Raw genomic sequence first — 519296 nt, 5'->3', positions numbered from 1 at the left:
GGCTACTGCCCAGTCATTGGATTGTACAGGGCACAGAGGAAGGGTGGACAGAGCACATGGAAAACAAGCTAGTGGACTGGTGGCTTGTGGGATATGGCCAGAACTGGCATCCTTGCCAGTAGCCTCAAGATGGCAGCAAAGATCCAAATGGGACATGGAACTGCTGAACTACTTTCTGACAAGATTATCTTGGGCTGAGTTCAGGACAGTAGTCCAACGGTGCCAGCAGGCTTGCAGAAATGGTGGTGGTGTCCAGAGCCCAAGTCTCTCCCTCATTCCACCTGACCACCACCCCCTAAGGCTCTTTGAGGGATTTTGGGTTTTAGGGAATAGGTTTGGCGGGTGGGGGGAAGCACAGGTAGAGGCTGTAGTGGGCCAGTACCAGGGATGAAGAGGTTGTGGTGTAGACAGGATGCCCTAGAACTAGGACCAGAGAGGAGACTCCACAATCTGCTTCCAACTGGCAGTAGTGAGCTCCAGGGTTGGTGCCACCCACCACCACCCCCAGCAACACCCTTGTCCTGTACCACTGTCTCTGCACATGCTCCTAGGGCTCTTCAAGTCCACAAAGTTTTTTCTCCCCTGTGTGCGGGGAGAGAATAGGGTTAGTGCTGCTCTCACGTGCACACAGCCTCTCCTGCTGCCCCTTGCAGGGATGCCAGTTAGGATTTTGATGAGGTGGTAACTTTAATCATGATTCCATGGGCTATTTAGGCACTTAAACTCTAGTTTTCTGGCAGATAATCTAGCCATTAGAGCTCCTGTTAGCTATCTAATTCCTATACAAAAGACACAGACCCACACAGATGTCATAAATGGATGTTCTGACATCTTGGGCCAAATTACTCATGGGGAAACTATTAAGCTTAGAATTTTAATATATTCCTACTTTGTTATTCTCTGCAGAGAGCCAGCTGCCCTCTGGGAGAGGTGTGGGGTGGGTTACAGCAGTAGCAGATACATCTAGGTTCTATGTAAGAAATTAAGAAGGGCCTTATGGGCTCAGACCAAAGGTACATGTAGCCAAGTTGCTTATCTTCTGACCATAGCAAATACCAGGCACTTCAGAGGAAATGAACAGCACAGTAATCCTTGAAGGCTACATCCTGTCACCAATTGCCAGTTTCTGGCAAACAGAGGTAAGAGACATCCAGCATGTGCTGGATCTGTGCCCACACTGAGTAATAGTCATTGAGGGACCTATTCTCCATAAACTTACCTAGTTCTTTGAATTGTTAGAGCTTTTGCCAGAGGATCTTGGGAAGGCCAAGAGTTCTACATTTTGACAGTGAAGACATACAGGAGATCTTGGGAAGAGGGGGCAGCTGGCTGCTAATTGTTGCTAAACACACTACTCCCCCCACCCACCGTCAATGCTCCAACCCTGGCTCATGTCATTAGTGCCTATGATCTCAGCCCCAAAGAACCTGTTAGATGTAAACCAGTTCAGGTGAAGAAGCGTGTAGTGCATCAGGAGAGAGACTGAACCTAAATTCTCTATCCTGCTCTCAAGCAAGCTGTCCCTTTTTTAACCTGTTGCAGAAAACCTTCATGGTGAGATTCTTGAGTACAGTATTCCTTTAAACTGACTTGTCATGTTTCCTTTTTCTTTTGTGTGGGGGTGCTGGGAAGAGGAGCAAATGCTAGCATGCAACTGAAGGAACTGCCCCATGCTCCACAGCTACTATCAACCATTGAAAAGATAGGAATGCCCAGAAAACTCTTAATATACTCCTATGTTTCTTGTGAATAAACTTGCCTGGAATATTTTGATTTTTATGAAGTTGGCTCTTCTCAAAATGTAATCCTCCACAAAAAAACTTACTTTGGAAAAACAATCTTGAAGAGATACTGGAAAACGGAACCATGGAAGGTAGTTTGGTTTAAGAAATCCTGTTGAGACTTATCAGATAGGAGAATGTTCTCTGAAATGTTTCTCAGTTTTGCACAAATTTCAATGCTAAGGAAAATGTGGAAACCATTTGACCATTACAAAAAATAAATCACTTTTCAAACTTACTGACTCTTCCATTCTTTCCTAGTGGTAGTTAAATCTAGAAATACCCAGCAATTGCCTGGATTTAATGTACTGGGTTTCCAGAGACTAGAACTAGTTAAGTTTTTGAGGTAATAGGCCTATCTGAAAAATTTTGATGTGTTCTTTAATTAAAGCTAATGTTAAAAGTTTACACAATACACTAGTTAAGTGTCTGTGCAGCTGGCAATAGTGCTTAGATTATCCAGAAATGCAAACTTTTTAGTCACAGGATTCTGACTGAGCTTCTTGTTGGTACTCCTGCTCTTCCTACCTGCTATTGTCAATATATGTTCCAGGTAGAACTTCCTTGACCCCCTGATGGTGTGTCTGATGCCCTGAGTTGCCACAACAGCTGAATGTAGCATTGAGTGGAATTGGCCAACACTGACTCGTTATTGGGTCCTGTGCACCCAGGGCTCTGATGGTCAGTGCATGGGTTTGAACCTTTTGGCTAACTTGCTTGTAAGGTGTAGGCTGGGGGGTGTATGTCTCCAGCTTTCAAGATAAGGTGTTGCAGAAAGCCAAGGTTCTGTTCAAAAAGTCTAGTAGCATTACCCTTTGAGAAGTCTCCCTCCCCTGTCCACACCCTCAAGAAGTTCAAATTTGTTCAGGCTTTCTGAGAATACAGCATGACAAATGTCGACTCATCACTTGTGTGCTGGTGGAAGAATGGCATTTATATTTTAAATAGAAAAGTTTAGGTTGTAGGTTAGCAAAACAGCGTTGTTGCTTTGACATATTAGACAGCTTGACTTTAGCAGTTCTCAGTGACTAATAAGCTTGTCACAGGAGTGGGCAGTTCTTTGGGAAAGCCAATTTTGTATTTGAAATCTAAATGCAGAACGTTTTTGCAGGGTTTGTGGCACTATTTCATGTGAGAAACTTAACTTTCATCTGTCATGTTGAAGAAATCAACAATTAATGACCGGAAACAATGTATGCTGGTAGTGCATTCTTAGTACTTACATTATGTTCATGCCCCAAAATATGATTTCACTCCTGCATAACTTGACGGAAAGCTGCTTTGGCTAAAATGCAACATCAAAAAACAGCTGTCAAAACAACTTATTTCAGTCACTGCAAATGTGAGCTAAAAATCTGATTTTTATCAGTTACGAGGAAAATAGCAACTATAGTTGCAAGCTTAAATGTCAAGTCAAACTTGACAAGACAAACTAAAACTATGATGTAAACTGTAGGGTTAGAACAGACAGCAAAGGTGATCCGGTCTTAACCTCTGCCAAGCTTCAGGAGTTGTTGGGGCTGAACCATTCAAGACAGTGGGTATCCAGCCTCCTTTTGAAAACCTGCAGTGAAGGAGCTGCCACATCTTCCTTAGGCATCTGTTCCATCATTCTCCTGTTCTTGCAGCTAAGAAGTTTTTTTTTTCCTTGAGATCTAAATCTGTTGTATACTTTGAACACCCTGTTGTCCTTCCTTCTGTGGCAAAAGAGAACAACTTTATTCTCCATTCTTTTTTTCCCTTCCATAGCAGCCTTTCAAGTATATGAAGACTGCTATCTTGTCTCCTTTTTCCCCCACAATAAATCCATGCCCATTTCCTTCTGCCTTTGCTCACATGGCTTGCATTTCATCCCCTTTATCACCTTTGTTGCATTCCTTTGGATTCTTTGCTGTTTTGTGACACTTTCCATACAGTGGTGACTAAGACTGGACACACTACTGCAGCTGAGGCATAACCACTGCTGACTGGAGTGGTACTATCACCTCCTGTGACTTGTATGCTATGTCACTGTTAATGCAATTCAATTGTATTGTGTTTTTGCAATAGTTTGCATTGTTGATTTATGTTGCAATTTTGTGATCTACTAAAACTCCCAGATCCTTTTCAGCAATGCTGCTGCCGAACAATTCCACTCTGTATGTTAATTTATTTTATTTCCCTAAGTGTACCACCTTAAATTTGTCTTTGAATTTCATTTTGTTGTCTATATCCCAGTTCTCCAATTTATCACAATTCATTTGAATTTTAGCTCCTTTCTCCAAAATGTTGGCAACTCCTTCTCCCCAGCTGTCTCATCTGCAAATTTGATCAGTATGCTGTCTTCCTATATCTAAGTCATTAACAAAGATGTAAAACAACCCAGACCTAGAACAGATATCCATGGAACCCTACTTGAGGCATCCCGCTAATATGACATCTTTCCATTAATAATTAGTCTTGGCAGCAGTTTAACCAGTTATGTATCCACTTAATGGCAGTTCTGCCAAGCCCACCTTTCTTTAGCTTATTTATCAGAATGTCTTCTGGGCCACAGACTGTGTCCAAAGCCTTGGTGAAGCTCAGATATGCTAGATCCACGGCATTCCTTTTGCCTCCAAACCAAGTACTCTGTCAAAGAAGGAAATTAGGCTGGCTTAGCATTTGTTCCTGGGAGAATACATGCTGGCTGCTAGTGATTACAGCTTCATCTTCCAGGCACAAGTTGAATGGTTTATACATTGGAGCTTCCCAGGTCTGGAAGTCAGGTTGACTGGTCTTTAGTTCCCTGGCTCTTCCTTTTCCAAGTATATCTCCCAACTCATGTACTATTAATCATTAATACAACATGAATTGGTAGGTACCGATACAGATACACTCCCTTTCAGGGGTGTCCTTATTTTTGAAAGGTCCTATATGGTAACTGTAAAGTTAGCCGCTTCTCCAGTCTTACAGCCCTCGGCCTCCTGCCCCCCAACCACGTCCCCACCCGCAGCCCTCGCTCCTGCCCCCCGAACCCTTCATCCCTATCCCAGAGCTTGCGCCCCTCTTGAACCCCGCCCCGCCTACTGGAATGCGGGGAGCGGGACCGGGCGTCGGGCTTCCGTGGATAGCAGCACGTGAAGGGCGGGGGAAGGGACAGGCGCTGTAGACTCGCGCCCCCGCTGAGGGAGGAGCTTGGCCCCCCGCGCGCTGAGGGAACCGCTTTCCTGTGGGCCCGCCCACCCCGGAACTGCCGAGGCGGGATCGAGTTTCCCGCCGGACCTTTACCGCCTTTCCCCGCTCTCAGAGGGTGGGAAAGGGGCTGCTACGCACGTGTTTCCGGTGCCGAGATCACTTCCCGTCGCTGCCCTGCTGCGTGCCCAGAGCCGGCTGGCATTCGGGGGTCAACTTCAGCCCCGGCGCTGGGTGAGCGCGCGACGCGATGCCCCTCCTAGGCCTGGGTTCCTGCCGCCCGTCAGACCCTCCGCCCGCCACTAGGTCCCCTCCGAGGCCCCCGCTCTCCTCCCCCCGAGCCCCGCTCACTTCGCCCACAGTCCCAAGGCGAGGGGGCGGGAGCTGCGCAGAAAGGTCCCCGGGAGCCTGCTCTGGCTTCAGGTGCAGCGGATCCGGCTGCACTGGAGCCCGGGGCGGGGCTGAGCTGTGCTACCCTCTGGCTTTTCAGCCCCTTTGCCCTGGAGGCTGAGCTGTTGTAGCGGGGACAGGTCTGTGGCCCCGAGCTGCGTGGACCCCGTGGTTCGTGGTGTTCAGGCAGGAGGAAAATTCACATCCCTGGGCAGTAAGGTTGTGCTGAGCTAATCCCCAGTGTAGGCAGCGCGGGCAAGGGCAGGACGTCTTCTGTCCATGCATCGCTGACCCTTGCAGATTAGTAGCATATGCAACGGTGCAGGCCCTGCAGACCTGCCCTGCGTTTCGAATAAGACCATTAGAAAGTAAGTAGTTACATTCATTTGATCGCCATTGGAAGACAGGATACTAGGCTAGATGAACGCAGTATGTCTGTTCCTAAGATTTGAGTTGTGTTGCTGGTGGGAGCTGGAGGAAGAGACGGTAAAGGGCAGAATCAGCAATTTAAATAGATCAGAGGCTATGCTGATATAAGCTTGAGCATAGGCATTACTTGTAACTCTGGGATGAATAAACCACCCCTTTGAGTGACATGTTATCCCAACATAAGTGCTGGTGTAGACTGTGTCAGCAGGATTTCTCCCACCAATGTAACTACTGCTGCCCATGAAGGTGTTTTTATTATGCCAACAGGAGTGTGGTTTATTATGCTGTGAGCATAGAGTCATCAGTAGATGTTCTATATTAGTGCAGCACCAGAAATAGAGACATGACCTAACTGATAGGAGATACTGAATATTTGTGTTCTGCTTTTTCACAGCTTCTTATGTTCTAAAATATACAATTTAATCACAGAAAGAAGACAACAGAAATGTTTCGTAGGCCAATAATACAGGTAACAAGTTGCTGTTTTTGTTTTGTTAAGATGTTTGGCTCATGTTCAGTCTGTACAGTCTAGTACAATAGCCATTTGTGTATTAACATAACATGTTCTTACGTTACCATTAAAAATAATTGCATGCAAAACTCTCCATCTTAATATGCCGTTAAATATTCAGTTCTGTAAAGACATAAATGTGCCTAACTCTCTGCTTATGAGTATTCCATATCCTTCAGTTTCTTAATTTGAAGTGCTTTAAGTTAACATGCTAAAGATATTTTTTTCTTTAAGGTTATAAAGTGTGTGTGTATGTGTGTGTGTATACACACACATTGACACAAAGTAAGAGAAACACTGCTTACAATATGCATTCTCTCTCTGTCACTCATAGATAGTGTGTGTGTGTGAGTGAGAGATGCATATTGTAAGCAGTGTTTCTTTTACTTTGTGTCAGTCCTTTAGCCAGTTTTCCCACCCTCGGCTAGATGACTCTTGCTGCAGGTGTGTGTCACTCATTATTTAATATGTTGATGAATTGTTGTTTTACAAGTGCACATATGTCTTCCTGCAGGGGGCTCCAAAACAAAATAGTTCCTGTCAGCACTACTAAATGAGTGAAACTGTTTTCATTGCTGCAGTAATCAAAATTGCCCAATTGATGGGTCTACAGAGGAAGTTCAAATCATAACATTCCTCGGGGTTCCTCAGTAGCTGACAGCAGGCTCTAACTGTTATCTCTTAGCAAGAGTTGACACAAATTTTTACAGCACTATGACCTGAGGTTGTGCTTGATTCCATTATACCTATTATTGCAATTTACTTAGTGTGATATGTTTAACACTTTAATGCTGAAAGCAATGTATCATGATATACAAAATGGCTCCAGAATTTTTCTCTCATCCCAGAACTTGGAACTGCCGTGAGGGTCAGTAGCCTTCTTTCTGCTTCAGTCCCACTAGTTGCTTGAACCAGAACCCAGATGGTAGAAAGGCTCTCCATCAAAATGTTGGCTAAAATTTCTGTCATAGAAATTAATTTTGACTTCATGGTTCTCATTCTCTTCACCACCATCCTTAACTCTGAAGTAGATCCCATTTCTAGTTTAAATGACTAATTCATATCCCTCAAACCATACTCTCTAAAAAGAACTTGTCTAACTTTCCTGTGGTGGTAGAAAGGTTGACAGAGGATTATTATAATACCATATGTAAGTATGTATCATACTTATAACATGGTGATAAATTCAGCTGTAACATACAGGAAAAGCTCTTCCTACATAAACCACCCCCATGCCATGCAAATGTACATTCTACAAAGCTGAATCCATTGCAGGGGAGTGAGGAGGGTCACTTTGTGTCTTCAGAGCTTCATGTTATTTCTTTTACCAATTGGATATACTGTGCTTCATCTCTTTCATAAATACTTTCCCCTATACATTCTGCAGTGAACTGTGAGCTTTCGGCTTGTGGGAATTTAAGCATGTATTCCAAGACATAGTTTTCTGGAATTAATTTAACAATTAAGTCAGTAATTTAACAAATAAGTCAAATAAAAACCGTTTCTATAAATCTGACTGGGATATACAGTACATTCATTTTAGATGTCTTATATGTGAAAAACAAATGGACTTATGTGGCCAAATCAATATGCCAATGTGTTTCTATGTTCCATTTTGCATTATCCTCTGTTTTACATCTCTGTCACAAGCAGAATTGTCAGCTTGTCCTCTTTGCTCCTTCTGCCACCTTACTCTCTCCACTCCTTCTTGCCTCTGGTCCCCAGCCCACACCAAATCTCCTGGAAATTTACCTGCAATCTTTGCGTATTGATCTTGTACAGATATGTTCCCTATCTTTCTGCAGCTTTGGCGACAGCTTGCTTTCTCTTCTGATGTAGCACTTCCAAGCAATGAGTCTCTTGTTCCTTTTTCTCCCCTTATATTTAGCTACAGCAAATCTCAAATGTCATGACATTTTATTGTTCCTAAGCTTTCAAAGGTTGATTTGGGATCACTGCACCACTTATGGCAATAAAATCATATGTAGGGCTACAGACATTCAGCTCTTGTCTGTACCCAAAGTTCAGCAGAAAACTAACAAAAAATATCAAAGCCAAATTTTTGTAAATATATTTTCTATTACACATGGTATAGAAATGGAGTTAGTCGGGCAGGACATTTCCCAGGGTTACTAGTGAACCGGGGTGTCCAATATGCTTGACGTTCACCACATGTGGCAAACCAGACACTGCAGTGAGGCGCAATGCTGCTTCTTAGAGCCGCATACGTGGCCCGCCCTCTGCCTGCCCTACACACGTGCCCTCCCACTTGGTTGGATGAGCACATGGCATGGCAGCTCTTCCTGTGGCTCCAGCTCAGAGCTGCAGAGTGCAGCTCCAGTGGCAGTTGTGGGTCTGGTTAGTTGCTGTCAGTTTGGGGCGGTGGGCATTTATTTTGAGTTGGGGGTGGGGAGGCTGTGGCCATCCTTTAATTTCTATTGGATGCCGCTGTTAGTAAGCGCATGGCATCAGGACACTATCTTTTCCTGTCAGGTTGTTAAGGTCCAAATTCAGCAATGCACTAAACACGTGCTTGACTTTTCAGTACCTGTGTAATCCTGTTAGCTTCTTTTTGTTGGATTGTACCCTAATAGAGAAGATGCTCTGAAAATCAACTTTTAGTCTTTATTTGTTAACAGAATCTCTTCAAATGATCAAAATCTTGATGTTCAGGATGAACTGGCCTAGAGCTTTAAACATTTGTCTGTTCTGCTAGGTACTTCGTCAGTTTATAAGACATGAATCTGATTCAACCACCTCCTTGATACTTGAAAGATGTAAGTAACTTGTTCGTTTGAGTGTGTTAGTACTAGTGAAATGTGCCTGTTGGGTCTGTCCAGGGATATACTATGTCCTCTACTTATGGAAGTGTAGTTACTCGGAAGCCATGGTGATAAGCATATTATAAAAGTCTGCATAGATACTGCTTCCTCAGAGTGACCAACAAATTTTTCTCAGCGAAGAGTGAGAGCAAATTCCATCTCCAGCCCCATTCTTCCTCTCTGCTAAAATTAACAGTCAAAGTCTGTCTTGTCTCGGAGGGGTAGCTGTGTTTGTTGGTAGCTTCACAAACAAGAAGCTGTCCTGTAGCACCGTAAAGGCTAACAATTTTATTTTCAGGTTAAAACTCCCAAATCCTGCATTCTCATATCCTGGAACATCCATCGTTTGGCAGGACCATGGTTCTTGCAGGACCAGAGAGTCCCAGGGCTGGGAGGAAGCGGGGCCAGACAGACCAGTTGCAAGAACCAAGGGCAGGGCAGCCACAGGTGATCTGGTGCAGAGGCGCAGCTAGGGAGCCCAGGCCAGGAACAGGAGCAGGGAGTAGTGGCCTGGGCTGGTAATCTAGCATGGGCTGTGCAGGAAGCCATGGCCTGGGCTGTGCACAAAGCCCCAGGCTGGGGAGCAGCAGCTTACTGTGGCTTATCTCCAGGACCAGGTGGAAAGCCACAGCTGGGGCTATGAGCCAAGCCGTGGCTCCTGGAAGCTGCATCTGACGCTGGGCAACAAACTGTGATCTGGAGAGGCTGGGGAGGGGTGGTTGGGTCTGAGAGCAGTTGGCTGGGGAATCTGCGGTGGGGGACAGGAAGTGGGGCGGGAATCCTTGATGACAGTGAAGAGGGGAGCCAGGCTGAGCAGGGGCTCAGCCTGGGGGCAAAATTGACCACCCCTAGTCTGGCAAAATCCCTTGTCTGGGACTGCTCAGGTCCCAAGGGTGCCGAACAATGGAGGTTGAACCTGTATTAGTTAATGAGCTTTCGTGGGTAAGACCCACTTATCAGATTTCTTACCCATGAAAGCTCATTACATAATAAATATAATGGTTAATCTTTAAGGTGCTACAGGACTGCTTGTATTTTTAGCCAAAGTGTGGTGTCTTTAATGTATGTTATATTTCTATTACTGTTGTAGAAGAACAAGAAAAAACTCAGTTTTTCAGGAATCATTATCAGCTTTTACTTTTTACTCATCCAATGTCTTATTTTCATTCTGACTTTGTAGTCCTATTGTACTTGATCTCTTAAGGGAAACTTAATGCTTTATCTTTTATTTCTGAAATGATGTCCTCAAAATATTTCTCCTTGGGTGCATCTACACTAGCCAGCTACTTCGAAGCAGATGGCCACAACGTCGAAATCAGCGTTAGGTGGTGAGATGTCAAAATTGCTATTCCTGTCCGAAGATGGGAATAGTGCCCTACTTTGATGTTCAGCATCGAAGCAGGGCACATGTAGACGATCTGCGTCGCGCTACATCGAAATAGCGGGGTCCTCCATGGCGGCCATCAGTTGAGGGGTTGAGAGACGCTCTGTCCAGCCCCTGCAGGGCTCTATGGTCACCGTGTGCAGCAGCCCTTAGCCTAGGTCTTCTGGCTGCTGCTGCAGCTGGGGGTCCATGCTGTGTGCACGGGGTCTGCAACCAGTTGTTGGCTCTGTGGACCTCGTGCTATGCAGGCCGAGTGTTTCTGGGAGGGGCCCTTTAAGGGAGCAGTTGCTCTTGTCCCAGAAGGGCTAGTTCAGGCTGTGACCCTGTCCACAGTCTTTGCTGGCCCCTTCTTTCAACGGGAGCGCTTGTGTGTGTGGACACTCTGCATTTCCTTCCGGGGCGGCTCCTTCTGACGTTCCCCATCACTACTTGGACATTGAACATCGACGGCACCATCCCTGGAGGACGAATAGACAATACGTGTCAAAGTAGCCTATTTCAATGTTCTTACTTCGAAATACGCTACTTCCGTGTAGTGTGCTAGTGTAGATGTGGCCCTTATGTGACCTGATCAGTGAAAATAGAGGGCGGACACTTGCTATTAAATAATAGTTTATTATTTTACAGTGCCCAAACATGTGCTGGGCACTTTATGGAACAATTATTAATGCCTATTAAATTTACATAATGAATTCTGTGGGGGGCATCAGCGGTCAAAGGACTGGGTCAAAGAAGGACCAGGGTTAACAGTCATAAGATGTGCAATGTTAGATAATGTGGATATCTTGCAATACAAAAAGTCTTCAATGCTGTCTTCCAGACTGTCAAAGTTAGATATGAATGTGTTTTACCACTGGAAAGGTAAAATTCTAAGGGCTAATTCATTGCAGTGACCAGACATGAAAGACTGGACAAAAATCTTCTGTTTGTTGTTCTTATTACTATGCTGTTCTGATTACTGTCCTCCTTTTTAAATCATACACAATTTTAATTGTAATAAATGGACTAGAAACCATCATACCCCTTGAAATCTCTTTCCAATTGTATAAAGCATTTGTTACTAACTCTGAGTCAGTCAGACATTGCTTGTTTAATATCCTGTTGGAATTAAAGTGGAGGAAAAAAGGTAGTATTCATTAAAACAACTTTCAGGTATTTTGGCTTTAAGGCTTGATGTAATGAGGGGGAAAGAATATTGCTGCTTATTTATGGTAAAAATACAGAAGTGAGAATTTCATTTTTTTTAAAAAAAGAGTTTTTAAAAAAGGTTTCGGACAAGGGGTAGAAGAAAATGAAGGGTGCGAGGAGATACTTCACCTATGTAATGGGAGCGCCTTGAGAGATGGCGGCCAGCAGTTGCATGGGCATCAGAATCAGAGAATCTGTATTCCTTGAGTTTTGTGACAAAGTGCTATCCTGACTTGTAACTTACAAGGTTAGAAAAGTTGAAATTGATCCATCCAGACGTTCTGGGGATTGGTCTGCTCAGTCATCCCAAAGTAGACATCATCTTCAAGAATATGCTTGTTTGCTCCTGGCGCAACTTGACCTGATGTTTTCTGTCCCAAACGTTCCAGCCTTGAATCGTATCCAGTTACTTGGTCGAGTAGGACAGGACCCTGTTATGAGGCAAGTGGAAGGAAAAAATCCTGTTACAATCTTTTCTCTTGCAACCAATGAGATGTGGCGATCAGGGGAAAGTGAGGTGTTCCAGGCAGGTGAGTCTGTGTAGTTATCGGAGTGGAATAACGTGCTCTTAAACACTCTTGCAATGCTGTTTTAACATTTAATATCAGTCAACATTATTTGGTGATGTAAATCCTTGGCGCTCCATTGAAGCCAATGGCATTATGCTGATTTATTCTAGCTGAGGAGCTTGCTCGTTGTGTGTCCAGGAAGCACTTCAGTATAACAAAGGCATCTGTTGAATAGTGATGTGTAGCAGAGTTTTCTAAGTACGGAAAAAGCCTCCAGCTATTGCTTGTTCATTATTTTCCTTAGACTTTGTGGGTGGTGGAGTAGGTCTCATTCTCTCTTTACCTCGTACTGGAGAGGAGACAATGACTACATCTTTGTTTAGGTGCCGCATTCAATTTGTAATTCTATATTTTTTTCCCTAGCCTGTTTAGAATGTGCAGGCTGCAGGGAGAAATAATTGCATGTCATGTGAGCTGTGGTTTCTAAGCAAAGGTACATAGTATAAGCTCTCTCGTTATACTTTTATCATGTTTCATGGAGTTTCTGGCTCTGAAAGGAAGAACAGTGAAAGTTCAAATACCAGTACATTTACATTTTTCTGCTCAGTCACCTAACTTCTTAGTTGAGGAGCACTTAAATGTTGAAACATATCCTCCACAGTTTGTTGTATTAGAGGACAGGTCATCCTTCAGCACATTTGTAACTCATTTTTCTTCCTTTCACATAACATAGGTGATATCACCCAAAAGACAACGTGGCACAGGATCTCTGTTTTTAGGCCAGGCCTAAGAGATGTGGCATATCAGTATGTGAAGAAGGGGTAAGTGGGGGTAAAAAAAAGTGCTCGGAAATTAAATTAACTGATGGTTAAGGCATTAATTGGGAAATAGGTGTAGTGGGGGTGGTTTGATGTAGATGTTAAAATGGAAGCATGTTGTGCTTCAAGCATTTAGTACTCAAATACAGACAAATGAGGCAAGATCTCTGAACTCTAAACAGACAATTTAAAGAATAAAAATAACGATCTAATCCTCCTGCCTGTGAACTGACTTCTTATGTTCATATTAGTGCTCGAATCTATGTGGAAGGCAAGATAGACTACGGTGAATATACAGATAAAAACAATGTCAGGCGGCAGGCCACAACAATCATAGCAGGTAAGGATCTGTATAAGTCAAGCCAACTTGTTTTGCCATCTTCAGAAGGAAAGAGGAACAGATAGATAAACCCTGGTTTCTCCACCCTCCACTCCTCATTCCCAAACTTCATCATTTGCAATTTTGGGAGAATGTATCTATGGTTGTATTTTTTAGTTCTTCGCCCCTATGCTAGGTGGTGTCATCTACCTGGATTTCTAATAAGAATTAGGGAGGAAAGAGATAGCAAGCATTTGTGGATTGTTGAAAAATTTGTTTATGCAAAGCAGCAAATTCTAGTAAATGGGTGTTGTGCATTTTTCTGTATGCTGACATAATTTAGAGATTGTTGGATATGTACGTTGATATACAAGATAGTCCTTGTTGAAAAGTTGCCTTGACTTCAACAGGGAATGTTTTTCTATGCAAGGCTTTGATTTCCAACTTTCTTCTACATGTTAAGAAGGTCTATTCCCTGTGAAAAGAGTGTCACGTGAATATAGTTAGATGGGGAATTTGGAAAGCAGGATTGAGGTGGTCAAAAACAGCAGAAAAGAGCGAGGGAACACACTGATTCCTTGGGCTAGGAATGATCATGGAAAAAAAGATGGAAAGGTTAGAGACTCATCATTGTTTCTTCTGTAAACAGCAATGATTTTTTGTTTTTAGTTCTGAGTCTCACTAGAGAGATCAGTATCCTGAAAATTTAGGGGGCTTGTTTTTAGCAGTGGGGCCAAAAAGGATGAGATATAAAGGAAACATTCTTGTTTCAAAACTGTATCTAGAAAGCTGGACTACAGGTGAACAAAACATGCACTCTTATTTTTACCTGTGGTTCTTCTTGAAGTTCAGTCTTCCTGCAGTCATAAGCCCACTTGCTCAGATGGCACAGCATACACTGCACTTGTGACATCGGCACACTTTCAGAGAGCCTGTCTGTAGGGAAGTGGCAAGTCTCTCTTTTCAATGGCTTTCTAATTTTTTCTTTGTAATAGCTCTTCAGAGTATATTACTGAGAACTTAGGACACTACTGGAAATTAAATGTGTACTTCCCTTAGTTCCAAAGGCAGACTTCCTGCTCCATACTGATTATGGGCAGATGATATCAGCTGATTGCATTTTGGGATGTCCAGCATACATAGGAAATTAGCATAATAGATTTATGAGATGGTATATTTGGTCAGTAACCCTTTTAGAAGCTTGTGTACACATGCTTTAAAATATGTATGTTCACCTTGAATGGTTTTCTTGCCTGGGAAAAAATAGAGAAGCATCTGTATCCATCAGTGTTATATTTTATGGGATATTTGTTCTGGATACTTAAAGTACAAGCCCCCTGCGTTGTATTTTTTTCACCTCTGTAGGAAGTGTCGTGCATGTGTGCAGCAAGACAGAATACTATGTGATCCTGAAAATGAACTTATCTGTGTGTTTCCTTTCAGATAACATCATTTTTCTGAGCGACCATGTTAAAGAGAAGGCGTAAAAAGTTTAGTGCTTGGAACCCAGCCCATGTTATTCCTTTCATTTTGCAGTATTTCCTAATTCTGAAATCATGCATATTGCTGTATTTTCTGTAAACAAATTAAAACACCCTTTTATACGAATAGAGGAACAAGTGTATATTTTTGTTCTTCGTCAGGCTTTGGCCTCTGAATGTTTCTTTTCCTACTTCTCTGTTCTATCTTAAGGGGCAGCATTGGAATCAATTTATTTGTGATTAGATGTTGCCTGTCTTTGTTTTTTGAGCATTTTTAGCCTGTATTTATCAGTCTGCCATAATCCTTGTTTACAGTTATAATTCCAATACCTGGAAAATGTACTTAGTCCTGTGCCCTACCTATTTTTTATCCACCAGGAGGAGCTGTAAGTGCACCACTGAATGAGTTTGTTCCACTGCTTTTCCCTAGGATAATGGTGTTGCACTGCAGAGATTTCCAATCTTTGGAAGGCAAGTCCAGAAGTCTCACTTCCAGCTAGAGTGGGGTAGGATAAAGTGTTCTCTTATGTTGTAATTTGGGATTAGCTATTAGAGAAGCCATGACTTTCATTATTGCCACGTTTGAGAAAAGTAATTCAAGTTAAGAAGATGCTAGTTTTATTATAAATTGTGGCTATAGAGAGTGAAATTCCTGTATATGATCCGAAAGGCATGAGGACACAGATGGTGCAAATTCTTGCCCCTGAGATGGAGGAAGAACTCATGTTTCACTTCTTTGGGCTCAATGTAATGTTTTTGGTGGACTTTCCCCTATGAAAATAGCTAGTGAGAGTATTGCCTTTCCTTATGTTTCTCCAGAACTATCCTGGAAATCAGATCAATGTGTAGGAAATAGTCAGTTCATGGACAGGAAAGCTGCTACTTACATTTGTTGTTTCTGGCCTCTGGATTACTGCTGTTTCTGCTGCCAAAAGTTCACTGGAAATGTTTAGCTAGTTACATGGGTTGGTGTTTACTTGGAGACCATGTCATCTTTTAAAATTTAAAATGAAATGGAAATTAAAAGTTGAAATGTGTTATCTGTTAACTGGTCCCTCACAGACCACAGTCTCTGCCCTCTCTACAGTTCTTGCCTTCATAATGAAGTGTGTGTTGCTGAGAGGAGAAAAAATATTTTGTTGTCATATGTAGACGGACACTGTGAACCACACCAGTACCAAAGAGGTTCTTTCATTAGCAGTAGTACATTGTACCAACTCCAGGTTCCTGAGTGTCCTGGCTACTGAATTTTTATCCCATGTTCACATAAATGTGAAATGCTCCATTATTTATGCGCGGTCTTGTGCTGATCTCCTACCTCCAGATCATGCCAACAGAAGCACAGGCACATTGGCAGGTGACACTGACTTTGTGCTGATCCGATAAACTTCAGAAAAACAAGTGGGGTGGAAGTGGGGATGTACGTTTTGCCAGCTGAATGATACAAACACATTGTAACTCAGCCTCTGATCTCTGGCTGGGACTAAACTCTCTAGCTGTTGTAAAGCAACAGCAGTAATACCAGATGACAGTCATCTATACCAGACTCTCAGTGTTTAGAAGGAACACCAGATATAAATAGAATACTTTAGAATTGAAAATGAAATGTGCCTGTCACAGAAACCTGATTAAAGTGACATTTTGGCTAATCCCACAGGTGGGCCTGAGATTGGTTTCGTTCTCAAGTTTGGATAACTCCATAAAAATGATAGCAGAATGGAAAATCTCTTTAAAACTGATGACTTAAAGCATCAGTGACAGTTATGAATGCTAGAATTGAAAAGTTCATAATTGCACATTCCTTTATTTGGGATTGAAGGCAAGAATGTGGAAGTTGTGTTTGAGTGATCAGGTGGTAGTGCATTCTAAAGCAGAGTGATCTAGAAGATGGCACGTGATGTCAGTTATTTAGAAGTTTAACTTATTTCTGATCCAGTTCCAGATTTGCTTGAAAATGTTTTCCTGTTATCAGCGAAGTGCTGAATGTGGCAGGTTCTAGTTATTTACTGACTGCCTGTTTCTCCAGAACCAGTATAATGCTGAGATCAACTGGAATGATACAAATGATGGTGCCTACTGTAAAACAGAGACTTGAGGATAGGGATTTCTCAGCAGAAGGCCCTCAGGTGTTGAACTTGTGCTGGAGATAAACCCCAGTATTGTCTATTTCAGGAAGAATGTAAGACTCCCTCATCTCTTGAGGAAACCATCCTTTGGTAATGGTCACTGGCAGTGGCCCACATACTGATGTCTACCTCCTGGACCAGGAGAGAACTAGCACAAATTGTCCTATGAAAATGCTCTATCAAAATATAACAATGTGTTCATGCTACAAATGATTTTCAGGTTTTCTGGGCTTTGTTTTTGGGTGAACTTTTTAAATTTTGCTACTGAACACCCTTTAAAGGTGACGTCTGGTGTAGTAGCTCCAGAGATCTATAAGATTTACTGTTTGAAATGCACACAAGACCATGCACTGGGATGTATGAAATTGGATATTATTATAGCAATAGTGCACATCCACAACACAAAATTTCAGCAAAATTGTGCATCCCCACTCCAGCTGTCTTGGACGTGAAGTCTCTGGCCGAACAAAGTTATCCATAGCAGGAGGTTTTGATGAGATAAAAGAGAGTGGGACAGTGTGTGTAATCAGCACATATGTAATCAGTTACCATCATATTGTTTGGTCTGTGAGAAGAGAAGACCCAAATGTACATCCAAGATAAGGGTTCAGCACAGTCAACAGCTTGTTTATAGGTAGGCAATGTGTGTGCGCACTTCAGTGTTGCCTTTCAGCTTTCACTTACCCTAATTAACATCTTAGTTACCCTGAATTAGGCAATCCTGATGGACACTGATTTGGATCTCCTTTCTGAAGTTTTTGAACTTGAAGAGGAATTACTGTATTTGTAACCAGTTAGAATGGGAGTTGTGCTTCAGTAATGAAGAACTTTGCAATGGTGGTGAACTCCATAATGAGCTTGAGATAAAGTTGTTGAACTATGAACTAATTCAAGTATCAGAGGGGTCGCCATGTTAGTCTGGATCTGCAAAAGGAACAAGGCGTCCTGTGGCGTCTTACAAGTAAACTAATTCACTTATGCTCTGTCTCAGAATACAGGCTGAACCCTCTCAACCTTGGTACCTGACCGGTGTCAGACTAGAAAATTTGCCGGACAGAGGGAAGTCAGTATTTTCTAGAACATTATCAACACTTCCACTGCTTACTGAGCTCTTAGAAGACATTTAGGGATAAATTACAGCTAAATCAGATCCTGACCAGAACACTGAGAGCCGGGACTGGTGGCTGTAAAAAACTTTATGGGACCACAGGGGAAACTAGGCCACACCCATGATGAGTGGTCATCTGGCTAACTAAAATCATGCAGGATTATGGATGTTGCTGGATGAGAGAGTTCCAGATTAGGGAGGTTCAACCTGCACTTGTTCTTGGCTGTAATGTTTTGATTAAGGAAGAGCTATGGGCAGTGTGCCTTATGTAGCATTTTGAAGTTCACACGATGAAGAATGCTTTTAACCTTTACAAATGTGTGACTTGTATTTGAGAACATAACTTACCCAACTTCACATATGGGATAACATGAGGAGTGCTCAAAAAATAGCTGGTAATGAAGTGAGTCTGATTTCTTTGGCAGAAATGTCTTCTCTCAATTCTGGTTCATGATTCATTGCTTCTGATGATAATTAGTGTTGCATACTGATTAAAGAGAGACTGGATGGCTTGGGACTGGTAAACTGATGCTGAATCTAACCCAGGCTAGCGTTGTCTGAAAGACACTGCCTCATGATTCCCTAGTTCCTTATTTGAGATTAGTTGGTGTTTCACTCCCTTTCCTTCTAGCTGTTGTGAAGCCAACCATCACAGTTGGCACTCTACTTGGGGTGTAAGTCTTGGCAGAGAGCTCATGAGTTGCATAGGCATGAAAATGGTGTTAGCCCTTACAGAAGTCTGTGCAGGTAAAAGATAAGACATTAGCTGAAGGAAGCTTATTGCTGTTGGCACAACTGTTATGTGGTTTACTAGACTTTGTTCAGTACTGTAAATTCTACATTTTGTGTTTGTATTCTTCTACTTAGTCTTTGAACACATTGAGAGAAAATCTGTTCTCATTTACACTTCTGCCACTGTGCAGAAGATGTTGGGGTTACACAGATGTAAAATAAAGTAGAATTTGTTCAGTATGTTGTCCCCCTTTTTTAATAAAGTACCCCCCATAAAAATGGTGAGTACCCAAGTACCCATAATTTTCAAACATCCAAAATCCCCAGTCCCCCCTCTCTTCCAGAGCCAGGCACCCCCAGCTCCCCACTTGAAACCAATTCCTCCCCTTCTCCCCAGAGCCAGGCACCCTCATCACAAACTGAATGCGGCAACTTACCAGAGCTGCCACCACCTCAGGAGCAGCGGGAGCTGTCCTGGCTGGAGCTGCAACCTGCGTGAGCTGCGCTGGCCAGAGCCATGGCCCATGCAAGCCGCACTGGCAGGAGCCTTACCAGCCGGGGTCTATGCAAGCTTCACCCAAAAAATGTTAGCACTGCCAGTGGTGCGGGCTGGATGAAAAGGCTCCATGGGCTGAATTCCTCCTTTCTGGTACTTGCTAACATTCTTAGCAACCCCTTCCTATTACAGTTTCTTCCCCAAGAATTGTTGTGCAGCCCAAACTTCAGTCTTACACATGTGATCGCTCCCATATAGTCCTAATGACTTTATACAGTGTCTTGTATTGCATGTACAATAATTGTATTTCTTTGTTACCCCATAGAGTTCCTTTACAATTAATATAGATCAAAATAGCAGAAACTGAACACAAACTGTAATAAAGCAGCAGGCACAATACATGTGGAAAGATGGGGCACCAGAGATTCACTGTAGAAATGCTACAGGGACACCTGAGAAAGAGTATAATCTTACTAATAAGAGTGATACACCTCAGTCAATGCAGTGGAAGCCTTTCCATAACACCAGTTTGCTTCAACTCCAGCTGAGCTGGGACACTGCAGATAAGAGGGTATTTTACGCTCTAAACCCATTCAATTAGAAGCCTTTTCTGTTGAGATTGCTAGTTGTGAGTGAATTTTGATTACTTAATTCAGCTCTGACAGGCTGATGAACAGTCCTGTGATGGTAACAGCGGAGATAAAAGGCATTATAGCCAATACCCTGAGCCATCCAATCTCTTGCTCTCTTGTTTTGCCACTGTTTGTTTGTTTTTTTTCTATGAATTGTTGTCCCTCACTTTTTTACACTGGTTCCCTTTTGAATACTCCTGCAGCTGTGACTTGTCTCTCCCTCATCCTAATTTAAAATTAAAAGATTCAATTGTAAAAGAGCCATAATTGACAAGAGGATGGTTTAATTTCCTAAAGGAAACAAGATTTGGGTAGGAAGCCATGACACCTTGCTGTGTAACGAATGGCTAGGGTGGGAAGGGAACACACTTGTTTACCCCAAGTATCCAGTTTCCAGACAGTGTTGTAACAGGGGAATGAGCCTTGTTGTACAGTGTGTTCATCAGTTAAAGCTCCCTTCCCAAAATAGGTGTTAACGGGAAAATTCAGTGTCACAATCAAACTTGCATAACCCTGGATCCTTGGCACGTTCATGAAACATGTAACCACATTAGAACATCTGCTTTCTCGTTTTAATGTGGTTTTATTTCTGTAACTTACTGAGTAAATACAACTGTCCTTTACCTTTCTCAGGCAAAACGTTTAGAGCCCTAGTCCCAAGAGTTTCTCTCTCCGCAAGTCATTTTAGAGCAGGTATGTCAAACTCAAAGCCTAGTAAGGGCCACAAAAACTGATAGCTTTTAGGGCCACCAAAGAAAATGTATGTCTATTGGAAAGTCATAACTACTTATTATTAGATTATGTTTTAGGTGTATTTTATATTTTTTCAGGTTTTGTTTGAATATAATACAATTATTTTAACTGAGAATTTACTATAATATGAATTTTACTGTTTTATAATTTTATTAATAGTTCATAAAAATTGTGTCAAATTGTTGGCTCAACTTGCTATGAACATGGGTCCCAGTCAATTTGGAGCCCCCATAAAATAGGTAGCCCTGTGCCCAACTGACACTGTCTGTCCAGCACTCCTGCCTCCATCTCCCTGGCAGGAGTAAAAAAAGGGGGCTGGGGAGGCACATGCTCTGGCCCAGGGCCTTGCGACCTGCTAATCCACCTCTCATGGGGGGTGGGTGGCAATAGGGAGGGAAGGTGAAGAATGGGGGAGGAAGGGCGGTAGTGGGGGATGGGGTGGGGAAGGGCAGAGGTGTTCCCCGCCTTATTGAAGAGGCTGTTGCTGAAGCCGTCCCAGAGGCAGCCAGCCATGCCCCAGGCCCAGCAGTGGTGAAGGCTTGTGCATGAAGAGGTGGGTGCTGCTGTGGTGCTTGATGGGAGTTACTCGTGCCTCCATTCTGTATGAGCTGGGGTATATGACTAAATGATGTCTCCCATGATGCGCCAGTGTCTCCCCTCAGATTGAATCAAAATGGTGATTGCAGCATCAGAGATAAAGGTCTGCCCAGGGGTTTGGCCCAGAAAGTAGAATGGGGACATAAGCAACTCAAATTATGACTTTGGTGATATGTAGGGGCAGTTCATCAAGATGCTGATTAATGCTGCTCTGAACCAGAATATTTCAACAAACTGGAATGAAACATTTGGATTTAGGATTTTTTTCTAAACTTGCATTAAATTCTTTTTTTGATATTTCAGCTGTTCTTCCCAGCTCAGGATGAAAACAAATTTTCAACATATTAGAATTTCCCAGTGAACAGAAATTCCAGTTTCCTATCAGCTCTAATCATCTCTATTGCTGGTAACTTGTTTAGAGGGGAGAATATAAACAAGGGTGTCTTTTGCAATTTGTGAATACAAGGTTGGAGTATTAAAGCAGTGTGGTGTTGCTAAAACATGACATTTTCCTGCATTTTTACAATTTACATTTGCATTTACATCTCAGACCTTTTCCCTAAGAATCTTGTGTACTCAGTAATATGAAACTAGGAGTAGCAGACTTCAGTCTACATAGACTATGGATCGTGCCCTTTGTAGTTCCATTTGGCATCCTCATTTGCAGCATTGGCTGTGACTGTGAAGACCCACATGAGAGTGACAGTCCTTGCTGCATCTGTTGCGTATGTAATGGGTGTCTGGCAGGTCCTTGCTGTGCTTTCTGTGGGCTCGCTTCTCCTTTGCTAGCTGTCTGATCCTCAACTCACCCTTCTGAAGGCCTTTGTATAGTTCCTGCCTCCATCTGCTGTGATCATCTGCCAGCTCCTCCCAGCTGTCTGGTTTGATGTCTACTTCCCTGAGGTCTCTCTTGCAAACATCTTTGTAGCGCAGCTGGGGGCATGCGGGAGGTCTTTTGCCAGAGGCTAGCTCGCCATACAGGATCTTTTGGGATCCTTCCATCATTCATCCTGTGGATGTGGCCAAGCCAGCGGAGCTGCCACTGCCTGAGGAGGGTGTGCATAGTTGGGAATCCAGCTTGCTCAAGGACGGTAGTGTTGGACACTGTCCTTCCATGATATTCCAAGGATGCGCCTGAGGCAGTGCAAGTGGAAGACGTTCAGCCTCTTTTCCTGGCGGGTGTACAGGGTCCAAGTCTCGCTGCCATAAAGGAGGGTGCTGAGGATGCAGGCTCTATAGACTTGCATTTTGGTGTGAGTGTACAGCTTGTTGTTATTCCACACTCTCTCACTGAGTCTGGACAGAGTTGTGGCTGCTTAACTGATCCTCCTATTTAGCTCAGTCTCCAAGGACAGGGTGTCAGTGATGGTGGACCCGAGGTAAACGAACTCATGGACTACCTCTAATGTATAGTTGTCAGTGCTGATTGATGGAGAAACAGCAATGTCCTGAGCAAGTACATTTGTCTTCTTTAGGCTGATGGAGAGCCCAAAGTCCTTGCATGCTTTGGAGAACTGATCCAGCAGCTTCTGAAGCTGGTTTTCTGCGTGTGACACAACAGCAGCGTCATCTGTGAACAGCATCTCTCTGATGAGGACTTCCCGCACCTTAGATTTAGCTTTCAGCCTTGCAAGATTAAACAGTTTCCCATCAGATCTTGTGTGCAAAAAGATGCCCTCTGTTGAAGATCCAAAGGCATGTTTAAGGAGGAGTGCGAAGAAGATCCTGAACAATGTCGGATCAAGGACGCATGCTTGTTTGACACCGCTCCTGATGCTGAAAGCATCCGATAATGTGCCATCGTCTTGCACGGTTCCTCTCATGTCTTTGTGGAAAGACTGGATCATCTTGAGTAACTGTGGTGGACAACCTATCTTGTGGAGCAGTTTGAACAGTCCATCCCTGCTGACCAAGTCGAAGGCCTTGGTTAGGTCGATGAAGGCAATATAGAGTGGCTTCCTCTGCTCCCTGCATTTCTCCTGCAGCTGCCTCAGAGAGAAGACCATGTCAACAGTATATCTCTCTGCGCAGAATCCGCACTGTGATTCAGGATACACCCTCTCAGCAATCTTCTGGAGTCTGTCGAGGATGACGCGGGCGAACAGTTTACCAGTGATGCTTAGGAGGGAGATTCCACGGTAATTGTTGCAGTTGCTTCTGTCTCCTTCATTCTTATACAAGGTTATGATGTTAGCGTTGCGCATGTCCTGCGGAACCTCTCCCTCTCTCCAGCACGGGCACAGTAGCTCATGTAGGGGTTCCAGGAGAGTGTCTGTGGCACACTTGATTACCTCTGGTGGTATACCATCCTGGCCCGGGGCCTTTCCTACTGCAATGTTGTCAATGGCTTTCTTCAGTTCATCCACAGTTGGTTCCTGATCCAGTTCGTCCATTGCTGGTAGGAGTTCGATGGCATCGAGGGCTGAGTCGACCACAATGTTCTTGCGTGAGTACAGCTTGGAGCAGTGCTCGACCCAGCGCTCCATCTATTTGGCTTTGTCAGTGATGACATCACCAGATTTGGATATCAGAGGTGCCATCTTGTTCTGGGTGGGTCCTAATGCCTTCTTGATGCTCTCGTACATTCCCCTGAGGTTACCACAGTCAGCACTGGTCTGGATGCTGCTGCATAGCTCGAGCCAGTAGTTGTTGACACAGCGCCTGGCCATCTGCTGTACTGTTTTTCTGGCTGCTCTGAGCGCTTGCAGGGTATTGTGGCTCGGCGAATGCTTGTACTCCATGAGCGCAGCGCGCTTCTTTTGGATGGCTGGAATCATCTCATTGTAGTTAGCTTCGAACCAGTCACTTGTGTTTCTAACTCTTCTTCCAAACGCTGATAAGGCCGTGTTGTACATTGTATCCCTCAGATGCTGCCATCTGGATGTCACATTGGCACCCCCAGGGTTGCTGTGCAGATTCTCCTCGAGGGTCGCTCTGAACTTTTCAGCTCTCTCTGAGTTAGCTGTCTTTCTGGCATCAATGCGGGGCCTTCCAGTTGGTTTGGAGCGGTGCAGCTTCTTGGGAATCACCTTGAGTTTGGAGCAAACTAACGAGAGACCTGTATCGCAGTCAGCACTATGATAGCTGTGTGTCAGAAGGATGTTTTTGAGGTTATCACGTCTAGCGATGACCACGTCTAGTTGATGCCAGTGTTTTGAGCGTGGGTGTCTCCATGATACTCTGTGCTGTGGCTTGGTTTGGAAAAATGTGTTTGTGATGCACAGATTGTGGTACGTGCAAAGTTCGAGAAGACGCTGACCATTTTCATTCATTTTTCCCACACCGAAGTGGCCTAAGCAGGAAGGCCGCGAGTCACGATCGGCTCCAACTCTCTCATTGAAGTCACCCAGAACGTACAGTTGTTCGTGAGCAGGTATTTGCGCTATGGCAGCACTAAGCATGTCATAAAACTTGTCTTTTACTTCCGGTGCGGCGTACAGAGTTGGGGCGTAAGCGCTGATCAGGTGGACAGGACCGGCGCAATTTTGAAGTATGACCTGAAGAAATCTTTCTGATCCACCCATGACTAATTCCACCATTTGTAGAAGGGTGTTTCTGATGGCGAAGCCAACACCATGCTCCCTGGCTTCTTCTCTGGCTTTACCCTGCCAGGAAAAGGTGTAGTCCTTTTTCCTTTAGAGATCCCGAATCTGCAAGACGTGTCTCTTGCAGAGCAGCAATGTCAACTGGGAGCCTCTTCAGTTCCTCATCGATGACGGCAGTCTTTCGGGTGTCGCTGATGTCCTGAAGATCTTCAGTCAGACCTGTCAGCATGGTCCGCACATTCCAGCAAGCAAGCTTAAAACTTTGATGGTTTCCTTTTCTTGTTGATTTTCTTATTGGTTTGCCTGGTGCTCAGCTTTCAGGTCACTTGTCAGGTTTGGGAACCTTAAGCCCCATGCACCCAGTGAGGCAGGTGAACTGTGGCGGGACAGTACCCTATTGGCTGGGGGCTGCCCAGCTTGAGGCGGGCGGTGACTGTCCAGTGAGATGCGACGATCTCTCCCCACTGTTGGAAGCAACCCCTGGCGCTCATTCTCTACGCCAGTCGAGCAAGAGCTTATAACCAGTATCTGTTACCTCCCGTGTTGGTTCAACGCTGTTAGCGATGCTGGAGTACCTCTCCAGGTGCGAGCTTGGGCGATTATTGGGACCCTGGGCTGCCCAGACACCAGTGTTCCCCTCTCGGCTTTACTGATATAGTCCAAAGGAGAGGATAACCTCTACGTCTGGTACCAGCTCAGCTGCAGGAGTTGCCGGGTCAATGCCAGAAGTTGGCACAGAACCGCCTTAGGACTCCCCTCTGGATTTTCTGTCAGGTTTTACTCCCTTAGCCTTGCTCCTTTCCAGGATAACCCACAAGGCAGTGGGGCATGGAGAACGTGGGTACGGTCCCACTACCTCTTGCACCTCCCTGGCGCCACATGTCCCCAAAGCTCCCCCAATGATCTCCTCACCTCTCCAGGATCTTCCTCCCCACCCCTCTGCCTCTCATCAGCTACCATCACCCCCAGATCCTCCCTCCCTGTCCCCTTTTCTCCCATCCACTCCCATGTCTCCCGACTGCACCACACTGCCCCCTATCAGTTCCCCCTTCCCCCAGCCTCTCCTCACCTGGCCACACGCCGCTGCAGCCCCACGTCCTCCAGGAAGGTGCCGATCTTGCAGCCCAGCTGCACCCTGGGTCCCACCCAAAGCTACCAACTCTTCATCTGGCTACGGCTGTCCCTGGAGCCCCACAGATCTGGTGTGGCGCGTGCGTGCAGGGAGCGCAGGACTAGGCCTGGAAGCCATGCAATCTGAGCCAGCACGGCGCAAGCAGCCTCCGTGGGTGCTGCCATCCTGACAGCCATACCAGATGCCCCCAAACCACTTGCCCACCACTGACATCCCTCGATCTCGCCCCCCCGCTCCTCATGCTGCAGTGGGTCCCTTAGCTCCCTCTAAACTCCCCTCTCAAAACTCCCTCCTGTTAGCAACCACCCTGTTCACATGCACCCGGTCGCATGCTCCCTGGTCGCTTGCCAGCAGGGCTTTAGAGCTTTGGCCTACATGAGAGAGCCCCTCCCTCTGACGACCGCGGAGCCAGTCGGCACGCAGCCTGAGCACATGGCCTTTCAAACAAACACACACACAGCTCAGCACTCAGCATATAGTTATATGAAACTATAATCTTAGGAACTGTGATTCTAATGTTTAATTTTTAATTAAAGCCAAAGAAAATAATGCCTAATGAATAAGAAAACAAGCATCCAAGGTTTTCATTAATTTCAGCTATGACAGGTATGAACATATGATTAACCAAATGCTAGGAATCTCATAAGATGAGACATTTTTTGAAAATCATACACTGTATTTGAAGAATACACTGTATTTGAAGAAGTCTATAAGGTGCCACAGGACCTCTCGTATTTGAAGAAATGGCCTTTTGTGTACAGTATGGGAAACACAACTTGTTTGCACGCTGTATCAAGAAACCTTTGATTAGCCTAAGCACTGAGAACAATTGGATGTTTTTCCTTCCTGTTTGTTTTGTGTCATTGAATTTACTGCCTTTGAAAAATAAGATAGTGATGCAAATTTAGGTGTAGCATAAGGACTCACCGTAAACTTTTTACACTGATTTGCTAGTTTGTCTCAAGAATGGAATACACAGCAGGAACTATGTTTTGCACCTTGAGGTGGCTAGATACTCATTTTGTCCTTGTAACCCTAGTTTCTGAACACGTTTCAACTTGGAAATGTAACAAGCCCTGTAATTCCACATCTTATTCCCTCAAGTGAAGAGTTCAGATGAGGCAGTTATTTCTTTCTTCATGTGGTGAGCAAGTACAAATGAGGATGAGCCTAAAATAATAATTTTCCTGTGAGGTAAGCAAAACTTAGACCTGAATTTAAAAAAATAATAAGCTAGTGAATCATCAATCCACTGCTCGACGTATCATTACAGTTTTTGTTCAGCTAATTGGACTTAACCTTTCTATGACTGAAATGTGCTTTGATCCATGGATCCCAGTGTGCTAGGTACACAGTGGTTTTATCTAAAAGACAGAGAAGAGACGGGATATAGAAAGATAGTTTTTTCTATTGTCAGAAGATTCATAATTTCTGTATGTTGTTTTCAACTTTTTTTTGCAGACCCCTAAACGTTTCAAATAGACGTGTGGACCCTACTGGAAATCTTAGTCTGTGGACACCCAGGTTGAAGGCCACAGTCCTATGGAATGTTTTATAGACCCCCTTAAATAGTTGGTGGACCACATCAGGTTGAAAACTGCTGGGCTAAATGTACAGTAATGAGCAATCAGTTGCATGTCTGTTGTTAAATGGTAGAAATTATTTAATTGAAAACATTTGGTTATCATCATCAGACACAAGCAGTCCTGTAGCATCTTAAAAGATTAACAAAATCCAGAGGGATAGCTCAGTGGTTGGAATATTAACCTTGTAAAGTCAGTGTTGTGAGTTCAATCCGTAAGGGGGCCTTTTAAGGTTCTCGGGCAGGTTAGATACTGAAAAAAAAAAAAAAATCTGTGAAGGATGATGATAGGTCCTGCTGTAAGTGCAGGGGACTGGACTTGAGGTCCCTTCCAGTTCTATACAATAGAAGTATGTATAAATTTATTAGATAATAAACTTTAATGGATAAAATCTGAAGAAGTGGGTCTTACCCACAAAAGATCTTTACCTAATACATTTGTTAGTCTTTAAGGTGCTGCAAGACTTTTTTTGGCAAAGGCTCTTAAGTAAGTTGTCATAGGAGAAGAGAGAGAGAGTTTTCTCATGGATTGATAATTGGTTAAAAGACTAGAAATAAAGGGTAGGAATAAATGGCCAGTGTTTCCAGAGTGAAGAGAGAGAACTACAGGTTGAACCTCTCTAGTCTGGCACCCTGGGGATCTGACTGGTGCTGAATGAGAGAATTTGCTAGACCACAGGAGGTCAATATTGTCTAGTAGCATCACCAACATTTCCAGTGCTTACTGGGCTCTTAGAAGACATTTAGGCTATGTCTACAATACATGATAACGTCAAATTTAAGGCAGTTGTCTTGATTTTACAGTGTGACTATCTTTACTGTAAATGCCATTAGCTCAGTTTTAGGGAGCACTGTGATAGATCTAACATTGTCAGAACCAGCTGGATGTAGTGTCAAGTTCAAATGAAAGCTAGTGTGGAATGGCCATGTTTTTGAATTGAATTCCTTAGCCTCCAGAAGTGTCCCATCTGTATCCCACAATGGCTGCTTCCATCTTCTCTGCTGTCCAGGTGTGCAGGAATTAGCTAACAGAAAGGATGCAAATTTGAATTCAGCACCAGGGAAGCCTGTGGCTGGGGGTTCATACTTGTATGAGAGGCTGAGAAACTTCTTTCTTTGCTATTAGTGCTGTGAGTGCATCTACCCATTAAAAAAAGACCCAACACAGAGTTTATGGTTCTGTGTCTACCTCTGCAGGCTGAGCATCTGGTTTTTTTTTTGCTCTGGTCCTTGTCCTACCTTGCCACGTAGCAGCTAGGCTGTTGCGGGCAAAGGGGGGGTTGTGCTTGTGTGAGAGGCTGAGAAACTTCTTTTCTGGGACAACAAGAAGTCTTGTGGCACCATACAGACTAACTGATATTTTGGAGCATAGGCTTTTGTGGGTAAAGACACGTTTCATCAGATGTACGATGATCTCATGCATCTGATGAAGCGGGTCTTTGCCCATGAAAGTTTATGCTCCAAAATATCTGTTAGTCTATAAGGTGCTCCAAGACTTCTTGTTGTTCTCGAAGCTACAGACTAACACGGCTACTTCTCTGAATCTTTTCTGGGGTTTACATTTGTACAGGGGATCAACCTTCTTCCCCCCCACAAGCGCCATGCAGCTGGGGTCTTACCAGTGCCCAACCAGATCATGTGGCTAGCCCCCAACCCAATAAAAAGACATGCCCTGCTGTTCAGTGTGGACCATGCTGCCAGGCAGCACTATGTCCTGGCTTGCACACAGCGAGGGCATCAAGGGTGGGAAAGATTTTCAGGGGCTTGCTTCCACCTTTGGGGAAGTCTCACCCGGCAGCTAAGACTTTTGGGAATTTGCTGATGCTGGGGGGCCCATCTCAATTGGCCCTTGAGCCCCAGACCCCCCAGCAAAGAGATTTTTGGGGGTCTTACTGATGCTGGGGGGAAGCAGCTAAAATTTTGGGGGGCTTGCTGATGCAGGGTGGACCAAGTCAAATGGCTCTGAAGCCTCAGATCCCACACCCCTCTATGGTGGTGAGGGGGGAGTAGTCTCCACAGAGTCAGTTGGGGCTGGCCCTCTTGCCTGAGCAACACTGCTTGTTGAAATTTGGCAAGCCCCATCCCCCATGTTGGGCCCCTCTGTGTAATGAAGTGAGAAGCCAAAAATCCTGCCTCACAAAATCTTTTTTCCAAACCTTTACTATCCTACTCTTTCGTCAAGCTTTGCATTGTTCCTGTATTTTTTTCCCCCAGGGATCATGTTTCTGTAAGCAAAGGAGGGGGGACAGTGGCTGGAGGACCAGTTGAGAGGACTCAGACACCTGCAGCTTTTTGTAAAATCTTTGATAATTCAGTTATAGAAACAAGAGATTTTAGTTAGTTTGGTGATCTATGCTGATGCCTTACTTTTCCTTCTGGAAAGATGGATGTATGCTTTCCACAGGAGGGGGATGAGGGCAAAGCAATGTGGGAAGATGACATCACATACCCACAACCACTTGCGGGGCATTTTTCCCCCATGCTGCACCAGCAAAAATACCCAGAATGCTACAGGGATGAGGCAACTTTGTGATAGGTTCCCACAATGAACTACTGCAAGAGTCAATGTTTGGCAATTGAGTGTGGTAGCAATAAGTTGACTTTGTGGGGAGGTGACTATACTCAAATTGGAATTTATAAAACCCAGCATTACAAAATAGATTTTAATAAATTCAAATTAATCTTGTAGCGTAGATGTAGGCTTAGAGGTAAATTATAGCTAAATAACAGCACAGAATGGAGAACCAGGATCTGTGGCCATAAACAAACTTTATGGAACCCCAGGAAACTTGGCCACATCTATGATAAGTGGTTGTTCAGCTATCTGAAATCATGCTGGATGGTGCCAGACTAGGGAGGTTCAACCTATAGTGGTGTTCCGCAGGATTAATACTGGGATTAGTGCTGTTTAACATGTTTATAAATGATCTGGAGAAAGGAGTAAACAGGTAGATTTTGACATTTGCAGGGTCCTTTGGAAAAGGGAGTAACGTGGCATGGGGGGGGTGAGTACAAGAGAGAAAAGCAGGGCTGGCAAACAAGCAAAGTGTGAGCAGCTTGGGAGGAAGCTGCCCTGGGTCAGTTGGGGCCAGCTGGTCCTACTTCAGACTTCCTTTTAAAAGAACCCTTTGCTCAGTTGGGGGTGGGGGGGAGGGTGATGGAGGAGAGTATAGGAGGAGAGAAGCAAGGGGAGTTTTTTAGAAACACCAGAGGAGGGGAGGAGTACTCAGCAGCATGGGGCTAAGGCCCCTGTCCATGTGGCCCTGAGATTCCGTGTGAGGCCAGAACGGACTGATCACACAGGGGAGCTGATCCAGGAGGGGGAAAGTGCTGCTGCTGCTGCTGCTGCTACCTGGAGGAGGTATGGTGGGAAATTGTCTGGGGAAGTGGCCCAGGGAGAACAGCTGTGGTATCCATGGTGGGGGAGCTTTTCCCCACTAGTAGCAGCTACATGGGGGCCCTAGGTTGGAACCCGGAACGAGTGGGTAGGACCGAGGTTCCCCACAGACCACCATCCCCATCCCCCTTCCCCTCCCCCCGTCTCAAGAAGAGTAACGGTGTCCTGGCTGTGGGGCTAGTGGACTGAACAGAGGTCAAGAGCCCAGGAACAAGGTTAGCCTTACTTCACATGGTGTCAGTGGTGGGAGCCCATGTGCTGCTGTGAGACCCTGTAGCAGACCCACCTAGAGCAGCTCAAAAGAAAAAAGAGATGGAAAATGTAGTGAAAGCCCTCGTACAAGCCACTGCAGCACAGCAGAAGGCCACCTGGGCATATGCAGCTACCCGGCAGGAGGCCCTGTGGCTAAAGCAAGACACTAACCAGCTGCCCGTGAGCCAGGCAGCCCAGGATCCAGCCAACCTCGGAGAGGTTGTGACCCAGCTGATAGCTCTGACCGCCTGGGTGCATGGCCTAGATGGGACTTGACCCATCCGGACTAGCAACTACCTCTAGAAAATGACAGGAAAAGATGATGTAGAAGCATACCTCTTGGCTTTTGAGAGGATGGCCATACAGGAAGGCTGGCCCCAACACCAGTGGGCCAGCATCCTGGCCCCATTCCTCTGTGGAGAGGTCTGGAAAGCCTACTTCGACCTACCCGTGGAGGTGGCTACAGATTACGTCCAGCTGAAGGCAGAGATCCTGGCCTAGACCAGAGTGACAACGGCCGTCAGAACCCAGAGGTTCTATGAATGGCAGTACCAGGAGGGCAAAACACCAAGGGCCCAGCTGTTTTGACATGATCCACCTGGCTCGAAGATGGCTACAGCCTGAGACCCATGGCCCAGAGAATGTCCTGGAGACCATTGTGTTGCACCGGTGCACGAGGGGGCTACCACCAGACCTGCGGGGATACGTATGAAATAGTGGCTCTCATGGACAGTTAACAAGAAGTCTCTTATGGCCCCTTTTGGAGGAAGCCTGGTGGGGCAAGCAGCCCAGTCCTGCTCCCTGGATCTGGCCAGTAGAGGCCCTAGGCAGGGTTGGGGGTAGGAGAAAGGAGAAAGATGGGCAACTGGATGTCCCCAAGGGATTTCGGGGGCCAGAGAAAGCGGATCAGCAGGTAAGATCCAGCAGCCCCAGGGGGTAGGTGGATGGTCCCTGTGGGGTATAAGTGCTATGCATGTAGGTAATTGGGGCACATAGCAGCCCTCTGCCCAAGTGTGGACGAACCCATGCAGTGTAACCTTGGGGAACTGGGGGATTTCTGCAACCTGATAGATGCAGTGGACATAGCGACGGCCCCCCACCGGTATACCCAGCCAGTGAAAATGAATGGTGTGGAGACTACAGCCCTGGTGGACTTGGGGAGTACCCTCACATTAGCCTCAGGGCAGTTGGTGGGACAAGACCAGCTTACCCGAGCCAAACGCACAAAAATATCCTGTGTGCATGGGGATATATGTTATTACCCAGTCATCCCTGTGCAGATAGAGCCCCAAGGCCGTATTGCAAGAGTGACAGCAGGGGTGGTACCAAGGCTCCCCCACCCAGTAGTGATTGGTTGGGACTTCCCTAGCTTTGGCAATCTGCTGCCCATGGAGGAAGGGAGACTAGAGGGGCCACCCCCGACCTTTCATGATTTCTCCCAGGACCTCTTTGCTGCACCTGGGAAACCCTGGAAGTTGAGGCATGAAAGGAGGGCAGCCAAACTGAGCATCCGAATCCTGTCCCAGAATGCGGGACCAGCCCTGATGGGGGAAGAGGTTGAACCCACAGGGAGGAGAGTGACCTGGGGCATAGAAGGGCCCAAGATTGGGCCCAATACTATAGGGCCCCCTGGGTCAGAAGAAGGAGGAGCTCACTCTGAGCTTGAGAATATAGGGTCCTCCCTCCCAAACTTTGCACAGGAACAGGCCGAAGACCCGGTATACCGAAATATACGCTAGGAGGTAATGGAGGTGAATGGGGTACCCATGGAGGGAAGAACTAAAGGTCAGAGACTATACTATATAATCAGTGGGGGCCTACTATACTGTGTAGGGAAAGTACAGGACCAGCTGGTAGAGCAACTCCTGGTGCCCCAAAGACGTCGAAGGGCGGTGATGGATTTAGCCCATAGCCATCTGTTTGGGGGTCACCTCGGGGTTGAGAAGACCTTAAACTGGATCTTGCGGTGGTTCTTTTGGCCTGGAGTATATGTAGAAGTCCAGCGGTACTGTGCCTCCTGCCCTGAGTGCCAGCTGCATGGGCTGCAGCTGCATCTGAGAGCCCTGTTGGTGCCCCTATGCATTACTGAGGTCCCCTTTGAGCAGATGACTATGGATCTAGTTGGCACGTTAGAGAGGTCAGCCCGAGAACACTGGTGCATATTGGTAGTCCTGGACTATGCCACCTGATATCCAGAGGTGGTACCCCTGCATAATGCCCACGCAAAGACTATCACAAGGGAGCTAATACAGATCTTTGCCAGAGTAGGAATTTCCCAGGAGATATTAACAGACGAAGGTACACCCTTTGTCTCCAAACTGATGAAAGATTTGTGTGCATTGCTCCACATCTGGGCCCTAAGGATGTTGGTATACCATCCACAGACAGATGGCCTCGTCGATTTGTTCAGTCGCACCTTCAGAAGCATGATCCACAAGGTAGTGAGCCAGGATGGGAGAGACTGGAATGCCCTACCCCCATACCTAATGTTTGCCATCCATGCGGTTCCTCAGGCCTCCACAGGGCTTTCTCCGTTTGAGCTATTGTATGGGTGGAACCCCCAAGGCATCCTGGACCTCACCAGAGACCTGGGAGAAGCAGCCAAACCCTGAGTACAATATCACTGAGCACGTCCTCCAAATGAAGGACGGGATCACCAAGGTTATGTCAATTGTCTGGGAGTACCTGTAACAGGCCCAAGAAACTCAGCAAGCGTACTAAAACTGACAGATGACTGTCCAGAAGTTCAGGGTGGGGGACTGGGTGATGGTATTGGTCTCAACATCTGAGAGCAACCTCCTAGCCCAGTGGCAGGGCCCCTACAAGGTAGTTGAGGCCATAGGGGAAGTAAACTACAAGATACAACAACCAGATTGTTGGAAGACTGAGCAGATCTACCATATTGACTTAACAAAACCTTGGCGGGACTGGGAAGGGCAGCTAGCCGCCCTGAGCATGTTGGTGCCGGAGGAAGACCAGGAGAGACAGGTGGGAATCTTCCCAGAGCTAAACACCTACCAACGGGGGAGAGGGATCCTTGACATTTTGCAATGACGCTCAATGTGTTTTCAGCAAACCCTGGATGAACCACAGAGGTGGAACACCACATTGTCACCAACCCAGGGGTAAGGGTGCATGTGAGGCCTTACAGACTCCCAGAGGTGAAACAGGAGGAGGTCCAAAGGAAGGTGCAGAGGATGCTGGAACTCAGTGTTATTGAGGAGTCTCATAGCCAGTGGTCCAGCCCGATCATCTTGGTGCCTAAGCCAGATGGCAGCCTCTGGTTTTGTAATGATTTCTGAAAGCTAAATGAAGTGTCGAAATTTGACGCATACCACATGCCACGTATTAATGAACTAATAGATGGATTGGGAAAGACCTACTTCCTGTCTACCCTCGACCTGACCAAGGGATACTGGCAGATTCCCTTGGCCAGGGAAGCCAGGCAAGAGACAGCCTATTCCACCCCAGAAGGCTTATACCAGTACACTCTTCCCATTTGGGTTACATGGAGCCCCTGCAACGTTCCAGTGGCTAATGGATAAGTTATTATGACCACACCATGCCTATGCTGCAGCTTATCTCAGTGACATTGTTATCCTAAGCCAAGACTGGGACACCCACCTGACGAAGGTAGAGGCAGTGTTAAACACCCTGAGGGAATTTGGCCTCATGGCAAATCCAACAAAATGTGTGATAGGGCTAACAGATGCAAGATATTTGGGGTACATTGTGGGAAGGGGCATGGTGAAACCCCAACAAAACAAGGTAGCAGCAATACAAAACTGGCCTTGACTGCTCCGGAAGAAACAGGTCCGGGTGTTCCTGGGACTCGTGGGGTACTATCGGAGGTTAATCCCGCACTTTGCAGCTAGAGTATGCCCCCTGACAGACCTCATGAGGGCTTGTGGCCCTGACGTGGTGAACTGGACCCCAGTGGTGAAGGAGGCATTTCTGGATTTAAAGATGGCCCTATGTAGCAACCCAGTCCTTATTGCCCCGGATTTTGAGAAGGTATGCTTACTAGAAACTGCCTCCGACGTGAGCTATGGGGCTGTGCTGTTCCAAATGATTGGGGAGGAAGAACACCCTGTCCTATACCTGAGCCGCCAACTCCTTCCAAGAGAGCTCCCATCATCAAGAAAGAGAGTCCTGCAGTGAAATGGGTGGTGGAAAGCTTAAGAAACTACCTCTTCGGACGGAAGTTTACTCTCGTCACGGATCATGCTCCCCTACAGTGGATGCATGGAAACAAGGACTGGAATGCAAGAATAACCCAGTGGTTCCTGTCCTTGCAGCCATTCCACTTTAGAGTGCACCATAGTGCCAGGGCCCAATGTGGGAATGCCGATGGCCTGTCCCGAGTACATTGCATGCCGTCCCAGATAGCCCAACCCTGTGGTGTTGAACTGGGAAGGAGGATATGTGACAGGGTAAGGCCAGGGGTTGGGGGTGGTGAGTACAAGAGGGAAGAGCAGGGCTGGCAAACATGCAGAGTGTGAGCAGCTGGGAAGGAAGCTGCCTGGGTCAATTGGGGCCAGTTGGTCCCACCTAAGACTGCCTTTTAAAAGAACCCTTTGCCCAGTGGGAGAGGAGGGTGATGGAGGAGAGTACAGGAGGTGAGAGGAGAGAAGCAAGGGGAGTTTTTAGAAACACCAGAGGAGGGGAGGAGTACTCAGCAGCAAGGGGCTAAGGCCCCTGTCTAGGTGGCCCTAAGATTTGGTGTGGGGCTGGAATGGACTGATCACACAGGGGGAGCTGATCCAGGAAGGGGAACGTGCTGCTGCTGCTGTCACTACCTGGAGGAAGTACGGGGGATGGGGGTGGGGTTGTCTGGGGAAGTGGCTCAGGGAGAGGAGCTGTGGTATCTGTGGCGAGGGGAGCCCTTCCCCACCAGTAGCAGCCACACAGGGTCCCTGGGCTGGAACCTGGAACGAGTGAGTGGGGCCTGGGTTCCCCCCAGACCACCACCCCCTCATCTCAAGAAGGGCAAAGGCATCCTGGCTGTGGGGCTAGTGGACTGAACGGAGGCCTAGAGCCCAGGAATGAGGTTAGCCGAACTACAAGGGCCCTATGTAGACAAGCTGCACACAACTGAAACGTGCCACTTTCAAAGTGTTGTGGCTGGCAGCATGCTAATGAGGTGCTGAATATTCATTTCAGTGCCTCATTAGTATTCTCAGATTTGGCCATTAGCATGGCCATTTTGGCCAAGTGTAGATGTGGCCTTGATATTTACCAGTTCTGTTCACTACCTCCAGGGCATCTGGTATTGGCCACTGTCAGAAGACAGGATATTGAGCTAGGTGAACCTTTAGTCTGATCCAGTAGGGCTGTTCCTGTGTACTGCTACTTGTGCTTTACCAGTGCTGTAAATCAAACTATCTATCTCCACTCTGACCTCTGCTTCACGTCTTTTGTCTTTCACATGCTATCCCCAAAATGTCAGTTTTACTCATCACTGCTTTGTGTAGTTGCTTATGCCACAGAACTCCCTCCTCTCGTACAGGACGTATGTTTTCTATTCCAAGGATTTATAGTTCACCCTCTAGTACTCTTATGCAACAGTATTTACTTTTAAATTCTCAGTGTCAGCTACGCTCTGAGGTAAATCACTAAGTTAACAGCCAAGACAGTATGCCTAAATAGTCAGTCAGTCATTCCTTAATATAAAGGCTGCTCTCATTCTTAAACTTCATTTGTTTGTTTTCCTCCTTCCCCTCCCAGTGCTATTTGCTGGGTGGAGTATGAATGAGGGAAATCCTGGAACATAATTGCCTATAAGGATCTCTAACAGGAAGAAAGGTAATTTATTAGTTTATCACTGCACATACTCTTTAATTCATGCCTTCAGCCATTTTGCAATTAGGTGACTGAAAATTTAGGTTCAAGACATCAGTTATCAAATACCACCCTTTGGTGTGTCCATAAGAGAAGGAAAGAGAAAGGCAGGGATCCCTGGCTGCGTCCACACTAGCCTCTTAGTTTCAGAAGGGTCATAGTAATAAGTGAGTTGGGAAGATGCTAATGAGGCACTACCATGAATATGCAGTGCCTTATTAGCATAAGGGCAGCCACACACGCTTCAAAAGTGCTGCTTTCAAATCGCACACCACCCGTGTAGACGGGGCCTTTTGAAAGGACCCCCTGGACTTTGAAAGCCCCTTCCTCCTATTTGGTTTTAGGAAGAAGGGGCTTTAGTAGAAATAACAGCTGCTGCTGTAAGACAGGAGTTCAAGTTACTATCTGGGGGGAAAGAGGGTAACAGAAGTGCTGCTGCACGACAGTGTATTTGCACATTTTATATATATATAGGGCAGTAGTAGTAGTAGTAGTAGGCATCCTTTAGTCGACGTAGACTATGGATCGCGCCCTTCATAGTTCCATTTGGGATCATTATTTGCAGTGTCGACTGTGACTGTGAAGGCCCACACGAGTCCTTGCTGCATCTGTTGCATGTGTAATGGGTGTCTGGCAGGTCCTTACTGTGCTTTCTGTGGGCTTGCTTCTCCTCTGCTAGCTGTCTGATCCTCATCTCACCCTTCTGAAGGCCCTTGTGTAGTTCCTGCCTCCATCTGCTGCGATTGTCTGCCAGCTCCTCCCAGCTGTCCACCTCCCTGAGGTCCCTCTTACAAACATCTTTGTAGCGCAGCTGGGGGCGTCTGGGAGGTCTTTTGCCAGAGGCTAGCTCGCCATACAGGATATCTTTTGGGATCCTTCCATCATTCATCCTGTGGATGTGGCCAAGCAGCAGAGCCGCCGCTGCCTGAGGAGGGTGTGCATGGTTGGGACAGCACCCAGAAATATCAGCATCAGACCACATGGGCCTTGGCTACACCAGCACCCCCGGCTTTTGAAAGGGGGATGCTAATGAGCAACTTTGGCAGATGCTAATAAGGTGCTACCATGCATATGCAGCACCTCGTTAGCATAATGGCAGCCACACGCGTTTCAAAACGCACGCCACCCGTGTCGACAGGGGCCTTTTGAAAGCCTCTTCCCAAAACCAAATGGGAAGAAGGGGCTTTCAAAGTCCCAGGGTCCTTTCGAAAGGCCTCTATCTACACCAGTGGCGTGCGTTTCGAAAGCGGCACTTTCAAAAAGCACATGGCTGCCATTATGCTTCTGAGGCACTGCATATGTATGTCAGTGCCTCATTAGCATCTGCCAAAGTGGTGTAGCCATGGCCATGGTGTTTGGTACTTTGCACAGGCAGACAACAACTAACCAGTTTGCAACAGAAGATGATTGACATGAAAGGTGTCTGGGGAGGGATACAATAAAATGTGTGTAGATTATATATACACACATTTGTTTGTTTGTAAATCAAAATGCATAGTGCCCTCAATCTAGTAAACAATGTGCTAATTTCTCACAGGCCTCTCAAAGAAGAAAGTCTCAGACAGTTTCTGAGAGAGGCTGAAAAATGGTCAGTTGCCCAAATCAAGTAGCACTTCTGGGGGCAATTCAAAGCCAAAAGATTAAAAGTTCTGTGCACACTATTTTAAAATTCTGCATATTTTAATTGTCAAAATAACAACATCACTTTTACTTATTTTGTATCTGACAAAGCAGGTCTTTGCCCACAAAAGTTTATGCTCCAAAATATCTGTTAGTTGAAGATACAGACTAATATGGCTACCTCTCTGTTAATTATTTTGGTAATTTATTTCAAAATGCCTGTCTGCAAGTGATGTCTGTAACAGTGTAAACAAAAAGGTTCCAGGCATGATTCTGATAACTAGGTCCCTTACTAGAGGAGTGTGCTGATTGTATTGAACATTAACTGTAAGAGCTGTACACCTCCTCAGGATTCACTCAAAGCACTGTTATGCATCACTTAGTACATGCCATAGGTTCTATGGATGCAAGCACAGTTAGCAAATCTACCCTATTTCAGGAGACTAGCTTGGTTACAACAATCTTGTGGCCTACTCTGCTGAAGGACAGTCATTGTCCATTCACTAAGGGCTTGTCTACACTACCACCTTCCTTCGAAGGAAGGATGGTAATTAGGGTGTTGGGAGTTTACTAATGAAATGCTACCATGCCTCAAATTCCAATTTATTGGTTCAACAGAAAATTTTAGCAAAGTAAAGCAGCTCTTCCACCCAGCGTGGGTGACAGTTCACAAAGGCTTTCCTCTCACCTTTTTCAGCTTTCCTGGGTCCCTGATTTGACTGCAGAGAGCCAGCCTGGTCCCTGTAGTATTCACTCTCCAGGACATTTACCTGAAAATCTCTTGATGACTGATCTCTTTCCCTTAGTGCTAGGGCAATCGTATCACTCTGTCCCAAATAGGGGACAGGGAGATACTGGGGGGGTGGCTCCTTTTGGCTGCACCAAGCCCTGGGGAGCTGGCATCCCCCTCCAGGCCAGGGAGAAGTGGTGGCTGCGGGTGCTCCTGACTCCACCCCCAGCTCCTGAAGGCCTAATACCAGACATTTAGCCCCTTTAAAAATAAGTTGGGGTGCCTTTTTGGCATCCCAAATACAGGACTGCCCTGCACAATACAGGATGAATGGTCACCCTACGTAGTCCAGCGTCTACTACAAAGCCCTCCTTATACTTCTCTAGCCCTGCTGCTCCCTTGCTGGCCTTTGGAGGGACCAAGTGCTCTTCAGTCTGTTACTTGACCACTGGCCCCACTGCCTCAGCTGGGACACAGCTGATCAGTCACAGGTGGGACTGGCCCCTCTCCTTTTAAAGGGCAGGTCACTTTGAAATGTAATTGCACATCACAGAATCACAGAACACTAGGGCTGGAAGGGACCTCGAGAGGCCATCGAGTCCAGCCCCCTGCCCCAATGGCAGGACCAAGTACTGTCTAAACCATCCCTGATAGACATCTATCTAACCTGTTCTTAAAACATCCTTGGGACGGTTAAAACCTTGCAGTGCACTGTGACCTAGTATATATGCTGGGCTGCCGGGGGGTCCCAGCATGTGCTTAGCTTTAAATTGCACCCTGGCAGTTTAGCCTCAAGGGTGGGCCTAGCAGAGCCACAGCGTGGCGGCAACTGGCTGCGATGACAAGCGCCTGCGGGGAGCACACAGAGCACAGCCTTATCAAAGTGTTGTACGCCGAGGGCACAGGGCGCCCGGGAACTCCAGCCCGCCCACTCCCCAGCTGCCGTGCGGCGTTTCGCCCAGACAGCTCCTCATTTGTGCTTCTCAGCCGCGGGCGGGGCTTCCCCGGACTGTAGTCTTGTCGCTATTGCATTGGCTAACGCAGCTGTCCGTCCCACCGCCCTGCTGGCCCAGCGGCGCGGCTGGCACTGCGGGGGCTGAAGGCTCTGCCGGGGCTATTGGCCAAAGGGAAGCCAATCAACCGGGGAGGAGGCGGGGCCTATACCCTTCTGGGGAGGGAAGCAGGACTGGGAACCCCCGCCCACATTCCACAGCTGGAGAGGTGTGGGAAACAGGGCCGTCCGGAGTCAGGTTCCTTAGTGCTGATTGGGCAGAGGCTTTGAGAGCAGCCCCTTTCCCCTCAGTGATTGGCAGCTTGCATGGAGGGGGAGGTAGCTTCCGAAGGGGGTGGGGAGGGAAGGCCCCAGTGGTGTCAGTCTGAGTCTGGAGCAGCAGCTGTGGGGAGGGTCTCTAGGTGGTAGAGACAACTCACGATCTATTAAACCCAAACATACACCCACCAGTCTCATGCAGATCAGCGGTGTGCAAATGCTGCGGATCCTGCAGCCCTGAGCGCTGGGGAGAGGAGAGGAGAGGAGAGGAAGGGCTTGGTCTGGAAATTTGTCTGAAGTTAAAATCACATGCCTAGGGTTCGAGGGAATATTCAGTACAAAGCGAGTGAACAGAAGGAGAGTTTGGGTCCTATGGAATAAGGTTGCATTGTGTGAGCAGAGTTCCCATAGCGAATTGTGCCCAAATACACGAACCCTATCTCCCTTGCCTGTATTGTGGTTCTAACTGATCATGGAGGTGTTGGAAAATGGGGAGCAGAACCTGTTGCACTGGGATCGAAAGCTGAGTGAGCTGTCAGAACTGGTGGACTCCGATTCCCTGCTGAACAACACGGTGAGGAACAGCAGCGCTGGGTTCTTTGTCTGTCTTCTGTAGGGACGCTAACGTTTGTTTTGTCAGAAATGTCAAAAAATGGGAGAGTATGCAATAATTCTAATGTGGGGGCAGCCCCTGTCTTTGGGGGTGGAGAAGCAGAAATTGGGCTAGTATACATCCTCCTGGAAAAGTTAGGCTGGTCTGTTATCAGGAGTTCTTGTGACTACTCTGTGTAGGAGGTGTTCAGAACTCTTCCTTGTGAAATTATGAGCGTGCATGAAAAGTATGAGTAATACCATTTTAGTTCCCTGTCAGGCTAGCTTTTCTTTGTCATTCCAGCTGTGTGGCTGAAGAAACCCAGGGTAGAGCTGGGCCCCATTTGACTTACGGATTTGGGGGAAACCCTAAAACTGTTTAATGACAGGGAGTGGGAGGGGGAAGTCTAGAATTTGGAATTTTAATCGGGGTGGTAACTAGAAAAATGCATTTTCATTTTTTCATACCTTTGCAAATCAGAATGATTGTGAGCTTACAGGGAGAATCCTTACAATGCATTAAGGTGCTGTTGGATCCTAAGCTATTTTAAAAATACGACTTACATTTCATATTTAATTTAAACTGCGGAGGCAGACGTGGGTGTTTAACGTTGTGGTCTGGATTTCCTCTACACGCTTTACACAAGTGAAGAGGTTTGTAAAGATTTATCTTCAGGCACCAGTAAGAAAATAACAGACTTCAAGACTTTACCATAATAGGCTTGTTCTTCAATTGGATGAAATCCAAGACTTTGAAATCCTGAGGAAATGGTTCCTGCATTTTTGCAGCCCACCTCCATCGTTAGAAGTTATGCGTGAAAAGGAGTTGGAGCCCTACCTCCTGAAAGATTTTTGATGGATTGGGACTATAGGGAGAGAAAGAAGCCTTTGTCATCATCTGAAAAAATGCACTGTTAGTTGTTATTAAAGGCACAGCTGCCGTCAGATGTGTGATTTACTTCGCTACAATATGAGAAAAGTCACTTCACCCTCAAAATAAGGCGGAGTGGTTTTTCCAGGGCATCATGGGAAGGGGTGGGAGATGTTCCTCCAGTCAAATAATGCAGAATTGCTAAGAGTCTTGCAGTCACAGAGACAACTATTTTCTAGTGAAGATCTGATTTTATTTTTTATAGTGTATGACAAACTTTTGTTGGGGGAAGTGGTGCAGACCTAGACTAACTTCTACAAAATATTGAAGAAAAATAGGTTTGTGTGTTCAGTGTATTCAAGTGATCGGATTCTGCCATGGTCCACATTACTTTATCTAGTTGCTGTGAAGTGGAGAACTTGGAATTCGTCAGCTCTTTAGCTGACTTTTAGATGATTGAGATGCAGTTAAGGCTTTCGGTCTCAGAACTTCATTTGGATACCAGGTTGGGGAGGCATGTTCTGTATACAGCAGTTCATAGCCTCTGGCTACAGAAATCCTCACTGTAAACATGGCATGTGAAATGCTTTCCTGACATTCCTATAGTAACAGAGAAGGAGCCGTGTTAGTCTATATACTATCAAAACAAAAAAGCAGTCAAGTAGCACTTTAAAGACTAACAAAATAGTTTATTAGGTGAGCTTTCGTGGGACAGACCCACTTCTTCAGACCATAGCCAGACCAGAACAGACTCAATATTTAAGGCACAGAGAACCAAAACAGTAATCAAAGTTGACAAATTAGAAAAAAAGGATCAAGGTGAGCAAATCAGAGAGCGGAGGTGGGGGGAAGTCAAGAATCGGCTTGGCTTAATACTTGGCTTAATCTAATTCTTGACTCCCCCCCCACCCCTCTGCTCTCTGATTTGCTCACCTTGAAATTTTTTTTCTGATTTGTCAACTTTGATTACTGTTTTGGTTCTCTATACCTTAAATATTGAGTCTGTTCTGGTATGGCTATAGTCTGAAGAAGTGGTTCTGTCCCACGAAAGCTCACCTAATAAATTATTTTGTTAGTCTTTACAGTACTACTTGATTGCTTTTTTGTTTTGACATTCCTATGTTAAGGCTAAGCAAGCCCTCTAGTAAATTCTTCCTGGTTGGCTTCCTTAGGTGGGAAAATGATGTGTCAATTTGCTTTTTCAGTCTGGAAAAGAGGTGATTGAGGGGCGATATGATAGAGGTATATAAAATCATGAATGGTGTGGAGAAAGTGAATATAGAAAAATTATTTACCTTTTCCCATAATACAAGAACTAGGGGACACCAAATGAAATTGATGGGTAGTAGGTTCAAAACTAATAAAAGGAAATTTTTCTTCACACAGCGCACAGTCAACCTGTGGAACTCCTTGCCCGAGGAGTCTGTGAAGGCCAGGACTCTATTAGGGTTTAAAAAAGAGCTCGATAAATTTTTGCAGGTTAGGTCCATAAATGGCTATTAGCCAGGGGTAAAGTATGGTGCCCTAGCCTTCAGTACAGGGGCAGGAGATGGATGGCAGGAGATAAATCACTTGATCATTGTCTTCTGTTCTCCTTCTCTGGGGCACCTGGCATTGGCCACTGTCGGCAGACGGGATACTGGGCTGGATGGACCTTTGGTCTGACCCAGTATGGCCATTCTTATGTTCTTATGTTATGTTCTGTTAAAACCATAAATATCTTCTTTTGGATTTTAATATACTAAACTATCTATGTAATTACGTAGACAAAGATAGTGGTGGCATGAATGTGCTAGTTAACTCACCTTTTTTTCCTACTGTGGACGTGCCATTTGGTTAGTTTAAAATTACTCAAATTTCAGCTTACTTGCTTCTGGTAGCAGCTGTTGGTGAAGCTATGGGCATGAGTTATATTGTATCATCTCTGGACTGGACTACTGAGTCCCACTCTTCGCCATTGCCTACCATAACATCCCCATTATTGCAACTTGTCTTTTGGCTTGGGCTTTGGAGGCGGTCAACGCAGCTTAACTTGCGAAAGTGGATGTATCATAAGGATCTCTTGTCTTTCTCATTCCAGCTCTGATGTCCTGCAAAGGCAGAATGAGAGAGTCCATCAGTCCTGACAAAGAGAAATAAAGATAATTATAGGAACTTTTTTTCCTATTCCATAGAAATGCAAAGCCCTATCATTTGGTTACCATATTAATCACCTTTTTAGGCTGGAACTCACTGGTACAGCACAAATACCTTTAAACAAAGCTGCTAAATGCTTGAGGGAGTGGCTATGAATGGCAAACAAAACTCTGAAATATTTCCCAACTTCTCTCTCACCCCAAGCCTTGCCCCCACTTCCTCCATCCTCCCTCCCTCCATCGCTTGCTCTTCCCCATCCTCACTCACGTTTACTAGGCTGGGGCAAAGGGTTAGGGTGTGAGAGGGGGATGCTCTCTAGGTGGGGCCAAAAATGAGGGGTTTAGAGTAGATGAAAGGGGTCCAGGCTCTGGCAGGGGCTTGGAGTGCCAGCTTTGGCTGTGGGGCTGGGCAGGAGGGCATGAGGGGTGCAGGAGCGGGTTCCAGGCTGGGGCAGGTGCTGGTATGGGTTCTGGGTGGTGCTTACTGCAGCTCTGATGAAGTAGCCGCCAGGTCTACTTGATGCATGGGCAGCCCAGGAAGCTGTGCGCATATTTGCAGGCAACACCCACTGCAGTTCCCATTGGATTCCATTCCCAGCCAATGAGACCTACGGAGCTGGCATTCAGGGCTGGTAGGAAGGGGGGCAGCACATGGAGCCTCCCAGTCTCTGGCCACCAGACAGCCTAGAGGCCTCAAGGACCTGGCGTCTGCTTTCGGGAGCAACACAGAGCCAAGCAGGAAAGAAGCCTGCCTTAGCCCTGGGTCTGCACCGTGCCCCCAACCGGATGTTTATTAGCCTAGTTGGCACTGCTGACCAGAGGTGCTGGGGTGCCTTTTCGACCAGGTGTTCACGTATTCAGGGAATACAGGATGCCTGGACCCCTGGGCTGAGGTGTGCTGGCAGAGCTCTATGAGGAAGCTCATTCAGCATTTACCCACACTAGTCCAGCCAAGACTAAGCCAAGCATGTTAGTGGTGTCAAACGTGTTAGTGGTGCCACTAAGCATACTGGTGAGTACGAGGCTTGCTGATATGCTTACCTTTTACCTGGCCCTTGCCAGTTAACTCTGGGTTGGTAACCATAGTGGGATCCCTGATGACTGAGTGGGGGCAGGGACCAGCCGCAGGGCAGGCAGTGGGACCTAGGTTAAAACCGTTAACCAATTAAGTGCTATCGTTTCACTGATTAACCATTTTAGCACCTCTGAGACATATCGGTGCCTCACTTTCGTGAGCGCTAGGTATACCCTGGTAAATAAAGGGAGAACGTCTTGAACCTCTATAATACAACATCCGTAATTCGGCATGATTTTGGTTGGCCACACCCACGATAAGTGGTCATCCAGCTAAGTTTTCCATGGTCCCATAAAGTTTGTTTCCAGCCACCAGTCCTGGCTGTCAGTGTTCTGTGCTATTTAGCTGTAATTTACCCCTAAATGCCTTCCAAGAGCCCAGTAAGCCGTGAATGTGTTGATAATACTGCTAGCTGGCATTGACCTCCTGTGGTCTGGCAAATTCTCTCATCCAGGAACAGTCAGGTCTCGAGGGTGCTGGATTAGAGAGGTTCAACCTGTAAAAGGTTTTCATCTGTGACCCGTGACATATTGTAGCACCACTTGTGAACCATCGTACTTCTGCATCGCAGCAAAGATGTTGTGGTGTTTTATGTGCAGAAACATGAATAACTGTAAAAGGCCTAACTTCTTGTGTGCTGGGCAGGATGGCCTTAGGGTCCTAGGAGGCATGCCTATGGCACTTTTCAACACTTAATGCAACTAGAAGGTAGTGTGTCTATTACACCCTGTAACTGTGTTTCTTTAACTATCCTGGTTAATTGCTTTGTCACTGAAATGTCTTACGCCTTGCATAATTTATATTGTCAGAAAGTTTCAGCAGGGGAGCAGTCTTCTGTTACGCTTCTTTAATCACCTAGCAGGAGCTTTAGCTATGGGGGGTTATGCACTGTTCTGTTGAAGGGCTCTTTAAAAATAAAACAAAATTAAAAGGAATATTTTGAGTGAAATGAGGACTCCTCAGAGACTGTTTTGTAGCTCCGTTTGGGATTCTTCCTTCCAGCTACTGTTTGGATCTTCAGTGCCATTCTAATTAATATAGTCAGCCAGAAGTATTCCCCTAATTAAAATCCAGAGGTTGGGTCGGAAAGTGTGACCACTCAATATACACTTCTTGCAAAAATTCAGCTACTGGCTACTTGAAAGGTCAGAAATAAATGAAATTCTGGCTGCTCATTAGCAGAAACAGTGTTTTCTGCCTCTGCTGAATAGTGACAGAGAGATAGCCATGTTAGTCTGTGTTCTGTCAAAACAAACAAGCAGTCATGTAGCACTTTAAAGACTAACAAAATAATTTATTAGGTGAGGAGCTTTTGTGGGACAGACCCACTTCTTCAGATCATAGCTTTACCAGAACAGACTCAATATATAAAGCACAGAGGTCCAAAAATTGTTATCAAGGCTGACAAATCAGAAAAATTATAAGTCTTGTGGCACCTTATAGACTAACAGATATTTTGGAGCATAAGCTTTCGTGGGCAAAGACCAAATCAGAAAAATTGCCAACCTTGATAACAAATCAGAAGAGCAGAGGGGCGGTGTATAACCAGAGGGTGCTTTTGCTTGTTGTATAGCAACTAATCCTATGTAGGCATTGACGCTGGAAGAGGCCTTTGAAGGGACCCAGACGGAGGTGTGAAATGGTATGTTTCTGTTTTGGGAAGAATTTTGAGAGAAGTCACCAGTAGAAGGAGAAGTAAAAGCAACCAACACTATGCATGAGGAAGGGGGTGTTTTTCAAGAAGAGAGGATGATATGATTATTTTGATTACTGGCACTTGTTTTTCATTGGGGAAAGAAAAACAACTATTTTGACCCCCACCTGCACTATTATTTGCATATGTATTTCTGACGGGGAATATGTTGTGCCTGCTGTAATGAAATACAAACTCCACAACCACCTTTCACGGAGGTTCTCAACTGAATAAAAATGTAGCTTTTGCCTGTTTCAGTCTTAAGACCCTGTATCATTCACTGGTAAAGCTGCTTCTGCTGCATACACAAATTTTCTTGGTTGGTGCGTCTGCAAATAGCAACAGTGCATAGTGAGGAGTCTGTAGTACCTCTGTAGACCTGCTGCTGCTAAGTATATGGGCCTTCAGCTGTTTGCCTGCTTAGGGAAAAGAACTCCATAGAATTGTATTTAGTTGATCATTTCTCTCGCAAATAATTTGCTGACTCTCATGTTCCCTAGTGAGTGGCCAGTACAGTACCGTGTTCCAGTCTTATTGGCAGCCAGTGGCATGTACATTGAATCTTCCTCTGGTCTTTGCTTATTCTTGTCTGAGCACATAGCTGTGACTTATATAAGAAAAAGCTGGTTGTACAATCCCATTGGTGCCATCTCAGAAAATGGACATGCACCGTTATAAAGGCTGCTTATGCATCCAATCTTCAGCAGACACCTCTGTGCTAGTGCAACTGGCGTCCCACCTTGTGACTAGGCATCCTGTCCTCTGAGATGTGCATTTGTGCATGCAGTTAGGAATGATGTGAACAGGTTTTGAGACAGCTCTTGAATAGGCATAATCTTCTGTTCATGTGAGATAAACAAAAGTGGAAAAAGAAGTGTGATAGATATATTTATGGGCAGGGAATAGGGTCTACTTTCCTTCTGAAGTCAAACACCTAGTGTGTGCATGTCTAATATATAAAAAGGATGAAAATTCTCTCTGAAACACTGCCTGACAGACAGCTGTCTTTATATATTCAAAAATGGCTTAGCCTCTCCCCTCCCACGACCCCCCCGCCCAGCAGTAATCCAAGGTTCAAATTATTAATCAGATCTGGACCTGTGTAGACATTGTGTAATAGCAAAATACAGTTAAACAGGTAACTGTTTTAAAGGGTGGTTTCACAGTAGTTAAATTGTCAGTGCCTGCCTGTGTTTTTTCTTACCACAGCTGATAATCTCAGCAGTGCCTAAAGCATGGTAAGAAATGCTGCTCTCTGTTCCACTATTGGGGGTGGTGACATTCTCTGAAACATTCACTACATGCAGCAGGCCTTTTAGGTGACTGTTCCAAAGAATGCAGTAACACATTGGAACTCAAATCTGAATGAGCTGACCTGCAGCTGATGCCAGCCCCACATGGTGACGTGCCTCACTGACAATGCATGGACCAGGTATGAATGGATAAATCTGTTGACACAACGTTCTGTGAAATGCCAGCTGCCATTTCTCTGAGACATTCAAAAGGCAAATGGTTCTTACAAAGAACTTTCAAATGCCAAAGGCTTATCTGGTTCTGATGAGGCAAGCCTGGTCACGTTTCGTTGTATTTAATCCATTTGTCATTCGATTCTGCTGTTGTACAGAATCTGGATTTAATATCAACACTCAAGTAGAACATCAGAGTTTTAGAGGTGATGCCTGGGGAGCACAAGTGGAGGTGTGTTTCTCCATAGGAAGCAGGTATGTTGAACAACACTGAAACAGTTGACTTGAATATTTTAGGCATGCATTTTCAGAACTGACCAGAGAATTTGAGTATTTGAATTCTTGAGTAATTAAGTTGAGACACTTTAAAGGGGCCTGAGGTCTCAAAGTGCCAAATATTTGCCCTCAGAAAATGGAGTTTTTTTAAAATCCTGCAAGTTGGATATCCAAAAATTTAAATGCTCCATGTATCTAGCCATTTCTGATGATGTAGGCATCCGTATGGCATTTGCACGAGCTGTGTAAATCCAGGAGGGCACCACAGTTGATGCCAGAGATGCTTTAACTTTCCAAACATCTGTAGTGTGGGCCTGTGGAATATATGCAGTCAGTTTGCTTGTGCAAAGGAGTGTATTGGCCAGTCTGAGTCATAGTAGGTCGATTGTCTTTTGTTTGTTGCACCAAGAAAACCAAAGCCATTGAACTAAAGTTCAATTATGTCAGAGTTCAGAATTATGACTGCCCTTTCAGAAGAGTTGGGAAAACTTTGAGCTGTTCTTATCACTTAAGATAAATTGTCCGTAAAGATTCTCATCAAGACTTTTCAGTGACTCATTTTCTCCATCTCTCACATGCTTTGGTTGTTGTCATCTGGTTGGTTGACTTCTGCAGAAAGAACACATGTGAATGGACTTTCTTGGATTGCCCTTTGTTTTTCAACTTGTGGCACTTGGGGGCTATGTGACCATTTGTTAATTATATCTGACATGCTTAATTTTACAAACGCACTGCAAAATTCAATGTTTCCACATTTGCTTGTCTTAAATGCCTGTGGAATCTTGAACTAATTAATTTCCTGTTTGTTTTGTTAAGAACACAGGTACATTTGGTTTTAACTCTGCCTGCTTAAGAAGTTCTCATCTGTCACTGGGTTTGGAAGACAAAGGAAGCAGTCCTGTAGCACCTTAAAAACTAACAATTCTATTACCCAGTTCTGCTCCAGAATCTGAAGAAGTGAGTCTTTCCCATGAAAGATCATTACATAATGAATAAAATTGTTAGCCTTTAAGGTGCTATAGGACTGCTTGCTTTGTTTTGCGAAGATATTGACTAACATGGCTACCTCTCTGGGTTTGGAAGGTAATTCTGCAGCTTGACTTACAGGCTAATGTGACATTGCTACTCAGATCTTCTAAAGAATGGGCCAAGAAAGAGAAGGGAAGATATACGTATATTTAAAGGGCGGATAAGTTAAATAAACAGTTTGGAGACAGTCTGCATAAATTATGATGCTGAATAACTCTGAAACAAAAAAAAAATCCCACAAAACTATTTACGCTCTATACTTCCTATCTAAAGCCATTAAACAATAAAATAAAATAAAAAGAGGAATACTTGTTTACAAGTGATTTGCTAAATAATTGAGCTAATCTCTAATCCAAAAGCTGACTGAGAAAAGCACATGGTGATTTGAAACTTTACCCGAACCATTGTATTTCCTGCCACTTGAGAAAAATAAGCGTGGTGGATTTGCTGCAGCTAGGCTTCTTTTGGACTGACGTGTGACTATACATTTAAATCTGTGATGATGGTTGAAGTAGAGAAGAGGAGAAATCTGTTTTGGGAATGACATTGGAGCATGGTAGTTGATAGCAAGTGGGCACATGCAACAGAGAAAACACTATGTTTGTATGTTATGGAAGCTTTTAGTTTGCAATATCCCAGCTAAATGTTTCTCAAAATTAGAAGGATCCTGTTGATCATATGTGAAGGTCTATTGCTAATCAGTAGTTACAGAGAGATAGCTGTGTTAGTCTGTATCTTCACAAAACAAAAAAGCAGTCCTGTAGCACGTTAAAGACTAACAAAATAAATTGTTAGGTGATGAGCTTTCATGGGGCAAACCCAATTCTTTAGATCTGGAAGTGTGTAGAGTGTGATAGATGGTCTGGACAAATGAATGTATCATTTGTATTGCTACTAAAGTGGGTTGTCTGATAGCTGGGAACAGAGAGCTTTTCATTTGGCTAAACTATGGGAAGATGGTACAGCCTTAGAGTTCCTCACAACTATCTGCTCTACACTTTTAAATAGACCTTTTCAGTCCTACCCTAGGAAAGGTGGCAACTCTGCCAGCCTTCTACTATTCTTTCAAATACATTTGGAATAAAAGTTTTCAATCTTCCATAGCAGTAATAAAATATTAGCAGGATGATTACAGCCCCAACCCACATTTGGGATAGTTTAACTTTGTTTAGGTGTTTTCCGGCTACTTCTTCCTCACAGATATGATGCTCTGGCAGCAGTTATTTTATGTCTTTCCCATCTTCCTCTCCAAACGCAGTCTCCAAGCTCTCGATTACCTAGTCTAAGATTTCTTTGCCTCCAGACGAGTGCAAAAAACACACCTTATCCCCACACGTTGTTGTTCTCAAGATATTAAAATAAGGTACGTGGCCAAACGTCACCCATCCTCACGCTCTTGCCACCCCTTGTCTTTTAGTGTCTCTTGTTTGGCTGCTACAGCCTGAGGGCAGCATAGCTCACTGGGTGAGGACTCTTGTGTTCAAGCCCATTGATCAAGACTTGAAAGCGGAGTAACTAATTTTGGAATAGATTAATTTTTATTCCAGAATCGTGTATCAAAACAGTGCTGAACCAGCATAGCTAATAGAATATTTGGCTACAGCTGTACTAAGAAATTTCCATGTGTCAGTAAGTGCTTACACTACCCATCAGCTACCCTAGATGAGGCAATCTCAGTTTAATTACAGCAAGAGAAAGAAAAGTGAAGTGCTTGCGTTACATGAAAGCAGTCCTCCTCTTTGACTAGCAGTCTGTTAGCGTCAAACATATGATAGATACCAACTCCCATTGCTGCTTCCCAGAGATCTCTTTTTAAGGTGTGCCACCTCTCCCAAATCCAGGGCCACAACCTCTGCTTTTCAAATGGGACTTCTATTACCTAAACACACAAAGGAAGGGGTCAGCAGCTCCTGGCATGGGGGTCAAGAATGGAACATGAGCCCATTTTCATTGGCATGTGAAGCAGGAGCTCAGCCCTGCCCCTCCTCCCCCATGCAGCTGGGAGCTTGCTCAACCTTTCCAAGGGGGATTGCTGAAATTTGGCCTTTTGACCTCTATGTATGGTCTGAGTGTGGGTGATACGTTTTAAAGTCACTAATAGTCCTACTCACAACAGCTTCGTTAATAAATAAATGAAGATGCAGAGGTTTACTGTTTAGGTGGTGGTTGGCAGCATTCGCTGGTCTTTTGTTAATCCACAGTTGGCATGGCTTTGAGCAAGCTCCTGGCTGCATGCGGGAGGAGGGGTGGGTCTTAGTTCCCACCTCGCATGCCGATGAAAATCAGCTCGCATGCCACTCTTGGCACTCGCGATAGGGTTGCTGACCCCTGGTCTAGACAGAGGTAACCATGACACTGAGTAGCAGGAACTGAGAAAATTAGCCTTAAGACATTCAGTGATGGGGGTTTTTGACTCTTTTGATCTCATTTAGCCTTCATAAGCTCATCTCATAAGCTGGCTTAGCCTTCCAATTTTTAATATATTTGAATTTAGGTCCTGTACTCTGGCTGTGATACTCAGTTGGAGAAGGCTTCCTTTATAGCACCTCACTACTTCGTGGGAGGCAGGGTTGCATGCAGTTAAGAGACTGAGTAACCAAATTGTTGTCCTTTGCAACTTCTCTAAAGTAAATGCTACTGCATGGAAGTTGCAAGTCAGGAGTGAGAAAATAAAGTGGAAGAGTAAAAACAACATTTCTCTTTGGGCACGTGGAATAACTAGTGGGAAAAATTCTGTTGGTTGGGATCAAATTATCAAACACTCTTGGGGTGAGGCATCTTCTGTTTAAGCTTTAAATGAGAGATTGAGGCAAATACAAGGGATGTATAATAATGATAGTTTTGGCCTTTTGAAACTATTTTTGGCAGCAAGACATCTTTTTCAGTTGATTCAGCATTTGTGACCCAAGTAACATACAGTGACAGGCTGGAGAAACAATACAGATTGTAAATACAAAAAATATAAGAAATTAATGTAAAATGTATTTTTGCTCTCTTCTCCCCACCTTTTGTATCTTCTTACATCCTACATCTTGTAGGCTAGAGATAGTATTTCATTTGTCTCTGTACAGTGACTAACAGCTGGAAGCCCTGATTCAAACAGGAGCCTCTGGGCTATATTAAATGTCAGGGGAATGGAGGTTAAAATTCCCCTAAAATAAGGGGGCAAGTTAGGGGGTTGGAAAGGCATTGAGAGGAAAGAAACAGCATCAGTAAAGGATGGGTTACTAGTTAGGCTATGTTAACACTAACCCAGAAGATTGACCTGCTCAGGGTCAATCTACCATGGTGAAATTTTGTGAGTCTGGTAGAGATGTGTGAAATCGACCTCTCAGGGGTTGCAGTCGACCCCTGTACTACTTCGTCTCGTGAGGAGTAAGGGAGGTCAGTGGGAAAAATCCTCCTGTCGATGTCCTTCAGTAAGGATGGCCAGTTATGTGGAGTGCAGCTACATCAATTCTAGTTATGCTAGGATGGGTTTGCAGTTGCCTTTGGTCCAAGTGAGTTACTGTGAGGATGCCGATGACTCTTTAATGCCCATCCTGCATCTCTGACGTCAGTAACTTGTTTCGCATCTGCTAGTTTGAAATTTTCTGCATGTGATCCTACTATTCCATTGTTGTACTGGTGCAAAGCAGAGAAATGTGCCACTTCTCCCCTTCTGTGTCTGCCAAGAAAGGCTGTTTCCATGCAGTTGTGCCAGGACATGCTTCGTCATTTTGCTCAAACTGCTGGAATTCTGTGGTAAGAAAATGGAGTCCAAATGTGTGGGTTTTTTTGTTTTGTTTGTTTTTTGTTTCTTTGATGATCCGTTCTCTGAATTCACGCTGTCCATGGCAGCAAACCATTAGGCTAGTGCCTTTTATTTGCTGTGCTAGGTTTTCCCAAATCAGAGAGATGAAGCCCGTCTGTGCTAGTGAGATCTCTTCCTCTCCATGAAATGAGATAAAGAGAAGTGTACCAACATGTGTTTGTCTTGCGTGGCTTGGGGCTGCTGTTGTCCCCAAGCTTTGCCAGCTTGACTCATATCTGCTTTGCAATACCCTAGAAATACTTCACTCTTACGACATTGGCATTCTCTGGTAAAGTATCCGCACACGTTACCTCAGATGGCAAAGTGCCCATTACAGATGGAAGGACCCAGCTCTTTCTCTTGCATCAAAGGTGGTGCAAATACTGGTACAGACTTAGTGAGAGCAGAAGTGGGGCCTTCACAAGATGCTTAAAACATTTAGCTGATGATGTTGTGAGATGCTTTGGAAATTGGCAAAACAATAAAAGTGTCCTTGTTGGTTGCAGCAGCGAAGGGTGTGAGAGGCATGGCTGAGAAAGTATTTAGAGACAAGGTGGGTGAGGTCAAATTGCAAAGCATAGTTGTTGGGGCTTCACACCCTCAACAGACTTCTGTGGTGCAGATAGACAAGCTTACACAAAGCTTGTCTTCAGCTCTGGGAAACATTCGGATGTCTTAACAATGCCACCTTGGCAAGAAGCATTGCACTTAGGTTGGTGTAGTTAGGTGATGGTCGATGTAGCATCATTGTAAATGCTGCATTCAGTGTTCTAGCTGTCAGCCCCAGGTGGCTGAGAGCTGGAGCCCCACTGTCCTGGGCAGCTGGTGCTAGCCCTCCTTGTGAGAAAGCACACCACCAACAGAAGGAAGTGGTATGAGCATACAAAAATGATTTATATTACTGCAGGAGCTGTATGTTGGTATAGTTTGTTGACTTACTTGTGTAGTGTAGATATACCTCAGTCTCAAAGCTATACACAAGGTAGAAAACATTTAAAGGGACCATTTAAGGAGAAGTGGCCCAGTAACACCAATCTAATCATAGTGGCAAAATAACCTGGGAGGGGAGGTTATTGGTTAGTTATAGATTATTGTGATATGCCATAAATCCAGTGTCTCTCTTTAGACCATGGTTTCTAGTGTCTGTGAAGTCATACATTTGTGCTCCTAGGCTCAATTTTTGAAAATGTTGTTGTGTAGGTTTCCTTTAAGAAAGTGGGCTGAGAGATCAGAGCTAGAGTGATCATTTTGTGAAATGTTTTCATCTGCGGGTGATACGGTTTTTAGCTTTTTTGAAAAATAGTTTTTCTGTGTGCATTTGTTTGAGAGCATAACAGTTGTCTTCCCTCACCCCCCCACCTGCCTCCTGACACAATTATTGTTGTGGGCTTTTGTTGCCCTGGATGAGGTACATCTCATATTGTGATAGGCATATGTAGGAGCCATGGATCTTGAAAGATGCATTGCAGGGCGTGTTGATTAGCAGTGGAGGTATGTCCACAAGTTTAGTACCTGGTACTGCATTGAGTTGATGTGTCCTAGCATGTGTGGATCTCATTTCCAACAGTGATCTCAGAGAGGCTGGGGAATTTTTTGAAGGCCAGAAGAAGGGGTCAGGAAATATTTCCTTAAGATTGTGGTCCCCGTCAAGTATGGGTTATGACTGTTAAATGATAGCCTATTTGGTTGTTAGTTTGGGGTTATATGAGACAACTCATTGTATGTAGTTAATGGGGGGGGCTTGTTGTCCATAGTAAAGCAGGTTCTTGTGGGGTGTTTGGGCAGCCTCTTTCAGAACAAGATCTATTTCTTTGGTGGAGCATCCTTGTTTGGTGATGGTTTTGATTATGTTAAGTTGTGTATCCTGGACTTTCTCCTCTTCCAGGATCCTTGGGTATCCATTCTAAGCCACAAGCACTGCTTCTGAACTAGTCCATGCAGGATGCTAGAAGCTTGGCATGTATTAGCTAATGTATGTCAGGACCATCTTCATTTGGTAGCCTTTTGAATTCTCTATCATTGGTCTCTTGTTCTTTGTAGAAGCCACATGGTCAGACACTAAATTCCTTGACACTTAGATTGGTTGTAACCTTGCTGAGTACGGTAGGACTGAAGATGAAATCCAAATAGAATCCTGCTTAGTCTTCCTACTCAGGCATTTGGAACTGCAATGGAAGGTCTTGAAGGAGAGGAGAAACAGTACATGATTCAGCTAGTCTTGTGTGTTTTGGCCTCGTTTGGGCAGATATGATCTGGATAGAGCTTTCTTGGTACTCCTTTTCATCTAAGGAGTTTTCAGTGAAAAACTGAATTTAACTGAATTTAGTTCTGAAAAACACTCAGAACTGAAACTAAGCACATATAAGAAAACGGTGTCTAATTTAAGAGTTATTCTACTTCTCGTTACTTGAGAACAGAAATAATCATTCTGTGTGACATTGGATAATTGCTCTACAGAGGGTAGTGATATTACAAGTAGGATTCTGACTTCCTATAAGAAACTGGCATTAGAAAGGAGATACAGGTTGAACTTCTCTAAATTCAGCACTAATCTGGCAATATCTGTAATCCAGGATGATTTTTAGTTGGCTGGATGACCATTTATCATGGGCATGGCCAGGTTTCCCATAGTCCCATAAAGTTTGTTTACAGCCACCAGTCCTGGCTGTCAGTGTCCTATGCTGTTATTTAGCTGTGATTTACCCCTAAATGTTTTCCAAGAGCCCAGTAAGCTTTGGAAGTATTGTGGAAGTATTGGTAATGTGCTAGACAATATTGACCTCCCATGCTCTGGCAAATTCTCTCATTTGGCACGAGTTAGGTCCCGAGGGTCCCCGATGAGAGAAGTTCAAACTGTATTTTTAAAATACCTGGCTTTCATGGAGATGTTGTTCTTCCTAATGCAGGATGAAGGCCGAGGAAATTGAAAAATGTACAATACAGGAGTCAATGAGAAGTTAGTTGAAGACAGTTGCTGTCTGGGTGCAGAGCATGTGTGCCTCATCTTGGTCATTCTGGCTGAATAGACTAGTCACAAGCATCGAGTCACAAGCATCGACTGCATGTCTCTCCTTCAGTTTTGTATTGCGAGTTTCCTTCTCCTGCCCCATCCCCCTTCCTCCTAACAATCCTCTCACACAGCTGTGTTGAGTGATTCCTGTTTTTACATTTTTGGTGTGCATATTGTAAGCTTGTTTTTTTCAGAGAATAGAAAATAACTTCTATTTAAGCCCCAACCATGCAGTTTTTTTAAATCTCCTCTGTTTTCTTTGTGGAAGATTGAGGTGGGTAAAAAGAAGTTCATTAATGATATATTTTTTTAGTGCCTGTATCCCATTTGCCCTTCCCCCTCAACATGACTCATGGAAACAAACTTTTCTCTGGAACTCTTGAGAACAAAGCTTGCATTTCCTCTGGCCCTTCTGATTCCAGCAGCAGTCTCTCCCTTAAGGGAGAAGAACACCAGAAACAGATATGAAGGGTTCATGAGCACAGTTTAACAAATGACAAAGACGCTTCAGCTGAGTGAGAGGGAGCAAGTTGGAGCCTGCAGAAGGCCTGCAGATGTGAGATTTCATTATGTATTAATCCCTGCCCCTGGGATGCTCAGCAAATTCACTGTGCTGATAGCTAGAAAACTTTTGCTCCTTCATAACTCCATAAACTTTCAGGAAAAGCCACTGTAGGAATATAACTTTGACCTTTTGTTAGGTAATGAATGAGTAATTTGTTGTCTTCCCCTGTCTTGCCACTTTGGAATTTTGTCCTTATTCCATCCTTTTGTTCCGTTAGTGGCAGCTTAATGCTCAAGCAAATAGGATGATATCCCATCAGAATTCAGAGAAGAAACACAGTGCATATACCTTCACCATAATGCTGTTGTATTTGTAGAGCTCATAGGGCATCTGCTTTTACCCCAAATTATTTCCATGTTGCTATACAGTCAGTTTCCTGTTTGTATGGATCTTTCACACAGTCCCCGGGGGAGAGAGACATTAGATTTTGTTTTTTCTAAACAGGAAACATGACTGTAAAATCTGAAAAATGGCCGGGGCTAGTATAGGACCTGAAGCGTCTTTTTAACTCCTCTCTAGAAATTAACTAGATTTCGAATCAGTCGTGTTCCTTTAACTCATTTTGTTTATGGATCTAAAAGACCGGTAAGGAGGAAAGAAATCCAGTACACTAATTACCTTCACAGACATTCTGAGGGCAAAGAGTTTATGAATAAGGCAAGACGTAATAAGAGATTAATTATGGAAAACTTGTAGTGCTTAAGGCAACAGAAGGAAAAATAATTGAAATACTTATTCCATGAGAGAGACTTGGAAAGCAATCGTGTTCAAAAAAAAAAAAAAAGCTGGGGTGCTTGAGGATGGCAAATTAAACATGAAATTTCTGTGGCAAAAAGCACAGTTTTGGAGAAGCACACACAAAGGTTAGTGGGCTGGGGCTTGTTAATCCCACTTGGTGCTGAGTGCACTTTGTGTTTTGATTCTTGGTGCCTGAACACCTGAGAGAGACTGACTTGAGACAACTGAAAAGGAGAAACAAAAATGAAGTGGTTGGAAGGACTGGTTTATGAGGAAGGTTTAAAACATTCAGCCTGTATTGTTTTGGCAGGTGTTTTGAAGGAGGAAGCGGGGTAGAGGCAACACAATCATAACTGCTTTTGTTGGAGGGGGGGACCACTACAGTGATGAGCTAGAAGTCTTTTTCTCAGTTTCATGTTATAGTTAATTATAATGTGATTTTCAGTATTGATACAAGAATAGACAGTGAGGCTTTTGTGAAACTGGTTTCTGCTGCAGTTTTTATAATATTGCAAAGAGAATGATTCATATTTACAATAAAAACATAAATCTTCATATTAGACTTTTAACTAGTGCTATTTTAGTATCTTGACAGTTGAGAGCACTGTCCCACACGTAGAAAATATTTTTATCGCTCATGACAAGGCTTTGGACTCTGGAGGACCAGATTTTGACGGCCTTCAGAAAAATAGGCTCTTCATTCTCATAGCCCTAACCCAAGTCGAGAATGGATACCTATGTGGGACTGGGGGGGGAAAGGGTGAAGAAGTTCATATAAATTAGAAGTTCTGAGGTGCAGAAAATAAAGAGAAGTGAAAGACCGTGGGGGAAAAATCCATGGCTGGCCAGACTAAGGACAATCTGGAGTTGAAGTGTATTAGGAACAAAATAAATCCTAGAAATGGTATAGGCCCATTTTTAAGTGGAGATAATAAAATTCATAATGATGCAGAAAAAGCAGAAGTGTGCAATGAATATATTCTGTATTTGGGAAGGAGCAGGATGATATATTTGTATAATCTTTCACACAAATATGTACTTTCCTGTCCCCTAGTAACCAAGGAGGATGTCAAATATCTAGGCATAGCTGCATGACTATCAGCAGGCCCCAGTAACTTGCCCCCCAAGGATCCCACTGAACTAGCTGAGGAGAATCTCGCTTGCTAATGTTAGATTTTCATAAATATCAGAATATTGGGGAAATTCCAAAAGACTGAAGAAGTGCAAATGTTCTGCCAATACGTACAAAGGACAGGCAGCACAACCCCGATATCTATACAAGCCAGTTAGTTTGACATCAGTCCAGGGTAAAAAGATGGAAGAGTAGATACGATATTACAATTAATTGTATTTCTGTTTTTAATTCTTTATTAATCTCTGTGTGCTTTTGTGAAAATACCTCTTGTTGGAGAACTTGACTTTGTTCTCTGCGATTGCAGATTAGGCTGATAAACGCATTACAGCTATGCACCTTTAGGTATGTGTAGGGCATTTGATTTAGTAGTACCTAACACTGTAATCAGAAAATCAGCAGTGTAAAACTATTAAAGAACTGGATTGAGAATCACCTAAATGACATCTCATAGGCATTATTAATGGGTACGCAAGGAATGGGTGTGTCTCTCTTGGGCTTCTGCAGGGATTGGTACTAAGCCTGGTGCTCTTCAACATTTTTTATCAATGTTTTGGAGGTAAATGTGAAATTACTACAGGTAAAATTTGTAAATTACACAAAGATTGGCAGATTACTTTATCCTGAATGACCAGACAGAGCAATCTGGATTGTTTGGTAACCTGGGCCCGTTCAGTTTTATTAAAATGTTTAGTCTGAATGTGTTATATGGGAAGTTGAGGTAGTGGTTCCTTCTCACTATAAACATGCTGAATCTGATCTTCCATTAATAGGCATGCTAGAGCAATGGAGTGATGGTAATGAGGGGCCTTGTACAGTAAGGTGGGACTTAAACAACTCCTTAAAGCTACATCCGTTCAGCAAAGTAATTAAACATCTACTTAAGGCATGTTGATTTCAAAGTGTAATCAGTTACTTAAGTGCTTTGCTGAACTGGAGTCTGGGATTGTTTATGTTCATGGCATGCATGCGTGGTGGAAGATTGCAATATAACACACCACTAGTTCTTTAGAATTTAGAACTGAATCTGTAAGAACTCAAAAACTGAGAAGAAGAAAGCAGGCTGCTCCTTTAAAGGCAGCAAGGAATAACTCTCTCCAATTTACTTTAAACTGTCTCCTTCCAGACTGAGTTGGATTAGAAGCTTTGCTTCCAACCCTCCCCCCAGCCTGCTGTAAACAGGATCAGGAACCCTCTTCCCCTCTCTCCCCCGGTCTTAAATCAATAACTTGAAATTCCAACAGACCTCAACATGCAGGATATTGCCTGTTTCAATCTGGTGCTGTTCTTGCTGCTGCCTCTGAGCACACACACAACCTTGTTATATGGCAATAAAAGGTTGAAAGAGATCCAAAGGGAAGAAATGGAGATGGGTAAGCCTCCGAGCATAAGGGGACTGACACTGCAATCTGAAGACAGTGTATATATATGAGTTCAGCATCAAGTTTTGTACATTTTTCACTCTACTGTTGATAGTAACAGAGAGGAAGCCATGCTAGTCTATACACTATCAAAACAAAAAGCAGTCAAGTAGCACTTTAAAGACTAGCAAAATAGTTTATTAGGTGAGCTTTCGTGGGACAGACCCACTTCTTCAGACCATAGCCAGACCAGAACAGACTCAATATTTAAGGCACAGAGAACCAAAAACAGTAAGCAAGGAGGACAAATCAGAAAAAGATAATCAAGGTGAGCAAATCAGAGAGTGGAGGGGTTGGGGGGGAAGGTCAAGAATTAGACTGAGCCAAGTATGCAGACGAGCCCCTATAGCGACTCAAAGTTCCCATCACAATTTAAACTATGTGTTAATGTGCCAAATTTGAATATAAAAGCCAGCTCGGCTGTTTCCCTTTCCAGAATGATGTGATAATTCTTCTTCAGTAACACACATACCTTTAGTAACAAAGAGGAAGCCGTGCCTTTAGGTCATTGACAGAATGCCCCATTCCATTAAAATGTTGACTAACTGGTTTGTGGATCTGGAGTGTTTTGATGTCTGTTTTGTGCCCACTGACCCTTTGTCTAAGGGAGTTAGAAGTCTGTCCAATATACAAAGCATCTGGGCATTGTTGGCACATGATGGCATATATGATGTTAGTAGAGGAGCGTGAGAAAGTGCCCGTGATTCTATGAGTAACCTGGTTAGGTCCAGTAACAAAGAGGAAGCCGTGCTAGTCTATACACTATCAAAACAAAAAGCAGTCAAGTAGCACTTTAAAGACTAGCAAAATGGTTTATTAGGTGCGCTTTCGTGGGACAGACCCACTTCTTCTTCAGAAGTCTGTTACAAAACAGACTTCTAACTACAGTGCAAATGCGATTGTACCAAAGAGGTACAGAGGCTCTAGAAGAATTCCACAGAGACTTTAACAATCTACACCCCACCATCAACTTATGCCTCGATTACAACATGCAAGAGAGACATTTCCTGGACGCTACAGTACTAATCAAGGATGGCCTGATCAGTACCACACTGTACCGAAAACCTACTGATCGCTATTGCTATTCTTATCTCCACCCTTCTAGTTTCCGTGCTGCACACGTGACTAGATCCATTGTTTACAGTCAAGCTCTTAGGTACAATCGCATTTGCTCTGATCTGACTAACAGAGACCAAAAACTACAAGAACTTTACCAAATATTCATAAACCTGAATTACCCACCAGGAGAAGTAAAAAAACAAATCGACAGGGCCAGACGAATACCCAGAGACCAGCTACTCCAAGATGGGCCCAAAAAGCCAAGAACAGAACACCACTGGTCATCACCTACAGCCCCCAACTCAGACCACTGCAACGAATTATTAAAGACCTACAACCTATCCTTAATCAGGATGCCACACTCCAGAAGGCCCTGGGTGACATGCCTGTTCTCGCCTACAGACAACCTCCCAACCTCGTGAGGATCCTCACTAACAGCCACAGTCTATACCCCAGGAATACCAGTCCTGGAACCTTTCCCTGCAACGAAGCCTGCTGCCAGCTTTGTCCACATATCTTCTCTGGAAATACCATCACTGGACCTAACCAGGTTACTCACAGAATCACGGGCACTTTCTCATGCTCCTCTACTAACATGATATATGCCATCATGTGCCAACAATGCCCAGATGCTTTGTATATTGGACAGACTTCTAACTCCCTTAGACAAAGGGTCAATGGGCACAAAACAGACATCAAAACACTCCAGATCCACAAACCAGTTAGTCAACATTTTAATGGAATGGGGCATTCTGTCAATGACCTAAAGGTATGTGTGTTCCTGAAGAAGAATTATCGCACCGTTCTGAAAGGGGAAACAGCCGAGCTGCCTTTTATATTCAAATGCGGCACATTAACACATGGTTTAAATCGTGATGGGAACTTTCTGAGTCACAATTGGGGCTCGTCTGCATACTTGGCTCAGTCTAATTCTTGACCTTCCCCCCCCACCCCTCCACTCTGATTTGCTCACCTTGATTATCTTTTTCTGATTTGTCCTCCTTGCTTACTGTTTTTGGTTCTCTGTGCCTTAAATATTGAGTCTGTTCTGGTCTGGCTATGGTCTGAAGAAGTGGGTCTTTCCCACGAAAGCTCACCTAATAAACTATTTTGCTAGTCTTTAAAGTGCTACTTGACTGCTTTTTGTTTTTCTACTGTTGATGTTTGGTAGAAATGCTAAGGCAGCATACTCAGCCTCTGGGTGACAGTATTATATACCTCTTTGCTCTCCAGCAGCTGATTAGAGCAGCATCAGCAGTCTGCAGAGGGATCAACAGCTAGATAATGCTCAGCTAGTGGAACATTTGCTGTGCCGTATGCTAGATGGGGAGAAGAGGGCACGTAACGCTCTAGAATGAGGGATGACAAAAGCAGAAAGTGACTCTGGGTGTGTCATGTGGGTAAAGGAGGAGGGACGAGATATTCAGTGGGAGCAGTGGCCTGCTTTAATTTCAGAGCAAGGGAGATTTGTGTCCTTTTTGTTACCAATCCCGTCAACTTCCTCAGAAACTGAACCATCCTCTCCACCCCAGTTTACGATTGTGTAAGAATCTGCTCTTCCTTTCTCTCCCCAAGTGACACTAAGCTTGTGGGAGTGTGGCTTGCACCATTAACACCTGCAGAAAGTGCTCAGAATTCCATCGTCCATTGCCCTCGCTTTTCCCTTTGGTTGTATACATGCTGTACCTTCACTTTTGTGTCAGTCACATTGCTCAGACATGTGAGTAAGCCCCCCTGCTTCCCTGAGCAACATAAGTTACCTTGACTCAAGCAGTAGTGTGGACAGCACTATGTGGGTGGGAGAGCTTGTCCTGCCAGCCTAGCCACCACTGCTCACTGGGGCTGGAGTAATTAAGCCTGCTCCTGCAGATGAAGAATATCAGCTCTAGCAGTGCTACAGTGGTGCAGCTGCATCAGTTCCTTTTTGTAACCTAGAATTACCCACTGTGTAGTTGATATGGGGCACAACCTGTAGGGTGAAGTGCGAGTGCGGTTCGAGAGAAAGGGACGTTGCGCGCTGGAGATGAGGAGAGCACTGACATTGTGAAAGGATGGGTAATTTGTTATTGACATGCGTTCATATCCATGAGCCATTAAGACAAGTGACAGTCTCTCCTTTTACCCCCTCACACTCCTCCCCACCACATCTCCAAAAGAAAAAAACTTTGGAATTTAACCTTTCTTGGAAAGTATGGCTGTAGGGATGGGTGTTGAATCTATTTGAGCTCTTCTGAACTGTATAAACTGTTTTAAACTACTTATATTTCAAGTGGAGAGGGTACATAAGAATGGCCATTAGTGGGTCAGACCAAAGGTCCATCTAGTCCACTATCCTGTCTGCCGACAGTGGCCAGTGCCAGTTGCTCCAGAGGGGGTGGACCGAAGACAATGATCAAGTGACTTGTCTCCTGCCATCCATCTCCAGTCTTGGACATTCAAAGGCTAGGGACACCATTCCTATCCCCTGGCTAATAGCCTTTTATGGGCCTAACCTCCATGAATTTATCTACCTCTTCTTTGAACTTTCTTATAGTCCTAGCCTTCACAGCCTCCTCTGGCAAGGAGTTCCACAGGTTAACTATGCACTGAGTGAAAAAGAACTTTTTTCTAATTGTTTTAAACCTGCTACCCATTAATTTCATTTGGTGTCCTCTAGTTCTCATATTATGGGAACAAGTAAATAACTTTTCTTTATTCACCCTCTCCACACCATTCATGATTTTATATACCTCTATCATATCCCCCCTCAGGCTCCTCTTTTCTAAACTGAAAAGTCCCAGTCTCCTTAACCTCTCCTTGTATGGGACCTGTTCCAAACCCCTAATCATTTTAGTTGCCCTTTTCTGAACTTTTTCTAATGACAAAATATCTCTTTTTCAGGTGAAGAGACCACATCTGTATGTAGTACACTCATCCCTCATTTAACGAGTACTTGACTTATGAGGAGACTGTGAAGGCTGGGACTATAACAGAATTTAAGAAAGAGCTAGATAAATTCATGGAGGTTAGATCCATTAAAAGGCTATTAGCCAAGGGTAGGAACGATGTCCCTGGCCTCTGACTGTCAGAGGCTGGAGATGGATGGCAGGAGACAAATCGCTTGATCATTGTCTTCAGTCCACCCCCTCTGGGGCACGTAGCACTGGCCACTGTCAGCAGACAGGCTACTGGGCTGGATGGACCTTTGATCTGACCCAGTATGGCCATTCTTATGAGTACCCACTCAAACGAGGAAGACACTTACCTATCAATGTTCACTAGATAAGTGAACATCCCCGCTAACACGAGCCAGCTGCTGGTGGGGGCTGCAAGATCAGCAGCCCCGCGGCTGGCTCTGCTCCATCCGCTGGGTACCCGGGGTGGCGGGAGGGCAGAGAGACCGACAACCCTGTGGCTGGCTGCGCTCCAGCCATGGGGTTGCCAGCAGGGTTGGGAGGGCGAGTTTGGCAGCCTCATGGAGAGACTGGAAGCCCTGCAGCTGGCTCCGCTCCAGCTGTGGAGTCCCTGGCTGGGGCATGGGGAGACCTGCAGCCCCGTGGCTGCAGCTGAGACAGCTGCAGGGTCCCTGGCCAGGGCATGGGGAAGTCTGCAGAACCCCCCCACCCCAGTCTCAACATTCCCACAGCTCCCCGCACAACCCCCCCAACACACTCCCAACACCCACTCCATCCTGTTCGGTTCCAAACCCCCTGGCCCCCCCACACTCTCCCCAGGTTCCCCTGGTGCAGGCAGGAAGAACAAGCGACCACCTCCTCCACCTGAGCAGCCTACAGGTTTTAACCCACCCTCCCTGCTGCTCGTGTCCCCAAACTGTCCCCAGCCTTTAACACCCTCCCAACCACAGCTTCGCTTACTTTTCAAATGCAGTGCCATCTGCTGCCCCTCCAAGGACTTAGAACCAAGCAGAGTCTTTTACAAGTATTTAAATAGGAATTTAGTGTCCCTCTTACAAATTTTCCCCTTTGAGCAAAAAGTTAGGAACCAATTGTGCTCGTCTAGCGAGGGATGATTGTACTCAAGATGTGGGCATACCATAGTTTTATATTGGGGCAGTAAAATATTCTTAGTCTTATTTTCTGTCCCTTTTTAAATAATTCCTGACATCCTATTTGCTTTTTTGACTGCCACTGCGCACTGTGTGGATGTTTTCAGAGAACTATCTACAATAACCCCAAGATCTCTTTCCTGCTTAGTTGTAGCTAAATTAGCCCCCATCATATTGAATGTATACTTGAGGTTATTTTTTTCCAATGTGCATTACTTTACATTTATCCACATTAAATTCATTTGCCATTTTGGTGGCCAATCACTGTTTGGTGAGATCTTTTTGAAGTTCTTCACAGTCTGCATTCATCTTGACTATTTTGAACAGTTTAGTATTGTCCACAAACTTTACCACCTCACTACTTAGCCCTTTTCTCTAGATCATTTATGAACAAGTTGAATAGGATTGGTCCTAGGACTGACCCTGGGGGAACACCAGTCATTACTCTTCTCCATTCAGAAAATTCACTGTTTATTCCTACCCTTTGCTTCCTGTCTTTTAACGAGTTCTCAATCCCTGAAGGGGTCTTCCCTTTTATCCCATGACAACCTAACTTGCACGAGAACCTTTGGTGAGGGACTTTGTGAAAGGCTTTCTGGAAATCTAAGTATACTATATCTACTGGATCCTCCTCATCTGCATGTTTGTTAACCACTTCAAAGAATTCTAATAGATTAGTGAGACGTGATTTCCTTTTACAGAAACCATATTGACTTTTGCCCAACAAATTATATTCTTCTACGTGTCTGACAATTTTATTCTTTACTATTGTTTCAACTAATTTGCCTGGTACTGTTGTTAGACTTAGTGTTCTGTAATTGATGGGATTGCCTCTAGAGCCCTTTTTAAATATTGGCATTATGTTAGCTGTCTTCTAGTTCTTGGGTACAGAAGCTGATTTAAAGGATAGGTTACAAATCACAGTTAATAATTCCACAATTTCACATTTGAGTTCTTTTAGAACCCTTGGGTGAATGCCATCCGGTCCCGGTGATTTGCTACTGTTAAGTTTTTCTATTTGTTCCAAACCCTTCTCTAATGATACTTCAATCCAGGACAGTTCCTCAGATTCATCACCCACAAAGGACAGTGCAGGTTTGGGAATCATCCTAACATCCTCAGCCATGAAGACTGAAGTAAAGAAATCATTCATTTTCTCTGCAATGGCTTTATCGTCCTTGATTGCTCCTTTTGTATCTCGATCATCTGGGGCGCCACTGTTTTTTTTTATTTAAGCAGGCTTCCTGCTTCTAATGTACTTAAAAAAACATTTTGTTATTACTTTTTGAGTTTTGGCGAGCTGTTCCTCAAAATCTTTTTTGGGTTTTCTTATTACATTTTTACACTTAATTTGGCAGTGTTTATGTTCCTTCCTACTTACCTCACTAGGATTGGACTTCCATTTTTTAAAAGATGCCTTTTTATGTCTCACTGCTTCTTTTATATGGTTATTAAGCCATGGTGGCTGTTTTTTAGGTCTCTTACGATGTTTTTTAGTTTGGGGTACACATTTAAGTTGGGCCTCTATTATGGTGTCCTTGAAAAGTTTCTATGCAGCTTGCAGGGATTTTACTCTAGTCACTGTACCTTTCAATTTCTGTTTAATTAACCTCCTCATTTTTGTGTAATTCCCCTTTTTTAAATTAAAAGCCAGAGTGTTGGACTGCTGAGCTGTTCTTTCTACTACAGAAATGTTAAATGTTGTTATATTATGGTCACTATTCCCAAGCAGTCCTGTAATAGTTACTTCCTGGACCAGATCCTGTGCTCCACTCGGTATAGATAGTCCATCGTGTCTGACAATGATGTCTTGAGCTTGCACAAGCTCATTGGTTGTGGACTCTCATGTGGCTGAGGAGTCCAAGCTTTGAACAGCATGGGCATTCACAGTGGGGCAAGGGAATTGTCCTGGCTCTGTTGGCACGACTGCTGCTGTTGCTTTCTTCCTCTCACGAGCATCAATGAGGCATACACATCGCTGCCCTTCAAAGTTGTCATACGTGTGTCGTAGGGGAGCAAACCAGCCTGTGCAGTCTTTTGCATGCTGCTCTAGCTGATGTGGTTTTAAACCATCATGAGTAATGTTGGCCTTCACGCAGTCTTTATGCTTCTTGTGAGGCCTACCTTGTTTCCTTTTGCCCTGGGAGAGTTTACCATCGAGGAGTTGTTTAGGGATTCTTGACTCCTCCATTCATATGATGTGCCCTGTCCAATGAAGCTGGGCTTTCAGAATCATGGCTTTGATGCTCGTGGTTCTTGTCCAGGACTTACAGGTTCGTAACTCTGTCCTGCCATCTAATGCGCAGTATTGACCTCAGGCTGCATGTGTGGAAGTGCTCCAGCAGTTTTATATGTTTTCTGTTTTCTTTATATATTTTATGTCCACTCAGTACTATATCGAGAATTGCCTCTCCCCTGGTGGGTTCCTGTACCAGCTTCTCCGAGAAGCAGTCATATAAGGTATTGAGAAACTTTATCTCTGCCTCTCGTCCTGAGGTGACATGCACACAGTCAGTATGGGGATAACTGGAATTCCCAATTATTATTGATTTTTTTTTTTTAATTTTGTTAGCTTCTCTAGTCTCCCTTAGCATTTCAATACCACTGTCACTGTCCTGGTCTGGTGGTCCATAATATATCTCTACTGCTATATTCGTATTAGAGCACGGAATTACTATCCATAGTGATTCTGTGGAACATTTTGATTCATTTAAGGTTTTTACTTCATTTGAGTCTACATTCTTTTACATACAGTGCCACTCTGCCACCCGTATAACCTGTTCTGTCCTTCTGATTACATTTTATATCCCAACATGATTGTGTCCTGTTGATTGTATGCAGCTGCATCAAATGAGTTCATAGATGATTAATTCCACTCCATTTTCTGCTGTAAGTGCCCTCATCATTTCTTGTTTATAGTAGATAGACTAATTCTGCCACCTACTAAGTGTGTCCCCCAAGGAATCTGTCTTTCTGACCCCCTGCAACTGTCACCTCACCACCTCTGCTCTGAGATCCCCCAACACCCTTCTTAGCTGTTTTAACAAATGAGCATGAGTGCACAGTTAGGACATCTGCTGAATATGCAAATCTCATAACAGAAAAAAAAAGAGGATTTGGCTTTGTCAGTTTTTGGTGGTCAGCACACTTCCACTAGCTGTACAAACACAGGAAACTTTCTTTGCAGTGTGTGCATTTTAAATTTTTCTCCATTGTTAGTTTTTATTTGGAAATTTGTTGTGGGCCGAAAGATGGCTTCCTTTTAAGTGGTGTGCTTAATGTATGCTAGAAAGTGAGAGAGGTTACTTGAAAGATGTTATGAAAACTTTTTTTTTTTTAAATGGCAGTTCAAAAAATGCATTCATCTGCTCTGAAGCAAACTTCTGTTCTGCTGTATGAGTTCAGGGTATATTCACCATACTCATGTGGGGGAGACCTGCATTCAGGAACTTGTCTGAGTATCCTTCTCCCAGCACCCTTGAATCTGAATGTAGCTTACTGCAGAAGCAATTGAGAGAGGCCTTAATTGAGTTGGTTGGGATTCAAGCTGTTTTAGTTGCTGTTCCCTGTAGCTGACTTGCAATTGATATGCAGTAGGTTTATATTCTTGGGAAGCATCCTCATCTTTAATCTCATTTTTGTCTATTGTACTGAGATAGCTGAGCCCATCACAGTCTTTAGCATACTTATCCTCACAAACTAAGTACTATTGTCTCCAATGTGCAGCTGAAAAACTGAGGCGCAAAGAGAATAAGTGACTTGTCCAAGATCTCAGGGGAAGTTCTTGGTGGAGCAGGGGCTTGGACCCAGGTTTCCCATGTCCTAGATTTGTGCTCTAGTGTCCAGATCATGCTTCTCACTAGGTAACAGGTGCCTTCACAGTGGCAACTAGAATCTGGGTGTAAAAGTAGATGGAAAAAGATTAAAAAAACAAACAAACCCAAAACCAAAACCCACGAACCCCTAAGATTTTTCTAAAGGAATTAGTCACTTCAGGTATCCAAACTGAAAACCTTAAAGGGTCTTCGTTTTTAGAAGGTAAGTAGTACTTTGGATTCAGAAAATCAGGCCTGTTAAAGATGTTCCAGATTGTACATGCAAAAATTAAGGCCCTCCAAAACTGCTAGTTAATTAGAAAGACAAGCCAGATATAAGTGGTTAAATAAGAACCTAAAAGCTGAACTTCTGACAGCCCATCCTGAATCTTAGCCATATAGACTAATCTGCCCAGTTTAGTCTAACAGTAGTAGTGGGATGTGTGTCAAAGTCCATGGGGAGGCGAGGAAACAGATGCCAGAGAAGATGAGGCAAATGTGAATGTGAAGAATCCTAGATAGAAATGGCTCTCAGAGGTAGATGGAGAAATATGTGGGGAAAGGCTTCCACGCTTCTGATTTGCAAAATATGTAGGAGGATAAAAGGCTTTCTGCAAATGGTGCCCAAAACATTAAGTTGTTCCCAGAGTTCAGAGACCAGTAGACTCTGTATATATCTTCATTGCATGGAATATCGACCTGATCAGGGTTGGCTCCCAGGGTTTGGTATTATACACCTAGTAGGGAAGTGGAAAATTGGACTATCTGGGGTCAACCGTCAACCCCTGTACTCCTCAATGGCACAAGAAGTAAGGGAGGTCGACTGGAGGTTCTCCCATTGACTTCCCTCTGTGAGGAGGGCCAGGATTGTAAATAAGTTGATTCTAGCTATGCAATTGCCATAGCTACAATTGCATATCTGCTGTTGGCTTTAATACCTAATGTAGACCTGGCCTCTGAAATGACTGTGAGCTTGAAGTCTGCTGTATAGTTGTAACTACGTTGGTCCCAGTATATTAGACCCACACAACTCTTTTTCAGGCCTCGGAAAAGTACTCCCCGTGACACAGCTGAATTCAAGGTGGAACAGATTTGTGTAGTATAAGTAGTTAGCACATATTCTAGTCCATGGATGGGGAATCTATGGTCTACGGGTGCTGGATCTGGCTCACGAGGCTTGGGGCTCACCCTCCGTCCCCTCCATCAGGATTTATTTGGGTCGGTGTGCACTGTTGCACATATTTCTTCCTGTTGAGGCTTACTGGCTCAGTGTAGTGATGTAATTTGGGTTCCAATAAAGCTAGATGAATTGACACATCAATAAAAATAAAGCTAGAATTTGAATTAGTTAGTGGTAATAGTGTTAAGGACCAAATTATTTCACCTGGGCCAGAACATGTTGCTGCTTAGGTCAACTGAGGATACTGTAACTTAGAATAATTTCTTGATTTTTCTTTTCCTTTTTTTTTGGTTGGGGGAGGGAGGGAGCATGTGATTGCATCATTCATCCAAGTATTTTCTTGGAAACTGCTGGCAAAATCCTGTTTCTAGTTAGTGATGCAGTTCTTTAGGGAGACTGGGCCAAGTCAAACAGAAGTGTTGCTTTTTGATTTGTTTTTTGATTTGGGGCAAGTGAGGGGACTCCCTAGACAGTGACCCTGAAAGCAATATATGCACATGCATTTAGATGTAAATATCCATTTGATCTTCTCAGAATCTTTACTTTGCTTTCAAAAACAAGCAGTATTGCTATTTAGTGGGTGGAGGTCATTTAAAAAGAGATCTTTTCTGTGTAACTCTGCCAAAAATGGAAAGCAGAAACAAAATATAGATCTCTATCACATTATGTGTAATGCAGCTGGGGGCCCTTGTCTGTTTCCTCCTTGCCCCTTTCTTCACTGCTTTTTAAGTTCAACATCTGGAAGCTGTGATCAGGTGTGTTCAGAAGTGACCTCCAGGGACTTTCTTACGTTTAAGTTGCCAGTGCAGGGACTCTGGTAAGACTCCTTGCCAGCAGCGGTTGTGCTGGAACATAGTAATGTTTCGTCATGATTTCTTGCTGAATCCAGCTCCCTTTTTATGTGTGTGAACAGTTCCAGAGAAATCCGGGGAACCTCTGGTTAAGATACACAATGCATGCTTAGCGTGTGGAACTCTTTGCCAGAAGATGTTTTGAAGGCCAAGACTATAAGAGGCTTCAAAAATGATTTGCATAAATTCATGGAGGATAGCAAGCAGTCATGCAGCACCTTAAAGACTGGGGAATTTCTTAGATCATGAGCTTTTGTGGGTAAGACCCCCTTCACAGGCTGTTAGCCAGGATGGGCAGGATGGTGTCCCTAATCTCTGTTTGTCAAGGGCTGGGAAGTGGCAGGGGACGAGCACTTGGTGACTGGCTGTTCTGATCATTCCCTGTGGGGCACCTGTCATGGCTGATGCTGAAAGACCAGATGTTGGGTTCGATGGACCTTTAGTCTGACCCAGTATGGCCATTGCCTTCTTATGTGACGATGAGCAGGATTTGGCCTCATAAAGCAATGTATTGATATTTTATCGCCCTGAAGAGGAAGCCCTCAGCAGCAGCCATAGAAGACCATCTGTAACCAGAGAGTGTATCTGTTTTGATGCAGAAGACTTAACAGGGGTGACATGAGTTAATTAGCCAGGATAATAAATGCATCAAGAAGAGGAGAATAGGATGGTGTAGAAAATTAATTTTTTTTCGTTGGCTTTGAAAGTCTCTCTAATTTCTCCACGGGTTTCTTTTGTTTCTGATTACTAATGGCATATGCAGCTGGCTAGGTGGTGGTGGGGGACAGCCCTTGGCACTGCTCAGATTGTGGTGCTGTTCCCCGCCTCCATCCCCGGAGTGGTGCAGAGCGACCCAACACTGCAGTCATGGTGTTTCAAAGGGACCTGGGGCAACTGCCCCCTTTGCTGCCTCCCTTCTCCTCCCCTCCCTCAGCAGGTCTGGGAATATGCTTTTTTGTGTTCATAATCTTGTATTAGTGCATCTCATTCAGGGTGCTGCCAGGCCTTCTGAGGTTCTTTGCATGCCATGATCATGGGCCATTCCAAAGTCACTGGTAAATTGTTTCTGAGGCAAGACCCTGTTTGGGTTGGTTTAAATCTAGATATCATCTGATTCACCCTTGTTTGTAAAGTATATCTCTGCCAACACCTGAAATGCTTAAATAATGCAACACCTTATATCTGCATGAGAGGTTTTTTAGATGGGACAAAATGGGGGTGTGTTATATTTAATTGAAAGGGGAAAATTAGCAAGTATCATTAATTATACATACAAATTCAAGTATGATTAATTGGGCCATTCAGGAGTAGGGAGAGGATGCAGATTAGATGTTTGGAATCAGCAGAATGGGGTGCCAAAACCAGGGAGTGAGGCCACAATTCTCCGTCCAGTATATTTAATGAAATAACATCTGTGTAGTAAAAGTTTAAACTGGGCTTTCCACACTAAGATGTATTTGTAAATGACATTCCCTGCTTTTTCTTTCCTTTTGCAATCTTCATGCTCTTTTATAGATGTCATTTTGGAAAGCCTGACCTACCTGGTGGAGGCAGCCTGAGCAATTTTGTGCATTCCTTTGTTGGGTTAGTGATTTGCTGATAAAGTTTAACCCAAACTGGCTCCACCAGTTATTCTGGTTAAGAAGCTAACAGGGAGGGATGAGGGGGATTAGGAGGTAAGGAGGAAGACAGGAGTGCCCTTGCTGCTTGCACAGAAATGACAGGTACAGCAGACAAGCAAAGACTATTTGATGTGTTCTCAAAGGGTTCAGGAACGGAACGCGCATCACTCACTAGAAATCATGCTCTGTCAGTTTTTGTAGTTGTAGTTAAAAGTGGCACAATAGGCTATTTTTTAAAGTTCTTTTGTGTGAGAGGCTAGGGCCTTGCAGCCAGGGCAAAACATCTTTGGAGCTTGATGTTCTACGGTTGAAAAACAAAAGTAAAGATGATGAAGAACTGTTCAAAATGGTATTTTATGTTGCTTTAGGAAACTGCAAGAGTAGAACAAAAGAGATGTTCCCTGTGGGTGGTAGTGTAGCACAGGAGGGACTCAACAGCAGAAACTGAATTTTGAGGTTATCAGCATCTGAGGGTGGTTCCCCTCCCCCGCTTGCTATGTCTCTTATGATCCCTACTATTGCTCATGCCCCCTTTGGCCTGTGTGATGTCACAATGACATCTGATACAGTCTAATTTATTTAATTGTTAGTGTCATTTGATGCCAAAAGAGTGGTCAGTTTTGGTGTTTGTGTTGTCTTCCCCCTTGGAGACATGAGAATAAATTTCCATATGCAGAAGATTGTTTATTTCCTGGTACTTCAGCTTAGCTATTTCTTCCAGTGGAGGATAACAGAACTAGGCATGTCCCTAAGTTAAAATAATAATATGGACTTTTGCGTAAGAATGAGCGAAGATGAGAGGTGTTGGCGGAGGGGCCTGTGTCAAAAAGTAGACATACTAGGCTCATGCATTTTCAACAAGTGGGAGGGTCATGGCCCTGAAGCCTGGGGCGTGTGTGTGTGTGTGTGTGTGTGTGTGTGTGTGTGTGTGTGTGTGTGTGTGGGAGACATTCTGGCCTGATGATCTGAAAAATGGCTGAGACAGTGAGCTTACCTGCTTTGTTAGGACAGAGGTGTGGAAAAGGTGTAGTAAGTTTATTAGGGAGGCAAAGGTCAATTGTATTGAATGCTGTGGCTGGGGAGATACTGACACACACATCACTATAGTTAAGGGACAGCTGGTGAGGCCAGAGTACATGTTGCCAAGGGAGTATGTCCTGATAATGGCTCTATCTGAATACTCTGCAAACCGGCCAATGGTTAAAGCCCACCTTGAGCGGGAAGGATTTGAGGGTGAGGTCCTGGTGGCTGACTGGGATTTAATTCCATCTGATATCCTGGTGGGTAATAGTAACAGAGAAAGAGCCGTATTAGTCGATATACTATCAAAACAAAAAAGCAATCCAGTAGCACTTTAAACACTAACAAAATAATTTATTAGGTGGTAAGCTTTCGTGGGACAGACCCACTTCTTCAGACCATAGCCAGACCAGAACAGACTCAATATTTAAGGCACGGAGAACCAAAAATAGTTATCAAAGTTGACAAATCAGAAAAATTGTAATCAAGGTGGGCAAATCAGAAAGAAGAGGGGCAGTAAGAGGAGGGGAAGTCAAGAGTCAGATGAAACAAAGTATGTAAAAGAGTCCATATAATGACCCAGGTAATTGGCATCTTGGTTCAAATCGCTTGTTAATGTGTCGAATTTGAATATAAATCCTAGTGAGTAAAGACATGGTGGATGCGCATAGCTGGGTTATTGTGGTAACCAGGTCACCAAGAGAGCAGAAACCAACCAGCTTTGATTCCTAGGTTATAAGGCCAGAGAGAACCATTGTGATAGCACGACCATACCTCCCTGTCCCAAACAGGGATGAGGAGATATGCAGAGGAAGGGTGGCTTCTTCTGTGTCCATCAAGCCCCTGGGAGCTGGGAAGGAGGCAGCAGCTGCCAGCCATCCCCGGGAGCCCCAGGGAAGCTGTAGCCACCAGCTTTCTCTGGGAGCCCTGGGGAAGCAGCAGCTGCTTGCTCTCCCCTGTAACCCCAGGAAGCCACAGCCGCCGGTCCTGCCCCAGAGCCCTGGGGTTGCCGCACCTGCCAGTGCTCCCTCCACTTCACCGAGGCTAAGGGAAGTGACTCCCACCAGCAGAAAAGGTCAGCAGGGGAGGCCCGAAATAGATGACAATTCGTCCCTTTTAAAAAATAAGTCAGAATGCCTTTTTGGCATCTCCAGTATGGGACTGTCCCACCCAGTATGGGATGGATGGTCATCCTACATTATGATCATGTCATTTGACCTCATTTATAGCAGAGGCTATGGAACATCCCTGAATTAAGATGCGTGAACTAGATCATGCATATGCACAATCATTCTCCTGTGCAAAGCACCAGAGTCACATCACAGTGAACGGTAAACACAACAGACAAGTTATTGGCCAGCAATCTTCCTTCACATTTGAGGTCTTCATACAGCCTTAAAAAGCCCGTCATATACTATCCTGCCCAGTCAATCACATTGTCAAAACACATTTGTTATGAGTACTTCCGGCAGCCAGTCGCTAACAGCTGCCAGCACTCCTGCCTGGAAAACTTGCTGCAGCAATCTTCCTGCACTCACCCTCTCACATCACTTCTAGTGGAATTCTGCACCAAAAAATTAAAAATTATGCACAGAATATTTTAAAATTCCTCAAATTTAATTTTTCAAAATTATCAACTATAGAATCCTGCCAATTTAAATTATTTTGGCAACATACACTCATCCCTCATTAAATGAGTACTTTATTTACGAGTACTCGCTTAAACAAGGGACACATACACCTCCCTTAGTTCACTTGATGAGTGAACTCCCCCCACTAATACAAGCATAACCCCCTCCCTGCAACTCCAACCCCCACCATAGTCTGACCCCCCCACCGGTCCCACAGCCCCAACCTGCTCCAGCCTGACTCCCCCCCCCACTGGCCCCATGGCCCCAAACCACAGCAGCCAGGCCCCCCAGCCTGAACCCCTCTCCGGCCCCCCAGCCTGACCCCCCGCCAGCTCCGTGGCCCCATACCATGGGAGCCAGACCAGACCAGACCAGACCAGACCCCCTTGGTGGCCCCACGGCCCCATACCACAGCAGCCTGACCGGCCACATAGCCAGCCCCCCCGCTAGCCCCGCAGCCCCATAATGCGGCAGGCAGACCGGCTCTGCGGCCCTGTACCACAGCAGCCTGAATGCCCCGCAGCCTGACACGACCCCCCCAGCCGTCCCTGCATCCCCAAACCACAGCAGTCAGACCCCCTTGCCAGCCCCACAGCTAGAGCCCCCTGCCACCTGTACGCCCTGTGGTCCCAAACCCCCTGCCCATTCTCCCCTCAAAGGACCCAACTTGCCACCAGATTTTAACCCTCCTTCCCACTCACGGCCCCAAACTGCCCCTAGCCTTTAACCCTCCCCAACCCAAGTTTCGCTTACCTTTCAAAAGCAGCACCAGATGCTGCCACTACTTCCCCGAGTTAGGAGCCCTAGGAACCAATCAGAGATTTTTATGTGTATTTTAATGGGAATTTAGTGTCCCTCTTACACGTTTTTGCCTACGAGCAAAAAGTTGGGAACAAATTGTGCTCGTATAGTGAGGGATGAGTGTATTTCAAGATACCTGTCAGCACTGTTCCTGTAACAGTACAGACCCAAATAAAAATCCCCCAGGAATAGTGAGTTCAAGAAATCCCCTATGGCAGCCCAGTTCCTGTTTCTCTGCCCCTTTCCCCATACAAGAGTCCAGCTGGGGGCAGGGGAGGAGTTAGACATTCACAGCCCTTCCCTCCCAGAGTTCAGTCATGGCTCCCATCAGTCCAGACACTCAGAACGTCTGTCCCTTCAGAGCCCGAGGGAAAAACAGCCTGATGCTGAGTTGTGGGGTTGCTTGGAGTTTTTACTGTGTGCTGCTGCCCAGCAAACTCATATTATTCTTCTCTGATAGTCTTCATGGTATCAGGATCTGCTGTAAGTTCAGGCCAGCGCTTTCAAATTACTCATGACAAGACAGTAGAGGACTGAGACTCATGCCATTTGTAATTGGTGATGGCTTAATATTTGAGATTTGCAGACCCGGGAGCAGTCCAACTTCTTCAAGGTCTCAGAGGAGGTGTTCTGATCTGTTGGGGAGTCGATCCTTCAAGCAGGCTGAAGTAGTAGCCCATCAGAACTTAGTCAGTAGCCAACATAAAGGCCAAACTGTGAAACAAAAAATGACTAGCAAGTGCCTTCAGTCTGTTACAGTATCAGCTGAAAGTCTGTGAAACACAAGTGGAATGCCAAGAAAATGATTGAACAAAAGCTGAAAGCTGTTGACCTTTTCATGAAAAGCATGGATCCGATATAGCGTACAAAACTGTCCGCTGTGTTAGACAGTAGATCGGGGTGGGCAATAATTTTTGACGCTGAACCTCTCCAATAAATTGGTTAAATAGTCAAGGGCTGCACTCTTCTATGGTACTAATCGAGGGGGTGCGGAGTCTAGGGTGGACATTGGGTGTAGAAGGGAGCTTGGGGTAGGAGATTGTGATACAGGAGAGAGTGTGCGATATGGGATTACTCATTTTAGACTTGTCTGTGCTTACAAGTTTAAAGCATTACCTGGGCAGTGTGGTCACAACACCAGCGCCGGGGGAGCTCTGTAGGTAAATCACCTCCATGAAGGGAATAGCTAACAGTGCTAGGAGCTTGTTTACACGGGGGAGCTTTTCAGTGCTGCAACTTGCTGCACAGGGGAGGGGGTGTTTTCACATTCATAAGCAACAAAGTTACCACAAGTAACTTGCACGCATGGACAAGCCCTTGTGTGCACAGCACTTTCTGTGGAAATGCTACGCTTTTTGTTGTGGCACTATACAGGGATCTGGAGGTTTCCTCCATATATTTATAGGGAAATTTATAGATATCAAAGTCTGGAACGGGGGAGGTGAGGGTTTACAGCTCAAGTGGAAACTTCAGCTGTAAACGTAGCGTGAGAGCAGGAATTGGTTTTTAAGACAGATTTAAAAAGAAAACCAAACCAAACCCCAAGGCTGCAGACCAGCTGTGAGGAAGTGATGGAACCACATTAGGTACACTGTTGGTTTCTTAGAATAAGTCTTGATTTGACTATGAAGGCCAGATACACAGTGCAGAGGCCATCCAGGAGGGGAAATGCAAGCAAGAATGGAAACAAAGGGTATGGTGGCACTAGAGAATTTTACCCCATAGGTCCTAGCCATGCAGCAGCTATGCTAATTATAGCACCACTGAGGATATTCTTAGCAAAATGTCTAGGAAAGACCACAGAGCAAAGATTGCTGGGTGTTGTCTGCAGGGCTGTGCAAGCCGAGGGACTGGAATCTTGAGTCAATTAAGGATTGGATAATAGTGTGGCTAGAGGATTGGTTTTAGGATGAGAAACTACATGGTTTGGGAGCTGAAGTGTAGTGTAATAGCTCCAGCCCTACTATTTGGTTTCTGTAAGTTGTCTTTTTGTTCCGTTCAGCCTGCATTTATTATTAATTACGAAACTCAGTCTACTTCAGTTAGAATACGACGTGCGACATTGCCCTGAGTGCATTATCCACCAAGCTGTATGCTCCACCCATTGCAGTTAGGCAGCATTTAGCTTCTTGAGTTCTAAAGGAAACATTACCAAAGTATTTTTTGTAAGTTGGCTGAGTCGCATTGTTTGTTATAACCTATTGGAATTTTAAAATTGAAACTGGTTTCTTTCATCCGTTTCCTTCAGTCTTGCTCACAGTGGTTTATTGACTCAGAGGGGTAGCTGTGTTAGTCTCTATTTTCACAAATAACTAGCAGTCCTGTAGCACCTTAGAGACTAACAAATTATTATTAGGTCATTGAGTTATTTGTGTGTTACAAGCTTTTAATCGCTCTTTAGAAAAATAGCGATGAAACCTTCAGTGTATTTAAAAAAATTCTTGGAGTTTTCTAAAAGATTGTAATGTAAAACTGATAGCTAGAGAAGCTTTTTGGGTCCTCCTCTCCTACAGGGCTCCCTTCACAGCCCCCAACCTAGAGGTTGGACTTGGACCCAGAGCTAATGATAGTTTCAGTTGTCCAGGAGTGCTTTGTTATAATAGCCAGTCTTCATAGCTTTCCCCAATACCCACCATGAACCTTACAATTAAAAAAATAAATAGACAGGCTGAGACCAGGAAGCTAAAATGTGCAATTGTAGGAAGATGTGCGCACTCGGTTCCAGACGTTCCTTTTTGCTGGAGGATACAGAGTGGCGTTTTGAACACCACCTGGAGTGGTGCCATGGAATGCGTTCTGTCTGGGCGTCTCAGCAAGCAGAAAACCAGGGAGGGGAAGTGGGAGACAGGCAGGCATTCCAGTGCTTTGGGTCCAAGGCTTGCCTTGCTTTTCTTTCGCCGTGAGGAAGAGAAGTTACTTTCCAGATTTCTGAGTCTTGCGTCTCTTGTTACTGTCCCAATTCTTCATCTCATGCAAACCTTGAGTAAGAAAACACCCCGCTTCTCTCAGTTCCCAATAACTTTTCTGATGTGTGTGTAGTTTTTTTTTCTTTAATGGCACAGCAATGTCTCCCTTTTCTGTCACTTTGTTTACCTTGGAAAGGCTGAATTAATGAAAAGAGAGTTTCACAAATTGTTTATTAAAGGAAATTAACCACGTCTCACCTTAAATAGGAGCTTGTCGGGCCCCAGACTTCAGCTTAGCTCACTTTTGCTGTACGGTCTGCTTGCACAGTCTGTTCTTTGTGTTTTTGTGGGAAGGATATTTTTAAAAACAAATTCTTCAGTGTTTCATTTGGGATGGGGGAGAGTAAAGCTGAGCAGAAGCCAACAGCAGCCCAACTCTTGAGACCCTATTAAAAACAAAAATGTGCAAACACAATGTTAAACTAAAAACTGTCAGCAAAATGGATTTTGGTTTCAGTCCTGCCAGGGGGCTGTTATTAATTTAGGCATTTTTAGTGCATGTATCACCACAGGGTGAGTCTTAAATGGTGAAAGTGTAATGGATGGGGCGGGTACAGTACTGGGTTAGGCCTGTGGCTTTATTGCAGTGAATCTTGGGAAGTACCATAGACAAGTGTTTTTTCAAAGGTCTCAGAATAACTGGGAAAATAGATGTTGAAGAGTGTAGTTTTTTGAAAGCCAGTCGTCGTGCATATCTGATGGGTTTCTTTTCACCAGGCTTCAGGCTTTTTACCTGCAGAATTCAGCTCCTTTTAGGGGTGTCATTGGGATAACAAAAGATGCATTTGCTATATACAGTAAACACTTTTGTATCCTGCAGCCCCAGGACCTGGAGGTTGCCGGATGTGTAAATATTCTGGATAATAGAGAGGTATACCTAGTAATGCATAACACTAAGGAAAAACAAGATTAGGTATTAAGAAGCAAACAAAAATGTATGCAGAGTACTTTCTTTACCAACAACAGTTGTATTGTACACAATTAACTTACTTGCTGCATTTGTTTGTATTTACTTTCACTATACTGCATTTATGGAAAATTTAACTAACATTTACTTACGGTTAAAATGCCGGTTATATTAGCATTCCAGATGATAGAATGCCAGATGTGAAAGAGTTTAGTGTGCATGTGTACATATGCTATGGTAAAAAATGGAAGTGGGCCATACCCGTGAAAGCTCATTACCTAATACATTTATTTGTTAGACTGTGAGGTGCCACAGGATTGCTTGTTGTTTGTGAAGCTACAGACTAATGAGGCTACCCCTCTGAGTTTATGTTCAGGAGGTTACTCATCTGTACCTGGAGGTTCTTTGAGATGCGTTCTTACTATCTGTATTCCTCTGAGGGATTTATACATGTGTATCAGGCATCCAGAGCCAAAAAACGTAAAGGTAGCAGTGTTCATTGGTCTGTACATACACCCTGAATTCACCTCACAGTTTCTTCCGAGTTGATAAAGAGCGCGGAAGACCGAGGTTCCTTCTCCGTTGCAAATCAAAAGATCTGTGGCAGTGGGGAAGAAGGGCAGGCAGTAGAGTACAGCTAGGGACCACACATCTTGAAGAACTTCCAGTTCTAAGTGATTAACCTCCTTTTTTTTTTCCTAAGTGGTAGTCCCTCTTGTACTCCACTGAGGGTGTGCCTAGAAACAGTACCTAAGTCAGTAGGAGGTATGGATTTGTGGGTAGGAGATATGAGCAGAGGACAGCTGCACTGAAGGAGGCATCTGCCACTGAATAATGTACCAAGAAATAATGAGTAGCAAAGGTGAACCAAATGCCACATGTCCGCTCTAGAGATATGGAGGGAGGGTCCCTGGTTGGAGCCTGAGCTCTGCCTGAGTGGACCTGCACCATTCATAGAGGCTGGAGGGCAGATAATTGATAACATGGAGTAATGAGTCCTGATATCCACCCAAAGATTCATTGTATGGAGATTGCCCACCCTTTATTTCTTTCAGCTATTGCAATTAATAAGCAGTCTGGGGGATCTCTTGATTTGTTTCTTCCTCTGTAGGGACAAGGGTAAGGCCTGCCATACATCTAGGGATGGTCTCTGCATTCCTCTTCTCAAAACATGTGGGTTTTGGGGAAAAATAGATAAGTGGCTGGGCAGACTAAACATGAAATTAGGAAACAATTTTTGGTAGGGATTTGGGAGGAAGGGGAGAATGGCCTAGCATGCCCTTCTTACAGCTCAGAGCTGCAGAATGTTGATATGTATTCTGGATTCCTGAGACATCTGCATTAGCTGAGTTATGTGTCCTGACATATGCACTCCCCGAAGGGAGGCATTGGTGATAAGCCCTCTCTGGAAAGGGGGACAGAAAGGGAACTCCTATATAGACTTGAGGAGGTTTCTTCCATCATTGGAGAGGTGTGAGCCTGTGGTCTATGGCATGATGAGTTCATGACAAAATTTCCTGTATGCAGCCGACGTGAAGTAGGTGCACAAGGCCATGTGATCGAGGAGGGAGAAGCACATTTTGGCCATGACTAGCAGATGGTCAGTAAAACAGATTATAAGCTCTTGCTGCCTTGGAGTTGGTGTGCATTTCCTTTTAACAACCTCTGTTTAACAAGTAAATTAATTTCAAAACGTATAAACAGACATGTGAATCTGCATAGCTATTATTTCAGATGTGGCATTCTTCACGGCAGAGACAGAGGCCTGAAATGCAAAGGCTTCAATGGTTGTCCATTTGCTTATTTATTCCTCCCATTGTAGCCATTATGGTATATGATGTCACTGTGGTGACTAATAATGGGACACTTTGTCTACAATGGCAGCATTGAGGGGACAGTATAAAGCTTCCTTTGGGCTCTGTTCCCACAGCTACAGTTCCCTGCAGCATCCCCAGTGAGTGCTTTCTGCAAGTATCAAAGGTAGATTCCTGCACATGCTTAAATGCCATCTATCCAGTATTCATCTCCTTGCCTTGATTTTTTTTTTCCCAAAACTGCACTCACAAACCTGCTTAAAAATAATGGTCTGAAGCACAAACATTTTAAAACCATATCAGCTGCCCTCATTTTTCCTCTTTCTATTTTAAAAAGTGAATCTAATTTGAATTGCAGTTGTAGGAAGGGGACTTTGAACTCCTGTTCCAAGTTCTAGTCTGACCTTTTGGGGTTGGCTTATGAACCCCTTCCAATGGTGGTAAATATTGAAACATAGACATAACTTTAGCTGCTGCATCATGAACCAGATATTGGAACAGTTTATGAAGAAAGTCACCAGTAATATTTTCTTCCTCTGTTATACTCCCACCCTTGTGACTAGGAAAAGGCTGTAGAGGGTAGTTATGCTGACTAGCTGGATGGGCAGTTTAAATCCTGTTGCCATATGTTAGTAGACATTTCAAAGCCGTATTGTTAGTCCCCATAAAGCTTAGATTGGAGGAGGCTTGTGTAATAGGATTCTTTAGTACAGTACTTTTGATTTGGGATCCCTCCATAAAATAGATCACTGTTATGAAACATAATCTGTTGATTTTACATAGTGTAACTGGGTAATTTTTGTCACACAACTTCGTACTCTTAAATGTGGTGGTTGGTGTAAAGCAGGGCTGGGGAAGTTTTTTTGGGTCAAGGGCCACCGACCCACAGAAAAATCAGTCAGAGGCCACACAAGCAAGAAGAAGAAGGGGGAAAAAAAACCCAAACCACTCTCACTGATGTGGTTCATGACTGAAAAACAAACAGAGATGGGATGGGGGACAGGTCTAGGACATTTTGTGGGTCTCTCTAGGCTCTGGGGTGGGGCCAAAAACAAGGGGTTCAGTGTGGGAGGGGGTTGCCAGGAAGTGGGCTTGGGGTGTGGGCAGGAGGGAGCGTGCAAGAGTAGGCTGGGAATGGGGAGGGGTCAAGGCAGGAGTTGGGTGCAGGAGCAGGCTGGGGGTCTGGGCAGGAGGGGCATGCAAGAAAGTGCAGGGGGATATGGGGTCTGGGTGGGAGGAAGGGTGCAGGAGGGTTTGGGGGTGTGGGCTCTGGAAGGGAGAGGTCAGGGTGAGGAGGAGGGGTCTGGGAGGGAGGGGGCAGGAACAGGGTTGGGGTGAGGAGGAGGATGGAAGAAGGGGATGAGAGTGGGTATCTGTGTGGGAGGGGGTGCAGGAGCAGTCAAAGGGAAAGATCCTGGGTGATAGGAGTGCAGCTTACCTGTGCAGCACCCCAGTAACACATGTGGCTCTGCCTCCACTCCTCACTCCCAGGTACTGCCCTCTTCTGCTCTGATTGGCTAGAATTCCGGCCAATCAGAGCAGTGGGATAAAGCCTCCAAGCAGCAATACTGCTCCCGCTCTCCTTTCCCTGGCTGGGGCAACAGCACTGTGTAGAGTCACTTCCTGCTCTTCTGACAGAGCCCAGGGGCTGGATCTGGTCCCAGCTTGCCTGACTCCAGCCCACAAGGCTTGGGGCTCCACACCCCAAATCCCGCTACAGGCTGGATGCTGGGGATTGAAGCCCTGAGCCTTGCCAGACCATAGGCCGTGGATTCCCCACCCCAGTGTAGAGTCACTCTGTTAATGTCCCCACAAAAAGAAACAGTGTTGATCTGTGCTTTCCACCTCTTTACTTGACTCTCAGGCACTGTAGTTCCAGATCTGGGTAGGACTGGGTCATGGAAATCGAAGACATTCTGGGTTTTACACAAGGAAATACAACTTCACACAAAGCATAATCAACCTGTAGCACTCACTGCCAGGGGATGTTGCAAAAGCCAACAGATCCCCCACTTCCTAGCTCTCCACAACACACACACCTTCCCCACTGCCCCCTCACAGCCCAGCATTCCCACAAAAAGCCCCTAAGACCCACTTACCCTGCCCTGTCCCCATAGGTCACACTCACTGGCTCTGGTTGGAGGTGAATTTTTCTGCTGGACAGAGTCAGCAGTGCATCTGGTGTGGTCTGGTCATGGGACAGGGAATTGCTTCTGGCTCGTGGAAGCTATTCAGTCAGCTAGCCAGACCATGACCCCATACTGGTCTGGCTCCTTCAGGACCCTCTGGCCTAGAGGTAGGGTGATCAGGGCATTTGTCCCTTTGCTCTTTCCAGTTGATGAGTTGGCAAGAGCAAATGAACACCTACCCCATGGACAGAAAAAGTTGGGTATGCCCCCCATCACTGGCAGAGCACAGAGGAACTTGCTGGGGAGGGGAGGGGAGGCAAAGTGAGGTGCTAGGCAACAGAGCTCAGGGGGTTGAGGGTCCGCTCCAGGCCGGTGTGGCACAGAGCTTAGGGATGGAGTGTCAGACCCAGCCCCCATCGAGGAAGAGCTCGCAGGGCGGTGGATCAGTAGCCCCAACCAGACAGTATGAACAACCAGACAGTATGGCTCCAGCTGCCAGTAGCACAGGTCATGAAACTGGGGGTGAGGAGGGTCAGGTCTGGGTGAAGTGATTCTGGCAAGCCTGCGGGTAGGGCTGCTCACGTGAGCCCCTGGCTGGGAAGTTAGGTCATCCTACCTGGCGGAACCAAATCAACTGCCAAGCTCCCCACACTACATCCTACGCTGGCTGAGATTGACCCAGCTTCTCTCTGTACCAGGTCACTTGGCTGTAGTGTTGGAGGCAGGCAGGACCCTCGCAGGTGGTGAGTATCAGAGATTGCCCAGAGCTGGAGCTGCACTGGAGTCTGGCCAGGAGGAGTGGAGAGGTTCATTGGGCAGGTAGGGGGCGCTCAACTTGCCTGTGAGCCAATAGGAGTGAGTGATAGGTGGGGGGAAGGGTCTGGAAGCAGAGAGGAGCCAGGGACTGGTTGGGCATTGGATGCAGCACAAGCAGAACAGGTGGGGCTGGGGCCCCTTCAGAGTTTGGCCCGGTGCCATGGGGCTGTGGTCACCATTCTAAACCCAGTCCAGTGCTGGAGTCCTGTCAGCCAGATTCCCAAAGTGCTTTACAAACTAAAGACAGGACTCGACTGCAGCGGTGCCTTCTCTTTGTGAACTGATCTGATGGGGAAAAACGGCATCGGTGAGATTCTTCAAAAGTGACCAACCGCTGGTGAAATGTAATTGGGGTAAGACACCTACCTCCTTTCAGCCCCTTTGAACAATCCCAGACTAAAGCTATAATTTTCTAGTAATTTATACTGCTGCATCCTTTGAACTTTCTCTGGCCACGTCAACACTACAGGAGAAGGTTGAATTAAAATACGCAACTACAGTGACATTAATTACACAGCTGGATTTGACATACCTTAATTCGAGTTTCCATGTCATCTCCATTGTGGAAGGCCAGTGGGTGCAAATGCTCCCATCGGCATCCCTTACTCTTCATGAGGAACAGGAGAACCAGTGCTGACAGAGGGGCACCCAGTGATTTTGATTTAGCACATCACTCCTAGGCACACTAAATCGAAGTCTGAAAGGTCGACTGTGGCAGCATCAAACTTCCCTGTAGTGAAGACGTAGCCTGGGTGTTCTGAATTTCAGTGGTTTATGGTCGCTGCTACTAATCTCTATTTTCAGGCAGTTCACTCCTGTCAGTAAGTAGCAGTTTCAGGATCACTCCTCTACTTGGATTCTTAGTTCCTGGATGATCGTTTTTCTCTTGTGACTGAAAGAACCTTCTTGATAATATACTAGTCTGAATGTCTTATGTAACAGTTTTCTGGGTAAAGTCCCTGGTGAATTGCAAGTATTTCAGGAGTCCCATAATGTTTTGTTTCTTTTCCAGCCCAGATGGTCTGTAACAGATGCCCACAGGCTGTAGAAAAGTTAGTGATACTCTGTATGTGTGTGGGATATAGATCTTTTATATTATACATAGTAACAACAAAGTGATTGGAGAGAGAGAGAGGGAGAGAGAGAGACAGCATGAACAGTGGCACTACAACAGTGGTGGGCAACCTGCAGCCCATGGACCCCCTTATCTCAGGGGTCTGCAGTCTGGGAGTCCAGAGCCACATGTGGCTCTTTCAGAACTTCTTTGTGGCTCCCAGTGAATCACAGAATCACAGGGCTGGAAGGGACCTCAGGAGGTCATCTAGTCCAGCCCCCTGCTTCAAGCAGGATCAACCCCCACTAAGTCATCCCAGCCAGGACCTTGTCCAGCTGGGACTTAAAAACTTCAAGAGATGGAGAATCCACCACCTCTCTAGGCAACGCATTCCAATGCTTCACCACCCACCTGGTGAAGTAGTTTTTCCTAATATCCAACCTATACCTCTCCCTCTTCAACTTCTGACCATTACTCCTTGTTCTGCCATCTGACACCACTGAGAACAGTTTCTCACCCTCCTTTTTAGAGCTCCCCTTCAGGAAGTGGAAGGCTGCTATTAAATCACCTCTAAGTCTTCTGTTCTGCAAACTAAACAAGCCCAAACCCCTGAGCCTCTCCTCATAGGTCTTGTGCTCCAGCCCCTTAATAATTTTTGTTGCCCTTCGCTGAACCTGCTCCAGCAAATCCATGTCCTTTTTATACCGGTGGTCCCAAAACTGGACACACTATTCCAGATGTGGCCTCACCAGTGCCGAATAAAGAGGAATAACTACTTCTCTAGATCTGCTCGAAATGCTCCTCCTAGTCCTGGAACCTTTCCCTGCAACAAAGCCCGCTGCCAGCTTTGTCCACATATCTTCTCTGGAAATACCATCAGTGGACCTAACCAGGTTACTCACAGAATCACGGGCACTTTCTCATGCTCCTCTACTAACATCATATATGCCATCATGTGCCAACAATGCCCAGATGCTTTGTATATTGGACAGACTTCTAACTCCCTTAGACAAAGGGTCAATGGGCACAAAACAGACATCAAAACACTCCAGATCCACAAACCAGTTAGTCAACATTTTAATGGAATGGGGCATTCTGTCAATGACCTAAAGGTATGTGTGTTACTGCAAAGGAATTATCGCACCGTTTTGGAAAGGGAAATGGCCGAGCTGACTTTTATATTCAAATGCGGCACATTAACACATGGTTTAAATCGTGATGGGAACTTTCTGAGTCACTATAGGGGCTTGTCTGCATACTTGGCTCAATCTAATTCTTGACCTTCCCCCCCACCCCTCCACTCTCTGATTTGCTCACCTTGATTATCTTTTTCTGATTTGTCCTCCTTGCTTACTGTTTTTGGTTCTCTGTTCCTTAAATATTGAGTCTGTTCTGGTCTGGCTATGGTCTGAAGAAGTGGGTCTGTCCCACGAAAGCTCACCTAATAAACCATTTTGCTAGTCTTTAAAGTGCTACTTGACTGCTTTTTGTTGTGATAATGCACCCTAGTATGCCATTAGCCTTCTTGGCTACAAGGGCACACCGTTTACTCATATCCAGCCTTTCATCCACCATAACCCCTAGGTCCCTTTCCATCGTACTGTTGCTGAGCCAGTCAGTCCCCAGCCCGTAACAATGCTTGGGATTCTTCTGCCCCAGGTGCAAGACTCTACACTTCTCCTTATTGAACCGCATCAGATTTCCTTTGGCCCAGTCCTCCTATTTATCTAGGTGCCTCTGGATTCTCTCTCTATCCTCCAACGAATCTGCCTCTCCCCCTAGTTTTGTGTCATCTGCAAACTTGCTGAGGGTGCAATCCAGTCCCTCATCCAGGTCATTAATAAAGATGGTGAATAACACCGGCACCAGAACCGAGCCTTGCAGCACTCCACTTGAAACAGGCCGCCAATCAGATATTGAGCCATTGACCACTACCCATTGGGTCCGACCATCAAGCCAGCTTCCTATCCATCTTATAGTCCAAGGATCCAATCCATATTTCCTTAACTTATTGACAAGAATGTTGTGGGAGACCATATCAAAAGCCTTGCTGAAGTCAAGGTATATCTCATCCACTGACTTTCCCATGTCCACAATGCCATAATTGCAAAGTAAGGGGGGGAAAAGAACAAACTCCAGATTATTTTCGATAACTGGTGAATGTTTAAAAGCCCAAAAATGAACAACTAATATATAAATAGCAAACAATATGTGATCGCAAAACATTGGATAACTCCTGCTTTAATATATATAGTGCATTGTGGGATATGATACTGTATCTGTGATCATGTTGCTAATAAAGTCTTGATTTTTGGGGGAAAAAAAAAGGAAGCTTGTAGTATTCCTGCGGTAAAGGGCAACACCCATTTTAAGAAAGAAAACTGAAATTAAACATGAAATAAAATTGGCATAATTTAAAGTGGGGCTGGAATGGCTTCAAAAAAGGAAAATCAAAAATGAAAACAGAGAATTTCAGACTGAATGGATCCAATCCTTCACATTTATATCGAGTTCAGCTGGGTTGCCTTTATTTTATGTCTCATTTGCAATGAGAAATTAGCCAACAACAAAAAATGCAACCTCAAGGGACTATGTAAAAAGTTTGTGAATGTCCTGCAGTAAACATGTATCACGTTTTACAAATCCTTGTATGTGCGCTGTCCTTAAAATAGGGGTTACAAAAAATAGGGTTTAACATTATTTATTGAGGACCGTCTTGTAGTCACATGCATTGCGACTCTTGAATTACAGAGTTTTTTACTGAATTAAAAAAAATGGCTCTTCTTGCTACCTTAGTTGCTGATCTCCTGCCCTATCTGCTCCCTTCCCCCATGTGCCTCTAGGTCTACAGACCAGTTTTCAAAAAACTCTGTGTTTTGGCTCCAGGTAAAGGCTAAGGCACCCTGCCAGAATAGTACAGGGAAACCTTGCAGATGGCCAACCACAGTAGAGGGTGGGCCCCATGAACAGTCTTTTATTTCAGTGGGCTGTAACAGCCCGAGGCCCATTGGAGTTCCACCTGTGATACTTCTCTGTTCCCCTCCCCGTGCACCTCTCATGCACTTGAGCACCAGAGCTCTGCACGTACCTGCTTTTCCTGTCCTCCCAGGCTTATGAATTTTAGAGCACTTTAACTGCTCATGCAGACTCTGCTGCTGGAAACTAAAAGGTATAAAGAATAAAGAATAAAATTGCAAGCCACGTAGAAGAGCACAAATTGTTGGGCAAAAGTCAGCATGGTTTCTGCAGAGGGAAGTCGTGTCGAACTAATCTATTAGAATTCTTTGAAGGGGTTAATAAACATGCGGACAAGGGGTACCCAGTGGACATAATATACCTAGATTTCCAGAAAGCCTTTGACACGGTCCCACACAGGCTTTTATGTAAATTAGGTGGTCATGGGATAGGAGGAAAGAGCCTTTCATGGATCGGGAATTGGTTAAAAGACAGAAAACAAAGGGTTGGAATAAATGGTAGATTTTCACAATGGAGGGGGGTAACTAGTGGTGTTCCCCAGGGGTCAGTCCTGGGACCGATCCTGTTCAACTTGTTCATCAATGATCTAGAAAATGAGGTAAGCAGTGAGGTGGCAAAGTTTGCAGATGACACCAAGTTGTTCAGGACAGTCAAAACCAAAAGGGATTGTGAAGAACTACAAAAAGATCTCAGCAAACTGAGTGACTGGGCAGCGAAATGGCAAATGAAATTTAATGCGGGTAAGTGTAAGGTAATGCACATTGGAAAAAATAACCCAAATTACATGTACAACATGAAGGGGTCAAATTTAGCTACGACAGATCAGGAAAGGGATCTTGGAGTTATAGTGGATAGGTCTCTGAAGACATCCACGCAGTGTGCAGCGGCAGTTAGTAAAGCAAATAGGATGTTAGGAATTATTAAAAAAGGGATTGATAATAAGACAAAAGATATCATACTTCCCCTATATAAAACTATGGTACGCCCACATCTTGAGTACTGCATGCAGATGTGGTCTCCTCACCTCAAAAAAGATATATTGGCATTAGAAAAGATTCAGAAAAGGGCGACTAAGATGATTAGGGGTTTGGAACGGGTCCCATATGGGGAGAGCTAGAGAGACTGGGAGTTTTCAGTCTGGAAAAGAGGTGATTGAGGGGTGATATGATAGAGGTATATAAAATCATGAATGGTGTGGAGAAAGTGAATATAGAAAAATTATTTACCTTTTCCCATAATACAAGAACCAGGGGACACCAAATGAAATTGATGGGTAGTAGGTTCAAAACTAATAAAAGGAAATTTTTCTTCACACAGCGCACAGTCAACCTGTGGAACTCCTTGCCAGAGGAGGCTGTGAAGGCCAGGACTCTATTAGGGTTTAAAAAAAGAGCTCGATAAATTTTTGCAGGTTAGGTCCATAAATGGCTATTAGCCAGGGGTAAAGTATGGTGCCCTAGCCTTCAGTACAAGGGCAGGAGATGGATGGCAGGAGATAAATCACTTGATCATTGTCTTCTGTTCTCCTTCTCTGGGGCACCTGGCATTGGCCAGTGTCAGCAGACGGGATACTGGGCTGGATGGACCTTTGGTCTGATCCAGTATGGCCATTCTTATATTCTTATGTATCTAGTGTGCCTTAATGTTCTCTTGTTTGAAAGAGAACATCAGTGCTAACTCATTGCTCCAGTCTCATTCAGTCCTGAACCTTTGAATTCCAAAAAATACTCCCTTTTGCCACCCACTCTTCCACCTGTCTGGACAGTTTTGTTGTATTTTTCTATCACATGTGAATCTGATGTCCCGGATGAATGATTTGTTGAAGATAATGGTGCTGCTACTGCTGCACTAGTTTGATGCATTCAGGGATTCTTACATTTATCTATTGCGGCCAGATTACAATGTGTACTTTCTTCAGTTGGGAAAGACTTTATGGGAAAGTATCTGGGCTTTATGAGAGCTGTTCCATGTTTGTCCTTTTTTCCCCCATGAGTTCGAGTTACCTGTTCGGTCCCTTTTTTGTGTTTTGGTGCCCAAGAGCTCTGCTTTTTCAGAACTCCTGGCCCTGGTGCTAGGGAACAAGAAGCCAAGGCATGATAGTACAGAGCCCCAGCAAACAGGTGCATAGCCTGGTCCTTACGCAATAAAAAGGCACACTACTCTGATGCATTATTCCTGGAGGATACACTTGCTGAGCCCATCCTGCTGACTAGCTGTCAGGTTCGTTTGCCAACTGCTCTCCTCAGTACCTTATGGGAAGTGAACGGGTGGCTTTGTATAAACAAAGAGCAACCTTTGGCCTCAACCCTTGACTCTTGAACTGTGTTCCCTTGTGTGGGATTTCTGCTAAGGACGTCAAAAAAGCTGGTGAATTGGAAAGAGAAGCCGAATCAGCTGGTTTCCTATCTCTGAGGTGTACCTGGCTCTCTGGAACATATTGCTAGTCACATGGGCAGTCTTGATTCAGTTTTGTGTGGAGATGGCTTGAGGAGCCTGACACAGTGCAGTTGCTGGGCTATGAAAGGTAATATAATGAATATTGTTTGTTGCAGAAGGGAGTTGGAGGAGGCATCCATTTTCGTTCTTGTCAGCTGCCGCTTTTTTCATATTCCTCTTATTTTCCTCCAACATCAGATCTCATTATGGGACTCTGCCAATGTTTCTCTGTTCATACCTCACTCTCAGAATTCTTCCTTAGCCAAAGCCTGATCAAGAGTTTAAAATCCAGCTGTTTTCAATATTAAAATAATTGAAACCACATGAGAGTAGTCACAGAGAGGTAGCTGCATTAGCCTGTATCTTGTAGCACTTTAAAGCAGCCTTGTGTCACTTTAAAGACTAACAAAATAATTCATTAGCTTTCTTGGAGCAGACCCACTTCTTCAGATCTGGAAATAGATGAGTAGTCATCCATGCATGCTTCTCTCCAGCCTGCATGATGTTGCAGTTGTTCAGGTGTGGAGGAGGGGAAGCTGTGGCTTCCGGGGAAGAGAATGGAGAGAGCTTTTCCCTCCCTTCCCAGCCTCACAAAGAAAACTCTTAGTTGCATGTATGCGAGTGGGCTTGTTTGGGCAGTCATAGTGGGGCAAATTAGAATATGTTCTTCGGAATTTTCCACATAGCCCCTCGCTGTGACACGTAGTGACTTCTACTGGGTTAAAGGGACTGGGAATCTAAATCAGTGGGCCTCTGTGGGTTTTTTTTTTTAAAGATTTCCTGCACTCCCTTTTGTAGCTAGAAAAAGTGGGTAGGAAGGTGTGGGTTAAGATAGATGGGTTAGAATGAAAAGCACGTGAAGCTTTAACCATGTAGTTGCTACAGACTGGCTCCATAATAAGTGGTATTAATTACAAGATAAAACACACTGACAGCTAACCTATCAAACACACACTTATTTGGGGATGGAAGAGATGCTTGTGTAATCTTTGCATGTGGCTCATGATTCCCTCCCACCCCCAGTGGTGTTTTTCTCCATTGCTGTTGCTTGCATGGCCTTGCCTTCTAGTCTCTTCTCCCATGGTGCCAATTCTGCTCCTGCATGTTTTCTCAAGATACCTTGGAGCTGCGCATTCAGATTTGAGCTTCTCCAAATGATCCTTAAGTCCTGCAGGAAGATAAGTAAGGTAAGCCTCTCTTTCACCTGCTCTGGAAGGAGGTTAGACTATATGGACTCTGGAAGGAAGAAACAGGACTCTTCAAACACATGCTAGTCTCCCCAGACCACTTCTAATGGTGTAGCTGATAAGAAGAGAAGGGAGACGTGGGTACCAAGGTGAAGGCTTAAGGTAGTCTTGGGGCTCCACTCCTTCTGGTCCCTGCCAATCACCTTCTGGCTTCTGGCCTAGCACTTCTCTGAGAGTCATGCAGCTGATGAAAGGGGACTAGTCTGCACTGAAAGAAATTCTCAAAGATGCTGGACAACCTCCTTGGTAGGTAGCCACAGTGCAGGAGTGAATTTCCCCTTGTAATTTTTTTTTTTGCAGTGCTGCATAGAAGTAAACAGCAGATGAAATTCAAATAGAAGAGCAAAAGTTGCATCACTCACTAAATTTTCTAAGGAGCTGTGCTAGTGGAACACTACTCTTCATAGGGAAGATCTACTTTGCAGCTTCATGGTCAGAAGTGTGTTCTCACCTGTGGTTGATCTGTCCTGTGATCCAGAGGTTCCCATTTGTTCCTTTGCTCTCTGGGAATGAATGGGGCCTGTGCCTTCCCTTGTTAACCTGTGCTTTGCTCTGTAAAGTAGATGAAACAAATAGTAATATTTCCTGGGATTGTAAGTTTGCATTAGTTCCAGGAAATTGGAATGTAGGCTGTAAAAATTGGAGGGGGTGTCTTAAAACGAAACTTAGACTAACAATATTTAGTTATATGCAGTGTAATTGTATCCTCAGGTGCCGACTTGATTTAAAAAAAATTAATGGGTTCCTACCAGAAAACTTCAGACGAGCTGTTGCATAGCAGGCAGGAGGTGCTGAGGTGGGTGGAGGAACAAGGGTGGGGTGCAGCTGGGGAGGGGGAGGGTCTAGGCAGGAATAAGCAGGGTGGAGCTGAGGTGGGAAGAGGTGGGGTGGAGTGGGGGTGTGATCTGGAGCAGGGTGGAGGTTGACTCATGAAGAAAAGAGGAAACTGGTGCCTGTGGTTGTAGCTGTCTGTCCGAGGATATTAGAGACTAGATGGTGAGGTGGTATCTTATATTGACAAGCTCTTTCAGAACCCCATCCTCACTGCTGTGGATGTAACTTCCCTATGCACGCACATCTCTCGCAATGATGGCATAGCTGCCTGCCTCAAACATTTACAAGACAATAGACAACCCTCCGATATCTACCCCAAATACATTGCCAAACTCATCCATTTTACATTTCATGACAAATACCTGCCCAAACCATCAGACCAGCCAGAGCTACTGGGATGGCTCCCCAATATGCCAATCTCTTTGTGAGACACAATAAAGAAGAATTTCTGGACAAATGTGCCATGAGACCAGTGGTACACTTGGATGATATTTTCATCCTCTTGATAGACAGCTTAAACTCTTGTAAAATTCCGCCACAACTTCAGCTACCACGACCTGTCCATTAAGCTCTCCCTGGAATATTTCCATACTTACATCAATTCCTAGACACCACCATCTTGAACAATGGAACCCTACACACAACCATGTACAAGAAACTGATAAGCACCACATCTACCTTCATAGACCCAGTAGCCATCAAAAAATCTGTTATCTATAGCGAGGCACTCAGGTACCACAGAATATTCTGTGAGGAAAAAGTACACATTAATACCCTTAAAAGTGCCTTCACCAAACAAGGACACTCTACTAGAGAAGTAAATCACATGATGGACTAAGTCATGTGGATACCTTGAGAGAATCTGCTGTAATGCGGAAATAAAACTCCCTCTGACAACACCACCCTAATTGTTACCCTACCTCCCTACGCTGGAGCCCCTTGCTGTTTGTCATCAAACTGCTACAACCTATACTGAGAGAGATCTCTGAATCTCCATTGGGCCTCAGACAACCCTCTCAACCTCTCCAAGCTCAAAACCAGAGGCAAGCTCCCTGCAGACCAAGACATACCCACTCAAAATGGTACTGGATCCTGCTAGAACAACAAATGCAAAATGTGTAGACATATTACCACAGCTACAATATTCCTTACAACACACTTCAAGATTCATGGATCCTACACATGCCTATCACAATATGTGTTTATATACTTAACTAAATGCCCCAATAACTGTGAGTGACGTCACTATGCACTTAAATGAACACTCTCACCGGAAAATAAGACCAAAAACACCCTATCATTGTCGAGTGAACGCTTCACAAAGCCATCACTCTGTCTGACCTCAATCCTCATTTTTAAAGGAAGCCTGCGCAACATTGTCAAAAGCTGAGCCTGAGAGCTTACATTCGTGACTCTGCTAGATACTAAAAAATGTGGATTGAACAGAGACTCTGCATTTATGGTTTATTAAACAATCTGTTCAGCACTAATTCCCCTTTTGTCCTATGACTTCAGAGGTGTTAGTGGGACATTGTACCTTGAAAGGTCACTTAGAAAATGTGCTGACTACTTACGCTAAGCAATCTATTCCATCTTCTATTTAGTGGTGATGCTCACTTGTACCTTTCCCAGACTGAAGAGTTCTGTGTGGCTTTAAAACTTCAGACATGTATTTGGTCTTACTGCCCAGTCCTTTCCTGGGGCTTCTGTAATCATAATGATATTTCTTTTAGTTATGTACATGTGGTAAAACTTCACAAAGTGCTTGCTCCTAGACAAAAGTAGCACCTCTTTCAATTAATGGTATCTTTCAGAGGTGAATTAAGAGTTAGGGTACATTTTACACTGGCAATTGAACAACAAAACTTTTGTCATTCACGGGTACTTACCCTTCTCCTCTTCGTCTCCCTTCACCCCCACCCCCAGAACAGAAGTTTTGCTATGGCAAGTGCCACTGTGAATGTTGCATTGTTTGCCTGTCATGTCTTTTAGGAGAGAACTTCTTTCATGAAGTGGCATACAACATGCTGTACATCCTTCTCCGTACCGGTTGCATTCTAGGATTCTTGAAGTACTTAGCATCAGACGTGTAGCCGAGTTGGTCTGTATCTTCAAGAAAAACAAGAAGTCAGTCCTGAGGCACCTTATAGACTAACAGATATTTTGGAGCATAAGCTTTCGTGGGCAAAGACCTGCTTCATCAGATGCATGAGTGGGGGGCGAGGGTTCCAGGGGAGGGTTTAAAGAGGGAGTCTCAGTCAAGGGGAGGGCCAGAGTTGAATAGACCTTGTTAAACCCTTCCCTGGAAGTGCCTGCCCACTCACGCATCTGGTAAAGCAGGTCTTTGCCCACGAATGCTTATGCTCCAAAATAGCTGTCTATAAGGTGCCACAGCACTGACTTCTTGTTGTTCTTGAAGTACTTAGCCCAACATGCTCAGCACTGTTTCTGGGAGCCAAAGGTTGTTACTTCCATATGTAGGGCATGTGTGGCAGGATGGAATTGAAAGGACCAGCTGAACTGCAGTGGCTATGATATCATGTTCACAGTGTGGGGAGAGAGTTGTTATGTTCCTAGTTCAGGAGTCCTGACATAGAGGCGTTGTTCCAGCTATTGCAATGGAGTAGTACAACCACCCCAGTGTAACTAAGATTCTTGGAGTAGTTGTAGATTGGATGCAAGACTTTGAACAAAGCTGCCAGCTCAGAACACTTCTCCAGTGGTTTGGGGTTGGTGATGCTGGTGAGGTTGCTAGTGAAGGACCAGTTTCCAGGGCAGCGGATATCACAGTATGGGGGAGCCTGTGCCTCCCTAAACAGCTTGAGATGGCCCTGTCCAGACTCCATCCCCCAGACCTCCTCCTGCAGTTCACGGTACTCTGCCCTGGTTCAGGCTGGTTGGGTCAAAGGCTGGCCAGCTAGCTGCAGGGACCTGAGGCAGCTGGTGCTGGGGCCATGCTGCTTGCCTGGTGCTGGTTTGTGCAGCCTACTCACTGCTCTGAGGGTGGGAGGGTGTTGTGGTGTGCTGCCTAGTGGTGCCAGGGGGCTATGTGACACAGTGGGGGCGCTCTGGGCTCCTGTAGGAAAGGGATAGAGAAGAGGGGGAAGGACAGGGCCTCAAGCACAGATGGCAGGGCGCGGAAGTAGCTTGTTCACCAAAACAGGGTGAAGATGACAGAAGTCTGTTAGTGATGATGGATAGGTGGGTGGAACAATCTGTTTGGGAACACAAGCAGTGTAAATCTTTTTGTTGCAAGCCAGGGAGACCATAAGCAAGTCACTTATTAAAAAAGTTAAAAGGGTTCTTGATGGTGTTTTTTCTGAGGGGGAAGGGGATGTCTATCTGCCTGGTTAGATTGCTTCAGTGATTGTGTGGTTTGAAAACCAGCCCTACTCTGAGTGAATGATATGTAAATTCTAATGCTCATCTCAGCCGCTGAGACACAAAGTCCTGTCAATGTTCTTTCTCCCTGCCCCCTAGATAATGGCTATCTCTTTGATAGGGAGGACAGCAGTTTAGGCTGGGCGGTGTGTAAAGCTCGTGGCTGATGAGATCATCGTCCTGAGGCCATTTGATCCTTGAGCTCTGATGAAGGCAGTGGGTTAATGTCCGAAATGAGGTGTCATGCCTGCGGATTGCTTCACCTGTTTTTCCTGTCTTTTGGCTATGGATATGCTACCACTTACCCCAACATACATTATGCCACTCAGGGGTGTTAAGTTGCCCCCTCAGTGATGTAAGTTGCATGGACAATGCAATGTTGGTGGGAGAGCTTCTCCTGCTATTATAGCTACTGCCGTTCAGAGTGGCTAGAGTAATTGTCAGCTAGAGAGCGCTTTCCTGTCAGCAACTGCAAGCTCTGTAGTGTAGCCATCATTTTAGACTACTCCTCTCCTCTTCCCTCAGCAAGCCCCACCACCCAATCAAGTGGCTGTTGATTTATTTGGAGACAGTGTTTATTTTATTCGCCAACTGTTTTGATCATCCTGTTGCTCAGGCAACATTTCACAGACATCTGGCTCAACTGTTTCAAAAATGTGTGTCTAAAGATTATTAAGTCCATATTTAGTTACCTATGTAAGTGACTCCTCTTTTGAAAAGCCATGAGGACTTAAGGATTTAGGTGCCTAATTTTAGGTGACCGTTTTTGAAAATCTTAGCCTTGGTATTTTTACTTTTAAATGAGTACAGAAGATATATAATTGCAAAGCAAATGCTAGTAAGTCACAGTGAAATAAAAAACGTTAAATATCCCCTTTAACAGTCTGGATCTAAAAACAAATCTTAATTCTTTTATATTACCTGGGCAACTGAGTTATAGGACTCTACAATACCATGGAGGATTTCTAGTTATAAATTATAGGAGTAAGTTAAAGCCACCAGAAACCTCAAGATGGAACTATAGCTTCCATAAATAAGATTTACTGTTTCAGTAATGAAGCAACAATGAAAAGATTTTATTCTTAAATAGGGAAGCAAATAAGCCTTCTTTTTTTTAAAAAAAAGGAATTTTAAAATGTCATATCACTCATCAAAACAGCAAACAACAGCACAGAAGTTCTACAGATGGAGCAAATATCAAACAGTGCTTCCTACCTACAATATTCAACACTTGTCATCTGAGGATCTGGTATAATACTGCAGTATGTTCTGCAAAGGAATGGTGTGAGGCTTGCTCACTGTTTGCAAAGCACTTCTCTGGGCCTTTCATTCAGCCCTATGCGGTGTTACATGCAAAGGCTGAAATTAACTTTTTTGGGATTGTAGTTTTGTGGAGCTGAGAAAAAGGAAGCAGTACCAGTCCTAGCTGTGATGCAATTATGTACTAAGTATGCCTGTCCTGCGAATCATTACTGTAGCATTGAAATCCATATGCCTACAGGAGGATATAAGATTGAGTGGCATTAACTGATGCCAACTGTGCAGCTACAAAACATTTTGTTCATCCTGCTTTGGGCAGCAAACAAGCCATTAAAAGCAGACCAAAGAGATGTGAGTAAGAGATGTTAACTTTTAAAAAGCCCATTGAATTGTTTGTTGAGGTTTTAGTTAGAAGTTGTTATCTGAACGTGCTGGGCACAGATAGAGAATCCTCAAGTGTCTTCAAATGCAAGTCCTTCCCTTCACATTTAACAACTTACAGATTTCCTCTAACAAGTTATCGCATAACAAATGTTTTTTGCTGGCTTCATGCTCACACAGCGTGGCTGGGAAGAGGATAGCTGCTTTTACCCTTTCCTCATCAGCAGTCATTTTTTTAAAAAACTTATCTAAGTGAGCAGTGCTTGGCTAGTGTGCCTGCTATCAGTAGAGAGACTACTATCTGGGTCAGATGGAGGCTGAACTCTCCTCTGTGTCTGGAATGAGTGCTGTCAGCTGGAGGAGATGTTAGGAATTTTGCATGGCTGTTGCCTCTTCTGAGGCCAATAAAGGCTCAGTCTCCAGAGCTTTCAGTCGAGCACACGTCATGAGCAGTGAAATCACTCAATTAAAAGTTATGACCACTGTGCAACTAGACAGGGGAGTGGTGTACTGGAGAGGGGCCCAGACAATATTAATCTGGCTTCTCAGCCTGAGAGGGTAAGAGCAGCTTTATGAAAAGAATTAGCTATATCCCATTTAACCTGGTGAATAGGCAGAGTGGAAAAACAATAGATGCTAGGGCAGGAGAACAAATGTGTGCCCAGTGCCATAATCCTGCCACAGAGTTCCAACATAGTAGAGCCAAAACCAAACTGAGAACCGCGTAGGCTCCAGATATTGCTTTTCCTGGAGGACTTCCAGCCCAGTGGATTCACAGCTGTGAAGTTGAGGCCTGGGTGACTCATCCATGATCCTTGCTCTTATAGGAAGTGGGTGGGGGAAGCAGAATGTATGCACAACCTGGTAGAGCAAGGTTAGGCTCAAGTCCTGCCCTGGTGGGGCAGGGGTTTCTTCATGTGTAGGGTTCTAGGTGGCTGGGAGCCAGCAGTGTTATCCCATATAAAAAGGGTTGTCCCTTTGAATACTAGGGTGGGAAGAGGGCACATTCTGGTTCATGTATTCTCCAAATGCAAGTCTCAGTGAGTTGAATGCACACAGCATCATTTAGCTTCCCTAAAGGGGTTGAGGAGAGGTCACGACCCTTTCTGTCCCTCCGCAGCAAGCCACTGAGTTGTCCTCAGGTCAGAGGCCCAGGAGACTTTCTGCCTGAGTTAGATGCAGGCTCCAAGTGAACTCTCATTGGAGCGGCGTGCCTCTTCATTGCACTCTCTCTAAACCAGGCATGTCAAACTCCAAGCCTACTGAGGGCCGCACAAACGAAATCCGATAGCTTTCACGGCCACCAAAGAAAATGCACTTCTATCGGAAAGTCATAACTCTTTATTATTGTACATTATGTTTTAGGTGTATTTTATAATATTTTTTCAGGTTTTGTTTGAATATGATGCAGTCATTTTTAATTGAACATTTAATATGTAATACGAATTTTATTGTTTTATAATTTTAATAGTAGCTCATAACATTTGAGAAAAGACATGCCTCGCAGTGAGGGAAGAAGGAGATGATAAAAGCAAACCAGAGAGAAAAGCCAAAACATCTTGAAGAGGGAAAGGACAGGTAGTTTTGCAGTGAGCATGCAAAGCCAGATGTCTGGACACCTGCATTCATTCTGTGGCTAGCTCTGTACTCTCTGCTGTCTGTTTCATCATCTCTGAAAATGAGGATCACCTCCCACACAGAAAAGTCATGAGCTACCACCGTGAATGAATGGGCTTTGAGATTTGTGGCTGGAAGGAAGAATAGTAACAGTTAGTTTAGAGAAGCCCCATCTGGGGGGAATGGAGCTGTACAGATTCAGAGAAAGACGATTAGGGCCGAGAGAAAATGATCACCACCAGCCCGCTGTTAGAATGCCTCTGATGTTATGTCGCTAAGGGCGTACTTAAATTGGGATATTTCCATTGTACAGGGTTTGCTTAGTCAACCATTGAGACCAGGTTTGAATGTTGCTTTGGCTCATTTTATGTATTTCCCTCTCATGTTTATACAGGGTGCGTACAACCTGTGAAACCCCTCCCCTACCCCAAGAGCAACCTCTCTCCCCATGTGGAGGTTAGAGATTCCCCTTTTGCCACCCCCTGTCAGTGAGTCATAGAAGACATCACAGTTGAACATTTTGTTTCTGCATTGAGGAAGCAGGGAAAGAGGAAATGGGGGCTGGGTAGGACTGGATGGCCCCCAGTAGGGAAAGATGTGATGGGTAGAGAGACCAGGTCAGGCTCTCACAGCTTCTGTGGCTATTGTCCAAAGTTTGGAAAGGAAATTTTCTTTCAATTCCACTGAAGGAGAAACACATATGGAGCCAGGAATGGTGTTTGTCCTGCCCCCTGCTTCTTGTGCGTGCCAGAGAAGGGTGTGTGACCAAATGGACTGCACTTTAGATGTTTTATTAACATCTAGCCATGGTCCACCAAAAAAATCAGTTGAACCACATGTGGCCCCATGGCTGTGAGTTTGACATGGCTGCTCTAAACTGAGTGCCAGGTTGGGGGTGGAAAGGGGGAAGGGAATGTTTTCTTAGAGCTGGTGAAAGCCTGTAATCAGGGCCCCCCTCCTCTTTTTTGGGGGTGGGATGGGGAGGAGAAAGAACCAATATGCTTATTTAAGAATCCCTAAAATACTTCATCAGAGGTGGGCTGGAAACTAGAACCATATGTCTGGTCAATAGCTGTGCTTTTGTGTTTGTCGGAAGTATGTGTATAGGTGTTTGCAGGACAAAGCTATATTGTGCCATTTTACCAATCATGAACTTCACCATTTCTAGCTGTGTAACTGGAGTAAATTGGGAAGATATGCACACAGAGCCACCATGTGAACCCATTATCTCGGACTTTCTTGACATTGGTTTACCAGCTACTGATGCAACCAGAATGTTCATTGGTTTGTGGATTTTTCTTCTCGCATGCAATTTTACTGTTAAATGTTACAATTAGTAAGTACAGGTGTGAAGTGTGCATTAACAGGCACTGTAAGGTAATCCAGATTGTTATGCATTCATCCACACAGGTTCAAGTGCCAACTCCACATTATTCTTTATCCATCCCTGCTAAAAAGGATATTCCAGGTCAGTCTGAACTTCTGAAGGCTGGCTGATAACAAATTTCATAATAGAGTAAAATACAATGGCAAGTGATTATCTTGTTTTTGTACAATTTTTTTTGTTTGAATTCAGTGCTGTAGAAGGTATGTGACTGACAGTCTGGAAAATGTAGATCCTCTCTTCATCCCCAGAGCAGATCTAGGACCACAGTCCTTCAAACCAGACCGAAGGACTTTTTCCAAGGACCTGACCTTTTGCTCTGTTGCCCGTAGTGGTAAGAGAGAAGTTTTCCCCACTGGTTTAAAAACTCATGCAGCTGATGCAGCTCAACTGCCAATGGGCACTTTGTTTCTGACAATGTCGATACCTGCTGGCTCCTTGGCACAGGTGTTCACATTGGAGTTGGTATCAGCTTTTGTGATATATGCGACTGTCTGCTTGTAACACCCAGTCTCAGTTTAAGAAGGTCCCTGAATGGCCATAGGAGGGTAAGATGTCATTGTGTTATTTTCTCAAGATACGATTTCAGCAGTGTGATTTAGGACCCAACCTCAGAGCTTGTTTGGAAGGGGTATGGTTCCTTCCATTGCACCCCCTTGTCATGGACCAGAATCATGCTGTTTCTAGTGTTTCAGTGGACTTTATTCCCAAATGTAGGGTGTGTACAACATGTGTCCCTGCACCCATGTGGGCATTTCATTGTGTGGTGGATTTTTGCGTCTGGGGAGGGCAGGCAGTGGTCCTACTGCCACTGTTCCTCAGGGAAGCAACAGAACTCCATCTAGGAGATGTGCTGAAGCAGAGCTTCTCCTGGATGTCCTGACTCGGCCCCTTCCCTGAAATCATCCTCCCTATTTCCTGGTTTGCTCTGGACCCCTGGGGAGCAAAGGGTTATGGGTGGTTTATGACACTTGTCCACAGGCTTGTGCCACTTGTCTGACAGCTGGAGTGAATCCAGTTCATTGCTGTTGTAAATGGCTTCCGGAAGAGTGGTTCTGCTGGAAAGGGCAAACACCGTGGAAAGGGCAGTATTAATTGGTGTAACTGTACAGGTTAGCTATGCAAGAGAGTTAATTTATATAACACATTTTACTAGGCTAGGTAAAGCAGAGTCAGGACATATATACATGAGAGAGAGACACACACACACACACACACACACACACACACACACACGTGTGTATTTTATATACACCTATGTATACATTTAAAAAATCCAATGGAAGGGGCAAAATTGATTGGTCACAGTTGTTACATGTGTAGATGTCACCTCTGAATTCCTGTCTTCCCAGCATTGGATTCTTTCAAATGTATTTTCAGAACATAGTGGGGCTTCCTACAACTGTGTTGTTCAGGCCTGACTTTGGGATATGGTGAAGGCCGGAGTGGCTCTTGTGAAGTTAATAGAAACAATGTTCCTGTTTAGTGCAGAGAGATTCCTTTAATCAGACGTGGAAGGCTCTGTGCGTGGGTGATCTGGAACAAAGGAGCTTTGTCTGACAAACAAAATAGGCAGACGCAATGGACAACTGAGACCTTGGGCTCCAGTTGGTCCACAGTCACAACATGTTTCAAAGGCTGTGATGAAATGGGAATCTTCTGGGATGTTGTTAGGATTCCTGTGTGGGCCTCAGTTTCCTCCAATCTTTGCAAGGCTGCAAAGTGAAGGGGAAAAGACAGTCTGCCCTTAGGGCATAACAAGAGACTTGGGGAGTGTCTGCCACTTAGCTCTCTGGGCCATTCAAGAATTTGAAACTGACTCAAATCGACAGCAAGAAAAAGAGATGCCCCAGTGACTGAACAGTCTGTCCTTAACATCAGGAAATCCCAGCAGGCAAGACACTGCGCTGCAGAACAAAGGGGAAATTATGTCTGGTGATTGGGAGAAACAGGGAACTTGAGAGCTGTCAAAAAATGGATGAGAGGGAGACCATCACAGCTTGGCTGGTTTGTCAGGGCACTGGTTGAGCAAGATGGGCTATGGCTTCCCTTCTGCCTCTCTGTGCCAACTAAGGACTTTCAGATTCTTCTCCGAGTGATTGCTCATGTCCATTCTGATAGGTGTGCGCATGCTGCTTGCATGATTGTCAGAGACTGTTTCCCCCAGCAGTACCCGTCAGGCCAGCTGTAGAGCCCACTGGAGGGGTGCCAGTATGCTGGGCATATATGCCAGAGCCAGCCCTCCCCTGCACTCAGTTCTTTCAAGTCAGAATCTCAATAGAAGGGAGGAGTATGGAATTCGGAATAGACAGGAGCAACACCTCTCAAAGAACAACTGTTATGAGAGTAAGTAACCATTTTTTCTACAAGTGATTGCTCAAGTCCATTAAGATAGGTGACTTACTAGCAGTAATCCCTGCAGAAGCTCTGGAATTCCAGAGGTAGTCATCTGCAGGATTGCTGTACCAAAGGCTGCATTGTCTCTGGCCTGGTGCATGATGGCGCAAAGGTACGAATCGATGTCCATGTCACTACCCTCCAGATGTCCTGCACTGGAACCTGTGCAGAGAATGCTGCCTAATGTGTTCACACCCTGGTGGAATGTGCTGTCCACCCTGGAGGTGGCACGTTCATCCGCTCATAGCACATCTGTCTCCACAATGTGACTCTTGAGGGTATGTGTTGGGAAGATCCAGGTCATCCCCTGACTTTTTCCGCAACGGCAGTAAAAAGTTGTGGAGACTTACGGAAAGGCTTTGTGTATTCAATAGAAAAGGGTAGTGTACGCCTGCTGTCCAGGGAGTGAAGCACACGCCCTCTGTTACTAGCACACAGGGATTCATGAAGAAAATGGTTTGAAAAAAGCCCTGGTTGATATGAAACTGGGACACCTCCTTGGGTAGAAAGGCTGGGTAGGGACGCAACTGCACTTCATCTTTATAGAAAACTGTATGGCGGGTGGGGGGCGGGGGAGGGCTTCTGACATACGGGTCTTTAATTCCAAGACCTTTCTAGCTGAGGTAGTAGGTACCAGAAATGCCATTCTCCATGACAAATAGGACAATGGATAAATGGTTGTAGGTTCCAATGGGGTGTGAGTGTGGAAGAAAGTTGGCAATCATTATAGAGCTAATTTGCAGAGTTCCAAAACAAGATAACTTTTGGTACCTTTTTTTAAAAGAACTCCACACTGATGAGAGAGGTCAGACGGGCTGTGTCTAGACTAGCCACCAGCGTCAAAGGGGGCATGGTAATTAGGGTATTGGGAAATTACTGATGAAGTGTTGCTGTGCATGTGCAGCACTTCTTCAGGCTAATCTCCCCCGTGGCATCTTCGAAGTGCGAAACTGCAAAGTGCCGCCTTGCATGTTGCGTGGGTCAGCCACAGGTACTTTGAAGTGCTCGCGCTACTTCAAAGTCCCTCTTCTCAAAATTTTGAGGAGTAAAGGGACTTCAAAGTAGCACGGGCACTTCAACGTACCCGTGGCTATGTGCAAGCCGGCACTTTGAAGTTCAAAGTTGCCACGGGTGAGATTTAGCCTAATGACGTACTGCATATGCACCGCAGCACTTCATTAGTAATCACCCAACACCCTAATTACCATGCCCCCTTCAAAGTTAGGTACTAGTCTAGACACAGCTTGGAAGTCCTAAATATGGAATCGTGCTCTTTATCAACAGGCAGATATGTATATGTAGGGCTTTGACTGTGTAAAATACCGCCAACCCACCCTGGACGGGCCTCAATCCAGGTGTACAGGTCTCTATAGGGTTCTGTCTTTGAGTTTTCCACTGAGACTATCTCTAGGGTACTAGTTGTGGTGGTGGTGTTTTTTTCTGACTCACTTGCCACTTGTAACTGGACTTGAGTGGCCAGATAGCTAATGTGAAAAATTGGGATGTGAGGTGAGGGATAGTATAGGTATGTCTATAAGACAAAGCCCTACATATCAGGAGTGGCCCTATAAAATGGGTCATCTCATAACTTTAAACTGGACAGACCCTGTAAATCCATTTCACATAAGCATTCTAAGAAGAGGCTTTCAGAAGCCCAAAGGGCAACTAAGTAGAAGTCCATGGAAGTTGGCCACCTAGTGGCACTTCGTACCTTTTGAAAGTCTCCCCCCTAATTGTTGCTGAAATGCCTTTTCGATTCTTTAGAAAATCTACAGCACTGAATGAAGATTTTAGTTTCCTTTAAAAATAATTCACATTGATGTTTTAACAAATGTTCCATGTGGCGATGATTTAATTTGGACCAAGATTAATAGAAGTTTGAGTAAGAACACTTTCTGTGCTAGCTCAGTCTGAATGTGGAGAGACCCAGCTCTCTCCATTGTTTGTCTTTAGAGTTTGCATTCTGTGATCTGAACCATGGCAACTTCTTGATCGAGGCTCCACAGCTGCTGATCAGCATTCTGGGTTGTATTATAAAATCGTACAGAACAAGATTAGCATAATTGTGATGAAATTACAGAACTATTCTTTTTTTTAAACGTAGATGCCAGATATTTTGTGGGCAACGTTTCTGCTCTTGCTGCTAATGCTTTTCTGAAGATCCTGCTGATTGCTTTGACTCCAGCTGTCAAAGCAAGTTAAGACTAAATTAAAAGAAGCACCATAAATTTCCCCTCTCAACTTCAGGGTACACTTTTCTGTCAAGTTTTTTGAAATGAAATGGTGTTCCTTGTTTGTTTCTTTCTTCAAGTGGTCCAGGGAAATTCCCCTCAGAAAGGTGGAGGTGGAAACTATCAAATTTGAAGCAAATTATTTCCGAGAGCATCTACAAAGCTACTGTGATACTACAATACAGTAGACCCCTGACTTACACGGAGGCTGCATTCTTGTGCAACCCTGCATAAGTCAAATTTCATGTTAAGTGGGGGAGCCAGGAAACTGACCAGCACAAGTCAGTTTCCCCACTTCCCTGAGTGGCAGACAGCCCAGAGCCAGGCGCCAGCTCCCCACCACCCTGCGTCCCATTAAACTGAGATATGTGCAACTTGATTGCACTTATCTTGGGGTTCTACGGTAACATACAAACCTCAGGAGTTACTTTAGACCATCCACCAGGTCCTGATGCAAATTCCAATAAAATTAGACCATCCCTGGCAAGTGTTTGTTGAATCTGTTCTTAATGTTCTTCAGGGTGGAGATTTTTCTTCTTCTTAGTGGATATGCAGTGTGCTGCAGGTGGCACATGTTGAACTCAACCTTGACCCTTTTGGCTTAATTCTAATCCAGCTAATTACATTCTGCCTACCTAAATTCTTCTTCTTGCACATTCGAATGTGATATCCCTTTCTGCTTTTAGTCCTAAAAAGTTACCCTATTACATGGTGGCTACATTTCAGAGGTGGATTAAATGATCCTGACATGTTAGTTGAAGGCAGCAAATCACCACTGTAGCATTCTTTGGGATGGAAAGTGTGCTCGTCCTTTTTTTTTTTTTATAATAATGAATAATAGTGTCCAATTGTAGAGTCATACATAAGAGATGGTCATTGGGTGTTTGCTTTATATCTTTGTGACTCAAATACTTGTATGTGCTTATTCTGGCTCTCGAGAGAAAAAAATTGTTCCCAGCATGCTCTAAAAAATGAAAACAAATCTGTCTGACACGCTTCATAGGGGAACAATGTGTACAGTAGGAGGTCCATCTTTAAGAAGAGTACTACTTATCACAGGATGGGCCATGCTTATGTCTTGCATGTGGTCAAGCAGCACTTTGTGTCCTTGATTGCAGTTTGACAATAGTTGAATAGCTTGTCCCATCAATAAGGACATTTTGATTTTGACAGAGATAGGCTGGGCCAATAAAGGCCTGTTCTTGTGACCTGTGTGTCCAACAGCGGAAAATTCTGATAGTATACATACTGACTATTGCAAATATTTACAGCCAAAACAAAAAGCAGTCAAGTAGCACTTTAAAGACTAGCAAAATAATGTGTTAGGTGAGCTTTCGTGGGACAGACCCACTTCTTCAGACCATAGCCAGACCAGAACAGACTCAATATTTAAGGCACAGAGAACCAAAAACAGTGATCAAGGAGGACAAATCAGAAAAAAATGATAATTTTTTTCTGGTCTGGCTATGGTCTGAAGAAGTGGGTCTGTCCCACGAAAGCTCACCTAATAAATTATTTTGCTAGTCTTTAAAGTGCTACTTAACTGCTTTTTGCTTTGATAGTATATAGACTAGCACGGCTCTCTCTCTGTTAATATTTAGAGCCAGTGTGGGAAGTGATGCATTAGATGAGTCCTTGACTCCAGAAATTCGTGTAAACAGTAGCTTGATGTGATCATGACACTCTGTTTGGGTCAGCCAGTACCAGCCCTGGAGTTTGTTTAGTAGCATTATCGTTCAGGGCACTTAAAGATAAGGGTATGCATGTATTTGTCCCTTTTTAACAGCCTTGTTACTAGCCAGATTGATATTTTAACCTAATGCCTAATTCTTCCCCTTTTCACAGCCTTTAATCTAATAAAACCTTTTATTGTTCCCAGTGGCCAGGAGAGATGACAGGAGTCTGTTAATGCTGACATAAAGCCCCGTCCTGCAAGTTGTACTCCACATTTCCAATGACTTAATGGCACTGAAGACCAGTGAGCACTTTGCAGTACAAGGCTTTTAGTTTGCAAGCTGTCCTGGAGTTATAAAATGAGGTTGTATGTGAGCATAGTAGCACCATTTCCATTACCTGACTACACATGGCTGACTAGCTAAACTATTAATTTAGGCTATAGGGAGCCAAATCGTGAATCTCTGTTTCCTTGTGCAGGAGTGAGAATAAAAGCCAACGTGAGCACTGTCTGCAAAAACAGAGCAGTCAACCAGGGACTTAATTTCCAGTTGCAAGATATTAAAGCCTAATTAATAAAAGATTCTTGTATACATTAGCTGTTAACGCAAGATACCTGATGGCTTGGAAGAAATTACATTTCCATTTTTGTTCTGCTTACTTTGGAGTATGAAAAGAGAATCCCTTGGGGGGTATATGACTAATGGAAACTGTGTCATGCTCTGTCTGTATATGCCATGCCACTGTCTGGAATTGTTTCCTGAAGTGCAGTTACTAAATCTGAACACACACACTCTCTCTCTCTCAGCCTCCTGCCACTCAAAGGAAATATAATAAGAGCCTCACAGTGCATCTTGACTGAAACTATCCCAGAAGAGGTTTGGCTGAGGCACAAATATACCAAAAAAAGTCCCTCATGAACGTCCTTGTCTCATGAACCTTAGATGTAACCCTGGCAGTGTACCAGGAAAGATCTCATTAATATTGGCTGTCAGAACCACTACTGCTGCAGATCTGACAACTTGAACTTTAACATTCGCCTCAGGTCAAAAATGAGCAACATGCAGTTATTCACCTGAATGTAATTCTTTAAACCAAACGTACGAACTCTTTGTACCCTAGCAAACCAAATTTAGGACAGGGATGGGCAATATTTTTGTTAGGGGACCACTCCAAGAATTTTGGCAAGTTGTTTCTGTTCCTATTAATGGAAGAAATGTGGTGTCTGGGATGGCATTTGTCTCCCAGTCCACCTATTAACTACCCTTGATTTACACCCTATGGAATGGGTTCAGGCTGTTGACAGAGGTAGACAGGGGACAGAGCAACTGCTCTGGGGCCCAGTGATTCATGGAGTGGCCAGAGCCCTGGGCCCTTAAAATGGCTGCTGGAATCCTGGGCAGCACGTGCCAGGTGGTGCGAAAGGGCTGGCAGGTGGGGTGTGGTGTAGTCTGTGCAGTGGTGAGAGCTAGCTGCTCCCAGCCCTGCCCTTTCTCAGAGCCACCTCCCTACACCATGCCCAGGGGCCCGACAATTTTGTTGGCCCCTCAGAATAGGTTACATATTCAAAGGGTGTATTTTGACTATAAAACTGAATATTTCCCTATAAAATATGCTTTTTGATTAAGGGAACACGCTCCAAGGAGCATCCTGAGAGCAAAGGTTTAGGTTCAGGCCAAGGGAACAGGTCTTATTTTCTGCTTTCAGCACAGATTGCCCATGAGCTCATCTCTGTTTGTCTCAGAGCTCTATAGCGAGTCACCTATAGCCAGTTATCACAGCAGGTAGGCATTTTAAGGGGCTGCTTCTTCACCGGTTCACACCAGTGTGGCTCTGCCATCTTCCACCAACTAAGACTTTGGTCCCGTGTATATGATCTGCTCAAGTCAAGAGCAAGCCTTAAATAAGGAAAACAATACCTGTCTGAATCAATTTGCTTCAGAGGAGCACTAAATCTAAATGTCACTCCTAAATTAATGAATATATATGAAACTTTTTTAAAATCTTCAAAGCAGGGTAATGCTTAAAGCATGCAATAGGGAGGCAGGACTGCTGGGTTCTGTTCCTAACTGGCACATGGTGCAGATACTGTAATTATTTTGGTCAGTGCATCTCTGTTGTTGGCCAGAGGCACCTTTTAGATAAGAGTTTCTTCTCCCTCTGTCTCTGCAGCCCTTCATGGAGTTCCTGGATGAGTTCTCTCAGGATGTGCTGGGCCAGCTCTTGAATGACCCCTTCTTGTCCGAGAAAAATGAGATGATGGAAGTGGAACTGTCCCCAGCTTCTCCAGCTCCCCTCATCCAGGCAGAGCACAGCTACTCCCTGTGTGGCGACTCTCGCCCCCAGTCCCCGCTGACCCACGTTTCGGCTGATGACAACTTCAATGAAGGTAACGGTGGAGTTGATGAGTTGATGCGGTGGCCTTTGTGACAATGTTGTGGTCATGCCCATGAGTTCGGAATGGTGCGATATCTGAGCAGCACAAGTCTAGGATGGTAATATTTTACTAAAAGTAAAAGGAGAACATGCATGAGAGTAAATTACAATGGCTAAAAATAAATTGGAAGAAGCGTATGGCTTTTTTTAATTTGGTTATAAATCTGCAGACAGAATAAAGTGAGATTGTCACTACGCAGAGACGCTGCACTCAGCTGAATCTACTGATCGTGAACTACCTGAATTCATCATATTAAAACATGGACTTATCAAAGAGGAATCAAATATGAGGAAAGAAAGCTCCCATGGTAGTCTGTTCATATGAGCGTAGAAGACAGGCTATTGTTAACCACACTAGGCAAAAATCTTCTGCTTAATGCAAGACTGGAAATCCAATGCTGAGTGCCTGGAGCTCTACAGGGCTCAACAGCATTGAAGAAATAACCAACCATCCATTTTGGTGCCTAATGTGTGTGTTTAAAAATGTAACTTCAGATGCAATTCACATTCAACAGACTGCTGCCATTCACTGGAAATGGGGTGGTGTTGGGGTAGTGAGACAAGAAGTGTTCAGTGTCGTTTGCCTGCCGATGGGGTAGATGTCAGAATAGAAAAGAATCTCTCCAGCAAATGAAGGGGAGGAGAAAGAAAATAAACCAAAATGTTAGTTAGCTGCGGCTGGCAGGAAAAAGATGAGGTAGTGCAAAAAAAAAATGCAGAATGGGTTAATGCTGGAATGAGGTTGATGTGAGTAAGAAGGGCTTCTATAAATATATCAGAGGGGGAGAAATACACTAGACGGGAAGTAGGCTCACTGATAAACAAGGAAGCAGATGTAATCAACAGACCAGCTTCTTAGCTGGTGGACATAGGACATAGCCTTGAGAGCTGAGAATCTGGCCCCATGATTTGAAAATAGTTGAGATCCTGATGTCCTTTCAGAAATTAGCCTCCTAACAGGGGCAAGGGAAAAAACATGGACAACTGAAACAGCATTGGAGAGACCCTGTGATGGTGATTAGACAGGAGCAAAAAGGTACAACTATTATGTTTGCTTGGCCATCAGGGGAGAACTGTGGATCAAGAGACAGTGACTGTTAGCAGCTTTTCATAGGTTATGTCTCCACTAAGAAATAAAGTTAAATATATTGAAGTTGACTTTTTGCCACTAGATTTTATTAAGTTGAAGGTGTGTCCACACATGTCCAGAAAGTCTACATAGTGTTTCTCCATTGCCTTTGCTAGGTTCAACTATGTCAGCAGTGCATTGTGGGTACTTATCTCACAGTGCCTGCAGCCCTGTCATGTTCTGGGTTTTTGTGCCAGTGTGTTATGGGAAAAAATGTGCCACAAGTGCTTGTGGGTGTCTGATGTCATCATCCCAGAGTGCATTGCCCCCACCTACCCACCACTTTTCTCCAGCACACCCTGGGAAATCTTCCCATAAATGTCCACATTTCTTTTGCTGGTTCACAGTTTATTCAGCACAGATTCATCTCTCACCCCTCCCCAGAAATGCATCTCCTGATGGCTCCATGCTGGGGCTTTTTTGCGAACATGAAAATTAGAATCCTGATAACTCATGGCTAGATGCGATTGCTCCTGAGGTCTGCTATCCATGGTGTCCAGAAAGAAAATGAATTCAAATCCCCTGGCTGCCTGTTACCTACTTCCTGCACACCTGGAGAGCAGTGGAGGTAAAGCAGCCAGAACGAACACATTTGGGGCATTGGCACCTCTGGAGGCCAGTAAAATCGATTTAAAGTAGTGCTATTTCCACACTAGCATTACTTTGACCTTTTAAATTTGAACTTGGTGTTACGCGCCTTGATAAGGAAGGGCAAAAAAGTCAACCATAGCAGCTCTTAAAATTGACCAAATGATATTTGCAGTGAAATTGTAAAATCAAGCTAAGAGCCTTAAAATGGACTTTCTGCTGTAGTAACAGAGAGAAAGCCATGCTAGTCTATATACTATCAAAACAAAAAAGCAGTAAAGTAGCACTTTAAAGACTAACAAAATAATTTATTAGGTGAGCTTTCATGGGACAGACCCACTTCTTCAGACCATAGCCATACCAGAACAGACTCAATATTTAAGACATAGAGAATCAAAAATAGTAATCAAAGTTGACAAATCAGAAAAAAATAATCAAGGTGAGCAAATCAGAGAGTAGAGGAAAGGCGGGGGAGTGGGGGTAAGTCAAGAATTAGATTAAGCCAAGTATGCAAAAAAGCCCCTATAATGACCCAGAAAATTCACATCCCGGTTCAAACCACGTGTTAATGTGTCAAATTTGAATATAAGAGAGAGTTCAGCAGCCTCTCTTTCCAAAGTAGTGTGAAAATTCCTCTTCAATAAGACACAAACTCTTAAGTCATTAACAGAATGGCCCACTCCATTAAAATGTTGGCTAACCGGTTTGTAGGCAAAGTCATAGTGATGATGTTGGCATAGCCGCTACACAGAGCATGGAGAAGAGGGAGGCGTTGGGGTTAGAAAGGTAGAAGCAAAATCAGTCCCGGTCTGCCTGTTCTGGTGGACTAAGCATGTATATGTGAAGATGCCTTCCAGTAAGGTAGAGCTCTGACAGCCAGGGGCTAGGACTGTGTATAATTGGTGACTAATAAAAATAAAAGCCAAGACAGACTTTTGTGCCTAATAACTGGTTTACATTTCAAGGCTATTTTTGCAATGAATAGCAGTGTAATCATAAGGTGCATTTGAAAAACAAACAGATGCTTAGGTGTATCACATTAGTTTTGTGGTACTGAACCCTAAAATTACCTGAACATCCTTCCTGAAGTCACTGAGTCCCTGGCTTTCATTAAGGACAGCTGAATGAAACCAGTGAAGAGTTTCTCGGTGAAACACTGAAAGGTTCCAAAAATGTTACTTCATGCTTGTTATGTTGGAACATTTCTCTTATCGTCAGAGATTATGCAAAAGAAATTTCCTTAGAAAGCATTTTTAAAGAAGATCTGCTGAAGGAAGAGGTCTGGCCTTTGTTAGCTACCCTTATGGACAAGTCCAATGAAATTTAATGGTGGGGAAATGCACAGAGTTCAGTTGGATGCAAAATTTTTGCTAAAAATGTATAGAGTTTAGTAGACAGTGATATTCCTTCTATATAATTCAATAGAATCGTTTAAAATAGAAAATTAGAAAGCTTTTCATCCTCTGTTAAATTATATAGAACCTTTCTAAAAGCGCTGTTAAGATCATAACTGTGGAGTGGGTTCACTAGAATGGCTCCATAGTAGCTGTTAAGGCACAAGCAGACAGGAGAATATTTGGGGGAAAACATAATGGCTATGTCTACATGAGAGGGTTTTCCAGCAGAACTGGGCTTCTGTCAGAAAAACTCGTGGAGCACGTGCAAAAGGTGCTTTGTTAACAGTCTGCCAACAAAACTCAGCACATCCGCCAGCAGCGTTATAGGTCTGCATTCGGGTAAAATGCCTTTCTCAACAGTTTGCTGTCATCAGAACAGCCATGTGGACACTCTGGGGCCTTTTTGTTGACAGATGGGGATTCCAGTTCACCGGGCAGTCCTGTTTGTCAAGCTTCCAGTCAGCAGCTCTGTCAAGAGGGGGGTGGGCACTCTGGCTGCTCTCTGTCAACAGAGCGGATTGCTGTTTCAGTCTGCTTTTATGTGTGTATGCAGTCTGTTGACAGGAAATTTTGCTGGGAATCCCTTCCCTCCCTTCCCATCCCATCCCATCCCATCCACTGCTGTGATGCTTCCCATGTAGAGGTAGCCACTATATTTAACAGTCAGCATGGCTGCAAGATGTACCACTCAGGGTGTTAATACATTAAATGTTGAAGGGGAATCCAGAGAACTGTAGAAATAACTGGAGGATATGGAGTTAAGAACTGGACATGTCACTTATTTTCAATGAATTATGGTGAGGGGTGGAGGTCAAGTGCTGAGAACTCCTGGCCAATTTTAACTTTGGTCCTCGGTGGAGAGATTGGACAAATGCTAAGAAAACATCTGCATACACCTGTCAGACGACAAGACTGGGATAATCAAATTCCAGAACAGATGTAATGAAACAATTCTGCAATTTCTGGGAGAGGCCGTAGGTACTTGGAATGTGGAGGAAAAAAATGAAGAGAAGAGGCCAGATAAGAGGCTGAGTATAAAGAGTGTGTAAAGAAATCACATTCTCCAAAATGTTAGTTCACTGAGCAGATGGCTTAACTCCTACAGCTGTGTGTCTGTACTCTGTGGGGATGCATTGTGGTCCCGTTAACAGGAGAGAAAACCCTGCAGGAGGGGAACAGAAGCGGGCTAGCTAAAAGGTTTCTTCATATACATGCAGAGGGAATCAGTAATGAAGAGAAGAGAGCTCAGGAAAAAGTGTGGGCCGTCTAATCTGAATTTGATTCAATTTAAGGATCTGGCGCTGTGGGAGAACGTCCTTATTATGTAAGGCTTAGTGTGGGGCAGCATGACACTCTCTTCAGGGAATCTAGAACTATAAGCTGCAGGGTGGCCCATCTGCCTCAGCAAGTGACAGCTTTGCTGCCACTAAACTGTCAGTTCCCTGATGCACCAGCCTGCCTGTCTTGCCGGTAAACTTCTCTAGCCTCTGCCACTCAAAACCTGGCTGTGCAAGTAACAATCAGTGAACCCCCGTTCCAGAGTTCCCCACAGACATCTTCCTGCAGTGTCCTCTTCCTCTCATTGGTTGCTCAAAGTCAAGGTTGCTGCTTCCAGAGACGGAGAGAACATACTAGCTTGCTAGTGTGGCAGAGGACTCCAGCTTTAGTTCAATGTGACAGCATTGAAATGATTTTATAATAAAAGAAGAATAAATCTGTTAATACAGAACACAGATTTAAGTGATATCAGTCAAGAATAAAAGATAGAAAAAGATTTTCAAAAAAAAAAAAAGATGGTTTCTAGTTCCTAAAACTTGACTTGAGCAAAGCCATGCTTTTCCCTAAAACAGTTTCTCACAGAAAGTTTTCAGCAGCTCCTGTCTTGCAGGCCAAGAGACTCAACAATTCCCAGTAGGGCTGAAAAATCTGGTTCAGCTGGTTAACCAGTAAAATGCTGGGTTTAAAAAGTTAACTGATTTAAATGGGTTGGATGACCAGTGGCTGGGGAGGCTGCTCTATTGTCAGTTACTTGATGGCTTTTTTGCTTGTTTCCCTTTGTGTAAATGTTCTTTCATTGGCTGGGGCTTAAAATTGACTCAGAGAGGTAAATCCATGTGTCTTTGTCCAAGACAGGCTTGTTTGTCCAGTAAGCTCCCAAAATGTATTTTAGGAACACATTTATGTGTGCTACAAATAAAACTCTTTGAGCATCATACATGTGTAACACAAAGGCTACGTCTACACGTGCCCCAAACTTCGAAATGGCCATGCAAACGGCCATTTCGAAGTTTACTAATGAAGCGCTGAAATGCATATTCAGCGCTTCATTAGCATGCGGGCAGCAGCCGCGCTTCGAAATTGACGCTCCTTGCCGCTGCGCGGCGCGTCCAGACGGGGCTCCTTTTTGAAAGGACGCCTCCTACTTCGAAGTCCCTTTATTCCAATGAGCTCATGGGAATAAGGGGACTTCTAACTAGGCGGCATCCTTTCGAAAAGGAGCCCCGTCTGGACGCGCCACGCGGCGGCAAGGAGCATCAATTTCGAAGCGCGGCTGCCACCCGCATGCTAATGAAGCGCTGAATATGCATTTCAGCGCTTCATTAGTAAACTTCGAAATGGCCATTTGCATGGCCATTTCGAAGTTTGGGGCACGTGTAGACACGGCCAAACTGACCTGGGTTGTCAGCACAAGGGATGGAACCTGCAACCATAAGGGTTAAAGCCCTGCGTTCTACCACATGAGGTAAAGGCCAGCTGGCTTTCAGGCATGGCTGTGGAACAGAGGCTTTGCTCACCCTAGCATGTGGTCTCAGTGCCTCTGGGGTTACACATATATCACACAATAATATTCATGGCCTGCATGCCACCAGTTTTTGTGTGATATCTTTCTCAATACTGTTTTATGGTACAATAATATTGTATACAATCAGTGAATTCAAAGGCTTATTCATTCGGGTTCAGACACCCTTTCAGGTGTCTGGGCCATGATGTCACACACCGATGCTTTGCTTTTCTGTTGTTTGGTGGGTGAAGGCAATAACTAAGCATGCTTTACTTTTGTTTTACATTCAATACACAATTCTAGCAATAAGTATTAGTCCAACCCTTCAAGGTGTCAAGTGCCTCCCACCTCTGCTGCATTCAGCCTGTGCTGATGGGAGGAGAGGAACAGGAATATTGTTTTGTAAGTCCCTTAACCAATAACATTAAGCTCTTCTGTGCTGCACGCTCTTTACGACAGTCCGGCCATGTCTACGCTAGCCCCCTTCTTTGAAGGGAACATGGAAAAATACAGACCCAGGAATATCAGTGAGGTGCTACCATGCATATGCAGCACCTCATTAGCATAATAACAGCCGCACGAATTTCAAAGCGGCTAACTTTGAAGTGCTGACAGGCAGTCTAGACGCGGGCACTTAGACATACGTATCCAACTTCAAAATTCCCTTACTCCCAAAATGAACTGGGAATCATTAGACTGCCGATCAGCACTTCAAATTTAGCATCTTTGAAATTTGTGCGGCTGCCATTATGCGAATGGAGCGCTGCGTATGCATGGCAGCATTTCATTGATATTCCCCAGTCCATGTCATTTCCATGCCCCATTCAAAGAAGAGGGGTAGTGTAGACACGGCCACTGTGGTGTACACATGCCGCACGCTCCCAAGCACAGGTATGGGATGCAGTGTGGATGCTGAGGCACTGCTTAGGTGAATGAAGACATGCCCACACCCTTAGGATATGTATCTAGTGGTGCTCTTTACATACTCATAGTGCCTGTCCCACCTCTGTTGCCATTTCTAGCTGCTGGATCCTTTCCCTTCATCAGGAGATGGTTCTGACGGGGGGCAGGATCAATGGGAAAAAGACTCCAGCTCTTCCCTACCATAGGAAGTTTTCCCTGCTGCCTCCCAGGTAATAGGAACCTCTTCGCTACTATTGTGTGCAGCCTCACTCTACAGCCTAGATGCAGCCTGCTCGTCACTGTACTGCACAGCTATGTGTACCTTACATGGCACTGCCAGCAGTGTTCAGTGTAAATGTAGCCTAAGTGAAAGCATCATATGTATTTCCCCAGGGAGGAAATAACTGCTGGCTACAGTCATTGCACCATAAGTAACCATTCCGTAGTACATAGCTTGCCACCTATTACTTTGTCAAGGCTGCTTGTTAAAAATCAATGTTCTGGTATATCTTTGGCTGTGAACTAACTTTGTGAGCTTTTATTTAGTTGTTTTTAGCTTGCTATATTTTAATTATGTAATTCTAGCAGATCTGCTCCTTAGCATTCGTTACCACTTCTGCATTATTTTTACTTGATTTGGGAGTGGGCAAGTGACTGTTGAATCCCTCGCTTAAGGCCCCCAGCCTTATGGTGAATCATGGCTCTCGTGAATCATTAAATATAATGTAGCTGCTCCAAGGGAGGACACCTGCATAAAAGGCACAGTGGGGGTGGTGGAGGTGGAGAGGTTAAGCAGTGATGTAGAGGGTTTTTTTTCCCCCACACATCTAATTTCCTAAAGGATAAAGTTACCTTTTTTAAAATATCCTTGGAAATTGAAGCTCGTTTCCCTAGTAACGGTGATTCTAATTTAATTTCACTGGAAATCGTGTCACTGTTCTAGCAGCAAGTGACAAACTCTGAATAGAGATGGAGTGAAGAGGAGGAAGCCCTCTCTCTTAACCCACTTGAGGAGAAGGTTGTAGAGTTCAGATGAATTTTTGCAGTAGGGAAACTTTCCATTAGGCTATTGAATGGCCCTTGGTGACTGGCCTCGTCGATTTGAGGCACAGTCCCCAGCAAATGTAGTACACAGCAAGGGACTTGAGTGCAGAGGTTTCTGCTTCGCTTGGTGTATTGTTTCAAGATTGCTGTGTTTACATCAGATCTGCAAATGAGGAAGGAGCCAAACTGAGCTCAGACCTACTGCTTTAGAGCCTAATATATATATAGGAATCCAAAAGCTCTTCTATGAATAGATTACGCAACTATGTTAGAAATGTGTCTCATAGATAGTAGTAGTGATATTCCTAGCTGTTCTATAATAGGTTTTACCCACAGCTTTCAAAGGAGAGGAGTATACTTATTTTCATTGTACAGATAGGGAAACTGAGTCACACAGTGACTTGCTCAAGGTCATTTAGCGGGCCAGTGCCAGAACCCAGTTTTTCTAAGTCCCACTGCAGTATTCTAACCACTAGAACTGGCCACATTGTGCAGAAGTTAAGAGAAGTAGTGCATTTGGTGTTCTGTGAAAGAAGTTTCAGAATTTTAACATTTAAAAGATATTGAGGAATCTATTCCTGTTTTTATCTGGAACCCAAGATCCGAAGGTGTTCCTGGTCCACAACATTTGAATCAAACATGGCTTTTAATTTTTACCTTAAATTATAGTAGCTGAATATTGGTGGGTGTTATTATTGTACTTGCAGTAACATTTATTACATGGAGCCAATTTATTTCTGATATGAGTCCATCGAAATGGTAATTACCAGGGATTACTTTGGCCAACTCTCAGTAGTATTTCCATGACTTATAGAATTAAGACCTACAGCTACAATTTATATGGCTAGCTCTTCAAGAAGTTCTAAGTACTAAATAATCTCCAAACTTAGACTCTGCTGCTGCAAGCATTTACGGACATACTTAACTTTACAGTACTTGTGAAAGAAGTCCCATTGACTTTGCATGAGTAAAGTTAAGTGCAGTTTGAACTCTTTGTAGGATCAGGACCTTAATTAACATTACATTTTCTTATTTTGTAATTCTTTAAAAGTTCTTGTATGCAGTATATTTTGTTAATTTCCTTAAAAAGCTTTTCTGTATATTTCTAGGTTATCTACAAAACTGCATGTTCTATGAAAGCTTGAGTCCAGAAATTGCACTCATATTACTAGAAATGTGTGGAAGAGCTGTTTTGCATTGTATGTGCAAGGGATGCCTGGTATTTGTTGGAATTTTCAGAATCTATTATGGCATTAAATTCTGCATAAAATTTGTAAACTACACTGGGCATCTGGGTGAATTTGTTAAATTTTTTATGTATAGCTCTGTGAACTATTTACTTATCTTCTGACCATATTCTGTTGCTTTTCTAAATTGGTGAATAAGAAGCAAAGGATAAAAATTGACTGTGTTTCACTTAGACAGAGCACATATGTGCCTGGGGAGATAGACAATAGCATGAAAATAACTATGTTCAAGGAGTTGATGAGCTTATGCCAAAGTGTTGATTTCATGCACTGAAGTTTATTTCAACCTTAATCATGAGCCTTGGTTTGGGGAACAGTTGCAGAGACTTTTTATGAATGTAGGATTATGAATATATTCTAAGGAGGAGACATTCCTGTGTTTGGGACATGAGAATAGAGGCTCTCACAGCATATTAAAATCTTGGGAGGTGGGTCCCCTTTTGAACGTTTTAAACCTCAAGGAAAGGCTTGATTTCCTAATGCTGGGGGGAAATATTGCTTTTCACCTCTTCCTGAAAATGAGTAGGAGATTGAAACAAACTTGAGAGGCACTGTAGACCAGTGCCTAGGGTGGCAGACCAGGAGCTAGGAACAGCCCTGGGTTCTATTCCTAGCTGTTAATGCCATGTGATATGACTTTGAACAAATACCTTTGCAGCTCCTTCCCCTCCTGCCCTTTGTCTGTCTTGTTTTACTTCTATTGCAAACCCTTTTGGTGCAGATGCTATCACTTACTGCATTTTCTTCATCTGGTATCTATCTAGTACAGTGGGGCCCTGATTTTACATTAGCCTCCACAGGTCCCATTACATACAAGCAGTCACACTGTAGAGAAGCATATACCAGGAACCTGCAACCTGAGACTTCTGTGTCTTGTTGGAGTTTTATGCCTCCTGAGGAAAATAAAATACTTTGTTAGCAGACTCTACCTTGAGAGCCACATATGAGTGTGAAGCAAGAAAGACATGCAGCCCTGTGGTTAGCTATCTGTTCATTTGATAAACTGTGACCAAGTTCCTTCCCCTGATCCCTGAAGGGCTGTGCATATGAGATGATCCTTGATACACACCTGCCTTCCTCCCTACGCATCTGTAGCCAGGAATGCTTTGCCATTGCTCCTGGACTTGAAGCAATTTGCCTTGACTGAAAGCTAGACTCCATATATTTGACAAACACTGTCTTGCAGTCCTGTTTTTGCCAGGTGGTGCTATTCTCTAAAGGGCTGTTTTAAACAAAGGACAGACTAACAAAGATACTACCCTGGCATTGCCTGTGCTTCAGAGATCACTGTATATAGCTCCCCCACCCACGTCCTCCAGCTTAAGCAGCTCTAAAACAACAAACCAAGGTGCAGATCCTGGACTTTTTTCTGTGCAAAGGACCCCTGTCCTGTGCAGAGTCTCCATGACTTCAGTGGGGCAGAGGGGGTTCTGCAAATGTAGTGGCCCCAGTGCATGGCTGCACTTGTAAAATCAGAGCCCAGGTTAAACTCCACAGGTCTAATACAAACAGGGTCTTGTTGCCTGTCAGCTCTTTTCCTTAAATACTGAATTAATGAAATAGAGGCTGCAGAAAGTGGGCATATTCTTGGCTGGTCCATTCACATTAACTCAGAGCAAAATTATGTTTGTGAAAAGGAGTTGACCACAGCTCATGTTGAAGGGGTTCTGTCAAGGCTGGTTGCCACCAAATTTGACCTGTTTGCAAAGCACATGTAATTCCCACTCCACCCACTGTCCAAAACAAATGATTCACCTACTCAGTGCTCAGAGATGGAGAGGAATCCTGTCACTGTGGTGCAGTGCTTTACTGTTGTCGGGTGAATGACTGGAAGAATGTGTTTCTCCTTGGCTATACTGAAATTTACTGTGTATATGTGTGTTCACGGATTTTAAGGCCAGAAGGGATCATTATGATAATCTAAAACGTCTGCATAACGTAGATTAAAGGCCCTCCCCCAGTAATCTGTATGTGAAGCCAAGAGCTTCTGTTTGAGCTGTAGCCTCTCTTTTAGAGTGTTATGCAGTCTTGATTTAAAGACTTCAACTGTGGGAGATGCTGCCATATCCTTAAATAAGTTTCCCAGTGATTAAAAGATCTACACTTTATTTGTAGACTGAATTTGTCTAGCTTCATCTTCAGATCATTGGATGTCTTGGTGCCCTTTCTTGCTACATTGAATGTCCGCTTTCAGAAATCTTTTCTACCGATACCATGATCAAATTGCTTCTTAACCATCTCTTGGATTAGCTAAATAGACTGTTTCTTAGTCTCTCTATTAATGAATATTTTCCAGACCTTGAATCGTTCATATAGTCCCTTTTCTAAGCCCTCTCAAATATTGCAACATCCTTTTTGCTATGTGGACCTCTGCCCCAGACACACAATCCCAGTAATGCTTTCATTAATACTCCCTTCAGAGGTAATATCGCCACCCTACCTACTCTTGTTTGAAACTCCTGCTTGTACATCTAAGGATAATGCTTGCTGTCTTAGTGATCACCTCGTACTGGGATATTATGTTCAATTGGTTACCTACTACAAGAGATAAGTCCTTTTACCACATGTTAAAACAGATTGACGAATTGTTATGTGGACAAACCTTAACAAACCAGAATGCTGTGAAAAGAGAAATGCAGGAAGTAAACCAAGTTTTAGTTTTATTGAAAGGTTTATTAACACCCCAAGATATATATGATTTTTTTAAAAACAGCTCAATATTTTGAGAGGCACTTTATAGGCTCAAGCAGTGCTCTTGGCCATAACTTTCATGATTCTGCTAAACAAACCTGTACTATGCTGAAAAAAGACCCAGTTAGTCAAGTGGCAGTCCAAACTCCTGCTGTCCATGATAAATTTTGATTTTTCTGGATGGTTGTTCATTGTGCATTGGAGTATCTGTAGAAACAAAAGAGAGCTCTATTATGGGCTGTCTGATACATGCCTGGAGGTCAGATATTGCCTCCATTGTAAGAGCTGGCTTCTATGTAACATCAACAAAAATGCCATAAATATATATAGATTTCTTTAAAAAACAAACACACCAACCCCTAGCCCAGCCTCAGAAACAAAGAAAGGGAAACTTCAGGATGTTTGATCATTTCCTTTCCTCGAGGTACTGCTCCCCAGCTAGGCCAGCAATGGAGCTGGGCTGGGGAGCTCAGGCAGCAGGGGGAGCTGCACTGCAGACCCTACCACCTATGTGGCATGGGGGGCCAGGACCAGGTCGCAGCCCATGACTCTGCCCTGCGGGCCCCCAGCCTGTGGCAGATGGCAGGTCTATGGCTTTGGGGTCTGTTCCAGCTTCCAACTTGGCTGGTGTGGGGTGGAACCTCGAATGGAAGGAACGGAGACTCAAGCATAAAGGGTGTGGTGTGGCTGTAGAGAGGGTGGGGGCTCTTGGCCGCACCCAACTTCTGGAAGGGCTCTGTTGTCTTTGTAGTGTTGGTGACACTTGTGTAAATTCTTGGGTTGTGGAACAACTCAAGCAGAGACTGTAACCCTCCTGGAATTTGTAATAAGGTAATGGTTGTGTGAATAAAATAAACATAATTCCCAAGTCAGAGAAGAAATGGACCCTGCTTAAATGGGAATGGAGGCTCAATGAATCTGGATTTGACATTAACAATGAGAAGTACAGTGGAGCCCCGACATACATGATTTTGACTTACACGTTACTTCCCTTAATGTGTGTCGAAATCATGAGGGGCAGGGAGCTGGGAGCCAGGCTGCCACCTGGTTCCTGGCTCCGCCCAACGTGTGCAAAATTTGAGTTTTGTGTAGTTGCCCGGGAATTTAACCTATGCATAACTTAGGGGTCTACTGCATAGCAGTTGGGCTTAGCGTTTTCTGGTTTGTAGAAATTCTACTGCTGTGAGGTGATTTCCTTATCCTTAAATGGGAACTACCAGCAGAACAGATAATCCCTCCAAAGAGAAAACAGTTCTGTAATGTCAGAATAATCAATTCTTTTTTACAAGGTCCAAATTTCTTGGCAAAGGTTTAGTCTAAGTCCAGAAAAAACAGTAATGATAAGTAAATAAAATATGTTGGGCTCTGTCCCAAACCATCTGGCAGTCTGCCTATTTACTACCCCTACTGTGGTGTGATCCTGAAAGGTCTGTCACTTCCACCCCTTCTCTGTTTAACTTTGCCAGTCTGAAAAGTACCCTAGAGTTTGATTCCCAGACAGTGCCTCCTTTGTCAGGGTTGCTTCAGTGGCTTAGGTTTCATTATCTTTGGTGCTAGCAGTGGGAGGGTGAGGGGCAGAGAAACCATCTGGAATTCTGTAAAAGGACCTATTTGTAGATGAATGCAGCCTCTCACCTGATGGGGGTGGTGGGTTTGGCACCTAACATTACAGACTTAATAAATGGGACTTGTTTATGCCTCCGAGTGTGCTGAGTGGGGGTGGCAGAAGTAATGCTGGGAGACCAGGGCCTCTGAGGTTCGGCAGGGGGGAAGTGGCAGGGAAGGGGACCAGGCAGCACAAGGAAACAGTTATTCATACAGAGAGGAGTGGGTCACCTTCCAGAGGCAGGAAAAGAGAGTGTAAATCAGACCACTGAGTTAGGATATTATACTCTGTTATGAGTCAGGCCTCCAGCAGCATGTGGGGGCTTTTAAACAGCCATGAGGTCTCTATAGAGTAAAAGACAGTGGTTGTTTCACAGCCGAGTGAGTTCTCTGTATTTGCTTTCAGTGTAGATGAGGGTAGGTGTTTTCCTCTAAAGCTTCTAGTCTGCTGTGGTGTGAGCTCCACCTCCTGTGATAAGCTGGTTCTTAGGCCACAGATTCACTTGTCAGATGTCATCAGCGTCCATTATTATTTTTCAGGGACAATACGTTTGCATGTAGAGTATTGTGAAACTGAGGGGACTGTAGTATTCAGGCAGGTACCAAGCAGCCTACAGATGTCCAGCCTCCTAGCACCATCTTACTGTTCCACTTGTAGGAGACTTCTGTCTGAATAGCAGTGCTACAAACTACCATCTGAGAGATGCTGGGGTGGTGATTTTAGGAAGCAGGCAAATGTCTGTGAGAGGTTAGGGTAAAAACTTAAAGGGCTTTACTAATGATTTTAAATCCACTGGTAAAATCCAGTCTCGGGAAGAAAAATAATAAGTCTATGAGGCATAATGTGCACTTAGGTTCATTGCTGCTTAGTATCAATCTATGGTGGGCTGGAAGGATCCCATGAGGGCTCTTGGTTGGAATCCCTGGTCAAGCTGAGGCATACTGGAACTCTGGTGTGTCAGGGAACACTGCTAGCTTGCAGGAGTTCTAGCAGCCAATAGAGCAGGGGCGAGCGGTTTTGCTTGTTATCTAACACTGTCCCCTAGAGCCAGGGTTTGGAAGACTTGGGAAGAGATTTTTATAGCAAAAATGACAGTGACATATTTTTAGATACACTCTGCTCTGGAGCCATGGAGAACAGAGGAGGGACTACTTGTAGCTTTCTGGGATATGATGAAATAAAGGGGAGGTAAGATGGGTACATTTCTGAGTTCCATCCTTTCAGAGGGTTAGTTGAATGGAATGGCATCTTTCCCCTTGTGTATGTCTGAGATGATTGTCAGGAAAAGTTCTGTGCAGCAATCTCCTGGTTAAATACACCACTTCCCGCATCCCTTATTGCTAAACTATCCATGCCCTGATGAGCATTTGATAGGTTAAACTGGCTTTTTAAGGTCTAGAATTCAACTCCAGATAACTTCTGCAGAACAGAGTGGCTGCTACTGAGGCCTCAGGGTTACCACCAAAATCAGACTCCAGTTCAGCAAAATGGTTATTTTTTAATGTTTTTCTCTGTCGTGGCAGCCAAGCCCTTGTGAAAACAGGGACTGGCACTGTTCATAGTTGCCAAGTACAGCCCAGAGGGCAGGGTCTTCTGCTTGCATGGTATAGTGTGTCTCAGGAGAACACCCAGGGCTGCTTTTTCAGTTCATTGAGTGTGAATTAACATAGTGCCTTTTCTCCCAAAGGATACCAAAGTGGCTTGCAAACTACAGCACCACTAAAACATGGCCCCCTCTTGGGAGGAGAGAAGTAACAAACTAACACACAGAACATTTTGCAACAGCTGAGGGGAGGGATCATTTTGTGAGTTCCTAAGAAAAGGCTTGTTTTGGTGAAAAGTGCCAGGGGATAGTTAATGTCCAAGAAAAGCAGAGAATGTTATGTTTGAAGGTCTCATCTGAATGATCCATACACAGTTAACTGAAGGGAACTTCATTTCAGCACGGTGGAAATTTTAGTTAGGGGGAAGGTGAAATGTCAGGGGAAGGGTCGAGAAAATACAGTGTCCTTTATCCTCAATTAAAATTTGGGCAGCAGTGCCTTTGTCTCTAAATGTTTGTGTGTTTATATTTTAAACTGCCCAAAAAACTTCAGGCATTAGGCATTTTAAAAAGAAAAAAATTTATAGCCCTCACTATACAGGTACTCTTCCTGGCAGAGCTGGGGCAGCTGTTTGAGGCCTCTGCTTAAAGGATATATGTCTTCATTTTTAACCCCCTCAGTATGTGTATTGAAATTACATCTGCTCTTGCCAGCAATGTAAGTTAAGTTACACCACAAAGTAATGACTTGTCTCAGAGTCAGATGTTGTCTTCCTTTTTCCTACTACTCAACTGTCTGCAGGATTGGGTGCAGTCTTGAGATCAGTGGGCTCCATGTACATGGTGGCTACACGTTTATAGCTGAACTCCAGTAATTTTGTTCTACCTAAATATATCCCTTTCACTCCAGAGTTCAGACATATAAGCTCTTTGTCGCAGTTGTATTTCTTGTTTCTAGCTCAGAGAGGCTGTGTTTCAGTGCTGGATGGGGTGATATTGCGTTGCCTCCATAGTAACTTGTGCATGCTGTGCTGTAAATTAATCCATTACAAACTGAGCTTATATGGACCATGAGTATATACACATGTGAAATCCAGAGACTGAAATCCAGAACATCTTTGGTGGCATTCTCTGAAATGCTTCCAGTTCCACGCGCAGGGCCAGATAGACAGGCAGAACTTCAGAGTCTCAATGCGTGGATGAGACGATGGTGTAGGGAAGAGGGGTTTAGATTTATTAGGAACTGGGGACACTTTTGGGGTAGGGGGAGCCTATACAGGAATGATGGGCTCCACCTAAATCAAGGTGGATCCAGACTGCTGGCATTAAACATTAAAAAGGTCGTAGAGCAGTTTTTAAACTAAGAGGTGGGGGAAAGCCGATTGGTGCGGGGGAGCACCTGGATCGGACGGAGACTTCTCTTACACGAGGCTCCATAGATAGGGATTCCCTAGAAGTTAGTCAGATAGGGAACGTGGGAAATAATATATGGGCAAGATCAGATGTGAAACAATCGCATATAAAAAAATCCAACGCGTCTGTGAAAGGCGGACATATAAATAGTGGTAGTTTTCTAACATGCTTTTACACTAATGCTAGGAGTCTGTCTAATAAGATGGGTGAACTGGAGTACCTCATATCAAAGGAGGAAGTTGACATAATAGGCATCTCAGAAACATGGTGGAATGACGACAATCAGTGGGACACTATCATACCGGGATATAAATTATATCGGAAAGACAGAACAGGTCGTGCGGGTGGCGGAGTGGTACTATATGTGAAGGATAATATAGAATCAAATGAAGTAAAAATCCTAAAGGAATCAAAATGTTCCATAGAATCATTATGGATAACAATTCATTCCTCTAATATGAATATGGCATTAGGAATATATTACCGACCACCTAACCAGGACAGTGATAGTGATGCTGAAATGATAAGGGAGATTAGAGAGGCTATCAAAATAAAAAACACAGTAATAATAGGAGATTTCAATTATCCCCATATTGATTGGGTGCATGTCACCTCAGGACGGGATTCAGAGATTAAATTTCTTGATGCCTTAAATGACTGCTTCTTGGAGCAGCTAGTACAGGAACCCACAAGGGGAGAGTCGATTCTCGATCTAGTCTTGACTGGAACACAGGATCTGGTCCAAGAGGTAACTGTTACTGGACCGCTTGGAAATAGTGACCACAATATAATAACTTTTAATATTCCTGTGTTGGGAAGAACACCGCAGCGGTCAAACACTCTGGCATTTAATTTCAAAAAGGGGAATTACACTAAAATGAGGAAGCTAGTTAAACAGAAACTAAAAGGTAGAGTAATTAAACTAAAATCCCTGGAAGCTGCATGGAAACTGTTTAAAGACACCATACTAGAGGCCCAACTTAAATGTATACCCCAAATAAAAAAACACAGTAAGAGACCTAACAAAGAACCACCATGGCTAAACAGCCATGTTAAAAAGGCAGTGAGAGAGAAAAGGGCAGCTTTTAAAAAGTGGAAGTCAAATCCTAGTGAGGAAAATAGAAAGGAACATAAACACTCCCAAATTAAGTGTCATAATGTAGTAAGAAAAGCCAAAAAAGAGTTTGAGGAACAGCTAGCCAAAAATTCAAAAAACGATAGTAAAATGTTTTTTAAATACATTAGAAGCAGGAAGCCCGCTAAAAAAGCAGTGGGGCCCTTGGATGATAAAGATATAAAAGGAGCGATCAAGGAAGACAGTGCCATTGCGGAGCGATTAAATGATTTCTTTGCTTCAGTCTTCACGGCTGAGGATGTTACAGAGGTTCCTAAATCTGAGCCAGCCTTTTTAGGTGACAAATCTGAGGAACTCACTCAGATTGAAGTGACATTAGAGGAGGTTTTGGAATTAATTGATAAGCTGAATAGTAACAAGTCTCCAGGACCAGACGGCATTCACCCAAGGGTTCTGAAAGAACTCAAATGTGAAATTGCGGAGTTATTAAGAGTGGTTTGTAACCTATCCTTTAAATCCACTTTGGTACCAAATGACTGGAAGACGGCCAATATAACACCAATATTTAAAAAAGGCTCTAGAGGAGATCCTGGCAATTATAGACCGATAAGTTTAACATCAGTACCAGGCAAATTAGTAGAAACACTAGTAAAGAGTAAAATTGCAAGGCACATAGAAGAGCACGAATTGTTGGGCAAAAGTCAGCATGGTTTCTGCAGAGGGAAGTCGTGTCTAACTAATCTATTAGAATTCTTTGAAGGGGTTAATAAACATGCGGACAAGGGGCACCCAGTGGACATAATATACCTAGATTTCCAGAAAGCCTTTGACACGGTCCCACACCAAAGGCTTTTATGTAAATTAGGTGGTCATGGGATAGGAGGAAAGGTCCTTTCATGGATCGGGAATTGGTTAAAAGACAGAAAACAAAGGGTGGGAATAAATGGTAAATTTTCACAATGGAGGAGGGTAACTAGTAGTGTTCCCCAGGGGTCAGTCCTGGGACCGATCCTGTTCAACTTGTTCATCAATGATCTAGAAAATGAGGTAAGCAGTGAGGTGGCAAAGTTTGCAGATGACACCAAGTTGTTCAGGACAGTCAAAAGCAAAAGGGATTGTGAAGAACTACAAAAAGATCTCAGCAAACTGAGTGATTGGGCAGCAAAATGGCAAATGAAATTTAATGTGGGTAAGTGTAAGGTAATGCATGTTGGAAAAAATAACCCAAATTACACGTACTACATGATGGGGTCAAATTTAGCTACGACAGATCAGGAAAGGGATCTTGGAGTTATAGTGGATACTTCTCTGAAGACATCCACGCAGTGTGCAGCGGCAGTTAGTAAGGCAAATAGGATGTTAGGAATTATTAAAAAAGGGATCGATAATAAGACAAAAGATATCATACTTCCTCTATATAAAACTATGGTACGCCCACATCTTGAGTACTGCGTGCAGATGTGGTCTCCTCACCTCAAAAAAGATATATTGGCATTAGAAAAGGTTCAGAAAAGGGCGACTAAGATGATTAGGGGCTTGGAAAGGGTCCCATATGGGGAGAGGCTAGAGAGACTGGGACTTTTCAGTTTGGAAAAAAGGCGATTGAGGGGCGATATGATAGAGGTATATAAAATCATGAATGGTGTGGAGAAAGTGAATATAGAAAAATTATTTACCTTTTCCCATAATACAAGAACTAGGGGACACCAGATGAAATTGATGGGTAGTAGGTTCAAAACTAATAAAAGGAAATTTTTCTTCACACAGCGCACAGTCAACCTGTGGAACTCCTTGCCCGAGGAGGCTGTGAAGGCCAGGACTCTATTAGGGTTTAAAAAAGAGCTTGATAAATTTTTGCAGGTTAGGTCCATAAATGGCTATTAGCCAGGGATAAAGTATGGTGCCCTAGCCTTCATAACAAGGGCAGGAGATGGATGGCAGGAGATAAATCACTTGATCATTGTCTTCTGTTCTCCTTCTCTGGGGCACCTGGCATTGGCCACCGTCGGCAGATGGGATGCTGGGCTGGATGGACCTTTGGTCTGACCCAGTATGGCCATTCTTATGTTCTTATGTTCTTATGTGAAGGCTTTTTGCATTTTTCTGTTGCATCCGTACATAAAAACAGCCATGCTTGGTCAGACCAAAGGTCCATCTAGCCCAGTATCCTGTCTCTTGACAGTGGCTAGTGCCAGATGTCCCAAAGGGCGTGTACAGAACAGGTCGTCATCATCAAGCTATCCATTCCCTGTCAGCTATTTCCAGCCTCTGAGAAACAGAGGCTAGGGACATCATTCCTATTCATCCTGGCTAACAGCCATTGACGAACCTAACCTCCATGAATTTATCTAGTTCTTTTCTGAACCCTGTTAAAGTCCTGGTCTTCACAACATCCTCTGGCAAGGAGTTCCACGGGTCTAACCTGTGCTTTGTGAAGAAAAACTTCCTTTTGTTTTATACCCGATACCCATTAATTTCATTTGGTGACCCCTGGTTATGGGAACAAATAAATAACTTTTCCTTTTTCCACAGGTGTCAGGATTTTATAGATTGCTATCCTATTCCCCCACTTAGTCTCCCCTTTTCTAAGCTGAAAAGTCCCAGTCTTTTTTAATCTCTCTTCATAGGGCACCTCTTCCAGACCCCTAATCGTTGCTCAGTGGGAGAGAAACAACAGAAAGAGCAAAACCATTGCCTGTCATGCTACCCAGCTCCATTTTTATTTAGTTGGTTTTAGCTAGCCTTGCTCTCACAAGTCATATCAAGCATCCCACCACTGGAATGCAGCAATCACTCTGAACCGGGACTATGGGATGGGGATGTGGGTTGTGGGGGGCGGTCAGGGAAAGAGGGGGATGAATAGGTTACACAACTGAACAAGAATGGAAATTTCTTTGAGCAGGATGCAGCGATCAGCATTCATAGTTGTGTGCAGTGGTCGTGGCATGATATTTTCGACTTTGTAGACTTGTGTTCCAAGTGGGGATCTCTGATGTTTCACCCTTGCGTATGTGATTCTAGAGCAGGCTTACTCATTCTTTTTAAAGCAGGTGCATGGCTGTCTCACCAAGCACTTGCAGATTCACCACTCCCTCCCAGTCCCACCCAGTCCTGGCTGCCAGTGCAAAGAATCTAGCTCGGCCCTCTAAACACCATTGAGCTTTATTATAGCTATGCCAACGCATGATGTATATTTAATTGCTGCCAGTCAAAGTACACATCTCATGCTGTGATTCCCAGCTGCTCTGGCCAGGTAACTGAGATAATCACAGTGACACCAATACTCCTATGAAATCATTAAAGCCATTACCGCCTTTTATGCTAACTGAATAAAACACCGGGGAGAGACATTTCATTTGGAAGAGGAAAAAAGCCTCTTGGTTCCTAATAAGTGTCATTCAGTCTCTGCAGTTGTGTCACGACTTTGCAAGCATCACGGTGAACAAAAGTTGGCCTAGACACTGGCACTGTGCGAAGCAGCAAAATTGACATTAGCCTACATAGAAGGCTGCTCTCAGATTGCTTTATCTGAAGGCTTGTTGAGTCTGGTTCCACCACATGTTAGAAATCTTCAGCAATGTGAGGTGCTGATTACCTTCCCACTCCTCTCACCACCTCCTCCTGATGCTAAGGTTAGGTTACTCTTATGAAATGGCCCACTTGTCCGCGTGGAACAATAAGCTGAAAATAGGAAGAGAGTTTTGTAATATCAATGAGCTAAATGCCTTTTTCTTCTGACTTATTTTTTTCTAGGGGCAGGTGGAGATAGTTTCATTTTTTATTTGTTTTCGTGCTCTGTCTCTGATGTGCATGTCTGGTGTTCATTTTCTTTTCCCGGCCAGTTGACCTGGGAAATGAGGAATGGTGTCTGGGTGCGGAGTTAACTTCATCAACAATAAAAACTGAACCTACGCTATGTGAGGCACCAGGCCTTGCCCCCTCTGTCAGTCTCACCATCGCACCTGTGCCACTGGAAGGCGAGGAACCCCATCTGCCGTCTGATGCCATGGTAATTGCAGATTTTCTGTACTCCTGTCCGTCCGTATAGAAGCAGGTTCCCGTAAAGCTTTGCTCTGCAGCTTAGCTTTTCTGGTGCCACGGTTTGAGAATTCCAGATGTGCAGTACATTATGATTGGGTGTCATCTCTTGTTTGCCAGTCACCAACAACACTGCAAGTGCTCATTTTTAAAATGTTGTCTCTCTGTTGAAGTATCATTGACGGGTGGCTGCAGCATTTGCTTTTCTCCATTTCAGCCTTTTCTGGACCAAGTCAAAGCTTGGGTTTCTCGCATCTCTAGAATGTGAGAACTCTGTCTCTGAATCAGTCCCACTTAGGATTGCTAACCAGTTAATCCTGTGGAATCTGTGACAAGCTGTTTGTCATCTGTTGTCTGCAATGATTTTGCCTCAAGTCTGTTCAACCTCACCCTAACCCAAATGAGAACACTTATTTGGAGTGACCAGGACTTGTAATGAACACCTCCATACCAGGCTGTGTAAGATCAGCTGTGCTGCATACCCGAGTTTTCAACGTAGTCAGCTTTTACGACATGTTGGGCTGCTGCCATCTCCAGACTGGAAGGGCTAGTAAGGAGCAATCCTGATATGTTTGTGACCACAGGTTTGACATCCAAAGAACGTTCACCACGGCTTAGTTTGAAAGTGCTTCTGTCAATGAGTATAAATTACAAGAGCTCTTGATTTAGATAGAGCTCCCCTTTAAATGTCTATTCTTTCAGTTCCTCCCTCCTCACCCCTGTGATGGTGGAGGGTGGCTGTGTCTAATCCATCAGGGCAATGTCATTCCAGCTGCACCGTGGGCAGGCCATGTTCACAGCCAGACTCTCAGTTGCGTATCAGAAGAATTCATGTGCAAATTTATTCACCACCCAGGAAACTGAAAGATTTAAGACTCACTTAACCATCTTCTAGTTTGTGTGTGATTTCATAGTCCCCAACATGTGCCACTACTATAGTTGGGATGCCACAGTATCACAAGTAGGATCAGACTCACATTACTCTTAAAACTCCCAATTTTTTTTTTTTCTTTGGGGCCAGAAAGTCACACACTGACATCCAGGCTGTGTTACCTACTGCAACAAACATGACTGATTTGCTCAGGTCAAGAATTGCAGGATCACACAGCAGGTCTGATTCAAACCAGGTGCTCAGCTGGGTGGCTCCGTTTCGCTCAGTATCCCCTTTCAGTTCTGGCCTATGGCTTTGCCTGTTCCTTCTCCACTTCATAAAATTAACTTAGGCCCAATGTCCTGATTCATCCTGACAAACACCCAAATGCCCCTTCTAGATGGTAACTCTCCTGTCATCCTCTCAGTAGTGCCAAGTGCTCTAACTTCTCCCAACTACCAAACCCCAGTCCCACCAAAAAGAATATTTATCTTTTTTTTGCAGAAGCCTGCTTGCAGCCTTTGTACCTTGGTCTAGCAAATATTAGTGCCAGCTTTTGTTTCCAAGAGCAGTAATTTGAGTGCAGTGCACCCTACCTGTTAGTCTGAAATGTCATCCTGAGAAGTAAGCTCTTCGTGACTAATTACACCAGTAAGAGAAACCTCAGTAACTGTTTTTCAGGATAATGCTCTCATTGTCCGGGATTAATAAACTACAGAGATGGAATAAAAAAAATCTTGGAGTAGGAGGGGCAAAGAGTTCTGGTTACTTAGGGAGAAGCTTCCCCTGTTTCCCTATACTCAATTCTTTTTCTTTAAATTCCTTCTGCAGATGAAACCATTGAGCCAGAAGGTTCTTCCCGAGATTAAATTGGAGCCGCATGAAGTAGATCAGTTCCTGAACCTGTCTTCTAAGGAAGGTTTGTTAATTACCAGCCCAAGATGCTGGACTGATCACCGGGATGCAGAATGATCATAATGTGTTCTGTTGAACTGGTTGGCTCTCTGGCTGTCTTTGCTCATCTCCAGCCCCAGGCTGCTGCCTCCTAGGGATTTGATTCAGGCTGCTAAACAAACCAGCTTCTCTGACCCATATTTTCCATAAAGAAAATGATCCCATCCAACTATCCCATGTTGTTGATTGCACAGTTACTGGGCAGAACTGGAATCCTTGAGACTTAGGATGATTTAGCCTGGAAAAGAGGCAAACTTGAGAGGCGACTTGTTTGAGGTGTTTGGGATTATGAAGAGCATAGCAAAAACAGACTCTTCCTCCTTTTTTTTCTTAAGAACCAAAGACCACTGGCTGATGTATCCCACTGTCCTCTCTTCTGACAGTGTGGCTGGCAATATGTGGAACAAGTTTATACTGCTGTTACGTGTGCTGTGCCTACTCTATGGCTGAGTAAAAAGCTTCAGTGATGAGAGTTACCTACTCGATACCTTCCAGTAACACTAAGCTACTAAAGCCACTAAATAATCTGCTGCTAGACTGTCACTTCTCCAGGGCAGTGATAGGCTTTTTCCTCCCTGTTCACAGTTGTCCGTTGTGGGTGCCACTGGGAATAAAGAACAAATAATTGTTCATACACAGTGAAGTTACAACTGGATTGGTAATGGAAAGAGGTGGTATACCTTTTGTGGACTGAGCATCCAACCAGTGCTTAAACTCTGCTGTTTCCATTACTACAGTTTCATAAGTTAAGGGGATATCGCATATGGAAGAGGTGTTCTTTGTACCACAGAGCATTTGGGGGAAAGTAGATCTCTCCAGACCTGGTACCACATGTGCAGAGTCTTTTAACCCTGCACCGTAAAAGGGGTAAGCATGTCCTTGGGAAAGGTCCCTTTGTTGCCTTGCTGGTACATGTCAAACCCTTGACTAAGTGCTGGACAGCTGGAAGAATGGGGCAGCTCCACACATGCGAGTCCCTCCTTGACAGTGCTGCTTACTCCTTCCCGGTCCTTCAGAACAATTGTTCTCAGCACTAACTTGCATCTAGTTTTAAAGCTTCTTCTATCTGGTTCTTCTGGAGCTTCCAATTTTTCCCTCATTAGGATAAACATCTACTGTTTTGTTTCCCACATGCAATCAGCAATGGATTCCCTGCACCTGCCGCCAACCCCTCCCAGCAGCCATGGCAGTGACTCCGAGGGAGGGCAGAGCCCAACCAGATCCCTTCCACCTTCAAGCCCTGTCCAGCTACAAGCCACCACCAAAGTGACATCACGCATGGCTTCAGCCCTGTCCAATTCACCTCTCCTGACAGCACCACATGTAAGCTGTGATGACTCTTTTTTTCCCAGTTTTTTGTTACTGTTACCAGGTATTTTAACTTTTTTTTTCTGTACTACTGGTCTGTCATTACCACTTTGGGGTCCAACCCAGCCTCTGGCTGATACTTCAAATTCAGTAGTTAGGCTTTGGCTTCTCTGCTGAAGACTGCTTTACTTGGTGGAGACTGCAGTAAAAAGATGATGACATGTCTTATGTAACAAGCTTTTCTTTTGCACCTTGTTGTAGCTATTAGTCTACTCTGATAGATCGACACATGATCATCTGCATCCTAGTGGATGTCTTGTTGCTTTGTCTTTAGGCAGTAGGTGATCAACTCTAGCCTGGAATTTGCCTAAGTAATCATCATTGGTCAGTTCTCAGACTGTGGGATGGGACCCTAAAGAATGTCACAACCCCATTTTAATGGGTCACTGTAACCGGTATGGGATTTGGTGGGGCCTGTAGCTGAAGTCCAAACTCGAGGGCTTCAGCCTTGAGCAACAGGGCTCAAATTAAAGGCCCTCTGCCTGGAGCTTAAAGCCCAAGAGGTTTGAATTTTGCTCCCCTTGCCAGGGTGGTACAGTTTGGGCTTTGATCCCTGCATCCAGGGTGGTGGTACTCAAGTGGACTCAGGCTTTCATTCCCCTTCAGAAGGGAGTCATGGGGTGGGGAGGGATAGCTCAGTGGTTTGAGCATTGGCCTGCTAAACCCAGGGTTGTGAGTTCAATCTGTGAGGGGGCCATTTAGGGACATGGGGCAAATACATTATTTTAAAAAAAAAAACCTGTCAGGTGATAGGTCCTGCTGTGAGGGTAGGGGATGGGACTTGATGACCTCTGAAGGTCCCTTCCAGCTCTACGAGACAGGTATATTTCCATTAACAAAAATGAAGTTTGAGAGCCCCTGGAGCTAACGCTTCTCCCATTCAAGCAAATGGAGTTCTTACCATCAACTTGAAGCAGCGTTAGGCCAATAACGAGTGCCTTTGACAAGTCCACCTCAAAGGCTTACTCTTGTTCCTAAGGTTATTTCCATTTGTTCTCTGTCCGTAACAGGTAGGAATGGATCAGAGATAGTGTTGAGGGAATAGGCCAAGGGAGCAGTCTCTGAAGCAGGGGTTGTATGTGAAACAGCCCCTCCTCTCTGCTTTCTTTAGGGTTGTTTCACATGCAATTAAGCAAGGGTCTGCACATCTCCTATTACCAGCACCTTACAGCATAGCTGTGCTAGGAGCCACTGATCTGGATGGGTTTCCTGTTTTCTTTGCCTCTCCCCAACCCTTCATCCCTGTGGTATCTGCAGAAGCTTCAGGGGACTGGTCCACTGATGCTGACAGAGGAGGAGAAGAGGACGTTGATAGCAGAAGGGTACCCTATTCCCACAAAACTGCCCCTGACAAAGGCAGAGGAAAAAGCACTAAAGAAGATCCGCAGGAAAATCAAGAACAAGGTAATTTTAAGATAGCAGCTTTGCTGGATGGTTCTCTCCCGTGTCTCATACAACAATGCCACAACCATAATCCAGAGTGCTGTAGGATACTATTGTATTCATTAATAAAGTTACGTTGCCTTCTACGCCCGAAACACTAGGGGTTTGGAGTGGGTGCCATAGGAAGAAGAAGTGAAAAGAGTGGGATGTTTCAGCTTAGAAAAGAGGAGACTCAGGGAGGATATGGCAGAGATCTATAAAATCATGACAGGTATGGAAAAAGTGAATAAGGAGAAGTTATTTATTTGTTCCCATAACATAAGAGCTGTGGGTCACCACATGAAATTAATGGGTAGCAGATTTAAAAGTAACAAAAAGCAGCTTCTCTTCATGTAGCGCACAGTAGGCCGGTGGAACTCCTTGCCAGAGGATGTTGTGAAGACCAGGACTTTTAACGGGTCAAAAACAAAAAACTAGATAAATTCTTGGAGTTTAGGTCCATCAGTGGCTATTAGCTAGGATGAGTAAGAACGGTGTCCCTAGCCTCTGTTTGTCAGAGGCTGGAAATAGATGTCAGGAGAGGGATCCCTTGATGATAACATGTTCTATTCACTCCCTGTGGGGCATCTGGCATTGACCACTGTCAGAAGACAGGTGGCTGGGCTGGATGGGCCTTTGATCTGACTCAGTATGGACCTTCTTATGTAACATACCACATAAATTCCCCATTTAGCCAGTACCTATCTCTTTATCCAGGTACTTATATGGCTCATCACGTTAGCATCTGAGTGGCAATTAAAGCTAACACAATTATAAAGATACTTAGTGCTAGTGGTATCTGAAATTATGCCAGCTGAATCAATTTAAAGAAAGTCACCCCTTTTTTCCCTGTCTAAATAAGGCTTCTGTGTCCCTTTTTATTGATGAAGTAGGTGTTCAGCCACCATTTTCATGTTTGTAAATCCACTGTTCATCATGGAGCCATTTTTCAATGAGTACAATTCCTGAGCATTATATTGGCTATTTTATGTCAGGACCCCACAATCTCCCAATTGCCTGGCATTTCCTGCAGCAAGGAAAATGGCTGTCAAGAAGGGTAGACTTTCCAACCTGACCACCTAAATTGTCCTTGCACGGATCTTTCACCTCCTCAGGTACATTGAAGGTGCAGGTGCACAGGGGTGAGTGTTAGCAATGTAGTTTTCCAGAAACAAAAGTGGAGGTTGGTGTGTTTGTAAATACGTGTCTCATCACTGAATTTTTCCTTTAAGAGAAGTCATGAGTTTTGGTTTGGTGTATAAAGAGAATTAGAGCAGGGGAGTGCACTTGTTAAGACTGCGTGTGCATGAGGATGGGGAATTGGCAAGGAAACTCTAGTGATGGTTACCCAAGGGGAAAAATAAAGAGCAGCAAACAGACTTGGATTTAATAATGCCAATGTGCTAGATCAGTTTATTGAGTTACCTTTGGCTTTCTTTTGTTATAAAGATGTTTTGTGTGGTGTTTTTCCATCCCTCATAGATCTCTGCCCAGGAAAGTAGGAGAAAGAAGAAAGAATACATGGATAGCTTGGAAAAAAAGTAAGCCAGTCTTCCTTCCTCCCATTTCATATGAGCCAATGACACCATGGCTGAGATGGGACGGTTCGTTGATAACTGTGTTTCCTGCAGAATGTGTTTTCTAGTTGCCACCTAGTGGTGGCTAAAGGCAAAACTTTTTTCCAGGGGCAAGAACAGCTGGGTTTTTTTTCAGATAAAGTATAGTAGGCAGGTATTGCTGTGTCAATCCATGGTTCTTTGTAGTATGCCTTCTGATGCTAACATAACACTGAAGCTGACTAGAAATTGATTCCTACTGTCTGGCATTGATTTGTCACACAAAACTGAGTGGTCAGCTGGTCTGCCTTACTTGAAAAGTCCTGCTTTTGTTGATGATATCCTTGTGCCTCATGAGTATCTCAAAGCCAGGATTTTGGCCTAGTTTCAATGTAATCCACAGTCTTTCCCTTAACCGTCAGCCGGCTGTGCTCCCCCTACTGTTGTACAGCTCCCTGGATGCTTTCATGAAGAATTTTCTTTTGCACTTCCCCCGTTGCACAAACTAACAGTGAACGTGCTAATATGAAATGGGCCCAGGCCAAGTCCTGGTACCACGCTAACAGATAGAGTGAGTTGGATTGTAAAAAAGCCAAGACAAATTAATATACATCCATATATTTCAGCGTTTGGTATGCAGCATGTCTACTTAGTATGATTTTTGTGGCTCACTTGGCAGGCAGCGTCCAGGCCGAACTGGGCTCTGAATGGATAAATTTCTTTGTATGGTGAGGACAGGGACAGGAATAGCTATAGGAGGTAGAAGGTAGTGAAGAAGAATGTTGGTAGCCAGTCTTATTTAGCAAGAAGCACCCAACCTGTCCCCCAAATTAATCCCTCTCTGAAGTATCCTGAATCTTTCCTCATCGCTTCTTGTGTCCAACCCATCTGTTAACACCTTATGTCATCTTTGGTGAAGACTCTGATTCACTGTCCATTTGCTCTTTGGTGACCTAGTCCTGCACTCTCAGTGCAAACCCTCGAAAGCCTTTTTTCCCATCCACCCCCACCACATGCACAAGCAGCTGACAAAGCACTTCCATGCACAGCTTCTGCCTCTACTAAGAGATTAATATGGGAGTCTGGTTTGTCTGTCTGGGAGTCTGGTCACCCTACTCATGCTGCCACTGTTACACGCGATGTAATAGGATCTCTTTGGTGATATGGTTTCTGATGGCAGCTTGGAAATGACATGTTCTTTGGTTTATTCACACTGTGAAGGTGAGACACCTGAACTCTGATCTTCCAGGGGCATCTATGGTATTAGGGACACAATATCAGAGGTGGGTTTTGCCTGAAACTCATGTCTGTCTTGTCCTTGCAGTCAGAGCTGGTGGAGCAACATTTAAAAATGAGTGGAGACCGTGTGGGTGAGGGGAGGTTGGGTTTAGTCTTTGAGAAGCCGTGGGAAGGGAGATGGGAGTGTAATTTTTGCCTCTGAGCAGTGGTAGGCTTTGGGGCCAGTTGCAGAATGAGTCTGCCCCACATTCACCCCACCACAGCATCAATCCCATGAAGTGGGCCCTGCTGTGGCTCATTGGCTCTTGCTACAATATGCAGACAGAGTCTTTCCTTGCACCTTTCTGGCCCTTGTCCTACCAAATTGCTTGCCCCAGTCTGGACTGTGGCAGGCCAAAAAGAGGTCTGATCCACCTCAACTCTGTGGCCGATGTTTGCAGTTAAATGTATGCATGTAGCAGCTGTGTTTGTTTGTCAGAGCTGTTCTGGCATGTCCATTAACCACACACCTAAGAGCGCTGGCATGTATTGTCACCTGGTCCACAGTACAGTTCCTGGAAAGAGGAGTCATCTTGGTAACTATCACACAAAGAGCACTGGATGATGTCATGGAACTAGGAGATTCTTCAGGACATCCAGCAGTGCCAAGAAGAAATAACTGTAGCTGGTACAGAATGAGCTGGACCTACACTAAGAACTCCTTCCAAACATTACAACCAGCAAGGGCCACCAATACTAGTAAAATGCCTGATGTAGTAATTGCAGGGGCTTATTCAGGTGGTGTGAGGTCAGACTTCAAGATTTTTCAAAGGTTTGCAGCTATGCTTTTTTTAACCTATTATAGCGTCTCTTTTTACCCCCTTTGTTGAAATTATAATGGGTGTCTGGCTTTAAGTTTGTCTTTCCCTCCTTGTGCCTTCTTCAGGGTTGAGTCCTGCTCAAATGAAAATAGTGAGCTGCGTAAGAAAGTGGAAGTCCTGGAGAACACAAACAGGTAAGGTTTGAAAAAGGATGACTGGAACCTGCTTCCAAAATGAAAAGTGGGAAATCTGGATAATAAGGGATCAAATACCAGAGCAGCGGAAGTGACATGAGAAATAGGTCCATCTGATCTAGTTAACAACAAAGGGGGAGAGGGAGAGGATGATAAAATTACGTTTTTAAAAATCCCCTGGCCTGGTGTTGAAGTGCTCAGTGTATGAGACCTTGGGAAAGAAGCTTAAGTCTGGGTGCTCTAGGTAGGTTGGTAAGAATGGTACGTTTTTCATGTCGCTCTTCAGCAAACTTCTGGGCTAATCTAGGAGTGATACTGCTGGCTAGAAAAGTCCATCCAGCCCTCTTCTGCTAATGGAAGACTGGTCTGATGCAAGACCTTGGAGAGGAGACAACCTAACCTGGAGTATAAGGCTGCAGGGGAACCATGACACATCACTCTAGAACCCTAAATAGTTCTTCTAGGCTTGCTACTTATCATTAGGACTACTTGACATCTTGCTAAGGTGCCTGTCACCATAGAAGCTATATCAGTTTAGCAATGCTTTAGGGTTTGAGAGAACCCATTTCTGACCCCTCTCCACTTATTTAGAAGCAGTTATCGGTGAATCCAGGGGACTAACTCAAAAGACAAACAGCTGAGGCCATTCCACAGTTTAGTTTCTAAGGAAACATCGGATAAAAGGAAGATATGTGTGGAAAAGGTGTGTTCTTCATGATTTAAAGGTTGTAAGACTTACACTCAATCTGAGCTCTCGTACTGGCAAATTTCTCTTGAGAATAGCCTGTCCCATCTGCCTATGGACCAGATGAGTCTGGTACACATAACTGTAAGGACAGGGCTGTGTGGCTGTGACATGAAGTGTGGAGGGAGGTGGCCACTGAAATAACTAATCTTAGAAGATATGGCCTAGTATCTCAAAATTGACCTAGAATTTGTCTGGCAGCCAAGGTACTGCTCATTGAGCAACATGTATTGTTTCTAATCTCTGGCTCTAATCTCTAATTTCATGGAGACAGACCCTGTCTCACTGTAATTTGCTGGAGAATGTCTCCCACACACCACACATGCATAAAGTTATCAACTGCTTGTTTGGAGCAAGCCCAAATCATTTCTTCACCTTCCTTTGCCTGTCTCCCCACTCTACCTTATGCATGAAAATGTTGGCATTGCTCTAAGATTAGACCAGGTCTTTCTCATCCAGAATCTGTTTCTGACTAGAATTGATGGCAGCTCTTTAAAAACAAGGTGCAAGAACCAGGAAACAAGCAGTTACAGACTACCCTCCCCTTAACAGCCCACTGAAACTGCTCTCACCAAGTAGCCCTTGTTCCCAGAAAAAGATATTTTACAAGTAAGCACAGCCTTGCCTAGTGCTAGCCATAGCAGGCTTTCCAAAAATCCTCCTTCTGTCATCTGTCCTTCAGGCCCATGGTTGCATCATGTAATAATGGAAGGAAGCTCTCTTTTTAATAAAACTCAGCATTTCCCCAAGGTTCTGATGCTCTTCATTCTCATCCTAACATTCAAGTGATGTTATCCCCAAGTTTTTTATACTCCAGGTATTCAGAGTTAGTTGCATAGTTTCTCCTCATCAGTGGTGCCTTTCTTGGTGGTGTTGGGCTATGGCCATCAATGGCTGCTAGCCAGAATGGGCAGAAGTGCTGTGCCTACCCTCTGTTTGTCAGAAGCTGGGAATGGGTGACAGGAGAGGGATGACTGGATGATGACCTGTCCTCTGGGACATCTGGCATTGGCCACTGTCAGAAAATTGGATACCATGCAGGATGTACCTTTGGTCTGACCCACTATGGCTGTTCTTAAGTACAGTACTCATCACTGGCAACAGCATGTAGGGTATGTACAGCTACGTGCCAGAGTGAAAAAGAGGATGTGTCCAAGCTGCGACTTGTAGCAATGTGTGTCAGTGAAAGGCTCTGTCAGTGGAGAAAGCTGACGCGGCTTGTATTTGCTGCCTCTCCCAGGCATTTATTCAATGCACCATTGTCTAAATCCTGGACTGAGGCAAGAATTACTAATTTCCTTAGGAAGTTTCTATGGTGCCCTCATCGTAGTCTCAGGGTCTTACCCAGCAGCACTTACACCTCATCATTGTGAGGGGAAATGGTAGTGTTATCCCTATGTTATAGATAGGGAACTGAGATGCAGACATTTATTTGTAGTATTGCAGCTTCCATCAAGGGCAAGGAGGACTTCTTGCGCTAGGTGCAATACGGACACAAACAAAAACAATGGTTGAGACCCTTAAGAACTTAGTCACTGCATAGGGCAAGCAAGAGCAGATGGATAGAGACAGATGGGGAAGTACAAGTGGGCTGGTATTGGTCTGCATAACAGGCGGTGGTCTCAGTACGTCACCAACCTAGCTGTTCAATTCTTTGTAGGCATCACTGGCAAAAGAGTTTTGAGGAGGGATTTGAGGGTGGATAATGAAGCGGCTTTGCTGAGGTTTGCAGGGAGAGACATTCAAGTGCATGGGTCTGCGCAGGAGCATAGTTGTTTGGAAATGTAAAACATTGGTGGCAGAAGCTGGCATGCAGAGCCAATTTGAGGCAAGCATTGACAGTGGCAAACGAGAGACAATAAGGAGGAGGGGATAGGCCACTAAGGTTTTAAAAAGGAATTAAGGGCAACAGAAGGGGTGAGAGTGAAGACAAGTAGCTCAGGTTTGAAGCGGTAGGTAAGTGGGAGCCAGTGGAGAAATTCAAAGGGAAAAGTGGTAATGACTGAAGCTATGAGCTAGGCAAACCCTCTCTGCAGCAGCATTGTGAATAGCAAGGCAAGATTGTGTTGGTCCAGACGAGAGAAAAAGATGTTGCACAAATTGAGACATGAGGATAAGTAACTTTACCAGGCATTCCATATTCACCATAGGGAAATATCGTCATCCTAAGAGGCTGAGATTTTAATTTGGGCAGAAGGATGCAGGTCCGTAGTTAAGAAGCAGATCTGTGAGTCGTTGGCATAGACATGTTAGTCAAATTTGTGTATGTGGATGAGACTACACGGAGATAAGAGGGAGGAGAAAAGAGGACCAAGGATAGAGGCTTATGGAGCCCCTCAGAAAGCTGAGAGGCAGATGAGGAGGACCCCGTGAAAAGCAGACTGAAGGAGGAATTGGGGACGTTTGAAGAGTACCAGATAGGTACAGAGTTATGGAAGTCAAGGGAGAGTGAGATTCCATTGCGATAGGCTTTGCACAAAGTAAGAGCCAGTCCTAGCACCAAAGAGCTTGAACAGACAAGACAGACAAAGGATGGGAGAGGAAACTGTACAGATGGGGAGGGGAAAATGACTGGTTTAAAGTCACAAAGGAGACCAGTGACTGAGCTGGGAATAGAATCCAGTAGCCCATGTTGCATCCTCTACAACAGCAGGCAGTCAGAGGGGAGGACACAGATATTTGTGGTTAAAGAGAATATTGGAAAAAAATAGAATTTACCTGTAATACATTATAGGAGATGTAGGGTATTTATTACGTACTATTTTCCTCGAGGAGTAATAGAAATTGAATCCTGCTTAAAATGTGCCTCACCAGAGGTATGAATTACTTTTGTGCCGTGTGTGCAAACTGCACAGGGAAAATGCAATAGCCTGGAAACTGGTTATTACAACCTCTTGGCTTATATGTAGATCAGGAATGATAGGCTTGCCAAGGAAAGCAATGATAGAAAGCAAGCTGTGCTGCTTTCCAACCTGACAACTAGAGATCACTTTGGAAGGTAGTGTTTTTATAAAGTGAAATCTGGTTGCTCTTTATTGGATGCTGAGGATAGTCCATTGAGGCCCGAATACCTCTCCCACTGAAGTCAATAGTAGAACTTCCATTGACGTCCGTGTGCAGTGTCAGGTGAGTGTGTGTGATCAGAGCCATTGCAAGAGCTGAAACAGCTCTAGAGTTGCAGAATCTCTTTGATCTGCATGATAATTCCTTCAGTGTGGATTAGTACACATATTTTAGAGTGTGCACGCACCTGAGTAATGGAGGACTTGGCTGTTTTTCACAGGGACATTTTAAATATCTTTCTTCTTTGAAATCTCTCTTTAAAACTGATGCAGCTTGAGAGCCCTGAAACAACCCCTTGGTTTTATCAGAAGTGTGTGTGTGTGTGTGTGTGTGTGTGTGTGACTGCTGAACATCTGAAGGAACGTCAGGAATGCTTTAGCAAAACATACTGCCTATGGCTGAATTTTAACAGGAGAAAATGAAATCTTGAGGCAGTGGAGATAAGGGGTTTGCACCCTGGGATTAATCTCACTCTGTCTGACACGTATCCTGGTGATATTCAATTAGAGGGTCACCTTCTGGAAGGAGGTGTGAATGTGCTTTCACGCTTTCCCTGCAAATGGAAGTGCCGTGCAGGAAAGCTGTAAAGTAATGGAGGGATTCCCTCTCCTGTCTAGTCTTCCTGGAAAATTCACTCCTACCTGTTATGGCTTATTAGTGTTTGTATACAGGTAAATTACTTTCCAAAGGGTTTCTTTAACAACTGAAGATGAGCACAATCCCAAGCTTCACCACAACCCTTCCCTGAGCAAGACCAGCTGTCCAGGAAGTGCATGAAATCTGGGTCACTGCAGGATCTCTCTCTGTTTTGGAATCAGGCACTCACACTGCTCAGAGTGCTATGTACATTCAGCAGAACAAAGCGTTTGCCGTGTGCAAGTTTTTAAATCGACAGAATTTCTCTCTCTCGTTCTTTGTTTTGTCCAAAACAAAAACAAATAAAAAATCCAACCAAACAGCAATAAAAGTTGCAGATTCTTTCCCTTTTCATGTGAACTCCCACCTTTGTCTCCTGGAGGGTGGCAAAGAAGTGGCTTTGATTCTCCACTCATGCCAGGGTGAATAGGGGGCCACTTGATTGACTTCAGAAAGGCTATTTCAGATTTTTACCAGTGTAAATGAAGCCCAGTTTAGAGATGCTTAAAGATTTATAGTTGTTTTATGTGTTGGAACTTACAAGTATTTGTTTACTTCCAGTACAAAGTACCTATATCTTGTGCAGTTAGTAAATACTTTGAGACAAATCTTACTGACCACTGCCTTGGCCGTGAAGCCCAAGATATACTGGAACTAGTGTTGCTCCACTGCTTGGCAGGAGAAAAGACAGATTTGAGGAACATAGCATCATGGAGTCCATCTCTTTGGAAGCTCTTTCCAAAGCAAGGTTTGGGCTGGACAGGGAGGGTCAGAGATGAGAAATTTTAATGGGTATGGTAATGCCACTAGGCAGAGCCACCTAGCGTTTTCTTCCTAACGCCCATCTTTGCTCCTCACTTCCCAATTGCTGCCATGCAACGAGAGCTGTTGCTACCTCAAGGCTTCTGTTTCTGTCTCAAGACTGCAATGGCAGGCCCAGAGCTGGAAGGAAACTTTCTTTTTGAAATTCCTCTGTAACCCTGGTGCACCGAGCTCAGCTGTTCTGTCTGGGTGCACAGGGAGGATTTAGTCTTCTGCCACTACAGTGATTATACTTGGTGAAGTTTGAGAATCATTGCCATGAAATGTGTATCCTGGTTTAGAAGACTGGAATAGCTAGGAATGGTGTAGATTTACCTTTCAGCAAAAGCTGATTGTGTGACTCATGCATGCTGTGTAACTGCTGTTGAATAGTTGGTGTGGCCTCTTACATCTGAATTGAACTGTGTCGCCACATAATTGCCTCAGGTTGCCTCTATAACGAAAAAGAAAAGAGGAGGATAACCACATTGCTTTATTTTATACCTAGGTGTGGAACAAACTGTATTTTCAATAGCATATAAGACACCTTTGTGAAAGGTGGGAAGGGACTGCTGGCCCAGATAAATCTGTGCTGGGAGTATTCCTTGTACTAATTTCAGACTCCACTTCTGAAGTCCTTGAAATTATTCTACCTTAATTAACAATGATCATTGATTAAAGAAAAATCCATAAGAGACAGGTGAATATATGATGAGCTGCAAAGGCACCTCTGGGCCTGTCCTACAATTGGCTTTTAATAACTTTGTTTTAAATTAATTTTTTTCCATCTGTCTTGCTCCAGCATTTTTGACATCACCGCCTTTAAAGCTGTTGTGGGTTGCCATGTGTATTTGTCATGAGGCCTAATGTTCTCTTGTAGGTGAAATGAAAGGTAGAAATAAAATACAGCTGCAAAGTTAAGATCCAGGTACAAACTTCTCCAAAGGTTTTTTGCGTGTGTTTGAGACAGGGCATTTGGTTTAGTTCAGCTCTTTTGAAAAGTATTTCTCAGAACTAGATAGGAACAATTTGGAGAGACTCAAATCAATAATAACGTGATTTAAGCAGGCTTAATATAGACCCGTAACTGTAATTTGAGATCAGTACTCAAAATCATGGTCTGTTGTCCTGGCAGCAGTTCATAACTTTAATTGCAGGTCCATGCCACACGAGAAGTTTGAATTAAGATACACAATTCCATCTATAGCAATGAGAAGTCCTGTGGCACCTTACAGATGAACAGATTTTTTGGAACATAAGTTTTTGTGGGCAAAGACCCGCTTCATCACACGCATCTGACGAAGTGGGTCTTTGCTCACGAAAGTTTAGACTCCAAAAAAAAATCTGTTAGTCTGTCAGGTGCCACAGGACTTCTTGTTGTTTTTGTGGATACAGACTAACTTGGCTACAAGGATACTTAATTCCAGATATGTAGATTACGTAGCTGGAGTCAATGTACCCTAATTCAGACTTCTGCACCATCTCCACTAAGGGAGGTCAGTGGGAACATGTGCTCCTGTTAATTTCCCTTACTCCTAACTGGGGGCGGGTGCGATTAAGTTCAATTAAGGACGCCTTTATTAGGTGCACTAAATTGAACTCTGGAAGATCAACTGCAACAGGGTTGATCTTTCCTGCAGCAAAGACATACCTAAGCAGAGAGCCCAGAGGGTAGAAAGTGCTGTCCTCGGCTGGGATTCTTACGTTTGTCCAGCATAACACAGCCTCGAGGAATTGTGGCTAAGACCTCTGAGATTGATTTTAATATGGCTATCTCGGTGTCTGTGATTTCATCAGCTCTTGGAGGATGTAAGTCTTAATAAGTAACCTTAGGAGGAAGCAACATTTAAATACTTTATTTAAAACAAAATGAGTGAGTCCATAAGTCTGAACACATTACAGATTTCAAATTTTTAAGGCATTTTATCTACAAAAGCTTTCCAGCTTATTTTAAGGGCCAGATTTTGGGAGAGGTTTGAGCGCATCTACATGGCTGGTTAGGATAATTGTGGACCTGATTCTGCACCTACTAGTCAATGTCAAAATTCTTGCTGCATTTGTGGGACAAGATCAGATTAGAGGTGCAGCTGATCATCTGTGAATGTAACAGTTTCCAGAATATAGTGTACATTAACAGTTTCAACTGGACACATATACACGGTAATCCTGCTCCTCGTCTTCTGAAAATCTGGTACTTCCTAGATGAACAAGTAAGTGCCTCAGTAACGGGAAGTAAAATAGTTGGGGAGACTCTCTGGGGAAGAATGAAATTGAGAGAGCAAAGTATTTTTGAAAGGTCTAATATGAATGTGCACTATATTTTGGAAAATTTGTGTAGCCGTCCCTAGGTGCGCCTGCTTGCAAATGTTTAGCGACGAAGGCGAAAAGTTGCATAATCGTATGGTCTGAGGTATGGACAGTTACTGGTTAATATTTATGGCTGTGTTACTCTTGATGTTCCAGAACTCTTCTGCAGCAGTTACAGAGGCTCCAAGCCATGGTTGCTGGAAAAGTGTCCCGTTCCTGTAAAGCAGCCAGCACGCAGACAGGGACCTGTCTCATGGTGAGTGACTCAGAAGTTGGGGGACCACAGTCAGCAATCACTAAAACCACTCTTCCGTGGTTGTGCTCATTTCTGTCTCGCACAGCTCCACTAAATAAATGGTAATACAGGGTCAGAAAAAGAGTTGGGAGCAACAGGAAATTTCTTGCTTGCAGATGGTAGTGTTGGGAAGTCATGAACCGTAATTTTTTTGGTCTGTGTGTGGAATAAAATTTTTACATGCACCGAGGCACGTGTGGATATGTACCAGCACTAGAAACACATACTGTTGGTGCTGGGTGCTCTGCTAATCAGCTGGGTGGCCTTTGAATCTTTCCTGGGAGCTTCCCAAGCACTCAACTTTCAGGGAACACTGGCTCATGAATACTGAGGCAGCTTACGAAACGTGAATTTTTTTGCTTAAGGGTACTCTGCCCATCCTGTTTCAGCCCATAAGGCTGAAAACTGACAGGGTGGGTAAGTGTCACTCGTCAAGAATTAGTAAGGAAACACATCTTAAAAGTCTGGATAGCTTTTGGGATTTCTGAGCCTTTTCACCACTGCTATGTGGCCATCGTAGTATCGGATCTTCCTGTCTAAAAGGTCGCCTCTCTGCCCCTAACGTGCTGCGACAGTTATGATCCTCGGAGGGCATTCCCACTTGGTATAAACGCTGGCAGAGTGCTGCTGGTGGATTGTGCTCTGTGAGGGCCCCTTTCCCTTAAAATGTGCTTAAGTCAGATCTGAGACTGCAAGAGCATAACTCTCCACGACATAGTCCACCTGTTTGACGCGTCACTGGCAGGAGAGGTCTAAGGGTGTGATATTGTCTGGTGGCAGCGGGTGGTTTGTGGGAGGTAAACTGTGTCTGGGTGTTTGTCAAGGGTGAAGGGAGAAGTGCTGTTGGGTTGTTTATTTTTGTTACCTCCTGTAATCTTCTTCTCTATTTACACATGTCACAAAAAACAAGCAGTCCTGTAGCACCTTAAAGGCGAACAAATTTATTTGTTTGGTGGTGAGCTTTTGCTCGTAAGACCCACTTCTTCCGATCTGAAAATCTGAGTTAGTCTTTAAGGTACTACAGGACAGCTTGTTTTTTTTTGTGACGTCGCAGACTAACACACTACCCCTCTGAGACGATTTAAACGTGTGTCTGGGAACGCCCAGAGCTATGGAATGGGAGCCTGTCAGTACTTAGTTCTTTTAGCTCCAAAGAACAAATTAATATATTAAAATAAAAATATTTCAGAGGTTTTAAATCTACTTCTGTCCATGTTTAATACTCATATAAACAGGGTAAAAGAACTGTTAGAAAGGCTTCACTTTTCAATTTAGCAGCCAAGTTCCTTTTATGTCACTATAGTTGCCTGATACAGGTTAAGCAACTTGAATCTTTAAATGCATGTCACACTATAGTCCAGTTAAGTTGTGCTTCTAGCCTTTCCAACTCCCAAATAAAGAACTTCAGCAGAATAAAATGTCTGTGGATCTTTAAAATAGACTCTTACGTGGAAATCTGTCTTCTTCAATGTTGAATTGTTATGCTTCTTGTGCCTTTGATTAGGGGCAGCATATATAGACTGAAAATAACCTGGAATCCATTGTTTAAAAAAAACATATAGCAGTTGTGTCTTACCATTGCTTGAATCTTAATGCCCATGTATTTGTGCTCAAAGAGAGGGATGGCTTTTATTTTTTCTTTCCTTCCTTTTGCAGGTGGTGGTGCTATGCTTTGCAGTGATTTTTGGCAGCTTCTCTCAGAGTTATGGGCTCTATCCATCTGCCACAAAGATGGTACTGCCTAGCCAGCATTCCACACCAGAGTCGTACACGGCCTCCATCGGTAAGCTAACCCAGTGCTACCATTTGTTTGATTCACTTCCTCTCTCTCCTCCCACCCCCAGCTCCCTTTATATATCTCTTATTCTTCCCCTCCCAGTAGCTGTGATGTCCGTCATTTTTCTGGTGGAGGGCTGAATGGGCATTCTCCCTTCTTCCACCTTCTTTCACAACCTGGAAAAGGGGCTTGCTGACCATCAAGAAATGTTCCTTTTCTCCCCCAATGCTTTGAGGGAGATAGCCTTGGGCTTCCATGCACCAGCCTTTTCTTGCTCCAGGGCCACATCCAAAGCAACAGTACAGCTTGATCCCTAGTCGTTCTGAGGTGTTGGCTTCTTGCCACTGTAGAAATGCAAGTGTGTGGAGTAGGTTGGAAAAGAGCAGTAGCAAGGTTCCCATGCTGTTGATGGAACAGATGAAGGAATGGAGGAAGCCAGTCTACTTGATACAACCAGTTAGGCCTCCGTGTGTCAGGCACAGATATCAGATTGGTAGCTCCCAAAAGATTGCAGGTGAGTTTGGCCTCAGGTCACTTCCAAGTGGCCAAGTATTCGACTTACCAGAATCCTCCAGCACAGCTGATATTAACAGTATCTCTGCTGGCCATGTCAGAGGCCCAGGGTTAGTAGAGCATTGAGAGGCTAGTTTTGTCCCATAACTGTTACGTTAAAATTCAGCCTGTGGCCATGGGTGCTGAGTGTTCCCACCAGAAGATATCCCTCCAGTTCAACCACAGTGGCTGGGTTTGTGGGGGAGGGTCTTGTATTATCAGTGCTCATACTGGACTTTCTGTGGGCATGAATGGAGGATGGTCAGTGCAACATATTTCCCTACCTCCCAAAATTATTAGTTTATTGCCATGGGGGGCAAAAACCTGTGCAGAGAGATTTACTGTGTTTGTATTTGGCCACTTTAAATTTCCAACATGCCCAGTATCTTTATATCTGGGCTCACTGTGTTTCTCATGTAGTTTCTGCCTTCCCTGTTTGTACGCAGTGCGGTCAAGAAGTCTGCTTATTTACGAAGAGCCCCACCAGCTGGAGGAGCAGTACAGTTCAATCTCCTTTGCCGAGCGCAGTGACTCCCGGGACAGGCGGGTGGATGCCTCCAAACACAAGTCCCTGTCTCTGGAATCTGTGCCAGGGGCACAGCAGGACAAAGTCACTCACTTCACAATAGCAAACGAAACAAGGCTAGAGAAATCAGTGTTGCTGGGGCTACAGCCGCACAGGTGAGTGCAAAGGAAGCAGGACTTGGCATGAATTGCATGGAATTCCTTGTTGCATGTTTCCTGGACCATTATTACAGTTTCTGTTGTGCAAGGTCAGGGCCCCATTGTACTAAGCACAGTATGAGCACATAACAAGAGACGGTCCCCACCCCCATCCCCGAAGAGCTTACAGTCTATAGACAAGTGGTTCCCAAACTTTTCAGCATCATGCCCCCCTTTTGATTTTTGAGAAACCCTCACGCCCCCACCTCTTCTTTACCATCATCCCACCCCTTTAACAAGAAGTTAAATTCCTAATTTAACATAAACACAAAAACTTGATATAAAAATATTATTTAAAATTAAAAATAAGCACAAATAGATTTTCTTGACCCCTTGCGGGTTCCTGGTGCAGCCCCAGCTGGCCAGCTGCCTGAGCCCCATACCGGCCTCCAGGGCTTCCCACGCCAGCCACCTGCCCACCTGAGACCTGTGCTGCCAGAGCCACTGCCTGAGCCACCTGCCCGCTCATCAGCCACCAGGGCTAGCCATCAGCCTGCCTGCCCACTGGCTGCCCGAGCCCTATGTTTCTGGGGTCAGCTGCCCACCCACCAGCTACCTGCTCCAGCCATGGGCCAGCCTCCTGCCCAACCCCAGTGCTGCCAGGGCCAGCCACCCACCTGTCATCCTGAGCCACCTGAGCCCCATGCTGCTGGGGCCAGCGGCCCGAGCTACATATTGCTGGGGCCAGCCGCCCGCCTGCCAGCCCAAGCCGCCCGAGCCCTACAAAGCCAGGGCCAGCTCTGAGGCCCACACTGCTGGGGTCAGCTGCCCAAACCCCATGAGTCCTGCAAGCCAGCTGCCCACCCAAGCCCTGCAAGCTGCCCACCCAAGCCCCTCCCCTTCCACAAAGCCATGCACTACCAGCCCCCCTGCTCCTACCCCATCCCCCTCACCCAAGTCAAGCACCCCCAGCTCCTCATCTAACCCCATCGTCATCCTCCTCCCCCGCAACCCATACTCACTCACCTTTGCAGAAGGCAGCTAGCTTCATGTGGGTCTTTGCCGGCTGCCTGCTTTTCATAGCAGCTGCACGGGGTCACCAATGTAAAATGGCAGGGGCTGAAAACTGGAAGCAAGGCCGGCTCTTTCTTGGAGTGTGGGGAATGACGGGGTGGGAGCTGGGTCACCTCATTTCCCCCCGTGGAATTTCTTCATGCCCCCCGGGGGGCATGCCCCCCCCGTTTGGGAAACCATGGTCTAGATAGATAAGACTAAGATTGGGGAAGGGAAACTGAGGCAAGGAGCAGTATAGAGACTTGTCCGAAATCACACAGCAAGTGAGTACCAAAATTAAATCTGAACCTGGGTCTCCTGATTCCCAATCTTGTTTTGTATTGAAAACTATATGCTTGGGAGGCAGTAAGCTGTGAGGTTCCTGCTGAGCCTGGTATATGTGCCTTTGATGTATACCCACTGAAGGATGATCGTCTTTGTAAGACAGTGGTGATAGTGTAGCTGATGATTAAGGCTGCTGCTCTGCCTGTCTCTATAAGAGCTCCCTACAGGACATTTAATCAATGACATCACAGCCCTACAGGAATTTTTTTAATCCATCCTGTTGTAGTTCAGGGCAGCTACATCTGTGTTTTTCTTTGCCCGTTCAGCTGATACCAATAAGGGGATTTTGATGTTTGCGGGGCCCTTTCGAAAAGGGCTCCATATAGCCGAGCCACAGGTGATCAAGAGCCAGCACTTTTGAAGTGCCACAGCTGGCAGTATGTTAATGAAGCACTGAATATTCATTTCAACACCTCATTAGTATTCTCTGATTTGGCCATTAGCATGGCCCTTTTGAAATTTTGGCCAAGTGTGGCCACAGATTAACAGTTTATTTTTGTCCTTAGCCTGTTGTTTAAAAGAGTCCTTGGAAGCTCACAGTACTTTCCAATGTTTGTATTAGTCATGCCTCCTAGACAGGTTACATACTATCCCACAGTAATACATAAACATTTGCATGTTTTAGACAAAGGGTTCCTAAGATACTTAAATTTAATTCAGTAAGGTTTTGCAGGAAATTACTATATTTGTTAGACATCCTTGTTTTTATCTGATGTGCACACACATATGTGCACATGAAGAGCATTATAAGAATAAGTTCCTGTGAGAGAAAATAGTAAAGTATCACCCAGTGGGAGACACATTTCTTAAGTGTTGAAAGCTGGGGGGAAATATGCGTTATCAAGCAATTTAAAAACATGCAGGCCATAGGGCATTGCCATTTGAGTAGCAACATGAGTGTGTGGATAGGTAAGATTTCTGACCAGGTGGATCATGAGAAACTTTCATGTTCAGCATAGCTTTGTACCCTTATTCTGGTAGTTTCTTGCAGGGCAAAGCTGGGAAGGTGGAGTATGTATTACTAGAAGGGGGTCACCTTGACAAAATTTCATGGAATTCCTCATTAAATTCTTGTCTTTAAAATAATGAGAGATTTTGCTGCTCCTCAAAAACGAAACAGTCTGGTTTGAAGAACAGGTGGGCAATGTCTTTTCATTCACTGTAGCTCTGGGTGTCTTGCCCCCAGCATACTGCTCAAAGTGTGGGTCGCTCCTCGACTTTCTGTTGTGGCAAATGGGTTTTTATTTGCATATGTCTCATAAAGGACTAGGGTGAAATGATATGCCCACCCAACCCTGCCATAGTACCTCTAACTTAGGTTGTAAGATGAAGTTCAACCCACAGCTGAAGAGATGACTAATTTGTTGTTCCAGCCAGAGAGTTTGTGGTAAACAACAGGGTCTATAATAGCAGTAGCCAGTTTCAGTGGAGTGAGTGCTTTTTTGTATGACTGCATCCAGGTGATAACATTTCTTTGTATTTAATCCTCACAGAGTCAGCTCAGAGCTGGAAGTGAATGAAACACTGAAAATAATTGAAATTGATAGACGAGTCAATGCCACTTCATAAACAAAAAAAAGAGAAAGAAAAAAGAAAAAGAGGCTTTTTCCCTCTCCATTATCTTCCCTTCTTTCCACCCAAAGTCTCACCCCTTCCTTGCCACCGTCAGTGAACCAAAGGCAAAAGAGGATGGCTGCCAACTTCTGAATTGGCTGAAGAGCCTGTGACTTTAGTCAGCAGCAGTTGTCCTCATCTGCTTTTACTGCTCTCCATGACTGGTCATACAAGAGAGGGTTGCGATCCTGAAGGCACCTTGAACCAGCAGTAGCGGTACAGCTGGTTGGTTTGTGTGTGTGCCCTACGCAAGAGGCAGAGGCATTGAATGGAGGAGCAGAATAAATATAACTCACTCGTGAACATGGCTGGTAGGTCGCTTGGGAGAAGGAATCTGAAAATGGCAAGAGATACAGTCTGACACTGCTCAGGATTTGGTCTCAGTTCCATACCAATCACTCTGGCATTGGAGCTTTATGGGGAGAGAAGTGTGTCCATGGTTCCTGTCCCTACCAGTGAGGGCAGAGAACAGACACTAGTCCTGTTGGGACAGTGGCACAGACAGGAGAGCCTGTTCAGTTCCAGTGTTCGTTTTTTCCCTCACTGCTCACTCTCTTTCCTCTCTCTTCCTGCCCCTTTATCACGCCGCGGGCCATACTTGTGCAGGATCCACGCAAAATCCAGGCAGTCTCTATGCCACCTTGTCTACGATTGCACCAATTTAACCAAATCATTTTAGAAACAGTGAGTTTAATCTGTGTGACTCCCTTGTGAGCAAATTCTTAAATAAGATTATAACTAATATATTGTATCCATTTATCTTAAGTTGTTTCCTCACTGGCATAAATTAAATTGATACAAGGGTCTCTTAAATTAAAATGAGTGTCCATGTTAGGAAAGTCCACTGATTTAATTACATTATCGCAATTTTTTGAGGTAGAAGAGGCCCCAGATTGCTTTAGTGTCTCCTGTTTACCCCACCCCTTCCCTATCTGCTCCTCCTGTTACTGCTGTAAATAGTATTTATTAGCTTTCCAAAATTTCCCTCTGGCAGCCAGAGTGGAGAGCCAGGTTCCCAAGATCGTACCAGGTATTCTTGGTTAACTTTGAAATCAAGATGGCAAAATTTGCTTTTTTTTAATAAATAAATAAATAAAGTAAGTTCCCTGCAATGATTATTAGACTGTAAGAGAACTCCCTTTCCTCCTCTCTTTTACTAAAAACGCATGGAATTAAAGCAACTGTTTAGGGGGAAAACTGTTGTGTTGTTCCATTGAGACGTGGTTCAGGTCAGTGCTGAGGGTCACCCTCTGTAGTTGTGAGTTGATACTACAAAGTTCCCTAGAGGATTCAACCAAGGTCAGATCCCCATTGTAGGCACTGTATGCACACGGTGAGACTCTCTCTGTCTGGAACCAGCCAACCTAGACAGATAAGACAGAGGAAGGAAGGGAGGGGGAATAGACACACAGGGGAAAATGCCAAGCTGAAAGTGATGCAGCTGGTCAGTGGTAGAGCCAGAAAAAGAATCCAGGTTTCCCCACTTGTCCATCCTGCTCACAAGAGCAAATTGCTTCCAAAGCACCTTGCTGATCCATCCTAGTGTGAGGATTCTCCTTCTCTCAGTATACAGAGTGCAGTAATGGTGGGGGTGCCCTTTTGGCCCACAATCATTCTTTCCACGATTCAGCCAACTTGCCTGAGATTGTTCCTGGATTTTATCTGGTTATTACAAAGGGTTACTCAGAGGTCACAGTGATGGTTTTGATCTAAAGACCTACAGCACAAAATAGTATGGCTCTTTTTGCCATTTACCAGGAAAACTCGATTAAAAATATATAACAACTTTTTTTTTAAAAAAAACACCTTTTACATATTAATAAGGAGAAAAAAATAGCATAGCCTTGTGTTGTATACCATGTACAGTAACTATTTCCTCCAGGTATTCTATGTTGTAAAAAAAAATTCAGAAAAATTGTACTGTTTTTTATATTTTAGTGTAGCCTCTGCAGTGCTTCATCCTTTCTTGTTTTCATTTTTCCCTTTTTAGTCTCCTTTCATTTTTCACTGTCTCATCTGTTTTACTATAGGCCTGATCCAAAACCTAATGATCTTAAGGGAAGAAATCCATTTGGCTTGAGTAAGCTTTGGATTAATCTCCATTGTACCATGGTCAGGAACCATGTTCCAGTTACAAAGAGTGGGACATGTGCCCCAATTCCACTAGCAGATACTGGGATTGTGTGTGTGTGTGTGAGAGAGAGAGAGAGAGAGAGACTTTCTAGGTTGAACCCCACTGGTCTGTGCAGGTGCCTTTTTTGAAAAAACGGTGGTGGCAGTGAGAGAGAAATGCCATTGTGAGCATATTCAGTTGATCTTGTCAGAGTGGGTCAGCACCACCCATAAGGCATGTCCCCTCTCCTGAAGGATCCATTACAACTGCCATGATAGCTCTCTCAGGCTCTCTGGGTTGCAGTATTGTGCATGGACACCCATCCCACAGCTGTCCCTTTGGGAGCCCTGGTCTAAGGTGCCTCCGTTAGAGCTGCATGAGGGAAAGAGGAAGGAAATGGTGGGTGTGAGAGGGGGAGTGTCTGAGCTGGTACAGGAGTGGCGTCTGCATTATTTTAACCACATGAGGTCAGCAAAGGAAAGGGGAAAATTCATGACCTGTTACATTGACCATATTGGCTATCATGGGGCATCCAAGTGTATCCAGGTAGGCATGAGTCAGTGATTAGCAAATCCTTGAAGGACCTGGTTTACAGAGCATCTCCAGGTCCCCTTGACTTTGAAAGTGCTCCTGCAAAGCAGGATGTACCTTTCTGTGTGTCTTGGGGATGATTTTATATAGCTGTGCATGGAATGGGAATGTGGAGCAGGTGGAGGCTGATCTGGCTGATCTCTCTTGTGCCCGTTACCCTACTTAATGAACAAGTGCATTCATTTCCAGTAAAGAGATACTGTTAATGTGACCATTTTTAAAAAATCTGAATTCTGTCCCTGGGTTTCTCATTAGTATTGTATGCTATTAAACAGAATTTGCCAAAACCCTTGCTAATCACCATTATAGCTGTTTGCTTTTTGCACATCACTCAGCTTCAATATACCACACCTATATGGGGATTTTATGTCTTCATCCATGTGGACTGCTGTCTGGGTCCAGCTGCTGAACTAGATGGTCTGATCCATATATGAATAATCTGGAGTACAGCAGTTCCTGTTTTCCTATGACCATACAAATAGCCTCTCTCTATAGCTGAAATATGTTTGATGCCTAAAATGATTTTTTTTGTGGGTCTCCTATACTAGTGCACTGTTTGTGTTGAAATCATTGCTGCAATGTTCCCTCTAAGCTTTTCCAGCCAGGTGCAGAATAATTTTTTTTAAAATGTCCACTGAGAGATGCGAATGCACACCACTAATGGAAACAAAAGCCTCGCTGTGGGCACTCTGAAAGTTAGGTGGGCAGCATTAGAATTTCTCCTGAGTGGCAGCCCAAGTGCACAGCTTACAGGGAACACTGTACGTTTAGGAATATTGTCCCTTCACAATCAACCATTTCCACTGAACCTGACAGGGTCTGTCTCCGGCTAATGAGACGTGTTTCTTCTGCAAGTTCTTTTTCTGGCAATCGGTCACTTGTTCATGCTGGGTGAAATTGACTCGTCGGCACAGGACCAGCACCAGTCACGCACCATTTAAGTCCCAAGAAACCCTGCAAGTTCTGTTTCAGCAGTCTGGGGGCTTACACCTTTGTGTGGTCCTCTGCACAGGCATGAATTCCACCCTGAAAGCTATCTGTGTGGAATCCTATTGCCTAACCAGTGTTTTACCACACCAATTAAAAACTAGCTTTCCCTCTATAACCTCCAGATATTTCCAGAGCTGTCAGTCTTTGATTCTAGGAATTAAGCTATGAAGGAAAGCAGGGCATTATTATTGTTAAATGGATGGAGATATATATATGGGAAGCAGGCCCAAGCAATGTGACAGTTCTAATCGTGTTAGCACTGTGTAGATGTGGGAGGGGGAGAGGAAGGTTGGTGTGCTATTTATAGTTCTAGGTTACAGTTTCACATGTGCTCTCTGTTTGTATGGCGCAGACTACTATTTTAATACAGCAGGGTTCATAGGCCAGATCTCAGCAGGCATAGCTTCCGTTTACATTGAGTGGATGTGATTTGTGCTAGCTGATGAGCTGGTCCCCTGTCACTTGGCTGGTCTTCTCAGTTCCAAAGTCCGTGCTGCCATGCCAAATGGCTTTCAGGGAGGTTTATTTTCTTAATCAAAAGAGAGAAACAAACAGAAAAAGAGTCTTCATTCAGTCCTTGCTTTCAGGTTGCAGTTATACCCCACTCAGGTTTCTGGCCCATTCCCTGTTCTGGCCAGTTCTGTTCCCTCTTGGGGGCACCAGCCTCGGGGCTGTCTCCCTCAGCTGCTGTCTCCCTTGCGCCCAGAGAGCCACCGGTGGAGTTTGCTTCACTGTGGTGTGACTTTCTCTGCACTAGAGATGGCCTGTCTCAGTCAATTCCTCCTATAGCTACCCACTAGCAGCCCTTTAAAAGTCCAGGTGTAGCTCAGCCCTCTTTAATTGGTGGCATTGTACTCACTCGCTCTGGTCCCGGGGAGCAGAGTATAGTCTGTCCAAAGGGACCAGCTACTCTGTGACAGCTCATATCTTCATCGGCAGACAAATATATATTAAAAAAAATTAACTATTCTCTCTGCTCCCAGCCCCAGTGTTCCCTCAAATTTTTTCATCCGTGTGTGGAATAAATTTTATGGGCACCAAGGCATATGTACAACACCAGTAGAAAAACATGCTTCGGGCTGTGAGCTCTCTGCTCAACAGCTGGGCAGCACCTGAATCTCTTCTGGGTGGCTGCCCAGCCGCTCAGCTTACAGGGAACACTGTCCCCTCGCCCTCCTACCTTTTTTGCTAGCCTTCCGGTGGTGAACATTGTCTAGAGACAGTTCTGGTGTAGGTCAAATAAATGAGTAATATTAATTGCCACGGCAGGAGTGATTTGTACAGTGTATTTGGGCTCTAGATTCTCGTTAGTGCCAGCAGGCCATTGTACAAAACCCACATACCAGAGAACAGAAGTGTATTTAGTATTTTTATATTCTGACTAAAATATTTCATTCTCAAAGCATGAATTAGAAAGGGAATGTTTTGCAGTTTAAAGGTGAAACAGTAGGTCTTTCCTTTGGTGACTGGGAATGAAGGAGTGTATTCTAGAGGTGCTTTGTTAAACTACTGTGTTGCCTTCATAATTATGCAGCTTTCTGTTGTTGCTGAACTTCCAGTTTATGAGTGTTAAGGATAAATGGCTTTTGGGAGTGTGGGGATAAACTGGCCACCCAGAAGTTCATTACGTACAGCAATGAATAATGTGTAAGTGTTCGGTCAGTGAGTCAACATGCATGCCCAATGATCTGAAGACCCAGCAGATACACTCTGCAAGTTCTGTCTAAGATTGTGGGTGAGATCCAGGTTAATGTTGCCTTGTGTCAGTAATAAATTGTATTTGGAGAGATCTTGGGAATGAGCCTGAAATGGGGCCTGTGTTTTGGTTTAGCTTCTGCCATCAGTCTCTTCTCTGACTTATAACCCACTTCCAACCCATCCCTCAAAGAGAGTACGATGTGGGGATATGGAGTAAGGGAAAGCTGCATTTCCAAAATTGTCTCAGAGAGGCGGGGTGGACTATTTCTGGTATGAGGGCACCTCAGAAGCAGACAGACAACTTCTAGCCAAGCCAATGACCCCCTCTCCCCACCTCACTTTTTAAATTATGTAGCCCTGGAGAACAAGTAGGCTTGCCAGCTCTGACTGAAGGTATTCCAGGAGATTTTTTTCCCTCCTCATGATGTGGTGTTAGTTTCTTAAAATATTGCATTAAAATCTCCAGGACTGCTTTCAGTAGTCACTGGGAGTTTGATGCTGATTCTGGAAGACTCCTGACCAGTCCTGGAGGGCTGGCAACCCTAAGAATGGAGGGGGATATTTTCAGTGTATTCCACTTCCTCATGCAACAAGGGTTAAAATAATTTTCATCTTTTATTGTTCATATAATGGGGTGAATAAGAGTAGAAAGAGGAACAGAAGTGGGTGAGACACACTGAGACTGTTAGTCTAAAATAGCTGTGTTTGTATCTGAGTTTGACCAAAATTAATTCTGGTACAGGGATGCTGAAGTAATGGAATCCTGTCTTCTCCATTTATATAGTTAACCGTACTGTATGTGTATCAAGTGATTTTTTTTAAAGAAACTTGCAGCAATTTGCCTAAAATAAGCAGCCACTCTAACTAAAGGCTTTTATTCCTCTGTGCATCCTCGTTTATGCATCTGTCTGAACAGCTGGCATCATTCCACTTGGTTTGATAGAAAGTTCCTAAGTTTGTCTGAACCACAGTGCACGTGGTGATAGTAGTGGTATTGTGTATCTGACAGCTGTGCTGTCAAAGTTCACCGAATGCATGTATTACTTTGTATGATGATGTTAAGCCAGTAGTCTGGACTGAACACCAACCCTGTTGTGGATGGCTGTGGATAAGTACAGGTTGAAGGTTCATCCAGCAGTATCTGTAATCTGGGGTGATTTTAGTTAGCTGGATGACCACATATCACAGATGTGGCCAAGTTTCCTGTGGTCCCATAAAGTTTGTGTGGAACCACCAGTCCTGGCTCTCAGTGTTCTGTGCTGTTGTTTAGCTGTAATTTACCCCTAAACGTCTTCTAAGAGCCCAGTAAGCAGAGGAAGTGTTGGTAATGTGCTAGACAACATTGACCTCTTCTTGTCTGGCAGTTGTCTTGTTCAGCACCAGTCAGGCCCTGAAAGTTATGGACTAGAGAGGTTCAAGCTGTACAGGGGAATGTACCTGGTGTTACCCTAATTTGCCTTTGAGTGTCATTTTTGTTTAATGGAAAACAGCTTCCAACACCTTTTTTTAGGGCTACAAGTGAAAAAGCTGTAAGAAGTGAAGTCTGCGAGTGACAGTTCAAGGAATATAATGAGTATTCTTGTACAAGAGTTATAGACTCCACCTTTCCCCTGAAAATGTCCTCTTAATCACCCTGTTAGGCTCAATGAACATGAATGCAAATAATGTTTTTGGGCATTTAAGGGGCCACGGAGTGATGAAATTACATCAGATTCAAATGGTAGGTATATTGCAGTTTCCCCGAGTGTTTGAAGACAAATTATCTGGAGTCCTTTCCTCAGAAATGAAATAGCTACCTGGGAGGGTCAGATGCTTTTAGCCATCTAAACCAACATCACCCTGCAGGATTCAGCCATGCATCATTTCAATTACACACTGTGTGCAAGTACAGATGACATACGTGTTTGCGGTTTGTCCATATGCATACTGACAAACTATCTAATGTGAAATAAATGATTTGGGACTGTGGAAGAACAAACCCCACGAAATCCCCTCAGTAAACCGTAACAGAGCTGCCTGTGACTTTGCTGACAGCTGCTCTTTTGCCAAATGTATGTTTAATGCTGTGTGTGTGTTTTGGTTAAATATTCTCTTTCTGTAATGACTTTGTACAGACAAACTGCTCATCTGGATACATTCCCACCTGATTGTTTGTTTGCACTGCAAACCTGTCTCTTGGTGTAAAGAAATTGGTTTCTTGTAGAATTCAGCAAACAATTATTGGAATAAAAAAGCCCTAAATGCTTTTGTAGGAAATATATATAGTTAATAAAAACTAAAATATGTTATGCTTTTTTCATTCTTGCAAATAAATATTTTATGTAGAAAAAAAGCAAAAGTAGTTCCTTTATCTTTCCATTTATTGAACAATCTGGTCTCTTGTATTTTGCAAGCACAGCACCATGTGACTTTTTTAACCTGATTATCTAACATGTCACTGAACTGGAAGAAGATGAAAAGCAGTGATAGGTGTATGTTTTAAAGTAACTGTCTGCTCCTTTCTCTTATCAAGATTGCTAAAACTGGAGAATTGCTTTTGTTAATCATGGTGGAGGCGGAGGAGGAAGGGTAACATTTTGTAATAGCATTTTTATGGAATTATGCAACACAGGCATGTTAATACTAAATTCGTAGATGCATAAAAATCTATGTTCTGGTAATATTGAGAGTCTGTCTTGACTTTGGGGATCAGATCTGCAACATATGTAAATTGCTAGAGCTCTACTGCTCTGCCACGACTTTCATGAACAGAGGATCTGCCATCGCTTCTGGAATTAATGCTGCAAATCTAGTCTGATACTTTCGCTTTGACTTATTCTGTGTTGAGTGGGTGGATGGATCAAGAACTCCACTGCCTGATCTAGGAGGGAGACTACAGCCTCCTTGGAAAACATCTAGATGACATTGCAGATGTAAGTCATGGCATATAAGCAATACATCTCTGGCCTCTCTCCTGTTTCCAAGAGTCCCATCCTCTCAAGAAGTCCATTTTGACATAAATGAGATGTACAGGGGAAAATGCACTTTGTTCCTTGGTGGATGTTCACCAGTTTTAAAATGAAGACTGCCATCCTCCCCCAATGTAAGAAACACTCTTTCCAAAATGCCAGAGGGAGGAGCCGCATGCCCAGAAGCAGCATTCAGCCAGGAATCTGGTACAAGCCAGTGAACCCTGTGAAATACAGGGCGGGAAACTACAGACCAGCCAGTTTAACTTCTGTGCCAGGAAATATAATCCCACTGTAGTAGGATATGTTTCTACCTCTCCTCTTCCAGCTGAGAACCTCGCTATGTTGACACTGTCAATACATGGAGCTTGGGAACAGACATGCATCATTTCAAATATGAAGCTAATATGATGCTACTTGGCATGCTGGCTGTTCACTATCACCTTACCACGTTCCAAGTGTTTGCAGATGGTTTCCTTAATAAGTTGTTCCATTATCTTTCCCCCAAAATATCTGTTAGTCTATAAGGTGCCACAGGGCTTCTTGTTGTTTTCGAAGATACAGACTAACTCAGCTACCTCTCTGATATTAGTTATGAAAGTAGCACCTAACCAATATCAGGTCCCCATGCTGCTGAGAACTGTACATACACGTGCTGTGTACCCAATGAACTGACTGTTAAACTAGGTAAGACAGACAAAGAGTGGAAGAATGGGAGTTGTATTTCTCATTGTAAAGATGGGGAAACTGGAGCACAGGCATAACTGACCTTTGTGTGCCTCTGTTTTGGGACTCCCTTCTTGACATTGTATGAGCCTAATTTTTCAGGGAGTGGGAGCTTGTAGCTGTTCTGGCTGTCAAATGATACCTAAACACTTCTGAAAATCTTGGATAGAGAGATTAAACAACTCGCCCAAGGCAATATTCCTGTTTTTTTTCCTTCCCACCCATGGGTGGACTAAATGTAATGTGCGCTGAGGTATGTGTGGATGTGCACCACCCAGAAACATCTGTGGATGCTGTGGGTACTCTGCTAATCACCTGGGCAGCATTTGACTCCCTTGCATGACCACCCAAGCACTCAGCTTACAGAAAACACTGGCTCAAAACTGGTGGTGAGAATTGGGAGAAGAGCATCCTGGTTTTGGGGTGGAGGTGGGGGGTACTCCATTGGATAGAATGAAAAAAGCAACATTGCTCAACATACCTCTTTCCCCTCCGATCTTGGATACTGTTTGTAGCTCATGGTAGAGAATAATAGCTCTTCCAGACTCTGCAGCTGCTCTCTTGCCACACTTCGTACAGTGCACAGAACATAGAAACACTTCATTGGAAACCAGCTGCAGCCAAGGATTGAAAACCTCTGTCAGAAGTGCCTTTAATCAAGAAGCATGAGAACAGCTAAAGGGAGTACAGGCTCCCACCTGAAATGTAGGCATATGCCTGCCTCACTGGCCGTTGCCTCTGAATTAAATATCTTCTTCTGCCTTCCCTGGGTAGAGGGTACTACCATGTCCTTGTGGGAATTCTAAGTGTCCCCTCATTCTCTTCTGCTTTCACCATCCTCCCTGATACCAGGTTGCAACCACCATCTTTCCCCTACTGCCACAGCTGTCCTGGTTCTCTGACTAGAAAATATCAGCTGCATGAGTTATCAATCCAGGATATATTTTACAAGCATGCAACTGAGCAGAAGAATCTTGAAGGGAAAATCATCTGGTCTGTGACCTACTAGGACAGCCATCTCTCTGTCTTAAGCAGTTACAGCTCAGCTTTGCCCCCTTGAAAAGGAGGGCTGAGGAATAAAAATGCAAGGTGACTATCGACAATATTGAATTAAGCAACCATGGTAGTTGTTGTTTAGAGCAGCATGAGGTAAGTGGTGGGGCACCAGACAGCACAGTCTAGAAATGAATGCTGGGCAGTGAGCCTGGCATGTTCACTCGTTGTCCCTCTCCAGCACATACAACCTTTTGGAAAATGTGAGGCTATTTTTACTCTGGGCTAGAGCCACCTATCTCTATGGGCCTTGAGTTGCGCCTTCTGTGGTGATTAGTCTCATGGATGCCAGTGAGAGGCTATAGGAATCAGCCCCTTGTGCTTTGACATCATTATTTGACTAATGAGAATCTGCCCATCATGGATACTGCACCCACAGTAAGGGTAGAAGTGGAATATACGCTGAGAAACAATTAGCGGCTGGTGAATCTGAATGCACTTTTATAAACGAATGACTAAATAATAAAGATAACTAATGGGCACTTACAATGCATGTCTTGTGAATGCATCCCCATCCTCTGCCATGACTAAGAGTATTCAGGGAGGCAGTATTACCTACTGGATAGAGCACTGGAGTGGGACTCCAGACTGTGGTCTATTGCCAACTCTGATGCTGGCCTGGGTGACCTTGTGAGGAAGTCACATAATCTCTGCCTCAGTTTCCCCATCTCTAAAATGGTGATAATGACTTTGTAAAATTCTGAGAGCTACTGATGAAAAGCACCATTTATGAAGTAGGTATTGTTATTTGAAATTATTGCACTTCAGAAGTCTACTTTATTTGTCATTAAGTATGCTTTTTAAGTTTGGCGTTCTTCTTAACTTGGACTTTGAAAACCCAAGACATCAGTTTCACTCTGATTTTGTTTTAGGTTCTTAGTATTTTGTTTGGGCTTCAAGTACTGAAGGGGGAGACCAACTTTTCTTTCTTTAAATGAGATGTTTTAATTCAATGTTAGATGCAACATTTATTAGTCAAGTTATGTGCAAATAATTTTTTACAAAATTGAATTTTATGTTCCTTAAGGAAAAAAGGTCTCAGTTCTGGCTTTTTTATCTTAAGCATCAGGTTTTTTTCTTTTATTTTCTTTCTTTCTTTTCTTTTCTTTTTTTTAATAGAATAAAATGTAAATTGATGTAGGTCAAGTCAATTTTTTTTCAGATGTTCCTCTTTCATTATCTAAAGACAATGTTTAAACATATTCATCAACTACTTATTTTTTTCTGAGTACATTACTCTCAACAAAATCAATTTCATTTAGCAGAAAGGCAGAAGTCTTAATTGCCTTCTTGTCTAACTAATGCAGCTATAACTGCAGGACAAAACTAGTCTGTCCACTGGGGTACTGAAGTGATGTTGGATCATATGTGTGTGTGTGTGTGTGTGTGTGTGTGTGTGTGTGTAAAATAAAAAGTCTATATCTTCACCACTGAAGCCTTCAGCATAGGACTTCACTGATACCAAAGTACCATATAGGCCTTTTCCTGGCCCTCTGTACTTGGATTGATTTAATCCTTTCTGAGCATTTCCTGTTTAATTCATACCAGCCAGCCAGCTCTTCAAGCTATGCATTCCAGCCATATGCTTACCGTCTAAAAGAGGACTGAATGTAACACCTACTGAAGCCCATCAATGTTCCGAAATCAGCCAGAGGAGTCACTGCAAAATGATGCAAGGTACTTCCTTTATCCCAAAACCTGAGTCTCTGTATCACTTCCAATGAGTGACCTGTGATACCCATCATCGGAATCCAGCATCTTTTGCCAGCACAACACTCCCAGATGTTGCCAATGCCTGGTAATGTTCTATTATTGTGTTGTGATTGCTTCCAGTTTAGTTTTGCTACAGTAAATGAAGTCCACATGGACGTCTATGGATAAATTGGACATTTTCAGGACGTTTCTGCTATGTTTCTGTAAAAAATCGACATGTTTCAAGTGTAATTGTGTAAACAAACCTTACCTTAAAAGCTTCCAGATTCCCTTGTCATTGTTAATATAAAGCAGAATATGCTGGAAGCTTGTTTAGCACCATATATTGTAAATTAATCATGCAAATTTCAGCAACAATAGTAAAACACGGGTGACCCCATAGTATAGTATACACATGTAGTGGGGGCAGGGGCCCTGGAAGTCTCATCATAGGGAAAGTGCAATTTGCCTCCCCTCTGTCCCTAAACTGTCCCAAGCCCTGGTGCAGGGATTAATTCCCTGCTATATCTTGCCCTGGTCCCCTCCAATTCTACTCGTAGGATAATTAGCTATACTGTTCCAATTCCAAGTAACATGGTGGAGCACTGGAAGAGAGTCTTTGGAGTAAGTCGGTTCTTTAGCATTATGGGTCTATAGAGAATAACAAGCATGCTGAATTTTTCTCAGAAGTGCAAGCTAGTGCATTGTGTGTGTTTTGCCCCATAGCTTAACTGAGCTCTCACCAGTTTGCCCTACTTACAAGATGAACTGAAGCTTCTAAATGGCCTTTAAGGATCATCACAGCTCGAATGCATTGCAAAAGTGTCCACTACATCACGTGGTATTTATACAATAAGTGATCTAAAGTCTTTCCTTTGAATTATTTTTGTCAGACTAACAGTATTGCCCATCCTGTACCTTTTTGCTAATCCAATATGGGTTTGTGATTTGTGTGGTGAAGTGTTTTGTATTTTTGTTACTTTGCCTTACTGTGGCTCTGGATTCTGGACTCTGAAACCTACATACTTGTGGGGTGTATTCCTCTGGGATTTTTCAAAGTCCCAAACCTTCATCCTTGGCATTCTTAAATTGTTGTCTCAGCTATCCCAGGCATTGAAACAGCCCTATTCTGTGACCGTTGCTCATAGGCTATGTCTACACTAGAGAGTTTTGTTGATAGAAGGGGCCTTCTGTTGACACAACTCAGGGAGCATCCACACACAAAGTGTTTTGTTGACAGTCTTGACAGAACTCTGCATTTGTCTCAATGGTGTTATCCCTTGAAAATTTGAGGAAGAATGCCTCTGTCGACAGAGAGGGCTTCCAGCTCACGGGGCAGCCATTTGCAGAGCTTCTGGTCAGCCATTCTGTCAACAGAGAGCAGTCTGTCTGCTATCTGCCAACAGAGTGGATTGTTCTGTCGATCTGCTTTTGTGTGTGGGTGTCCTTTCTTGACAGGGTTTCTGTTGACATAACTGTGGACAGACATTACTGTCGACAGATGATTCTAGTGTAGATGTAGCCACACTGTGGCTCTGTGGCTGGTCAAAAAAACAGTAGGGCAGGGAACAAAGGGAGGGGGTTGGTTGGTTGTGAATAGGCTCTGTGATGGAGTCAGGTGTTTGATTCAATAGCATACTAAAAGCAGACTTTATGGGGGAAAAGAGAAGAGATTAATGCATAAACAAACACTCAGAGGATTAGGGCAGCATCTGATACTTCTGACAACTTGACCTATCTCTTATGAAGACATTTTTTAAATAATTCTAGGAATATATAAGACAAGGTTAAGACAGGCTCATGTCACAAGCTGCACCGCCACTTAATTTTGTAGACTGAACTGAAAAGGATATGTTGGGATTGTTTGATCCTTTCTTCCAGGGATGCAATATATTATTTTAAGTATTGTTTTTATTTCTCCTAGTGTAGGGACAACACGATACTCTGACATATGGGTGGGGTCTGAGTTGATGGCCCAATGTCAGTCCCTTGCTTGCCAGACTAGCATTGGGAATACAGTCCAGGGAGAGGGACATGTCCAGAAGAACCTTCTGGATCTCTCTGGAGCCAGCGCTGTGAACAGTAATGGTTTATATTGGCAGAACAATCAGCAATCAGAAGGAAGAGCCAAAATGGGCTGTCACACAGCAGGTCATCCCTTCATCTTAACAAGCATGCGCTGCCTGGCCTGGTCTCCTTTAAGAATATTTATTATGCAAAGAAAAGTAAATAAAACTCACCTTTTGTCCTTATGTTTCTCCTCTTGCTGTAAGAACCCACCACAAGCACTAGCTTCGCTCTTCTGTGGCTCTGGTCCCACCAGGCATAGCCTATTCCAATAATCCTTGCCTTCTGGCAGCTCTTTATAGCTTCATTTGTAGCTTTGCCCTTTTAATTGGTTCAAGTAGGCCATCCACTCTGATGTGGGGCACTGGTCCAGGGCTACTCACAAGGATGGGCTGGTTCAAGATGTTTTGTCTCCCAGAAGGGAAAAAATATACACACTCACAATAACTGGGGGGGTAGGGATTGTGTTCCCTGAATCTTGAGATCCACCCTGCTTGTCTCTCCACTTGCCTCTAAGTCACCTGTGAGAATCCTATCATCATTGTCCAAGTGCTTTGCAAGGTTCAGTTTGTTCAGGACCATTCCTCCTGAATAATATACTTGCTTTGTAAGAAAAGGAGATAGAATAAAGAGCAGATTAGGGGGGGCACTCTGGATGTACTCAAAGATATGTGACAGGTACAGATGTTGAAGGATCAACACTGTGAAGAAACTAGACACATTTATTAGTATTTGCATAGTGTCCAAGAGTGTGGTAAACACTTCACAATCCAAATAGAAAGGTTGCTCTCTGAAGAGTTTGCAAGCTGAAGTCCCCGTCTGGTGCACTTTTGCCCTAGCATTCTCATAGCACAGTTCATTTGAATGAAGTTACTCATATGTGCCAATGTTCACAAGATGGAGCTCAATTTTAGGTGAAAAATAAGGGGTGAGAAGTGAGAGAGGGTGAGGAGAACAGCAATCAGTTTTTGCATTTGTCCAGGAGGCATGTGCAGACCTCACTTATATTTCATTTTAACATGTGAGAATTTATTAGTATTGTAAATCCATTTGTCAAAGCTGCTCCTATGGCTTGGTTTTTTTTTTCAGTGGATTAGGGGAAAATGTTATTCAACTATATGGGGCGATGGCTGCTGTATCTGGAATGGTTTATTCTTTGATACCTATGTAATATGCAACCACATAAGAGATATTTACTTACTGTGCCCATTGGCTAATAGCTTCTGTTGATGTTTTCCCACGTATGTTCCCTGAGTGCGGAAAGTATCTATTACCTCCTTCTCCCACATGGCTGGGCAGATTTCCTGTCCTGTCGCTGCAGTCTTGGTAATATTTCACTGGATGCCTGATTATGGAATCTACTCTTTATTGGGGCTGCTGCATTAATACCTCCTGTCTCCCTCTCCAGCTATCCCACGCCTTTGCAGGGTAGGGTCATCACCTGTACAATTTCCCATGCGTGCATTAAATGTCTCGTCTGCTTCCCTCTCCAGCTGGCCCAGCCCTTCCCGGGGTAGGGTCACCACCTGCACAGTTTCCCTCCGGTTTTTACATTTTTAACAGGCTACGCAGTGTAATCGAAGTAGAACTCGGGTTTGACTGGAATGTCTTACATCAGTAAAAGTTAACAGTCGAGCTCTTATGAAGAAATCAGGCGAAAGTTCTTGCGGTGTCTCTAGAAACTATCTATCTGGCAGGGTAAAGAGTAGCCCGAGGGTGGGTGGAGAGGGGGTTGTTACCCCCCCCTTACTATTTTTTTTTAAATTCATCCTCAGTCCGTGTCTCCCCTGCCCCCATAACTCCAACACCGTGGAAGGGAGGAAGGCTGGTTTTCTGGCGTGGATTTCGTTTAACATCTGCGCTGCGGGTTCCAGTTCTCTCGCAGCCTCCTGACTTTCCCGGCTATAGCCCGGCTGAGAGGAGAGCCCAGGCCGGCAGGGAAGCTGCCCAGCTCAGCAGCTGTCAGAAATCTGCTGGGGTGGGGGTAGCCTCTATGTTGGGGGGGGGGGAGGGAGAGGGGGATCAGAGCTCGTTAATCAGATTCTGGAGCCGTGACCCTGCCCTCTTCCTTCCCTTCTCTAACCCGCCAGCTGCCCCCGTCCATTGGCCTATAATCTTCAAGCGGGGCCCCCAACTTCCAAACGCTCCACCGCTCCCCCTCCCAGTCACGCCCCCTCTTTCCTCAACCCCCGCCATTGCCCTGACCGCCCCCTCCCCTCCGCACTCCTGCCCCGAGCAGCGTCCCGGGAGGGAGCCGCGGGCGGCGGCGGGCGCTGGTTGGCCCGCGAGGAGGGGGCGGCCGAGAGTTTCCCACAATGCCCCGCTGCAATGCAGCCGCCGATGGATGCTGCGGGAAGGTGCTGCCATTTGCAGCCTCCTCGGCGCGCGGCTCGCTGAGGGGCCCCGGCTCCCGCTGCAGCCGCCGCCGCGGCCCCGCGCCCAGAGCCCTGCGCCCGCCGCCGCCCCCCGCCTGCGCCCCAGCCCCGGGGGGCTGCGGTCTTCCGCGCCCCGCCATGAACCCCCCGTCGGCAGCCGGCGAGGACCAGGGGGCGGCGGGCAGCGGCTGCCGGGGAGCCGAGGGCGGCGGGGAGCCGCGGAGCGCGGCCGAGGAGGAGCTGGGCCCCGCCGGCCCGAAGGAGGAGTCCCTGGAGGAGAAGCTGCGGAGCTTAACCTTCAGGAAGCAGGTGTCCTACAGGTGGGTGCGGGCGGGCAGGGGAGGGAGCTCCCGCCTGGCAGCCCGGGCGACGGGGGCGGGATGGGGAGACCCCTGGGGCGCCGGCCTGGGAAGTGCGCCTGGTGGCTGCCGCCCGCCCGCCCGGCACGAGCGGAGAGGGGGCACCAAGTTGGGAGCGAGACCCGCTGCAGCCCGTAGGGATGGGCCGCTGGGGGCTCCCAGGCTGAGAGGCTGGGGGGGGGCGCCTTCCCCACGGAGCTGGGCTTGGCGATCTCCAGCAGCAGCCCGGGCGGCGATGGGCTTGTTTGCGGGAGAAGTTCCGCCGGGGAGATGCTTCCTAAGCGGGCTGCAACAGAGAGAAAGTGCCGCAGCAAATCGTCTTGCGCTCCAGCCAGGGTCGAGAATTGTGCATCCGAACAGCGCGTGTTGAGCGAGTCTGGGTGCGTATGGTACAGATACACCTATGTGTCGGCGTATGAGCACGCCTGGCCAGGAAACCCGCTGCACCTGCGGCCGCTGGGGCGAGAGGTGTGATGTAGCGTTTGCATGGAGTGTCCTGACAGCAGGTTACGCGAGTTACACCGTCACAATGAATTTGCAGAGTCAGGGATTAGGGTGAGGGTATTACCGTAATTATCTGTGGTGCTTTTCTTTTCCCCAATCAATCTGAATTACATTTAAAAAAAATCCCCCAGGCAGATAAAGGGCATTAGAAAAGTGTGTGTGTGTGAGAGAGGGACAGAGATGGGGAGAGAGAGAGAAGGTGTAGACTTCAGAATTATACAAAGAGGATTGGAAATATTGCGTATGGGGGTGTGGAGTGTTTCTTGAGTTTTTCTGTTCAGAATAAAATTAAGACTTTTTATTGTTTCTTGGGCCTCAAACCATTTATTAGAAAGGGGTCACAAACATTTCGTGTGGTATTGCTGCTTCTGACCTATGTTTCTCTGTGGAAAGTGTCATGAAAAACAAGTCTTTTTTCTCTCCCCCTCAACCCGTCAATGATTCATTATGTAAGTATTACCAGACCACAAGGTGGGAGGGTGGCACACCCACACAACTTGACTGATTTTTGAGGCAGAAGACCAAAGGGCAAGCATGTCCAAGCACCTGCGAAGTGTGGGCATTCGGTATAGCTGAAGTGGTGCATTATTTTTATGACTTCTTTTTGTTTGTTTTGTGACAACACATTTATATCATACACTCAAAACAGTGAGATTTCCCTCTTCCAAAATACGTTTCTGTGACTTGATAACTCAAAGCATGCTAACAGAGCCTTTCCTTTTTCAGGCTACCACTTAGCATCTGGCTTCATGTCAGTAACTGTTGAAAATTGTAACTCTTTGAGCTGTGTTTGGTGGAGATGTTGATGACCTCAGACTAGTTCCATATGATAACATATTTCCCACCCCGCTGAAAAAAATCACAGTATGACTCAGTACCTTTGTTGGGTTGAGCCACGTTAACTTTGAGGGTGGAAGAAACTCACATAACTGCTACGTTATTCTGTCTTTTAAGTTTTGAATAAAATAGATCTTCTGTATCCAGGGCTGTGAGCTCAGCAACTTTCTCTAGAATTAAGATGCTTTTTAGAAATACCTTTGGGTTGACTCCTTACATTCCAGTCAGGTTAATAATGCTGTGCTCTCTCTCTCTCTCAGTAGTGATTTAAAATGGTATAATTACATATCTGTAGGGAGATGTTGCCTCTCCATAGTTGAAATTGAATTTAAATAATACTTCATGTGGGGGAAGAGAATATTTCTTCTGACTTTCAATGAGAGGTGACTGCTTAGCTGAGAAGAGTAAAGCTGTGAGTGATTCATACTAGACTGGCCTTCTCTTGAACATTTTGCGTATATTTCATCTTTCAGTATTTTTGCAACTTTATTGCAGTAGGGTTTTTAAAATTGTGCAATCTGGAGCAGCAGCTTGTGCCAGTTGCAGCTGAAGGCTGGGAACTCCCCAGGTGGGTTAATAAGCAGGAAGGGTCAGTTCTATATGTTGCCATCTGCCAGCCCACATGCTTCTGGTGCAAGACGGTTGTGGTTTGGAGTAGATTTGGGAAGGTTCTTAATTTGAGCTATATATTTTAATTTAATTTGATTAGTTTAGGTATCTTAAACTTTTGGCAAAAACATTCAGATCTATTTATAACATGTTCTCTTTCCCTGGCACTGTGAAGTACAAGTATCCTTTTCAGTGGGTTCCCCACATTTCCATACAGTGTGTATGCAAGAGTTTCATTGTAAATATAGGTAGGGAGGAATGGCAGGATTTCTTCCTCTTCCCTTTCTCCACAAATGTGTGAGCATGCAGCAAGTCCTGAACCTTTAGAAACTGCAGGTTTTTTCAGTAAAATAACTATTTCTGGAGGCATATTATTCTTTCTGTTTGATTTAGACCTGAGGAAAGAAAAATAAATTCTCCATGCATCCTGGGATTTCCACACACTTCTTTTTTTGGAACTGATTTCCTTCAAGGAATGTTCCTTTCTTTCATTTATCCATACAGCAAACTCCAAAGTCAAAGATTTGTACAGAGCACTGCTAGTGAGTTTGCTTTTTTTCCGTCTTAAAATTGCTACCTTTTTCCCTCTGCAAATTATAGTGCTGCCATGGATTTATAAATGCAAATAAGTGTATAATGTGCAGGAAACTATATTGACATTTGGACTCTTTACACTCTAGTAAAGTAGGAATTGTTCAAAGCACCATGCTGGCTTTCAAATGGTTCATTTAGGGTTTTCTTTGTGTGTACTGTATTGACACACAAACATACATCTGTATTTACATGTGTATCAAAAGACTGTAGAAGGAACATGCTTAAAATAGCTCAAACCCATGCAAATAAACGTAAGAAGTACATTGATGACAAGTGGCCAAGTGGAACATGAGCAGCAGGGAGGGGTGTGAGCTGTTTTTTGGCAAAGGAGCAGAGGGAAGAAAAAAATGAAAATAAAAAGAAAAGACATAAGCTTTTTTTCGTGTGCTGGTTGTACTCCTCTTTACCGTCATACACAACCTATGTTGTACATGAATTTTGGCTACTTTTTCTTAATTCCATTTCTTTTGTCCTCCCATTTAGTTGCTAAGCAACACCTGTTTCATTATAAAGAAGATTTAGTTAGCGTAATTACATAGTTTCTGTGAAAACATAAGTTGTTGGTTTCACAGGGTCTACACCACAACTATACTAAACAATGTAGTTTAGATCTAAATGTTTGTATTTGTAGGGCCAGTGTATCTAAGTGCAGGGATTTATTTATTAAATGAGTAATGAATTTGTGTAATATATGCACGCATGGGCACATCATATATGTCTGTTTATATAGTGACATCTAATCAGTATTTGTGATTTAGAAAAGCCCACATAACAAATTGCTTTGCATCTATAGGCATGTTGCACATAGTGCTCCAAAATCAATTAAGTGTATTTTGTTGCCAACTCTCACATATCATATTGAGTCTATACTAAGAAAATGTTTGCAGAGCTACTAGAGGAAGAAACATTTTGTTTACTCCAAAAGCTGCTTACACTATTAGAAAAGATGTTTGCTTGCTGAATTCCTCCCAGCAACATATTTATATACACGTACACAGTGGGCATGTGGCTCGTATCTGTGTGTATGTTGGGTATATATATGTGCATATGTACAGTCTATGTACGTAGATCTTCATTTGCAGATGGAACAGTTTGCCTTTCTAACTTTGATTAGTCACTTTCAGGCTTGGAGTAGTTTCAATACAGAGTTATGTGAAGCAAGATCTGAGCTTTGCTGCTAGACCTTAACTGTCAAATAATCTGTCTTACAGTCTGTATAGTAACAGTGCATGTAATATGTGGCCAGCCCAACAGCTGTTTGATCTAGATGAAAGCTGAGGAAACAGTTTGCCTTGTGAGCCCAGTTCTAGAACCTAACTTTGGACAACCTCTTCCATAGCCGGGCTTTTACATTGGATTGCAAGCACCCCAGACGCCGTTTTAGTGCTGATTTTTACTGACCAAATATTGTGGTAAGCATTTTAAGTAACCAAATATGAATGCTGAGCTCATAAATTGAAACATATAATTTTTATTGATTTAATGAAAAATTCATCTCTGTCTCCATAGAAATTGGCAAAAAAAGAGAAAAAGCTCTAATTAACCTGATTCTCCAGGAGTACGACCTCCAAAATAACAAGACCTGTGTGAACATTTAATTAGTTGTGTTGAGTTTTTTGGTTGCTACCACATAAAGGTGCTGTGGAAGGCCTTGCCAACCCCTCATTTTCACTAGAATTTTGCTTCTGCAAATGCCATATATTTCGCTTAAAAGGGATACTGCCAACTTACCTTTAATCCAACATTAATTTTTTGCTAAAAGCAGCTTGTGTCAAACTGACAATCAGTAGAAATGTTTCCACTAAAGATGATAGCCAGTTGTGGGTTTAAAATAGACACCCTCTTGACACATTTGAACTCCCAAACCATACCAGGTTTAAAAACCTTAAAATGAAAGTGGGTATAAACAAAAATGAAACTGCACTGCTCTTGGTTTTCATTATTTAAGTGGAGAGAAGTATTAAAAAGTCAAAGGAGTATAAATCTTGACAAGTAAATTGGCTTTTTAAACTTCTTTCCCTTCTAATACTTAGTGGTATTAGAAATATGAAATATTTTGATGCATGAAATATGAATGTAATGTTTTTTATTTGTTTAAAAGGTATCAGTTGCCCCCTTTTAAGAGTTAAAGTGAAATTCACCAAAGAACTTCCCTGTGGAATAGGTTATGCAGTCCATCAATTTAATTCTGTCTTCATTTCAGCCTGTGGGTGAGAACCTTTATTAGATGGAGTGTTAGGGTGCATCTACAATAGGAACTAACTTTGAAATTAACTTCCAAGTTAGGCACTGCTTCGAAGTAGCCAGCAGAGAGTCTACACACATTTTTGCCTTATTTCAAAGTTAACTTCAAAGTAGGGAACCCAACTTCGAAGTCCTTATTCCATTCCTGGAAATTTCCAAGTTTAACTTCATTCCCTTATTTCAAAGTTTATCTTCAAAGTAGGGTGTGTGTAGACACAACTTCGAAATTGCTTACTTCAAAGTTATTTTTGTAGTGTAGACACAGCCTTAGAAAGGCTTTAGAAACCTTAGCAGTGTCTGGCTGATGCTTAGGAGTTTGTCAAGGATGTTTGGATCAGGCTGTAGAAGCTATAATGAATGAGCCCTGCACATTTAATATGTAGCATCTGGCTGTTCAGTTACCATGCATTGTGTTTGGCTAGTGCAGCCTGCCCTGATAGGAAACAATGTTCTTTCAGTTTTACTAATGGACATGGCTGGGGGTGGTGATTTTGTGTTATGGAATCTGTTTAAAGTCTATTTGTACTCTGAAAAGTGACTCTCTAAAATTGGTAGTTGGAATTTCCATGATTATAATTTGTCAGAAGTGACCACAAAACCAGGGAAGGTCTGGTCAGACGGAACTAGTCACTGACTGATACATGGCAAATACCATAAGCAACAAGAAGTCCTGTGGCACCTTATAGACTAACAGATATTTTGAATGAAATGAAATGAATGAAAAAATCTCTTAGTCTATAAGGTGCCACAGGACTTCTTGTTGTTTTTGAAGACGCAGCCTCACATGGCTACCTCTCTGATACAAAGACCATAAAGTGATTTGATACCAAGATTCATGTGGTAGAAATACTTGACTAGATGAGCTTGGGGCTAAGAGGGAATCAGTGCACTTCACCAGAATTGCAAAGAATAGAAGAGAAGCTCTGCAATTCTCACGTCACTCATTTGCAAACACGATAATTCTCACAAAACTCCTGTAGGTCTCACTTCACTTCTCAGTGAAAATTGAGTAGTAGAGGCCATGCTTGGTGACATCTCAAAGACTTCATTACTTTTACAGAATATGACAGCACATTTACTAGTGTATCATGAAGCATTATAGATAATTAGAACAGAATTATATTTGTGAAAATAAAATAAAAAGCCTCCTGTGAGTGAGTATCTTTGATCATGTTGTTTGCTTACTCTTAACATTATCTAATCCTTAATGGCTCTCCCAGTCAGCAGTGAGAATTAAAAAGTTAATCCTATACCAAAAAGGTAGGAGATGAATTTTAATGCCTTGACACATGTCAAAAAGTGAGTTTCAAGAACTGGTTCAGTCCCATGACAGCTGCTTACAACTTTCCTCTAAAGAGTTTTGCCTAACAGTATTTTGGAACACACTGACATAGGGGGTGCATCTACGCTAGGAACTAACTTTGAAGTAGCCAGCAGAGAGTCTACACACATTTTCCCTTACTTCAAAGTTAACTTTGAAGTAAAGGAGCCCAACTTTGAAGTCCTTACTCCATTCCCAGGAATGGAGTAGTGGCCTACTTTGAAGTTGACACTCAGCTTTGAGGTTGTACTTCCAAGTAAGCCGCTTTTGGAATTATTTTTATAGAGTAGACACAGCCATGGTGATTCAAACTGCTTTGCTTCCCCTCTTAAAGCATTACCACTTCTTTTTTATATAATTTACTGCAAAGAGCATCAACTTCATGCTTTTGGATACATGATGAGGCCTCCAAAGAGCTCTCTTTTAAACTATTTATAATGCATTGAGACGGGAGACCGAGGCTCTGAGTTTTGCTCAGTAAACGTGAGCGGCTGTGACGGTTCAGAGGCACAAATAGCACTATGGCTAAATAGCTTTACTCTGGGGCAGATGCTTTTTGCTGCCCAACCCATTACATCTTCTGTTGCTTTTAAAACTTTCTGCTCACATGGGAACTTTTAATGTATTCACTATGTGTCAATCCTAGAAATACGAAATGGGCAGTGGTTGGGGGGTGGGGGCGGGGGGAAGAACCTATTAAATTTGCTAGTTGAGTGATGTAATACTGCAGGAATAATTAATGCATTTCATACCTCTCTGTTTCTGTTGCCTTTTTCTTATGGGATAAGTTTCCTTAAAATTTGCAAAATGTGATCCTTCTCTAATTCTATACTCTGTCTCCTTTTCTGTTTTGCTTTGTGACTTATACCTTGAAGATAGGGTGAACATCCAGCTCATTTTTGGTGGGACAGTCCCACATTTCAGGCACCATTCTGGCTTCCTGATTTATTTTGCAAAAAGGGGCCAATTGCCCTGTATTTCACAGGGTTTGTTGGCTCCCCCCACCTGGGGGAGCTGGGAGCCAGACTGTGCAGTGGCTCAGCTGCTGTCTGGCTTCCCCCAGTGGGGACTGGAGCTGAGCCGGGGCTGCAGGGGTTGGAGCGGGAACTGCAGGGGTGAACCAGGGCTTTAGTGGGGTTGCGTCCGGGGCCTAGGCGGCGAGGATTGGAGTGGGAGCTGGGATTGTAGCCAGAGCTGTGGGGGGTTGAGTGGGGCTGCTGGAGTCAGAACCGTGGGTTGTTGAGCCAGGCTCTGGAGGTTGGAGCAGAAGTCAGTGGTAGCGGGGTGTTGGAGCAGGGCCACTGGAGCTAGGGCCAGAGCCAGAGCCACTGGAGGTTGAGCCAGGCTGCGGAGGTTGGAGCAGGAGCTGGGGCCAGTGAGGGCGGGGGTGGAGTGGGGCCTCTGGAGTTGGAGCTGGAGCCAGGGCTGGAGCCGGAGCTGTGGGGGGTGGCGGGGGGGGGGTTGTTGAGCAGCGGTGACCTGTGGCCACAGTGGGGTTGGAGCTGGAGCTGGAGCTGGAGCTGGAGCTGCCCAGCTTCTCCCAGCTGGGGCAGCCAGGAGCTGGACTGTGCGGCAGCATTGGCTGCTACCCACAGCTCGGGGAAGCCAGGAGCTTTGCTGGTAGAGTGGCAGCCCTGGTCCCAGCACCCCAGGTAGGGTGACCATCTGTCCTGTTTTGGCCATTCCCCATGTCCCATATTTGGCTGGGGGAAATCTGGTCACCCTACTTCAAGATGACTGAGTTAGTGGCATAGCAGCATAGTGCTCCATGATCATAGAATCATAGAACACTAGGACTGGAAAGGACCTCGAGAGGCCATCGAGTCCAGCCCCCTGCCCCAATGGCAGGACCAAGTACTGTCTAAACCATCCCTGATAGACATCTATCTAACCTGTTCTTAAATATCTCCAGCAATGGAGATTCCACAACCTCCGTTGGCAATTTAGTCCACTGTTTGACCACCCTGACCGTTAGGAACTTTTTCCTAATGTCCAACCTAAACCTCCCTTGCTGCAGTTTAAGCCCGTTGCCTCTTGCTCTATCCTCAGAGGCCAAGAAGAACAAGTTTTCTCCTTCCTCCTTATGACTCCCTTTTAGATATCTGAAAACTGCTATCATGTCTCCCCTCAATCTTCTCTTTTCCAAACTAAACAAGCCCAGTTCTTTCAACCTTTTTTCATAGGTCACATTCTCTAGACCTTTAATCATTCTTGTCGCTCTTCTCTGGACCCTCTCTTGTTTCTCCACATCTTTTTTGAACTGCGGTGCCCAGAACTGGACACAATACTCCAGCTGAGGCCTAACCAGCACAGAGTACAGCGGGAGAATGACTTCTCATGTCTTGTTCACAACACACCTGTTAATGCATCCCAGAATCATGTTTGCTTTTTTTGCAACAGCATCACACTGTTGACTCATATTTAGCTTGTGGTCCACTATAACCCCTAGATCCCTTTCTGCTGTAGTTGTTCCTAGACAGTCTCTCCCCATTCTGTATGTGTGAAACTGATTGTTCCTTCCTAAGTGGAGCACTTTGCATTTGTCCTTATTAAACTTCATCCTGTTTACCTCAGACCATTTCTCCAGTTTATCCAGATCATTTTGAATTATGACCCTATTCTCCAAAGCAGTCGCAACCCCTCCCAACTTGGTATCATCTGCAAACTTAATAAGCGTACTTTCCATGCTAATATCTAAATCATTGACGAAGACATGAACAGAACCGGTCCTAACACAGACCCCTGCGGAACCCCACTTTTTATACTCTTCCAGCAGTATTGAGAACCATTAAGAACTACTCTCTGGGTACGGTTATCCAGCCAGTTATGCACCCACCTTATAGTAGCCTCATCTAAATTGTATTTGCCTAGTTTTTTGTTAAGAATATCATGAGAGTCTGAGGCAGAATGGGCACTGGGAATAATTTCCAGACTGCCAGCACTATTAAAGTGTTGCATATACTACTGGGGGAGACTGAGAAGATTGGCACGCTGAAAGAATATGCACTCATTTCCCTATTTCCAAAATTTATGCCAGAACTGGGAGTAATTTTACTATGGGATTATTGACAACTGATCTTGCCCCTTCAGTAGTCTTTTTTGAGTGTCTGGAGGAGTCAACTTGCTCTTGAACCAGTTGCTTTAGTGGGTACTATTTTAAGAGGAAAAAAAAGAGATCTAAGGAAACACCTTGACACCAACTTTTCCCTGAAATCCTCAAGTATCTGGCACCAAGTTTAGCATTGTCTGTTAAACCTGATCACCTGCATACACATTGAACCTATTCACACTACATAGTGATAATTCCAAGTCTCCTAGTTTCAAAATTAACTATTCCAAGGATATTTCATTTTTATAATCAAATAACACAGCATTCTACTTTGAAAATAGGGTTCATAGCTCAACCCCTGAGTGCAATGTGCACCCACGCTCCCCAAAGCAGCAGTTTTGGGAATGATTTCCCAACTCCACATATTGACAGATAGGATAGGAGATGCTATTTTTGTATTTTCATTCTCAATTAAAAATCAAAGCTGACAGAAGGGTTTTGTTGGTTTGTCTGCTAGTCTTAAGCTGCCAAGGCCAATGTCACCAACTATTTGATTTTGCATGTATTCTGAATGTATAGGGGGAGCAAGGCCATTGGAGAATTACACTGGGTGAGTTACACCCAATCAATAGCAAGCCTGTGAAGCAACATGTCTCGTAACCTTTGTGAGACAGCCACCCATTTTGACAATTCAGTAAGACTTAGTGACCCAAGAAGCAGTCAAGTAGCACTTTAAAGACTAGCAAAATGGTTTATTAGGTGAGCTTTCATGGGACAGACCCACTTCTTCAGACCATAGCCAGACCAGAACAGACTCAATATTTAAGGACCTTGCTTACTTGCTTGCTTGTCCTCCTTGCTTACTGTTTTTGGTTCTCTGTGCCTTAAATATTGAGTCTGTTCTGGTCTGGCTATGGTCTGAAGAAATGGGTCTGTCCCATGGAAGCTCACCTAATAAACCATTTTGCTAGTCTTTAAAGTGCTACTTGACTGCTTTTTGTTTTGATAGTGTATAGACTAGCATGGCTTCCTCTCTGTTACTTAGTGACCCAAGGAAATTCAAAACTGGGTGGGGGAGGTTCTCGCCTTGGGAAAAATTCTTTTATAAATCTTTATTTGCCCCACCCCCAGCCCCAGGCTTCACCCCTCACAGCCCCAAAATGCCTCCCACACTTACCTCACACAAGTGCCACTGCTGCCCCTCAGCCAGGCCACTTCCACCTCCTCCATGCACCCCCTCGGAGCCCTTCTACTCCTTTCCCCCACCTGCAGCGCGGGAATTTCCCTACCCTGCCACGTTGAAATGGGACACAATTGAATTGATTTAATGGCCAGATCTCTCCTGCTGTCCATTAAACCATTTAAATTGAGTTCCCTTTCAGTGTGGCATGGCCAGGGACTGAATGCCAGGGAAGTGAGCGGCGGCAGCAGCTGCAAATGGCTCCTTAAAGAGCCACATGCAGCTCAGAGCAGCCCTGCTGACGACCCTTAGAAAATCTAATGGTGACCCCTGTTTGGGTCCCGACCCATAGGCTGGGAATCCTTGGTGTAGAGGCAAGCAATAGAGATCTGGGTGTTAGGTGACCACAGTTCCAGTCCTGGTTTTACCACTGACTAGCTGTGGAATATTTGGAATACAGTACTTGATGAGGAACTTTCAATAGGGTATTTTAGCTTTTTGGGCACTAACTTTAATGTGTATGGAGTCTGATTTTCAAAGAAGCTGAGCACCCGTAGCAGTTTTTGACTTCATTTTAGAGTTGTGGATGCTCAGCACCCCTGAAAATCAGGCCTTGGTTATCTCACTATGGGCACCCTAAAATTAATGACTGCTTTTGAAAATATAGGCCATATATCCCACTTGCCCCATTTGATAAATGGAAATAATACATGCTAATTTCTGCACACCTCTTAATATTCTTGGACAAAAGTCACTATCGCCCAGATTCAGCAGTGTATATAGGTTTACTTAAGCTTAGCTTTAAGCACATAAGTAGTTAACCTGACTGCAATGGAACTGCTCTCAGTGAAAGAGAAGCTTTGCTGGTTTGATGAACTGTGGCCTGTAGAAGTGCATAACAAAGTGTTTGTCATTTAGCAGAGGTACAAAACGGTAGCCTAGGATTGCCTGGCAACTGCCGCAGGTGAAAAACATAAGCTAATGAGAACTGAATCCATGCCACACAGGGTGAGAACACCCTCATTATTGTTATTCCTGTGGAGTATGTAATCCAATAATCCACACATCTCACCTGAGATGGCATCAGTGTTGACAAAATGATTTGCCTGTAGCCTCATGGGGCTCCTGCCAGCTTTTTATTCGGCTGAACTTGGCTCTCTGGTCAGGCAGCCGGGAAGCTGACACAAATATGCAAAACTACCTTCTGTGCTCTTTCCAACTCACTAATTCACTGGCTTATTTTGCTGTAAATCCAGCACAGTCCTATGCCATGTGACACTGATAATCAGTCAGAGGCTTTCCCAGATATTAAAAAACAAAAGCAGGCAGGAGAGACTTCCAGCTCTCTTGGCAGCTTCTCCTAGCTGCAGTGTTGACAGGGAGGAGTCTTGTTTTGAAATGGAATGGGTCGTGGGGAAGAGGTAGCCACTTTTTCTGGTGTTGGGCTGCAAAGCTTGGTGTGCCATGTTTTGCTTGGAGTGACATAGTAGCTCCAGTGCTTTATGCCTTTAGGTGTCTTTATGTGCATGTGTGTGTCCACGGAGGTTGTAGGAGTCTATGATCATGGGGCAGTGAGGAGTAGTTTGTGTGGGTAGGCATAAGGATGTGTGAATAGCTTCATGTATATGCTGGAGGAGGGCACATGACTGGTGGAAGCAGGCATGCTGTGTTTGTTTGATCTGTGCTATGTATTTTGTAGGCTATTGGTGTGTGGTAAAATCATCTGTGATGTGACTATGTGCTGGAAAAGGAACTTACCTCTGTGCTAAATCTTTAGGTGGGCTTAGTGTGTGGGGCACAGCCTTTGAGTGTTAGAACATAGGTCCACGCTGTGTATTGTATGGGCTCTGTACCTGTGCATTTAATGTGAATGTATATGGGTGAATGAAAGGAGATGTCATTAATGACTTTTGTTTTGCTAACCTTGGTGTATGGATTAGTGTGTTCTTCCTTTATTCAGCTTTCCTTTCAGCTGCGCTCATACATATTTATGGCTCTAGAATGTAAAAATTTTGCTCAGAGTGAAGGCCCTTGGTCTTCTGAACTTGGCCTCATTTCTGATTGTTATGTGTTATGCCAGGAAAGGTCACATCACAGAGCTGACGACTAACAATGTTAGCCCAGTCTGATTAGGCTTCTCTAGTTTAGACAGCCCCTTGCTCCTATTCTTCTCCCTGTTTCCTCTCTTATCCCAGTGTGGCACCTGCTAACTATTCTCAGTGTCAGGGACTGAAAGCATCTGATTGGTTCTTTGCCCTGCCTCCCACCACTGGTTCTTCCACGAGACAAGAATTTCAGAATAATTTCTGTAGTGGGTAGGGTGACCACATTGCCCTCTGGCAAACATGGGACACTTGTCTCCAGAGATGCTCTCGTATGTCAGAGCTCTTTGGTGAGGGACGCTGCTACCCCATGGCCAGGCACTGGGGCGGGGGGGCACTCCACAGCCTCCTGATGAGGGGGAGAGGAGGATGGGGGCTCAGCAACCTCTTGGTGGGGGGTGCTTAGAATAGGGTCTTCACAGCCTCCCAGCCACGGGGAGTGGGGAATAGGGCAGCTGCCCCATAGAAGAGCTTCCCCACGGCAGGAGCTGCCTCACCAAGGCATGGGGTGTCAGGGACTGAGGCAGCCATCCCATGGAGGGGCTCCCTGGCAGTGGGAGCTGCCTCCCCTAGGTGTGCGGTGCCAGGGAATGGGGCAGCTGCCCCATGGGGGAGTTCCCTTGCAGCTGGAGCTGCTTCCCCAAGGCACACAGCACCAGGTAACAGGGCAGCCTCTCCACAGAGGACCTGTCTGGCAATGGGGGTGCTGCCCTAAGGCACAGGGTGCCAGGGAACTGGGCAGCTAGCCGCAGTGGGGCTACCTGGCAGCAGAAGCTGCTGCTCTGAGACACTGGGTGCTGGGGAATAGAGCCACACAAAATATGGGACAATTTGCCTATTTTCTTAGGAAAGTTCGGATGCGTGTGAGACACCTTAAATAAGAGACTGTCCGAGGAAAACTGGGACGGATGTCACCCTAGTATCAGAGTGTCTCACTAAGTAGCTTTTTGAACTTCCAGGGAACCTATCAGGATGTTCAAGTGGTGTCTGTTTTCACCCAAGAAAGATGAGACATTTCAGTCAGTTCATGTGCTAGTCCGTTGTCTTTTTTGAAAGCTTGTTTTGCCTTCCTGTTGTACATGAAAGGTAGCATTTTTGGGGGACAGAACTAGGAGGATTGGTAGGGAGTCTCATCCTTGCTGCCAGTGAGGAGGTGTTCGTATTACAAAACAATTACACAATTTGGCTCTCTTGGAACTCTGCTGAGGAGAGGCCCCTGGCAGTGGATTAGCAGGCATTGTGGGGGATCGGGACTTTGATGTGGTGGAAGATTTTCACTGGGGCCGGGAAGAAACCTGTATACTATATTTTCTGTCTTGCTAGCTTGATCCAGATACCACTGGCCATCTCACTTTCACAAGACTCAGAAGTTGACACTTCTCTGTCATGCTCCACCCAAAGTTCTCAAAGTGCTTAAGAAAAGACTTCAGAAGTTGGACAAAAGTCTTTCTGTGGCAGGGAAGTACTATCCCCATTTTATAAATGGGGAAAACTAAGACACAGCAGGATAAAGTGACTTTCTCAAGGTCCCCCACAAATTCTGTGATAAAGCAGGGAATAGAACCCACAGTCCTGATTCTTAACACATGCCTTTAACTACAAAACTGTTCCTCCATTTCAAAAGGAGAGAAAAGAATAAAGACACTAACTTTCAGAAAAAGTGTGGGTGGGAGAGAGTCAGAGGGCGGGCAGGTGCAAGAACATTCTCACTTCATCTCGTTAGTAGCATGCACTTTGTCATACTTTTTGTCTCCAAATTATTTGCATGTTGAGTGATTGTGGCAGTTCATTTTTAAATAACTATATTAGCTGTAGGCCACCATTGGGTAGTGTGTAGTGTCCCAGATTTCTGAGACCTGCAAGTAGTACACTAAGATGACTCAGTGTGAAGGTAAAGAACTAGCAGCTTAATTAAATACTTCTGAACTGGCTGCAAGGAATTCAGGATCATTGGCTATAGCTCTGTTACTTTCGTGATGGAGGGATGCTTTGGATGGTGGGATGAACTCTGACGCTGCTCTGATGTGCCCCCCCTCACTATCTCCCATCTTGAACCTGTGTGAATGATTACAGGGTATGCAGGATTCCAAACTTTTGGGCTGCCAGTTATGCACATTATGCCAGCACTGAATTCACGTAGAAACAGTGTATAATCACACGGGAGAAAGTAGTCAGTGACTCTGGAACAGGGCCGGGTTACACCGTGCCCATCCATTTTAAAGACAGCATTGCTGGGATGGGCCATTTATCCAGGGGTGAGATCCCTGCATTATCATTTGGGAGACCTAGGCTCTATTTGTGGTTTTCTTGAGAAATGCTTGACTAGCAGGAGTTGGGAGAGGAGACCTTGAGTTCATCTCATGAAAGGGCAGGGAGGCAAGTACCAGCTAACCATCATCCCCTTCAGTCAATTGAAGAAGTGCATATGCCCTTAAAACTCACGTCCCCTTTTCGGTGCCAGAAGGACTATGAATGTGCCACATGGGCATGAGACAGCCCATGCCTCATCGAGTGCTCAAGAGGAATGAGCACTGAGAGGGGACAGTTCTGGCTGGGACATGGTTAGACTTCACAGGAAGAAACTTGTGGAATTGAAAAAAACCCAACTTTTTGTATTCATCTTTTGCTCGTGAAAGATGATGTGCTTTTTAGTCATATTCCTTCACTCCCCAAACAAATTCTCCAGCACTAGACTTTTCTTAAAGGTGAAAGGAAATCATATATTCTGATAGCCTGATAGTCCTTTCCAAACTGTATGCCATGTGGGAATTTGACCCTCTGGTGCATGGTGGGGGAAGGTTGATATGCAGGTATCCTATCAAAGCTGACAAGGGTTTAGAAAGTTTAGTTAAAATCCCACTGTGTTTAGAAACCCATACCTTATGTTGTTTATTGTGCTCTCCAGGGTGCTGGGATGACTCTGGGGGCTGGGGCAGGGAGAGAAAATGAAATGGCTTTCAAGCTTTTTAGCATAAAAAAAAAAGATGAGGCAATGCTTTCCTGCCATGGTACTGTGTCATTACTTTATTAGTGTGTTAATGAGTTTCCTCTGGGGGTTGTAACAGGGGTAGTTTTCACTCTCTTACCTAATTACCAAATGATCCCAGGAGTATATCTGTGTGAAACTTTCTGTTGTGAAAACCCACTGGATTTCATTGCAAAGTAAGGGCAGGATCCCATGGGTTTTCTGTGTGTGGATCTCTCCCACTGTTGTCAGTGGCTGTGCATGTGTGGGCAGCTCGCAGGGTCAGGCCCTAGGTTTTTGTAGATTTTAGGCTATTACAGTTTTGAGTCAACACTCTAGGTAGGAGACTGAGTCACAGACTTCAACTTTATGGTGAGAAGAGCCTATTATATCCAGCTAGTCTGACCTGTACATCGCAGGCCACAGAACTTCACCCACTCACTGCTGCAGTAGGCGTCTAACCTCTGGCTGTGTTGTGGGAGTCCTTGGTCCTTAAATCTTGATTTAACGCCTTCAGTTAGGGAGAATCCATCATTTACTCTAGTTAAGAACCATGGCTTCTCTACAAAACCAGCTTAAACTCCATGGATGTGGCCAAGTTTCATTGGGAGTTTTGAGGGACATTAGACACTGAAACACAAAGTGAAAGCCAGGGCTATGTGTGAACACAGACAGACTAGAAGCAAAGAAAAAGAGGGTTTTGATGACTTCACCCAGAGGGATGTTTTGCGTCCAGTACCTGTGTTATCTCTGCTACTCAGACTCGCAGGACTTCCCACCCCACTGTGGTGTTGAAGTCACTTCCAGGCCTTTATGATTTAAAGTGACATTGACGAAGGTCTCGGCAGTGCCCAAGCAGCCTGAATCTTCTGGAGCACTGGGCTTTGTGTCAGATCAGAGGAAAGCTGCGTTTTATTTTTCCTTTTGCCTCTGCAGGTCGCCAGCAGATTCAGCTGTCACTCTTTCTTCCAGGCCAATATATTTTGCTTATTTTATTTTCATTTCCTATAATGTTTAATCGTGACAGAACATTTGATTTCTCAGTGCCCTCCCTTCTCCCTGGCTAGCCCCTCTGTTGCTATATCTTCATTTCTCTTTCTCTGTCACCGTACTTCTCACTCTTTCCTCCTTGGCTAGTTACTTTGCTTACCTGGGATCTGCTGCTGTTCTTTCTGATGATTACCCGCAGAGCTACGCTCTGCGTGTGATGTGGCATACCTCGAGTGGCATGGCAGCAGGGTGTGGAGATTTGGATGCAGAACACATGTGTACATGTAGTGCCCTTCCCATTCCATAATGAATGGCTATATTTATTATTCAAAATGCTTGAGATCAGCTTCTTCCTGTCTCCCATGGAGGGCATAAGCTAGAGAGTTCAGTGCTGTCCTGTGGCTTTACTGGCAGGAAGCTCAGCATAAGCTGTCTCTCCCACCCTCCATGTTATGTTTGCAGTTATGGAAGTTCTCAAGTCCTAAAAAGACAGGGTATATTGTAGTGCTCACAAATTGGTACAGGAACTTTATTTGTAAAAGGCAGGTGAAAGAAACTGATTTTAGAGTTCCCCACTTAGCAGGATAGAAAACTGTCCCTCCCTCTCTTACAAAAACAAACAAACAAACAAACAAACAAACAACTCTTCTCTCTCTCTCTCTCTCTTCCATAATGCTGCTGGGGGGGAAATGCTGGAAACTGTCAGTACAGAGAGCCTTGTATAATATTGCAACCAGAAGCTGTGCTACAAGCAAATAATAGGCCAAACTGGATAACAATTTGAACATTATGTTCATTATCATTTGGTGCTCTAGGGAGCCTGGATGGGCTATTTTTGGCTCTGGAGCTCTGGACTAGCTACCTGCTTCTCAGACTGGCATGACAGCTTTCCTTTTGTGTTTCCATGATGTAGCTCATCTTATTGCAAAGATGACTGACCATTTCATCCTTGCCAGTCAGAGAGGACCCCAGAAATTTTTCACTGGGTGTGCCACAGGCCTTGTTTTTCCTGGAGGACCCCTCCCTCTATGCAGGCATGTCATAGCTCTCCATACCTGTAGCAGGGGCCTTGAAGTGGTCACTAAGCCCTTCTGGAAGGAGGGGTGGGGCTAGGCAGGCCCCTGGGGATTGTGAGGGGAGGAGCTGTCCCCCTGGCTGTGGCAAGGAGGAGCTGTCCTGGCAGCCACATTGTCTGCTCAGATTTGGTCCCAAAGAGGCTCCCCCACATTATGATGGTGGGACTGGGGAGGCCAAATGGGTGTAGGCAGTGGGGCTGCCAGAGTTTCTGGCCACTCCTTTGTGGCCAGCTCTTGCTCCAGGAGGGTCCAGCATTGATGGCTCAGTACCATTGCCAATGGTATGCCTGGTGCACCGTGTGTGTGTGGCTGCCTGTGTAGCCCTTCTGTCCACCCTACCCCCAGTCACCAAGACAACTTAGAGAGGCACCAATGAGTCTACTCCACAGCCTTAGGTAAGAGTCATAGGGCTGTTAGCTTCAGAGACCCCAGGTTTGATCCTGCCTGTGAATGACTGGGGTCTGTCAGTGTTACACCTGCACCGCTGTTGGCAGCAGGGAGAGGGGTACTCAGCTTCCATGTATAAGCAAGAGACACCAAGAACTGGCTGTAATACCATAGGGGCTGGGGTACATTTAGTGTCAGCTGCAAGCCTGGGGCCATTAGAAGTTGGATTGCGACCAATAATTCATTTCACGTAGGCCATCAAGCAGCTAACGGATAATGTTAAGACACAGCCGGTTTGGTCTGCGATCACACCACTGTCTTGGAGGAGAATGTGCTCTTCCCTCGCTCACCTCTGACCTGTCCAGTGGTTGTCTTCAGAACTAGGGGAAACTGTTGCATACTGGGGAATAGACTGTGGTTTTAAGCCCACATCAGAGGGGCACGTGGGGATGCTGCATAGCTGCAGGGCCTGCTGGAGGGATTGTGGCTGGCTCAGAACTGCTCCTTGGGCTTGTGAGGCGAGTGTGCACCAGAGAAGTTCCATCCCCTTTTGGAATGGTGGCAGCCAGGCACTGCCACCAAGTGGGGGTCAGCTGTCTTGGTTCATGGCAGAGTCCCTGGCCTTGCCCTTGCTTCGCCTCTCTGGGAGACTGGCCTTTAGGGAGAGTGACACTAACCAAGAGCCTCACCTCTGCCTCCTAGCCAGGCTGAAGCATGCAAGGTTCGTAGCTGGAGACAGCCTCTTGTGCCTTGTTTCTGTTGTGCATCTGGGTGGTCGAATGCGTGGCACAAGCACTGTGTGCAATGAGTCCTTGCCAGCTGAGAAGTCTGTTTCGTGTAAGACTCCTGCATGGCTTGTCTTTTTCTTAAATCCATTTCTGCTCTTTTGTAATTATTCTCTGCCCTACACATTTTTCGACAGAGACCTCAGATCTGTTTGGTGATTGTTCCTTGTAGCCACAAGAGGCTTCTAGTGGAGCATTCTGCTGTTTTTCTTTTGACAGTATGGTCATCCATATAAACAAGGTTCAGTCAATTCAGTTCCAAGTGGTGCATTAGGCTCCAAGCTGTTCATTGCAATTTCTCATCTCAAATCTAGGAAAGGTGCCAGAGATCAGGTAGTAATGAAGTTTAGGGAAAAGCCTCCACTAATCTCTCTCATTGGTCGTGCTGTCCCTTCCCTTCCCCCAGAGTGGAAGAGGCAGGTAGCCAAAAATGGTTCTGTCACCTGCTTTGATAGGATTGTTGAAATCCCATCAAACTGTCAATCAGCAGCTGCTTAGCTTTGCAATTCCCTCCTTTCTGAGGGAGGTTTTGTGCTTAGTGTGTTCGTTAGGATCTGCTGTTGTACTGGATTCAGCTAATGTAGCCACGATGCAGAAAAAAGCCTATAGCTGCCGAAACCCTGAGTGTTAGTTACTTTCTCTTCCCTCCTGCTTTCCCCTCTCCTCTGTCATTTTCATTCTGGACATGGACCAGTTGAAGGAAGCAAAGGAAAGGGCATTGTTATCGAAATGCTCTTGTCATGGATGCTTTTGGGGTTCCGAAGTTCCTTCTCCTTTGGTGTCATGGTAACTAATAGCATTTTTAGAAACAAAAGTCAGTCTTGCACTTATGAAGGGTGCTGGGGTTGATACACTTCAGAGGCTGAGGGCCTCTGGTTATTCACAACATAGGAGCACCACAGATTGCAGCAGCCGTGTAACCTTCCATCAAGCATGAAGTATGCCTCCGCGCCAAGTTAGGGGAGTGAGAGGATGGTTTAATTTCTATTTGGCCATTGGCCTCTCTCTTCCCCGAACCACGAGAGTGCTGTATTGTTATTGCGGATTTCATTTGCTAGGGACTGCACAAACCACAGCTCCTTGACTCAGACTGTTAAGCAGCCACCAGGTGGTGTTGTCCTTGTGTTACCAACACACTTGTTTTGCCACTTTGCACAGCTGTACACCTATCTGAATGAGAGCCCCGTGTCCATGCCTTCTACAGCTCACAGGTTGCGAGAGGAGATGTGCCTAATATTGGGTCACAGAAAGTGCACTGGCTGGGAGTCATCATACCTACAGGATTTTTTAGCCAGTTAAGGCTGAAATCCCTGCCCTTACCCTCTCAGAGAGCCAGCATAAGCCACAGTGGGACAAGGAGAATTTGAGAGGAGATTGGAGTGCAGAAAGGATGGTACCAGCTGGCAACAGGCAGTATAGACAATGCTTTCTATCAGCATGGCTTTTAAACTTAGAAAAGTCCATTAGAAAGAGCAGGAAAACGGACAGGTTTTTTTCCCTGGAGCTCATAGTCCCAATTTTCTGCGAATCCACCCCTGACATGAAGTAAGGAAGAAGTTAACTCTTGTCCAACAGCAGAAACACGCTGTTGTATCAGAAAGGTTGTGCAGCCAGATGTCGGGATTCCAGTCCTCCTTTCATGCTGATGCTGGCTACAGAAAGTGTAGCCCTGAAATAGAAAGTCTTCTGATTCTGTACAGGGAGGCCTAGGGGTTGGCAATGTCCTTCCCCCATCCCAAAGCCTTGTTTATGCTGCCCTCTGAGTGGGTATCATCTTCCACCCTCCTCCATCTGATTGTTGCAGCTGGAGCACTGTTCTAATTCAGGCATTCTGCAGAGGGTGTCACAATTTGTCAGGTGTTGAGAATGCTATTTGCTTGATGGAAATGTTGGGCCCATTGTGAATCTGCTCTAACAGCTCTTGAAAGCAAATCTGTAAAACAATGAGGAGAATTTACTGCACATTCACACAAGGTATCTTCTGTTATGTATCAAATATAAGTAATGGGGATAAATGCAAAATAGTGAGATCATCTCAGTCTATCTTTTCAAGGTAGCATTAAACATGACAAAACAGTGGAAGTCAACTCTCTGTTCTTTAATTACAAAGATATATAAACAAGTAGATAATACAAACAAGCAGGTAAGCTTAAAGAATATATGGCAGTGGGGTCTTCTGAGCAGCAGGTGTATGTATGTAAAAGCTTAAGCGTATCAGTGACTTCTGTGAAGGATGTATTCAGCAAGGAGAGAACACCTGTGTAGCTCCCAAACTAACAAAAAAGCTATTCTTTCTCCATCGAACAAAAACAGAGAGAAGAGGTATATGAGCAGCAGACGCTACATGTGGAGGTACTATGATATATAAATGCCATTCTGCAGGTTGAACCTCTCTAATCTGCAACTGTCTCATCTGGCAACCTCTGTAATCCAGCATGATTTGAGTTATCCAGACAACCACTTATCATGGGTGTGGCCAAGTTTCCTCTGGTCCCATATAGTTTGTTTACAGCTACCAGTACTGGCTCTCAGTGTTTTGTCCTGTTATTTAGCTCTAATTTATCTCTAAATGTCTTCTAAGAGCCTAGTAAGCCGTGGAAGTGTTGGTAATGCAACTAGACAATATTGACCTCCTATGGTCTGGCAAATTCTCTCGTCCAGCACTGGTCAGGTCCTGAGGGTGCTGGCTGAGTGAGGTCAAACCTGTAGTTCATATCTGACCCAGGCTGGTAGTGACTACAGCTGGTTAAATTTTCCAAGAGAATATTAGGTTCATCAGGAAGTGTTGTTTTGCTGAAATTTTGTTTTGATGTTTCTTTTTTTAAAAAAGTATTTTGGTATTTTTTCATTTTGTATGATTACACAATAGTTTCTTTTTTTCTTTTTTTGTTCGGATTTGAAATGTGATTCAGCTGACTCTAGTAATGGTTGAAAGTAATTATGTGAAGGCAGGTGGCTTTTATTAAATTAGTTGGGTCACCATTAATATTCCATTGGAAAAGGACCTATTACAGTAACTAGTACTACATTTAACACTAACTGATACCTCCATTGAATGCTTCTGCAGAGAGGAGGCTGACCTACCCTTTGACCAGTGTTCCCTCTAATGTTTTCCATTCATGGGTAGAATAAATTCTGTTATGTGCACCAAGGCATGTACAGAACTGCTCTGCCAATGGAAACACATACTGCTCACTGTTTGGTGGCCATGGGTGCTCTGCTAATCAGCTGGGCAGTATCTGAGACTTTCTCCTGGGTGGCTGCCCTTATGCTCAGTTTATGGGTAATGCTGCATCTAACCATTAGAGATGGCCCCTTCCAGTCATGGTTGAGGCACATTGACAAGGCAATGTGGGGAAGCCTGCACTATTGTTGTCTGTACTACTCTATACGTATTCAGTGGGTAAATAGAGAGCTCATTCCCCAAAGCTGTCAAACCAACACTTTCTATGGAGACTAAATGAACAATAGAAAATGTTTAAGTTAAATTCAAAAAGTTATTTTGTTTTTCCTTTCTCGTATAACTGTCTGGAATTCTTTGCACCCATCAGAATCCACCTCCATGGGATTTAAGAAACAAACAAGCAGTTAATGGACAGTAATTATCTCATCAGGATAACTGGCATTAGATGCTCATTTATTATTATTGCTCACATAGATACACAGCTGTGTGCCCTGTAGGATGAGTGCTTGGACGGCCACCCAGGAGAGGTTTAGGTGCCACTCAGCTGATTAGCAGAGCATCCACAGTGCCCACAGCCAGCAGCAGGCTTTCCCAGCAGTGGTGCACATCCCTATATGGCTTAGTTCACATAACAAAATGTGTTCCATCCTTGGATGGGAAAAAAATGGAGGGAACACATACACAGGATGAAATCAATTTCTAATTGTAGGTCTGGGAAGGCATTTCCCTGAAGGATCAGAGCCAAAGGATTCTGGGTTTTAAATAATCTATATTCAACCAGTTTGGGGCAGGGAACACAGAGGCAGTGATGAGCCAGCGTGTTTGGAATGGCTGTATGAACTTGGTGAAAGGTGTGCTCATGGGGATGAAACACTCATCATCTTTACAGCTCACAGGTATCAATCATATGGGCCAGTCTCAATTGCTGACACACCTTAAAATTAATATGGTTCTTAGTGCTACCCAAATTTCTTAACCTCCTTGGAATGATAAAAACTAAATTGAAGAAAAAATGTAAAAGGGAAATCAAAATATTTATACTTCAGAAATGACATTTGAGAATGGTTGATATGGTGATTGATGGTATCCAGATGGTGGTTGATATCTGGGTCTTCTGATTCCTTTTTCTCCTCTCTTCATCACTCTTCTTTGCTGGAAAATTCAAAAAATGATGCAGCTGAAATGGAAAAGCACTAGAGAAGGCGAATGTGAATTACTTAAGGCATTGGAGTGATTATTCTGCAGAAGTAGAGATGATAGACTGAGGTTATTTAGTTTGAGTGGAATAACAGAACATAAAATAAGTGTGCTCAGGGGCTTCTACTTTCTTTGCCCTATATAATTGTTTGTTTTATATGCATTTATTAGGGGAATTCATGGTTCCAGGAAATCATTGAAGCAAACTGTTGAGCAGGATTCAAGGAAGTATGATACTTTAATATGAACATAAATCACATTTACTGCCAGGCGTATAACTGTACATTCAAAAAGTTATAATATTTGCCAACTTCATGCTTCATGATGCAAAGGGGTCACCTGCAGAGGTTGGAGAGGAACTCTTTGTGTGATTCAGCTTTTCAAACTTGACTTGGTGCATAGCTGTTTGTTTTCCTGGTTGCCCACCTCTGACACACCAGGTATGGGTCACCTCTGGAAGCAGAATACTGATGGGGCACTGGTTTAATCAGGCATAATAGCTGTTACCGGTTTAAGCAAAAACATAAATAAGAAGCTAATTTAACTTAGTCTTCTCCCTAAAATTATAACCCTATTTGACATCACAACCTGTTGCTGTGGAAACAATTATGGTGTCATAAAAAGAGGATTTAATTATGAGTTTAAGTGAGAAGTAAAGCAGCTGGAACAGATGGATTCCAAAAAGCAAAACAAAGCTTGTGTTTTATATAAAACATTGTTCCAAATAAAGAACAAGGCTAAGAGAAGAGCAATAGATATACAACAGAAGAACAGAACTGTTTCTAAAAAGAATATTGCTTTAAATTTTCTAACATGTATCCAGAAGCAGCTTTATAAACCAGATAGAGAGAGAAAAAGGGAGCCATATATTTCCCGGACATGGACTATGCAAGTGTGACTACACACACTCTACTCCCATGTATTTTTTTTCTTTTTCTGTTTTAGGGGGTGGAAAAATATAATCCATTGGGGTTAATGTTGTACTACAGTTTACTTGAGAAATAAAAACTGGGCCTAAAAGTAATACAGTTTTTAAAAAAATTGAAATCAAAGTAACTTTATTGCTGAGATGATTATGAGAGGCCAAATTAATCAGTTTTGCCTCCAGAGCTGGTTGTATCGGGAACCTCACGGCTTCTGGAGCTCTCGCTTCATTTGCTCCTAAAGGCTAGTTAGCACAGAGAGCAAATTGAATCAAGCAAGCATGGATTTTGTGCCCCAACTTCCTAGGAACAGAATGAAGCACTATGTGAAATGTTCATCCAGTCAGATCATTTGTGTTCAACCATCCCCATGACCTCTTTTGTCAGCTCAATGGCCTGTAGACCATTCCATTTCCATTGATGGGGTGATGAGGGTATTGTGATGTTTCTGCACATTTGATACCGGAGAGCTTGAAGAATTTGAGTTGCCTTTCTAGGATTCTGGTGTTTTCTTCTCTTCAGTCAGTGTGCCTTGAATTCTGTCAGAGCAACGAAAGAACTGTTTCGCTTTGACGTGCTTCCTTTTGGCTGCTGTTGCTGTACTGACCCAGACTGCCAAGGAGCCAATGTTTTAGCAGGACTGTTGAGTGGTTATTCCTGTATCACAGTGGTGTTGGGAGTGGTGTTAAAGAGCAGCTGAGGCTGACACTGGGATGGGAACTGCAGGCAAGAAAGGTTTAGGTTCGTTGCTTCTATTTGGTTTCTCTCTCATGTTGTTTAGCTAACTCATATTTGTGGGGCAAAGGTGACGTGGATGGGAGGTAGAACTGCAGATTTTTCCAGGTGCCCCAACCACAAGGTCACCATTTTCAGCTTATCAGTTGTGAAGTCTTAAAGAGTAGAGCCCATCTCACCCCTGCTCCTGAGAAGGTTCCAAAAGTTGCTCTGGTTTTCCAGCATACCAGGCTATACCCACAATGCCTCTCTGAGAGCATGTGAGGAGTTGCCCTGTGCCACAGCTGGTGTAGCCACTGTCTAAACCAGGTGCTCTCTTAGCATTCAAAGCCCTGAGCTCATCCCCTGGCGACTTCACAGTTAACTCTGTCCACATAAGCATTTTCTGTTTTCAAGAGCCAATTAAAAACATTTGGAGCTTTTAGTGCTTTAAAGTTTCCCAGTGCTGTACAGAAGCAAGTTAATCTGTGCTTCAGCTACTGAGAAAAGTAAAGAGTAGAGGGCAGCTTTCTCAAAAGCTGGGAAGGGGTAGGGAGATGCAAATAGCCCTTTGGATATCTACTTCAGGCAAGGGTCAGCAATGCCCGGCACAGGTGCCAAGAGTGGCATGTGAGCCAATTTTCAACAGCACATGAGGCAGGAGCTCAGCTCTGCCTCTCCTCCCTGCATGCAGCCAAGAGCTTGCTCAAAGCCATGCTGCCTGTGGATTAACAAAAGACCAGCTAATGCTACCAACCACCACCTAACTGTTAAGGATCTGCATCTTCATTTATGTATTAATGCAGCTGTTGTAAGTAGCACTATTAGTCACTTGAAAGTATCACAGGCACTCAGACCGTACGTAGAGGTCAAAAGGTCAAATTTTGGCACTCCGCCTTGGAAAGGTTGCTGACCCCTGAGTTAAGGACTCAAATGGCTGTTTGGCACCCAGGGGATTTTGAAACGGGTGGTTAGCCAGGCCCAGGTTTTCTGAGTTCTGATTGGCTTAAGTACTCCTTGGCAGTGGTAGGGTTTAATTTGGAGGATGAGTAATGGAAGACCATTTCCAGCAGGACAGCTGAGCCACTCCACAGCTGCTCTGAAGGGAGTTTTGCCAGGGATACAGTAAAGAGATCCAAGTTTGAGCCCTCAAATAGTTTTCTCTTCCCATGGCTTCTCTGCTGCCTGTGCACTTTGAAACAGGCAGCACACTGAGCTGGGACACCTCCCACCACCCATCTCCACCTGAGGGATGAACAGGAAGAGTGGAGATGGGGTGGGTTTCCTATGAAATTACTGATTCTGTGGATAGCCAGGGACTTAACTGCCCTACAGAGTAAATCCAAGCAGCCGCCATGTGATTGTTGGTGGCTTTAAAGGGCCATTCTGGTGACACGAATGACCAGAAAGTAGTGTTGGCAACACCCTCTTTATACCAGCCTCACTGGGAGAGGTGGTTGGGGCATATAGAGTTGCTATCTTGAGCTAAACCATTCATGTATTTGCCCTATAGAGGGGAGTTTCCAGCTGGCTGAATCTGTCAGTTTTATGGCCCATTTGCACTAGTGAAGCAACCAAAACGGTCCGTACAGAGCTGGGCCCTGTATCTCCAGGGCTGGTTAAAATCCAGCCAACCAAAAACCAAAAGCAACCCAACCTCTCCTTCACAACAGACACTGGTAAAGTAAATTTGCCACACACCTGGAGAAATATGTATTTTGTGGTATATTTCCGCTCATTTTTGACCAGTCCTGTCTCTTCTCTTCCTGAGCTGACCAAAGGAGAAACATGGATGCACGCTGAAGGAAATACTTGCTGGAAGATCACTGACACAAGTCTTTTAGAACCAAGTCGAAAGGGGTATGATTAGTGAGGGGCAAACCTGAAATGTTCTGTAAGCAGGCTGAGAGTTTGTGCCCAGTCTGTGTTTGCCTACCCATAAGCCTGCACAACCTTTCTGCATTACCATGAAACAATATCTACCTCCTGTGCTGCAGAAGTTATATCCAAGAATTTAATGGCTCCTTGTCTCTGCCCAGCAACTGATGGTGCTTTTTATGGGTATGGGTAATAAGCAGGAAGAACTGGAAGTGCTAATAAATAAATACAACTATGACATTGTTGGCATCACGGAAACTTGGTGGGATAATACACGATTGGAATGTTGGTATGGAAAGGTACAGCTTGCTCAGGAAGGATAGACATGGGAAAAAGGGTGGAGGTGTTGCCTTGTATATTAAAAATGTACACACTTGGACTGAGGTGGAGATGGACATAGGAGACAGGTGTCTTGAGAGCTTCTGGATTAAGCTAAAAGGGGTGAAAAACAAGGGTGATATCCTGCTAGGAGTCTACTACAGGCCACCTACCCAGATGGAAGAGGTGGATGAGGGTTTTTTTAAACAACTAACAAAATCATCCAGGGCCCAGGATTTGGTGGTGATGGGGGACTTCAACTATTTAGATATATGTTGGGAAACTAACACAACAACACACAGACTACCCAATAAATTCTTGGACTGCATTGGAGTCAACTTTTTATTTCAGAAGTTTGAAAAACCTGCCTGGGGGAAAGCTGTCCTAGATTTGATTTTAACAAATAGGGAGGAGCTGGTTGAGAATCTGAAAGTGGAAGGCAGCTTGGGTGAAAGTGATCATGAAATCACAGAGTTCACAATTTTAAGGAAGGATAGAAGGGAGAACAGCAAAACAGAGTCTGGATTTCCAGAAGGCGGATTTTGGTAAACTCAGAGAGCTGGTAGGTAGTGTCCTGTGGGAAGCAAGACTGAGGGGAAAAACAATGGAGGAGAGTCGGCAGTTTTTCAAAGGGACATTATTAAGGGCCCAAAAGCAAGCTATTCCTCTGTGTAGGAAAGATAGAAAATATGGCAAAAGACCACTTTGGCTTAACCAGGAGATCATGTGTGATCTCAAAATAAAAGGGGAATCGTATAAAAAATGGAAACTAGGACAGATTAAGAAGGATGAATATAGGCAAACAACACAGGAATGCAGGGGCAAGATTAGAAAGGCAAAGGCACAGAATGAGCTCAAATGAGCTACAGGGGTGAAGGGAAACATGAAGGCTTTTTATAAATACATTGAAAGCAAGAGGAAGACCAAGGATAGGGTAGGCCCATTACTCAGTGAAGAGGGAGAAACAGTAATGGGAAGCTTGGAAATGGCAGAAATGCTTAATGACTTCTTTGTTTAGGTCTTCACTGAGAAGTCTGAGGAAGGAATGCCTAACATAGTGAATGCTAGTGGGAAAGGGGTAGGTTTAGAAGATAAAATAAAAAAAGAACAAGTTAAAAATGACTTAGGAAAGTTAGATATCTGCAAGTCACCAGGGCCTGATGAAATGCGTCCTAGAATACTCAAGAAGCTGACGAAGGAGGTATCTGAGCCATTAGCTGTCATCTTGGAAAATCATGGGAGACAGGAGAGATTCCAGAAGACTGGAAAAAGGCAAATATAGTGCCCATCTATAAAAAGGGGAATAAGAACAATGAAGGAAACTACAGACTGGTCAGTTTAACTTCTGTGCCAGGAAAGATAATGGAACAAGGAATTAAGGAAATCATCTGTAAACACTTGGAAGGTGGTTAGCTGATAGGGAACAGCCAGCATGGATTTACAAAGAACAAATCATGTCAAACCAATCTGATAGCTTTCTTTGATAGGATAACGAGCCTTGTGGATAAGGGAGAAGCGGTGGATGTGGTATACCTAGATTTTAGTAAGGCATTTGATACGGTCATGCACGATATTCTTATCAATAAACTAGGCAAATACAACTTAGATGGGGCTACTGTAAGGTGGGTGCAAAACTGGCTGGATAACCATACCCAGAGAGTAGTTCTTAATGGTTCTCAATCCTGCTGGAAAGGTATAAAAAGTGGGGTTCCGCAGGGGTCTGTATTGAGACTGGTTCTGTTCAATATCTTCATCAACGATTTAGATATTGGCATAGACAGTACGCTTGTTAAGTTTGCAGATGATAGCAAGCTAGGAGGGGTTGCAATTGCTTTGGAGGATAGGGTCAAAATTCAAAATGATCAACAAATTGGAGAAATGGTCTGAGGTAAACAGGATGAAGTTTAATAAAGACGAATGCAAAGTGCTCCACTTAGGAAGGAACAATCAGTTTCACACATGCAGAATGGGAAGCAACTGCCTAGGAAGGAGTATGGCAGAAAGGGATGTAGGGGTTATAGTGGACCACAAGTTAAATATGAGTCAACAGTGTAATACTGTTGCAAAAAAAGCAAACATGATTCTGGGATGCATTAACAGATGTGTTGTGAACAAGACACGAGAAGTCATTCTTCCGCTCTACCCTGCGCTGGTTAGGCCTCAGCTGGAGTATTGTGTCCAGTTCTGGGTACCAGATTTCAAGAAAGATGTGGAGAAATTGGAAAGGGTCCAGAAAAGAGCAACAAGAATGATCAAAGGCCTAGAGAACATGCCCTATGAAAAAAGGCTGAAAGAATTGGGCTTGTTTAGTCTGGAAAAAAAGAAGATTAAGGGGGAGACATGATAGTGGTTTTCAGGTATCTAAAAGGGTGTCATAAGAAGGAGGGAGAAAACTTGTTCTTTTTGGCCTCTGAGGATAGAACAAGAAGCAACGGGCTTAAACTGCAGCAAGGGAGGTTTAGGTTGGACATTAGGAAGAAGTTCCTAACTGTCAGGGTGGTCAAACAGTGGAATAAATTGCCTAGGGAGCTTGTGGAATCTCCATCTCTGGAGATATTTAAGAGCAGGTTAGATAAATGTCTATCAGGGATGGTCTAGACAGTACTTGGTCCTGCCATGAGGGCAGGGGGCTGGACATGATGACCTTTCAAGGTCCCTTCCAGTCCTAGCATTCTATTGTTCTATGAATAGACAGGGAACAAAAGCAATCACAGAAGTTTGCTCAAGGCTGGCATCTTTATTCCATCCAAGGAGTAAGTCATCACAGATATGGTGTCAACTTCATAAGAGCTTGTTCAGGCAATGAAAAAATTAATATTTTAAAAATAATTGGCAGTGGATTAAATCCAAAACTCTGGCAAATGCCTGCAAAGCCCCATGTTTTCGCTTGTACTTCTGTGGCTTTGAAAGTGATAATGCTATTTATCTCTCTGGCAAATGCCTTTTTTGTCTTCGTCTAATTACTAATTGAACATTTGTGTTTTGCCTGGTATCAGGGTATAGGAATTTCCATGGCTTCTTGCATGACCTCATCCTTATATATCCTTATATGTTTTGGAGCAGATTAAAACTAAACAGTCTCTAAATCAAACCCAACTACAACTCCATAGAAAATAATCTCTGCCTCACTGACAAATTCTTTCATTTAGCTCAACCATCTCAATATAGATTCTCTGTTGTCTTCCATGGAGTCCTTCAAAAACAGCAAGAAGTCCATAGGCACCTTATAGACTAACAGATATTTTGGAGCATAAGCTTTCATGGGCAAAGACCCGCTTCATCCAGGGAGTCCTTGTTTTCCTTCCAGCTGAAGCAGCCCAGCTTTGTCCATCTGGCATCTGACAAGCAGCAATAGGAGGCACATTGAAATACTTTCTGCCTGCTACTCTTCCTTCATAGCCCAGATGTCCTCTCTGATTGTAGGACCTGGGATCCAAACATTCTGCTCCAACAATGCCTACAAGGATAGCTCAGTGGTTAGAACGTTGGCTCTGTTAAACACAGAGTTGTGAGCTCCGTCCTTGAGAGGGCCTTCCAAAGGTCTGGGGCACATTAGGTTAAAAAAGGTACCTCAGGGACAGTGATAGGTCCTGCTGTGAGGGCAGGGGACTGGACTCAATGACCTCTCAAGGTCCCTCCCAGCTCTATGAGATGTGTGTAAAGGGCTTGGAAAGAAGTAGCATATAATGTTGTGGAAGATTACTCATCTGCCCCAGTTTTCTTTTTCCCAGCACTCCAGTTTGGCACACACCTCTTCTGTTGTGTGTTTGGCATCGCTTGTCTTCCACCCTTTATTGGGTAGGATACAGTGTTGTGGAAAACCCTCTCTCTTTCATAAATGTAGCGGCAGCTGTTCAGGGAAATGAGACCACTTTAGCTGTTCCAGTTCAGCTACCGGGTAGAAATTTGCAGGGAGATTTCTGTGCCAGGTAGTGATTCCAGCCAATTGACTCTTCCAAGCAGAGCAACACCAGGTTCTCCAGTGCTAATTGCTACATGATGATTGCATTTTTTGAAGATGTATGTTAACTCTTAGTTGTCCAAGCAGAATTTAATATTCAGCCCAGTATCACATGAATGGGAGGTGCACCAGTAATAGGCTGCTCTCCGAGTCTGGTATTTAATTTCTTCTGCAGAATTTTATTTTCCACCAGAGGGGTAATGGAGGGTTGTTACTATAGAAACACTTTGGGCCTTACAGCATTCCAGCTGAACTGTTCAATAGCTCTGTCATGTGGTTATCCGAAAAAATAAACAAACTTTTTTCCTTTTCATTTTAAGCCAGGCAATTTTGCAAAGCACAGACATTTTGGGAACCTCTGTGCTCTGAGGTTGTGACAACATTCAAAGTCCAGACCAGGCTGGAATGCTGGTGGTGATACAAGAGTGAATGCTACCAGCTAGAGTCTGATTTTGAGATACACACTAGAAACCCAGGCTCTGCTGAATTATCTCTGTGTGGTTGTTCACAGAGTGATGAGACCTGGCTGAGGTTCATCCTGGATCCGAATTGTAGTACTGTTTGGAATGTCAACAGAGGAAATCCCAGAGAATATCTCGGCTCCCTCAGTTAAGCAGGCTTGGCTACCTTTTTTTTACATAATTTTACAAACTAGAATTTTGCCAAATCCTGAGTGACTTCTGGATGTCCACAGAGTACAGGAAGCACTTTTTTTTTCACTGGGACGGGACCAGAAAATTGCAGTGGATGCAGCTTTGGGTGCAGTGCTCCAACCATTTGCCATTTTGAGATTAAAGTATCAAGATGTGTTATACTTGGGGCTGTGGGAAAGCTGCTCACAAAGGTTGGCTGGTGTCACAACATGCTTAGAGCTCAGTGGTGCATCTTGCAGGCAAGATACTGCATATGTTTTATGCTGGCTTCTGACTTGTTTCCACTCCCAGGTACAATTTGAGTGTCTATTTTGCACCTATAAATCTCCAAGAAACCTTGGGTGACATCCTGGTTCCACTGAAGACAAAGGAAGTTTTGCCCCGATTTCAGTGGGGACAGGATATTCCTCCACATCACCCTCGAGCAACTGCAGCAGCTGAGATCATCCGAGAGAAAAGTGTTTAGGTTTGGTCTTGACGGGGCTGGGAGTAGGATGTTCTGAGTGCTGAGTCATTTGCTTGGCTCTTCACTTCCTCGGTCAGACGCTGTTAACCTTCAAGACATACTACTTATTTCCCCAGCTTTTTCCTAAGTTGTGGATTAAAAGAATGGAGTGTTGCAGTCTTGCTGGGATGAAATGGATTTTTATTAGTTTAGTAGGAAGCTTTGGATAAATATTTGTATATACAGCTTGAACCTTTCTAGTCTGGCACAATCAAGTCCTGACTGGTGCCAAACAAGAGAATTTGCTGGACCATTAGAGGTCAATATTATCTAGCAGCACGGTCAACGCTTCCACTGCTTACTGGGCTCTTAGTGAAGGATGAATTACAGTCAAACAGCACAGAATGTTGGTGGCTGTAAACAAGCTTTATGGGACTGTGGGAAACTTGGCCACACCCAGGAGAAGTGGTTGTCTGGCTAACTAAAATCTTGTCAGTTTACAGATGTTGCTGTCAAGAGAGTGCTGGACTCTAGAGAGGTTCAACTGTACTGTGTGTATGGCATCAGATTAGCACATTTAAATACTAAATTTGAGCTATGTGTACATCTTTTTATAAGATTTCATTAACAAGATGAAGTATGTATACACGACTCTGTGAGTTTGGGATGATGATGCTACTCAGGAGTGCCACAGTCACCTGATAAACTTTGGAGCTATGTGACAAATTGCACCTTGACTGCATTATCTGCAAGAAGCAGACTGAACCTCGCTGTCCATTCAGTCTCATACTGAGATCACCAACAAAGATGTGAATTGTGACAGCAGAATTTTTAGGTGGCCCACTTGTCCATGAGGAACTAGTTAGAGAGCAGCACTCTGTTTAAACAGGCCATCAAATAAGTTTTCAGGTGGTAGCACCTTTTCAGTCATTCTCATCTGAGGCTCAGCAGAACATCAACATCTTAGGAATTTGTGTCTGAGGGTCACAACCTCTTCCATGTGCCAGCATCTAGTTATAAGGAAAAGCTTGTCTGCATGCAGTAACAGGCCTGGGAATTCAAGGTTACCTAGATACTAAAAAGGGACAAAATCAAAAAAACAAAAAAGAAACCAACCCAAAATGTGAGGGCAGCAGGCATAGGCTTTAACGTCTTTTGTCAAGACAGAAAGGGGCTATGTTAACAAAGGGTGTTTTCCCCTCTGTCCTTTAATAAACAGGTAAAAATTGCCATGAGTAAAAAAACAAAAAACTACTGATTTGGATGATTGATTCTTTATACCTCTCCACCTCACAGCAAAATAAAAACAAAGCAAAGCTTAATACTCTTTCTGTCTGTTACGTTAAGTAAAGGCTTGCTTGTTCTGTGCTTGTTCTGTGAAGCTGTCCCCTCTTCTTTTACTATCATTTTTATTTTCTTTAATAAGCTCAGGATTGAAAAACTGCAAGCCCACTTGCTTTTCTCTGTGGGGAGGAATTGTGGCACTTATTCTGGCCTGTGGAGTGTTTTATCTTCTAGCTTCACAAGCTTGAACATGTCCCCCCAGTTAGTAATGACGAAGAGCTAATATAACGTGAATGTAGTGCAGTGGCAGGACCTGTCGTGTGATGTTTGTACGGTGGTGAGCATACTGGGGACCTGGTGCAGGACTAGGGCTCATAAGTAACGTAAATCATTCATAATAATAAATATATGAGATTCATCAGTGGCTTCAGTCTAGTTCATAGGGAACAAATATCCAGAAAAGAAAACATTGCTACATCTATTTGGCCTCCTTGTTGATGGTCGACAGCTGGCCAAAAATTGAATACGTCAGGGAGATTAGGGCTGGGGCTTCTCAGAGTAGACTAAAGGCTGGCCAACTCACAATGAGTTTTAATGGGACCCAGGCCCTTAGGTTCCTTTGAAAATACCTGGAAACTGGAATTTCTGATTTCTTCTGTCCTTTCCAGGGTCAGACTTTGGCAGGCCATTTGCCTGGATTTAATTGAAGCAGTCATGTTTTATAAGGTCGCAAAGGGGTAGCCATGTCAGTCTCTATCTTCGCAAAGCAAAGCAAAGCAAAACAAAACAAAACAAAAAAAGCAGTCCCATAGCACCTTTAAGGCTAACAATATTATTTATTAGGCAATGAGCTTTTGTGGAGAGACCCACTTCTTCACATGTTTGTCCTGTGAGGTACCGATAGAAAACAGGATGTGGTTTTTGCCTAGTTGCGTTGTGGATGCATTGAGGACAACATGTTGCAGAGTGTGTTGCTCCATCCTGGCTAGTGTGACCTCACATCACCTTGCACCTTGAGGTAATGCAGGTGGGATCATGCCGGTGGGGACAGGCTCACACTTTTTTGGAAGTGCTACTTGACTGCTTTTTTACTTTTTTGGAAGTACTGGTATGTTCTATATTTTTCTATCCATGAGTGGCATAAATGTTATGTGTGTCAAGGTGCGTGGATGTGCTTCAGCAGTAGAAACACATTTGTTGGCTGTGGGTGTTCTTCTAATTAGCTGGGCAGCATTTGACTCTCTCATGGGTAGCCACCCAAGTGCTCAGCTCACAGGGAACACTGGACAGATACTGCAGTAATCAGGGATGTGGGACATTGGTAGGTAATCTTCATGGTCAGGCCAAGAGTAACTGGTTGCTGTTTATTCCAGGCCTGAACTTGGCATTTAGTTTTTTGGGTTGTCAGTATGGCTCATTTTGCCAGCAGTAAGGACTAAATTATGCTCCAAGATACATGCAAAATTGTTTAGTTCTTTGTGATTATGTTTCTGAATTATGTTGTTTAGTTTTATTTTGAGCCTTCTGATGAGGCTAATGATGAAAAAGAACCCCCTCTAGCAAAATAGCTGCCATGTCGAGTCTTCCTTTTCATCTGATATTTGGGATAGAAAAGATAAAAATTCTCTCTCTGCCACATTTTCACTTCTGTTCTAATAGTCATTGGGGCTCTGATTGCTGGAATAATTTTTCTTTCTGTGCTCTTCTATCCTAAGTGGGTTTCTCAATGTGCTGGAATGAAACAAGTGTTTAAAATATGTTCACTTTTCCCTTCCCTGCTTTCTTCATGTGCAGTATAACCGAGCAAGACGGCCACTGACCAAAAATGTCACTGAGATCAAAGAGTTAAAACATGAGTCAGAGAATATCTTGCACTAGTGGGTGAGTCAGCATTGGTTTTTTATAAAAAGACATTTTAAGAAACTGTTTGGAAAAAATGCTGAATGGAAATATTTCAGAATAGTCTACAGTCTCTGAGAGAAGATGAGGATTTATGTATCCATACGTCAGAATGGTAGAATTCATTAGATGGACACTGAAGCATGCTGTGATGTGGCTGTCTATATTGCTTCTCTGTGAGGATCATTGTACCCAGCATACTGGAGTGGTCCTTTCTGGCAGATACAGCACTTATTCAAGGTGAAATAATAGATTAAAGTCAGCACTGAAAGCACAGGTCTGTGCTTGCCTTGATTTACATGGCATAGATGAATCAGTAGTGGTGGCAGATGGCACGAGTCAAGGAGGAAAGGGCATTAATGGCTCATCAGCTGAGCTGGCTCTGTGGATTTCAGAGCCATGCTAAACTTTAGCAAGAAACTGTGTAAATGTGTTGCAACTTGGCCTTGTAAGGTCTGGGAGAACGGCAAGGATGGTGATGCTCGTAGGTCCTGGGGAGCACAGGACTTCTGTCATATGTGCATTGGAAAGAACTTAATTCCATCCTTTTGAGTGGTGGACAGTAACGTTTACATGAATATGCAAACAGGGAATGAAGAGATTAAAGGGACATCCCTGAAAGCTGTCTTTCTCTCCAGTTTCCCATTATCTACTCCCTGCATTTTATACCATGACCAAGTTTCTCTTCTGGAAAAGACTGGGTTGAACCATAGAGATAATACCAGGCAGTGTAGAGATGGAGAATCCCATTGGTGAAGAACTGGTGGTGCGTGGCACAGAAAATAGCTGATATTCACAAGTTGAAGGCTTGATGAGCCAGGAATTTCTCTTGTTGGATTGCATTGACAAAAAAGTAGGAGAGGTGCCATTATCATAGGATAGAGTATTACTGTGTGTTGTGAATGAGGCAAATATCACACCCAAAATCTGCTTCTGACTTTGTGTGTGACCACAGGCAAATAACTTAATTTCTCTGTAAGAAGAAGAAAATGATACACGACTTCCTTCAGAAGGCTTTACCAATAAGAGTTGCTATGTAAGTGCAAAATTCTATTATAATGTACTTTGGCTTACCCTGGTATTCACTGTAAAAGGATATAAATATTGGAGAAATAGCTGTGTTAGTCTGTATCTTCAAAAACAATAAGAAGTCCTGTGGCACCTTATAGACTAACAGATATTTTGGAGCATAAGCTTTCGTGACTCATGCATCTGACGAAGTGGATCTTTGACCACAGGACTTGTTGTTTGTAAAGGGATATGTTATTTAAGCCTTTCTAACAGCTGTTTGGTCAAGCTGTCCATTGAAAGTCACCCTGGTTGTGAGCTGGATGGGGAAGAGGTTCCAAACGTGGAAGTCCCTCCCACTTAACCTTTTGATGTTCCAGGTGCTTGGAGTTTTTGATAACTTCTCTGCTACTTCCACTGGGACTCAGTAAGATTTTCAGTCCAAGGAGCTCTTTAGAAATTGTGTGTTTTTGAACCTTCAGTTCCTGTGCATTTTCCTGATAGCCATGTGCTGTCAGGTTCTCCATGGAAAAAAATGTGTCTAAGGAGGTTTGTTCCGTTTTAAAGGTTACTACTACTCATGTTCAGACCTAAAATAATAATAAAAAGCTAGGAAGGGAAGTAGCCTATTGTTATGACAACAGTTCTAATAACATCACAGATCTCTCCCCCACCCATTCCCAACTCATACACACCAGGGCAGTCACAGGGAAGTTCCTGTAATATTTCAGAGTGGATTCCTTTCCTTCCATTGTTAGTGACACCACATGGAGTGAGCTGTGGAGAAGGACAACACACACAGAGGGCAGGCGGAGCAAATATCCAGGCTTGGGGTACTGCTGAGCTCCCTGGGCATGTGGGAACGGTGGAGAGACAAGCATCCTTGGAATGCGAGGAGGTTGGACAGGTGTGTGAGTGTAATGTACTGTTTGTTTGTGCAGGATACTTGTGTATGTGTAATGAGCAGTTATTATTTTACATTTTTGAACAATTCATGTTGGTCTCCGTTGTGATGTTTAAAGGCGGAGATTAGAAGAAGTTCTCTCTCACTGCCCCAAGGTCAAAAACTGCTTTACTTAGAGGCTGTGGAACACTGGGAGTGCTGGAGCGTGGAAAGGGACTTAGCAGGCTCTGAATAATATTACCCTTTAATAATCTCCTGTGAGTTTATGATTTCAGTAGGGAAAAAAGGGTCAAAGGGACACTAACAAGGGAAAGACCCCAAATTTGACCTGACATACAAAGTAAATTTGTTTTATTCTTCTAATCCTGATGTCTCCTTTGCTCCAGCACAAGGGCTGCCACATTGTTGAAATGACAGCTATTCTGCTGAGCGACCTATTGGGAACGAGCACAGGGCATTGGGTTTGTTTGAATCTCAACACATTTCTTTGTCCGTGTCAATTTCCTCGGATGCTGTTAGCGGATGCGTCCATTTTACCTAACGGAGTGTAGTATTCTCCTGTACTTCAATGGGAGCTGGGTGGAACAGGTTTCTCTTTTTGTTTAAAATGTATCTGGTTTTGAATTTGTAAAACTGGCTCAATTTAGAGGCATTTAAATCTTTCAAATAAATCTGATGCCAAATATTAGTTGTGATCAAGGTGTTCAGGAGGAGGGAGTAAAGCCATTTTTAATTGAGAAAATCAGTCAGTGATTTGGAGCCCACCCGATGTAACGAAGTGCGCGTGGGTTGATTTGGAAATGGGGAAATCTTGAGTTTTTATTTCCCCTTCTAACTTACTGGCCTTAATAATAATTTATGTAGCCCTTTATAAATATTATAAACCAGATGACATCATTACATCTCCCCCACTCCCAGCATGCCATGCACACATGCCTCCCCTTCTCTGTGTGGCTTTGAAGACACTGCCTCAAGACCTTTCTTGGTTCTCCAGGCCAGGAGTTTAACCTAGTGTTTTCTGTCTTGTGGTCTAATTTATTAAGACCCCAAAACATACGCAGTTTCTTTGGCATTTCTAGGTTTAAACCAGTCTTTCTCAGTGCTTCCAATTGCCCTTCTTCCAGTTCTCCAAATTCTGGCTTTCCTTTTTGCTCCCCAAGTCCAGGGAGTTCTGCTGTTTCCACACTGGCCCCTGGAGCTCTCTGGGGGACCTCCCCTCAAGTCTCTTCCTAGCCCCTGCCCTGCACTCAAACTCCTTACCTCGGAATAAAGTCTCCACAGCCATCCCACTTAGGGCTATGTTTGAATCCAGATGGGATGCCTTCCTGCAGGTCTCTCCTATCTCTGTTTCCTCTTGATTGAGCTGAACACTCTCCTTTGTGATGCTCAGCAGGCAGGTTCATGATTCAGTTGCCTGGTCTTTCTTCCCAGTTGGTCTCCTAATCCTTTCAGAAACTATTTGTTTTTAAAGAGACCACCTTGAGACACAGTTAGCTGTTCCTTGGTGCCCTCTGTGCTTAGGGGGACAGAGTATCTTGTTACATCCCAATATTTTTATTAATAGGAACGAAAGGCTCAGAAGAAATAAGTGAGGTTCCCTCATGTCAGACAGGAAATTAAATAGCTGATCCCAGATTAAAACCTGGAAGCTCAGTTCACCATTGCCCTGAATCTTGTGTAGTCATTTAAGACTCCTGTGATCTGATTTCCATGTACCGAGCTGGATGGCCCCTTTGGCCCAGAGCAAGGTTGTATACCCAGCTGTAATTCCTTGGTAATTAAAGGAATTGCAGCAAGATGGGCTCTGGTCCCCTGACAGGGCCACATAAATGATCAGTCTGTAGTCCTTGAGCCTTCAGGCTGGGACCAGCAACTGTAACTGAAGTTCTGGCCCCTGGCATGGGGCAGAATGGTGATCAGCCTGTAAACCCTAGGTGGGACAGAACAAACAGGAAATATTTCCTAAGCCTGTGATATAGAGCAGACAGCAGTCATGCCTGGTTGCCTGGGAGGTGTGATAGGGAACCCAGCCCCACCCTGGCCACCAGCTCCTAACCCAGGACTTTGTGAAATCAGGGAACTCCCCCTTAGGGGTTCAGACATCAGCTTCTACTACCACTTCTGGGTCACTTCCTACCACAAGTTGTGTCTCAGGCTTCTCCTGAGCTGGTGGCAGCTTGGCTTCCCCATCAGTCTTTGCAGTCAATGAGTCAAAGACAGCGTAGTCAAGGTCTGTGGTCTCTATCGCCTGGAGTGTCACAGCCAGTTTTATGTGACTGTGGAGTACGTGTCCTTCCTCTTTCACAAACAGCCCCAACTGAGCTGGACTGCCTCCTTCCTCTGGCTTTTCCACCTAGAGCATCCACAGCAGGAGAAAGGGGGCATGGCCTCCAGGGCTAACAGCAACTCATCTATTTCCATTGGTCTAGTGGGGGACTGCTACATCCCCTCACACATCCTCCCACTCAAGTCAGGACTAGATGGGGCCTCCCACCCTTCTCCTTTTTACCTGGGGAAAGAAGCCCACGTTTGTTGGGCTCAGCCCGAGGGGCAGAATACCTCACGTGCACAGGGCTGGAGGGCAAGAATCCATATTGTTATCCTGGCATTATTATCCTTCATGCAAGAGAGTCAGCAGAGCGGCACATGATCTCTGAAGTCCTGGAAGTGATTCCCATGTAGATAGTACTGTAGTACTTGAACGGCCCATGTCACAGCCCGTGTGTCTTTTTATCATGGAATACCTTGTCTCAAGAGGGGATAACTGTCTATTCAGAGTACCAGGTGCGCCTTTCCCTCATGCTTTTGTGATAGCACTGCTCTAAGGCCTACCTCTGAATCATCAGTTTGGAATAGAAATGTTTGAAAAATCCAGGTGAAAAAAGCCTGGCTCTCGACTGTATCCCTCCTTCACGGCCTGGAAAGTGTATTTGCAGACCTTGGGCCACTCCATTCTCTTGGATTGGGAGTTTTTTGTCAGGGCTTCTAGGTGCTGCTAAAATGGCAGATTCTGGAACAAAGTGGCTGTAGTAGCTGGCCAGACCCAGAAGCAGTCTCACTTGCCTCCTGGTTGTAGGGGTTGGACAGTCTCTTAGGGAGATATACATACATATCTCATAGAGGGACCTTGAGACGTCATTGAGTCCAGTCCCCTGCCCGCTTGGTGGGGCTAAGTGCCCTCCCGACAGATTTCTTTTTTTAAATCATTTGCCCCAGACCCCTCAAAGATTGAGCTCACAACCTGTGTGACCAAGGCCAGTGCTCAAACCACTTGGCTGTCCCGCCCCCGCATTGTAGGCTAAGGGGCAGATGTACACCAATTATACTGGCAGTCACATATTAATATGATGGGTGCCGTGTTATATACCCTCCTTGTCCTTCACTTTATACATATCTCACAGAACTGGAGGTCGACCAGGTGGTACATCAACTCATCTAGATATCTGCCTAGTTTTAAAACAGTCCACATAAAAAAACTAGTAAAGTCAGTACAATCTAAAAGTTCATTCAGACAATGACTTGTTTCTACTGCTTCATATGCCTTATGCTGAAATATAAGTACAATGTTTCTATTCCAATTAATTTATTTGATAATAAGATGGTAGAAAGTCAGCAAGTTTTCAGTAGTAGTCTTCTGTGATATTTTTGCATGTTTTCCTAAGTAAGTAGTATTTAAATGAGGTATAACTTGGTGGTGTGCAAAAGAAATCTGAGTCCTGGAAAGGGTACAGTAATCTGGACAGGTTAAATGGCACTTGGTTCAAGACCTCAGATTACCATAGGCTCATGTTTCTCAACCAGTGATACGCATATCCGTAAGGGTATGAAAAAAGTCTGGGGGTACTTATAATTTTTTTTAAAAAGGGGTGCTTTGGTATAGGGCATATACTCATGTACCATCCCTCAGCATGAGGCCTGTAGTCGAATGAAGCTGATTAACAGGGAGGTGGCACTGGCAAGTAAATGGCTGGTGCATAAAAGTGAACAAGAAAAATATTTTGAATTGAAAACTAAATTAACAAGACAAGAGTCTTCCAATGGGTGATGCATTCACAAACTTCCAGGATGAACATACTGTCTCACTCCCCTGAGTTGTCTGCAAATGGAAGCTCTTTTGAAAGAAGAATATGCAAATGAGGTGCCAGATGTGTACATCTGTGCTTCATTTGCATTTTCAGTTTCCTTTGTTTGCATGCCTCTTTCAAAAGGGGAATGCTGGTGTAGACGTAGCCTCTGTGATTTTCTTCAGGAGAACGTAATAGGGGGATAGGGTGGGAAGAAAAGCTGAAATTGTTGTGCCATTACAGACAGGTGCACTAGACAATTTAATTCGATGTATGCAAAAAAACAGATTTCTAGTTCTGCTTGGAATTTGATTGTTTGCACACCTCCTGGAGATGGAGGATTTTAAAGTGCATATTCCAAACTGTAAATCAGAGTAAAACCCAGTTCTCTTGTTAAAGGATCATTTCTCCATAAAGAAGTATTATCGTCAGGTCAAAACCACCACCACTGCAATTAACAGTAATGGATGCCTTTTTTGGCTGTCTCAGCGGAGAGGCCAAGGCTTGAATGGGTTCAGAGGCTGTGTGCCCATGAGGAATGGTGCCTTTGGCTTAGAGATCAGTCGTATTGGCAAGATAGTATGAAGAAGGTCACACTCCTATTGCTCATGCTTTTTTTGTTCTATGAATGATAGAACTCTACTGCTGTCTTATTGGCCAGTCTAATTATGTGGCTCCAACACTGTAATGTCTGAGCATCTTTTCAGGCCTAACAACCCAGCACCTTGGAGAGTGTGAAATTTGCAACCAACCTAAAAGTCTGAGGAGATGAATGGGGTAATTTTCCTCTTTCTTCCATGGCCATTGCCCTTGGCATTGTTTCTCTCAGATTCTGTGTTTCATATGGACAAGGCTTATGCCGCACATGTTGGCACAGAAAAAGAGACAAGACATGCTGTGTGTGTATTCCAGGACATTGTGGGTTCAACTCACTTTTTTTCATGAAACTGGTTCATACAATGCAAACGCAAAAGAGTGCCATTCGAGTGGACAGACTTTTCACCTGGAGATCCCAGTGTGATGCTAAATCCCATATTCTTCATAGAAATATTGCTATAAATATGACATAACTAAAATATGTTTTATGCAAGATGGGTCATCTTAGGAAAGTTTATGATTTACCGAAAGTGACTCTCCAGTTTGTATACATGTATTTTTTCTGTATTTGAAGTCAGGAATATTGATTATGCGATGCTTACAACTGTGGTTACACCTAAAAATGCCCACCAGACAGTGTGCCATCGGCCTGAATGGACCATCAGGAAAAGATTATGAGTCTATGAAGATGTTGGCCTCCCATCTTCTTGGAGTTCCTTCCTGATGCATTTGCAAATAACCTTGTCTCATGGTGGCTTTGACACTGCCAGGGTCATGTGATAATGTCATTTTGGATGTTGCTGGTATTTTTCCACTGGAAACAAAGGATTCTCATTGGAGGTAAATCTTATTTAAGGCTGGGAAGTAAGTCAGTCAGGACACTCCTCCATTGCCTGCCTTTTGCAAGAAAAGTGTGACCTTACTTGTGTGTGTGCCAGAGAAAGCTTGAGGGCTTGGCACAGCAAGGACAGGGTGAGGCACTCGAAGAGAAAAAGGAAAGCTGTGGAAAAGGCAAGGGTTGAGTCCAGGCTGAGACAGAGACCTAGCCTGAGAAGACAAGTAACTGGAACTCTGAGCTCCAGAAACTCTGCAACCTGCCTAAAATAGTAGAGTGAGAAATGATGCTACTTAATCTGTTTCTTTAGTGTATTAAGCTTAGTTTGTATGTTTTGTTTTGTTTGGTCAGTAATTTGCTTTGTTCCGTTTGCTATCCCTTATAATCACTTAAAATTCATCTTTTGTAGCTAATAAATTTGTCCTCTGTTTATTCCAAATCCCAGTTTGTACAATTCATAACTGTGGGGTGGGGGTGGGAAGCTGTGCATATCTCCCTACACACTGAATGGGGGATGATATTTATGAGCTTGCATGGGGCAGATCTCTCCAGACAGTGCAAGACAATATTGTTTTGGCTGAACACCCCACGAGATGTGGATGTGGGTGCTGGGTAAATCCTTAAACTGAATCTTCCCACACAACACTGATTTCAGTCTGGGTCTGCGGCTGGGTGTGGCCTTACCTGTGTGTGTGCCAGGACAGGGTGAGGTAGCCTAGGCTGGTGGAGCGGACAAATTCAGTGGGACCCCAGCCTGTCAGGCGGCACCGTGTCTCACCCAGAATTCTAATTCTACCCCAGTGTGTGTGTGTGTGTGTGTGTGTGTGTGTGTGTGTGTGTGTGTGTGTGAGAGTGAGTGAGACCCATACAAACATACACACACACAGAATGACAACTCAGCCGGGTTTGATTTCCATTGCCTAACTTGGGGGTTCAGGATTAGAATAGAAGGCATGTTTGCAGATGAAATGACAAAACTGAAAAGAAACTGAGGAAGTTTGCACATAGCCTGCCTGTCTTTAGAGTACAGTGCTTTCTGTTCCTCATCTTCAGGAGTACTCCACTTAATCATGGATTAACACCACCACCACCAACAACAACCAAAAAGAGTAGGTTATGAAACTATGGCACATGGTAGTACGCTTCAGGTATTAACAGTCTTCATCTCTTAAGCCACAGTAATGGATTGTAAGCAATGAATTTAGTAGAGAGCAAAATTGGTTTTAGGGATGGGGTTGGAAATCCCTCAAGTGTTCTTTGTTCACACCCTCTGTTTCAAATCTCTCCCACTTGTTCTCTCACCCCAACAGATGCAGAAATCCATCCTTATTCCTATCATTAGCACCTTGGCTCAGAGCACCCTGTTTCCCATGGGCACTAAAACCCTTCCTCTTTTGGTCCTCACTACCCCTGTTGATCCGACCCGATCATGCCAGCCTTGCAGTTTTCCTCCGTGTACTTCTGAAGCAAAAGCTCAGACTACCCTCTCTCCTCCTACTAATCTCTGCTGGACTTAAACTCAAAACTCCCTCCAAACTCCCCTTCCTCTCAGAGACACCTCTCCCAACCCCATCTCCACTGCTGGTTGCCTCAGGAAGACAAGGAGAAGCAATGACTATATGCAGAAAGTGACACTAATCTGAATTAATCCTCCTTCCCTCCATCTTCTGAAGAGGTGTCCATTTCCCTCTCTACACCTGTTATTGCTGCTGCTTGCAGCCGGCCTACTGCCAAAACTCTCGCTGATGCATGAGCTGTCCTGTCCTCACTTGGACACCTCAGTGCACCCCGCAGTCAATGTTCCTTCTAATTTTTTTCCATTCATGTGTGGAATAAATTTTGTATGTGCACCAAGGTGTGTGCAGCTGTGCAATGCACACCGCCAGCTCTGAGTGCTTTGCCAATCAGCTGGATGGTATTTAAATCTTTCTTGATTCGCCACCCGCATGCACAGCATCTGACGAACACTGCCAGTGGTGCTCCTAGAGACATGGGTGACGCATAATCCATCGTCTGATTGAAAATTTGAGTATTATTGGTGGGGCTTAGAGCCACCTAGCACAAAATGAACAACCACTCCTGCCTTAAATGTTTTAAAGAGCAGAATAGTGAACGGTGATGAACAAATACTTTTGCTCATGGACACAACTCTTTGTTTGCAGGTGGGTACAGGAGTCCTGAACAGCAAGTCCCCCAAATGTTAATGTGAACAAAACTCCATTTGCCCTAGTATTGGCAGATAGCAAATCACAAGGGGGCACAAATATGCTTAAACTGAGCAGCAGATAAGAATCTGAGGCTATGTCTACACTAGGCAAAGTATATCAACTGCAGATAAGCAATTCTACCTCTGGCAACTGCGAGAACAATAAGCAGTCTTGCGGCACCTTATAGACCAACAGATATTTTGGAGCGTAAGCTTTCGTGGGCAAAGACCCGCTTCATCAGACGCATCAGTGGGGGGAGTGCCCCTCTGAAACCACCCCCCACTCATGCATCTGATGAAGCAGGTCTTTGCCCACGAAAGCTTATGCTCCAAAATATCTGTTAGTCTATAAGGTGCCACAAGACTTCTTGTTCTCGAAGCTACAGACTAACACGGCTACCTCTCTGACATCTGGCAACTGCGTAACTAGAACTGGGCTATCTGCGCTCAGCTTACTTGGCTGTCCCTACTGAATAACTCCTGGGACCTCTGAGCGGGTTGATCTGGGCTAGTGTAGACATAGCCTTAGTGAACATGCAAGAGCTCTGTTTAGCAGTATTTGATTTGCTCTGAGACGGGCAGGAGAGCAAAAGTGTCCAGAGTGGGTAAAAGGAATGGAACTAGAGAGAGAGGAAGGATTTACAGAGGTGTGGGATTTGCATTTTAATGTATTGTGATGTAACATACTCAGGCTGGAAATGATGAACCAGAATAGGGAAGATGTCCTAATGAGGCTGAGTCACTGAGGGAGTGGGAGAAGGATGTGGGGGTGGCACAGCAGAGCAGCTCTAACACAGAAGGAAAGCAAACCATTCTGGGAGCTACGCATTCAAGAGTGCTGTATAAACTGTGGTGGCCTGGTGGAAGCAGAGTTATGCAAAACTTTTGCAAAGAAATCCTCAAGCTCCATGTATCGGAGAGGTAGCCGTGTTCGTCTGTAGCTTCGAGAACAATAAGAAGTCTTGTGGCTCCTTATAGATGAACAGATATTTTGGAGCATAAGCTTTCGTGGGCAAAGACCCGCTTCATCAGATGCATGAGTGGCGGGGTAGTTTCAGAGGGGTATTTAAAGAGTGGGGTGCTCTGCCCTGGGTGCTAATGTCTCCCCATTAGACTCTGACAAAAGCTCACATCTCCCTGTCTGATCTGACTTTGTTTTTTCCTCTTTTGGTAAGTACTGTTGATACTGGGCCATTTCCACCTTGCTGAATAGACCTTGTCAGCTCTGGCCCTCCCTCTTACTGGGACCCCACTCTTTAAATACCCCTTTGAAACCACCCGCCCACTCATGCATCTGATGAAGCAGGTCTTTGCCCACAAAAGCTTATGTTCCAAAATATCTGTTATTCTATAAGGTGCCACAAGACTTCTTGTTCTTCAAGCTCCATGTGAAACTCACCTAGTTCTGGATTTTTGTGGCAAACTCTGACTTCACATCATTTTGCTGAAGGGTTCGCTAAGGTGCAAACTTAGAGAATGAACAGGGGACCAATTTCAGCCAAACTTGGGATGATGATGTATGGCTTCACACCAAACACTTGCCAAATGTGTGATTTCCACACACTTCCCTTCCCACTCCCCCATCTTTCCTCTCCCTTGTTTTGCATGGCTCTGAGACGGTATAAATGGAAACTTGATCGTTTCAACTGAGTTTCGTTTTGGGTTTGCTCAGCCACAAAGCTCAGAACAAAATTCTGGGGGTGGGAGCTCAAGGGGATTGCAGCTGAAGAAGAGAACCACTGCAAAATATGACATTTGTGAACTACGTTAGCCTGGAGTATCTGTAATGCTTAAAGTGGCTAGCAAGGCCAACTGGGGAATGTTGTGTTCACCTCTTTATAAAAACGACCCTACAGGACCCAGCACAGACAGGAAAAAGGCTGATGGAAGAGCTTGAGGATCTTTTCTCTGAAGAAAGAGGACTGTGCTCACTGGGAAGGAAAGGTTTAGGAGTAGGAACTGGCTTAATAAAATTAAGAGCTGGCCTGAACCTTCACCACAGAGTATAAATGCATCTCAACAGAAGTTCTGTTCGGGTTTCCATTTGTCTGAGTGCCTCCTGACTGGGGCACCAGCAGTCATGCACAAATAGTATGAAAGGGAGCTGGTTTTGTGATTGTTTCCAGTCCATGTGGAAGCAGAAAGAATCTGATCTGAAGAGTCTTTGTTCTTAGGACGTTACTAACCCCATCTGGCAGACTCAAGAGTTTGGGTGCTGTTAGTACAATTCATATTAACACACCTGGCCATTAGGGGGCTTCTTGGAACTGAATCTGAATGCTGATCCTGGTGTGGTTCCTAAAATCCCAATTGAGGAGGAGCCCCCCATTGAGGGACACACAGTTCCATTAAAAAGACAAAAGCCTGTTGGAGCTACTGCTAAATATCAAAGTAGGGTGGGAAAATTAATCCATGACTGCAAACCACATTAAGGGCTAAAGTGAAGCTGAAGTTCTTTAAAAGGAAGATCGTCTCAGAGGAGTGGCCGTGTTAGTCTGTAGGGTCACAAAAACCAATCAACTCAACAAAAAAACAAGCAGCCCTGTAGCCCCTTAAAGACTAACCAGTTATTTATTAGGTAATGCGCTTTCATGTGTAAAACCCACTTCTTCAGATTCTGGAGCAGAAATGAGCAAACAGGATCTTACCCATGAAAGCTAATAAATAAAATGGTTAGCCTTTAAGGTGCCAGTGGGCTGCCTGTTTTTTTAGAAGGAAGAGTTAGTGTTACTCTCTTTGGAATAAACCTCAAAGGGCTGCAAGCAATGGATGCAGCTAGCACAAACAGGGTTAAACAAGCGTTGAAGAAGCAATGTCATGTTTGGAGAGGCTACAGTGGGTCCCTGAAACTCTCATCCAAACAGCAGGCCAGCTCAATCTTGCATTAGAAATCAGAAATCCCTTGGGTGCAGGAGTCATGTCCTTACCTTTTTCGTGCAGAATGACTTTTCTGTGAGTTCAGTGAGGATCATGACTCAAGTGTTTCTGAACAGCTGCTGGATTTGTGTAGGCCTAGGGAGTGGCCAAATGTTCCAGAAATTGACACTGAGAGAGAGCGTGACTGATAATGCTAGATTGACAATATATAAATACACGTGCATTGGGCAAATCTGGATGACATCTTCCTGGTTTAGCACAATACACCATCACAATGTTAGATGCAGTATGAACTCAGCCTTACTAGATCATTCCTTGTGACTCACCACAGTTGCCACCCAGTGGTCAGGCATGGTGGGACAGGTCTACATTTTAGTGGTGCCCCTGTTGGCAGGTGTCCAGGTCTTGTGGCGACCTGGCTGTCCCAGGCTGCAGCTCTATGGCTGGGTTACGCTTTCCTGTTCACCCCTTTTGGGTACCTAAAAGAAAGTCTAATAATGAGGAAGACTTCCCGTGCCTGAAAGGGTTTCCAGGCTTTCTTCTTGAGTCAGGGACTTGAGGTGTGGATTCTTGTGCATTCAAAGCCTTCCCCAGCTAGGTTCCCCATACAGGGAAGGACTCCTATCATCGTTCCTTCTTTAGGAGTTGATAGGGGAGCCCAGGGTCCACTGGTGAGCAGCTAAGTCCTACATCTTGGAGTCAATTCATCTGCCTTCCTGTGTCATTTCTTATCAGAGCTTCCTTTGGCCTACAGGGCAAATTAAAGAACTGAACACCAAACAAAATTTCTGACTTTAAAAACAATCCCCCGTCCCTCCCTGGCAGGCTTCTCAGAAGCGCTTGGCAGCAGGCAAAGGAGGTCTCATCATGCTACTTCTTAAGCACAGGTTTGTTCCCTTCTACCACCTGTTCTCCTTTTGAGCTCCTCCTCAAAGTCAGGCAGTCATGGCAGGTGAGCCTAAGTGGGACTACCTGACTCCAAAGCAGCAGCTTAACTTCTTCCTTAGTGGTGTTGGGTTTGGGTTCCTCGTCCTCTCCTCCAGTTACTTCAGATTTCAGCCCGGGCTCATTCTGTTCAGGTTTTTGTTCCATAGGGCTAATGGGTTACTAAAGGTTGAATGTCTCTAGTTCAACACTCTGTGATCTGGCAATATATTTAGTGTGGCATGATTTTAGTTAGCCAGATGACTCCTTATCATGGGTGTGGCCAGGTTTCCTGCAGTCCCATACAGTCTGTTTCCAGCCATTAGTCCTGGCTCTCAGTGTTCTGAGCTGTTATTTAGCTGTAATTTACCCCTACCTGTCTTCTAAGAGCCCAGTAAGCACTGGGAGGGTTGGCAATGCTTCTAGGCAATATTGACCTCCATTGGTTGGGCAAATTCTCTTGTTTAGCATTGGTCAGGTCCTGGTGGTGTTGGATGAAGAGGTTCAGTCTCTCGTTCTCTAGTTAAAAAAAACAAAACCCTGAAATCCTAATCAGTGTGTGTGTGTGCATGCATGCGTGTGTGCGTGCGCATACGTATGCTGGGATGAGAGAGATGGCATTGATATTTGACGTACATGCTCCCGGACAGCTGCACTGCATCTCGTCCCTGGCTTGCAGCTCCCTTGACTATTTCACCTTTTGGGTCTCTCTCCCAAGAAGATTATGCTGATGCAAACCGTCTCTGAGAGAGAGCTGGTCTGTTGTAAGGCTTATTTTAAGATCAACTCAAACAAATTATACTTGTGTGACCGAAATAATCCTGGACTCCCATAAAGGAAAGGTTTGCTTCACGTTAACAAACCACTGCCTTGTTAAAAACCCTTTGGTCTTGCACCCGTCTCTGGCATTTTGTGTGTGTCTGGTGTTGATTTTTTTGCTTGGTGTTTTAGACTTCTTATTTTGAAGCCTCTTGTCACTTCCTGCTCTGATACGGTTAGAAGTGCTCTCTCTAGGTGTAATGACTGGGGAGAGGGCTGCTGTTGAAAAGTGGGTGTGAGAGCTGGAAGCTGTGAAGTAAGGTGAGGGAATGCTCCAGCCTGGCTAATCAGCACTGTGCACTCAGAAGCAGAAGGGCCTCTCCTGCTGTGGTGTTTGGTTTTCAATCAATCGCCCTCTGAGTTCCTGTCTGACCCACTGCTCTTCTCCTTCCCAGCTCCCCTTCTGTATCAGCAAAGCTTTGCAGTACACACACCTAACACACATTTCATTGCACAACACTGGTTGCTTCTGTGAAGCGTGGTGCTTTAAGATTTAAAACATCAGATTCTTTTGGGGGTGGGGGGAGAGAGAGTCAAATGTAGTCCCCTCCTTTCAATCCCTCTTGGAGAGAAGAGGAGGAGTGAAGGCTGCAGGAGGGCTATGTGTTGGTGGCAGCCCATCTCACAAGCAAAGCAGATTAAGATAAGGGTTGTTTTTGCGGCTGGCTGCCAGACAATACATTATCTATTTGGATAAAGATCTGGTGGATGCGTGGGTGAATGCTCCTGATTATTCTAAACTACAAGAAGTGAGGCTGTGGGTAGCCAGATCTAAGTTAGAGCAGCATTCAGGCTGCTGCAATGTGCACCAGGAACTTAGGCAGCAACTGGCAAGTCACGGGAAGGGTAAATACACATGTGGCATAAAACCATTAGAATCATTTCCACGGCTTATGTTCACAGCGAGAATGATCTCTAGCTGTGAAGATCTCCACAGAGGATGGAGTCCCCAGTTTCTGAGTCATAAAGACAAACATTTCATCACCACCTCCGCCTTGCTGTGCTAAATTCAGTTTCTCCTCCTCATGCCCCTTCTCTCTCATTTGTTTTGCGCGTGGAGACTTGTTCTATGCATTCTTTCATTACCTTCTACAGAGCTGTCTCTTCCTTTGACCTATATGGTGTTTTTGTTTATAGAAGCATTCAACAGCTCAAGGCTAAATGATCCTCACTGACACAGGTGCAAGCCCATGGATTTCAGAAGGTTTGTTACTAGCAAGAGAGGGAAATTTGGCTGGATTCTGAATTTTTGTAGAGTAATTGTAGAAAGGCTCACTGCTGGTTTGTTCTGGCTGACCTTGCTTATTGTGTTGTGTGGCAAGAGGCCTAAGACTACAATGAAAGCAGGGCACTTAGGGTCTTTAAATAGCAGGTCAGTGAGGGTTTGATTTTTTCAGAGGATATTGAAACTCTGCAGCTGGCAAATCAGATGAAGCAGTGGAGTGCTCAGCGCTGTTGACAATCAGGGCTGCTATTTAGGTATCTATACATATATACGAAAATCCTAGCCTAAGTGATTTGGTCAAGGTCACATAACAAATCGGTGCTAGAGCTTGGAGCAGAGCTCATGGGTCCTGACTCCTTCTCTCCTGCATTGAGCATTTGATAACACCCATTGTATCACGCACCTTTCTGCAGCCCTCCACTGACTCCCCCTCCTCCACTGCACCACATACAGGCTCCTTGGTCTGTAACTGTACACCATTTAGTCCCACCCATTCTGGCTAAGTTAGTGAAACCCTGGCACTCCCCTTTGCTGTGACAATGGTGGCAGTCTTCATCACCACTTATCTGCACTGCCTCAGGAACTGCCATTATTCTGCTTATACTACCCACCCAGGCCTGGTGACAGATCCATCGCCATCGGTAAAGCTCCTGCTTGCTTCAAACTCTCCTCAAACCCTACCTCTGGGGATAGTTAGGCAAGTAATGTTTCTGCTGATTTGCTAAATTCTGTTTGCTTTATGGTTCATCTCCACCAAAAGTGTCTGGTTTAGTCTGCCCGCCATGCAGACGCTGGGCTTTCCAGGGTCTTCTTCATTCATCTTCCTTCTTCACTTCTTCTCTGTCAGGTGCCTAGCACAATGGAGCCCTGAAACTTGACTGGAATTCTCAGATGTTACCATAATACAAACAGAACTAATACTAACTTGGTTCTAGATGTTCCAGAGAGAACCTCTTCAAGCACCCTTGTGTCAGGAAAGCAGCCATCATTACTGCTCTCTGCTACTCTGGCCATCCTACTGCAGTTCTAGAGCTGGTCAAATCTGTGTGTGTGCGTGTGTGTGTGTGTGTGTGTGTGAGAGAGAGAGAGAGAGAGAGAGAGAGAGAGAGAGAGAGAGAGACAGGGTAAAACTTGAGTTTTAAAGGGGACATTCAAATACTAAAACATTTTGTCTGAAAATGAAAAAAAATTTATTTGGAAATGCTGCTGCAATACCTCATAGGTGTAGTGTACATCCTCATGCCTCCATTCCTCTGTACCTGTTCAGACTACGATCTCCCAGCATACAGCATGGTCTCCGTCTTGGAAAAGAGAGGTTACTGTCAGGGGAGTTCTCCGCCATGGCACATTGTGGAAGAGGAAATCTGGCAGAAAAATTTTGCCCTACTCAATATCTTATAGCTCCACAATCTCAGTTCTCACTTTGTGAGCTCTGTGTGTCCCTTCTGCTCCAAGCTAATATTTAAAAAAAAAATTATAAAACCTTGAGTACTTAGTCATTAGATTCGGAAGGTGAGCAAAGGATGGAGGAGGTTAAGTACAGCTCTTGCTGAGATCAGCACACCATGGGAAATAATGAGGTTCATACGGGGTAGATAAAGACGTTATAATGAAAGTCCTGTTGAATGGCTCCTTTGCTAACCCCTGGTCTCAGGGAGGTTGATTGAGTGATTTCCTTAACTGGATTTTGTTTGTTGAATTCACTTTCTAACACTGAACATCTTAAACAAATCATTATAATCATCCCTGTCTGTCTAGCAAACATAATTTCTCTGCCTGTGAAAGAATAATATTTTCGTCTTCAGCACCAGGTTATTGATGTGGCTTTCAAGTAAGTGAGACCAAAGCAGTGTGCCAGAGATGGGGATGGGTGAGGGGGGGAAGGAGGCAGGAGGGAGAGGGGAGCATTTCCTGGCAGTCGTTCTGTGCATGAACCAGGGTACGGTAACAGGAGAGATCTGAGAGATCCTGTCAAACTGCTATAGCGAATGCAGAGTGACTTGTGATGAGGCCATCTGTGATGTTAATAGTAAGATGTCAACCACCTGAATGTGTGACTGCTGGGCAAAGCGAATGGGTGAATCTGTCTGTTTCTGTGCACATTGGAGTGTATGCCTCAGGGGCCTCTTCTGCCCCATGTAAACTGGGTTAAAACTTAGCTGTGCTTAACCATTGTTTGAAAGCTGAAGATGGAGGATGGCAGGAGAAGATTGTGTACAGGACTAGACCTAGGCACCTGTGGACTGTGGTGCTGCATAGTGCATAAGGTTGTGTGTTTCAGAATACCCTCTGTTGCCTGATCTGAAAAACCCTGATGTTCAGCCCTCTGGTTGTTAACACAAATAGTTTTGCTTGTGGGGAAAGAGAGGTGGGGAGGAGGAAATCAGGTGATAATGAAAAGTGAAGGCAGTGCGATGAAGAGAATGGGAACAAGAAAAATGCAGAAGATAGAGAAATACGTGGCACTTGAGGCTGGAGGGACCAGATGGCATTTTGAAGGATGAAGCATAAGAACATAAACAGAAGAGATCAGAGCTTCTTAACTGGGGAGGGAGTATCAAACTTTCTAGGGGTGTGTGCTGAGCCTGTTAATTAGTCTGTATTTACAGAAGTGGAGGAAGACGCAAAGCACCAGTAGGTGACACCACCACTGGTGTCAACAAACGGGGAGGGGGACTTCAAGTGGAAAAAAACCCATGCCTGATAGGGGCCTGATTCCAACATGGTTGAGCAGCCCTGGCATAGAAGGAAAACATGTGGTAAGCTGTAAAACTGGGGAAGGGAGACACAGGAGGGAAAATGCTGGGAGTAGGATAAGAGGAAAGAGGGAGAGAGAAACTGCGTTGAGGAGATGGACAAGGGAGAGACAAAGGAGGAAGGATAGAATGAATGGTTAGTGAAGAAAAGAAGTGGAGGTGAGATTGAGAGAGAGCATGGATGGGGGAGTGTTTGGAGGCATGAGAGGAAGGGGTGTAACAGAAAAAGAGAGAGAAACTCAAAGTAATAAAGAAAAAGAAAAAAAAACCCAAATAAAATGTGTAAAAATACCCAGTTAGGCAGGGGACGGGGGAGAGAAGAGAAACCCCAAGGGAAGAAACAGGTAGGTGGACAGAAGAACCGGACAAGACAATTTGATGTGAAGAAAGAAGAGAATAAGGATATACTGAAATATTAGAAAAACGACTTAAGGTTGACCAGAGGGAGCCCTGGACACCAAGAGCCTCAGCGAACTGAAATGTAGAAGAGGAAAGCAGAGTGTGTGAAAATAGCAGAGAAAGGGCAAAAAGCCAAGAGAGATTGAGCATGTTATTTATTTCGTAGCCATTGAAAGCTACACAGCTACATTCATGTGAGGGCACACCTCAAGTGTATTTTCTTTTTACTGAATCTGTAATGAGTGCTGTCGCCAACTATACCAGTGTTTCTCAAAGTGGGCCACAGGCCTGCTGCTTCCTGCAGCTCCCCTTGGTTGGAAACTGAACTGGAGCCACTGGGAGCCATGGGGATCTCTTGGTAAACAAAGCAGCATGGGTCCCTTTGTGGCTTTCCCAAACTGATTTGAGCATTGGCTTACTAAACCCAGGGTTGTGAGCTCAATCCCTGAGGGGGGCCATTTAGGGATCTGGGGCAAATAGATAAAAAAAAATCTGCCAGGGATGGTGATAGGCCCTGCTGTGAGGGCAGGGGACTGGACTCAATGACCTCTCAAGGTCCCTTCCAGTTTTGTGAGATAGATAAGTAAAGAGACACCAGGAGACCATCTGGTCTAACGCCTGCTAAAAGCGGGACCAGTCTCAACTAAATCCCAGCCCAGGTTTTGGAAATCTGGGATTTAAAATCCCCAAGGGATGGAGATTCCACCACCTCCCTAGGTAACCCATTTCAGTGCTTCACTCCCATCCTAGTGAAATAGCTTTTCCTAATATCCAACCTCGACATATCCCCACCCCTACAACCTAAGTCCATTGCTCCTTGTTCTGTCCTTTGTCAGACTGGGGGACAATTTCCCTTCCTTAAAGAAGCAAAAACTCTGCAGCTCTGCTTCAGCTCAGCAGTTCCTGCTCTGAGCAACTTTAAAACCTCCCCCAGCATTCCCCAACCACCACGTTTGTTATAGAAATCTGAGAGCTGTACACTTCCGTTCCTGTTTTATTATCATTATTCACACAGACCCATCTGTGTACAGTCATACCCCGAGATACACCCATTCGAGTTATGAGAATTCGACTTTACAAGGAGTTTCATTTAATAACCCTACATCAGCTTATGAGGAATTTCTTCACATTTACGAGGACCGATTTGGAGGCTGGCGGCTCTGGTAGGCGAGCACCGAGGGGATGGAGTCGGCTGTGTTGGTCTTGACGAAGAGGCCGTGCAGGGGGGCGGTGGTGCCCTGCGAGAGGGCGGCAGTCTGGTGCAGGGAGGTAGACTCGTCCAAGTCCCGGCAGTAGATCACGCCACTCTGTGAGACGTGGATGCTGGGTGCACAGCCCATCCAAGTGCCACTGCTGCCGCTCCCACCCCGGGCAGCTAGGGGGCCGCCACTGCCCACCCTGTGCAGCTGTGCCTCGGGCGCCGCTCACCGTCTGTGGCGCTCACTCTCATTTAGCGCCTGGCTCGCCCGCCGCTACCATCTCAGCTGCCGCTGGTGGGGCCTCTCCGCCGCGCAGCCCTGCACAAGAGAGGCATCTCCCCTCACCAGCCGGGGGCCCCCTGTGCCTGCCTAGATCCCCATGTGGCCAGCCCCTGGCACCGCCCCCTCCCCACTTAACCTAAGCTGCGCTCAGGCCGGGCTGCCTCCCTGTGCCCTGCTGTGCCCTGCCCGCCCCCTTGCACCACATTTAATGGGATTTGGTGTTGTTTTAGCATAAATGGGTGTACATTTTGGGGTCAGGAACGCATAAAATTTTTTCCCATTCAAATTAATGGTAATTACATTTTCAACTTACGAGAATTCACCCTAAGAGGGGTTTTTCAGGAACGAATTACCCTCGTAAGGCGGGAGAAGACTGTATATGATGCTGCACAAAGTCCAAGTTATGAAACTGTTTACATGGACCCTATTTCACCAAGTTTAAAGGCACAAGCCAGTATACTGTTCCAGAGCTGGATGTGGTCTATATAGTCTGAGTGGTTCACAGAAGGGATGCAACAGCACAGGGCCCTGTAAGATACAGGACTGACTATGGTGTGTGTGTGTGTGTGTGTGTGTGTGTGTATGGCATTGCTGCCATATGCATGTCCTCACTCAGGCATGGTCATCACAGAAGGTTCCACGGGGAGCCACATGTAATGCTTCTTGTTTGAAGCCACATAGGCGGTGGGAGTTAGAAATGTGAGCTTAGCTCTTCCTGAACCCACTAAAAGTTCTTGCAGAGACAGTGGTTTGTTCCTCCCAGGAAAAGTGTTTGCCTGCACTATTTGCCAGTTCCTAGAAATGTCATCATTGCCATGGCAAATCTCACAGCATGTGCTTTGAGAGAACCAGTGAACTGTGGGTGTCAGAGCAAAATGGGAGCGGGGGCCCAGCTTTGTAACCCTAGAAGGGGAGGGGAGAAGGTTGAAAGGGGTGGGGCCAAGGGCAGTCATCATTAGTGCCCCCAGGACTGCAGTGCTAGGCCCCCACAGCCATGCAGGCCAGCAGAGCAGAGCTACCAGCACGTAAAAGGGGCCTGCAGTTCCAGGCCTCCTTTTGCCCCTTCCCCATCAGCAGGCCTGATATAAAAGCCTGTAGGTGGTAGTATACAGTACTAACCTTTTCTGCTGGGTCTTTTTCTCCAGAATTTCTATTTCTCTTTAGCTACGTCTACACGGGTATGCTACATTGAAATAGCTTATTTCGATGTAGCGAAATCGAAATAAGCTATTTCGATGAATAGCATCTACACGTCCTCCAGGGCGGGTGCTGTCGACGTTCAACGTCGACGTTGGGCAGCACTACATCAAAGTAGGTGCTGCAGGGGAGCGTCTACACGCCAAAGCGGCCCACATCGAAATAAGGGTGCCAGGAACAGCTGCAGACAGGGTCACAGGGCGGACTAGCACTTCCGGGGCAACAGCAAGCCGCTCCCTTAAAGGGCCCCTCCCAGACACACTTGCACTAAACAGCACAAGATCCACAGAGCCGACAACTGGTTGCAGACCCTGTGCATGCAGCGTGGATCCCCAGCTGCAGCAGCAGCAGCCAGAAGCCCTGGGCTAAGGGCTGCTGCACATGGTGACCATAGAGCCCCGCAGGGGCTGGAGAGAGCGTCTCTCAACCCGTCAGGTGATGGCTGCCATGGCAGACCCTGCTATTTTGATGTTGCAGGACGCGGATCGTCTACACGTGCCCTACTTCAACGTTCAACGTCGAAGTAGGGTGCTATTCCCATCTCCTGTTGGGGATAGCGACTTTGACGTCTCGCCGCCTTACGTCGATTTCAACTTCGAAATAGCGCTCACCATGTGTAGACGTGGTGGGCGCTATTTCGAAGTTGGCCCGGCTACTTTGAAGTAGCCAGCTCGTGTAGACGTGACTTTTGAGAGAGAAAAGTGGGGGATGAAGGGTTGAGTCTGATTTTTCAGAAATGCTGAGCTCCCTCAATTTCAGCTGACACTAGGGAAAGCTGCAGGTATGTGACTGCTCTGAAAATCAGGCCTCATTAGGGTATGTCTACCCTGCAGTTGGAAGTGAGCCTAACAACCCAGATAAACAGGCTCACGCCAGTGGGGCTCCAGCTAGCCCATTAAAGCTAGCAGTGTGGCAATGGGTCTTGGGCAGCGTATTGGACTCTCACACCCACCTGATTCCCTGGGTTTGAGCTAGCCTGTCTCTGCAACCACTAGCACCAATCTGCCCATGTGCGCTGGGAAGTGCTCTCCTGGCTGCAGTGTAGACATCCCTTAAATTACTAGCCCTCGTGGTAGAACCAGCAGAATGTGGAGCCTATGCACTGCAGCCTGAGTATTCAGGCCCAGAAAGGGTGTGAGTTGTTCTTATTCACTTCATTGGAATGACATCTATAAAATCTAGCAATAATGCTGCTGATTGGCTGAGCAAGGATTCCCCGCACTTGGTTGCTGCTTCTGTGTCTATGCAGTAGACATAGTCTCTGTCCAGACCACTGTTCTGTCTGCAGTGCAGTACTATTGTCCTCTCTTCTGATCTCAACAGCTTCTGGCAGGCCCTATGACTGGTGGGTGGGTGGGGTGGGGCGAGGGGAGGACGCAATGAGGGCAATTTTCCAGGGTCCCAGGCAATCTAAAAGGGCCTGGGTGCCCCCACTGCTCCTTTGCTATGGTGGCCGGGAACTTCTGGCCCTTTAAAAATCACTACAGACAGCTCAGAGCTCCTAAGCGTGTGCAGGTGGTACCGGTGATGGTGAAGGCAGATGGGAGGGCATATAGAAGTCCTGGCCATGCCAGAGGAGTGTGCCCAGGACCACAGTCCACAGCTTGCTGAGTACCTGCTAGCGCAGGTGCAGCACCACCCAAACATCAGGTGGTCTGTGTCTGTGCAGGTGAAGCTTGTGCAAGCTCATTGACTGTTCTGCCTGGGGGCCCCAGAATTGCTATCGGTGGGCCTGGCTGCTTATGCAACAGCCACTTCCTCTGTTGCACTCAGCAAACTTTACAGCTTTTTATGTATTGCCTCCCTCATTTTCCATCTCAGCTGAAAAAAAAATCTTTTCTGCCCCACCTTTAAATTTCCCTTTCCTGTTTCCATTTTCTCTAGGGCTCAGTGCTGAAATTGTGAATTAACAATAAAGCAGCCTGGGACACATTTTGTATGACATGAAATGGCCATGTGCTACAGTTACATCTGGTCCCCAGTGCGGAATTTGGATGCTGCACTGGGCACATTGACACAGATGAAGTCATGTCATCACCTCATTGGCCTTGTGAGCCTGTCAAACTGCTGCTCTCTGCTGTAGGGAATAGGTCCGACTTTCTCAAGTGTAGCAGTTTCTGCTGGTGGTTGGCCTTTAGGGCACCATTCCATTAGTATGTCAAGCCTTTTGGTAGTTCGTATGCTGGAGCAGCAGGTTATGAGCTGTTTTTCCTATGTTCCAGTGTGGGTGTTAATTGACAACTGAGGAGGATGCAGCTTTTGGTCACGGCTCATGGGCAAAATACAACATGAAGTGGACTTGCCTTTCATACAGTGAAAAGAGAGAACTGAACAGTCCCCCCCAGGCTCTCCTGACTGCAAGATCACACCTGTATGCTTTATGCAAATAGTCCTGTGTGCCATCATCCTAGAGTCCGCAGGCCCTCAGTTTGAACTCTAGGGCCAATAGGGATAAAATAAAATAGCTCAGCTGGAACACAGTGGGCAAGGAAGCTTTCACGAAGGATGGCAGCAAAACAGTAAATGCTCTGTTACAAAAGTCGGGGGAAGGTCTCTCCATCCTAAAGGAGCAGAGTTAATGCAGGCTAGAGGGAAATAAGAAAGGTTTTCCCATCTAAGGTATTTATTAAACTAAATCAAGAATTATGAAGAGGGCTTATTTGTCCTCTTATACAAATTCAAAATAACATAATATATTGAGACTGATCCTCATTAACTGCATCCAGCCCTGTCTGGATTTTTAAATCAAATTGTGCAAAAGCACAGACAAAGAAAGTCTGCAGTTCTGAGCTTTATCCTGGCTTCCCTGTTCCTGCAAAATGAACCTGTGACTTCTCATCACTAATAGACTTTACTTACACCGCTGGGTATTACTGTGGCTATGCGTAAAGCCTTTATCTCATTAATTGCGGGTATTGCCAGTTTAGCTCATGTTTTGGGATTTTTTTTTCCTGTTTGCTTCAGACTTTAAATATTTCAAGCTTTCATTTTGTGTGTATGTGTGTGTCTCAGATGTGGAGAGAGCAAGCTGTTTGAACAACCTCACTCTCGCTTCCTCGTCTGAGCTTCCTGCCTGCCTTCCAACATTGGTTGTTTAAATGGTTGTATACAAGCAAATCCCTTTCTGCTTCTCATTATGTGGCTTTTTTTGGTGGGTTTGGGCTTTGAGTTTCTTAGTAGGAGATTACCAGTTTATGCAGATGTCTACAGTTATAGTTTTTTAAAAGTTGTGTGGTTTGTACTATCCTTCCTACCAAGTGCCCATTGTGTGTCACATGACTGCAATGGGGCTTGTTTTAGATTCTTTCCTCTTCCTTCTTCCCACCATGACATCGGACTAGCTGTTCTGAGATCTTGACTGCATCGTTAAATAATGGCTTCTCCCAATTAAATGGCATAAATGCCATAAAATACCAGATCATAGAGTCCTGGGGCTAGAAGAGAGCTCAGGAGGTCATCAAGTCCAGCCTTCTGCCCAAAGCAGGACTAAACCTAACTAAATCATTCCACGTAGGACTTTGTCAAGCTGGGACTTAAAAACCTCTAAGAATGGAGATTCCACCACCTCTCTAGGTTATGCATTCCAGTGCTTCACCACTCTCCTAGTTTTTCCTAATATCCAAACCTTCTCTATGTGCATATTCTGTTGGCAATCGGGACATGTTTATTTACAAACAACTATATTCTTGCAATATAAAGTGACAGATTAAAGAAAATAACACCAAGAAAGAAGAAAAGCAAAAGTGGCATGAGAGAGACCGTGCGTGCATGTGTCTCCTTTGTAACAGGATATAGCAACTGTGAGAACAAAACTACTGTTGTTTCAACACAAGCAGGAGCAGGTTCTAGGTTGTACTAAAACAGTTCACATACTGTCTTTGTGGTGGCTCACACACAAGGCCATAAGTTGAATTTGGTTTTGCAGTTAAAACAGGGAGCTGACTACATTGTTATATATGAGGAATACAGCATACACCCAAATTGCAGAGTATAGTCTTTCAGAACAAAATTAATTTACAAGTAAATCCCTTAATTCAAGTTTAAATTAATTTTAAAAATGGGTCATTTTTAGTATGTCAGGTTATTTTTGTCCCAAAGGATCTTAATAATAGAATAACATAGTCTTCAAAAGTTCCAAATAGCTTAAAATAATTGAAATCTTGTACATTGGCTGTATTTGAAGAAAATTAGGTTGTAATTAAGCTAAATTGTCATTAGCTATTATTGTATCCCATTGCTATGATTATATAGGCTATGTGCAAAGTCAGATCAGCAGCCCAGATAACTCTTAAGTAGGGTGGTTATGACATCAGAAGTAACCGAACCAGTCACAACTTGTAGTACACAATGAGGGGAAAATAGGAAAAAATCCTAATCTGTATAAAATTTCAGGATTTTCATTCTCTGGCACTCTGAAGCCCTGGAAGTTTGTTGACTTAACATGAAGAGGTGGAAACAGCATGGGGGAGAATTCTTTTTATTCAGAATATCACCAGGCCCGATCGTCACTGCGTTTTGTGGTCTGGGGACATCCAGTTTTTAAGTTTCGAGCTACCTTGGTTTCACAAATGTTACCCATGTACTGTACAGTCACAATAAGGCATGTACACTTTGTATACTCTGTGCCTTTCCAAAGTCCTAGGTCATTGGTATATCAAAGATAACTCAACCAATTTCCATCATTATTCCAGAGTTAACAGTTTTATTGGCTGAATGAGGGAGAATGAACAGTTGGTGGATTACTGGGCCCAGTTGCCATGCCCATGTGACAGTTTAGGCTTTCATTTGTTAGTATGTCTATCAAAATCAGTTCATTCTAATCTGAGACCACAAATATTAAAATACTGTAATCATAGTTGTATGATTATTGCATGTTGTCTCTTTAGGGCAAAGTTAAGGTTGTTAGGGTGTTTTAACTATGTATTTCCATACCTTACAAGGTTTTGATTTCTTTTAAGTGTAGCCTTAAATCTGACTTTCCTGGGATTGTGATAACTGACTTTTGGGACAATTAAAATATTCCTGTAATATTATTTTTAACATGTTTTTACACATACGAATATGTTCTTTCAACCTACACTCCATTTTATTGTAGCTTTTTTTTTGTCTGAGAATAAATTAATTTATGAATTAATCCATGGGTCTAGGGGAGCAGCCATGCTTGCCAAAGGCAGACACACAGAACAGAGAAGAAGGAAGAAAGACTTTTGTTTTGCCCAAATGCTTAATGTTTCTCTTCCTTCACTGCATTTTGAAGTAAATAGACTGACCTATTCCTGACTTTGTAACCCACTGGATGTACAGACACCTGGGTAAAGAACAATCACTTTTAATTCAGCAATCTCCAAACAGTTTTCATTTCCACCGCTTCTCTTCTCCTTTTCATCATCATGGATTTTCTATCAGGAAGGTGATGCTGTGAGGCAAGTCTATGTCCTTTCTACCTTAGGGACTTGCTCCAGGTATAATCACCGTTTGCCAGCCACCAAGGCAGATACAAGAGAATAATCGCTACACTAGTTAAGGCAAGTCATAGCTGGTATTGATGGAGCTCACACCTGCTTGAGCATGGGCTCATTTTCACTGATACCAGTTGCAGATTGCCCTGTCTACACCAAGTCTTTATGCTGCTGCAGTTCTGTTGGTTGTTGTTTACTGATGGCTGAAATTGGCGCAGACCTCCTTGTAGGAAAGGCCTAAATGAGTCTTTGGAGAGAGGACACTGAAGGAAGAGAGTAGGCAATGTTCCAGACACAGATCTTTTACATTCTTCAGAATCGTTATGATCCACAAAATACGGATGGATGAAATAGACCTTGTAAAATAAGAGTAGACGGTAACCATCCTCCAAATCCAGAAGTGACAAATTTTGGAGCCCAAATGGATAGGGCCAGTGATGCATAAAAATACCACCCCCCACAAAGCCTCGTAAAAATGAAAGTGTGTATTTGTGTATCTGGGTTTCAGCCAGAAGCAGAGAGGGAAGTGGGCAACGGCCACAATAAGAACTTTTCTCATGGTGTTTCTATCCTGACCAAAGCAGGAAATACCAGGAAGCTCACAATAAAGACATGGTATGTCTGGTCTGTAAGTTGATGTAATTTAGATGCAGAGGGTCCGGAAGAGAATGAGAAGATACTAGCGAAGAAGGCATATATTAAAGCAAGTCAGATGTTGGCTTAGAATGGGTCTTCTTGCCTTTGTCTTGCTCCTTTCTGTGTGAGTTAAACAAGACCAGAGTTAGATATTTTCCTGCTCTAGCTGGGCTGCTACATAGGAAACACACTTGGTTGGTAGCTCTTGGGTACTGCTGCTATTGTGTATGGATGGAGGCATATTAATGGAGCATGAACTAGATTAGTTCTAATATAGATGATATTATAATATAGGTGATGGTAGGCCTGGAGGTGCCTTGCAGAATCAGAGCCCAGGGCAGTTTGTGCCTAATGCCAGTCATGGAGTTAAACAATCCTAGGTTCCCTTGTACCGACTTGTTAATGTACAACACACATCACCTTTATATTGCCTCTGAGATTTTTGAGCCCATGTGCGAACTGAGCCACTGACTATTTGAGCTTCACCATCTCTGCTAAAGTGTTAAACTTTTTCAAGTGCCTTGCAAACTAACTTTAAAGGTTTATAGTTTTGGGTATTTTTTGGATCACATAATATTTGAAAGCACCCCTCACCCTCAATCCTGCAGAATTATCTGAGAGCTTTACTACCTTACTCTCACTTGAGTCTGTAATTTTCATAAACTACCTAACTTTAGGACCCAGGGGGAAGCCTTCATCAGATACTGGCAAATGTTGGTTGCGTTATGTGTTTATTTATAGTCCGCTCATGTTTAAGTACCTTGTTGTACTTTTCCTAGCATGAGATGGACCAACTCAGCTATCAATTATCCAAGAAGCTAATGGTAATACAAGGGAAGCTATGTAAGGCAGGTGTTCAGAGGGACTGAGAGAGGTGGGGAATCAGGTGATTGAAAAGAAAGGACTCTATTTCCAATAATACTTTATTAATAAAAAGATGTCTGCACAATGTCATTGTGACTCTGCAATTTTATGTTCCTTCCAACAGCCTGCTATCTGCCTTGTTTGTCTTTATTATTGAGACAATCCTTGTTGGTGATTTTTTTCTTTCCTTCTTGACAGGTGTTCAGCCAGGTGTTCCTAGTCTTTCTCTCACTTTCTTACACTGTCTAAATCAGACCTAGATTTTATTATTTTTTTGGTGAAATGAAGATCTGATTTCTTGGTATAAAATCGAGGAACCTGTAGTCCTAAAGGGAGGGTATATTTTTCTAGTGAAAGGAAATTGCACTTTGGCTTTTGTGTTGCTCTTTTCCTGTCTCCTCCAAAAGACAGGAGTTTGCAGTTGAGATTTAGCAGGCAGGAAGAGAAGATAATAAAAGGGGTATCAGAGACTCTGATCCTTGTATAGGATAAAGTTCATTATGTATGTTTATTGCTTTCTTTTATTCAAGCCATGGCAAGTGGAGGACTGTTTGAGCTCCGCTCTTGACAGCAGCTCAGGTTCTGACACCATCTGCCACTTAATCCACTTGCAAGGGAAGCGTTTGACGTAGGTGTGTGGATATGCAGACATGCTTGCCTTCTAGCCAGGCGTCGTTTAAACAGACTTCTGCTTCGTGACAATCTGTTTGTGAGCACCACTTGCGTTAAAAGATTGGCCCTGGATTCTCTCTCTTTCTTTTTTCCCCTCAGCTTCCTTTTTTAGGTGCTTCTGCTTCAGTTTGATTTGTTTGTCGAGGTGGGAGGTGGGGGAAAGAATTGCCTGGTGAATTTGCAAAAGATTTCCCTGAAGATTGAAGACGAGTCCACTTTTCATATAGCTTGGGCATTTTAGGCACTGGATTTCTGGTCTTGGCTTTTCCTGGGAGCTAGGAGTGTGGGGTGCATGGATTTCTTTCATAAAAGCACCAAGAAGCAGAGCAGGTGTAAATGGCTTGTGTCAGACTCCTTGGATAGCTGGTAAGTGTGTTTGCAGGACCTGTTGCCTCTTGGCTTTATTATTGACATGGTGGCCAGTTTTGCTTGAATGCTTTCCCCAAGCAGGCAAGTTGAGGGACTGGTCAGGCCCCTGGGCAAAGTGGGGAGGCCTGGTTCCAGGCTTCCAGATGAGGTAGAGCCTTGCGTGGAAGGGGCGGGGCAGACAGCTTTTGTGCTACCTGGACCACACCCTCCCAGCACTGACTGGACCATGCAGCCTAGGGTTCTGCTGTGGACTGCACAGTGCTCCAGCAGTGATTTAAAGAGCCTGGGTCTCTAATCACTGCCGCTGTAGCAGTGGTGGTGGCTGGAGTCCCAGGCCCTTTTGAATCACCTGGCCTTGGGGCAACTAACTCCTTTGCCCCACCTGTCACACAGCCTGTCCCTAAGTGTTTCAAGTATATCAATTTCACTCTGTCCTCCTCCTCCTCCTCCTAGTAACACATGGCTTCCTTGAAGAATTCTACTTATAGTGCGAACGACACTCTGTATTGTATCGTACCACCTCATGTACCTTTGAAAGTATGTGTGTTTGTTTGACACAATTAATTGATTAGACAGGCCATATCAGCTTCCAGCATCATTGTTTATATAGCTACTGCTGTAGAAAATTACTTGAGATCTCAAACTGGGTCAGGAGGGGTAGAGTGGAGAAGAGAGTAGAAGACACTCATTCACGTCCTGCATTCTATCACCCGGAACTCTCAAATAACCGGCATTTTAACCATACATAAATTTTAGTTGCATTTTCCATAAGTACAGTACAGTGAAAGTAAATAGAAATAAATACAGCAAATACAGTGTAAGTTTGCGGTATACAATACTATTGTTGTTGGTAAAGAAAGTACTCTGAACACATTTGTTTGTTTCTTAATATCTAATCTTGTTTTTCTTTAGTTTTACATATTGCTAGGCATACCTCTCTATTAGCCAGAGTATTTGAATATTTGGTAACCTTTCAGTCCCGAGGCTGCTGGGTATGAAAGAGTTTACTGTTCTGGAAATGCTAATTATTTTTCTAGCCCTTAGCTCAAATCAGGTGCTGTTTCTTCTGCAAGCTAAGAAAGCGCTTATAGTCACTTCTGAGAAATTATTACTCTTTGTCCTCTGAGGGTCCCTCCTGTCTCTCATTTACACCTGTCTAGACATTTTCATCCACCACTGAATCTAACTTTTATCAATGCCTATGAAGTGCTGCTTTGCCCAGTGTTCGGAGCGTTTGCTACATCTCCCTTTGCAGAACGTCTCTCTTTCTGATCTTCTGAGATCAGGCCATTACTATTATTTTCTTTGGGACCTTCCCCACAATTTCTGTGAGATGGCTGGAAGAGATGAAACATTCAGCTGCACTAGAGTTTGCCCATCTTGTCCTTGAACAAAATGCTTCAAGGATTTATGGTTAATGATTGGTAAAGCAATGAAACTTCATTGTTAATGGATTCTTACAGACATAGCTTCTTAATCAGCAATAGCAGTGATGTTCATTTAATTCTATTTTTAAGAGAAAATAGTTATTTGGGCCTCCCTAAGAATTAATAGAGCTATGCAAAAAGGGGCTTGTATTGATATCATGACAACATGTATTGATGAGTTCTGACAAAGTCGCCCGGAATTGCTTTCATTTTTTACTTGTACAGGAGACAGAGCAGTGACACTCAAGCTTTACTCTCTGAGCAGAGACTGAACCAATAAAATGAATAATATTTCAGAGAATAATCAATGAAGCAATTATATCCCAGGCCTAATTTCTAATATCAGTTACTAATTCAAATAGATCTGTACAAGATGATTCCAGACATCTGGTTAGCTATTTAAACAACCTCAGAAATAGAGTCACCTGTCAAGTGGATGTCATCCATTTGAAGTGAAAAATTTGTAAAGGAGACACATGGGCCCCTCGTTTGAGTTCATTACATTCAGAAAACTCTCAGATTTCAAGTATACTTGCCTTTCTCCTGGGCCTGCTTTTCACGTTTCTGATATGTGAACAGTCTATGGTAAAATAACCCATTCACTTTTAAATCTTCTGTCAGGGCGCAGGGTGCAACAAAATTAATTGCAGTAGAACCCCGATTATCCAACCTACATGGGACTGAAGGATGGCTGGATAATAGAAATGTCAGATAATAGCAAATGCTATTTATTTATTTGTCTCTGTCTTTCTGTCTCTGGCTCAGCGGTAGTGCTATGCCCATCCCTGAGACCCCTCACAACCATCCCTTAGAGTTATGGCAGAGACACAGTAAGAAAGTGCTGAAATACCACAACATTGGATATTCCCATTGCCCTTCTGACCAAACAGAGGCAGAAATGACTAGGAAACTTGTGAGAGTGCCAGACCAAAATTATTTTCTCAAGAAGTTTGGATAATTCACCAAAACACCTGCGCTTTGAGGATGCTCATCTGAGCCAAAACCAAATACTTCTTTGCTTAGTAATTAGGTGAACACTTCTATCTGAAAATAAGAATGCATAAGTGCTCAGATGCATGCTTTGAAAACATGCTGCAATGACTTTGTCAAAAGCTCCCTATCTTCCATAAAAAAAATCCCCCCCTGCTCGATTAGTTGTTGGCACTGGTGGAAGAAATTGTTGAAGAAAGGAATTGAAATTTGGAGTTTTTATTTTTCCTCTGGCTTTGCCGCTCAATCAATATAATTCTGTGTAACTCACTGTGTCCACATTTACAAATTTAGGTGCTTATAGTTAGGCATTGAAATCCACTTTAGGAATCTAAATAAAAGATTTTCAGAATTGGTGAGAAATCAGCTCCTGTTGACTCCATCTCAGGCCATTTATTTAAGTATATAAAGTGTGGATTTTTTAGGGTGGCTATCCTGAAAGATAAAGTAGCAATTTTGGTTGCCTCAGTTTTTGGATGTCTAGCTTGAAGCACCTCAAAAGGGTTTAATTTTGAGAGAGATGTTATTCTTTCAATATGTGAAATGTTTTACAAAAATCACACCTTCACAGTTCAACATTTCTGATAGCAAAATTTTACAGTCAGAATAAGAAAACTAGTCTCAAACTTTTGTTGTGGGGAAAGCAGGGGACTGGAGACAAACTCTGGTCCCACAGTGCTTTTTGCTTATGATTAGGTATCATTTATAAAATATAAGAGCTACGTCTATACTACATTCCTCTTTCAAAAGAGAAATGCAAATACGGGAAAATGAAATGCAAATGAAGTGCTGATTTACAAATCTCACAGTTCATTTGCATAATCTCATCCGACCACTTCAAAAAAAAAGTATAGATGGTTTTTTTTTTTTTTTGGAAACTCCCCCCCCTTTTTCAAAAGAAGCCCATATGCCTCATTTTTTTCAGGAATATGGGTTCTTTTGAAAAAGTTTTTTTTTTTTCCTGAAAGAACCCTGTCTACACTGTTTTTTGTTTAAAAAAAATCTCGAAAAAGCAATTGAACAAGATTAAGCAAATGAAGTGCGAGATCTGTAAATCAGCACTTCATGTGCATTTTTGATTTCCCTCTTTTGCATTCCTCTGTCAAAGAGGACTGTAGTGTAGATGTAGCCAAGGTGTATGGCTGATGTGGAAATACTTCCTTCAAGCCAAACTACCAACTTTATTTGTGATTGTGAATGGTACATTAATCCACATTGTTTACTCACTTTGGTTATTTTTGACAAGCTTCTTTTTTAGACCTCCATGTGTTCTGCAAAGCAACTTGAGAACCTGTCGGGTGTTAAATCACATAAACCGGATGACACTCATCTGAGGTTACTGTAGAGAATAAAGTGTGAAATGGCCGAGGTACTGGTGAAGACATGTGATACATCCTGAAAATCTAGCAGCTGTTCCTGACAGTTGGAAAGTCTGTAATGCAGTGTCAGTCCCCAAAAGGGAACCACAGGAGATACCAAATATAGCTGCACCAGCCCCCGCTTTTAGTTCTCAAGGATCTGACAGAGGGTCTAAGGACAGAATAGTTTAGCGCTTGGTTAGGTATACACTCTTTGGCTCAAATCATTGTGGCTTCTGAAGGAAGATATCTATTATCTGCTACACTTTGTAAGAAGGAGAATAACGTGGGTGCATTCTCTAAATTACCTAATTGTTCTAATGTACTTGGCTTTTCAGAAAAGTTTCCTAAGTGAGTTAAAGAAAATAGGTAGCCATGAAGTTTGGGTCCAAAGTCCTGCTGTGCTCTAACAATTGGTTACGCTAAAGGAAATAATGATAATCAACATATGCTGCCTCCGAGTGAAGTTGTTAGCTGGATAAGCAGTAGCTGGGCCAAGCTACTATGAAGCCCTGGGAGATGAAAGTGAACAGTGGAGAGGTGAAGGCTGATGTGAAATAATTTTGATGAGCGGGCTTGGAGGGTAGCGGGCCTGTCACAGTTAGTTTACTGGCTCAAATCCAGCCCAGGTAAATGGTGACCAAGAGTTGTTCTTAGAGCTGCGGGAATGGTTTATTTAGGTACAATTATTTCTATGCCTGTTCACTAACTGTCCAAAAGTAGACTGTGATTTTAATGAATTTGTTTTTTGAAATTACTCACCAGATAATTTCTGTGAATAATTATTGATCATTAGTAGAGCTGGGTGGAAATTGGTGAGGGAGGAAAGCCGCATTTCTTTTTCAAATTCCATGAAGTTTTTTCTTTAGAAAATTGAAAATACGGCAAAAATGTTCATGAACACATAAAATTTCCAACAGGCCTCATCTTGCTTGTTTGGGAGTCATTCATTCTGAATGTTGGTTATTTATATTCCAGACTGGTTTACTTTGGGCCTGTACATGACATTTTGTATCTTTCTGTTCCCTGAGCTGGGCAAGATAACTTTGAATCTGGTTTCCTGTGTTGTTTTTCTTTGAATTCAGAAAAGTCTATATAAAATGTGCTCTTTCAGCAAACACTCCTGTCACCAAAATCATTTCAGAAGGCAACCACAGGAAGACAGTCCTTTTAAAAATTCAGAGGCGTATTTGTGGAAAGGTCATTGTTGTTCCCCTCCCCCATTTTTGCATAACTCTAGTTTTCATCATCCATCAACTGTTCTGTGGCCTACACGAAACAGTTCTAATAGTCTGTGTCCAGTTACTAGCAAATGAATCACAGCACAAAATCCACTTGCAACATTGACACCTTAATGAGTATTCTAAAGTAGAGAGGCTAAGAACTCAATCAGCCAGAGATATTCTTGCCTTCAGAGATGATCCTTCAAAGTTAGAGCCCAGACACATTTACTATTGCTAGAGAAAGTTGTGCTGCTTCTGACCACAGTTAGAAAATAAGAGGATTTCACTAGGCCCATCACTTTGAAAAAGAACTGAAAAATAAAGTGTGGGACCATTAAATATTTGAGAGAGATGTCAGTGCTTTACGGACTATGTAACATCATGGTGGTACTGGAAACATAATTTGTCTAACTGAAAAGTAATGCCTTTGGCAAAAATAGTCTGAATGCCTCATGTACAATGATGGTTTCTGAAGCTGTGGGATTATCTAAGGAAAAGGAGTAATTGTGGGCATTTTAACATGGATGAAGCAATTCAAAAATCAAATACTTCAGTGCAATACAGATGGGACAGAAGAAAAGAAAAAAGCAGAAATCTGAGTAGGAGAATGATGGTGTGATTTGATATCTACATTCACCCACATCTTCACTAATTAGTCACTTTAATCAATTTGTTTTACTGTAATAAGACTCTCTTCAGAACATGCACTTGCATAGTGCTTGACCAAAAGTCCTGACTAGATGAGAGACCTTTGCCTGCACTCTACTATTGCCCACTCTGCATATCTTGAATGAAGTTGTTCAATCCATATCAAACATTTTGGACATTTATCAAAATTTTCAAGAAATGAGGCTTTTCCCAATTTCAGGGACAGAAAACGTTGGTCAAATCTTTCTAGAGTCCTCTGGCCGGAGGAAGGATTGTATCAGGATGCCAGGGATGAGGTATAAGGGACTTTTGTTTTTGATTTTCACCAAAAAGCTCCTGGCATTGTGTTTTCTGGAGACTTCAGATGAGATGTAGAGGAAATAGGAGCAGCTCACTTGACACTGAGAAACAGAGGAAAAAAAAAACAACCCTGGAACTAGCAAGATGTGTGCTTAGCATTAACCTAGTGAGAAACTGCTATACTACGTAAGATTTGGAAGGGCTCTTGTACAACCGTAAACTGTGAAAAGTGTCACTCGGAGGCTCGGTCTACATTAGGTAGGTAAGTCGGATGCAGATATGCAATGCTAGCTATGTCAATTGTGTAGCTAGAATCAACATATCTGCAATCGACTTACCTGACCATCTACACAGAGGGAGGTTGATGGGAAAGTGCCTGCCAGCCAACTCCCTCACCCCTTGTGATAGCAGGGAGTATAGGGGTTGGCTGCCCAGCTCAAACAGTTCAATTTCACGTGTCTGTACCAGGCACATGAAATCAAACTAGGGAAGATTGACCCTGACCACATCGCTCGTCCCGAAAGTGTAGACATACCCTGAGAAATAAACAATGTGAGGGAGAGAAGCTAGGGTAGGGATTGGTGTGCTGATCCTTCACTCTCTTCTGTGTTGGAGTTTAATTCAGTTCTTGGATATGATGCAGCACTGTGTAGCTTGGAATGTGTGCTGTACAGCCAGTTCACGGAGTAAGTGCTTTGTACACAGATAACTTCACATTTTGGTTTGAACATGAGTGGAATACATTTCTGGGTTGTAGAGTGGTCTCCAGTGGGCATCTGTCAGCAACTGAAAATTGCTGCAGCTAGTCTATGGAGGCACCTGACAGAGGTACCTTGACCACACTGGATATCTCTGCCCTGAAAATCTGTTTAGGCAAACAAATAATGTAAGAATAATCAATCATCTTGCAGCAATTGAGACTCTTCACAAAAAGCCTTGTAAGGGCTGTGGGAGCTGTGGTAAGCTGGGGTGAGAGGTGAAAGTGTTTGGTTTGGTTTTTCCGTTTGCATAAGCTTTTATTATTAGCATTTCTGTGTTTTCTCAGAAGGGCTCCTGGAAGGCATCTCAGTTGTACAATTGCCATTAGCAGGTACCTCGGTAAGTTGCTAGTCTGCAAAAATAAAGCTAACAGATTTGGGCACAAAATCGCAGTCTCTGGACAGTTTCTCACAATCTGACAAATAAAGAACATGTCTCGGTGCAGTATTTATGCAGTGGCTGACACATCTTGGTGCACTTTCCTATACACTCTTTCATTCATTTCCAGGTGCACTTTGTCAGCCTCATAGTTATTTAGACACATGACTTTTCTCTATAGCTGCTTTACCTAATATGGACAGTGCATTATGCAGAATGCTTTATTACTTAGATTGATTCTTTTAAATCTGGATTGCTCATGTAGTGTTTGTTAACCAAGATTATTTTTTGTGCCTTAACATAAGCCACTCTGTGTTAGCACAGCCTGTAGATTATGAGGAGGTTTATGGGCAGGTGGACATGAGTGTCACAGTCAATAGATAACACTGAGTGATAGGCAGACATGCATCTATTTGTGTGATGGGTTACATAAAGCAACCCTCCTATTCACTGTTTCAGAGCCCAACTCACCATGGATACCTCCACACTACATTGAAATCTGTAACAACACAATTATTCCCTGGCTTTGTTGCAACATACTAAAAGGTGAGCTGTGGAGCAGCAGGGTTCAGTTCAAGACCTTGCTACCGCTGTAGTGTCAGTGAGCCCTAGTTTTCCTATGCTACCAATGTGTGCTCAAGCACAGCTTGGATGGTGTCAGGGAGGTTTTCTGAGCAGTGTGCTATTATACTGCTATTGCACGCCTACTCGACAAAAATGTCACGGACTGAGTTACAGCTTAGCTGCCCTCTGGCGTGGTGAAACTGTGGCTCAGCTTTTTAGTACAGGGAGGACCTAATTGTGTATGAATCACATTTCTGAGTTGTGCTGAAGACCTGGGCTTGTTGGGGAGATGATTAGAACAGTTAACACACTCCCTTTTATGCCACAATACATAAGTATATTTGGGTTGTCAGCTCTCCCAATTTCTCCGGGAGACTCCTGGAATAAGGTTCTACTTCTCAGAGGCTGCTAAAAGGCTGGTGGCATGGTGGGGCTAAGACAGGGTCCCTTCCTGCCCTGGCCCTGCACCACTCCAGGAAGTGCCTGGCCTGTTCCTGTGGCCTCTGGGGGTCCCAAAATCATGGGTTTCTGTGTGCTGTCCCCACTCCAAGTGCTGACTCTGCAGCTCCCATTGGCTGGAAACTATGGCCAATAGGAGCTGGAGGGTGGTGCCTGCAGGTGAGGGAAGTGTGCAGAGCCAGCTGCCCATCCCAGGGGCAACAGGGATGTGCTCCACTTCTGGGAGCAGCACGGGGCTAGGGAGGGAAGGAGACTACCTTAGCCTCCCCACACTGCTAACCAGGAGCCACCCACGTGGAGTGCTGTCCAGCCGGCACCCACACCCTTCACTCTCTTCGGCACTGTCAACCCCCGTCTCAGCCCTGAGCACCATCCTGCACCCAGCTCGGTCACACAGCTCATATCCCTCACCCTTCCCTGAACCCCAACTCCCTGCCTCAGGCCTGAGTCTTTTGCTGGAGCCAGCACCCTGCGCTTTCTCCTGCACCCCACACCTCTGCCCCCATCCTGATCCCCTTCCTGTACCCAGGCTCCCTCCTTCATCACAGTCCCCTGTACCTCTCCTCCTGTGGCCCATCCTGGAGCCTACTCTCCCCACTCCCTTCTTCACCCCAACCCCTTGCTTCAATCCAGTGGCCACTCCAGCACCCAACTTCCCCTCCCAGAGCTTGCACTCTGCACTGCCTCCTGCACCCAAGCTCCCTTCCCCAGCCCAGAACCCCCTCCAGTGCCCATCTGTCTCCCAACACCTGCTTCCTGCACCTCCACCCCCTGCCTAGGCTCAGTGCAAAGCCCCTCTGAGCACTTTGGCCTCTCTCAGAGCCCGCATCCTTTCCTGCACCCCCCTCCCTCCCCGCTGCAGCCCAGTGAAAGTGAGTGTGTGTGAGGGAGAGAGAGCAACACAGGGAGGGGGATGGAGTGAGAAGGGTGGGGCAAGTGCTTTTGGGTTGGTGTGGTTAGATGGTTGGCAACACTTTCCCTAAATCATATTGTACCCATGCCCCCGTCCTCTGACAGAGGTGCATATTATAGCGTAACTAGGGCTTACAATACAATTTCCACAATTTCCACAACATTCTGCTCAGATTAAGGAAATCATGCTAGCCAAGTATATTTAAACTAACATTTCTTCCACAGAGAGGGACTTGTCTCTCTCATGCTTTTCATGGCTTTTGCTTGATGTTTAATTAAATGTCTTGGGAGACAAATACAAGATCCAGAGTTTGCTTTAAGATCAAAGTTATGTGTTAGCTCATGGATAACCCCCCTGTATGTTGTTTAGGGAATTTGTAGCCATTCTCTCCAGCCTGGGGACTATGGCTACGTCTACACGTGCACGCTACATCGAAATAGCTTATTTTGATGTAGTGACATCGAAATAGGCTATTTCGATGAATAACGTCTACACGTCCTCCAGGGCTGGCAACGTCGACGTTCAACTTCAATGTTGGGCAGCACCACGTCAAAATAGGCGCTGCGAGGGAATGTCTACACACCAAAGTAGCACACATCGAAATAAGCAGCCAGGAACAGCTGCAGACAGGGTCACAGGGCGGACTCAACAGCAAGCCACTCCCTTAAAGGGCCCCTGCCAGACACAGTTGCACTAAACAACACAAGATCCACAGAGCCAACAACTGGTTGCAGACCCTGTGCATGCAGCATGGATCCCCAGCTGCCGCAGCAGCAGCCAGAAGCTCTGGGCTAAGGGCTGCTGCCCACGGTGACCATAGAGCCCCGCAGGGGCTGGAAAGAGAGAGCGTCTCTCAACCCCTCAGCTGATGGCCGCCATGGAGAACCCCGCTATTTCGATGTTGCGGGACGCGGATCGTCTACACGTGCCCTACTTCGACGTTCAACTTCGAAGTAGGGCGCTATTCCCATCCCCTCATGGGGTTAGCGACTTTGACGTCTCGCCGCCTAACGTCGATTTCAACTTCGAAATAGCGCCCAACACGTGTAGCCATGACGGGCGCTATTTCGAAGTTGGCGCCGCTACTTCGAAGTAGCGTGCACGTGTAGACGCGGCCTATAAGTGTCATAAAAAGGGAAGAGGAGAAAGGAAGGCATGAAAGCACATTAGCGGAGGGTATTGGTGCTTTTGAATGACATAATATGGTTCTCTTAAAACCAGAACAAAAACAAAGTATAAAACTGAAGAATCCTGAGACTACATATGGAGCTACTGGGCCATTGCAAAGATGATTGCCTGTATGGACCAGTGCACTGAGACGAATTGCAGGAATAGAAAATGCATGCAACTGTGCTTCCAGATTTCTCTCTCTGCCATGAACGTGGCTTGTGAAGCTAATGGGATAAAATGCTGCTGTCAGCTCCCTTTATGTGTCCGCTTCTCCTGAAATCCATGCAGATCCTCACCGTGAGAGGGTGGCCTGTGAATGCCTAGATTTTCTCTCTCGTTTGTCTAGCCACTTTTCTTTCCCTACTGTGAAATTGCTCATGACTAAAGGTGGGGCTTGCGTGGCCGTTTGGGACAGCTGTACACTTTTGCTTAATTTAGTAGTATTCAGGCCCACCACTTTAGTTTGAATTGATATTTAGTCGAAAGCCATCAAAGTGCCCAACACCTTTTATGATGGTGTAGTACCACCAAAGCAGGAGCTCAGTCAAGAGGCCAGTTTTTGTGTGTGGTTCTTACTGTCTCATCTGTTTTGCAAACTATTTCAGCTGGAAGGAACCATGTTTTAAAAATGGGTGAAATGCAGTCAAAACTGCAAGATGGTCTGGGCCAACAAGCCTCATGTGATCAACACCTCACAGTTCCTCTTTTGTTGCAGGAGGCACATAATCTGACCAAACCCTACTCATTCTTAGTAATAATTAAATCTTCCTGAGCCTGTTAGGCAACATGAGTTTAGCAGAAACCAGGATTCCATTGTACTTAACAGATCAAGGGAACTGAAATATATATATATAATATGGCAGTTGGCCTCCTTATTATGGAGCTGGGTAGGAAGATGTGGTGACAGATCTTCAGCTAATGCAAATTGACATGGCTCCATGTCAGTTTACACCATCTGAGGAACTGACTCTTGGTATTTAAATGCCTGGCTTCGTCAGAGATGCAGTGAAGAGTTTGTATGGCAATAGCCTCAGACCCACTCATGGTACAGGACTCTGTCAGCTTAAAACCATTTTTTCCCCCCTCAGGATGTGGCACCTGACAGATTTCAAAGCTGCCGGAAGAGTGCACAAAAAGGTTCCTATAGAAGTTACCAGTTCCTATAGAAGCGTACACAATGCTTTTCACCAATCCTTTAAGGTTTGATCATTACATTAGAGACAAATGATGTGGTTTGAAGACAGAAGGAAAGAACTACCTTGAACTAACCCTCTTCTGAGGTTTCCAAAAGTTCAGAAACTCTCTTTTTCTTTTCACTTTTTTTTTCTTCTCCATTGGCTGCTTGTAGCTGAGGATGGTGGAGGAAACGCTGCATCAGAAATTATCATTTCAGTCTTTCTACATGCTTTGTACAGCTCCTAGCACAATAGTGTGCTAATTTAGTAAGGACCTCTAGGCACTTTTGAAATGCTAATAATATTCTGACTAATCTGATATCATAATACCAAGGGACTCTCATGGAAGATCTTAGCCACACAAACTTTCCAGTCTATTATTAAGACTAAATAAATTCAAAGAAGAATATGGACTTCTGGATGATTATTTTAAGAGAAGCTTTTAGAGGTTTGCACCCTGAGGTGAAGTGACTTCCCAGCACATTGTGTACCATGCAATGATTCAGACTGAGAGAAAATAGACACATTTACAGTGAGGCTCCATACTTAAAAGCTATAACCTTTCCCCACAGCCCTTTTATTTCCCATTTGTTTAGAATATTTTACCACAAAAGCAATTACATTTTTAACTTCACAGGAACAGAGTACACCGTGTTACCAGAACTACAAGGATTGGTACATATTGTATGATGACATTTTACATTCTGGCACTTGGATAGAGGGAAAAAAGATACAAATCAAATTCTAAATTATTGTTTAGCTGGAGGGAGGGGGGGCAATCTGGATAAAAGGCAAATTATGGGACACCTCTGAAGGGAAAGGACGAAGGAAAATTAATTTTAACACTTCAGATGAACTGAACATTTTTGACCTGGGGAATTGATAGCCCAGTTATGGGCTATCTGTGGCCCATCAGGGCAATCTGATTGTGGGCCATGAGATATTTTGCTGGTATTGACTGCAAGCACTGATCCTGCAATTTTTGTATGAGAAGGTGAAGGGGAACAAATTAAAAGGAAAACATACCAGTGCATGTTCTAGTGGCTTAAATGTAGGTTTGGAAATTAGGTGCTCACGGTTTGTGCATCACTTCTTATATGGCCTTAATAAATGATTTGACCAATTTGTGCCTGGGTTAGCACCTGTAATATATGGTTAAGGATATTTGCCTGCTCACAGAGCTTTTGTTAGTATTATTATTTACATCAATATTATGGGGGCATCAGACAAAATATGGTCGGCTCTGTCGAAAAGCAGAGGAAGACAGAAGGTACAGCTACGCTTACCAGAAGATCAACCCGGTCAGGATAGATCTTCAAGGGTTTAATTTCAGTTTCTACTCTTTAATTACTCAAGGAGTAAGGGAGGTCAACAGGAGAGTTTCTTCTATCAACTTCCCTCAGTGAGGACGGCTATATAAGTCAATCATAGGTATGGTGAGTCCAGCTATGCAATTGCCACAGTTGGTATTGCATAACTAGGACTGACTTTAAAGTCTAGTGTAGACCTGCCTAGAGTCAAGTAGGAGCATCTGCCAAAGTGGGTCTTTGCCCACAAAAGCTTATGCTCCAAAAAATCTGTTAGTCTATAAAGTGCCACAGGATTTCTCATTGTTTTTGTGGACACAGAAGAACATGGCAACCCTTCTGGTACCTGCCTAGAGACCCTGTCTCAAAACATTTACAATCTGAAACCACAAAAGACAGATGGAGGTGATATGCAGGCAAAGTGATCAGGGTGGACATATGCTCAGAGCTTATTAGTTATAAGCTTATATGATTTATATTTGTTAAACATGCTCACTTCCCTCTCCCATCCTTCCCTTCGATATTCAATCCCCTTCTGTCCACCTCACAGCCAGCACCAACATCAGGTCTTATGATCCTCCCTCCTGACATTTGATCCCTTCCCTCAGCATAAATGAGCAGATCACACAAACAATACGTAAATTAAATAAGGACTTAGGTAGTTTCTTGTCGGAACTGCAAAAGAAGTGAGGCTTCAGGAAGGATATAAATCCAAAAGTACTGGCTTTATAGGCCAACCTCAGGGAAGAGCCCTCTGGGGAACAGATGCTGGTGTTGCTAGTGGAACAAAGGTGGCAAATGAAATGGTGCAATTAGAAAAAAAAAGCATATGCAGGTTGGGAGGGGACAGGGTATGCAGGGCTTTGAAGACAATCCCAGGTAGGAGATGTGTTGAAGACAGAAAGGTCTGTGAGATGATTAAAAACGTTTTATAAAGCACTTTGCACATGAAAAAATGCGACATGACAGCAAAGTATTATTGTTATTTGTTTGTTTGTTGTCAGTTAAAAATGGTGAGAATTCCTAGTGTGGCTTAGCTATCAAAGTGAAGTGTTTTTCTTGGGAAATGTTTTCAGAGGCACTTGCCTCTTAAGTCCACTACAAAATTCCATTTTTGTGTAATGTGTGGGACACTGACTCCTTTCTTGTATGAGAAATGCCCTAGAATCTTTAATGTCCAGACAGAACAAAAGAAAACCCAGGGTTTGCTTTTTTCATTTTTTTTTTCCGGGTCGAGGCTGGAAGGATTCCAATCTGAAACATCTCACATGACAAAATAGCTCTGTTACCTATCTCACCATCATGTTGCCATTGGAAATACTTCATTTGCCTTGACCTTCTAAAAATGGTAGGAAACAATGTAGACAAGAAGAATCAACCCACTTTTGTTCACCAGTGTTTCTCATGCTATGCCTAAAAGTTGCTCGCTGAAACCATCTGATAGGGAATTTAACACTGTTAGGAAATTCTACTTTGTATCATTTATAACCTACTGAATTAACTTCCAAATTTAAAAAAAAAGTGGGATTTAAAAAAAAAATAGATAAAAATGAATATCATATAGACAAGTCCCTCTAAATCATGTTCCTTCTAATTTTTTACACCCATGTGCAGAATAAATTTTGTTCTGTGTCCTGAGGCATAGTAAATGCACACCACCTGTAGATACATATGTTACCAGCTGGTGGGTGCTCTGCTCATCAGCTGGTGGTCTCCTGCCTGGCTACCCAAGTGGTCAGCTTACAGGGAACACCACCTCTAAGCTGGCGTGGTGCAAGTTAATGTTATAGGAAAGCAAATCACATATTCAGGGCATAAATGTTTTACTGCATGAGTTTCACAATTTTCCCACCCATGAGAATGTTTGCTCCAACTAACAAAGTACGTTAATAACCTGTGCACCTTGAAACTAACCAGTTTATTAGGTAATGTGATTTTGTGGGTAAGACCCACTTCTTCAGATTACCCTCGAAAGCTCATTACCTTATAAAATGGTTAGTCTTTAAGGTACTATAGGACTGCTTGTTATTTGCAAAGCTACAGACTAACATGGATACCCCTCAGTTACCAGCTATATTAATGTGTGTGTTCTCAATTTTCCCCTGAAACCTTCTGTATAAAATATCTGAAGATGCAGGAAGAGAAAGAATCTAACGATCTGTGTCAGTACAGCCACACCTATGCAAACTGAGCACTCCTGGGCGCACCATGTCAGTTTACTCTGGGACTATAGTTACAGTTTGATGACAAAACTCTGCACTGTGGCTGGCAGCGTTCTGCCTCTCAGCCATGGGGCAGAACGCTGCTGTCGACAGAGTCTGTCAGCAAAAAAGCTGCGTGGCTGCTCTGTGGGGCCTTCTCTTGACAGACAAGGCATCCAGAACAATGGGAAGCCCTGTCTGCTGTGCTTCCAGGTGCCTGTTTTGTCGAGAAGTGGCCAGGCAGTCCAGCAGATCTGTCGACAGAACAGAGCACTCGTCTGACTGGCATTTGTGTGTGGCCACACGCTGTCAACAGAAGTTTTGTTGGGAAATCTCTTCTGACAGTGATATCTGTTAACAGAGCACTGTAGTGTAACTGTAGCCCGGGAGAATTGTGGCCTTTGCTGTACGGACACCTCTTTTCTAACTAACTGTATTTTGCAGTTCTTTGCTTCATCCTGCTCTTCAGCCAGTGAACTTGTTAATACGTTGTGGTAGAACATCGCTGTTGCAAACAGTGGTGTGCAAGGTTGGGGGATTTTCAGCTGTAAAATTGTGGTATTATCTGATGTGGAATAAAGCTAGTTGGGAACATTCTGAAAGGGATACTTATAACTGATTTGGCGCTGTCTGTAATAATTTATGAATATTGTATTTTAGTTGGGTTATTGCAATGGTTACTTTATGAGTATATTGAGTTCATTTTAATAGCAGTATAATCAGTAATGCCATCCAGGAAGGAGGAGATGGATCCTTATATAGTGAAAACTCTGTCATCTGGCACTCAATTAATCAGAAAGCTCAATTAACTCAGATTTCTAATATCTCCAAATACATATATTAAATCTAGTAACCAGGACTAGTATATTACCCAGCATGTTATGCCATTTGATATTCTGCACTTTACTTTTATGAAAAAGAGACGGAAGATATTTCAGCCAAGTGAAATCAGGGATTTTTTTCAAAAAGCAGCTTCCAGGGTGTGTCATAGGGGTCATTACAGATTCAGCCACGTCTCTTGCACCTTCTCTGTCGGTAAAGATAATTGATGCTAATAATGATGACCCTGAGGCAGTGCAAAATCTCAAAGTGCCTTCTGAATCACCAAAAAAGATTAAATTATGTTCAGTGTGGTTTGTGTTATGTATTTCTAGTGATCTAGGTGTACGCTGCACACTGCCCAGAGTGATACGTAGTGTTCTAAAATAACCTACTGTATAGACAACTTTACCTATATAGACCTGAGTGCTTAAAGAAACTAACCCCTCTGCTGTGCAGTACTGTTACTGGCTTGGTGAGTACCTTTGTACTATTTTCTGCTAGATTCATTTTATTTTATTCTAATTCTTTGAAAATTGGCATTCCACTGTTAAATATAACGCTCAATTCACCAGAATATTTGATTAACCTCATTCTCCCAGCTTGCTGGATAAAAGTGCTTTTACTATACAGTTATTACAGCAAACACCTGAGATATGATGCAAGAGCTATTTAATCGGATGTCTTGGCTTTAACTTGGACCCCTGAGTAACCTGGGGAACAGAGAATTTTGGCTGGATTTAAAAGGTAAATTCTCAAAGATGGAGAAATGGAGTTAGCAGAACAGAGTGGCCCAGACGGCTGGTGGTTAGGAGTCTGGAGGGAAACAGGCCTGCCTAGAACTCCGTGTAAGACGGACATGCACATAGACCTTTTATTTTATTTATTTATTTATTTTTAAAACCCTTTTCTCTTGTCAAGGTTTGCTTCTTCTCTGGAGATTAAACAACCATTTGTTTTGAGAAGATTGTTTTGGGAAGACTGTCATCTGCAGGTCACATTTTCCTGTGGGGCAGAGCTGCAGGTGCTCAAATCCAGTCAGACCTGTGGGCAAGTAGGGTTGATACACAGGTTACTATTGCAAACAGGTCAGTTTAGGAATGTTTTTTTTTTTTTTGGTGGGTTTCTACCCTGAAAGAGATGAAGGTCTGGAGCCTGAGGGGTGCACTCTGTGAGACTTGCTCAGGGGCCAGAGGTGCAGCTAGCTCTATAGCCATGACAGTATTTGTACTCTTAGGCTATGTCTACACTAGCCCCAGAACCTCGAAAGGGGCATGATAACCAAATAGGAATAAGGGGATTTCGAAGTGTGTGGGGACCTTTCGAAAAGGACCCCATGTAGACGAGCCACAGGCAATCAAAAGCGGCACTTTCGAAGTGCCGCAGCCACCATTACACTAATGAGGGACTATATATTCATGGCAGCACCTCACCTAATCGAAAGATGCTAATGAGGTGCTGCCATGAATATATAGTCCCTCATTAGTGTAATGGTGGCTGCGGCACTTCGAAAGTGCCGCTTTTGATTGCCTGTGGCTCGTCTACATGGGGTCCTTTTCGAAAGGTCCCCACACACTTCGAAATCCCCTTATTCCTATTTGGTTATCATGCCCCTTTCGAGGTTCTGGGGCTAGTGTAGACAGCCTTAATGTCTCCCCCTCCCCTCCCTTTGCAAGCAGAAGAGATTAAAAGTATTTCAAGCAGTTTTAAAAACTCAATATAATGTTTGTTCAGCTACTCCCCAAGCACGTTATTGGAGGACTCACAAGTATCTAAATATTCAATACAAATGTAAAATCTGGCCTGTCTTCCTTCCCTTCCTCCCCTGCCCTCCCCCCAATTCTTTCTTCTGGAAGTGAGTATGTGGAACTGTCAGCCTGCAGGAGCACTTGAGTCACTCTGTTGTTTTTTTGAGGCGGAATAATTTAACCAAAAGTATATCTCTGTAAGCAAAGGAAACAATGTGTAGTAACAGCCTTTGAACTGCCCACTGAGTGCTTCAAGCAGCAAAAATAGACTATTGGAATCCAGTTGTTCATGATCACATGTTTTACGGGCAGGCAGGAATTAAGGGAGGACGCGGAGAGGAGGGAGAATTCCCCTGAACCAGAATGTCAGGGCTATAGGCCAATTTAAGAAAGAGAGGATGTGGCGACACTGCATACCCTAGAGCAGCACAGCTGTACGGGTCATTTATTGGCAGGGCAGAGCTCTCCTGCTGACAAAATAAGATTGCCCCTTGTGAGGGGTGGTAGCTTTGTTGATGGGAGAATGTTTCTTGCCAACCTAGCACTGGCCACACCAGCAATTTTTGTGGGTAAAACTTTTGTTGGCCAAGAGTGTGGTTTTTTTCACACCCTGACTGACAAAAGTTTCCTGATGAAAGTGCAGTGCAGGCATACTCTTAGAGAAGACATTGCAATGATATTTTTCATCTCTTCTGTCACTGGTATTTATAACTACCTATTGGAAGCTTGGAAATCTGTTGTCCTAGTGACTAACTTCTCTCCCTTTCCGTTGGCTCATACAGACTTATTGTAGTAACAGAGAGAAAACCATGCTGGTCTATGTACTATCAAAATAAAAAAGCAGTCAAGTAGCACTTTAAAGACTAACAAAATAATTTATTAGGTGAGCTTTCATGGGACAGCCCCACTTCTTCAAACCATAGCCATATCAGAACAGACTCAATATTTAAGGCTCAGAGAACCTGTGCTCTCTGTGCCTTAAATATTGAGTCTGTTCTGGTATGGTTATGGTCTGAAGAAGTGGGTCTGTCCCACGAAAGCTCATCACCTAATGCATTATTTTGTTAGTCTTTAAAGTGCTACTTGACTGCTTTTTTGTTTTGAGATTTATTGTAGGGGTGTTCTTGCATGATGTATTGTGTATACTGACCAAAATTACCATTCAAAGGATGGTTCTACAATGTCGGATGTTTATTGCCTTACCATTCAGGCTTCTTTTCCTGTCTTTTTTAAAAATTGGACCCTGTCCATATTTGTTTTGATGTGTTTGCATTTTAAGAGGAGGTTATTTTATAATGTTTTTTATCAGACTACATTTGTTTTTACACTTTTGCTTGGAAATTCCAGCACTGATGCCAGTGCTTTGCTGAGAGAGACTGTATACTATAGAAGGGAACTCTGTATACTCATGATGCTGCTTTGTGATATCAATGCACTGAATGCTGGATCTACGTGGAGTCTCAGCTTGTAAGCAGCAGTCTGATGGCTTGGAGATGAAGGCTCAACACAGTATGTATGTATTATACACAAAACTGTGTCAAAATATCCTTATTAATGTTGCTAAGTCACGCACTCAAAATTTAGGAAATAGCTGAGTTAGGGTTGCCCCTGAAATGTTCCTTTGTCCTTCTTGTGCAAGGGCATTATGTTGCCATCTTTAATTACATGGTCACATACTAATTTTCCACAGGATCCTCATTCAGTGCACAGGAGGGAAGGTGCTCTCATAATAAGCAGCTGTTTGGTGTTTTGTTTTTTACTGATTTTTCAATGCGTGACATTAAGCTTCACGTACGGTACACTACTCAAATCCTGTTCTGAAGACAGAATTATTAATTTCCTCGTGGCTTTCCTATAGTACCCCTCACAAGTGTCTTCACAGACAACCTTAATTCTGATGTATCCTCACTTTTCATTGCTTGGCTTTGTGACTTTTATGTTCCATTACTCCATTTTTCTGGGAATAATTTCCTAGGTTTTAGAAAAGCAAATTGAAAAAATAAAAAATCTGTTATGTGCCATCATATTGATTCCCACACATGTCATGGTCTGAGTGGAACCTTTAGATTCACTGCATAGGCCTCTGCTACTTGAGCTAACAGTGGGCTTGACAGCAATAGTAGGCTGTGAGCCTCTGTGTTGGCCAGACACTTTGCCAGTGGTTCATAAGGATTGGCTGACAGCAGAGGAAAGGTGAGTCTCAGGTCTCCTGGCTTCCTTCCAGGATCTGGATGGGAATGTTTTCTGGTGGGCACCGACTCTGACTCTGTTCCCTCCTACCTGCCAGGCCCTCGTGCTGTCTCTTCCCCATTCCCGTGTCTTTATTCTAGTCTCATTTTTCTCATCTTGCCAGACTGTCTCCACTTCCCCATCATATCTTTTATTCCAGCCCCAATCTCCTTTTCTAGCCATTTGAAGTTCTTCCTCTCAACTGTCCCATCTCCCCCTCTTGACAAATCTTTGCCCATCCCATCCCAGCTTTCCCATTACACACCTCCTCCTGGTCAAGTAGCTCTCCTGCGCCCCATCACTACTTCCCCCGTCCCATTGATTGTAGGTCCCAGTCTCCTTGCTCAGCCAGTCCCAGTCTCCCCCACACACCAACGTCCAGTCCAGTTTTCCTCTCTGTTTCACTGTCCCAGACTCCCCTCAGTCTACTCTGTTGATAGGGTTGGCTCTTCTCTCTTCTGTGTTCAGATCAGACAGCTTCTGCCTGGGCATCAGCTTGGGGTCAAGAACATAGCCGAGACAGTCTCCTGCTTTTAGTTCTAGTATGCAGGCCTGGACCCAGCCTGGCCTAAAGGAACTCAGAGCTGCAACTGCAGGAGAATTGTGGTCAGAAGCCTGCTCTGTGCAGATGGAATCTTTTGAGAATTCAGCCATCTGTACTGAGCATGGGCAATCTGTAATGCTTTGAAAGGGCTATAACTTGGCCAAATGTTGGGTAAATTTTAACTGGGACAACAAAAAGCGCATCCCTGACATGAATGCCATTTTCCTACAGATTTTTCAAGTCCCCACTCTACAGCCTGGGAGCACTCAAGCTTTTTCAAACAAACAAACAAACAAACAAATCTCCAAAAAACATTACCAGACTCATATTAACATGGGAAAAGCAATGTATTTCCCCTGCTTGCCTTCTCATAAATGACTGGACCATAATAAAGAAAAAAGCTTCACAACCAAACCCCATGGCTAGAAGGGTGGGGCTGGGGGAGGTGGGTTCCAGCGGCCATGGCACTGTTCAGGGAAGTGCCTGTTACACCTGCTGCCCATGTTTGGAAGCCCCTGAAAGACTTCTAGTACAATTAGTATTGTAGTCTTTCTCCTGGGAGCTGGGTAATGGGAATGAAATATTTATTGTCTGCTTCTTTTAAAGAGCTTGCATTGAAGTAAATATTTTGAAACAAAAATCTTCATATTTCCAATAATATCATGGGCTTTGACAAAAGAAAGAAGGGAAGTGTGGGTCAGTTTGGGTTTCATCAACCTTGACAGCATTTTATCTTGTACATTCCTGATCATTTTAGCAGCATTTTAGCTATTAGTCCTACATGATCACAAATAATTGCCTAATTTGAATAAACAAATGCATTGCTAATGCATGCATATTAAGCTAAAGACTGTGTGGCCTTGGGCTTGGAGATTAAGATACATTTTCTCTCCTCTTAGTGATGTCTTCAGAACAATGGCATAACATCATGGAAATAGGGGGGATCTTGTGCAGCTCCTGTGCTGGATCTCTGCTGTGGCTGAATGTGAGATTAAATACTGCAGAAGTGTCAGTCCAGCACCTCTTTCAGAAGCACCAAACTAACTTTACATGCAAAGGGGTTGTGAAAAATGTTTATACATTTCCTTGTAGATTCGTCTCACAATCCTGTAGCCCAAACCCAAACCCAAAGGACAAATGAAGGGTCAGCAGGACGTCAAAAACCTTTCTAAACAAACATCTGTGATCTAAGCCAAGATTGAAATCAGGTCTGGCTTGTGATATGCTTTGGCTGTGTATTAGCCATACAGTGTCTAGGGCTCTAGTGACTGGGACTCAGGACATCTGGGTTCTATACCCATCTCTGTTCCTAACTTGCTATATGGACTTGGGCAAGTCAGTTCACTTGCTTTTGTTCACTCCCTTTCTCTACTTAGATTGTAAGACCCTCAGGGCAGGGACTATTGCTCACTATATATTTGTATTGTGTCTAGCACAATAGGGCCCCCTCTTGGTTTGAGGCTCTAAATTCTACCGGAATAACAATAAATCAGAAATAGTGCCATATTGGGTCATTCCATTCTAATACCCATTGTTTAACTATATATGGCAGAGCAAGTGTGGGATGCCTTATAAGGCAGGGCAAATCTGGGAAACAAATACAATGCAAGGGGCTGGGGCATGGCTTTACACTTACAGAGCAGCTTTCGTTAAAAGTGCCCTTTCTCTCACTCCCCCTCCTCCCCCACATGATGACGGCATTATTGTCTTGTTTATTATATTTCTAAAGTTAGCAAACTTAGTTCATCGGAATTAAAAATAATGGACACAGCAGGAGCTGCTTTTGCTTAAATCTGCATCCGTATAATATCTCACCCCTAATTGCTGAGGGTATGTTCCGGAACTGTCATACCATGGGACAGCTTGCAATTTCTGTCCTTTTACTGCTTTGTGCAGCTTCAGGCACCTGATCATTAATGTCATGTTGGTTAAGAAGCTAGGTCCCCATCTCCATGGAAACTCAGTGAAATGGTTTTTGAAGCTTAAAGGTCCTTTATTTGTCTGGTTGTATTTGGTCTCCTTTTTAAATATTTTAAAACAAAGAAACAAGAAGATCTTAAATGTGTAAAGAGAAATTTTTAAATGAGGTGGGCTGGTATAAAAATTGATATCATTTAGCTCTTTATAACCCTGCGATAAAATACAGTAAACCCTTGAGTTACACAAATGTTCTGTTCCTGCAACCCCATGTAATTCAAATTTTTGCGCAAGTAGGCAGGGAGAGGTAACCAGGCTGTAGCCTGGTTACCAGCTTCCCTGGGCTTGCAGGAGCCGGGAAACTGACCAGCCCACCAGGGCTAGTCAGTTTCCTGGCTCCCAGAGTGGTAGGGAGCTGGGAACCAGGGGGCAGCCTGGTTCCTGTCTCCCTGTCCTTTGAGGGACCTGGGGAACTGACCAGCCCACCAGGGCTGGTCAGTTTCCTGGCTGCTTCTCCCTGCCTTCCCCCAGCAGTATGGCTGCCAGTGGGGGAAGTCAGGGAGAAAGTGCTCTTAGCCTGTTTAGCTGCCCACAGCTGTAGGCAGTTAGGCAGGCTAAAGGCCTTCTCCCTTCCTTCTCCCAGCAGTGCCACCATCAGGCTGACAGCCACACAGCTGGGGAAAGTCAGGGAGAAGGGGCTCTTAGGCTGCCTACCTGCCCACAGCTGTGGACAGCTAGGCAGGCTGACAGCTTCTGAGTAGCTTCAAGTTGTGCTTGACTTACATTAAAGTGAGTTATGTGCAACCTGAAGTCATATTTTGAGGGTTTGCTATACCAGCTGGTGAGAACCAGCATAGCTACATTGAAAAGTGCTAGCTTCATTACTTGAGAAAGTCAGAACTAGATAGGATAAGTCATTGAAGAATATATTGTAGATATCAGTCATGTTTATATCTTATTCCTGTCATGTGTATTTTTGCAGCATACTTTTTTTCCTTGATCAATGTCAACAGAAACTAATTGGCATGTAAATAGGATACAAGAAGACATATTCCTCTGTAAGCACAGCCTGATAGCCATTTAATGAAGAAGATGGAACAGATACAGACTAAATATTTAAATAAATAAATAAATAAATAAAAACTAATAATCTTATGAAAGCTCAAATTTGTCCACTGTCTATGCACACATCACACATTTATTCAGTGGGGTCTCTGTATAATGCAATGACAATCCAGTTAACTCAGCTGCTTCTCTTTCTTTTATGATGGTCCCTTTTTCAGAATCAATAGTTCCATTTGTGCTTAGCAAAAATGACAAAAGAGACAAATTTGCAGATAAAATCTTTTATCTATAACAATGCAGTTAGTGCACATGAAGTAAGGGAAACATAACAGTTATCAGTTCTTCCTGCTCTGGGGCCTATCAGTGGTATAATGATTGAAAAATGGTATTTTTATGAGAAGATTTTTCAAGGAATGACAAGGCTACATTATCTGGCTCTGAAGTGGCATAATTTCTTCAGTGTCCTACTTAAATCTAAATGCACTTGTAACATAATGAATGGTGAGGCTTGAATTCTTTTCTCTACCGTTCTCATAGCATGACTTAATATAGGAAATACACAAGTAGTCGCCTACTACATTTTATTTTAATTATTCGAACACTGTGTTGACGTAGTTGTGTAAGTTCTACTGTGTTGGGCCATTATTGTAGAAAGAATAATATAGCATTTTGATTTTTGGGGGGGAATTACAACATAGATTAAGAAGGGAAGCAGAATACTAACCATATTCAACATCGGGCGTGGGGGTAGGCATGGGAGATTCTGGGGGGGGGTGGTGTTAGGGAGGAAAATAGTGCCTAGATAGAATGCACAAAAAGCAATGTTAAGTAAATGGTTAAATAAATGGTTAAAGAGGCTAAAATACTAGTACAGAAAATAATAAGGGCTTAATCCATTTATTGGAAAATAGGACTGAAATCTTAGCCCTGTTGACAGCAGTGGTAAAGCTCCCACTGACTTCAGTAGGGCCAGGATTGCACCCTAGTTGCCCTATCACAATAAAAAGCAGTACCTTGGCTAAGCCAAATTCACACCCTGGTTTAAGGAATGAGTCTAGCATTGCCTTTAATGGAGGTTGCACTTGCTTATATCACGTCTGAATCTGGCTGATTTCTGAATATGCAGGGCTGGACTGGCCATGTAGAGGAACGAGACAACTGCCTAGAGTATCAGGCTTTAAGGGATGCCAGAATTCCAGCCCATGGGAGCCGTGGGGGTGATGGGGAGGAAGCCTGCAGGTGACACTTCCATGTACTGTCATTTCCTCAGTTAGGGTAACTGTGGAACAGTACAGGTATCATAGTTAAAATACAACAAAATACAAATCTGAAGAGGACTCTATAGCTAGGAAAATGAAATCACTGGGACAGCTGTCATTGGATGGGACTTATAGTCAGGGTTGTTCCCATTTCAATTACTGACATGCCATGTGACCTTGGATATGTCACCTCAGCCCCTTGTGACTCCTGTATAAAGTGAGATTACAAAACATCCCTTTACACTCTGTGGATGAAAAGCAATATATGGGCCTGATCTAAAGGGCACTGAAATTAATAGGCTTTAGTTGGCTTTGATCAGGCCCTCATGTGCAAAGCATTAATATTTTTTTTAGTGTCTTCATTAGTAAATCATCCTAAAATGGTTCAACCATAAGTAAAGAGAAATAATATGTGTGTATTGTGTATGGTGAATGGTAGGAGAAAGAACTCAAAGGGATGATGATGATTAAACCCCCCCGCCCCACACACACAGAAAAGAAAAATACCCCAGGAAAGGAAGTGTGCAGGAAGTCTTTGAAACCATGGAAAGGCTAGGCTGAGCAGAGAGAAATGTTCCATTTTAGGAACACCAAAGCTCAATCACCCATTGATATCAAGGATGACACAGGGGAATTCTTAAAGCCTGGACAATTTCAGAATATGTGGTGCAACAAAGCCTCATTTCTGGGGATTGCCTCTCTCCTAAAAAAAATTGTGGACATTCCTCTCTGCAGACAGGCACTTCCTTGCCCCCAGAAGTTTTTTCTCAGAGATGAGCCACTGTTGATGGTGATAGCACTTTTGCCCTTGGCTGAGGTCAAATCTAGTGTGAATGTAGCAGGCACAGCTTCACTGAAGGGAATTTCTTTCCAGAAATCGAATGCCTTTATGTCAGCAGTGAATTTGGTTTCAGTCCTAAGAGTTGTATAAGTTGGATGAGAAGACAAGACAAGGGCAGTGCTATTTAATTAGAAATACTGTCCTTCACACGAGCAAGTTTCTTTTCCTCTTGTCTAGTGGCTGTTTAAAATTCTACTGCACTTGCTGAAAATATTAGCTGTCCTGACCAGTGTCATCCTCCATACTGAAATGGGTCTGAATATCTAAGGCTGTGTGAGAATGAACTATTTGGTGAGCAAATAACATCTGTTTCATTTGCCTGTGTACTCATTACACAGTGCCAGTGGTTGACTCATTGCTCTGCAAAGCACTTGTAGAAACCTGGAGTATGAAAGGCACTATGGAAACTCAATTCTACCTTAAATTAACCAAATTACAGTACTGTCAAAAATGACAAGCTTATTACTAATTAAGTTAGAATGAATTTAAACAAGAAAATATTACTTGAGCTAATAGCTATATTTATGAAGGGCATGTTATAAATTAACTAATAAATTAGAATAAATAATTCCTTACTTGATTTCAGGTGCTTATTTTCTTTGCTTAGAAAACCTATAAAATATATCACTGGGAAAGTAGCACATGCTTATCTGCACAACATGTCTCTGTATTCCATCAATGGGTTCTGGTGACACTGTAGAAAACAACAGCAAAGATTAAACAACCAGAATCCCAGGATGGAATTACAGTTTGCACCAGCTACTGCAATATTTCCCAAACTTTTGAAAGTTGAGCCCCATTTCTTCAAGAGGAATTAAGCAAGTGTAACACCAGTGGACCCAGGTCATCAGCAGAAAGGACTGACCCTCTGGCCTCAGGGGTTAAGGCCCTATGCTCAACTACATGAGCTAAAGGCCAGGTGACTCTAGCCTAGCCTGTAGAGTAGAGACTTCACTCTCCCTAGTACATAGTCTCAGTGCCTCTGGGGTTACACAAGTAACATTTTGCAAACCAGCTGTTTGTTGTTAAAGGCCTCCCAGTGTGAGACATGTCACAGACCTGGTGTACACTGATAAGTTTTGCCAGTTTAAGTATGTCAGCCAGGATTGCGGGGTTAAAAATCACTGTTCAAAATTTCTACGTCAGAGAGAGTCCTAGTGCAATAGAGTGATAAATAAAAAAAAAAAGTCCTTTTGGAATTATAGCTGGTCATTTGGGGAGGAATTTAGACTGTACTTGGAAAATAATGTTTTTTATCTGCGTAAACTCTCACTGCACTGAGGGCGTTGCCCATGTAGCTACAGTGGTATAGGCATAAGCTAGAAAAACATATGTGGTGTAGACAAGTGCTTGGACTAGGCTGCATGGACTTTCATAATATGAGGCTTCCTCTCCTTTCTTGAGTACTTTGCTTACAGTGAAATAGTAAACCATGTTGACATTTAAAATGTTGTCATTGGCATCTGAAATGGATGCTTTCCCACCTCAAAGTTATTGTTTCTGCACATGTAGGCAGACATGGGGCATCAGTTACAAGTGAGTTAGGTTTGTCAGGTTTTTCTTTGGAATGATTAAATGCTAGAGTCTCACTGAAAGAAAGAAAGCTGAGAAGCTGGAGAACATTTGAAAAGCTTTCCTGCTCCATTCCTATGGCTACTTTTTTGCGCCACCTTCCCAAGTTTGTCTAATTCTGGGTTGGTGTACATTTCAGAATAAATTAGTCAGCATGCTACTGTACGTAATTTACATTTTTGTTTTTCTGAGGGCTTGTTTACATGAGAAGTTTGCACTGATTTATTGTACAGTGTGAATTTAAACCAAATTAGTTTAAACAAGAAAACACTCAAACAAATAAGACCATCTACACAAGGATTCACCCTGGTATAACTAAAACTATCAAAGTGGTACAGCTTTCTCATATAACTAAAGTGTAAGTCTGCCTTTCCTGATGTCCAGTCATTTCTGCTATTTTTTGAAGGCTGGCTGTTAACCTTTCTCCAACGATTTTTGTAAGTTACTAATAGTCCCCAAAATGTTAAACATGATTTTAGTGCAGTTATTTACTGATGTAACTTTGAAAAACGATGATAACGATAGTATACTGGTTGCTAATAGAGTGGGGAAAAGCAGTTTTATAACCAATACCTTACATGTTAAAAATTGATGATATTTTAGTCATTGATTTGCAGTCAGTGGAGCTATGTTGATTTAAACCACTGGAGGAAATGAATGCTGTTTTTTAACAAGGCTATTACAGGCTTCCAAGTATTACAGAGAAAGGTAAGGCCATAACATTTTCATCTTGTGGAAAATTTCACAGGAAAACTCTGGTGAAGCTGGTATTGTATTCTTGTTAATTCTAAGGTGATTTTCGTTCTCCTTCTGGTAAGATAAGAAGATTATTGCCTCTCTTTCATGCTCCAAGACTGTATGCATTTGAGTGCTTTACTGTGGTATTCTCCTTCAAAACATTACCTGATGTTAGTTACAAAGCAATTGTAATTACCTCCCTCGTGGCTTTCTTTGTGTAGAATTTTTTTAAACCTTCCAATAGTGCTGTACCCTTGCAAAGTAGCAGTGGCTGCAGAGTTCTCACGGCAATTTTGTTGGAAGGGGGAATCTAAGGAGCTACCTAGTACGGATGGATCTTGTGGTCATAATTTTGATAGCTAGATAACTTCTGCTTGCAAGACTTGGAGGCATGTAATCCTCCTCGCTCACTCAGGATCTCATACATATGCTGTTTCTGTCTATAAATTAGCATATATACACCACTACACTCTTTGTCTTTCACCTTTTAAAATTTTATTATTAAAAAATTCAATCTGGAATTCTTCAAACTATCATAAAAGTCCAAATTAATGCTAAAACTGTTTCGTCCTCACCCTCTCTAGAATGTAACTAACTGTTAGATTGCTATTAAGGGATGACATGCTAACAAGTATATTTTAACACAAGAAAACACTGAAATTAAGTATATTTACCCAGAATTCTTATGATACATGCTTTCTAAATTTTTGCTCTCAGCTTTGCATGTTTTCCTCTCTTCTCCCCTCGTTTCCACCCTGGAGTGATCTATACACATCACTGCATGCTGATGTAATTCTGATCATCATAAAAATGAAGCACAAGTGGTTCCAAGAATCATACCCAAAGGCTGTGCAAGTAGAACCTTTTTTACAGATTCCTTCAGCATAATTCTTACATTATAGGCCAGATCCTCAGTTAGTACAATTTCGTATAGTCACGTTGGTTTCAGTAGAACTTTACTGCTTCATAGCTGTGGAGAATTTGGCCTTAGGTTGGAAGGATATCATTGGAATTTAGTAAGAAATAACTTCTCAGTGGACTCATACGTAAAATGTCTCTCTCTGCTGAACCCTCTTCTATTATTTTAAAATGGCCCTGTTTGTTTGAGAAACATGGGAGAATTAGCATTTTATTTAAAAAAATGTTTAATTTCAGTATCATTATGGATCAGTGTATTTTTGAGTACTGAGAATATGACAGTAGTAACAATAGCTAATCTAAACAGCAATTGCATATATGCTGTTAGAAGAAATGTGCTGAAATTGTTTAGGTTTCTCTGTGTGTGTGTGTGTGTGTGTGTGTGTGTGTGTGTGTGTGTGTAAAAAAGGTCAGTATCACAACTATGTTGTTATATACGTGACAGAGGCTGTTTCCAGAGTGCTCTGAGAGATCCTTGTTAATGGTGACAAGTATCAGAGAAGTAGCTGTGTTCGTCTGTAGCTTCGAGAACAACAAGAAGTCTTGTGGCACCTTATAGACTAACAGATATTTTGGAGCATAAGCTTTCATGGGCAAAGACCGGTTTCATCAGATGCATGAGTGGGGGGTGGTTTCAGAAGGGTATTTAAAGAGTGGGGTCCCAGTAAAAGGGAAGGCCAGAGCTGACAAGGTCTATTCAGCAAGGTGGACATGGTCCAGTGTCAAAAGTACTTATCAAAAGAGACAAAAAACAAGTCAGATCAGACAGGGGGGTGTGAGCCTTTGTCAGAGTCTAATGGGGAGCTATTAGCACCCAAAGCAGAGAAACTGCCTTTGTAGGCTGCGAGCCACTCCCAGTCTCTGTTTAATTCATGGTTAATGGAGTCAAATTTGCAAATAAATTGCAGCTCAGAGATTTCTCTCCCCATTTGATTTTTGAGAATTTTTTGTTTCAGAACTGTCACCCTTAAATCTGCCACTGAGTGTCCAGGGAAACTGAAGTGTTCTGCCACAGGCTTCTGTACATTACCGTTCCTGATGTCTGATTTATGTCCATTTATCCACAAATGGTGGAGGAGCTTTGTGACTTTGTCCTCAACCACAACTATTTCAGATTTGGGGACAAATTATACCTTCAAATCAGTGGCACTGCTATGGGCACCTGTATGGACCCACAGTTTGCCAATATTTTTATGGCTGACCTGGAACAACGCTTTCTCAGTTCTCGTCCCCTAGCGCCCCCCTCTACCTGCGCTACATTGATGACATCTTCATCACCTGGACCCATGAGAAGGAGGCTCTTGAAGAGTTCCACCGTGATTTCAACAGTTTCCACCCCACCATCAACCTTAGCCTGGACCAGTCCACACAAGAAATTCACTTCCTGGACAATACTGTACAGATAAGCAACAGTCACATAAATACCACCCTATACTGAAAACCCACGGACCGCTATGCTTATCTACATGCCTCCAGCTTCCATCCAGGGCATACTACATGATCCATTGTTTACAGCCAGGCACTAAGGTACAACCGTATTTCCTCTGATCCATCAGACAGAGACAAACACCTACAAGACCTTTACCAAGCTTTCCTCAAACTACAATACCCACCTAAAGAAGTCAGGAAACAGATTGACAGAGCCAGACAGGTACCCAGAAGCCACCTGCTACAAGACAGGCCTCGCAAGTAAAACAAGAGAACACCACTGACCATCACATAGAGCCCCCACCTAAGGCCTCTCCAGCGCATCATCAGTGATCTGCAACCCATCCTGAACAATGATCTTTCACTCTCACAGACCTTGGGAGGCAGGCCTGTCCTTGCCTACAGACAGCCTGCTAACCTTAAACAAATCCTCACCAGTCACTGCAAATCACAGACCAGTGACTGTACGCCTGAAACCAGCCCCTGCAACAGTCCTCGCTGCCAACTCTGCTCACATATCTACACCAGTGACATCATCACAGGACCTAACACCAACTATACCATCAGGGGCTCCTTTACCTGCACATCTACTAATATAATATATGCTATCATGTGCCAGCAACGCCCCACTGCAATTTACATTGGCCAAACTGGACAGTCTCTCCGTAAAAGGATAAATGGACATAAATCAGACATCAGGAACAGTAATGTACAGAAGCCTGTGGCAGAACACTTCAGTTTCCCTGGACACTCAGTGGCAGATTTAAGGGTGACAGTTCTGAAACAAAAACATTTCAAAAATCAAATGGAGAGAGGAATCTCTGAGCTGCAATTTATTTGCAAATTTGACTCCATTAACCAAGGATTAAACAGAGACTGGGAGTGGCTCACAGCTTACAAAGGCAGTTTCTCTGCTCTGGGTGCTAATAGCTCCCCATTAGACTCTGACAAAGGCTCACACCCCCCTGTCTGATCTGACTTGTTTTTCGTCTCTTTTGATAAGTACTTTTGACACTGGACCATGTCCACCTTGCTGAATAGACCTTGTCAGCTCTGGCCCTCCCTCTTACTGGGACCCCACTCTTTAAATACCCCTCTGAAACCACCCCCCACTCATGCATCTGATGAAGCGGGTCTTTGCCCACGAAAGTTTATGCTGCAAAATACCTGTTAGTCTATAAGGTACCACAGGACTTCTTGTTCTTGTGAATGGTAGTGTTCACTGGCAGTGCCACCTGCTGGTCAGGGGGTGTATGTGTGCTGGGTTGTGTTCCAGGCATTCCTTATTTTGCCTAGTGCTCTAGGTGGTCTGATCTTTTAGTTACTCAGGTAACTCATCTGGATCACATTTGGAAGTCCGCCCCTTTCAGGGTACAGATAAGGAGTCTGACCACAGCAAGTCATCAGGATCAAGTGAGGGACTCAAGATTTCCTTCAGTCAGTCAGGGGTCTGACTCAAGATTTCCTTCTTGAGACAGTCTTCATGGTCTGGACCAGTGGTGAGCAACTTCTGACCCTGGGGGCCACCTGCAGCCCATTGGGGTTCTATATGTGGCCCATGAGACATTTTATTTCCCATTGCCCAGGCACAGGGTTGCCAGAATCTGCTGGTTTCTGCCCTCATAGGTTTTTTTTTTTAATCTGTTGGTATTACTCAAGTGACATGCATGTAAAGCAAGGCCCATGAAGTGAAGTGCATGCTGACTGCGCACAACATTGACTGTAAGAGCCATGCATTCCTTTTGCATCAAATTAAAGTGTGGCTGTGACTCTTGGCACACTCCACAAATTCTACGTATGCAAACTATCCCATCCTGGGAGACTGTGTTGCTATGACAACCTTGCAGCTGATCAAGATGAAGGAGGGACACTCATGTAGCCCCCTCACTACCCTAGGTTGCCCATTCCTGGGCTGGTCTCTTGTAGCTTCAGTCTTCTGTCAAATGGGCTCCTGCCAAGGGATACACTTTAGCAGTTGTCCCTCTTTAGGAATTGTTGCCCAGTCCAGGGTCCAATGTTAGGCAGTTAAGCCCTGTGCCTTGGGGTGCTGTGCAATTGCTTCCCTGCAAATCTTCCTGCCAATCCCCTCTCTTCCTATAGGGTAAAAAAGTGAACAAAACAATGAAATTTCTAACCCTCTGAGAATCTCTCAGGTCCCTTCTTTGCAGCATTACGCAGACCACTATTGCTAACCTTCAGGCATCAAGAGGTCCTATGCTGATCCTGCCAACAAGCTGAGTGGAACCCAACTGACTTCTTCAAAGCAACTGGGAAATATCTAAGTTGTGGGATGGTGACAGTGCTGATCACATACTTCTTGTCAGTGGCAGCTCTGTTATATCTAGCCATCAAAGGTGTTGTACTGTAGTACACAGTTCTGTAATCAGCCACAGATCTGTAAGTGCTATGGTTCTAACAGGTAGTACTGCTTGAAAAACCAACAGCTTAGGGCATTTGTGATGGACTGTGGAACTACCTCATCTCAGACACTTGAGTGAGTCCACTCAGGCAGAAAATTAAAAAAAAATGTTCCTATCTAATGGCTTTTCAGTGGCCCATGTAAAATGGAGCAGAGGACATACTTACTATACCAAGTCCTAGTGGACAATTATTTAAATTGGAGGGTGGTAGAGGAGGGCAAGAAAGCATTTGACTTTTAGGACATCTCAGCGGAAACTGAAGTCAGGCTGGAGACCGAACTGCTCTCTGACTACTAAAAATGTCCCTTCTGGGTCAGGGTTGAGACCCGCTGGTGAGGAAGGATGTAGGAAGCTTGCGCAGCTGAGCTGGGACATTTCTATGGACAGAGGACTACTGTCTCCAATTCTGTCAATCAACATCTTTTAATGATCACTAAGTTTAAATTAAAACAAATAAAAACTGGCAATACTATTGAATTGTTATAATTAATACACATTTATTTTTCTCCAGTCTCATGGACCATCCCATTTGGCAACTCCTTTAATCTCACATTTATATTTCTGTCCAAATGACCAAAATCAATGTAATACCATGAAATGGAGGCCGGGGTGCTTCCAGCAGAAGACCGTTATGTGCTCTCCTGCACTCAGTCCCTGATTCAAACACTTCCAAATTTTGCAACACATCTTCAAACAGTGGTTCTAACTTTCTCACACAGTCATGCTCCTTAAAGGTTATGGACCAGATTCACAACTGGTACCAATTGATGCAGTACCACTGAAGTCAGTGGAGCTATGCCAATTTACCTCAACTTATATCCACATTGGAATTTTCAGACAGAAATGTGGATTTTCATTTATTTATATTTAGAGATAACACCTAGCAACACTGTAGCCAAAAAAAAAAAATAGACTAGACAGTTGTTTTCCCTACTTTGTTTTGTGTATTTGACATTTCTCTGTTTATCATCTGTTTCACAGTTTGCTCTGTATAATCAGTGACCTGGGGATCAGGAAAACACTTGTATATTTTTAAAATAATTATTTTTTTTAAAGAAAAGAAAACAACCCAGACAGGGAACCTGATCAGAAAACAGAAATTTCTGAAATTAGTCAATTAAAAAAAAGTTGACAACGTGTTTTATTGGCTCAGGCAGAGCAGCTAATGAGCACCGAAGACCCAGACTTTTTCCTCGACCATGCTGATTGCAGTTCTAGCCAATGATGTTGGCACTTTTCTTGTTTTAGAGTTGTCCTGAAAGCTCTCTTAATCAAAGCCTCAAAACTGACCTCCCTGTATCTCCATGACAACTCTCTCAGGGTTATAAGGAAGTAAAGTACACTCTCTTCTGACTGATAGCACCTTAGACCTTCTGAGCTGCACCATATTAGTGGCAGTTTCTCACTCAAGGCAACAGACTTTCAGTAAAATTCCAGTGTGGCTAGTAACATTACATTATATAAGGTATTTCTTCAGTTGGACATGAAAAGTACTTCCTAGAGGCAATGTGTTAGGGTTGGGTAGGTGAGCTCTCCAATTTCTGGAAGACTAAACAAAAATATAATAACTGTAATATTGACCATGAGAAGTGAATTTAGAACACAAGCTAAGAACTCATTCTTATTCAGGAGTGAAAAGAACATGACTTTTTTTTTTTTTTTAACAGCTGCAATTTTTGGTGCTAACCCACACTCACCTGTGTTGTTGTGTATTTCTCCTGGACATACTGGAACTTTTTTAAAGTGCTACTTTTTTAAAGTGCTACTTTACTGCTTTTTTGTTTTGAACTTTATTAAAGTTAGTAGTTGCAGAGGCATGGCTTTTCAAGTTCACCAGACAAAAGAAAAAAGGAAAAGGAATGGTAGGGATTCAATCATTCATAACTGAGTGCAAATAATTGAATAAAAAGTGAAGGGATTAAATGTACAGTTTCTTAACTCCTCACCTTTTGCATAGTCAAGCAGGAAAGTCACCTTGGGCATAATTATTGTGCTTATTTCTGAACTTGAAGGGCAGTGAAGGTCCACTCTGAATGATTCTTTGAGGGCAAAATCCCCCAGCCCTCACTCAGACAATACTTCTGTAGACTTCAAATAGATTTTACATCTGTAAGGGGTTTAGGATTTGCCCTTAAGTCTCTATTGCCTGATCAAAAGCCACCTAAAGTAAATAAGAGGAGAAGAAATACCTAAAACCTCAGCGAAAGGTCTTTCACTGGCTTTCAGGCTTGTTTACTATCTTCATCTGTTTTGCAGCAGCTTCAGTTCATCCTTTCTCTTTTTCATGCCACTATCCCTTCCTCTACTCCACTTCTTCATCTTACATTAAGCCCTAAGTATATTGTGATAGGTGGCTGTCAATCTATGAATCCCTTGTTTTATAAATATGATTTATGATTGTCACTTTCTAGCCGTGTCTACACTAGCCGGCTATTTCGAAGTAGCCATGCCAACTTCGAAATAGCGCCCGCTGCGTCTACACGCGGCGAGCGCTATTTCGAGTTGAAATCAATGTAAGGCGGCAAGACGTCAAAGTCGCTATCCTCATCAGGAGATGGGAATAGCGCCCTACTTCGACGTTGAACGTCGAAGTAGGGTACGTGTAGACGATCTACGTCCTGCAACATCGAAATAGCGGGGTCCTCCATGGCGGCCATCAGCTGAGGGGTTGAGAGACACTCTGTCCAGCCCCTGAGCTCTATGGTCACCATGTGCAGCAGCCCCTTAAAGCTCCCCGCCCCCTTATTTCCTGTGCAGGAAGCTGAGAGCTCGTGCAGGCAGCAGCACAGCCATGTGCCCAGCCTGCACGTCCCTCTGCAGCCCCAAGCCACCATCCTGCACCCCATGGCAGCCAGCCAGCCCCCCAAGCGCCCACAGAGCACCTTCCCCAAGGGGACCCAGGGCTCCCAGCCTGCCAGCCAGTGGGGGAAGAGGCAGCGGGGCCCCTCCTGGACGGAGACCGAGATCCGGGACCTGCTGGGGCTCTGGGGCGAGGAGGAGGTGCTCCAGGTAATGGGGAGCAAGAGGCGGAACACAGATACATTCGCTCGGCTGGCCGAGGGCCTGGCTGCCCGGGGTCACCCTGCCCGCACTCCTGACCACGTCAGGAGTAAGGTGAAGGAGCTGCGGCAGGGTTACGCCTGGGCCCGGGACACGGCCAGCCGATCTGGGGCCGCCCCCGCCGCTTGCCCCTTTTACAGGGAGCTCAGGGAAATCCTGGGCCCCTGCTACACCTCCTCCCCCCCGGCCACCCTTGACACATTGGCTGACAAGCCCCAGCAGGCCCTGGAGACGGAGTCCGCCCCGGAGGCCAGCCCTGCACCCCAGGGCCCCCCCCCCCAGGAGCCCACCCCTGGGGCACCGGAGGAGGAGGAGGAGGGGGCCTCCAGCGACGGGGGGGCTCCAGATCGCCCTCCCCTCCCGCAGCTCCAGCAGGGCATCCGCCCAATGGCTGTCCCCCGACAGTGGGAGCGGAGTGTCAGGTACGTACCCCCCGGTGCACACCCCTGGGGTTAAGGGGTGGGGACAAGAGACATGACCAGGGCCCTCCACAAACCCAGATGACCATGGCCCCGAGGACAGCTGTGGCATGTCCCTCAGAAGAGTCCATCAGCCCCTGCCCCCCAGCAGGACAGCGCCATGCCCCATCCCTGGGGATGGGGGGAGCGGAACCTAGGGTCCCCCGGTGGTGGGGGGTTGGACACTCATCATCATCAGCATCTCTGGGGGATGGGGATGGGGAACCAGCAGCAGAGGGGTGGGGGGACAAGGGCCATGGGTCAGGGCCCAGACTAACAGCTGTCTCCACTCTTCTTCCCCCCTGTGTTCCGCAGCTGCAGCATCGGAGGGCCCGGAGAGCACCGGCGCAGCATCTGTCGTCCCGGAGAGCCCACCGGGGCCATCCCACCAGGTCAGCCCCTCGGCAGAGCATGGACCCAGCCCCAGGACGAGCCCGACAGTGGCGGGGCCATCTGCGGGCGTCCACGGACCCCCAGCTGCTTGCTACCCTCCGGCGTGAGCTGGAGGTGTCCGAGCAGCGCCTGCAGGTGGAGGGGCAGCAGCTCCACCTCCAGGAGCGAGTGCTTGCCTGGCGCCAGGAGGCTTGGGGGGCCTTCATGCACATGTTCCAGGACACTGTGCGGCACCTGGCCCCCCCTGCCACTCCGCTCGCTGCTCCACCCACCGTCCCTCCACCCTCGGCCGTCCTGGGGCCTGCCACCGAGGGGGACCATGGGCCTTCGGACACTGCCCAGCTGTATCTGCCGGTTCTCCTGGCCCCCATGCAGCCTCGACCAGGCCTCCGGCCGAGACATGGGTTGCGTCCCCCAACACCAGGCGCAGGACAATAGGGGTGCGTGGCCGAGGACATTGCCCTCCAAGGCCCCCTCCTTTGGACTCATTCCCTCATGTTGGTGTAAATAGTTTTTGTTCTACCCCTGTTTTGTAACTGCCCCCCCCCATGTACATAGTTCCCCCTTATTCTTCTGTTTTCATATTATTCATAATACAAAGGGTTGCAGGGTTTGGTTTAAAAAAATTCTATTTTGTTGCACAGAAGTGTGTGGGGGGCGGTGTGCTCTCGGATACTCTGTGGTGTGGGCGTGGGGGCAGGGAGTGTTGTGGAGGATGGGGGGAGTGCAGTGGGTGGCTCACCCGCAGCTGGCCCTGCCAGCGTTCACCCCGCAGCCTGGTCAACATGGGCCCGCAGACCCTTCTGGACCCGGATCCCCTCAGGGTCGACCTGGCGACTGGGGGCAGCGGGTGGCTGGACGTCAGCCCTGCCAGCCTCCACAGCCCAGCCCTGGAAGAAGGCCTCTCCCTTGCTCTCCACCAGGTTGTGGAGTGCGCTGTATGCGCCCACAACCTGGGGGATGTTGGTGAGGCCTGCATCCAGCCGGGTCAGGAGACACCTCCAGCACCCTTTGAGGCGGCCGAAAGTGCACTTGACCACCTGGCATGCATGGTTCAAGCGTGTGTTGAACTGCTCCTGGCTGGCTGTGACATGGCCCGTGTAAGGGTACATGAGCCAGGGCTGGAGGGGGTATGCTGCGTCTGCGACGACACAGAGGGGCATGGTGGTGTCCTCCACAGGGATCTCCTGCTGGGGGTTGTAGGTCCCTGCCTCCAGCTGGCGGCACAGGCCCGAATTTCTGAACACCTGGGGGTTGTGGGTGCTGCCAGGCCAGCCAACATAAATGTCCAAGAGGCGGCCCCGGCTGTCCACCAAGGCCTGGAGGACCATGGAATGGTATCCCTTCCTATTGAGGAAGCGTCCTCCGCTGTGCTCCAGGGCACAGATGGGGATATGGGTCCCATCCAGAGCCCCAAAGCAATTTGGGAAGCCCAGGCTGGCAAACCCCACGATGGCAGCATCCGGGTCCCCAAGCCGCACGAGCCTGTGGAGGAGCAGGGCATTGATTGCATGGAAGACCTGCAGGGGAAGGACATGACAGAACACCGGTCAGGGGTGTGCCTGGCCCTCCCCGGCTCCCCCCCCAGGGCTCCCCTCCCCCCAGACTCTCCCTTGGGCTCCCCCCCCGGCCCCTCCTCCTCCCCCTGGGTCCTCTTACCTCCATGAGGACAGCCCCGACGGTGGCCTTGCCCACACCGAACTGCTGCCCTACGGATTGGTAGCTGTCTGGAGTGGCCAGCTTCCAGACAGTGATGCCGACCCGTTTCTCGACCATGAGGGCGTGTCACATGGAGGTGTCCTGGTGCCATAAGGCAGGGGTGAGCCACTGGCAGAGCTCCAGGAATGTCTCCCGGCTCATTGGGAAGTTCCGGAGCCAGCGGTCATTGTCCCACTCACCGAGCACCAGCCGCTCCCACCAGTCTGTGCTCGTGGGGTATCTCCACAGCCGGCGGCGTGTGTGGTGGGGGGGGCTGGGAGGGCAGCAAGGTCTGGGGCTGCTTCCTCATCCCCCGAGGACAGCTCATCTTCCTGAAATAAAAGATGGTCAGCTGCCTCCTGCATGGCACTGAGCAGGGCAACCACTGCTCCTCCAGGGGCGGGTGTGTGGGCCTCTGGCTGCTGCTGCTGCTGCTGCTGCTGCTGGGGGTCCATGCTGCTTACACGGGGTGTGCGTGCCTGTGGCTCTGCAGACCGTGTGCTGTGCAGGCTGAGTGTGTCTTGGAGGGGCCCTTTAAGAGAGCGGCTAGCTGTTGCCCCGGAAGTGCTAGTCCGCTCTGTGACCCTGTCTGCAGCTGTTCCTGGCACCCTTATTTCGATATGGGCTGCTTTGGTGTGTAGACGCTCCCCTTCAGCGCCTACTTAAATGTAGTGCTGCCCAACGTCGACGTTGAATGTCGACGGCACCAGCCCTGGAGGACGTGTAGACGCTATTCATTGAAATAGCTTATTTCAATTTCGCTACATCGAAATAAGCTATTTTGATGTAGAGTCCCCGTGTAGACGTAGCTTCTGTGTGGGTTAAAAACCACCATTTGGTAACGAGAATAGACTATGACTTTGTCTTCACTGGCAGATATACAGCACTGGTAGTGACAGCACAGCCACAGAGCACTGTAGGGAAATTACAGCTGTGTGTCCACACTGTGTTGCTTGTGACAGTGGAGTGTGTCCTCATTAGCAGCTCTTGCAATGCCACAGAGAGTAGTTCCTTGTAGTGGTGACCCCACTGTGCAACTGGCTGCAGGGTGCTTTGGGGAGGGCTTGCAGTGCCACATGGGGCCAGCAGTGTCACATGATGCAGGTTTTCCAGTTCCATTGCTCCCTGGACATCCTATTGCATGGACAGCTGATTTCCAGCTGAAGTGCAGAGGCTGAGGAGGAATGTGTGAAGGGGACTCTGTGTGTGTGGTGGGGGGAGAAGGAGGGAGGGAGACAGTGTGTTTTGGAGGACATCAGCACGCTGTCTTGTAGGTTCATTCAGTGGCAAAAAACAACCTGCCCTGAGGTGAGGAAGGGGAGGGGAGAAACCCCAACACACACCCACACCCCTCCCTCCCTGGTTCTTTGTGCAGAAGTCTCTCTCTTTGTCTAGTGCACAAACACAGACACCTGGCTATGTATTCAACAGCAGGAGTGTTCCACTTGAACAGTTTACTCAGTGTCCTGGAGCAGACCAGCACAGCAGGCAGCCTGTCTGAAATGGAGCTCTGAAAGGGCATATCTACCTGCCTGCAAGGCAGCCAGTTGAGTGCAAGACAATGACCAGCGTGGTCACTGGAGGGATTATGGGAGATTTCTGGAGGCCAGTCACGACACAGAAAACAACTGAAATGTCCACACTGGCGATGCAGTGTATCTGACAAAGCAGGTGTTTGCCCACGAAAGCCTGTGCTCCAAAAAATCTGTTAGTCTGTAAGGGGCCATGGGACTTCTTGATGTTTTTGCAGACACAGACTAACATGGCTACCCCTTTGATACAAGGAGGAGGTAACTAAGGGCTCATCTACACTAGCCCCCTCCTTTGAAGGGGGCATGTAAACGAGCCTGCTCAGTGAATAGCAAAGAGGTGCTGTGCTGCAGATGCAGCACCTCATTAGCATAATTCTCACCGTGTGAACTTTGAAGTTGCTAACTTTGAAGCACTGGCAAGCAGTCTAGCTGCAGGCACTTCCAAGTACCCAAGCAACTTCGAAGTTCCCTTACTCCCAAAATGTTTTAGCAACTTCAGTTAGCAACTTCAGAGTTTGCGTGGTGAGAATTATGCTAATGAGGTGCTGCATGTGCAGCACAGCACCTCATTGCTATTCACGGCTTGGGCTCATTTACATGCCCCCTTCGAAGGAGTGGACTAGTGTAGCCAAGCCCTAAGAGATTGCAGATCAATTACAATAGCAGCTTATAGATGGACAGTGGAGGAAAAAAGACAGTTATGAGTAGCTGTGTGTTCTGTACTTGTATTTCATGTAGTCCTGAAAGGAGGAGTCAACCTTGGCCAAATCTGAATCTCTGTGCTTTTGTTCTGGTAGATGAAATGGCTATTTTTCAATGTGGTTACGGAATGATACCTTATTCTTGTCAGTCTTTTTTCAAGTGTTAATGTAAAGTACAGTAAAAAGGAAATATACGCATTGCTATCTGTCCTGCTTGGTAACAACACAGTCTGAACATCCCTTTCTCCTCTCAGGTTTGCTTATTTACATGAACACTCTTCTGTGTCCTAACAATTAAATTCAGAAATCCAATGACCTTAATATCTTTGCAGAGGGAATTAAAGAGAATGTGTTTCAGCACATTATTTTTCTCGTGAAGGGTTGTCTTGTTAGGAGCTCTTTGAAATCTTTGTTCTAGAATGATATCAAGAATTCTATAGCTCTGAGTCATCCCTTGAATTTGTTATCCTAAAGAATGTTGGGCAGCTAGGAAATACAGCTTGATTCTTGTGCAGTGACAGTGGCACAGTGGGTTTTTAGACCTCTGCTTGCACCTGAATAACAGTCAAGAATCTCTTTTGACTTTTTCATGCTACAAAAATGTCTCCAATTTGCACAGAGAAATTGAGTATATATTATCTTCCTCCCCATGTTTTTATTTATAAGCTCAGAAGAGAGAAGAGAGAATCTGTTTTACTTGTTCTTAATCTCTTTTGGCACTTGACCTTTGGCCAATTAAAAATATAAAAATGAATAAACTGGAAAATAGGAGTCTTCCCTCCTTCCCCGTTTTTTTGAAAGGAAAGAGGAAAACAAAAAGAGAAACACACAGTGCCATTAGGGAAATGTGAAAAGACTCCAAAGGAAATCTTTTTAAAAAAAGAGATGCGGTAGCTCAAATAGGAATTATTCTAGGGAAGTTGTGGCCTGTGTTTTAGAGGAGGGTGTTCTAGATCACAAGGGTCTCTTCCAGCTTTGAAATCAATGAATGCCATATTTATAGGAATATGTTGGAGCCAATGTAAACTACAGCACATGCTTTATATTGGAAGGAAGAAGAAACCTAGAAGCTTCTTCATTGTCAGAGTTTGTATGAGGTCATATAGTTTTTAAACCACAGCAAAATTTCAGCTTACGTAAATGATTTATGACAGCCCAGGTTCTGGTCTCCTAGTAAGATCAGAATGCTAATGTTTAAGACAAGCTGAAAAACATCTATAATGATAGTGTCAGGAAAAAAACAAAACAAAACAAAACAAAACCCCTGTCATTTTTTTCTTTCTTTTTTGTCGTAAAAATTAGAGGAAGATTATTTTATGCCACAAAGAAGTACCTGCAAAGAATATTGTACAGCACAGATACCTCCAAATAAATGCTTCATTTATTTTCTTAAAAACAATCAAACCTTCCCTGTTTTCTTTTAGCAGGGTGGGCAACATTAGGAGAGCATTTACAAGAAAGAAAAACCTTTTCCCCCATCATATCTTAACAAATATCTGCTGTTCAGCCTAAGATAAAAATAAACACTGTAATTCTATGATGTTCATCTTCATCCACAATTTGTTTCAATCTGTTTTGCATCAGCACTTGGTATAGGAAGAGTACTAGGTTAGTTTGCTGAAAAAAGTAGTTTTGGTTTTATTTCCATAAATTCAGGTTGAATGTGTCTCTAACAGTTATGGCCAAACAGAAAAAAAATCTATCTGGTTCATTTTGACATTGAAAAAAAAGTAAATGTTTTGATTTTCTGATTCAATATCACAATTTGTTTTGAAATTAGATATTTTTACCTTTAATTTTTAAATAAATACATCTCCAAAATGTTAAAAAATAAGACAAGAAACGGTCAGGGGATGATGTTGGTGAATTACTATTCAGCGATGTTTACAAACCTCCATTCTGTCCAATGGAGTTCAGAATTCTAATGAGATTCTGAATTCCTGAAATTTGGCTTCTCTCAGCCAAATTCCTTACAGTTTTTAGTTTTTCATTATATGTCTAACGCTTAGAAATTTTCTTGCCAAAACAAGCTTTTCTGAAATAGTTTTTCAGAAAATTCTCCCTCCCAAGAGTACCTGTTTTCAGTTTCTAGACTAAGACAAAGAAGAATGATGGAGATGCCACAACAAGTTTTCTGGAAAGCAGTCCCAGTGCTCCACCATCACAGCTGCTACATAAAGGAGGCAGGCACTTTCATTAATGTCTAGGAAAATGATCTTTTGATAAAAGAGAGAGCCTAAGAGACCAAGAAGTACAGCACAGCTATGGATTCAACTGAATCCATAATTAGTGTCCTGTGCAGATAAAAAGTTGTATCCTCAGCCAATCTGTAATCCATTAACATGTTCCATGGATAGCTGTATGTGCACATAAAATGCCAGTATCAGTAGATTTGCAGGGTTCTATCCATAATTCACTCTGTAAGGGTGAAGACCAGAAAATTTGTAACTTCTGAAGTGCCTGTACTGAGATTTTGATCAACTGCTTCAGAATGACTGAAAGGGTGCATCTACACTTGGATTCCTCTTTCAAAAGAGGTATGCAAGTGAGGTGAATAGAAAATTCAAATGAGGTATAAATTTGCATATTTGGCACATCACTTGCATATTCTGATTTTGAAAGAGCTTCTTTCGAAAGAAGAAAGCCAGTGTAGACACTGCTCTTTTGAATGTAAACCCATCTTTGAGAGAATCCTTCTTCCCATTAAATAAAGAAAGGGAAGAAGGAGTCTTTCGAAGATGGGGTTACTTTGAAAAGAGCAGCATCTACGCTGGCTTTCTTCTTTCGAAAGAGGCTATTTTGAAATCAGAATATGCAAATGAGGTGTCAAATATGCAAATTCACACATCATTTGCATTTTCTATTTACCTCATTTCCATACCTCTTTTGAAAGAGGAGTCCAAGTGTAGACTCACCTGAAGACTTCCAGACTCCTGAACACAAGTTAACATGAAGTCAAAATATGTTTGTGGGCAAATCTCAAACTGTAGAACTGACTCTTGCTGTTATGGAGCCAGCTAAGTATTATTGTAGGACTGTGGATACACCATCAGCAAAGGACTTGTCTGACCCTTTTGTTTTCTAACCAGAAGCAGATGTCAAGCATGTTCATAATCCAAGGGTGATGAGGAAATAGGTTTCTGACAAAATGCTTCTGACAACCCAGCAACAGCAACAAACCTGTCTGTTTGTTCTTTCCAAAACACTTATCCTGTTATGGAAGTGCTGGTAAAAGTGGTCTGCAGATTATTTCCTTGTTCTTGAAGGGTATTGAGACCAAAATCCTTCCTTGAGATATTCATCGGTCCTTTCAATGGCATCAATTCATTTGTAGCAAGAAAGAAAGTGGCGCCTGCATCTTATGCACAGAGTTGTTGCCTGTCATAGCATAATATAATGCATTAGAAACTCTCTGCATTTTCCATCCTTCCCAGTTCATGAGGATGATATGAAATATTTTGTGACAAGGGCTGGGGAAATGAAATGCTTGGTTGAACTGTGCCTGTGTCCTTAGTAATCCTATCACATCACCTCACATCTCCAGTCAAAGTAACCCAGTGCTTTGCTTTTATCACTACAAAGCTGATTCACTCACTGAGACACTGGCATCTGGTTTTGCACAGGATCTGTACCCTCAGAACAACAGAACAGAGATTTTGGAGGTTGTTTCTAGAATACAGTTGTGCAAACAGTTGATGTACTGTAATAACCTTTTCCCTTTGGATTTCCTACTTGAGACCCTAAATTAGATCATAAGTGGAAGCTTGTCTGTTGCCAAACTAATCTCCAGTGGACACGAGCTGCCTAATTAGATGCGTCTCCTCAGACACTCAGCAGAAGAACAGCATTGTAATAGGAATAATTAGAATAATACACTCGAGGAGTCCAAGATTCAACCAGAAGGGAGTGGGGGTGCTACACTGGCACAGCTGAGCGGGGAAAGCTTAAACCATGCTATAGGTTAGCCAGAGCTATTTGCCCTTAACTTTCATGAGTGCCAGCTTGTGTGAATATACACCATCCATCTCCACAGAAACAGGATCCACCCTGGACATTCAGGCTGGTGGTGATATGTGACCTTATGTTTTCTGAGGATTACTGTGTTAGCACTGCATTTTTCCCCCCCAGTTTGTGAGCATTATGCTCAGAAGATGTCCCTACTTTGAAAAGGATATACTTTACCAATTGTTGTAATACAAACCCATGCACTTATGCAGCTAGACTGTACATTAAATACAAGTGACAAGAAAACAAAAAATAATTCCAATTGGTTAAATACGTACAGTACTGAAATATCCTTTGTTTTCCAGAAGAGTGTTTGCAACACCAGTTGTACTTTGATGAGAAGAATAGCACTGCCTTTACGCGGTTCTTGGGGATTCAGTCATATTGCTGCACTCTAAACAGTGTATCTAAACAGGATTTTTATTTGCCCAGGATGGAAGAAAGAAGTTCAGTAAAGCCAAGACCTGGGATACAAATTCTACCTCCCCACCAATCTAATATGTATCTTTTATGATGTAATAAGAAGGTAGAAACTCACCTGACTTCCTCCTTCATTTCACTGAGAAACCTACTGCTGTTTAAAATATGCTGTTATTAAACATGAATGTCAGAATACTCTGAGTTTCCAGGACTGATTAGCTGGACTGCGCCAGGGTGTCTTTGATGGTAAAACTGTGGAAGGGTGTGTGTGTGTGTGCGTGTGTGTGTGTGTGTGTGTGTGAGAGAGAGAGAGAGAGAGAGAGAGAGAGAAGTTAGCAAAATATAGCTCCTTTTTCATTGTGTTAAGGTCCACAGATCAAAACTTTATGCAGGTGGAGCAATTCCCCTGTGCCCATTACTGGTCAGTCTGGTTTTGCTCCCAAGCTGTAAGTCAGCTAACATATCCTTTCTAAGGGATCCATGGACATTATTACTTTGAAGAAAGGAAATTAGTAGTTAAACACAGACCCATTTTCCTATCACAGTCTCATCATTTGATTTATTTTGCGTTGGGTCTGAAGATCACTTGGTGAAACTTTTGCTGCCACACATTCCTGGAACACTTAGCTAACAGGTTGCAGGAAGAACTAGTTGAATATAATTATCTTTTTGCCTTTCTGCCTGCTTCTCCACATTCCTGCCCGGTGTCTGCAGAGTAAAGGAGAAGTGGTGTTAGAGCTGGGGTTTGTGTACAGACTACTAGAGCAATGCCCTGCCTCTCTGTGGGCCAGCCCACTCAGCACTGCCCTGAATCCCTCCATGCTTCAAGTGAGTGCAGTCAGCAGGCTCCTCTGCTCTTCCACCCAGTGTGAACTACTCTCTGTTACCCAGAATATTTGATTAGTTGGCAACCTCCCGATCCTGTGGATGCTGGATATCAAAGCGTTTACTGTATTCTGTGGATAATATTGCTGGCAAAATTTGCCATTTTCAGCAGCTAATTAATCGCAAATAGTTTGTGTTGTTGTATTTGAAACCACCTTTACTTGTAATCGAGACTCTCCCTCCTGTGTTTGTAAAATAGACACTTACTCTAGTTAGTGTGATATCAAGTTCAAGCAACCACTACATCGTGATTATGATTGCCTTATTGATACAATGCAGACATTGTAATACTGTACTCATTTCCACAGAGGGGTTGTGATGTCATAAATACTGGACTGGATCTGTGGCAATATAAGCAGAAGTAGTTTTCTGCCAAGCACTAATAACCAAAATGGTACTAAAATGAATATTGAGAGAGTTTGGCCACATACCAGCAATCACTTTATATATAAAATATTCATATATTGTATTTCACATTGTAAAGTTTGCTGCAGTATGAAATTATCTCTTTAAAGGTACTTGGTCTCCAGACTTCATTTGTTCCTTATAAAGATCAGATTATGGTCTATCGACCATACCATGGTGACATGCACAGGAGTCTAGCCAGCTAGTAAATTATTCTCTCATGATGTTTCTGCTAGATTTTGATAGCTTTGCTCCTCAGGGTCCCTCCCATATTTAAAGAGGATTTAGTCGAAAGGAAGCCATTTTTAAAATTTCTTTTTGTAACAAACATTATGGTGATATGCAGTGGTATGAGGGAAGGGAATTGGATGGGGACTAAATGGCCTGAGTATTCATTATGTGAGATATTACCAGCAAGACAACATGGTATTTTGAGGGTACACAAGGGGGTATATAATTTTCCCTCTAACCCTGCCCAATTGCCAGGACATGGCCTGGAAGTGTTGAGGGCTTTAAGATTCCATGCTGTGGACATACAGTGCCCTGTTTGCTTACAGGGAAACAAAAAGATTCTTTTAGCATATGGCTGAGCTGGACTGCCATCACTGGCTCTGCTGACCTTTATTGCAAATTGCTTTGGGATATTTGTATGATTAGGTGAGCCTATAAACAGCTGCAACATGAGGGGACTGCTACTGCAGAAAAGTGCATACAAAAACAGGTTGTCATTTCATTTCCAGGTAGGAAGGGAAGGAGAAGGTTTGTGTTAGATTTGCCAAGAGAAAGGAATTCCCACTCAACACACTCCCACACCCCCAGGTCTAATCATGGATGCTGTAGAAAGAACCTGTGAGATGTTTTTGGTTTTCACTGATTGGGCCATGATATTTGCAGCCCTACAGCTTTATGAAGCCAACAGTCCAGTGCAGCCTGGTATTACGATAGCATGTGCTTCCACTGGAGGAATCAACTGAATGGATCAGACTTGCTGAGCTGTTGAGGGCTGGGGCGTGTGTGGCATAAGAGCACTCAGTCTGGGGGTCTGGGAGGGCCTTTGTCTGATGCTTCGAATTGCATTTGTGGCCTTTGCAGGGAGTGCTATCCTGAGTAAGAGGATTTCTGCCACCTGGGCTCCAAAGAGATACAAGTGACGTAAATGGGGAAAGAAACTAGAATATATCTCTGGCAGCGCTCACTGGAGAGGGACAACGTATGATCCTTTCCTGCTCCCAAGGGTTACTGCAGTTTTCTGTTGTTTTTGGAGGGGAGTTACTTTCTCAGCTGGTGAGCTGTCTGAATAAAGCAGAGTGTTTTCTTCCTTTTTGAAGACATTCCTCTCCCTTTCAATAAAAGCCATTCAAATCTTCATTTCAGTTGTGTATACAACAAGTGAAACAGCCCCAACACGAAGAAGAGGAACTCCATTTCTATGAGTGCAAAGGGCTCAATTGGGACCAATGGATTTTGCTCTTTATACTTGGGTCTAGGAGGGGAACTGATCTGTATGAAACAGTGCTTGTCAGTGATCACACTTACTTTATTTTCCTACTAAGCTGCTTTTGTGTTCTCCTTTCAGCCTTTCTGATTTTTCTCCACCCACTCACCTCCCCACCCATCTCTTTACTGTATAATATAACCTCCTAGCACCATTTCCACCAAACTGCAATTTACAGCTGTACTGCCTCTGCTGATTTCTAGACAAAAAAAAGAGTGCTGTTGTTTTGTTTTTTTCTTCTCATCTTGCAGGAAAGCAATCTCCAGGTCAGGCCTCCAGCATCTGGCTCCTGTGCACTCTCTCAACATCGCAATCTCCAATGGGCCAGGGAAGGAGCCAAGAACAACTCTAGAATGGAGTGTAGGTGCTTATTTTTAATCATGGCAATTTATCTAAGTAACTTGTCCTGCCCAGGTTCCTGATAACCTTCATTTTCACATGGCTAGGTAAAGGTGCTTGTAAAAGGGTTGGATGTTAGCTCTCATCATTATAAGCTTGATTCTGCAGAGAACTCTGGTGTCTATCCAGCAGAGAACTTAAAACACATGAAAAGTCCCATCAGAGTCAACGGGCCTGCATACGTTTTAACGTTTAGTAGCAGCCCAGCAAAATTACATGCTTGAATGCTCATCATCTTGCAAGGTCAAGCCCTAAGATGACACCAACTGGTGTGTTAGAGAGATTTTTTTTCTTTTTGAAGATGTGTTGTGTTTTAGGTTAAGACAAACTTTAAATCAGGACTGGATGTCTTTCTAAGTGATCTGCTCCAATTCAGCTGCTGTTTGGCTTGGAGCAGGAATCACTGGATGAATTTTTTTGTATCACTTGTGTTCTACAGGAAGTCGGACTAGATGACAGCAGTGGTCACATCCGGCTTTAAAATCTATGTATAGATAATAAAGTGCAGAGAAGAGTGTTCAAATTCAGTCCTCTCACTTTCAGAGATTGTGTGTGGATCCCAAAGGGATTGGCCTTACAAAACCTACACTGTGCTCCAGAGGAAGTGTAGTCCCTGCTTCAGCAAGATTTAACACATACCTGTCTTTAAGCATGTGAATTTCCCATTGAAGTCAGTAGTATTACTCATGTACTTCAAGTTAGGCAAAAAATCAGTTAAGTACTTAGATGAATCATAGCCTAATACAACTACTTACACTTTTCAAAAATGGCCCTGTACAATGTATAGCCTCTTAAGTGTTTTTGTATATAACCTATATAGAAGAGTGCTGCCCATCTGTTGAGGGCAATTTATGCAGCACTGTAGATGTGATACGTACAATAAATCATTATATGGTGTATTTGGATTAGTTTGTTTTAGAATTGGAAAGGGCATGTTGGTGTTTAATCTATTTCTGTACATCACTCTGAGATAATATTAATAGATTTCTACCGCATCCCCATTGGTTCTTTCATGACATTATTGTAGACCTTCTAGGGCTCATCTACATTAGCCCCCCTTTTGAAGGGGGCATATAAATGAGCCTGCTCGGTGACTAGCAATGCACTGCTGCCTTTTGGGAGTAAGGGCACTTTGAAGTTGTGTGGGTACTTGGAAGTGCCTGCAGCGACATGGCTTGCCAGTGCTTCAAAGTTTGCAACTTCAAAATTCATGCAGCAAGAATTAAGCTAATGAGGGGCTGCATATACAGCCCAGCACCTTATTGCTATTCACCGAGCGGGCTTGTTTAAATGCCCCTGTCGAAGGAAGGGCTAGTATAGACAAGCCCCAAGAGTAGGTGATTCCTTGACTTCCTGCAGCAGGTTATTCCAGCATTTGACTGATATGGCCAAAAAGTGCAGCCTAAATTTGTAGCATAAAAGTTTCCTTCTTTAGTGTCTCCAGAAAGGTGTTGGAAAATAATTCCCTTCTCACATCTTTCATTTTTAACTCCTTTTTAGTTATTTGTCAGTGTCACATATGGAAGACAGGGTGGCCAGGTGGTGAGAGCACCAGACAGAGTCTTAAGAGGCCTGACTTCTATTCCTAGCTTTGTCAGTGACCTGTTGGGTGACTTTAGGCAATTTGCTTCACCTCTGTGTGTCAGTTTCCCATATGTACATAAAAATCTTGACCTTTGAGATCTTCCAATGCCCCGTGCTACATAAGAGCAAGATATTGCTTTTGAGATTTGCTTTTTCCCCCTGAGATCTATAAATTTAAAACTTTATCTCACTTTCATATAGTCACATTTTCTAGACTTTTATAACTTGCTACCCTTTGGCTTTTCTCTAACTTAGTGATGGCTTTTTGCAGCACTGTTGTAATCTGTGCACCTCAAAGGAGCTGCTTTTATAGCCACAGGGCAAGGTGGAGCATGCCCCTCCCTAAAGATATGTGATGTGTATTCTTCCACTAGGGTTATGTGACTCCTACCTCCCATCAGCCCACGATACCAGCCTTCATTTCCACTCACTAGATTTTCAAACAGGCACCTTTGTGTATTCTTCCATGTTGCTCCACATGCTTGGGACAGGGCTGCCTTGCCTGTTGTCCAGTTTTCAACCAGAAAGCATGATCAAAAAGGGATCCTGGAGTCTCCAGTCAGCACTGTTGATTGGATCATTAAAAGTCTATTTGGCTGGGCTGGCAGGCTCTCTACTGTGCTCCCTGAAAGCAGTGATGTGTCCCTTGGCTCCTAGGTGGAGGAGGACCAAAAGGTTGTGTGTGCTGTTCATGCCCCAAGCCCTGGCTTCACTACTTCCATTGGCCAAGAATCCCAGCCAATGGGAATTGTGGGGGTGGTGCTTGCAGGCAGTGGACACAGTGCAGAGCTGGGTGGGCACACCTCTGCCTAGGGGCCACAGAGACATGTCATCACTTCTGAGGAGCCCCCACCAGTAAGCACCACCCGGAGCCTTCACATTGCATCTCTTCCCACCCAATCCCATACTTCAGCCTTGACTCTGCTTCCACACCCAAACTTCCTTCTGGAGCCTTCACTCCTACCTGAACTCAGTCCCATACTCAAATTCCCTTCTGAAGCCCACACTCTGCACTCCAGCACCCTGCCCCAGCCCAGAGCTCCTCCCACTTCACACTCCATGCCAAAGCCCCCTCCTGTGACCCAAACCCTCATTCCTGGAGACCCCTCCCTCACCCTGAACCCTTCATTTCTAGCCCCAGAAAATGAGTGAAAATGAATGTGTGTGTGTAGGGGGGGAGAGCAAGTGACAAGGGAGATGGAGTGATTGGGGTGAGGCCTTGGGGAAGGGATGGGGAAGAGCTTTGAGGAAGTGCACGTCAGGGTGGGGTGGGTAAAGGCAGTGCTTTTTTGGTGCTGGTACTTGCCCATACTGAGTACTGAAACCTCAGCAGCCCCAGCTACAGGACTGGCTGAGAGGGTTGGGGCAGGGAACCAGCTGAGTACCGACTCCTCTTTGGTTACGAAAAAAAAAAAAAAAAAAAAGGAGAAGCACTGGGTAAGACGTATTTGCTTGGTTTTGTGCAATTAGAAAATTGGCAACCCTAGCTTGTGAGGAGTTCCCTGTAAACATTCACAAAATAAACTCAATATGCTCCTTAAAACTTCCCTTTTCTTACAAAACTTGACAACATTTAGGCTGCTGATGTTCTGATATGAGTGGCTGTCATGTTGGCCAACACTGTTCACACATGCCCCTAACTTCAAAGGGGGTGTGGTAATCAGGGTGATTGGAGATTACTAATGAAGTGCTCCTGTGAATATGCAGCACTTCATTAGGCTAATTCTCCCTCATGGCAACTTCAAAGTGTTAAACTTCAAAGTTCCGGCATGCATGTAGCCGCGGGCATTTCGAAGTGCCTGTGCTACTCATCAGTTCCCAACTACAAGACTTAGTTTTGCAGAAACATTAATTGGAAGAGTACTCAGCAAATGCTACAAGTCTATATAAACTATCCATTCAAAAGAATGTACCTCAAGGTCCATTCCTGAATTTTGCTACCTCAAAGGATGCCAAAGGCACCATAAAGTCCTTCCAGCTGCTCCTGTAAAGGATGTCTATCATATAACCAAAGGGGAGTTCCTTAAAAGACCATATATCACAGATCCATATACTGCATATTATTTTATTTACTGTATTACCACAGTGTCTGAGAATTTTGGGGAGTAAAGGCATGTCGAAGTAGTGCGAGCACTTCAAAGTGCCCATGGCTACACGTATGCTGGCCCTTTGAAGTTTGATAATTTGAATTTGCCATAGGGGAGAATTAGTGTTATGAACTGCTGCATATTTATTGCGGCACTTCATTAGTAATCTCCCTTTGCCTTGATTACCATGCCCCTTTTGAAGTTGGGGGGCAAGTGTAGACAAGCCCTATGGCTGTGTCTTCACATACCGCTTCTTCTGGAAGCGGCATGGTAATGAGCTGTCTGGAAGATGCTAATGAGATGTGGATGTTTGTACCTCATTAGCATATGGGCATGTGATTCGGCGTCTGGAGGAAGCTCTTCCAGACTCCCAAATGCACATGCAGATATGTGGCCTGTGGGGCTCTTTCGGATGGAAACCCTTCTTCTGGAAGCCTCTTCTTCCTCAAAAAGTTGAGGAAGAAGGGGCTTCCGGAAGGAGTGTTTCCTTCTGGAAGATCCCCATGGGCCCACGCGTCTGCACGTGCATTTTGGAGTCCGGCTTCTTCTGGACTCCGAATCATGTGCCCATATACTAATGAGGTGCAGAAAATTTGCATTGCACCTCATTAGCATCTTCTGGACAGCTCTTTACCGTCCTGCTTCCAGAAGCAGCAGCATGTGAAGACACAGTGTATGTGCTTATCCATATGTTGTCTCTTGTCTACACTTAGATTGTAAGTTCTTTGGGGCCAGTGACTTTTTTTTTCTATTTTGGGTCCTATATACTCCTCTACTAGCATTCTCAGGCACCATGGTAATACAGTAAATAAAATAATATGCAGTATATGGATCTGCGATATATGTTCTTTTAAGGAACTCCCCTTTGGTTATATGATGGACATCCTTTAGAGGAGCAGTTAGAAGGACTTATGGATATGTGGTGCCTTTGGTATCCTTTGCAGTAGCAAAATTCAGGAATGGACCTTGAGGTACAGTCTTTTGATTGGATAGTTTATATAGACTTGTAGCATATGCTGAGTGCTCTCCAGAGGGAAACTACTGTAACACTATGGCCACTGTATGTAGTCTTGTGGAAAGGTCTTACAGAAGTAAATATGAATGAAAACTTTAGGACTCTCTAGAAGTAGGTTTCTATTTTAATTATTCTAAAATCCAACATAATGTACTAGAGAATGGTAACCCTTCACAGGACTCTGTTTTTAACTGTCCATACAGGATTGTTTGGTAAGACTATAAAATTAAATTGAGAGTTCTGGACATTTAAAAAAGTAGGAAAAGTTAATTTTTCCTATTCAGTTGCATAGGATTTTAGGTGTCCATATTGCCCATTGCATGTACTCAAAACACCATGAGTATGAATCTGTATGTATCCATGCTTTGCTTCCTTTAGATATGTAATTCTAGCCAGAGCATCGATCCTATATCTTAAAGAACAATGGATTGAAGTATGTGGGTGTGTATTTGTATATTCATATGCTACATTTGAGGGGTATCTATCTATCTATCTATGTAATCATTAAATGCAGTATATCAATTCTAATCCCACTGGTACTGAGTCATAACAGCAACATTAATCCAGATGAATGCTTTGCCTTTCCATGTGTATGGCTTCCCTTGTAAATCATATATACTTAATTAATTTTTACACTGAATGATGTCTCTTCCTATTAATGTTTCTCAAAAGTAAATGTTGTAGTTGCAAACCGAGCATGGAGATGGAAAGAGACACACACATTCATGGGCTCACCTGTGGAGGGGGAGTCCTTGCTCGTGGCTATGTCACTACCACTTTTAAAAAGTAGAGTGCGCATTAGCAAGCTGCTTCTGTAGCTCTCACAACAGGAAGAAGTAATTAATTCAGTCTTCCCATACAGTTAAAAATCACGGAAATTGTGTATAGACTGGATTTGAAGATACCTTTTGTGCAAATTTTTGCTGTTTCAGCATTCTAGACATGATTCTGATCATCAAAGCCCAATTGGTCGCAAATTTGAAGGGGATCACAATTTGGGTGAAAGTGATCATGAAATGATAGGTTTCATGATTTTAAGGAAATGATGCCATGAGAGCAGCCGAACAAGGACAAAGGACTTAAACAAGGCAAAATTTATTAAACTCAGAGAACTGGTAGGTAGGGGGCCTATGGAAAAGTAATCTATGGGACAGAAGAGTTAGCATTTCTCAGGGAGACACTATAAAAGGCTTAACTGAAAACTATCCCAATAGGAAGAATAGTAAGAGGCCAGTGTGCTTCCATTAGAAGCTGTTGAATGACCTGAAAATAAAAAAAAAACAAAACAAAAAAACAGGAATCCTATAAAAATGAACACATGGAGAAATTGCTAAGACTGAGTACAAAGAAATAACACAAGCATGAAGGGGCGAAACCAGAAAGGCTAAGGCACAAAATGAGTTAAAGCTAGCAAGGGACATAAAAGGAAATAAGAGGAGGTTCTGAATATACATGAGGAACGGCAGAAAGATGAAGAAAAGTAAAGGTTCTCTATTTAGCAGGGAAGGAGAGCTAATGTCTGGTGGTATCAAAGAAGGCTAAAGAGTGTAATATCTATTTTGCATCTGTGAAAATAGAAAAGTAAAGGCTAAATATATTTTAATAAATTTAATGTATTCAACTCAGTAGAGTCTGACAAAATTCATCCTACAGTAACTTAGGAATTAGCTGAAACAGTCTTGAAACGGTCAACATTTATCTTCAAGAATTTGTGAAGGATGGGTGAGGTCCCAGAAGACTGGAGAAGGGTAAACATAGTACCTATTTTTAAAAAGGGGAACAAAGAGGACCCAGGGAATTACATACTAATTAGACTAACTTTGATACTTCAAAAATACTGGAAGAAATGGGAAATCATCTTGTAAGGACTTAGGTGGGGATACTGTAGCTAAAACAAATGTTCACCTTGGAGATTCAAGAACAAATCCCACCAAAGCAGCCTAATTTCCTTCTTTGACAATGGTAGTGTCTGTGGGAGAAGCTATGTGATGTGCTATATCTTGACATTAGTAAAGCTTTTGACGCTATCACACATGACATTCTCCTAAACAAATTAGCAAAATGTGGTCTAGGTGAACTTACTATAAGATGGGTGTGTAACTGGTTGAAAGATGATAATCACAGTTATCAATGGCTTGCTGTAAAACTGGGAGTGTGTGTCTATTAGGATCCCCCCGGGGTCTGTCCTGAGTCCAGTGCCAGTCAAATTTTTCATTAATGATTTGGATAATAGAGTAGAGAGTTTGGTTATAACATTTGTGGATGAAACCAAGTTGGGAGCGGTTGCAAGCTTTTGGAAGGTCTGGATTAGAACTCAAAATAACTTTGGGAAATTGGGGAATTGGTTGAAATAAACCAAATCAAATTCAATCAAGAGAAGTGTAAACTACTACAAATAGGAAGGAAAAGATCAAATTCATGAAGAAAAATGGAGAATGACTGATTAGATGGGAGTATGGCTGAAAGGAATTTTGTTTATAGTTGACATCAAATGGAGTATGAGTCAACAATATAATGGAGTTGTGAAAAAGGCTAATATGGTGGTGTTTATAAACAGTGGTGTCATATGTAACACACAGGAAGCTATTTTCCTGCTGTGCTTGGCATATGTGAGGCCTCAGCTGCAGTAATGTGTCAAATTCTGGGCATCACACTTTTGGAAAGATGTGGATAAATTGAGGAGAATCCAGAGGAGAACAACAAAAATGATACAAGATTTGGAAGACCCAACCTATGTGGAAAGTTTAAAAAATGAGGCATGTTTATTCTTGAGAAAAGAAGACAGTGGGGAAACATAGGTCTTTGAATATGTAAAGGGTTGTTACAAAGAACATGGTGATCAATTGTTCTCCATGTCCCCTGAAGGAAGGACAAAAAGAAATTGTCTTAATTTGCAGCAAGGGAGATGTAGGTTAAAGACCAGAAAAAGCTTTTGAACTATAATGGTATTTAAATTCTGGAGTAAGTTTCCAGGGGAGGTTTTGAAATACCTGTTAAAGGAGGATTATAAGAACAGGTTAGCGCAATATAGGTCAAGGTTTACTGGGTCCTGCTTCACTTTGGGGACACTGGATTTGATGACCTCTTTTGAAGGCCCATTCCAGCTCTGTATGTCTGTGATTCTGTGACACATGTTCTTCCCAGAAAATTCCACAGAGGACTAGACTTTTTCAAAATGAGTTCTGCCTTCCTCTGTTTTCAGTGACTACAGCTGCTGTTAACAAAAGTGCTCCCTTTCAAAATGGCTATTGCTTTCCATTGCTCACAAAAGGAGTATAACCAAGATGTCCCCAGCTATTATAAAAAAATGGCCCTTGACAGCATAGGGGTTCACTAACTTAGCTGAGGACAGCTTGGATTCATTCCTCTCTTAGGAAAAAAATTATTATGCAGCTTTTGCTGACATAAACGTTACTATTAAGAGTAATGACAAAAATTACTACTGGTAGTTTGAAAATGTGTTAAAAATCAACCATTACACTAGATATACTAAACTGGGGGACCAGGAGGATAAACTGATAGGTATGTGCATAGGGGATTGGAAAGGGCAAGTAGTAGGGTTCATGCATGCAGACAGATATAGGAGATGGAAAATAGGGGAAATTTGGCTCATATGCAGTGCCTGCTTTGTTCCAGAGTGGTGTGAAGCTGGCAGACTATACCAGTGAATCTAACCTAAAATTTACAAGAGAGAGTGATATGAAGTTGATACTTCATAGCTTCAAATTATTAGAAATATCACATGGTAACATCTCTTTGGGTTTCTTGTTTAGTATTTACGTATTTTTTACATTAAATCTAGACAAACAAGGAAATTCCCAAATAAATTGCATTAAACTGGAATCAAGGTTAAGGGTACGTATCAGTAACTTAAAGGTGCTGTTATAACACAGAATTGTTGTAAATGGCCCCTCCCCCCAACATTATCGGAAATTCAGAATTAAGTATCAGAGGGGTAGCTGTGTTAGTCGGTATTCACAAAAATGAGAAGTCCTGTCGCACCTGATAGACTACCCGATTTTTGCAGCATAAGCTTTCGTGGGCAAAGACCCGCTTCCTCAGATGCATGTCAGAATTAAGGTTAAACTTAAGAGATCCACAGATAGCAAGAATCGGAAATACACAAGAAAGCACCCAAATAAACTTAATTCTACCCTGTAGTAGAATGAAGAGAGAAAAAAAATGGAAAAAGAGATCCATAATGCATCTTTTAATGTCAAACTAATATAATTTAGAGCAACAAATGTTATACACAGATCAGAAGAGTATGTTTATTGCTTGACGTCACTACAGGTAAATGCAGTAATTGGATGAATATCTTAGCTTGGCATATTTTAAAAGTTTTCTTCCTTCTTTAAATGTTTTATTTCAGCATTTCTCAAACTGAGATCTGGATCTTTGGGGCCTGCTGGGCAACTGAGGCAGGCTTCCCACCTGCCCCGGTTCCATGCAGCTCCTGGAAGTGGCTGCTCGGGCTTTGTAGCCTCTAGACACATGGGTGGCTGGGGAGGCTTCATGTGATGCCCCCTGCACAAGTTCTGGTTCTCAGCACCCATTGGCTGGAAATTGTGACCAATGGGACCTGCAAGGGTGGTGCCTATGGATGTGAGGGCAGCATGCAGAGCCCCCTGGCTACCCATGCATCAAGGGACCATGGAGACTTGGTGTCTGCTTCCTGGGAGCTGCCTTAAATGTTGCTGAGACTTTGCACCCTGACCTCCAGAGATGCCCCAGGCATATGCAGAGTATGCAGCTCCATAAGGCACCACTTTGCCCCCCTGTTCTGCGTCTGTGTGTGCGTAGCACAGCTGGAGGACATTGCTGCCTCAAGCAGCCCCAATTTCCTGGCCTTCACTCTGGTATGTATCCCGGGACAATCCTCTGGCCCCTCCACCCCTCTCCACCCTGCAGCCCAATCCCTGGGACCCTCCGTTCCCCCACTCTGCCTCCTGACCGCCAGACTCTCACCCCCCACTGCCCTCCACTCTGCCTCCCAGCCACAGAACCTGAATCCCCGAGTCCCTCACTCCCTGCTGTAACTGCCTCCTGGATCTAGTGGCCCCAATGTCCTGGCACCCTGCTCTGCCTTCCAGCCCACAGCTCTGGTGGGAGGCACTGCTCCGCCCTTCCACCTGCTCCCCCACCAGTCTCCGTCCCCTGCTCCTGCCCCCAGACTCTGGAGCACAACTTCCTCCAACCCCCACAACTGCAGAGTTGCTGCCCTGCTCTCCGGTAGGGGTGGGGGTGCAGGTGTGTGGGCTCTGTAGGGTAACCGAAGACATGAGGATGGCTCTGCTGAACTCTTTCTTGCACCCAAACTCCCTGCCCCAGCCTTAAGCCCCCTCCTTTAACCCAAATCCCTCATTCCTCGTCTCACCCCTCCATACCCTAACTCCTTGCCCCAGCTCAGAGTCCCCTTCCGACTCAAACTCCTTCCTGGAGGCCACACCCCCCCAATACCCCAACCCAGTGCTCCAGTATGGAGCCCCCTCTTTCACCCCAAAACCCATCACCCTGATCCCACCCCAGAGGCTGTACCTCCAGAGAGAGCCCTCACTCTTTCACCACAAGCCTTTGCCCCAGCCAAAGCGAGTGACAGCAGGAAGAGAGATGGAAAGAGCTGGGGATGGGACTTCAGTAAAGGGGTGGGGCAGGAGTGGGGCCTCAGTAGGTCCCTGAAAACTTTTAAATCAAAATGGGTGTTGCTAAAGATTGAGAACTTCTGGCTTGTTTAGAAATCCATTCAGATGTAATTTTGAGAAGCTCTCTCCATGACAGGAATTATGGAAAGCTCCTTTCTTCCTGCTATAAATCATGCTACATCGCATTTGAAATTGGAATGTTCAGCCAACTGGGTGATCTGATTGGCTGCACATTCATGGCTGCTTGCCACTCCAAATTAAATTAACCAGGTTAGTTTGCTTTGTGTTCCAAACCACTCTGACTGCACCTTACAGTGCTGTCACATATGAGGAGTCCAAAGGGCTCCATTAAATTTGATTGGCTTTGAAGTGTGCTGGAGCACTTCTTAAAGGAGTAAACAAATTAAACCAGTGGAGAAATACATACAGAAAGTTGTGGTCAAGCACACATAATTAGTATTGCCCCTAAATCCCATTCTGGGGGTATTATTTTCCCCTCAGACTGGAGCAAGGTGTGTTGTTGCTCCTGACCCAAAGAGCAATCATGCAGAAAAAATAACTTTATTTTATAATAAGGCAGTAACAAAACAAGAACAAACAAATGGAAACTCTCCTTGAGAGAGAGCGCAGTGTTTGTATACTTTTAGAGTAGCTTAGCTCTGAGCACATAACGACAGCTGCTTCTGCTTCAGGAAGGAGCCAGTGCAATCATAGCAGCTACAAATTACATTCATGATAGGGCTAAAAATACTGTCCCCTAAGTGTTTTTTTTGTATTGTGACGTTTTCTGTCATACTGCAAAATATGGAACAGGAGGAGTTTCTGGCCCTTCCCAAATTGTAGGTGGGACTTGTACTTGTCTTATCCTTTTATTTTCCTGATACAAAGTAAACCTCTGCGCTCGAAGAATTCCACCAGTAACTGCAAAATAACTCAACCTGGCAAAGTATGAGACTCCACCAATTCAATTTCCAGCCATAAACTTATCTATGCATGGCTACATCTACACTAGCCCCAAACTTCGAAATGGCCATGCAAATGGTCATTTCGAAGTTTACTAATGAAGCGCTGAAATGCATGTTCAGCGCTTCGTTACCATGTGGGCGGCCGCGGCACTTCGAAATTGACGCGCCTCGCTGCTGCGCGGCTCGTCCCGACGGGGCTCCTTTTTGAAAGGACCCCGCCTACTTCGAAGTCCCCTTATTCCCATGAGCAGATGGGAATAAAGGGACTTCGAAGTAGGCGGGGTCCTTTCAAAAAGGAGCCCCGTCAGGACGAGCCGCGTCAATTTCGAAGCACCGCGGCCGCCCGCATGCTAGTGAAGCGCTGAATATGCATTTCAGCGCTTCATTAGTAAACTTCGAAATGGCCATTTGCGTGGCCGTTTTGAAGTATGGGGTTAGTGTAGACACAGCCCATCAGAAATATAAATATAATAGTTTGGACTCTGCCACTTTAAATGTCTCATGTTATAAAGCAAGTCAGACTCAATGACCTGAGTATCACCTTCTCGTCTTAAAATCTCTGGGCCTGATTTGCTGTTGTGCTACATCTGCTGGAATAAAACTAGTCAAAAAATTGCTGCTAGAACATGTTTCCATTGAGAAATACTGATTAGTCTAATATAGAACGTTTTCTAAGACTTTATCAACATCCTGAAAAATTTGGATGAAAAATTATTGAACTTTGCTTCAATAAGATCAAAACAACCACAGATTCAACTTTTATAATATTGTATCTTAGTCTCTATTATAAGTTATAGTAAAATATAAAAGCAAAAACTATGAAGCCAAAGCGCTTCACCCTTTCTTGGCCAAAGCCTTTTGATGAGGTGATATGTTATTTCCATAAATTATTTGTTTTTCATTTTGATTTGTGGCTGAAAGAAATATCGAAATGTCAGCATTTTCCTCAGAATGGAAATTCCAAGTTATGGCCAGCTCTACCCTAAAGTCATTTACCCCAGAGAAAAGTGAACACAAACTGGGCATAAATGCCCCCAGATGGGAACGGCAAAGTTTTAAGTCCTTTTTTTGTATAATGATTTAAATAACTTAGGGGCAGGGTCACAGAGAATGAGGCCCATTGGGGTCAAGACCAGAAGATGCCACAATTTTCACCTACTCTGACCAGCATCACATAGCCCAGAAAAAGTAGCAGAGTGCAGATTTGGTTTATTGATACTTCTTACAGAAAGCCAGGCCCTGTGAACATGTAACCCATTCAGGAACAACAGAGAACAAGCTCCAATTTGCTCTAAACTGGGTTATGAAAATAAGTTATTTTATCTTTAGTAACCTTAACTTGAAAGTCATGGAGAAACATGACATGAATAGATGGACTTTTCAGCTGTTCTGTTTCCTTTGAGGTAATTTGGATTCCTGATTAAAAATTAGTACTTGGGATCCATGTACTTTCTTGTTTAGCTTCCCAAACTGATTGCTTCAAATGCATTTTCTTTATAGTCTATGGCTATGTCTACACTTTCCCTCTTCTTCGAAGGAGGCATGGTAACCAGCCCGATCAGAGAATACTAATGAAGTGCTGCAAGGAATACATAGCACTTCATTAGGCTAATTCTCCCTGTGGCAACTCTGAAGTGTCAAAATTCGAAGTGTCAGCATGCCTTGTAGCCACAGGCACTTTGAAGTTTGACACTTGGAAGTTGCCACGGGGAGAATTAGCCTAATGAAGCACTGCATATTCATTGCAGCGCTTCATTAGTATTCTCCGGTCAAGCTGATTACCATGCCTCCTTCGAAGAAGGGGGAAAGTGTAGACATAGCCTACATGAGGCAGCACTAGCTAATATTATGAGCCATTATATATTGTTAACCACTGGCTATTTTAACAAGTAAGGTGTCCTCCTACACTCTGTCCCACTCAAACAATTTTGGACAGTGGAAGACTCATCTGCTTGTTTGTCACTCTATTCACTTTAGTATGCCATATTCTGGGCAGGAAATTAGAATTTCAGGCATTGAATGATGGGGAGGTGCCATCATCTTGACTAGAATGAAGTAACTGGCCTTTCAAACAATTGTTTTCCCTGTTGTCTGTTTGACAGTTTTGGCTTGAGGTTGAACCTCTGTAGTATGGCACCCTTGGGACCTGGTCGGTGCTGGAGGAGCGAATTTGCCAGATCATGAGAGCTCAATATTGTTTAGTACATTACCAACATTCCCACTGCTTAGTGGGCTCTTAGAAAAAAATTAAGGGGTAAACTACAGCTAAAGAACAGCACAGAACACTGGGAGCTGGGACTGGAGTCTGTAAACAAACTTTATGAAACCTCAGGAAACTTGGCCACGCCCATGATCAGCGGTCACCCAGCTAACTAAAATCATACCAGATTATGGATGTTGCTGAATAAGAGAGTTCCAGATTAGAGAGGTTCAACCTGTACCACTTTTCCTGTAGAGTACAGCTTTTTTGTGGGGATGAGCTTAGAGGAAAAATGGATGGGTTCAGTAAAATTGCTCATGTGGACAAGACAAGCAGGATTTGTTCCTAAGTGAGCTCAAGTTCTGAAAAATAAGCATTATTATTATTTGCATTACAACATTTACATGTTCCCACTAAAGCTGGGGCCCTGTGATGTTTCCTGTAAGCTGAGAGCTTTTGCGGCCACTCAGGAGAGATTAACTGCCACCCAGTGAACTAGCACAGTGTGCAGAGTGTGCTTTTTTTTTTTGATTGGTGCTGCGTGTCTGCATGTGCCTCAGTGCACATAAAAATTTATTTAGCACAGCGAGGGACAAATTCACATGTAGATGGAAAAGATTAGAGAGAACATTGAGGCCATGTTGTGCTAGGTGCTGTACGACCATGTAACTCAAAATTCAGAGCTTACAATTTACATGGACAATACAGACAAAAGGTGGTACGGGAAACAGAGGCACAGGGGAGGGGAAGTGACTTGCCCAAGGTCAGATTGCAGGTCTGTGGCAGACTCAAAATAGAATCCGAGTCCTAGTTCAGTCCCCTTTTAGGGACAGTAACCAAGTCTGATATAATTGAGAGAAGTGTTTTTGATCACTGTTAGGCTGCTTATCCCTGGTTTATGCAGCAAGAAATGGACATGTATACCTGTCAATAAAAATACCTTATTCTTCCTTTCACTCACAATCTTCTTTGGGTTGTGACCTAATGACTTCTTGTAAATTGGCACCACAGTTCTGACAGAAACCACTTATCTACTTCAAGTTTTTAAATGCTAGTTCATATTGATCTAGTTATTGTGAATGCATTTTTATTGCGGAATCAAAGAAACCATGCCTGATACGTTTCCCTAGTAAAAAAAGCCTTGCCTGAAATACCCTTGTGGTGTCAGACAAGTAGTTTTTCTCTCATCATACTGAAAACTGTCAGTTCCATTTAAAAATAAAGAATGTTGACCAAAACGGAAGGAAGCACCCTACTGTCGGACACTAGCTGGTTGGAAAGCACCATCATTTGTGACTTCTGCAATATAGGAACCAAATGCCAGAGAATGGCAAAGCATTTTCCATTGTGCTTTAATTCTGGTCGAGCTTATTCACTTTGCTCAACTATAGCATGCACAACATTTTATTCTTGTTATTAAGCTAATATCACATTCTGTCAGATTTTATAAAGTAAGGTGGGCTAGGCTTGATAAATACATGTGAGCTTCTAAGGAAAGCTTAAGGTGCTGCTAAAAGTGTTCTGGGGATTCATTCACAGAAAACAATTGATTGTAGTCCTGTTTTTATAACAGCCTTTAAAGGATTTGAAGTCTGTTGTCAGTCTTATTTTCTCAGAACTGGGTATGTTTAGTTTTGAGAAAAGGAAACTAAGCAGTGCGGCGAGGGTACCAGGCAACACTCTTCAAATATATTTAGTACTGTTATAAAGAGCATGGTGATCACTTCTCACTGTCCACTGGAGGCAGGACAAAAAGCAATGGTCTTCATCTGCAGCAAGAGAGATTTAGAAAAAGCTAACTATAAGGGTAGTTAAATATTGGAATAGATGTCCAAAGGAGGTTATGAAATCCCCATCAATGAAATGATTTAAGAACAAGTTAGACAAACAGGGATGAGTTTATACAGTACTGCCTCAGCCAAGACAGCTGGTCTGGATGTCCTCTTGAGGTCCCTTCCAGCCCTACATTTCTAAGTTTTGATGTTTCACTTCCCCCTGACTGACTGCTGGATCACCCATACACTAGCTTGATTTTGAGAGTATTAAACAGTAGGAGATGGCATCCTACAGTTATAAACCCAAGGACTTTACTTCTGACGATTAACATTCCAATGGCATTTTCATGAGCATGGCTGTATGCTTCTTTTATGTTAAGTTCTATTTTAAATATCGTGGTGAAATTCATACTAATGAAAGCAAGGAATGGATAGCACTGCTTAAACTAGGCATGATGCGGGCAGGTGCTAGGTAAAGTTTCTCCAAGCAGCTCTGTCAATGACCTTGGTCCTGATCAGCAGAACTCCTCTCATTCTACCAGTCTTCTTGTGAGAGGGATGGCCAAGTCTGACATGCAGTGTGATGGTTTTGTGCTGTGGAAAAACATTCAACTGATTCTAGGACGAGACCTTCGAACTTTTGGCTTAAACTGCAAGTGCTGATGAGTTAATCATCATCAATTTTTAATTTAATCCAGCATTCAAATCCTTTAACATACTGTGTTCAGCTCAGCCAATTGAACAATCATTTCTTCTCAGGAGAATGCCGTGAATGGAGAGCACCTGTGGCTGGAGACCAACGTCTCTGGGGACTTGTGTTACCTGGGGGAGGACAGCTGCCAAGTCAAATTCGCAGTGAGTGTAACAGTTTCAGATTTTCTTATCTGCTTGTAGGGCAAGGAACCCAGTTTTGCTTGAAGAGACTACTTTCAGAAGCTTGGGAACTTGCCACTGGTCAAATCCTTCATCAAAAATTAAAATAACCTCACAAATTGTATTGCTTGTACTAATAGAATGTAATCTGAGGTGTCCACCAAGTCCTAATTTGAGCAAGCTCCCAGTGATGTTAGTAGAAGTGTGCCAGAAGAAGAAATGAGTTAAAGACCCCTGAGAATTTTGCCCATTGAAAGTAGCATAGACTTTTAAACATATCTGGGCCTAAATCACTGCTGTGTTGTTGGAGTTTGGCGAGGGGACATCTCCACTGAAATCAGTCCCTTGGAACAGAACTGCAGTAACAGGGGTAAAACAAGACCATTTTGGAAACGTTGGTGGCAGTGGCAGATTAGCCACGGGCCTAGAGGGCCCATGCCTAGGTCCTGAGAAATAGGTGTCCCTCTACCCTGACCTGCTTCATCCACCTGCAGGATGCTCCTGCTGGGGAGTGGTGTCAGGGCATGGGGTCTTGCCCCTTGCTCTGCTCTATCCTGTGCTCCTACCAGGGAGTAGGAAAATTCCCTTAAGCCTTGACCCTGCTCCCTAGTAGGGGTGCTGGGTGGTGAGGCAGGCGTAGGGCAAGCCCCAAACCCTAACCCCATTTCCCCATCAGGAGTGCTGGGAGGTGGGGAGATAGGAGGAGTGCAGGTGGAAGGGGTGGGAAAGGGTTCCCACTTGTTATGGCCCAGGGCTCCCCCAAAAGGTAATCTGCCTTTGGCTGGTGGACATTTTAGCTGATGGAAGCCTTTTCCAGCCAACAGGACCACAGACGTGGATTCATGTGGGAGAACTGTCAACTTTTAATCCTGGGTCTTTTTTGGCTTAACTGAAATTCTTTGTCTTATGTTTTAAGGTTTTGTTGACTGGGGACACCTATTAATGTAACACAAAGGAACACTTGTGCTGCTTTCAGCTGTGGGTGTGTGAACTGTAGATGAGAGGATATCCTTAACTCTAATTAGATTTTGCTTATCTTGGTCAATTAAAGGGCGAATGCTTTCCCAGTCTGAATCTTGTTGGAGATACCACTTCTTTCTATGGCTGCAGTGGCCTTTCTATTACTTAGCTTTTTACATATAAAATATTTTTAGCTCAGATATCTTTTAATGGAAAAGAGGTATGAAATAATGTATAATTGCATTTATAGAAAAAAGTTATAGAATTGTTTTTTATAAAAACATAAGACCCTAGCAGGATGTGAACTCTCATTCTTTGAAATATGAGCTGATGCTTTCTGGCTGCATCTACACTAGGCCCTCCTTTTGGAGGGGGCATGATAAGGAGGGATTTCAACAGATGCTAATGAGGTCCTGCCATGAATATGCAGCTCCTCATTAGCATAATAGCAGCCGCGTATGATCTGAAAGTGCTGCTTTCGGAACGCACGCTGCCTGTGTGGATGGGGGCCTTTCGAAAGGCTTCCCCTGCCTATGAAAGCCTCTTCTCCCTATTTGGTTTTATAAGTAGTACATGAGACAGAAAAGACTCAAAGTCTGAATTTTTCCCACCAGTCTTTCCTTGCTAATGCTTGGAATCAGTATTATAGGAACCCAACAGTCAAAAATCATGAGAACAGCTCCCTAAATTATGAGATTTTACAAATCATGGCAGTTTAAAAAGAACCAAACTTTTTAAAATGTTTCCTTCTGTTCTGTTCTGGAACCGTTGTTTCATGTTTTCAAGCTTTTCTCTGCAATCGTGAAGACTAGAGATTTACTTTTTATGAACTCACATGCTGACATTCTTATATCATAAATCCATCAGCTGAAGCTATAAGAAAAGCACCAGAAATTGAGAGACTTGCCAGGAAATATCTTGGTTTGACAACTGTGAAGATTTACTAGTGTTGTGTTAGCTACAAGAGAACTGTTCCTTCCTAATTCTAACTAATAACATATTGAAAATTATGAAGAAAACATTAATTATAGGTTCTCAGTGACTGTGATAAAAATGACTGCAAAGTTTCAAGCAAATCAACCTTAATTTACTGTGTTGACAATCTTTCTGTCTCTCAGTCTTAAATGTTTATATAAAAATGACATTTGTGTCTCATTAGAATGATTATGTGCGTATAAGAACAAGAAAGAATGAAGTTTATGGGTGAAGGCTTTCTGTCCTTAAAAGGCATTCAGTGTTGTCTTTAATAAGAGTGTGATCTGTCAGATTTTATGGGAATAGTTGTAAAAGCTGATGGAAATTAATATAAGATGATATATTTTATACAGAAATGTAAAACCACCTTTAAGAATTTAGTGGGGGATTTATGTTACAGCTGTTCCAGGTTTTATAGGTTGGTTAACAAAATTCTGCAGGACGATTATTATTCTCTATGAATTTGTTTGTAAGGCATTGGTCACAGAGATGCTCCATCAAATTCACTGCTTAATATAAACATTAGAAGAGGAACTTTTTTGCCAGTTTGGCTTGGCAACAGCCACTGTTTCGAAATAACTTCGTGCGTGTCTACACAATGCAACCACTATTTTGAAATAATTTTGAAATAGCTGTTAGCTTAGTTCAAAATTGGTAAACCTCCTTCCATGAGGCATAGCACCTATTTCAAAATAGGGGCTCTGTCGACAAGGAATAGGGGCTATTTTGCAATAGGCTATTCTGGAATATCTTCTTTTGAAATAAAGCTGCTGTGTAGATTTAGTATTTTCGATTAGAGCCCCTGGAAGCAATGCTTCCGGGGGTCTAACTGGAAACAGGCTCTGTGTGTGAACACACTATTTCAGAATAAGTTTTGCCTATTTTGGGGCTCCCCTGTAGTGAAGACGCATTATTCTGGAATATCTTGTTTTGGAATAAGAACTCTGGAATAAACTATTCTGGAATAACTCTGCAGTGTAGACAGATCCTTGTGGTCCAGAATATTGGCAGTAACTTTACTTTTTAAAAAAATATTTTAAATTCTTGTTTCCAGTTCACATTACCACGCCATAGGTTCTATGCCGCACCAGGTAACATTGCTTATGCCTTTATTCTTGACTAGTCACTTCAAGCTGTTTTTCAACACATACGTCAAATTGGGTGTTGATGACAGTCTAGAAGATCTCTTGGATCAGATGAGGGAAAGAGGAAACTGTCCAGCCTCTGGGGAATGTTTTTGCTACTGTAAATGATTTCCCTTCATCGCATACAGGCTCACCCACACTACTCTTAACTGTTGTAGAAATCGGCTCTTCGACGGAAGTGTGCTGCCTGCAAGATTGTGGTCCATAATGCATGCATGGAACAGTTAGAAAAGGTAAGAGGACGCCCCCTGTTGGAATACTGAATACACAGTACAAATTTTAAATCCATAACTGAGTGTTACGCTGAAAACACCATGAGATTATTTTCTGATAAACAAAGTACATTAACGGGCTTTCATAATATCATAGGTAGAAGTGGTTGGAATTTTTCAGTTGGAAACATTTTTTCCTTTATAGGTAAACCAGACATTTTCAAGAAAAAAATAAAAATGTTGTTAACTTTTACAAACATTTTTCATGGAGGGCATGCAGGGCTTTTAATTAAAATGTTACCTCTTTGGACCCAAATAATTCTTAAAATTGGCTTACAGCAAATGAAAGTCTTGAATAATGTTTCAAAAATGTTTTGATGTAAATTTTTAATCATTTTTTTTTAAACCAAACAGGTCTGTTTTGAACTGTGTGAAACAGAAACAACCTTGAACGTAAAATAAAACCTCAATAGAACGGACCAATGCGGGGGAGGAGCGTCTGTTAAAACTGAAAGTCCGTTCTATCCAAGGGCTTACTCCTTTGGCGCCGAGCCACCCATGCTCTGGGCAGGGCACGGGGGCTCTTCGAGCTCCCAGCTGCCTGCGCCCCAGATCTCAGATGTGGGGGGAGGTGGGACATGGCAGCGGCAGCTCTCTAGGGACCCCACATCTGTGGCAGTCTCAGCCACCTAGGGTGCGTGAGGGGATACAGCAGTGGCAGCTCTCCAAGCCGAGGCCAAGGACCCCGCAGCTGCGGTGGTCTCAGTTGTGGGGGGACTGGAGGCGTCTCTGGTGCGTCGCCATTTATGGTACTGTAGAGCACAGAACCATACTTGACTTTCTTTGAAGGGGAGGCTAGCAGATGTCCATTATTATTACCAATGTCCGGTAAAATGGGGTCCACCATATTGAGGGTTTACTGTATGATATTTTAACTGATTTTTAAACATATTATTATCCTGCTGTAATTACAGGGGAAAATGTAGACTGAGAATGAAAGATAGGAAATGCTCTGCTTCCTATCCCATAACATATTTTCCAGCCACATAATTCCATCACAAAAACAGCATAACTCAATTTACGGCAGCTGGCATCGTTGAAAAAGATTGCAAGATTAGCAACCACCATAATTCTTTTAACAGGGTTCCCTAGAGTTTTCCTGCTCCCAAACTTTAGGGATGAAGCACTTTGAGTAACAACTGGAAATGTTTTATAAATTTTCCCTTGCCTTAGTAAATAATTTATTTTGAGATCCATCCTGCTTGCAATTGTCTCTAAAGCAAGCTCCCCAAGCCTCTAAGACTGTATTGCTCATTTAATACAGTTTTCTATTAGCACTCCTTCATGTGATAATATGTATATTCCTGATTGTAAAGTAACTCAAAATCTGTTACAGGATTAATTATTTCCCCATTAGGATTCATGGTGGAAAATCCTGGTGCATTGAAATCAATGCCATTACACTGAATTTAATAGGGGAACGGGGGTGGGGAGCAGAATTTTACCCCATATATTTAGCACTGATTTCTTGCACGGAAATGGGTAATATATTAAAGATTTGAAGGGGATGCCTCTTGGAAAGAGATTTTAATTTCCCCAGATTTGGCTGAGTTTTGCTAAATGTCATTAAATACAAATTAGCTGGGAATATGTAGCACTTTAAAGACTAACAAAATGATTTATTCGGTGATGAGCAGTAGGTCTATCCCATGAAAGCTCATCACCACATAAATCATTTTGTTAGTCTTTAAAGTGCTACATTTCTGCTGCTTTGTTTTGTTGGAGTACAGATTAACATGGCTTCCTCTCTGTTACAGATTTGCTGGGTTATTTTTTCAGTGAGTTTTAGTACATTCCGGTTCACAAAAGGGAAGGTGAAATAAAACAAAATTGCATCGACCAATTCCTTCAAATTTTTTAATATTTTAATGTTTTACCAAAAGTGATGATAATTTCCTTCTTCTTCACTAGTTTATAGTATGCCAAAGAATAAGATAAAATGCACACTCAGATGCAGGCCATTGAATTGAATATTGTTAGGTTGTTAGAATGTTACTAGTCAAGAGAGTTTGAAATTCACTCCTCTGCAGAGGCTATCCCAAAATCTGCACATAACTTAAATTCCATTTTATGGTATGTCACTGGTAGATACACATCATGCTTTATCCTCTGCTTTGGGGTGAATTTAACTAAATAATTAGACTTAGGTGACTTTTCAGTCCTGAACTTGAATGGTAAAGCAAAGACTCCAGATGAAAAGCATTGGAGGAGGGATGATAGCATTGCAAGGTTAATCTTTTTTCACAGAAGAAATATTTTCAATAACTTCACTTTGATTCAGAGCTTCCAGATATACCTTAATGAATGGGCAGGACTGACTTAATTTGTTTAGGTTTAAAAACTAGTCATTAGTGAGCATTGGAGCAGTGAACTGCCAACAGCTTAACGGCAGTCTGCTGGGAGTTTATAAATGAGAGTTTGAATGGGGAGTTTGAGGTTCTTTTTTGTTTTTCTTCCTAAGAATAGAGTATTGGAGAAGAAGACAATGATTGCTTTTGAGACAGTATTAGACATGACCAGAGAAGGAGAGGACAGAACAAATCTGCAGAATGTGTATCATTCCTTAGAGGGTCTCTGATGGAAGCTACTTATGCATTAAATGTCACATGATAAAAGATACAAGAATTAGAAGTGCAGCTGGGGACTTTGATGGAATTCTGATGGGGATATGAAGGAATAACGCAGGAGAGAGAGGTGGTTCAGACAACTCAAAATGTGTAGATGCCTGTTGAACAAAAGGAGCTAGAGGGAAGATGGTCAGAAGAGGAGGGTGATTCATAGGATAATATGATCATGAGGCACAGGAAAAGACCAGCTAGTGGTGGTTAAACTGAGTTGAGTAACAGGTTTACCACCCTAGAAAATGAAGAGGAGAAACAGACCAAAGATGGGGTGCAAGGAGGAAAAGAAGGGATACCAATCCCTGCAGAAGAGAGGAAGAGATGATGGAGATAGCCTAACAAAGAATGAAGATGGTGCGGAAGGTACTGCTAGAGAGAACATGAAAGAGAGTCCTACCAACCCCAGCAACAGATGGGTCTATGTGATTAGGGATGCCAGATGCACCAGGTCAGATCCAGAGAACAGAAGACTTCGCTGTCTGCCAGAATCAAAGATATGAGACGAGGGTGTGAGGCTGAAGAGATTCCTAAAGGGTCTAAGGAAAAATCCACGGATTACACTGCAAGTGGGGATGAACAACACTGGTAAATTCTCAAGAATGACAATGCTTGGCTGTGTAGGATGCTGAAAGAGTTGGATGCTTAGATGATTTTCAGTGAAATACTTCAGGTCTCTGGAGAAGAAGAGCAAAGGCATGACAAGGTAATGAAGATGGACAGATGGTTCAAGGATTGGTGCTGTGAAGAAGGCTTGGGGATGAGTGACCTTTGGGAGGCATGTGCAAAAAGAAGAATCTTCTCAACTGATGGACTCTACTTGAGCAGTTGGAGAATATTGTCCTTCTGTGATTAAGGCTGACATGAGTGTTGAAAGAAGAAATTTAAACTAGGAGATGTGGGGAGGAGATTGGGAGAGAGAACTGAAATCTCTACACCTGGGTTCAATACACAGTCGGAGTTAAAACAGCTAACTGCAGCTACAACATGGAATAACTGAACACCATAAGTCTCCTTTGTCCTTTCTCCACTCTCGTGCCTGCTAACTCCCATCAGCAGTCCTGTCCTCCCCCATTGTATTCTGGGAGGTCTTTTTTAATCTTCTTACTCTGAGGTGTCAGAGGTGGCTGCAGGTGGAGATGGATGTTGAAAAGGATGGGCTAGGGCTGGGAGGTGACACCAAGCAATCTCTACTTTATGAGCGTAGCTGGCTGGTTCTTGCTCACAGGCACAGGATTGAACTGATCACCATGTCTAAGACTGGGTAATGGCAGTGATTTTGGGGAGTCTGGGGTTTGCTTTCCTCTGCAGCAAGTACGTGTGGAAGCGCTTGTCAGGATTATCTACTTATATCTTACGTCATCACTTTCCTGCTGCTATAGGGATCTCAAGCACTTTTTTACTGTCCCTGCAACCCCTTTTCTCCCACTCCTTCCTTGTTCTCCCTGACACTTGATGGTTCTTTCTTCATGACCCTCATTGCTTCCTTCCCATCCTTTCTTTTTGTTTCCAGTCTGTTTTATATCAACATTTTCAGTTTTATGGACGTGCCTGCGACCTGTAGTCTACGCTGCCCTCAGAAACAGAGAATGTAGCTTATCCTGTTCAAGGCACATCTATTCTGGATAGGATTTATGGGTGGGTAAGTGGGAATAGACTGACAAAGAGCGGGGACAAATCTACTTGCCCATTTAGGGGGAGTTCCAATATTTCTCATGCTATTGGTGTGCAGAACCTAAGCTTTCATTTAAAAAGGAGTAATGCTGAGATTTTCAAAGAGCCATGGAAGAGTTTGATGAGCTGCTCCCCCTGACTTTAAAACCCCCTGCTAAGCCCTATCTTTGGTTGCAAAGATAACCTTGCTCATGCAAAGCAAGGCTCAACTGATTCAATGCTGCCTTTTATGAGGAGGAGGGCAAGCGAAAAAGAGAAACTGAGAAGATTGCCACAACACTGGGTAGACAAGACTTGTTTTGAGACATGGATTGTTTGGGCAAGTGCAGACCAATGTTATTTATTTTATATAGATATGTTATTTAAGAGTAAGTGAAGTCTCTTAGTGGGGACCCTGGATTTTCAGTTGAGCTACTATGTTTTTGAAAAAGGGATTGTGCCGAGCCCATCTAATACAATATATGGGATCAGTTCTCACTCATCATATTACCAGGCATATTGTCAACATTTACAGTGACCTCTGGTTTCTGTTTACCTTCCAATGCAATATTGATTTTTTTTTATTTATGTGCTTTGCTTTTAATGGCAGATTAATTTCCGATGCAAACCAACTTTCCGAGAGGGGGGTTCCAGGTCTCCAAGAGAAGTAAGTAATTTATGATTCATTGTTGCTCCCCTCCATGATTTGTGCGCATGGTCCTGGAGTAGGAACGTGGCTTTTAGAGTCATGGAGCCTTGGAAAGAGAACTGGCCCCCTTATGGGACACATTGGCTACGTCTACACGTGAAGCCTACATCGAAGTAGCTTATTTCGATGTAGCGACATCGAAATAGGCTATTTCGATGAATAACGTCTACACGTCCTCCAGGGCTGGCGACGTCGACGTTCAACATCGACGTTGCGCAGCACCACATCGAAATAGGCGCTACGAGGGAACGTCTACACGCCAAAGTAGCACACATCGAAATAAGCAGCCAGGAACAGCTGCAGACAGGGTCACAGGGCGGACTCAACAGCAAGCCACTCCCTTAAAGGGCCCCTGCCAGACACAGTTGCACTAAACAACACAAGATCCACAGAGCCAACAACTGGTTGCAGACCCTGTGCATGCAGCATGGATCCCCAGCTGCCGCAGCAGCAGCCAGAAGCCCTGGGCTAAGGGCTGCTGCACACGGTGACCATAGAGCCCCGCAGGGGCTGGAGAGAGAGCGTCTCTCAACCCCTCAGCTGATGGCTGCCATGGCGGACCCCGCTATTTCGATGTTGCGGGACGCGGGTCGTCTACACGTGCCCTACTTCGACGTTCAACTTCGAAGTAGGGTGCTATTCCCATCCCCTCATGGGATTAGCGGCTTCGACGTCTCGCCGCCTAACGTCGATGTTAACATCGAAATAGCACCCAACACGTGTAGCCGTGACGGGCGCTATTTTGAAGTTAGTGCCGCTACTTCGAATTAGCGTGCACGTGTAGACACGGCTATTCTGTTCTTCACAATGACCATAAAATGAATTCTAGACAAATAGTCCCATTAGTTTTATCAATAACATCAGTGTCTTCTTTTTCCATGTTTCCCCAATATACTCCTACTTATATTTCATGTTCTTCATTTTTTATTTCCTATCCTTCTGATTCTTCTATCCTTGCACCCCCGTTATTCCTTTTTCTTTCTACCACCCTCTTTCCCCTCACTTTGGCAATAGCACCTTCAGCGTTTAGACTCTTGTTAGTCTACAAAATTAAAAATGAAAAGGTTCAAGAAATGCAAAAGTTAATTTAAGCTACAGTATGAATTTGGCCACATTACAGATGCTGTTTTACAGTATTTAGGCATATATTTCATTGTATAAACACCAAGGAACACATTTAAAAAGAATAAGCAGGCCCAGAAAATAGCTTGTGTGAAACAAAGTACAGTTAATATAATTGTAGAAAATTATTTCATGTCAGGCAGTCACATTTAAATTCCCATATTGTTTAGGTTTTAAATAAAAAAAAAACAAAAGGAAAAAAGATAGAGTTGTTTTTCTTGTGCTGTATCCCAGTTTCATTGAAAAGCCAGACAGACTTTGGTGGCAGGGTGCCCCCATGTCTTGCCAGGTCCCACACCTCTCCCTCTGGCTGGAGTGTTTAGCCTGCACCCACCTCTGTTTTGGTCTGGTTGGTCAGTCTCTTTCCCTCCTCTAGCCACTGCCACAGCTTTCAGCCTCACTGGGGGGTAGGGAGAGCCCAGGCACTCCTCTCCCTAACTATCAGGGTTTCCTCATCTGTCTTGTCTCCCTTCATCTCCCATTCAACAACTTCCCTACCTCTTCTCTCAGTCCCAACTGCTTCCCTGACTGAGACAGCTTTTAAAAGCCCTGCCAGCACCACTGCAGTGAGATCAGCTGGCTCATTACTTAATTGCTTCCACTTGCCTGCTGAAACAGCTGTTTCCCTTCCACCCCTACTGTGTCCTGAGGTGCCTTTTGCCTCTTCCTAACAGGGTCTCCTGGCCTGACCCTGCTACATTTCCTTTTAACACTGAGTACTGAGAACCCAGGAAAAAAATTGAAGCGTAGGGTAGAGGGTACAGTATAAATTATGGCCTAGACTGAAAGTTTACTCTTAACCCATAGCAAGTGGCTGTGCCTAGCTGTGCTGCCTCAGGAGTAGACCTGTTGGCTCTTAGGAAGGCTTGGCAGGATTTTGTTTTTATTTTGTAAAAATTTTGATCTACAATATTGGTGTTTATTTGAAACATCTCAGTTTTTTCTACATGTATTTTCCAATGTGCACAAAATAATGGATTTTAGCATTTTTAAAATATTTATCAATGCAAATTTTCATAGCTGGGGAATTTATGTGGGATCAGACTAATCACCAAATAACAATAAAAGTTAGGATTCAAAAAGTTAAAGCTTTATAACCATTAAAACACAAATGGTCTACACCATGTGACAAAATACCCAAAAGGAACAGCTTTAAATCCAACTGCACTAAGATCTCAAGTAGCATATTTCTTTCCCTGCCTATGTTGGTTACTGTTGGTGGAAATATTTTTCTTTGGTTTGTGTGTGCACAGTGAAATTGACTCTTTATCAACATTGACCAATAAAAATTGAATCCTTTCGAGCCTGCTCTGAGGCTTCATCGACACTTGGTATTTGGGGTGTGATCCTTGGCTTGCACAGATGTACACCAGCTGTTACTGAGCTAACAAGCTCCAAAGAGTAGCATGGGTCGCTAACTGATCTGAGTGCAGACCCTCCCTGACCCCATGGTTACATACTCAAGGGGACTGGCTTGTGCGGCCACTTGCTGCTGCCCTGGCTACTGTGGCTGCACTGCTATTTTTAGCGAGCTAGCTTGGTGAGAGCTAGCGTAAGTATGAGTACATATACACTGCATGGGTGATCTTCTGGAGTTTGATTTAGGGTGGCTGGAGTGGAGGACATGCTAAATCAAATTTACAGATTTCCCCCATCAACCGCTGCACTCCTGCCTTGCATTAGGAGTAAGGGAGGTCGACAGGAGCACAGACTTCCATCGCCCTCCCTCAGTGGAGACAGTGCAGAAGCCTGAATTAAGGTATGGAGAATTTAGCTGCGTAATTAACGTAGCAGAAGTTGCATGCCTGAATTTGACCTTGCCCTGTAGGCAGACCTGCCCTATGTCTTTGTATGCTACACTTTGTACACTTCTAGTTCCAAGTGTAGATGTAGCCTTAGTTTATTGTCTGCTCAGCAACTGATGGTAAGTATCATGGGCAGCGGGTATCAGAGGCAGAGTAAGGCATTGCCCTCCTAAATGGCCAGCCTGACCCCACCCTCACTCTGCCCCCCTTCCCCCAAATGTTCTCTGCTTCAGTGCAGCTCCTGGGCTGTCCCTAGGTGTCAGCTACTCTGAGGCTGGGGACAATGGGACAAGGCACCCTGCCTTACCTTCAGGGCAGGAGACTGACAGCATCTGCCCTCCCTGTGCTCCTGGGGCAGGGAGGCTGGGGCCCCACCCCAACCATGCTCCCTGTGTGCCAAACCTGGGGAGACTCATGTGGGGGGCTGGAGGCCTGCCTCTGTGGTGGTGGTGGACATGGCTCCAGCGGGGGGCGGGGCAAGGCCTTGGGAGAAGGTGGCAGGGTTGGGGACTTGCCTCCCCCAGCCCCAGATTCCCCCAGTGCCCATGGTGAGCATGCTAGTTTTAATCTACAATACCAGTGCAGATAACATAAGAACGGCCATACTGGGTCAAACCAAAGGTCCATCTAGTCCAGTATCCTGTCTGCCGACAGTAGCCAATGCCTGGTGCCCCAGAGGAGGTGAACCGAAGACAATGATCAAGCGATTTGTCTCCTGCCATCCATCTCCCGCCTTCGACAAAAGGCTAGGCACCATACCTTACCCCTTGCTAATAGCCATCTATGGACCTAACCTCCAAATATTTATCAAGCTCTTTTTTAAACTCTGTTAGAGTCCCGGCCTTCACAGCATCCTCTGGCAAGGAGTTCCACAGGTTGACTGTGCACTGTGTGAAGAAAAGCTTTCTTTTATTCGTTTTGAACCTGCTACCCATTAATTTCATTTGGTGTCCTCTAGTTCTTATATTATGGGAACAAGTAAATAACTTTTCTGTATTCACTTTCTCCACACCATTCATGATTTTATATACCTCTATCATATCGCCCCTCAGTCTCCTCTTTTCTAGACTGAAAAGTCCCAGTCTCTCCAGCCTCTCCCCATATGGGACCCGTTCCAAACCCTTAATCATTTTAGTTGCCCTTTTCTGAATCATTTTACTTGCCCTTTTCAGATGCAGCAGCGTGGGCTAGCTGTCTGAGTACAAGCCCACTGGGGAGCAAGGGTAATGCAGACAAACCCCAGGTGCTGGGGAATGGGATTGAACCTGGCACCTCTGGACCTAAATGGATGGGCCTCAACAGCATGACCTAAAATCCTTGCAGCTCTTTGTTAAAACTGCAGCACAATCATTAATCTCTAAGTGGTCTTGGTGCTGAAAGGGGGGGCACAGAGCACCACACCGGAAGGCCTGGGTTACACATAGGTGCGTGCACTGGTTGCTAGCCCAGCTCCTTCACTATTGTTACCTGTGCTGGCTGCATTAAAGCTAACATAGGTTTGCCTGCCCAGGCAAGTCAGCCCTTCACTTGCAGTGTAGATAAAGACAGATTGTTCCAAGCGTGTCTCTGCCTCTTTTCTCTTCGCCAAAGGAAAGAAAGCTGCTACTAGTTTGTACCTGGTGTGGGTTACATCCCCTTGCACATCAGCTCAGCTGTGGTGGCTGTCTTTTTAAGGAAAAGAGGTGAGGCACCATGCGTGGAAAAGGAGCTAGCTGCCCTGCAGATGCTGCTCTCCCTTTCCTATATACTGTGAACCACGGTGTGGGTAGCCTCTGGGTCCCTTTACTCTCTTACCTTACATCCCCTTGTTCCCCTGTCTGGACCTATAGATCAACCCATGTTCTTGCCTTATAAAACTGAACTCCGCTCCCACTGAATTCATTGGTGAGCTTCCCCTCCCACTGACTTCAGCTGGGCCCTATGGCATGGGTAAACCCAGTGGTTTAAAGACACTTCTTCCCTCTTGACTGATATTGTAATTGTCTTCATTGTGCTGTAATCTCTTTTTTTTTTTTTCTGTATCCGAGCAGCAGTGGGGGGTCGTTCTGCCCAGACTTCGATTTGGGCAATGAAAACTGTCTGCCTAGATTCCTCTGCAGTTTCAGTTGTGTCTGGTGTTTTTCATTTCCAGTTATAAATGGTTGGGTAGTACTGTGGCTTAACAGCGGCTATGTTTCCATCCCAAAATGGCTATTATTCAGACATGGCTGAAATGATTCAAATTTATACATCTGTAAAGAGATCTGGACTGAAAGGTGCTGTGTAAAGGCAAGGTGCTGTCATTCACTAATGTTTCACTTCTTCTCTTTCCTGCAGAACTTTGTGAGACATCACTGGGTGCATAGGCGGAGACAGGAAGGAAAGTGTAAGCAGTGTGGAAAAGTAAGTGGCATATATACATCATAATGATTATACCAGGGATTCTCTACACACAGGTAGAGTTCAGCAGGTGGCTCTTCCCAGTCATTAAATCAGTCTGTTCCAACCCTGTCTTGAGCACAGAAAGGAAATCATCAAATGAGGTGATCGGTTTCTGATGTGCACAAATGGGGACCAAGGTGATTACAACAAATTCATTTTACTTGTGGCCTGATTTCAGGTCTCCAGAAATGAAAGGCTAGTGCAATAGAGTCCATCACCATTCCTCCATCCCTGATATGAAATTGTTCTCAGTGTGCTAGATGCTTTGGACTTCTCAATGAAACCTTTGCTGCACACTCTGATAGTCCATTTCCAAAGGCTATGGAAAAGATGAGAGAACGTGGCTCCATATAGGACCTTTTCTCCCATATCTTCCACTTCTCCAAGCATTTTAGAGGTACTGAAACTATTTTCCACCTAACATAACTTACTTTATCCAGAACTTGGTTATGCTACTGTCTCTCTCTCCTCTTCCTGAGAAATCTCTTTTCTTTGGCTTCCGCAGGTGGTTATTGTGTGAATAGCAGGTAGAGTCCTTGTGTATTGCTTAAATTATTTCAAATAGTCAGATTGTGTAAATTATTTCGAAACTCCTTATTCCAAACTTGGTGCTGTCCAAATGGCACAAAGGTTTGGACGAAGCAGCTATTCTGAAAGTTCCGTTATCCCTCACATGACGGGCGTGGGGGTGGGAAAGGGTACCAGAATCAGAATACCACACTCGACGTGGCAGTGCTATTTTGACCATGCGGAAAAGCCATGGCATTGCTATTTCAGGATACCCGAAATAGACGTTGCTGTGTAGACATAGCGTAGGAGTGCAAAGAGAATAACAACTTACTGCAAGCCATACAAACAGAGTTAATGTTTGCATGTATGTGTTCAGATAGAACTTTCTGTTTGGAAACCAAGGATAAAAGAACTCATTAACTTGAATAAATGCCTTTATATTTTAATGACAAAATGACCTCCTCTATAGCCAAATATTTGTTTATCTTCTGCTCTCCTACTTTTCATGCTTCTGTCTTTAAAATAATCCTTTAACTTCACCTGTCATGCAAGATAAAGGAGACAGTCATTGAAATGAAATGGAAGTAAATTTAGAGCAATAAAAGAAAGCATTTTTGTTGAAGTGCTTTGTCATTTTGTGGATCTCATTATTGTAGTAGGTTATCAGTCAAATACTGTGGCTGGAATTGGATAGCTTAAATATTTTAAGCCACATTAATAATATTTACTGTCATGCAAGCTGAGATAAAGATTGAGGAATAATCGTGTCCCATGCTTCCAGATGTAAGCCTGCAATTATGAATGAATTTCCCCTCACTTCATTTGCTTAGGGTCTGAGGATTTTTGTTTTGTTTGCCTTATATCTTTCTGAAATGTCATTTGCCACTGCTGGGAGACGAGGCAGGATGGGTGTGGGGGTGAGGGTGGTTGTTGGGGTAGGTTATGGGATTATATGGACCAGTGGTCTGATCCAGGATAATGTATCATGAGATTCTTTTTCCTGAGGTTTCTTATGAAAAATCTCACCCTCTCAGTGCTGGTGCTACCCCACTGGGGGCCCTAACCAGGAATATTTTGCTGCCTAACACATATGGATAAGTAAGAGGGTCTCTTGAGGATGGGGCCTGAAGCAATTGCTTAGTCTGCATATGCCTGTCTCCGGCTTTGCACCCTGTAGATCCATGAGGGAACAGAAATCTGAGGTGATTAACCAATGGCTAGTAGCTTCTTTAGATGTAGGAAGCTGCTAATATAACTTTGACTTCCGTTATTTGGCTAAGTTGTGATTCAAATGTAATTTGTAGATATCTCCCCCCAAATATATTTCCTGCAGCCTATACCCATGTGATTTATTTTCACAAGAAGAACTCACAACACATAGTTTTACATAGTACACTTGAAAGGCGGTGAATCAGGTGACAATGGACCCACCCTACATCTAATATGAGATAATGATCCACCCCAGAGTTTCTCACACTCTGCAACGTATGTCTTGTGGGATAATGCTACTTCTTCTGGGAGAGAGTGGCAGCAAACCAACCCAGGAACAGCAAGGAAAAGTGAATTCTAGTTTTCTGTCTCACTCAGAGGGGAGGGAGGTGGATGCCAGGGGGAATGGCCAGTAGGTTGAGTACAAGAACTGGAATATTTTAATCCCAGTGTTTTCACCAACTCTCACTGCGGCCTTAGGTACACCACTTTACTACATCAAATTCCCTATATGAAAATTCAAGTTCCTAATATTTACTAATTACCTGACATGAGAAGAGATTAGCTTATATTTGTAAAACAATTCAAGGAATAATAGTGCTATTTTACTTCTAATTATCATTATTATATTTTTATTGCTGGATTATTTTCACTATTAGCTTTGTAAGAAATCAGATAGCCTACAGAATAAATGAAAAAACAAATAAACAAAAAAGATTAATCCAGAAACAAAGGAAAAAGTGTCACTTGCGTCCCATGAAACAAATGCACCAGCTTTTGTTTTTATTAGTTGCAGGTTTGGCAGGCAGGTATTTCTACCCATTAGGAAAACAATGTGCATGCCCACTAGGGGCCAAAATATTTTTACAAAGGAAGGAGGAATTAAATTTCAGAGAAACATTCAGAAACTTTTATCTCAGTGAGTGAAGTAACACAACCCTGTTCTACACTGGAAAATTAAGTTGACCTAATTTAATTGTTCAGGGATGTGAAAAATCCATGTCCCTCAGAGACGTAGTTAAGCCAACCTAACCCCCAGCGTAGACAGTGCTATGTCAATGGACAGTGCTATGTCAACTGTCTGTGTAAGTGCTGCCTCTGAGGGAGTAGATTACCTATGTCAATGTCACAACCCCAATGTCTATACTGCTTTGCTACCATTGTATAGCTGCAGTGCTGTAACTGTACGGTTGTGGAGTTTTAAGTGTAGACAAGCCCTCAATCAGCAATCAATCTGCCCAATGTCATTCCCCTGTCTCTAACACTCCTGCCAAACATACTGGATTTTGGGCCCACATAAAATGGCATACTAGGTTTGCCCAATCAGGAGGCAGCCTGGATCTTTGTGAAGTCAATGGGCCTCTTTCATAGGCAGGTTTGGTGGGTGAAATCCACCACCACAGTGAAAAGCCTCCCCCCACTGAGTGAGGTAGCGGCCATTGAGCTCTGAAATCAACAGATTCCAGGGAACCAAAGATGGGGAGAAAAACAGGGATAGGTGTGGTGGTCTCAAAATGTGTCAACCCATGAGACTGAATTTGATCCATGGGTTCTGGTATATGGTGAATCCAGCAGAGTAGTTATGGGACGTATTGGACAGATCGCTACAACATGTACCTTCTCACAAGCGCCGGCAAAGAGGGAATTCCCTTCTTCTGAGTGGTGATTGTGGTCTCCTCAACTACATCTTGTGGCAGCAAAATAGATAGTTTTGAGCCCTTCACTTGCATTAACTGGTTAGATTATTTTCGTTTATTGTTGTAATTTTTTTCTTTATGGCTCTGCGTGCTCCTCTGCACCTGCCAGCCCTTCTTCTCACTCCCACAGAAGCTAAGAGGCACATTGATTACTGAAGCAATGGAACAGATGTTCCACGGTATCATTACTGAATCAGATTTTAATAACTCAACAAAGAACTACATTTTAGCCCTGGGCACTAGATGTCAGCTGGGGGATTCAAGTAAAGCTTAGTTTATCTGCTTAGTTAATCAAAAAGAAGATTGAAAGGTGATGTGATTAGAGTGGATAAGCAACCTTCCTGGGTAGAAAATAATAGAGAATAAAGGGCTCTTTAACCTAGCAAAGAAAGGCATAACAAGAGCCAGTGGAGGTGAGCAGTTATAGTCAGATGTATTCAAGTTAGAAATAAGATACAATTGTTTTAAAACAATGAACGTGATTATTGGAACACACCAGCAAGAGAAATGATGGATTCTCCATTTCTTGAAGTCTTCAAATCAAGACTTGATATGGTTTTAGTCAATCACTAGTTATGGGGCTCAATACAGGGTAGAGGGATGAGATTTTACAGTTTGTGTTATACATCATCTTGCATTGTTTTACAGAGTGTATGATATATGTGATTTAATGGTCCTTTCTGGCCCTTCAAGCATAGAACTGGTTGGGAATTTGTTGGAATGCTTTTCTGATGAAGAATGCAGGTTCTGCAAAATGTAATTTTCCATGGCAAAATCTCAGTTTTGTGGGAATTTTTATTTTCTGAAGGAAAAAATGTAAACAAAACACTTTGTTTTGAGTTGATTTGACTCACATTGGAATATTGTGTTTTTGATGAGCTGACCTGAAGCATTATTTTTCAAGCAGTTCAGTAATACATTAAACTACACTTCCCTATCAGCACATTGCTGATGTGAGTCAAAGCTGAAGCTTTTGTTCTTTTCCATTGATTGAGCTTTTTGGAGGACTGTCTCTCTTACATTCCCAATGGATTTCCATCTGCACCAGCTCTGTGTGGTACCTAATCAGGCCCCATGAGGACTGCTCTTTCGAAAAAAGGGCTTGTGGAGCATCTACACGTTTTCTTTCGAAAGGGGGCATGCTTCCTGAAACGGGAAAAGAAGAGTGACTTCAAAAGGAGTGCCACATTCTTTCAATTTACTTTATAAAGAATGCTTTTTGTGCATAGGCGCGGCACTGGATCTTTTGAAAGAGCCCCCTTCTTTCGAAAATTCTTTCAAAAGAAGTTGATAGTATAGATGCAGCCATATTGATTTGGAGAATATTGAGGACTAGCCTTTGATAAAAAAGTAAAAATCTAAATTTAAAGATTTTAAAATTTATTTTCTTTAAAATTTTGAAATTTCAACTTTACATTACGAGACAATACAAACATTGAAATTTTGTACAAGATGGAAATTCTAAATTTCACTCAGTTCTATTCAAATATATGAAAATAGGTATTATCTCTCTACTATTTCTTCTTTTTTTGTGGGGGGAAGACAAATTTTGGAAGTCTGTTAAACCCCTCTGTTTTTAGGTTGTTACAATTCAAGAGAAAACGAGAAATCCTATGTTACCTTATAGACTAACAGATATATTGGAGCATAAGCTTTTGTGGACAAAGACCCACCTCATCAGATGCATCTGATGAAGCAGGTCTTTGCCCATGAAAGCTTATAGTCCAATATATCTGTTAGTGTGAAAGGTGCTACAGGACTTCTAGTTTGTTTTGCAGATACAGAGTAACACAACTACCCTTCTGATACTTGTTACAGTTCAAGGTTACATATATTAAACTAATGTAGTTATTCCGTATTTCTTGTAAAAATGCTATCTTGGCCCTGGGTAGAAGTTTCTGACTGTGATGGTGATATAATGTTTGATATAGATTTTATTCCGGCGGCCAAAATTGTTTTATAATGGAAACTTGGTAGCAATCTTAACTACAGCATGAGTCCTGTCACTCCCTAATACTAGGGAGCTAACTAACAATGGTGTATGTAACCTACTGGGCCTTGATGAAACGAGTATGTAGTGATATTCCATTGTTTACAATAATATTCAACCTTTCAGAGCTCTTGGTGAGTTTAATTTGGTCATAGGCCAGCCAAAAGATGTAAAAAGCTGTACATGACCACCCTGAACTGATCTAGCTCCAGTCATGAGGCAAAAATTAAAAGCACTAAATTTTCTTAATGGATGGGAAGTATGTGGATGTGATGGAAAGCTGCTTGACCGTTCCTTTCCTATCTCTTCCTGACACTCCAGGGATTTCAGCAAAAATTCTCCTTCCACAGTAAAGAGATTGTGGCCATCAGTTGTTCCTGGTGCAAGCAGGCGGTAAGTGGCTTAGCATTGAAGTGTGGGAGTAGGGGCAAGCATGGTTGTGTAAATGGTGGTGGTGGCAATTTTGCCCACATAGAATCATCATGCTTGACTTAGTTTCTTCTACTAGTTTCATGTGCTACTTTATCAGGAGGAAAGGAGCTCCCAGGGTCTCCCTTATTTGTACCCTTTTTGTTCGTTTCCCCCAGTGATGTTACACCTGGGTACTCTACTCTTCTGCTAGAAGAGAGCTGAATGTGGCTCCTTTCCACTGGAGTGTAACAAGACCACTCCCAGGGTATGAGAAGTTTAGCTCTGAAGCACTCCATGCTGCTGCTGGCTCAGGGAACAAGGGATTCCCATTTTGTATAATTTAGCCTGTTTAGAATTTGATCTGACTACCATTATGTATATGTGAGCATGGGGTGGTTTTGGGGGGTAGAGGAGCCATTTGGCAACGGATGGGGTTTTTTTGGTTAATGTTTCGAAGACTCTCTTCGTCCAGAGCACTGGGAAAAGAAGTTAAGCTGGGTACATTCCTTGTTGCCTCATATGTCTCCCTCTTTCTCCTTTCTCTTGCACTCCATCCACCACACTGACAGCTCTGTTCTCCTTTTGCTAGTTTCACAACAAAGTCACCTGCTTCATGCTACATCACATCGAGGAGCCGTGTTCCCTGGGGGCTCATGCTGCGGTCATTGTGCCTCCCACTTGGATCATTAAGGTGAAGAAACCTCAGGTAACTGCATGCTGATGTCCGTTTCTGATGCTGTTTGGCAGCTCAGGGCAAGCCTGGCTCTCTTGCTCCCCGTACTCTTCCACAAAAGCATGTTTGTCTGCCCTGTCCATACCCCTCACCCCCAGCTACACCCATGATTATTATGAACCTCTACCTCACTCTTTCATCTATCCCTTCAGAAGGATTCTTTCATTCCCTGGTTTGGGGCAATCAGTAACGAACCTGATTTTGGCACTAAGGAGTCCAGTGCATTCTTCTTACTGCAAGTTCATCCAACAGGCTTGCAAGAATCCTCTATGTCTGAAGTGCTCAAGCATGTTTCACCAAGTGGAGCTGGGACAATACAGGAAAAAACGGTTTCCACAAATATTCAGTGGCTGTGTTCACTTGACTTTTGCATTCACTTTCCATGGATGTTGGGATGATCATGTTTTACTCATACGAATGCTTGCTTACATGATCAATTGCTTGCAGATCATGAGTTTCACCTTGTAAGCGTTTGCATCAGGTTTGGTGTATTTTAGATGCGATAACACATTGCTCAATACAGCAAGTAAAAAAGGCTTCCTGAGTCCCTTTCCAGAGAAAGTGTTTGACTGCATTCTTCACAAGCAGGGCCACCTGAGCACATGGAGCTACTTTGCATGTAGGGGAGGATCAGTAATTCAGAAGAATAAATGCAATGTGCTTGGTGTAATTTGTCCCCAGACTTCTAGACAGCGTGAAAACACAACAGTGGTTTGTGACACAAAAGACAAAGCCACTTTTATTGACAATACTCTGTTTAACTGTCAGGATAGACCAGAAAATGGACGTGGTAAATAACTAATGGGAGAGTCAGTTCTCTTACTAGCCCCGCATGTTGAGTTCCTAGCACCTACAAGGAGTCGTGCTTAGAGTATTTCCTTGCCCCAGTAAATTAGACTTGATTCTGTGGTACAGGGCACACAGTCTTCATAGGACAGCCTAACTATTTGGGCTCCCTGCAGTGGTGCTGTGCTGGATCGATCCGTGTTGCCTCTTTGTAGTCCTATGACCTGATGCCACAGAATCAGCTATGTCAAATGCACCAAGCCACCAGTGCTCAGATTCCTGAGCCCTATCTTAACCAAGTGACCCAGAGACCTCAAATGGCTGAAGGCTAATGGCAGAGTGTGATCAGGAGCCACCTGGAAGATTTAAAAAAAAAATCCCACCAAGGGAAGCCACATCACAGTGGGAAAAGCCAGTCCTAGTAGGAATTTATAGATTCCAAGGTCTGAAGTGCCCACTGGGGTCATGAAGTCTGACTTCCTGTATAATACACACCAGAGAACTTCTCTGAAATAACTACTATTTAAACTAGAGCGTATCTTTTAGAAAAAAAATCCAATCTTGATTTTAAAATTGGCAGTAATAGAGAATTGCCATAACCCTTGATAATTTATTCCAATGGTTAATTACAGTCACTGTTTACAATATATGCCTTATTTCCAGTGCAAATTTTTCTAGCTTCAGTTATAGGGCATATTTTCCAGTCCTTTAATCATTCTTATGACTTTGCTCTGACACCTCTCCAATTGATCAGCATCCTTTTTTGAACAGAAGATATTAGAACCAGACAGAGTATTTCAACAGCAGTCGGAGCAGGGCCAAACAGAGGTGATATAAACTCTTTGCTTGGCTCTGCAATTCCCATTTCATACTCCAAGAATAGAATTAGCTTTTGTGTCCACAGCAGGGCTATGTCTACACAGTGTGCTGCTGCCGGCAGGGTCAGGCAAATGAGGGCACTCGACAATGCGAACGAGGTGCTCATTTACAAATAGCATGCCTCATTTGCTTACTCTTGTGTGATCGCTGTCCCGGCAGAGGTTTCTGTCACCATAAAACAAGCCAGGTAGCTGGGATTCTGTTGACCAAACCCCCGCTTGTCGACTGACCCTTATCACTTACAAGAGTATTGTCCTGTGCCTACAGCTGCTTAAAGAATAAAAGACTTTAAAATGTCAATGTTATTTCTCATCTGTAATGTTTAAAATGGGCCCATTTTCAACTATATCCAAACCTTTTATGACTTGTAAGTGTATCTTTTTTGAAAAATTGAAAATAATAACAAAATGGTTATCATATTTTTTGAAGGGAGAAGATTTTTAGACCGTAACACATTTGTTCAGAAAGTCCTTATTTTGTTTGAGAATTTTCACATTTGAAGCTCAAAATGGAAACTGGACTCTATTTTTTTTTGATCAAATGTTCAGCATTTGTTTACCAAAACCACTTTTAAAAACAAACAAACAATTTTCAGTTTTGTTTTTCATAAAACCCCCTGAGAATGTTCATGTTAGATCATGTAAACAATAAAACAAATGCGATTAAAAGAAAAGTTACTGTAAATAATAATTGGCATTTTCTGATCAGTGCTAGCCATCTCTTCCTAAGAGATTTAACACCCCAGTGATTTCAGATATACCTTATCCTGCTTAAAAGAGATACTTATTTAGACAGCAAGCAGAAACAATGCTGTGTGAATAGGATTGGTGGAAAAGTTTCCATTGCAAAAGAGTCTTTTGACTGAGAATTTGCTTTTTGACTAAATGAAATTTTCCACATAAAGTGTCTTTCTCTAAAACATTTTGACTTTTTTTTGGAAACACTGAAAAATGTTTAATTTTCAGGTTTTCAGTTTTTAATGAATAATCAAAAATTTCTGCGGGAACTGCCTTCTTCCCCTGTTTTCTAACCAGTTGTATTTGAGAATGACTGGACCATTTCCAACCCATCTACACAGTCAGGATTTCTGATATATCAAACACTCACAGCAATCAATCCATGGATCAAATAAATAAAAACTCATAAATAAATTAGAGGAAAATTAATGAATGAATTAATATGTGGAAACAGAAATCTGGTCAGAGTTGTTCCATGACCAGCACAAATATGTCTATCAACACTTCCACTGTAGGTTAGTGCTGAGATTCACTTATTAACAACTCAGACTGGTCACAGGTAAGTCCTGGGTTGGATTTTCTATGGATTTAAAATGGATTCTAGCAATGTGCCTCACTCACTGTTGGTGGTGGTTTTTCTTTTGAGCAGACAAGATGGTTTCCTGCAGAGACTTCTCAACCAGTTTTATTTTCTGTTTTTATTGCTACTAAACAGTTTTCACATGATCATATTGACCACAGGTCACCACCTTTCTATTTAAATGAAAATAAACAGACTCCTTTTTCACCCCTGGCAATATCTTGGTGATGCAACATCATGATGTAATTGCATATGGTCAGTTTGCCCTAGGTGACTGATTCCTGTTCTACAATGTGAAGTTACTCCTTCTTGCAAGCTTCTATTGGTAGGATGCAGGAAATTCAGAATTCTTTGGAACAGATGGTATCTTGGTATGGAATGACCCATTTACATAGAGGGCAAATTCTTGAGACTTCCTTCCTGGGGTACATTATGTGATCCTCTCCTGTAGCCCCTTTAACAAATTTCATTGCCTTTGGATCTGGTTTCCTGGAACTCAAAATAACTGCCTGTTCCAGTTAGTGACTGCAGGTATCGGCAGTGGCTTTTTAAAATATTCAATACTTTCAGCCACAGGGGTATTGCTAAGCAGACCTGCTGGGTATGTGGGCATGCTTGTGTGCTTGTTGGGTGAAAGGAGCTGGTGATGAGAAGGAGCTGGGTGATGGCATTACAGAGCCAGCCCTTCAGGTGAGGTGCTGGATATAAAGCAGCAGCAGCAGTATTTGTAACTGGGTCCCCAGGCTAAGCAAGCAGGCATGATAAAGGTGAATGTATCTGCCCCTTTCTGTTCTCTTTGGAACTTTCATAAGGAGCCTTCGAAAGCTGCCTACTGCTGGGCTACTCTCCTTCTGACTTGATTTCTGACGGAAGCCAGGGAAGTGAGACTATTATCTATACCATGATCATTATATTGAACACCTTTCTAATACTCTATTTATTTCTAATACTGTATCATCTGTGACCTGCTTGAGGATCATAGGGTCAGACTTCTGTTGGTGCTGTGAACTTCTGCTTCCGTTTGAGCCATTTGGAGCTGTTGAGGCTTGGCACATCTGAAAATTAAAACTGTAGCATCCCAAATGAAAGGATTGAAAAAGATCCACTGGAACTATCTAGGAGTGGTAGTCTTACACACAACATTACTAAAGGAGAGCCCTGTCCTTCTCCTTACATACATCTAAGTGGGTTTGGAATACCTCCAGTGATCACCATATACTACAATCTGTGCTTCCTGTCCTTGAAGAAGGACAAAATTACTGTCCTCAAGGAGATTCTTCCTCTTCTAGAGGCAATCCAGGATTTACAAACAGGCCTACTCACTTACTGTGTGTGGAATTTCACTGTGTAGCATTTAGTTTTTGGAAAAAAAATACCCACCCATACTCTTCCAGTGGAGAAGGAAGGCTTTGATAAGGACAGGATGGCACAGACAACAACTTTTTTAGTTCACCATGTAGACAGCAATGGACTCCCAGGGTAGCTCTTTTTCCAGTTTTGAAATGAAAGCTTGCACTTGCATAACCAGTGCTCCCGCCTCTGACTTATCCTATAGCTACTTGTGATAAATTGTAGCAAATGTTCAGGTCCTCTAAACATATCAAAAATTGGCATGTTTAAACACTGGGGTGGAATATAGTTTTGACAAAACCATACTATGTCTTTTCTTACCTGTGTGTGCAGACGCAAACACTTACATTTTCAGCCTGGTCGATACATTGACTAAGGCATGTTGAATAGTCTGTTCTGGTCTGGCTATGGTCTGAAGAAGTGGATCTGTCCCACGGAAGTTCACCTAATAAACTATTTTGCTAGTCTTTAAAGTGCTACTTGACTGCTTTTTGTTTTGACTAAGGCATGTTTCTCTAATGAAGTTGTAATGAGTTTTTTTTTTCTGACCATAATGGCAAAAAAGCAGCTATGTTACAGCATGGTTTGGCAACAAACGTATTTGCACAGGGTTATATTTTTAATGAGGCTAATGCTACTTTTCCCAAATATCCTGGCTTTTCCCAGAAGAGCTGTACTGGGTTTCGTTCCTTCCACTGAATAGCTGATGATCAGTTTCTTCCAGTAAAATAATTAAGCACACTCAACCCCTAATATAGTGCAAGCTTTATATCCATAATTTATAGCACTTTTCACCAATAGACCTCAAAGGCCTTTACAGAGGAGATAAGTAACATTATCCCCATTTTATGGACGAAGAAACATTGTTTTTCTCAAGGTCATCCAATACAGAAGAGGCAGTGCTGGCCATATAGGCCAGACCTGCTGATCCCTGACCCACTAAGCCACCCTGCCTCTGTCACTGTGAAAGGTTTCAGGAAAAAAATCCTCCAACAGGTAGATCAGAAGCATGAATCTAAGAACTTCTACAGTGATTACTCAAACGGAGCAATGGGTTTTGCCCCAGTACGCCGATCTTAAACTTCACATCCTCCTTCAGTCTGATTGCAGTGCTCGAGAGTGAAATACATATGTAATCCATCCATCTACCCTGTCAGTGAAACTTTATAGCATATGCTTTTTAGTGCATTTCATATCCACTAAAGCAGTGAGGTTTAAAGCATTTTGATAGAGCCTGTCTCCTCCTTCAGCTTCGTATACACACAGCATGCTGCAGGTGGCGTGTAACCAGGATTCACCACCAAATTAGGTTGGCTGGATGGATCGTTAGCTTCTGTGGCTTAGGCCAGGTCCTGATGGGGAGTGTGATGTGAACTCTGATCCCTTCATGCATGGTGAAAAGCAACAGGAACGTTATCTGGTTTGAAACACCAGAGGGAGCCATTAGGCAATCAAGTAATGAATCCAGTAAAAATGATATTTAATGCAATGGGGCTGTTGGCTGAAGACCATGGTTGGATAAAAGCAGCAGATTCTGATGAGTAGCTCGGATGTGTCCACTCACAGGTCTCTGGGCCAGTGAAACTTTCTCAGTACATCTATCTAGATCAATTTATATAAAATAAGACTGACATGAACCATTGGGAGGGGGGTTGGGGGAAGGACAGAATGAATAGAACTTGTTCACATCTTGATATTAGAAGTCCAGCAAACCTTTTAATTTGCTGTGCCGCTACATTCACTAGTTTTGAATAGAATCTGTTAAGCTACATCTACACTACCCCAGAAGATTGACTTGCTCAGGGTCAGTCTTCCAGGGTTCAGTTTCATGAGTCTATTAGGGATGCGTGAAATCAACCTCTCAGGGGTTACAGTTGACCCCTGTATTCCTTGCAAGATGCAAGGCATAAAGGAGGTTGATGGGAGAGAAACTGTCCCATCAACCTCCCCCGGTATAGACAGCCAAATTAGCCAAGTGCAGATATATCAATTTTAGCTATGCAATTGTCATAGCTAGAATTGCATATCTGCAGTCGACTTACTTTGCCTAGTGTAGACATAGCCTAAGCTGAAATACTGGGGAAAAAGTCCATTTTCTCAGTGTTTCCAACTCATCTGAAACTTAGTAATATGTAACTAGAGAATAAATGTATAGGGATTTGACTATTTTAATTCAACAACTTGAACAGTTAAAAAAAAACACCTCAGTTTGGCTGGCTCTGATCACATCAGCATGTTTCTGTGATTCACTAACAATGAAGTTTGTGCCATTCTGGGAATTTTTTCCCCCATGGAATTGTGAGACTGAAAGGAACAGAGGTCATCTCATTTACTCACCTGCATTATGGCGGGACAAGTATTTTTAGTTAACTGCTATTCCTGATGCAATTTTTGGTAGGTCCTACAAAATACCTGTTTGTTTTTACTAACTTTAGTGCACTAGAGTGGCAGGGGCTTTCATTTGTTTTTATTTTAGAAAAAAGGAAGCCATTTAATATTAAGAGTTCAGAGGAGTTTATCAGATTGTAACAGCAGTTTCGTGGTAGGTCAGGTTTGGCTTTGCTAGCATTGGATGCAGTGGTGGCATGTGTTATGTTGGATTGTGGTGGTCAGCCCAGCTAAAACTGGAGTTTTGTTTTATTTTGCTTTGGTTTTGTTTTTTAAACGTGAAAAAATAGCTCATTTTATCATGTTTTATTACATTTTGTATAGGTGGTCTCCATACCAGGAGACGAGCCTGATTGGGAAGGAGACTGGAGCCCCGGAGGGAAAACGGGCGTCTCCTACCCCTATTGGGAGGGTTGGCAGGTACAACGTGTGGTGTTATGTGAGTCTATGGGAGTATCTGAATTTTTCTCCCCACGGCGTGGGAAAGCTTCCAGTTCCAAAGCACCAGTCTGGTCTCCGTGTGTGGCTTTCTCCATCAACGGTGGTGTGGAATTGTAAAGCATGAGACGCATGTGGTCTAAACTTCAAGCATGTGCCAGACACTGTATCATTCTCCAGATGGACCGGGCATGAAGCAGCTTCTTAAATGAGGCTACTTTTGGGGCTGACTTGATTTTGGTTTTCCTTTCTGTGTATCTTTTTTTTTTTTTCCCTCTTTTTACATAGAACTCATTAAAAACTTCAACCAGACGGAAGAAGAGAACATCTTTTAAAAGAAAAGCTAGCAAAAGAAGCAACGAGGTAAGTCCTAATTAATAGTATTTGAAAGGTGGACTGGATGGATATTTTTTAATCTACATTAACAGTTAAAATCCAGCACATGTATCGATCAGTCAATTTAGAAGAGATGGAGAGACTCATTCTCTAGGATGAAATAGGGTAGCCTGAATAACTGAGGCATGATGAGGGGAGTGCACAGAGAAGTTTGTCATCTATTGAAGTGAGGCTTAGGTTGGACATTAGGAAAAAAATCCTGTCAGAGTGGTTAAGCACTGGAATAAAATGCCTAGGGTGGTTCTAGAATCTCAATCATTGGAGATATTTAAGAAAAGTTAGATGATATAGATGGAGCTGATGACCTCCCGAGGTCCCTTCTAGTTCTAGTATTCTGTTTTTCTATGCCATAAGCGTTTTCTGACTAAAGCTTGCAGGGGTTGTTAATCTTATGACTTTCATGATCACAAAACCCTCGAAACACAGAATTGAGAAAGCTGTGTGATTTTTTTTTTCTTGAGATTTTAGCATTTGTTATGTGTATTTCTAATTGAAGTTCTCCATCACTTCTGATTTTTGCAGGAAAACAAGGGCCGGCCATTTGTGATAAAGCCAATCTCCTCTCTGCTCATGAAACCACTTCTGGTGTTTGTCAATCCAAAAAGTGGTGGGAATCAGGTAAAGGCATCAACAAAACCAGAATAGACTCTTGGAGTTTTTCAGGAAACCTCAGTTTTACTGTAGAAATGGAGCGCTCCAAAGTACTTGCCAGTCATCTTCTGGCCCTACCCTGGTTTGATGTAATCAGGAAATCTCTCAACATCCCTTGGCCAAGTATCTTTATCATGTTAAATGTAATAACATTTAATATTCCTGTGGTGGGAAGAACACGTCAGCAGTCCACCACTCTGGCATTTAATTTCAAAACGGGGAATTATGCAAAAATGAGGAGGTTAGTTAAACAGAAATTAAAAGCCAGAGTGACTAGAACAAAAACCCTGCAAGCTGCATGGAAGCTTCTCAAAACACTATAATAGAGGCCCAAGTTAAATGTATACCCCAAATTAAAAAACATACTAAGAGACTGAAAAAAGAGCCACTATGGGTTAACACCCATGTAAAACAAGCAGTGAGGGATAAAAAGGCATCTTCCAAAAAGTGGAAGGCAAATCCTAGTGAGGTAAATAAAATGGAACATAAACACTACCAAATTAAGTGTAAAACTGCAATAAGGAAAGCCAAAAAAGATTTTGAGGAACAGCTAGCCACAAGCTCAAAAAGTAATAACGAAATGTTTTTTAAATACATTAGAAGCAGGAAGCCTGCTAAAAAACCAGTGGGTCACCTAGACGATACAGCAACGAAGGGTCCTGTGGCACCTTATAGATTAACAAAAAAGTTTTGAGCAATGCCCCTCTGCTATATACATTGGACAAACTGGACAGTCTCTACGTAAAAGAATAAACGCACACAAATCAGATATCAGAAATGGCAATATACAAAAAACCCTAGGAGAGCACTTCAATCTCCCAGGCCGCACAGTAGCAGACTTAAAAGTAGCTATCCTACAGCAAAGAAATTTCAGGACCAGACTCCAAAGAGAAATTTCTGAGCTACAATTCATCTGCAAATTCGATGCCCTCAGCTCTGGCTTAAAAAAGACTGCGAATGGCTGGCTAAATACAGAAGCAGCTTCCCCTCCCTTGGTGTTCACACCTCCAGATCAACTGCTGGTAGTAAGCCTCACCCTTGCTGACTGAGCTAACCTTGTTACACCACACTTGTTCTGGCTTATTTATACCTGGCCCTGCAGATTTCCAAGACCAGCATCTGATGAAGTGAGTCTGTGCTCATGAAAGCTCATGCTCAAAACTTTTCTGTTAGTCTATAAGGTGCCCCAGGACCCTTTGTTGCTGTTACAGATCCAGACTAACACGGCTACCCCTCTGACACTAGACGATACAAATACAAAAGGAGCAATCAAGGATGATAAAGCCATTGGGGAGAGACTGAATGATTTCTTTGCTTCAGTCTTCGTGGCTGAGGATGTTGGGGAGATTCCCAAACCTGCACCGTTTTTTGTGGGAAGTGAAACTGAAGAACTGTCCCTGATTGAAGTGTCTTTAGAGGAGGTTTTGGAACAAACAGATAAACTTAATGTTAACAAATCACTGGGACCGGATTGGGTTCTGAAAGAACTCAAATGGGAAATTGCTGAACTATTAACACTAGTTTGTAACCCATCCTTTGGATCAAGCTTCCGTACCTAATGACTGGAAGGTAGCTAATGTGACACCAATGTTTAAAAAGGGCTCTAGAGGTGACCGTGGCAATTACAGACAGGTAAGTTTAAAGTCAGTTCCGGGCAAATTAGTTGAAATGATAGTAAAGAATAAAATTGTCGGGCACGTAGAAGAACATAATTTGATGGGCAAAAGTCAACATGGTTTCTGTAGGGGGAAATCACGTCTTACAAATCTGTTAGAGTTCTTTGAAGGGGTTAACAAACATGCAGACAGAGGAGATCCAGTGGATATAGTATACTTAGATTTCCAGAAAGCCTTTGACAAGGTCCCTCATCAAAGGCTCTTATGTAAATTAAGTTGTCATGCGATAAGAGGGAAGGCGCTTTCATGGATTGAGAGCTGGTTAAAAGACAGGAAACAGAGGTTGGGCATAAATGGTAAATTTTCCAAATGGAGAGGGGTAACTAGTGGTGTCCCCCCAGGGTCAGTCCCAGGACCAGTCCTGTTCAATTTATTCATAAATGATCTGGAGAAGGGGGTGAGCAGTGAGGTGGCAAAGTTTGCAGATGACACTAAACTGTTCAAGAGAGTCAAGACAAAGGCAGACTGTGAGGAACTTCAAAAAGGTCTCATCAAACTGAGTGACTGGGCAACAAAATGGGAAATGAAATTTCACGTGGGTAAGTGTAAGGTAATGCACATTGGGAAAAATAACCCCAGCTATACTTACAGTATGATGGGGGCTAATTTAGCTATAACCAATCAGGAAAGAGATCTTGGAGTTATCGTGGACAGTTCCTTGAAAACATCCACGCAGTGTGCAGGGGCAGTCAAAAAGGCAAATAGGATGTTAGGTATTATTAAAAAAGGGATAGAAAATAAAACAAGGAGTATCTTACTGGCCCTATATAAATCTATGGTACGCCCACATCTTGAATACTGTGTACAGATGTGGTCTCCTCACCTAAAAAAGATATCCTGGCACTGGAAATAGTTCAGAAAAGGGCAACTAAAATGATTAGGGGCTTGGAACAGGTCCCATATGAGGAGAGGCTAAAAGATTGGGATTCTTCAGTTTAGAAAAGAGGAGACTGAGGGGGGACATGACAGAGGTGTATAAAATTATAACAGGTGCAGAGGGAGTGAATAAGGAGAAGTTATTTACTTGTGCCCATAATACAAGAACTAGAAGACATCAAGTAAAATTAATGGTATCAGGTTTAAAACTAATAGAAGAAAGTTCTTCTTCACTCAGCACATAGTTAACCTGTGGAACTCCTTGCCAGAGGAGACTGTGAAGGCTAGGACTATAACAGAATTTAAGAAAGAGCTAGATAAATTCACAGAGGTTAGGTCCAGAAAAGGCTATTAGCCACGGGTAGGAATGATGTCCCTGGCCTCTGATTGTCAGAGGCTGGAGATGGATGGCAGGAGACAAATCGCTTGATCATTGTCTTCAATCCACCCCCTCTGGGGCACCTGGCACTGGCCACTGTCAGCAGACAGGCTACTGGGCTGGATGGGCCTTTGGTCTGACCCAGGATAGCCATTCTTATGTTCTTATGTTATCTTGTATCATAAACCCATGTGATGCTGAATGATAAAGATGTTGGATGTGGTGTTCTAGAAAACTGAATTTTAGAGCATGGTGCTGTAATTTAGGCATGTTGCTCCGTTATCAAGCTCTAAGTGGCAGGCTGAACAGTTTGATTGTACAAGCAAAGCTAAGGTAAACTGTGGGCTTACACATTATTACAAACATTTCAAAATTCTCTACAAAGGAAAACTCTGAAATATTTTTTTGTTTAGTTTTGATTTTGTCCTTTTAAAACATTTATGTTCTATGGTAACATAAAATGTAATACAAAATAAAATACATTGAAATGAAACATTGTTTTAAAATGAAAAATTAAAACGTTTATTTTCAGGAAATGTTGAAGAGGGATATTTCAACAATTTCACAAAATATCTTGATTTCACTGTAACTGGGTTTTCTGTTGGAAGATGGCTCCATCACAGTTTTTCCAACTAGCTGTGCACAGAACTAGAAGCCACTACAGACCTATATTCTACATTGCATGGACATATGTTGTTGTTATTACTCATAGTGCCTTTGTGCCTAGGATTTTGAGTCATGAACCATGATCCCATTGTGCCAAGCGCTGTAAAAACACAGAAAAAAAGTAGTCTGTGCTCCAAGGGCTTGCACACACAGGAAAAAAGAGATGGTAGGCAATATAATTATTCTGTAGGACAATCATCTGTCACAGTGGACAGTTTTTATTTTGACTTGCTAGGAAAGGGAATTGTTAGTGTGCATTCTGTAAAGCACAGGTGAATGAAAGCTACTGTGAAAATTAAGTTAAAAAGGATAAAATATTACCATTTCTTATAGTCATTAATTCATTTGCTCACTTAGTTTCCTTCCATTTTATATCATTACAGGGCACTAAGGTTCTCCAGATGTTCATGTGGTACTTGAATCCACGCCAAGTCTTTGATCTCTCTCAGGAAGGGCCAAGAGATGCGTAAGTAGTGAGGCATTTAGTGTTGCCAACCTCCTCTTTTACTTGTTAAGTATGTGGCCAAAAGGTAGGCTTGGGGTGAAGTGAGGTGGGGGGCTTCCTGACAGTCATAGGGGAATTGGCAAAATGTATCAAAGTGTGACATACTATCTCAGGGCCTCATTGAGAAATGCAGTTCAGGACAAGCTTGTGTCCATCTTTATTCTGCAAATGACTTAGCTGCACGTTCCATTTCTCAAAAATAAACTTCTGTGTGGGTTGTTTATGCACACAGCTAGAAATCAAACTATTGATGTGATATGGTCAAAATGGTCTCAACTGGTCAAGGGATTGTACAGCTCTCACTAAATCTTTCGGGGATCCCAACTGAGAATGGTTTGAAGAGAATGCACAGTTTGTGGCGTTTGCATGCACAAGTACAGAAAAACAACTAGTTTTTTTTTTAAACTATTCCTACAATTTTAAGCACTCTAAAGCTCAGCTTGTGTAAGTGCTCTAAAATCTGGATGATTACTTGCGTCACCTTGAAATTTTGGGGTACATCATGGGGGCATGAAGTAGCATTTATGATCCAAGTTTTGGATTGTTTGATGAATGGGTTTCCATGCTAAAGCCCTTGCAAAAACTGTTTCCTTCTACTGCCTTGTTCTGTTAAACTGAGGGCTGATGTATATTATGAGTTTAGGTCGATACATTCAGTGTTAGGCTGAATTTGTAATAAGTGTATCTACGTTGTCTAGTCCCTTCCATTCACCTAAAGGACTTCTAAAATCAACCCCTGTACCTCACATGAAGGAGTAGAGTGAAGCCTGAGGCGATATTCATGCTTCAAATTAAGGGCAGTGTAAGCCCTGTTTATTGTAATTTGGAGTTAGTGGCCTCCTTGTGGTGATCCCAAAGTGCTCTGTTTTGGACATTTTAGTGAGTGGTTTGAACTCCAATACTCTTCAGCCAGGTGAGCAGGAAAAGCCCTGGGGACTTTTGAATGTCCATTTTCCATTGAGCAGCATAGAGAACTCACCTGTGCAGCTGGGCATGCATGCTCAGGGTCACAAAACACCAGTGTTGCAAGCAAACAAAACTTCTTACTGGTACAGGAAGGGGGATGTCATGTGACCTCCTTACGTGACCTCACCTCCCATAGCCAAGATATCGCATGGTGACTCCCTCATATGACTCTATCTGCTTCCATCCTGGACCCCCACACTCTTTTTCTTTTCTTCCCTCCTCATCCCTTGTGCATATCCCAGGCTCTAAAGCATTCCAGTGACAGATGAGAAGAAGAGTGGAACAGTTCACATATGTCAGAGCTATTGTTTCAGGTTGTGCCCATCTCCAGGGATGTTCTCGTGCAGCTGAGAACATTCAGTTGTGATGAACAGGCCAATTCACACCTTCCAGAATCTTTTGTGCTCCATCTGGATGTGAATAGGAAAACTTTCTCCTTCATCTTCTAAAACTCATGTGCTCATATGGATTTTCTTGGAATTTGCTGTGCCTTTTAGGAGCGCAGACTAGGGCTAATGCCCAGATTAGATGGTCATTGGAGCAAGAGATGCCAGAAATATAAGCCCAGAAAAAATGCCAATTTCTCAAAAAAGTTTCTAGGTATTTACTTTCTGTGCGGAGCTAGAGATAAAACTACTGCTGTGATGTGCGTAAACATTGTTTTAATCAGTCAGTTTCTATACTGGCCATTGCATGGTGATTGCTAAGTTTTTGGGGGACCCACACTGTGAATAGTATTTAAGAACATGTTCACTTTTTCACTTATTCCAGTTCTTAACTGTCCTTTTAATTAGAAAGTTTAGTTAAATATCTAATGTAAATCTTCCTTGCTGTTATTTAAACTGATTACATCTTGTCCTTCCTTTAGTCAACATAGAATCATAGAAGTGTTGGACTGGAAGAGACCTCAGTAAACTATCCATTGCACTCCACTGCACTCAAGAAGAGAACAGTTGATCACCACCTGCTTTGTAGCAGTGTTTAACATATTTAAGACTTTCATCAGGTCCACCTGAGTGTTCTTTTCTCATGACGAATCACACCCAGGTTTTTTAACATTTATTTATGTCAAGTTTTCTACACCTTTTTATTTTTGTTGCTCTCCTCTGGACTCTCTCCAGTTTGTCCATATCTTCCTTAAGATGTCCAGAATTGCACTCAAGCAGTGAAAATATCTCCCATATTTTGTGTATGACATTCCCCTTAATACATCTGGAATTGCAGTAAGCCTTTTTGCAACTGCATCATGTTGTTAGTTCATTTTCAATTTGAGATCCGCTATAATTCCTAGATCATTTACAGCAGTATTGTGATCTAATCAGCTATTCCTCATTTTCTAATTATGTTTTTGATTTTTTCTTCCTAAATTCAGTATTTTGCACTGGCCTTCTTTGAAAATCAGCCAGATTAAATTCAGATGAATTCTTCACTTTGTCAAGATTGTTTTGAATTCTAATCCTGTCATCCAAAGTGCTTGCAACCCATCTCAGTTTGGTCTCATCTGCAAATTTTATCATCGTATTCTCCACTCCATTACCTGTGTTATTAATGAAAATATTTAATAGTGCCAAATCCAGGACAGATGCTTGGGAGCCTGCAGTTTGACAATATACTATTGGTAACTATCAGGGGAGCCAGCAGAATTGCTGGACTCCTGGGAAAAGGGGAAAGGCCTGGCTCCATGTTCCAAGAAGAGGCAGGGATGGGGCTAGCCACTCTTCAGTGCTGCCGAGGGTGAGCCATCTGGGGTCTGGTGGTGATTTAAAGGGCATGGAGCTCCAGCAGCTACTGCTGTTGCAGGAGCAGAGGTGATGACCGAGAGCCCTGGGCTCTTTCAAATTACCAGGCCCTGGGGAATTTGTTCCATTTATCTTCCCAGCAGCAGGTCTGGTAAATAGTCTCTGAATGTGGATTTCCAGCGAGTTGTACACCATATTTACAGCCCTTGCACCTAGATCACATTTCCCTGATATGCATAGGAGAATGCCTGTCTCAAAAGCCCGACTAAAATTGATGTATCTTGTTTTCCCCATCCACTAGACCAGTAGCCCTGTCAGAATTTTGACAGGGTCTAATAAATTATAAAATCACGAGTTTCTATGCAGCCATCTAATGCTTGCCTCAGTTGTCTGAGGGCAAGGGCTGATAGCACGGTCCACAGTGAGCATCTGCCACTGACATTCTTGGTCCAAACCTTGCTACACCTGTGCCGTATAGATTTAATAACTTAAGCTGTTTGCTATGCATTGTCTCTGTTCTATTACATTCTTATTTTTATGTGGAAGTTCACTATGAACAAAGCAGAATAATCAGTAGCTAGTCTAACCATTTTTTTTGTTCTGTTTTTGTTTTATGAGTCAGGACGAGCTGGAGATAGGGAACGGTGTGTAGTCTGTGTGTGTGTGTGTAGCTTGATGAGGATGGGAATTAGAAAAAGGGTGAGGGACTGTGACTGCACAGAAATGGGGTTGGGAAATGGGGATGTGTAGTCGGCAAGTGGGCTGGTTATTTCCATGCCTGAATTTACTGCTCTCTGGCTACAGGAGGGCAGCAAGTAGCTAATTCCTGATCTTGGGACAAATTAATATGATGTTTTCAAAGACACAGAGCTTGGAAGTCTGGAACAAAATGTCATCAGAATGGCCATGCTATGTCAGATCAAAGGTCCATCTAGCCCAGCGTCCTGTCTTCCAGCAGTGGCCAGTGCCAGTTCCCTCTGAACTGAACAGGCAATTATCAAGTGATCCATCCCATGTTGCCCAAGCCCAGCTTCTGGCAGACCAGCGCTAGGGATTCCCAGAACATGGAGTTGCCTTCTGCCCATCCAGGCTCATAGCCCTTGATGGGCCAAGGGTCTTACCCACAAAAGCTCATTACTTAATAAATAGAACTGTTAATCTTTAACAGTGGTGGAAAAAGTACCCCAAAACTTATTTGTATAAATGTACTGCTACTTTGAAAAAAATGTAATTAAGTAAAAGTCTAAGTATCCTTTTGGAAAACCACTTGAGTAAAACACAATAGTATTCCATCTTGATTGTACTCAAGGGTCCAGAAGTAAAAAGTAGCCATGCTACTATGTTTGACCACGCAAGTTATGATAGGGAACCATTATTTTTCACACACACATGTACATATATGTATACACATATATAAAAATGTGCATGTATATATGTATGTGTGTGTCACAGAATCATCGAATATGAGAACTGGAAAGGACCTCAAGAGATCATTAAGTCCAGTCCCCTGACCTAATGGTAGGGGACTAAGCACTAGCGATATCATCCCTGTTAGATATTTATCCAAACTCTTCTTAAATATTTCCCATGATGGAGATTCCACAACCATCCTAGATAATGTATTCCAGTACTTAAATCACCCTCCCAGAATACTTTTCCTAATGTCCAACTTAAATGTCCCTTGCTGCAATTTAAGCCCATTGCTTCTTGTCCTATCCTCAGAGGCTAATGAGAATAATTTTTCTCTCTCCTCCTTGTAACACCCTTTTAGGTACTTGAAAGCTGTCACATCCCTTCTCAGCCTTCTCTTTTGCAAACTAAACAAACACAATTCTTTTAATCTTCTCTTATATGTCGTATTTTCTAGACCTTTCATTGTTTTAGTTGCTCTTCTCTGGACCTTCTCCAATTTCTCCACATCATTCCTAAAATGTAGTTTTCAGAACTGGACACTATACTCTGCTTAAGCCATAATCAGTTCAAGTTAGAGCGGAAGAGTGACTTCTCATGTCTTGCTCACTACTTTCCTGTCAATGCATCCCAGAATCAGGTTTGCTTTTTTGCAACAGTGTCGCACTGTTGACTCATATTTAGCTTGTGGTTCACTCTGACCCTAGATCCCTTTCTGCAGTAGTCTGTAGTGGGGAGTCCCTTCCCATTCTGTATGTGTGAAACTGATTGTTCCTTCCTAAGTGGAGCACTTTGCATTTGTCCCTATTAAACTTCAACCCTTTACCTCAGATCTTTTCTCCAGTTTGTCCAGATCATTTTGAATTCTGACCGTATCCTCGAAAGCACTTGCAACCCCTCCCAGCTTGGTATCATCTGCAGACTTGCTACGTGTACTCTCTAGGCCATTATCTAAATCACTGATGGAGATATTGAATAGAACTGACCCTGTGGAATGCCACTTGTATTTCCTACAGCCTTACTCTGAACCATTAACAAGTACATTAACATTAAGAACTACTCTCTGTGAACAGTTATCCAACCAGTTATATCCAACACATATATTTGTGTGTGTGTATTATATACAATATACACACACAAATACTATCTGGAATTTAATACATTTAGTGTTTAACAGGTTAACCAATTAAATGGGATTTTATAGCCCTAGTCTGGGTGGTAGGTAGGGTTCTGGGTCAGGCTGGGAGGGAGGCCTGGCTGGGCAGGAGGCACAAGAGCGGGCTGAGGGTGGGGTGTTTGGAAGAGTTGGAGGATGCAGGAGTAAGCAAGGGGTAGGGTGTCTGTCCGGGGGGAGGGTGCAGGAGGAAAGGAGAGTGCAGGAGTGGACATAGAGCAGGCAGAATTGAGGAGCAGGAAATGACCGGGGGTGGGAGAGCTGGGTGGTGGTGGGACACAGGAGAGGGATAGGGATGCAGGGGCTGTCTGTGCAGGGAGTGGAGAGGTGGTTACCTTGCTCCATGCTCCTCACTCCTTCCAAATACCTCTCTGTGCTGCTCCTATTGGCTAAAATTTGCCCAAAATGAACAGTGGGGAAACCTCCTATGAGAATTTCCCAGCACCGCGTCCCCCCGCCCGCCAGCAGGAGGGTTAGTGGCAGTGCACAATGCCATGCTTCTTCAGGCCCGCAAGGCTTGGGACTCCCCACCCATGTGTAGATACTGATTTTCAATGAGAAGGCGTTGATGTAGTTTTAAAAAGGCTTCTTTGTTGGCATAGTCTTTGTGCTTGTCACTGTCTGATGATTCAATGCTTTGCATATATGGCTGTGCTTTAGCCAATCAGAATGGTGGCTTGTACATGTGTCAGTGGAGTGATGAAAGCAGCAAGCAACTAAGTGCTTCTGGACACAGTGGTAGAGTAAAAAGTACAAAGTTTTCTTAAAAGCCCACTTGAGTAAAAGTTGATGTATCACACAAATGAATTACTTGAGTAAAGTACAAATGCCGTAAAACCTTACTTGAGTCGTGTAACTAAGTATTTCCACTTAGTTACTTTCCACATCTGGTCTTTTAGGTACCACAGGGCTGCTTGCTTTTTGTGAAGCTACAGGCGAGCAAGACTTACCCTCTGAGGCCATTTTCCTGTGGCTTGTTTTAAACCTGTTGCCTATGAATTTCAGTGGGTGACCCCTAGTTCTTGAGTTTAAGTGAAGGAACAAATAACATTCCCTTAATCTTTTACTCCACACCAGTCAAGGTTTTTATAGACCTCTATAGAGTTTCCTACACCTGACACTTGCTCCCTTGACGGCTGAGGAGAAAGAAATAAGTGCATTGCCAGGGTTGCTAATGTGGAATTTGGGTGATTCTTTGATCATGTGGTTGCCAAAGTTTACAGGTAAGCAAAGAGTAGACTAGGAGTGACATGGGGATTCCTACAGGCTAATTTGGGTAGAAAGAGGTTGCCCATATTGGTGTAGTTTTGGGGCCTATATTTTACCCATTCTGCAATGTCTGACAAGATTTAAGGGGTATGAGCTACTGGCCATCGTGTTGATTCACTTGTGCTGAAGTGATCTGAGGTAAAAGAGGTTGTACAAAACTGGGAAGAAATTCGATTTTTGTTTCCCTTGTCTTATTTCCTCCCTGTATTTTATCTTGTTCCCACCAACTCTGTATTTGTTCTTCATTTTCTCAGTTCCCTCCAATCCTGCTGATGATATGAAATTTGCTGTGTAAGACTGCTCTCTCTGTCACTTTAATCATTGGTGCTCCCATCTGTGACTGGAACCTGCCAGTATGCGGAGTAGGAAGGCACTTGTGTTTAACACAGCAGAAAAACACACATATGATCAGCGCATGCCTCCATAATATAGCCATCTGTTTCAGAAGTAAGAGGGAAATTATTAGTCTAGATCAGGGATCTGTAACCAAAATAGCAAGAAGAGCCACTTTTTCAAATGCAGTTACAAAATCAATACTTCAAGAGCCACAATGCACCTGAATACGAGATGGTCCTTAATAAAGAACATCAAACCGTACTTTTTGTGACCTCTATTTTAAGAACAGCGCAGGCACACACACAATGATTTGTACCTGCTAGAAAGTTTAAGTTACTTTCACCCCTGAATTGGAGAGCAAATAAGGACAAGGAAAATGCTGTGCCCGGGGATAGGCTCTTAAGCAAGAAATAGCAATGTTTGCTTCCACCCTCCCAGGTTCATTCCCCACTCGTGGGTGACAACCTCCCTATTCCCAGGTTCTACCCCACCCTTGGGTGACAACGTCCGCATTGCCAGGCTTTACTTGCCTCAGCCCCCAAATCCATCTCCCTATCCCCAGGCTTTACCCCCATCCTGCAAACCTGTCCCCACCCATCCCCAGGCTTAACGCCTCTCAGCTGATAAGCTCCTCCAGCTGCACATGCTGCAGAGCTGCTCCTCCAAGGCTGCCGCCTCCTTCTCAGTGGGGCTGTCTGGCTCCAGCCAGAGGCAGACGTGGCTGCACCTCCCCCAGCACTCCTGCAGGCTTAGCACTTCCCCCACCTGCAGCATGGGTAGCTCCCTGCCCTGTCACCCTTGAAATAATGGAACTAAATGTAGTTAGCTCATCGTCTGGATAAATCCCACCACCCTGCTGGCTGTTATACCAATTACATTTAGTTCCATTATTTCGGCATGGCAGGGCAGTCTGCTGCAAGAGGAGTCAGCCGTGACAGAACCCAGAGCTGCAAATTACTCCTTAAGGAGACACATGTGGCTCCAGAGCTGCAGATTGCTGACCTTGGTCTACAGGAAACATAATGGGGGTCAGGGGAGTTGGCAGGAAATGCCCCAAATGCAAGGGCTACCCTAACTTAGCCATACTTCAGTGTTTGCCAGGACCGTCAGTTGGTCTAAAAATGTTTGCACTTTCAACCCACAGTCTGATTTTTACATTCAACTTTGTTTGCTTTGTATAAGGAGAATATCAGGAGTTTCTCAGCTTCTGAGCTAGAGTGAGAAATTATCCTTTCAGAGTGACTGCAGATTTAAAAACCAAAATTAATCCTATTGATTAAGACCTGGTGAACCATGGAAGGAAGAGCCCAGGCTTGCTTCCTGGTAGGCTTTTCTATTTGCAAAGCCATACCTGCAACAGAAGGATTTAATTTTCTTCCATGATTCTGTATGGAGAATTACTGCTGAATTGAGTTATTAGTTGGGAAAAGAAGCCTAGCTGTATCATTTAACCCTTGGTAGTATACTGTTTACTGTGGCCATATCAGTCAAAGGACATTATTGCTTTAAGGAAAATAAGCCGTTTCATTTCAAACAACATGGAACAATGTGAAATCTGCAAGAAATGAATTATGAAGCATAAAAATTTTAAGCATTAAGGCCTACCTTATGGAGAAGCTTTCATATGAGAATTCCTTTGCTGTGTAGCATTTTTCAGTACCACTAGAGGGTGCTCCAAGATATCTAAACAGCAACGAAGGGTCCTGTGGCACCTTACAGACTAACAGAAAAGTTTTGAGCATGAGCTTTCGTGAGCACAGACTTACTTCATCAGATGCTGGTCGTGGAAATCTGCAGGGCCAGGTATAAATAAACCAGAGCAAGGGTGGGGATAACAAGGTTAGCTCAGTCAGCAAGGGTGAGGCTTACTACCAGCAGTTGATCTGGAGGTGTGAATACCAAGGGAGGGGAAGCTGCTTTTGTTTTTATCCACCCATTCACAGTCTTTGTTTAAGCCTGAACTGAGGGTGTCGAATTTGCAGATGAATTGTAGCTCAGAAATTTCTCTTTGGAGTCTGGTCCTGAAATTTCTTTGCTGTAGGATAGCTACTTTTAAGTCTGCTACTGTGTGGCCTGAGAGATTGAAGTGCTCTATCATATCAAGATATCTAACAAACTCCTGACTGTAAGCTGCGTTGCTAGTGTCAGATAATGGAATGATTTTTTTGGTGAAAATGAGTGACTGTCAGCACTGGCTGAACCAAATTTTTTTGAGGCAGACACAGCTCGTTTCATCCACATTACCAAGCACTGGTTTTCAGTATGTCATCTGCAGAACTCTTGGAGTCTGCAGACGGTGTCTGGGTTTTCTGGTGGGGTCTGCACCTCCATTTGATATTTTTTAGGAGTCTAGAAATGGGAAAAAAGGCTGAGAACCACTCAGATCTACAGCATCCTTTCTGTTCCAGATGTATACTTTCCTTGAGTTGTGGCTGATTGTTGTTCCAAATATGAAGCATTTTTGTTGTTTGGACAGATTTTCTTTCCTTACCACCATCTATCTCTGATATTGAATGTGAAGCAGTGCAGTAGCTGTAGTTAGTGATAAAATTGGCACTCTGCAATAGTTTGTCATTGGCATGTACAACTCCTTCCATTGTTTTATTTGTTTTATGTGAGGGAAACAATCCTTATTGCAGTCATCATATTTCTGTTGCTTGCTTTCATCTGATGTTCTTTCTTATGACTCTCTTCTACCCTTCTTTATTTCCTCTGCCAGACTCGAACTGTACAGAAAAGTGCCAAACCTGAGAATCCTGGCCTGCGGTGGGGATGGAACGGTAGGTCCTCCAGGCTCAAATTGCACTTGCATTCACTCGCTTTTCTTGTGACAAGCCTGGAGAAAGCCCCATGTCTGATGTCAAACTTGATGATTTTCTTCACTAACTCAGAAAAGATAGAGCTGGATAAAAAGCCCCTGCAAGGGATATCTCAATCCAGTGTCTGCTTGAAAGGAACATTAATAATAAGAGACTGTTCAGTATGATAAACTCTATCGCAGAGTTTCAGGCCCACTGACAGGATGGAGGGGGTAAGAAATAGTTGCCACAGGGCCCGATGAGTCAAAAGGCTCCAGGGCTCCTGGCTGCCACTACCACAGATCAGTGCCCTCTGGAGCCCTGGGCACTTTAAATTGCTGCAGGAGCACCATGCAGCATGGTCCAGGGAGTTCTGAGGATTGGCTAGGAGGGGTGGGGGAGAGCATGGTGTGGTGTGCAATGGCATGCTCTGGGAGGTGTTGAGAGCTGGCTGCCTCAAGCCCAGCCACTTCTTTCTGAGGTCCTTCCCCTTCTGGGAACATGAAACTGCCCCCCTCCACCTTGCCCAGGTGCCCAGCAAGTATTTTGGCCACCTCTGGATGAGGTGCTATCTGTTGTAATATTCATTTCCTCCAGAACTTTCAGGACACTATTACAGCAGAGGACATAGTGAAAATAGTTAATCTTCCAATTTATTTGTCAAATGTCTGAGGTCTGCTGCCCGGGGAGATGAAACTATGATGTGAGATATTCTAGGCTCACAGAATTTTAATATACAAATGTGTACAGCTCTGGTGGCTCTTGTTTTCTTTTGACTTTGCAGTATTAGCAATAGGGGGCAGCACCTTGTCACTGATCTGAACAACACTGGCCTGTTCTTTGTTACTGTTAAATTATCCTCACCGTATCATAGAGCTGGATGGGACCTTGAGAGGTCATGAGTCCAGTCCCCTGCACTCAAAGCAGGGCCTATCACCATCCCTCACAGATTTTGTTTTACTCTAATCTCCAGACCTTTGAAAGGCCCCTTCAAGGACTGAGCTCATAATGCTGGGTTTACAGGGCCAATGTTCCAGCCACTGAGCTATTTCCCCACCCCCAATATCAGTTTATCATTGCAAAAGCTAATGAAAAATCTTGCTCAGCTGGACTTCCTGACTATTCAGCGAGACCAGATATCGCTTTGCCTTGCTGGCATAGAACAGAAGGCAGTAGCTTTTCCAGGGATGCTGCTTGCTCTCCCTTTCCTGGGGATACATGGAAGGTGGGAGCTTCCAGGACAGGCAAGCTCTCAGCTCCTTTCACCATCACTGAGTTCTCAAAGCTGGGAGGCCTTACCAACCTGGAATCCCGAGATTGCTTTGTATATCTAGGGACTTAGTCAAACTAAATAGTAAGGCTTGACACTCAGTCAGAATCATTTATTTCTGTATCATTTTGAAGTGATGGTACAAAGGTGGGTTAATAGCGATATCTCCACTCTACAGATGGGGAAGCCTGCTCAATTTTGTAAAGCAAGTCAGTGGCAGATTGGTGTCCCTATTGGTTTCAATGGGCCCAGGATATCACCTTAAGGTTTCCTGACTCCATCTCCAACTCCAAGCACCAGGGGTCACATTTTTAAAGGTATGGGAGATAGGGCCCCTAACCCCTTTTGAAAATCTCACGAGGTGCCTAAAATCCTTTAAAAAAATGGGGTCTTGATCACTGTGTTTCCCATACCACCATTTTAAAGTGGAAATTCTATATTATTCTAGTATGGCTGAAGAGTCCTTTCTAGCTCAAAGAAATGCAGAAAGTTCTTTAAAAAAGTTTATAGCTATAAGACTCACTTCCACCACCACATACAACTAGTCCAGAGCTATTGCTAGAACACGACAGCCATTTAACTGCACAAAGCGCAACGCTACAGGATAGTAAACAAGAAGTTTTTAACTATGGCAGTTTAAGGAATTTGGCCAGGATAGCAGATCAAACATTTCCACTCTGCGTTTGTATCTTTGATAACCACAAATGGTCAGGATCTAGGTCTTAAGCCTCATTTAAAAGATTGCATCTCCAGTAGTACAGTACCTTTTCAATGCTGTTGCTGTGAAAAAAAAATAATGATAATGCTTTTCTTGTATATGTTCTTAGGAATTCATAACAAGTTTTTAAAAGTGTTGTTTATTATGTTTCCTGGTGCTTTGTAGAAGATAATCAAAGGAGCTATTTTGATTTATGAAAAGAATTTCAATAACAAAACAAACAAAAACCCAACCTCACAGCATTGTTCAGGCACAGATATAAATACAAGTCCATAATCCTATGTGCTTTTGTTTCCTGTTCGGGGAACAGGTTTAAGTGATTATTGTTAACATCTATTTATTATTCATAATAATCAGCCTGTATGCATCTTGACATCCAGGTGATCCTCTGTGAAGCAGGTTAATAAATATTGGTGTTCAATGTTCCTTCTAATCTTCTCCATCCATGTGCAGAATAATGTTTTATGTGCACTGAGGTATATGTGAATATAGCCCGACAAGAGAAACACAAAAGCTAGCTGTGGTCACTCTGTTAATCAGCTGAGCAGCATTTGAATTTCTTCTGAGTGGCTGCACAGACTTACAGGGAACACTGCTATTATCCCCATTTTGCAGAAGAAGAAACTGAGGTAGGGAGCTAAATGGCTGATTTTCAGCAGTTCTCATTTCAGCATCTCTGACTGATATCACTTGACGGTCTCTGTGATATAAATTATATCGGAAAGACAGAATAGGTCGTGCGGGTGGCGGAGTGGTACTATATGTGAAGGATAATATAGAATCAAATGAAGTAAAAATCCTAAAGGAATCAAAATGTTCCATAGAATCATTATGGATAACAATTCATTCCTCTAATATGAATATGGCATTAGGAATATATTACCAACCACCTAACCAGGACAGTGATAGTGATGCTGAAATGATGAGGGAGATTAGAGAGGCTATCAAAATAAAAAACACAGTAATAATAGGAGATTTCAATTATCCCCATATTGATTGGGTGCATGTCACCTCAGGACGGGATTCAGAGATGAAATTTCTTGATGCCTTAAATGACTGCTTCTTGGAGCAGCTAGTACGGGAACCCACAAGGGGAGAGTCGATTCTCGATCTAGTCTTGACTGGAACGCAGGATCTGGTCCAAGAGGTAACTGTTACTGGACCGCTTGGAAACAGTGACCACAATATAATAACTTTTAATATTCCTGTGTTGGGAAGAATACCGCAGCGGTCAAACACTCTGGCATTTAATTTCAAAAAGGGGAATTACACTAAAATGAGGAAGCTAGTTAAACAGAAACTAAAAGGTAGAGTAATTAAACTAAAATCCCTGGAAGCTGCATGGAAACTGTTTAAAAACACCATACTAGAGGCCCAACTTAAATGTATACCCCAAATAAAAAAACACAGTAAGAGACCTAACAAAGAACCACCATGGCTAAACAGCCATGTTAAAAAGGCAGTGAGAGAGAAAAGGGCAGCTTTTAAAAAGTGGAAGTCAAATCCTAGTGAGGAAAATAGAAAGGAACATAAACACTCCCAAATTAACTGTCATAATGTAGTAAGAAAAGCCAAAAAAGAGTTTGAGGAACAGCTAGCCAAAAATTCAAAAAACAATAGTAAAATGTTTTTTAAATACATTAGAAGCAGGAAGCCTGCTAAAAAAGCAGTGGGGCCCTTGGATGATAAAGATATAAAAGGAGCGATCAAGGAAGACGGTGCCATTGCGGAGCGATTAAATGATTTCTTTGCTTCAGTCTTCACGGCTGAAGATGTTACAGAGGTTCCTAAATCTGAGCCAGCCTTTTTAGGCGACAAATCTGAGGAACTCATTCAGATTGAAGTGACATTAGAGGAGGTTTTGGAATTAATTGATAAGCTGAATAGTAACAAGTCTCCAGGACCAGACGGCATTCACCCAAGGGTTCTGAAAGAACTCAAATGTGAAATTGTGGAGTTATTAACAGTGGTTTGTAACCTATCCTTTAAATCCACTTTGGTACCAAATGACTGGAAGACGGCCAATATAACACCAATATTTAAAAAAGGCTCTAGAGGAGATCCTGGCAATTATAGACCGATAAGTTTAACATCAGTACCAGGCAAATTAGTAGAAACACTAGTAAAAAGTAAAATTGCAAGGCACATAGAAGAGCACGAATTGTTGGGCAAAAGTCAGCATGGTTTCTGCAGAGGGAAGTCGTGTCTGTCTAATCTATTAGAATTCTTTGAAGGGGTTAATAAACATGCGGACAAGGGGCACCCAGTGGACATAATATACCTAGATTTCCAGAAAGCCTTTGACACGGTCCCACACCAAAGGCTTTTATGTAAATTAGGTGGTCATGGGATAGGAGGAAAGGTCCTTTCATGGATCGGGAATTGGTTAAAAGACAGAAAACAAAGGGTTGGAATAAATGGTAAATTTTCACAATGGAGGCGGGTAACTAGTGGTGTTCCCCAGGGCTCAGTCCTGGGACCGATCCTGTTCAACTTGTTCATCAATGATCTAGAAAATGAGGTAAGCAGTGAGGTGGCAAAGTTTGCAGATGACACCAAGTTGTTCAGGACAGTCAAAAGCAAAAGGGATTGTGAAGAACTACAAAAAGATCTCAGCAAACTGAGTGATTGGGCAGCAAAATGGCAAATGAAATTTAATGTGGGTAAGTGTAAGGTAATGCATGTTGGAAAAAATAACCCAAATTACACGTACTACATGATGGGGTCAAATTTAGCTACGACAGATCAGGAAAGGGATCTTGGAGTTATAGTGGATACTTCTCTGAAGACATCCACGCAGTGTGCAGCGGCAGTTAGTAAGGCAAATAGGATGTTAGGAATTATTAAAAAAGGGATCGATAATAAGACAAAAGATATCATACTTCCCCTATATAAAACTATGGTACGCCCACATCTCGAGTACTGCGTGCAGATGTGGTCTCCTCACCTCAAAAAAGATATATTGGCATTAGAAAAAGTTCAGAAAAGGGCGACTAAGATGATTAGGGGCTTGGAAAGGGTCCCATATGGGGAGAGGCTAGAGAGACTGGGACTTTTCAGTTTGGAAAAAAGGCGATTGAGGGGCGATATGATAGAGGTATATAAAATCATGAATGGTGTGGAGAAAGTGAATATAGAAAAATTATTTACCTTTTCCCATAATACAAGAGCTAGGGGACACCAAATGAAATTGATGGGTAGTAGGTTCAAAACTAATAAAAGGAAATTTTTCTTCACACAGCGCACAGTCAACCTGTGGAACTCCTTGCCTGAGGAGGCTGTGAAGGCCAGGACTCTATTAGGGTTTAAAAAAGAGCTTGATAAATTTTTGCAGGTTAGGTCCATAAATGGCTATTAGCCAGGGATAAAGTATGGTGCCCTAGCCTTCAGAACAAGGGCAGGAGATGGATGGCAGGAGATAAATCACTTGATCATTGTCTTCTGTTCTCCTTCTCTGGGGCACCTGGCATTGGCCACCGTCGGCAGATGGGATGCTGGGCTTGATGGACCTTTGGTCTGACCCAGTATGGCCGTTCTTATGTTCTTATGTTCTTATGATAAACCCTAGTTCTTTGTATATTTCCTTTTCACCATTTAAATCCACCTAATTTCATTTATTTCCCTGTCCTGTTCTCTGTTTGCAGGTGGGCTGGATCCTTTCCATCCTGGATGAGCTGCAGCTCAGCCCCCAGCCTCCTGTTGCTGTTCTGCCACTTGGCACTGGGAATGACCTTGCTCGCACCCTCAATTGGGGAGGGGTAAGCACCGACTCCAGTCCCCTTTTGTCTGTGACTTGCCAGGTGTTCCTTCTAATTTGTTGTGTGTGTGGGAGGGAAGGGGGTTCTGTATACAAAATCTATTCTAGATCGAAAGTGATTTTTGTGACTGCTTCCATTCTTGTGATACACTTAGACTGAAGAAGTGGGTCTGTCCCACGAAAGCTCACCTAATAAACCATTTTGCTAGTCTTTAAAGTGCTACTTGACTGCTTTTTGTTTTGTTAGACAAATACAGTTCAAGTTCTTCCCTCTTCCAAGGTGGGATCCAGAATGTATTCCAAAGCAACACCAATATTAAATTCTAATACTTCTCTGTAGTGAACACGAGATAAAGTGTAGCGTACCTCAGCTGCTCCGAAACGGGTGCCTGTTATGTCTCTGGTCTTGCAAGTGAGCTGTGTGAATGCCAGCAGCTGCATGTGGTTTGTGGAATGCTACTTTTGCTTGTTTCTATGTTCCTGTGGATTTGCACCCTCTGAGTTTTGCTTTGCTTTGCTTTTATACGAGCCCGAAAAATGAAAGCTCATTTCATCTGAAAGAAAACAAATTTTGGCATGGTTTGTTGTTGAAACCACCAAGCCTTCCCTGACATCTATGGAAAGGTTTATGTGAAATTCAGACTGCTTCTGCCTGAAAGGTTCACAAACCAGTACTGTGTTTCAGATTTGTCAAAAAACAAGTCAAGATCTCATGAACAATTTGGAGCAGGGATTTCATTGTATGTGTGCACAGAATCTTGCCATCTGTGGTCAGTAGGATCTTTGGAGTGCAGAAGAGGGCATGGCATTGTTAGTAATGTCCATTAAGTTACATCCCTATACTATTGGTCTTACTGTATCTGTCAAAGATTGTAATTCTTAGCAGTTGTTTGTCAAACTTCTTGTTCCTAATTCACCCACACTCTAAATTTATGAACCTGTTGGGCACACTTAGACTGGATTTCATGCATCCTTCATGCAGATCTGGCCTGGAAAGGTCATTGGTGTCTCAGTCAGGTACTTAACATGTGATATGATGTGTTGTAGAAGGCCATTAAGGAGCCTTTGGTGGCACTCATTCTACTTTCAGGGTTACACAGATGAGCCTGTCTCCAAGATTCTTTGTCACGTAGAAGATGGAACTATCGTCCAGCTGGACCGCTGGAATCTCCAGGTGGAACGAAACCCTGATTTGCCACAGGAAGAAATTGAGGATGGGTCACGTAAGGTTAGAACTGCCTTTTGTATCCCTGAGAGAGGTTGCAGAATGCAAGCTGAGATTTCTGGAACATGGGAAAAATAAGCAAGGCAACAGTCAGAAAAGTGATTCTGTGTTAGTGACTCCTTGTTGCTGCCCACAGATTCCCTTTACCCTTTCTGAGTTATGATTTCCAGCTGACTTATTGACCTCTAGCTTCCCTTCTTCTCAGCCTAACAGCCAATATATCTGTGAAAGGGCCAGATGTGCTCCAGTCTGCCTCATGCATCATCAATAGAATTACCAACCAAGTTCTGAATCCAGGGTCTTGATTGCTGCTCCTGATGTATCAAACAGAAAGAACACAGCTTGATTTTCTGATGCCATGCTGAGCCTGTAGTGCCACCAATTAGGAGAATCTTTGTTTTGACATGTTAAGTGGGAGATTGCTGAGAGAGGATAAATAAGGAACCCCATGATGTCATGTTTACAGAGTCACTTGTGTGACCATAAAGCACTGCAGATGTGTTTGTGTTCCTTCATTTTTGTATTTGATTATCTTCAGCAAGCTGTTTCCAGCTTTCATGGCAGCTCGGCATATAAAATTTCCGACACCTTTCTCTTCTTTCCTTCTGTAGCTTTTCAAAAAGTGGTTAATTTGATGGATGGCATGAAGTGTTTGGCCTTCTTTTCTTGCATACTATACCCACAACAGTTTCACATATTTTCTTTTGGGTCTCTGATTTCAGCTTCCACTCAGCGTCTTCAATAATTACTTCAGCCTTGGATTTGATGCACATGTCACACTGGAATTCCATGAATCCCGAGGTGAGAGGCATTCTTGATTTCCTTAACCTTGAGAAGCAGAGAAATGGACAAATGGCTTGTGAATTTTAACTAGGGTTGGCTATGGCAACTTGTTTCTCAAAATCTAAAGAGAATGCTGGCAGAGATAAACTCCTGGCCCAGACAAGAAGGTGGGCAGAATGATTCTAACATTAGTTTCTGAGGGTCATAGGCTACGTCTACCCTATGAACTAAAATCTGCTTTTAATAAATTCAGTTTTTTAACCTCAGTCTTATGAACTCAGATTTAATTGCCCACAAACGTTCCAGAAATTTGACCTACTGTTTCTCTGTGTTGACTTACTGCATCTCCATTGTCTTATCCAAGTTTGACTGCATGAGCAATGCATTGTGGGTACCTATCCCACAGTGCCTTAGCCCTGTTGCATTCTAGGGGTTTTGCATCACTGTGTTGTGGGGAAAAAATATTGCCGTAGTTGCTTGTGGGTGTCTGATGTCACTATCCCAGAATGCAAAGCACTTTCTCAGAATTCAGAGCACCCACTAACTACATGAAAACAAATGGGGCATTGCGCCATTTTCTTCGGCACAGCGCTAGCACAAGCATGGATCCTCGAATGCTTCAAGTCATTTCACAGACTGTTATGGCAACTTCCGAGAATGTTGTGCACTTTTTCTTTCAACTGAGATGATTGTTGAAGGTGATGATGAAGATTTGAAGATGGCATGCACATCCCCATCATGGTCTCGGATCACCTGGCCTCTGAATATATGAACAGAAAGGGTACTTCTCAATGGTGTTGTGGGCATCGGTAGATCACAACGGTTGTTTCACTTACATCAACATGAAATGGTCAGGGACGGTTCATGAGTTGTGCATCTTCAGAAATTCTGGTCTATACAGAAAGATCCAAGATGGGACTTTTTTCTCAGAGTGGAAAATCAAGATTGGTCAAGTGGAGATGCCTGTAGTAATATGGGGTGATCCTGCTAACCCTCTGCTTCCTTGTGCCATGAAACCATACACAGGCATCTTGGATCCCAGTAAGGATAACTTCAATTTAAGACTTTGCAGGTGCAGAATGGTGGTGGAATGCACCTTTGGCCATTTAAAAGCAAGGTTCAGGTGGCTATTGACCCATTTGGACCTTTCAGAATCTAATGTCCCCACAGTGATTACAGTGTGCTGTGTTTTGCATAACATTTGAGAATCCAGGTGGGAGAATTTCATGACCATCTGGAGTGCAGAGGCTGATGCCGTGAGCAGGGCTTATTTGCAGCTGCCTACAAGGTCATTCTCCAATAACCATGTGGAGGCAGTGGCAGTCAGGGAGGCTTTGAAACACAGCTTCATGAATGATCTGCCAGACACATGATTGTTCTGTATTTCACTGTTGTAATACCACCCCCCGCTTCCTAAAATGATTTGTGCTCCCCACCAAATGTGAACCAATAAATCAGACCATGGCTTTCACAGAAAGGAGAAGGGTTGAGGTTCAGGAAGAAGAAATTAATGTAAAGGAAGTGTTATTATCACAAAAAGATGGGCAGCTGTGCTATTGGCCCTCTTCACTCAGGCCCAGGTCCCACTCCCGCAAGTCCTACATGCACCTTGGTGTAGCGGCAGGCAGCTGTGTTATTGGCTCTTTCCACCCCTGTGAGTCTCTGCAATGATTTGCGCACCCCACCACTCATGGGTACCAAAAATCACACCATGGTCATCATCAAAAGAATAAGTTTATTTGGAGGGGGAGCAGGTTAAGTGGCAGGGAAAATAAGGGGTATCAAGGGTGGTGGAATGGCCTTTTGCAGTGGCTCTTGAAGATACAGTGGCAGTATATCCTTGCCCTCCATCCCCACATTCAGGGGCCATGATGAGGGTTGGGGGGCAACCTGAATTCAGGGGAGTCTGGGCATCAGGGAGCAGAATCCACAGTGCTTCATAGGAAGTCCTTCTGCAGCTCCACGATAGTGCACAGAACTTTGGTTTGGTTGCTCATAGCCACATCTTCCCCCAGGTGCACTGATTGCTCTCTCTTGAGCTCAAGCACAGTCTGCTGCCGCCACTGTGCTCTGTCCCTTTGGTGTCAGTGGTTTCTTCTTGAGCCTGCTGCACGTGCTGCAGGAAAAGGTCCTGCTTGGACCTTTTGCACTTCCTTGCCCTGTCTCCCATGCTGAGAATGCTTGCTGGAAATTGAAAGTCAAAATTGAGAAACAATTTACACAAAGCACTTACCCATGGAATGAATGGGTCTCTGTCTGTGCTATCAGTGAAACTTTCTTTTGCAAGGCTGCTTAAGGCTTCTAAAGATGTCAAGGATTCTAACTGTGCCTTGCACAAGCTATCACTTATCCACACCATTTCATTTTGGACTTGGCAAGTTATTATCTGCTTTACAAGTAGGGGTTGAGGGGGAAGAGGGTGCAAAGCAAGGAAAGAAGGCTGGTGTCTTGGAACAGGGGAAAGGTTTTTCAGCCATTCCCTGGAGCAATATTCCACAAGGAAAACCTGCCTGTGCTGGGCATACCGGTATGTGGGACCAAGGTCTGCAGAGCCCAGAAGCCATGTGGGGAGTGGGACAGGTTTGATTCCAGACACATGGATGGCTGGGTATGGAGGGATCCCTGTATAGTGAAAAGAAATGTGGGGGGAAAGTTTTCCAGCCATATGCTGGGGGAAAAACATTCCTCAGTGGACCCTGGAGCAACACTCTTCAGGGAAAAGGCCATGTATAGCAGGGAAAACCAGTGCTACACATGCTGAAGTGCAGGACCAGGGTCCGCAGAGCCCAGCAGCCGCTTGGCAAAGGGGAATGGTTTGATTCCAGTCACATGGATGGCTGGGTGGGGAGGGATCCTTGTAAAGTGAAAAGAAATGTGGCGGGGGGAAGAGAACTGGGAGGACAGAAGGCCTGGACAGCCTGTCAGCTGTGTGAAAGGGGGAAGAGGAGCACTCACCAGCCATGTGGTGTGGCAGTGTGCTTCAGGGAAGTGTAAAAGGGCAGGGAGCATTGCAAAGACATCCAATCCAAATTCCCATGCTTCTTTTTCTGCCAAGGAAGACATCACCCCCTGAGAATAACAGATAGGAAAAAAGAAGAGCTGTTCATCCTGTGTGACCACAAGCCTGGAAAATTTGCCATGATACCAGATCACTCTCTGATTGCCTGGCATGGCAAGGTGTGCTACCATAGAAGCTACAATAAATCAGGCCTGCCTAAAAACCTCACACAAAAAATGTAAGAGTGCCTGGATGAGGCATTCCTGCTGATCTCCTAAAAGGCTAAATGCTCCATACCCAGAAATATTAACACACTGTTCTGAGGGGCACAGATCCATAGAAAACCTGTACCCATACCCCTTACCCATACCCAGGGGCTTGGGGACTCGTGTAGAGGGGACTGGCTCAAGGTCAATGGTGACGAACTCTAGTCTGTCGGAAACATCTTCTTCGGGCCCCTGCTGATTGCCCCCTGTTGATTGCCTCCTCTCCATTGGCCTCTTCGTCCTGGTCCCCCAGCTCCTCTTGGCTCACCCCAGACTCCAGAACAGGGCCTCATGAAGAGTTCCAATTAAGATTGGGCAACATGGTTGGGTCACCCTCCAAGAAGCATGTGCAGCTGTTCATAATAGCCACAGGTCTTTGGAAATGATCTGGACTGCCAGGTGGCTTCCCAGACTTTGTGATACACCTGCCGGAATTCTTTCACCTTCACCCGGCATTGCACAGAGTCCTGGGAGTAACCTCTGGTGATCATCCCATGTGACATCGTCTCAAATATGTCTACATTTCGCTTGGACACTCAAAGTCTGATCGCCACTGACTCCTCTCCCCAAACATCAAGGAGATCCTTAATCTGGTGGCTCCAGGCTGGAGCTCTCTCACAGCCCTGAGAACTAAGCAGACTACTACCCTGAGTGCTCATGATTGCAAGAGATGGCTACTCATGCAATGGCTACCAATGCAGTGTGATGGCTATGGATGTTGTGTGATGCAATGGCTGGAAGAAATTGTAGCTTCTGGGTGCCCGTTATATTTCCTGGGCTTGCTGGTGATGAATTCAAATTCATGGGCTTCCTGTGACCTACTTCCTGTACATCTGGAGACCAGTGGAGATGGAAGCAACCATACATAGCAGGTAACTGTGTAGCTTTTTGGGATATATACAGGACACTTCTGGAGGCTAAAAAATTTGATTTAAAGACATGGTGCTTCCCCACTAGCCTTCATTCGAACTTTTAAACTCAAACTACACCCAGCTTCTCTTGATGATGTTATATCAACCTTATCACTCTCGAAAATCAAGCTAATGGTATTTACGGTGAAAAAAGTGACATTGTAAAATCAACCCAGCTGTCTTAAATTTGACTTTATCATGTAGTGTAAACATAGCCTTAGACCATGGTTGGAAAGATTTGTCCAGTTTAGTGTATCACACTGAAGAAAGGATGCTGAAGAAATAGAAAAGGCTTTTGGGCTGTAACCAGATTGATGAAAAGTATCGGAGGGGTAGCCGTGTTAGTCTGGATCTGTAACAGCAATGAAGGGTCCTGTGGCACCTTATAGACTAACAGAAAAGTTTTGAGCATGAGCTTTCGTGAGCACAGACTCACTTCATCAGATGCTGGTCTTGGAAATCTGCAGGGCCAGGTATAAATAAGCCAGAGCAAGGGTGTAGCTGTAGATTTCCAAGACCAGCATCTGATGAAGTGAGTCTGTGCTCACGAAAGCTCATGCTCAAAACTTTTCTGTTAGTCTATAAGGTGCCACAGGACCCTTCGTTGCTGTTACAGATTGATGAAAGTGGCTGGAAAAGTTGAGATTCAAAGGAGGAAATGAGGCTAAGAGCAGAGATATTTGAATTTTTCAAGCTTCTGAAAGAGTTGTAATGGAGCTGTAGATACTACAAAATTTGTTGATCTGGAACTAGAGCATGTGAGCAAAAATAAGGAAACAGTAAAGAGAGAAAATTTACACTGGACGCAAATTTTCTCAGAATGGGGGAGGGGACTGGACAGGGAGTGAAAGGGTATGAAGTTGTGGAATGTGGATGACAGCTGTAGCATAGTCATGTTTACAAAAAAAATTAGGGAGATACATATTATGAAAGTAACAAATACATTTTAATGTCTTTTAATTTTAATTTTATTAAAATTAAATTTAAATTAATTATAGTTAAAATTAAAATTAAATTAAATTTATTAAAATTAAATTTTAATTTAAAACAACATTTTAATGGAATGGGGCATTCTGTCAATGACCTAAAGGTATGTGTGTTACTGAAAAGGAATTATCGCACCATTTTGGAAAGAGAAACATCTGAGCTGGCTTTTATATTCAAATTCGGCACATTAACACATGGTTTAAATTGTGATGGGAACTTTCTGAGTCACTATAGGGGCTTGTCTGCATACTTGGCTCAATCTAATTCTTGACCTTCCCCCCCACCCCTCCACTCTCTGATTTGCTCATCTTGATTATCTTTTTCTGATTTGTCCTCCTTGCTTACTGTTTTTGGTTCTCTGTGCCTTAAATATTGAGTCTGTTCTGGTCTGGCTATGGTCTGAAGAAGTGGGTCTGTCCCACGAAAGCTCACCTAATAAACCATTTTGCTAGTCTTTAAAGTGCTACTTGACTGCTTTTTGTTTTGATATTATGAAAGTATATGACATAGTATTATTGTGTTGGACAATAGCGAGTTCTTCATCCAGTACGCTTACAAAGAAATAAACAGAACTTCATAATAATCCCCCCTAATCTCCCAGGAGTTCTAGTGTGGGCTTTTGGAGCACCCCACTTCTCTTCACACTGATGAAAATAGTGTCCTGCCAGAAACTGTCACAGAATTCCAAATATGCCTAAACAGCTGAGCTTTGGCTTGACAAGGCAGTACTTTGTGTGACTGTGTTAGGTAAGCATAGTTATATTACCAGAGCTGCTGTTCAATTTTCCTTGGTCAGCGTGCTGTTGATTTATCTGTGTGAGTTTTGAACTGCAGCCTCACTTGTTCTCATTTTTATATGATAACAAAGCCATTAAAAAAGTAAAAAGACAGCACCCTAATGCCATGCTAAATAAAGCACTAATATGATGCGCTAATGCATATTTTATAATGTGTAAGACTGCTGTAAGCTTCAGGAATAATAATAAAGGGCCACAGAAGGGCACAGGACTGAAATGATGACAGCAGTGTGTGTTTCTTTATGAACGCACACCAGGGTGAATTCCTAATGTGGCTGCAAAGATACAGTTTAGATGAGTTTCACGACCACTCTTTTGCTCAGTGGAAGCATTACTTAATTATTAAGTTGTAAAGCTAAGTAAAGAATGAACGTGATTTCAGTCATGCCAGCATTTTTAAAATTTAAATGAGAGAGAAAATACTCCCAGAGCAATCTGTGTGTGGGCATGGGCGGATGGGGAAACTTGAGTAGCTCCTGCATCTGCTGGTCCCATTCTAGCTGGTGCAGTCATTTTCTCACTTCTTGAACACAAAAATGTACAAAATGGGTCCTGTGTGGGATAGGGGAGAAAAGCTTCAAGCTCAGGCTTGATGTCATTGTTGTCTTGTATGTACTTGTTTTACTTTAATTTCCTCTGTCATTTGTTGTTTATGGAAATAAACAGAGTGGGTCAGACTTTGATCTCATTTAAAAATGGCGTAACTCCAGAGAAGCACTACTGAAATCAGTGGAATTATTCTGAATTTACATCAGTTTCACTGAAGCAGAATTGGTTCAGTAGACTGAATGTGCACATGAAGTAAATAAAGATACTGGCTTGAACTCTCTTCACTCTAAGTTAGTTGAGTACTTCCCTTTAGGTAGACTAGTGTCCAGGTATAGGTTAGGGCTAGTCTGACACTCTCTGGTCCAGCAAAATCCATGATCTGGCATGAATTAGTTATTGGGACAGCCACTTTCCATGGATGTGGTCAATTTTCCCCTGGTTCCATAAAGTTTGTTTTCACCTGCCAGTCCTGGCTATTTAGCTCGAATTTACCCCAAATGTCTTCTAAGAGCCCAGTAAACAGTAGAAATGTTGGTAATGTGCTAGACAAATTCTGGCAAATTCTCTGGTTCGGCATGAGTCAAGCCTCGAGGGTGCCGAACTAGAGAGGTTTAACCTGTACTTGTCTGATGTGAGACTGAACCATTAGGCTCCTGAATATGGGGCACTACATAGCTATACTGTTCAGGGGAGAACTCTGGGAAGGAAACTATGCTTCTGAGTCACAGTTTCTGCCCTGCCCCCTGTTTACTGTAGCAGGAAGTAAGTTACTTACTTCACCCCTTTTAGTGATGCCACTTATTTCCTACCTCTTCCTCCAGGGTCTGGCCTCTTCTGCTGGCTGACTCATGGGTTGTAATTGAGACAGAGCACGCCACTATTCCCCACTCAGTTGCTTGAGAAGCAGGAGTCCAGGGTATGCAGCTGCCTCTGCCTTCCTCTGATGCCCCAAGCCTCAATCCTGGCAATTTTAATGTGGCCCTGAGCAAGGCATCCTAGTTAGCAGTTGCAGGGGACACTATTGATCTTTGTAGGTGGAACCACAACTTGTGTATGCAAATAAAGATGTGATTTGCAGGTGCAACAAAAGAATTGATTTGCAAACATGTGGCCCACTGTGTATTGCTATAGTAGCCTCCTGAATATATTATGTTTATCCACAAGAAAGCAAACAGGCGCATTTGGCAGACTGGGTAGAATCAAACAACATAGCTCAGTCCACATTTGCTGCTGCTTCTTCGAAGGGGGCATGGTAATCAGGCTGATGGGAGATTATTAATGAAGTGCTGTAATGTAGGCATATGCAGCACTTCATTAGGCTAATTCCGACCCCCTGCCACGGCAACTTCAAAGTGTCAAACTTCGAAGTGCCGGCTTGTGTGTAGCCGCAGGTCATACATCTACAGATGGTGAATGTAGGTCACACTTACAATATGGAAGTCAGCAAGAAGTCTTGTGGTACCTTTTATAGACTAACAGATATTTTGGAGCATAAGCTTTTGTGGGCAAAGATCCGCTTCATCAGATGCATGAGTGGGGGGTGGTGTGGTTTCAAAGGGGTGTGTAAAGAGGGGGGGTCCCAGTAAGAGGGAGGGCCAGAGCTGACAAGGTCTATTCATGGAAGTCTGTATTCTGGAAAGCAGTGATTCAGGAAAGGACTTAGGGCGCCATTGTAAGTGGCATGAACATGAGGCCCCAGTGATGATGTGATCAAAAGGGCTATTTAAGCTTCGGCTACATGAGGGCATTAAGTTGATTGCAGATACACATTTCTAGCTATGGCAATTGCGTAGAATGAATCAACTTATCTGCAATCGACTCACCTGTCTGTCCACACAGAGAGAGGTTGAGGGGAGAAACTCTCCAGTCCACATCCTTTACGCCTCACAATATTGAGGAGTACAGGCATTGACTGCTGACCCCAGATAGTTTGGTTTTGCTCATCTCTACTAGGTGCATGAAATCAAATTCCAGAAGATTGACCCTGATCAGATTGATCTTCCCAGTAGTGTAGACATACCCTTAGATGGATTAACAGGGAATCATCATGCAGGAATAGGAGAGATGATATTACCTATATGTATGTAATTGGTGAGACCACTGCTGGAATCCTGTTACCAATTCTGGTGTGTACACTTTAGAAAGGAAGTTGAAAAAACTGTAGAAGAACCGTAAGAATGATTCATGAGCTGAAAAAACATTCCTTGCAACGGGTGATTAACAGAGCTCTATTTATCTGGTAACAGAGAAGGTTAAGGAGTAATTGAATCATCCCCTTAAAAGTAGCTATTCAGGTAGAAGCTCTCTGACAGCAGATGGCTCTTTATTTTCTGTCAAACAAAAGCATAAAAGATCCAATGGCTGGTTAGGAAAGTTCAAACCAGAAAAAAGACCAAAAATTTTAGCAGCGAATAATTAACCATTCAAAACATTTACCAAGGATGTGATAAATTCTCTATCAGTTGGAATCTTTAACTAATACTTGGATATCTTTCTGATTAGGCACTACTTTTACAACAAGTTGTTGGGCTAGGTATGAGAATAAAGGTGGAGTTCTATGGTCTGTGTTATGTAGGAGATCAGACTAAATAAGGCGTCAACAACCTTTCCAAGGCAGAGTGCTGAAATTTGACCGTTTGACATCTATGTACAATCTGAGTGCTGGTGATACTTTTTAAAGTCACTAATAGTCCTATTTACAACAGCTTCATTAATAAATAAATTAAAATGCAGAGCTTTACCGTTTACATGGTAGGTTAACAGCTGGTCTTTTGTAATTCACAGGCAGCATGGCTTTAAGCAAGCTCCGGGCTGCAAGGGGGAGGAGGGGCAGATCTGAACTCCCACCTCAAGTGAAGATTCATAACAAGGGCAGGAGATGGATGGCAGGAGATAAATCACTTGATCATTGTCTTCTGTTCTCCTTCTCTGGGGCACCTGGCATTGGCCACCGTCGGCAGATGGGATGCTGGGCTCGATGGACCTTTGGTCTGACCCAGTATGGCCATTCTTATGTTCTTATGTTCTTATGTTCTAAGATGAAAATTGGCTTGTGTGCCATTCTTGGAACCTGTGCCAGGGGTTGCTGTCTCCTGGACTAGATGATCATCAGGGTCCCTTCTACTCTTAAATTCTATGAACTGTTCAGTTTTGTTTCACAGGTTTCTAACCCTGGAAAAATACTCAGTGAGAATTTCTAGTGATCCAAACAGAGGCCTACACATTTAACAGTGTACTCTGGTGTCACCGAAAAGTGTGATTGTGCTGTTAGTAGTTTATAATGGGGACATGAGATGGACTAAGGTAGCGTTGTGATAAATTCCCTGCAAGAGAATCATGTTTGGAGGCTGTCTCTCCTTTATCCCCACCCTTATCAGTCCCTGCTTGCTGTCTAGATGGAACTATTTAAAATCTCACAGCAAAGAATAGTGCAGAGATTAGATTCTTGCACAGTCAAAACTAATGTGACATTTCTCATCTTTTAATTACCAATGGATGATGTATCTACAGTATGCATGAAATTACTCTTACAGGGTTGCCAGTGTAGATGATGCTGGAAAAAAATTTCCCTTCGTCTTCCCCCTCAGAGGTTGAAAGCTAACAGCATGCCACAGCTGAAAATCCAAGGCTGTGGCCACAATAGCCCCTCCTTTTGGAGGGGCTATGGTAATGTGGCACTTCAGCATATTCTAATGAGGCACTGCCAGGAATATGCAGCACCTCATTAGCATAATGACGGCCATGCATGCTTCGAAACTGCCCGTGTAGCCAGGGGCCTTTCAAAATGACCTCCTCCAGATTTCAAAAGCCCCTTCTTCCCAAAACCAAATGGGAAGAAGGGGCTCTTGAAATCAGGGAGCTGTTTCAAAAGGGTAGTTTCGAAGCGTGCATGGCCGTCATTATGCTAATGAGGCACTGCATATTCATGGCAGTTCCTCATTAGCATATTCTGAAGTGCCATATTACCATAGCCCCTCCTAAAGGACGGGCTAATGTGGCCACAGCCCAATTGTCTTCCAGCCTTCAGGAAAGCTTGGGATGAAACTTCCAGGAATAGCCAGCATGCTTTGCCAGCTTACTGTCTCACGATGACTCCAAATTCTTCCTTGTTTTTATTTTGCAGAAGCAAATCCAGAGAAATTCAACAGTCGCTTTCGAAATAAAATGTTTTATGCTGGGGTGAGTTGTGATGGATTTTACAGAATAGTGTTAGCTTGTTTATTTTAATTATTTATTCTCCTTCCTTGCCTTTTCACTCCTTGGGGTTATGTTCACTCATTTACCCATCACCTTGAAAAATATAGTAACAGAGAGGAAGCCGTGCTAGTCTATACACTATCAAAACCAAAAGCAGTCAAGTAGCACTATTATGCTAGTCTTTAAAGTGCTACTTGACTGCTTTTTGTCTTGAAAAATATAGAGTGTGCTTCCAGCTACTTCTGCTAATGCCTCCCACATACCTGTTTGGAAGGGTAGTTTCCTATCATGATTAGTAGTTCAAAAGAATGTTACAGCATTTGGATGAAGGGTCGATAATATCCTGCACCCAAAGTTGCAGATTGCAAGAACTTCACCAATGAACTCATGTTTATTTCCACTTGGAGAGTGAATGTACTGGGAAAAAAATCCTTGGACTGATGAGCATTCCTAGGTTTAGGGGTAGAAAGAGAAGTGGGAGGATGAGGACAGAGGGCTGCTATTTGGAGCATTTCCTTTTCAGACATGCATACGCAACTCAGATGACCATTTCTTACCCAGGAGGGAGGTGGATGGATCTTCAGCTTTATTCCAAGGTGTCATTAAGAAAGGAGAGCATTGACTGGATAATATTTGCCATTATGCACGTCATTCCGCTATCAGATTCAGTCACTGTCACCACAGCCTTATTTACTAAAAACAAACAAAAGAAGAATTTGCATGATGTTTCAGGTGCACAATGATATTCCAGGCTACATCTTCCAAAGTGGGTTTTTTTTTTTCTAGTGTAACACCTTAACGTGGCAAAACAGATGAAACAGTCTTGCTTTCTGTGCCTCACTCCCTGATACTGGTTCAAGGGACACTTAAGAATTTGAATCACATACTACTAACTGGATGCTAACTGAAGAAACTTGGCCTAAAACTCTCTTGTCAATGGGAGCAGAAAAGAAAAAAAAAATCTTCCACGGGGTGGTATGTGGGAGCAGACTCTGAGGAGGGATGTAAAGGAAGGGAAGGGAAGAAGCTGTAGATCGTTCAAATGAAAAAAAAAAATCCAATTTTAACCTCCCCCTCTTTCCTATGTCTGGTAGGCAGCCTTTTCAGACTTCCTTCAGAGAAGCTCCAGAGATTTATCCAAGCATGTTAAAGTTGTGGTAAGTACGGGAAAGAATTGCGTCATTTGATGCAGTGAGGCAGATGGAGAGGAACTGTCTGTGTTTGTGCTGTACTGTGCTGTGTGTGTGTGTGTGTGTGTGTGTGTGAGAGAGAGAGAGAGAGAGAGAGAGAGAGAGCGATGAATGCACAGCTCCAATCACACAGGCCACTGATTGTTACTTCCAATTTTGACTTATTTAAGAAATACAGTTCTTAGAAAGCCTTTGGTAATTTACATACATAACACACCACTCCCTATCTCATACACAGGCTATATCTACACTACAGCTGTCCTTGGGAAGAAGTGCTTTTGGAAGATATCTTCCAAAAACACTTCTTTCGAAAGGGTGTGACCACACACAAAAAAGCAGATTGACAAATCAGTCCCATCTTTGATCAAGAGTGGCCACAACCCAGCTGCTCTTTCGAAAGAATGGGCGAGGAAATGCTGCGGATTGAAAAATCTGGCGTAATAGAGGACTGCTCTTTTGACAAAAAGGGCCCCCAGGGCACTTACACATGTTTTTTTTCAAAAAAATCTTTCAGAAGAAGGTGCTTTTCCTCATCTGGAAGAGGAAGAGGGTTGCCAGGAAAAGCGTTGCGTTCTTTTGGTTTCATATCGAAGTAATGCATTTTGTGTGTAGACGCATGGTGGGATTTTTCAAAAAAGCCTGGCTTTTTCGAAAAAAACTCGCTAGTGTAGACATAGCCACAGTGAATAGTGCCCAGCAGCTATGTTACAGAGAGGTGGGTGTTCCTAAAATGAGATCATTGTTCATGGGCCGGTTGTTACAAAATGGGCCAACAGCAATTATTATCCTGTCTGAGAGCCCATTTGCAAACCCCTCTTTGTCCTGTTGCTTTGATTTTTGCAGTGTGATGGAACAGACCTGACCCCAAAGATTCAGGAGCTGAAGTTCCAATGTATAGTATTTTTAAATATACCCAGGTAAGCTCCAGTCATAATTTTGGGGTCACTAAACAAACAACGTAGGCTCTCCCTGGCTGGCTCCATAGGGACAATTAATTATCAAACACAATTTCTAGAGTTGTGCACTACATGTGTGAACAAGAAACTCTAGGACAGAGTTGTCTTCTGCTTCATTAGAACCACAAAGCAGGAGATTTAAAAAGAAAAAAAAATCACTCCCTTCCAAAGAGAAGAGCTCCAAATGGGTTTGGAAGGAAAATGTGGTTTGCTTTTGGTTAGGAGGCCACTCTCTGGAGCTTTACCACAGATAGCGCCACTGCTGTCCCACACAGTCTACCCCAAATTTTGCATCCCCTCTGCTCCCAGACCTTCTGAGCCAGGAGGGTGGGAGGGAAATGAGATCTGTAGCCAACAAGCTTGACCTCAGCTTCCTGCCTTTTGAGTAGGGGCACAAAGCCATTGTTGTTGCCACTAGGCTGCAGGTGAAAATTCATCTGAACAGCTGATTGGAAGGACTTGGGAAGGGGGCGATGGGAGGGAGGTGAACCCTGAGCACTAATGGATAAAGGCACTGTCTTCTCTCTGCTGCCTCCCATTTCCACGTGGCAGCCTACCTGATGATGGGATAAACTAATTGCCTACTATACCAGCCTGAAAGTTGGAGTGCAGGTTCCCCTTCTGATCATTCTAATAATTGTGTGCATGATCACCAGGAGTCCCCAGAATGGATTTTAAGACCATTTAGAATGGATGTATGGCTGTTCACCCAGAAGATAAAGAACTGGCTAATACTTAGGTTTTCCATTCTTTTAATTATTATAAGACCCAATGCAGGCAAATTCATAGTATCCTCCCTAAAGCTCTCATTTTCTCAACCTCTTTCTGCAGGTATTGTGCTGGCACAATGCCCTGGGGTACCCCCAGTGATCACAGAGACTTTGAACCTCAGCGCCATGATGATGGTTACATTGAGGTCATTGGGTTCACTATGGCCTCTCTGGTGAGAATCTTTCCAGAACTCAAAGTTTTGTTTTTGCATGCAGTAGATTTCATACTGCTTAGTGTGTTGGGACTGATTTGTGTGCAATTTTTGTATGACATACCTCACATCCATGACCACAATGCTCACACATCACATCTCCTAGAGCTGGAAGGGACCTTGGGAGGTCATCTAGTCTAGTCTCCTACCTTCTTGGCAGGACCAAGCACCATCCCTGACATCTATTTGCCCCAATCCCTAAAGGGCCTTCTCAAGGATTGAGCTCACAACGCTAGGTTTAGTAGGCCCATGCTCAAACCACTGAGCTATCCCTCCCCCTGACAAACAGGCAAACAAATAAACACCCTCTGCTATGCTTTCCAGCGTTCAGTAAGGCCAAAATTTGTTTTAACTTCAATTTTTTAAAATTATGAATAATGGCTTTGAAAGAAAGAGAAATATTTTATTATTAAAATGTACTCTTTGAAAAACTGGCTGCTTTGAACATACCTAATGGTCCTTCAAATACTCCCAAACCAAAATAAAAATAAAAGTATTATAGAAAGGAGATGCATGTGTATATATGTGTATTTGTACTATCAGGAACTTCTATGATTGCTTAATAGCTGCTGTTTGTTACAAAGTCCACCACAACTGTGGTTTTTGCATATTTTCTCTACACATTAGTACTGGTCAGAAATTCTTTGTTGAAGAATGGGCTCCAACCAGGACTATTTTGTTGTGTAGAAAAAGTGCATTTTATTATTTTTTTATGAAATTTATAAACAAAATATGTTGACAATAGTTTTTGAAAATGTCAAAATATTCTGTATCAAAATTGTGCAAAAAATCCTACTTTCACTTTTTCACTGAGAGAGAAAAGAAAGTGTAGTAAGAAATCATGGCTATGTCTACACTAGCCAAAAAATGCGAAATGGCCATGCAAATGGCCATTTCAAAGTTTACTAATGAAGTGCTGAAATACATATTCAGCACCTCATTAGCAAGCAGGCGGCTGCGGCACTTCTAAATTGACGCGGCTCGTCCAGACGGGGCTCCTTTTTGAAAGGACCCCGCCTACTTCGAAGTCCCCTTATTCCTATAAGCAGATGGGAATAAGGGGACTTCGAAGTAGGCGGGGTCCTATCAAAAAGGAGCCCCGTCTGGACGAGCCGCGTCAATTTCGAAGTCCCCTTATTCCTATAAGCAGATGGGAATAAGGGGACTTTGAAGTAGGTGGGGTCCTTTCAAAAAGGAGCCCCGTCTGGACAAGCCACGCAGCGGCGAGCTGCGTCAATTTCGAAGTGCTGCGGCCACCCGCATGCTAATGAGGTGCTGAATATGTATTTCAGCGCTTCATTAGTAAACTTCGAAATGGCCATTTGCATGGCCATTTTGAAGCTTTTGGCTAGTGTAGACATGGCCCATGTGTATTGCAAGGGAAGAATAATTTTGTTTAATAAAAAGAAGAAAAGTTGTATTGTTAGATGGAAACTCCAAACTTTTTGTGAAATTTTCTTAATTTTTTTAAACCTTCCGTACTTAACACAAAACTAAAAGTTGTCCAAGCTCTGCCATTTTGAGAACTACCACATAGTCAAATGGCCATGTGCTTAATGACTGTGTCTTATTTGCATGAACTAGAAACTTATTGTAACCATCCTCATCTGAGCATGAAGGTGTGGCTTGCAGTTTACATGCAGCATGGAGCACTAAATGCTGGGGCTCATGGCCTTAAAGGCCACGTCTCCATATTGAAATTAATCTTTTTTTCTGCACTGAAAAGGTCTGCCACCGTCAGAAGACAGGATACTGGGCTAGATGGATCATTGGTCAGACTCAGTGTGACTTTTCTTATGTTCTTATTTTGGCTCCAGTTGATCATCACTGGTGATGCGAATGTTCTCCATCTAAGTCACACCTAAACCTCTGAGTAGTTAAAAACAATTGCAGTAACTGAATTAAATAGTCTCTGAATATTCCCACTTCACTTTCCCTTTTGTATCAGTGTGAGGGGAAGAGAGAAATTTTTAGAAGTCCGTCGACCATAAAAGAAACATAAAGTATTGGAGATTGGTCAGTGAGTAGTACAACTACTCATTTTAAATACTTGTATTTTCTAGCTGGTGCCCACGTATTATAATTGATTAAAACTTGTGCAGTTTGCGTATGTTAGTTCACATTCCAATGACTTGTTCTTTGCTTTCAAAGTCTGGAGTGCCCTCAAAGGTCTTGCATAAAGTCAGTGAGGCTGTTTTTTGTTGTGTTGCATTATAATGAATATTTACACAAAAAATCTATATATGTGCAGTACATTAATGCATAAAATGATGCTGATGCATAATTATGCATTACATTTGTATATGCACCAACCATGGAATTCAGAATGAAGATTTTCTTAGCAACCTTCATCTTGTGTCATCATCTTTCAAGTATGCATTACAATTATTCTATTTAAAACCCTGAGCAAGATAGCATGGTATCTGAGGACATTGTGTGAGTTAGTGGAAAAGGGATACAATTTTTCGAAAGAGGAATTGTCTACTGATCAGAGCATGGTGCAGTGGTCTAAAAAATACATGAGTGCTGCTTCCCCTATGACACTGATTGGCTGTGTAGTCTTGGGAAAGTCCTTTAACCTAAAATCAGAGTGATAATTTTTACCTGCTTCACAAAGTGGGAGTTCTAGGGAAGTGGAGTGACACTGCAGACTGCTCTGCTCCTCTCCGCTGCCATCTCCCAGACCAGTCCAGTCACCCCGTTTACCTGAGGCTCCTGCTGCCATGGTGAGTTCAGGGGGCCTCAGACACTTTTTCCTCCCCATGCCAGACCTCTCCTCCCCAGGTAATCCCTGAGGGCACATCCCTCAGAATAGGGGGCTTGAGGGAAAGGATGCAATGGGGATGGCTAGGGTGGAGCCAGGGTCGGGGGCGGAGCAGGGGCTGAGCTTGTGGGAAGAGCCTTTTCCCTATAGTAGCAACCATTTTGTGCATCACATTAGGCCTTACTATATGCTTGTCTGCCTTTGTGGCACACGTTGAGTTCATTGGATGAGAAACCCAATATAAATGTAAATATAATATAATATAAATATGATACAATGATGATCATCATTGTCATGTAACCAGTAGCACAGGGCTATGGTTACGCTGACCCAAATCGCTGGCAGCAGTATGCAAACGGTGGTCTCAAAAATGCAAATAGCTGCTTATTTGCATATTCACTTGCCAGCAGACACTGCTGCTGGGAGAAAGAAAAACTGTGTAAATGTGGTTCTGCTGGTGAAACTCTCCCTTTGTCAGCAGCCTATTATGCCTGGAAAAAATCAGACATAAAGCGGGGGCTTTGCTGGCAGAACCCCATTTACACAGATTTTTATGTGCTGGCAACAGCATCTGCTGGTGAGCAAATATGCAATGATCAGCCATTTGCATTTTTGAGACCATCCATTTGCATACTGCTGCTGGCGGTTCAGGTCAGTGTAACCGTAGCCCCACTGTAATGTTCATGCTAGGACAGAATTGGAGTTCCTGTGGGAAACAGAACACTAAGGCTACGTCTACACGTGCAGCCAACATCGAAATAGTCTATTTCGATGAATAACATCTACACGTCCTCCAGGGCCGGCAACGTCGATGTTCAACTTCGACGTTGCTCAGCCCAACATCGAAATAGGCGCAGCGAGGGAACGTCTACACGTCAAAGTAGCACACATCGAAATAGGGATGCCATGCACAGCTGCAGACAGGGTCACAGGGCGGACTCAACAGCAAGCCGCTCCCTTAAAGGGCCCCTCCCAGACACAGCTGCACTAAACAACACAAGATACACAGAGCTGACAACTGGTTGCAGACCCTGTGCCTGCAGCATAGATCCCCAGCTGCCACAGAAGCAGCCAGAAGCCCTGGGTAAGGGCTGCTGCCCACGGTGACCATAGAGCCCCGCAGGGGCTGGAGAGAGAGCATCTCTCAACCCCCCAGCTGATGGCCGCCATGGAGGACCCAGCAATTTCGACGTTGCGGGACGCGGATCGTCTACACGGTCCCTACTTCGACGTTGAATGTCGAAGTTGGGCGCTATTCCTATCTCCTCATGAGGTTAGCGACTTCGACATCTCGCTGCCTAACGTCGAAGTTAACTTCGAAATAGCGCCCGACGCGTGTAGACGCGACGGGCGCTATTTCGAAGTTGGTGCCACTACTTTGAAGTAGCGTGCACGTGTAGACGCAGCTTAAGGCTGCATCTACACTAGCAAGTTCTTTCGAAAGATTTTTTGAAAAAAGGGGGATCTTTTGAAAGAGCCCAGGGAGCGTCTACACACGAAAAATGTTTTTTTTGAATGAAAATTAAAAGAATGTGGTGGTCCTTTCAAAATCACTCTTCCTTTCTCGTTTCAGGAACAGAGCCCCTTTCGAAAGCTTCTTTCGAAAGAAAACGTGTGTAGACGCTCCGCAGGCCCATTTTTCGAAAGAACAGTCTTTATTTTCAATCCCTGTCCCATTCTTTCAAAAGAGCAGGGGATGTGTGGATGCTCTCTTTCGAAAGACCAGATCATTTTTTGATCTGTTTTTGTGTGTGTGGATGTACTATTTTGAAAGAAGTTCTTTCAGAAGAGATCTTCCGGAAGAGCTTCTTTTGAAAGCTCTCTCTAGTGTAGATGTAGCCTAAATGTCCTGACTTCTGTTCCTGTAACTTTTAAGGCTAATGCTGCCTTAATGTTAATTTTTTAAAATCTCATTGATAATATTCACAATTTTTATTGAAATACAATGTTTCTGCCCCAAGGTACCTGCTGAAATCTCAAGGACTCTGTGGGAGTCATTCTCAACTGTCTCTCTTTTTGTCTCTGATAAATTTTTGCCCCCTTTGTCTTTTCCATTATTTCTCTTTTCACGGTTTGGGTTTTGAAGTACAGGGTCAGGAGAGAGGAGGTGGGCTTTGAAAGTTGGTTATCTTTTTTATTTTAACCTACAAAAGCTCCAATGGGGAAAGCTGATGATCGTGAAGGTGGTGCTTGGTGAAAATTATGCTGCCTGGTTCCTGTTAACTTGTTTCAGCCAACTGATAGACAGAATGTTGGCTCAGGGGGTGGGCGTATCAGAGAACACATAATACCTCTCTCTCTCTCTGTCTTGCGCGCCCTCTCATTTTATTTCTTCAAGACCATTATTGAACATAGGCTGTGTCTACACTTACCAAAAACTTTGAAATGGCCATGCTAATGGCCAGATCGAAGAATACTAATGAGGTGCTGAAATGCATATTCAGCGCCTAATTAGCATGCATCCAGCAGCGGAACTTTGAAAGTGCTGTGGTTCGCTCCCGTCTGGCTCGTCTACATGGGGGTCCTTTTTGAAAGGACCCTTACCAACATCGAAATCCCCTTATTCCTGTGACCTCAAAGGAATAAGAGGGTTTCAATGTTGGTAGGGGTTCCTTTCGAAAAGGACCCTGGTGTAGAAAAGCCGCACAGGAACGAACCGCGGCACTTGCCACGGACCGCAGGATGCTAATGAGGCACTGAATATGCATTTCAGTGCCTCATTAGTATTCATCAATTTGGCCATTAGGTTGGCCATTTCGAAGTTTTCAGTAGGTATAGATGTAGCCATAGTATTTATTTGCTGTCCAGCCACGGCTATTGAACAGGTTTTTTCTCCTTACTCTTTTCATTTTGTCTGTTACTGATGCTGAATTGCTTTATACACTGTCATAATAAATGTTTCAGATTAATCTAATACAGATCAAGGACAGTATTGCTTTGGTAAGGAAAAAAAAGCCAGTTAATACTGTTGCTTTAAAAAGCATGTTGATCACTAAGATGGGGCCATGATCCTTGAGTTATGGACTGTAGTCACTAATACATACAAGCAGTCATGATTTAAAAGAAGAGGTAGAAATATATAAAATGCAACTTGGATGTTTGCAAGCATAAGTGTGTATCTGTATTTCTAAATTTTGATGTATACCACATCTGATTATGTTTTGTCTTCCTTTTTGTGTTGTTTGTGTCCTGCAGGCTGCTCTTCAGGTGGGAGGTCATGGAGAAAGGTTGCATCAGTGCCGGGAGGTGACTCTGTTAACATACAAGTCCATCCCCATGCAAGTGGATGGGGAGCCATGTCGTCTGGCTCCATCACTCATTCGGATTTCCCTAAGGAACCAGGCCAATATGGTGCAGAAGAGCAAGAGGAGAACGTCCATGCCTTTACTCAATGAGTGAGTTGGACTTATCTTATGTCTTAATACTAGGAGGCTCTTACTGGGAAGAGAATTCAAACAGGGAATTTGCATGGACTCGAACCATCCGAGTATTTGGAGAAAGAGGACCACATGCTCCAGAATGTTCCTGTCCTCCCCATTGCAAATATGCGATAGATTTCATTTGTGCTTTAACTCACTGGTCTCCCTTTCAGAAAGATGTCAGCCTTTTAGTTACCCACAAGTGTAACTATTCAGGGAGGTCTGAGTGGTTTCTGCTGTGTGACTCTTCCTGACACTCATAGAAGCTGTGCAGGTATGCACCTCGCACTCATTAGACTGCCACCTAATTAGTTTTCTGAAATTAACAAGTCTTTGTGATCTCACTTGAGACAATTCAGCAAATAACCACATCTGCAGGATACAGATGTGCTCAGGTTAAGTGGCAGACTTCGTGTTGGGAGTGTGTGGCTACCAGCTGTCAACGGGACCAGTTGAAGGAGTCACTGACCAAAGCTGTTTGGACCAAGGGGGAATTTTGATCAGAGTGCACTGGTGTAAATCACTAGGGGCTAGTCTCCATATACAGTGCTGCAGTGGCGTAGTTGTAGCACCTGGCGAAGACTCTACTTATGCTGACAGGAGAGTTTCTCCCATCAGTGTAGTTGCTTTGCTGCCCTGAGAAGTGGTAGCTATGTCAACGGGAGAAGCCGTCCTGTCAACACAGTGCTGTCTATGCAGTACAGGCTACAGTACAACTGTCACTCAGGTGAGGGTTTTCCACAGCCCTGATGCATACATCTGCAGTGTAGACCAAGCCTCAGGGTGTGGTTATTCTGCAGCTGGGAGCATGTTTCCCAGCTCAGGTAGAGAGGGTTGTGTTAGCTCTATGCAAGTTAATGTGCTGAAAACAGCTGTAGGGCCACTGTGATGTAGGTGACAGCTTTGGCTTGCTGCCTGAATACAAACCCATGAGCCCTGTGGGTATGTACTGGGATGGCTACCCTGAGCTGCTGGCCTGGCTAAGTAGCATTTTTCTCACGCTGACTCAAGCAGAACTAGCCGAGGTTGTCCACCCAAGCTCACAGGTGCAGTGTGTATGACTGAGGGAGAGCGTTCAGTAACTCTCAGATACATGTCAGTTCTTTCTGCGCTGTGTTCTCAGGTCAGTGGTAGAACTTTGCAGTGTTATTAGCCACATGACTGTTCCACTGGATAATCAGCAGTTCTCAGGGGACTTTCCTGGCCCATTGGGAAATACTGAGGGATGTATTTTGCATGAAACACTGACTGTAGTATAAAAACAAAAAGCAGTCAAGTAGCACTTTAAAGACTAGCAAAATGGTTTATTAGGTGAGCTTTCATGGGACAGACCCACTTCTTCAGACCATAGCTGGACCAGAACAGACTGGTCTGGTCTGGTCTAGCTCTGGTCTGAAGAAGTGGGTCTGTCCCACGAAAGCTCACCTAATAAACCATTTTGCTTGTCTTTAAAGTGCTACTTGACTGCTTTTTGTTTTGATAGTGTATAGACTGGCACGGCTTCCCCTCTGTGACTGTAGTATAGTCTCTGTGGAGTAGCTGCGTTAGTCTGGAGCTTCCCCCCCACAAAAAAAAAATGCAGTCCTGTAACAGCTTACAGACTAACATTTTTATTTATTAGGTAATGAGCTTTTGTGGGTAAAAGATGATGGGGAAATGGCCTGTAATGCACCTTCCTAGTGAAAAATGAATTTACAATAGTGAGTTCTTTGCATTGCACCCTCCAAATTTGTGGGCAGTTGAGTGTACTCTGGCGAGCATAATAAATAAACCCAAATAAATAAAAATGTTAGTCTGCAAGGTGTTATAGGACTGCTTGTTTTTTTAACTGTAGTATATTTGTCAGCTCCCAATCTGCTACAAGAAAAGCTAGAGCACTACAATTACAAAGACAGTGTTAGGTTTAGTGAATAGCACTTGATGGCAGATTAGGCTTGAGAGCATATGGATCAAGCAACCAGAACAGAATATATGGGTGGTAGAGCTGGGAGGTAGGGATAGTTTAGTGGTTAGCGCATTGGCCTGGTAAAGCTAGCCCTGTGAGTTCCATCCTTGATGGGGCCTTTTAAGGGTCTGGGGCAGGTTAGATTTAAAAAAAAATCTGTGAAAGGTGGGGAACAAGTCCTGCTGTGCATACCAGGGACTGGAATCACTGACCTCCCAAGGCCCCTTCCAGCTCTATGAGATATGTATTTCTCTATGTTTCTAAGGAAGAACAGAAAGACTGGGTACGTAAGGCAACAGTAGCCAGGGAAGGTAGCAAACATGAAAGGCAGAAAAATGTTAATGCATCTTTTTATACTAAAACATCAGTTTAAAAATCAGATATTTTAATAGTATAAGAATACTTTTTAAAAAAATTAGATATGAAAAGCCATTATTCTTGATCTACCAACGTGTTTCCATATGGCTAATATAGGAGCTAATAAACACTCCCCGTTTCCCACCATTTTCTACATGATGTATTATTTAAATTGCAAAAGACCATTTATCTGACGAAGTGGGTCTTTGCCCACAAAAGCTTATGCTCTGATAAATCTGTTAGTCTATAAAGTGCCACAGAACTTCTCATTGTTTTTGCAAGTACAGACTAACACAGCTACCTCTCTGATACAAAAGACCAGGCTGGCTTTCAGCATGTATGGAGCCCAGGTTTAAAGTCAAACATCTCCAACTCCCTATTAATGCATTTCGTTCAAACAGCCCCATTTAGCAAATCATCTAATCCATTCCAAATGGAAGCAAAAGTACATCAGTTTATAAAATCAAGTCCTTTGCTATGCCAACCAATGTCTCCCTGTTCAATCTGATAGGTTCAGTTCTGTTAATAAGACAAACATTGTGGAGCCGCAGTCTTGGGTTTAGCCACGTTAGATCCTTACTTCTCTAGACATAAATGTGTTAGATGTAAATTGCACCTTGAACAGTTGATAAATAGAAGACTATTTCCTCCTGAGCAATAGCCTCTAATTTCTTTCCACCACCCAATTCCATGCCATGAAGCACAAGCTGGAAAAATGCAACCCTGAGTCATTGTTCCAACCACAAGGAAGGCTACAGCAGTGGAAAGAAAGCACTTAGTGTAGTTCAGTCTAGTTATTAGCATGGTCTGCAGCATCTGAGTTTAAACTGTGATTGGTATAAATGGGTCTACCGCATCATGGTAACACCGCACAGTAATTCAGCATTACCATGATGCCTCGGATCCCTGGAGAATATGGTTCATCATGCAATTGGTTTGAAAATGCTATGCCACACTCTATCGGGTTTGGAACATCTGTTGTTCAGGTACCTTTTGGGTTGACTGAAATATTCCCCTGTTAGTCTATGTCTTTGAGGGGTTACTGGCAATTTGTCAAAGACTTGCGTGAGGGTGTGGGCCAGGTGGAATGTCTGTTGAGTTTCTTAGCATAACAAAGATGAATTCTAGGAGGAAGAGGTCAGTGTGATTAAGCTGGAATTTGTTCAGTATCACACCTTTCTGCAAAATCCCACGGCAGGCACCAAGTTTTCTCTTTTATATGGCCATATAAATTTCTTAACCTGACCTCTGCCGTGCTTAAAGGAATCCCATCAAAATCTTTAGAATAGGTAGATTTTTCTCCTCAAACTGGAGGAAGTGCACTCTGTGAATTATAGATGCGTGAGATTACTAAATGAGGCTGCTGCTGCACCTGCCGTTGCTAGAAGCTTTTCTTAAGCTTTCTGCACACACAATGATTAAAAAATAATCTCACATCACAGTAATTCTGAAAGCTATTATTAATTACTTTGATATCGGAGGAGGAGGTTAATAGCAGAGACTCCCTTTGGAATTTTGTCTTATGCGGTGGCAAAAGTGAAAGTTTCTTAATGTGTTTCTGACTTCCCATTGCATGTTGCTTGGGAGTTCCATTTTTTATGGCTTTGAGGGCTTGCCAGGAATGATAAGTTCACCATCTGCCCAGCTGATGATTTATTTTAAATGCTGTGGAATTCATATATATACATAACTGTGAAGGACATATGCCTGTTATGAAAAAAAACAGTTTCTATGCACCAAAGCAAAACACACACCCTGAAATACTATCGTTAGAGTTAGCTGATTTTTTTCTCAATGTTTTAAAAAATGTTTTTATTGAAAATCCTGAAAACTGAAAAAGTTTTAAATTTTGGATTTTTTTGGTAAATTTTTATTGTTGAAAATCCAATTTTGGTGGAAAGTTTTTGACAGGATCTAACTGCAAGACTTGCGGGTAAATCCTTGATAGAGGGATAATATCTTACAAAAGAGCAGAACTATTTTTTGTGACTCTGCATGCTGGAAGGATTGAAGGCTATAGAGATTTCTTCCTCCTCCACACACCTTTCCCACCTCAATTATTTTCCTCTGTCTCAAAGATCTGCCTATCTTCTTACAGAGACTTCCTTCAGAATCCATTAATGCAGCTCACAGGACACAATCGGTACCTGAATAACAACTCCTATAAAACAGAACACTAAGGAAAGGCAGTTTAAGGTTGTTCTGATGCACAAGGAACCCTTTTGTGTCAACTCAGTAAAATGAAATGAAACATTTTGATTTCAGAAATGTCATGTTTTGTTTCAATCATAACTGTTGAAACAAATTTCAATATTTCTGATACATGTTTTTCAGCATTCTGTGAAAACATTTTGTTTCGTTTTAAGATGAAAACAAATGTTGAAATGTCACAAATGCCCATATGATAGAAATTGCAAATTTTGCTCAGCTCTAACAAATAGAAACATGTTAAGAAGTGGCTAGGAGAAGGTGCATTTGGGGTAAGCGATATATATTTCTCCCTTTGCTCTTATTTCGAAGCAGTCTTTGAAGCCATGTTGTTCAGATGGGAAAATCCAACAGAAAGAGTCAAGATGTGCTGGTCTTTTTTAATTTAACCTTAGAAATTAGAAAAACAGTGGGGAATCGTTCTTACTGAAGAGGAAAGTCATTGCAAGCATTTCAGAGTTCCTTGACTAGTGATATTAAATTGGCTCCCTTAGTTTCTCTTCTGCTGGTGTGATTTCTGAATATTTGGATTGTCTTTCTTTTACTGTACGAATGAGTAAATTCATTTACCTCCTGGAACAGGATGTGAGTTGTCAGTGGATATTAGGAAGATGGTGCATCTAAGTTTTTCTCCCTTGTTTTTCCTGCTGAGGCTGTAATAAATGTTATACTTTCAGAGAGCACCTTCCCTATATATGAACAGTGTGAACTCATCTACCTTATCTCTCTCCTAGTTCATCTGAGCTACAAAAAAAAAAAAAATGTTCAAAAGCATCTTGAGACTTACGACACTAAGTCTCATTGATTTGCCATGGAACTTGGGCTTCTGGGCCCCATCCATTTACCTTATCTAAATTTTTTTACCATGCTTGTTACCCTAGTATCATTACCTTAGCATCTATGACAGGAGAGGGGAACTGTTTTCAGGTTGGGGACCACTGACATATAGACAAATCAGTCGGAGGCCACAGAAGTGAGGAGCAGAAAAACAAAACAAAACAAATTGATTAAAGGTCTAGAGAACATGGACTGTGAGGAAAGACTGAAAGGACTAGGTTTGTTTAGTTTAGAAAAGAGAAGACTTAGAGGGGACATGATAGCAGTTTTCAAGTACCTCAAAGAGGGTTACAAGGAGGAGGGAGAAAAATTGTTCTCCTTGGCCTCTGAGAATAGGAGAAGGAGCAGTGGGCTGAAACTGCAGCAAGGGAGGGTTAGGTTGTACATTAGGAAAAACTTCCTGTCAGGGTGGTTAAGCACTGGCACAAATTACCTAGGGAGGTTGTGGAATCTCCATCATTGGAGATATTTAAGAGCAGGTTAGATGGACACCTATCAGGAATGGTCAAGATGGTGCTTGGTCCTGCCAAGAGGGCAGGGATCTGAACTCAATGACTTCTTGAGGTCCCTTCCAGTTCTAGTGTTCTATCATCCCATGATTCTATACCAAAAAAGAAAAAGCAAATTCATGTCACTGATGTTGTCCCTGACTGTATGGGGGCCAAGGCTAAGGAGTCTGGGTAGGAAGGAGGGTGCAGAAGCAGGCTGGGAATTCCGGGGGGAAGTCGGGTGGGAGGAAGATACAGCAGAGGGTTATCTGGGCAGAGGTGGAATGGAGGAGAAGGGGTGGTCTGGTTAGTATGGGGTGCAAGAGCAGGATGGGAGCGTGGATCTAGATGAGAAGAAGGGTGGTGGAAGGTTTGGGGTGTGGGGTTGGGAAGGGGGGGCAGAAGCAAGGTGTGGGTGGGGAGTCTGGGCAGGAGGGAGTGTGGGGTCTAGGCAGGAGGGGAGGAGGATATGGGGTACAGGGTCTGGGAGGGAGAAATCAGGCAGGAGGTGGGAGTGGGGGTGTGGGTGGGAGGGGACACAGGAGCTGGGCGATGTGCGAGCACTTACCTTTGCAGCATCCCTGGATGCACATGGCTCTGCTCCCCCTCTCTCCATACCCAGGCACTACCCTCTGCGGCTCTGATTGGCCAGAATTCTGGCTAATCAGAGCAGTAGGATGAAGCCTTCTGGCAGGCCAGCCGCTGCTGCTCCCTTCCCTTCACCTGGCGGGGATAACAGCAGCAACCTGCGGCAGAGCCACTTCCTGCCCGCAGCCACTGCCCCCTGGCACAGCCTGCAGCCTGGATCTGCATGGTGGCTTTCCTGATCCAGCTCCAAACCCTCCACCCACTGTGGGCTGGATGCCATGGAGGGAGCCCTGAGCCTCGGGATCCTGATCCAGACAAGCCATGCTCCAGATCTGGACTGTGGGCCAGGGATTCCCCACCTGTGAATTATGGGCCCTTTCCTTTCTCCGTCGTTTCACAATTTCCTCATCCCACAGTGTGGGAAAGTGAGCAATATTTAGGATCTGTGTTTGAGAGTAACATGTTATAAAAGAGAGAGCAAGAAATCTGCTCCTGCATAGAATCTGAACCATAGCTCCAACCCTAGCAGTTCTGTTGAGCCACTTAAGCTGAAGGAGATCATCCTCTCCTGGCTGTCATCAGGAGCAGTAATAGCATCCTTCAAACCCTCAATTATTAGAGGATAAGACTGTTTCATATGTGTTGCATTCCACCTGAGCTGGGCAAATAATTGGCAATGAATAATTTATCCAATGAATTTTACCTCTTCTTCAGTTACTGAGTTCTCCGTGGACAGATTGTGATCATCTCAAATTTATTCATTATCTGAAATTATTCATAGAACAATTTCAGCAAATATCCCTTGGTATCTTCATTGTTCATCATGGAATATGTAGTTCATTATTGAATTTTTCCTGTTTGAAACTTGTGCTATTTCGATTGAACACACTGGTTTTATTTTTCTGTTCTCTGCTTTCGACGAGCATCACTCTGCTAACTGGAGACAGGCTTCTGGGTTGAACACCTTCTGACTGCGTGTTTGCAATTGTTTTGCAATGAACACTGGACAGTATTTTCTTAAAACTTGCTGGTTTTGCAAAAGTTCCTGCCAACGAAACACATTTGCAAGGAGAAAATTTAAAAAGGTTCTGAATATGAGCAACACGGTTGTAGTGGCTGAAAACTAAACCTTCCAGGCCCAAGCCCTGCCTCTTCTCCCCCAAAACCCTGCCTCCGAGCTGGCTCCTCCCTCCACATTTCTGGATCATCCCCACCTTGCTCCCCCACACCTCTGCTCCCTCTCCTTCAGGGCTGGACTGGGAGCTGCTGCAGCCTGACACAGAGCTTGTCTGCCAGTAGGTGGCAGCCTATGCTAGTTCCTGCTGAGAACAGGTTGATCATCCAGGATGTCCCTCCACTCCTAACCCACAGCAAAAGGACTGGGACTTTCAGTGTCCAGTCACTACATATGACCAGATGCTGTCAGGCCCCCCTTTCAACCAGAGTTTCTGATATATAACCCCAGGCACCAGGCAGGCCTAGTAGGAAAAGAAAATTAGTTTAAAAGTTAAAAAAGGAATGTTTCCATGGCAATTGAACGTATAGGCTGTGTCTACGCTTGCATTCCTCTTTTGAAAGAGGCATGCAAATGAGGGAAATTGAAAATGCAAATGAGGGGCAGATTTACATATCTGGCACCTCATATGCATAGTCTCCGTTCAAAAGAGCTTCTTTCGAAAGAAAAAAAAAAGCAGTGTAGACATGGCTCTTTCGAAAGTAAACCCCATCTTCAAAAGAACCCTTATTCCCAATATTTTTAGGCATGTAAATCTGCACCTCATTTGCATTTTCAATTTCCCTCCATTGCCCACCTTTTTCAAAAGTGGAATGCAAGTGTAGACACAGCCATAATGTTTCTGCCACTTTATTGCTTGTTTCTGATAGGTGCTTTCCATATCAGTCTGTGCCTTAATGGGAATATAATTATGAGTCAGTAAAGAGGTTCAATACAGAAGAGACTTTTTAGGTGCAACAATTGTACAATGTTGATTGATATTATTTACACTCAGGAATAGAGCAAGTTGTGAGAAAAAAGGCAGATCATGGGGTTATGAACAGGGAAATGGTAAATTTATTTATTCTCATATCTGATTTTCATTTGTCTTCAAAGTCAGTTTAAGTTTAGTGGCAAAAGCAAGAGTTTATTGCAGCCATACCATCAGTCAATTGTGCTGGAGAAGAGTGTTCTGCTGCTTGCATCATTAAAAATTTGCCAGCTAAGTTCTGATCCCGTAATCTCTGATATTGATGCATGGAAAAAAGTGCAGCTTGGTTTTCAGAGATCAGGCTAAGCGTGCAATACTGGCAGTTAGAAAATCATTTGATTTGTGAGCAAAACCTATGTGGAGGCCATTGAAGAGGAATTAGAAGGGACATCCTGAGGCTAAATTTACACTAGACCTTAAAGTTGATCAGAGATATGCAATAACAGCTATGGCAATTAAATAACTGGACTCAATTTATTTACAAATGACTTACCTGGCTGTCCTCACTGAGGAAGATCAACAGGAGAACCTCTCCCATCGAACTCCCTTGATTCTCATGAGATTGAGGAAGTACAGGGGTTAACTGTCAACCACTGACAGTTTGATTTCAGACATTCCCACTAGGCATGTGAAATTGAACGCTTGAAGAATGACCCTGACCTGACTCAGTTTTCCAAGAGTTTCTCTCCTGACCCCAAAATCCCAGGTTAAAATACTGCTTTGCAAGTTGTAGCTAATCAGAGGCATACAAAACCCCACAGGGAGAGTATTTGGTTTTCAGCTGGGATTAAAGAATAATTCTGCATTGTGGAACAAAAATTCTTCCACAGGTTACATATGGAAATATTCCACTGGGACCCTTGAGAGAGGTAATATCCTCCTTAGAGTATAGAAACTAAAGAAGCCTGCTTTGGTGTGGTTTCTGTATATTACATGCATGGCTTCCTAAAATATGCTAAGGTTGAATAGAGACAGTGTTTTGCCATTGTAGATAGAGGAATTCCAATTAAGGCTATTTTTGTAAATGTTAACAAAGGTTGGCAGATTCAGGGCGGCAACTCCATCACATCATTTTGGCTCTGATAGCTGTTTGCTTTTCTGAACTTGCAAGGCGTCTTATCACAGGCTTTTCAAACTTAGCCAGCTTAAGTTCTTTCAGTACCTATGGGACCCCAACCCAGAAACCTCTCCTAGTGCACCTTGTTCGCCATAAGCCTCTGCACAGCCTTCTGAAAAGACCTTTGTGTTACTTTGCAGTGAACTTTGTCGTTTGTTGTGTTTGCCTGTTTTTGTTGCGGCTGCCTCTGTAGTCCAATCTTGGAGCTTTGCATGTGTTTTCATTCAAATGTTATGCAGTGCAGTCCTTTTGTTTCTGTTTAAATGTTGTCTGTCTCTCTCTCTTTCTCTCATCTGGCTTCTTCCTTGTCTGTCCATGCTGTTGTGCTGACTGTCTTGGCTGCTCATTTCCTGCTGCCTATAGTATCCATAAAGTGTGCTCTGCTGACCTGAGAAGAGTTTCGGCTCCTCCTGACTCCTTCACTATGTGAGTACTCTGCTTTTTCTTTTCACTTCTTTCCTCTCTTTCAGCTGTGTCATGTCTGCTGCCCTTAACTTTGCTCTGTTGTGCTCTGGAACAGAGTCAGCAATGCTGAGATAAATGCCTAGAACCGGAGTTGTTTATTTGTAGCTGATCTTTCTTTTTCATTTCACAAGCTGGATGCCAAGTTTTAAACAGGAGCATTTTCTGGCTACTGGGGTAGATTCTGTCCTGCAAATTGTCAGAAGCCAGGATGCACCACATTTTTCTCATATCCCTCCCAGGAGAGGCAGGAAGCACCTCTGAAGTGCCACCTTCGTCCTGCAACTAATACTTAGGGAGGCATTGACAGGTGCTGGAAGGAGACATGGCAATTGTCCCTACAGTCAAGGAGAAATGAACAAGATTATCTGGGGCTCCTTTGGAAGCAAGTGTCCCAAACACCACCATTGTTAAATATTCAGGTGCATTACCAGAGCATTTCTTTTACTTAAGCAGATTCTGATACTTCTTTTTATTGTATGGCCATGTTTAGTGCTCTACCAAATTCACAGACTAGTCTGGTCAATTTCACGATCACAGGATTTTAAATATAGTAAATTTCATGATTTCAGATATTTAAATCCATGTTGTAATTGAGATCCTGATCCTAAAAGGAGTTGTGGTGGGGTTGCAAGGTTACTCTGTGTGTGGGGGGGGGGGGTGGAGGGGGGAGGGATTGCAATACTGATACCTTTACTTCTGTGGTGGTGGTGGTGGTGCTGTTGTCAGAGCTGGTTGGCCAGAGGGCAGCAGTTGCTGGCTGAGAGCCCAGCTTTGAAGGTGAAGCTGCCGCCAGCAGCAGTGCAGAAGTTAGGCTGGACTAGCGTGGCATTGCCTGGGCTCTTGGTCAGCATCCACCATTCCCCAACCACTCAGCTTTGAAGACAGAAGTGAGGGTGGCAATACTCCCTGTCCCTTAAAATAACCTTGTGACTTTCCCCTGACCTCCTCTTAGGTCAGGATCCCTAATTTGAGAAATGCTGGTCTTCCTCATGAGAGCTGTATCATATGGGGTGAAAGCACACATAAATCCAGATTTCATGGTCCATGATGCATTTTTCCTGGTTGTGAATATGGTAGGCCATAGCCATGTTCACTCATGAGTTTCTAGCACAGTTTCCAACCAGTTACTGAGGATCTAGAACTGTCTTGGTGCACCTGTGCTTGAACTTGTGGAAAATGCATTTGTCTTGAAAAGGCACAGGTTCCTTTTCTGACAGTCACACAACATCCCTGGGAATACTGGAGAGGGAGTGAAATAGCATTTCTCTTTCATGAACTTACACGATTCATAACCAGGATTTTTGTTTTTCGCACTCCACCCCTGCAGCATGAGCTTTTTTTCTTCTCGCTGGAAAAAAACCAGAAACTTACTTCTGCAGTGGCCCTGAACCAATTTGTACAATGGGGTACTGGAAAGCATTGAACCCAACTGTAAATCCTGTATGTGATCAAAACCAGGGTGTGAGGCAGTCTGTGTCTAAGGGTAGGTTTACAAAGCTGTCATTTCGAAATAACTATCCTACGCTGTGTCTACACGTGCCCCTCCCTTTTGAATGGGGCACGTTAATGAGCGGGTTCAAAATATGCTAATGAGGCACTGCAATGAATATGCAGTGCCTCATTAGCATAATGGCGGCTGTGGCGATTCGAAAGTGCGGCTTTTTGAGTCGCGCGCCACCCATGGAGATGGGACCTTCCAAAAGGACCCCCCCTAGTTTTCGAAAACCCTTCTTCCAATCACCAGATAGGAATAAGGGCTTTTGAAAACTGATGGGGGGTCCTTTCAGAAGGTCCCATCTCCACGGGTGGCGCGCGATTCATCTTTCGAACCCGCTCATTAACATGCCCCTTTCGAAAGGAAGGGGCACATGTAGACCCAGCTCTAGTGCCTACACAATGCAACCACTATTTCAAAATCATTATAAAATCATGATTGGCTTATTATGAAATTGGTAAACCTCACAGGGAATAGAGCCTATCTCAAAATAAACCATAGTGCGTCCAATGGCTCTATTTCAAATAAGCTTTATGCGGTAGATGCTGTTTTTCTAAGTAGCTAAGTGCTATTTCACAATGCATTTCTGGCCGTGTCTACACGTGCCCCAAACTTCGAAATGGCCATGCAAATGGCCATTTCGAAGTTTACTAATGAAGCGCTGAAATGCATATTCAGCGCTTCATTAGCATGCGGGTGGCAGCGGCGCTTCGAAATTGACGCGCCTTGCCGCCGCACGGCACGTCCAGACGGGGCTCCTTTTCGAAAGGACGCCACCTACTTCGAAGTCCCCTTATTCCCATGAGCTCATGGGAATAAGGGGACTTCGAAGTAGGCGGGGCCCTTTCGGAAAGGAGCCCCGTCTGGACGTGCCGTGCGGCGGCAAGGCGCGTCAATTTCGAAGCGCCGCTGCCACCCGCATGCTAATGAAGCGCTGAATATGCATTTCAGCGCTTCATTAGTAAACTTCGAAATGAAGTTTGGGGCACGTGTAGACGTAGCCTCTGTGTGTAGCAGCATTATTTAGAAATAAGCTATTCCAGAGTAGCTTACTTTGCAATAAGGCTGCTGTGTATACATAATCTAAAGCTACGTCTACACTAAGCAATTTTGGCAACAAAACCCTGGTTTTGTTGACAAAACTCAGAGCATCCACACTAAAATGCGTTCTGTCAACAGTAAATCAACAGAAATGCAGCCCTTGTGTCAGCAGAAATCTCCCCCGCGAAGCAGAATGCTTTTCTTGACAGAATTGGTTGATAAAAAAGCCATGTGGATGCTCTGGGGGTCCCTCTGTTGACAGACAGAGCTTCTGGGTCACCAGGCAGCCCTGTTTGCTGAGCTTCCATTTGGCTGTTCTGTCGAGAGAGCGGCCAGGCAGTCAGCCTCCTCTCTGTCAACAGAGCAGATCAACAGGGTGGTTCACTTTTATGTGTGCAGCCATGTGTCAGCAGAAATTTTATCAGAAAATCTCTTTCTACAGTAACTTCTGTCAACAGCTCACTCTAGGATAGATGTAGCCTAAAAGAGAAAGTTAATTGTTCTGGTTGCGGCTGCATCAGCAAATAAAATAGTCCTTTCCTGGTAGTATTTTGACAGTCAGACATTTAAGAATCTAACATCGATATAAAAATGTGTAGAGCTGGTGATTTTTTTTTAAAGCAGCAACACATAATTGGTTATTGCTTTATTTATTCATTCCCTTATGAAGGACGCAATTTCTTGTTGGCCGTGGGCACGTTTACAATAACAACAACCACCATGTAATGTGTCAGACCCATCTTGACTTCAAAAACATTTTGTTAATATTCAGTCAAATAAATCATGTAATTTGTTTTGTGTTTGTACCACTTTAGCTGTCTTGTTTTGTGAGTGTTGGGCAACTTAGAATGATAAGAAGAGCCGTGGGAAAAGCGAATTTGAAGTATATAGTAGAGACTAATGGATTTCAGAGCTCTATCTGTGAACATGCACAGTGGAAACTGGATTCTAACAGCTATCCTCATGGAACAGCATGTGCAGTCATGGAACAGCAGCACTGCTCTGTGGCTCAGTAAAACTAATCACTATTTTGTGAATATTAAGTACTTATAATGAACTGCAAACAAACTGTCAGCAAATCAAGTGTGTCTCAAGATCAAGGGCCATCCAGTGAGAATGACCTCCAAATCTGGGGACTGGTACACTGAGTGTCCCAGCTGATCTCAACTGTCAGGATAAGGCAAAAAGAGACGAGCAGACTCTGAGACATATGGGACCCAAACTAATTTGTAAGTCAAAGATATACTGTATCTTGAAATCTGTAAAAATAGATTAAATGTGCAGCTGCACTATGACTGCCAATTAATGTGTCTGATAAATTGAAGTGAGAACCCAAGACGTGTTAGGGAAATTTGATTTGGGCTGTGATTGCTTTGAGTTTCAAATGTTCCTCATCTGTTGGGGAATGTGTAAAGGATGAGTTTTCCAGTTAGCACAGTGCAGCAACAGGGTTTTTGTGGATTTCAGGGACAGAGTCTGCATTCTTCACAGAGTTCAGATTTTTCTGGAGCAGTGTCTGTGGACAGGATAATTCTTGAATTTTGGGCAGTAAAGAATGGGAAAGAAAGAAGTCTACAGAGATGTCTACACTACAGTGATCTGCCAACAGAAGTCACTGTTGAAAGATATCTTCCGACAAAACTTTTGTTGACAGATTGTGGCCACACACAAAAGTGGACCATTTTGTCAATCTGCGCTGTCAATGGAGAAGAGACGGACTGCCCTACCACTCTCTCAACAGAATGGCCAACCAGAAGCACAGCAGAGAGGGCTGCCTTGTGACTCAGAAGCCCTGTCTGTTGACAGAGGGCCCCCTGGAGTGTCCACATGGCTTTTTTGTCGACAGACCGTCAAGAAAGGCGTTCTGCCTCATTGTGGAGAGGCAGAAGGCTGTCGACAAAATTGATTTACTGTTGGCAGAATGCATATCTAGTGTGAATGCTTCCTGGGTTTTGTCCAAAAAATGCCAGTTTTGTTGACAAAACTCTCTAGTGTAGACGTAGCCAGAAGGAGAGACTAATTATATATTTTTATTATTTTTTCCAAATACAACATATATACAAAATACCAAAGTATCCAAAGTAAATAAAGAGGTTTAGGGTAAAAGGAAGGGAAGGGAAGCACCAGCTCTATTTGCAGAGTCTGTTAATCACAGACCTCTGAAAAGTCAGCCCAAATTGCACTGAATGTTTCAGGACTTCCCTTTCTGCAAAGTGCCAGTCATTCGTTATCTTCATGCTCCCAAACATCTGGCCGCTTTAATAGCTGATGCTACAAACTGACTATTTGGAATTATCCTCTTTGACAAGAATAATGCCCAGTACAGAGCAGAGTTGTGAACTAGCAGTGGGATAGGAAGAAGATAATTTAGTGTGTAGAGACCTTCATCTGATGCACTTACTGAGATCAGTTGAAGGAAAGCACAGTTGACTGAATGTTGATCATTGCTAAATTTCTACGTATTTAAAAAAGAGAATGGTGGCCTTTAGCATTCCTTTTTCTATAGTAGAGTCCAGAGATAGCAGTGAGATGTTCATGTTCAGGTGTGAGTCTTCATAGCACTTGAATGGATTTAAAAGACAGAGTGAGATTTGCAGCCTTGCTGTGGCTTCAGTTTGACATTGTTGCAGTGCAAAAGGCTGCAAATCTAATACTGGGACAGAAGTTAGAAGAGTTGACTGGGGACTGGCCAGATAACTTGATCCCTAACATCCAGAAAAATGCCTTGGAACAACCATCAACCTGGTGCAATTTACAGCACATCTGAAGTTACTTTGTATTCTGCTGGGCTCAGGTCCCTTGATGGGGAGAGGTAAATGGGCAACTGTCTTGGGCCTGGTGATTCAAAAGGATTTGGGGCAGTGGCAATGGTGACTGGAGTCCCAGGCCCTTTAAATTGCCAGTGGAGTGCTGGATGTTATGCTCCAGGCAGTGCTAAGGGCTGGATGAGGAGTGGGGGTGTACTGCTGTCCTGACAGCTCTGAAGGCTGGCTGCTCTTCAGTCCTGCCCTTTCTGGGAGCATGGAGACAGCACCTCCTCAGCATCCTCATGGTGTCATCTGCCCTGGCTGGAGAATTGAGACAGCTACAAAACCAGGGAGCTGTTAGGTGGCATAACCCCCCCAATTCTGAATGAAACCGTTTTTCTGTATCCTGGCTAATAGATGTAAACTCGTTTGTTCAGTGGCACTCACTTCTGCATGATTTTATATAGGCAAATAACTTACAAAGGATTTTTGATTTTTTTAAGCTTCTCAGGCAACTGGCATTGTCCATTCTCAGACCCAGGACGCTGGCGAGATGGTTCTTTCCTGTCATGGCAGTTCCTATGTTTTAAACAGAGAAGTGCTGTCAAAAGCAAACTATTTTTTAATACATCATTTCCAAGCTCTGCCAATGAGCTCTAAGAAGTGAGGTTAATTTCTTTTTCTCCTTTGATTGCTGTTACGCTGCTCCTGATTGTTCTAAACACAAGGGCATGTAATTAGTTTTGCATGTTTATTTCTTCTTCAGGAGATAGGTAATTCATTAATCTGTCATTGTAAACATGCCCCAGAGGAATCCTTGTGTTTTCTAAAGTTTAGATTGTTGGCTTTTTTTTTGGTGGGGAGTGGGGTGGAGGATGCTTTCTTGGTGAATCACATTAACAGTGTATTCAGAAAGACCTGTAAAATATACCTCTCCGGATTCTGCGGTGTTGTTTTTTGAACCCCTTTCCCTGTCTTTGTTCAGACATGAGCAGTGAGAAATGGTTCATGGGCTTTCTAAATAAGTGGAATGGGAATTAGAGTGTGTATATCACAAGATTCCTCTCCCTCACCCTCACCCACCAATTTCAATCGTCACGGTGACCTAGCTCAATGAAATGTGATTAGCACTATGGAGCTTCAAGATCAGGAGCCATCCTGACCTCTCCTATTCTCTTTCCTGGGTGGCTGGAGACTGAACCACACAGCTGAGGTCAAACACCTGTGCTCCAAGGAGGCCAACTGACATCATCCCACCTACAACTGGATGATTAACCAAGTAGTACAGGGGTCAGAGTTTCATCAGGAGATGAGTGTGCCTTACTGTTGGGTAGAAATACGCCAGGTTTGGATGGTGACTGCCACAATATACATGTGTGTTTTCCACATGAATTCGGTCACAGGCAAGTGACAGAAAGCATTACTGATGTATTACTCTCTTCTCAGTGTCCATGTCTGCCCCTACATATACAAACATATATACATATTCTAATGGCTACTTTTCAAACCTGGTGTATCTCACTGGAAGACACATTCATCTTTTGATGAAGTTGTGACCCCAGGACTGCCTTCATAATCATCCAGCAGTTGGCAGAATGGTGCCAGTTGCCCCAATTGGAGCATGGCTGTGTTGCTGCTGTGTGTTTGTCAGTACTCAGTCCCTGAAGTTGCTAAAGCTAGGTTCTTTCGCAGGCTTGTTAGTTCACAGGTACAGAATTCCACGAATGCCATTGTCTGGATTAAAGACTGGTTATTGTTAGAGAAAAATGGGTCACTTCTCCAGGAAGCAATTTCCCTTACAGGGCTGGTGGGAATTAAAAGAATTACATCTCATAAACTGAGTCTTTCTCTAGCACAGCCTGATTCCTGCTATAAACCTTGCAGATATTGACTCCTTGGTTCATGAAGAGGGCAGTACTGGTGCATGAGGTGAGAGCGGGTGGACTCTGTAGCAGGGAAAGAGGATGGAGAAAGATAGTTTGTTTCTTAAATTACAAAGGTGGGGTGTGTATGATGGCAAAAAATTTCTGATTAGGAATTCCAAAGGAGTATGTGGGAGACCCAGTATTTTTACTTTCATAAAAGAAGACTCAGTATGGTTGTTGTTGGTTTGCACCTGTGCTCCTGACCCGCGTGTGGCTGTGGGTCAGCCATGGGTACATTAAAGTGCCCGTGCTCCTTGCAAGTCCCTGGGTCTTCCAAGAAGCATGGGCTCTTCGAAGTACCTGTGGCTGACCCGTGGCTATGTGCAAGCCAGCACTTCGAAGCTTCACAGTACAAAGTTGCTGTGGGAGAGATTTAGCTTAATGAAGTGCTGCGTATTCACCAAAGCCCTTCATTAGTAATCTCCCAACACCCTAATTACCATGCCCCCTTCAAAGTTGGGGGGCTAGTCTAGACACAGCCTAAGACACTTCTGAATTAGAATTTTTCTTCCTCCCAAATTTTGACATTTCAGCCCAATTCACAATGAAAAACACATATGAAATGGCTGAAATGCCTGCAGGATGGCAGTGCCGTTTTCCAACCAGTTATACTTATGACCATCAAGAATCAGAGCTGTAGTTCTCAACATCTCCCATTTTGAAGCTGGCTTTCAATTTCCAGGACTCCCTCCCTCATCTGGCTGGGATTCTTTTCCCATGCACCACTATGAGAAAGGCAAAGTGGTTCTGGAGCCCCCAGAGATTGTAATCTTCCCAACCAACACCTTGATATGTCCCTGAGCTGCTAACTCATTCCTCTGTCCTTCCACTGTGGCCCCACTGCTATTGTTAAATGTGAGCTGGAGCAGGGCTTATGTGTATATGGCTATCCAGACTCCAAATTACACTTCCCAGCTGCAGTGGAGTCATACCACTAGAGTATTCAAATTGTTTTGGAGGGGCTAGGCTTTGTTCGTTTATGTTTTAATGTATTATATACTCTCTGAAAGGCACACTGCCTTCAGAGAACACTAGGTCAAAGGAAGCTTTTAAAACGTTTTATGTAGAATTTAGGGCTAGCTGGAGCTTCCCCACCAATATTATTTGGAGAAAAAAATTAGACTTGACATTTATTTTCATTTTCATGGGAATGAAAATGAGACCTTTCAAAATTTTTATGTGAAAGGCTACGTCTACACTAGCCCCAAACTTCGAAATGGCCACATCGAAGTTTACTAATGAAGTGCTGAAATGCATATTCAGCACTTCATTAGCATGCGGGTGGCCGTGGCGCTTCGAAATTGACGCCGCTCGCCGTGGAGCGGCTCGTCCCGATGGGGCTCCTTTTCTAAAGGACCCCGCCTACTTTGAAGTCCCCTTATTCCCATCTGCTCATGGGAATAAGGGGACTTCGAAGTAGGCGGGGTCCTTTCGAAAAGGAGCCCCATCGGGACGAGCCGCTCCGCGGCGAGCGGCGTCAATTTCGAAGCGCCACGGCCACCCGCATGCTAATGAAGTGCTGAATATGCATTTCAGCACTTCATTAGTAAACTTCGATATGGCCATTTGCGTGGCCATTTCGAAGTTTGGGGCTAGTGTAGACGTAGCCTTTCACATAAAAATTTTGAAAGGTCTCATTTTCATTCCCATGAATGGCCAAAGGGAGACGTGTGTGCACAGTGAAATACCCACTCAAATATTGTCAAAAGTTTTGATTAGGGCAGAGTCTTGAAGTTGAGTCTCTCATATCCCAAGTCAGTGGCCTAACTAGAAGCTATAGAATCCATCACTCACTGTCTCCATGTCTCCTTTTGGTGTGGTTTCACGTTGTGTGAATATATCTTAACTAGGCCAGAGAGAATGTGCTTCTCCCATTTCACAAGTGAGTGCCTTGTTAGTTATTTGGGGTGATGCTGTCATTTTCACCAGAAGTTCCATTCTGAGCCCAAGAAATGTTCAGATGAAAGGGTATTTTCTTTCTGTTCTTCTTGACTATGTATTTTAGAATGGTCACTCAGATCATCTTTATTGAATGACTAGTGTTCCCCTTATCTGAAATAAGATTGTGATTTGGGTTTGTCTAGAGTTTGAAAACTTTTCTTCATCATTTTGTACCTGGAATAACATTTTGTTTTGATTTTTGCAGTGTTTGCAAACAATAGTTTGAATAAATACTGTAGTTAGTATTCAGTAACATTCATGACCTCTTTTACTAGCTTTTCCTTAAATGTTTTGTGAGGTAAACTGTTGTTCCCTGACTTGTTTGTCTAAAGGTTGAGTATTTGTGCATATGTGTCCTAACATAGTTTTTCACACAAATACTTAAGCAAATTACAGGAGCATTTGTAATAGAACTGTTTGCTCTTTTATCTTAAATATCCCAAAAGACTGGTGATCATGCAATCAGGTGGCAACAACTATACCAACCATACCAGTGGTTAATCTCATTGCATGTGCGTGAATTATGAACAGTGAATACTGGAAACAGTTGCAGTAGTAAATAGTAAGCATCACATTAATTTTAAATGAACAGTTTTTTTAGAAATGGAAGTGTGTTTTCAAGTAATTGATGACAGTGTGGGTAAGTTCACTGTGAATACCTTGTTAAACTCTGGATGTGCTAGATATGACTAAATATTGTTTATTGCATAAAAACATTGCTCCTGAGAAAGTATTAGCACTGCAACTTTCAATATGAGCTTAGGGCTACCAGAGAGCTCTTTTTTCCAAGGAGGTAGTGTTGTCATTCATTTTCAACATGGATAAAATGGCATGTCCTGTTTCTGGCAGGCTGCATATTTTACCTACTGTAGCTTATTTTTGAAATATGCATCTGAGTGCTACACTTCTTTTTTTTTTAGGGGAAAAAGCAGCAGTGTCAATTCGTACCAGCTAACCTGCACTCTAGTGACTAAGATGGAAAGGAATTATGTCCCCTGAAGTCAAATAGTATATTGCTCGGCTATATGTTTGTTTTTTGTTGTGTAGAAACAAATTCAAACACGCCCCATATAATTAAAGCAATGCTTTTTATAGTATTTGGAAAACACTTTCATATCTTATTACTGTGAAAAGGTGTTTCTTGTGGTAGAAGGAGTTGTGTAGCTTGTTTTTTCCCCCCCACTATGCCTTCCCTGATCTTCAAAGACTATTTCAGACTTGCCATTGGTTATAAATCTCATTTCACTCTTTGGCTATGTCTACACTAGCCAAATTGTTTTTAAAAAGCCAGGGTTCTTTTGAAAAATCACATGAAGCGTCTAGACACACAACACATTCTTTCAATATGAAATTGGAAGAATACAGTACTTTTTGGGCAGCCCTCTTCCTTTCCCAGATGAGGAAGAGCACCTTTTTCCAAAAGATTCTTTCAGAAAAAAGTATGTAGATGCCCCGGGGGCCTTTTTTTTTAAAGTGCAGTTCTCATTGTACCGGATTTTTTGATCTGTGGCCCGTTTTTGAAAGAGCGGGGGCTTTGTGGGCACTCTCTATTGAAAGAGTGGATTGATTTTTTCGATCCACTTTTTTGTGTGTGGATGAACTCTTTCAAAAGAAGGGTTTTCAGAAGAGATCTTTCAAAAGATCGCCGTAGTGTAGCCGTAGCCTTCCAGTTCTGGGTCTGAATATGGAAATATTGGTTGGACTTCTTGCATTTTGGGGTCCCTTCCCCATTTCTAACTTACAGAAAAGATTTGGTACAAGTAGGACCAGCGAAACCTGGCCCAAAACAGCACTACTAATGTGCGTGCCAGCATTGACATGGTAGGACCAGGTGTAGGTGTGAGAAGGTATCTTTCTCTATGTGCCTTTTCATTCCCTGGACTTCATGCAGAGATGGGTTGGGATGTTATGGTGGATTTTGGCGCGGAGGCTATTGTCTGGATATAAGCCAATAGTATGAACTCATTCATGTAGGCTATGTCTACACTAGAAGCATCTGTCTACAGAAGTTGCTGTCAGAAGAGATGTTCCGACAAAACTTCTTCTGACAGATCACATCTATACATAAAAGCGGATTGATCTTTTTGATCAGCTCTGGTGACAAAAGCCTCTCCCCACTTCCCCGGAGTGTCTACACAGCTTTTTTGTCGACAGTCTCTGTTCTGTCTGCAAAACTCTGTACTGTAGACATAGCCGTGGATGCTAAAGGGACATGGAAGGTAAAGGGTTTGAACTCAAGCCAGGGCTTATGAGATTCTAGTGCTCTATTCAACAGATGTAGAAAATGAGCAGTTGACTAAGTTATTTGCTACAGTCAAAACTTGTAATGCATTGAGCATGCTGGTGTAGTTAAAGCAGCACCAACCCTGCTGCCCCTGTCTCTTACTGTTGGCACAGTTGCATTGGCATGAAGCACTTTTACTGGTATAAAAAGGGCAGATATTTTGGTAAAAAAAATAACTCTGTGTCATGACGGGGTGTGGCCAGTCTGACCTCATGGTCAGTCAGAGCAAGGCTAGGTGAGATACTGGGGGTCAGAATCTGTGATAGTGCTAGACAGTGAACTGAGATGCTGGTGTCAGGGTACCAGAAGGCCAGAATCAGGCAGCAGGTGTAGACAGTGCAGAGGAGGCAGCACAGATGATTTTCCATTCCTCACCTTGGTTTTAATGAAAGCAGGGAACCAATCGGGACATTCAGCAGTTTGCCAATCATATCTCAGGACTGGAGTCCTCTGTCAGGCTACAGCTACACTACTGGGCTATTTCAAAATAAGATCTTATTATGTCATTTGGAAACAACAGAGCTACACAGAAAATGCATTTCAAAACAGCACCCAGCTATATCAGAACAGAATTTCCGGACACATTGAGCCTATTTTGAAATACTGCCATTGAGCGCCACTATGGCTTATTTTGAAATAGCAATATTCTTCATCTTAAAAGTGCCTATTTATAGCTATTTCAAAACAAAGGCGTTATTCCTACTGCAATGAGGGTTTCCAATTTCAAAATAATGCACCTTCTATTTTGAATTTATTTCAACATAGCATGTTCATAGTCTAGATGCTAGCAAAGATATTTCAAAATAACAGCTGTTATCCTGAAATAACTTTGTAGGGTAGACCTTGCCCCAGAGCTCAGCTTCAAGTTTTGTGAGCAGGTCACTGGCTCACTGGGCACCAGTTACTGACTCTTGAGGGCCCTGCAGACAGGGGTTTAAGACTGAAGTCCTTGACTCTTGCCCTGTTTATGAGTGTCTGCCAAACTCCAGTCATTGGGTCAATCGCTCAGGTGGGTGAGTTTAGATGGATATGTAGAGGTTGAAAGGAACTTCAGACCATGTTGTCATATGAACCTTCCTGTTGGCATCATATCCCTGTTAACTAGGAAGGTTGACAAAATAGAATCCAGCAGTACCCCATAAGACCATGACCCTTGGGTAAATGAATCACCACCCAACTGTCCCCTCTGGATCTGTGTAAAAGTACATAGGGGAGCCACATGGGTTGTCTTGTCTACCCTTCCTAAACTGACAGGCGTGATACCAAAAATCTTGTAGTCAAAGAGTCAGAGGCAGATGGTGCATCAAAAGAAACATCAAGGACATAAGGTATTTATCCACTACCACAAGGACATTAACCAACACAAGCAATGCTATTTCTGGACTGCAGCTAGGCTGGCTGCCCACAGCACAATCTGAGGACTACCAAAGTTACTTTTACCATAAATTGCTTTACCATCTCAATATTCTTACCCCTAAAAGAGATCATAATGAACAAAGCCTTGTTTTTGATGGATAATTCCTCAGAGTTTTCTGTGTCCTGGGGAACTAAAGAGAAAAGCTGGCTGATTTCCCTGCAAGCTCCTGCCCCCACCCCAAAATATTTAGATGAAAATAAAGAAAAATAATTTCATTTTACCTTTTCTCTGGATATTTTTGAGATTTTCCATGGAAATTAAAAAAAAAGATTTTGTTTTTCAATCTCAGTTTTCAACAACAACAAAATGAAAATTTTCTACAGAAAGTAGACAATGCTTGTGGAAAATTTTATTTAATCAAAATGCCAGTTTTCCACTGACCACGGGCCCTATTCAAAAGTTCAGGCAGCTGCTGGATGGCCTTGCCAATAAGCTATTGGCTTGTGTCTTGGGAGAGTGGCGCTCCATTCCTGAATCTACCAGATCTTTTCTGGGTGTCTTTGAAAAAATCATTTAATCTTTCTCTACCTCATTTCCCTCCTCTCAAGAATGAGGATAGTGATGCTTAGTTACTGCTCAGGGGTGTTGTGAGGATAAATTAATGTTTTGTGGAGCTCAGAAATGATGGTCATGGGAGCAATCGGAAAACTGAAGTTCAACAGTTCAAGTTTGGATTTTGCTACCAAACAGCCATGTGATATGTCATTGCAGTTGAGTGCCTGGTAAACTGGCGTCTGTGGTTGCTTCTACACATGCCACCTCCCATCAGAGGTGGCACAGTAATGAAGTAATTGGAAGCAGGCTAATGGAATGCTGAAGTGCATATTCAGCACCTCATTAGCATAATGGCAGCCACATGAATTTCAATGTGCAGACTTCGAATTGCAGATTGACTGTGTAGATGGGGGATGCTTTGAAATAAGCACCCCACTTTGACATTCCCTTACTCCGATCAAGTTCTGTGGGAGTAAGGGAGTGTTGAAGTAGGGCGCTTATTTCGAAGCTGCCCCCATCTTCACTGTCCATCTGCAACTTGAAGTCTGCACTTCAGAATTTGCGTGGCCACCATGATGCTAATAAAACGCTGAATATGCACATTAGCACCCCATTAGGCTGCTCCAAATTGCCTCATTAACATGTCCCCTCTGATGGGAGGTGGCATGTGTAGAAGCAGCCTATGTTGCACAAACCACCTGCATAATTGAACTCCTTATGGGCAGTTTCATCAAGAAGAATATATGGGATAGGACAGCGGCTCTCAGCCTTTTACCTATAGTGTGACTCTAAGTCACAATAGATAGAAGTGTGGCAAATGCCCTGCCCCTCCCCACAGCCTGACTGTAAAGAGAGCAAAGGGCTGACAACTCCCCACCCAACTCTTGGGTTTGTGCACAGTCCCTAGATTGTGCATTAATATTCTGGGAGACTAAATTCTCTTTATAATCACAGAGGTGGCCCTTATATTAATGTTAAAGCGCAGTACATAATGGGGAAGCCAGCACTTCCTGTGCATGTGAGGGACAAAAGATGCCAGTTTTCAGGACTGTCAAATCTCACTTTTTGTAAATGCAAATGCATTTACTGAAAGGGGTTTTCTTTCCCTTGGACAGAGACCCTGCAATTGCAGTTCAATTCTTGTAGTCCCAGACTTAAACTTTTCTTTTCTTTTCTGTTGCTAAAAAGAAAATCCAGGGCAATTTTTCATTTTGGAAACCAGTATTTTATATGTCTTGCAAGGGAACATGGTTGCTCAGACTACCTTATTTGTTTCACAGCCACCAGCTGTCTGACACTAAATTTCTTTGACAAAAAGGGACAAAATCTAATTAGAGAGATATTGTCTCATCTATGTGCTCACCAACTCCCCTTGGTCTGAAGAACTGTCTCTGCACTGGTCTGCCTAACTGTAAAAACTGCAGATGGAGAGAGCTGGCTAGAAGAAAATGTCATAATACCAGTTCAGTTAGAAGGATGTCCCCTGAAGCTGTGCTGGAGCCTATGAGCCCCATCTGTCTGTCAAATAAACCATGACAAGCTTAGCTTGTGCAAGGGCAACTGACATCTTTGGGCACCTGGACACCACAGCTCCTGTCAGTCAACACAGGAGAAATGTTAGTAGCCTGTATGTTACGAAAAACATCACTCCTGCTGCTATCTGTGATTTCTAATAAGTTGTACCTTATGTATTTTCAGGAGGTTTGTATCATTGTTACAGAAATGGCTGTATAGAACAGGAGATTCTTTGATCAAGCGCTTTCCAGTGTGTTGTCTTATTCTCTAGTTACAGAAGAACCCTGAAATCATTATTTTCTGTCACTTTCCAGGCAAAGACTCTGGTGCCTAAGGTGTTTCCTTAACTGGGACTTCTTTCCTGAGTTCTTTCTTTTCATCTACCCAGAGGTGACACAGCTGCTTATACAAATAGACCAAAAGCATATGAGAAGCTGGCTCTGAAATACTTGCTAATTGCCATCTCGGTAGATTTAGCAAGGCAGGTCAGAGATAACATGTTTTGCTAAGTCAGCTGTATTTTCAGACAAAAGCATAACAACACACTTACACAACATTTACCTTTCTGAGAGACAGGTAGTGTTGAGACTGGGTTTCCAACAGGCAAAAGAGTTTCTGTAGATCAGTGAAAATGAGAAGGACCAAGTAGAAAACTTAATAAGGTAGACAAGACATATCTCCTTATAAAAATACACGCATGTGTAATATTTTAAATTTTGGAAGAACATGTGTCTATTAGGTACTAGCAGCATGGCCAGACTGATATCACTGGCCTCTTACTGAGTGCAAGTACTTTGGTAACACACAGGACAAGGAACTGATTCCTAACTTTGTCCTCCATTACGTGACCGTAGAGAAGTCATTTAAATTCCCCATGACTCAGTTTCCCCAGAAATAAAATAGATATAACTCATCACACAGGATGCTGTTAAATTTAATTCATTTTTGTATGTAAAGCATGATTGCATTGATCAGTTGATTGACTGACTGTGTATGGCACACTTGTACTATGAGAAGGGTTTCCTTGACAGATCATTGTCAATTATGTCAATGCAGATGTTCAATTTACGCCCCCATTCCTAACTTGCTGATCTTCAAAAACCTTCTGTTGTAGCATCTTGCAACAGATGTATGGCAACCCCTGCTATGCTAATCTTAGGTCTTTCCTGATCGGAGGCTGTAAATTACACTTAATATTATAAGCTGTCCACTGGGCTCTGGGATGAGATCACCAGCCAGATTGCCTAGGGAGAAAGAGTAGTGCTCTAATCCTCTGCTCCATGTAGCCTGAAGAACTACTTCTTTTGTCCTACCACACTCTTTCTGTTGTTAGAGCAAATAGCCTGAAATATGGGATATTATTTTTTAAAAAAAAGAGCTAAAAAAGAAAAGAAAAATTTCTATTTTCCGGATGTAACGGTGGCCAGGTTAAGTTAGATCTCAGTCAGTGGCCCTTTGAATGGTAGAATAAAATGCTAGGTCAGGGTCAGATGGAGGTAACCATGGAGCCAAAATAAGACCCTTAGTGCCAAATTTTCTGCAATATTGAGGCACCTAAAGATGCAGATAGATGCTCAGTAGGATTTTCAAGAATGCTTGAACAGGTTAGGTACCTAAATTCCATTGAAATCAAACAAATGAGGCATCAAACCTGCATAGTCATGTTTGAAACCCTGCCAGGTGCCCACCTGCATCTGTAGGGGCTTAGAACCTTTTGAAAATCTGACTCTTAGCCTGCTGCTACACTACCATTGTCCTGTCAGAGGGGGCATGGTAATGAAGCAATCCGAAGCAGGCTGATGAGGTGCTGACATGCATATTCAGTGCCTCATTAGCATAATGGTGATTGTGCAAACAAACATCGAACTTCATCTTGACAGTGAAAGCAGGGGCAGCTTTGAAATAAGCACCCCACTTGGACAGTCCCTTACTCCAATCTAGTTTTGTGGGAGTAAGGGAATGGCCAAGTGGGGCGCTTTTTTCGAAGCTGCCCCCATCTTCACTGTCAATCTGAAGTTCGACGTTTGTTTGTGCTGCTATCATTATGCTAACAAGGTGCTGAATATGCATGCCAGTGCCTCATTAGCCTGCTTTGAATTGCTTCATTACCATGCCCTCTCAGATGGGACATTAGTAGTGTAGCAACAGCCTGAGCCATGTTAACCAAGAGATGCTTAATGACAAGTCCTGAGAGTTAGGCCTATGTTCTCAGAGCCATGACAAGGATTTGGAGAGTGGTATTCTACCCGCAGTTATACTTTTGCAGTCACATTGACCTCCAGTGGATTGCAGCCAGGCACACAACCACCAGCTTTCTCTTGGAAAGTTTGTGGGGGCATCACACTGAAAGTGACAGAGATCAGAAAAAAATGGGATTCCAGACTACATACCAAGCAAGAACCCTTGGTCCTCTAAGACATTCTGGTCACATCAGTCTGTAGTGGACAGTTGTTATAATCTGTTAAAAACTCAACTCTTCTGATGGAAAACTCTGTGCCTATGGGGTATTGGTTTTGTTGAGGTTTCTGCTTTCTCCTGCTTCTCATTCAGAAAAGTTTATAATCTCCTTATACTCTATCCCCTTTTTCACTCTGAGACTTTACCCATTTCCAACAGAATGTTTTTTTCTTTTGCAGTCCCCACTCTATCCCAGATCGCCTGCGGATCCGAGTGAACAGGATTAGTTTACAAGAGTACGAGGGGCTGCATTATGACAAGGAAAAACTGCGAGAAGCCTGTAAGTCAGTATGTCTGACTGAGTTCTTTCTTTCTTTTGCCAGGTGTCTGTAACAGAGCTAATACTAGAAAAAGTTCCAGGCTTATGTATTTTAATTTTGTTTTACTCATTTTTAAAGATTCCATAATTGACTTAAATTTTTCAGTCAGATGTTTAATTATTGGATTCATCATATTGCCTGTAGGAGTTGAACCTTTAACCTAGAGTAGTCAAAAAGCAGATACATTTGCCTTTGCAGGCAAATCATGCAAAGCCCTCTGCGCTCCATGCAGATAACATAATCATGTCTCTCATTCAGTGATTTAATTGCCTCATTCAGAGTGTCAAACAGCCAGCCAGTCACATTGGTATCATTGATGACAATGAGCCACATGCTTAAAAATGAAGTCCTTTTCCTTGATGATACGTGGAATCATTAATCAATGCAGGACACTGCTGCTTGCAGTAACAGTTTAATAGAGTCTTGCTCGTGCATCTGGCTCATTACTCATGGTAAATGACAAGCAGTCTGTTTGTTGTGTAACAAATCTGTAGCTCACTCTATAATACAGGACTCCCTGGTAATTACAGGATGCCAAGCCTTTTAATTGCTTTGCTTGTTTTACTGGAGAAAGGTAGATGTACCATCTCTCTCCCCCACCCCTCCCTGTTTCTTCTGCTCAACATCACTTCTTCCAGCAACAGAATTGAGATGAACTGAATTTTAATTCAGGTTCTGACAGCCTCTTGTAAACTCCTGCTGGTAGATTTCAGCTGTAATTAAAGCAATTACAGACTCCATCAGTGGGCTGATGAGAATTATAACAAGATGATGGCTATGATTTGGTGAAGTGGAATTTCTATTAATAAACTTAAGATGTGAGTCTGATGGACCCTAGACAAAAGAGATCAGATTATATATATATATGTAAATATAAAAATCTCTTTGTACTGGTGAAAATGTTATTTTGGATTGTTTTATGCCTCTTTCGGATCTTTTTTTCCTGTCACCATTGTCTCAGCATTTGAGGAAAGAAAATAATGTATATTGTCATTAACTTTAAAAAAATCCTTAATGATTCCTAAGGCAAACCTGTTCTAAAAAGCAATTTAGAAGATGAGCTCTTTTTATTGCAACAGTAAATCCATATTATGTTTCTTACTGGTGAAAAACCACAATGATGATGTACACAAAATGTCTAGTAAACAATGTAAGATTGTTATGAGAGATATAGTGATCACTGATCTGGATTTTATTTCTATGGAAGTCTGTTGGTTTTTTGCTCTTCTTCATCCTAAAAATAAAAATTAGATGTCAAATACTTACATTGCCTGCTGCCAGATAGTGGGGAGCATTTTATATAAAATCGTAAAGACTCGTAGAACCCTACAACTGGAAGTGACCGTGGTAGGTCACCTAGTCCAGTCCCCTGCCCTTATGGCAGGGCCAAGCACTGTCCTGAGTCTCTTGACCATCTCTGATAGGTATTTGTCTAACCTGCTCTGAAATATCTCCAGTGATGGAGATTCCACAGCATCCCTGTGCAATTTAGTCCAGAGTTTAACCACCCTGACAGTAAGTTTTTCCTAATGTCCAACCTAAATGTCCCTTGCTGCAGTTGAAGCCCATTGCTCCTTGTGCTGTCCTCAGAGGCCAAGAAGAACAATTTTTCTCCATCGTCCTAACTCTCTTCTTTGTCTCTTCATGCCCCTGCCAGAACTTCCTGCAAATTCCATCTCTAAACCCAATAGTGGTTCCCCAACTTCTTCTTCTTCTTCTTCTTCTTCTTCTTCCAGAAGATAAAAGACATACACCATCCCCACATCCTTATGATGTTTAGAAAAGTCCTGGGTGAATAGGTAATTATTGAAGCTTACCCCAAAAGTTAACAAACTTGTACATTGTTGGACTAAGACCAAAATACTTCACATCAGAATTGTCCTAACTTCAGTTTACTGGAGTTTGAATCTTAAAATAAAGGTTTCCAGCTAATCTCAGTTTCCAGGATGGTGCCAGGTAAAAGAAGAATTCTCTACGGCTCTTATGAAACATGCTATTGTATAAATTATAGTCGTCATGTTGAATTTAAACACCTAGGAAAAAAAGAATTGCCCAGTGAGCATAATGACGTAACTTCCCTTCCCAGTTACCTTGGGACATAGATTACACAAGTCCATAGGAGATCAAGGCTAACAGCAAAACAAGATTATATCAGCAGTCTGTACAACTTGAGGCTGGGGCAAGGAATGAGACTAAAGACACACAGTGCCTTCACCTACCCGAGAAGTGCAGCTGACTATTATTACTACATTACTGAAGTGGGCTATTGAGTATATAGTAAATGCTTTCTGGCAGCAACTCAGGCCATGTCTACACCAGCCCCACTTTTCTGGAAGAGGCATGGTAATGAGCGGAGTGGAAGATGCAAATGAGGCACAGATTTAAATATTTCTCACCTCAATTGCATATTCCCGTGAAATCTCTCTTCTGGAAGATCCCCTTCCAGAAGCAAAAACTGCTGTGTAGATGGGGCTTCTTTGGAAGGAAACAGGGGTCCTTCTGATGGAGCCCCACCTACACGGCAGGTTTGCTTCTGGGAGGGGATCTTCCGGAAGTGAGATCTTTCAGGAATATGCAAATAAGGTGCAAGATATTTTAAGCCATGCCTCATTTGCATATTCTGCTCTGCTCATTACCGTACCCCTTCCAGAAAGGGGGGGCGGTATTGATGCGGGCTTAGTGGTTCTGAACATGTATACCCAACACCTCCACTGTCTGTCTTCATCCATGAGAGTCCTCCTTTCGCCAGGGTTCTGGAACAATTTGTATAGGGGCAAGCAGTGCATTAAAACAAACTATAAACCGGAGAAGCGCAGGGAGCAGAGGAAGCCACTCTACGTAGCCTTCATCGACTTGACCAAGGCCTTTGACTTGGTCAGCAGGGATGGTCTGTTCAAACTGCTCCAGAAGATAGGCTGTCCTCCACGGTTACTCAAGATGATCCAGTCATTCCACGAAGACATGAGAGGACCCATCCAATATGACGGCGCATTATCGGATGCTTTCAGAGCGGCATCAAACAAGGATGCGTGCTTGCTCCGACGTTGTTCGGGATCTTCTTCGCACTCCTCCTAAAGCACGCCTTTGGATCTTCAACAGAGGGCATCTTGCTACACACAAGATCTGATGGGAAACTGTTTAATCTTGCAAGGTGAAAGCTAAGTCTAAGGTGCGGGAAGTCCTCATCAGAGACATGCTGTTCGCAGACGATGCTGCTGTAGTGTCTCACACAGAAGACCAGCTTCAAAAACTGCTGGATCAGTTCTCCAAAGCGTGCAAGGACTTTGGGCTTACCATCAGCCTAAAGAAGACAAATGTACTCGGTCAGGATGTTGCTGAATCCCCATCAATCAGCATTGACAACTATACGTTAGAGGTCATCCATGAGTTCGTGTACCTCGGGTCCACCATCACTGACACCCTGTCGTTGGACACCGAGCTACATAGGAGAATCGGAAAAGCAGCCACGACTCTGTCCAGACTCAGCAAGAGAGTGTGGAATAACAACAAGCTGTACACTCACACCAAAATGCAAGTCTACAGAGCCTGCATCCTCAGCACCCTCCTTTATGGCAGCGAGACTTGGACCCTGTATGCCCTCCAGGAAAAGAGGCTGAATGTTTTCAACTTGCGCTGCCTCAGGCGCATCCTTGGAATATCATGGAAGGACAGAGTGACCAACACAGCCATCCTTGAGCAAGCTGGAATCCCAACCATGCACACCCTCCTCAGGTTGCTGGCTTGGCCACGTCCACAGGATGAATGATGGAAGGATTCCAAAAGACATCCTGTATGGTGAGCTAGCCTGTGGCAAAAGACCTCCCGGATGCCCCCAGTTGCGCTACAAAGATGTCTGCAAGAGAGACCTCAGAGAGGTAGACATCGAGCTGGACAACTGGGAAGAACTAGCAGATGACCGCAGCAGATGGAGGCAGGGGTTACAGAAGGGCCTTCAGAAGGGCGAGATGAGGATCAGACAGCTAGCAGAGGAGAAGCGAGCACACAGGAAGCACACTAAGGACTTGCCAGACACCCACCACATCTGCAAGAGATGCAGCAAGGACTGTCACTCTCGTGTGGGTCTTCATAGTCACAATAGACGCTGTAAATGAAGTCCTCAATTGAAACTATAAAGGGCGCGATCCATAGTCTATGCAGACTGAAGGATGTCTACTACTACTACTAAACCCTGCATATGATGGAAAACAATTCAAGCCCACGGGTGAGGCAGCACCTGCAGGGTCCCTAATGCTCACACTGATGCCTTGTACAATAAATTATTCTTAAAAATTACCAGCCCAAGTGAAAAAAAGAAACCTGCTTACCCGCTCTTTACCAAGATAATGATAATGTAACTTCGTGATATTTTGCTCACCTGTCAAAAGGGAGAAAAATCCCTTACCCTGGGCAAATGGAAAGAGAGAACGTTGTGAGGCAGATTAAAAAACCTACACACAGAGAATCCCTATATTCCAAAGCAGTACAGCTGCTTGTTTGCTGACAGATGGAGAGATCCTTCTTATATGAATTCTAAGCTAGAGGGGCTCACTTTTGAAGTGCCAGATGCTCTGCATCAGGTCATGCCCTCACAGTAGCATCATGACATTCAGCAGCATGTATTTCTCACTCTGTACCATTGTGGTTCTCAGTCTCCGTATCTTTCTGTACTGTTGCAGAATAAACACAGATGTAGAAAGTCTAGGGTGTCTCAGTTACTGCACACTTCCCTGTTCTTACTGCCGTAATAAAAAACCACCACCAACAAGAACACAGAAATCAGACCATGAAAAGGAAACCAGTTAATAACAACCCACTTTATTATCCCTGCAGGAATACTTTGGGAAAGCTATTAAGATTTTTGCCTGTGACATGCCTCCATAATAGTGTTTTGGAAGCTCTGACATCAGCATAGCAATCTGAATCACCCCCAAACTTCAGGCAAACACATTTCACTCTCCTTGTGTGCTTGAAATAGTCATTTGATTCTATCAACTGCTTCATCTAAAATTGAATTTTTCCCCTGTCTAACAACTTGTCATACAAACAGCTCAGTGAAGATTAATCTATGCTCCATTGGAGGTAGACACCTCATTTCGAAAACCTTCTGAGCAATTAAATGATGTCATTCTGTCCTCTGAAGGGCATACCTGATTCTGCCTTTCTGTAGTGCTGTAGTTTTCTTGCTGCTATACGCAGGCATTTCACCGCTACTGAATTAGCTGCAGCTCCATCTCTCCAGTCTCTTGTTCTTTCTTCTACCTACCCCTGGATATTATCCATGGGATGGTGAAAATGTAGGGGGTACCTTCTATCCTAAAACAAGGAGGACAGGTTAGCAACCTGACTATTGAAACATCAGTCTTTTGAGAATGGTGTGTGTGTGTGTGTGTGTGTGTGTGTGAGAGAGAGAGAGAGAGAGAGAGAGAGAGAGAGAGAGAGAGACTTGCATGCGCGCACACACCCAATGTAAGTAAAGCTTAGCAATTTTTTAAATGAATCATTTATTCATTAAAGAATATAGTTTTAGGTTGACCCAACAGTGTTTGCAAGCTTGACATGAATAGTTCTGATAATATTCTTTCCCCAAGAACTTAGATGCCATTCAAAACACAACCAGGGAAGAAGGGGTCATATAACTATTAACTCACTGGTTTTAGCACTCCCTTGGGATGTTGGAAACTTGGATTCAGTTCCCGAGAGGGGCCATGTCTACACTACAAAAAGAACAACAAAGTTGATTACTTCAAAGTACAACTTTGAAGAAACAGGCTTGGAAGTTGAGCGTCTGCACCCACCCTACTTTGAAGTTAAACTTTGAGGTAGGGCACTACTCCATTCCCAGGAATGGAGTAAGGATTTCGAAGTTGGGCTCCCTTACTTCCAAGTTAACTTCAATGTAATTGAAAACGTGTGTAGACTCTCTCCAGGCTACTTCGGAGTAGTGCCTAACTTTGAAGTTTGTTCCTACTGCAGATGCACTGAGGGAGTGGGGATTTGAGCTTGTAGAAGTCTGCCCTAGCCCCTGGGCAGGTCTTGCTCATCCTATTAAAGCTGTAGCTCTTATATATAATTAATCATTAGAATGGGGACTTAAAACTGGGTCTTCTACATCCTAAGAGAGGACCCTAATCATCATTCTACATTTCCAAAGAAAACAACATATTAAAATAGTAGAAAGGTGTTCACAATAATAATGAAGAAAAGGTGCAAGTGTTAATTAAATATTTTTATTCTGGATTTTGGGAAAACAGATGATACAGTCATATAATATGATAAGATGGAGTATTTTCCATTTCAGGAGTAACTCAGGAGAATACTAAAGACCAGCTTCTAAAATTAGGCATTTTGAAATCCACACATGTGGATAACTTGCCTCCAGGAGTTTTAGAAGAGCTGACTCTGGAGCTCATTCGATCACTAATATTGTTTTCTAGAAATCGTGGAACACTGAAGAAGTTCCAAATGACTTGAAGACAGCTATTTGTACTAGTATTTAAAAGGATTAATGGTATGATCCAGGTAATTATAGGCTTGTCAATGTGATGTCAGTCCTGGGCAGGATAATGGAGCAGTTGATATGGACTTAATTAGTAAAGAATTAAAGGAGAGTGAGATAATTAATGTCAATCAGTGTGGAGCTACAGAGAATAGATCCTGTCAAACGAAGCTGATATAGGTTTTTTGGATGAGATTACAAACTGGGCTGTGGAAAGTAATAATGTGAAGGTAATGTACATGGATTTCTGTACTACATGCAACTTGGTACCATGTAAAATTTTAAGAATTTATAAAGATACAAAATAAAAATGCCACACATTAAATTAATTAAAAGTTGGGTGACTGATAGTTAATTAAGAAGAGGACAGGTCAAAGCTGCAGATTAATCTGGATTGCTTGGTATGTTTCAATATGGCTAAATGTAAATAGAGCAAAGAGTGTAGGCCACACTTACAAGATGGAGGACTCTATCCTGAGCAGTGGAGACTAAAAAAAGATTTGGGAAGGGAAGGGAGAGGATAACGAGCAGAACATGAAACTCCCAGTGTGATGCTGTAGCCAAAAGGGCTAATGCAGTACATAGGAGAATCTCACGTAGCAGGAGAGAGGTTATTTTACCTCTTTATTTGGTTCTGGTGCAAGCACTCCTGGAATACTATCCAGTTCTGCTGTCCACAATTCAAGCAGGGTGTTGATAAGTTGAAGAGGGTTCAGAAAAGAGTGATAAGCATGAGCACAGGACTAGAAAACATGGCTTCTGAGTTGTCTGTACTGAAGCAGGGAAGCTAATCACTTAAGTGCGGACACAGGTACTGAGAGAGATTGTACTCAGGGGGCTGGCATAAGCTGCTGCCCAGGTTGCTACAGTCATATAGTGACAGACTCATGGAGCAGCATCTGTTTAGTTTAACAAAGTGAAGCTTAAAGGATGTCTTGGCCACAGTCTGTACATAGCTACATGGGGAACAAGGGATTGCTAATGGGCTCTTCCATCTAGCAGCAAAAGGTATAACAAGATCCAGGGGCTGGAAGCTGAAACTAGGTACGTTTTCTGGCAATCAAGTGTACATTTTCAGTAGTGAAGGTGGTTAAGCATTAGAAAATATTATCGAGGGCTGTGGTGGACTCTACCACTGGAAGTTTTGGAAGCGGGTTTGGGTTTAATTGTTTTTAAAGCAGTGTTCAGCCTCAGACTCGAATTATTTTGGAGGAAATTCTATAGTCTGTTAGACCAGAGGTCAAACTAGATAATCAAAACATATTTTCTTGGCTTTTGTATCTGTGCGCTTGCTTTCTCTCTGACCCAATGGCTATCCTGCCCCTTCTACCTGAAGACACAGAGCCCTGAAATCTTCCCACCCTTTAGTGGCTGCAGGAGCCCCAACTCCTCACCCCCACCACACCAGCAAGTCCACCTGGAGCCATCGCCCCAAGCACTGAGCTGTCTCAACCCCTGATTGCCAGCTGGAGTAAAGTTATACCAGCTTTGGGGGTGGGGGAGGGGAGAAAGGGTAGGCCCTCAGGGTGGGGTGTGAATGCAGAGGGGCTACAGTTCTCAGTTAGGGGTGGCTTAGCTTCCCCTGGCTTCAAATGCCCATGAGCCATGGACTAGTCACACTGATTATGAATAACTGAGTTACCAGTATGACATGGAATGCTATTTCCAAACATGGAGAGTTGCATTTTCTATGGCTGTGTCTACACTAGCTCCCAACTTCGAAGGGGGCATGGTAAACAGGGTATCAGGAGATGATTAATGAAGTGCTGCGGTGCATATGCAGCACTTCATTAAGCTAATTCTCCCCTGTGGCAACTTGGAAGTGTTAAGCTTCGAAGTGCTGGCTTGCGTGTAGCCGCAGCTAACTCGCCAATACGTTGAAGTGCCCGTGGCTACATGGCATGCTGGCGCTTCAAAGTTTGACACTTCGAAGTTGCCGCGGGGGAGAATTAGCCTAATAAAGTGCTGTGTATTCACCATAGCACTTCATTAGTAATCTCCCACCACCCTGATTACCTTCAAACAAGGGGGCATGTGTAGACGTAGTCTCAGTGACCCAAGAAGTCTGCATCCCTTTTTGATTCTTCACCGTCTCAGCCACTTAGATTTGTCAACACTATGGCAGGGTGGTGAATAAGATCGCTAGGAGTGGGACCTGCACAGTGACTAACAGAACGTGTCAGAGCCCATTGTCTTTTGCTTAGCAGTCTGCATGATCTAAGCATTGTAACTGGAAGCTTTTAGATTCAGTATGACACAAGAGGTCAAATGAAACATGCAGTTGTGCCCCCATAGCCCTTCCCTGTCATGCTGTCCCTGGCCATCTCCAAGTCCTCTCTGCCACCCCTCGGTCCTCACTTAAGTTCCAATCTCCACACTTAGCCATGGCCCAGGGTCACTCCTCAGATCTCCCATCCTTGTCCCAGTTTCCTTGCCTAAATAGTCCTTACCTCCCATTTCAGTCTCCCCATTGCAGTTTCCCCACCAGGTCCAATCACCTTGCCCAGCAATTCTAAGTTTCCCCTCCATGCCTATCTCCTTGTCCTCAGACTTATCCATCCCGTCACAGTTTTCCTCTCCCTGAAAAGTCCCTGAACTCCAATCACCCCATCCCCACATTCCCCATCCCCTCTGGCTCATAGTCCCTGCTATCCTCATCCAACCTCAGTTTCCTCTGTGCCACCTGCCTGGCTCCTTGTCCCAGTGTCTTTGCCGGGTGGGTTTTATTTCTCTTCCTGCACTTGGGCTCCTCATCAGCTATCTTCCCTTTCCGCTGGTTCCCAGTCCCAGACTCTTTGCCCAGCAGTTTAACCCCTCCTCAGACAATCGCAGTCTCTCCTTCCACCAACGCTTCTTGCTCCAAACACCAGAGTTCTAGCTGGTGGCTCCCTGGGATGTGTTCCAAAGGGCACCCCGATGACCTGGTAAGCACAGGGCATATACTCTCCTTTGCAACTAGTCAGCTCTGCCTGCTGCTCAGGGTTAGTGGTAGAGGTGGAGGTGGGCTATGACCATTCCTTGTCTCTGACCCTATTGAGAAGGATGGAGCTGTTGGCAAGGCAGCTTTCCACGCTATGGTAGGCATTTGCTTAACTGAATAATGGGGGAAGATTTGTAGTGTCCTCTGTGCTCCTCCATCCATGAACCAGCACATGCCCACCTATAGGCTAGTCTACATATGTCGTTTCATCGTTATTCTGTGCTCGGAAGTGTCCTAACAAATATGCTCAGATTTAACAATCTGCACTGAAAATTCAGCCTGGCATGTGCCTCCTCCACCCTTCCTTTGTTACTGATAAATAGAATCTTACTATTAAGAATTAACCAGCAAGGCTGCCAATAATGTGCGAGCAGACCAAATGCAGCGTCCTCTGCCACAGTTGCGTTGGCCATTATTTCTGATAGTAGTAAAAAAAAAATCTTGTTTTTTTCAGTAAAATAAGCAGAAATGACCTAAAGAGTGAGAGGGTGTTTTTGTGTGTCAGGAAAGTGCCATTAGTACATACTCAGTTCTTAGCCTCTTATCACACTTTAGAAGCCAAACCACTTAAAATAAGTGTCTGGTTCTTTAACGTTTCCAACTCAAGATTCAAGAGAATTTATTGTCATGACTTGGCCCTTCATATGTCCGTCAGTGGCAGTCTCACAGGAAAATGATAATCCTCACAACACCCGCAACATGCAAGATATTTTATTTGTTAAATTCAGTATTTACATCCAAACACAATCTCTGAAAGAAACTCAGTGAAGTGAACTTCCTGGGAGATCATACCTGCTTTAATGGCTTTTTTGATCAGGATTTTTGCAGCTAAATTGTGGTGTTTAGATTACAAATTTAATATCCCTTAGGAACAGCAAATGCGGAAGTTAATTGAATTTTTATCTTTTATTGGGGGTAATATGCAACATTTCTAGTCTTTTTCCATTTGCATCTATATGAAATTTTCACTAGTAGCAGGGATTCAATGTAATGAGGGAATGGTAGGAGGCAGTTTTCTCCTTTTTTTGTATATTCCAAAACTAATAACATTATGAGGAGTCAGAAAACATTGAAAATTCTTCCAGCTGACTATTGGGGTGATCTGAATTGCAAAAGTAGTATATGGCATCAGCTACATTGCTATGTCTCCAATCCAACCTTTTTTTAGTACTTTATTTAAGTTAGTGTCATTACAGGAAACAAATTTAACAAAAGGGAGAGGAAACTGGGAGGCAACTGGCCAGCAGAAAATTCTACTCCTGGAAGGGTGCTCTCTCAAGTACAACTGGGTCCTTCACTCCTTATTCCTGGTGTAGACACATTCTAGAAGTGCGCAGAGAGCAGAGAGTGCATGTAGTAGAACTCTGCTTTGCTGCGCTTATGTTTTACTGTTACCCTGCAATGTTGGTACAAACCAGAGGGGCTGGGAAGCAGCTCTAACTCTCATTAGTACAGAGAGTGGCCAGCAGAATGAGGGAGCTGGACCCCTTTCCCTGACTGCTCACCCCTCCCTCACCTGCAATGAGTGGAGCTCAGATCCTGAAGATAATTAAGTCTTTTCAATAAAATGAGCAGAAATGACCTGACGAGTCAGAGAGTTTACTTTGGTGAGAGCCACATCTGGGACCATCAGTGGGCTGATGCACTTTAGGGTAACCAGACTGCTCTACCCTAGACAATACTCCTGAACAATTCTTTATAGTATCTCCGTTTAGCTAGTATTAATCATTGTCAGGACGATAGCTCTCCTCTAATGCACGTACGTCATAGTTTCACACTAGCTCTCCAACAGACAAAGGGGAAAAAGGCCTAGGGCAGAAAGGGTAGAAAACTTAGAAGATAACCAGATCAAAACCAAACCAAATGCTGTTGGTGAAAGATCAGAAGGCTAGAAGAACCAGCAGTGAGCCAAACTATATTACTGCAAGGCACATCACAAATTCATCACAGGGATAAAGAGCATGAGGCAAGCCAGGAAATGGATTCTGTTTTAATTCTTGTATAGCATGAATAAATACCAAACCTCTCTTCTCCCTGCTCAGGTTTTCCCACTCCAAGGCTTTCCACTGAGGTCTCTAAAGGCACATCTATGCAGGGAAAGGGGAAAAAAGATCCACCAAAGCATGTTTCAGATCCATGGTCAACTGACTTGGACTCACATTGTATCACTACAAAGTGAACAAAGGAGAGGTTCGGCTTGGCCTGGAACCAATTCTCTGAACCTGTTGTTGGGGGAAAGGTCTCACAGCCCAGGCTGTAGCCTCTACTGCTGTTTTTAGCTCTGCAGTGTAAGCCCCATGACTCTGAGTCAGTTTACCTGTGCTCTACAGCTTATTGCCAGTGACACTGATTCCATTTGTGACAGCTCCTAGGATGTCATCTGGACTGTGGAACTGCTGCGTCCCCAGACTCTCTAGCCTCAGCAGCCTCTTACACTGCTTTGCTGTCTGAATAGCCTCTCCTGGCTTTCTCACGTAGTCTTCAGCATGCGAAGTCACTTCCAGCTGGATATATCAATCCCCTCCTAACCACTCATGACGTGTATATATAGAGTAACACCTGTAGATACTCCAGTCCCAACCTTGTATCCCAGGGATGTGCATCTTTCTCTGCTCAGGACCCCTGCCCCCAGAACAGAGTGCGATCATTAAAAGTTCATCTTTCCATCGAAAGGAAGGATTATGCACAATCCTTTGTTAACGTGAGTTGGGCTTTCCAAAGCACTTCAAACAATATACTCTGGCTTAGATAAAAGAATAAAATGAGTTTATTAACTGGCAAAAGATACATTTTTAGTGATTATACATGTATAAGGCAGAAAAGTCAGAATGGGTTACAAGAGAAATAAAGGATAAAATCACAATCAAATTCCTAACTTTACCAAGCTAAATAATATTAGGGCTGGTCTATGCTGGGCAGGTAAGTCTGTTGTAGATATGCAGTTCTAGCTATGGCAATTCAGTGATGGTTCTTTGGGTTTCAAATGATCCTGATGTGTTGAGTAAATATGGGGAATGAGAAGGTTCTAGAGACATTTTTGTCTCCTTTTTATACCCTAACGCCTACAGGAAAACTCTTTGCTGAGTCATAGCATCATGCAATTCTATAGTGTACCTGAGCTGTACAAACATCTTTCATATGAATTGTAAATTCCATATTTACAGGTTCCCTGATGCTGAATCTCAGGTTAAGCAATTAACAGTTTCTCAAAGTCTGTAATCAGTTCTTTGGCATGTTTCTGAGAAACTAGTCTGTGAGTGTTCCCTAGACCCTTAACTGTTTAATAACATTGCATAGTAAAATCTCATAGGCCAACATGTAGTATTGTTGCACATACCATGACAATATAATGATGTTCAGCAGATTATGATTTTTCAAATATCTCACAAGATATAGTTTATAGAAATATACTGAATATACGGGTATAGGGCATTACATGGGTAGAACAGGACATCAAATGCCTGGGCTCTGCACATGGCAAAGGGGAAGGGTCTTGGAGCCCAGGCTGCAGCCTCGCCTTCACCTCTCCACAGCTGTTTTTAGCTCTGAAGCCTGAGCACCGTGCTGCAAGTTAGTTTACATAAGCCCGGAGGATCGTTGCCCTCGATTGTTTTTTATTTGTGTTTTGCTATCTTGACATACCCTTAGTGTGGGGTGAAAATGGGTCCAAATTGCTCTGAGTCAAGTTGGTTGGAAAGTGAGGAGTGTATGATGGGATTGGTGTTGATAAAATTCAGCCAGCTCCAGTTTTGAAGAGAATTCTCTTCAAAGCTTAGCTGTCTTGATTTCTTTTTCATCCATAAAATGGAAACTGTTTTCCCTCCAAAGGATCTCTTTGGTGATCTTCCCAAAAATGTATTCATATCGTCCTCTTATTTCCTCTGCCATGCACATAGTTATTTGGTGATTAGTTTAGTGGTTAGATCAATGGACTGGGAATCTGGAAATCTTCTGTAATTTCTCAAATCTATCACTTGCTGTGTGGTCATGAACAAATCTCTAGTCTAGAGTTGTGTCTATTCCCTCTCCCACACATCACCTGAAAAAATGGGGATAACAACACATACTGTGGTTACCATATGCCAAATGGTACCATCCCATGTTACCTGAGATTGAGTATTGGGTATCAAGATCTTTGGAGGGACATTGAAAGTACTTACTATCACTTAATACAATAAGCAATTAACGCTTCAGTTTTTGGTCACACAAGCCCAGAATTTGTATGTAAGAGCTATGGCTCTTACAAGAAACCGTTGTAAATGCCATTCTTGTCATTTCATGGCTGGAACTACCTAGTTATGATTTTTATAAAATTCCTTTATCAATATGCTGCTAAAATTCATATGTGGGATAAAATTAAACGAATGTTTTTCCTCCCACCTGTGAAGATTAAAAAGGCACACTGTGCTTTTCTTTCAACCAGGCAAATAACTAAACCGTAAAAAATTTCACAGCTGAAATGTCTCTTGCATCGGAGCACTTGCACCTCAGCAAGATGTATGGATTTTTTGGTAATTCCACACGTTCACAAGTCCCTCCTCTCTGAGTCATCAGGAACTATTACGGTCTAGTCAAATAACAACTTCAGTAGGATAGGCCTTTAGTCTCAGTTAGGTGCACATATTCCTTATTCAATGGAGGGGGCTAAGTGAAAAGAAATAAAAAAAAATAGAAGAGAAAATATGAAGACCTAATGGCACAGCCTCCTTATGCATTGTTGCTATCGGAGGCACAATCGTATCTGTTGTGATTCACTGATTACAGCTGTAAAACATTGCAAAATACCGTTTCAGAGGGGCTGCAGAGGGACCTCCAGAATTGAAATGAAACAGTGATTAAATACGTTCATCCAAGTGCTTGCCATTCTCCTTTCAGGACAGGTTAAACCATATTAAATAGTGAGCAAAAAGAATTATTCTGTACCCAGAATACCTGAACAAATAAAAAACACACAGCAATTGGCACTGTTTTATAGGCTCTCCTCACCAGCTCTTCTCAGTAATGAAAGGTCCTAAAGGTGAGCCTTGCAACTCCTTCTTTCTGGCCATTGCTAAGAATTAAGATGTGGGTGAGTGGGAGATTGCTAGAAGAAAATGTGTTAATCCATTACTTCAGAAGGAAAGTGGGATATTCTCTTTGGTCCTTAGTGATCTCAGCAACCTTCCTCCCACATACCCATTCTTCCTCTCTCAACCCTCACCTCTGAGCAGCACATTCTACTTTTTTCTTAGCCTCATAATCATTAGTGCTGCATGTGGTGTTAATGCTGTGGCTCTGGTCTATCTTAGCACGCAGGCCCTGTGCAGAGTCTGAATACTCCAGAACTCTTCCTTCCTTACCTGAGATTGCTAAACTTGCCTAACCTGCCTCAGTAGGCCAGAGGAATGTGAACCATGAAACTGTCTACTCCTTATGGCTTGTCTCCTTCCTTGACTTATCAGGATGAAGGGCTCCTCAGTAGGCAAAGTCCCAGGGTCCCTCTTAATCAAATCTTTTTGAATTACAGGAGCAGCTGCAGCACAGCTAGTTTTTCAATTTATCATACTGTTGTTAGTAACCTTACTTGAGTCCTTGTTATCCAATCCACTAAATTGTTTATGAAGATAAGGATCTCACCCTCTCCTGGAATATTTCCTATGAATATTCTAACCTATCCCGCTGTTTCTATGCTGCTTCCCCACAGTTGCTGCTGCACTGTTTGGTTAAAGCCTGCCAGGGGAGAGGGAACACATTATTAAATTAGTCCATTTTAAAAATATGAGTACTTCTGAATCTCCCTTCTGCTTATTTAAGGAAACCCTGCTAGAGTTTAATACCCTCATTTGTAGGCTTGTTGAAGGGCCCGCAAACAGAGTAGCTACAGGCACTGAACTTCACTTCTGTCATTAAAAGTGATGCCCCTGGCACCAGGGAAAACATTTTGTGGTTTGCGAGTTTTCATATTTTCAACAAAAATGTGATTATTTTCTGCAAAAATGTATTTTTATGTGGGGAAACAGGGACACAAACTCATTTTGACAGAACATTTCCTGCCTTCTCTAATTTATAATCTGGGGGAGGCATAGCTTCTGAGTGCTTACTATCTATTTTAAGAAATCAAAGGTCAAGATGGCCTTCTCAGAATTTGAACTAGTTTTTTCCCTGTGAATCTCATCATGAAGTCCATGCTGCTGTTGCAAGATTTGCCTTCTGATACAAATACTTCAGCTGTTTTTCTGCTAAAATAAATAAAAAGAAGAAATATAAAATCAACATCAGTCATAGAACTAGACTGATCAATCAGCATGTCCAGGCTGCAGATCGTAAACAGCCCAACAGTTTCATATCAATGTGCACAGCTCCAGAACAGATTAATAAAAAAAGAGTCAAAGTGGAGCAGAAGAAAAATGGTTAGAAAAACAGATGTAACTTTTAGGCTTCCAAGGTTGGTTGTTTTTCATTGGCTTTAAATTGTTTTATAAGTGCTCCAGAGTCTCCTTAAAAATAATCATAGCTGTTTGCAGTGCATAACAAAATACACAACACCAATAACTCCTTTGTTAAGAAATCATTCCTTCTACTGTGTCAACATAATTGATAATAGTGGCGGATGATGAAGGATGTCAACAAACTGCAGGTATATTAGCCCCTTGAAATATTAGCAAAACAGAAAAACATGATTTGATAAATACAGAGTGGTAAAGTGGGTAGGAGAAATAGGGTCAGATTTCCACATGTGTATAAAAGATTATAGCAAAATCTTATTGGGGACTAAAAGGAGAATGCACTGTGGATGTTTAATATGTGAAAGAGAGAGGTTTTAATTAAGAATTCTTTTTGCTGCCCCCAGCCATACCTTTGGGAATTATAGTTGTACGGGGAGATTGTGACTTGGAGACCTGTCGTATGTACATTGACCGGTTACAAGAGGTGAGTCAGTGAGAATTTCAGTTATTGTTTACTGATTTATGACCTACTTTTCTCAAGTCAGAGTGTGTTACAGGATTATAAGTATAGACCCAATGCATAAGAAATGCTTTGCTTTGCTCTACCCTGAAACTGAAGCTTCTTGAGGGTGGAAGATAGTGGCCATTATAAATTCATGAGGAGCACTGCACAATATTTGGAGGCAAGAGAGAGAATACTTTACACATTTAAAGCAAAGAAAGGAATTAAAGCATTAGTTGGATTGTATTTACCAATCTGGATTTTGATCAGACTAGCAGGACGCTGCATGAATCTTGCAAAACTAATGTGGGTCCCTCCATGAAAAGCAGTAGGTAGGATTAGGAATACCTCAGTAATGCAGTTAGCATAGCTATTATGGTATTAAAATGGGACTGTCTATGCCAATAATATAATATTTGTGTGGAAATGACGCTGCTAATATCTATGTGTGTGCTAAGTATAAACTAGGTATTTCCAGAAGCTTATGTTGACTCTGAAGGCTCATGTAGTTAATAAAAGTGCTGCACTTTCTCTGTTGACAAATTGTCTCCTAAAAGCTGATTAAACATTACAGTCTGAAAGGCAGAATCTCCAAATGCTCTGGTAAGCAACTATTAAACTAATTTAAAATATACATGCATTTAGGAGCCAAGATAATGGACTTTCATTAATTTGATGTAACAGCTTTTACTTTGTGTCTGCCTTCTGATCAATGTTTTATCAGTCTCTTTATTCCTTTCAGCCAAGCTCTTCAAAAAGAGAGGCCAGGTTTAGGCTCCAGAACCATATGGAGGGTAGCAGAGGTGGTGCCCCAATGTTCAAAAGTGCTACAGCTTCCACGGCTCCCACTGGATTCAGTTGAAACTGCGATAGCCCTCAGCCCCTTTGAAAAGGAGGCTGCTTGTTTAGATGGCTAAATGGGGATTTAGGAGACTGAGATGAGGCATTTATCTTTTAGCTTTTGGCGAGGGTGTGTGTCAGAAAATAGAGCTTTGAAAATGTGAATAAATTTCAGGACTACAAAAGACAAGAGTGCTATAATCTTCATATGGAGACAGGTTTGGCAGTGGCTGGTGCAGTCGGAGGAGATGAAGGATATCTCCCCACAGATTAGACATTAACACCTACATTAATCAAAGCCCTGGTAAAGGGTGGAAAGTAGTTTCACCCAGCATGGAAAAGCCCTGGGAAGGAATTCTGGTTCTCAGTGATCCCCAGCTCCAGTCCGTGAGGACACTGTGTTGCTGCCGCTCTTTGCAGGGTTTCTCTGACTTCCTTTGCTTACGCTGCCTGAGTTCCATTGGCTGGCACGTTGTGGGGGGAGTTGGACTGGGGCTAAGGTTCACCCATTCCCCACTTACTCACAGGTTGGGAAGTAGTGACCCCCTCTAAGTGTACTATGACTCCTCTTCATACCCACACTTGCTATCTGGGCAGGCCTCACAGGAAGATGGAAGGCTCCTTACACCCATTGACTCTTCTGTATTGGGGCCTGCTACATCATTTATTTTCTCATACAAGGAACAAAGTTCTTATTTCTGGGGATATCTGCATCTGTGGGCCATGTGCGTGGATCAGATGCCAATTCAAATTTTCTATCCTCGTGAGGCTCTCAGAGTCAGGTTTCTGGGCCAGATAGTTCAAAATGCAAAATTTGCTTTCCCCAAAGATCCTCAGTATTAACTTTAAATCCTGTGAGTGTCAAATGCTGCCTCCATTAACGTTATTTGCTGGAATGCTTGTTGGAAGTGAGCACAAAAGTGTTGCAAGCATGATGAAAGCTAAAATGTGTGACTAAATAGTTTCAAAATTCTTTTGTGGCTTTTTACCCTCTTCTTGGGTAAAATTACAGTGGGACAGCTCTTGTGTGAAGTTTGTGAATTGGTTTTGATTCATCATCATTGCCATTTCTTTTATGCATCCTTTAGGACCTGCAGTCAGTAATGTCTACGACACAGAGAGTTCACTATCAGGTAAAATATGAAGAGCACTATTTGTTTTCATTCTTTTAGAAATAGAGAAAAGTTAGTCTCTGGAAGGAGTTGTTATTATATTTGATACTGTGTTTGCATTCAGAGTATATTTCCCAAATACTGAAACAGACTTTGAATAGAATAGGCATTTGAGATTAGCCTTACATTACGAAGTGTCTCAAACTTTGAGATGAGTTTCTGAATTCTCACCAGACAATCCCTTATTTAGCAAGCCCTGGATTGTAGAACTATTCTCACAATTATTTTGGGTTGACACAACATCACAGTGTAGGTTGTTCTACCAAATCATTGCATTTTGTCTCAAAGTAGTGGTTTGAAGAGTTTGCCCCTAGAATAAATGGGTAAGCCCAAATGAATACTCTTACTTGTTCTGATAGATGGAATGATCATATAGTAACTCACACAGCCAGTAACCTCAAATAACAGTGTCACTGAAAGAAAATAACAGCAGCCATGAAGTATTTATAACCACTGTGTATAGATCAGAATGTTCATCTGTCCCAGCTTTAAATTAATTCATTCAAATACATTTTAGAAGCTGGTTGTCTAAACTGTGCATGGAAATATTTCTTTTACATGTAAAACAAAACACTCTGTGGCATGGTTTCCATTTGTATTTGCAATTTAGAAGGCCAGTTTTGAAAATTAGGCCTCCAGTATGTATTTCTCAACTATGTTGTCATATGCACTTAGATAATGCACCCAGGGTATTTTATCTGGTGCTATGTTAGCAAATGCTCTCTTGGAATTAATCATCTGTCCACTGTACCACTGTGAAATTGAAAATAGGTATCATAAAAGAATATATCACTGTAACTGCCTTCCCTGAGGTTAACTTTATTGTCTTCTGAACTAATTTGCCATTGGCAATGGATTAACGTAGGCATAGTAAAGGTTTAGTAAAGTTTTACTCTGATGGAATCCAAACTGGAGGGCGGAGCACCCTTTTTAAAGGTTTATTGCCTCCAACTCCCATTGAAATGTAAGAAGGGAGGCTAATAATTACGTCACAGGAAGCACACAACTACACTGTGGTTACGAGACCATTATGGCTTAGGAACAGATTGTTTTTTGAAGATCAGTGATTAGCCGAGTCACTTAGCCTCCAGTGAGGCACAATCACCAGTATATGCCCGGAGCCTTGGTAGTTACTAATAGAAAATGTACACTTGGAAAAAGAAATGTTTTTGAAGGTTCTTTTTGAATGGGTGTTTGTTGGTGTTTGTTGGTTCTCTTGTTCCTCTTCCGATTTTAACGTCATACTGGTGATACGTGTGCCAGCCACTTCCAGGCACTAAGCAATCAGAACAATGTTATTGTCCAGTATGATAGATATTAAAACTGTGAGAATTGGTCTATTCAGCTCCTCACAAAAGCGTACATGTCCAAAATTGCCCTAACTGGCTACTGGCTACTGGCTGCTTCACACAAAGGAAAAAGCTAGATGTAAAATGCTGGACAAGGTGCATATGGATACAAACCAGAATAGCCAAAGTCTGAAATGTCAGAGTTCATCCTCTCCACAGCACTAAAGTAACTCTAACCCCTGGAGTTATCAGCTCTGTGTAAATGAATCACCTAAGTGGTTCTGAGAATACAAGTCAGCTTGAAACCTCTATCAATACTTTATGATGTTTCATTTTGAATGGCACTGCCTTTACGTTTTGTCTTCTGTGCTTGTTTATCCTTGATTGTTCGGGCATTTGTATAATCTCAGTGGGTTCTTGCGACAAACTGTCTTGTTATCTTAATTTGGGGACTGTTCCATATATTGTTGGTAACCATCTATAAATTATGGAAAGGAATTGAAATCAGGGCAAGAATAGGCATAAAGTGCTTCAGCTGGTGGAGTTGTCTTCATAGCTCTCTAATAAGGTCTCACAGGTACTTTCAGATTTTATAAACACTCACATTTCTCTCTTGGGCTTCCTCTGTTGTTGGAAATGAGGTGAGTCAGCATAAACGCTTATCAGCAAACTTGCTGCAAATTTGAAAACTACTGCTAGACTTTTTTGTCAGTCTGTTTGTTCCTCAGATGGGCTTAATGCATATTCATATGAGTGATACTTGCCCCTCTGGGTTCCGCTACTGAGGCTGTTGCCCTGAGTGAAGTAATGGAGGAAGCACAGGCAGGTTTCTCATATGAATTTCCTCCTGGGAATGGTATCCTCTCCATTGTTTCTTGTGATAGCTTCTAGGGATCTGTCCCCATGTCTATCTCTGTTCCTCCTCATATAATCTACTCCTCTGATATACGTAAATAACCCTAGATTCATCCTCATTTTCATCCCCCCATTCTTTCTCTAATCCTCTCCCTGTTGTCAAGTAGAAGGATAGGTAACACACACACACACACACACACACACACACACACACACTCTCTCTCTCTCTCTCTCTCTCTCTCTCTCTCTCTCTCTCTCTCTCACAAATAAATAAATAAATAAATAAAATTCCTCTAGGCCAGGGGTCAGCAACCTTTCGAGCTGGAGTGCTGAAATTTGACCTTTTGACTCCTGTGTACCGTCTGAGTGCTGGTGATCCTTTTTAAAGTCACTAATAGTCCTACTTACAACAGGTTCATTACTAAATAATTAATATGCAGGGTGTTACCATTTAGCTGGTGGTTGGTAGCATTAGCTGGTCTTTTGTTAATCTGCAGACTCCCAGCTACATAGGGGAGGAGGGGCTGGGCTGAGCTTTCACCTCGTGTGCTGGTGAAAATCAGCTCACGTGCTACACTTGGTACCCAGGCTGGGGGTTGCTGACCCATGTTCTAGGTCATAGTTTCCCTCAGTAAGTTATAGACCCACTGCACACCCGCTCGCTTGCTCGCTCACTCACTCACTCATATAAAATGTATAAACTAAGCATATTGTTTGTTCTGCAAGTGGAGATGGAAAAAAGGTGGTTGCTGTTATCCCTCTTTCCAATTACTTGTGAGGCATTCAAAAGGAGAAGCACTGAGTTAGGCCTAGAGCAACGGGGGGTCCTGTGGCACCTGATAGACTAACAGAAAGGTATGAGCATAAGCTTTCGTGGGCAAAGACCCACTTCATGAGATGCAGTTTTTGCCCATGAAAGCTTATGCTCATACATTTCTGTTAGTCTGTAAGGTGCCACAGGACCCCTCATTGCTTTTGCAGATCCGGACTAACACGGCTACCCCTCTGATACTTGAGTTAGGCCTGCTGGCCACAGATATAACATCCCAAGGAGCTTTACATGTTCTCACATGCTTCAAACTTGAGGCGTAGGCCACTAAGCCACATCTTCGTGCAAGTATGCACATAAGCAGAGTACCCTGAGAGAATTTTTCTGCTTTCCTTCTCTTTATGTCTCCTGAAGGATTTAAGTGTACGGTTGTATTCTAACATAGGGCAGTGGAAGCAAGGAAGGAAATATATGGTAACCAAGGACAGAAGAAGGAAAGACTCATAAGCACTGGGAATAAATGAATGCAGTACTTAGAGATTCCAGTAAAGTGCAAGCTTGGGTGTGATTTGAGACAATTTTATTTGGGTGGAATGGAGCTGGGAATGTATGAGAAGTTTCTCATTGAGTGGAACTTATACACTTGTAGAAACTTAGACAAGAGTTTGCTGCTGGAACTCTAACAAATGGCCAAATCTTTTAGTGCACTGAGACATTTTATAAGCTGTCTGGAGCAGTCTTTGCTTTTTTCTCTTGGATGGCCAGGAAAGGAAGCCAATAATAGATGGAGCAAATCAAGCCTAGAGGTGCAAGCTAATAAGATGAATCTTACAAAATTTGGTAGGCTGCCAAGGAAAATTGTTAACAACTTGCAATTGCCTTGTGCCAAACTAATATGCATCCACCTGGCTGGGGAGCAAAATACATGGTCCATCAAAACATTAACCCGGGAAGAGCTTATTGTAAAGTAAACCATGCCTAGGAAGTGTGTGTACTCTGCTGACCAAGAATAACAGGGAACCCAAGAATGTGTGTGTATGCGAACAGTACTGGAACAACTGCAATAAATTGCCAGCTGTTGAGAAAACATCTATTACTTTTAGTTAAATGAAGAAGCAATGCGTAGCACCGACTGGCATATGCATTACAAGGACAATTTCCCCACCTTTGATATTCGCAGAGATGGCAGACATCCCCCTTCAATTAATTTACTCTTCACAGTTGTTTTCTTTTCTTTCTTTCTCTTTTCCCCTCTCCCCTTCCTTTCGCTCTCTGCCCTCCCCCATTCCTTACTTTTTACTTTCATGTTTAGCTGATTTTTCAGTTCTCTCTCTGTTCTCCTGCGGAATCTGAAGAAGTGGTCTTTCCCACTAAAGCTCATTCGTTACCTGACAAATAAAAGTGTTAGTCTTTAAGGTGCTGTTGGACTGTGTGCTTTGTTTTGCAAAGATGCAGACTAACACAGCTACTCCTCTGGGGTTAAAATATCAGGGAAAACAAGATTATGTGGGCTTTAATTCAGATTAGCACTCACTTCAACTCCTGGCTACCCTACAGGATTTCACTCAAACTGCCAACTGGAGTCAAAAACTGAGTTGCTGTATCATCACTGCTATTATAACCCCCGTTAGCTAACCTGATTAACTACATGCCTATACCTGCTGTGTAGATATAACCTTCCCGGCATACCTGTTTTTAGACCCTGCCCATTTTGATATTCACCATCATCTCCACCACCATGAAAGGGTAATTCTCTTGTGACACAAGTGACCTACCTACTTTTAATAGTGGGCTTTTGAGGCCTCTGAATTGAAAGGCATGGATCCCGAAGGGTATCACTGATGTTGGCAATGCCCAGTGCCACAAAGGAGAGAGATTTGCTTGTGAACTGACCACTAGGAAAGTAGGGTGAGGTTAGAACGGTAAAGTCAGCAAAGAAAAATAAATGGGTAAATAATTCAGTCATAGGCAAAAGAGTTACATAAAAAAATGTGCTTCCTTCCCGCATGCACAGGACCAGGAAGGTTCCTTCCCACGAGTACTTTCTGTTCAGAGGCTCTCTCCTAGATGGTGCTTCCTAGATGGTAAGTGTATCTACCTCTGGTGCTATGATCATCTGTTGTCATTGATACACCTGGAGAGACACTTGTTTCCCAGGTGCTGCCCTTCGCTGTGCTAGGCAGGTAAGGAGGGGAAGGGATGCTGCTTCTTTCCTTTGCAGAAGCAGAGTGAGATCTTTATCTTGAGCCCCACTGAGTAGTGTGTGCCTCCTGTCGTCTGCAGCACTTAGATCCATGCAGCCTGTGGCAGCCCCCAGCAGCGAGCTTCTCAGCCCAGGCTGACAGAGGACTGAGCTGAATATATCTGCTAGCTAATGCCTTTAAGTTGAAGCACGTGCAACAAAGTCCCTTCCATCCATAGGCTCCAGAGCCATGCTCCAGCTCAAGCCTAAACACCTACGCAGCTGATTTTAGTATGGGAGATCAAGGCCAAATCTGTTAACCCAGGCTAGGAGTCTCGTTGCCACAGGCTGTGAAGATGCATCCCTTCACTGGCTGCTCTTCTGAATGTAACAGCATGTTGGTCCTGGCTGTACTTTGCCCCTGGCATGGCTGCATCTGTTCCGAGCAGGCTTTACATATTTTAGGGGTTATGAAAATGAAGCTCCCATTCTATTTAAGATTGCACTCTAACTCACTGTAGCACTCTGGAGAGCTACAACCCGAGCTTGGCCGGGCTTCATCAAAGCTACCAGTTCATCAGGGGTCTGCCTTAGGCTTTGGAGCTTTAAAACTAGCAGCCAAAATGGGCAGCACCTAGCTCTAGCCATATGCGAGGTGTGACTTTTGTCCTCAGCAGTTACAGTCTTTCCTTCACTGCTTCTGATACGCCCATTCTTCTTTTCCTTTCTTTCAAATGGCTGAAATTGCCATTGAAGACAGGTTGTGGGTTGCTGGCTTTGGTTCATTTTGGTCTTTTTGGATCTCAACATTCCTCTCAATGTTGAACACATACACAGTAGCAAGTCTGTAGTTTCCTTGGCCATAGCAAGTGCCGTGCATAAACAGCACAAACGCTGAAATACAATGTAAACAGTTCAAAAGCGTTAAGTTTTAATAAGGTAACATGCTTCCATAACCAAAATGGGACAAATAATACCAGATAATTTACCCAATGACTTTCCCCTTTTTCTCTTCACATTTGCCGTGACCAGAGTGTAATAATTTTTTTATTTATTTTCAGCTCAAAATTATTAGCCAAGCACTCAATCTGCAGCTTGTTCACAAGCATTTTGGTTTATTTGATATAAAAATTGAACTGATTTGGTGGGTGACATAAATCATATGGTGCTATTTTTGTTCTCTGAATGGAAAGGAGCTCTTTGTATTAGACTTCTGGTATGACTGCCTCTTATTACAAGTCTGAAATCCATTTGTGTGCTTCTTTGTTATTTGCTTTAAATTTGCTGATTCAATGAACATTCCTGCTAAAAAAATAATTTTTAGAAATATTAGCAGAAAGGGAGAAAACAAGGAATATAGTCTATATATAGTCAAATAAATTGTTTAGTAGTGTTTGCTGAGCTCTGTTAGCAACACAGGTGAAGATTTTTACTTGCATTTTTTGTAAAGCACTTTGAGATCTACTAATGAAAAACACTGTATAAGGTCTGTGATATTATTTATTTTATTATGAAACATATTTTATTTTACAGTGACATTACTATGTGTGATATTGTGTATGATTGGACTTTTAATGAAGTACCATCACCTTTGTTTTGTTAAGCTCTGCCTTTAAGGTCTCCATATTAGTAGTTGTGAAAACTGGCATGACTCCGCTGAAGTCAAAGTTGCCTTCTTCAACAGCCAAATTTAGCCTGGTCTACACTGTGGATTCAGTTCTGCTCAGATCTTTCTCTTGTACACATATCTATTGTTTCTCTTTCTTGCAGCAACTTCTGCTGATCGTTTTTACCGCATTGACAGATCTCAGGTAAATTTCCATCCATTTGCAGTTTTGGCAGTTCTTTTTAAAGTATAGTCAGATGCGCCTTAAAATGAATTATCTGTGTTTGTTCCTGTGTGTCTTAAAGTTTTGTTGAGTCCTCAAGAAAAAAAAATGTATTCTGGGCCAGATCCTCAGTAGGTGTAAATTGGAGCTCGACTGAAGTCAGTGAAGATTTACACCCACTGAAAATCTGCCCTGCTATCTACAAGCAATTTGATGTTCAAATAGTTTTCTCTAGTCTTCTTACTTATCCTCTATTTTTAAGGCCATATGAGTGCAAACAGATTTTTTATCAGTTTATCTTCTACTGTTTATAACAAAACTGAAAACCTAATCTTCTGTGTATGACATTGGATAGCTGTGGAATTTACTATGTTACAAATTGAGAATTATGATTAGAGCCATATAAAATGCTCACAAAGAAACAAACAAAAATCAGATGACATGAGTTTCATGTTTTATTGTAAAATTCACAGTGAAAATAACATCTGACCATGGACTTAGTTTTTAATCAGGCTGGGCCATTTGATGGGTTTGCATCAAAATCATGCAACTGTAATGTATTGGGCAGGTGATTTTGTGTCCGTCTTCTGGACCATGTGACAAAATCTCCCGAGTCTGCCACTGTCTCCCAGTTGATGGAGGTGATCCTGGTGCTGGAGCAGTAATGGATCATGTTTGTAGATCTGAGGTCCCAGGTGCAATCACTATGGATCATCTGAGAAGGGGTGCCTTTGCACAGGCTGCTATTTCAACAAAAAGCCAAGGGCTGGCTTGAATGAAGTTTTACTTTGACATTTGGAGAATTTGAAACTCACAAGCAGAGTAAAGCAGATGAAAATGAAATATAGTTTGAACTCTACAGATATGATCCTACCAAGTCATGCGCAGCTTTCATTATATTATTATGAAAGTCCATCGGTGTGTTATCTCCTTCCTGCTTCATATCCCTTTGGGGACGAAAGTGAGGATCCATGATGTTTCCACTGAGAACAGACAGAAGATTTACTTTCCCTCATACTCACATTATATTGCTAGTGGACTGCTTTTTTTTTTTTATTATACATCCCAGAATGGTGAATGGATGGAGACATGCATCTTCTTCTGAGTCTCAGAGCAACTGAAAAGACAGGAAGAGTGATGATGGAGATGCAAAAACAAAAACAAAAACAAAACTAATGCACGAAAGAAATGAAATGGCTTGGAAGAGCAACCACAGGCTCTGAAAAGTTCTTCTGTGCCAGGGTTAGGTCCAGCTTTCAGGGCAGCACTCAATCTTGAATGCTGGCAGGAGTGTCAAGCCACCAATGTCACCATTGGTGACAACATCGGTGGGCATCTCTCCATTGTCAATTGACGGGTGTTGTTCAGTTGTTGGCAGAACAGATAACAGAGACCAATGGAGAAGAGGTGGAATGAGCACCGTAAGTATTGTTATGAAATTGATACTTGCTGCAGACTGATGGGGAAAACTGGATTCTAGGGAAGTCAGCAAGAGATTTGCTGTTGCCTTCAGTGATGCCAGGATGGAAACCTGAGGCCTTTTCTACACTAGCAAGTTCTTTTGAAACATTTTTCGGAAGAAGGGGGCTCTTTTGAAATATCCCATAGAGCATCTACACACAAAAAGCATTCTTTCAAAAGTAAATGGAAAGAATGTTGCTCTCCTTTCGAAAGTGCTCTTCCACTCCTGTTTCATGAAGAATGTCTTCTTTCAAAAGTTTCTTTTCCAAGAAAATGTGCAGATGCTCTGGGCCCTTGTTTCGAAAGAGCAGTCCTCATGGCACCTGCTTTTTTGATCCCTGGCCAGTTCTTTCGAAAGAGCCGGGGGGCTGTGTGGACGCTCTCTTTTGAAAGAGCAGATCACTCTTTTGATCTGCTTTTTTGTGTGTGGATGCACTCTTTTGAAAGAAGTTCTTTCAGAAGAGATTTTCTGGAAGAACGTCTTTCGAAAGATCACTTTAGTGTAGACATAGCTTGAGAGTTGTGGGAGAAAAGTGTGAAGTTATAGATATTTACTGGGAGATTCTATTTGGTACCCTGCAGGAGAGGTCATTTTTCACCTGACTTTCTGATAGACAATTTGGCCTCCTGGAAAATGGATGATGATTCATTTCAGATTCTTTACCTCATTCTAACAGGAACATTTGCACTTTGTGACGGAAATTTCGCAAGACGAGATTTTTATCCTGGACCCAGAGCTGGTGATATCTCAGAAGGTGGGGACGCCACCGGGAATGCCTGATCTGGTAGTGGAGCAGGCCTCTGGGTGAGCATTTCCCTTCCCAAGCTTGCCTCTGGCTTTTGCAGCCTTTCCACGGGTGGACAATTCCCTTTTTGCACTCTGACAGTAGGCAGAAGAACAGGTGGATATTAAAGTAACGAGTTGGGTAAACAGATCCATTGATCAAATTCAGTCCCACTGATAGCGAAGTGCAAGGGGGTAATGTATACAATTCAAAGGGGCCTGGAGCACCTGGCCACTGCTGCTGCCACTGGTACTGGGGCAGTGGTGGTGGCAAGAGCCCAGGCCCCTTTGAAATGCCAGGGAAGTGGAAGTGCCAATCCACTGCTCTGCATGGCTCTAAGAGCAGGGAGGTGGACCCTGCACCATCCTCCAGGTGGTACTCAGGGCTGACTGCCCTTGGCCTCACTCCTGCTTCCAAAGGCTCTGCTCCTTCTAGAGGCACAGAGCCATGCTCCCTGTTACCTTACCCTCTGATCTGCAGTAGCTGTCAGCACTGCTGATGAAATTACAAAGTCTCTGTGGGGCTTACATACAGATACTGCTACTTGGGGTCTTAAATTGACCTGTGAACCCAGGAGCTACGATGAAGTATTGGTATTTCCCCTTGTCCTTTGGACAGACCAACATATGCTCACACTGAATTACCTACACACACCCCACACTCTTCTTCCAACGAGCTTAGGGCTTATCCAGATAGAAGAGAGGTGCAAATGACTGAGTGTAGAGTGTTATCTACACTTACCTTCACCGTTGATCTACTCCAGCTGTGCACATAGTGTAGCTGAAATTGACATACCTACTGCAGTGTCTTGCATGTGGTAAGGTTGGTGGGAGCTGCTTTCCTGTCAAAACCAGCTACTCTTCTCATTTTGGTGGTCTACCGGCATTGACAGGAGAGTGCTCAGAGATCGATTTATTTTGTCTACTGTAGACATGCTAAATAGACAGTCAGCAGATCGATCACTGCAGCATACCTCCACTGTGTAGTGGAGGCAAGCCTTGATGGAGCTTCAAACTGGAGAGTGAAAAGTAGACTCAGTGGAATTCATTTCTTTCTCTTTCTTCCTTGTGTGCTTCAGAATATCAGATCGGTGGAACCCTGCAGTCCGAAAGCGGATGCTGAGTGACAGCAGCCTTGGCAAGATTTCCCCGCACTACGAGGTACCTGACAAACAAAAGGACGCCAGCCAGACACACATGCTGCAGTAAGAGCCCTCTGCATTTCTCTGCTTGATGCTGCACCATCCCTGTCATGACTAATAACTTTTAGTTGGTCTTTTAAAATGTAGTGGGTAACAACAGCAAGATGCAATGGAATTTTTCCACTTCTCCCTTCTGCTTCACCCTCTTTCTCTGCCGGTTGACTTTCCTTTTTTTTCTCCAGCTTTCAGTCTCCCATTCTCTTGAAAATAGAGGCCCAGATTTCCAAAAGAGAGAAGTGGTTTTGGATGCCTCAGATTTTGTCTGAGAAACTGGAGGCACCTTAAAAAGTCCTGATTTTCAGAATGAGCTGAATGCTCAGTCTCTGAAAGCAGCCCCCTTATAAAGTGTCTCAGGTTGATCGCACCAAAATGGAGGCATCTCAAATCACTAGCCATTTTGAAAATAGATGCTGTAGCGCCCAAGAGATTAGAGCCAAGGTTAGCACTTTGGGGCTGATCTCTTTGACAACTGCTTGCTGTTCCACTTCCACAATATAAGGGATTCCTATCCACCAGGAGCACACCATGATGTTCAGGCCCAGCGTGCATATCTGGAGTGGGTCAGAGAGATGATGCTTTAGGCTACACTCCAGACCTACTTGCATGTTTGCATGTGCATGTCTCTTTTATTCCCGCCCCCACACACAATCCCACTTTTTGCAGAAATGGAGCCCAGCTATTTGTTCCTGTTGGTTAAAGTTTTCAAACACAAATTAAGGGATTTACCCCATGACTCCTGTTGAAACTTAAATGGGAAGAGCATTGCTGAATTTCCTTGTTGCTTTTGAAAGTCTCATCTTTTTACTATAATGACTGGCTTGGACTGATTTACATTAATTCTCCTTTACAATTCCATGTACCCCGAACTGATGAGAGGTAGCCGCCTAAAGACCAGGTCTGCCTGAGGACAGAGCCGTTATATATACAGCTTGCACAGGGCTTGATATAGCCTGAATTTTAATTAATTCCTGTGCCTTAGATTAATTATGTGTGTAAATGTGAAAAGGGACTGGCCCAGTGGCCAGTGGTTAGTACTCTGTCTTGTTATGGGGAAGATTTTGCTTCAATTCTTGGCCATGATTTTGTGCTCTCCAGAATGATAGGGATTGTGAATCATACAGAGGGAAACCTAATGAGCTTGGGAGAGCGTGCAGCTTTCACCAAGCCAGAATGTAGGCCTTAGACTCGGGGCACGTGAAGCGGAAAGAAATTAGAATGATGTAAAGTAATCCCTGGCCAAGTGGATAAAAGTAATTCAGTGTGAAAGATGTTCTGACTGCTGTGAAGACAGATTTTGTTTAAAACACTGTGTAAAGAAATATTTGCATAGATACAACAATGGTATTTATCAGAGGGATTCATTTATTGCAGGCACTATCTATATTTAATGTTATCAAATACTTCCTATTATAATATGTTGTGTTCAGTGGCCTAGAACTTTGGTCAAATTTTATCTGTTTTGGGGTGGAATTTTTCGTAATAGGAGTCTGCCTCGGATGATTTATTTATTTTTTTTAAGTTTCATCTCAAACTGTTCTGCTGTTTCTGAAAATAAGACTTTGTCTGTTGTTAGGAAAAAAAAAACACCACCTATAACTGTTTCATTGGGAGTCTCTAGCTTTGGATCAGGGACTGGAAATGCAATCAGTCTTGTTCCAGAGATGTGCCTTTTGCCATATCCATGAAAATTCACTCAAATATGACCATCTTAAAAGCCTCTAAAATTTTTCCTACATGCTCAGTTGAGAGTTGTTAGCATCTGGCAGCCAAATTCTTTGACGATTCTGGCATCCCGAACATGTTCCAATGCAGGGAATCAAGGCAGAGCAGGACTTTCCCTGTAATTGCGCCTCCTGAAGGGAGTAGAGCACGGCAGTACCAGCCATGAAGAGAATGGAGAACTGGGAGCCTGTCCCTTGCTTTACGTTCTTCGGCTACTTATATCCAGGCAGTGAAGGGAAGGAGGAGGAGGAGGAGGAGGAAATGTCCACACTAGAAAGCAGATAGAAATAGTGGAATCAGGGGATCACACTTCAAGAACTGGACGAGAGTGGAGGGGAGAGTGAAGGAGTTAGGACCTGGTATGGGTGGGAGAGTATATTGCACAGAAAGGGAGGAAACAGGAGCAAAGAAGACGGAAGTGATAGATTAAAGTTGCCAACTCTGACTGAAGCTACTCTGGGAGGTTCCCCCCCAACACAACCTAATGTCATTTTCTTAAGCTATTCTGTTAAAATCTCCAGTATTGCTTTTAATAGTCACAGGGAATTGATGCCAATTCTGGGAGACTCCAGGACAATCCTGGAGAGTTGGCAACTGTCCGATCAATAGGAGCCAAAAGGGTGTTGTTGGAGTCGATATTTAAGGCTGGATAGGAACAGAAGAGGGAGAGAAGAAGGAGCGTGCGGGGGGGCAGGTGGCTTGGAGCAGAGGGGGATAGAGGTAGACCAGGGTTACAGGCTCAGAAGGTTCCATAACCACTTGAGAACCCTCTCTCCAGGACCTGGAATTACATATAATTTTCCCTGTTGTATTCATTGTACACTGTAGGATGGGGCTGCTCTAGGGATAAATAGGATTCTTTAGTAAAAGGTGACTGCTGCAGGTTTGGGACCGTCTGGCTAAGCAGCAGTTCTGCAGAAAAGGACTTGGGCATTACAGTGGATGAAAAGCTGGACAGGAGTCAACAATGTGGCCTTGTAGGAAAGAAAGCTAATGGAATATTGGGCTGCATTAGCAGCAGCACTGCCCTCATTTCTAGGGGAGTAATTGTTCCCTTTTATTGGACACTGGTGAGGCCATGCCTGGAATACTGTGTCCAGTTCTGCCCCTCCCTCCATTACAAAAAGGCTGTGAATGCATTGAAGAGAGTTCAGCGGAGGGCAACAAAAATGTCTAGGGACCCGCAGCACATGACTTATGAGGAGAGGCTGAGGCATTTAGGCTTATTTAATCTAGAGAAGAGAGGAGTGTTGGGGGGTATGATAGTTAGCAGCCTTCAACTCCCTGAAGGGGAATTACAAAGAGAATGGGGAGAAGTTATTTTGAGTAGTGACAGGTGGCAGAACGAGGAGCAATAGACTTTACTTGCAATGGAGAAGTCTAGGTTGGATATTAGGAAAAAACTATTTCATCAGGAGGGTGGTGAAGCTCTGTAATGCGTTACCTGGAGAGGTGGTGGAATTTGCATCCCTAGAGGTTTTAAAGTCCTCTCATGCAAAGCCCTCATTGGGATGGTTTAGTTGCAATTGGTCCTGCTTTGATCACTGGGTTGGACTTGATAACCTCTTGAGGTCTCTTCCAACTCTATGATTCTATGGCTGCGTCTGCGCTGCATTCACCTTTCAAAAGGGGAATGCAAATGCAGCCAATTGGAAATGCAGATGAGGCATATCATGAGCCTCATTTGCATAATGGCAGCTACTTGCTGTTCCAGAAGTGCTGTTTTCAGGAAAAAAGCCAAGGAGTGTAGACAGGGTTCATTCGAAAACCAATCCTGTTTTCAAAAGAACCCTTCTTCCTGAAAATAGCACTAGTGAAGCAGCAGATGACACTCTTTCCTCCTCCAGAGCAGGTGCCAGACCTACTATGGTTATTGTTCTGGATTGTCGTGGATATTGTTATGGGTGGCTGGAGGTGTTGTTTGGTATTGCTGGTGGGATGTAAAATGTAGCCTCTGATCACTTGTAGCTATGAAGATTTGATGGAACTTCATGCAAGACAAGAGGTCTTCTGTATATTTTCTGTCAGAGAGGCAGCTGAGTTAGTCTTTGCCCACGAAAGCTTATGCTCCAAAATATCTGTTAGTCTATAAGGTGCCACAGGACTTCTTGTTGTTTTTGTGTATTTACTATGTGGATAGTTGTATTCTATATTACCAAAAATCTTCCTTTAGTTACATCCAAAGAAAGATTTTCTGAATGAACAAGCTCTTTGTTCTGTTGGGACAGTGGAGCTGTAGAAGTGTTTTGCCTCTCAGGGAGGTGGGACTTGGTTCTGTAATGTGTTGAACACTGGTCTCTGTGGCTACGTCTACACGTGAATGCTACATCGAAATAGCTTATTTCGATGTAGCGACATCGAAATGAGCTGTTTCGATGAATAACGTCTACACGTCCTCCAGGGCTGGTGCAATCGACATTCAATGTCGACGTTGGGCAGCACTACATCAAAGTAGGCGCTGCAGGGGAGCATCTACACACCAAAGCGGCCCACATCGAAATAAGGGTGCCAGGAACAGCTGCAGACAGGGTCACAGGGCGGACTCAACAGCAAGCCGCTCCCTTAAAGGGCCCCTCCCAGAAACACTTGCACTAAACAGCACAAGATCCACAGAGCCGACAACTGGTTGCAGACCCTGTGCATGCAGCATGGATCCCCAGCTGCAGCAGCAGCAGCCAGAAGCCCTGGGCTAAGGGCTGCTGCCCACGGTGACCATAGAGCCCCGCAGGGGCTGGAGAGAGAGAGTCTCTCAACCCCTTAGCTGATGGCCGCCATGGCGGACCCCGCTATTTCGATGTTGCGGGATGCGGATCGGCTACACGTGCCCTACTTCGACGTTGAACGTCGAAGTAGGGCGCTATTCCCGTCTCCTCATGAGGATAGCGACTTCGACGTCTCGCCGCCTTATGTCGATTTCAACTTTGAAATAGCGCTCACCATGTGTAGACGTGGCGGGCGCTATTTTGAAGTTGGCATGGCTAGTTCAAAGTAGCCGGCACGTGTAGACGCGGCTTGTCTGGCCAAGCCCATAATTAGGTGCTTAACTTTAAGCATGTAAGCAGTCTCATGGAAGTAATTGCTGGACATACAATAGGATTTGGGAGACTATGCACCAAACAAGAGATGTCATTTCATCCTCGCCTTTTAACTTCATGAACATCTCTGAGCTGCCAGTTGTCATTAGTAAGAGCTGGATTTAGGTATGCTGTCTTGAGAGGTACATCTGGTGTAAGTCCGCGAAGACCATCTGTGGAATGCAAAGGTGATGTGCTTGTTCTCTGGCAGGAATGTGAGGAATGTATTTACCGCATCATTAGAACAGTGCCTGCTGCTCTGTCCTCAGGGAACATTCATGCTACTACTACTTAACCCTTGTACTCTGTGTGGAGCATAGTTCATTTACAAATCTCCACTTCACTCTGTCTTGGGACAAAATTTCTAGTTGGCTCCAGGAGTACCTCAGTTGTTGTTGTTCAATCTCACTAGACCTTCTCCACATTGTTCAAGGTCTTCCTCTTTTGTGTTTTCCTTGTGGGTTCCATGTGAGAGTTTGACGGACTATGCTGGATGATTGTTTTCTGAGAGTGTGGCCTAGCCATTCCCACTTTCTTCTCTTGATTTCAATGTCATTTGGTTCTTGTCCTGCTCTGTTCCAATATTGACTTAAAATTCCAGGCCACGGAACAGTTACTCTATTCCAGGGTATCAGAGAGGTAGCCGCGTTAGACTGTGTACTACCAAAACAAACAAGCAATAACGTAGCACTTTAAAGATTAACAAAATAATTTATTAGGCAATGAGCTTTCATGGGGCAGATGCCATGAAAACTCATCACCTAATAAATAATTGTGATAGTCTTTAAAGTGCTAAATGGCTGCTTGTTTGTTCTATGCCGGGGCAACCAAACCTACCAAACCTCTGAGCTGCATATGATAATTTTCAGACTTTCCAGAGTCAGGCATGCGTGCCAGGGCTCAGGGCTTCAGCTCCACTCCTGCTGAGCCCCCAACCCCCAGCAGGTGCCTCCCATGAGCCTGCAGTTCTGAGATTTACCTTTCTCCCTTCAAGGTAAAAGCCCCTAGGTCCATCATCCTGCTGCACAGCAGAAGCCTCGAGCTCCCTCAGCCATGGTCTGGTAGGTGGAGAATGGGAAAGGGGCATAAGGGGCTTTGTGAGCTGCACTTTCTCAGTTAGAGAGCCAAGCCAGGGTTTGACTACCCTTGCTATATTAGCTACTGCAGGTAAGATTAAAAAAAAGAAAAGAAAAAAAAGGCAGTGTTAAAAAGGGGAGATGTGAGCTGTAACTAGTACTAGATCGAGGTCAGCAATAAGCTGAATGAAAGAGGCTCTAAAACAGATTTCTTTGTCATCAGTCCTCTGGAGAGGGGAATAGCAATTTGTCAAACTTCTAGCTAGCTGTAATGACATTATGTGTCCAATGCTGTTACATATATTATCTGAGGAAAGTGCATAGCTTGTGAAGGTTGGCCTGCACACCGTCTCGTTAAGTTATACAGAAGGGGAAACAATACCTACAGGGGTCTGAAGATAGCAGCTATACTTTTGACAGTAAATGGGCATTAGTAAGCCAGTAATATCACACAGCCACTGCTTTATGAGGCAATAATCATTGTGTTCCTGAGCGGGTAGAAATATGAGGCTGGAAGTCAAGGGCTTTATCACAAGCAAAGGTATTGGCTCATTGCTGAGGAAATGAGAATGGCAGTACAGATGTTCAAAACAAAACCGCGTGTTGCACAAGTTGAGAAAAGCATCAGGGATGTGCCTTTGGGTGTGAAAAGGCTGAGAAATGCGGGTGCAGTGACAGGATTATGAAAATGTAAAGAAGGAATGTGTCGTTTGTGAGAAGGTTTTAGGAAGTCCAATGGTTTGTTTTGGGTAAACATTTAAAACTTCATATGCTTTGCCATGCTTCTCACTTTTGAAAAAATGAGCATGAAAGATCATAAAACTCATTCCCAAATACCTCCATATAGTCTGTATGTTAGTCTTTCAACACCACACACTACGTTTGGTTCAGATTCTGTTCAAGCTCCGGGTGTAAATTAGAAGATTAAGTTGGATATTCTTATTTTATCCCAGCAGTTTACTCACCCATAGAATCCAATTTTCCTCGTCTGTTTAAGATGATAGACGTGTTTGTGAGTGCAGTCCTGGCTTTCAACCCAATCACGTTTGGAAGGTGACACACACAAATTCAACCTGTCATCCATTCACTCACGTATACTTTCTCCTGTACAATGCAATTTAGAAACAACAGCATGATGAAATAGAATTTCTCCTTCCCATCCTTCCCTCATCTTCTCCTTCTGTTCTTTCTCTTGCATTGCCCACCACTCTTAACAAGATAGCTTGTAAGGGACCACTCTCATTATCTTTATGTGGTGTAAGTGGAAGGCTTACATCTTAGCTTCTTACCCAAGATAACCAAGGAGGAGTAGTTAGAAATGGGAAGCAGGGAGACTAAAAGGTGTATTGGTATATTGCATACAAGAAATGGAAACGTAGACAGTTGACTAAGGAGGAATATAAACATAGGGCTGGAGAATGCCGGGGAGTAATCAGGAAGGCGAAAGCACAATTGGAACTGCAGCTGGCAAGGGATGTGAAGAGTAACAAGAAGGGTTTCTACAGGCATAGGTTATCAGAGAAGGTGAGGGGCTGTTACTGGAAGAAAGAGGTATGCTAGTGACAGATGATGTAAGAAAAGCTGAAGTCCTCAATGCTTTTTTCACCTCAGTCTTCATGGACAAAGTCAACTCCCACATGACGGTCCTAGACAACGCAGTATGGGAAGGTGGAGGGCAGCCATCTGTGGGGAAGGAACAAGTTCTGAGCTACCTAGAAAAACTAGATCTACACAAATCTTTGGGTGTGGATTTGATGCACCCGAGGGTACTGAGGGAATTGGCAGATGTCATTGCCAAACCTTTGCCCATCATCTTTGAAGACTCTTGGAGATTGGGAAAGATCCCAGATGACTGGAAAAAGGCAAATGTAGTGCCCGTCTTTAAAAAAGGAAAGAAGGACAATCCAGGGAACTGTAGGCTGGACAGCCTTACCTCAATCCCTGGGAAAATAATGGAGGGGATCCTCAAGGAATCCATTTTGGAGCACTTGGGCGAAGGGAAAGTGAACAAAAGTAGCCAGCATAGATTCACCAATGGCAAGTCCTGCCTGACCAATCTGATTAGCTTCTATGATGAGGTAACAAGCTCTATGGACATGGGAAAGTCAGTGTATGTGATCTATCTTGACTTCAGCAAAGCTTTTTTGATATGGTCTCCCACAACATTCTTGCCCATAAGTTAAGGAAATATGGATTGGATCCTTGGCCTAAAAGATGGATATAAAACTGACTTGACAGTTGGGACCAACGGGTAGTGGTCAATGGCTCAATATCTGGATGCTGGTCGGTTTCAAGTGGGGTGGCACAAGGCTCGGTTCTGGGGCCAGTGTTGTTCAACATCTTTATTAGTGACCTGGATGAGGGACTGGATTGCACCCTTAGCAAGTTTCCAGATGACACAAAACTAGAGGGAGAGGTAGATACTTTGGAGGGTAGAGAGAGAATCCAGAGTGACCTGGATAAATTGGAGGATTGGGCCAAAAGAAATCTGATGTGGTTCAACAAGGAGAAGTGTACAGTCCTGCACCTCGGGCGGAAGAATCCCAAGCACTGTTATAGTCTGTGGACTGACTGTCTAAGCAGCAGTACAGTGGAAAGGTACCTAGGGGTTATGGTGGATGAAAGGCTGGATATGAGTAAACAGTGTGCCCTTGTAGCCAAGAAGGCTAATGGTATACTAGGGTGCATTAGGAGGAGCACTGCAAGCAGATCTAGACAAGTGGTTGTTCCCCTCTATTTGACACTGATGAGACCACATCTGGAATACTGTGTCCAGTTTTGGGCCCCCCAGTATAAAAAGTATGTGGATGTGCTGGAGCAGATTCAGCGGAGGGCAACAAAAATGATGAAAGGTCTGCAGCACAAGACCTATGAGGATAGGCTGAGGGATTTGAGCTTGTTTAGTTTACAGAAGAGAAGACTTAGAGGTGATTTAATAGCAGCCTTCAACTTCCTGAAGGGGAGCTCTAAAGATGAGGGAGGGAAAGTGTTTTCAGTGGTGTCAGATGGCAGAACGAGGAATGATGGTCTGAAGTTAAAGAGGGGGAGGTACAGATTAGATATTAGGAAAAACTACTTCACAAGGGGGTGGTGAAGCATTGGAATGTGTTGCCTAGAGAGGTTTTTGGATTCTCCATCCCTCGAGGTTTTTAAGTCCTGGCTTGACAAGGTCCTGGCTGTAATGACTTAGTGGGGGTTGATCTTGCTTGAAGCAGGGGGCTGGACTAGATGACTTCCTGAGGTCCCTTCCAGCCCTGTGATTCTCCGCTTCCTCCAAAACACAGTTGATTTTCTTGGGTCTCCCTCTTGAAGTTCTCCTTCTGCTTGGAAACAGGAATTTGGCTTGGCTTTATTGGGTAGTTCTATGTACCATGAAGCAACGGAAATCAGAGACAGTCCCAGCTCTACATGAATGGAATTTCAGAAGTTTCACTGTCTGCCTTCAAAGAAGGTTTACAGAATGAGAAATAATAGCGGGGCTTTGCAAGGTTTTTTTTTTTTTTTTTTACTCTGGGTAAATACAGTTATAAAATAATCTATTCTTGCATTGTGAGATATATATTTGCAAAAACAAAGCCTTGCTAGAAGTTGCTAAAATCTCTCTGTTTCCTTGTCTACTCATTTCAGTGGAGAAATATAGAGAGTATGGTAAATTGTATGTAAGAACAATCCTCAGACTGCCATACTAGAGATGGATTTCTCTGGACAAAAGGGACCACTGCTCAGGGAAATGCAGTCTCTTGCAGTTTGACTTCAGAAAGAGGCATGATTTCTAGATTCCCTTTTGGTTTGTGCTGCTTGTTGGTATGTGTCAGCCCATAGAATTTCAGAACTTTCTTAGTGACAGCTGCTGCTGCTGCTATGTCTGGTACTCTGGAAAGTTGATTTCAGTGTCCAGTTCTTGCTAATTTTTTCCCAGAAAAAATGTCAGTTGCTTCTGTTACTATTAACAAAGCTTCTTCCAAGGTCAGTGGGGAAGGTACATGATAACTGGGTACCAATGCAAACAGGGTGCCAATGCAGAATGCTGCCTCGAAAAAGGCAACATAACGAAAGTGTCAGAACTGCTTTGGTCACCCACGTGGGGGTCTGTTCTGAGCCCATTCCTCTCCAGTGTTGGCATTTTTGCACACCTAGTCCCTCTCCAGTTTCTCCAAAGTGGTGTCCCTGTTTTGGATTATTCTTATGCCTCTCAGAGCCATTCCAAATTCTTTTACATCTTTATGCCATATGATGTAGCATCTCCTTTAATTGTCACCATCGCCAATAAAAGGCATTCCAGGGCGTGGCTGAGACGCAAAGGCAAGCCATGTGTACAGTTGAGCAGAACCTACCCCACTCCCCCCAATACACACACCATTTGGAAGGGAAAAGCTGCACAGGCAGGGGACAAGGGAGAGGGAAGGACACCAAACCACATATTTGCATAGGGCTGGCTCTGACCTCACCCCTTTTGTCTTATCTGTTCTTGATTTTAATGAAGTCAGTTCAGATCTCAAACTTGGTAGTTTGGCTCTGACAGCAAAGAAACTGCCCACCAGCACCAACTGGAAACAAACAGGCAGTTCGTTGCTGGCCTTCTGGGAGCTATAAAGGGAGTCTGTGACCAGTCAGCCCTTATTCCTGGGAGGAAGACATGAGAAGAACAGCCATTCAGAACTCATGATTCTGAAAGGCTCTGAGGTAGCTTAGCTACATTCCTGCCATCTTCTAGTGACCACTGGGTACATGAAGATCGCAGTGTTGTCTTCTGGTGACATGGAACTGAGAAAACAGAAAATGCCATAGGAGAAACTCATTCCTGAAACACAGACTGTGACAAGGGCCACCAGTGAAATACATCATGGTCTATCTTATCGGATACAGATAGAGCTCTTATCCAGGAAGGAGTTCTCAGGCATCATCCTGTATAAACTTTCAGGAGCTGTTACTGGTGCTGTGTTCCTAGTAAGTGACTGTATCCGTGAAATGATCAGAAAGGACTGCAGATGCCACAGACAGCGCTCAAGTTCCCTAGAAATGGATGAGCCTTTGGCACCACATGTCAGGAGAGTGCCAGGGTCTTGACTTATCTAATCAGGACTGGCATTTAGAGAAATCATTTTTTGACTTAACAGAGTAAAATTTCCATGAAAGTCATTGAGACCCAATATGTATGGAGCTGTGCATCATCATTTTGACAGTCTTTTTCCAGCAATAACTGAACTTTAAATCAATCTTGTGCCACCTCTTCTGTTGTTAATAAATGTGGTTAAAAAGAAAATTAAAGTGTCTTTTTCATTTGCACAGACATCAACCTATTTGCATAAATGATTGCTAGGCAAATGGTGTTTGTTTTTTTCTTCTGGAATTAAATCTTTTGTCCCTTCCTGGTTAGGGACCAAGATGCTAAGGACTTGCAATAAAAGCTGCTGCATTTGATAAGATGATCCTTGTTTCTGACCCTACTCTATATGAAGGAAGTACACAGTATATTCAGTATACTGTGAAATATAATATTTCCTACCATCCCTACTTCTAAGTGAGTAACTTTGTAATTTAGACAGAGTGGATCCCCGAATGGATTGAGCATGGATTTTAGTTTCTTCTTCTCATTCTTCCTGATCTTGGACAAGAATTCTGTGCTGTGCCCCTGAAAGGATTCACTCAAATATCAGGGCGGGGTGGTGGTGGGGTGTCTCAAACTTACAGCCCACAGGCCATACCCATTCATATCAGTTGTGGTGGGGAGCCAGGAAGTTTCTGGACCAGAGAATCCCTAGTTTAGGAAGGTGCAACCTGTAGTTAACAGGAAGGCCATTTTGTTGCTTGAGTTCCTAAGCAATTGCCTACACTGCTTATGCTGAGCACCAGGTCTGGAAAAGGGCATCTAAGCAAATGCCTTGATCACGCAAGAGAATACAACAGATTCACCACCAGCCTGATTGTTGCTTTTCCCACAGCAAGCTGAGCAAGTGACTACCCTTCACCTCTTCCTTCCCCCTCCTCATTGATTTTGAATGGCTAGTGGTACTCCTGGGCCTCATGCCCCTGCTAGTGTGTCTTTCTGCCTGTGTATTGGATTTGAACCCTATTCTCCAGCTCTTGCCCTACTACAGTTACCTCCCCATCAGCCACCACTTTTTTCTCTGCCCCCAACTATCAGTGATTCATCAGCCAGCTCAATAAGAATTTGAATGCCTACTGAGGTCTGTGGGTGCCTTTCCACTGATTTCAGTGGGGCTGTGGTTCAGTCCTAGGCTGAACAGCTGTTTCAGCTTCACTCTTTTAGAAGGCTTGGGTCTTAGGCCTGAAAAAGGGAAGAACCTCACATAACCCTTGTACAGTATTGATTCTGCTAGTCATTTGGGGTGTTCCTCCCTTTCAAAGGGAGCTGCTTCAGGCCATCCTCAGGCAAAAGAATAAAAATGAAGGAAATACAGATTGAATCTCTCTCATCTGGCACGCTTGGGACCTGACCGGTGCTGAATGAGAGTGTTTTGCCAAACTACAGGGGTCAATGTTGTCTAGCAGCATTACCAACACTTCCACTGCTTACTGGGCTCTTAGAAGACACTGAGGGGTAAATTACAGTGAAATAACAGCACAGAACACTGAGAGCCAGGACTGGTGGCTGGAAACAAACTTTATGGGACTATGGGAAACTTGGCCACACTGCTGGTTAGTGGCTGTCTGGGCTATCGATGTTGCTGGACGAGAGCCTTCTGGATTAGAGCAATTCAATCTGTATAGCCATATGCAACAATCAGAGGAATCTCCTCCTGGCATCAGGGGAAAACACCTCTGCTTTGGATAGTATTCCCCTCTTTTTGAGAGGGTGGCTTATGGAGGTGTTCCAGACTGTTTCTTTTAAAAACAATGCTAAATATTGCTTTGCTTTCTGTCTGTGGGTCTTTCTCCTGGCTTTTTGTGTCATTCCCTCCCTGCCCCAGCTGTTTTACTATAGTTGAATGGAAAAAACTCCTACTCCTCTAGGTGGCAGTAAAACTTCAGAGATTGCATGCTTGTTCTGCACCCTTCCCTCCTTCCTGTTCAGCTTGGGAAATCATTATAGTAGGGGGAGAAATAAAACAAATTTCAGGAGGTAAAAAGTGAGATAGTAATGGAAATGATACAAAACGGTATGAAGGACACAAATGCTCCAGAAGCAGAGAGCGAGACTGGAGCTGCACTTATTTTTCATGAGACATTTAGCATTGGGCTGGACTCCTGTGTGCTAGTTGCTGGACTCCTGTGTGCTAGTTTGTCTGCAAACAGCTTAATTCAATATCAGCCTGTGCAGATGAAGACAGAGGTGAAAGGAGGGAAGGGATATTTCACCCGCCCCCACATCCAAAACAAAGCAAAACAAAACAGATCACGACATTTAATATAAAGCATTGAGCTGTTAGTATTGTTTGTCCAGACAATCTGTAAATCCCTGAGCTGATGTCTGCAAGTTGACAAATAATTGTACAGTTCTTTATTTGAATAGGATTTTCTTTTAAATTCCTGGATCTTCACTAATGAGGAGTTTTCTTTCTTTGCTGCTTTTAGTTAGCATTGCCATTATCTGAGAGAAACAGATGAGCGGAAGGAATGAGGAAGAAAGACGGGTTTGCTTCTGAAACTGTGGAAGTGCTCTAGTAGATTCCTAGCTTCTCACAGCAGAAGGCACTGGAGTGAGTGGATGTAGGCCAAGAGTGCTGCATGTGAGGAAACTCAACGTTTCTCTTATTCCACTGTCTTCCACCAGCTGCTATTAGAGGAATAATTTTGCTGACAGTCTGATCATTACCCCAAGTTCAGTTCCGCCTTTCCCAGTAGGAGGTGCTGCATGGAATGGAAGATTGTGTGGCGTCTCTCATCTGACTTTCCCCCAGCTTGAGAACTGTATATCATGTTGGTAGAGTGCTAGCAGTGGGAGCTCACAGCTACTCCAGTTCCAGACAGAACCAGTGACAGGTGTCTGGAGGAGCTTGCATATTGAATAATGCTTAGTATGTTAACCTTTCTCTCTGATTAAAACCGAATTCCTAGTGAACTAATTTAAACTTGGAAAATGATTTGCAGATCTGTATATACAAAAGCATAATATGAAAGGAACCAATTTAGTCTAAGGCCTCCTGTTTTCTCCCATCCCACTACCTTTGGTTACTGCCAGAAAGAGTTCACAAGTTTGCAGTATTACATCACCGAATCAAAGAATAGAGGCGGTGTGAGGGTGGGAGGATCATAGCCAAACAATGTAAGTGCAGCACGCAGATTGCTCTTGGGCCTTTAAATGGTCAATGGTTTGTTTTACACAGGCCTGCTGCAAAGGGTTGCAGTTGCAGGTGTATTGATAAAAATAACTTGGTTTTCATAAGCTCACTATTCGTTTCTATAGGGGCATTTGCCTTCAGGAAGAAAATACCTGTTTGCTGGAATTTTGTTAGAATTTACCTGCCGTAGGCTGGCTGGGTTTCTTTAGATTCTGAAGGCTCTGTAGATGGAGCTCTAAATCACAAAACTCTCCATATAGACAAATCAATGTTCCCTTCCTTACCCCTCTAGTGCGGAATAAACCTTGAGCCAGCAGACTGAAGGCAGCACTTGGAAACAGCCACTGTAAATGCTTGCCTGATTGTGGAATGTTTGTGTGAGGCTGAAGGTGCCCTGGCTGAGCTGGAGATTAATCCTGTGATAGAGCCTGATCCAAAGCTTAACAGAGTCAATGGAGAGACTCCAATGAGCTGTGGATCATACCCTTAATCCCTGGGCCCTGATGCTAATGCTGCAGCAGATGAGTACTGTTTTTCTCATGGCACAAGTTGTTTAATTTCATGGTGGTGTCTATTACGATGGTCAGTGGTTTTTACTCAAATGATTATTATTCAGGTCTTCTTATGCACTGCTAAATCTCTGTCCAGCTTGCTGTGATAGTGATCGTACAGGGATGAATTAAATATATATGCATGCAAAATATGAACACCAAAGTCAACTCACAATTTCCCCTTGTACACTGGCAATTGTGAATGCAATTACCCATTTGGGGGCATGATGTCCCACAGTGCAGATCAGAGGAGAACTCAGGTGCAGGGGATTCATTAAAAGGAGAATGAAAAGAAAACGAGTTATGTGATAGCACCACCACTCTTCCCACCTCCCTGGCATAGCCATCTCTGTCCTTTTAACACACCAGAGCATGACCCTGCACAAACAAGGGTGTGGCAATCCATGGAATGGGTAAGGTGTCAGGGAAATAGGCAGTGGCACTTAAAGGCAAAGCCAGTGGCACTTAAATTACAGCAGGCATCACTCGTTATTGCTGTCTTGGAAATAAGCAGCTGTAGGCATTGTCTTCCTATCAGCTTTTGGTAGAGGTTAAATCTCTCCAGTCCAGCAGCCTTGGGATCTGACAGGTGCTGAACCAGAGAATTTGCCAGAGGAGGTCATTATTGTCTAGCACATCACCAACACTTCCACTGCTTACTGGGCTCTTAGAAGACATTTAGGGGTAAATTGCAGCTAAACAATAGCACAGAACACTGAACGCCAGGACTGGTGGCTGGAAACAAACTTTGTGGGACCATGGAAAACTTGGCCACGTTCATAATAAGTGGTTGTCCAGCTAACTACAATCATGCCAGATTTCAGATGTTGCCAGGCAAGGGAGTGCCATCCTAGAGAGGTTCAACCTGTATATCTAAATTCCATTGAAATGGTGGTGTTGCTACATGTTATCCAATTGGAGCTGCACTAAGGGTATGTCTGTACTTCTGGGGGAGTTGGCATGCCGCCATTGATCTTCCCAGGATTGATTTTGCTGCACGTGTGAAGGCACAGCAAAATCAATCTCTCTAGGCTCAGCCATCGACGCTGGTACTCCACGCTGATGCACAGAGCAAGGGATGTTGGCATAAGCCTGAAAAGCCCTGATCTACACCAGGGAAGAAAGTCAATCCTGATATGTCAATTCTAGCTACGCAAATTACGTAAGATATTTTACCCTAGTTTGTATCCCTCAAACAAGCTGCAGTTGCACCTCTATCCAGTAGAAAATCAAGGGCCAAATTCTCTGTTGAACTTCCCAGAATTAATTATCTTTTTCAGCCTTTTGGTAACGAGCCAGTGACAGAAATATAGGAACAACGCCCACTTTGTCCTTACTACAGAGCAGAAGTAGGGAGGAGGAGAAATAGCAAAATAGGGGTTAGAGTTCTGTTAGAACCACTCTTCTTACTTTTCCACAAGAACTGGCTATCCTGCCTTTCAGCTAGTTGCTCTGCTGCTGGTCCTATCTCCAGCAACATGATGATTCAGTAGAGCTCAACAAAAGCCAAATGAGGCATGGTGTTTCTTTTCCACACTTGTGGGCGAAAAGGGAGCACTGGCTTTGGCACGACTAATTTAGGCACATAGTTTTGAAGATGTAACCGGTTTAGGAGATTGTGGCTCTGATTATTCTCCCATAAAAATAAGCCCCTGTTCTTGACCCCTGCACTAGATACAAGTTCAAATCCTACTAGTTACATCACTAAGTTATTGACATGCACTCACGTAGCTCTCTTAATGATAGCATCTGTGCCTAGGGAAAAAGAGGGGCCAGGATGCCATTCTAGTGGAGTGCACAGCTAAATTGCTAGCTAAATTTCTGCCTGGTGCATCACTGCCATATTGCCGTCTATCAGTATTGTCGTTCATTCTGGCTAGAAGGAGTTTGCAATGACAGAGCATAGTTCTGGATGTCAGCTGTGGAATTTTTTTCTAGTGATGGCCCGAACTCAAAAGGCACATACCTTTCCTGGGTCATCTGCTGCCACTGAGAATAGCCAAGCTCCATCCTCTTTGGAAACCCCCTTCAAGTAGGTGATGGCTGCTGTCAAATTGCCCCTCACTCTTCTCTTCTGCAGACAAAATAAGCTCAATCCCTCTACTTCTCCTCATAAATCATATGCCTCAGCCCCCTAACCATTTTCGTTGCCCTCCATTGGACTCTTTCCAATTCATCCACATCCTTTCTGTAGTGATGGTCCCAAAACAGGATACAGTACTCCAGATGTGACCTCACCAGTACCAAATCAAGGAGAATAATCACTTCCTTTGATATCCTGGCAATGCTCCTACTCCCTGAGAATGGTTTTCCAACCCATTTTACACCCAGTTTGTAGTAGCTCCATCTAGGTTGCATATCCCTAGTTTGTTTACGAGGGGGTCATGCGACAGAACTAAAGTCAAGATATACCATGTCTACCACTTCACTCCATCCACAAAGCTTCTTAATTTGTAAAAGAAAGCTATTATGTTAATTTGGCACAATTTGTTCTTGACATATCCATGCTGTCACTTATCACATTGTTATCTTCTCGATGTTTGCAAATTTCTGCTTAATTATTTGTTCTGTTATCCTTCCAGGTACAGCAGGTAAACTGACTGGTCTGTAATTCCCCAGGTTGTCCTCGTTTCCATGTTTATAGATTGGCACTCTATTTGCCTTTGTCCTGTCTTCTGGAATCTCTCCTGTCTTTTATGACTTTTCAAATATCTTCGCTAATGGCTCAGATATCTTCTTAGTCAGCTCCTTGAGTATTCTAGAGTACATTTCATCAGATCACAATGACCTGAAGACATCTAATTTTATCTACATTTTTAATTTGTTCTTTCCCTATTTTAGTCTTTGAGCCTATGTCTTTTTCACTAGTGTTCACTGTGTTAGATGTCCAATCAGCCCCAACCTTCTTGGCAAAAGTAAGTAAGTACTCCCGCCCCCGCCACAACAAAAACAATGGCCACATTTTCTGTTATTACTTTTTCCACCTGTCATTGAATAAGGGTCCTATCCTGTCCTTGGTGTTCCTCTTGCTTCTAATGTATTTACAGAATGTTTTATTGTTACCCTTTATGTCTCTAGCTAGTTTGATCTAGTTTTGGGCTTTGGCCTTTCTAATAGTGTTCCTATATACTTATTTATTTATATTTATCATTTGTAATTTGACCTAGTTTCTACTTTTTGTTGGACTCCTTTTTGATCTTTAGATAATTGAAGATCTCCACGTAAAGACAGGGTGGTCTCTTGCCATACTTTCTGTCTTTCCAACACCATGGCACAGTTTGCTCTTGTGTCTTTAATAAAGTCTCTGAAAAACTGCCAACAGTGTTCAGTTGTTATTCCCCGCTAGACATGCTTCCAAAGGATCTTACTTACCAACTTCCTGAGTTTGCTAATGTCTGCCTTCTTGAAATCCATTGCCTTTGTTTGGCTGGTCTTTCTCCTACCGTTCTTTATACCTCTTTATACCTCTTTTATTGCTCTTCATCCATAGATCTCCGAGCACTTTTCAGATCTGCACACACCCCACCAGTTTGAAAAAAATGATAACTACAAGTCTTATGCTTGCAAAAGCAGACTCCTACTGTGTAACACAAGTATGTGCATTCTCTCTTGCTTTCATTCTTTTTTTCTTTGTGGGTGCTTGAGAGATAATAGCTAATGTCTTCCCATGTGTAATCTAACACAATTATAGGCTAGTCTGTCCTGTTCTGTACTGTTGCTCTGCATAAGAGCCTGGAACATGGTAAAACTATTTGACTCAGATGAGGTCTGTAATACAAGGAAAAATCGATTTAAGATACACAGCTCCAGCTACATGAATTTCGTGGCTGGAATTGATGTCTGCTAAATCAATTTTTCCTGCCATCTTCACAGAGAAAAGTCAAATGGGAGAAGCTCTCCTGTTGACTTCCCTTACTCCTCAGCTGCAAGGAGTACCAGGGTCAACAGTGGAGCCCCGATCATTCAATTTATTGTAGCTCCAATAGGTGTGCTAAATCAAACCACCAGCTCATTGATCTTCTGATAAGTGTTAGATGTACCCTAAAAATAAACAAAAAACAAATTCCTCAGAGTTGGCGAAACCACATTAGTAGCAGCAGGTGAAGTGTCAAGATGAAACGGCTGAGAATTGTGGTGCAGGTCCTATCTGTGAATATTTGCTTGGTTACTTCTTTGTAAAGGGATAGTGGGATTGCGTCAGTTGGTATCTTCCATCCTGCATCACTTAGCCCTTCATGTTTGTAGAAGTTTATTCCTTACTGACCCACAGCACACCGACAAATTGAGTTTAAATATCCAAAGCATGTCCAAAATTTGTGTGCATGGCTAATCCCAGCCCTGCTACTCCATCTTGTGTGTGTTGTGAGAGAAAAGAAATACAGTATTCTGAATTAATTTGTGTGCTAGTTTTTATTTTTGCTCATGGGGGATGGAGGATAAGATCTTCAGCTCATGTACACTGGGATAGCTCTGCTAATGTAAGGCAAGCTATCCCAATGTACACCAGCGAAGGACCTGACTAGCTGACCACATTTCACACCTCATCCTCACTGTTAGAATGTTTTGACTCTTGGTTAGTGGTTGTGTACTCCCTCATTCCACAGAACCGTATGTTGCTGTTACACAGTTGTTTTTATACAGTAGCTAGATATAACCGACATTTCAGCAGATATATTTCAAGAGTTCTTTATTAATGTACCCATATTTCTCCTGTTACTGCATGTGCTTTTATGCTATCCCCTGTTAGGAAAATCAGGGGCTGTACATTCTGTGAGCTCTTCTGAAGCAATTGTTTCTTCATTTGTCCCTAAAGCAACCCTGCCTGGGGAGCTCTTTAAACATCCAGCACTCCTTCACCATTCCTTGCCATGACTCCTGGTGGTTTTGGGAAACTTCTCACCATGGTCATTATTCTTCAGATAGTTTACTGACGCCTGCGTTGAGATCCTCAGACTGCAGAGGGTGTGTGCTTTCATCACAATTAAAACCTACAGAAACTCTTTCTAAGGGCGGAAGTAGCTATGCACTGCCTCACAACCAGCTCACTATTCCATAAAACTGCTCTGCCTGGGGTGGCATGCTGCTGAAATAGTTTTGCAAACTTCCTTCTTGTCACCACTATTAACAGGCATTCTTACTGAGAGAAGCTAGCATTGGAATATATTTCAGCTCTCTCTTATCCAACACACCCACACTGTTTTCTAGGGTGACACTTAACCCTGTCTGTAATCTTTGCATCACACAAAAGATGGACTGATATTTGTTATTTTCTTCCAGGCCACCAGTTTCTTCAGAAGATCAAGGTAAGAGCCTGTTTTATTGATTTGATGAAGGGTAAGATCCTGTTTTCCTGATTTTAATGAGGATATGAAAATTGGAACAAAAGACCAGATAGGAAGCAGGGTTGGGTAATTCTCTGTGACAGAGAAAAACAACCTTGTAAAGATAGCATTGTGATGTTGTTCATATTTAGATTGTATGTAATGCCAAATTCAATTCACTGTTCAACTTAGTAAGAGTCAAGTCTGTGTTTAGCTCTTTACCCCAATTCTGCAAAATGAATTTTGCTCACCTAAACTTAAGGCACTGAAATCATTTGCAGTGTGATTCATGTATCTCATCATCATGAGGGCTCAGCCTGGGGTGTGGCCTGTGGGATAGAATGCACATGCTCAAAAGACTTTGTAGGAGTTACCTGAGGATCAGCTAAAGTATTATGACTGTTCGGGGAGGGGCAGTGTGTGCTGGCAGGTGAATAGAATGGGCACATTTGGTTTTTTGCTTTCAAGTTACTGTGGACTACCATTGAAACCAGGTTGATGGGCTTGTACATTTGGTCTGCCAAAAAGTGTATGGATTTTAGCACAATTGCTGGTTTCCACATGTAGGAATCCAAGGATAGTTACAGACACAGAGACAGGCATTAATAGAGTTGCACTGGAACCAAGGACTGGAATAAAAGTAGATGTTGCAGGTCAGAATTGAAGTGTGTTGGCAGAGCTGCATGGGAAGTCAGGAATGGAAGACAGAGAAGGACAGAACAGAGGTCTATTAAGAGTGAGACTTTAGCAATGGAACACCCAGGTTTGATGCTGGTCAGGGTGAGGCACCTACAGAAGAAGTCATATGGAGGCTCAGGAAGGGAATGAAAAGAGATGTTGCAGGCTAGGAATTAAATTCATTTGTAGCATGTGCAGTAACAGGAATAATGTCAGTTAGCACCAATGACTGGATTCTAGCCAGTAATGCATGAAAAGAACTAATATTTAATAGTTAAATTGTTTGGAGACAGATTTGCAGACACACAAGGGCTTCATTATTCAGTTCTGACAGTATAAAGTGCCCTTGAAATGGAGGAAATTATCAATGACAGCTTCACAAAAAGAGACCTTAATGTAAATAAGAATCTAGCTGTCTGTGTGTCTGTAGTTCTACAGTAAGCCAGTATTAAACAATAGGGAGATGAAATGTCTGTATCCCTATTTAGAAAGTGTAGGAGAAATGCTGAACGCCAGCCATTTTCCACATTTTTATGACAGTCTAACAGAATTGATGTTTGTTGTTTCACTTTGCATTACATTATGATTTTCAGATGCAACATCAGGCACGCTATTGCACCTACAAAACCTCTGTGTAATTCCACATATTTAGTGTCATGCTCAAACAGAACTTCATCTCTCCTGTTTCACCCTGAGAATATTTGGCAGATAAAGTTATCACAGAAGTGACATCATTTCCTGAATTCTCTCTGAAGATTTGTGTACAATCTTGAGCCACAAATGAAGTGAGCTTAGTAGTCTTTGACTGCCCATGTGTAAATTTCATATAACTGCCATGCCATTTCCCACAATGCAGGACAAGAGTTAGCCACTGCTCAGCAAGGCTACGTCTACACGTGAAGCCAACGTCGAAATAGCTTATTTCGATGTAGCAACATCGAAATAGGCTATTTCGATGAATAACGTCTACACGTCCTCCAGGGCTGGCAACATCGATGTTCAACTTCGATGTTGCGCAGCACCACATCGAAATAGGCGCTGCGAGAGAACGTCTACACGCCACTGTAGCACACATCGAAATAAGGGTGCCAGGCACAGCTGCAGACAGCGTCACAGGGCGGACTCAACAGCCAGCCGCTCCCTTAAAGGGCCCCTCCCAGACACACACGCACTAGACAACACAAGATCCACAGAGCTGACAACTGGCTGCAGACCCTGTGCCTGCAGCATGGATCCCCAGCTGCAGCAGCAGCAGCCAGAAGCCCTGGGCTAAGGGCTGCTGCCCACGGTGACCACAGAGCCCCGCAGGGGCTGGAGAGGCAGCGTCTTTCAACCCCCCAGCTGATGGCTGCCATGGAGGACCCCACAATTTTGACGTTGCGGGACGCGGATCGTCTACACGGTCCCTACTTCGACGTTGAACGTCGAAGTAGGGCGCTATTCCGATCCCCTCATGAGGTTAGTGACTTCGACGTCTCGCCGCCTAACGTCGAAGTTAACTTCGAAATAGCGCCCGACGCGTGTAGCCGCGACGGGCGCTATTTCGAAGTTAGTGCCGCTACTTTGAAGTAACGTGCACGTGTAGACACAGCTCAAATGCCCAGGACAGGAGTAGTAAGGTGTGTTGCTGTGGGAAGGTTACGTCTGAGAGGCATTGACTTAGTGTTGTGGGAGCCTGGACCTGTAATTCAAAGACCTGACAAAGTGGGTCTTTGCCCACAAAAGCTTATACTCCAAATTATCTGTTAGTCCATAAGGTGCCACAGGATTGACTTCGTGTTCTTTTTAAAGCAGCTAGGGTTTCCAAACTGCCCCGTTTCACCAGGAGTCTCCCAGGATCACACTACTGAAGCTAAACAGAGATATTAGGCTCTGAAAGTCCAGTGATGCAGTGGGGTTAAGGCAGGCTCACTGGCTGCCCTGACCCTAGACTGCTCCCCGCAGTATCTGGCCTTTCCCTGTGGCCTGTTGGGGGAGGGCAGGCAGCTCCATGTGCTGCTTCCTCTTGCAAGCGCCCACCCCTGCAGCTCCTATTGGCCACAGTTATATCTCCTTCTGATCTTCCTGAAATGACTTTTCACAATGAAGAAAGTATTGGAGCCTTGTGAAATGTGAACACATTCCCCCTGTCCTCAGTCCTCAGGAGAGAAGTTACATTTTTTATATGGTGGTCTGGGACCTGTTCTGGAGCTACGTGTCAGTGGATATGGTCAGTGATGAATTGCACTGGCTTATCGGTTTTCCTTGCATTTATTCTATTAAGGGAGCAACGGACATTGGATGTTCTCTTTCTCTAAAATATTCTAAGCCAGGAGTGGGGAACCTATGGCCTGCGGGGAAGCCCTGAGCCTCCTGGGCTGGATTAAGGCAAGCCATGGGCTGCATCTGTCCCACAGGTGCTGCCTGGTGGTGGGGAGGAAACTGTTCAGTGTGCTGCTGTTCTTCTCCTGCTCCCACCCAGCTGGGAGAATGGGAGTGCAGGGAACCGCTGGCCTGGAGGCTTTTCCCCCATTGCTCCTATTGGCCAGAATCATGGCCAATGGGATCAGTGGGGGTAGTGCTGAGAGTAGTGGGGTGTGTGGAGCCACATATGCCTCTGGGGAGCTGCACAGGTAAGTGCCTTGCCCCCACACCTCTGACACACCCGTCGTCCTGCCCAGACTCCCCACCCCACCTCATTCCTGTCTCTCTTCCCAGACCCCTCACCACCAGCTCATTCCTGCACCCTCCCTCCTGTCCAGACCCTCTACTCCCCTCCCCCTTCCCAACATTCCCCTCCCACACTCAGAACCATGCATTTTCGGGCCCATCTCAGAGGCTGTAGGGGTTCCTGGGCCTCTGAAGAGTTAATCTGGCTTGGGGGAAGCTCCAAACCTTGGTCCTCCCTCACTACCCTCTCCCAGGGGGCAGGACTATAAGAAGAGCGGTTTTTCTCCATCAGGAGCTATGTCATTGAGGATTGGTTTGGGGTCTTCTTTTGCTTCTCACTTTGGTGTGGTCCCAGATTGATTCTTCTGTGGGTCAGTGGCCCTCAGCTCAAAAAACGTTCCTCACACATGTTCTAAACTTTAATTCTCCCTCCTTGTCTAACTCATTCCTTTCTCCTTTCGCTGTTTTTATTCTGTTTCCTTTTCCCCGCAAATACCTCTCTTCTGTGTCTGTATTGTCAAGGTGCAGATCTTCATTTTGGTCAGTATCCCTAAATGTAAACCAGGGCTGGGGAGTCTATGGCCTGCGGGAGGGGGCTGCAAGTGAAAGGGAGGGTGGAAGAGCAGAGAGGTGGTGAGAGTGTGAGGTCTGGGCAGGAGATAGGATGAAAGAGTGAGCTGACGATGTGGGGCCTGGAAAGGGGGACAGGAATGGAGTGGGGGTGGGAAATCTGGGTAGGAGGAAGGGTGTGTGACAGGAGTAGGGTTGGGGCAGTACCTGTGCAGCTCCCCAGGAGCACACTCCAAAAATGTAAAAACCCAGCTTTCAAATGAAACAGTAAAGCCCCCACATAGTGACTAGCTGCCTGTTACACCAGAGTCTTTGCAAGGTTCTGTGTGGTGGAAGTGGAATAGCTACTTACATTTGTCACCACAAAGTGATGGAGTATGTCTCAGTTATCAGCTTCCTGCCTGAGGCACAATAGAATTGTTATGCTCTGTTGCCTCTTTGGAAGAGAAGCTGGGTGCCCTGGAGACACTCAACTCCCTGTACAGTCCTAAATGTATCTAATATTGGAGGGCTCCCAAGTGGAATGACAGAGAGGATGTAACTTTGTAAAAGCCATAAATTCAGAACCAAGGTTCCCATTCAACCTATTGTGGCTAAGTACTGCAGCATAACAGTAGGCGAGATTACTCATTGTGATTAAGATCCCAGTGACTATAGGAGGGTCAAGGACAGAGTGTAATCCCTTAATTCCACATTCTCTGGCCTTTATAATTTTATTTCAGACACTGAGAGAGATCTTTTCACGAGAGTGGGATTCCAGGACTTAGCTGTGTAACTCTCTTACTGGTCAGCACTCAGCTATATGCCCATCCAACATGTTGAAAATACACCTTTCAGCAATGCTTTCATGTTTCTTTTTATAACCTGATAGTGTTTTGAGTTACCCAGTGGGGCCAAATCAATTTAAAAAATGTATAAACTATGGTTTCATGCCAATGACATAAAGTAGGGGCCTGGTTTTGAAAATAGGGGGGCAAACTCTCCTTTCTTCCTTCTGCCACTCCCTAGCCACTTGTGACTTTCCAGTTGAGGAGCTCCTTACTGGAGGCCAGTAGGCATGTGTATGGCTTTATGAGCCAAGGGAACAAGGGGTAAGCAGGATCACCAAAAATCACTATGGGCATTTTCATGCCCCCAGTGTTAATTTTCTGGTCTGGGAAGAAAGTTCCACTCAGGAGCCTTGTAAACAGACCAGAATTTCCAAAGATTCATGTGTCATGCACCCTTCCTGACCCCACGTTCATATCGGTGAAATGACCTTAGTGATTCACCAACGTGTGCAACCCCACAGAGAAATACCCCTTGTGGTTAATGTTCTCTAAGTCCTGGTGTTCCGGGGCCAGGATGGGGGTGTGCATTCCATCTGTGGCCCCACAGCAGTTAGGGAACCCCATGGCAGCAAATCCATCCACTACGTCCTGCACATTCTCCAGTCACTGTTTCGCAGGAGAAGTTTGTTGATAGCCGTGGCAACCATTCACTTCTCAACTGTCAAAGTAGGTCTCATTCTGGTCTCACTGCACTTCAGGGCAGGAGACAGCGCTTCACAAAGTTCCATGAAAGTGACCTTACTCATGCGCAAGTTTTACATCCATTGCCGATCATCCCATGACTGCAAAACAATGTGATCCCACCATTTTGAGCTGTTTTGTGGGTCCAGAACCTGCATTCCTCGCTGTGGTTCCAGTGCTACCAACAACTGGGCAGTGCTATTCCCCAGATCTTCCTGTCCATTAGTGCCCCCTGCATCAACCCACTGATAGTGCAAGGGCGTTATGTTCAGAATATATTGCATCACAGTGTGGGAAGTCATCACAAAACACTGCACCAAACATTGAAGCATCTTGGGATCCATGTTATTCTTTGTAATGGCAGGAGGCTGTCAATGCAAAAGCAGTGCAAAAATTCCCTTGTCCATTTCTTTTCGGTGGGAAGCGGAAAGTGAGGGAAATGCATTCTGGGATGATGACATCAGAAGCCCACAACCACTTGTGGTGACTTTTTTTCACACAAGACACCGGCACAGAATCCCAAAATGCAGCGAGTGTGCAGGAATTGTGGGATAGGTGCCAAAGCCAAACTTAGGCAATGTGGTGGGAACACACAACATAAACTTTGTGATCAGTTTTGGAGACTCAAATTCAACGTTATAAAATCTAGTGTTAAAAAAATCGACGTCAATAAATTCAACTTTATTCCCACGTGTAGTCATAGCCTGAGTCACCCACTCTGTCAGGGAGTCAGTCTATAGTTCAGTGGCTACAGCACTCAGCTAAAAGGTGGGAGACCCAGGATCCATTCTTCCTCTTCTAGTGATTCTGTGCAGCATGCAGTAGCTTCAACAGGTGAGACTGAGGGAGCCACACAACAGCATAGCACAGAGGTTAGAGCACGAGAGGTGACCAAATCCCTTCTCTCACTTAGGTCAATGGGGGACTTACTAGAGGCCGCCCACATCCTAGGTGAGTGCTCTACATACTGGGCTAAATATTGAGGAAGGTCCTGTTGCTGATGCATTGTGTGACCGGGCCCAATCTGGTAAGCAGCCTAGCACTATGTTTGTTATATCAGCTCTATCCCACAAAGCAGGTGTTTGAATACATCTTTTCCCCTGGTTTGTGAATCACTCTGGGACTTAGCTTGGAGTCTGGGTGCCTAGAATGAAGTGCTGTGTACGTGCCCAGGGTCAAAAACAAAAGTAACTAGGGAATTTTTACTGTCAAAAAGGAGGCACGGAGTGAAAGTAAGTGCCTACAGTGTTCTAAAGGAGTTTTGTGTATCAGACATCAACTGTTTTAGGAAATAAAACAGGGACGTGGGTATCTAACTCCATTGGTGCATTCAGGCACAACATTATTTAGTCATTGTCCACCAGGGTTAAATTTTGACATGTTGATGACAAGTTTTGTATCCCAGTAATTTCCCCTTCATTTAGTTACTCCTATTGTTGCTCAGTCCTTGAAAATTGTGCTTTGCCTTTCTTTTTTCTTTTGGTAGACATGTGAACACAATCTTTGCTGCACCAGCAGTGTTGCCAGTGAGCTGTGTTATTTTGAAGTTCACCCTTTTTTTTCCTGGGGGCAGGTTCCGAGTCCACAAGGGAATAGGACATAAATGGGAAATTCATTAAGATGAGAACAATAGATTGAAAAGAGAGTTTAGAGCCAGTCTTCTTAACACACTGCAATTATTATTTGTGAGGGGAGAAGATAGGGGATAATTTTCTGTTTAGACAAGTGCATGGAAATACTAATATCTCTCAATCTGGAGATGGTCTTTGCAGTGTTTTCAGGCTGGCTGATGCTCAGTCATTTAATGTGACTAGTAACAGGGTAAGCATCCTTCTTAAGGCCTGGGGCTAGCCAACCCTGATTACAGAGGGGAGGCACAGAAAGAAGAGATAGTGGTGCTTGCTCTAAAAAGTGTAGTGTGAGGCTGCAGTGAAGGGAGACAGGATGATGGTGATAAATGGAAAATAATGGTGATGCTCAAGGATTAGAGACGTCTAAGAGTGAGTGGGCTCTTGATGAGAGCCAGGACTGAAATTCCACCTAGACAGAGCCTGGGAGGAGCCTGCCAAAGCAGGAAAGGCTGTTGGCAGAAATGCTTAGGGGAGGAGGAGAAACCTGTTTGTTTGCGTGGACTTTTGGATGGACTTGAAAACTTGATTTTGAATGTTTGTTAATTTAATAAAGCAGAGCCTAAGATGGGATGGGAGTAGATAAAAGTGTTTTTCGTGTTTACTAAACAGTCCAAGAGGGGAGACTGAGGCTGGCTGCCTGGAGTGAGCCCATAAGGGGGGGCGCCAGGGGAGGCAGCTGGATCTGGCACCTTAAGTGTATAGTGGATTTTTAACAGTGCCTTTGAATTATTGTCCAGTTGCATAACCTGGATGCTTTCAGAAAGAGCTGCAATATGTACCAGTTTCCATGGGCCTTCCCAACTGACCCTTATGCCTGGGAGAGAGCAGGTGCTACCTCTCTGGGAGTGTCTCAATACTGGTGAAAAGCAATGCAGAATGTAGAGTGGGGCATCGGTACCATTGAATGAAAGAAGCGACCTGGGGTATAGACAAAGTAGATGCTCTCAGTGGCACCTTGCCGTGGCTTTGGGATGGAATGAAGAACCTGGCAAGGCAGTAGTTTTGGGAGTGAAGGGGAAGGTGATGAAAAACACCTCTGCACGCATCGCTGTTATCCTAGGCCTATGCACTCTGCATCTGGGAGTGAGTGTTCAGACCTGGGACTACAGACTTATGGATCCTGGGCTTGTGCTAGTGTGCTAAAAATAGCTTCATGGTAAAACAGCAAAGCAGTACCTGCACACCTATTTTTAACGTGCTACTGTGATGTCATTAGCCCCACTGTGGACAAAGCCTAGGAGGCTCTTAGATTCAGTGTGATCATAACCAATGGGGCCTGGGTTGAAAAGTTTCCAATAGTGCTTTCACAATATGCATGATTGGCCTTTGTCCAGGAAAAACAGGCAGTTGTGCAGAGGAATCTACATGCAGGTATCGGGGGCATGAATTGATTTCTGCTGGAGAAGAAGTGGGAGTGGGGCATCATTAATTTGACTTGCTGAATGAGTCTGCTTGAGTCGATCTGCTGTTTGGCTAGGGTAGTTTTTGCTTTTGGGAGTTGCGCCTATGACTTGAATTGACTCGTATCAGAACAATCCTTCGGAGTAACAAATCAGCTCAGGAAAGAGTCTCAGCTCAAGCCTATCTTTACCCCTTTCCTCAGGCCTTGGGAAAGATAGCCCACCATTGCACGGGCCTCCAGAGGAGTGGGCCCATTACTAGCAAACTATTCAGTGCCCACCTCAGGCCTGGACCAGGGTGGGAGAGGGCTGCTAGGAGGTTCTCCAGTGGCTTTCACAGGCTGATGCATGCAGGGAAGCTGACAAGGGGTCGGGGCGGGCAATTGCTCCAGGCCCCTATGAAATGCCCAGCCCCTGGCTGTCAGGGTGTGGGAGTAGGGGGCAGTGCTTTGGTATGAGTGGTGCTGAGGACTGAGTGCCCTTGACCCCACCTCTTCCAGGCATGGCATTGAGCCCTCCACCCACCCTTGCCCCGGGGCCTGGGGTGCTGCTGGATGTGGGTGACAGACTTATGGAACAGCAACGAAGGATCCTGTGGCACCTTATAGACTAACAGAAAAGTTTTGAGCATGAGCTTTCGTGAGCACAGACTCACTTCATCAGATGCTGGTCTTGGAAATCTGCAGGGCCAGGTATAAATAAGCCAGAGCAAGGGTGGGGATAACAAGGTTAGCTCAGTCAGCAAGGGTGAGGCGTACTACCAGCAGTTGATCTGGAGGTGTGAACACCAAGGGAGGGGAAGCTGCTTCTGTATTTAGCCAGCCATTCGCAGTCTTTGTTTAAGCCAGAGCTGAGGATGTCGAATTTGCAGATGAATTGTAGCTCAGAAATTTCTCTTTGAAGTCTGGTCCTGAAATTTCTTTGCTGTAGGATAGCTACTTTTAAGTCTGCTACTGTGTGGCCTGGGAGATTGAAGTGCTCTCCTACGGGTTTTTGTATATTGCCATTTCTGATATCTGATTTGTGTGCGTTTATTCTTTTATGTAGAGACTGTCTAGTTTGTCCAATGTATATAGCAGAGGGGCATTGCTGGCACATGATGGCATAAATTATATTGGTAGATGTGCAGCTGAATGAACCCACGATGGTGTGGCTGATCTGGTTAGGTCCTGTAATGGTGCTGGTGTAGATATGTGGGCAGAGCTGGCAACGAGGTTTGTTGCATGGATGGGTCCCTGAGTTAGAGTGACTGTGGTCCAGTGTATAGTTGCTGGTCAGGATTTGCTTCAGGTTGGCAGGTTGTCTGTGGGCAAGGGCTGGTCTGCCTCCCAAGGCCTGTGAAAGTGGGGGATCAATGCCCAGGATGGGTTGTAAATCCCTGATGATGCGCTGTAGAGGTTTTAGCTGAGGACTGGAGGGCCGCGTCTACACGTGCACGCTACTTCGAAGTAGCGGCGCCAACTTCGAAATAGCACCCGTCATGGCTACACGTGTTGGGCGCTATTTCGAAGTTGAAATCGACATTAGGCCGCGAGACATCAAAGTCGCTAACCCCATGAGGGGATGGGAATAGCGCCCTGCTTCGAAGTTGAACGTCGAAGTAGGGCACGTGTAGACGAGCCGCGTCCCGCAACATCGAAATAGCAGGGTCTGCCATGGTGGCCATCAGCTAAGGGGTTGAGAGACACTCTCTCTCCAGCTCCTGCGGGGCTCTATGGTCACCGTGTGCAGCAGCCCTTAGCCCAGGGCTTCTGGCTGCTGCTGCTGCAGCTGGGGATCCATGCTGCATGCACAGGGTCTGCAGCCAGTTGTCGGCTCTGTGGATCTTGTGTTGTTTAGTGCAACTGTGTCTGGGAGGGGCCCTTTAAGGGAGCAGCTTGCTGTTGAGTCTGCCCTGTGACCCTGTCTGCAGCTGTTCCTGGCACCCTTATTTCGATGTGTGCTACAGTGGCGTGTAGACGTTCCCTTGCAGCGCCTACTTCGATGTGGTGCTGCCCGACGTCGAAGTTGAACGTCGATGTTGCCAGCCCTGGAGGACGTGTAGATGTTATTCATTGAAATAGAGTATTTTGATGTCGCTACATCGAAATAAGCTATTTCGATGTAGCGTGCATGTGTAGACGTAGCCTAGGTGATGGCTAGTGGTGTTCTGTTGGTTTCTCTCTTGGGCTTGTCCTGTAGTAAGGACAAGGCTTCGTGGCACACGTCTGGCTCTGATGATCTGTTTTTTCACTTCCTCAGGTGGGTATTGCAGTTTCAAGAAAGCTCGGTAGAGATCCTGTAGGTGTTTGTCTCTGTCGGAGGGGACTTATGGAAGAATGTTCTTACCTAAGGCAGGATTTGTTTCGTCCTTTGCCTGGTGTCAGCACCCAGCACCCATTCTGAGGTGTTCTTCAATGCTACCTACATTATCAAAGGGAGATGGGATGAGTCTTTGAAGGGAAAAAGGCAGCTGCAGGGGTCCCAGAGCATAAAGCAAGTTGAAAATCTGTTCTGTTCCTGGAGATAGCCTCCCTCTCTCCAGGGTAGTCTAAACTCATTTCTGACTTCTGTGAAATCTTTGGGCTCCCCAAGTTCGGTGTTCGTGTGCAGTGGGATGTTCTCCTCAGCAATTCTGCTCCGCTTTTAACTCTCTGGTCACACCGTGTAAAGAAATAAAATGCCACCCCCCTCTTCCCTCTCCCCCCACCAAAAAAACCTCTGTGAGTGCAGGTAAAACTGAGCTGGAGACGGAGGAAGAGAAGCTGGGCTTTGAATGCCAAGTATGCTCAACAGAGTGATGGATGGTTTCACACAGCTCCAAGTGAGAGGCTGTGGACTTCAGGGTGGCATTGCAGCCATTCACACAGCAACAAATTAAGATGTCTTGGAATGCTTTCTCTGAACAAATCCAAGAGAGGACAGAAGGGGAGGCTTTTGACTGTAGGTATTTATTTTGATTAATTATCCACTTAGGGAAGAAAGCACTCATATATATTGTTCTGAAAATGTATCCATGGCTAGCCCAATTGTCTGTTGCTTGGGGGCTTAGAGTTCAGATATTGAGTTTATTTCTTTATTCTCCATCTCAACAGAGGCTACAGTGGTACCTACACGAGGTGAGAAATTCTCACTTCATTCTGTTGGGACCCCCTCCAGGTGGCTCAGGAGTAATATTGATTTTTAGGTATTTACAGTGTGCCTCTCATCATAGAATCTGAATATCACAGAGGAATGGAGGGTCAATAGGGAGACATGGATAGTGCTTCTGAGAAGGCAGGACAGGCCTGGCGAATATAAGGGCTCAGACTGAAGGATAAAATTGAAAAATCGGGGTAATTTCCTGAATCTAGATTATGCCTTCATACCAGAAGTAAGTATGACTAAAGGAGACATTGTAAGACTACCTAGATATAAGCAGAACTTAGTGAGGGAAAGTCCTTAGTATAGATTTTTGTTTTCATCATTCTTTCTGAGTGAGAGCAGTGCCTCTGCTTAGGATCCAATTACAGTGCCCGTGTAAAACAAACAAACAAAATGGGCCTGCACAGAACTGAATGTTTGGACTGGTTTTCAAATTATTTAAAGTCAGATTGTGAGCTTCTTGTCTGTCGATGAACAGTTACTTGCTGAGTCTTGGCAGGAGGACCTAATGCACAGCAGGGCCACACCTGGGTTGCAAAGACTTCTGGGGAAAAGAGAGAAGAGGTGCCTCTGACTTCAACAGGACTTTTTGTGTGAGGAGTTGCCCACTGATATAAGTAAGGGCAGGGAGGAGAATGGTCTGGCCCTTAACTTTCTTTGCTTTCTGTCTTCTTTTTAATTAATTGTTTAATTATTCAACGTAAAGTTCTCCTCTTGCCAAAGTAAGTGATAAAGTGCCTGGATTTAGCTAGCTAAAGTCCTCCTGGTCTGCATTCTTGCTTGGTCAGCAACATTTTCTCCCATTTCATCACTCCTGAAAGTGACACTAATTGCTCCTGGCTTGGTTTAAAAATCAAATGGTTTTCTAGGATACAGTGAGAATGTCAGCCAGAGGGTATTGTGGCTCTCTGCAATTATTCTTTGTTTCTTGAATCATTTACATAGAACACCCTTCTTAAAATCCTAGAAACATAGAATACTAGAACTGGAAGGAACCTCAAGAGGTCATCAAGTCCAGTCCCTCGCACTCATGGCAGGAACAACCACCATCCCTAGAAGATGTTTATCTAACCTTCTCTTAAAAATCTCCAATGATGGTGATTCTACAACCTCCCTAAGCAATTTATTCCAGTGCTTAACCACCCTGACAATTAGGAAGTTTATCCTAATGTCCAACCTAACCCTCTTTTGCTGCAGTTTACACCCATTGCTCCTTGTCCTCGCATCAGGGTTAAAGAGATCAATTTTTTTCTCCCTTCTCTTTCTAACAGCCTTTTAGGTACTTGAAAGCTATTGTCACATCCCCTCTTTTATCATGTTATCCTATCTTCTCTTGCCTAGACTAAACAAACACAATTCTTTCACTCTTCCCTCATGGGTCATGTTTTCATGCTCATCCTGAAGCCGTATGGGATTGCCTCAAGCAAGAAGCGAAAGCATCATCTCATCAGCCAATCAAGTACTTCAGTTCCTCAGCCATCCTTACCTCAACACCAGCTGTGCTCCACAGGAACATTCCAGAATAGATTCTCATTTACACCAATGACCACTTACACTGCTCTGGCATTGTACACGAGTCCTAAAATGTGTATAAATATAATTCGTAGCCATTTTAAAACTCTTTTATACTGCCAATGAGATGTGAAGGAGCCTTGGTATAAATGAGAATGTGGCCCTTCAGTTGCATAGCAAATGCTTGTGGCAGGATAGTGGTTATTTTTTATTACCTCCCTAGTCTAAACAAAGGGCTTAATATACAATCCCTTGTTTGAAGCTACAATGTTAAAAGGAAAAGAATTTCTGATGCATATTTATAAATACGTCAAGCAGTTGATGCTTGTCACATATTAAACGTCTTGTCTTATTCCTAAATTAGTTGGCAGATGTATTCAAGCCTGTGTTAGCTCTCACCTTTAAATTGTGTATCAAGATGATGCTTTCTTGGCTAAGAGGCAGCCCCAAACATCGATGAGAAATGTATATTATTGTGTGCAATCCAAACAGCAGATCTTATTAAAATAGGACTTAGTCACAGGACTGGCATATTCAAAAACTGGTCTTTCAAATTGTAGAAGCAGAATGTGCATATGTGCATATTTGCAAGTACAAATGGGTTAGTCAGACATGCTGTTTTATAGGATTTACACAGAAAAATAGCTGGTTTGTGCATAGTTTTTTGATCGGACAATTATAAGGGAAAATGTAGAGTGGAGGGTGAGGAGAGGAGCAAATTATTGTGTCCTTGAAGAAGCATATGATCTGCTCCCTTATAACAACAAGCTGCAAGAGGAAGTTCCCTGGCTGATTGTTGTTGCATGTGTTTGATATTCTTAACTGTTTGTGACCTGAGGGGTTAGCCAGTTTGTGGAGACTTGCTGTATTGTTTCTGTCAGCAGATAACAGTAATTATATTTCTGTTTTTGTTCAGCCTTGTTTACTTACAAAGAGTGTACACTGAACACTATAGAAGTGAACAACAGAGGACCGTTATCTTGCTCACAAATCTAAGTTTGTATTTCTAGCAACTATTGTGGCCAAAAGAATATCTGTCCACTGGCTTCCTCTCAGGGTCAATCTCACTATTGCTTCTTTTGCCTTCTGCCTCCCTGGGTATGTTTACACACCTATATAAGCCTAAGGTTAATGGGACGTCAGTCACTTGACCTGTGTCAGGGTTTAGCAGACTAGTGCTTGAGCCACCAAGCTCTGCAGAGTAGGGCTAGCTTGGTGGCTCAAGCACTAGTCTGCTTGACCTGTGTCAGGGAATCCTGGGCTTGAGGGGCTATGTTGCATTTTAACCCTAGAGTGCCTGGGTGGAGAAGGTCTGGAGGCCCACTGCTGGAGGTCTCAGCCCTGTATCACCTTGCCCCAGACCAGAGCAGCAAGAATTCCTCCTGGCAGGTTAGAGTGGCAGCAGAGGAGCAGGCAATCAGAGGGGCTGCTGGGCTGAACAGGGAGGGGCCAGGTAAAAAGCAAACAGCAGACTCAAGCTTTCAGCTGTAGCTCAGGGAGGGATAATTAGGTGCTGGCTGAACAGCAGGACTGTGGAAAGCTCTCCAGAGGAAACCAACATCAGGGAAGGCTCGTGAAGACCTGGTGCCTGGCTGATGGGAAGAGCAGTTGGGCCATGAAAAAGTTAGTGTGGGCAGACTGGGCACAGAAGAGGCTACTGAGATGGGCCCTGCTAATCTGGCTGCAAATTGAGCCAAAGAAGGGCTGCAGAAAGGATACCAGCTGAGGGTACTGAGATGGGCCCTGGCTGGGTTGTTGAAGGCAGGGCCTCTGGGAAGAAGCCATAAAATTATGGCCCCATTCAAAATGATCTGGTCAAATTGGAGAAATGGTCTGAGGTAAACAGGATGAAGTTTAATAAATGCAAAGGGCTCCACTTAGGAAGAAACAATCAGTTTCACACATACAGAATGGGAAGCCACTGTCTAGGAAGGAGTATGGGAAAAAGGGACCTACGGGTTATAGTGGACCACAAGTTAAATATGAGTCAACAGTGTGATGCTGTTGCAAAAAAAGCAAGCATGATTCTGGGATGCATTAACAGATGTGTTGTGAACAAGACATGAGAAGTCATTCTTCCGCTCTACTCTGCACTGGTTAGGCCTCAGTTGGAGTATTGTGTCCAGTTCTGGGCACCGCAGTTCAGGAAGGATGTGGAGAAATTGGAAAGGGTCCAGAAAAGAGCAACAAGAATGATCAAAGGTCCAGAGAACATGACCTATGAAGAAAGGCTGAAAGAACTGGGCTTGTTTAGTTTGGTAAAAAGAAGATTGGGGGGGACATGATAGAGGTTTTCAGGTATCTAAAAGGGTGTCATAAGGAGGAGGGAGAAAACTTGTTCTTCTTGGCCTCTGAGGATAGAACAAGAAGCAATAGGCTTAAACTGCAGCAAGGGAGGTTTAGGTTGTTAAAAGTTCCTAATGGTCAGGGTGGTCAAACAGTGGGATAAATTGCCTAGGAAGCTTGTGGAATCTCCATCTCTGGAGATATTTAAGAACAGGTTAGATAGATGTCTATCAGGGATGGTCTGGACAGTACGGCTACGTCTACACGTGCAGCCAACATCGAAATAGCTTATTTCGATGTTGCGACATCGAAATAGTCTATTTCGATGAATAACGTCTACACGTCCTCCAGGGCCGGCAACGTCGATGTTCAACTTCGACGTTGCTCAGCCCAACATCGAAATAGGCGCAGCGAGGGAACGTCTACACGTCAAAGTAGCACACATCGAAATAGGGATGCCAGGCACAGCTGCAGACAGGGTCACAGGGCGGACTCAACAGCAAGCCGCTCCCTTAAAGGGCCCCTCCCAGACACAGTTGCACTAAACAACACAAGATACACAGAGCCGACAACTGGTTGCAGACCCTGTGCCTGCAGTATAGATCCCCAGCTGCCGCAGAAGCAGCCAGAAGCCCTGGGCTAAGGGCTGCTGCCCACGGTGACCATAGAGCCCCGCAGGGGCTGGAGAGAGAGCATCTCTCAACCCCCCAGCTGATGGCCGCCATGGAGGACCCGGCAATTTCGACGTTGCGGGACGCGGATCGGCTACACGGTCCCTACTTCGACGTTGAACGTCGAAGTAGGGCGCTATTCCTATCTCCTCATGAGGTTAGCGACTTCGACGTCTCACCGCCTAACGTCGAAGTTAACTTCGAAATAGCGCCCGACGCGTGTAGACGCGACGGGCGCTATTTCGAAGTTGGTGCCGCTACTTCGAAGTAGCGTGCACGTGTAGACGCAGCTTACTTGGTCCTGCCGTGAGGGCAGGGGGCTGGACTTGATGACCTGTCAAGGTCCCATCCAGTCCTAGCATTCTATGATTCTATGATACCGTTGCTGGGGAAAGAACTAGAATATATTTCACCAGAGGCAGGTGAAATAGGCCCAGACGCTGCACTCCAATCTCTTGCCTCCATCTCAGGTCACAATGCCCTCCTGTCCTAGGTAACAATCCAAACCTCTGCACTGCTTTCTGTACCCCTGTCCCAGGACTCAACCTCCTCCCAGACCCTGCAGCCCCTCTTGTGCCCCACCACCAAGTCAGAATATCATCCTTCACTCATACTTCCCAGGCCCTGCACCATCCCCTATACCCCCATCCCCTGCCCCAGGTCACAGCCCCCTCCTTCACCCAGCCTCCATCCCAGACATGCACCCTATCCTGCACCTCAAAACCCTATCCCATGTTTCTTTCTGCAGCCAAACTCTGTCGCAGCCCCTCAACCCTTTCCATTAATATCTTGGAAGAGTGCAGCCCTTGACCACTTACCAAATTCTTGGAGTAGTTCCCCCATCAAAAATGATTGCTCTCCCCTGCTGTATATTCTGGAAGGGGGAGAGAATGTGTGCTACTCAGACAGAGGTGCTGAAGACCCTCTGGCAGTACAGTTGGCCGGCAGGGGGTGAATGGTGTTGTATGTGCTCACGAGAGCTACGTACCACCCATAGTAAGAACTCACAAAGAAAATCAGGGTCACACGCAACCAATGAAGTGGTCATTAGTGAGAGGTGGATGCTATCCTGCTGATAAGGACTGTAATTGCAGGTGTGTTGGACAGAAAAAAGGCGTGCTCACAAGGGGTGGGTACTCCCCCTGGTATACCTCAATTAAGTATTTTCCAATTCATTCTTGAACTCAGGGCTCTGCCATCCACAGCACAGGCACTAAGTCTCTGAGTACTCAGGGGTACCCACAGACCAAAAATAGTGGGTTTCAGCACCCCTTGGCAGCAAAGATACCTCTGTCATGCCCCTGACCAGTGCCTCTTAGCCACTACAAACAGCTGTTTTGTGGCAAGCAGGATACTCTGGGAGAGAGGGTGTGTCCCAGTGAACTCTGAAGTACGTCCTGGATGGGGTGCACTTGAGGGAGGGGGAGAAACAGGCGGTGCAGGGGCAGGAAGAGGCAGGATGGGTGCTTGGGAAAGGGGTGGAGTGGGGGTGGGAGGTTTGACCACCTCCCTGGCTGCAAAGGAAATGAGCACCTCTGATTCACAGTGCAGTACACAGATCTGAGCAGAAGTAACCATCTCTGAGAATTCCTAGTACTCCATCAGCAGTTTAGTCCTACAAATATATTGCACTCTGGGAAAACTTCATTGCCCATTCTCTTTCTTTATCATAGCGGTACTATGGTGGGACTCAGGTGCCCATGTGGGGTACGAGTATGTAAAGTGCAGAACTAGCTCTTTTGCAGACAACTGTTGTAGGAGGATAGCTATCAGACTGTGTGGCCTGTCCCCAAAGGGCATGAAGGAACCTTCAGGGAAGCGTGTTGTGGGGCCTGGGACACCCTCAGGGTAGGTAGGGAAGGGAGTGTTGGTTCCCCTCAGCTGCAGCTCCAGCTTCCCAGGGATCCCTAGAAAGCTGTGCGTAAGTTTTGTGGTTGATCACCACTCAGGCTGTGGGGGGTGGGGACCATCCCTTTCCTGGATGTGCTGAGCCAGGAGCTCTGCTTCTTCTCCTCTGTAGAGGGGTCCAGGCTCTGTTTTCCCAACCCACCCTCCTTGGGCTTGTTTGGGCAGAGGCACTCAGTGTGCATCAAAATCTGGCTGTGCTTTTCTGCCCAGGAAACAGCTCTCTTTGCAAACAGCTTCTTCTGATGAATCTCCACTGAAAATCCTCCAGGCTGTCTGTGTGCTTGCAGGCCAGTTCAATAGACAGTGAGTAAATGCTGATCTCAGCTGTTGCTGATGGCAAAATGAGTTGTGTCTTCCTTTGCCATAGAGTGTAAAAGACTACAACACAGATTGTTGGCATAGGGAAGACTAAGGAACTTGTCCCAGTGAGCTCTGAAATACATCTGGAGGGCTTCTGGGACCCAAATTGGGCTGGAGCTGGGTGCACACAGGAAAGCAAGAGGGTTCAGACCTTCCAGCTTTGCATAATTCTGAGACCCTAGGTTTTAGACCTAGGTTAACCCAGTTGATGCATAGACATAAGGGTAGGATGAGGCTCGAGCTTTGCCTTACATTTCTGTAAGGACATACCTTCACACTCAGAACAAAAAGCAGTCAAATAGCACTTTAAAGACTAGCAAAATGGTTTATTAGGTGAGCTTTCGTGGGACAGACCCACTTCTTCAGACCATAGCCAGACCAGAACAGACTCAATATTTAAGGCACAGAGAACCAAAAACAGTAAGCAAGGAGGACAAATCAGAAAAAGATAATCAAGGTGAGCAAATCAGAGAGTGGAGGGGTGGGGGGGAAGATCAAGAATTAGATTGAGCCAAGTATGCAGACAAGCCCCTATAGTGACTCAGAAAATTCCCATCACGATTTAAACCATGTGTTAATGTGCCAAATTTGAATATAAAAGCCAGCTCAGATGTTTCTCTTTCCAAAACGGAGCGACAATTCCTAAGAAACGTCACACTCAGAAACAACTTCAACCAAGGAGACCCTAGCAAACTTTCAGCCTGTATCCCCTAGCTTCTGTTTGACTTTCTCAGATATCCATTGCTTCGGATGCTGTCTTCTGATTGTTTCCAGCTATCACTGCACAGGGAGACATTTAATTGCTCCTTTTGTTTATGCTGAAAGAAAGATGCTTAGCACATCCCTCAGCTTTAACGACGTTCTGAATGGTCTATGGAACAAAGGCCTGCCCTATGGGCAGCCATTGACAGTAATAAGGCATGAATTTCATAGTATTGGAGTTAATATGTCTTCATTCTATCCTTCAGACTTGTGGGTTGCTGTTGAAGGCACTTAATTAAAATTAATGGATTTTGATGAAACTGAAGGTTCTTCTGATTTGAAATCTCTTAGAAAATGACTTTTTCAGAGGTGAATCACTTAATGTGGATTTAACTGAACACTGCATAGTTACCGTTTTGAAATTCTGAAAAAAAATCAACACTTTTCAGGTGTTCAGCCTTTTAATATGATTTCTGTAATTATCCAAGTAATTATACCAAAGAATAAAAAACAGTTGGTTTTTTTAAATTACATTACATTTTGAAATACACTTGACACATATACCTTTTATTTATTGGCAGGATCTATCATATTTTTTGTTTATAAACAATTCTGAAACAAATTATTGTGAGGTGGGAGAGAGAAAGTTCTTGGTAATTTCATTTGTAACACAAAGCCGCATATAATACTGCCAGTTCTACACATTATTGAGTAATGTTATCTCGTATTCAGCTTTGATCTTATCTGAATCTCTACAACCACTGAAGGTACAAAGCTGCTATAATTAAATGGCTTTGTTTAAAGAGAAAACAAATTTCTAAATTACACCCAAAGTGGATCTCTCTGGAAAATTTAGCTTTTTGACAGATAGGTTACTGCTATAAATTGCTTGCTCTAAATCTCAGAGAAAATTGAAGCTGAAAACTTTTTCTATTTATTGTGGTGCAGCTCCTTCACTGGTAGGTAAAGTCCAATGAGGTAAAAAGAAAATGCCACATTTCTGACACTATTCATTTCAGTTTTCAACTTTTTAAAACATAAAACAGTAATTGTTTTCCACTTTTAAAGGATTGATGAATTTCATACAGTCTACAAAAGCAGTAATGAATTCTAGGTTGGGAGCTCTCTGGAAGTTAATGATCAAAGAAGCCCAACTGTATAACCTTCTCCAGTCCTGTCATAACTTGAAAAGTCGGTGCAAGTCAGTATTTCACCATAAAACTTTCAAGTAGTGCCTGCAGCAAATGGTGTTGGTGAGTAAGGGTGTGTCTACACTACTGGAAAGATCAACCCAGTAAAGGTCAATCTTCTGGAGTTCAATTTCACATGACTGGTAGAGAAGTGCAAAATTGAGCTATCTGGGGTCAGCTGTTGATCCCTGTACTCCTCAATATTACAAGAAGTAAGAGTAAACCCTCCCATTGACTTCCCTCTATGTAGACAGTCAGGTAAGTCTATTGCACATAAATCGATTCTAGATACACAGTTGCCATAGGTAGAAATGCATATCTGCAATCAACTTAACTTCCTAACATAGACCAAGCCTAAGTGCTGAATAACAGCATAGTATTAGAAGGTACTGTGCTACTGGAATACAGTATTTCCTTTCAGAGGCTGAAACAAGGGTCTGCTCATGAGTGGTTATTAAATATTTGATTGCAGTTTTCAGAAGAGTTACAGATTTCATCAGCCCCTATTTTCTAGCCAAATTTTAAGTAATTCAGTGTTGCTTACATAGCCTCTTGCAGTTAGACCTGATACTCTTCATTTGCTGCTATATAATGCTATTATACCCTGTTAACTGGGTAAATTTTGTCTCAGAAGAGGCCGCCGTTCAAACTTGGATGAAATGGTCCGCTTATAGCATGGATACACTTCAAAATTGTCATTGGTTTGCAATCGTCTACCCTTTCCAGTGAGATTTCCTACTTCTATAAATAAGAGTTCCACTAGGAATGGTAAAAGCTTTCAAAATGGTACAAAGAGTTATTAGCATATGTCCACTGACATGCATAAAATGAATTGATGGCTACCCATTTTATATGAGACAGTTTCCCTATTTAAACACATCACCACTGGCAGTCTCCACAAAGAGGTCCAAGAGACATGGAGTATGAACTAACCTTAGTGCCCAAGGCCTATTGAGGAGGCAGAATAGGGAATCTAACACTGCTGTGTGCTTGCAAATTATATGGGCAAAGGGGTTTAGTTTCCAGTTCTGGCTGCCTGGCAGCTTTCACTGGAAGCAAATTCACTTATCAGAAAATACAAAAGTAATAAAACATTTCTGTTACTTATTGCAAATGTCCACTTTGGGAAGAAACGAGAGAATAACTTGATTATCAAGGTATTTTTTGTATGGTAAAAAATTTGTGTAATTCATGTTATGTACTGCACAATGACAGACCTGTTTTGCTCAAAATACATAAAAGGTTTCCCATTTTTTAACCCTTTGTCACTGCATGATAATAGCTTTTTCATTTGAGGTTGCCCTTTATTTGCTATCACCAACACCAAATATTTGCTTACTTGGACCACTTGTTTTAAAAGAGGTTGAATTTATTATGGTTGTTGTCATCAGTATCATAGCCCATAGAAGTTCCAGTTGGGTTTGGGACATCATTGAGTTAAGCTGCATATAAACATGTATGTAAACATGGCTCCTGCCCCAAAATGCTGACCACCTTTTTTCTGTTCCAATAATCTAAATTTCGAAGCATCCTGTGCCACAGTACTGACTATATATAGTCCAGTCCATTCACTATAGCAGTGGTTTTGTTTTTTTTTTTTATGTGGATGTGTGTGTTTCATTTTATCTAAGAAAGATTTTACTCTCCTAAAGCACTTCAGCAGGTACTTTAACTATGCAATTCTTTGCACTGACTTCAATAGGACTAATCAAACTTAAAGCTACCACCCTGCCCCGGTGTGCAGGAACAAGTTTTGGAGCAAGGGTGCTGAGCTACACCCCTCCTTACCTCTGTTTGCACCCTTCACAGCCCCTTAGATCTGGGACTGGCAGCTGGGATCCCACATTAAAGGCTGGTGGACAGGATTATGGGTGGGAACCAGCATTCAGGGCTTGATGGCAATGTCAGCAGCCAAGCAGGACCTGGGGCTGGTGGCCAAGCCTCTGTGCATGGGGCTGGCAGATGAGTGGGATTTGGGGCTGGTGGCCAAACCCCTGTGCCTAGGTACAGCAGCCTGAGCAGGACCTGAGGTGGGAAAAGGAGGTTCTGGGGAACAATGGGTCTGCAAGTCAGGACTCTAGACAATGGGGGCATGTGGCTGGGATGTCCAAAATGTGGGAGTGCTGCACTCCCTGCCCCCCCGCCCCCTGCTGCCCATACTTCCTGCGCCTGTGTCATGCCGATGTGCTTTGCTGGAGCAGGGCTTAAAAGAGAAAGGTCATATAAATTATTCTTTGTGACTGATAGCCAGTCCACACTCAATAGTCAATCCCATCACAATAACGGAGTCATAATACGGCTACCTCTCTGTTGTTAGCCAATCTCTAGTTATTGATATTTGCTAGGAGATTGGCTTGTTGTGCGACTTCTGGGAAACTTGGATTTACATCTAATTCTACCCCTTAGCTTTTCATGTTAGAGCTATCTGTAGTCACCTTAATTTCAATTGGATAAAATACATCTTGCTTCAGGAAAGGGATGTTAAGGCAGCACATGTTGAAATAATGAGAACTGTAAGACAGCTTGGAAATCTGTAACACCCCAACCTGAGGATGTGCTTCAAAGCAGAGCCCTTTGTCTTTGGCAGCTTCTTCACTCTCACCTGCTTTCTTCGAGTGTGGGTCCATGTGTATGTGGGTCCATGTAGTACATCTCCTTATGCTCCTGAGCAAGAGTATAAGAGGCAGTGCAGGTCAGTGCCTGCTGAGTACCGTCATTCCCTCTCATGGCCTGAATCAGAATCCATTGTACTTTCCTGCTTCAGCCATTCAGAGAATCCCATAAATAAGATTGTAAATTGTTCTTCTTTAGCCTAGTAAATCTATTTTTCCCTGGAATATTATTTTCAAAGGGAAATGTAGCACTTTAAAGACTAACAAAATTATTTATTTGGTGATGAACTTTCATGGGACAGACCCACTTCATAAACCAGTATATGTGAAAACTGAGTGAGGCACAAAGTTATATTTTCCCAGCTCTTCCCTTTGCTTTGTGCCTCGGTCTTTACATAAGATTATTGTGTAGCTGCCAGGTGATTTACAGTACCTAGTTTATTAAATTGTTTCCACTCAAACTGCCTGAAGTGCTGCAGGGTAAATATGAACTTAAATGGTAGCACTGCTTTCCGAATTCAGAACTCTGCTGGCTTTTCCCCACTGCTCCACAGCCATGGGATTAAATGAGAAAAGGCCCCCAAATCTCCAGCACAAAAATGATATTGTTTAGCCAATAGAAATCCACCTCTTGCGTACAACATAGCTTGCTGTGTTCTGTAAAAGAAAGAAACATTTGTTGGCGTCTCCCCTGCAGTGTTTAACTCATTTGTAATGTTATGCCTGGAGTAGTAATGAGCTCCTTGGAGGTTCCAGTGCTGTTTGCCAGATAAAATACTCTGGTATTGTTTTCCTTACTCCTCCTTTAGACCCTGATTCAGGAAATCATCCTTATTCAGCCAGCACCTAAAAACACCCTTACACACCTGCCTAAAATTAAGCATGCACTTAAGTGCTTTTCTGACTCATGGGCCTTAGTTCAGCTAAGGGGAGGGAAAGAAAGGAGAAAAAAATTGCTCTGTGGTAGGAAATTTGTATCACCCTCACTTGTGTGGTTTCTTACTGCCCCGAAGTTGTGTAGATAGAAACTCCCTGTGAATTGTACAGTTCAGCTATGATGGAAACCTATGGAACCTACTCGCTCACAACTAATTGTTTGTGTTAGAGATGTGCCTAGACACTCCTAAAGGGACGCTACAAAGATCACCGTGGTTCTCTATCAGAGGGGTAGCCATGTTAGTCTGTAGCTTTGAGAACAACAAAAAGTCTTGTGGCACCTTATAGAGTAACAGATATTTTGGAGCATAAACTTTTGTGGGCAAAGACCCGCTTCATCAGATGCATATTGGTTATCTAGTCTGACTTATAGGAAAGGCACGTGGGGCATCAGGGTGGCCTAATGGGTAGGGTAGGACACATTACTGAGAGATCTGTGGTGCTGCCACTGACATGCTACATGACCCGGAGTACCTTACCTCTTTGTTCCTCAGTTTTTCCCTCCCATCCACCATCAGTTTGGACTGCAAGGGCTGCAGGGACTGTCTCTTACTATGTGGTTGTGTGTGACGACTAGAATGGAAGCCTGAATCTCAGTTGGGGTGGTTAGGACCTTCTAAATTAATGACAATGCTCAGCTTTCCCCTTGGTTTATTTCTGAGTTACTGCTATCCACTCCTGCGACTGACTGCCCATCAGTATAAACCCTTGAGAAGATCCCAGGAAGGACCTTCTTGCTCAAATACTCTTTGTTTGTAGTCATGCTCTTCTTCTTAGTGATGAAAGATGCTGACATACATTTCATTTGGATAGGAGTGTATAGACCTTCTGAAACATCTACACTGGGGTTTTCAAAAGCATTTTATGTTGGCCTATCTACTCTCATTTAAATGAATTGGAGTTTCACTCTTGACCTTGTTTAGAATAGAATTAGCCCATGTTGCAAATGCACTGCAAATTAGATATCATGTCTTAATGCTGGGCGCTCAAAAATTGAGCCACACAATATGAATGACCATTTTAAAAAAAAAATGTTGGTCTAGACTTTTGGCAGTGTTTGATGCACTGTAGTTGCTCTGCCTCCCTCATGCTGTAATGCTTGTCAGAGTATGACTACACTGGAACTGGAAGGGGTGATTCCCAGCTTAAGGAGACAACTCTGCTAGCTCTGATCAAACCAATGTCCTAAAAATGGAAGTGTAGCTGTTGTGGCATGAATCACAGCAGGGACTAGCATCCCTGAGTATTCACCTTGGGTCTTGGACAGGGTAACACCTGGAGCGGCTAGCTGACCCCACAGCCCATGCTGCAGTAGCAGCTATGCTTCTATTTTCAGTTCATTAGCTTGATCAGCACTAGCATGGGTACGTCTGCTCAAACTGGAACTTGCACCATCAGGTCCATTGTAGATTGTGATACTAGAGTGCAAACTTGTTCGGGCTAGGGAACTTACCTCCTATGTATATTTAATACTGTCAAGCACTGTATTCATCTGTGAAACTATGTAATTATTAATTGCACTGGTGTCCATATCCCTGATGTCAGTCTTGTCTTTTGTCCTTTGCAGCACTTTTACAAGCAGTAATAGACGGTGATCTTCTGAAGGTATGTACAGCAAGCTGACCTTCTCCTGCTACTCAGCTACCGGCAGCTGTGATGGACTGCGAGTTATAGTTGATTTCTCTAACAGAACATAAAGATATTTCTGTGGAGATTGATCACCAAATGCCACTTGCAGGGTGCATTGAATATTAGGAGGTCAATACCTAGTGAGATATGATTTGAACTTCAAGTGAATACATTCTACTGTTAAATGGCACCTTTCATACTCCAGGAATCCTAAAGTACTTTATGGGGTAATGGGTCAATTAGGTAGTGAAATGATTAGGTAGGCAAATACACTGCTGAGCACTACTGTATCCCTAACCTGGCACTGCACAGTAAAGCCTATTTTACTGAAAGGGAAACACCGGAGTTGTCCCCAGTTCTTTTCAAAGATCATAAGGACATTTTTAACTTTCACCTACGCCACTCCCAGACCAGGAAGAAGGGACTTTGGTTTAGCATCTCATGATCTCGTAGTTCATCAGTTTGTGCTCCTCTTTGCGCTGCACTGTAATGTCAGTATTAACTATGAGTCCTTCCGACATTCAGAAGGGCTTGAAACACAAGAAATCTTGCTTGGCCCAATCAAGGAGGAAAAGGGGCACAGGAACTACATTTAAATCCTATAAATGTGAAGCTCACTTCTGACAACTGCAGTCACTATTTTTCAGGAGCTAAGGGTTCATTTCCATGGCAAATAAACAACCCCATGGCAATGAGTCTTAAAGCCAGAGTCAACTCATTCAGCTTTTGGGGGCTAACATAGCATCTTGGATGTTTCTGCTCAGTCTGGAGTCTGGGCTTTGAAATCTGACGATGGGGTTGGGTCCCACAGCTTGGGCTCTTTTGTTAGCCATGTAGCACAAGTCTGAGTTAACCAACCCTGTGTTAGGAACTCGCTACCATGGTTTTTGCTGTGCAGAGGTACACGCTGTGTTCGGAGTTTGTGAAGGTGCCCCTGAATTTGGATGAGTATTGTAACTAACGGTTGCAACATCAACTGGAAGAAGCCTCATTGAAACTGTCTAAAAAAGTGGCAGTTCTGTTTCTCCTAGTCTTTGCCTGCACACACACATCTCAACAGCTCTGCCCCAACTATTTCCCTGGCAACAGCAGTGCCCATGAGTCACTGTAACCACCATTCCTTTGTCCAATGTTGCCCTTTCCCTCATCACATTCTAGTCTAAATTTCAGAGCACAGTTTCCCATCCTGTAAGACTGCTTTATTTACAAGGTCCAATTCTCCCTTGAATCTTCTCCAGACGTCACAATTCAGGTCTCTAATCTCATGGTATAGAAATCTCCATTGTTAGAATTCAGTCTCAGCGCTGTTTTTGTAGTGCACACTACCAATTCCCAGAGCCTGCAGCAGCCTTAAGAAGCAGTCACCTACTCATTACTGCCTTCCCTATGCAGGTCTTCCCCTGTAATGAGATCCAAGTTGGAAAGAGCATATAGCTATGTCTACACTGGCACAAAACTTCGAAATGGCCGTGCAAATTCAGCACCTCATTAGCACGCTGCCAGCCGCAGCTCCTCAAAATTGCCGTGTTTCGCTCCTGCGCGGCTTGTCCAGGTGGGGGTTCTTTTCGAAAGCACCCCACCAACTGCGAAATCCCCTTATTCCTATGAGCTGATAGGAATAAGGGGATTTCGAAGTTGGTGGGGTCCTTTCCAAAAGGACCCCCATCTGGATGAGCCATGTGGGAGCGAAACGCGGTAATTTTGAAGAGCTTCAGCTGGCAGCGTGCTAATGAGGCACAGAATGTGCATTACAGCACATCATTAGTAATCTTCGATTTGGCCATTTGCATGGCCATTTTGAAGTTTTGTGCCAGTGTAGACATGGCCTATGTGTGTGAGGGACAGAGTTGAAAGGCACTGTGCCTATATGGATAAGGAACCAGGCAATGTAACACCTCATTTCTGGTGTGTTAGTTTCCTTGTGGAGTTTCAGATCTTGGGCCTGCAGTAGGAAGAACAAGGCCGGGGAGATTTTGGGAAAAGACTCAGAACTAATTCTTAAACCACTCTTCATATTGTATCAGCTGCAAAGGCATACAAGTGTATTTAGGAATTATTCTTTCTTTGGTGTATAGGGTCCCTACGGGCTAAGAATATACATCAGAATAAAAGGAGCCATTTACTATCTACAAGCAATTTGCAGTATGTAACTAATCCCAAACACATAGGCCATTCATAAATCCATACATAGACTGTAGTGCCACCACTGTAATAACATGTATTAATATAAACATACAGTGATCTACTCCACCATACAGCTGCACAGGGCATAATTAAAACATTCATATGCACATAAATTCTGTATCCCAATATCTTGCAGATGGGCTCAGGGTGTGAGGCACCTAAACTAAACCTCCCACAAGGCACTGTGACATTCCAAATAGAATGTTTTGGTTTTGACTTACTTTTTTGTTTGTTTGTTTTTGTTGAGGTATGTTTGTCTTTTTGAATGGAAAGTTGAAACAGTCCGCAGAAAGTCTGTGCAAGCACTTCTTGTGAAATGTTTAGTTGAAATTCCAATTTTTCGTTAGAACGCGCAAACAAATAAAAACATCAAATTCAATTGTTTTTGACCAGTGCTACTTGCAAGCAATAATTCACTTACAGTGTATCACCAGTGACGCACTGCTCATGAAGGCTACGTCTACACGTGCAGCCAACATCGAAATAGTCTATTTCGATGAATAACGTCTACACGTCCTCCAGGGTCGGCAACGTCGATGTTCAACTTCGACGTTGCTCAGCCCAACATCGAAATAGGCGCAGCGAGGGAACGTCTACACATCAAAGTAGCACACATCGAAATAGGGATGCCAGGCACAGCTGCAGACAGGGTCACAGGGCGGACTCAACAGCAAGCCGCTCCCTTAAAGGGCCCCTCCCAGACACAGTTGCACTAAACAACACAAGATACACAGAGCTGACAACTGGTTGCAGACCCTGTGCCTGCAGCATAGATCCCCAGCTGCCGCAGAAGCAGCCAGAAGCCCTGGGCTAAGGGCTGCTGCCCACGGTGACCATAGAGCCCTGCAGGGGCTGGAGAGAGAGCATCTCTCAACCCCCCAGCTGATGGCTGCCATGGAGGACCCAGCAATTTCGACGTTGCGGGACGCGGATCGTCTACACGGTCCCTACTTCGACGTTGAACGTCGAAGTAGGGCGCTATTCCGATCCCCTCATGAGGTTAGCAACTTCGACGTCTCACCGCCTAACGTCGAAGTTAACTTCGAAATAGCGCCCGACGCGTGTAGACGCGACGGGCGCTATTTCGAAGTTGGTGCCGCTACTTCGAAGTAGCGTGCACGTGTAGACGCAGCTGAAATGTGATGTGCCATTGTTAACCCATTATATTGCACGCCTTGTTAGTTTTAAGCCAAAAGCCTTTGCACTCCATTTTAAGGACCTAACTGGCTACAATTTTGTTTTTAGCCACCTGCTAGCAAATTTTGACAGTTAATTTACCTGCATGTTTATTTACCTGGGCACCAAGTCCTACAGTTTTCTTGTCCTCTTCCTGTGCATTACATTCCAGTTCATAGAATGCTGTAAGAGAGGAGCTAATCTGTTAATCCAGGGACCTGACCACTGTTCCTTGCTTCATCATGCTGCCAAGACTGGTCACCTTGAAATTGTGAAATACATCTTAGAACATGGTGAGTAACTGTGTGCCAACCCACAGATAACCTCATTTTGTGACATGTCAGTAAGGTACAGTAAAAGTTTGCTCACAACTCCTTGCCAATCCTTCCTCTGGCAGTATGTTGCTGAAGATTCGGTATTTGGAAGAAGTGTTAAAGCTGACTCTAGATAAGGGGGAAAGCGTAAAGAATATAATGGGGCAACTTTGTAGGAGATGCAATGATTTCATAGACTATAAAACCAAAAGGGACCGCTGTGATCATCTGCTTTGATCTCTGGCATAGCACAAGCCAGTGGATTTCCCTGAATTCTGTATTTTTATCTTCACTGACCCCTCTCTCAAGACCACCCCTCAGAATACACCTGGCCTGCATACTCATCCCCAATATTTTTCTTAGGCATCCCAATTGAATTCCATTTTGGTTAGACTTATGCAAAGATTCCATATAAAGTAGTAGTTGAAGCTGGTAGGGATAAGAACAGGAAACCCATGTGAACTTCTGAGAGAGTCTCCATAGCAAATAACATATGAGGTGGCTATGGCAAGATTAAATGAAGACAAACCACACTATTGAGCCAGCACCAGTCCTGTTTTCACCAGCGTAACAGAAACCCTCTGAAACCTTTCTAGATCCTCTTTCTCTCGGTGTCTCAGCTGCCTTGTTTGTCTAAGGGACTGTGGGAAATCTGACTGAGGATTGGCAGTGCACTAATAGAGATCCATCTGCATCCAAGAAATTAAAGTCATTTCTGGACAGGACACTTCATTCTTTCATAACTCTTTGAATTAACTTGTTGAAGATCCACCAGTGTAATGTTTTGGCTTCTCTATAGTACTTTAAAGTGTAGAATGTGGCCCCTGGTACTTTATCAGTTTTCAGAGCGTGAAGTGTTTTAATCAATGATTCAGATGTTTTCTGACACTTCTGAATAGCTTGTATTCCCCCCTCCCCAGTAAAGCTAATATTCACCCTTTATTGTGTAAGATTCAGGAATGGTTTTTATCTCTTCGAATGCCTCGATCCTGACCCATTTGTGTGCCCCGTTATTGTGTCTGCTGCCTGTGCACTCTTGGATGTGGGTAATGTTAGTGGAAGCAGCAGCATCCAGAGGCACTGTGGGCCCAGGGACAAAGTGGGAGGGAGGCCCAGCTCTCTGCCCTGGGAAGGATGGGGCTTGGGACAGTCAGTCCTTCTCTTCCCCAGTCTCTGTTCCCTCTTAGACACCTGAGGAGTGGCACAGAGCCCTCTGTGGTATTTCAAAGGGGTGTGGACCTTGGGCCAGGGTGGCAGCTGTAGCTCTGGGCCCCCTTGAAATGCTGGCAGGCCAGAGTGGGAGTCATGCTGCAAAATACCACCCGGGGCGCTCTCCTGAACCCCGCCCCACCACAGCACGGAATCCTATAGGAGGAATGTCGTGAATGTTAAAAAGGGGTAGGCCCAACTTTTAGCTTTCTCCCGCTGAACTAGGGAGATGAATAAAATATGATAAAGAAAAACCAATCAACCCCATGCGCTCTGAGGTGGAGGAAGAGGGAAGGGGACACCTTAGTGTACAGCTGCCCTTTCTGAGGATGGGCACATGCTGTTCTCAGACAAAGGAGTGTCGTTATGAGGAGAGGCTATTTCATGGGTGAGTAAAATATGACCCATGGGCCAGATCCAGCCTGCCAAACATTTGGATCCGGCCTCCCATGATCCCCTGGGTTGCCAATTTCCCTCGTCTCGATGGACCCTTGGACAGGCTCTTTGCCCGCCTGTCCCCACATGCCACTCAAAGTGGACAGCTGCTGGAGCCAGCATGTGCATCCCTGTGTGGTGTGCACCCCTTGTGGGGAAGGTCTCCATGTGCTGCTCCTGCCGTCAGCACAATGGGAGCTGCCTGGTCTGCGGTTGAGGGTGCAGGCAGCTCATGGAGCTTTCCTCCCTCCATTGTGTGTGCCACACAGGGATATACACACTAGCCCCAGCAGCTGCCTGCTGTGAGCTCTGTGTGTGTGTGTGTGTGAGGGGGCACAATAGGCAGGCAGCCTGGGTGAGGATATGGCTCGGCTGCTGGCTTGGAACTATCTAGGGTAATTGCCTCCTGGCCAGAGCCTGCATCTGGCACCCTACTCCTTCTTGCATCCCAACTCCCTGCCCCAGATCAAAACCCAAACCCTATTCTGTCCCAGGTCACAACCTATGGCTCTGCACCCACTCCTGGCCTCCTGCCCTGGTCACATCTCCCTTCCGAGACCCTGCAAGCCTTCCCAGGTCAGAATCCACTCCAGAATCCACTCCACTCCTGCACCCCATCCAGCACCCCAATACCCCCATCCCAAGCTGCTTCCTGCACCCAACCTTCATCCTAGATCCTGCACGTGCTCCCTTAATATAATAGAAAAGTGTGGCCCTTGATTACTTACCAAATCTTTGCAGTAGCTCTCACCAAAAATTCTTTCCCACCTCTACGCTATTCCATGATCTGCATCTGAAACATTTCAGATGTTAAAAGAAAATTTTCACATTGGAAAAAGTCTAGGTTAGTCATAGAAAGATACTGTTATGCAATGCTGCAGTGTACTTAACAGTGTGCTAGAACAAGCTGGCACTGTCCCTGCAGTGGCAATGCAGGTACAAGCTCAGTAGGCATCAAAATTACACCTGCATATTACTGGAAGAGGTGTGTGATGGGGTAGACAGACCTCATATTGAGTAAGAGGGGATTAAGGAGACCCTGTGGGGCCAATCCAGTTACACTACTTCAAGGTGTGAAGCCTGAAGGACAGAGACAGAAGAGAGGAGAAGCCCAGCTCAGGTGGCTGAGAAAGTGAGTAGATTTCTTGACCTAACCTTGTGAAGAAAACCCTAGTTCAGGGCAGTGACTGCCTGGAGGGAAGAGCCAGCGGCTGTTGCTAGAGCCTAGCCAGAGATTTCTACGGGTCATAGCCCACTTGGGAAAGGTAGTCTTGGTGAAGGACTTTTTTCATTTCTCATAGCTGGGCTGGCTGTCATTTGTCTTGAATCAGCAGAAGAATCAGCAGGGTAAGAAACGGTGAGAAAAGCCCATCTACACACTATGGTAGGAAGCAATCCAGGGAGACAGCAGATGATCTAAACAGATGGACATCTGCTTCATACAAGTCCCTAGACTGGAACTCAGAGTAGAAGGTAGGCCTTGGTTACTCCACCAGCCTAGCTAGGACAGGGGTGTAAAGCCTAAAGTTAGGCAAGACCTCTGGAGTGATGCTGCTAGGCCGCTGGCCTGTTGGATTTATGTTTCTCCAGAAAGTCCAGGACTAAAAGTGACCAGGCTGGATAGCCAAATCAGAGGAAGGCAGACTGCCCCAGGGCCTGATGGTTGTCAGAAGAGGGCACCAGAGGAGGAAGTGGGCTGCTACACCCTGCCCAGTGAGGAGAGGACACACTTGCATTGAATAATTCTTCTACAAGGTTACCGAAGTGACATTATGCTGGCTGCTGATGTGGCTGCAACAAAGAAGTTTCTCTCTTTCCCAGAGGTGGCCAAACAAACAAAAAACAACCAGAAAACCCTGATCTTCTTTCCTGAATTCCCAGAATCAGGAGTCCTTCCCATATGGATGGAGATACACCCTTTAGAAACTGTGAGCCTGTCAAGAAATACCCAGTTGTATCAGTTGCTCTATTATGCTACAGGAATAAATAATCTACTTGAATTTAACTGGGGCAGGCTTAACCAGTCTGGTGGGGAAAATAACCTAAATCTTCATCTATATTTAGAACAAACATGACCTTGATTCCTTATGTGGCAGTTTTGAGATCTTTATCCTGAACTAATGAGAGGAGAACTTGTGCATGGAGATTCTCTTCCTGGCTGAATGGGATAGAGTACTATATTTACTCTATTTTCATCTATATGCTCAAAAAGAGAGAGATGTCTAGCAACTCCTGTAGTATCTTTTGGTAGTTAATTGATAAGACGCTAACTATAATGTGCTAACATTTTGTTGAGATGAGGCAGTTAGTGGAACGTAGGTCTTTATGCTCAGCAGTGGGCCCAGGCCTGAACATTTCTCTACCATCAACAACTTTGCTTATCCTTGGAATATTAAGGTGAAGTTGTTCTCTGCACACACACAGCAAGCAGATCTACTGAGTAGGAAGGTGCAAGTTTTAGTCTTTTTTTTCAGAGTCATATCAATTTACTTCAAGGAGGACACAGATTTACCATTGCTAGCACTGAAGAGTCAACGTAATTCTGGGAATGTGAGCTGGGTTTCATTTTGGCTCACACCATGAACAGAAGTATTAGGTAAACTCCAAATGTAGGGTCAAATACTGTATGTAATCCTGTTGGAGGCACAGGGCTTATATAACTGGAAGAAAGTGAGGTTGCAGTGGTAGAACGACTGCAGCATTTGGTCTGCAAAATGTGTGTTGCAGAATCAGGTTTTTAAGCCAGATAGCAAATATACATGAACTATGTCTACACTCTGCCCCTAACTCAAAATAAAATATTCAATTTGTACTACACAAATAAGCTATTTCAGGATGTGGCACGGTCTACACAGTGCCAAATTTCAAAATACTGTGCTATTTTGAGGCATCTCTTACCCCTCCCACAGTGAAGAGTAAAGGGATGCTGAAACAGCGCAGCTGGTATTTCGAAAAAAATTTCAAAATACTGGGCACATTTCCTAGATGCGGAGTTACTCTTTTGGGATACCTCGGTATCCCAAAATAGCTCCACAGTGTAGATTCAGCCATATTGATTTATCTCAGTTGAAGCTGACAGATAGAAAAGCCATCTTTTTACTTGTAAGCAAAGTTTATATGGAAATTATTGAGAGGAAATGAATATGGAAACCCAAATATGTCACTTTTCAAAGTAAAGCCCCACCCATAAGTCACTGGGGAGACCCTGAGCCGAGTTTAAAAAGATATCAACCATGCAAGACAGTTACTGTTAACCATTCTCTGGAATTAAACTTAAAGGGGAAATGTGGGCATTTCTCAAATATTGCATACTGATATCCTTTTCAAAATGCTCCCAGTTTTCAAGATAGGAACCTAGTTGATTTTGTCCCTTGAATATCTGCCATGCTTTTGTCCAGACAAAGCAAACGAGACATCCAGAGGCAATGAGAGGCACTGAGAACCTCAAACATTTTTTTAAAGAAAATCTTCCACTCCTCTTTCCCAGTTTTGTAAAGTGAACATGAAGAGATCATTTCACTGACACAAATTAATGTTTTTGGGACCCCTAAGAGGTGTAGCTTCAGTTGGAAAAGGTAAAGTTTGCTGCCTGTATTGAGGACTTTTAGCCTGCCTGGTGCCTTCGATTTTGGAAATGCCTTCGAAATGTGCTCATTGAGTTTCTTCTTTTGTGTAGTAATGAGCTCAGCTAAAGGGCAACACACTCCTTGTCCCTCCCCAAAACCCAAACTGCTATGCCTCCTGAGAAATCAGAGAGCAAGTTTGGTGGAGCAAAGGGTGTGGGGAGGAAGGGAAGAAAAATAATTTCATTTCACGCAGATAGACTATGAAACATTAAGGACAGAGAGTGATCTCAGCTGGTCTTCTACCCAGTGGTTCTTGCCTTTCAGCTCCTTTCAAGTGAACTTCCCCTCTCCCACCATCCTCTATTTTATTTTCTTGGGCCTTTTTTATTTTTTCAAGTCCCCACACATTTCTATCTTTTGTTTTTATTTCCCCACCTGCTGTTTTCCTTGAGAGAACTCTCACTCATGCATTTCCCTTCCGGATTTCTATTGGGTTATATTGTCTTCTCCCTCTCTTTGCCTCAGTCCCCTTTTCTTTCTTTGCCTCTTGTCCCCAGTATAGCAAACGGCTCCCCGCTGGGCCAGGATGACAGTGCTGTTAGCTTTCCCAGTGCCAGGCTTCCCCACATCTGTGCAGCTTTTGTCTTGTACCATAGGGGATTTGGAATGGTCGGTTGGCAGCGCCAGGGAGACTGCTCTAAATATGAGGTCCAAAAGAGGGGATGGGAAACTAGAATGGTGTGAGATGGTTTAAGAGAAGCGCTGCTGAACAGAAGTAAGGGCCCAGCTTAATATTCTTCATGACTCAGTGCCTCCAATTTCAGCTGTAAACAGAAATGAACAAAACAACACTCTGGCTACCATATTGTTCTATGAACCGCATGCAGTCTCTGCCCCTTAGGCTGGCTGTGAGAGCTGGAATGCTTTGAAAAATATCTTGGTTCAGTTAAGGTGGCATTAAATGTGCTTAGTTTTACATTTGTAGAATACTTTATGAGTAACTAGCCATCAGCCCCATCTCCCTTCACCCTCTTTCATTCCCTTCCCATCACAGTGCAGTTTTCCCTCCTCCTTGATCTCCCTTCTTAGCAGGGCCAGTCCCATTCCTTTGCTATCCCAGACCAATTACCCAATGCACTTTCTCTCCTGATGCCCTAGCACAGTTCTCCTTCTTACCCTGAGGCTGGAGACACACTACAGTGGAAGGTTGACCTGCTGAGGGTTGATCTTCTGGGGTTTCATTTCATGCGTGCGTGAAATGATGCTCACAGGGGTCAACAAAGATCCCTGTACTCCTTGTGAGAGGTGAGGAATAAGGAAGGTTAGTGGGGGAAACACTCCTGTCAACCTTCCTCTATGTGGACAGTCATGGAAGTCGACCGCTGATAAATTGATTTTAGCTATGCAATTGGTGTAACTAAAATTGCGTACCAGCGGTTGACTTCTGTGTCTAATATAGACATAGCCTTACTTTACCCAAGCACTTCTACACCCAGGCAAACTATTGTCTTCCACTCTCCCCATGCTGCTCCTTACTCAACCAATGTTGCTTCCGTACCCCAAAGAAGCTTGTAGGTATCTGGGAGGGCTAAAGCTCCAGTCGTGTTTCTCAGTATGCAACAGGGTATTGTCTAAGCATGATAGCTGGAAAATGGCAACATTGGCAATGCATCAGTGTATGTTAAAGAGATGTACTGAAGAATGGTAACATTCCTTGTCTGGAAGAGCATTCTTGCCTGAAAAGAATACTTTTATTTTATTTTTTTTGACAGACACCAGATTTTTTTTTCTTAGTTGCCTGATTCTAATTGAATGAGAACATTCCCATTTTATGTTCCTGTTTATTGGAGTGCAAAGGCTTCAGTGCCTCAAGGAGTCCTCTGTTATCCTCATTCCTACATGCTCATAGGCCCCTCATCATATCTGACTACCTTTCTAGTCAGAGAATGAATCTGGAACACATCACTGTTGCTTATTATTAAGACGATGATAGAGTGGCACTTTGAAAATGTAAAGTTTGTATACCTCTGAAGTATTATTGTTGGACTACGGTGAAGGTTTTCTGAGTAGAAACTGAATGTATTATTCGTATAGCACCCACAGTACGCGCTGTATGAGGAGTGGGCTCTCAATGCACAAAGCAGTTAATTAGGGGAGTGAGTTCCCTAGTAAAGGGTGAAATCTCAATTTCCATAAGTCCTCATACGAGGTTAGAGGCCACTGCAACAGCAGCAGCCTGGGCAGCTATTTGAGCCTGTTGCTGGTAACCTGGAGCAAATGGTGAGGCCACAAGGTTCCTTAAAGATTTCTACAGGGTACGCGTATAGGGAATGAGATCGCTTGTCTGACCTCCCACAATATGAAGATGGTGGAGGAAGATAGTGGGCCACCTACAATTTCAGGAGACAGCCTGATGGCTTCCCAGATGACATTGAAAGTGGTTGCTATGGGGGAGGGGGTTCTCCTCCCACTCAATACACCCCTGGAAAACAACATAAGAAGAAAAGCAGAAGGGGCTGTATTTTTTGCTTTTGTAATGAACAGTGTAAAACTTGATGATTTCAGGTTAGATTGTGTGTAGACTTTTCAAGGTCAATTCAACCTGGAAGTTAAAGTTGAAATTGAGAGATATGAATCCCTAGGAAGTAAAACTTCAAAGAAAGGTTCACCATATTCACCTTTAACCAAATCCACAATATTAGGCACAATTTTACTGGATAGAACAATAATCAGCCAATCATAGAATGTAAAGCATAACATATGGTACATCTTGAGAGACAAGGTACATGAGGTGATATCTTTTGTTGGACCAACATTTGTTGGTGAGAGAGAGAAGCTTTTGATCTTACCCTCACTTACAGTTCTGTGTAAGCTTGAAAGCTTGTCTCCCTCACCAACAAATTATCTCACTCACCTTGTCTTTCTAATATCCTGGGACAAACCTGGGTACGACTGACATTGCGTATGACATATGTGACTTTCTTTTACAGGTCCATCTGAGTTACTGGATATGACAGACAGTGAAACGTAAGTGCAACCCACTTGACACCCACTTCAGTGAGTGTTTGGTTTCACTTTACTTCTATCCCCACCACCTCAACCCAACATGCTACTGCTTAAAAATTAAAGTAAAAATGTGTGAGAATGGCAGTTTTCTAAAAAAGGTTGCCCAACCCAAGGAGGACAACTTCTGCCAAGCTCCAAAACAAACTCCATCTCCCGTCATCTGCTAATTGCCCTAATTGCCCTAGAAAAGAAACATCACCAGTGTTTACCCTGCTGCAAATTAGTAACAAGGCAGCTAATTTGCTCTTCCAGGAGCCTGCAAAACATGATTTATTTCTAGAAGAGTACTAATATGACATATATATAGATATGAGGGTGACAGTTTCTGTTCCCTCCTCAACCGCCTGGAAGCACTCCTGCCATATGTGCATTATTAGGTTGCTTTACTGATCCAAAGGGCATGCAAGCTGAGGGAGAAAGTGTACATGTTCATGCTAAGCATAACTGGAGAGATCCTCATAAAAAATGCTGCATTTTTCATTTTAACTTACTGCTAGTTTCTTCTGCTTTGGTTTAGGGGTGAGACAGCATTGCATAAGGCAGCTTGTCAGCGCCATCGGGGTATCTGCCAGCTCCTGGTAGATGCGGGAGCATCTCTAAGAAAGACAGATTCCAAGGTAATGAAACTAAATGAACCAATTATGAAAAAGTTTAGACAAGTGAGCCCAATCAGCAACTGTCACAGTTGTTTGCTCAATGGAGGAATGTAGAGAGGCCCAAGAGCATTTCTTTGCAAACAAGTCATTTTATTTAGAAAAATGTGTTTGCTTAAATCAAGACAAAAGACCCCAGTTAAAACCCCAGCCTGGGTCATCTTTGTCCTAGAGCTAACCTGTCCTGAAAACATTTTCTCAAGTGGAGTGACAGTGAGAGATTTCCAAGCCAGAATAGTACCATTGCTGTGTGGTAGCTGTACCAATTAGGAATCTTAGTTTGATTCAGTGGTGACTAAGGCATGATGATTGTGATCACTAGCCATTTTGTGGAGATGGCCAACCCCTTTCTCTGTGTCTGTTTTCCCTTCTGCCTGCTCATGGAAGGCCAACCACAATCTCCCCATCCTCTTAGTATAAACTCAAAACTGAACAGAACTATTGAGACCTTCTAAGCATGAAAAAAACACATATGGGAAAAAAATAGATGCTAGAATATACAATCATTTTAGCAATGTCTAAATATCTAAAAGGACTTCACAAACATAAATTAACCTCAGCATGGACAGGGAGGCCAGTATCACATTACACTGAGTACCAGGGTTTCTGGGCACCCCAGCTGACCTGTCTGCTGGTGACCACAGTCATCTTGGAAGATGCTACATCAGCTGTGCTTCTAGCAGGAATTTGGTATCAGCAGATAGTCTGTGGGCAGTGGTTGATAAAAAGCCTGTTAGACTTCAGGAATCTACAATCCAAGGGTTTTTCTTGTTTTATTTTCTTTATGTTTTTGTTTGTTTTCTTGCTTCTATACAGATAAATGAAGTTTTAAAATATTACCATATTTAAATCACCTGTTCCTTTTGGGTCAGAGTTCTGTGGACTGCAATAGGCTGAATAATATTGTCAGCAAAGGCTGAAATCCAGACAAGTGGACACTGATACCTGCCTGTCTTTATCAACCCAGAAGTGTAAATTTTGGAATGTTCTGATGTTTGTTAATCTAGCTTCAATATTTTTCAAAGTTTCACTATCCAGAGTCCTGGTTTAAGGTTTACGCAATTTTAAAACACCTTGTGCAAGGCTTTGTCTACACTTCTGAGAAGATCAATACCCTGGCAGTCAATCTTCTGAGATTTGATTTAGTGTACTTACTGGAGCTGCACTAAATTGAGCAATCAGGGTGCCACCATCAACCCTGGCAGTTGCGAGGAGTAAGGGAAGTTGACTGACGATGGGAGAGTTTCTCCCATCGACCTCCCACTGCGGGAACAGCAGCAAAAATTGATTTATGATACGTCGCTTCTGCTCCGTAATTCTTGTAGCTGGAGTTGCGTCTCTTAAAATCGATTTTATCCCCTTGTGTAGACGTGGCCCAACAGAAGGATGGATTAAAAAGTGATTTTATCTGAAGCCAGCTCAATGTGGTACCTCCAGACTCAGACGTTGGGAGCCTCTTGCTTTGCACACTTAATAGTTGTTGCTTGTGGTCTGTGTGGGTTTCTTTTCATGCCTCGGGCACAATACTACTCAGAATGCATGCACAGTGTGTCCAGTCACAGGAGGGGAAAACTGATCAATTTATTTTGGTATCTATATACTATTTGTCAGCCATTGCAGACCACACAGTGTCTTGTAAAGTTGAAGGATTTATTCCAAATCTTGTAAAGAAAGTAGAAGGAAACCTGGCTGCCAGGTACCAAAAGCTCACTAATCCCAAGAGCCACACAGATAATAAAATTAGGTCATCCTTAGGGAGAACCTTAAGCTGACACCAACCAAGCTGCCTCTTCACTTTTCTGGTTCTGAATTTTTATTCTGTTCCTCTAGTGTTATCTTCCATAGGACATTTTCTCTTCTAAAAATAATAATAAGTCCTGTGGCACCTTATAGACTAACAGATATTTTGGAGCATAAACTTTTGTGGGCCAAGAGCCACTTCATCAGGACTGTTGCATCTGATGAAGCAGGTCTTTGCCCACAAAAGCTTATGCTCCAAAATATCTGTTAGTCTATAAGGTGCTATGGAACTTCTTGTTGTTTCTGAAAATACAGACAAACACAGCTACCTCTCTGATACTTGTCTTCTAAAAATGTATGTGTAAGGCTTTCTGTGTCCCTTCATTTTAGGGTCAGACACCTAGAGACAAGGCTCAGCAAGCAGGGGACTCAGATTTGGCCTCTTACCTGGAGAGTCATCAGAACTACCAGATGGTTCCCCACGAGGATCTGGAGACTGCAGTCTGATGTCCATGAAGAGGAAGAGAATCTAGGAAATAACAGAGCTGCACCTGAGACACTCAGGCTGTGAGGAAGAAGCTGATGGAATCAATGTCTCTCTTGCTCTCATGCAAAATATCTGAGGACATGCCACCAGTTTCTAAGGGCTAATGAGTCTTGCCACGGAACTGTTGTGTTCCCATGTGATGGCCCGGTCAGAAAGAGGTAGAACGCTCAAAGGTCTTTGGAATCCATGGGCCACAAGAATTTACCCTTACTGCTTCCAGAAAGTAGCATGAACTTCTTCTATGTTCATCTGTACATTTTATTTAAAAAATAAAAGGAAAAGAAAGGAAGGAAAAAACCAAACTAACTTGGACATTAATGAACCAACCAACCAACCCCTTCCTCCATTCCTACAGTGCCCAGCATTCCTTCTCCCATCCTACTCATTCGCCAGTAATTAAATAATACATTATCTCTGTATTAATTCTTCACAGATGGACAGATGATAGTCAAGACTTTGAGGAGCCCTGGATGCCCTTGGGGAAAAAATGACTTCTGAACCTGCTGAGTCCTCACCTACTGCTCCCTCAGAAGTTGAATGCTCAGTATTTAATTGCCAGGGAATTTTTTTCTCTTTTTGGAATAAATTGTTTCTACTGCCCTGTTCTATGGGGTGCTGGACCCAGCTAGCTTTACAGCACTGACAAGAGCTAGCTTCCTAGATGTAATTGAATATATCTTAAAGGTGTCCTCATGAAACAATATTTCAGAAAAATTGAGTTGCTGTGTGACATTTTGTGTTGTCTTCTGACAGACCACACAGTAACTGGTAAGGCATCTCCTATCACCACTCTGCTGATAATGACAGACTGATTCTGCTCAGGTCTGAATCCTGCCTATAATTAGCCATCTGGGGCTTCTGTCAAGTTGTGTTTTTAAGGTAGAGAAAGAGCAAAGTATGATGGATGCAGTTGTGGTTGACTAACTTACTAGCCCTGCCACATTGACTTAACTGACTCTTACAGTCATAGAAACCAAATTCAAAGCATCAACTGTCTGTCAAGGCTTGGAGATATAAACAAGAAGATGAGCACCATGTTAGATATTTTAAAAATAAAATTCAGTGAAACCACTTCTGCCTGAAAATTTAGAGGGGCAGATTCAGAGAGGGACTTGGACCAAAGCTTTAGAAGACAGAGAGGGATTATCCTCTTCAGAATAAAACAAACATCAGTCCTTAGCCTCTCATAGTGTTACAGACATACGTTGTTTAACTGTTTTCATGCAAGTTTTGGTTTATTTATTCTGCTCTTTGGTTTCTCGACCCAACGAACACCACCACCACCACCAAACAGAAGACTCCTCCACACCCCAAACATACTCACATACATGTACACAGAGTTTTCGTATTAAGGTTTTCTATCACTTATGGAATTCAGCTATGAGAATTAAGGGGGTCACCCCCATACGATTTGTCAAGTCTCAATCCTGGCATAACAATTCCAACACAGTTTGTAACTGAAGATTCAGTTCTGTCTGTATTGTCGCATGGGTTTTGGTGATTAGTGCTAAACTGGATTGGCAGACAGTTTTCAACTCAGAAAATCCCCTCAGGTCATTCTTCAGATAAGATTTTCTCACTTTAGTAGCAATTACGGGAATGAAATTGATGTGGTTCTGGTGAATTTTCTCTCCACCTTTTTAACAAGTTATTCTTTTGGCAGAGGATGGGGAGCTGAATAATACGCCTTTTCATTATATCTTGTTTTCAAAGCTCTATTCAATGTGAGCAAAATATTGTTTCTTCCCCTGAAAGAAAATTATATTTGTAATCTACAGATCAATGGCAACATGAAATGTATTTTGTTTTATTTTCTGTTTTCACTTTATCTTTCTAATTTAAAAACAAAAGATAAATGCTAAATTCCTCCCTTGGATAATCATTCAGTGGCTTCCTAGGAGGGTCAGTGCATACATACAAGTACAGAAAGCAGAGTAAAATTTCTTTGGGAGTCTTCCATAAACACAACCCTTGCTTTGTGCTGGCACTCAAGTCCTGTCATTATTTCCCAGCTGTGAGGGAAGGCATGCAGTAATACTTCTGCATATTTGCGCTTAAAATGCTAATATCCTTTTCAGCTTTTGGCTGTGTGTTTAGAGTATTAGTAATGAAGGAAGTGGGACTGGTACCTTTGGCTAAATTCTGCCCTGTGCCAGATGCACTTGGGGGATGGGATCAAGATTGTCTGTGAGTCATCTTTATCTCCCTGATTCTCAAGCTTCCCTGGCTGCATCAAGACATCAGTTAGAGCCTTTCCGTGGCTGCTCAAACTAATGATAAGTAGTTGAGGTCCATATTGTTTGTAGCTGTGAATTACTGTATCAGAGTGGAGCTCCATCTCTCTATGCCTATTTTCTTCTTCTCCCATGATGTGCCCGGAGGATGGTCAGCATAGCAGTAGCCTCTTTACATCAGTTAAGAATTCCCCTTTCCATCTTGGCATCTGTGGCCTGATTCTGGCTCCTTTGTGCCATTCATACAGTTTAAAGGATCTTGATTCCCACGTGATGATCTGGCCTTCTATTTTTCTCTTGCAGCTGGAAAATAATATTATGACTAGAATGACACCACTGTGCCTCTGGGAAGCGTATCACTCTAAGAACTCTGTAGAAAGCAGTCACTATATGATGACCCAGCGCCCGAAATTGAAGATAGAACAGAAGTTGTCTGTCCACAGTGCCTTTTAATAGTTAAGATGTGCCAACACACTTTGCAAACAGCATGCTGCATCTTGAGTGAATATTGATTTCTGTAGATACATGAAACGTGTATTTATTCTCTGCAATGACCCTCTGACAGCTGGGATAGCAGAACCTGTTTCACTGAAAGAGGGACTGTTGGATTAGGACCCTGGTAGAGATTATTCCTTAGTCCTTTCAAAGTGCCATAGGATCCTTGATTCTGGATGGTTATAGGAAGCAAGCAGACTAATCTAGTTTAATGCTTCATGTGTATAGAGCCTATGAGAGTTTGGTCTATCCTAGCAATGCATTGTGGTCTATGCACTGGGCAGTGCCCATGTTCTAATGTGGGGCTGGGAACCCACTTACATTTAAAATCACATTACTTTATTAAAATATCTTTACTGCAGATAGTTTCCCAACTAGCTATTATGTTAGAATTGTAAAGCATTTAAGGATGATCAACCATCAAGGTTTCTGGACTGGTAGAATATTGTTAGTCCTCTAAATCCGCTTGTATAGCAATCCTCTTGATGCAGAATGTAGCAGCTTTAAGGTTGTTTGATTGTGAGTGCTGCACTGCCCCATTTCAAAGATAAACTGGAGGGGTAGAAAATATTTTAAATGTTAAAATAAACATTTTTGTTACGTAACAAGATTAGTTATATTTTGTTCTTGTATATTTCAATGTTCTATAAACCTATATCTCTAGGTACATGATATGATAAAGCATGACAACATTCTGGGAAATGATAGCATCTCTCTGGCGTTGGTAGAGGGCATGACTGACCATGCAGGAAGAAGTAGATCATTAGATGCAGTAGATTTCAAGGAAATTACAGCTCTTGCCTATAAAAATGGAAGTTAGATATAAACTAAACTCTCAGCCCTCTGGTTTTAGTTGTTGTACATATGTGCATAATCAGTGAAAATGTTTCAATTTTTCTCTAGGTCACTCTGAGCAGATTGTGGTGGTCAGGATGTGTGTTAGGGGCCATCTCACAGTTTATCATCTGCTTATCTGGGTCCTTATGCTGACACCTGTCTGTTTCGTAAAATAAAAACAGTGCTCTCATTCAACACCAGTTCACAAGTCTGGGTTTTGAAGTGTTCATGTAATATACAAGAAAGGGCTGTTAGAACACCAGATACATACAGAAAATAGAACAAAATCAATATATTGTTGCCATTGATTTTCATACTTGTGTGTGTGTAGCTGGTGCTAATTTGGATGAACAAGTGAGCACAAGGTTTTGTGGTGGTGTGTTGCGTTTAGTTCTTGTGTATTTGTTTGGGCTTTTTTAACCCCACCCCCACCCCTTTTGCTCACTTCTCTTTTCATGTCACCCTAACAATGAAACAGCAAAGATGAATATTAATGAATAGCAGTAACGTGCTAGGTGTCACATAGAAGGTGCCATGCCAGCTGCTGTTTTCTATCTGGCTATCCCAGATGCTGCTCTTGGGTTTAACTAGGTGTAGATGGTTCCAATGCATCAAACACAAAGTGAGTAGTACTGGCAAAATATATTAAATGGGCAGATAAATTGGTATCCTTAAGCTCTTTGGGGCCTTCATATACCCAATGACATTCTGAGTATAAGGCATGCTGGCTCTTCATATGCCTTGAAGACACTGAAAAATTCTGTCTAGCAGTCCTGTCCATGCATCCTGTGGATTACACTGATAAAATGCTTCCATGTATTGATTCCTCTGAAGTTAATAATTTCCTCTTTTCTCATTGTTGCCTCTCGTTTTTGTCAGAATAAAGGGACATGGCCAAGTACTTGGTTAATTTGGTGTTTAAAGTTTTACTTTCCACTGTTTGTAACAGCTCCTTAGCATTTTCAGAATACCATTTCTTCTTGTATTGTGTTTTGACCCTTCCTGTTTGTCATATGCTACATTTCCCTCCTTTTTCTCCTGGAACACAAGTTAACCTGGCAATAAGTTGTTAACTTCCTTGTTTGTTAAAAACATTTTGTAGGAATGGATTTAATGCTGCAGCATTTCTGGAAACAGTTTACTAGTATACTTATGTCTTGCTGGCTGCCTCTGAAGAAAGAGAACAAACAGTATTACCAGATTTAAACTGGTGGGCGTCTTCTCCTTTTGATGTCTCAGCAACAGACTAGGCAATTGCTTTTTAAAGATATTCAGAATCTGGAGGAGTTCACCACCACCACACTACACTGATGTTAATGTAGGTGATTCTAAAAATTATTCAGGGCACATCTAAGACGAGACTTCTAAATGGTGGGAAATCTTGCATTCCTGTACTGCACCACCATCAGAAAGTGCAGCACAGAATGTTTTGTTGAGAAGGGGAAAAGGTCTTAGAGGTAGTTTTAAACTGCCCTCTCATAGCTCACAGAGTAATTTAGAGCAGTGACTGGCTCTTATAAGCCACAGCACCATCTCTTTGGAGTGCTTTGCAGCTTGTAGTTGCTGACAATTTCTGGCGCTGCATGACTACAGGGACTCCTGTCCTGCCTCTGGCATGCATCCTGCAGTAAGCCTTGTGATGGGGCCTGCAGAAGGAAGCCTATGGCTGTCCCATGCAGTACACCTGCCAGGGGGATTTTCACTCTGTTTAAATAAAGAATTTTATGACCCCTATATGGTGCTGCCACAGGGGCAGGGAAAAATCCCTCCCTCAAGTCTGGCTTTTGACATGGATGATCATAGGATCAAGCCTTTGATGGGCAGACAGACTCAGTACTGAATAACCTCACATCATAAAGCAATCAGGTTGCATTTTGTATACAACCTTTTCTATACAACCTTTTCTATAAACTGATATTCCAGCCCTTGATGCAGTCTTTCATTTCTTGCGTGATAAAAGAGATCAGTCTTTCTCACAGAGGGCACATGTATCCAGTGAGCAAAAGGGAGGCAAGGAGCCAGCACACTCCTATGTATGCTTTACAAATGCCCATTCAGATGCTGCTTATGGGGGTCTTTTGTGGTGTGAAAGAAGGAATAATTGTAAACAGAAGTATTCTTTGTTTTAACATGCATGCCTCAATAATTCAGTGAAAGATTTTATTTTTAGCCCATTTAAATATATGTGATTATGGTTAGCCCTCCGTCAAAACCCAGAGAAGTTTCTGGAACTTCTAGAACTGAAGGCTAGATTTTTTTCAAAGAAAAACAGACATGGCAGAGATAAAAATGGAGAAAATTCACTCTGAAGTATTTTCTGTAGTAATCACTTTCCATTTCCTTGCCATTGTCTTACAAAGACAGGAGCTGAATTGTGAGCTCTCTATTACAATTGTCTAATTATAGTTTACTGATGATTTTACAACTCAAGTTTTTTTATGTACAATGATGAAGCGTGCATTTTAAAACATAAGGAATAGACACTATGCCTTTAAATAATATATGGTAATTATATAATAACCATAGAGACAGCTTGTTATCCTTATTCATTAATATCGGATTCCACAATTAGTCCCATCCATGAGACTACTCAAAAAGTAAAGTCTACCCATTGCGAAGAAGGTATCAATATTTGTCCTTTACACAGCGATGATTACTGAAAAGTACTTAAAACCCAAGATGTGTCTATTTACCTATTAGATGGATAGGTAAAAAAGAATATAAATTAATTTACTTTAAACACTTCCAGCGTGCTATGTCAAGTGCTGTGTCATACAGCAATAATGTAATTAATATATGAACCATAGTAACACTTAATCCTTAGTATATGCTTAAGAGCCTCATAGTTCTAACTGCCTTAATGTTCATTAATAATCATATTTCTCTAGGGTTGTGGGGGAACTCAATACATTTTTGATTCTCATCTTATCTATAGGAAGTAATGGTATAGTTACGGAGAAAAACAACACACTCTTGTACTGAAAATACCAGATACAGGAATTACTTATCTGGTTACTAATACAAGTTGAACCTCTCTATTCCAGCACACTCTTGTCTGGCAACATCCGTAATCCGGCCTGATTTTAGTTAGCCAGACAACCACTAATCATGGGTGTGGCCAAGTTTCCTGCAGTCCTATCAAGTTTACTTACAGCCACCAGTCCTGGCTCTCAGTGTTCTGTGCTGTTCTTTAGCTGTAATTTGCCCCTAAATATCTTCTAAGAGCCCAGAAAGCAGTAGAAGTCTTGGTGATGCTGCTAGACAATACTGACCTCCCATGGTGTGCCAAGGTCTCTTGTTCGGCACCAGTCAGGTCCAAGGGTGGCAGGCGAGAAAGTTTCAACCTGCACTCCAAATGATAGCTTTATTTTCTAGAGTATATTTTATTCCATGGAGTGCTGTGATATTGGGGTGGGGGGGAGAAACTAGAGCTAAAGTTACATTCAATACATATTAGGACGCTCAGAAGAATGGATGTCAGTTGAAGGCCAGTAACAAGTTTTTGGAAAGGTGTAGAGGACAGTGAGTTAAAATATTCTATAAGTCATTGCATATCACTAATGAGCAATTTTGCAGCACAACTACATTTGTCTACTTTTAATAAAGTCAGAACAGTGAGCTGCTGTTCTGCGCTTAGTGTTTGCTTTCTTTATTAATGCAGTCTCTGTAGTTTTGGGAGGGAATAAAAGTCCTGCTTGTCTATGCCCCTTGCAGGACAAAGATGCATGAAATTCTGTTTTCAACTTCTGAGATTTTTTACAAGTCCTAAAGAAAAGCTGTAAATTGGGTGAATTTTGGACATTTACTCTGCTTCCCACCCCCATTTCTTACTGCCAAGCAGTGTTGCCTCTAATTTTTGACATCCATCGGTGGAATAAAATTTGTTATGTGCAGCAAAGCATGAGTGGATGTGCACCACCAGTAGAAACACATGCTGTTGGCTGTGGGCACTTTGTTAACCAGCGGGGTAGCACCTGAGCCTCTCCTGGCTGGCCACTCAAGTACTCATCTTACAGGGAACATGTCTGCCAAGGAGCTTTTCCCCATAAAGATGGCTGACAATGCTACCCTGAAACAAACTGCCTTTTTTTTTTTCAGTTGCTGCAGGACAAAAAGGCAAACAGATCTTCCCCAGCCCTTTTCCAGCCACTTCTCATCCATCACAGAGAGAAGGGTTTTTTGGTCTGTTTAAATAGAAAGCAGACCTGTATGTGCATCTCTTAATAGAGCTATCATGGTTCAGTGCTTCCTTGTGGGTTTGCCATTACCATGACATCCCTTCTGCATGCATTAGTGCCCTAGGGCTATAGATAAGGGGGAATAAGTAGCCTAGGGGCAGCAGGGAATGGATAATAATTTAAGGTGGGTTTATTTTAAACTCTTTTAGGCTGCCATTTGCTTTTCCTGCCCTTGTTCTCCAGCCCATGCTCATTTCTTCCTCCTTCTTTTTCCATGCTTACCTCCATCAGCTTTCTCTCTATTCCTCACATACCACTATATCTCTCCTCCCTACCTCCTACCCATTTTATATTTGCTGAAAAGGTCCTCCTGGTTCTATACATTGTGCTCCGCCACCTTCTGTGACCCTCTCTGCATGACCAGCACCACAGAGAAGTTCCTGCTAGCTAAACACCCTGGTGTACTTCTGTTTAGTGAGGACCTGCCACAAGCAGGGCTGTGGATCTCTGAGGGGCTGGGCTGTCAAGCCAAGTGAGTAGCCCCTACTGGCAGAATGAAGCCAGGGGAATTTCCATCATGTGTCAGGATTGAGATGTAAGAGGACAGGAGCATGAACTGTGGGGACAGTTTGCTCTTGTGATATGTCCATCATTTAACCTCAAATTCAGAGTAATGAAAAGCATTCTCAAATAACTGTGCTTTCCTCCTGACTGTGGCACCTGCTCTTCTTTGTCCCACTGAATAATTTTGCCTGGGATCAATAATTGCTTTGCCCTTTGAAGGTTTTTGCAGGATGTACCAACTTCTTCCAAAAGATTAATGGTCATAGAGCTTTTGGATGAGCAAGGTTTGGTCAGGCTATGAAATTGGCCCAACTTTCTTCTTTCCCAGTCATTTCTTTTCTCAGAATCTGCTCAGTAAAATGAAAAGCCTGTCTGTACTCAGCCCTGCATCTCACAGCATCACAGTGAGATGGAAAAGACCAATTGGGGTTCCATTCATATGTCATTACGGAACGGAATCTCTTCCACCCCGTTGAGTTCCTACATCCCTGAACAGTGTGGGGGGAAAGGAAGTGAGAGTGTGAGCCAGAAAAGTGATGTGCAACTCCTCCTGCAGGGGGCTGAGTGCTCTGAACTACCACTGACATTTATCTAACCGTTTTTTCTTTCTGAGCTCTAATCAGCACTGCATAGAGCTGTGTCCTAAATGTGCAGAGAAACCTACTAGTCATGCACTGATGCTTCAGGGAGAAGTGACCTTTCTTCCGAGACTCCCCTTGCCAGAGAAGCTACAGGGAAATGTCTTTCAGCCTCATGTTAAATACCTCAGTTAAAAACCTAGATCTCCAAGTAAGTGTTTGTCTCAGCCCCCTTTCTGTGGAGGTCTTCCAAAATCCTTGTATTTTCTCTTCTACATTCCCGGGAATAGGGAAAGTCTTTCTATCTGAGGAGATTTTACACATAGTACTCTCCCAACTCTGGCAGCTTTGCATTCTCACTTGTAAATGTTGACACGAGAGAGCCATCTTCAACCACCAGGAGTTGAGCATTCTGCATTACTCCCTCTTCTGATGGAAAACAGAATAGGCCAAGGTTAAAGTACTGTCTTAAAGGAGGCTACAACTTGCAAACGTTGGTCATAATACAACAATTCCTAGCATACCATTCCCAGAAGCTAGGCAAGGTGGAAGCTTCTTGGCAAGAGATGGAGTATTTACTAATGTTCTCTGGCCTCCAGTTTTCTTACGTTTCCCTGACTTAAATATGGGAAATCTTCAGCCTGGTAGGGGGTAAATTTTAAGGCTGGGCTTTCATGCCCACTGGAAAAAAAAAGTCCCCTTGCTTATGGAATTACAGTATTTCCTTTTGCTTAGTGAATATATCTTATTACTGCAAATGACAAGTTTTTTGGATTTGTTTAATATTTTTAAAGCTAATAATTTGCTTCTACAGAGCTTTAGAAAGGCAAAGAATTTTATGCCTTGCGCCATATTAAAAATATCACATTAAGGGCAGAATGTGGTAGGGACAAAAATACCTATCTAAATAGTTATGAATCTCTATTAGATGTTAATGAGAATGCCATGTATATAGGATTTGCTGATGTTTTATTAGACTGTCTACAAGTATCCCAGTGGGAATTTTGCCTGTGTGAGGACTTGTGAATTTGATCCATGGTCTTGTTACCCCAAAAGAATTTACATAGGGATTGAGCTTCATATTAATTATATGTCTGTACTGCATATATTCAAGTCTAGCCAACCATGTGTTTACAGGGTTATCCTACCATCCTGAGAATGCATTTATGCTAAATAATAATGTCAGCATGTCTTTATAGAGAGGCATTGTGGTCCAATGGATAGGGCAATTGACTGGGAATTGAGAGATTTTATTCTCGTCTTTGCCATTGATTCACAATGTGATGTTGGGCAAGTCACTTAAACCTCTCTGTGCCTCAGTTTCCCCATCTGTAAAATGGGGACAATAATTCTTATCCACTTTGTTAAAGTGCTTTGAGGTCTATGGACAAAAAGTGCTATGTAAGTGCTACATATAATTGATCATTATTACAGTTCTTCATTGTGCCTTGCAAAGTTTGTCCCATGTAGTATCCTGCTTTTTTTTGGTGCCACATTTTAAAGGAAGAGGATTATCATTGTTCTATGGTTTTATCTGAGTACAATTGACATAGAGAATAGTGTTGGAAGACGACAAGTTCCTGAGTAGGAGATGTGCACTTTTCATGCTTGATTTAAATATTGAAAATATTGTATATTAACATGTTTACTCAGGTGATGTTTCCTTTGAATTAGGGTATTCAGGTGGTCCTCTCTCTCCACACACTCAGTTGATGCACCAGGTATGTTTTGCCAAATCCTATAACCTTTGTGTTTGTAGGAGTTGAGGTGTTCACTGGTCACAAGCTCTCTTTTTTAGGGGAGGTGGGAGAGGAAATATCTCAGACACCCTCCTTCCATTGTCAAGGTGTCACAGCGTCCCTTCCTCTAGTCACAGACCACTGGATGCTGTACCTGCTGGAGCCTGGTGGTCCAACTTTCTGTTAGCCTGAGAGGGTTACTGAGGAAGGCAGTAGTGTGGCATTCATTCTCAACTGCCTGCCCACCAGAGGGGGCTGATTTTTACACTCTTGAGACCCAGGAAGTCAGGGTTGATAGGATTGAGGCTGAGGATAGTAATCAAGGAAACAGAAAATTGAGTGTCTCTTTTCCAAAAAGGGACAAGACTGATCTAATGGGGAAGTATGCTCGGATTTTACCAGATGACCAGGAGATATGGGGAGGAATGGAGTTCATGATAAAAGGGCTGAGATTTCCATTAGGCAATATAGTAGGTGTTCATTTACCACTGTCATGAGACTGTGATAAATCAAAGCCTCAGGGCCAAATTCTGATCTCAGTTTCATCTGTGTAAATCTGGCCTTACCCTATGGAAGGCACTCCAGATTCGTCCCAGAGTAAAACAAAATCAGAATCTGGACCATGTCTTCTAATATTTTTATTCCTCTGTCTAAAACAATAAAGCCAAGGCGCACACATCCATCACAGTCACCATTTCATGGGCATCCAGCATTCCAGTATTTGTAGATATCCTATATTCAAACCCACATCTGTTCCAGGAGTTGTAATAACATCACAAAGGGCTCTTTTATGCTGTCTGACTCCACTGCATAATGCTCCAGGACCATGTGCTGAAAGCATGCCAGCTGGTGGGTGGGCTCCAAGTGAAACAGTGCTGAGGTGATGTGTTTTAATAAAGGACTGGGGGGCAGTGGAGGGTGGGAGCAAGGAGAAAGAGGAGGAGTTTTTTCTGTAATGAAGTGACAAGAGTATTTTCTTTCCTAATTTTCTTGCAGTTCCTATTTATACAGAGTATCTTGATCACTGTGTCGCTAAGAAGGTTTTAAATATGGACTAACCAGAAAGCAAGGGAACCCCATAAACAATGACATTACCAGTTGCTATTACTTTTGGACACCTTTTCTGTATTGTGACTTGTGTGGAAATGTACAGAATAAAAGTGAAGAAGCTCACTCATTGGTTGGGCCAAGTTTCCTTGTGTTATTTGCCAGTGACACAGCTGTCACTGCTGCGGGATGATTTTGAGTTTCAAGGGCGATAGAAAGCTTGGGAGGTTGGGCGAGAGGCCGGGAGTGCTTTAACAGTGAAAAGCAGAGCTAAAGACAGGTTAAGTTGAACAAGTAGAACTGTTAAACCCTAGGCGCTGCTCTGTCCATATGATCGTGTTGCTCCCAGCCCCATCCCTCCCATTCCCTCTTTTCCAGGTGCCCCTCAACAACAATCTCTCCAGGGACCTGGGAGCTTTTCACTCCAGTTCCACTCATTGGGACACAGTGAAGGCTCAGCAGCTCACATTTTTAATATCCTCCCCTGTGCCAAAAAGCTGTTGATATAATTTACCCTGGGGACCATGGCGGCATAAGAAATCAGAGCACTGGCTTTTCACAGTTGCGTCTCGTGCTATTAACCTTGTCCCCTGCTAGTGCACACAACAACCCTCTGCCACCTCCTCTCCCCTTCACGCCCCCATTTTCAGCTTGACTGGCAGACTGTGCGAAAGAGATTAAGCGTGAGTGAGATGCACGGGCCACTGTGGAGGTCTTTTGCCCATCTTTCCAAAGAGCCCAGCTTTCAAAAGCTTTGTGCTGGTGCCCCAACCTACAGTTTTCAAGCGCAACTCAGGAAAAGCAGTTTAATAATGTTTTGGTCTTTATCCCAGGGAAACATATTGGGTGTATTTGTTTTTGTTCAGCTGGTGTCTCTGTGGTGGCCACTGTTTGCTGACTGGAGCGTGGAGGGGAGACGTGCAGGACGGGAGAGTGATCTCTGTTTGCTTTAAGCCGGAGCGCTTCCATTGCTGCGTCTCTCTGATTTGAGCCTGAGTTGGCGAAAGGCAGCCTCTCTTCTCCCTTTGGGAGATTGTATTTGGGTGGTTTCCGCTGCCTCCATTGCCACTTCTGCCTGCAGCGGAGACTTCTCACCAGCACACGGTTCTGTTTTGCTCCACCTCTTGCCAACTGTCACGGCGCAACTGCCAGCATCCACCATTCTAGCTGTCCCTCGAAAGAGCTAACTCCCCCTTTCCCTGCAGCTGGAGCCAGTCTAGCAATAAAAAAGGACTGACTCTGTTGGGTGTGTGCAGGAAGAAAAGGGGAATTGGCATAAATGTGTGCTATATTATCCCTTCACACAGCAACAGAGCTGAGCAACGGAGACATTTGCACCCAGCGCTGCCCCCTCCGACCCTGGCTAGCTCTAGCCAGAACTGTCAGTCCCCCTCATTCACATGCATTAAGGGCTACATTCATACTGGTCCTGCAGCCCCTTTGCACTGACAGGCTGGTACAAAGTGGGGACAGAAGCCAACGTTCTCTCTAGTATTTTCTGTGTGTGAAAACAAAAAAGCAGTCCAGTAGTAGACTAACACGGCTATCTCTCTGTGTGTGGAGTAAGTGTTGTTATGTGCACCCAGGCATGCGTAGATATGCACCACCAGTAGAAACACCTGCTGCTGGCTGTGGGTGCCCAGCTACTCAGCTTGGCGGCAGTTGAATGTATGCTGGGTGGCCGCCCAAGCGCTCAGTTTACAAGGAAGATTGACAGGAGCTATTCTTTGGGAATACCCCAGTGCACTTTGAAAGATGCCATCCTGACTCCACAGCTGCATGCAGCATAAAAGGCATTCCTGGGCATGCTGAAAGCATGGCTTAGCCCTTCTTACATCCCATCAATTCAGCATCCCACACTTCAAACCATTCAAAGTCAAGCACTAGTGTAGTGACATCTAAGACTTCAATTGCCACCTCAGATTCCACAGTAATTTTCCTTTTTATTTGGCAGGGCTGAGGGTTTCATGGAAAAACCATACTACGGAGATCTCCCACAAAGCTGCAAATGCCATCTTGTTTTTGTTTCCCTTGTCAGAGGATATAAACTTTCCTCTCAAAATGAGTGTCACCTCTTAGGCTCTGTTCCACCCATTCCTCCCAGATTTCAGAAATGTTTCTTCAGTCACAGAAATGTGAGGCTGGATGGGGCCTGAAAAAGACAGCCAGTCATTCTTCCCATACTCAATGCAGGATTAAGTACACTTAGAAAATCACTGAAAGGTACATGTTTGTGTAATATACAGTGAAAGCTATCACCTTTTTTAACAACATCCTATTTTGAAAGACTTCCCCAAAGAATAGTCAAATATACTAGATTTACCCCCAAGCCTGTGTAGTCAATTACGTCAGGGCAAGAGTAGGTGTAAAACAATAACAACACAATGGTAGCACATTGCACTTTCTTTGTACTGATGCAAGTGAATACACAGTGGAGAATGGGGTCTCTTGAGGCCCATGCTTCCCTTGAATAGGATAACGTCAGTGTTAAGTACATTATTTTTGATAGAAACACAAATGGTCCCATTAGAGACAATTTCCCTGAAAATGTTAAATATCCACACATATGAAGTAACCCTTAGGCATTTATGACTACATTTGGCTGAATTTTTTTTCCCCTGCAATCAGTATATTGGCTGAAAAATGCACGGGATGGAGACACACCAAAACTGTTTGTAAATTTGGCAAATGTGACAGGATTCAACTGTATGATTCGCAGACTCCAAGACCAGAATGGATCATTATGACCAGATCTGACCTCCTGTATAACACAGATTAAACAACTCCCCCCAGTAAAGTTCTAGAGCAGATCTTTTAGATAAACCATCCAATCTTGATTTTAAAATGGCCAGTGATGGAGACTTCACCATGACTCTTGGGAAGTGGTTCCCATAGGTCATCGCCCTCACTTTCAAAAGTTTACATCTTATTTCCAAACTGAATTTAACTTGAATACATCCACCTTACTTTAGGTCAGAGGAGCAGGTAGAAGGGCATTTTAGCCAATGCTGCTTTACCCTTTCCTTGTTCTATCACAGCTTCTATTTGGTATTGGTCCGAGTCTGTTACAAAGTTCAGCTTTTGGGGGTAACTAATGGATTGTGAGTACAGGTATGTTCATAGGTACAGACTATCCTGAGGGCTCAGTTGTTTTTGAATGTTGTGTAATAGCTATTGTACAATGGGAATTTTACTTTTTATTGTCTTAGTTGAATCTAGCTTCAACTTCCAGACATGAGATCATGCTATACCTTTCTCTAGATTGAAGAGCCCATTATCAACATAGACACTTAGACCCTAATCAAGTTGGCATGCCTTGGAGCAACTTGTGCCTGTGTCAAACACTGCTAAGCTGTGTCTACACGTGCACGCTACTTCGAAGTAGTGGCACTAACTTCGAAATAGCGCCCGTCACGGCTACACGCGCCGGGCGCTATTTCAAAGTTAACTTCGACGTTAGGCGGCGAGACGTCGAAGTCGCTAACCTCATGAGGGGATCGGAATAGCGCCCTACTTCGACGTTCAACGTCGAGGTAGGGACCGTGTAGACGATCCGCGTCCCGCAACGTCGAAATTGTGGGGTCCTCCATGGCAGCCATCAGCCTGGGGGTTGAGAGACGCTGTCTCTCCAGCCCCTGCAGGGCTCTATGGTCACTGTGGGCAGCAGCCCTTAGCTCAGGGCTTCTGGCTGCTGCTGCTGCAGCGGGGGATTCATGCTGCATGCACAGGGTCTGCAACTCGTTGTCGGCTCTGTGTATCTTGTGCTGTTTAGTGCAAGTGTGTCTGGAAGGGGCCCTTTAAGGGAGCGGCTGGCTGTTGAGTCCGCCCTGTGACCCTGTCTGCAGCTGTGCCTGGCACCCTTATTTCGATGTGTGCTACTGTGGCATGTAGACGTTCCCTCGCAGCGCCTATTTCGATGTGGTGCTGCGCAACGTCGATGTTGAACATCGACGTTGCCAGCCCTGGAGGACGTGTAGACGTTATTCATCGAAATAACCTATTTCGATGTTGCCACATCGAAATATGCTACTTCGATGTAGGCTTCACGTGTAGACGTAGCCTTACTGTGTTATTTATATAAAAGGCAGCATGTTATAGATGGTTTGGGCCCAGTCATGCATGGCACAATGAAATAGTTGTAATAATACTCATGGGTGAAATTAGGGGTGTCTTCTCATGCCTGGAGACAATAAATGCAAAGATGAAAAAACAGGTTTCCTCTATGTAAACAGAAAATGTGGCAGCAGGTGCCCTGCTCAGGAAAGGGAGTCTGATCTGTTACCTGCTCACCAATCAGCAGCTACCCTCATGCATCTTTATAAGTTGGGCGGTCTGAACCTAAGGACCCCCACTCTGTCAGCATCCTTCTTGAATGTTGTCACCAGAATGTGATACAGTGTTCCAGCAGTAGCTGCCCCAATGCCTAATACAGTGGTAAAATAGCCTCTACACAGTGGTGCCATCAGCCTCTGTGAGCCCTGGGGCAAGGCGGGAGGGAAGCCCAGCTCCATGCCTTAGAAAGTGTGGGGCTAAGGGTGGAAGGGCCAGGGCCTAGGGCAGTCAGCCCTTAGTGCTGCCTAGACGGTGGTGCTGTGTCATCCTGCTCCCACGCCCAAGCCATACAGAGCATCAATGCTGTGGCATTTCAAAGGGGCCCAGAACTCTGACCACTGCAGTGGCTGGAGTTCTAGGTGCCTTTGAAACACTGGGCCCCGAGACAATTACCTGCTGCTATCAGTGAACCTGCTTCTGCATCTACTCAAGATTCCCCTGTTTACAAATCCTGTGATTTCATTAGTCTTTTGGCTACAATTCCATTTTGAAAGTTTGTGTCCAGCTGATTAGCCACAATGACACCAAGACTTTTTCAGAGTCATTGTTTCAAAGGACACAGTCTCCCATTCTGTAAGTATGGTCTGCATTATTTGTTGCTAGATGTATACAGTTAGCCACGTTCCAACGCAGCTGTTTGCTTGGGCCTAGTTTACCAAGTGATCCAAATTGCTCTGCAGCCTTACAAGAAACATGGCCCAGGATGCTTCTACACTCATAATTAAAGAGGAGGAATTCCACATTCAGAAATGTGACATGCACTGGCCCAGGCATCAGAGAACTAAAGATTACTCCCTAGAGATGTGAAACAGTAACGCTAAAACTCAGCACAAAAAATCCGTACTCTGAGATGCGGAATCTGCAGGACCCTCTGGCAACTACATAGAAAGCCAGACAAGAGACTGAATGATCAATATTTGCAATCAGACCTCTGTCTAATCAAAGAGACAGATGAGATCAGTAGTAAGTATAATATAATCTTGTGACTGCAACTTAATCAATTACACGTTCATTCCCAAAGCATTTAAGTATCTCAAGAAGATAAAACAAGCGGTGGCTTGCTGAGTAGTCCTTTCTGAACATAGGGTAAAAGAGGATATTTTAACACTGACTGTACAGTTCTGCAGCAGCTGGACCCTCTTTTGAGAGTGGTAGCTGAGTGCATCTTACCAAAGAGATGAAATAGTCCTGTGCTAGTGGAATTTTCTGAGAAATTTCCAAGTTCTGAGAAAACCAAAGCTATTTCTGAACTGTGCTTCAGCCCTTCCATCCTGTATTCCTATTCCAACTATCTTGAGTCAGACCATCCACTGTGGAGCAAGTGGTGGACAGCAACTGTTACACAAGGATTTGATTACAGTAGACCCCCGAGCTATGCCAGGGTTCCGTTCCACATGCCTTTGCATAACCTGGATTTTGCATAAGTGGGGGTCTGGCTTTTTCCCCAGTGGAACACACATTCTGCAGCTGAGGAAGCAGCAGAAAGGTAAGTCCTGGGGTGAGGTAGCAGCTGGGGAGGGTTAAGCCCGGTGGTGGGTTGGGGCCGTGGGAAGTGGGCAGCGGGGGCTAAGCCTGGGGTGAGTTGAGGCTGCAGGGGGACAAGGGGTGGAGTTGAACCAGAGCGCTGCTCGCGTGGGGAGCTGGGCCTTGGGGGAATTTGGACTAGAGCCACGCATGGGGGCAGGGTGGGGGCTTGAACCAGAGCGTGGGGAGCTGGGGGGCATTGAGCTGGAGCTGCGCATGAAGGGTGGTGAGCAGGAGCTAGAGCTGCGCATGAGAGTGGGGGATGAGCCAGAGCCATGCGCAGGGGGTGAACTGGCAGGGGGGGTTGAACCAGGGCCAGGCAGGTTGAGCCGGAATCAAGCCTGAGGGCTGATGAGCTAGCGCCAGAGGCAGGGGTAGTAGGGGTGAGCAGGTGCTATGCACGGGTGGGGAGCGGAGCTGATTGTGAGGGGCGGAGCCGGGGGGGGATGAGGTAGGGCCGGGCGGGGGAGCGTGTTAAGCACAACAGGAAAACACGCATTGCCAGGGTTTACGGTAGGAATCGGGGTCACCTGCGTAGGAGTGGGGTCATGTACTCTGAGACCTTTCTGTATTTGTTTGGTGATAAAATCAGCCCGCAGGAGTTAGAGGTGTGTGTGTTAGGAGTGGTGATTCCGTGGCTGTGTAACGCATGCACCTAATAGGGAGCTGCCTCTTTAGGAGACCCCTGCGGGGGGAGGAAAGAGAGTTACTGATGGGGGCAGATTTACCACTCCCCCCAGAAGTCTCTGGAGTTGGGTCCAGTAGTTTGGGGTCAGATTTCATGAGCAAGCAGGCAGGGCACAAGCTTCTCTGAGGCCTATGTGAGTTGGGAAGATGAGCCACAGCAGAGAGCAGACTCCTGTTCCTTGCTCCGCCGCTCTTTGCAGCAGGGTGTTTGCAAGCCTGTTCACTTTGTGAGTTTAATGTGACCAGTATAATCAGTGAGCTGGCTGCCTAGCAGTGATCCACAGCACAGGAAGAGGCTGCCTGGAATGCAGCTGAGGATTCCCTACAAGCAAGTAGAGATGCATCAGACTCAGCACGTGGTGCAGGTTTGATGATCAGAGGCACAAACTGAGGCTTTGATGAGCTAAATCTGAGCTTTTGGGACCACTGTCTTGTCTTACTGAGTTTGTGTGGACTGAATGGTTCAAAGTTTACTTCTGGGTTTTTCTTATGTTTACTATAACTCTGGACATTATCTCTGGGCTATAAAATAACTGTGTTGTGTTGTAGGAATTCAATTATTTGTTTTTTTCATAAGATTTTATAAAGTTATTTAATTAAATTCATTTCTTTAGATGCTTCTGGAACTTCAGTGCAGGGAAGCTGACACTGGGCAGGCCATGCTGAAATTCCTTACAGACTGAACTCTGGAGCTGCGGCCACACTAGCCCCTCCTTAAGGAAGGGCTATGGTAATGTGGCTCTTTGGAATATGCTAATGAGGCGTTCCAGGAATATGCATTACCTCATTAGCATAATGGCAGCCATGCACACTTTGAAAGTGCTGGTTTGAAGCGCCCGCCTCCCATGATTTCGAAAGCCCCTTGTTCCCAAAACCAAATGGGAAGAAGGGGCTTTCAAAATCAGGGGACCATTTCAAAAGGCCCCCGGCTGCACCCATGGTGTGCGTTTCCAAACTGGCAGTTTTGACGTGTATGTGGCTGCCATTATGCTAAGGAGGTGCTGCATATTCATGACATTGCCTCATTAGCATATTTGGAAGTGTCATATTACCATAACCCCTCTGAAAGGAGGGGCTAGTGTGGCCACAGCCTGGGTATCCGGTACTGTATGGCTGTGGACGTGGGTTTTTTTAGGCACTGGAGAAGGGCACTGAAGTGTTGCCCGCCCAAGGTAACAGTCGTTTCTCACACCTGTATGTTATGTGTAAATATATTTGCCTGTTAATACACATACTGGATCAGTTTCTCTGATGGTAAAAATTGGCAAAGCTCCAATTGCTTTCAGTTTTGATTGGCCAATTTGGACCAGTATAAAAACTTGCTCACTATACAATACATTCAGGAGGCATCTGAAATTCACTGTTAGGTGAATTGGTCTAAAACTGATATTGTCTGCAGAGCATTGTGGGATCAGCTGCATTGTGTAACTGTGAGGAATCATCATCATTCTGGATATTCACCTTATTTCTCATTTAGTCCCTGTTCTGCCATATTGTACAACGTGTAAATAAGAAGGGTGGACGTAATTGTGGTGCCCATTTGAGAGACATGACAGAATAAAGATAACGGGTAACAGTTTCTCAATCAATTTGCAAATGATATTTAGAATTCTCAGTGACCTTCACTGTCCTGCCCAGATAAATTCCCCCTGTAGCTCTCAGTGGCTGCATCTACACTATGGAGATCCTTCGAAAGAAGTTCTTTCAGAAGATCTCTCCCGAAAAATCTTCTTTTGAAAAATCACGTCCACACACAAAAAAGTGGATCAAAAGAGTGATCTGCTCTTTCAAAAGAGAGCATCCACACAGCCCCTGCTCTTTTGAAAGAACAGTCCACGGATCGAAAAATCCAGCCCCATGAGGACTGCTCTTAATTAATTTAATTAACATTAGGACTGTGTTCATATCCATAGCCATGTCTACACGTGCCAGCTACTTCGAAGTAGCCACACCAACTTCAAAATAGCGCCCGCTACGTCTACATGTGGTGAGCGCTATTTCGAAGTTGACATCGACATAACGCGGCGAGATGTCGAAGTCGCTATCCTCATGAGGAGATGGGAATAGCGCCCTACTTCGACGTTGAACGTCGAAGTAGGGCATGTGTAGGCAATCCGCGTCCCACAACATCAAAATAGCGGGGTCTGCCATGGCGGCCATCAGCTGAGGGGTTGAGAGACGCTCTCTCCAGCCCCTGAGCTCTATGGTCGCCGTGTGCAGCAGCCCCTTAAAGCTCCCTGCCCCCTGCCTTCCTGTGCAGGAAGCTGAAAGAGCGTGCAGACGGCAGCACAGCCACACGGCCAGCCTGCACGCCTCCCTGCAGCCCAGAGACACCTCCCTGCTGCGATGGCCGCCCACCAGCCCCCCAAGTGCCCCCAGGGCACCCCCCCAAGGGGAGCCAGGGCTCCCAGGCTGGCAGCCAGCTGGGGAAGAGGCAGTGGGGTCCCTCCTGGACGGAGGCTAAGATCTGGGACCTGCTGGGGCTCTGGAGCGAGGAGGAGGTGCTCCAGGTAATGGGGAGCAAGAGGCGGAACACGGATGAGTTCGCTCGGCTGGCTGAGGGCCTGGCCGCCCAGGGTCACCCTGCCCGCACTCCTGACCATGTCAGGAGTAAGGTGAAGGAGCTGCGGCAGGGTTACGCCCGGGCCTGGGATGCGGCCAGCCGATCTGGGACTGCCCCCACCACTTGCCCCTTTTACAGGGAGCTCAGGGAAATCCTGGGCCCCCGGCACACCTCCTCCCTGCCGGCCACTCTTGACACCTCAGCCGACGAGCCCCAGCAGGCCCCGGAGGCGGAGTCCGCCCCGGAGGCAAGCCCTGCATCCCAGGGGCCCCCCCAGGAGCCCACCCCTGGGATGCCGGAGGAGGAGGAGGAGGGGGAATCTTCCTCCAGCGACGGGGGGCTCCACATCGTGCTGCCGTCCCAGAGCTCCAGCAGGGCGTCCGCCCACAGGGTGTCCCCCGACCGTGGGAGTGGACCGTCAGGTATGTACCCCCCTGGTGCACACCCCTGGGGTTGAGGGGCAGGGCCAACAGACATGACCAGGGCCCTCCACATGCCCAGATGACCATGGCCCCAAGGACAGCAGTGGCATGTCCCTCAGAAGAGTGCATCAGCCCCTGCCCCCGCCAGCACAACACTGCCATGCCCCATCCCTGGGGATGGGGGGAGCAGAACCTAGGGTCCCCCGGGGTGAGGGGGTGGGACACCCATCAGCAGCAGCAGCATCTCCCGGGGATGGGGAACCAGCAGCAGAGGGGTGGGGGGACAAGGGCCACGGCTCAGGGCCCACACTAACGGCTGTCTCCACTCTTCTTCCCCCCCTGTGTTCCACAGCTGCACCATCGGAAGGATCGGAGAGTGCCGCGAAGTGTCAGTGGTCCCAGAGAGCCCACTGGGGCCATCACTGCAGGCCAGCCCCTCGGCAGAGCACCGACCAGCCCCAGGGCGGGGCCGATGGCGGACCCAGCACCACCACCCGACGGCGACGGACCCCCAGCTGCTGGTGATCCTCCGGCGGCAGCTGGAGGTCTCGGATCAGTGCCTGCGGGTGGACGAGCGGCGCCTCCAACTACAGGAGCGGGCGCTGGCCTGGCGCCAGGAGGCATGGGGGGGCCTTTATGTGCATGTTTGAGCGCATCGCGGACTACCTGGCCACGCCGGCCGCCACTCTGGCCGCCCTGCCTGCTCCACCCACCGCTCCATCCGCTGCTCCACCCGCCGTCCCACCGCCGTCCACCACCGAAGGGCCTTCCGCCGAGGGGGACCTGGGGCCTGCTGACACCCGCTGGCCGTATCTGCCGGTTCGCCTGGCCCCCAGCCAGCCTCGGCCAGGGCTGAGGCCGAGGCGAGGGTTGCGCCCGCCAACCCCCAGCGCTAGACATTTGGGAGTGCGGGGCCCAGGACGTGCTCCCACCCCCTTTTGTACATATTCCCTTTATGTTGTATATAGTTTGTATTAGACCCCTGTTATTTTATGATACCTGCCCCCCCATGTAAATAGTTCTCCCCTTCATTGTGTTCCACTGTTTGTTTATCATATAATAATAATATATAATATATCTGTAGTAATAATATAATAAGAGAATTCACCGTTTTGTGGTTTCACGAACAACAAGTCTATTTTTATTTTCAAGAAAAGTGGGGGGGGGGGTGTGCTCTTGGGTGCTCTGTGGTGTGGGCGTAGGGGCAGGGAGTGTTGTGAAGGATGGGCTGGGTGCAGTGGGGGGCCTGCCAGCATTCACCCTGCAGCTTGGTCGAAATGGGCCCACAGGGCCTCCTGGACCCGGATCCCCTCGGCGTCTACCTGGCGACTGGGGGCAGCGGGTGGCTTCACGTCAGCCCTGCCAGCATCCACAGCCCAGCCCTGAAAGAAGGCCTCCCCCTTGCTCTTGACCAGGTTGTGGAGTGTGCTGCACGTGCCCACAATCTGGGGGATGTTGGCGGGGCCTGCATCAAGGCAGGTGAGGAGACACCTCCAGAGCCCTTTGAGGCGCCCAAATGTGCGCTCAACCACCTGACGCATGTGGTTCAGGCGTGTGTTGAAGTGCTCCTGGCTGGCTGAGAGATGGCCCGTGTAAGGGTGCATGAGCCAGGGCTGGAGGGGGTACGCCACATCTGCAACGACACAGAGGGGCATCGTGGTGTCCCCCACAGGGCTTTCCCGCTGGGGGATGTAGGTCCCCGCCTCCAGCCGGCGGCACAGGCCTGAATTCCTGAATACCCGGGCGTCATGGGTGCTGCCAGGCCAGCCAACATAAATGTCCAGGAAGCGGCCCCGGCTGTCCACCAAGGCCTGGAGGACCACGGAATGGTATCCCTTCCTATTGAGGAAGCATCCTCCGCTGTGCTCCGGGGCATGGATGGGGATATGGGTCCCATCCAGAGCCCCGAAGCAATTTGGGAAGCCCAGGCTGGCAAACCCCGCAATGGCGGCATCCGGGTCCCCAAGTCGCATGAGCCTGTGGAGGAGCAGGGCGTTGATGGCATGGACGACCTGCAGGGGAAGGACATGGGAGAGCACCAATGAGGGGTGTGCAGGGTGTGTCTGGCCCTCCCCTCCCAGGGCTCTCCTCCCCCCCAGGGCTGCCTCCCCCTCCCCATGGGTCCTCTTACCTCCATGAGGACAGCCCCGATGGTGGCCTTGCTGACGCCAAACTGCTGCCCCACGGATCAGTAGCTGTCTGGAGTGGCCAGCTTCCAGACAGCAATGCCGACCTGTTTCTCCACGCTGAGGGCACGCCGCATGGCGGTGTCCTGGTGCCTCAGTGCGGGGGCGAGCCACTGGCAGAGCTCCAGAAATGTCTGCCGGCTCATACGAAAGTTCTGGAGCCAGCGGTCGTCATCCCACTCGCCAAACACCAGCCACTCCCACCAGTCGGTGCTCGTGGAGTAGCTCCACAGCTGGCGGCGTGTGCAGCGGGGGCGGGGGGGCGGGCGGAGGACAGCAGGGTCTGGGGTTGCTTCCTCCTCCCCTGGGGGCAGCTCCTCTTCTGTGACTAAAAGGTGATCAGCTGCCTCCTGCATGGCATTGAGCAGGGTGAGCACTGCTCCTGCAGGGACGGTTGGGTGGACCTCTGGTGGCTGCTGCTGCTGGGGGTCCATAACTGCTTCGCCAAGGTGTGCGTGCCTGTGGCTCTGCAAACCGCGTGCTCTGCAGCCTGAGTGTGTCTGGGAGGGGCCCTTTAAGGGAGCGGCTAGCTGTTGCCCCGGAAGTGCTAGTCCGCCCTGTGACCCTGTCTGCAGCTGTTCCTGGCACCCTTATTTCGATGTGTGCTGCTTTGGCATGTAGACACTCCCCTGCAGCGCCTACTTCAGCGTGGTGCTGCCCAACGTCGACATTGAACGTTGACGGCACCAGCCCTGGAGGACGTGTAGACACTATTCATCGAAATAAGCTATTTCGATGTAGCGTGCACGTGTAGGTCATATGTTAGTGAGTGTTTGAAAGTCTGCTGCATTTCAAAAACCTGTATGTCAGAATTTCTAGACAGACTAAAGTTCCAGCATTAGCACTGAGATGTGATCTTTTACCATGAAACAGAGGAAGATCTGTTTGCTAGTCTGTAGTTAGCAAATGATGGGAGTCTGTGGCTTGTAGCAGAAAAATAAATGGGGGATGGTAGTTAGGATCATTAGATATAATTTAAGTTGTTAATGAAAATGTAAATGCTAATTAGTATTTTTTGAAGCATGATATAGTTTTCTGTATTTCAATCTTTGAAAACTTCAGTATCCCAATAAGACTGACTTAAATTGACAGTGATCTTAATCATTACAGAAAGTAAATTCTCAGAACATTCTGAAAACCAGGTGTGTCAATTTGGACACATTAAACATGGGATACCTCAACATTGTTAGTCTGTTTTTGAAAATCTTGGCCTAAAAAAACTATTGCATGACATGGATTCAGAGACACCATAGCAATTGTGGCCAGAAATGAACACAGCCAATTCTTCCAAATTCTACTTATGTTTTAAGTGATCAAACTTTGAAATAAGATGTATCCCATTGTGGTTTACAAACTGAGATACTCAGCTACAAACGTCTCAGGGCTGCATTTCTGCCTCATACAGTCTCAGACATCATGTGCAGCCTCAGGCTCTTGACTCACTGTGCATCTCCCTTGCGGCTTCTCAATCTCCTTAATTGGCATGAAACACTTCATTATTTCAGCTTTTTGTCATTTGTCCTTATTAACTCACAGCAACAATGCAGGCAAACAAAAGCAGGTGAGTGCTGACAGTTCCTATAAGGAGGAACAGCTGTTGTTTTTCCTGCAGTGGAGAATACTGCTGACATTTTGGCCAAACCTCTAAGCCAACATCTGGGGCCTTGCTGGGCTTTTTCTAATAGGAGAAATTGATTATATGAAGAAGGTACAATTTTGGGTACACAACCTCCTTTCCTTCTGAACACCACGGAACTATCCAATGCCCTTTTTTTTACAATTTCCAAGTTTGCCATTCTAGTAAGCTCCATGACCAAGAAACTAGGTCTTTCTACTCTCACTTAAGGCCGTGCTCATGTCTACTTCTCTTGGTTTCAGCTTCCAACCCCACTAGCTACAAATATAAATTCTTACCTCCTGCCTTTGCAAGTAGGGAAAATTTCGGACCTTGCTGGGCTGTTTCTTTAGGGCTATGTCTACACTTGCCCCTAACTTTGAAGGGAGCATGGTAATCAGGGTGATGGGAGATTACAAAGTGCTGCAAGGAATACGCAGCACTTCATCAGGCAAATTCTCCACCATGGCAACTTTGAAGTGCTGGTATCTCGTGTAGCCACTGGTACTTTCAAGTGCCCGCACTGCTTCGAAGTGCCTTTACTTCCCAAAACTTTGAAGTGCCCATGGCTACATGCATGCTGGCACCGACGTTTGATACTTTGAAGTTGCTGCGGGGGAGAATTTGCCTTACGAAGTGTTGCATATTCATAGTAGCACTTCATAAGTAATCTCCCATCACCCTGATTACCAGGTCCCCTTTGAAGTTGGGGGCAAGTGTAGACTTAGCCTTCAAGGAGTTTCTACGCTGTTATCTTTAGCCTTATGGCCTGAGCCCAAGTTAGTTGACCTGAGCTCTGATGCTTGCTGCCGGGAGTGTACTTTTTGCAGTACAGTGTCCTTTGCATTAAGGGTATTTCATGGAGTTATGTACCGTATTTTTATTCCAAGCTACAATTTGCCGATCTTTCAGCACAAAGATGTTGAAGTTGAAATTCAGAGGAAACTGGTTCTCCCCACGCACGGTTTCTTGGGGCTGTAAATGAAAAACAGGGAAGATTCTGAGGCAAATGTAGCCTACAACCTGAAAGTCTTTTCACTGACAGAGCTAAGTCACCTGCAACTAGCATACATGTGTTAGTGATCTGGTAGAGTCTGCTGAATATGAGGACCAAGGTAAACCTGCCCAGTCACCTTCATACCTTATCTGATTTTTTGATCCCTTGTAGTCTGCTACGTTGGCTGTTTGCGCAGAGCCAGGTCAGCACCCATGGAGAACACATGCACTTAGTCAAACTTCTGATAACGGCTAACAAAGCACTACTCCACTGGTGACAACTATTGACAACGGGTATATGAGATATATCTAAGGCTGGCCTGTTTGCTTGTTTGTATCTTTTGTTACAAGTTTCTTATGGATTTGATTATTTTACTATAATAGAGTTATATTTGAGTATATTTTGGCTGTAACACAGGTGACCTGCCGGCCACATCCTGCATGTTGAGCTAAGTAGCTTACATAGTTTTGGTCTTTCACCTGCATAAATGGCGATGATCTAAAGCATAAGGTCCATGTATTTCTGCAACTTTTAACATAGAGGATGTATTAAATAAGGTTCCTAAGTTCATTTCCTTTTAAACTTAACAGGTATATCACAACTAGAAAAGACCCAAAATACCCAGTTAGGACAAAAATAACCGATGTGATACCTAACCGCAAAAGGGTCATGGAAACACATTGGTGTATCTGATAAGTTCAGATCATTGATACGAATGCTTTTTTCTTACAGGCTAGCGTAAGGTGAGATGATGCAGATAAGGAAAAGGAGAAAATTCCCCTAGAGAATATGCACTGAACAAACCAGCTTCAAGGTAACATATTATAAAAGTGGCATCCCAGCTTAGAGAAAATAGGAGTGGGAGGGAGCAGGGGGAGAGCTGGAGAAGATGTAGTTCTTGGGTGGTGCCAGAGTGATGGCCACTGGCAATGATGGGGAAGGTGATGGTGTTGAAGAAGATGATGGCTAACTTTTCAGGTTGTCCTACAAGAGATGGTGTGAGTCTATGTATGGGCAGGTGTACATGCTATAGTATTTCTGTGTTACTGAGTCAGGCTGTTTGCGAATGTGCTAAATGTATTACATTACAAGCCCTTTTACCCAGCCCTTCACCAGATGGCAAGCTCAATAAACCAGGATTTCTGATCTACCCAGACAGTTTGGTTTGGAGTGCAGGTGGTGCAGTGCTGGCAGGGACTGAGGGATGTGCTCTGGGACTGAGTCTGGGTCTAGGTGAGGGCTTGGGCAGGAGTCTGGAGCACAGGAGGTTCTTGGGGTGTCACATGAGTGTGGGCAATCACCTCCAGCAGTCCCTGCAAACAGCGTCCCATCTGTGCTGTTGCTGGAGGAAGCACAGCCGTGTGGCTCTACAGGCACGCTGCCTCCATTTCCCCTCCCCAAGTGCTGATTCTGTAGCTCCCAGCCCAATGGCCAGGAACTCTGGCCAATGGGGGCTGTGGGGGGAAGGCAGTTGTGGAAGTGGCCGGGAGCGTGCCTGCAGATGGATGCAGCATGCCTGCAGAGCCACCTGGTTGTGCATCTACCAGCAACAACATGGACAGGAAGCTGTTTGTGGGGACCACTGGAAGTGAGCCCCCTGCCCATCTGGCACACTGAACCCCTTCTGTGTCCCAACTCTCTGCAGCAAGTCTCCTCCTGGGCATAAAATCCCATGCCCCTGCTCTCGAGCTCGTACCTTTCCCTCTTAGTTAACCCCCATTTCTCCAGCATGCCATTGAAAAAGCTTTTACAGTATTAAACTATATTTGTAACTACAGAAGAATTCCTGTAATGTGAGTGTTGCAACTGTGCATATGGCAATTCCCAACTATGTAACAATTTAAATAATACTGGGCCTGATCGTGGACCAAGAACTTGTCAATCCTCAAAGTGATAACTGGGAATTCTGAAGTAATCAATATAATTAATGTGTAATCTAAAGATCTGGCAACAACGTATATGCTACAGCAGGGTCATCATCCCCCGGCACAGGTGACAAGAGTGGTAGGCGAGCCGATCTTCATTGGCACACATGGAGGGAGCTCAGCCCCATCCCTCTTCCCCCATGCAGCTGGGAGCTTGCTCAAAGCCATTCTGCCTGTGGATTAACAAAAGACCAACTAATGCTGCCAACCACCACCTAAACAGTAAAGTTCTGTGTCTTCATTTATTTATTAATGAAGCTGTTGTAAGTAGGACTATTAGTGACTTTAAAAAGTATCACCGGCACTCTTACATAGAGGTCAAAAGGTCCAATTTCGGCACTCACCTCAGAAAGGCTGCTGACCCCAGTGCTAGAGTTTGGTCAGGCAATCTGAGGGAATGAACACTTAAAAGGAGCCAAGCCTGTGAAGAAGGCCTAGGCTGGGGGCGTTTCATGTAGTATTGGTTTATAATTACCTTCTGTTACCAGGCCAGACTCTAGGAAGAACGACATTTTTTCCACTTTGATCCTGTAGATTTTTTAGGAGTGGGGTTGGATGAGGACATTTTTCACCATGTACTTTCATGCCAAAACCACTGCATAAACATATCTGTACATTTCCAACACTGCTCTCTGATCGCTGAAGAATAACTAATAAAATCCTATGAGAAAATATTAAAAAATATGGAGATGTACATGTCTCATAGAGCTGGAGAGGTCATTGAGTCCAGTCCCCCGCCCTCACAGCAGGACCAAGCGCCAGCCATGACAGACTTTTTTTCCCTTTTTTAAAAAAACTATTTGCCCCATACCCCTAAATGGTATCCTCAAGGACTGTGCTCAGAACCCTGGATTTACAATGCCGATGATCGGACCACTGAGCTATCCCTTCCTCCCCCTGCCTGACCTGGGGACTGGGTCCATGAGTACATTTGCAAATTTACTATTTGACCAACTCTTTGCAGGAGTAGCTGACAGCCTTACTGGGGCCCTGGCCAAGGTGGGAGGAGCTGGCTCTGTGTTCCCAGAAGGGGCAGGGCCTTGAGCAGAAATGGGAGCTAGGGCAGCTAGCCCTCAGTGCCACCTCGCCCAAAGCCTTCCCTCCAGCCATCATTGCCACTTGCAGCGTAGCAGCTTAAAGGGGCCAGGGCTCTAGGCACTGCCACTGCATCAGTAGCAGTGGTGGCCAGGAACCCCAGCCCCTTTTGAACTGCCAGGCCCTGGGGCAGTTGTTCTCTTTTCCCACCCTGTAGACATGCTTGCTGGCAGATCACTTTAAGACATTCCAAAACAGTGTATCAGGAGAGAGCACCAAAAGCACCAGTGCCGTTAGACAGCCTTTCAATCTATTTATTAAAATTTTCATCCTTCCCCATTCAGAGCAACTGAAACAATAACTATCAATGAAAGAAAGTTAATTGATATGCAGAGCATGTTAGAAACCCATAATGCAATGTCAATGATTCTGCCAAACTCCTCTTTAATGATATCAGCCGGGCTTAGATTTTCTACATCCACAAACGAAAAGTAACGACATAGATCATATTTATAATGTGAAAATTTTCTTAACTATCAAACTGTCTCCGGATAGCTAACACTAGTTCCTGAGATAAATCTTTTGTTGTTTCTGTAGATTCCTTTATGACAACAGTGCAATGTGTCTACATTTATTATTTATGCTCTCCTAACAAGACCTATATCAACATTGTAAGCAGGCGGCGTGCGGGGAAAAGGAAACAGCTCAGTCTGCTTATTTGGAAAGGTCTGAAGTGCAATGTCTTAGTTTTTATTCATAATAAATGGAAAAGGAATGTCTTGGAGGGGCGAAAACAGTATTTGGTAGCTTAAAATAGAAATATAGTTGAATTCTTGTAGGGTTAAAGGACATTTAAAAGTAAGTTGGATTTATTGCTCCTGAACAGCAATTTCCTGTCAATAGCTGCATTCCCTCTAATGCTACCTTATTGTTTATTAAATTCCCTTATCCATAACCACAGCAACAATTACATTACAGTCTAGAGGCCTTAGCCAAAATTTGGGCCCCTTTGTGCTAGGCCTTGTATATATAATACTAACAGGTGGTTCCTGACCTTAAAAAAACAATTAAAAATATTAAAAGGGCTGCTGTATCAAAAGAGTCAGCATGCAAATCGGCTCCTTGTTCATCACTTAGGCTACATCTAGACTGCAGGGTTTTTCGAAAGAAGCTTTTGGGAGAAGGTATCTTCCGTAAAAACATCTGGCGACAGAGCGTGTCCAGACATTAAAGCTCATGGAAAGAGCGAGCTGCCTGGCTGATCTCTGAGCAAAATGGCCACTCAAAACCACATCAGCCAGGATTACAGGTCATCAGGTTCTTCCACATGCTGGTTCCAGAGCCCTGCAGTGGTGCGTGCTTAAAGGGACACTTCTGAACAGCCATTCCCTGCTCCTGCTGTGGGTTTGCCTACCCCTTCAAGGGACAGCAGAGCTCTCACAGTGCCCACTGTGCTTGCCCTGCATTTGAGGTAGACACAGCAGGTCCCTGTGTGCCATGCAGCCAGAGCTGCCCCTGGGCTTGCAATGGCCCCACATGGACATGCTGCAGTTTGTGCTGTATTTTCTGTCACCTGCCTTCCTCTTTCTCTGTGAGGTCAACCCCCAGCGCGTCTGTGACGATGTGCCGACCTACTCCAGGTCCCATGGGTGCTCATGGGGTTTGATACGGGGAGGGGAGTCAGGGTGGCCCAGGACCGACCACCCCACCTTTATAGCAACCTTATATACTGTAGCAGCAGTATGTGATTCAGTGTATCTACTTTAAAACCTGGGTTTCCACAGTATTATGAGTACCGGAAAAATAACACTCTGATTGTGAACACCACAATGCCCTGCGGCTGTTCTAAGTCCCAATAATTCTCTGCACAGCCCCAGCTAGTCCAGCTAGTGCTATTTACCAATAGTGATTGATTCATGTATTCATAACTACAATTACTTAACACTTGTCTTTTATTTATTTATTTATTTGGCATAGGCTAAACACTAGGTTACATATAGCTGTATTACATGTGACTTGCCAATAACATCCAATGCTCCCACATCTCACCAACAGCTACGTTACAGCGGCCCTTCAAGTCAGAGATACGGCTTGGTTGGGACCTTTCATGGTGGTGACGTCCAGGTGATCAGGCCGGGGTCTGCTGTCTGGACTGGAAGTTGCTAGCCTCCGCCTTCCACCCTTATTCCTGCTAAATCACCTTTTATACTGTTTCTTACTTGGGGGTTCAATACCTGCCCAATTAAAGCGTTTGTTACCTAATTTGGGCTTTCTATCCTCCCAGCCTGTCAGAACATGTTACAAGATTTCCTCTGTCCTTGGTCATTTTCTGAACCTCCCCCCCGGGACCCTCTGATATTGCACAACCAAGATGTTCTCTTTGGGGGGCTTCCAGCTACTTGTCCCAGCTGTTCTCTTTGGGGACTTACTATCTATTTGTCAGGATGTTCTCTTTGGGGACTCTCCAACTACTTGTCAACTTTCTGATTTCTTTCTCCTGGCCTGGCTTCAGACCTTCCCGCCGTTGTATGATAGTGTTCCAAGATGGAGTGTACGGTCATTCTGCCTTGCGAGTGAGGCCCGGCCACCAGGTGCTCGTGCTCCCACAGTCTGCAGGAGTGTCATCCTGGATGTGGGAGCTATACCCTGGCAACCGCACCCCATGGTGTGCAGGTGGGTTTGGAGGCCTCACACCAGTTACAACCGGTGGGATCAGCTGGTCATGGAGCGGTGGGACAACCAGCAGTAGCTCCAAAACTTCCTCATGTGGGAAGCCACCTTCTTGGAGGTCTGTGCCTGGCTTGCCCCTACCCTCCACGGATGGAACACCCAGCTGCAGCCCACCAGCCCCATGAAGAAGTGGGATGCGATCACCATCTGTAAGTTCACCACCCCCGACAGCTACCAGTTGGTGGGCAACCAGTTTGCCATGGAGGTAACACAGTCTCAGGCAGTGGTCCTTGCACGTGTGTGTCCCCGTGTCCCACTAGAGGGGGACCCTTAGGAAGTGAGGTTGGGAGGTGTGAGGGGTGGAGTGAGGGTAGGGGGGAATCCCCATCCCTGGGAGATGGTGCTATCCTGCCCTTAAACTGCTCTGATGTTGGGATGCAGCCTCACACTGGGGACACTCCTGGAGATCTCAGGCAGAGGGCAGAAGAAGGGGATGGGCACCCCCCAAGGGCCCAGACACTCCCTCCTACATTCTGTGTTGTGTGTGTGCATTCACTCCATCTGCAGGTTGTGAGGGCCATCAACTAGATCCTGCTGTGGAAGGTCATCCATCTGGGAGACCTTGATCAGGTCATAGCTGGATTCCCTGCCCTGGGGGTCCTGAACCCACATCCCAAGCCTTGCCCCAGACCATTGCATGGCCAAGTTCATCAACAGGAAGGACTACTTCTGCATGGTGCTGCAGGCCCTGGTCGACCACCATAGACAGTTCATGGACATTTTTGTCAGGTGGTCAGGCAGGGTGCACAATATCATGAACTGGCAGTTGGGGACATGCAGAAGCCAGTCTGCATCATGGGGGATGTGACCTACCGCTCATGCCATGGCTCATAAAGCTATATACTGGCCATCTGGACCCCAGGAGGGAACAATTCAATAAGTGCCTGAACCGCACCAGGATGTAGACCAAGTGCACCTTTGGCCGCCTCAAAGCATGGTTCGAGTGCCTGTTGACTAGCCTGAATGTGGGGGAGAGCAACGTCCCTGAGCTTGTGGGAGCTTGTTGTAATCTGCACAACATCATGGAGGGGAATAGGGAGGCCTTCCTTCTGGGATGGGGAGGTGGACACCATCCGCGAGGGTTGAGGTTATGACCAACCAAGCATAGCCACCATTTGCCAGGCCCATTAGGACAGGGTATGGATCTGGGAGGCCCTGAGGGAGAGGGTCTCCCAAGGACTCCAGTAACCCTCCCCAGTGTCCCCCCCATTGAGGGCTTCAGGCTCACAGCTCTAGCCCATCCCCACAACAACCCCTCCCTTTGCCCCTCCCCAACCTCTGAATAATAAAGCCACTCATTTATGTGCCAATGAAAACCAAGTTTATTTAACTATTTACAATGGATGCAGGGAGGGCGGCTGGGAATGTGGTGGTGGGGCCTCAAAACTTGGTGATGGGGCTTGGGATGTGGAGGCAGGGGGCTCAGAACGTGGTAGGGGAGGGCTTGGGACATAGGGGAAGGGAGGAGAGATGCAAACCCGGGTGGGGAGTGGGACCCCAAACAGCCCCAGCCTTGGGATCCCCTCCTGCCATGCATTTATGGCCCCTGGGTGCTGGGAACATGGGGAGGTATGGGTGATGTGGGGGCTGGGGTGGAGACTGGGCTGGCAGGGAGCAGGAGGAGCAGAGGAGTGAGGGGGAGGGAGCATGGCCATCACCCAGGGGAGCAGGAAGGGGTCCAAGGCACCTTGCGGGAGGGCAGGAGGGTGTAGAGCTGTGGGAGCACCAGCAGGGAGCTGCACAAGCATGTCCTGTCACACTGTTGTGACTGCATCACACCTGGACATGTGCTCGTCCCAGGCCTATGAATGCAACTCTATGGCCTCGCAGACCTGGTATACCAGCATCTGCTGGGTATCCTTGAGGACTGCCGTGTGCTGCAGCACGATGTCCTCATGCATGAAGGCCCACTTCTTCCA

At 44.0% G+C, this 519296-nt stretch overlaps 3 protein-coding genes and 1 long non-coding RNA gene across 6 annotated transcripts; 3 read left to right on the top strand and 1 right to left on the bottom strand.

The window, feature by feature from the left end:
- Window positions 1-2756: 2756 nt before the first annotated feature.
- Window positions 2757-4918, bottom strand: LOC142019771 (uncharacterized). The gene is made up of 3 exons (XR_012647185.1): window positions 4830-4918; window positions 4277-4391; window positions 2757-3478 (listed from the first exon to the last, which is right to left on the bottom strand). It is a non-coding gene; the product is annotated as an uncharacterized LOC142019771 (long non-coding RNA).
- A 169-nt stretch (window positions 4919-5087) lies between these two features.
- SSBP1 (single stranded DNA binding protein 1) lies at window positions 5088-15777 on the top strand. 2 transcript variants are annotated; one of them, XM_074983802.1, is made up of 7 exons: window positions 5088-5168; window positions 6148-6222; window positions 8981-9041; window positions 12048-12188; window positions 12901-12988; window positions 13237-13325; window positions 14748-15776. In XM_074983802.1, exons 2-7 carry the CDS (start codon window positions 6199-6201, stop codon window positions 14789-14791), a joined length of 447 nt encoding a protein of 148 aa, XP_074839903.1. In that variant the 5' UTR covers window positions 5088-5168; window positions 6148-6198; the 3' UTR covers window positions 14792-15776. The 2 variants fall into 2 exon arrangements, with proteins under 2 accessions (XP_074839903.1, XP_074839904.1); XM_074983803.1 differs by having other exon boundaries at window positions 5110-5168; window positions 6183-6222; window positions 14748-15777.
- A 24950-nt stretch (window positions 15778-40727) lies between these two features.
- Window positions 40728-159864, top strand: CREB3L2 (cAMP responsive element binding protein 3 like 2). The gene is made up of 12 exons (XM_075006924.1): window positions 40728-41172; window positions 110094-110310; window positions 131618-131784; window positions 133516-133603; window positions 134780-134961; window positions 136264-136410; window positions 137911-137969; window positions 140149-140217; window positions 147926-148025; window positions 149721-149847; window positions 150840-151074; window positions 153948-159864. The coding sequence occupies exons 1-12, from the start codon at window positions 41071-41073 to the stop codon at window positions 154021-154023; spliced, it is 1569 nt and encodes a 522-aa protein (XP_074863025.1). The 5' UTR covers window positions 40728-41070; the 3' UTR covers window positions 154024-159864.
- A 10397-nt stretch (window positions 159865-170261) lies between these two features.
- On the top strand, window positions 170262-490165 carry DGKI (diacylglycerol kinase iota). 2 transcript variants are annotated; one of them, XM_074983801.1, is made up of 33 exons: window positions 170262-170641; window positions 282745-282853; window positions 298920-299015; window positions 302272-302346; window positions 307267-307323; window positions 312609-312674; window positions 318441-318512; window positions 319120-319236; window positions 326710-326784; window positions 327340-327435; window positions 331449-331531; window positions 341184-341244; window positions 346895-347008; window positions 348098-348235; window positions 348955-349033; window positions 359647-359702; window positions 360815-360877; window positions 361754-361827; window positions 362698-362809; window positions 368808-369007; window positions 396518-396618; window positions 412964-413043; window positions 414990-415034; window positions 420001-420070; window positions 421939-421979; window positions 424136-424263; window positions 425322-425447; window positions 445388-445413; window positions 470738-470775; window positions 474332-474452; window positions 482674-482710; window positions 483267-483366; window positions 485533-490165. In XM_074983801.1, the coding sequence occupies exons 1-33, from the start codon at window positions 170262-170264 to the stop codon at window positions 485647-485649; spliced, it is 3153 nt and encodes a 1050-aa protein (XP_074839902.1). In that variant the 3' UTR covers window positions 485650-490165. The 2 variants fall into 2 exon arrangements, with proteins under 2 accessions (XP_074839902.1, XP_074839901.1); XM_074983800.1 differs by lacking the exons at window positions 170262-170641; window positions 282745-282853; window positions 298920-299015; ... (2 more) ...; window positions 312609-312674; window positions 318441-318512 and adding an exon at window positions 319516-319592 and having other exon boundaries at window positions 319146-319236.
- The last annotated feature ends 29131 nt before the right edge of the window (window positions 490166-519296 follow it).

This window comes from Carettochelys insculpta, chromosome 1, assembly GCF_033958435.1.
Source record: "Carettochelys insculpta isolate YL-2023 chromosome 1, ASM3395843v1, whole genome shotgun sequence".
Taxonomy (NCBI): domain Eukaryota; kingdom Metazoa; phylum Chordata; order Testudines; family Carettochelyidae; genus Carettochelys; species Carettochelys insculpta.
Note: the sequence above shows the minus strand (reverse complement) of the source record. Positions and strands in the feature narration are given on the sequence as shown.

Bases quoted from the DNA above. Each gene is read 5' to 3' on its own strand.
- CREB3L2 (XM_075006924.1), top strand. From the start codon at position 41,071: ATGGAGGTGTTGGAAAATGGGGAGCAGAACCTGTTGCACTGGGATCGA. The intron at 137,970-140,148 runs GTAAGCCAGTCT...TGCCTTCTTCAG, and splicing joins ATGGATAGCTTGGAAAAAAA to GGTTGAGTCCTGCTCAAATG. The intron at 140,218-147,925 runs GTAAGGTTTGAA...TTGATGTTCCAG, and splicing joins GTCCTGGAGAACACAAACAG to AACTCTTCTGCAGCAGTTAC.
- DGKI (XM_074983801.1), top strand. From the start codon at position 170,262: ATGCCCCGCTGCAATGCAGCCGCCGATGGATGCTGCGGGAAGGTGCTG. The intron at 307,324-312,608 runs GTAAGTAATTTA...TCTTTCCTGCAG, and splicing joins GTTCCAGGTCTCCAAGAGAA to AACTTTGTGAGACATCACTG. The intron at 327,436-331,448 runs GTAAAGGCATCA...ATATCATTACAG, and splicing joins CAAAAAGTGGTGGGAATCAG to GGCACTAAGGTTCTCCAGAT.
- SSBP1 (XM_074983803.1), top strand. From the start codon at position 6,199: ATGTTTCGTAGGCCAATAATACAG. The intron at 9,042-12,047 runs GTAAGTAACTTG...CAAACGTTCCAG, and splicing joins CTCCTTGATACTTGAAAGAT to CCTTGAATCGTATCCAGTTA. The intron at 12,989-13,236 runs GTAAGTGGGGGT...TGTTCATATTAG, and splicing joins TATCAGTATGTGAAGAAGGG to TGCTCGAATCTATGTGGAAG.